The 453,934-nt window shown below is 43.4% G+C and overlaps 11 protein-coding genes and 1 long non-coding RNA gene across 27 annotated transcripts in view; 4 read left to right on the top strand and 8 right to left on the bottom strand.

The window, feature by feature from the left end:
- Nucleotides 1-3,082: 3,082 nt before the first annotated feature.
- HAVCR1 (hepatitis A virus cellular receptor 1) lies at nt 3,083-35,894 on the bottom strand. 2 transcript variants are annotated; one of them, XM_074313838.1, is made up of 10 exons: nt 35,710-35,894; nt 30,535-30,651; nt 23,322-23,379; nt 20,967-21,305; nt 17,813-17,902; nt 14,918-15,016; nt 12,063-12,118; nt 9,652-9,763; nt 8,759-8,795; nt 3,083-6,063 (listed from the first exon to the last, which is right to left on the bottom strand). In XM_074313838.1, exons 3-10 carry the CDS (start codon nt 23,365-23,367, stop codon nt 5,982-5,984), a joined length of 861 nt encoding a protein of 286 aa, XP_074169939.1. In that variant the 5' UTR covers nt 23,368-23,379; nt 30,535-30,651; nt 35,710-35,894; the 3' UTR covers nt 3,083-5,981. The 2 variants fall into 2 exon arrangements, with proteins under 2 accessions (XP_074169939.1, XP_074169938.1); XM_074313837.1 differs by lacking the exon at nt 35,710-35,894 and having other exon boundaries at nt 30,535-31,578.
- On the bottom strand, nt 34,626-108,350 carry HAVCR2 (hepatitis A virus cellular receptor 2). 5 transcript variants are annotated; one of them, XM_074313841.1, is made up of 7 exons: nt 106,677-108,350; nt 105,331-105,669; nt 104,359-104,442; nt 99,841-99,881; nt 97,580-97,706; nt 94,179-94,215; nt 34,626-35,353 (listed from the first exon to the last, which is right to left on the bottom strand). In XM_074313841.1, the coding sequence occupies exons 1-7, from the start codon at nt 106,729-106,731 to the stop codon at nt 35,197-35,199; spliced, it is 840 nt and encodes a 279-aa protein (XP_074169942.1). In that variant the 5' UTR covers nt 106,732-108,350; the 3' UTR covers nt 34,626-35,196. The 5 variants fall into 5 exon arrangements, with proteins under 5 accessions (XP_074169942.1, XP_074169943.1, XP_074169944.1 ...); XM_074313842.1 differs by lacking the exons at nt 34,626-35,353; nt 94,179-94,215 and adding exons at nt 82,468-82,573; nt 88,879-88,955 and having other exon boundaries at nt 106,677-108,340; XM_074313843.1 differs by lacking the exons at nt 34,626-35,353; nt 94,179-94,215 and adding exons at nt 82,481-82,543; nt 88,879-88,955 and having other exon boundaries at nt 106,677-108,340.
- LOC141567296 (hepatitis A virus cellular receptor 1 homolog) lies at nt 45,050-82,561 on the bottom strand. Of its 3 annotated transcripts, XM_074313834.1 has the most exons (13): nt 82,458-82,561; nt 73,805-73,862; nt 71,813-72,157; nt 68,548-68,637; nt 66,409-66,498; nt 64,286-64,375; nt 62,164-62,253; nt 58,606-58,695; nt 55,259-55,357; nt 52,135-52,190; nt 49,107-49,218; nt 47,926-47,962; nt 45,050-45,718 (listed from the first exon to the last, which is right to left on the bottom strand). In XM_074313834.1, the coding sequence occupies exons 2-13, from the start codon at nt 73,848-73,850 to the stop codon at nt 45,589-45,591; spliced, it is 1,275 nt and encodes a 424-aa protein (XP_074169935.1). In that variant the 5' UTR covers nt 73,851-73,862; nt 82,458-82,561; the 3' UTR covers nt 45,050-45,588. The 3 variants fall into 3 exon arrangements, with proteins under 3 accessions (XP_074169935.1, XP_074169936.1, XP_074169937.1); XM_074313835.1 differs by lacking the exon at nt 64,286-64,375 and having other exon boundaries at nt 82,458-82,560; XM_074313836.1 differs by lacking the exons at nt 58,606-58,695; nt 62,164-62,253 and having other exon boundaries at nt 82,458-82,560.
- A 10,991-nt stretch (nt 108,351-119,341) lies between the features above and the next one.
- MED7 (mediator complex subunit 7) lies at nt 119,342-123,734 on the bottom strand. 2 transcript variants are annotated; one of them, XM_019740272.2, is made up of 3 exons: nt 123,595-123,667; nt 122,838-122,899; nt 119,342-120,438 (listed from the first exon to the last, which is right to left on the bottom strand). In XM_019740272.2, exon 3 carries the CDS (start codon nt 120,419-120,421, stop codon nt 119,720-119,722), a length of 702 nt encoding a protein of 233 aa, XP_019595831.1. In that variant the 5' UTR covers nt 120,422-120,438; nt 122,838-122,899; nt 123,595-123,667; the 3' UTR covers nt 119,342-119,719. The 2 variants fall into 2 exon arrangements, with proteins under 2 accessions (XP_019595831.1, XP_019595818.1); XM_019740259.2 differs by lacking the exon at nt 122,838-122,899 and having other exon boundaries at nt 123,595-123,734.
- Nucleotides 123,735-132,308: 8,574 nt separating this feature from the next.
- Nucleotides 132,309-136,266, bottom strand: GARIN3 (golgi associated RAB2 interactor family member 3). The gene is made up of 2 exons (XM_019740208.2): nt 135,658-136,266; nt 132,309-134,858 (listed from the first exon to the last, which is right to left on the bottom strand). Exons 1-2 carry the CDS (start codon nt 136,264-136,266, stop codon nt 133,716-133,718), a joined length of 1,752 nt encoding a protein of 583 aa, XP_019595767.2. The 3' UTR covers nt 132,309-133,715.
- Nucleotides 136,267-145,588: 9,322 nt separating this feature from the next.
- On the top strand, nt 145,589-201,601 carry ITK (IL2 inducible T cell kinase). Its single transcript, XM_019740282.2, has 17 exons — nt 145,589-145,858; nt 163,055-163,159; nt 164,550-164,631; nt 166,439-166,567; nt 170,127-170,167; nt 174,153-174,304; nt 178,093-178,158; nt 181,694-181,748; nt 187,887-187,969; nt 189,788-189,921; nt 190,300-190,374; nt 192,029-192,200; nt 192,595-192,811; nt 193,770-193,834; nt 193,925-194,043; nt 196,478-196,635; nt 198,688-201,601. Exons 1-17 carry the CDS (start codon nt 145,721-145,723, stop codon nt 198,751-198,753), a joined length of 1,857 nt encoding a protein of 618 aa, XP_019595841.2. The 5' UTR covers nt 145,589-145,720; the 3' UTR covers nt 198,754-201,601.
- A 4,669-nt stretch (nt 201,602-206,270) lies between these two features.
- Nucleotides 206,271-317,611, top strand: CYFIP2 (cytoplasmic FMR1 interacting protein 2). 3 transcript variants are annotated; one of them, XM_074313846.1, is made up of 32 exons: nt 206,271-206,403; nt 221,934-222,073; nt 223,570-223,659; nt 229,326-229,403; nt 230,893-230,994; nt 233,352-233,533; nt 235,324-235,420; nt 238,756-238,884; nt 241,180-241,284; nt 243,361-243,452; nt 245,061-245,178; nt 247,594-247,713; nt 248,258-248,383; nt 251,292-251,458; nt 252,232-252,379; nt 254,590-254,664; nt 255,597-255,750; nt 256,609-256,765; nt 257,254-257,350; nt 259,404-259,480; nt 261,660-261,768; nt 263,611-263,730; nt 268,273-268,472; nt 270,092-270,179; nt 282,526-282,669; nt 283,979-284,069; nt 285,175-285,305; nt 305,368-305,440; nt 305,903-305,997; nt 310,553-310,791; nt 312,320-312,467; nt 314,662-317,611. In XM_074313846.1, exons 2-32 carry the CDS (start codon nt 221,957-221,959, stop codon nt 314,827-314,829), a joined length of 3,837 nt encoding a protein of 1,278 aa, XP_074169947.1. In that variant the 5' UTR covers nt 206,271-206,403; nt 221,934-221,956; the 3' UTR covers nt 314,830-317,611. The 3 variants fall into 3 exon arrangements, with proteins under 3 accessions (XP_074169947.1, XP_019595854.2, XP_019595890.2); XM_019740295.2 differs by lacking the exons at nt 206,271-206,403; nt 221,934-222,073; nt 223,570-223,659; ... (2 more) ...; nt 233,352-233,533; nt 235,324-235,420 and adding an exon at nt 237,397-237,520; XM_019740331.2 differs by lacking the exons at nt 206,271-206,403; nt 221,934-222,073; nt 223,570-223,659; ... (3 more) ...; nt 235,324-235,420; nt 254,590-254,664 and adding an exon at nt 237,397-237,520.
- FNDC9 (fibronectin type III domain containing 9) lies at nt 270,788-275,007 on the bottom strand. 2 transcript variants are annotated; one of them, XM_074313847.1, is made up of 3 exons: nt 274,874-275,007; nt 272,209-272,884; nt 270,788-270,921 (listed from the first exon to the last, which is right to left on the bottom strand). In XM_074313847.1, the coding sequence occupies exon 2, from the start codon at nt 272,875-272,877 to the stop codon at nt 272,212-272,214; it is 666 nt and encodes a 221-aa protein (XP_074169948.1). In that variant the 5' UTR covers nt 272,878-272,884; nt 274,874-275,007; the 3' UTR covers nt 270,788-270,921; nt 272,209-272,211. The 2 variants fall into 2 exon arrangements, with proteins under 2 accessions (XP_074169948.1, XP_019595901.2); XM_019740342.2 differs by lacking the exon at nt 270,788-270,921 and adding an exon at nt 271,128-271,254.
- A 13,460-nt stretch (nt 317,612-331,071) lies between the features above and the next one.
- On the top strand, nt 331,072-345,575 carry NIPAL4 (NIPA like domain containing 4). Of its 2 annotated transcripts, XR_012489849.1 has the most exons (7): nt 331,373-331,424; nt 334,433-334,672; nt 337,135-337,191; nt 338,170-338,260; nt 340,600-340,760; nt 341,470-342,733; nt 343,447-345,575. XR_012489849.1 is itself a non-coding variant. In XM_019740353.2 (6 exons), the coding sequence occupies exons 1-6, from the start codon at nt 331,388-331,390 to the stop codon at nt 342,096-342,098; spliced, it is 1,215 nt and encodes a 404-aa protein (XP_019595912.2). In that variant the 5' UTR covers nt 331,072-331,387; the 3' UTR covers nt 342,099-345,575. The 2 variants fall into 2 exon arrangements, 1 of the variants encoding a protein (XP_019595912.2); XM_019740353.2 differs by having other exon boundaries at nt 331,072-331,424; nt 341,470-345,575.
- Nucleotides 345,576-345,631: 56 nt separating this feature from the next.
- Nucleotides 345,632-422,596, bottom strand: ADAM19 (ADAM metallopeptidase domain 19). Of its 3 annotated transcripts, XM_019740367.2 has the most exons (23): nt 422,342-422,596; nt 419,597-419,682; nt 415,269-415,339; nt 391,439-391,517; nt 385,263-385,339; nt 377,339-377,531; nt 376,600-376,665; nt 373,023-373,094; nt 368,690-368,856; nt 366,674-366,758; nt 365,837-365,976; nt 363,908-364,085; nt 362,004-362,093; nt 359,217-359,412; nt 357,805-357,913; nt 356,293-356,497; nt 355,464-355,541; nt 355,236-355,344; nt 354,034-354,178; nt 353,132-353,216; nt 352,604-352,828; nt 349,962-350,114; nt 345,632-349,193 (listed from the first exon to the last, which is right to left on the bottom strand). In XM_019740367.2, exons 1-23 carry the CDS (start codon nt 422,406-422,408, stop codon nt 349,140-349,142), a joined length of 2,730 nt encoding a protein of 909 aa, XP_019595926.2. In that variant the 5' UTR covers nt 422,409-422,596; the 3' UTR covers nt 345,632-349,139. The 3 variants fall into 3 exon arrangements, with proteins under 3 accessions (XP_019595926.2, XP_074169949.1, XP_074169950.1); XM_074313848.1 differs by lacking the exon at nt 422,342-422,596 and having other exon boundaries at nt 419,597-419,797; XM_074313849.1 differs by lacking the exons at nt 391,439-391,517; nt 415,269-415,339; nt 419,597-419,682; nt 422,342-422,596 and adding an exon at nt 386,181-386,454.
- LOC141567297 (uncharacterized) lies at nt 386,596-392,197 on the top strand. The gene is made up of 3 exons (XR_012489850.1): nt 386,596-390,605; nt 391,252-391,397; nt 391,553-392,197. It is a non-coding gene; the product is annotated as an uncharacterized LOC141567297 (long non-coding RNA).
- A 26,660-nt stretch (nt 422,597-449,256) lies between the features above and the next one.
- Nucleotides 449,257-453,934, bottom strand: part of SOX30 (SRY-box transcription factor 30) — a 24,173-nt gene continuing 19,495 nt past the window's right edge. Inside the window, exon 5 of one of the 2 annotated variants that reach the window (XM_019740378.2) lies at nt 449,257-449,638. In XM_019740378.2, coding sequence (XP_019595937.2) covers nt 449,257-449,638 — 382 coding nt within the window. The remainder of the gene's footprint in view (nt 449,639-453,934) is intronic. The other variant, XM_019740387.2, reaches the window with a different exon arrangement.

Here is a 453,934-nt window from a genome sequence, read left to right on the forward strand (position 1 = left end):
ATACAAAAACACCTTAACAATTTCTCGTGCTGCAAGTGCCCAATACGGATTTGTTAAATATAAATGGAAGGCCAATTAGGAGTGGAACAATCGATGTGACTTTTCTCTCTTAAAAAATGTGAATGTATAGAGGGGAATTTACTCAACTTGTGCTCACATATGATAGAATTGTTTATGAAGAAAATCCCAAAAAGCGGGCCAAAAAAAAAAAAAAAAAATCTTGGTAAGCAAAAGGAACTTATGCATTGCTGAGGGCAATACAAAATGGTACAGCCAGTTTGGAAGAGACTTTACTGGTTTCTTACAAAACTAAACATACTCTTACCATACAATTCACCAATCATACTTCTTAACCTGCCATGAATGTTGACAGCAGCTTTATTCGTAATTACCAAAACATGAACGCAACCAAGATGTCCTTCAAGAGGTCAATGAACAAGCCTATTGTGGTACGTCTAACATGAAATAGCATTAAAAAATATAAAAGAAAGGAGCTATGAAGCCACAAAAAGGAACAGAGAAACTTTGAATTCATATTGCTAAGTGAAGAAAGCCAATCTGAAAAGGCTACACAAGTATGGGCCCAACTATATGACATCCTGGAAGAGGTAAAACTATGGAGACAATAAAGAGTTAGTGGTTGTCACAGGTTTGGGGACAGAGAGGGAGCATAGGGGATTGTTAAGGCAGTAAAGCTATTCTTATGATGCTATAATGATGGATACATGTTATCACACATTTGTCAACCCCCATAGAATGCACAATACAAAGTGTGAACCCTAATATTAACCATGGGCTTCAGTTGATAATGAGGTGTCAATGATGGTCCATCAGTTATACCAAACATACCTCACTTGCCTAGGATGCAGAGTGTGTTGGGGAGAGGAAGGACGTTATATGGGAATTCTCTGTACTTTAGCTCAGTTTTGCTGTGAGCCTAAAACTGCTCTGAAAAATAAAGTCTATTGAGAAACGTGTGAATCGGTCATCACACAAGTGTTTCTTAGGCTCAAGCAGGTGCAGTGTTTGCCGGACAGAGCAAACTGCATCTCAGCAATCCATAGGGCAAAACAGGGAAGGTTACCATAGAGCATTTCAGTGCAGGCCAACGGGGACTTTCTTCTTTGCTTATTTTTGCTGCTGTGGAAGAAAAGTTTTAGTTCTTCAGAAGCCCACGGACAGTCAGCTAGACAGCTGTGGTCTGGCTTCCTGAGAAGCTTTCAAAAGCGTGGCTGCATCCAACTTCTTGTTCCCAGGGCTGCCACCAAAGCCAGACATAGGACAGATCTCCTGTCACCATCATTTAGTCCTTTCCCCCACTTGGTTGTTCACCTGTCCCAGCCCACTGTTGGTAGTATTCTGTTTAAGCTTATATCTTGTATGCTTTTGCAGAGCTCCAGTCACCAGAACAAGGAAACATGCTGTCCTCTTCCCTCCTCAAGTCTCTCTGACTCGGTGGTTCTCAACCTCAGCTATACCCTGAAATCATCTGGGGAGATTGAAAAAAAATAAGGCATTCTGGGACCCACTGTCTGAGATTCTGACTCAGTTGGTCTGGGCATGCGTAGTTGGCCAAGCTTCCCCAGTGGCTCGAATGTACAGCCAAGGTTGCAAACCACCCATCTTAGGGAGTGCCCGAGGTACACACAGACTCCTACACTCCAGCCAGTCATCTGAAGAGATTTCTCTCATAAAAGAGTTTTTAAAGACACTCATCACTCCTCCACCCATCCCCAGCACACACAGGAAGGTTCTAGGAAGCATTCTTCCCATTTCTTCACTGATTTTCATAGACATGGACTAAGCACCTACTATGAGTAAGCTGGGTGCTGAGAAACTGCAGGCACTTCCCTCCCAGAGCTCAGTAAACAAAGCATCATCAGCCTAAACATCTCTAACACAAAGGACTAAGTGATAAGGTCCTTATTAATGGTTGTAGTTGGGACAGACTCCATTTGACCAGCCTCTGTCTTGGATCAGGGATGCGTCAGCCAGAAGGAGGGGGGGGGGTCTCTTTGTAATTCACCCAAAGGAGCCACGCGTGCTAGCTAGGGCACTGGCCTCTGGTAGAATGACATGAGCACCATGCCTGGCATATCCAGTGAGAGACCAAAAAGGGCTACACACAGTGTGCATAAGAGGGGGGAAATTCTGTCTGGGGGGATGAGGTCCAACAGGACTGGAGAGGTGACATTCGAGCTGAGCACTGAAGAATGACCTGCCCTGTGAAGAGACAAGAGATAAGCATTCCCAAGATGTGGCTGACCTACAGAGTGGAGAGAGGGTCCCTGGGGCAGTTGTCTCTGCTGGAGGACATCACGCCACCACTGCAAGCTACAAGTTTGGGAAGAGTGCATTAAGCTGCTGCCTGGTCCAATAGATCAGAGCCAGACACTGGCACCCTGACCCTCTTCTTCCAGGACCCCTGTCCCTTGGCCTGGGTGCCCTCACACAGTCCTGGGGAAAGCACCTCACTGCCAGGACGTACCCCTCTCTTACTACCCTCTTCTGTCACACAATCAAACTGGCTTTTTGTATGTAATCTTAGAACAGTGTCCCTGAAGCACATTAATACGTGAGAATATAACTTGGTGACGCATAGCAGGTTTAACCCTTACTATGCTAAAGCGTTTTGCTTTCAAGAGCGGGACTCTCCTCAAACAGATGTGTTCATGGAGCCCTTTCCATCCAGCACCTTGTGAGATACAGTGCCCACGTCTCTAGCCTCGTTTCTCTTCAACCCTCTACTCACTCTGCTGCAGCCACACTAGCGTTTTCACTCCTTGGAACCTTACTCGTTCCCTCTCAACACACAAGTGTCTTGCTGCCCCAGGGCCCTTGCATTTGGGGGATTACTTCAAGTGGCTGCCACTTTGGTTTTGACTAAAGTGTCACTTGTTTCCCAGAGACAGCCCCTGACCAACCTTGCACCACTCCCTCTCCCCACATCCGTCACACCCCCAGGCTTCCTCCAGCACAGTGGTTTTCAACCAGGGGTGCACCTGTGTCTCAGAAAACATTTGGTGATATCTGGAGAGATTTGCAGTTGTCACAACTGAGGGCACAACTGCCACCTGGTTGGTAGAGGCCAGAAATGCTGCTCAACATCCTACAATGCACAGGACAGCCCCACAGCAAAGAGTTATCTGACCCCAAATCCACTGTTCAGAAGCCTGGCTCTATCACTACATCCTCTATCTCCGAAGCAATAACCAGAACCAGAATTGACGGTTTGGGGGTTCCTCCCACTAAACTGGAGCTCCTGGGGAACTGGAGTTCAGCCTGGTTCTGTGCTCCACCCCAGACTCAAGACTATGCCAGGCACACTTGACTCTCAAATCTTGTCCCCCCGCCCTTGTCCTGGGAGTCCACACCAACGTGAAGATGCTGGCCCGCCTAACTGACGGGGCGAGAAAAGAAGTCCATTTTCAGAATGAAAACAAAAATCCCATCTATTGGTGAGTGTGCATATGATGAAACTAGGAGACCCTCACACTTCCGTGTAATCACAAAATGATCTTCACAGCCATCAGTGAAAGATTGGTTCTGCTGCTTTTTAAAGATGGGCAACATTTCCGAAGTTTAAATACATGGTGTTAATTGCACCCATGTGCTAATGTCCCAAGACAGACTGTAGAAAATGAAATCTCAACTGTCTTAAAGGATCAAAAACAAAAGTCAAAACAGTATACAAGATTAATAGTTACAGAAAAGAATTAAACATTAATTAAACACCTGCCCTACGTCTAACCCACTGCCCACTCAGTTATTGACAATTATATTCAAAACTACTAAATAATAGACAAATGGCCCAATAACAGCTTTTTCAAAACAAACACTTCAAAAATAAAAAGAGGAAATATATAAGGAGACTTATGAATGCAACTCCATTGAAATTATTGCTGAGCACTACTGCTAGATCTGCTACTACTACAAACTCACCAAAAAAAAAAACACCCTTTTTCATTTTGTAGTGTTTTCTACTTTTCATACTTTCACAAGTAACATGTCACTGGATTTGGAATACTACTGTACATGTACACTGATGTAGATGTGGAAATAATTATCTATAAAAGATATAAAAATTAAGGCATAAAGAACAATTTGCCCTAATGTCATCCAATGTTATTGTTAAGAATTAGGACAGGAACTTAAGCCCTATTTCTACTTCTGTGCCCCCTGCTTCCCCACAACACACACACTGTTTCACAGAATGCTACTGGGCAAGCCCATAGTCACTGTGCTAATGGGTTTCAAACAAGTTTTGGAAATGCTGGACCAAACATGTTAACCAGGTACCAGAGCCTTTAATGTGCCTTTGTAAGTCTCCGGGAAAGGTGTGGGGAATAGAGTAGGCCTCATAAATTCAAAGCCCCACAGGTAACAAAGTGGGCATGCAGGCAAAGTACGCTGAGGGCTGAGGGGATGTGATGTCATCTAATGGGGTCCCGACTCCATAGGATTATAGCTCAGTGTTGCCAGGTCTTTCCAGAGAAGCCACAAATCTGAGCTTTATCTGAAACCTCCGTGCTCATGCATGTTGTCTTGACTTCAAAAACACTGTAGTTTGGACAATCTTTTTTAGACTAGAGCAGCCTGGCCCCATTTGGGAAACCCGGTATGTGATGCTTAACGATCTTATTTGCCCTTATAACCTTTATTCAGAGGTCCTATTAATGTCCCTAGAATTCTCTAGAACCTTGTCATAACTGTTGTCTTCAAAAACAAGCATTCTCCTCTCCTCGACCACTATGGTATTAGCAGCTCTGAACCCCAAGCATGAGTTACTTCAGAATTTACTCACATTGAAATTGATATCCAGCCTCGTTAACTGCCACGTAGAAATGTTTCTGGTGCCTAAAAATATCCTTACCTTTAGCCTTTGTTTAACTCTTGGCAAAACCGAAAATTTAATTCAATTGTGAAAAAGGAATAGCATTGGAATTGATTTGATATGAAATAAACCCTTCATCTTTCCAAACCAATTTTTAAAGTCAAGGTTGTTTGGGGACAATTTAGAATTTCAGTTGAAAGAAGTAATACCCTCAAACAACACTATTATATTTTCAAAGTAACTTTTCTGAGACAGGAATCCTTATTCCCTATTCTCTCTCTTTCTTTTTTTCCTTTCATTTATCTCTGCTCTGCATCATTCTAAAAATTAGCTCAGATTCCCTGACAGTTGTCTACCTAAGTGCCTAGAACCATGGTACAGATGTAACAAAAATAACATACATGTATTAAACCACATGGCAGTTGATTTTCTTCCCCTGCTATCTCCTTGGTCCATGCACTAGCCTAACTTCTTCTAACTTCTAAAATACTCATCCTGATTCCAGAGAAAGCACTTGAAAACTTATATTTCAGAGCCACGAAAAAAAGACCTAATGGTGAAATCACACTGAATTTATTTCTTCCAGAGAGAAATAAAAACCTGTGCACCTCCATAATTTGAAACCCTAGGGGCATCTAAGAAATGTAACATTTGGAGTTGCAAGATAAAAACTAAGAAATAATCATGGACTGTTTCCAAATGAAGTCATTTAAGTAACAAATCTGATTTGTTGATTTTATGTCCCAATGAACACTTCTTGGCAGTTTTGGTGACTAGAAGTTCTTTTGCTACCTCCCCAGTAAGAATTCTTGAAGGACACAGGATTCATTTGGCCTAAAGAGAATATACAATACTAAAGTGTTCACTTCATGTTTGGGAGAAAGCTCTGCTATCAGAGAAAGATTGAGCAAATTTTAGTATTAAAAATTCAGAGTACCTTACCCATAGTATTGCCTTTACACAGATGAGCTAGAGACACTCTACCCAACATCACTTACATGCTGGAATACGATGGGAAATTGACCAAAAAAAAAAATCATTCTGGAACTTAAAAGAACCGTGACATGGTGACATATGGTCGTTGTCTTCTGTGATCAAGGGCATGTAGCTTTAGCGGGACGGGGACTGAATGCACGTTGTTCTCAAACTAGATATTCTCATGTGCTTGGTAGTGCACTACAGCAGGATTTTGCAAAGTTCCAGTCCAAGGGTCATTCGATGACAACTTCCTATAAAAAGAATAACATGAGTAAGATACCGTGTTTCCCCGAAAATAGGACCTAGCCGGACCATCAGCTCTAATGCGTCTTTTGGAGCAAAAATTAATATAAGATCTGGTCTTATTTTAATATAATATAAGACCGGGTCTAATATAATATAATATAATATAATATAATATAATATAATATAATATAATATAATATAATATAATATAATATAATATGATATAATACCAGCCCATATATTAATCATTGCTCCAAAGGAAACATTAGAGCTGATGGTCCGGCTAGGTCTTATTTTCAGGGAAACAGAGTAAATGCCAATATCTTCTAAATAATGAGCAGCACATTTGTTTATTTGCAACTCCCAGAGCCCCATTCACACAGCCTATGAAATGATTAGAAGCTTCAAGAGTTGTGAATAGTAAGTGGCAGGAAAGTGTGTTTAATAAGCAGGTAGAAAGCCTAAGTAGGATTTAAAGAAAAACAAAAACAAGAATCTAAGACGTATTCTGACTAGTATCCTTCAAGAGATTCATGTAATAGAATACAAAAAATAATAATCTAAAAGAGAAACCAGATATCAAAGTGAAATACTAACTCAAGACGCATGTTGTCAAAGGTGGCTAAGAAGTGGTTTAGCTGGTGTTTTTCTAAATGTGGGTTGTGAGATTTTAGAGAGGGTTATTAAATCTATAAAGTAGCCTACATCCTGAATTTAAGATAAACAGAAAATACAAACTATCAGCGCATACTGGATGTAGTAAAATAGTGTTGTTTCACGTAAGTGTATAATGGATCATGGTGTCAAAAATCTTACCGTGTCCTTATGGTCAGAATTCGAACGCTAATGGTTAGATGCTTTTTTAAATTATTGTTATTTTTTAAACTTTTATTTATTGTAAGTGTGTTTTTCCAGGACCAGCTCAAGTAGTTGTTTCATTCTAGTTGTGGAGGACGCAGCTCACGGTGGCCCATGTAGGAACTGAACCGGCAACCTTGTTGTTAAGAGCACTGCTCTAATCAACTGAGCTAACTGGCCACCCCGTTAGATGCTTTTCATAACATACACTCACACATCAAGTATACAAAAAGGTTATGTGTAGAGTTTTGACATAGCTCGTGTTTTCTTGTATATAGCGATGTGTTTATTACAGAAGCCTGCCCAGAAATGATATGGAATGTACTGAGTCTTCATTCAACTCTGATCTTTAAATGGATCAGTCATACATGTGTGAATATAGTTTAGGTGTCAATAGCTTGAAATGAGTCAGTGTGATATAGCTGCCAAAACGAAACACACACAAAAATGTCATGAGAAAATGCTCCTCTCGTTGGGTTCTTTGTTTTGCTTTTTCATATCTTAAACATTTTCTACAATAAATATTTTATTTAATTATGATTAAGTGACAAAAATAGACCTTTAAAAACATTTAACAGTGAAAGGACAGCAATCAACTAAAAGGATGTTATATTCCATGTTTTTCTGCCTCTAAGGAGTATTTTTTTCCCCTCCATCCTCAGACTCAGATAATCAAAAAACTCCTGTAAGTTTGGGGTTTGGACTCTAAAAGACCCAAGATGGAGTCCTTTACCTGCTATGAGGAGTGACCTTGGATGTCACTTAACTTTTCTAAACCTCTTTCCAATCTATACACTGAGAATAATAGTGCCTATCTCACAGTTTATTGATGTGAAGGGCATGATTGCAATAATTGAAGGCACCATTTATGGAGCACTAATCATGTCCTGGGTATTGTTCAAGGCACATTCTGTGGGTGGGCTCGTGTAATTAACTAAGAAATAGGGAAGACCGACATCCAATGAGAGGGAACTAGGAAGGATGGATGGCAGCCTCACAGGGAAGTGTTCTGAATCAGAGAAAGACCTTGCTGGAAGCCCACACTGGACTTAATGAAGCAGGTTACTTGGAGCTGGAAATAAACAGTGGTTTCGCACCATTAAAGATGTTCGGGCAGATGACCACAGGGCGTGGATGCAAGTAAAGGAGACTGAAGTTTTCATTGGGCAGCAGGGTGGATTACAAAAATGGTCAATTCACGTGCCTGTGAGGCCAGATAACCCATGTGAAGGAGCAGAGCAGGCTGGGGGTGAACTGGGGATGGGGGACCTGTGGGGACGCACTGCGCCACCACAGTCTTTGGCATTTCTTCAGCCTGGAGTTGTCTTGTCTTCCTCCAGTCTTTGCAGAGCGGCCTTCTGCTCCTTCAGGGCTCACTCACACAGCCCCTTACCCTGCTCCTCATTCCCCACACTATTCTTCTGGAAGCACTGAAAGGACCCTGTTGATTTGCTTATATGTCTTCTGTCTGTTTTGTTCATCTCCTTGGAATACAACAGGCATTCAATAAACAAAGTCCCGGATCAAGAATAAACCAAACAAGTCATCTGGATGTTTCATCAAACAAAATTTGTGATTTAGTTCCCTTACTCTAAGAGGTTAGGCTTGAGGTGCATTTTCTGTAGTAGCTTCTGGCACAAGTCCAGGGGAATAAAGAAAGCTAATAATGTCACCAGAAGGTGTGGACAGCAAAGGAGGGACTCATTAAACTAGATTTTTCAGGATCCAGGGTGTAAAACGGAGAGTTCAGGAGCAAGAGAAGAGGGACAGAGAAAGCATTTTCTTGGTTTTTATTAGAGGAGGAACATCAAAAGGCATTGACACAAACCCTTTAAAACTTACTGTATTTGTAACACCTTTCTTCTCGTGCATAAATATTCTAAATTGAGGAGAAATTGAAAAGAAAATTAAACATGTCAGCCAGAGTTCATGAGATCTTTTTCTAAACAAGTATGTTATTTCTGCTATTACTTTAACATGAACAAAATTAATACAGAACCAGAGCCTGAAAAAAAATAAATTTAGAAGAATGTTTAAAATGAAACAAAACAAAACCAAAAACAGACTAGGCTCTTCCCTGGTAACTTCAGGTAATTCATTTTGAATACGTACAACCCAAACAAGCTGCTTAGTGCAAACTATCTCATGTTCATTAATGGTTCAGTGTATTCACACACATCGCTCAGCTTACTTTAATGCAATTATTAATTATTAGATTTCATTTTTTTAATGGATGATTGTGGTTCTTTCATGGAGGCCAGTTACACACACACACACACACACACACAAATGGTGGACGGCTGCTTTTTGAAACCCTTTATTCTACCTTTACCCCTGAAATCTATTTCCCTTCTAATGTGCCGTTTTCCTCTTCAGTTAAGTGAGTGTTGTAAAACACTCAACAATAAGATCCTTCATGGGAACAAAAACTGGGCTTTGAGGGGAGAGGAGAAAGATGAGCAAACAAGCCTTACATAGTATAATGGTTTCTTGTCTTCCAAATTCCAGCTCTACCCAACAAACTCTTATTTCTTTATGTTTAATATCTCCTATGGAGAATTTAAATTTCATTTTTTTTCATGGGTTAATACTTATAAGAAAAACAGAACAAGAGGTTATGAAACAGAGAAGTTACATGAAATCAAAATTGCAGTGTGTGGACCAGCTTGAACCCAGGCAGTCTGGCTCTAGAACCCTCACTCTGTTCTTTTATGCACATTCCTGACAGGACTTACTTTTGGTAACGATGGCAGCCAAAATAGTGAGCAATAGCACAGCGAGAATGGAGATTCCAATGCAGAGTGCCTCACTGGTGGTCATCCATTCCTTTTCTTCCGGGCACACGTGCTAAGGAAACATCAGGAGATCGAAAAGGCATCTTGTTAGAATTATGGGTGAAAACATTTCCTAAAATAATATACTCAGACAAATTTATCTTTATTTGCCCTTGGCTACTTCTAGATCATGAGGGGTAAGACTGAAGGATCTGAGGTTGTAACTATGGTGAAATTCTAAAACAATTTCAATTCAAAATGTCTTTGGGTATGTGAATTTTTTTAATATCTTGCTCAGAGTAGTATTTATGTAGGTTCATGCATTGGTCAAAGCTGAATTTGTATGCTTCAAAGGCTGTTCTTTATTATATGAAAATTACCCATATTTTAAACATCAAGAATCTATTTCCATAAACATATCCTCTTATAATATTTAAAACAGCAATTTTTGTTTAAATATAAGTTGACATGGTGATGTTATCTAATGTTATCTGAATGTGCTCCATGATAGAATTTGGTCCTTGGTACAGTCCTTACTTTTTAAACTATAATTCAAGACTCGATCTATGTCTATGTAAATGGACTTGAAATGAGCTGCTCACAGACTGGCCCTGATCAACAATTAATCTAAAATGCTGTACACTTGTGTAGAAAGGCAAATGCAGAAATTTTTTTAAATCTCCTGGTATAGTTTGTAAGGGATCACCCCTTCTAGAATAAGCCCAAAATATTCCAGACATCATGCTTAGCTCAAATCCTAAAAAGATTCCACAGGGTAGATATTTTAACAGAAAGAAAGCAGAAGATCAGAGAGAGGATCAAGACTCCCGATGCATAAAAATTTAAACTCTGGAGTCAGAATCCATTTTTTATCATACTGTATACATTTTTAGAATTTTACCCTTCAAGTGGTTTTTTCTTAACAGAAATAATTACTATATTCAATATATATTATAAAATAGATACCATTTTAAGACATAGTTTTTTCACTTAACAATCAATGCAACACTCTTCTCATGACAGCAAATGCACTGCAGTAATAACATGTTTTTTAATTAAATTTATTGGGCTGACAATGGTTAGTAAAGTTACATTGGTTTCAAGTGTACAATTCTGTAATACAAGTGACGATATTTTTAATGGCAATATTAGGACCTGCTTATCAGACTAAATAATTAAGCCCTTACTATTGAACACTGAGGTTGTTTATAACATTTCCATGATTACCAATAGCACAAATATACATCTTTTCTCATACATCTTCATGTATTCATTCAATTCTCTCCTTAAGACAGAATCCAGGAGGTTGACCTATTGGGTCAAATAGATGTTGTGTGTTTTCATCTTGACATCCTCAGAATCAAGGCACAAAACGCTCACAATTTTGCTACTACCTATTATGAACTTGCTTCAAAATTGCTTCCACTTGTTACTAAACATACCTGACCTACAGATAACTGAGGTCAAGAACAAGCTCACCATTCAGAATGTGTGATTTTTTTCAATTCAGCATACTTCTGGCCATAGCAATATAATAATCGTTTGCATAGTGGCAGTTCTGACATTTAGAAGGGATGCAGAAATTCAGCCCACATCCATCAGATCAATCAGCGTCCACATCATACAAGTTGTTAACATATCTCATATCACTCCAATGTAGTGTTCTCATTGTAACTAAGGTTAAAAATAAAAAGTAATCTGACCCTAAACACCCCATTTTGTCTGAGCTTGAATTTCTCTTACTATGGTCGTGTTGTCATGTCTCACCACATGCAAACAGAATTAATACCTTAAAAAATCAACCTATGGAGAGGTTAGGGTATAGTAAAAAAGTTTCTATACAGGATGGCAATTGGGTTGGAAAAGAATAGTAGCGGGCCTATGTTTAAGCAAGGAACTTTCACTTGCATAATATTTTTGTTTGGAATGGTCCTCCATGCCACCACAGTAACTCAAAGCACGGCATTCGCGTAATGGTAACTGAAGTCTTCTGGGGTGTTATGCTAACTCACTCTTCTTAAATTCGTTCATTCTTCTTATTCCAATTTTTGGCCAGGGGAAAGTCTGTAATGTGTGAATTTGTGTGTGTGTGTTGTGTGTGTGTGTCTGTGTGTGTGTGTGTGTGTGTGTGTGTGTGTAAAATATTATTTATCAGCATCTCTAAAAAACTGGTCTACATGTAGATATGTATGAACTTTACAAATGAGTTAAAGCATCCCTATTTAAGGAACAGATTCTTATCTTCTTTGTCTTTTAACCGCAAAGAACCAATCTGTGGGCTAGTCTCACAGAAGTTATCACTAAATACTAACTTGCTTCCAGGGAGACATATAAGCGAGTCTGGCTAGTAAAATAGGAAGGAACATGCTTACAGTTTGATTGTATTCCCAAACGCCATCTGAAGGCTCTGCCACAGTGCCATTCCCATCTGCTCAACAAAAAGGAAGAGCAATCAGAATTACAAAAAACATTGAATGCTCCCTGCAGACAGTAATGATATTCACACTGCTCTCTGGTGGTGAAGGAAAAGTTGAATAATCATCTGGCCAAATAAGGCAGGCGTTGCAAGAGCTACACCTAGGTAGTAATGTTAATAATTTATCTTATAAGTTGTGTTTCTTAACCATTTTGTCATGGACCCCGTGAAAATGGATGCCCTTTTTACATCTTTATGGGAAAAAATGTATTACATGCAAAGTTTTACCTCCAATTTCAGGGGCATAGAGGCTATTCTTGAAATCAGGTTAAAAATGCCACTTAAAGGTAGGTAACCAATATTTTCATGCCAACTAAGAACCTGTCAATGAGGGCATAGAGACCATATGCACATCTAAAGATCAAACTCCTCTACTCAGAATGGACATTACATTGGTTTTACATTCAAACTGTAAGTAGAGTGTTCTAAGATATCTAAACCAGGTGGCATTTCACTCCTACGTAATGTGCCAATGTGCCTCGATAGGGATCCAGAAGCACTGTAGAAAATGTGTTACACATATACCAGCCACGAGACCAATATATCTTACACTACCTAAAATCTAATATCAAAGGATCATTCATTAGTTTTGAGTATTCACGTTTTCATAGTGCTTTGAAATACGTATTTTGTATCATGTCGCTGGCCTTGCTAGGCAAGTATAGGTCAAATGTAGAATTCTCTTTTTACAGAGCATCTACCATATACTAAGCATATTACATCCTTTTGACAACTTTCTTAATCCCATTTTATAAATGAGGAAACAAAGTGGAATGGTTAAACTAGTTTCCAACTTCCGTCAATGACAAGAGCCTCTGCTGATAACCAGAACACACATTGCACTCCTATGAAATGAAAGTGCTAGAGGTCTTTGAAATTCCCTAACTACTGACTAAGCCATAAAAAAACAACTCAATTGTGATGAAATTAAAATAACCCTATCCCCCAATATCTTTATTTGTGTGTTTACATTTTCCTCATTCAGAGACTACCTTCAGCATAAGGCCATACATATCTAGGCTTATGTAATATCTATAGTTTCGACTATCTTTGTGACTTGTATTATGACATTAAATAAGTCCCTCAGGTACAGAATGGCATGAGGCACTAAAGACAGCATGGACTTGACTCAGATGAAATTTGAGTTTGGTGTTCACAATGTCCCTTAGGAATGTGACCATGATCAAGGTTTTTTGCATACACATACTTATTTATTTCTACCTAGGGTAACCTTGAACTACAATTACAAACTATCAACATCACCCATCTCATAACGTTATGAAATTAGGTGATGCATGTAAAGCACTTAATATCATACAGGATAAATATCAGCTATTACTCAATATTACGATGTTATAATGCAAGAAGCAGTGGGGGCAAGAAAACTAGCCATGCACTTTCCAAAAATCATACTCTTCAGTCAGCATAAAGATCCAGTGAGGAATGCAACAATTTGTCCATGGGCACCCAGCTAGTAACTGGCAGTGAAATCAGGAGCTGTCTCCAAAACAGAACTATAGGGCCTCCCCAGTCTGGCAATGGCAATAAATAAGGGCTGCCTTGAAAACATTAAATGAGATAACATATGACAGATTCCTGGCACATACACTGTCAAGTGTGGGGCAGGCCATATGACAACCCAAATCCCTTCTAGCCCTAACATTCTTCGCTTCTGAGAGGCCTCAGCCCGTGAAGGCTGACTTGGGCACAGAGAGGATTTGGTTCCGGAGCCTCAGCTACACTGCCAAGATGGCAGCTGTCGAAGGCCATGGAAACACAGCTGCTCCCAAGTCTGTTTCACCCTGGAAAGCTCTACCTTGTCCAGGTATTAGTGACAGGACATTCTAGAGAATGATTCCCTACTCCTACTTTCTACCTCCTCACACCCCCTAAAAGTGTGGGTGCAGCTGCTCTTACTGCTGTTACCTCATGTTCTTATCCATTTTCTCTTTGTTTATGTGTCTTGAAACAGATTGCACTACAGATTCTATTTTCATAACCACGTCACCATGATCTAATCCCACCAGAATGGGTCACTCTGTGAACCTCACTGGAGGTCCATTTTAAATTAACTGTGTTGTGGGAATGATTCTCAAAGGTAGGCCATGGGGTGGCCCCCTACAGACTGGCAGCTCCCGAGTACGCTGAGTCACACACAGGAGGAGTTTTGCAAGGTTTCACCTTGTTGGATGCAGCACAAGACAAGCACACATAGCCACTCTGCATTACACAGGGGTTCAGCACGTGACACGCTCCACACTTACCACCAGGGGTAACAAGAGGTAGCTGGGAAAGATGGCAGGAATCAGTATAACCTTTCTCCACCACATGAAAGACCAGTCAATCTCACACTTTGAAAGACTAGAGATTACATGGGACTTGCCCAGAGTGGGGAAGACTTTTTGGAGGGGAATGGCCGATTCTCAGTGGGGCGTGCCTCTTTGATGTCAGCGTGGGTGTCATCACCCGTCACAAAGTGTCCATTTGCAAGCCTGACAAGGTAGCAGAAAAGCCTCCTGCTAATATTTAAGGCTCTGGGGCTGAGAAGGAAACATAAACACAGTTGAGCAGTTTGACTGGATTTAATTGTTTTATGGCTCTGGTCCAACGGAGCAAACCAAGTAATAAGTTTGAAGTCAAAACTGGTTCATGTCAGGTCAGATCTGTCTTACTCCATATGTGCTCTTCACAATATGTCAATGATTGTGAAAACTGAATGCCTTAGGTGTTCAGGAAAGAAAATGAAGTTACCTGTTAGGCAAGAGTTCACTGGTAAGCTGCTTGTATTTGTTTCCTGTGTTGTGATAGGCTGAGTTTCTACTGTCATCATTGGAGAAGACGAAGTAGTATCTGGAATGAAAAGAATGAAAGAGCAATGTCCCAACTCTGCACAAAAATTCCCATACCTCCAAAAAAGCAGACATCAAAACTAGAATCAGGAATTACTTTCACTCTTTATTAGAAATGTGTTCAAAGCTGACCTTGAGGCATTGCACTACCACCTATTTATTACCAGGAATAAATCTCATCTAGATAACGATCTGGATAGTTATTTATAGATAGAATTATTTCACACTTTTCATACTCCTAGGATTCCCCTAAATGTATAAAGCCCACAACAGGGCATCTTCTGTAGGGCACCCAACTAAGCTATTATCCATACAAGTGACATGTTCATTTTCATGGAACAGGCCCTGGGAGTTTGCATTAATCTGCCCTCCCCTCTTCACGTCAACCCCAATCTGGATTTTCTGGCCTTAGTCGAATTCCCGATTATCCATCCAGATATCTTTCCAGAGACATGACATATGGACCAGCAAAGGATACATACTCACTATATTTAATTCCTTGAAGTCTCCTCAAGGTGTCTATATTGCTCAATATTAGCCTCGGTAATGATTCACAGCCCCCAAATTGAGGTTCCCAGTAGATCTTGACCCGAACTCCTTCTGTAGTTGCATTTCAGTCACTCCTTTAGTAAGACTAATTTCCTGTGTTATCTGACTCATCTTCCGTTACTCACCCATAGTTTCACTAAGAATTCTCCAACCCAGGGCTACGTGCCCCTTTGCTTTCTTGAAAGCACTGCTTCATTTTCTATCAGATATCTCACCTTCCATGCAGAGTACATCACTAGCCTCTTTATAAGATTTTTATAGTCCTCCCCCTTAGAGCACCACAGAATTTTGGAGCAAATTAGTGGTGCTGGCTGGACAAGAATTCTCGAAGCTGGGCTTTCATTATTGCCTCTCATTGTTCTTTCTGTTCCCTCTTTCCCACCATAGTCTTCACATTTCAACATCATCCTTTCTCATGTTCTGAACTGTCTCCCTGTTTTGCTCTAATACTACACCCTGTTAATACGATGTAGTGTTCTTTAGGAACTAAGAAGCGGACAACATAAGAAAGTCAAATGATCAGTCTTTCCAATTTAAATCTGTGTGAAGGACCTCTTGAGCTTAATCACTTTCTCAAGTGTGAGATTTTGTGGGTTTCTTTCTTTTCTCCCCTGCTCCTACAACCTTATATCCACCCATTCCATAATATTTTAGGCAACTAGCATGCGTGAGAGGCACTGAGCTCAGGGAGGGAGTGGATGTAAACATGAATGTCTCTGCATTGAGTTAGCTCCAGTGTTCACCTCAGTCTTGCAACATAAACCCTTTGGTAGGCACAAACTAAGTCAATCTAAGTATAGAGAAGCTAAATCAATATTGAGAAAGTTGACAGATTTTCTAGTATGTCCAGCTGCCCGGAACAAAGCTGTTTTTCTTACAAACTTTTATGGCTCTAAAATCCTAGGTTTCACCTCAAGCCCTCTCTTCAAACTAAGCTCAGAGCCCAAATGCTGCGAATCCCTCCCGGCTAAATATCAACCAGGTCTGATAGAAGTCAAAGAAAATCAGTATGTTCCTTCAGATTTTTCTGGCTAAGAGGTTGTGACATCTCTGCTGTTTCTCAGAATCCAGGGCCACCTCAAGGGGTCAACAAGTATTAGAGTTTTGTAGAATCTTCACTAAAAGTTGCTTTGTAATCCTGGAAATAGAAGTTTTAAACTTAAACTGGTCCTCAGAATGTCAAACTATTAAAAACTAATACAAACTATTCCGCCATCTATGCATCAAATATTTCTCCATTTGGATTAAACCTAAACTCTTAAATATCAGAAATTTGAAGTGTGAACCATGTATCCTGAATTGAAAACAGAGCCTGTACATTCTAAATCCCCGAAATCCTTAAATCGGATCTTTACTTTGTTGTCAGTATAAATAGCATTTTTTTCAGTCCCTCTGCTACATAATAAAGTAAATGATGCTTGAAGGAAAACTGTGTAAAGTCACTGACTGCTATGGAAAGGCAGGCTAATTATATAAAGTCTTTTTCAGTGAGGATGTCAGATCAGGACAAATTCATCCAAACATAGCCTCAGTGCTCCTGACAGAAGGCACGATCCAATAGTTGTCACTACAGCCCAAAGTCAACTTAATGGCGACTGAATCCTGACTCAAACACCTTCTATCCATATGCCTTTCAACAGTGCACTCAGACCCTATGCCTGGGTCCCCACAACCATGTAATACGATTGAATCACACGTCCAATGCTTAGGGTTGTCATCAAAATTCAGTGATCTAATACTTATAAACCATTCAGCATGATCCTTGCCACATAGGAGACACAGTATGTGATAACTTCAAGGAAATACTGTCTTTGCGTGGAGGCTCTGACTTCACAGGGCACTAAAGGATCTCCATTCAGCTCTCCTTGTAAGGAAAGAATGTCATGAATCTGACCCTGATTCTCTGGCATTCATTTTAATTTCCTCATCATCTTGTGCTCAACTGATATGAATGAACCTCATCCTCATTAGATGTCCGAGATCAGTGGTCTGAAGATGTTTTTGGCTAACAGTGAATCCCGTTGAGAATCTGATTTTTAAAAAGTATGGCTCCCCTCACTCTGAAAATACTAATAGGTACAAAAGTTATATGTAATATGGAAGGAGGTTGTCAGGTCCTGTGGAGACCAAGTTTGGAACCCAGGGAAGAACGCTTGCCCTAGATTGTACTTCCGCCTTAACCCAATGCCCTGGGCGGTCTACTTCCTCTCATTGGAAGGCCTCTGAGCTGAGAAACACATGACTTTACCTGTCTTGAGATTCTGCGTGGATGCTGGCGTTGTAGGAGCAGAGGTAGAGACCTGATGTGATGTTGAAACACTGGTGACCTTAGGTGGAGCTGGAAATCAACAGGTAAGCAAGGATGAATCAAGCAGCAGGAAACAGGAGCTGTGTGCTGGGCCTGTACCTCAACTCAACAATGACACACTGTGTGTCCCCAGGACACAAATCTTCCCTAAACACAGAGTTCTTGTCCTTGGTCAACTAGACTCTGACAGGGAGGGCTGGAAAGAAACCTCACAAAACAGAAACAGCTGCATTGAAAAGTGTATATTCCGGGAGTTTCAGAGGTGAAAAGGATACCCAGGATTTACATTGAAGAACTTTGAAAAGACCAGCCACGTCTGCCAGATTTATGTCTTTTCATAAACACCGGTGAGGTACAGAAAATGCCTAGAGCCTGGCCCTGCCTTCGTCCTCTCAGGGGTGAATAGCTAAGACTTAAACAGCAGGTTCCAGGCCCAAAATGTTCACCAAATAAATAGCACTCAGTTTAGTCAGTCCTCAGGGTACCTTCCCATGGGACCTCCAACCTAAATGAGGATGAACTCACACCCACTAACATGCTAGATAACAAAGACGATTTATATATTTTTCTAGAAGGTGGACTAGAACACAGGCTCTTTCCAGAGTCGGAGGTTGTAGGATTCCAAACCACTTACGGAAGGTGTCAGAGCTACCCAGAGAGAGAGCTCAAACTAGAATAAAGCCCAAACACAGTGCTTGGCACAAAGGCAGATCAATAAAGGACTGATTCAAGAAAGAGTATTTTCTGCTCACAAGGCATATATATATATATTTATTATTTTTTTTAATAAGAACTTTTCTTAAAACTACTACTGAGTATAAACGAACACTACTAAGTATAAAAGAAATCCTTGGATAATAGATAATTGCTTGAATGGTCTTCTTTCTGAGAGAGAATGTGTTTAATTTGGAATTGAGCCAATTTTTGCCTTGTACAGGAAAAAAGCTTTTTTTTAACAAATATTTGTGAGTCTATTACATGCAAGACAGGCTAGTCTAAAGCAGAGGTCAGCAAACTTTCTGTAAAGAGCCAGACACTAAATGTGTCAGGCTTTGGGCGTCCCATTTTCTCTGTAGCAGTTGCTCAACCCTGTCAGTGTAAAAGCAGCCAGAATCAAGAAAGTATAATGAACGAGTATGGCTATTCCAATAAAACGTCATTTATAAAACAGTTGGTGGGCCTGTTTTGAATGTGATCTGACCCTGGGTTATAATTTGCTGACCCTGACCTAAGGCTTAGTCAGAGGCTTTCAGAAAGAGTACAATCCAATCCCCTCCTTCCAGTTTAAAATCTAACCTAGAGGGGAAAAAAAGCATGCAAAAAATCTGATCAAATGAGCATAAGGAACAACAAAGATAAGAAACCATAATCAGATTGTCTAATGAATTTGTCTTCTTCAGTGGACAATATCTTCCCCAGGAAGAAGCTAGAAAGGTGTAATGGTAACTACTGGTGAGGAAAAGCCCTAAGAGAAGGTTGAAGAATGAACTCAGCCTGAGAGAAATGCAAGAAAACTGAAGCAAAGAATTGGTAATTGGAGGCTGAGCGTCAATTTGCCTTAGTTACGAACCTACTTCCCACTGGATAGAGAAGTGGCCTTGGAAATACCGGCCTATTTAAAAGAGTTGCTAGGTACTATAAAAGTCTCCTACGAATATCTTTCCATGTTATTTTAAAAATTCAGTCAGATCAAACTGATTTCACAACTCCAAAATGGTTGTAATCATAACTTCTTCTCCACATGCTGCCCCCTCACATCTGTCTACAGAGCTCTATCTCCCCAGCTTCTTTGGGCTTCCCTGAATTGCCTCCATATATAGTTTCCCCAGAGTCAGCTGTTTTCTCCATCTGAATTGACCTTATCTTACTAGCCTTCCTAAGGGAAATAAGCCTAGTCTAAAAATTGACAGCTTGCAAAATAAAGTTTCTTTTAATTAGAGAGGGAGAAAGAGACAGAGAGATACAACATATTAGGGCCAGAGATATTGCGTTCTATTGTCAATATAAGACGTTAGTGGAAGGAGATTCATTAAGAAGGAGCACCAGAAAACAGGAATTTCTCAAGAATGTACTTCTTTCAAATAATGATAAGGCTATTAGGATGTCCACATTAAGACAGAAGAGACATAAATTTCCCAGATTAACACGGTATATTCTTTACTATATTTGGGTCTTCAGTTTCTCTTGGTGATGTTTTGTAGTTTTCTCTTTCTTTTCTCTCTCTGTTTTTTTTATTTATTAGGGTGATAACGGTTAGTAAAAATATATAGGTTTCAAGTGTACAATATATAAATGCATCAAACCAACACATTGTGTACCTTGAACTCGCTCAATGTTACATGTGAATTATATCTCAATAATGCTGGGGGAAAATGGAAAACAAAATTTCCCAGGTTTTTCAATTTCATGAAATTCTTAAGAGCAACTGGTAAAGTTCTTGAAATGCAAAAGTTTTCATATTGCAGTAACGTTGTTTTAATTTTTAAACAAGCAATGTTGTGACATGAGGTGAGATATGCTTCAAAAAAATCCAAGCAAGAACCGAGGTTGGGGTTTAACTATATATGCTTACACAATGCACACGCAACAAGATTATGCTGACAATTGTTAAAGCTGATATATCTACCTGATGGTATCTTACAAAATATTAGCTCTTTTATATGTTTGAAATTCTCCATAATAGTTTTAAAATAATACAAAGGATCATTTTATAATTTTTAGGACATATCTCAGAGAAAAGGGGTAGTTGTTTAAGTTGAACAAAATAAATTCAGCTTGATAAAAAATGTTCATTATATTCCACAACAGAGCAGTAAATGATTTTTCATGAACTAACCAGCATTTTTGAAGCACCAGTCTAAGAGATCGTTTGTTGACTGGGAAGATCCTCCCACCTACAGTCCTGAATTAAGGTGGATTTTAACACTTCATTCTATACAAATAAATAGGTTATTGTATTTCCCAATGGTAATAGAAAACAACACTGTATAAACCTCCTCTTTCACTGTTAAAGGAAGACAAAATCACTACTAAACAGTAAACATCTCCGCTCACCCACCTGAAGTGGTCAAAGGAAGACAGAAGACAAACTCACCTGGCTTCACCTCCAATAATATGTTGCTTTTCAAATCTTGAAACGACTCTGAGCTCTCCACATAGCAACAATACACGCCACTGTCAGCCTGGGTCGCATTCTTTATGGTTAAAGACAAATTCCCTTTAGAAATGGGTCCATTGAGCTGATAACGCTTGTTCTTCTGAAAGACGACACGGTGTCCATCAGTCTTGATGAGTTGATTTGAGCAGGAATAGAGAGGACATGGCCCTCGGCCCCAGCACATGGCTGTGATACCGCCAGCTATGGAGTAAATTAACTGTATCGTGACAGGCTGACCCACCACTCCATGCACTTGTATGTGAGACACCACAGCACCTGCAAATAAAGAGAAAACAGAGCATGGGGCTTCAAATTTTAATTTTACATTTATTTTCACTTTTGCCTTTTCATATAGCTTATTTTTTCTGTAATCATGATTTTATATCTTGAATTAAAATTTTTATTATAAACATTTTATCTATGTTAATATCCTCTTTATCAACTCTTTTGTCTTTTTTATGTTTATATATAAATCATAATTTAAACTTCTTTTCTGTATTTAGGATTATTTCCTAATGGGGTAGATTTCTAAAAGAGAAAACATGGAAATAAAGGACAGAAATGTTTTCCATCTCTTTTTCTCAAATTTCTTTCCAAAACATTTGAACAAATGACATCCCAGTAATACATAAGTATGTATTTCATTCTGTGTTTGACTGGTATGTGCTTATTAAGTAGGTAATACGTACATGTGCCTTTGCCCTCCCCTAGATATAATCACTGTATCAGTTGAAATATCTTTGAAAATGCCGTAGCATTTAAAGTTTTAACTTTTCCTTTTTACTGCAATCTTAAAAATTGCTATGGCAAATGAAGTCATCTCATAAAAATAAGCAGAGCTAATGTTTTGTTAAAGTATTGTTGGCTGAAAGAAATCGAATAAACTATTCAGAGATCAGTTTTTAGAAAGTGAGTTTCCAATGATTCCAGGAGAAGCTAAGGCTTATTCATGCATGTGTCCCTTCTCATGAGTGGATGATGACAGCCAGCACTTGAGCAAGTCCCATTTCCCCTCGTGAAGCCAGAGAATTGGAGAATATTCCATCAAGCACTAAATTATACCACTTAAAAACAAAAACTCAGGCCTGGGGGCATGGCATAAAAATCCTATATTGCCAAATGCACTCAAGTCATTAAATAAAATCTGAGATTCACCAACTAATCTATTGAGGACTGGGCTGTGAGTTTCTGAAATGCTCTGCAAATAATATGCTCATTATTACCTAAAACAAGACTCTATTTTCACACTGGATTCTAATATTTAATTTTGCCTAACAGCATTTTTGGATTACAAAGATAATATGCTAATTATAAAAAAGTAATTTATAAAAGTACAATAGAAGTGAACTCCCCCCCTAATCCCACCTATAGCGATTACTGTTTTTTAAATTTAGGAAGTGTCTATTCCTAAAATTTCCCCTATATCATAGAATGTTTTGAATTAAAATAACTTATGTTTAAAAGAAATAATTGCACATGTTTTAAAAAAAAACAACAAAGCAACACAAAATAGTACAATGAAAGACTGGTCTCTTTTGCCTTTTATCCCCACTTTTCTCCATCCCCCTCCTACCCCATGACAACACTATTACTATTTCTTTCTTTTTTTAAAAAAAAAAATTTATTGGTGTGACAATGGTTAGTAAAATTACATAGATTTCAGGTGTACAATTCTGTATTACATCATCTATAAATCCCATTGTGTGTTCACCACCCAGAGTCAGTTCTCCTTCCATCACCATATATTTGATGCCCCTTACCCTCATCTCCTAACCCCCACCCCCCTTACCCTCTGGTAACCACTAAACTATAACAACATGGATGGATCTTGAGAGTATAATGCTAAGTGAAATAAGTCAGAAAAAAAAAAAGCAGAGAACCATGATTTCACTGATATGTGGTATATAAACCAAAAACAACAAAAGAACAAGACAAACAAATGAGAAACAAAAACTCGTAGACACAGACAATAGTTACTATTTCTTACATACACCTGAGAAGCCCATGCACGCCCAGTTCTTTACCCACCCGCTTTTTAGTTTCAACACAAATGGCAGCATATGACAAAGTGTGATGCTTCATGCCTCATGCATTTAACCATCGATTCGGTAATTCATAGCATTTAAGCAATTTCTTTGGAGTAAGATTTCAGCCTGCTTCTTGGTTCACCAGCTGACACATTCAGGACCTGCCAACAAAGCCCAAGAACATCCATCTTTCTCCCCCACACCCACACCCCGTGTACTGCCCCATACGCAGTGCTTCCACCTCCCAGCCCACCTGTCCACTCACCTGTCCACAGTAGTAGGAGGCCTGTGACAGCTCCCCAAGGACGCATGATGGCAGCAGCCTAAAGGGAAGAGAAAACACACTGCTTGATGTGCCCTGCAACACATGGGATGGGAGCAGGTCTGAATTCATTCTCAGATTGCAGCTTTTCCTTCCCGACTGGGGGAATCACATGAGCCTGCCCTGCTGGGGATGAGAGACCACGCATGGGCTCAGGCCTCCCTTAGCTCAGGGTGGTGGAGGGCTCCAACAGGCAGGCAAAGCCTCCGAGGAAGCAGCCCCTCTTCCCAGCTTCTTCCCCACACAGAGTCCAACTGAGTCCTGACGCTCACACAGCTGATTGGGGAGCAGACAGGAAGGAAACCAGAGGCAGCTCAGTGGGGGGAAGCCCAGAGCAAAGGCCAGGCTTTCAATGATAGAAGCGCACTTACTCTTGGCCTCGGGGGTGACAGTCCACTGGCCTTTGGTGAGTGCAAGGTACTTCCTGCCCTGCGGCCACAGTGGTTAGTCCCCGAGCTCAGTTGTATAGCCAAGCTCTCTATTAGCAGGAATTAAGCCAGAATGTGAATCATGGGCCTCACCGTCATGCTATGGGAAGGAGTATCTCACACTACATTACTGACCGATGTTAGGAGAATGTGTCGGGAAACAGAGTCTGGACCACACTTGGGTTCAGGTCCCATCTGTACCACCTAAAAAGCTAGGTATCTCTGCGAGTTACTGGGCTCCTCCAAGTCTTGATTTCCTCATTTGTAAAATGGCGCTGATGATAGTTGCTCTATCTTCTCAGAGTATTATTATAATGAGCAAAAAGGCTGTGGGCTGACATTCAATATTGTCCAGCTTCAGCTACAGGTATACAGTGCAGTGGTCAGGCATCTACACCGGCCATGAAGCGGTCTCCCTAATAAGGCAAGTGCCTACCTGAATATCAACTATAATTTAATACATATGTAGTCACAGGATGTGGAGTACAGCATAAGGAATAGTGGTATTATAACAGCTATATACGATGTCAGAGGGTTAGTAGATTGAGGGAGGAGGGTTATCCCTTTGTGAGGAGTGTAAATGTCTAACTATTACATTGGTTTGTAAACCTGAAACTAATTTTACAAAAAAAGTCAAGAGGAAAAAAAAGGCTGTGGTGAACTTTGACATCTAACCCTAAATATGTATGCTAGCCAAGGTTTTTAGAGAATTGACTGTGCCGTGGGCTTTGTGCCGAGGACCCACATGAATTTTATCCTCACAGAACCCCTTAGGCGGGTGCTGCGATTAACCCCATTCATGGAAGAGGAAGCTGAGGCTTGGAAAGGTTACACAGGAGGCCTTCTGACTTTTGCTCTGAAACATTAAACCATACAAACATATGGAAGCCTGCCTAGAACATCATTAATTCCCCTTCTGGTCTAATGATGCAGTCACTTCCTCCCAGGGAGGCAGGGTCCTCCATTTCGAGCCTTTGTGAAGTCACGACAGGCTTCATGGAGAAGTGGACGACGACCTGGGCAGACTGTGGCAATGGCTCCTGGGCTGCCCAGAGATGTGAGTCCCTGACTCCAGCAGCCTCTACTCTTGGGAGAAAACTAAAGCTAATGCTACAAACTGGAAGCCCGAAGACTATGTTTGCCCTGCGGAAGTGTTTACAATTCATTTCTTAATTAATGGCCAAAACTGAAAAACCCAGAGAGCCCACCTGAGAACTCAGCTTTTCAGCTTCTTGTGAAATAAAATCAGATGGCAATATAAGGCCTGTACCACCCCATCTCCTTCGAGTTTGCCCTCTCTGACCAGCCTGCCCCAGTCCTGCCCGGGGAGGGGGACTTCACTGTCTGAAGTTGGCCTTGGTTAAAGGCGTCCCCTGCCTTAGATTTTATTCCAACTTCCTGAATACAAGCTCCCTCCTGCCACTGAGCCTTCGCTCAGGCTATCCCCTCGCCTACTTGCTGAAATTTAATCTTCCATAAAATAAAAGGGTCAGACCATATGTACTTTAATAACTTTTCTGGCTTTAGATGCTGCCCACTTGATTCCAACTGAGTAACGAGAGTTCTACCCAGAAATAGACACATTCCTGGATACCTGTTTTCCTCTTATTCTTGTCTTCATATACTTGGAGGGGACATTACTGACCCCACCTCAACCCCCACCAAAAGTGGGGGGACAAATTCTGATATGCCTCACACAGAAGTTAGTGCCTTATTTATATGGGAGCCCAAAGATTTTATGACTAGTTTGGCTATAATCTGAGACTCGGTCAAAGCCCAGTAAGTCAGTGATAAGGATTTTCTCATTTAATTCAATTCATTCAATTATTAACATTATATTGAGGCTAGCTGGATATGACTAAATATACTAAGGATGAAAATTCCAGGATTGTGAAATAGGGCAGAGACACGGGTAGGTAAGCAACTAACTAATAAACTTGGCCAGACTGACATAAATGGTAAACATATGATCAGAGCCTGTCATTTCCCCACTTACAACCTTCCCATGGCTCTTTCAGAAAAAGAACAAAAAGAAAATCCTAATTCCTAAGCCAGATTTACAAAGCCCCAGTGATCTGGCCTCTGCCTCCCTGTCAGATTTCTCTACCACTCTCTCCCCTGCCACAGGGCAGCCATCTGGGGTTCTTTCAAATGGATCCCTACTTTAGGACCTTTCCCTAGAAGTGTTCTCTGCCTACTTCCCGATTCCTTCACCCACCATATTCGGATTTCTGCTTTTCATTCTGATTCCTGCTTAAATGTCGCCTCAGACATTCCTTTGGTCCCTCTATCTAAAGAAGCCAACCAGTCACCCTTTGTCACTCTATTTCAGTTCTCTACTCTGCATTTGTTACCTTGTTTCCTGTGAGGTATGTTTCTGTGTGTTGGTGTGTGAGTATGGGTCTCGTCCATTTCTGTTCCCTCTAGTACAGTGTTACCCAATAGAACTTTCTGTGATGATGGAGTTATTCCATGTGGGTGTTGGGTGAGCACTTGAAATGTGGCTAGTATAACTGAGGAATTTAAATTGTTCATTTAATTTTAATTCACTTACATTTAAATAGGCCCCATGGCTATTGTTGCACGGCACTCACCACTGGACCATAAAGCCTTTAAGGCAGAGCTCCTCCCTGTTGTTCTCTGTCCTACCCCTGAAAGGTTGTAAAGGACCCAGTATACACGGATCGAATAAACCAATGGAAGCACAAAGGCATGGGGACAGGTCTTCAATGACTGAGGGGTTAGGGGATGGGAAATAGGAGGAAATCTCTAAAAAAGGTGACATGTGAAGCTCAGAGTGGAAGAATGGGGGAAGGGCCAGAGGGTGTTTTAAGTGAGAAAATGATGAGTAAGACCAAGTCAAGGACCAACATCCAAGGCTGTGAGATGTTACATAACTGAGATGTTTCCATCAGATCAAATTTCAGACATGCCCACCACCCATCAAAGCCTCCACTGTGTCCTAAAGGCCTCTGAACAGCTCAATGGATTTGTTTAATTGGAGCTATACAGCCTCCACGAATCGCTACTTTAGATCAGCTTTGTGACACCTTGAAGGCTACCTCCCAGGTGAGGGAGGAGGCTCAGGCCCCACATGTGACTTTCCCGCTGCTTGCTGCACATGAAAAGGAGCGCCACCGCAGGCACACACAGGTGACAGCAGCAGGCTTACCTATGAGAAGGAACATGGTGGCTGCTGGGTAGACGAGCCACCAAGACCCGTGGGGGACTACTGCAGGAATCAGGACACAGCAAGGGACGGCAGTGGAGATGGTCAGTGACCCTCTAGACCTCAGGCTCTGGATGTGTGGAAAGTAGAGCCCACAGGAGTTCCTGCAGGGGGTGAGGAGTAGCAGCCTAAAGATGGACTCCAAGAGGTTTGGGGCTGAGCAACAGAAAGGACAGGAGCTTCCACAGACTTAGGTAGGGAAACTGCATGTAACACGGGTTTGGGAGGAAATCCTCTGGAGTTCGAACTTGTTGAGTCTCAAATGTCTCAGACACCCAAGTGCAGACTGTTGGAGTTCAGGAGATGGGTCTGCCTGAAGGTACGTATCTGGAAGTCATTGGCACAGAAATGGTGTCTCACGTCATGAACCTGAGGGGATGCACAAGGCATGGCCATGTGAGGACTAGGCCTGGGCCCTCCACAAAGCGCTGCGGTGCAAGAGGCACCAACACACAACAGCCGCAGAGCAGGGAGGAACGGGAAAAGGAAAATAAATGGGATCCTGGGAGCCCAGGGAAGCAGATGCATCAGGAAGAGGCAGTGGTCGTGAATTAAATATTGCCAGGGCAAAGGAAGAGATGCGTCTACAGGGCTGAGCAGGCTGGAGATCATTAATGACCTTGACAAAAGCAGTTTGGGTAAAGGGTCGTTGAGTGATTGTTCACATTCCCTGTGTCTACCTCAGAATACAGTTTACAGGAAAGGGAAAACCAAGAGAGAATTGGAGACAGGGAACTCTTTCAATGAGATTTGCTGCAAATAAATAAATAAATAAATAAATAATACAAAATAAAAAAAAAGAAAGGGGAGTTAGAAAGTAGAGAGATTTATTAAAATGCTAAAAATAACAGCATTATTATATGATCTGGTGATGACTGAGAGGAGGAAAATTATTTGAGAGAAGTGAAAATTGTGGAGCGATAGAGGGATGAATCCAGTACCAAATTAGGGGATTCCACTTAGACATGACCAGGGGTGAGAGTAAATGGACTAGGGACCAAGTTGACTGTCATTAAATTTTGAATGCATTCAAAAAACACTACATTTTTACTTAGCCCCCCCCCCCACACACTTATGTTTTTGTTATCACTTTTTACTTCTTTTGTGTGTGAGTATCCCTTAATTTATTATTTTAATTACACATGACCTTACTACTTTCACCTTTTAACCTTCTTACTAGCTTTGTAATTGGTTGATCCACAATTTTACTAAGTTTGTCTTTATTAGTGAGTTTTTTTCTTTTTGATATTTCCTTATTTTTAGTTTTGGCCTTTTCTTTTCTACTTAAAGAAGTTCCTTTAACATTACTTGCAATGCTGGTTTAGTGGTGATGAACTCCTTTAGCTTTTGCTTGTCTGAGAAACTATCTCTCCTTGCTGGGTAGAATATTATTGGTTGAGGTTTTGCCCTTTCATCACTTTGAATGTATCATGCCATTCACTTTTGGCCTGCAAAGTTTCTGTTGAAAAATCAGTTAGTGGTCTTATGTGGGCTCACTTGTACATAACTAGCTGCTTTTCTCTAGCTACTAAGATTCTTTTTATTTTTAATATTTAGCATTTTAATTATGATGTATCTTGGTGTGGGCCTGTTTGTGTTCATCCTGTTTGGGACTGTCTGTGCCTCCTGGACTTGTATGTCTTTTTCCTTCACCAGGTTAGGAAAATTTTCAGTCATTATTTCTTAAAATAGGTTTTCTATCCCTTTTTCTCTCTCTTCTACTTCTGGGATCCTATGATGAATATTGGTACACTTAATGTTTTCCCAGCGGTCCATTAAATTATCTTCATTTTTTTTTAATTGTTTTATTTTTGCTGTTCTATTTGGGTGTTTCCCACTGTTTCGTCTCCCAGATAGCTGATTCCTTTTTCTACATGATCTAATCTGTTGCTAATTCCTTCTAGCATATCTTTTTTCATTTCAATCATGTTATTCTTCCGTTTTGATTGGTTATTTTTTATATTTCCTTGCTTGTCTCTTTTTGTGTTTTTTTCTAGATTTTTGTCCTGTTCTTTCGTTGGGAACATATTTCTCTGTCTCCTCATTTGGGCTGGCTCTCCGTGTTTGCTTCAATGTATTATGTAAATCCACTATGTTCTTTGGTCTTGAAAGAATGGCCTTATGTAGAAAGTATCTTGTGGGTCAGTAGTGCAGTCCCCTCTGGTGTTCTAAGGGTGTCCCCTGTGTATGTTGCATGTGCCCTCCTGTTGTAGCTGGCCTGCAATTGCTGAAGGAACATCAGTGGGTGGAGTAGACCCTCTGACTGACTGGCTGTAAAGGACTAGCCACAAATTTAGTGAATGAGCCATTGTTCAGGGGCTGACCTGCACAAAAACAGGAACTGCTTTAGCAGGGCTCTGGTGCCAGGTGAGGAGGCGTGTGGTATGTCCGTTTAGGAGCTGCTTCGGTGGGACTCTAGTGGGCGCTGAGGTCATTTGCTGTTTGTTGCAGTCTTGGGGCTGCATGGTTGGAGCTATGTTCTAAGCCCAGGCCAGTTAATGCGTGTGCCATGTGAAAAGTGCTTAGAAAAGTCTGCAATGGGAGCTGAGGCTGGTGCCATTTGCGGTGTGTTTGGGACTGATTGGTAGAAATTACAATGGGAGCTGAGGCTGGTGCCATTTGCGGTGTGTTTGGGACTGATTGGTAGAAATTACAATGGGAGCTGAGGCTAGCCATTGCTTCTGCTAATCTGGAAGGCATTTAGAAGAGACTGTGGGGGTGGGGTATGGTGTGCAGAGGTCAGCCTTTGCTCCTGTGGAGCTTGAGGGAATTTGGGAGAGACTGCAGGGTATGTCCAGCCCAGCCATTGATCCTGTGAAGCTGGAGAGAAACTGGGAGACATTGCGGGGAGAGCCAAAAACAGGCCATCACTCCTGTAGAGATTTGGGGCATTTGGGATGGACTACATGGGCCCCAAGGCCCCTGTGAACGTCTGGAATACTGCAAAGAGGCTCCAGCAGGAGGAGCAGGGGCTCAGGGAAATGCCACAGCAGGGAGAACGGTGGTAGCTAGGTTCATGGAGAGGGACAGATTTTGTGCCTGCCAGCTCAGGGCCAGCCAGATGGGAAGAGAGCCCAATAAAAGAACAATAGCACCCATCAGAGCTTCTGTCCTGAGTTCCCACAAATCCCTGCCCTTCCAGTCCTTGCCTATTGTTAGTCAGATTAAGTTCCTCCCCGAATGTCCCAGGCACTTCTTGAACTACCGCCTCTATGCTAGAGCACAGATTAAATAAATTTGTGCCAAACCCTCTAAATACAGAGTCTTGGTCTCCCACAAGCCTTCATCCATCTCAGACATAATCCCCATAGGTGTTCATAGCCAGATGTTATGGGGACTCCCCTTCCCAGCACAGGTGCCCCACACTGGGGAGCCCAGTGGGGCTCAGACCCCAGAGGCTCCCTAAGAGAGCCCTCTGTAGGCAAGCTATCCCCCCTATTCATTAACCACCACACCACAGGCATGGAACCTGCCCAGACTGTGTCTCCCCCTCTCTTACCTGTCTCCACGTGGCGTCTTCTTTACGTCCTTCGTTATAGGAATTCTGTCCAGCTGGTTTTCAGGGTGGTTCTCAGTGACGGTTTCCCTATAATGGACTTATAATTCCGATGTGTTCCTGGGAGGAGGCAAGTTCAGGATTTACCGACTCAGCCACATTGACTCCTCCCCTCCCTGAATTTTCCCTAATTTCTATTGGCTCAATCATCATTACCCGAATATACCATATAATACTCAGAAAGTTCACGCAACAAAGTTCTGGTTTTCTTTTTAGCATAAATTTTCAGAGGACTCTACCTACAGGTGAGTAATGAAGTTTCCAGCTCCCCTGCTGGTGGTCAATGATTCTTCCCCCAAACGTTTTTATTGGTTTGAAAAGATTCAGCACAGATCTTAATTTCAGGTCAGACTCCAGGCCTGAAATGTCATGTAGATTTTGATACTGTTTATACATGAAGGGACCTTATACTACCTGGGGCCACCTCCTCAACTTAAAAATGCACAAACTGGGGACAAAAAGAGGAACAGATGATGGAACCCATAGGAGATACCCTCTGGGGCAGACGCAGAAGTGAGAGCTGGGTTTGCCTCCTCTTACTCAACTGTACTTGTCACTCAACAGTCATTATTTCACCAAGTATTCACTGAACCCCGTGCTAAACAATGGAACATACGATGCAAAGGAAAAACAAACCTACAGTCTCTGCCCTGGAAAGTTTAGGAAAATAAGCTGCCACCTTTAGTAAGAATGAAGTAGAGCCACCCTGTGTCCCCATATAAATTGTACACCGTTCAGATGTTAATAGCATGTCATTGACACTCAGAGTTTTGAGCTTGTGTATGTCAAGGACAGCAGAAAACTGGATGTGAGCTGAGCTCACGCTCACACAGCTAACGGGCACTACTTTTTCACAGCAGACTGTCTCCCCCCAAAATTATGATATGATGGTGCCCTTTTCCCTCTGAAACCAAAGCAATGGTTGTTGTCTACTGAAAAACACTGATTTGCTTTCGGATTAAAACTTTCACTTGTCACCACTAGGCCTTATCACATGATTATAACACGTTTCTTCTACACCCATTATAGGGAAGACGGTGGGTCAAAGAGACTAATAACATTGGGATTTTACCAGATTTATTATTCATTATTATATAAAATTTTATAAAATATTTTCCAAAGATGACCTACCCACAAAACAACTATATTAAAAGGAGATGCATATTTAAACAAATATCCCACACCATCACAATACATGAATAGCTTAAATAACCACTTTAAAAAATATATACTGCTTTCTCTGGGGAAAGAGAATCACAACACAAGCAAAAGGAATTTGAACAACAATTCAGAAAAGAAACTCACTGCTATGAGTAAATGAGTCACTTGGAATTACCTTCATAATTGCAGTCTGCATGATTGAGAAAAAAGATACAGAGGTTCTAAAACCATGAAACTACCATTTATGACTCATACTGCTCCTTTGGGAAGATTTCAAGTGAAAATCAGCCAAAATCTGAGCCCTCCTTAAGATTGAGAAACTTTCAACCAAATGGTCCTGCTGACCCTCTCCTTTTCCAGACTTACGAAGTGTGTCCCAGAAAACGTTGATGGAAACTCTTGAAAATTACAGCTCTAGGGCATCTCCACTTATCTCCAGAGGATCCAGACTTTCTCAATAGAAATCTGGAGACAAATTAATCTGGGTTCTTCCCTTTAATTTTTTGGACTTAAATTTAAAAAAGAATAAAATTAAAATGGGAGTAAGCACAAGGGGAAGCCTCCAAAGCAATTACAGGCATAACTTGGAGATAATGTTGATTCAGTTTCAGACCATCAAATAAAGCAACTTGAAATCTATTTGCTGGTGGAGGGCCCTGTCTTCAATTTGAAAAATAAAATAAAATAACTCAACTCCTGAGAAGGACAATAAAGCAAAGTCCAGTATAATGAGGTTTGCCTGTAATGAGGAGTTGAACCAGTTGAAATTTCAACCTCAAGAGATCCAAATCTAGAAGAAGTAATAAGCAGAGAAAACATAGTAAGGCTATAGTATTTCAGTCTAAAAAGATAAGGAGACCCCTCTTTTCACTGCCTGTGGGTCTCTCAGGCAGAGCTCTGGGAAATAATCCTAAGATGCTCTTATGAATAGACCACATATTCAAACTTGTCGAACTTTTTTGGATTAACACTTGTACGCCCAGGACATTTCTAGCATCTTTTTGTGCTCCTTTCTGCCATCTTCCCAATTCCAAATAGTTGATACAGAGTGGATCCTACTCTGAAAATCAGAGTTCTAGTCCTAGCTTGCTGCAATGCTCCACTGTGACCTTCACCTTGAAACTTAACCTGTGCCAGTCTTCATTTCTTTCTATGATGAGGAGGGCAGACAGGAAAACATTGCTATTGTGCTTAAAACTAATCTTTCTATTACAAAAAGAAAGAAAGAAAGAAAAATGAAGATTATCAGACATTACGGAGCACATAAAAGGAAAATGTGAAAGTCTGTCGCTTGACCATTTGCCTCTGTGAGATAGCCACATTAATTTGGGTTTATTTTTCCAGACATTTTTTAAGGCAAAAGAAAAAAAATCTACATAATTAGATATATTATTGTGGGACTTTTTTTTCTTGACTTAGCAGTATAGCATTTCCTTCACTAAGTAACTGAAGCTCTGTGAGAGTAGGGGTTGTGTCTGCTTCTTTCACTGCTATATTCCTATGGGACTAGAACAGTGCCTGCCAAGTAGGTGCCAATAAATGTTCACTGAATGAATGGATGGCATGAGCCCTCCCACAGTCAGATCAACTAGAAGTTCTGTGGGATCAGGATGTGTCCATTTGGTCTCTTTCTATGGTCTCAGCATCAGAGTACCTGGCACACAGTGAGCACTTAATGAATACATGCTGAATTAGCAAAACAGCTCAATGACAAAATCACCTGACTCTTTTGAACTGCACCAATGTGTTGACATACCACAATAACCAACTATTCCCCTACCGATGGAAAAGTCTCTTGAGAACGTCATTGCAACGATAATCCTTGTACATATACCCTTGTTTAAAGAGCTTTGTAGGATAAGAATCTCTATGGGAGGGGAGCCATTGATCTGGTCCAACCAAATGTGTTCTGAAGTCCTTTCTCTCTAGAACTTCAAAACTTTGAAATATTTGTGATTAACGTTTCAGCCTGTATGAGAGCCACTGCCTATGAATTTACAGAATGATCTCCCTTACATGGTGTTACCTCCCTGTGCTTCCTCAAACTGTCCAGATGCAACCGAAACACCACAATTCACACAACATACACCACAATTCAGACTGCCAGAAAGACTTCGAGAAACACACAAACAGGCCTCCTGCATCTGCTGACCAGCATCTCCTACATGCAGCACTGCAGCACTCTTGTCATCAGCTAGGGAGGGTGGTTTGCGGGCAGTGACGGTTCCATATGGTAGATGGAATCCTTATGCGCTGAGGAGGGCTCAGCAGAAAGGGGCAACCAGGCGACAGGGGAACAGACTTCCAAGGGCCTGGGGTGGGACACGATGCTGAGAAGCGAAGGCCACTTGGCCTACGGATGAGCACATACGGGAGCTGGGGTACTTGCGAGTTCTCTAAGAAGTGAGGTTACAGAGCTCTGAGCTTTGCAATGAAAAGGGCTTTCCAGGAAGCTACCTTTCTGCTTATTTACTGTTTTCACTCCAAAGATATTTAGTAAATTTCTATTATGTGTCAGAGCAGTCCCAGCATTAGGGAGGCAACACTGATTAAGGCGGACCTAGTCTCCACAATCTTGGAATTGAATCTTAGGGACCATTGTCTTTCCATCAAGGGATCTGATGTTGATGAATACAGATTGTTGGAGCCCTTTGCCTTCTTTCCACCAGGAAACGAAATCTGGGTCCCAGGTGCTGCTTCTTCTTCTGTGAAAAACATAGGTTCAGTTCTCTCCATGAATAGAGAAGGTTGGAGATCTTTCCCTTTCAGTGCACCACAAGAAAAACTTGGCAACATACACCAAGTGTGCTTCCTTTTTCTCCAGTAGCTTCTGTCACACGACAGTCTTACTGGGCCATCTTCCTAACTGGTGAAGGACAGCTGTGCAGTGGCACTTAATGTTGGAGTCAACATTCTAAGCAGCTTAAACCCTGAGATGCAAAGGGAACCTTCAACACCACCTACTCCTACTCCAGTAGTTTCTTAACCTTTTATTGCTCACAGATCTCTTTCAAAATCAGTGGCCCCTTTACCTTTTCTGTACCAAAAAGATATGCACATGTATCAATACCTAATTTCCCGTACATTTCCAGGAGCTTCGTGGACACGTCATGTGACTGAATTTCCTGGAATTCCAGAGACCCCATATGAAGAATTCCTACTTTACACAAAAGCCCATTTGAGTTCTAATGCCCCGACTAGCAGTCTCTGAGTTGAGTAACCTCCTTGGTTGGAATGCAGAGATAATGCTGGGACCTGAGGACAGTGCAGGTCACGGTTCAACCCCTCTGTGAGCTATTTGTCTTCAGAAAATGAAAAAACAGTGCTCAGTGGCCGTGACAGGAACTTAAAGTGAAACGCTGACACATTTGATACTTTTCAAAGACAATGCAAGCTCAAGAATGAAGTTGGGTCTGAAGCACAGCAGGGTGACCCCAGAGGTTGTCAGGATGGCGGCCCACTGAGGACGGGGCAGTAATACTCAGACGGATCCTCCATTTCGTATACATTCTCCTCAATGGTATAGATGTTTCCCTCTGAGTGCCACCCATCTACGATATTTGCTAACCCTGAGGCAGGGCGGTTAGCCAAAGTGATGAGGCTGTGGAAATAAAATGGTGTGGTTGAATTAAACCTTTCCTGGGCAACACAGAATAAAGAGAATAGACTTTGCTGAAGAGACAGCAACCAAGGGCAGTGTGTCATGCTTGGCTGGGTCCAGACTAGGGGGAAAAACATAAAATACAACAAAATAATTGTAGGAACACTGAGGAAATTTCAATGAATCTTAACTTTCTTAAGTATAAAAATGGCATTGTATTATCTAAGAGAATATCTTTACTTGAGGAAGTATGGACAGAAGTGTTTAGGTGAAGTGTCAAGATGTCTGAAACTTTCTTAAAATGGTTCTGAAAGGAATTGTGTGTATAAATAGAAGAATAGCTAAAGCAAACATACCAACATGTTAAATCTCAAGTTTAGGTGAAGGGTTCTATTGCTCCTTGTACTGTTATTTCAATTCTTCTATGGCTGGAACAATTTCAAATAACAAAAATGAATATATTAGTATCCAATCAGATTTGAGTTTGAATTCTGTCTCTGTCACTTACAAGCCATATGACTTTGAGTAAGTTGGGTTTTAGTTTTTCATTCATTTATTCAAAAAATATTTAGTGTGTCACTCTATGCAGCAAGAGATAAACAACAGTGAACAAAACACAGAGATCCCACAGTGGCCACATATTAGTAAACTTTGTGTCTCAGGGTCCTCATCTAAAAATGGAAATAATAAGCTATCTCACTGGGCTGTTGTAAGGAGTATTTGTTCATTAAGTAACCAAATGCTTATTAAGTGCCTAATAATTACCAGGTGCTGGATACAGGTAGTACGTGGCAGACAAGTTTTGTATTTTCTATGAAGCTGACCTTTAGAGGTAGAGATGAACATTAACCAAACAATGTCACAAATAATGAATTGAGGCATGTAAATGTTACCTATGAATGTCATCACATTTCAGATTTCAGCTGTAAGGAAGAATACTAACACAGATAATCTAAAACCACAGATAATTAATATTTTATTTGACCGTTTTTGACTTCCTTACTGCAGACCACTTTGTCTTCATAAATATACTGCCTATAGTTAGTCTAATACTATTAGTGGTTCAGACAGTGTTCAATGGACAGAATCATTTTTTCCTTGGAATATACTGCATTCTCCTCCCAATGTACCAAATGCCACTACAATCTAGTACACGTTTCATAGCCTATGTGTATTAGGAATCGCGGCATGTGCACGTGTATGCACTGACGTGTGTGAATACAGTCACGAATGGAGACTAAGGCTGCACTGTAACAGACAGGCAGTTCTCAACCCTGTTTGCACAGTAGAATCACTCGGAAAGCTTTTAGAAAAGTATCTCTGCTTTTACACCTTATCCCTAAAGATTCGAGCTTATTTGCTCTGGGGTTGACAACAGATTGTGTAAGTGATTCTAATTGGTTATTAGAGAGAAGAACCTGTGATTGGACTGTAAAAATCACTGAGAGTAGGTTCTGGGTGTCTTGTTCACTTCTGGAACCCAATACCCAGACCAGAGCCTCGATGGAGAGAAAGCTTAATCAACTGAAGGGTCAGTTGTCCGAAAAGACCCATTAATATAGCATTTCCTATCAATGGGGAGATAAATTTTATACCTTAACTTTAGGACTAAAGAAGCTAGAGGGACCAGGGAGTAAACAGAGCAGTGTGTTTGCAATTCACAAATCTAGGTCTAAAGCCAAAAGGAAGTTGAAGTTTAGATCCCAAAGTCCCAGAGCAAGACTTCTAAGAGCAGAGATCAAAGCCCTGTTAGAGCAGGGCCTCCGAGGTTCCCACTTCCCCTACCCCACCACTTACTCTTACCTTGAATTCTGTAACTTCTCTTTGCTATGAGAATACTCTAGGTAAAAGGGGGAAGGAAAGTCAATTAAACTTGCTTTCATAAGTAAATGAGATAAGAAATAAATGGGCTGACTGGAGGCAAGGATTGTTAGGGAAATCCGTCTCCCCTTAGATTGTATTAAATCTGGTAAGTATGTGTCTTGGTTTATTACATAAACTATGCTAGAAAGAAAGAAAAGTGTGTTTTTCATATGTAACAAATCTATGGAATACCTTCTATGTGTCTGGTAGTTATGCTAAGCACCAAGGATACAAAGGTGAATTATGAGCCATGACTTGTGGAACATGTGTTCGAGTGAGGATGACATTTTAAAAAATAATAATAATAGCAACAATAATTTCTCATTGTGATGTGATATAAAGAAAAACAACAACGTAATAAAACGGATAATAGAGAAGGTAGTCTGGAAAGAATTGTCGGAAGAGGTAAATTATAAGGTCAGCTCTGAAAGAAGACACTGAGTCAGTGAAGTGAAGAGCCAGACAGAGCATTCCAGACAGAGAGAACCCCTGATAAAGATCATGGTGAGTGTCTGAAACTGAAAACATGGCTGAAATAAAAGAATGAGCCAAGATAAGGTCTGAGAGGTGGCCTAGGGCTAGATCCTATAGGAACTCTTAAGTCATAATCAAGGGACCAGATTTTATTCTAAGAGATGTAAGAAATAACAAAGGACAGAAATATGATCTGAGTGGGTTTTAAGATCACTCAGTCTGCTGTGTGAAATGTGGATCATAATGATATAAAAAGTGAGATGGTACCTCAGAGTAAGGTGGTGACCAAGAGAGATGCAGAATAATGAATGGATTTTAGACACATTTTGGAGAAAGACTGCAGGAATTGAACTTGGATTGTGTTAGCAGTGAGCAAAAAGGATTCACGGGTGGCTTCTGGCTTTTGGCTTAAGCAACCAGATGAATGGTAGTGAAACACTATGATGCGGAAAACCAGGGAGGGAGAGGTTGCATTCTGGGAAAGTAATATGGCCTCTAAAGCTCCCCTGGACATGTTAGATGTGGGAGACACTTAAGTGGAGGTTCCAATAGGACAGACACTCTGAGCGCTGCAGAGAGATATTAAGGATGACATTTAAGGCTGTGCAAATATAGGTCATCACCCAGAGCTGTAGAGAGATGGAAGGGGCAAGGCCTAAGGAATCCCAACATCTAAGAGTTAAGCAGAAGAAGAAATGACAAAAATGACTGAAAGGGAATGGTTAATGAAGTAGAAGAGCGGCGTTTCAGAAGCCAAGGAAGGAAAACTTTCTAGAATGACTGAAAATCAACTTACTTAAACACTGCTGAAAGCGTGACTCCAGTGAAGACAGAGGTGTCTACTGGATTTAGCAAAATGGAGGTCATTGGTGAGCGTGACTAAAAGTACTTCCATGGTGCTTCAGGGGTAGAAACTAGACGGTGGGTTGAAGAACGCAGGGGGGTGAGAAGTAAGAACAACTCTTCTGAGAAATATGGCTCTTAAGAAGAGCAGGGAATCGGGAGTAGCCAGAGAGGAATACAAACGAGAATATTTTTATGTGAATGAAAATAGTATAAATAGAAAGGATGAGCTAGATAATTCCAGAGAAACGGAGAAAAGGAGGAATGAAGTCTTGGTTAAGGCAAAGGGGATGGAACAGCCCTTAATATTTCATCAGCTGAGTGAGAAACAAGGGAGATTTGAGTGGCAGTGAAGTATAATGCTCATCTCAGAGAGTGCACTAGAAAGACCTCAGAATATGGGCATCACTGATGGCCAATTTATGGCTTTGCTGTCATGACTTAAAATCCTGTCACTTTGGTTGTAAGATTTTCTCCAGTGACTGTCAGGGAAATTATTTCGAATCGAATAGGACTTCATCATCTGTTCTTCTAAGTAGCCATGATTTTGGAAAGCGTCACACATCATGACGCTTCCTTCAAACCCCTTACACATACTAGAATGGGCCCTAAAACCAGACCTGGCAGAACTCAAAATGGTAATGAGTATTATCATTGCTCCTTATCAACTCACAGACTTCATACTCATGTGATCAAGTCACACACTCCACTGCCCCTTCAGTGACCCTTGTCATCACCCGGGGCTAGATTCTGACTGATCCAGATCCTAGCCCAGGGCTCACCTTTCCCAACACACGTTTATCTTCACTACCCACTCACCTCAAATACTATGTTAGGTATACAGAACCACTCATGCCTCCACTTGTGAACTTTCTCCTTTTTCCCATATTTAGTATCTTCTGAACTCAGGAAGCACCTAATGGCTTCCCACTACTCCCCATGTATAATTACCTGAGCCATGTCCCTCGGTGGTCTGGGCTAAATTTTGACTAACCCAAATCTTAACCCAGGGCTCATTTCCCCAGCACAGGTTTATCTCCACCCGCCCTCCCCCCAAATACTATCACAGGTGCACAGAACCACTCATGCCTCCACTCGTGAACTTTCTCCTTTTTCCCATGTTTAGTATCTTCTGAACTCAGGAAGCACCTAAAGGCTTCCCCCTACTCCCCACGTATAATTACCTGAGCCATGTCCCTCGGTGGTGAGTAGTCGTGGAACGGCTGGAGTGAAGTCGCTCCATGGAGTCCAAGCAGGGGTGACCCTGGCTAATATCAGAAACCAAGGTAAGGATGAGGCTTCTCTGAGAGCACAGAGCTTGATTCAGGGAATCAAAGGGTCAGCAGAAAAAATAGGAAACACAACAAGTAAAGAGAAACACATGTTCAACTTTCAAACCTGGACACCTTCGCAGAGAGTACCTCACACTCTTAAAATGTTTGTTACACATTTTCTGAGCTGCGTTCCTTACAGTCATCATTGCTGCAGCGCAATTGTTGAGAAGAGACCTAACAGTCACACAATGGCCGCACAAAATGCTTTTCATAAAACATCTCCTAAAATCCATTCAATAGCCTATGTGGTGGGTATTATCATATTTTACAGAGGAGAGGGTCACGGAGTTTACATAACTTGCCCAAGATTACCCAGCCAGTGAGGGACAGAGCTGGAGCTGAACACAGCTCCATCAGCCACAAAGTACGTGCTCTCTACACCTGAAAACACACAAGTACATGCACCCCCACACGTAACCCAGTGGGTCTCAATCCGGCCTGCGTGTGGCGGGGAATCACCTGAGAACGAGCTTGTAAAATCCCAGTGCTCAGGTGGCATGAAGCAGGCAAGGGAGAACTTTAGAGGGGCTTACCATGGAATAGAGACTTTTACCCAGGGGTGAGGGGTGGGGGCAGTGGGAGGATTTTCATCTAACATGGAACATGTAAATCAGAGCGTGGATTTTCAGATTGGACCACACCAGTGGCTGTGTAGAGGAAGGATTGAAGGACATTATGAAAAGGCACTTGTGGCCACCACACGCTCAAGTCAGAGTCGAAAAGGTCTTTCGGGTCCTTGAGAATCTTCAGGGGAACTTTACAATTAGAGTCCCAGGACTCCTAAGCATCTAAGTCCCGTTTCACCACATACACCATGCTCACATGTAGTAGGCACTACCTTTTCACCAGGTGGAGCAATGACTTTTTGTTTCTATTTCCTCGGATAATCTTATGTGATCACAGTCAAAGAAGAGACAGTCTTGGGAGGATGTGTGTCTTGAGACGCCGTAAAATTCTCCACAACCAACTGACAAAATACCTGGGTCAGGAGGAAAACAAAAGACAAATTGCTATTTATTTCCTTCCAGAGGGCACTATGGACCTAGAAGAAACATTTCTAAACAAACCAGGCTACAAAATCCCGAGTGTAAATATGCTTCCCCTACCATTTGTAGGGTTCTCCTACATTTGGAGGATTCTGAGTGAGGAATTTTGTTTAGCCTCAAAATGGTATTGCAATACCCACACAGTCTAAGCACAAAGTTTTCATGTTCTTTTCCTGCGATACACTTCTGAAACAAGTACTGTGTTTCCCCGGAAATAAGACCTAACTGGACACTCAGCTCTAATGTGTCTTTTGGAGCAAAAATTAATACAAGACCCGGTCTTATTTTACTATAACATAAGACTGAGTGTTATACAATATAATACAAAACCGGGTCTTATATTAATGTTTGCTCCAAAAGACGCATTAGAGCTGATGGTCCGACTAGGTCTCATTTTTGGGGAAACACAGTAGAAATGAAGAATTACTGCATGCTCTTATTTCTACACTTTCTATCAAGTCTGAATGTTTTTTACTGAAATGTAAAGTAGTTTCTAATAGCTTGTCTTCTGTAATTTAGACAAACAAGAAGATAAATTGAGGTACTTCCTGTCTTACTGAATCACAATCTCTAGGAGTAGGAGGCCCAGGAATCTGTCCTTAACAAGCACCCAGATGGTCTACACCACTGCCTTCTGTCCTCGGGCATCTACATAAACTTTGCCATACTCACATTGCTTCTTTGCTATAATTCACTCAAGTTGTTTTAGGTGAATTAACTTTAAAATTGTCATTTTCCTAAACAATAGCCATTAAATTTGGGGTTTGATGCATTGTTTTCTAAAACTACAGATCAAAACATATATCTATTTTATAAATCCGTTGTGGACCAACTGAAAGCAGCCCCTGTATCACGTCAATACTCCAAGCTGCTGCCTGGCCCAGTAGATCGGAGCCAGACACTGGCACCCTTTACCTCTTCTTCCAGGACCCCTGTCCCTCGGCCTGGGTGCCCTCACACAGTCCTGGGGAAAGCACCTCACTGCCAGGACGTACCCCTCTCCTACTACCCTCTTCTGTCACACAATCAAACTGGCTTTTTGTATGTAATCTTAGAACATACAAGTGTTCCTGAAGCACTTTAATGCGTGTGAATATAACTTGGTGAGGCAGAGCAGGTTTAACCCTTACTATGCTAAAGTGTTTTGTTTTCAAGAGTGGGACTGTCCTCAAACAGATGTGTTCATGGAGCCCTTTCCATCCAGCACCTTGTGAGATACAGTGCCCACGTCTCTAGCCTCGTTTCTCTTCAACCCTTCTCACTCACTCTGCTGCAGCCACACTAGCGTTTTCACTCCTTGGAACCTTACTCGTTCCCTCTCAACACACAAGTGTCTTGCTGCCCCAGGGCCCTTGCATTTGGGGGATTACTTCAAGTGGCTGCCACTTTGGTTTTGACTAAAGTGTCACTTGTTTCCCAGAGACAGCCCCTGACCAACCTTGCACCACTCCCTCTCCCCACATCCGTCACAGCCCCAGGCTTCCTCCAGCACAGTGGTTTTCAACCAGGGGTGCTACTACCTCTCAGAAGACATTTGGTGATATCTGGAGACATTTGCAGTTGTCACAACTGAGGGCACAACTGCCACCTGGTTGGTAGAGGCCAGAAATGCTGCTCAACATCCTACAATGCACAGGACAGCCCCACAGCAAAGAGTTCTCTGACCCCAAATCCACTGTTCAGAAGCCTGGCTCTATCACTACATCCTCTATCTCCGAAGCAATAACCAGAACCAGAATTGAGGGTTTGGGGGTTCCTCCCACTAAACTGGAGCTCCTGGGGAACTGGAGTTCAGCCTGGTTCTGTGCTTCACCCCAGACTCGAGATGATGCCAGGCACACTTGACTCTCAAATCTTGTCCCCCCGCCCTTGTCCTGGGAGTCCACACCAACGAGAAGATGCTGACCCTGCCTAACTGATGGGGCGAGAAAAGAAGTCCGTTTTCAGAATGAAAACAAAAATCCCATCTATGGGTGAGTGTGCATATGATGAAACTAGGAGACCCTCACACTTCCGTGTAATCACAAAATGATCTTCACAGCCATCAGTGAAAGATTGGTTCTGCTGCTTTTTAAAGATGGGCAACATTTCCGAAGTTTAAATACATGGTGTTAATTGCACCCATGTGCTAATGCCCCAAGACAGACTGTAGAAAATGGAAAACTCAAATCATTGTACAAGATTGATATATTTACAGAAAAGAATTTAATATTAACTTAAAACCTACCCTTCCTTCCTTTTAAACCAGGGGTGTCCAAACTGCGGCCCGCAGGCCAACTGCGGCCCGCAATCCATTTTTAATTGGCTCGCAGCAAATTCCAAAAATATATTTAGTTTACTTAAATAAACCAGGTGAGGCAATACATACTTCACCTCAAGTGAGTGGCCCGGCTGTTTGTGTATTTTACCGCATATGGCCCTTGGTGTAAAACGTTGAAAAAAGTTTGGACACCCCTGTTCTAAACCTTCACTCTCTCAGTTTTTGAAAATTATTTTCTATGGTATAAAATGATAACCAAATTCCTCATTAAACTTTTCCAGAAAAGAAACATTATTCAAAAAAATAACAGGTACTATATAGCAAGAAACCAATAAATGCAACACCATTGAAATTATTCACTAAGCACTACTGCTAGATCTTCTATTACAAACTCAACCCCACCCCATGCCCCCAAAAAAGACCTTTGCATTTCTGTAGTGTTTTCTACTTTTCAGACTTCACAAGTAGCATGCCACTGGATTTGGAATACTACTATATTCGTACACTGATGTAGGTGTGGGAATAATTATCTATAAAAGATAAAAATTAAGGCATAAAGAACAACTTGCCCTAATGTCATCCAGTGTTATTGGTAAGAATTAGGACGAGAACTCAAGCCCTATTTCTTCTTCTGTGCCCCCTGCTTTCCCCACACCCCACACACTGTTTCACAGAATGCTACTCGGCAAGCCCATAGTCACTGTGCTCTTGGGTTTCAACAAGTTTTGGAAATGCTGGACCAAACATGTTAACCAGGTACCAGAGCCTTTAATGTGCCTTCGTAAGTCTCTAGGAAAGGTGTGGGGAATAGAGTAGGCCTCATAAATTCAAAGCCCCACAGGTAACAAAGTGGGCATGCAGGCAAAGTACGCTGAGGGCTGAGGGGATGTGATGTCATCTAATGGGGTCCCGACTCCATAGGATTACAGCTTAGTGTTGCCAGGTCTTTCCAGACAAGCCACAAATCTGAGCTTTAATCTAAAACCTCCATGCTTATGCATGTTGTCTTGACTTCAAAAACACTGTAGTTTGGACAAACTTTTTTAGACTAGAGTATCCTGGCCCCATTTGGGGAACCCGGTATGTGATGCTTAACGATCTTATTTGCCCTTATAACCTTTATTCAGAGGTCCTATTAATGTCCCTAGAACTCTTTAGAACCTTGTCATAACTGTTGTCTTCGAAAACAAGCATTCTCCTCTCCTCGACCACTACGGTATTAGCAGCTCTGAACCCCAAGCATGAGTTACTTCAGAATTTACTCACATTGAAATTGATACCCAGCCTCGTTAACGGCCATGTAGAAATGTTTCTGGTGCCTGAAAATATCCTTACTTTTAGCCTTTGTTTAACTCTTGGCAAAACCGAAAATTTAATTCAATTGTGAAAAAGGAATAGCATTGGAATTGATTTGATATGAAATAAACCCTTCATCTTTCCAAACCAATTTTTAAAGTCAAAATTGTTTGGGGACAATTTAGAATTTCAGTTGAAAGAAGTAATACCCTCAAACAACACTGTTATGTTTTCAAAGTAACTTTTCTGAGATAGGAAGCCTTATTCCCTATTCTCGCTTTCTTTTTTTCCTTTTATTTATCTCTGTTCTGCGTCATTCTAAAAATTAGCTCAGATTCCCTGACAGTTGTCTACCTAAGTACCTAGAACCATGGCACAGATGTAACAAAAATAGCATACATGTATTAAACCACATGGCAGTGGATTTTCTACCGCTGCTATCTACTTGGTCCATGCACTAGCCTAGTTTCTTCTAACTGCTAAAATACCCCTTTCTGGTTCCAGGAAAGCACTTAAAACTTCATGTTTTCAGAGCCATGAAAAAACAGATCTAATGGTAAAATCATTATTTATTGAATTTATTTCTTCGTGAGGGAAATAAAAACCTGTTCACCTCCATAATTTGAGAGAACTAAGAAATGTAACATTTAGAATTGCAGCATAAAGAAAAGAAAAAAGAAAGAAAGAAACAAGAGATAATCATGGCATGCTTGCAAGTGAAGCCATGTAAGTAACAAATCAAATTTGCTGATTTTAAGTCCTATTCCACTTTTCTTGGCAGCTTTGGTGACTAAGGCAGAAGTTCTTTTCCTATCTCCCCAATGAGAATTCTTGAGGGGTATGAGATTCGTAAGGTCTAAAGAAAATATACAATACTAAAGTCTTCATTTCATATTTGTGAGAGAGCTCTGCTATGACCAGAAAGATTGAGAATTAGTATAAAAAATTAGGAGTATATTACCAAAGGCTATATACACAAATGAGCTAGAGACACTCTACCCAACATCACAGACATTTTGGAATGGTGTGGGAAATGTGACAGAAAAATCATCCTGGAGCTTAAAAGGACTGTGACATGGTGATCTGGTCATTGTCTTCTGTGGTCAAGGGCATGTAGCTTTAGTGGGCCACTGAATCTGAATGCACGTTGTAAAGATTGTTCTCAATGTAGATATTCTCATCTGCTTTGTAGCGTACTGCAGCAGGATTTTCCAAAGTTCCATTCTTAGGGTCATTCGATAAAACCTTGCTACAAAAAGAATAACATGGTAAGAGAAAAGCAGACCACATCCAAAGATTGGGCAGCACATTTGTTTACGCTCAGGTAAGACTGAGTATCTGCAATTCCCAGAGCCCCATTCAAAGAACCTATGGAATGAATAGAAGCCTCCATCCAGAGTTGTGAATATTAAGTTGCAGGAAAGTTTGTTTAATAAGCAGATAGAAAACCTAAGTAGTATTCAAAAGAGTCAGGCTAGTCTCTTCAAGAGATTCGTGTAATAGAATACAAAAACAAATAATCCAAAACAGAAACCAGACATCAAAGTGAAGTACTAAATCAAGATGCCTATTCTCAAAGGTGGCTAAGACAAGGTTTAGCTGGTGTTTTTCCAAATGAGGGTTGTGACATTTTATAGAGGGTTATTGATTCTATGAAGCGGTCTACATCCTGAACTTAAGATAAACAGAAAATACAATATACGAGTATCAGGACATAATGGATGTAGTAAAATAGTGTTGTTTCACATAAGTACATATTAGATCATGGTGTCACAAATCTTATTGTCATTATGGTCAGAATTTGAAAGCCATGAGCTAGATGACTTTTATAACCCATATACTCACACATCAAGTGCATAAAAAACTATGAGTAAATTTTGATATAGCTGTTTTCTAATTTGTATGTATATTGTTTTATTACTTTAATCTGTCTAGAAATGATATGAAATTTACTGAGTCTTCATTCAGCTCTGAATTTTAAATGCATCAGTCATACATGTGTGAAAATAACTTAGGTGTCAATAGCTTGAAATGAGTCACTGCGATATAGCTGTCAAAAAAAATGTCATGAGGAAATGCTCATTTTTGTTGGGTTTTTTCTTTCTGTTTTGCTTTTTTATATTTTACAACATTTACTACAATAAGTATTTTCTTTCATTATTATTAAGTGACAAAAAGTAGACATTAAAAAAAAATTGAACAGTGAAAGGACAGCATTCAACTAAAAGGATGTTATATTCCATGTTTTTCTGCCTCTAAGGAGTATTTTTTTCCCCTCCATCCTCAGACTCAGATAATCAAAAAACTCCTGTAAGTTTGGGGTTTGGACTCTAAAAGACCCAAGATGGAGTCCTTTACCTGCTATGAGGAGTGACCTTGGATGTCACTTAACTTTTCTAAACCTCTTTCCAATCTATACACTGAGAATAATAGTGCCTATCTCACAGTTTATTGATGTGAAGGGCATGACTGCAATAATTGAAGCCACCATTTATGGAGCACTAATCATGTCCTGGGTATTGTTCAAGGCACATTCTGTGGGTGGGCTCGTGTAATTAACTAAGAAATAGGGAAGACCGACATCCAATGAGAGGGAACTAGGAAGGATGGACGGCAGCCTCACAGGGAAGTGTTCTGAATCAGAGAAAGACCTTGCTGGAACCCACACTGGACTTAATGAAGCAGGTTACTTGGAGCTGGAAATAAACAGTGGTTTCGCACCATTAAAGATGTTCAGGCAGATGACCACAGGGCGTGGATGCAAGTAAAGGGGACTGAAGTTTTCATTGGGCAGCAGGGTGGATTACAAAAATGGTCAATGCACGTGCCTGTGAGGCCAGATAACCCATGTGAAGGAGCAGAGCAGGCTGGGGGTGAACTGGGGCTGGGGGACCTGTGGGGACGCACTGCGCCACCACAGTCTTTGGCATTCCTTCAGCCTGGAGTTGTCTTGTCTTCCTCCAGTCTTTGCAGAGCGGCCTTCTGCTCCTTCAGGGCTCACTCACACAGCCCCTTACCCTGCTCCTCATTCCCCACACTATTCTTCTGGAAGCACTGAAAGGACCCTGTTGATTTGCTTATATGTCTTCTGTCTGTTTTGTTCATCTCCTTGGAATACAACAGGCATTCAATAGACAAAGCCCCGGATCAAGAATAAGCCAAACAAGTCATTTGGATGTTTCATCAAACAAAATTTGTGATTTAGTTCCCTTACTCTAAGAGGTTAGGCTTGAGGTGCATTTTCTGTAGTAGCTTCTGGCACAAGTCCAGGGGAATAAAGAAAGCTAACAATGTCACCAGAAGGTGTGGATATCAATGGAAGCACTCAAACTAGATTTTTCAGGATCCAGCGTGTAAAACAGAGAGTTCAGCAGCAAGAGACAGAGAAAGAGTTTTTCTTGGTTTTTATTAGAAGAGGAACATCAAAAGGCATTGACACAAACCCTTTAAACTTACCGTATTTGCAGCACCTTTCTTCTTGTGCATAAATATTCTAAATGGAGGAGGAGTTAAAAAGAAAATTAAACATGTCAGCAAAGAGTTCATGAGATCTTTTTCTAAACAAGTGCTGTGTTTCCCAAAAATAAGACCTAGCCAGACAATCAGCTCTAATGCGTCTTTTGTAGCAAAAATTAATATAAGACCCAGCATTATATTATATTATATTATATTATATTATATTATATTATATTACATTATATTATACCTATTCTTATATTGTATTATATTATATCATATTATATTATGCCAGGTCTTATAGTAAAATAAGACCGGATCTTATATTAATTTTTGTTCCAAAAGACGCATTAGAGCTGATGGCCCGGCTAGGTCTTATTTTGGTGGAAACACGGTATATTACTTCTGCTATTACTTTAACATGAACAAAATTAATACAGAGACAGAGCCTGAAAAAAAATAAATTTAGAAGAATGTTTAAAATGAAAGAAAACAAAACAAAACCAAAAACAGACTAGGCTCTTCTCTGGTAACTTCAGGTAATTCATTTTGAATACGTACAACCCAAACAAGCTGCTTAGTGCAAACTATCTCATGTTCATTAATGGTTCAGTGTATTCACACACATCGCCCAGCTTACTTTAATGCAATTATTAATTATTAGATTTCATTTTTTTAATGGATGATTGTGGTTCTTTCATGGAGGCCAGTTACACACACACACACACACACAAATGGTGGACGGCTGCTTTTTGAAACCCTTTTTCTACCTTTACCCCTGAAATCTATTTCCCTTCTAATGTGTCGTTTGCCTCTTCAGTTAAGTGAGTGTTGTAAAACACTCAACAATATGATCCTTCATGGGAACAAAAACTGGGCTTTGAGGGGAGAGGAGAAAGATGAGCAAACAAGCCTTACATAGTATAATGGTTTCTTGTCTTCCAAATTCCGGTTCTACCCAACAAACTCTTATTTCTTTATATTTAATATCTCCTATGGAGAATTTAAATTTCATTTTTTTTCATGGGTTAATACTTATAAGAAAAACAGAACAACAGGTTATGAAACAGAGAAGTTATATGAAATCAAAATTGCACAGTGTGTGGACCAGCTTGAACCCAGGCAGTCTGGCTCTAGAACCCTCACTCTGTTCTTTTACGCACATTCCTGACAGGACTTACTTTTGGTAACGATGGCAGCCAAAATAGTGAGCAATAGCACAGCGAGAATGGAGATTCCAATGCAGAGTGCCTCACTGGTGGTCATCCATTCCTTTTCTTCCGGGCACACGTGCTAAGGAAACATCAGGAGATCGAAAAGGCATCTTGTTAGAATTATGGGTGAAAACATTTCCTAAAATAACATACTCAGACAAATTTATCTTTATTGGCCCTTGGCTACTTCTAGATCATGAGGGGTAAGACCGAAGGATCTGAGGTTGTAACTATGGTGAAATTCTAAGACATTTTGAAATTCAATATGTTTGAGGATATGAAAACATTTAACATCTTGCTCGGAGTGGTATTTACATAGGTATACATTTGTCAAAGCTCAAACTGTACACTTCAAAAGGTATTCTTTACTATAGGTAAATTACCCGTATTTTTAAAAAATCTGTATTTTCCCCATAAATACATCCTATTTTATTAACAAAGAAGAAAACGTTTTTATTTATATATCAGTTGACATGGTGATGTCATCTAATGTTATCTGAACGTGCTCAGTTATTGAATTTGGTCCTTAATACAGTCCTCACTTTTTAAACTATAGTTCAAGACTCTATCTATGTCTGTGTAAATGGACTTGAAATGAGCTGCTCACAGACATAGCCCTGATCAACAATTAACTTAAAATGCTGTGCAACTGGGTGTAAATGCAAATTTTTGTTTAACTCTCCTGATACAATTCATAAGGGATCAGCACCTCCTAGAATAAGCTCAAAATATGGCAAGGATTATGCTAGGCCCTGTTACCTACTTTAGCTCTAATCCTCCAGAAATCCCACAGGGAAGTTATTTGAACAGAAAGGAAGTAGAAGATCAGAGAGAAGGATAAAGCCTCTTGCTGCAAAGTAGTTTAATCTCTGGAGTCAGAATCCTGGTTCTCTTTCTTACTAGCTGTAGGACCCAGGACAAATTATTTACCATCTCTGAACCTCTGTTTCTGTTGTCCGTCAACTACTAACTAAATAGGGTCCTTGGGAAAGGTACTTTTAGGTACTTCCTGAAAAACACGATGAGGAATATAAGGGGAGGAATTTAGTATGTGAGCCCTCCTTGTTTAAAAGGGGAAAGGCCACTAGCTGAGAGGGAGAAGCTATGTTGGTATTACCTTACAGATGGGGGGTAAAGAGCTTAGATGGAACACGGGGTTACCAGAGGAGGCTTCGCTTTCCGTTTTTAAAAATATATATATTATATATTACATAAAACTGCATGTTCATACGTAGTCACAAAAAGTGGAGGACAGCATTAGGAATATAGACAGTAGAAATGTAATGGCTGTATGCGATGTCAGAGGGGTAGTAGATTGGGAGAGGGAGTTATCACTTAGTGAGGGGTATAAATGATAAATGTCTAACTATTACATTGTTTTGTACACTTGAAACTAACAAAAAAAATGAAAAAAAAACTTCATGTTCATTTGAGAATGTCGAACTAAACATAAAGAAAAAAAAAATCAACCATAATTCTAACATCCAGAAACACCCATTGTTACCACTTTTTATTATGTAGTCATTTAGAATTTTTTTCTTAGTGTTTTTTCTTAACAGAAATATTATATTCAGTATATACTATAGTACAAATACTATTTTAAGATAGTTTTTCATTTAATAATCAGTAGTAACCGTCTTCTCATGACAGTAAATGCACTACAATAATGATTTTTTTTAATTAAATTTATTAGACTGACAATGGTTAGCAAAGTTTCATAGATTTCAGGGTACAACTCTGTAAAACAAGTGATGACATTTCTAATGGCAATATTAGGACCTGCTTATCAGACTAAATAATTAAGCCCTTACTATTGAACACTGAGGTTGTTTATAATATTTCCATGATTACAAATAGCACAAATATACATCTTTTCTCATACATCTTCATGTATTTGTTCAATTCTCTCCTTAAGAGAGAGTCCACGAGGTTGACCTACTGGGTCAAAATATATGCTGCGTGCTTTCATCTTGACATCCTCAGAATCAAGGCACAAAACGCTCACAATTTTGCTACTACCTATTATGAACTTGCTTCAAAATTGCTTCCACTTGTTACTAAACATACCTGACCTACAGATAACTGAGGTCAAGAACAAGCTCACCATTCAGAATGTGTGATTTTTCAATTCAGCATACTTCTGGCCATAGAGCAATATAATAATCATTTACATAGTGGCAGTTCTGACATTTAGAAGGGATGCAGAAATTCAGCCCACATCCATCAGATCAATCAGCGTCCACATCATACAAGTTGTTAACATATCTCATATCACTCCAATGTAGTGTTCTAATTAGAACTAAGGTTAAAAATAAAAAGTAATCTGACCCTAAACACCCCATTTTGTCTGAGCTTGAATTTCTCTTACTATGGTCGTGTTATCATGTCTCACCACATGCAAACAGAATTAATACCTTAATAAATCAACCTATGGAGAGGTTAGAGTATAGTAAAAAAGTTTCTATACAGGATGGCAATTGGGTTGGAAAAGAATAGTAGTGGGCCTATGTTTAAGCAAATACACTTTCACTTGCATAATATTTTTGTTTGGAATGGTCCTCCATGCCACCACAGTAACTCAAAGCACGGCATTCGCTTAATGGTAACTGAAGTCTTCTGGGGTGTTATGCTAACTCACTCTTCTTAAATTCGTTCATTCTTCTTATTCCAATTTTTGGCCAGGAGAAAGTCTGTAATGTGTGAATGTGTGTGTGGTGTGTGTGTGTGTGTGTGTGTGTGTGTGTGTGTGTTTGTATAAAATATTATTTATCAGCATCTCTAACAAACTGGTCTACATGTAGATATGTATGAACTTTACAAATGAGTTAAAGCATCCCTATTTAAGGAACAGATTCTTATCTTATCTTCTTTGTCTTTTAACTGCAAAGAACCAATCTGTGGGCTAGTCTCACAGAAGTTATTACTAAATACTAACTTGCTTCCAGGGAGACATGCACGCGAGTCTGGCTAGTAAGATAGGAAGGAACATGCTTACAGTTTTATTGTATTCCCAAACGCCATCTGAAGGCTCCGCCACAGTGCCATTCCCATCTGCTCAACAAAAAGGAAGAGCAATCAGAATTGCAAAAAACAGTGACCACTCATTGCAGACAGTAATGATATTCACACTGCTCTCTGGTGGTGAAGGAAAAGTTGAATAATCATCTGGCCAAATAAGGCAGGCGTTGCAAGGGTTACACCAAGGTACTAATGTTAATAATTTATCTTATAAGTTGTGTTTCTTAACCATTTTGTCATGGACCCTGTGAAAATGGATGCCCTTTTTACATCTTTATGGGAAAAAATGTATTACATGCAAAGTTTTACCTCCAATTTCAGGGGCATAGAGGCTATTCTTGAAACCAGGTTAAAAATGCCACTTAAAGGTAGGTAATCAGTATTTTCATGCCAGCTAAGAACCTGTCAATGAGGGCACAGAGACCATATGCACATCTAAAGATCAAACTACTCTACTCAGTATGGACAATACATTGGCTTTACATTCAAAACGTAAGTACAGTGTACTAAGATATCTAAACCAGGTGGCATTTCACTCCTACGTAATGTGCCAATGTGCCTCGATAGGGATCCAGAAGCACTGCAGAAAATGTGCTATGCATATACCAGCCACAAGTATATTTTATACTACCTAATATCCTAATATAAAGTGATATTGTTCCTTAGTTTTGAGTATTCACGTTTTCATAGTGCTTTGAAATACGTATTTTGTTATTATATCACTGACCCTGCTCGGCAAGTGTAGGTCAAATGTAGAACTCTCTTTTTACTGAGTATCTACCATATACTAAACACATTACATCTTTCAACTTCCTTAATCCCATTTTACAGAAGATGAAACAGACCTGGAATATTTACACAAGTTTCCACCTCCTATAAATGACAAGAGCCCCTTCTTATAATGACAACATAAATGGCACTCCCATGAAATGAAATTCCCTAACTACTGACAAAGCCATAAAAAACCAACTCAATAGTGATGAAATTAAAATAGCCCTATCCCCCAATATCTTTACTTTATTTCTGTGTTTACATTTTCCTCATTCAGAGACTACCTTTAGCATAAGGCCATATCTAGGCTTACGTAATATCTATAGTTTAGACTATCTTTGTGACTTGTATTATGACATTAAATAAGTCCCTCAGGTACAGAATGGCATGATGCACTAAAGACAGCATGGACTTGACTCAGATGAAATTTGAGTTTGGTGTTCACAATGTCCCTTAGGAAGGTGACCTTGATCAAGGTCTTTTGTACACATACTTATTTATTTCTACCTAGGGTAACCTTGAACTACAATTACAAGCTATCAACATCACCCATCTCATAACGTTATGAAATTAGATGATGCATGTAAAGCACTTAACACCATAGAGAATAAATATCAGCTATTACTCAATATTACGATGTTATAATGCAAGAAGCAGTGGGGGCAAGAAAACTAGCCATGCACTTTCCAAAAATCATACTCTTCAGTCAGCATAAAGATCCAGTGAGGAATGCAACAATTTGTCCATGGGCACCCAGCTAGTAACTGGCAGTGAAATCGGGAGCTGTCTCCAAAACAGAACTATAGGGCCTCCCCAGTCTGGCAATGGCAATAAATAAGGGTTGCCTTGAAAACATTAAATGAGATAACATATGACAGTTTCCTGGCACATACACTGTCAAGTGTGTGGCAGGCCATATGACAACCCAAATCCCTTCTAGCCCTAACATTCTTCGCTTCTGAGAGGCCTCAACCCATGAAGGCTGACTTGGGCACAGAGAGGATTTGGTTCCGGAGCCTCAGATACACCGCTAAGATGACAGCTGTCGAAGGCCATGGAAACACAGCTGCTCCCAAGTCTGTTTCACCCTGGAAAGCTCTACCTTGTCCAGGTATTAGTGACAGGACATTCTAGAGAATGATTCCCTACTCCTACTTTCTACCTCCTCACACCCCCTAAAAGTGTGGGTGCAGCTGCTCTTACTGCTGTTACCTCATGTTCTTATCCATTTTCTCTGTTTATGTGTCTTGAAACAGATCGCACTACAGATTCCATTTTCATAACCACGTCACCATGATCTAATCCCACCAGAATGGGTCCCTCTGTGAACCTCACTGGAGGTCCATTTTAAATTAACTGTGTTGCGGGAATGATTCTCAAAGGTAGGCCATGGGATGGCCCCCTACAGACTGGCAGCTCCTGAGTACGCTGAGTCACACACAGGGGGAGTCTTGCAAGGTTTCACCTTTGTGGGATGCAGCACAAGACAAGCATACATAGCCACTCTGCATTACACAGGGGTTCAGCACGTGACACTCTCCACACTTACCACCAGGGGTAACAGGAGGTAGCTGGGAAAGATGACAGGAATCAGTATAACCTTTCTCCACCACAGGAAAGACCAGTCAATCTCACACTTTGAAAGACTAGAGATCATGTGGGACTTGCCCAGAGTGGGGAAGACTTTTTGGAGGGGAATGGCCAATTCTCAATGGGGCGTGCCTCTTTGATGTCAGCGTGGGTGTCATCACCCATCACAAAGTGTCCTTTTGCAAGCCTGACAAGGTAGCAGAAAAGCCTCCTGCTAATATTTAAGGCTCTGGGGCTGAGAAGGAACATAAACACAGTTGAGCAGTTTGACTCAATTTAATTGTTTGATGGCTCTGGTCCAACAGAGCAAACCAAGTAATAAGTTTGGAGACAAAACTGGTTCATTTGTTTTAGAAAAATGGTGTTATGCCTGTAGATGTTCCCCAATCTTACAAGCCACCAATGCTGCTCAGGTATATGCTCTCAAGACTTCCAAGTGACACTCATAGTGGCAATCGTATCTGTCACTTACACCTTATAACTGTGTCCCACGTTCTTCATCTCATGTAATCCTCACAGGACTCTGCATGGTCAATGATCTTCCATTCATTTTACAAATGATGAAAACAGATTCAGAGAGGGTAAAACTTTTGTTCGAGTCACATATCTGATTGAAGGGGTCAGGGCTGGCACTCAGGCGAGGTCAGATCTGTCTTACTCCAGAATATGTGCTCTTCACAATATGTCAATGATTGTGAAAACTGAATGCCTTAGGTGTTCAGGAAAGAAAATGAAGTTACCTGTTAGCCAAGGGTTCACTGGTAAGCTGCTTGTATTTGTTTCCTGTGTTGTGATAGGCTGAGTTTCTACTGTCATCATTGGAGAAGATGAAGTAGTATCTGGAATGAAAAGAATGAAAGAGCAATGTCCCAACTCTGCACAAAAATTCCCATACCTCCAAAAAAAGCAGACATCAAAACTAGAATCAGGAATTACTTTCACTCTTTATTAGAAATGTGTTCAAAGCTGACCTTGAGGCATTGCACTACCACCTATTTATTACCAGGAATAAATCTCATCTAGATAACGATCTGGATAGTTATTTATAGACAGAATTATTTCACAATTTTCATACTCCTAGGATTTCCCTAAATGTATAAAGCCTACAACAGGGCATCTGCTGTAGGTCACCCAACTAAGCTTTTATCCATACAATTGACATTTTCACTTTCATGGAACAGGCCCTGGGAGTTTGCATTAATCTGCCCTCCCCTCTTCACATCAACCCCAATATGGATTTTCTGGCCTTAGTCGAATTCCCAATTATCCATCTAGACATCTTTTCAGAGACATGACATATGGACCAGCACAGGATACATACTCACTATATTTAATTCCTTGAAGTCTCCTCAAGGTGTCTATATTGCTCAATATTAGCCTCGGTAATGATTCACAGCCCCCAAATTGAGGTTCCCGGTAAACGTTGACCCCAGCTCCTTCTGTAGTTGCATTTCAGTCACTCCTTTAGTAAGACTAATTTCCTGTGTTATCTGACTCATCTTCTGTTACTCACCCAAAGTTTCACTAAAAATTCTCCAACCCAGGGCTACGTGCCCCTTTGCTTTCTTGAAAGCACTGCTTCATTTTCTATCAGATATCTCACCTTCCATGCAGAGTACGTCACTAGCTTCTTTATAAGATCTTTATAGTCCTCCTGCTTAGAGCACCACAGAATTTTGGAGCAAATTAGTGGTGCTGGCTGGACAAGAATTCTCGAAGCTGGGCTTTCATTATTGCCTCTCATTGTTCTTTTTGTTCCCTCTTTCCCACCATAGTCTTCACATTTCAACATCATCCTTTTTCATATTCTGAACTGTCTCCTTGTTTTCCACTTACAGTCTACCTGTAACAGGATGTGGCTTTCTTTAGAAAGTAAAAACTTTCTAAAGTCTATGTGAAGTTTTTAGCTCTATGTGAAAGTCTTCTTGAGCCTAACTTCTTTCTCAAGTGTGAGATTTTGTGGGTATCTTCTTTTTTTTCCTTGCTCCTACAACCTTATATCCACCCATTCCATAATATTTTAGGCAACTAGTATCTATTAGAGATACTGACCTCAGGGAGGGAGTGGATGTAAACATAAATGTCTCTGCATTGAATTAGCTCCAGTGTTCACCTCAGTCTTGTAATATAAACTTCAACTCTAAACTCAAACTCCTTAGGAAACTATCAGGATAAGGATAAAACTCAACTCAATTAATAATGCAATTAGTATTTTCCAGGATTTCACACAGACATGAAAACCAACACTTTTCTTCTGAATCTCTCCTTAAAAGAAGTCAAAACGTATGTACGTTCATGAAACAAAGACCAATAATCCACACCCTTTGGCAGGCGCAAACTAAGTCAATCTAAGTATAGAGAAGCTAAATCAATATTGAGAAAGTAGATAGATTCTCTAGTATGTCCAGCTGCCCGGAACAAAGCTGTTTTTCTTACAAACTTTTATGGCTCTAAAATCCTAGGTTTCACCTCAAGCCCTCTCTTCAAACTAAGCTCAGAGCCCAAATGCTGCAAATCCCTCCCAGCTAAATATCCACCAGGTCTGATGGAAGTTAAGGAAAATCAGTATGTTCCTTCAGATTTTTCTGGCTAAGAGGTTGTGACATCTCTGCTGTTCCTCAGAATCCAGGGCCACCTCAAGGGGTCAACAAGTATTAGAGTCTTGTAGAATCTTCACTAAAAGTTGTTTTGTAATCCTGGAAATAGAAGTTTTAAACCTAAACTGGTCTTCAAAATGCCAAATTATTTCTCCACCTATGAGCTAAATATTTCTGCATTTTTATTAAACCTAAACTCTTAAATATCAAAAATTTGAAGTGTGAATCATGAATTGAAAACGGAGCCTGTACATTCTAAATCCCTGAAATCCTTAAATCTGATCTTTACTTTGTCGTCAGTATAAATAGCATTTTTTAAATCCCTCTGCTACATAATAAAGTAAATGATGAAAACTGTGTAAAGTCACTGACTGCTATGGGAAGCCAGGCTAATTATATAAAGTCTTTTTCAGTGAGGATGTCAGATCAGGACAAATTCATCCAAACATAGCCTCAGTGCTCCTGACAGAAGGCACGATCCAGTAGTTATCACCACAGCCCAAAGTCAACTTAATGGCGACTGAATCCTGACTCAAACACCTTCTATCCATATGCCTTTCAACAGTGCACTCAGACCCTATGCCTGGGTCCCCACAACCATGTAATACGATTGAATCACACGTCCAATGCTTAGGGTTGTCATCAAAATTAAGTGATCTAATACTTATAAACCATTCAGCATGATCCTTGCCACATAGGAGACACAGTATGTGATAACTTCAAGGAAATACTGTCTTTGCATGGAGGCTCTGACTTCACAGGGCACTAAAGGATCTCCATTCAGCTCTCCTTGTGAGGACAGAATCTCATGAATCTGACCCTGATTCTTTGGCATTCCTTTTAATTTCCTCATCATCTTGTGCTCAACTGATATGAATTCACCTCATCCTCATTAGATGTCCGAGATAGTGTTCTGAAGATGTTTTTGGCTAACAGTGAATCCCCTTGAAAATCTGATTTTTAAAAAGTATGGCTCCCCTCACTCTGAAAATACTAATAGGTACAAAAGTTATATGTAGGGCCGGCCCGGTGGCTCAGGTGGTTAGAGCTCCGTGCTCCTAACTCCGAAGGCTCCTGGTTCGATTCCCACATGGGCCAGTGGGCTCTCAACCACAAGGTTTGCCAGTTCAATTCCTCGAGTCCCACAAGGGATGGTGGGCTGTGACCCCTGCAACTAGCAATGGCAACGGACCTGGAGCTGAGCTGCACCCTCCACAACTAAGACTGAAAGGACAACAACTTGACTTGGAAAAAAAAAAAAGTCCTGGAAGTGCACACTGTTCCCCAATAAAGTCCTGTTCCCCTTCCCCAATTAAAGAAAAAAAAGTTACATGTAATATGGAAGGAGGTTGTCAGGTCCTGTGGAGACCAAGTTTGGAACCCAGGGAAGAACCGTTACCCCAGATTGTACTCCCGCCTTAACACAATGCCCTGGGCGGTCTACATCCTCTCATTAAGAGGCCTCTGGTTTCAGAAACACATCACTTTACCTGTCTTGAGATTCTGTGTGGATGCTGGCATTGTAGGAGCAGAGGTAGAGACCTGATGTGATGTTGGAACACTGGTGACCTTAGGTGGAGCTGGAAATCAACAGGAAAGGAAGGATGAATCAAGCAGCAGGAAACAAGAGCTGTGTGCTGGGCCTGTACATCAACTGAACAATGAGAAACCCTCCCCAGGCAAAACTGGGCACCAATCACCCATGAACCCAGAGTCTTGTCTTTGGTTTACTAGACTGTGACATGGTGGGTTTGAGGACACGTCAGTAAAAAGGAAACTGCATTCAAAAAGCATATATTCCAGTAGGCTCAGTGGTAAAAATGGTAACCCAGGGTTAGCACTGAAGCCAGCCATGCCTGTGAGATTCCTGTATCTTCATAATCATGTGTGTGGTGGGGAAAACGCCTAGAGCCTGGGGATGCCTTAGGCCTCTGAGTCGTGAATGGCTAAGACTTAAACAGCGGGTCCAGGCCTAAAATGTTCGCCAAATAAATAACATTCAATTCAGTCAGTTTTCAGAGTACCCTGTCAAGGGACCTACACCCTAAATGGGGATGAACTCACACCCACGAGGATATGCTGGATCACACCCGGATTTATAATTTTGACTAGAACACAGGTAATAACTTCAACTTTTTCCAGAGTCAGAGGTGGTATAGGATTCCAAACCAACTACGGAAGGTGTCGGAGCTACCCAGAGAGAGAGCTGAAAGTAGAATTAAGCTCAAACACAGTGCCTGGCACAAAAGCAGATCAATGATACAGTGAATTAACAATGTGTACATTTGTTCTCACCAGGCACCTTTTCTCCTGCAAGAAGTTACCTTATATATTAACTATACTAATTATAAAAGAATATCGTTGGATAGGGGTAAATTGGTTTAAAATCTCTCTTTTTTTGGTTTCACTTTAGCATTCTATTTATCACATAGTATCAACAATTACTAATTTCTTTGTTGTTACAATAAGTACCTTTAACTAGATATTATTTGTGTGTGTGGTTTTTGTTTTTTTATTAGTTTCAGGTGTACAAAACAATGTAATAGCTAGACATTTATCATTTATATCCCTCACACAGTGACAATCCCCCGCCCCCAATCTATTACCCCTCTGATATCGCACAGAGAATTACATTTCCAATGTTTCTATTCCTAATGCTGTACTCTGCTTCTTGTAACCATATATATATATATAAAATTGTAGTTGACATTCATTATTATTCAGCTTCAGCTTCAGGTGTACAGTGCAGTGATCGGGCATCTACACCATCCCTGAGGTCATCTCCCTAATGAGACAAGTGTCCATCAGATACCCTACAAAATCTTTACAACGTTATTCATTCCATTCCCCAAACTGTCTTTCATATCCCCGTGGCCATCTTGTGGTTACCGATTGTGCTTTCTAATCCCCTCATCTTCCCCTTATCCCCACCCACCCCAGCCCCCATCTAGCAACCCTCAGTTTTCCCTCTGTGTCTCTGAGACTGTTTCTGTAAAATCTTTTTTTTTGTGAGAGATCCAATTCAATTTGGAATAGAGCCAATGTTTGCCTTGGAAAAAAACTTTTTCTGGTTTATTTTATTACATGCAAGGCACTAGTCTAAAGCAGAGTTCAGCAAACTTTCTTCAAAGGTCCAATTTTAAGTGCTTTAGGCTGTGGGGGTGCTACGGTCTCAGCGGCTGTTGCTCAACTCTATCAGTGTGAAAACAGTCACAGACAAGATAGAATTGTGAATGGTTATGGCTGTTCCAATACAACTTTATTCATAAAACATGCGGTTTGAATATAATCCAGACCTTGAGGCTATAGTTTGCTGACCTAGATTTAAGGTGCGGTGAGAGGCTTTTACAAAGAGTATAGTCTAATCCCTTTCCTCTAATTTTAAAATATGGAGGAAAAAGAAAGCATGCAAAAATCTGATCAAAGGAGCATAAGGAACAATAAAAAGGAGGAAACCTTATCAGATTGTCTAATGAAGTTTTCTTCTTCAGTACATAATATTTTCCCAAGGAAGTAGCCAGGAAACTATAGGGGAAGATACTGGTGAGGAAAAACTCTAACAGAAGGTGAAGACTAATCTCAGCCTATGAAAAGAAAAATACAAGAGAAATTAAGCAAAGAATTGGTAATTGCAGGAACAGAGTCACTTTGGCTCAGTTACGGACCCACTTCCGAGTGGAGAGAGCAGTGGCCTTGGAAACACAAGCCAATTAAAAGACTGGTAGGCACTATAAAGCCTCCTACTTATTATATTCTGTGTTATTTATTTAAAAAATTAGGCCCGACCAAAATAATTTCACAACTCCAAGAACGTTGTAATCATGCTCTCTTCTCCACATGCTACCTCCTCACGTCTGTTTATAACATACTATCTCCCCAGTGTCTTTGGGCTCCCCTGAATTGCCTCCCAGATAGTTTCCACAGACTCAGTTGTTTTCTCCATTTAAATTGACTTTATCTTACTCACCATCATAAAGGGAATTAAACCAAGTCTAAATGTTGGGAGATTACAAAATCAAGTTTCTCTGAATTGAAGAAAAATAGAGACCTAGCTCATTAAGGCCACGGGTATTGGGTTCTACTGTCAATATAAGACCTTAATGGAAAAAGATTCATTAAGAAGAGCAGAAACCCGGACATTCCCAAGAACCTACTTCTGGCATCAAATGATAAGGGTATTAGGATGCCCACATCAAGACAGAAAAAGTGCAAACTTCCCAGTTTCCTGGATTTCACGAGATTCTTAAAAGCAACTGGTAAGGAGTTATTAAGAAGCAAATGTTTTTGTATTAAGATAAAGTCATTTTAACTTTTAAACAAACAATTTTGTCATATGATGTGAGATATGCTTCGAAAATTCCAAACTAGGGCAAAGGTTGGGGAGGTACTACGTATGCTTACATGATGATGCACACGCAACAAGATTGAGCTGACCATTGTTAAAGTGGTGATGTATCTACTTGACAGTACCCACAACTATAAAATAGGATTGAATCATACCTGCAATGTATAGGGTTGTCATAAGAATTAAGTGATATAATAATTGTAAATGACTGAACATGATTCCTCACATAGGAGACAGAGTAAATGCTAATCTCACTGAAATCTTACCCTGGAGGGGAGGGCCCAACTGCAGAGTGGACTAAAGAACCTCCTAGTCAGAGCGCCTCATGAGGACAGAATCTCATGAACCTGAACCCTGTTCTCTGGCATTCCCTATATTTTCCTCATTAACCTGTGCTCAACTGGGCTAAATTCACACCATCCTCACAAGTTGTTAAAGAACAGTGGTCCGGGGTTGGTTGGCTAATAATGAATACATTTGAGAATCCCATTTAACAAAATGATGGGTCCCATCCCTCTGAAATGCTTACAGGTACAAATGGTGCAGGTAATAGGGGACAGGGATTCACAGATCCTGTGACGCCATGTAGGGAGCCCAGGGAAGAACTGTTACCCCAGATTGTACTCCCGCCTTAACCCAATGCCCTGGGTGGTCTACATCCTCTCATTGGAAGGCCTCTGAGCTCAGAAACACATCACTTTACCTGTCTGGAGTTTCAACGTGGATGCTGGCGTTGTAGGAGCAGAGGTAGAGACCTGATGTAATGTTGAAACACTGGTGACCTTAGGTGGAGCTAGAAATCAACAGGAAAGCAAGGATGAATCAAGCAGCAGGAAACGAGAGCTGTGTGCTGGGCCTGTACATCAACTCAACCAATGAGAGACCCACCCCAGGCAGAACTGGGCACTAATCTCCCCTGAACCCAGAGTTCTCATCATTGGGCAACTATCATTTGACAGGAGAGGGCTGAAACAGGCTGGCAAAAAGAAAAGTTGCATTGAAGGTATATATTCTGGGAGGTTCAGAGATGAAAAAGGATATCCTGGAATTGCACTGAAGCACTTTGAAAAGACAAGCCAGTCAAGCTGGATTTATATGTCTTCACAAACATCCATGAGGTACAGAAAGTTTAGAGCCTGGAACTGTCTTTATCTTTGCAGTAGCGAATGATTAAAAGTTAAACAACTGGTCCCAGGGTAGAATGTTTACTAAATAAACAGCATTCAGGACAGTCTTCAGGGTACCCGCCCTAGGGACCTGTACCCTAGATGAGGATTAATTCACGCCCACTGGCGTATGCTGGATCCACAGACGATTTATACTTTTTGCTAGAAGTTGACTAGACCACAGGTAATAACTTTGACTCTTTCCAGAGTCAGAGGTGGGGTAGGATTCCAAACAACTTACAGAAGGTGTCAGAGCTACCCAGAGAGAGAGAGCTGAAAGTAAAATTAAGCTCAAATCCAGTGCCTGGCACAAAAGCAGATCAACGAAGCAGTGAATCGAAAATGTGCTTTTGTTTTATTTTTTCTCAGCAGGCACCTTTTCTTCCTACAAGAAGTTCCCTCATATATTAACTATACTAACTATAAAAGAAAATCCTTGGATAGGGTCCATTGGCTTAAAATCTCTTTTCTGTAGGATCCCTTTCAGTTTGGAATAGAGCCACTTTTTGCCTTGAAAAAAATACTTTTGCTGATTGTCTATTACATGCAAGGCATTAGTCTACAGCAGAGTTCCACAAACTTTTTTAAAGGGCATTTTAGGCTATGGGGGCACTATGGTCTCAGGCAGTTACTCAACTCTGTCAGTGTGAAAGCCATCTCAGACATGATAGAATAATGAATATGTATGGATGTTCCAATAAAACTTTACTTATAACACTGGTGGTGGCCATATTTTTAATCTCATCTGGCAATGGGGCTATAGTTTGCTGACCCTGATGAAAGGTATAGTCAGAGGCTTTTAGGAAGAGTACAGTCTAATCCTTTCCTCCAGTTTTAAAACTAATATGGAGGAAAAAGCAAGCATGCGAAAATCTGATCAAAGGATCATAGGGAACAGTAAGAGGAGGAAGCCTTATCAGATTGTCTAATGAAATTGTCTTCTTTAGTACATAATATTTTCCCCAGGAAGCAGCCTAATAGGGGAACATACTGGTGAGGAAAAGCTCTAACAGAAGGTGAAGACTAATCTCAGATTGAGCTGACAATTGTTAAAGTTGGTGATATATCTACTTGACAGTACCCACAACTATAAAATAGGATTGAATCATACCTGCAATGTATAGGGTTGTCATAAGAATTAAGTGATATAATAATTGTAAATGACTGAACATGATTCCTCACATAGGAGACAGAGTAAATGCTAATCTCACTGAAATCTTACCCTGGAGGGGAGGGCCCAACTGCAGAGTGGACTAAAGAACCTCCTAGTCAGAGCGCCTCATGAGGACAGAATCTCATGAACCTGAACCCTGTTCTCTGGCATTCCCTATATTTTCCTCATTAACCTGTGCTCAACTGGGCTAAATTCACACCATCCTCACAAGTTGTTAAAGAACAGTGGTCCGGGGTTGGTTGGCTAATAATGAATACATTTGAGAATCCCATTTAACAAAATGATGGGTCCCATCCCTCTGAAATGCTTACAGGTACAAATGGTGCAGGTAATAGGGGACAGGGATTCACAGATCCTGTGACGCCATGTAGGGAGCCCAGGGAAGAACCGTTACCCCAGATTGTACTCCCGCCTTAACCCAATGCCCTGGGCGGTCTACATCCTCTCACTGGAAGGCCTCTGAGCTGAGAAACACATGACTTTACCTGTCTGGAGTTTCTGCGTGGATGCTGGCGTTGTAGGAGCAGAGGTAGAGACCTGATGTAATGTTGAAACACTGGTGACCTTAGGTGGAGCTAGAAATCAACAGGAAAGCAAGGATGAATCAAGCAGCAGGAAACGAGAGCTGTGTGCTGGGCCTGTACATCAATTCAACCAATGAGAGACCCACCCCAGGCAGAACTGCGCACTAATCTCCCCTGAACCCAGAGTTCTCATCATTGGGCAACTATCATTTGACAGGAGAGGGCTGAAAACAGGCTGGCAAAAAGAAAAGTTGCATTGAAGGTATATATTCTGGGAGGTTCAGAGATGAAAAAGGATATCCTGGAATTGCACTGAAGCACTTTGAAAAGACAAGCCAGTCAAGCTGGATTTATATGTCTTCACAAACATCCATGAGGTACAGAGAGTTTAGAGCCTGGAACTGTCTTTATCTTTGCAGTAGCGAATGATTAAAAGTTAAACAACTGGTCCCAGGGTAGAATGTTTATTAAATAAATAGCATTCAGGACAGTCTTCAGGGTACCCGCCCTAGGGACCTGTACCCTAGATGAGGATTAATTCACACCCACTGGCGTATGCTGGATCCACAGACGATTTATACTTTTTGCTAGAAGTTGACTAGACCACAGGTAATAACTTTGACTCTTTCCAGAGTCAGAGGTGGGGTAGGATTCCAAACAACTTACAGAAGGTGTCAGAGCTACCCAGAGAGAGAGAGCTGAAAGTAAAATTAAGCTCAAATCCAGTGCCTGGCACAAAAGCAGATCAACGAAGCAGTGAATCGAAAATGTGTTTTTGTTTTATTTTTTCTCAGCAGGCACCTTTTCTTCCTACAAGAAGTTCCCTCATATATTAACTATACTAACTATAAAAGAAAATCCTTGGATAGGGTCCATTGGCTTAAAATCTCTTTTCTGTAGGATCCCTTTCAGTTTGGAATAGAGCCACTTTTTGCCTTGAAAAAAATACTTTTGCTGATTGTCTATTACATGCAAGGCATTAGTCTACAGCAGAGTTCCACAAACTTTTTTAAAGGGCATTTTAGGCTATGGGGGCACTATGGTCTCAGGCAGTTACTCAACTCTGTCAGTGTGAAAGCCATCTCAGACATGATAGAATAATGAATATGTATGGATGTTCCAATAAAACTTTACTTATAACACTGGTGGTGGCCATATTTTTAATCTCATCTGGCAATGGGGCTATAGTTTGCTGACCCTGATGAAAGGTATAGTCAGAGGCTTTTAGGAAGAGTACAGTCTAATCCTTTCCTCCAGTTTTAAAACTAATATGGAGGAAAAAGCAAGCATGCGAAAATCTGATCAAAGGATCATAGGGAACAGTAAGAGGAGGAAGCCTTATCAGATTGTCTAATGAAATTGTCTTCTTTAGTACATAATATTTTCTCCAGGAAGCAGCCTATAGGGGAACATACTGGTGAGGAAAAGCTCTAACAGAAGGTGAAGACTAATCTCAGATTGAGCTGACCATTGTTAAAGTTGGTGATATATCTACTTGACAGTACCCACAACTATAAAATAGGATTGAATCATACCTGCAATGTATAGGGTTGTCATAAGAATTAAGTGATATAATAATTGTAAATGACTGAACATGATTCCTCACATAGGAGACAGAGTAAATGCTAATCTCACTGAAATCTTACCCTGGAGGGGAGGGCCCAACTGCAGAGTGGACTAAAGAACCTCCTAGTCAGAGCGCCTCATGAGGACAGAATCTCATGAACCTGAACCCTGTTCTCTGGCATTCCCTATATTTTCCTCATTAACCTGTGCTCAACTGGGCTAAATTCACACCATCCTCACAAGTTGTTAAAGAACAGTGGTCCGGGGTTGGTTGGCTAATAATGAATACATTTGAGAATCCCATTTAACAAAATGATGGGTCCCATCCCTCTGAAATGCTTACAGGTACAAATGGTGCAGGTAATAGGGGACAGGGATTCACAGATCCTGTGACGCCATGTAGGGAGCCCAGGGAAGAACCGTTACCCCAGATTGTACTCCCGCCTTAACACAATGCCCTGGGCGGTCTACATCCTCTCATTGGAAAGGCCTCTGAGCTCACAAACACATCACTTTACCTGTCTGGAGTTTCAACGTGGATGCTGGCGTTGTAGGAGCAGAGGTAGAGACCTGATGTGATGTTGAAACACTGGTGACCTTAGGTGGAGCTAGAAATCAACAGGAAAGCAAGGATGAATCAAGCAGCAGGAAACGAGAGCTGTGTGCTGGGCCTGTACATCAACTCAACCAATGAGAGACCCACCCCAGGCAGAACTGCGCACTAATCTCCCCTGAACCCAGAGTTCTCATCATTGGGCAACTATCATTTGACAGGAGAGGGCTGAAAACAGGCTGGCAAAAAGAAAAGTTGCATTGAAGGTATATATTCTGGGAGGTTCAGAGATGAAAAAGGATATCCTGGAATTGCACTGAAGCACTTTGAAAAGACAAGCCATTCAAGCTGGATTTTTATGTCTTCACAAACATCCATGATGTACAGAAAGTCTAGAGCCTAGAACTGTCTTTGTCTTCGCAGTAGTGAATGATTAAAAGTTAAACAACTGGTCCCAGGGTAGAATGTTTACTAAATAAATAGCATTCAGGACAGTCTTCAGGGTACCCGCCCTAGGGACCTGTACCCTAGATGAGGATTAATTCACACCCACTGGTGTATGCTGGGTCCAACAGACGATTTATACTTTTTGCTAGAAGTTGACTAGACCACAGGTAATAATTTGACTCTTTCCAGAGTCAGAGGTGGGGTAGGATTCCAAACAACTTACAGAAGGTGTCAGAGCTACCCAGAGAGAGAGAGCTGAAAATAAAATTAAGCTCAAATCCAGTGCCTGGCACAAAAGCAGATCAACGAAGCAGTGAATCAAAAATGTGTTTTTTGTTTTATTTTTTCTCAGCAGGCACCATTTCTTCCTACAAGAAGTTCCCTCATATATTAACTATACTAACTATAAAAGAAAATCCTTGGATGGCGTCCATTGGCTTAAAATCTCTTTTTTGTAGATCCCTTTCAGTTTGGAATAGAGCCACTTTTTGCCTTGAAAAAAATACTTTTGCTGATTGTCTATTACATGCAAGGTATTAGTCTACAGCAGAGTTCCGCAAACTTTTTTAAAGGGCCTGATAATAAGCATTTTAGGCTATGGGGGCACTACAGTCTCAGTGGCAGTTACTCAACTCTGTCAGTGTGAAAGCCATCTCAGACATGATAGAATAATGAATGGGTATGGCTGTTCCAATAAAACTTTATTTATAACACTGGTGGTGGCCCTATTTTTAATCTCATCTGGCAATGGGGCTATAGTCTGCTGACCCTGATGAAAGGTATAGTCAGAGGCTTTTAGGAGGAGTACAGTCCAATCCTTTCCTCCAGATTTAAAACTAATATGGAGGAAAAAGCAAGCATGCGAAAATCTGATCAAAGGATCATAGGGAACAGTAAAGAGGAGGAAGCCTTATCAGATTGTCTAATGAAGTTGTCTTCTTTAGTACATAATATTTTCTCCAGGAAGCAACCTATAGGGGAACATACTGGTGAGGAAAAGCTCTAACAGAAGGTGAAGAAGACTAATCTCAGATTGAGCTGACAATTGTTAAAGTTGGTGATATATCTACTTGACAGTACCCACAACTATAAAATAGGATTGAATCATACCTGCAATGTATAGGGTTGTCATAAGAATTAAGTGATATAATAATTGTAAATGACTGAGCATGATTCCTCACATAGGAGACAGAGTAAATGCTAATCTCACTGAAATCTTACCCTGGAGGGGAGGGCCCAACTGCAGAGTGGACTAAAGACTCTCTAGTCAGAGCACCTCATGAGGACAGAACCTCATGAACCTGAACCCTGTTCTCTGGCATTCCCTATATTTTCCTCATTAACCTGTGCTCAACTGGGCTAAATTCACACCATTCGCATAAGCTGTTAAAGAACAGTGATCTGGGGTTGGTTGGCTAATAATGAATACATTTGAGAATCCCATTTTAAAAAACTATGGGTCCCATCCCTCTGAAATGCTTACAGGTACAAATGGTGCAGGTAATAGGGGACAGGGATTCACAGATCCTGTGACGCCATGTAGGGAGCCCAGGGAAGAACCGTTACCCCAGATTGTACTTCCGCCTTAACCCAATGCCCTGGGTGGTCTACATCCTCTCATTGGAAGGCCTCTGAGCTGAGAAACACATGACTTTACCTGTCTGGAGTTTCTGCGTGGATGCTGGCATTGTAGGAGCAGAGGTAGAGACCTGATGTGATGTTGGAACACTGGTGACCTTAGGTGGAGCTAGAAATCAACAGGAAAGCAAGGATGAATCAAGCAGCAGGAAACAAGAGCTGTGTGCTGGGCCTGTACATCAACTCAACCAATGAGAGACCCACCCCAGGCAGAACTGGGCACTAATCTCCCCTGAACCCAAAGTTCTCATCATTGGGCAACTATCATTTGACAGGAGAGGGCTAAAAACAGACTTGCCCAGGGAAAAGTTGCATTACAATGTGTTTATTCCAGAGGTTCAGAGGTAAAAAGGATTTGCTCTGAAGCAATTTGAAAAGACCAGCCATGCCTGTCAGCTTTGTATGTCTTCATAAAGACCCATGAGGTACAGAAAATGCCTAAAGCCTGGACCTGTCTTAGTCCTCTCAGTGGTGAATGACTAAGGCTTAAACAACAGGTTCCAGGTAAAAAATGTTTACCAAATAAATAGCATTCAGTTCAGTCAGTCCTCAGGGTACCTTCCCATGGAAACTCCAACCTAACTGAGGATGAACTTACACCCACTAACATATGCTAGTTCACCCTGACAATATATCCACTGGGCTAGAAGTCGACTAGACCAAAGGTAATAACTTTGACTCTTTCCCTAATCAGAGGTGGTGTAGGATTCCAAACAACTTACGGAAGGTGGCAGAGCTACCTAGAGAGAGAGCTGAAACTGGAATTAAGCCCAAACCCAGTGCCTGACACAAAAGCCGATCAACGGAGGACTAATTCAACAATGAGTCCTTTTTTCCTCACCAGGCAACTTTTTCTCCTGCAAGAAGTTTCCTTAAATCTCTACTCTACTAAATATGAAAAAAAAATAAACCCTTGGATAGGAGATAATTGGTTTGAAAGCTCCTGTTTCTGAGAGCTCCAACTCAATTTGGAATCGAGCCCATTTTGCCTTGAAGAAGATGAAACTTTTTCAACAAATATTTGTGAGTGTCTATTACATGCAGGGCATTAGTCTAAAGCAGAGGCCAGTGAACTTTCTGTAAAAGGCCAGCAGTAAATTTTTTAGGCTATGGGGGCTTTATGGTCTCAGTGGCAGTCACTCAACTCTGTCAGTGTGAAAACAGCCAGAGACGAGAGAGTATAATGAATGGGCATGACTGCTCCAATAAAACTTTATTTAAAAAACATGTGGTGGGTTTGTTTGACTATCTAATCTGGTCCCTGGGCTATAATTTGCTGACCTCTATATAGGGTGTAGTCAGAGTCTTTAATGAGTGCAATATAACCTCCTACTTCCAATTTTAAATCTATCTATAGGAAAAAACAAGTCTTCAAAAATTCTGATCAAAGTAAGGACCAAGAGAAGGAAACCTTATCAGATGGTCTAATGAACTTTTCTTCAGTGTAAAATATTTTCTCTGGAAGTTGCCAGGAAATTGTAAGGGAAGATGCTGGTGAGGAAAAGCTCTAACAGAAGGTGAAGAGTAAATTCAGCCTGTGAAAATGCAAGAAAACTTATGCAAAGAACGGGTTATTAAAAAGAGTCATTTTGGCTTAGTTATCAGTGTAAGAACTTATAAACCTGTAGAGAATTTATATAAAAATGTATTTGCTCTAAGGATACTGAGGATACTCATGAAAGCAAGATGTCAACAGACTGAGATAAAAGATTTGGAGAATAACAGTTTGCAGTTTCTTTTTATGCATTTGAGATTAAGTAGGGAATTTAAGGAGAAGTACATGAAGATGGGAAGAAGCAAATGGGATTGGATTATGGGTGTAGTTAAGATTCTGTGTTCTTTTGAGGGGTCTGAAAGTTTGGTCAGGTGTTAGAAGGAAGGGCTTGAAAGGGAGCATTTCAAAAGTGTGTTCACCTACATGCACAGATACAATGGACAGGGCTGGCTTAAGGCAAAGAGAAACCTTTTAGTAAAGAAGTTGTAGGCCTGGGGTGTGACTATCCACTGTGACCTGCCCAGTTAGGAATCTATGATCAAATCACCCTGTGAGGTCCTTTCCATAGAACCTGATTTCCTCCACAACATACTTCCCACTGCATGGAGCAGTAGCCTGTAAATACCTGCCTATTAAAGGATTGGTAAACACTATAAAAATCACATACTGATTCCTTTCTATATCATTTTGTTTTAATTCAGCCCCATCAAAATAATTTACAGCTCCAAAAAGATGAAATCAAAATTAATTCACATACTGCCTCCTTACCTCTGTCTACAGAGCTCTATCTCCCCAGCTTCTTTGGGCTTCCCTGAATTGCCTCCCTGATATAGTTCCCCAGTGTCAACTGTTTTCTCCATCTGGATTGATCTTACCTTAGTTGCTTACATAAAAGAGCTAAGTTCCAAAATTGAAAAATACAGTATCGCTTAAAACACACACACACACACAGACCTAGCTTCTTGAGGCCACAGGTAGTGGATTCTACTGTCAATCTGAGATCTAAATGGAAAGAGATTTAAGAAGAGCGCCAGACACCAGGAAATGCTCAAGAACCTACTTCTTTTATCAAATGGTAAGACTGTTAGGATGTTCACATTAAGAGTGAAGAAATGTAAACTTCCCAGATTTCTGGATTTCATGAAAATCTCAAAAGCAAATGGTGAACAGTTATTGGGATGCAAATGTTTTCCTACTGCAATAAGGGCCATTTTAATGCTCAAATAAGCAGTGTTGGCTATGAGGTGAGATATGCTTCAAAAAGTCCAAAGTAGAGCAGAGTGTGGGGTGGAACAACCTAGGCTTACACAGAGTATATGCAATAAGACTGAGTTGACAGTTGTTCAAGTTGGTGATGTATCTACTGGATCATATCTTATATATAAATTGCCTACTTCCTATGTTAAAAATTCATATTAGTTTTAAATTGTTAAGACAGGTCATTTAATAAAACTTCTAACATATCATCTCAGAGAAAAGGGGCAGTTGTTTAAGCTGAATAAAATAAATTCAGCTTGATGAATATGTTCATTATATTCCACAATGGAGCAGCAAATGCTTTTTCAACGAACCAACTATCATTTTTGAAGCATAACTTTAAGAGCTAGTTTGCTGACTGGGAAACTCCTCTAATCTACAGTGTTAAAAACAACACTTCATTCTATACAAATAAACAAGATTGTAGGAACCTCCTCTTTCACTGTTAAAGGAAGACAAAATCACTACTAAACAGTAAATATCTCCGTTCACCCACCTGAAGTGATCAAAGGAAGACAAAAGACAAACTCACCTGGCTTCATCTCCAATAATATGTTGACTTTCAAATCATTAAACCATCCTGGGAGCTCCACACGGCAACAAAACGTGCCACTGTCGGCCTGGGTCGCATTCATTATGGTTAAAGACACATTCCCTTTAGAAATGGGTCCGTTGAGCTCATAACGCTTGTTCCTCTGAAAGACGACACGGTGTCCATCAGTCTTGATGAGCTGATTTGAGCACAGATACCATGGACATGGCCCTTGGCCCCAGCACATGGTTGTGACACCGCCAGCTGTGGAGTATGTGCAGGGCAGTGTAACGGGCTGACCCACCACTCCACTCACTCGTACCTGGGACAGGGACACCACAGCATCTGCAATAAAGACAAAACAGAGCATGGTGCCTCAACATTTTAATTTTACATTTATTTTCACTTTTGCCTTTTCATACAGTTTATTTCGGTTATAATCATACCGCTTTGTAACTTGAATTTTAAAATTTTATAATAAGCATTTTTCTATGTTAATATCCTCCTTATCAACATTTCTGTTTTTTTTATATAAATCACAATTTAAACTTCTTTTCTGTATTTAGGATTGTTTCCTAATGGGATAGATTTCTAAAAGATAAATAATCGGGATAAAGGGCAGAAATACTTTCCGTCTCTTTTTCTCAAATTTCTTTCCAAAACGTTTGAGCAAATGACACCACAGTAATACATAAGCGTGTATTTCATTCTTTGTTTGACAGGTGTCTGCATATTGAGTAGGTAAAACATACACATGGCTTTTGCCCTCCCCTGGATCTAATCATTCTCAGTTGAAATACCTTTGAAAAAATTCCATTGCATTTAAAGTTTTAATTTTTCACTTTTATTGCAATCTTAAAAATTGCTATGGCAAATGAAGTCATCTCATAAAAATAAGCAGAGCTAATGTTTTGTTAAAGTATTGTTGGCTGAAAGAAATCGAATAAACTATTCAGAGATCAGTTTTTAGGAAGTGAGTGTCCAATAATTCCAGGAGCTAAGTCTCATTCATGCACCTTAGGGTTTGTCCAAAAACACGCAAGCAGGTGTCCCTTCTCATGAGTGAATGATGACAGCCAGCACTTGAGCAAGTCCCACTTCCCCTCGTGAAACAAGAGAATTGGAGAATATTCCATCAAGCACTAAATTATGCCACTTAAAACAAAAACTCAGGCCTGGGGGCATGGCATAAAAATCCTATATTGCCAAGTGCACTCAGGTCATTAAATAAAATCTGAGATTCACCAACTAATCTATTGAGGACGGGGCTGTGAGTTTCTGAAATGCTCTGCAAATAATATGCTCATTGTTACCTAAAACAAGACTCTATTTTCACACTGGATTCTACTATTTAATTTTGTCTAACAGCATTTTTGGATTACAAAGATAATATGCTAATTATAAAAAGTAAGTTATGAAAGTATAATAGAAGTGAATTCCCCCCATAATCCCACCTCTAGCGATTATTGTGTTTTTTTTAAATTTAGGAAGTGTCTATTCCTAAAATTTCCCCTATCTCATAGAATGTTTTGAATTAAAATAACTTATTTTTAAAAGAAATCATTGCACATGTTTTAGAAAAAACAACAAAGCTGCACAATAAAAGACTGGTCTCTTTTGCCTCTTATCCCCATTTCTTCTCTCCATCCCCCTCCCACCCCATGACAACACTGTTACTATTTCTTACATACACCTGAGAAGCCCATGCACGCCCAGCTCTTTACCCACCCCCTTTTTAGTTTCAACACAAATGGCAGCATATGACAAAGTGTGATGCTTCATGCCTCATGCATTTAACCATCGATTTGGTGATTCATAGCATTTAAGCAATTTCTTTGGAGTAAGATTTCAGCCTGCTTCTTGGCTCACCAGCTGACCCATTCAGGACCTGCCAACAAAGCCCAAGAACATCCATCTTTCTCCCCCACACCCACACCCCCTGTACTGCCCCATACGCAGTGCTTCCACCTCCCAGCCCACCTGTCCACTCACCTGTCCACAGTAGTAGGAGGCCTGTGACAGCTCCCCAAGGACGCATGATGGCAGCAGCCTAAAGGGAAGAGAAAACACACTGCTTGATGTGCCCTGCAACACACGGGATGGGAGCAGGTCTGAATTCATTCTCAGATCGCAGCTTTTCCTTCCCGACTGGGGGAATCACATGAGCCTGCCCTGCTGGGGATGAGAGACCACGCATGGGCTCAGGCCTCCCTTAGCTCAGGGTGGTGGAGGGCTCCAACAGGCAGGCAAAGCCTCCTAGGAAGCAGTCCCTCTTCCCAGCTTCTTCCCCACACAGAGTCCAACTGAGTCCTGACGCTCACACAGCTGATGGGGGAGCAGACAGGAAGGAAACCAGAGGCAGCTCAGTGGGGGGAAGCCCAGAGCAAAGGCCAGGCTTTCAATGATAGAAGCACACTTACTCTTGGCCTCGGGGGTGACAGTCCACTGGCCTTTGGTGAGTGCAAGGTACTTCCTGCCCTGCAGCCACAGTGGTTAGTCCCCGAGCTCAGTTGTATGGCCAAGCTCTCTATTAGCAGGAATTAAGCCAGAATGTGAATCACTGGGCCTCACCGTCATGCTATGGGAAGGAATATCTCACACTACATTACTGACCGATGTTAGGAGAATGTGTCGGGAAACAGAGTCTGGACCACACTTGGTGTTCATACACACAGACCCAGGGAAAGGCCCCAAAACTGAAAATCTACATCCATAAGAGGAGGGCAGGAGAGAGACTGACAAGGAAAGCAGGCCACTCCGGACTGGCAATGAACAGGTTTATTAAGCAAAACTTACATGCAAGGCTCCTCTTGGGTGACTGCAGACAAACAGATCCCCACACTGCTTGACAGGTGCCAAAGAATTATATAGAACAAGGGGTGGGAAGAGTCACGGATAGTAGTTAGTGAACGCTACCACGTATTGGAAATTACATGCTTGACTAAGTCAGGACAACTGCCTGTTCCCAGAACTGGCTCATGGCAGGAGGCAGGGCAGGGGTACTGATTAACGTCAAAATCAGCACCAGTTACGATCCGACAGCCTCCAAAGCGGGGGTGTGGGAAGCAACCTCCATTCTGGCCTGGGTCCAGCTCGTGGGACAGACAGCGGTAACGTCACAGAACCGTGTCTCATCCACACTGCACCCCTCATGACAAGCTCTTACAACCTCATGTTCCCCCTCTTCCTCAGTGTGCCCTGCGTGGTCAGCAAGGAGCTTCAGTAGCAGGAAGGTAGCTCACTGAGTTGCCAATTGACCAAATTGAGACACAGCTCTCAACAACAGTACAGACACACAAGAAAAGGAACAAAGTAAAAGGAGTACAACTTAAATGTAAGATCTGAAACCATAAAATTCCTAGAAGAAAATATCGGAAGAAACTTCACAGACATTACCCGGAGTAAGATTTTTACTGATATAGCCCCTCGCGCGAGGGAAGTAAGAGAAAAAATAAACATGTGGGATTACATCAAACTAAAGGTTTTTCACAGCAAAGGAAACCATCAATAAAACAAAAAGGGATCCTACTGAATGGGAAAAGATATTTGCCCATGATATATCTGATAAGGGGTTAATATCACAAATTTATAAAAAACTCACTCAACTCAACTCCAAAAAAACAAACAACCCAATTAAAAAATGGGCAGAGGACATGAAGAGACATTTTTCTAAAATGGACATACAGATGGCAACAGACATATGAAGAAATGCTCAACCTCACTAACCACTAGAGAAATGCAAATAAAAACCACAATGAGATACCACCTCACCCCAGTCAAAATGGCTATCGTCAATAAATCAACAAACAACAAGTGCTGGTGCAGATGTGGAGAAAAGGGAATGCTTGTGCACGGTTGGTGGGATTGCAGATTGGAGCAGCCACTATGGAAAACAATATGGAGGTATCTCAAAAATCTGAAAATGGAACTACCTTATGATCCAGCAATTCCACTTCTAGGTATCTATCCGGAGAAATCCAAAACTCCAATTCAAAAATCTTTATGCACTCCTATGTTTATTGCAGCACTATACACAATAGCCAAGACATGGAAACAACCGAAATGCCCATCAGTAGACGACTGGATTAAGAAACTGTGGTACATTTATACAATGGAGTATTACGCAGCCATAAAGAAGAAAGAAATCTTACCATTTGCAACAACATGGATGGACCTAGAGAACATTATGTTAAGTGAAATAAGTCAGACAGAGAAAGACAAATACCATATGATCTCACTTATATGTGGAATCTAAAGAAAAGAATAAGTGAATGAACTAATCAGAAACAGTTTTGGAGACATAGAGGAAAAACTGAGGGTTGCTAGATGGGTGGGGGGGTGGGGATAAGGGGGAAGGTGAGGGATTAGAAAACAGTCGGTAACCACAAGATGGTCATGGGGGTTTGAAAATTAATTTGGGGAATGTAATCAATTATGTTGTAAAGATTTTGTAGGGTATCTGATGGACACGTGTCCCATTTGGGAGACCACCTCAGGGATGATGTAGATGCCTGATCACTGCACTGTACACCTGAAGCTGAAGCTGAACAATAATGAATGTCAACTATAATTTTATATATATATATATATATATATATATATATATATATGTATATACTTATAGGAAGTAGAGTACAGCATTAGGAATAGAGACAGTGGAAATGTAATGGCTCTGTGCAATGTCAGAGGGATAGTGGATGGGGGGAGGGGGGTTCACACAGTGTGAGGGATATAAATGATAAATATCTAAGTATTGCTTTGTCTTGTGCACCTGAAACTGATAAAAAAAGAAAGAAAGAAAGAAAGAAAGAAAGAAAGAAAGAAAGAAAGAAAGAAAGAAAGAAAGAAAGAAAGAAAGAAAAGACAAAAAAAAAAAGGAGTCCAAGTATTAGCAACAATTTTTTCCCATCATCCCCCAGGACCCAACCAGTGGATTCATAGGTCTCCTAGGCTGGGGACCACATCACATAAGGCATTTACTTGACTTTTCATATGTACTAACGAAGAAGAAATATTAGCAGGTTCGTCTGGTATAAAAACACAACATTCAGTACGATAATGGCATAGGTGGCCCCCCTCCCCCTGTAACTGCATACCATAGGCACAGCAGAAGTCTAAGGTCAGAAAGACAAATAGTTAGTAGGGACATGACTTGGGAGAGCTCCTCCTATGAGAATTACACTTGTAGCCTGGCAACGCTGTGTAAACCATAAAAGTCACGCAGGGGGAAGTTGTGCTCTCTGATGTAAGAGGGGTACAGAAGAGGAAATACTCATATGTGTTTTATCCTCACAGAACCCCTTAGGTGGGTGCTGCGATTAACCCCATTCATGGAAGAGGAAGCTGAGGCTTGGAAAGGTTACACAGGAGGCCTTCTGACTTTTGCTCTGAAACATTAAACCACACAAACATATGGAAGCCTGCCTAGAACATCATTAATTCCCCTTCTGGTCTAATGATGCAGTCACTTCCTCCCAGGGAGGCAGGGTCCTCCATTTTGAGCCTTTGTGAAGTCACGACAGGCTTCATGGAGAAGTGGACGACGACCTGGGCAGACTGTGGCAATGGCTCCTGGGCTGCCCAGGGATGTGAGTCCCTGACTCCAGCAGCCTCTACTCTTGGGAGAAAACTAAAGCTAATGCTACAAACTGGCAGCCCAAAGACTATGTTTGCCCTGCAGAAGTGTTTACAATTCATTTCTTAATTAATGGCCAAAACTGAAAAACCCAGAGAGCCCACCTGAGAACTCAGCTTTTCAGCTTCTTGTGAAATAAAATCAAATGGCAATACAAGGCCTGTACCACCCCATCTCCTTCAAGTTTGCCCTCTCCGACCAGCCTGCCCCAGTCCTGCCCGGGGAGGGGGACTTCACTGTCTGAAGTTGGCCTTGGTTAGAGGCGTCCCCGGCTTTAGATTTTATTCCAACTTCTTGAATATAAGTTCCCTCCTGCCACTGAGCTTTCGCTCAGGCTATCCCCTCACCTACTTGCTGAAATTTGACTCTTCCATAAAATAAAAGGGTCAGACCATATGTACTTTAATAACTTTTCTAGCTTTAGATGCTGCCCACTTGATTCCAACTGAGTAACGAGAGTTCTACCCAGAAATAGACACATTCCTGGATACCTGTTTTCCTCTTATTCTCTGTCTTCATATACTTGGAGGGGACATTACTGACCCCACCTCAACCCCCACCAAAAGTGGGGGGACAAATTCTGATATGCCTCACACAGAAGTTAGTGCCTTATTTATATGGGAGCCCAAAGATTTTATGACTAGTTTGGTTATAATCTGAGACTGAGCCAAAGCCCAGTAAGTCAGTGATAAGGATTTTCTCATTTAATTCAATTGAATTCATTCAATTATTAACATTATATTGAGGCTAGCTGGATATGACTAAATATACTAAGGATGAAAATTCCAGGATTGTGAGACAGGGCAGAGACACGGGTAGGTAAGCAACTAACTAATAAACTTGGCCAGACTGACTTAATGGTAAACATGATGAGAGCCTGTCACTCCCCCACTTACAACCTTCCCATGGCTCTTTCAGAAAAAGAAAAAGAAAATCCTAATTCCTAAGCCAGATTTACAAAGCCCCAGTGATCTGGCCTCTGCCTCCCTCTCAGATTTCTCTACCACTCTCTCCCCTGCCACAGGGCTGCAGCCACCTGGGGTTCTTTCAAATGGATCCCTACTTTAGGACCTTTCCCTAGAAGTGTTCTCTGCCTACTTCCCGATTCCTTCACCCACCATATTCGGATTTCTGCTTTTCATTCTGATTCCTGCTTAAATGTCGCCTCATACATTCCTTTGGTCCCTCTATCTAAAGAAGCCAACCAGTCACCCTTTGTCACTCTATTTCAGTTCTCTACTCTGCATTTGTTATCTTGTTTCCTGTGAGGTGTATTTGTGTGTGAGTATGAGTCTCGTCCATTTCTGTTCCCTCTAGTACAGTGTTACTCAATAGAACTTTCTGTGATGATGGAGTTATTCCATGTGGGTGTTGGGTGAGCACTTGAAATGTGGCTAGTATAACTGAGGAATTTAAATTGTTCATTTAATTTTAATTCACTTACATTTAAATAGGCCCCATGGCTATTGTTGCACAGCACTCACCACTGGACCATAAAGCCTTTAAGGCAGAGCTCCTCCCTGTTGTTCTCTGTCCTACCCCTGAAAGGTTGTAAAGGACCCAGTATACACGGATCGAATAAACCAATGGAAGCACAAAGGCATGGGGACAGGTCTTCAATGACTGAGGGGTTAGGGGATGGGAAATAGGAGGAAATCTCTATAAAAGGTGACATGTGAAGCTCAGAGTGGAAGAATGGGGGAAGGGCCAGAGGGTGTTTTAAGTGAGAAAATGATGAGTAAGACCAAGTGAGGGACCAACATCCAAGGCTGTGAGATGTTACATAACTGAGATGTTTCCATCAGATCAAATTTCAGACATGCCCACCACCCATCAAAGCCTCCACTGTGTCCTAAAGGCTCCCGAACAGCTCAATGGATTTGTTTAATTGAAGCTATACAGCCTCCATGAATCGCTACTTTAGATCAGCTTTGTGCCACCTTGAAGGCTACCTCCCAGGTGAGGGAGGAGGCTCAGGCCCCACACGTGACCACATGTGCGCCACCGCAGGCACACACAGGTGACAGCAGCAGCCTTACCTATGAGAAGGAACATGGTGGCTGCTAGGTAGACGAGCCACCAAGACCCGTGGGGGACTACTGCAGGAATCAGGACACAGCAAGGGATGGCAGTGGAGATGGTCAGTGACCCTCTAGACCTCAGGCTCTGGATGTGTGGAAAGTAGAGCCCACAGGAGTTCCTGCAGGGGGTGAGGAGTAGCAGCCTAAAGATAGACTCCAAGAGGTTTGGGCCTGAGCAACAGAAAGGACAGGAGCTTCCACAGACTTAGGTAGGGTAACTGCATGTAACACGGGTTTGGGAGGAAATCCTCTGGAGTTCGAACTTGTTGAGTCTCAAATGTCTCAGACACCCAAGTGCAGACTGTTGGAGTTCAGGAGATGGGTCTGCCTGAAGGTACGTATCTGGAAGTCATTGGCACAGAAATGGTGTCTCACGTCATGAACCTGAGGGGATGCACAAGGCATGGCCGTGTGAGGACTAGGCCTGGGCCCTCCACAAAGCGCTGCGGTGCAAGAGGCACCAACACACAATAGCCGCAGAGCAGGGAGGAATGGGAAAAGGAAAATAAATGGGATCCTGGGAGCCCAGGAAAGCAGATGCATCATGAAGAGGCAGTGGTCGTGAATTAAATATTGCCAGGGCAAAGGAAGAGATGTGTCTACAGGGCCGAGCAGGCTGGCGATCATTAATGACCTTGACAAAAGCGGTTTGGGTAAAGGGTCGTTGAGTGATCGTTCACATTCCCTGTGTCTACCTCAGAATACAGTTTACAGGAAAGGGAAAACCAGGAGAGAATTGGAGACAGGGAACTCTTTCAATGAGATTTGCGGCAAAATAAAAAAAGGTGGGGCCGGGGGGGGGGGGAAGGGAGTCAGAGAGTAGCGTCAATAGGAAGATTTGTGAAAATGCTAAAAATAACAGCATTATTATAAGATCTGATGATGACTGAGAGGAGGAAAATTGACTTGAGAGAAGAGACAATTGTAGAGCAATGGAGCGATGAATCCTGCTCCAAATTAGGGGATCCCACTAGACATGGCCGGATGGCACAAGGGTGAGAGCACATGGACTAGGGACGGATGCAGAAGTGTCTGGCGGCACTAACGTGGCACTGGAAGTGGTGTCATGACAGTGAGAACAGCCCAGGAGTCTGATGTTAGCCTCTAGCTCCCTGCAGCTGCAGGCAATGAGGGAGGCGTAGGGGAGTCCACACCTAGCAGCGCATCTTTAGAAACCATCTTGGGTATTTCTAAATAATCCAATCAAGTATCTCCCCCTCCTGAAAAGCATTCAAGGGCTTCCCAATGCCAAAATCCCAACTCTAAAAGCTGCCTACCTTTCCCAGCGGATCACACCCTCCCACCCTAAGCCTCACAAAACTCCAAGCTCCACAGTCTCTAACACAGAAGAGACTACGGTACTATCAAACTTGCAAAAGTCAGAAAGAAGCTACTACTAGACTCCTCCCTTCACAAACACTACATTTTACACAACTAGTTATTATTTATAATTTACAAATAATTTTACTTCACAAATCACAAGTCAATGAGCAAAACTGCGAATATAGTTATGCTTTAGACACAAAGTTTCCCTTTTTCATAACATCATTTAATACCCATTTGACAGATGAAGAGAGGCTCAGCAAAGGCATGTGTTGACTCTGGTTACACAGCTTTCAGCTAAGCCTAAATATATAGGGACTCTCTAACAGCACATTTTTCCTCTCATTGACGTTGCCCAGGAAAAAACCCAAACAACTCAGACGTTTAAGTCCACAATTCCGTTTATATGAGAACCTATTTCCCAAGAAATCCAAAGAATTCTAATTTATGTGAATTTTCCCTAATTTCCTTTTTAAATTGTAGTTCATATATAATATGATATTAGTTTGAGGTATACAACATAGTGATTAGACATTTTCATCCCTTACAAAGTGCTCACCACAATTAAGTCTAGTACCCACTGGCACTACACAGAATTATTACATTATTGACTATATTCCTTATGCTATACTTTATATTCCCATGACTGTTTGTATAACTGAATTTGTACTTCTTAATTCCCTTCACCTTTTTTTCACCCGACCCCTCCCCACCCTAATCAGGTAACCATCAGTTTGTTTTCTGTGAGTTAGTTTCTGTTGGGTTTCATACGTTCATTTATTTTTTCTTAATTTCACAAATAACTGAAAACTATGATATTTGTCTTGCTCTGTCTGACTTACTATACTCAGTACGATACCCTCTAGGCCCACTCATGCTGTTCATAAACAGCAAGATTTCATTCTTTTTATGGCTGAGTAATATTCCATTGCATGTATGTCCCACATGACCTTTATTCATTCATCTGTTGATGAACACCCAGTTTGCTGCTTGCGCTGAACGTGAGGGCATTCGACAGAGATTGCGGGGAGAGCCAGAAGCTCTACTCCTGTAGAGCTTCAGGGCATTTGGGATGGACTACATGGGCCCCAAGGCCCCTGTGAACGTCTGGAATTCTGGGAAGAGGCTCTAGCAGGAGGAGCAGGGGCTCAGGGAAATGCCACAGCAGGGAGGACGGTGGTAGCTAGATTCACGGAGAGGGACAGATTTTGTGCCTGCCAGCTCAGGGCCAGCCAGATGGGAAGAGAGCCCAAAAAAGAACAATAGCACCCATCAGAGCTTCTGTCCTGAGTTCCCACAAATCCCTGCACTTCTCGAACTACCGCCTCTGTGCTGGCAGTAAGTTAGTGCCAAACCCTCTAAATACAGAGTCTTGGTCTCCCACAAGCCTTCATCCATCTCAGACATAATCCCCATAGGTGTTCATAGCCAGATGTTATGGGGACTCCCCTTCCCAGCACAGGTGCCCCACACTGGGGAGCCCAGTGGGGCTCAGACCCCAGAGGCTCCCTAAGAGAGCCCTCTGTAGGCAAGCTATCCCCCCCATTCATTAACCACCGCACCACAGGCATGGAACCTGCCCAGACCGTGTCTCTGCCTCTCTTACCTGTCTCCACGTGGCGTCTTCTTTACGTCCTTCGTTATAGGAATTCTGTCCAGCTGGTTTTCAGGTGGTTCTCAGTGACGGTTTCCCTATAATGGATTTATAATTCCGATGTGTTCCTGGGAGGAGGCAAGTTAAGGATTTACCTACTCAGCCACCTTGACTCCACCCCTCCCTGAATTCTCCCTAATTTCTCTTGGCTCAATCATCATTACCCGAATATACCATATAATACTCAGAAAGTTCACGCAACAAAGTTCTGGTTCTTCGGCATAAATTTTCAGAGGACCCTACTTACGGGTGAGTAACGAGACTTTCAGCTCTCCTGGTGGTTGTAAAAGATCTTTTCCCCAAAGGTTTTTATGGGTAAAGACAACTTTTTTCCAGAATTCCATTCTTTATCTCTTTGCCACACCTTTACATAAGAATCTTGCGAAATAGCTTTGAAAGTCAGTCTTCTCCAGTCTGCCAATCTTCTTGCTGAATTTTATCCACTTACTAACTTAAATAGATTACCAGGAGATATTAGTGGGCTGGGACAGTGTTTGTTCTCTGCTAGGCTGGTTTTCAAAGATTCAGCACAGATCTTGATTTCAGGTCAGACTCCAGGCCTGAAATGTCATGTAGATTTTGATACTGTTTATACATGAAGGGGCCTTATACTACCTGGGGCCACCTCCTCAACTTAAAAATGCATAAACTGGGGACAAAAAAAGGAACAGATGATGGAATCCATAGAACATACCCTCTGGGGCAGACACAGAAGTGAGAGCTGGGTTTGCCTCCTCTTACTCAACTGTATTTGTCACTCAACAGTCATTATTTCACCAAGTATTCACTGAACCCCGTGCTAAACAATGGAACATTCGATGCAAAGAAAAAACAAACCTACAGTCTCTGCCCTGGAAAGTTTAGGAAAATAAGTTGCCACCTTTAATAAGAATGAAGTAGAGCCACCCTGTGTCCCCATATAAATTGTACACCGTTCAGATGTTAACAGCATGTCATTGACACTCAGAGTTTTGAGCTTGTGTATGTCAAGGATAGCAGAAAACTGGATGTGAGCTGAGCTCTTGCTCACACAGCTAATGGGCACTACTTTTTCACAGCAGAATGTTTCCCTAAGAAATTACGATATGATGGTGCCTTTTTCCCCCTAAGACCAAAACAATGGGTGTTGTCTACTTAAAAACATTGATGACAACACAGGTTTGCTTTTGGATTAAAACTTTCACTTGTAACCACTGTGCCTTGTTGCCTTATCACATGATTGTAAGACATTTCCTCCACATCCATTATAGGAAAGTTGGGTGTGTCAAAGAGACCAATAGCATTGTGCTTTCACCAGATAGGGTTAGGGTAGTTTTCTAAAGGAACCCAACTCTCCCAAACCAGGACCTCTGCAGGACCTGCACACCAAGTTGAAATGTCTGTGCTAGTAGCAATTATTCAGAATGAATGCTGAGCTCTGTCTAAAGCCTTGACAGGGCACTGTGTCGGTGGTAGGCAATGGGACGTTAAACAATGTTAACGAAACCCTCTGCTTGTTAACAATATACATTGACAAAGAATGCCAACATTTTATCGGGACACTCACATGGGACTGTTTTCAAGAAATATTCAGTGAAAAAAATTCACACAAATGTATTCCATAGGAAGCTATTTTTGCAAAAACGCTGTAACAAAATAACAACATAGTACACATGTGCATATGAATCTATATGGAAAATCATGTGTGGATACCCATCGGACTGTTCAGTGTCTTCTCTAATAGGAAAGCAAGCTGAGACAAGGGGGTCTTTCAGTTTAAGGCCATTCGTAAATCATTTGACTATTTTACAACAGGAATGTACCAATGTACTGCTTATATAATGCATGTAAAATGTTTTAACTAAAGGAAAACACCAAAAAAAAAACACCAAGCAAACCCCCAAACTATGTTCTTATAAAAGTGGAATTCTTTTACATTTACGTAACATATTTTTCGTAGCCTAACAACAATTATCTTTTTCTTTATCTCAAATAGAGGGAAAAGAAAGCAACGTACATCGACTGAAGCTACATTCAGATATCACCAAGCATCTAGAAAGATGGAAGATTATAAAATAATGCATAAATTAATGTATCAGCACTTATGCTGCAAAGCATGTTTTTCTACAAAGTAGAAAACACAAATCAGGTCACTACATATTTATGTAGGTGTCTGCTGTTAGAATCTGTCACCTGTATCACTTCATGCATTCATCCAGTTAATATTTATTGAGCTCCTGCTGTGTGCCAGACCATCCTTATTCTATGAGTCATTTGAAATTTTATAGACATAAATTACGGAAGTGATAAAGACAAGGATTGGCAATTCCAGGAAAAAGAAAAAAAAAAAAAGAAGAAATTGCCAAAAAATGCTTTTCTGTATCACTCATAATCTAGTATTCAGGTCTGTTAATGCTTACTGCCTTTTATTGTATTCATTTGCTTGGATATCAGGTTGCCCCGATAGACTCTGACTTCCTTGAAGGAAAAACACGAATCTTCTATCTGTGGCGCCTTTCTCATGGCTTGAGTTTGCATTATAGCAGGCATATACTCATTGATTCAATCACTCTACAAAAGCTTGTTTAACACCTACTATGAGTGAATTATTGTACCAGGCCCCCTGGGATATCAGATGAATGATAGTTTACTTTCTAGTTGAGGGTCCAGGGAGACAAATCACAAAAATGTAAATAAAGTAGAGAATTTCAGATTGGAATAAACTGTGCAGGAAATAAACTGGAGTAGACATGGGCAGGTTGGTACTTTAAAGAGGGTGGTTGGGGAAAGTTCTTAGATGACATTTAAGCTAGAAATTCAACAATGAGAAAGAGGCAGCTCTGCAAACAGTCTGAGACAAGTATTCCAAACAGGAAAACAACTCCATTGAAATGGCACTAAAACCAGGAAAAAACATGATCTGTTCTAGAAGCAGACAGTCTGAGACCAGTATGGCAGAGAGAATAAGGAGAGGTTGATGAGGTCGGCAGAAATAGAGTCCCATGGGAAGCTGTTGAAAGAGTTTGAGTAACAGAGTAATTGAGTCTGGTTGATGATTTTAAAAAAGAAAACGAAAATCCTTAGGCTTCTACATGAGGAGAATGAACTATTAGGAGAGCAAAAGTGGAGTAGGGGGATGCAAATTAAGAAGCTGTCTCTTGGATGGATGGATGGATGGATGGATGGATGGATGGATGGATGGATGGACGAGTGGATGGGTGGATGGGTGGTGGATGGAAGGAATGAAGAAAGGAGGGAGGGAGGGAGGGAGGGAGGAAATGAATAAGTGAATAAAGAATAACTGATTACAAAGGAATAAGGGGTATGAAAGTAATTTGGACTAGGTATTTCAGCTTAAACTGGTTCTGAAGTCAAATTTCAAAAAACAAAAGCAAATTATTTTGAGTGAAAGGAACATTACTGGAATAGTTTATAAAATGACTGCCTTGAGAAAAATAATACACATTTAGCAATACACTGGCATATTTGTTTTAAAATAAATTATTGTTCGATAGCCATAATACTTCATGATCATATCTTTTGACATAGCAATTCCATATCTAGAACTACTGTGTTTCCCAGAAAATAAGACCTAGCCAGACAATCAGCTCTAATGCATCTTTTGGAGCAAAAATTAATATAAGACCCGGTATTATATTATATTGTATTGTATTGTATTATATTATATTATATTATATTATATTATATGAGACTGGGTCTTATATTATAGTAAAATAAGACCAGGTCTTATATTAATTTTTACTCCAAAAGACACATTGGAGCTGACTATCTGGGTAGGTCTTATTTTCGGAGAAACACGGTATATATGTTAGAAGTATACACAAATGCATACATATGTATACATATATATATATACACACAAATGCACATACATATATATATATATATATATATATATATATATATATATATATATACATGTATGTATTTGTGGTCCTTGCAGCCTTATTTGAAATAGAAAAAACAAAACTAAACTAAGTTTCTGTGCATGCAGAAGTGATTTAATAGATTATACACATTTGTTCTACTTAATACTACATAGCTATCTAAATAAAGGCTGTTGTCCCACGTATTCTGACGTGGACCAAGGCCTTCTATAAATAGTGGGGGAAAGTAAGTTCCAATATGTATGTATGAGAGAGAGAAGAGAGAATGATCCAGAACTGTGCTAATACTGTAGCCACCAGCCACATTTGGCTACTGAGCAGTTAAAATGTGACTAGTCAGAATTGAGATGTGCTGTAAATGTAAAATACTGAATTGTGAAGACTTGAAATGAGGGAAAAAAATTAAACTCATTAATGTTATTTATATTTTTCTACATTAAATAATAATACTTTAGATGGACTGAGTTAAATAAAATATATTCTTAAAATTAATTTTACCTGTTTCCTCTTTACTTTTTTGAATGTGGCTAGTAGAAAATTTTAAATTACCTATATAGCTCCCACTGTAATTTTACTGGACAGTGCTGGTCCAGAAAGAGAATGCAATAACCTGATTATTGCTGGGGAGGGGGACTGGGGAACAGGTTTCATGAGGACAAAGAATGGGGACTTTCACCTTTAACCAAAACTCTACTATAATTTTCCAAAAAGCATTTAATTAAAAATTTTAAAAACACAATAGTAGGAATCTAAGCAAAGTCTATAGTTTAGAAAATAGTATCATGCCAACGTTAATGTCTTACTTTTGACAAATGTACCCTGGTTATGTCAGCTGTTAACATTACAGAAAACTGGTGAATACAGGAACTCCCTGTACCATTGTTGCAATAGTCTGTAAATCTCAAATAATATCCAAAAAAATTTTCAAAATAAAATAATTTATTTTGAAATAATAATTTCAAAATAAAACATTAGAAGAACAACATTGAGGATACAAACGAGTCGTGTGTCTTCTGCTTGGAGATTCTTACGCGAACCTCAACACACTGTAAGGCACATGACTCCAAATAGGTGGCCCACCAAAGTGTCCCTCATAAGCACATTTGCTTGAAATAAAATAGCTGGGATAGCGAAATGTCATACTGCTTAGTTTTTATCTGAAATTCCATCAAGTCAGATAACTATTATCTCCCATGGTGATGAGAAACTATTTGGCTGCTGCTTCTATAGTAGACATTTTTGTTGGACTTGGAGGGTTGGTGGCTGGAGAGAACCAAGAAAGTACAGCTCCTCTGAGGACTTCACTGAGGTCCGGGCTGTGGGCAGATTTTGCTGGATTCTTACTCCAACGCTAAGATTTAGTCCTTAGAAAGGTCAAGAGATTTTTTTCTAAGATCTAGTGGCAAACTTTGGGATGAAGAAATGCATCAAGACATTTATAACATGAGTATTACATAACACAACTGTGGAGAAAAACCTTCACTTACATTTATACAGTTGTTAGTTTTTACTTAAGTGTTTTCTGAACAAGAACAAAGTTAAGCACAAAATTGAGCAGTAATGGCAGGTAACACTGTGGACAATAAAATTAAAAACAGGTATGATATATATATATATATATATATATATATATATATATATATATATATATATATATATGGATATATGGATATATGGATGTTTCAGAGCCGACCAAAAGAAAATAAACATTGCATTGGAGTGTAAAATATTTCTATTTTACACGAACTAGATTTAAAATGAATGAAAAAGTAGAAATTAAAACATGTAGAAATTACAAAAGCTAGCATATCACCTTGTTTCATATCATGAAGCTAGTATAGACTATAAAGCTATAATAAGATATTTTCCAAAGGTGACATACTACAAAACAACTATACTAAAATAATGTGCATATACAAACCAATATCCCATCACCACCACCACACATGAATAGCTTAAATGACTTTTAAAAAATGTCACTGCTTTCTCTGGGAAAAGAGAATCACACCACAAGCAAAAGGAATTTGAACAAGAATTCAGAAAAGAAACTCACTGCTATGAGTAAATGAGTCATTTGGAATGACTTTCTCAGTCAGCGTGATTGAGAAAAACATAAGAGGCTCTAGAAGCCTGAAATTACCATTTCTGACTCCTACTGCTCCTTTGCACAGGTTTCCAGTGAAAATCAGCCAAAGTCTGAGCCCTCCTTAAGATTGAGAAACTTTCAACCAAATGGTCCACCTGTCCCTCTCCTTTTCCCCACTTGCCAACTGTGTCCAAGAAATGGTTGATGGAAAATCTTAAAAATTACAGCTGTAGGTATCTCTACTTATCTCCAGAAGGATCCAGACTTTCTTGACAGAAATCTGGAGACAAATCAATCACACTTACTTTAATTTTTTCAATTTAAATTTAAATGAGAATAAAATTAACATTTAAATGGGAGTAAGCACAAGTGGGTGCCCCCAAATCAATTACAGGTATACCTTGGAGATAATGCAGGTTCAGTTCCAGGCCACCAAATAGACCGAGTTGGAATCTTTTTGCTGTTGGAGAGTCCAGCCTTCAATTTGTAAAAAACAAACAGAAAACTCAACACCTTTGAGGCACAATAAAGCAAAGTGCAATAAAATAAGGAACTGCTTGGAATTTCTGCTTCTGGAATTCCAAACCTAGAAGAAGTAATAGACAGATAAAACATAGTAAGATCTTACTTTTTCAGTCTAAAAAGTCAAGTGGCCCCCTCTTTACACAGACTGTGGGTCTCACAGACAAACCTCTGGGGGAAAAAATAATCCTAAGGCAATTCTATGAACAAACCACATATTCAATGTATTGCACTCTCTTTAATTATCATTTGTCACATCCAGGGTATTTGTAGTAGCTTTTCCCCATTCCTTTGCCATCTTCCCCATTCCAAGTAACTGATGTAGAATGATGGATCCTACTCTGAAAACATGAGTTTCAGTCTTGGCTTGCTGGCATGCTCTACTGGCGGCCTTGACCTTGAACTTACCTGTCCAATGTTCATTTCTTTCTATAATGAGGAGGGCAGAAAGGAAAACATTGTTATAATGCTTAAATTTAATCTTTTTACTACAAAAAAAAAAAAAAGGAAATCATCAAACAATTACAGAAACATGTTAAGAGGAAAAAGTGAAAGTGTGTCTCTTGACCACTTGCCCCCGTGGGGTAACCATACCAATTTGGGTATATTCTCTGAGAGTATGCTTAAGCAAAAGAAAAAAATTGCATCATTCTAGAACTGTTTTTTTTCTTGACTTAGTATAGCATTTTCCTTCGCTAAGTAACTGAAGCTCTGTGAGAGTAGGGGTTGTGTCTGCTTCTTTCACTGCTATATTCCTATGGGACTAGAACAGTGCCTGCCAAGTAGGTGCCAATAAATGTTTACTGAATGAATGGATGGCATGAGCCCTCCTACAATCAGATCAACTAGAAGTTCTGTGGGATCAGGGATGTGTCCATTTGGTCTCTTTCTATGGTCTCAGCACCAGAGTACCTGGCACACAGTGAGCACTTAATGAATACATGCTGAATTAGCAAAACAGCTCAATGACAAAATCACCTGACTCTTTTGAACTGCGCCAATGTGTTGACATACCACAATAACCAACTATTCCCCTACCGATGGAAAAGTCTCTTGAGAACGTCATTGCAACGATAATCCTTGTACACATGCCCTTGTTTAAAGAGTTTTGTAGGATAAGAATCTCTATGGGAGGGGAGCCATTGATCTGGTCCAACCAAATGTGTTCTGAAGTCCTTTCTCTCTAGAACTTCAAAACTTTGAATTTTTTGTGATTAACGTTTCAGCCTGTATGAGAGCCACTGCCTATGAATTTACAGAATGATCTCCCTTACATAGCGTATCTCCCTGTAGAAAGCCAGTGCTTCCCGAAACCGTCTACATGCAGCCCAAACACCACAATTCACACAACATACACCACAATTCAGACTGCCAGAAAGACTTCGAGAAACACACAAACAGGCCGCCTGCATCTGCTGACCAGCATCTCCTACTTGCAGCACTGCAGCACTCTTGTCATCAGCTAGGGAGGGTGGTTTGCGGGCAGTGACGGTTCCATATGGTAGATGGAATCCTTATGCGCTGAGGAGGGCTCAGCAGAAAGGGGCAACCAGGCGACAGGGGAACAGACTTCCAAGGGCCTGGGGTGGGACACGATGCTGAGAAGCGAAGGCCACTTGGCCTACGGATGAGCACATACGGGAGCTGGGGTACTTGCGAGTTCTCTAAGAAGTGAGGTTACAGAGCTCTGAGCTCTGCAATGAAAAGGGCTTTCCAAGAAGCTACCTTTCTGCTTTGTCACATCCAGCATGACATGGGTAGTGGGGAGGGAGAAGGGTGGCGCAGGGTTAAGAAAAGACAGTAGCCAAAGTTAGAATAGAGCGCAGGCCAAGGGGATCAGCCTCAGGGACTGAACTCCAAATTGGGCCAACCCTTGTTTTTATTGGTAAACTTCTAAAGAGGTAAAAGATTGTTAATCTCAAGATCTGTGTGTTAGTAGCCTGCTGGCTGTCTCTCCGAAAGTTCCCATTGTGTTCCAGCTTGTACTTTGCCTTCTCACACACACACAACTCCAAGGAATCCATTGAAGGGGAGGGACCGATATAATTCCATGGGGTCTCAGTTCGCTGAGACTTCCCCTCAAAGGAGCTTTTCCAATATCTTTCCATCAGGCCTCAGTTTGCTGAGGCACTCCCTTGTGAAATCCTGGGAAGAGCGCGGGGAATAAACGGTTTGGCAGCTGTAAGGGAACACTGCTTATTTACTGTTCTCACTCCAAAGATATTTAGTAAATTTCTATTATGTGTCAGAGCAGTCCCAGCATTAGGGAGGCAACAAATAAGTAAGGCGGACCTAGTCTCCACAATCTTGAAATTCAATCTTAGGGACCATTGTCTTTCCATCAAGGGATCTGATGTTGATAAATACAGATTGTTGGAGCCCTTTGCCTTCTTTCCACCAGGAAATGAAATCTGGGTCCCAGGTGCTGCTTCTTCTTCTGTGAAAAACATAGGTTCAGTTCTCTCCATGAATAGAGAAGTTGGTCACAGATTTTTCCTTTTCCGAGCATAAGCAAAACTTGGCACCGTACACCAAGTGTGCTTCCTTTTTCTCCAGTAGCTTCTGTCACACGACAGTCTTACTGGGCCATCTTCCTAACTGGCAAAGGACAGCTGTGCAGTGACACTTAATGTTGGAGAGTCAACACTCTAAGCAGCTTAAACCCTGAGATGCAAAGGGAACCTTCAACACCACCTACTCCTACTCCAGTAGTTTCCTAACCTTTTATTGCTCACAGAGCTCTTTCAAAATCAGTGGCCCCTTTACCTTTTCTGTACCAAAAAGATATGCACATGTATCAACACCTAATTTCCCATACATTTCCAGGACCTTCGTGGACACGTCATGTGACTGAATTTCCTGGAATTCCAGAGACCCCATATGAAGAATTCCTACTTTACACAAAAGCCCATTTGAGTTCGAATGCCCCGACTAGCAGTCTCTGAGTTGAGTAACCTCAGGGTTGGAATGCAGAGATAATGCTGGGACCTGAGGACAGTGCAGGTCACGGTTCAACCCCTCTGTGAGCTATTTGTCTTCAGAAAATGGAAAAACAGTGCTCAGTGGCCGTGACAGGAACTTAAAGTGAATTGGCTGACACATTTGATACTTTTCAAAGGAGACAATGCAAGCTCAAGAATGAAGTTGGGTCTGACGGCACAGCAGGGTGACCCCAGAGGTTGTCAGGATGGCGGCCCACTGAGGACGGGGCAGTAATACTCAGACGGATCCTCCATTTCGTATACGTTCTCCTCAATGGTATAGATATTTCCCTCTGAGTGCCACCCATCTACGATATTTGCTAACCCTGAGGCAGGGCGGTTCGCCAAAGTGATGAGGCTGTGGAAATAAAATGGTGTGGTTGAATTAAACCTTTCCTGGGCAACACAGAATAAAGAGAATAGACTTTGCAAAGAGACAGCAACCAAGGGCAGTGTGTCATGCTTGGCTGGGTCCAGACTAGGGGGAAAAACATAAAATACAACAAAATAATTGGAGGAACACTGAGGAAATTTCAATGAATCTTAATTTTCTTAAGTATGAAAATGGCATTGTGTTATCTAAGAGAATAGAATATCCTTATTCTGCGGAAGTACAGATAGAAGTGTTTAGGTGAAGTGTCAAGATGTCTGACATAATTAAAATGGTTCTGAAAGAAATTGTGTGAATAAATAGAGAAACAGATAAAGCAAACATATCAACATGTTATATCTCGTGTTTAGGTAACGGGTTCTATTGTTTCTTGTGCTATTATTTCAATTCTTCGGCGGGCTGGAACAATTTCAAAAAAAAAAAAAAAAGAAGAAAGAAAGAAAAAAATGAATGTATTATGTATCCAATCAGATTTGAGGTTCAATTCTCTCTGTCACTTGCCAGCCATCTGATCTTGGGTATGTTGGGTTTTATTTTTTCATTCATTTACTCAAAAAATACTTAGTGTGTCACTCTATACTGCAAGAGATACAGCAGTGAACAAAACACAGAGATCCCACAGTGGCCACATATTAGTAAACTTTGTGTCTCAGGGTCCTCATCTGTAAAATGGGAATAATAAGCTATCCCACGGGGCTGTTGTAAGGAGTATTTGTTCATTAAGTAACCAAATGCTTATTCAGTGCCTAATAATTACCAGGTGCTGGGCTAGGGGATCCAGGTAATACGTGGCAGACAAGTTTGTATTTTCTATGAAGCTGACCTTTAGAGGTAGAGATGAACATTAACCAAACAATGTCACAAATAATGAATTGACGCATGTAAATGTTACCTATGAATGTCATCACATTTCAGATTCCAGCTGTAAGGAAGAATACTAACACAGATAATCTAAAACCACAGATAATTGATATTTTATTTGACCGTTTTTGACTTCCTCACTGCAGACCACTTTGTCTTCATAAATATACTGCCTATAGTTAGTCTAATACTATTAGTGGTTCAGACAGTGTTCAATGGACAGAGTCATTTTTTCCTTGGAATATACTGCGTTCTCCTCCCAATGTACCAAATGCCACTACAATCTAGTACACGTTTCATAGCCTATGTGTATTAGGAATCGCGGCATGTGCACGTGTACGCACTGACGTGTGTGAATACAGTCAGGAATGGAGACTAAGGCTGCACTGTAACAGACAGGCAGTTCTCAACCCTGTTTGCACAGTAGAATCACTCGGAAAGCTTTTAGAAAAGTATCTCTGCTTTTACACCTTATCCCTAAAGATTCGAGCTTATTTGCTCTGGGGTTGACAACAGATTGTGTAAGTGATTCTAATTGGTTATTAGAGGGAAGAACCTGTGATTGGACTGTAAAAATCACTGAGAGTAGGTTCTGGGTGTCTTGTTCACTTCTGGAACCCAATACCCAGACCAGAGCCTCGATGGAGAGAAAAGTTAATCAACTGAAGGGTCAGAAAAATTCCATTAATATAGAAATAAAACAGCATTTCCTATCAATGGGGAGATAAATTTTATACCTTAACTTTAGGACTAAAGAAGCTAGAGGGACCAGGGAGTAAACAGAGCAGTGTGTTTGCAATTCACAAATCTAGGTCTAAAGCCAAAAGGAAGTTGAAGTTTAGATCCCAAAGTCCCAGAGCAAGACTTCTAAGAGCAGAGATCAAAGCCCTGTTAGAGCAGGGCCTCCGAGGTTCCCACTTCCCCTACCCCACCACTTACTCTTACCTTGAATTCTGTAACTTCTCTTTGCTATGAGAATACCCTAGGTAAAAGGGGGAAGGAAAGTCAGTTAAACTTGCTTTCATAAGTAAATGAGATAAGAAATAAATGGGCTGACTGGAGGCAAGGATTGTTAGGGAAATCCGTCTCCCCTTAGATTGTATTAAATCAAACTACCAGTGTGTGTCTTGGTTTATATCATGAACTATGCTAGAAAGAAAGAAAGAAAAGTGTGTTTGTCACATGTAACAAATCTATGGAATACCTTCTATGTGTCTGGTAGTTATGCTAAGCACCGAGGATACAAAGGTGAATTATGAGCCCTGACTTGTGGAACTTGTGTTCTAGTGAGGATGACATTTTTTAAAAATAGCAATAATAACAACAATAAGTTCTCATTGTGATGTGATAAAAATAAACAAGAATTAATAGAGAAGGTGGTTCGAAAAGAACTCCCAGCAGAGGTGAACTTTAAGGTCAGCTCTGAAAGGAGAGAATGAGTCAGTGAAGTGAAGAGCCAGACAGAGCATTCCAGACAGAGAGAACCCCTGATACAGATCATGGTGAGTGTCTGAAACTGAAAACATGGCTGAAATAAAAGAATGAGCCAAGATAAGGTCTGAGAGGTGGCCTAGGGCTAGATCCTATAGGACCTCTTAAGTCATAATCAAGGGACCGGATTTTATTCTAAGAGATGTAAGAAATAACAAAGGACAGAAATATGATCTGAGTGGGTTTTAAGATCACTCAGTCTGCTGTGTGAAATGTGGATAATAATGAGATATAAAAAGTGAGATGGTACCTCAGAGTAAGGTGGTGACCAAGAGAGATGCAGAATAATGAATGGATTTTAGATATGTTTTGGAGAAAGACTGCAGGAATTGAACTTGGATTGTGTTAGCAGAGCAAAGAGGATTCACGGGTGGCTTCTGGCTTTTGGCTTAAGCAACCAGATGAATGGTAGTGAAACACTATGATGCGGAAAACCAGGGAGGGAGAGGTTGCATTCTGGGAAAGTAATATGGCCTCTAGAGCTCCCCTGGACATGTTAGATGTGGGAGACACTTAAGTGGAGGTTCCAATTGGACAGACACTCTGAGAGCTGCAGAGAGATATTAAGGATGACATTTAAGGCTGTGCAAATATAGGTCATCACCCAGAGCTGTAGAGAGATGGAAGGGGCAAGGCCTAAGGAATCCCAACATCTAAGAGTTAAGCAGAAGAAGAAATGACAAAAATGACTGAAAGGGAATGGTTAATGAAGTAGGAGAGTGGTGTTTCAGAAGCCAAGGAAGGAAAACTTTCTAGAATGACTGAAAATCAACTTACTTAAACACTGCTGAAAGCGTGACTCCAGTGAAGACAGAGGTGTCTACTGGATTTAGCAAAATGGAGGTCATTGGTGAACGTGACTAAAAGTACTTCCATGGTGCTTCAGGGGTAGAAACTAGACGGTGGGTTGAAGAACGCAGGGGGGTGAGAAGTAGGAACAACTCTTCTGAGAAATATGGCTCTTAAGAAGAGCAGGGAAATGGGAGTAGCCAGAGAGGAATACAAACAAGAATATTTTTATGTGAATGAAAATAGTATAAATAGAAAGGATGAGCTAGATAATTCCAGAGAAACGGAGAAAAGGAGGAATGAAGTCTTGGTTAAGGCAAAGGGGATGGAACAGCCCTTTGATATTTCATCAGCTGAGTGAGAAACAAGGGAGATTTGAGTGGCAGTGAAGTATAATGCTCATCTCAGAGAGTGCACTAGAAAGACCTCAGAATATGGGCATCACTGATGGCCAATTTATGGCTTTGCTGTCATGACTTGAAATCCTGTCACCGTGGTTACAAGATTTTCTCTTGCAACTGCCAAACAAACAATTTCAAATCAAATAGGACTTCCCCATCCGTTCTAAGTAGGCATTATTTTGGAGTAATATGTATATATGTGTGTACAAAAGGTCAGCTTTTTCCCACTCCTCATGACCTTCCCTTCAAACCCCTTTACACATACTAGAATGGTTCCTAATATCCAGAGCTGGCAGAACTCAAAATGCTAATAAGTGTTACCATTGCTCCTTATCAACCCATAGATTTCATACTCATGTGATCAAGTCATAAACTCCACTGCTACCTCTTGGCAAACCCTGGTAAGTGTAGATGGTGTGGTTTCTTTTTCTACACAATCCATTTAGCAATAATGGCAGAATAACATAAGAGAGAGGAGCCGGACAGCCGTGGTTTCAAAGCCTATATCTGTCAATTAAGTGTGTGAATTTGGGCATGTTACTTAACCTTTTGACATGCTTGTTGTCCACTCGGTCAGTCAGAATAATATCAATACCTTTCCAGTAGAGCTGTTGTAAGGATTAAATGCACATACAACACTTGGCAGCTTCTAGCCACACAGTTAGGGTGACCAATGTATCCCGGTTTTCCCTGGACTGTTCCACTTTTAGCCCTGGAAGACCCCCTTCAGTCCCGGGCAAATCTGGGACAGCTGGTCACCCGAAACACAATCCACATTTGTGTACTAGTAAGAAAGGCTGCTGGAATGCACTAAGCCCTAGGGTACAAGGCCTTGGCTTCTGCCCTCACAGAGAAGAGAATACATTACAATTATAAAAGCATGTGAGGCTTTTGGACTGATAGAAGTATTTGGGTCTTGAGTGTGGTCATAATTTCCTGGGTGTAATCATCTACTGAAACTCACCAAGTTGAACATACTTCAAATATGAAGTTCACTGCATATAAATCATCCTTTAATAATATTTTTTAAAATAAAGATAAGTAACGTAAAAATGTGTGTATTGAGTGCCATGATGGAGGAAAATACTAATGCTGCCATCCTGGCCATGATCCAATGTTACAAGAACTTGATACCCCTCTCTAAAGACCTATGCCTTAGAAACAAAGAAGACAGAAAAATTCAAGAAGGAAATTCTTTTCTTTTCTTTTTTTCTTTTTGCATCCTAATAAACCTAGACATATTCATGAATTAAAAAGGTTCATTTTCTTAATGAAAGGGAACAGATACTGGAATCAATCAACCTCCCTGAATTTCACTTCCATCCTTGCCACTTGTTGATTCTGAAACCGTGAGAAAGTGGCTTACTCTCTCCACACTCTACTCTCCTCTACTGTAAAATGGGATAATAATCCTACCTACCTTATGAAATGGAGATTGTGATAAAATGCATGTAAAACATTCAGTGCAAAGCCTGCCTGTTACATGGTAACTGTTGAATAAAAATTAGCTATTATTATTGTTAGGGTTTGGAAGGACTAAAGAGTTTAAGTCTAATCAGCTTTGGGTATAAATAGAAACTTATATGTCTGTCTAGGTTTATGTTGGTTCCTGTATTAACAGTTTTTTTTATCAGAGGGAGAGAAAAGCAACACCAAATGACTTACATTTGAGAATTAAAGCACCAAATATAAGAACCAGAGTCAGCCCAGCAGAGATCCCTGCTCCGATATAGATGCTCATTCTGGTGGTCGCATCAGCGTCTTGTAACTCGTTACCCAATGTGGGTATTTGCTATGGAAACACAAACAGAATTGTAGCATATGGCCAGAAATTGGTCGTGTGCTCAGCCATTCTCATGACTTGTGCTTTGGACCATCTGTTTTACAGCATCGCAGGTATACAGGGGCCTTGAAACCAGCCTTGATCTTTTCCCTTCTAGACAAACCTCAAACCACCCAAAGAAAGTGAATAGCTTAACAGAAATAAATAAATCAATAAAAATAAAAATAACAAAAAACAAAAAAATTTTTTTAAAAGAAACAATATAAAAAAAGGAAGTGAGTACCATACTTTGCCATTTATTAAAATGAGCACTTTTTTGCCCAAATTTATGAGGGAAAAATAAGGATGCACATTATCCATGGGTAGTACTAATTCCATATCTATATAAATGTTTTTAATTATTTTACTTGTGCTTATGAGTTAAAAGTATAACTCTAGAAATCAATAACGATATCCATATGCAAAATAATACCCTGGAATATGATAATCAGTTTTGTTGAACTCACGACACACTTGCAACGACCAAGAGTTCTTGGCTTTCTATGATGTGTAAATATTGTAAATTTCTTACCGATACATAAAATTTCTTGTACCTTGTATCTGTTCTTGTGTTTTGTAATTGTTTGTTATATAAAATTTCTTGTACCATAATATGTTAAAAAATAAATGCTAAAATTCCTTTATAATACAAAAAACAAGTACCTAAATGTTAACAAATAAAATTTTGAATTAAAAAATTAAAACAAAAAATTTTTTGAAAGTTTGGGCCAAAAACATTGGTGCACATTATACACAGGAGTGCGTTATACATGACAAAATATGGTAGCTTAATTTTTGGTATTAATAAGGGAATGAAATGTGACCTGTGCTGTGGGTACAGAAGGCGCTCTTAGTAAATGGATTGCACTCTCTCACAAACAAAAATGGGCTTTAGAGTAGACTCTTATTCATTCAAGATCCCCTGGCGTTCCCAGGGAATTTCAGAGTGGTCTAAATTCGGTGTCTTGCAGTGAAGCCCCTATTTTCACAGAAATACAGTGACTTAAGAGTCAGGGCTTTGCAGCCAGACAGTCCTGGGTTCAAATCCCAGCTCTGTCACCAAGAGCCAAGTCATCTTGTAGAATTATTGGGAAAATTAAGTGACAAAAAAATATAAAATGTTGGGGGGGGGGAGAAAAAAAAGTATATATGCATATAAAATGTTTGACATAGGGCCTGGTAAATGCTTAATCAATAATAGCTATTACAGCTATTGCTCTAATTAATTTGGTTTTTGATAACAGAGTCCAAGAAAGTCCTCTGTCTAAAATTTCAGTCCATGTTCCCCCTTTAAAAATAATAGTAAACACTTTTAAAACAAAGAAGTCAAAGAAATTAAATCTTCCATTTATTCAATACACATTTACTGCAGGAGCATTGTATGTAAAGTATTAAGAATCTAGCACACGGGTGCACAGAGGTACTTAAAAGGCAGTTCTTGACTGCAAATAGGGGAGGGAGAAATACAAAATGCTGAGCCTGCCTTGATTGTGAACACACAAGTAGGAAAATAAGTCAAATGAATGAGGACCCCTGGATAAGTCCTCAAATAATTTTTAAGGTCATCATCATAGGTTTGCTTTCTAGTGGTTTTCCCCTGTACTCTAAAATTGTGGTTAATTGCAATATTGCTTCATTTATAGTCAGATACATAAATTCCTGACTTAGAATATTCCTGACTGGTGTCTTGTCATACATAAATAAACACATTGAAACAACAACTCGAAAATCTTTCTCAACTGGGTTGCAATGGAAGCAAGGAGAAACATATTCTAGGAAGATGGAGGGTCTTTGAATTCTCCACCGTGGTATACAGTTGTGAACTTTGAGAAGAGGGACAAAATGCTAATGCTTCTTCTTTTTGGTTTTCCAGCACTTACTATGTGCCAGAAACTTTACATGTGTCACCACATTCTATCCTAACAACACATCTATGCAGTTAGAACTGTCATCATCAATATGTTACAGTCAGGGAATCCAAAGCTAAGGGAAATTAAGGCATTCTTTCCCCCAAGGAAAGAGTGGGTAGGAGGGAAGGCTAAAGTCAAACTTTCTTTTCTCTGAGTTAAACAGTGTTAGCTCACACACAAAAAAAGGAACTTACTGTTAGAGTTTTATCATGGAGGGTGCCCAGCGTCTGTGTCTCTGCCACAAAGAGGAAGAATACCCAACAGAACAGTTAAAAATATTTTCGTTTATCTGAATTTTAAAAAAAAAATCATAAAGATGCCTATAATCCTATTTGAAATTAATGCTACTCCTTATTTTTCACAATAATTGGGAGACCAACAAAATTTACTGAACACTTACAAATCAACTTTAGGATGACCACATTTTTTCACCCACGTAATGAACCCAGCTACTTATGTTCTATGAAATGGAGATTCCTGCCAGGAAGATCTAGGTTAAATATGTAGTTTGTTGTGCCCACAGGGCCCTAATGGGGTCTGCAAAATTCCAACAACACTGATAACACTCAGGCAGGCATTCTAATTCAGATTTCAACAGATAACAACAGTTAATTTTCTGGAAAACATTTGGCCTTTTCTCAATAAGAGGGAGGCAGCATATTTGATTGCCTAAAAATGAAAATAAAAATTACTATAGCTACATTTACCATGAGCAGGTATTATGCTAAATTCTTGAGATACTTTATTTAACATTCAAAACAACTATCCTAAAATAGGGACAATTAGCCCCATGACACAGATGAAGAAGATGAGAATTAGGAAGTTAAGTGACTTAACTAAGGTCACACAGCTTAGTGAATGATAGAAACGGTCTTCCAACTTAGGTCTGCATGGCTTTAATCATACACCCTTTCTTTGCATAGTGGTACATTTCAAACATCGCCGTTGACGAACATTTCGGTTTACGAACGCCATAAATTTTATGGAACTGTGGTATCATTAGACAGTAAAATTCATGCTAAATTTGCCATTTTAGGGGTTGATTTTAAAGGGCTGGAATAGATTAATCCATTTTGCATTACTTTCTGTGGGAAAACCGTGTCTCGGTTTTTCGAACGTTTCAGAACTCAAAAGGTCTTCCAGAACGGATTACGTTAAAAGACCGAGTACCAGTGTATTTAAGTATAGTTGGTATAAAATATTATGTTAGTTTCAGGTGTACAATATACTGATTCGACATTTATATGCCTTACACTGTGATCACCACACTAAGTCTAGTAATCATCTGTCACCAGTAATCTGTGGAAACATCACAAAACTATTATGTTTTCCCTTCCCTTTTTCACCTACCAACCTCCCCAACCATAGGTTTGATCTCTGGTGCTATGAGTCTGATTTTCCTTTGTTTGTTCATTTATTTTGTTTTTTTCAGATTCCTTGTATAAGTGAAACCACAGGGTATTTGTCTTCTTCTGTCTGACTTATTTCACTTAGCATAATACCTTCTAGGTCCACCCATGTTGTCACAAATGGCAAGATAACAGTCTTCTTTATGGCTGAGTAATATTCCACTGTACATACATCTGGATCCATTCATCTATCAGTGGATACCTAGGTTGCTTCCCTACCTGGGGAAGTAAATAGAAGCATACACTCTTACCTGCTGCCTTCAACCACCTTCACATCAGCATGTCACTACTAAATGCATCGCATGGCCCAGCGGCCAGATCACCTCCTTTCCTTTTTGCTCATTTAATTTTTCATCTGCCTATCTATTCAAGGCACATGTACTGCACCTCTACTCTGTCAGGCACGGGGGACAGAGCAGAGAAAAAGAGGGCCATGGACCCTGACTTTCATAGGCTCTGCACCCTAAATATCAATAGGTTCTCAGCTTTGGGAAAACGAAGTATGCCTACTCATTTTTCTGGCTGAGTCAGAGGCTCTGAAGCTTCTTAAGTGTCACGGTCACTTTCTGGTGGGAGCGGGGTATCTAAAAAATCTAAATCCTTTAGAACCTCTGGTTTAACAAACTCTGATTTTAATATTATATGAGCATAGTCTTAGCCTAGAAGTATTAAAAAAAAAAACGAAAAACAGAAAGAAAAGAGATTATCTTCCACTTACCTTTGTTTTTATTGTCCAAAAGGAATTTAAAGTATAAAAACCACATTGGTGGAACTCCTAAGTAAACATGAACCTTAACGACACACAAGGTTTTCTGCTGTAAATCCAGTTTCTGTTTCCCTGTAATTATTTTTCTTGGCCTAAATGGTAAAACTGTCTGACTTCTCCTTTTTTGCTTTTACTTCATTTTACAGTGAAAATGATTAATAAAATAGAGTCCTTTTAGGTCATCATGGCTTATTTTCACATAGTCATCAAGCAAGATGTGTGGCAGAATTGGAGAAAATTGTAATGTTTTTTTCTAGTGAACCCAAGCCTTGGCTAGGTTGGAGGCAGCAGTGGGGGGTGGGCTGTGACAGTCTGAAAAGTACGTAAGTTTAATAGTTATCAGCTAGCATGTATTATGCGCCAGACAAGGTGCTTAGCACTTTACATGCAAAATCTCATTTAATCTTCACCACAATAGGTAGGTACTATTATTTTCCCATTTTCCAGATGAAGAAACTGAGTCTCAAAGAGACACTTTGCCCAAGGTCACACAGCTATTAATTAGCAACCCTGAGATTCAAAGTCTTCTAGAGATGAGGACTTACTCATCACCAATTTCTACCTCCTTTGGGTAGAAGAGAGATTGCATTTGTTGTGTTTTTGAGGTGGATTTAGGATCTTCCAGGATCCTTGGAACCCTTGTTAAGGCTCTACTCTGCTTTACAGCAAACATATAAAATATACCCACACTCCACATTAAAGAAAAGGTGTATATAACAACATATGAGTGGACGTGAAGGTAACTAATTCACGTGATGCTACTGATTATAGACATGCCATTAAGTATCATTCATTTGAATTTTTCAATTTGTTTTCCTATTTTTGAAGATGTTGCCTTTTTTTTTTCTTTGTTTAAATATTTTCTCAGGCTTTTGAAAAGCTCAGAGATGGTAGGTACTGTGCCTATGTTTCCTGATGCAAGAGAGGGCCCCATTTTTATTGCCTAGAGGGAAGGAAGAAACAAGCAAAAACTAAAAGGAAGGAGACTTCTATTTACGGTCTAGACTACTCTAAGGAAATGCACTGCCTCGTGAGGAAGTGAACCCCCATCAAGGAAGGTATGTGGGCACAGAGGGAACGCCCACGTGGAGGTGATGTTACAAAGAACACTGGCGCACAGGATGGGAAAACGGTACGAAACGACCCCTGAAGTCCCTTCTAGGCCTATGGTTGTAGGATTTTAAAAAACACAATAATAGCATACAATAAATAGCTGGTATTACTTGACTGGCCCACAATGCGGCGGATCGTCTGTTCCCACCGTATTTCATTTCCTCCCTAATTACATAAATGATGTTGGTTAACCATCACTAAAGAAACACCAAAGATTAAACCTTTAGGGGGCTGAAGTTAATAACCATAAAAGCTGATTTTTGAGTGCTTTCTGTGGGCCAGGAACTGTGCTGAGTACTTTACATACAATATCACCTTCAGTCTTTACAACAATCCTCTGAAGTAGGCACAGGAGTTACCTGGTTGGAGAGGTGAGGAAATGGAGCCTCACAGACTTGGAGCAACTTTGCTGAGTTCACAAAGGAAGTATGAGAGCTGACGTTAGGACCCATTCTCCACGTCACTGAAGCTCTTACCCACAGTCTCATCCTGCCTCTGGATCTCACCAATAACATTAACAGCGAGGAACTAACGTGTATTCAGTATAGACAATGATCAGACACTGGGCTAAGAACTTTGGTCACATTTTCGTATTTAAATCTCATAAACTGGGACTTTGGGGATTTATGAGATTAGGAAATAGGATTTACCTACTATTAACTTCATTTTACTGAATAAAAAAACTGAGCTCCTGAGAGTTTAGGAGAGACCAGGACTCCGAGAGGAAATATTGAAGATTAACCTTTCTGACCAATGTGACCTGAGGTCTGCTTTGCTGACCCTGTCTTCTCTTCCAGAGAAGGATGGAACAGTCCTTGCTGAATTACTTAAAGAATTTAGCTGCTCTTACTGAGACCAAATTCTGAGGATGTTGCTGGGCTTCATTCCAGTTGGATGGGATCCTAGAAATCACATACTCCAACCCCAAACATGGACTGGGGCCAATTCAAGACAAAATGTCACCAGTCCAGGAATAACTCATAATATAATAAGAACAATGTAAAGAGTTTTTCATTAGATTAAATTTACTTAATTTAAAAGACTGTCTTATTTTTGCAATGATGGCAATATTCGGAATTTTGCTTTCCTTACTTGGCAAAATATGTAGATTGAAATTTCTTTGGGGTGGGTCAGGAATTTTACTGGGTCATGAAATTCAAAAATCTGAACAGAACTGGAAGCTGAAACTCAGAGAAGTGAAGGATATTGGCCCTGGGCTAAATTTTGACTAACCCAAATCTTAACCCAGGGCTCATTTCCCCAGCACAGGTTTATCTCCACCACCCCCTCCCCCCAAATACTATCACAGGTGCACAGAACCACTCATGCCTCCACTCGTGAACTTTCTCCTTTTTCCCATATTTAGTATCTTCTGAACTCAGGAAGCACCTAAAGGCTTCCCCCTACTCCCCATGTATAATTACCTGAGCCATGTCCCTCGGTGGTGAGTAGTCGTGGAACAGCTGGAGTGAAGTTGCTCCATGGAGTCCAAGCAGGGGTGACCCTGGCTAATGTCAGAAACCAAAGTAAGGATGAGGCTTCTCTGAGAGCACAGAGCTTGATTCAGGGAATCAAAGGGTCAGCAGAAAAAATAGGAAACACAACAAGTAAAGAGAAACACATGTTCAACTTTCAAACCTGGACACCTTCGCGGAGAGTACCGCACACTCTTAAAATGTTTGTTACACATTTTCTGAGCTGCATTCCTTACAGTCATCATTGCTGCAGCGCAATTGAGAAGAGACCTAACAGTCACACAAATGGCCGCACGAAATGCTTTTCATAAAACATCTCCTAAAATCCATTCAATAGCCTATGTGGTGGGTACTATCATATTTTACAGAGGAGAGGGTCACGGAGTTTACATAACTTGCCCAAGATTACCCAGCCAGTGAGGGACAGAGCTGGAGTTGAACACAGCTCCATCAGCCACAAAGTACGTGCTCTCTACACCTGAAAACACATAAGTACATGCACTCCCACACGTATAATCCAGTGGGTCTCAATCCAGCCTGTGTGTGGCAGGGAATCACCTGAGAACGAGCTTGTAAAATCCCAGTGCTCAGTCTCTACCTCCAGAGACGCTGGTTTCTCTGGCTCGTTGGTGGAGCCCAGCATCTGTAGGTGTGAAAAAGCTCCCCAAGTTAGTCTACTGAACAGTCAGCGTCTCAAACCACTGACCTAGGCCTTTCCTCTCCTGTCATAGAGCCCATCCATGAGTTTCAATATGGACAGAGGAATTCCACATGGCAAGGCATTGCTGGTGGGCCCGTAAGTCTTAGGGGCCCATCCCCAGGGTTGTCACTGGGAAGCGATGAGGTGAGACCAATCAGGAGATCTAATATGATCTGCAGGTGAATCTTATTCCTAAAGAAAGCATGCAAAGGTCCACTCACCCTCTTTGACGTCCAATGTCAGGTCTAATTTTTTATCGTTCAGTAGGCCTGGGAACTCAATGCGGCAGCAGTAGGTCCCACTGTCAGCTGACGTCACATTCTGTATGGTCAAGGACACGTCTCCTCTGTGGATATTCCCCTTTAGCTGGTATCTGCCGGCTTTCTGGTAGTCCACGTCCCTTCCATTAGTTCTGAGCACCAGACTTAGACATTTTGACAGAGGACAGGAACCCCTGCCCCAGCACACTGGCACCAGGTTCTCAGAGCTGGTTGGAGTGTAGGTGCAGGGCAGATAAGCATTCTGACCCACCTCAACTACGTATGACCCTTCCAAAGACCCTGAATAAAGAGAAAGGGAGAGCAAGACGAGGCAATGAGTGAGATTGGCCACTTCACAAAACTGCAAGTAATGCCCTGTAGAATAAAGAAGAAAGCACTGCTGCTGTCCCGACGGGAGGACAGTTCGCTATGGCAGTGACTCGCAGACCTGAGGGCACCAGGGTGACTGGAAGCCTTGCTAAAGCCCAGTGGCTGGGCTCCACTACCACAGTGCCTGAATTCAGCAGTCGGTGCTGGGGCCTAACATTTGTATTTCTAACAAGTCCCCAGGAATTGCTGACGTGGGTGGCCTGGAACCTCACGTTGAGAACCAGTGCTCTAGGAGAGAATTGTGGCCCAGTTCTGTGAACACCAGGGTGCAGGGCAGATGGAAATAGACCGTCATTGTCAGCCAGGAAAACAGCTCCGCCATTTGGGCGAGCTGTCTGTTCGTCAGCGAAGATCAGTCATTCTAACACAATTCTCTTGCTCTCTCGTTTTTTCAGCACCAGGTACACAGTGAATAAAAATCCTTGTCTGAATAAGAAGCTAATGTATAGCTATTTTTAGGTTTAAAATTAATTGCCTTTAAATAAATACTATATATACGAGTGTGTGTGTGTTTGTGTGTGTACTAAGAGTCATACAGTATAAAATGTGCATGAAAAGTCTACTCCCTCTGTGCTCTTTCCCATTTCCCAGCTCCCCGTCCCAGACTCCATACATTAAGAAGCATTTGTAAATTCCCTGCAACATACACACACACACACACACACACACACACACACACACATTGACTATTCTACTCCTTGCTTTTCTTCAATTAATATTATGACTTAGAGACATTTCATATCATTAGTTGGTTTCACTGTTTGCCTCATGGGTATAATACAATTTATTCATTTTTGTCCACTACCCAGTTCATACCCAGTTGCTTCCAAACTTTCTCAAGTTGCAAACACTATGACAATTATCCTTGCATCTTTATCTTGCGTTATCCAATTGCAAAAGCCCATGCCCAGACTTACTTGTAAGTAGTAGCAGCCACAGCAGGACACAGTCAAAGGAAAGATGTGACAACATGGGTTCTGCAGAAGAAAACTCAAAAGAACGGCTCTGGGTAGGTGCCGTTCAAGTCGCCAGTGGAACTGGGTACTTCCCTCAACTGCGTGTCTACTCCGCAATCACATGAGTGGTGACTACTTCCCGGAGTGCCAGCCCAGCACACCACAGCATCTGACTACTCATCATTCTTTTATTAACACTACCAAGTCTACAATCACATCAAAGGAAACCCCAGTTCTCTGTCATGCTACACCACACACATCCTGTCAGGGCTCTGATATTTATCCTGTCAGTATCAACAAAAAGGAAGCAATACTCAGAGGAAGCAATGTTACTCAGTCAAGAAAAGCATCTCTCAGCTGGTGAAGAAAGCCTGATACTGCTGATGAAATAGTCCTCTTCTTAAAATAGCCCATGTGTGGGTCCAGCTAGTTATCAGGGAACACAAGTTAGAAACATATGCATTCACTCAGAAAGTCAGTCAATTAGTCAGTTGTGTGACCACTGCTTCTGAAGCACCTACTATGTGTCAGGCACTGGACTAGGACCTGGAGAATACCACAATGAATGGCATGCTCCTTATCCTCACATTTATGGGCCCTTTCTACTCCAATCTTGAGCCTAATTCTTAGTTTGGTCTAACACAAAATGCCTGTCATGTAACCTTGATGGATTTCACTTCTGTCATCAGATAATATTCTGATCTCGATTTGAATTTTCAAACTCTTCCACTTAGGAAGACACAACCCTATCAGCAGTGCTTCTTTTCCCCACTGGGGGTGGGACTGAGGTGACCTCAATATTCTATTTCCTCTCATCTATACAGGATGTCCCCTCTCCTCCCACCCCAGGGGCTTCAAGCATAAATTGTCAGAAAGTGATGAATTACGGCCACACTCTCCATCACTGTGGTAACATCTCAGACCCAAACAGCCTCAGTGACTATTGTCTGGAGACTTAAGTCAAGGGGTTTTTACAAAAAGGGAAGTGAGCTCACAGACTGAATAGTTTCTGAACATCCATGGGCTTCCTCTGTCTTTCCTTCCCGAATTTCCTTGTCACCCACTTTTATACCATTAAACGCATTTAATATAAATCTCGAGCTTGTTTGATGTGTGCATTTTCATGGAGCTATGAGTCAACTTCTTCATTTTATAGATAGGGAAACTGAGACCTGAGAAGATTGATTTGCCCAAATGCATGATTGGTGATTTCAAATGAGAATGAGGTTCCCTAAGCTCCAGTTTTTTCCACTATAAACTATGTTTCATTAATTTCACATTTTCCTTTAATATGTCTGCCCACATAACTAATAACAACCAGCAAATGCCCATATTCAAGTGTAAGGTAGAGTGGATTAACCATGGGGTTAGGGATCATACCTAGCAACAATACATGGTGTGTGAATTATCTCTCAGTAAAGCTGCTGAATAAAGAACAAAAATTCCGCTAAGGTTCTGGCCAGGCCTCTTCCACTGGGCATTTGCTTGGGACTCTCTGCTGACAGCCTGCCCCTGACAGGACCACGTTCATCTTCCCTTTTCTAAGAAGCTCCTTCTGGATATCAGGAAGAGTTCTAGAAATGCTCTCTGGCCTGCAGTGACTTTCGGGCCTTAAAAAAAAAAAAAAAAAAAGATGCAAACCTTACAAGGACCATCCTTGTATCTTTATCTTGTATGATCCAATTGCAGCTAATCTTCTTGTTCATAATCAAATTCCCCTGCTTATCTAAAAAATGGTCTCTTACAATAGGTTTGTTTGAATCCAGACCCAATTAGGTTCCTACAGTGCATTTGGTTGTTATGTCTCTTAACTAACTGCCTTTTAATCGAAGACAGTCTTTCTTCCTCCCCCTCCCCCCACACTGACTGATTGTACAAGCCACTTGTACTACAGTCGTCTGCTTCCCTGTGGTGTCATTTAAATTATTCCTCTTTTCTTTCATTTCCTATAAATGAAACTTAGCACTAAAGGTTAGGTTAAATTTAGGTTTGACTTTTTGGGCAGACTATTTCAGACTCCATCACAATTGTCTGGTTACCCCACATTTAGAGATGCTAAGATTGATCAGCTTGCACCTTTCTTTTTTAACTTAATATTATATTCTGAAGATCTCTCCATTTCAGCTCATAAAGAATTTTATCACTCTTTATTACAGTTAAATATATACATTTCACTCAATAAAACATTGAGTAAAAATAAAATTAGGTTATTATCCCCTTGAAATGGACACTTTATGTCTCAGTTTATTTGTAAAGATGATCATAAAAGACTGAAGGCCTATGATTCTTTAATTATGTGCGACAGAAGTTTGTTTTTTAAAGGAGCCCTTGGATGTGTTTTTTGTAAAGAAGTCTTGTATTCGAATTAATTCATTTCTAAATTGTGTTTAAAAAGTTGCATCATGAATTTTCTTAAGGGGCAGTTGTTGAGTGTTGGCTGTAAGTATGTAGAGGGACGTGCATAAAAACCACTGCATGAGATAGTACTGTAGAGATTAAGTTAGTGGCAGCAGAAAAAGTGGCAGAAAATCTGACTCATAGCCTCCAAGCACCAAATGGAAACATTAGAATTGTATGTAATTAGAATTACAAAACAAGAGATAACTAAAGGACCACTTGACAAAATTCATAAAACGAAGTTAGAGAATTTTACCCAGGTCAGGAGATGGGGAAAAAAAGGGAGGGTGATGTAGGGGATTATCTGGAAAACCTCAGTCTAACTAGAAAGTACCCTATACAATGGGGGAGCAGCAGTGGAATGGGTTGGGGAGGTTACCACAATGCCCACGAAAGGTGGGAATCCTATATGTACTTTTTGAATCAAAAACCCTCTTATTTAAATCTCAGTATCTCACTTAGTTTCCATGTACGTTTTGTTCCAAAACTTTGCAAAGGGAAACACTACAGTTGAATCTTAAGGGTAAGAGGTTAACATTAAGGAATTTTGAGCTAGATTTTCTGACTTCCAGATTGCGGCCTGCCATGTGACTTCCCTTTAACAGTACATGTAAATTTGTGTATCTGTACTTGAAAAACCTGTTTTAAAAGTATATGTCATATTCACTGTAGAAAATCATTGAAAATAAAATAAGAATAAAATAAATAAATAAAATAAAGGCCATAATCCCAGTACCATGAAATACCCACTATCAACATAATGGATCTCCTTTCAGGTATTTTTCTGTATACCTCTCCATATATACAAATATGTTAATGTCAGTACATCTCGTGGGTATATCACCAGAGACACTCACTCATGGACAACTGTGAAGCTCATGAACACAATGGGATCCAGAAGGTACGAAACTTTCTTTATACTCCCCATTAAATCTCCCGTCAGTTCGTAGACTCCACTTCAGATGGAAGTCTTTTTATTTTTATTTTAGGGGTCTGTGTTCTCATTTGCATCAAGTGTTTTCCACATTGCTGCCACCGACTCCCCCCAGCACACACACACACACCAGATCCCCGCCTGAGAGGGCTACTTTAGCCCAGAGATCCTGGGCACGCCTGGAGGAAACCCTAGGGCTTTCAGGTCTTCAGAACGACACATTTACAAGACAAATAAATTTCTCCCTTACTACTGACCATCTTTCATAGCATGATTTTAGTGCGTTCTTATGCCAACAAATTCTTCTCACCAAAGACTTTATGTTGCAGGTGACAGAAAACCCAATTCAAACTAGCTTAAATTATAAAGTGAATTTTTTGACTGACGATAAAATCCAGCCTCAGGCACAATTCAGTGGCACTCGTGAGGTCACCGGGGACCTCGTTTCTGGCTGTGTCCAGTGTTGGTTCCTTCCTCAGATGCTACAGTGTCTCTCTCCTGTCTCCTGCAGAGCACATATCCACATGCCAAGAACATCTCTTGACTGCTCCCACACAGGCCCAGCGATTCAGTTTCTCAAAGGCCCACATTGGGTCACAGACTCATTCCCGAACATTCTGTACCCACAGGGTCAAAAAGGACTAATTGGGTCACAGCCCCAAAATTCATGTTCTGAAAGCAAGAGAAGGTGGTTTCCCCAAAGAAAAGTGCAGTGCGTTTCAGGGGGAGAACTAGATACTGGGCAGCAAAAACAAATGACCATTACAGACCCCCTCCCAGAAAGGGATGGGGCAGGCAGATGGGGAAAGAAAACCTGCCCCTCCAAATATGTGTCATTCTTTTTCTTTCAAAAATGGCATTTTACTAGTACAGTGCTTTTTTAACTTACAAGGACAGGCTCTTCACAATGCTGGGAAGATGATAAAGAACTCTGGTGTTTGTAGAGTTTTTATATTTAGCAACTATGGATGAAATTCTGGAAAGATTAAGCATGAGGTTACACTCAAACCAGAGCAAGAGCGAGCTTAGAGCCCTCTCCAGGGCTCTTTGCACCACAGCACAGAAAACGGTGGCCAGCCAGGGCAAGTCAGAATTCTGAGACATCACAATATTTACGCAGCAAGTTAACTTCTAAGGGAAGGTAACATGGCTCCTACCCACATAATCAAACCTCTTCAGAGTACAGGAAATGGGGAGGAGGGTGAAAAAGTTCACGTTTAAGAGCTCAGTGAGCTTCCCAGTGACTAAACTGAAGAGAATGAAAGGCAGTCTACCAGGGAGAAAATTCTGTTAAGCTGTGTATGAGTCACTGTGGGAACTCCTATCTGCAGTCTCATCTTGAAAATGCAGCTCCTGATCCCAGAGGCCACGCTGGTGGGGAGCCGTGGGAGGGCTCACCCATCTAAGCATGTGCTCCATGTGATATCTCTTCTTTCCCTCCAGGTTCAGAGTAAAGCTAATCAATACTCCTCAGTTCAAGGGACATACTCCTCCTCAATCCTGGTGAGCTCTTTCTTATTTCATATCATTTCCCTATTTTTCTCCTGTGTCCCTGAACCATAGTCTCATTTTTCCACTTCAACGTTCTTATGAGAGAATGTTGAGCAGTCTTCCAATGTGCTTATTCCAGCTTAAGATCTCACTGGCGGCCAGAACTCTTCCATGTCGTTGCCAATATCAGCATGGTCAGACTTTCTAAATTTTTCCAATGTGATGGGTATATGATTGCGTCACAATGTGGCTTTAAGGTTAAGCTATTGTTTAATGGAAAATATAACAAATGTACAGAACATTGCATAAACTTAAAATTTATAGTTTAAGAATACTTACAAAGCACTCACTCAAGACCCCAAACAAAAACATACAGGCACTTCTCGCAGTGTATTTCTGAGAGTGTAATTACTGGGTCAGAAGGAATATACATTTTGAGCCTCATTAGACAATGTCTGTTTTCCAAGACATCTACCAGCAGTACGTAAGAATTTCTCTTATTTCACATCCTCACCAACACTTGATATTGCCAGACTACACACACACACACACACACACGGGTGCCAATAAAATGTATACAAGTGGACACTTTGGTCACCATTGCTCAAGCAGTAGTTCGCAGTAATCAGAAGTGTCTGGAGGCTGATGGTAACCACTTTGAGCACCTCTTGTCATTGCAGAAGTCAAGTGTGACTTGACTTGTATTCATCTTTTGTTATTGGTACATATTGAGTATTACAATTTTAACAGTTTTCCTTTCTTAAAATGTATGTACATTTTTTTGGCACCCTTTGTATATGTATCTCCAAACCGGTAAAAATATAATGGCATCTCACTGTGGCTTTACTCTGCATTTCCCTCATTACTTACAAGGTTAAATAAGCACTTTCCTTTTGTTTATGAACCATTTAGATTTGGGCTATCAAGACCCTCAGGGCTCAAGAGAAACTTTTACCTCTCCCTTAAAGAATTTAAATTAGTGGCCTTGCCCATAATAAGAGTTATTACCCCAAAAAAAAATTTTTATGACCTATCCTAGGGCAGGGCAAACACCTAATTACTGAATACCTGGCCTTGTCCTCCTGTCCTATGAATGACCTTCCTCCCCTCTGAAGTCCCAGGCATCTGACCGCATCCTTAGCTCATGTTATTTATTCCTCATTTTCCCTTCCTCTCACTGAAGTGCTCACGTATGTGGGTCCCCCACATGCATAATTAAATTTGGTCATTTTCTCGTAATCTGTCTCATGTCTATTTGAGTAGACCAGCCAAAAGAACCTGGAAGAGTAAAGTTTCTCCTTCCCCCAAAGTGGCTTTATTGTAAATGTTGCTATCAATAGCAAATCCTCCCCTTAGTCCTTTTGTCAAAGGCATCTTAGCTATCTGAGTCCTCTGTAACTCTTATACATTTTAGAATCACCTTATCAAATTAAAAAAAAAAAAAAAACCTGGTGAAAATTTGATGGGTTTCCACTGAATCCACAGATCAATGTGGAATAAATTTGACCTCTTTACAGTATTGTGTGTTCCAATCCATAAATGTTTTATCGCTCCTATATTTATATTTTCTTTAATATCTCTTAATAAAAGTTTAAAATTTCCTCCATAGAACTCTTCAACTTATTCCTTGAATTTTTTTCGCTGGGTACTGCATATTATTGATGCTATCTTACATAGTATATTACAGTAAAATTTTTATTTTCTGTTTGTTGCTGGTATTCTGAAATGCACTTTAATTTTGAATGTTCATTTTTTTTATCCAACCAGTGAACTGTCTTGTTAATCAATTATTTATAGATTATGTTGAATTTTCCATGTAGACAATCACGTCCTGCAAATAATCAGTTTCAATACTTCCTTTTCAATACATTTTTAATTTTAACATGCTAGTTAGGAATTCTAGTGCATATTTAATAGACGTTTTGATAACAGGCATCCTTATTTCGTTCCAGCTCTTAAAGGAAAGGTTTTAGCTTTCCACCTTGGGTATAACACATGCTGCAGGTTTTATGGAGCTACCATTTATTAGATTAAGGAAGTTCTATTCTATTCCTAAATATTCTAATTTTATAAAATGCCTTTTGTGCGCCTGTTGAGATGACTGATTTTTTTTCCTTTAATCTATTACTGTGACGTTAATTTTCTATTTTACATTCCTAACATGAACGTGGACTGGCCATAAAACACTACCTTTCGTTTTTATGTATTACTGGTGCTAATATTGTTTTATGCTAGTGTCATAAAAGAGTTGGACAATGTTTCTTCTTTTTCTGTGTTTTGAAATAGTCTGTATTAGATTTTTTTTTTTTTTCCTGGCAACCTTTGGTAGAACTTGCCAGCAAAAGCTATTTGAACTTGAAGTTTCTTTGTGAGATTTTACTGGTTCTTGTTTTTTTTTAATCATTAGAAAGCTATTCAGGTTCCCTACTTTTAAGCCACTATTGGTTATTTTATAAGAATTTGTCCATTTTGTCTAAGTTTTCCAATTTATTGGCCTCAAGTTATCCACAATATTCTCATATTATTACTTACTGTCCATGTAATCTATAGTAATGCCCCTTTCTTTTTATTTCTGCTATTGTTTGTGCCTTCCTTTTGTTCTTTATCTCTCCTTTACAGGCAGCAGTTATTCACGCCCCAGGCTCATGCACTACTTAAGCCTCACAGGCGACCCCCTCCACCCTTCCAGATCACAAGCTTCCACACAGGTCATTAGCAAGCCTGAGCTCTGAGTATGTTGCTTGGGGGCAAACGAGTTTTAGAAAGAATTAAAATGGCTCTTGTCTTTAATTCTCAACATTAGATGGTATCAACCTTATGAGATGGGTACTATAATTACCAGAGTTAAGGAAATTCAGATTCCACCAAGCCTGTGCAGTTAGAAAACAGTGGAGCCCAAATTCCACCATGCCTGGCTCTTTTCCTTCTTTTTTCTTTTAAACCTGTTTTAATTCTGCCATTAAGTAGCTAAAATGTCTTTGGTGTGCCAAGTTACATTTGAGCTTCAATTTTCTCATCCATAAATGGTTTTTATGTATTTTTCCAATTTGACTATGCATAGACAAATATGGACTCTGGCTATACCCAGCAACTTGCTTTTACTGTATCTAGAATCACTCCCCATCAGTATTCTCATTCCTAATGGCTCTTAATGGGCTGCACAGTATTCATAAATCCTCTTATTTGTTGAATGAATGGTTGTGAAAATCAGCAAAGATCCAAAAGGCATCTTTCCTGTAGTTCTGATTCTACCGTGTTTCCCCGAAAATAAGACCTAGCGAGACAATCAGCTCTAATGAGTCTTTTGGAGCAAAAATTAATGTAAGACCCAGTATTATACCCGGTTTTATAGTAAAATAAGAGCCAGTACTATATTATTACATTCATTATATTATACCTTGTCTTATAGTAAAATAAGACCGGGTCTTATATTAATTTTTGCCCCAAAAGATGCATTAGAGCTGATTGTCCAGCTAGGTATTTTGGGGGGAACACGGTATGCATTCCTGGCCAGCCACACCTCCCCCACCAGATTTGAATGCCTTCCCTTATTCTAAACCTAGAGTGGGGGGGAGGGAACCAGCAGCTTCACAGAGCTTGGTCATGTGTTAAGCAAATCTGAGCAGCATCTTACAGTCTTAACTCAGTAGTAACCAATAATGCCTGAGGTTTTCCCCAGGTCTTGTCCAGGCAGCCCTGGGAGAAAGGCTCTGATCAAAGACTCTTAGTCACAACATAAACTGATTATTTTGAAAAATTCACGCCATGTTCTCTCCACGAGATAAGATTTTGTAGGCCACGGACAGGGACAGGCAGTAAGTTTTACTTCTTGAATAAGAAGCTCTGGATCATAAAGAAAACCTCTTGAGTTTCCCCATCTTTTTCCCCTCCTCCGCCACCTGACAGCAGCTACTGAACTTGAGGTAAGAGTGCCACTTACTGTTAGACTCATTACACTGCAATTTGAAACCAATTCTTCAATCGTTGATTCTAAATGCCAAAAGCAAGACTTAGCACGAAGAATAGTTGATCTTTGATAGTTTACTAAGTACCAGAAATTGTGCTAAGTGTTTTGTAGCCATAAAACCACAAAACTGACCCTCAATTTCATAAAGTGGGGATAATAGCTACACAAGAGGGGTTTTCAGGAAGATTAGAGCTGTAAGCACAGCATCTCCTTGAGGTATCCACAGAAGTCTAAGGCACAAATGCCTTAATATGCTCAAAGGAGTTCATAATTTCCACCTACAAATTGTTCCTCCCTCAGTCCAGTACCATGTAGTGTCTAAGGGTATGGACTTTATAGGGTCAAAACGGGATTCCACTCTTGACTCCACTACTTATTCCTATGACTTATTAACTATAAGATGAAGTAGAGAGGTGGTAAACTATGGAAGTTGAGTGCTTTGGCTTTGAAACTAGAATTTTTCTTTTTTTTTTTTTGAGTTGTAAAAGAAGATAGTTTAGTATAAGTAGAGTCGCAGCTCTTGGAACGAGAGGGGGTTCCAATCCGGTTGCCCCTGAAACTAGAATTTTTCAATCCTAGCTCTGCCACTCACAAGCTTGGTGACTTTGGGTAAATTATATAACATCTCTGAGCCTCTGCTTCCTCACCTGAAATATGGGTAGAAAAATCATACCGATTTCTTGGGTTATTATACAGATAAAATGACTTTCTGTATGTAGTGATTAGGACAGTGTTAACAAAGCCCTCTATGTGTTTGCTATTGATTTACCATCAGATTTAGGATGAAACAAACTCCTTCCCTTAGCCTTTTAAACCCTGTAGTCTACCCTCCATCTGCTGCTTCTCTAGCTCCAACCTATGTTGCGGCCGTAAGAGCCTTTCTCATCCAAATCATGCCAACTTTTTATTTCCTCATGAGACAGACACATGTACTTGCTGTTTTCAGTGACGTCAGGACACAGCACAGGCCTTTTCTCTGAAATATTACACAGCACAATTGAAGTTTCCTTCCAAAGCCCTGAACAAATGTGAATATGTAAACTAGGTTGAAAAGAGAAGATGAAGTGGACAAGGCATTTTGAACAGGCAATAGGAATATAATCGGAAACAAGACTCTTCTGAGTGTTGTAATGGATGGATGGTTAAGGCACAAACTTAACACATTCAGAAATTAACTCATTTGTTTTCTTGTTCATCTTTCTTCCAGTTTCTTCCTCACTCTCCAAACACCCAAGAACTAAACCAGTTATCGGGCATAGGGAAGACAATATTCACTAATTGAATACAATGAGTAAATGAATGAATGGGGGAGACTAACCTCTCTCACTAATTATTGTAACTATAATTAGTACAATGTTTATTTTTGCTATTTCTCTCAATAGTTTACATGAGCTTAATTTGTAGTAGGTATCTACAGTACGATCAGCTCAGCACCTCCTTTCCTGAGAGGTGGACTACTTCCCCCATAGAGATATTTTACAGGATCCAGGACCCAGCTGACTGGCCGAGATGGAATCAGGAATGCCACCCCTAGGCTGGTTTATTAGACTTCCACTTTTTTTTTTTTTTTTTAATTTGAGACAAGTTCCAGATAGTAGTGTAGAAAGACTTAAATACTTGTGAACTATTACCAACCATGTTTTCCACCCACACCATGATAAAAGTTGGGTTATCAAGAGAATAAAGCTAACAGAGAGAAGACAGGCGAGACAGAGGGGGACTGGATAGCATTTGTGCCCCAGTTGCCCTGGAGACCCTCCCACTCCTCTTCATAGTTTGGATGTTCAACTTATCCTGCAATTATGTAACAACACAGTAACAACAAATTCATCTTTTTGCTGACACTAACTAGTTCAAGTAGAGAGTACTGACTAATGCAAATATACTCCTTTAACCCACTGCCCAGTAAAGTCATCTAGAGATTCTTAAAACCCATGCCAGGGCCCCACTTCAGAACAACGAAATCAGAAGCTCTGTGGTCTGGGGCCTGGATTGGTCATTTCATGAGGTTAACCAGGCTATTCTTCCACCAGATACATATTTTACTTTGAGGAATCAACCAGGAATATTCATTATAACCAGGGTACAGAGAAGTAGTTTAACCCTCACAAGATTGAAAGGCTGACTTTATGTAAACTTTTAAACTTGTAACTGTCAGACCACTGTTCCTTCATCCCACTGTAATAGCAGGAGTTCACATCAAAACTGATTTAAAAGATCTACAACTTCAGATCCTCTCAAAGTCAGAATTTAAGATTCCTAGTGGAATTTTCATCCCTTAATCCTCTCCCCAATACAAATTTATACACAAATGCTGTTGTGAATCTTGTAACATTATGTGATTCAATTATTTTTCCCTGCAAGGATTTGCAAAGCAGCCCAAAATTGGTTTGGTACCTCTTAGCTCAACACCCTCAAGGTTATAAAAGGGCTGAGGTCAAAGTAAACAGGTTTCTTTGGAGAGTTGCTCAAGTGTTATGCAATGTCCAGCTTGTTCTCCCACAAGATGAGGGGGATCCCCCCCTTCAACTTAAGCTTAAGAGACTGGATTGGGTCCTCTGGAATCTCTGGAGCCAAGATTTACACCAAACACACACGAGAAAAAAAAAAGTCAGGCCAAATAGCTGCCTATTTAAGAGTCTAACTGGAATTTCTAAAGAAAAGGATGAGTCTTTCACGTATAGAATTGACCTGTGGCCACTTTAAACAGCTCTAGGGCTGGGGGTCTTAACAGAGCAAATCCCTTAAGGATGGTATACTGGAAACTAGGGACTGGGGGAAGAATCAAAAATGGACATCTGGGAAAAAGCATTACCTTTATCAGTGATTCTTAAATCTTTAGGAAGTGCATCAGAATCATCTGAGGGCTTGTTAAATCACAGCTTGTTGTTGGGCACCACCCCTCGAGTTTGATTTGGTCAGTCTGGGGTGAGGCCTGAGAATTTGCATTTGTAAGTCCTCAAAAGATGCTAATGCTGCTGGTCCAGGATGCTTTGAAAATCACTGGCCTACAATAAGCCAAAGGCCAGCAGAGAACTTCATATACAAGGCAGACACTCCACCAAGACTTTGGTGGAAGACAGGTTGGAAGGCAGGAGAGAGAAAACAGAAATAACATCTCAGTGATCAAAACAAGGTGACTTCTTGCTTACATAAAGCCAAATCAGCTGGGGAGGGCATGGAGTTAATGAAAGGAGGGCCTAGTCCTCAGTCATTCAAGGGCCCAAACTGAGTGAACCTTTACCATCTACCAGTGGCTTCCAACGTTATCCTGGTGTGACCATCAAGCCAGCAGACGAGAAGAGAATGGAGATCATCTAAGAAATTTTTATGGGGCAGGCCTGCATTTTTAACCCCATATTCCACTAAGAACTTAGTCACATGGCATTACATAGATGCAAAGGGATTGGAGAAATGTAGTCCCTGGCAGGGCAGCCTTAGCTCAGCAACATATCTCAAGGAAACAAGAATCAATCTCCAGTGAACATCTATCAGTCTCTGCCACCAAACCCCCTTCCCTTCCTTTCGCAGCTTCCAACCTTAAGCAAGTCTGAGTTTAACTTTAAAGGAAATGTATAGCTAATTACATAGACATTTTAATTACTAAAATGTACGTTTGCACCTAAATGTGATCAAAGGACTTTTACCTGAGTGACTGAAAAAAGTCATGGGACCCATCCAGGACAGGGACAAGAGGCTAAGACAGTGTATTTACAGAAACAGTCAAGAGGAAAAATAAAATTGCTGTTTTTTAACTCTATGGGTCCCTCTCTTTAAACATGTTATAATACTTTAGAAATTAAGCAAATTTTTTAAGTAAAATCAAAGATTTCATAATTTCACATTTATACAGCTTGGTATCCTTTATTTACCTATCATTCTTAAAACAAATGACAAATCAACTTTTTGAGGATGAAATCTTGCTATTATTGAGGATTATCTTCAACAGTTACTGCAACTCCAAAAACAGGAATGGTCCACCCCACAGCAGCACTGTGCTTTTTCAGCTGATGCCTCTGAATGTCATCATACTCATTTGCCTATGCTTGCCACAAAGTGAAACTACTGTCTGTGACATCTCCTAATTGATAAAGTTGGAAAGTGAAGCCGTTTACATAATTCCTACTCATCTCTCTTTTAGACTCTTCAAGAGCAAATTAACTAATATATGATGCTATTTACTGAAAGGAAAAAAAGAAAAAGAAGAAACATCCTTCACGGTCTTTCATTCATTTCATCAATTAGAACACACAAGGCAGCATCTTTCTCTATAATCTGGTCTCTTCGATGACCTGAATTTTCTCTTTGTTGTTCATTCTGTCCAGTGCAATTGTTGCTATCATCAGCGTCCATTGGTTCAGTTTTTACTCTCATCCCTGCTTCTGAATGGGGCAAATCATCAGGCAAAGAAGCTAAGCAATTTTGAATCATCTCAATGACTCGTTCCAGATGCTTTTGAAACCGCTCAGCTGTTTCAAGGCGTTGACGTTTTTGCACCTCCATCATGACTCTCAAGGTCTCTCTTGCTTGGTGGGGTCGGTATTCATTTATGAGATGATGCACATGTACAAAAAGCAGCTTAAGATCTTCTAGCTTCTCTTCTCGTTTTATACTCCCAGGGCTCCTTATCAATATATCTAAGAGGTCTAAGAAATTAATAAGGATAGACATATTGAGTTTTCTCAGTTCTTTCTTGTGATCAAACTGCATAGGATGAAGCCGTTCGATGCCCTGACTTTCTAAAGGGCGGATGATAAGATCATCACATTGGAACTGGTTGCCAAACATCATGTAACTGTCTTTTATTGGAGGTGGAGGCTTGGGGGCTAGGCCCTCCTGAATATTTTCATCTGTATACTCCTTGATGTACTGCATTGGAGGTGGTGGAAGGGCACTCACTTGCTGTGGCTCACCCATTGTGGAAGATCAATAACCTACAGAAATAGACCAAAGATTTAGAGTACCTGTACAAAACAAACCTGTCACACTGGGTGACTAGAGACAGAATTTTTGACAACCACAGTTCTCACTGCGTTCACAACCTTATACACAGGAGCTTCATAAATATTTGTTGAGCAGCTCCACCCATTTCAATACGGCTCCAAATCAAAGGGAATTTGGAAGTAGGTACAAACATCTTTAATGTGTACACATTCCTTCATATATTTATTGTTTGATATGACAATGAGTATCCATAGATGATTATGACGACAGGTAATATTTGAGTACATATTATGTATAGACACTGCTCTAAATACTTTTCTCATGGTTGTGAGAAATCTGAGAAAAGAAAGGTGCTCTTTCCATTTCAGAGATGAGAAAACTGTGGCTCAAAAAGGATGAACCACTTGTGGGAAGTCATAGAGTAAATACTAGAGGAAGGATCCAGAGCCTAAAGATCTCAAACACTACACTAACTACCTTTCAAGGATAAACAAAAAACACTGCCTCCATCCTAGTGTTGCTTACAAGTTATCAAGGAAATAATTAAGTTTTAAGGCCAATAGATCTACCTACCAAAAATAAATCTAACAGACAAAAGAATGGTGGTTATCAAAGGGAAAGACGGTTGGGGGGAGGATAAAGGGTCAAATATATGGTGACGGAAGGAGACTAGACTTTGGGTGGTGGGCACACAATAGAATATACAGATGTTGTATTATGAAAATGTACATCTGAAACTTATATAATGTTATTAATTACCAATGACACCCCAATAAATTTAATAAAAATAAATCAATCTAAAAATTCCATATAGGAAAATACATCATAAGCAAAAATAAAAGGTAATCCCATTTTCTGGGAGAAGAATGCTTGCAAACTAACAAAGACCAAATATTAGAAATATTATTTTGATTTTTTAAAAACATGTTTTCTGACTCCATCCCCACTAGAAGGAAAGTACTATGACTTCAGGAATTGCCTATCTTGTTCACAATTCACCTCCAGCATCTCAAACAATGCCTAGAAGGTGCTAGGTAAGATCCACTGAATGAGTTTTGTTTTAAATCTACATTAAACAAAGAAAATAGACAAAAAGGACAAGAAAAATGCAAATGCTAAATAAAGGTGGGAAACTATTCAGGCTAACGTACTTTTAAAAGCAAATTTTTAAAAGGATAGTTTTCATCTAACAGACTATCAAGATTTCAAATATTCCATCATTCAGCAAATATAAGAACACCTTCTACGTGGCAGGTCTTGGATTCTAACAGAGGTCACAACTCTCCTACCTCTCAGTTTCTTCAGAGTGGTTACCCCAATTTTATAAGCAGGCTTTTAGCCATCCTGGCCTGTCAGAGAAGCCTTCTGGGATGGAGAGCATCCACTCACCTTAGCTCTCATAGAAGCCACCATAAGGACTAACTACCACATGACACTTGTAGGTGGTAGGCCAGTACCACCCAAGAGAATATGGGAAATTCTCATACACAATTGATAGAAAAGGAAACAACTACATATTTGGAATTTAATTTGGCAGTACCAAAAATTTCAATGATGATATTCTTTGAACCAACAATTCTATTTTTAGGTATTTATCTTATAAAAATATTGGGACAAGTACACACAAAAAAAATTTTGTATAAAGATGTTTAACGTAGCACTGTTTGAAAAGAGAAGGAAAAGTTGGAATTAAGCCATGGTTTTATCTATATGAAGGCTGGATAAAAGATGTCCATATAATACAATACAGCCATTAAGGAAAAAGGAGTGAAAGTAAGGTGCATGGGGTGGGGGTTTATTTACAAACACTGTGTACTGTTTCATTTATTTACAAACTTATGACAGTTGCAAACCGTTACAATCAACTTTTTAAAACTTTCTAACAGAAATTCAGACTTACAGAAACACTCTATATGAACAGCACAAAGAACATCTGTGTTTTTCACCCCGATTCTCCACATGTTAACATTTTCCTTATTCGCCCTATTGGTCTCTCATCTCTTTACCCTCAAATGCTGCAGTGCATATTCCCCAACTATCATGTTCTTTTAAGGACATTAATGACCAAATCAGAGAATTAGCATTGACGTGGCACTTCAACGTACATTTCAGACAGCCCAGGTGTCACCCCACTCAAGCCTTTTTAGGTGGCGAGTCCTGTTTTGTGCTTCCCAGCACCATGTGCCTTCCTCTAGTATTTAAGTTGCCATTTTCCAAAGACCAACTACATGCCAGGTACCATTGTTTTATGTTCTCTTAATCTTCGGAACAATTTTGCATTAAGCACTGTTATCATTTTCACGAGAGAGAAGGATCCCAAGTCTCCATGAGGGGAAACGTTTGCACCAGATCACAAGGTTAGTAAACGGTACACAGCCCGAATTCTTACCTCTGGTCCTTTTAGCTGCACAGCACAAGTTCTTTGAAATCAGTAAACTGTGAAGCTTCTAACTGTACAAAAGGAACTTGATATGTTACAGAAATTATGTTTATCTCTCGATTACTTCTCTAGACTGAACTACTCAAAGGCGCTAGAGGTCTTTGGTAAAAATAATACCAGGTATCATAGCCGGTGAGCAGACTCCAGAGCCACCCTCTAGTTTGTTCCTTTCTGGGGGGCTTAACAAAAAAAAAAAAAGGCATTCCAGGGGCCCACCCCCCGTCATCTGCTGCACTTTGTCTACAGCGAATGGGGCTGCTACAAAGTAATAATTAAAACCTCTCCAGAGGATCCTTTTGACGATTAGCCTTGGGGTCTACCTCCGTTCCCCAGCCCTTATCAATTCAGAGATTTCTGGAGTGTTCCCTGAAGAGGAAAGAGAGGAACGGTATCCTCCTGTTACAAAGGCCGGAGAGACCGAATCCCTCGCCAAGGCCACACAGCTTAGCAAACCGGCGGCGCGGGACTAGAACCCACGTCTCCCAACCTCCGGTCCGGCTCGGCCTCCCACACGGAGGAAGCGCCGAGCCCGCCGTGCTGTCCACGAGCGGCGGGGAGGCCGCGCTCTCAGCGGGGACGCGGGAGAGGAAGGCGAGCGAGCTCACTCCGCGCCAGGCCTCCCCCATTCCCAATCCGCCCAAAGTCTCGGGGTCCGGAAGGAGAAATACACGCGGAACGGAGCCCCAAACCGTCGCCGCGCACTCACCTCAGCTCCGGGTTTGTTTACTCTGGTAGCGTCCTTCGCCACCGCAGCCGAAATTCTACTTCCGGCGTCCTCTTCCAGGAAAAACTCACTGACGCTCGTTCTTTATTGACTGAAAGAGCTGTCCTTTAACCGGGGCTCTAGTCCCGCCTCAGACCACTGGCTCGCTATTACGCATGCGCCTACTCTGGCGCCTCGTTCCCGCTCAGTCCCGTTGGGGGGCGTAGTCGCCGGCGGGGTTTAAAGTAGGGTAGGTCCTCGCTGTACTTTCTTCTATCAGTAGAAGTCGCAGGTGGTAGCTCCGTTTCTCTTTTCTTTTTTTTTAACGCTTGAAATTAAACGAGGCATCTATATGTCTTACATAAAAGTTAGAAAATACAGATGAGCAGATATTTTTAAAAACTATGTCAATTCTAATTAACCCCACTGTCAAAAATATTTTAAGATGAGATTGGCTTCTATGTGATCTATGTGTGTGTGTGTGTGTGTGTGTGTGTGTGTGTGTATATATATATATATATATATATATCTGGAAGTATTTGTGACCGTGATTGGGAATCAATACTATATTTTCTATTTCCGTTTCTTCACCATTCACTTTTATTTTTGTTTAGGAATTCAGAGATGTCTATATTTCTGGGCAACAAATTAGCAAATTAAAAAAAATAAACAGACTTAAAGGTTTCTTTTGGAGGTTATTTTCATTAGAAGTGTCACAAATTTCTAAATTCATGGGAATCTTACAAGAGCATGTTGCACATAAAAAGTAAGTTTGTTATTCTGGTAGAAGTTCTCAATGTTACCGCTTTAAAATAAGATGTTTTGATTTTATTTCTTAAAAACTTCTATGGAGAGTTCCAAATGCCAGCAAAAGGTCACTGCCACCAATTTAATGCCAACAGGAGTCCTCAGTCTAGGGTGCAGTAAAAGGAGAAACTGTTCAGGTAAACAGTTTGCAAAAGTGGGAAACACATCTCCATAGGAAACCTAAAGTGCACCCCACCCCATCCCCAAACAAACACAGAGGAGAAGCCACTTTATATTATAAAGTTCCAGCTCTAGTCCCTGATTGGTCCATTTCTATGCAAATGAGGAATCAAAATCTATAGAGTTTGATTGGTTCAAATAGCACTGTCCTGATTGGTCAGAATGACACGTTCCTACTGGTTGTTATGGACCAGCTCTCATTGGTCAGTAAAGTTGCAAATGAGACTATAGCTGTGCAATTCCCATTGGACTGGGCAGGTTTCAGCCCATTGGTGGAAAGACTATACCAGGAACTCGTTTGTAAGGATTGACTCACAGGCAGGAACACAGTACAAGACACTGTGGTTTTCCCCTGAGATGCAAGGTACCTGAGGGGCTTCTGTCAGCAATGGCTGCTAGATTCTGGTTATGAATTTGTTCCCGGTTAACTATGACGAGTCCTTCTTGGCAGATATTTTCTTTCTCAGGGTTCACACAAAAAAGTAGAGAGAACAGTGTACTCATCACTCAACTTCAACACTTATCTATTTATAGATGTTATTTTATTTCCACAAGCATCACTAAAAGATAAGGACTCTTTTTTTTTTTTCATATAACCACAGAACTTGCTTTAAAATACATAGTTGCTGAATAGCATCAAAATCAAGTCAGCATTTGGACACCAATTGCCTCAGGATCCAATAAAATCCTCCCCTTTGTGACTGGCTAATATGTCTTTTAATTATGTTTTAATCTATAGTTTCCTGCCCTCACCTCAGTTTTCCTCCCATATCAATTTATTTGTTGAAGAAATCCATTCACTTTTGAGCATACCCTAATCAGGCATCTCTCCCCACCAGAGATCAATGTGACCTACACCTGTGAGCTCCAATGGTCATTCTTAGTTCTCATTTTACTCCACTCTCAGCAACATTGGGCATATTTGATCATTTGAATTGACCCAGGACTCAGTTTTCACTTTTTAGTGGGATATCATCCAGGTGATAACATCCAGGGGATATGCAGGCCCAGGCAACACCCTCTCCTTTGCAGTCAGATCCCCTTATCCAACAGTATTCCACATATTTACTCAATTTCACTTCACTCAATTGCAAAAGCTCAAATCTAAAGATTCATCTTTTACTCTTTCTCCTATACTCTTTCAAAACTACCATAACGGCCTTTTGTATTAGTTCTATTTAGAAATAAGCAAAAGTCCCCAATACAGTATAACTCATTTTCACCATCCCCACTGCTATGGTCCTAGTCCATGTCACCATTATCTCCCTTAGACTTCTGAAATAGCTTCCTAAATGGCTTCCTGGCTTCCACTTTTGTCCTCCCTTAGCCTACTTACCACACTGTCTTAAAATATAAGATAGATCTGACCAGTCCTCTGTTCAAAACTCTTCATGGTTTTCTATCATGTTTACAATAAAATCTAATGTTCTCAACATGGCCTATATAAGGCCCTACAGAATCTAGTCCCTGCCGACTTCTCCAATCATATCTCCTTCCCCAATCATATCTCCTTCCCCATCAGACTTTCTTCCCCTTCAAAACACTGAGTTTATGAGCATAGGGACTTTGCTTCATTCGCTGTTACACGCTCAGCGCCTAGAACAGTGCCTGAAAATGGCAAGTGGTCAATGACATTTATTGAATAAGTAACAAAATGCATATAATCATTTTCAAATAAGTTCACAGTGACATTAATGGACAAATCACAGTCTAGTTAGTCAAATCACCATTTTGTGAAGTTAATCTCCCTCCCAATTTTTATGATTATTAATACATTGGGTGAGCATCTTGGTGCATACATGTTTGCACACATGTCCATTTTTTTTCCTCTAGAGATAAATTTCTAGAAATGGAATTATTGGACCCAGAGGTACAGTGTCTTACAGGTAGTTAGTGGCAGGATCAATGCTAGAATCTAGGACTCTTGACTCTCAGTCCAGTGTTCTATATAATAAACTACAAATGAATGATGGTATGAAATTCGTAATGAGAAGGGCTGGTGAAAATATGATATGTAATAACATTTATTTATGTGGTTATATGTCCAGAATCTCAATGGAAAGTTTATTTCTTAAAGGTGTCTTGTATAGCTTAATAAGGAATACATTCATATAACAAACAAATTTTTATTGTGTGTCTACTGTGCCAGGAACTGTTCTAGAAGATAAAAAAGACGGACAAAAGCCTTGCATTCTAATGCAGAAACACAGATAACATGCAGACAAATAAGAATTTCATAGTTATAAGAGTTATGGGGGTGGGGGGATACAAAACAAAGATAGTTACATCGGATGAGCATTGCTACTTTATAGCACGTGATCAGGGTAGCCTCTCCCATAAGGTGACTTTGGAGCTAAGGAAAGAGTGATAAGGAGTCAACTGTGCAAAGATCTGGGAGACAGCAAAGGGACTCAAGCAAAAAGCCAGAGGCTGCCGTGATCTTCCTGAGTTAGAGAGACAGGAAGGGAGACTGTGCTCTGTAACTAATGAGCAAAGGGAGAGTGAGAGGAAATGAGGGGACAGAAACAGGCAGGGGTACGTGGTAACTGGCATCTTGCCTGTTTCAGGAACTTGGCACATTATTTTTTTTAAAAATCATATGTATCATTTGAGCCTAAGTGGTAAGCAGAAATAGTCACACTTTTCCTCCACCCTGTTGAGATTTTTAAGGTTAGGCTTGAGGTATAATTTACATGCAGTAAAATTAATTTCAGGTGTATGGTTCTATGAATTATGATGAATGTGTACTGCCATATAACGTAACCATCACCACCAGAATTAAGATATAGAATATTTCCATCACTCTAAGCAATTCCTTTTGTGCCCCCTTTGTATTCATTCTCCTCCGTTCAATCCCAGCCCCTGGTAACCATTGATCTGACTGCTGTTCACATGGTCTTGCCTTTTCCAGAATGTCATATAAATGGAATCAGACTGTATGTAGACTTTCGTGTCTGGCTTCTTTCACTTAGCATAAAACTTTTGAGGTCCATCAATGTTGCTGCATACTTGTATATCAATAGTTTTTTGTTTTGTTTTGTTTTGTTTTCTGCTTTCTACAGGTGAGGGGTAGTCCATTGTATGGAGGTAGAATAACTCATTTATTCATTCACTGGTTGATGGACATTTGGGCTCTTTTCAGTCCTATAAACATCCATACACATCTTACATTTCTTTTGAGCAACTACTTAGCAATGGAATAGTTATATGTTTAACTGAACTTAACAGTATATGTTAGCTGAGCCTTGTAATAGTTATAGATTTAACTATAACAAAGGATGAGGCAGTTTTCCAAAGAGACCGTATCTTTTTTATTTCTACCAACAAACTAAGAGAATTGCAGTTGCTGTGAATCCTCACATGCACTTGGTATTTTCCATTTTATTTTTACTTGTTGGGATTTACTAGCTGTGTAGTTGTTTTAATTTGCATTACCTTAGTGTTGAGTATCTTTTGTGGACTTATTTGCCATATGTATCTTTTCTTTGGTGAACTGTCCAAATTTTTTGCCCACTTTTTAAATTGGCTTGTTTGTTTTCTTACTATTAAATTTCTTACTATTTCTTATTATTAAGAGCATATGTACACACACACACACACACACACACACACACACAGTATATGTCCTTTATCAGATATGTATTTTTTTAAATATTGTCTCCCAATTTGTAGCTAATTATTTCATTTTCTTAACAGTGTCTTTCAAAGAGCAGAAGTTTTTAGTTTTGATAGAGTCCGATTTGCCAATCATTTTCTTTTATGGTTCATACCTTTTTGTGTCCTAGCCAAGAAATCTTTGTCTAACCCAAGGTCACAAAAAATTTTCCCTGTGCTTTCCTCTAGAAGTTTTCTAATTTTAAGTTTTATGTTCAGGCCTATGATCCTTTTTGAGTTAATTTTCATATATTGTATGAGTGGAGATTCCTTTTTTTCATGTGGGAGTCCAATTATTCCAGCACCATTTATTTGGATTCTGATTTTTGTTGGTCTTACTACCTCTGTCATTAGTATACGGGTTCATAAATAATATCTCTGAGTTCTTTTTAGTCAATTGCTTTGTATCTCCTCTTGTTGATCATCTCAGGCAGAAGAAATGGAAACTAGCAAACTAAATTCTTCGTCTCCAACTCCTGCTTCTTCCTATCATATAATTTTTATCAGCTCACATATATTGTCTAAACAATGGACTTTGGGTGAGAATCAGCACAAATGTATTGTTCCCTCCTGTACAGTTTCAATTCCTAATCACTGTTTTTGCTGTTGTCGTTGTCTCATGGCTACTAATGACCTTTTCACTAATAACAATCTTGACAACCCAGACCTGTGTGCGCAGCAGATGGGAGTGGAAGGTGCCCGCAATTTCTTGTGCCTGTTATGCCTTTCCTTAGCAGCAGGGGACAGCAGTAACCCTGGCATTTGGGAACTATCCCCAGTTTACATTTACTTTTATAACAAAGATTTGTGTCCCACATATGAGGTTCCACTGAGGGCCAGTTATCTCTTGCAGGCGGAAGAACTTAAAATGGATTTAGAATCCTACAAAAAGGCAGATACGCCTTTTGAATTACTTGTTGTAGCTGTTACTGTAATTCAAGTCCACATTGACATGATTACGTGGAATTTCACCAGAGAAAAAGTAGCTATGTCACTATCATGCCTGTTTTTGAATCATCTACCCATGTTACCAGTTGCTTAAGTGGGGGGTTGGCAGCACTGCTTCCTCTGTGGCGTTTGGCTAGAGTGGAAAAGTTATTGTCTAAAAGCTTTCTGTCTTTTTTTTGCTGTTCCTTTTCTGGTCTTTTGACCAGAGAGGTACGTTTTTTGTTGGGACTTTTTTTTCAGGATTGCCAGCTTCTTCGCTTCCAAATCTGGGATGCATGAGACAAAAAGAAAAACCCAAGGAACTCACCACCACGTTGTTCTTCATTTACTGTGGTCCCCAGCTGGTCGCTCTTCTCTCCACCTTTCAGAGTCTTTTAATGTTTGTGTTACATATAACAGCCTAGGTCTTTAGTTGTACAAGTGAGAGGAATAGGGAAAACTATGTGTACTCCGTCTTTCTGGTAGCATAAGTCTAACCAATCCATTTTTAAGTAAGCAGTGAATTATCAAGGCAATCAATGGGATATTTGTTTCCTTCTTTTTCATATCTACATGTTCTAAACTTTCTAAAACAGACACAATTTTGCAATAAGAAAATGTACTTCACGGTTATTTTTTTTTAATTATTGTTTTTTTTTTTTTATTGGGGAACAGTGTGTTTTTCCAGGGCCCATCAGCTCCAAGTCAAGTCATTGTTTTCAATATAGTTGTAGAGGGCACAGCTCATGGCCCATGTGGGAATTGAACCGGCGAACATGGGGTTATGAGCACTGCACTCGAACCAACTGAGCCAACCGACCGCCCCTGTACTTCACTTTTAAATGACTTGAATTCAAAACCCTATACAGTGCACATTAGCCTTCCTGGCTGTCACCAACTCTTTTCACAAGGTTAGTGGAGTCAGGGGAAGTGGCCACAGCACATCACACTCACAACAGTGTTGCAGACTGTGTTCCCCAGAAAACAGATTTTGAGATGGAGTTTTGTGAGAAGGATGTTTATTAAGGAGTGGCCTTCAGACCAGGATCTGTAAAAGGGAAGGAAGCAGAAATGGAGAGAGGAGGAAGCTCCACCGGGAGCTCTTGCACTAGAATGGCCCTTGACAGGTGGTCTGCACTGGGCTAAGATGGCCAGACCTTCACTCTCCACAGCAATCAGTCTTTGTGTGCTCTGGGAGGAGGGAGGGAGTTCTCTGAAGCCGAGGTAGTTTCCACACTCTCTCCCAACTGTTCCTGCGTGGTACTCCTAGCAGCCCGGGCCACGAGTCCTTCACTGAAGGAATGTCCACCCCACATGGGTATTTCAAATAGAAAGGTGTCTTTCAAAACATTCTCTCCAATCTCCTTATTCTATAGATTCTATGGCAAAAGACAGGAAGTGACGTAAGGTCACATAGTAACAACCCCCTCCCTAAATATTTCTCTTCATAGTAACCACAGTGCCCTTTACAAAGTGAAAGTTTGACCAAGTGACTCCCCTATTTAAGACATCTCAGTGGTTTTTCATTACTTGAAGGTCAGAAATCAAAATCCTTTACACAGACCTCAAAGCCTTGCATGGCAGTCCCCTGCTGTGTTCTCTAGCACCTCTCTCATCTCTCTTGCCCTGCCGGCCATGACACTGCCTTCAATATTCTGAGGCATCTTGCTTCTCCCCACCATAGTACATCTCTCTTCTGTCTGAAAGACTCCACTCGATCACAACAACCCCATGGATGACCTTATTTTGCTGTCAGCAAAAGATCCCTTTTTCATCTTTTGTATGTATGTGTGCACGCCAGACTTGAAGTTTGGGACACTGGTTAGTAAAATCAACCATCCTTTGCCTCAGTGCACCTGGCAGCAGCAGAATTGCTACCAGGATGATGACAGTGCTGTCAAAAATATTGGCCCTTATCTGATAGGGTATATTGACTTGATGCCCGAATTGATATCTCCCTCCAGAGGAAGAGGCCTGTTGCTTTGAAATACGTAGGTATTTATGCATTCATCTCTTGATGAACTGTCAAGATAGAAAAGGAAATACAGAGAAAGTGCCTGGCAGAGCTCGTTGTGGTGGGCAAGTCCCCACCTCCACTTAACTTCAGTGGCATTTGTGTAAATTGTGGGTCTGTTCAGCTAACGCCCTGTGTGGTGGACAAACTAGGTTCATGCTAAAGAAGCCTTTGGGGGGAGGGGAGGAGTGAGAGTGGGAGTGCATAGAACAAGACTCACAGGACAAAAGATAAAGGCATGATCTACCAAATCATGAGATTAAGCCATTTGTAGCTACGCAAATTCAGCCTCTAGCATAGCTTAAAGTTGGGGTTCTGAGTCAAAGTCTTTGGAAAGAATTTTCCTTTCTCTCCCTCCTCTACCCCATAACCTCTCACATTCCCAGGAGGCTTCCCCAAAGCCTCTCTCAGGTCTTGAAGAACGTGCCTCTTTCCTTCTACCTATATTCACTGCTTCAAGGGTCAACTCCAAGGATACCTTGATTCCAGCATCTCTTGGTCTTTGTATATCAGAAATCACAAGGTGGGATTTTCCAGCCACCCACCAGCACAACTGAGAAGGGCTTCTGCTGATATTCCTAAGCCATCACTCCTCCCAGAGGACCTCATTTCTCACCTCCCCCACCCCTACTACACACATCTGCTCTCCGGAAAAACTCCCTAAGTTTTACTGGAAACAACTTCTATCCTAGTAGATATTGTCACAGAGGAGAAAAAGCACAGAATTTCAAGGTGGAGCCAATCACCACCAGGTTCACATAAACACACACGAATCATTTTTCTCAAATCCAACTTTTATCATCTATTTTTAACAACTTAATTGGTTTTCATACACTCATGAAATTTACTTTTTTTTAATTGAAAAGAGAATGTAATTTCTTTTTTTTACAATAGACATGTTTAAAATTTATAATCCCATTTCTAATGGAGTATGATTTTTTATTTTGTTTTTGGAATTACCTTCCACATGGATACATAGTTTACAGAGTTCATTAGTACACAGCATTTTAGATTATTCTACAGTATCACTAAACCTTCTCCATGTTCCTGGATTCTGAGTATTTACGTCACTTAGAATTTTTATTTTATACTGAAAGATATCTTTCAGACTTAGATATTGTGTCATCTATCTCTCTTGTGCAAAGGAAAACATAAGTGAAATAAGTTTGTTAAGGTATTTCTAATGCAGTGAGTGCCACCTGGCTGATAGCAGTTTAAAACCGTGGTGGTTTCAGAGATATTAACATTAAAAAGATACAACAATAAATTACCATGGACACACCCTTTTGCTTAATAGAACTGAATCCCCACTCTGTTTAAACTTTGTATGTACCTGTCAGATCATCCCTCCCTCCTTTTCACCCTGTAGATATCCACTGTCTTCATTTTGTGTTTATTTTTATTTTTATTTTTTTGCTTTTCTCTACACTTTGAGCAAATATTTACCCCCAACCATATTGTTTGATCTTGTTTTTGAACTATTCTACAAATGGAACAATATCATCTGCATTTTCCTAACTTGCTTTCATTAGTCAACATTTTGTGAGATGCGTCCTTGCTAACATGTAGAGCTGTTATTCACTTTTGCTGTTGTGTTGTATGCATTGTAGGCATATATCACAACTTACTAGATCTTCTGTTTGATGAACATTTGGGCTGTTTCCAGGGTTTTGCTATTACAAATTGTTTTATTATAGACATTCTTCTAGTCGTCTCCTAGCAAGCATATGTGAGAGTTTCTCCATAGTATATATCCAGGAAGAAGGAAAAAGGAGAATTTCTAGGATTAGACAGATGTGTGGTGGCCAAGCCTTTTGTCAAGTGCCAGATAGTAAATATATTAGACTTTGCAGGCCATACAGTCTCTCTTGCAACTACTCAAATCTGTTGTTTCAATGTGAAAACAGCCATAGACAGACAATATATAAATGAATGGCTGTGGCTATGTTCCAATAAAACTTTATTTACAAAGCCTGGGGCAAGTTTGGACCCTTAGGCTGCCAATTCCGGATCTAGATGATAAACTTTACTATTCTGACTGCCTACAAATACTGCTGCATCCCCTCTTTCCTCTCCTGATTAACCCCTGAGGAGACGTGAGTCCTGTTTTCACTTAGTATATGGACTGGACTACATGTCCAGGCTCAGTGACCTTTGGGGAGAAAAAGACAAAGGGCGTGAGGCCATGGTGGGGGCGGTGGTGCTTCCCAGCCCACAGTCCGTGACTTGCAGCCATAGTGCTGGGGAAACCAAGGGCTTGAGGTAAGGCAGGCTACTCATATTGGCTCCTCTGGTCAGGGGTGGGAGGTGGGGTTCTGCTTGCCTGGAGGCGGGGGTCTCAGGCTTTAGCACAGCTCACATCACACAAGCCACTGTGAAGTCACTACCAGGCTAGAAGACATAGAAATTCAAACATAAGATAGCTTTCTTTTTTTTTTTTTGGAGTTGTATTGTTCTTTTATTAAAGGAAGTTGGAACTGACTCTCTAGTGATAGCTCCATGAGGCTGGGTCTCCACTGCAGCTTCCTGCCCTGATTCCTATTCAAATGGATTTGGTTTCAAAGATGATTGTCTCCGTTGCCTCAGATGTCACAGTACTGCAAATCCCCAGATCCCCGCCAACCAGGCCTTTCTCTACCTTGGCCTCTATGTTGCACTTCTCTACCGTCTTAGCCACGAAGTCCACCTCCCTGTCATGTGATGTGACCACAGCCTTTGAACCAGGCATGACTCTGAAGCTCCTGAAGAAGGAGCCAATCTTACTGGATTTCTTACTTACAGTTCCTGGACTGGTGGCAGATCTGCTGCTCTTCCCGGCTTTGTGAGCTATCCTCGAGTCCTTAGCGGTGGAGCTTTGGCTGGCACTCTTATGAGAACTGTGTTTTCTGCCCTTCACATTGCTCTGCCCTTTTTCTTTCTTGTCGTCTCTTGTGTGTTTATGGCTGGATAAGGACCGGTGAGAGGATGATTTCCGGGTGGACTTCCCTCCTGTTTTGTGACGATGGGACGTTTTCCTAGTAGAAGTTCTGTCCTTCTTGACTCTTTTTTCCCTTTTTCCCTTCCAAGCTTCAGCTGTGGCCTGGGAGACCTTCTGGCTTCCATCTCGTTCACTCATGTAACCTTCACTCTGCAAGGTTGAAACGAGGGGTCCTGCCACGGGGCCTTCAGCTCTTTCTGCGGCAGCATTTTTGGTCGTCACTACGCCTGCAAACACCACGCTCTCACTGCTCTCTGGGGAGACACTGGCAGACCCTGTTGTTATGGTGCAAGTACCTTGTGAGGATGAGCTGGCAGTACTCGGCAAGACCATGTTGGCACTCTCTGAGGATATGTTGGCAGCACTTGCAATGGCCTTGCTGGATCCACCTTGTTCCAGCCCCTTGCTGGTGGCTCCTGCCAGGGCTATGCTTACCTGGCCTGCACTTGCACTCTTGGTTGCTGCTAGGCTCACAGCACCTACTGTGGGACTTGCTGCTGCCGCTACTACTCCCAGGCCTGTGGCTGCCCCCCTCGCTGGTCCTTCGGCAGTCCCTGATGTTTTCATGCCTAAAGGCGAACCAGTCAATCCATGGGGGGCATGGTGGATTCCCTCTCCCCCAGCATAAGCAGAAGAAGTGGCTTTGGACACCTCATGAAGCTTCTGAAGCCTCGCCTCATTCTGATCTCCTCCATGGAGCTCTGAGGTCTGTACCAAGGGAGGGAGAAACAGGTGAGACAGGGATGACAAAGTGAGACCAGCACTGTCTACTCCAATCTCATCCTGGAGCCGAGTAACTCCAGGGCTCCTAATTAGAAGAACCTCTGAAACCATCCAATAAAAGCTCCCATTTGATGCAAGATCCCCTCTACAATACCCTGTCAAACAGTCATTTGGTTTGGCTTGAACAATCCCTGTGCCAGGGAAAGCACTGATACCATTCCCCATCCTCATACACTTTTGTTTCACACACTTATACTTACAGCTCTGCAGGACAGCTTCTAAGAAGGGGGCTTGTGGGTCAGGAGATCCACACGTTTTATGTTTGGGTGGCTGCTAAACAAATTGCACACATGCAGAGACACGTGGGTTGCTCTGACTTAATCAGCACATGGTAGTCACAGGGAAGTAGAACAAAGGCAGGACTTCCTAATTGTTAACTGTGTTCTACAACCTATGAGACTACCTGAGTTGGGGTAAGTGTTCAAGAAGGGATTGGACAACCAGGATGCTGTAAAAGGGATGACAACCCCGGGTATGAGACCAGAGAAGCTGGTCCCTAAGGTCTCTCTGAAATCCAGCCTTGTGGGACAATTTAGAGAAGCACTCAGAATATCCCCAGGTGGTAAGTGCTATCGTGGTAGCTCATTTGGCCCTAACCCTTTTCAAAAATGGAATGCTTTTCCCAGGTGAGCTTCAGAGAGCACAAAAGGCTTTGTAGGGCCAGCTTTGAGCTGCTCTCCCAGAGCACCCTGCCACATTTTCTTGAGGCTCTGTAGACGCTTACCACTAGGTGTTTGTCATCTTCTATGGCCAATGTGTCCCTCAGTTGGAGTGAAGGAGTACTGCTGAAACTCTCCGTCGGTGGTCTCAGGAGATAAACAAGTTTTTCCCAATAGCAAAAGAGATCTTCTCGTGCATCTGAAGAGGGACACAGCTGCAGATAAAAGGTACGGCCAGTGGCAAGCTTCAGGCGCAGCTGCTGTTTCTCATGATCGTGGATGGAGATCTTGACAAACTTCAAGGGAAGCAGCCTGGTGAGCTCTAGGGTCTTCACAGGCTTGCGACCTCTCCCCTTGGTGGGCCGGGCGTGTCTGGCATGCTCTTCACAGACTTTAGTTGGTCGGGCCAGCAGCATGACGTCAGGTAGTGGGAGGATGGGGCTGGTGGATGCGATGCCCACGGTCACCATTTGGACACGGTTGTGTACGTCAATCACATCTCCTTTCTTGCTGATCTGGATAAAGTCACTCTCAAACATCGGTGCATACTTGAAAATATCAAACTCTCCTCCCTTGTAGAGTTGTCGCTGCAGTTCCCCCATGGAGGTATTGAACACGCCCATTGAACGGTAGCTGTGGGCCGTGTAGTAAGGTAACAGACATTCACTGCTCATGGTTCTCTTCATTTCAGACAGCTCCACCAGCCACAAATCGAGTCCCAAGAGAGGAGAGTGAATGAAGGCAACTACCCATCTCCCTGCAGGGCTCTGCCTAAATCTCCTCATACCACCACATTTATTCTCTACAGTCCTTTGTGACCTGTCACCATCACACACCCCTTTGTCTAGCCTCCAAGCAGCCACCCCCTTGGGGCAGGGTCACTAGCCTCTCCCATCAAACGAACCACCACCTTCAAGGGGACAGGCTGGGCCTGCCAGGGGGTAGGTGTATGTAGGCTGGATATTCTTTCTCATCAGAATGTTGGGATGCATAACTGAGGAAACCATCCTGCTTTTGTAAATACCTGGGTTGTTTCCAGTTTTGTTGTTGTCGTTACAGATATCCCCACAATGATCATCTTCCTGCAAATATAGTTTTGCTTTTGCTGAATTACAGCCTGGGGATAAAATTCTGGAGGTGGACTGTGTGCTTGCACAGGGGAGGGATCCCCTCACGATTGTTCTCCGTGTCCATAAGGTGTAGCACTGTGCTGCCAGGCACTCAGAAGTTGAAGGAAGAAGTTGTTGAATGAATGGTCCAAAGGGCTTCTGTTCCCTATCATAACCAGGGTCCCACTTATACAGTGATTCCCAGGGTGTGCAGGATTTTCTCATCCATGTGCTCATTTGAAGGAGGCTAAGTTTTACAATCGTAATTTTATGGTGAGGAACTGAGGCTCAGGATTATCTTGCCCAGGGTGAGAATGCAGAGCTGGATTCCACCCCAGATCTTAGGACTCAGGTCAGGGTTTTTTCTCTGCCTCAAGCTGCATGGCTCACCATTAGATTCTCATTTTGCACCAAATATAGAAGTGTTCATGGTTAGCAATGTGCGTGGGGACTTACTGGGAACCACAGGAATTCAGAGAGGTCTTGAATCACCATAGGGTTTCCCATACTGATATGCTTGCTGCTTCTCTCTTAATGTCTACCTGATAAACCACTGATGTTTCATTTCTTTGAAAAGCTCTTCAGAGAAATTATGGCAAAGACGTCTTTTTGGAGTTTGTTTTTCACTTTGCATAAGGTGATGAAACCAAATTCCCCCTCCCTCGGTTAGAAAACAACTTCTGAAATAAAATACATCCCCCAAGCTCAGTGATTGCCATGTGAGGGTTTTGAAATAAACTTCAACCCCCAAATGTTCTTTTTTTATATCCGCAGTGCCTATTGCGATACCTAGCACATTGCAGCTCTTCAATAAACATGAACTTGCTTATGCCCATTGAGACTCCTTCTTTCATTTGTTTAGCCAACAAAAGCAACAAAACGTATTGAGCAAGTACTATGTTCAGGACCCATCAGAAAATGGAAATGCAAAGATAAAGGTCTCTACCTCTGAAGCGCTAAATGCTTTTTCTGAAGACATTACATGACTTCTCCAAAAACGACAAAATGACTTATATTCTATTGTAAGGAGATCACCATTCAAAGTTAACACTATTAGGTTTTTAAAAAAGGGGGAGATTTTTCTATATTATACTTGACCGTGCATTCTTCTCATAAGTCTATTTGTGATGAATGATTAATAATGAGAGAAATCAACCATACTATTGAGAACTTACTATAAATCAGGCATGGTGCTACCCACTTTACATTAAAAAAAAAATTTACAATATACATTATACAATAGCCCTGTATAATGTAGGTACAACTACTATTCCTGTTTCACGGAGGAGGAAAGCAAGGCTCAGAGAGGTTAAACAACTCCATGAAGGTCACAAGAGACCAAAAGCATATGGAAGTTCCCAAATGTGGAAACAGTGAAACCACACTAGACTTTGTCACACAAATAGAACACAAATATGCAAGCACTATACAGCATAAATTCATCCATTCATTTAATTAATATTATTAAGTGCCTACTTTGTGGTAGGTGCTAAGAATATAGCAACGGACAAAAACAAGCAAATCTTGGGGCGGTCAGTTGGCTCAGTTGGTTAGAGCCAGTACTCCTGACACCAAGGTCGTCGGATCGATTGCCACATGAGCCAGTGAACTGTGCCCTCCACAATTAGATTGAAAAAACTACTTGACTTGGGGTTGATGGGTTCTGGAAAAACACACTGTTCCCCAAAATTCCCCAATAAAAACAAAACAAAAAAACAAATATCCTTGCTATCACAGAGCTTGTATCTAGAAAATAAGTGAGTCAAATAGATGGTATGTCCAATGCTGATAAGCACTACAGACAAAGATAAAGTAGGCAAGTGGGGTGCGGGGATGGGCAGCTAGAGATGGTGGTCAAGGAAGGCTCAGTGAGGGAAGTGACCTTTGAGCAAAGACCTAAGTTCAGAAGCCATGCAGATGTCGGGGGGAGTAGCCTCTCAGGCAGAGGGAATAGCATGGGCCAAGATCCTGAGGCAGGAGTATGCCTGGTGTACTGGAAGAACACCAAGGGGGCTACAGTGAGAAGAGTGAAGGGAGGGGAAGTGTCTGGAAATGAGGCCAAGAAGCAACCATGGTAATGATAGGGAGTAGATCATGTGGGATGGACCTTGTGAAGACATTAAGAGGTCTTTGGATCTGACCTAAATGGGAATTTTCTGACCTACATACACAGAGGATTATTCTGGCCACCATGATGAAAAGAGGTTGTAGAGGACAGAAGTAGAGACTGAGCAGCTCTTGCGAGACATGATGATGAGTCAAACTTATGTGGTAGGGGAGCAAATAGTGACTAGCCATCAGCTACTGGATATGTTCTGATTAAGACAACTGTCACGTATACTGATGTTGAACAATTTTCAATAAATAGTAAGTAAACAAGCAAGTTGAAAAATAGCATGTATGGTATGCCATACATTTTTTAACAATAAATTTTGTGTGTGTGTGTGTGTGTGTGTGTGTGTGTGTATGAAAGGTTGCATGAGATTCTGGTAACAGTAGCAACCATGGGGCAATTTGTTGGCTAAGGGAAATGGTGGAATGAACAGTCAACTTTCCAGGGCATTCCGTTTTATAATTTGCAGATTTTGTTTCATTGTATATACTACATACACAAAACTAAAATACTTTCAGTGTATAGATTTATAAAAATGTAATATCAGTAAGATTATATTCTTAGAATATTCATTGATCCAAGCCTTGATATAGAAAAGAAGTAGAAAGAGGGAAGCTTTGCTCAAATGTAACTCTCTCTGGCACCAAATTTTAGAATTTGAGGACCAAAACACAAACCATTATTCAAAATTTATTGTCTGAATTTTCTTTAAGACTTTTCAAAAATTTATTCTTTCCTCCCAAAGTTTAAAAGTCTGACACATCCCTTATCAAACAAAAAATACGGAGATCAATAAGTCAATATATATTTATTGATTACTTACTATGTGCCCATCATTATGCTAAGAACATTCAAGGTATCAAAAATATGTTTCAGAAATTTGTAAACATGACTCTCATACAAATATAGAATGAAAACATGTCAGAGATTTCATTAACTCATCAACAAGGGAACCAGAAGGATGGCAAAGCTGGTTCAAAGGTGAACTAGACTCCAACTATATATTGGCATTGGAGAAAGAATGTTGGACTAATATTGCCAGGTTAGATACAAAACTGGTTAAATGCCTACTGGGCAATAAATTCGTAACCTTTGGGGTTATCTTTTCTACTAAACAGAAATCATTTTCATGTCTTCTAAACAAAAAATCTATAAGTTATTACAGAACTTCACAGAGTCTGAGATTGTAATCAATAATAGCCTTTGTAGGGTGCTGAAAATGTTCTAAAATTACATGGTGACAGCTACACAACTCTGTGAACATACTAAAAACCACTGAACTGTACACTTTTAATGGATAATTTTTATGGTATGTGAAATGTATGTCAATAAAGCTGTTAAAAATAATAGATAGCAATATTTCAGTCTTGATTTATTGATCCAATCCCATTGCCTTACTTCCTTCTCTTAGATAATTAAGTAACCCTTGGGCAAGCATTTAAACAATGCTTTACTATGACATTGAAAGGGCATGTTAGCCTGCTTTACAGGTTTTTATTTTATAAGTTTGGGATGATTTTTCTTAACAAGGAATATAGGGGAGCATGTATAAGCCACGACCCTAACTTCAAAAAGCTTACAGTCTAGTAGAAACACTGAAGAAACAGAGAACAAACAGGAGGGCAATGAAATATATGATGCAGTTGAATGAATGGTAGACCTAATAACACTTATCACAATATTTAACACCAACAATAACTGTTTTGTAACAAAAAAACCTGACAAACCCACAATGCTGAGGATAGTCTTCTGTACATTTTTAATTAGTCTAAGATTGAAGAGATGTGAAGAGTGAAGACCCTACATAAGATATTCTCAGTATATGTAGACATGCAAGATTATAGATGGTTGAAGTCTCCATATTTATCATGGGAAAAGATTTCAAGTCTACCACTTTTTTTACTAAAGTTTATTGGGGTGACAATTGTTAGTGTGATGAACACAAAATGTGATATGTATATCAAGTCAATCACTTTTGTTCCCCATCTATTATTTCGAAAAGCAAAGGCAAGCAGACAGCTATAAATAGCCTTTTCAATGAACATGCTGCCAGAGAGGGCAGCGTGAGCTAGGCAGGATGTGAGGGTGGGGAGATTTCCATACTGTATACAATATGTATCTGCTGGGTAAATCCCCTGGCCTAAAATACAATCCACAGTACTTTTAGGTCGATGATGCTAAGTCGAGATGGCGTGGGATGAGCTGCGGTTAGCTTTGGGTACCTAGGACTTCAGAAAGCCAGCCTGATTTCTACCTTACCTCTGGCTGTCAGAAAAAGGCTAGTCACCTGGACTCTTCCCCTGAGGGCTAGTATGCAAATCAGTTTGCTTCTGCCTTGAGTTTAAAAAGAAAATGCGTTGGAATACATACAAAAATCTATGCAGGTGATCTAAATAGTTGTATTTCTCAACACGCTGATCCCGCTCGTGTCACTTCTCTTTCCCTCCTACTCTCTTTCTGCTCCCTTCTTGTTTCTGTCCTGCTCAGCCATCCTTAGCTCCACTTGGAGCTGAAAATCTGCCCTGCTCCTCACTCTGGTGACTATTTCCCTCTCTCAGCTTCCAATTTCGCTATGTTTTGTAAGCCACGTCAGGGAGCCTTTTTGTTTGTCAACTTTTCATTTGGGAAATTTCCAAACATATAGCAATGTAAAGAGAATAGAATCAAGTACCTTCACTTACTCATCACCCAGCTCAATTGTCAACTCATGGCCAAATATTTTCTTCTCCTCCCCTACCTATTTCTCCCCCTGCAGTAGACTGTCATAAAGCAAATCTCAGGCATTTTATTATGTCATCAATAATTATCTCACTGTGTTTCTGTGCAAAATAAAGACTCCTTTAACATAACAACTGTGCCATTACCACACCTTTAAAAATTATTAACAATTTAATTGATTAATTAATAACGAAGATTAATCATCAAATATACAGTCAGTGTTCTGATTTCCCAGTTGTCTCATAATGGCTACAATTAATTTGCTGGAATCTACAGCCAAACAAAATCATTGCATGCTTAACACATCTCAAAGTCTCTTAATCTATAGGTTCTTCCTCTGGGTTTTTTGTTATAGACGCACATGTCATTTGTCTTTGTTTTGTATATTTTGGATTTACCCAATTGCATATTCATGCAATTGTCATGTTTCTTTTTCCCCTGTTTCGCCATGCATTTGTCGTGTTCCTCTATCTCCTGTAAATCCTGCAAACTTGGATATAAATCTAGAGATTTATGTTTGATTTCTTTCTTTTTTTTTTTTTGGCAAAACTTCTGTGTGGGTGGTTTTATATGCTTCCTACTGCATCATGTCAGGAAACAGAATGTCTGGTATCTCTCTTTTTGTGATGTTAAGATTGAGCCACGTGTTACAGTGTCATCAGTCTAACATATAAATTATAAATTTCCCTAGTGGCTTTTCACATGATGATTTTAGCAGCCATTGGAGATCATTGCCTAGATCCATTATGTCATTAGGATTGCAAAGTGGTGATATGCTATCACTACATTTGTTAGTTGGAATTCTTCTCTAAAGAAGGATTTTCCCTCATTAAATATTTGATTACTAAACTGAGATAAATTTCCTCAGGAAATACTGAAGGATGTTTTCTGCTTTTCCTTTATTTTCCAGTTTTTGTAATAATAAATTAGTTCTCCAGCATCTTCTAACAGTGATCAGGGGTTGGGAGTTTTCTTCAAGTAGTTTATGAACTCATGGTTTTAACATTTTGGCTATTCTTCAGTTCATTGCAGGTATAATTCTTTTTGATGCCTAAATTGTTTCATCTTTGACAAGTGGGAGCTTCTTAAATTTGGCTCCTGTGAATTGAACTTTTTAAACTAAAGCAAAGGTATCATTTATCTTTATGTATGTTTTCCTGAAAGTGATAGGGAACATATTGGGACCTTAAGGCTACAATTATCCCAGGACAAAGACTAATCCTGGTGAGTGGTTTTGAAGGTGCTATGAGAGAGAGAATAAAATTACTTACGATTGCACTCCATGGAGACTTGGCAAATAAAAGGCTCCATTACAATAGCCACTGATGATACTCTGCTTTCCCACATAAGGCCACTGTGTGAAGTCCATATCTTTCAACCTGAATAGACAAGGTATAAATCTACCCTTTTCAAAGGAGTTTACAGTCTAGTTTAGAATATAATAATGTATTGGTTAGAATTCGGATTGTTGTTTGTGACAACATCAACGTTAAAAGGGCTTAGAACATAGAATTTTATTTCTCTTTATGTTAAGAAAAAAAAAGAAAGAAAGAAAAAGAAAAAGAAAAGTGCTTCCAAGCTGGCGTGAAGGATACAAAGTCATTAGGACTCCAGGCTCTTTCTATCTTATGCCTCATTGTCCTCAATATATAATTTCTATCTCATGATATAAGATAGCTGCTCCATCTCCAACCATCACATCCACATTCTAGTCAGCAGAAAGGAGGGAAAAGAGAATGAAAAGGGTATGATGATTGTCATTAAGGACATTTCTTGGAAGTTGTGGTCATCACTCCTGCTATGTTCCATTATCTAGAAACAATTACATGACTGACAAATATAATCTTTATTCTGACTGGCCAGATAAACTTCAGGGAGTCAGTTACTCTGGAAGAAGAGGAGAGAGTAGACAGATACCTGGAGAAAATAGCAATCACTGTTTCAAGCTCATATTCTGAACAGAAAACAAAAAACAAACAAAAAAAACCTTCCTCTTTTAGGTAGTATATTTCCACACGTCTTAACAACTCAGAATGAGGGAAGGGGAATCACTTAAAGTATCCCCTCCCCCACGATCCTGAGCACCTTGATTATGCTGGGGCATCCAATATATGAAACAAAATTAAGTTGCAGTTAATAATTTACATTTAAAAATAAATTTTAGATAATTGCAGTCCTATACAGTAGTCATGATTATTTTGTTTCATTATTTATCCATGTCCAGGATATGCTATCTCTGCTTACACTGAGATTTCTTGATTATTTATTTCATGCTAGAAGTAGGAATCACATACTATATTTCAACTATGTGCTAAATCTAAGGCAAGATGCATAGCACCCACCATTCACAGAGTATATGGGATTTGGGCCTCAAAAGGACCCTCACAGGGAAACTAAGGATCAGAAAGGGTAAGTAGCTCACTCAAAGAGAAATAGCTTAGTAAGCAAGAGAGCTGGGATTTAAACCTAATTTTGTCTGTCTTCAGAACCCATGCATGCTTTGTTTATTATGCCTTTCTGGAGGATTTACTTATTTTCTGCTTTTCCACTAAGTCTTACTATATATCATATGAAGAAGCTTCTATGGGCTTCCATTTAAATTTTTAAAAATAATAAACTTCAATATGTTCCTCTCACATGTTTTATGGCCATTGTCTGTTTTAATTGTGCAACCCAGTTTGGTGATTATTCACTCACCACATTTTTCTTAAACATCTTTTCTATGTGCTAGGAACTATGATGGTTGCTGAATAAACAATGATGAGTAAAATCACACATAGTCCTGGCCATTCTGGAATTTCTAGACTAGTGGGGGAGACAAACATTAATCCAAAAATTACCCTCCAAAATTTACAACTACAACTGTCATAAGGGATATGAAGAGAAAGGTATAAGGTGCCATCTATATATTACTGGTGGATTTGACTCAGGAAAGCCAGGAAGGCTTCCCTGAGGAAGTGACATGTAGGCTGAGTCTTGCAGTATAATTTAAAGTTAAAGCAGACAAAGCGGGGGAGAGATGTTTTCAGGCAAAATGAACAGGTGTTCAAAGCAGCACAAGGAGCATGTATGAGGGCTAGAGAATGCGTCAGAAGTGTAAGATGAGACTGGCAAGGAAGCCAGAGAGCAGCCCTACAGTGCCTTATGTAGGGACACTGTTATTCCCTTTCACAGATGAGAAAAATGAGGCTCAGAGCTGTTGAGTAATTTGTCTACAGTCTCACAGCTAGTTAGTTAGTGGAGACGAAACTCAAACTGTGGTAGATAGAACAATGGCTCCCCTACAGATATCCATGTCCCAATCCCAGCAACCTGTGAATATGTTAGGTTACATGGCAAAGGAGAATTAAGATATAAAATGGAATTAAGGTTGCTAATAAACTGACTTTAAAATAGGGGGATTATTTTAGATTATCCAGGCAGGCCGAAGGTAATCTCAAGGATCCTTAAGTATGGAAGACGGAGGCAGAAGAAGAGCTTACAGTTGTAAGAGATGAGAGGCTGCTACTATTGTTGGCCTTGAAGATGGAGAAAGAGAGCCAGGACTCAAGGAATGCAGGTGGTCCTAGAAGCTGGAAAGGGCAAGGAAACAGATTCTATCCTAGAGATCCTCTCGAAAGGATCCCAACTCTACTGACATCTTGATTTTAGACCCGTGAGACCCATTTTGGACTTCTGAACTACAGAAGGGTAAAATAATAAATTTGTGAGCCACTGAGCTTGTGATCATTTGTTACAGCAGCAACAGGAAACTAATACACAAACTATGCCCATTGGCTCCAGAGCCCAGGTTCCGGCCCCTTGTGCTACATGAATTCACTGTTGGGTGGGCTAAACCAGGAGCTATATAAAGATTAAACGCCAATCCTTCATATCATTTGGAGTCTAAGGTTTTTCAAATATCACTTCCAAACCATACAGCAAAGAGTGTGTGCATTTTTTTTTTTTTACATATGCCTCTTAGTTTTGTGAATTTCGAAAGGATGTGGTTATGGCCTTTGACATCAGAGGAGAAGCTCAGCGATGTTGACTGAACACTGATAGAGAGATAACATTGGAGGCAAGTTGCCTTTGAACAACTCTCTCAAGATCAACTGCCGCCCCATCTCATTCCTTGCCCCGAAGCTGTTTCCTCTGGTTGTGCTGAGGAGTGACGCCCAACGTGCACTACTTTTCAAGAATTGGATCATGAACAACTTTATCCTCCTGGAAGAACAGCTCATCAAGAAATCCCAGCAAAAGAGAAGAACTTCTCCCTCGAACTTTAAAGTCCGCTTCTTTGTTTTAACCAAAACCAGCCTGGCATACTTTGAGGACCGCCACGGGGTATGTGAACACGTTTTCTTTTTTTTACAAGAGTATCTTTCTATTTAGACTGGGCTGAATCCTGAGGGTATCCACGGAATAAACTAAGTTCACAGGGGACCTACGCATGCCCATTGTAACACTCTAAAAACTACTAGAAGAGTAATCAGGAGAGAATGTGGAGAAAAGTGAAGAGGTGAGGTGGTTGTATTAGGTGATTTCAGTTCTAGAAATTATAAAAGAATAAGTTTAATGATCATGTTCATTAGCTCTTTTTCCCCTTCAAGTTTATGTTTAATTTTTAAATGATAATATCTCATATGGCAAATGTTATGATTGGATAGAATTTACACTTAATTTGAAATATATTACATTTTATGGCACAGAGATTAATAAAATATTAGTGTTCATTGGGACCTGAGCGATGATCTAGCCCTGTTTCCTTAATTTATAATGGATGAAGCTAGTAATTGGAATGGTTATGTGATGGGTTCGGTGTCAATATTTTTATGAGTCCAGTTCTGTTTGTCTCAATGGTCATCACTCACCTGATATCTTGGAATAATATTCACGGGGCATTTCATTGTCTAAAATTTGCAAGGCACAATGGTAAACCATTTTATCTCTTGGAAAACTTTCCAGGAGACTAGGTTTATCGTGCACAAAGGGGTATGCAATGCAGACCAATGGTTCTTATGCAGAAGGTTACAGTTGCTTAGCTAACTTAGTCTTTTATATATCGATGGACACTCTTATATTCCATAACATCAATAATAGTAAAAGCAACAGGAATAATAATAATGTAGTCTGGTACCAAAAGGACGGGATGAGGGATACCACACTCGATTTTCCTCTAGATGAGTGAGCATAGGCAATCATTTCTACCTTCTGTGTCAGGTGTTCTTTATAAAATGAAAGGACTAGAAATACCACCTACAAACAGTGCTTCTTTCTTTAAAAATCCTTTGTTTCTATGAAGTAACACTTGTTTAATCCTTTTAGCAATTTTTCAAGCCTGTTTGATTTCTTACTAAATCATTCTATTATTTTCCCATCACTAGGGAGGTAGGGCAGGGGAGTTCATCTATATTTTACCGAAGGGGAAATAACATTAGATGCTTGGGGGACAAAGGTGCTCCGATTCCTTTTTGGGATATGACTTAGTAGGTGCAGGCATGAGTTTGGGTTGTTTTGAGAGCCAGGCTTTGAAGTGTTCAATGAAATGGAGTCCTGAGTAAAGCCAGGCTGTTATGGAGCCTATGGATGCCTGGCCTTTTTAAGTTTCAGGTAAAATAATACACCCTCTTCTTTAGAGGCAAAAATATGTGCTTATCTTCTGCAACCTCTTACTGATAACAATCAACACTCAATCAGAAAGTATACAGAATGACTTGTGTGCAAGACCCCTTTGACAGGTACTCAATAAGTATTTGTTGACTAAATCAATAGCGAGTCAGCAGTCAAGTGTTGAACTTGGAGGATTCATCCTTTAGAGCTGACAAATCGCATGGCACGGGGTTGAGTTTTTCCTTATTGTGAATGGGATATTAAAAGTTCTTGCTTCATATTGAAAGAGCAGTCATTTGCCTTGAAATATGTTTTCTCAAAGCCCATTTTAGTTTTCAGCAATTTGTTTTCCTGACTCAACACAGCACCATCTCATTTCGTTAGTGCAAATCATTTCTGGGCAGCATTGCTGATTGTGAACTGTTTCGTTGTGAATTCAGGACAATATGATTTTCAAATAATCACACAACCAAATGGTCTTGATTCAAAGTTGTCTTAATTATCATTTGCATGAGGACAATGTTGTAAAATCACTCTGCTTCTTCATTTGAACGCCAGTACCCCACTGGCAGCTTAAATACAGATAATTTCTGGAGAGGTAGGTGTCGACTGAGCAATGTGCTTAGTTGCACATGACTGATATCAGATCCTTTTCAGGAGTAAAAGAGAGGGCCTCGGGCACTTTGGGTAAGTATGGGCTGGCAGGGGCTGCATAAATGCAGACAAGCATCACGGCTTGCTTATGCCAGTGTAGCCAACTAGAGCTGGATTCAGATCCTGCCTCTATCACTTTCTAGATGTAGGCAAAATAGTTCACTTCTTTAAGCCTCTGTTTCCTGTTTGCAAAGTAAGAACCCCAATACTACCTACCTCAACTGATGAGGAGTATTTCATGAGAAAATTATGGGATAAGTTTGGCACTAAGTGTACCATCTCAACCTTCTGAACGGCCCTCAGGAGAACTGGAAAGGTTTCCCTATTTTCATGACTGCACCTTAGGAATCAAGTTTACTGTGCTCACTATGGAGACCATTACCATTTATGTGGGACAAGATAAACCGTCAAGATGACCATTCTAGTCAGTGCCTGGACAAGGGTCACCACGTCTTATGGACTCTTCCTTTTAGCTTATACTCTGATCTAGCAGCAGAAACGTCTCTTGCAACATGCATCCACCCTAAATTAAACACGACAGGCAGAGATGGTCCCTTTTTCTGGCTTTTGATAGCATTACTGCATAGTGGTCAAAGCCACAGCTTCTGGTGTTAGACAGGTCTGGGTCAAAGAGCAGTTCTAACCACTTAAGACTGTGGCTTTGTGAACATTGATTAACACTGTTCAACCCTCTCGTAAGCTATTTACATGTTTTAAAATGATTAAACATTCTTCCTTGATCTTGTTTCCTTTAAATGAGATGGGGGGGTCACTATTATTCTAATAGTAGTAACTAGTATTTGCTGAGCACTTATCGTGTATTAGTCACTGTGCTAAATGTGGATTATTTCATCTAATCCTTAGGAACTGGTTTTACCACCCCAATTTACATATCAGGAAACTGAGTCAAAGAGAGTTAAAATAACTTGTCTGAGGTTCCATGTGTCTCCAAAGCCTACACAGCCTCCCTGACAAATGGTACTTAGTATTATTAATGGTTGTTACTGATAGGTAATTGGCGACTCCAGTGGGTTTTTACAAAAGTTACAATGCCTTCTTGCTTTAAAGTCCTCAACATAAGGGCCATCCTGGACGTCAGCAATCCATGCTATATGGGTCTTCTGCAGTGAAGTTTGTTATAAGCTGTATCATTTCCACATAGACTCCAGGACAAATCCTTGTCTTCATTCACCCCAGGGAGCACCACTGTGTACCCACAAAGAGATGAGAGCCCGGGCAAGCTTTGCTTCCTCAAGTTCCTCTAGAATCTGTCCACTTCTCTCCATTTCCTACAGTCACCTTCCTCATGAAAGCCCCCAGCATCCCTCACCTGGGACTGCTACCACCTCCTAAGTCTTTTGCAGCCACACTACCCTGGCCCCCCACTACTCCATTCTCCCCTCCCCACAGTAGCCAGCATGAGCTTTCCACGTGGTGACAGTGATCATGTCCTGATGCCCCTCATCAGAAACTGACTTGTCCCTTCAGTGGTTCTCCCATTTTCCCTGAGAGTGGACATCAAAATCTATTACATGGTCTCCTCTAGCTCAGCTCATGCCCCTCTTTCTTCCGTCTCTCTGGGCTCTAACCACACAAGATTTTCTTCAGTTTTAAGATCTCCACTTTAAGTCATTTGCTTGGGGACATCTTCCATGATTTCCTTAGACTAGGTCATCTCCTCTCGTTAGGCTCTGCCATAGCAACACACACCCTTTCTTCAGAGCACATGCCAAAGTTATAATTACCCATTTACTAATATGATTACTGTACTAAAGTCATTCTTCCGACCCACCCTCCAGTAGACTATAAGCTTTATGAGGGCTAGCACCCAATTTGCTGAAGATGGCATCACCAACGTCTAGGACAGTGCCTGACATACACTATTCACTCATTAATTATTTGTGGGAGGAGGAAGAGGAGGGTAGAAGGGAAGAAAGGAAGGAGGAAGAACATGAGGTATACTACAGTTGGAGAGGTTAGAGTCACACAAATGAACCTCTAACAGAACCAGGCTCAAGACATAAGAGTAGAGAACAAAGTAAGTGATATAGGACTTCAAACAGGAAATTTCTGACTATAGGAGTAAGTTAACAAGACTCCCTGGAGGTAGCAGTTCAAAGCTAGGCTTTGAACAAGGAAGAGGAAGATTCAGGTGGTTGGAATTTTAAGAGTTGGGTCAGAGAGACACGTGTAGGAACCAGGAGATGGGCCAGCCACCCTCACCCCCTTCTTATTTTAGGAGAACCAAGCAACTCTGTTCTTTTTTTTTCCCCCTCCATCCTACCTTCCCTTTCCTTCCCTTATACAGCTAAACCCTTTGTAGATAATATTCTTAAAGCTACCTGAGCATTTTTGCTTTAGACTTTCATCAGTCATGGTCTCTCTCCACTTCATTCCTTCGTGACTGAGTTGCCTTCTAGCTGGGCTCTGGCTGACACTTGATGCTCCATACAATCTATTATCCATGCAAAACCTAGAATGAATTTTAAAAATGACAAAGTGCATATTTCCCCCTACTTTAAAGCCCTCTGTGGCTGTTTAGAGTATTTAAATAAATCTTATCATTTGCAACACTCTTCATTCTGTGGCCCCTACATGTCTTTCCGATTTCACTTCACACCACACTTTCCTGTATCCATCATGCTTCTATCACATTTGCCTTCTTTCTGAGCCTTGAAAACCCCAAGCTAATGCCTCCCCCACCCCAACTCCCACCTCCACGCTAGAGACTTTCTTCCCCTCATCAATGAATTATTAGGCCTGCTGAAGAAAGGAGATCTTCCAGGACCTAATTTTCATCAGTCTGGGTTTGCCTTTAGGAAACTGGGGTGGAGGTTGGGGGAGCCTCACTTAAAGTGATTTAGAGGAGAAAACAGAAGCTCTGAAAGCTTTCCCATACATATGAAATTCCCTTTTTAGAACAAATGTCTACTCAGTGCCTTGAAATTCAGTAAAAAATTGTCAGTATTTTAATAGAATAAGAACCTGATCCTAAGCCTTATGTTGCCATATAATCCCCACTAACCTCAAGTTTTTATACGCTGCTTTCTCACTGTATTTTAATATTTATAAATTTACAAATATAAATTTATTTATTTATCAATATTTAAAAAGTCACAGAAATTATACCTGCTTGTTATAAAAAATTCCAATATAGGACTTTTCCCCTCAAACTTACGTATATGCTGCCAAAGCTTTTGAATTTTAATTTATTTATGTTTACCTAACACTAGCTATATCAAGGAAATGTTTCTATTTTTGGTATGTTTAGATTCCTTCCTTTGTTCAGAAAACATTTCTTGAGTGCCTACTATATGCTCGGTTCTGTGCTATGCTAGGGATACAGTGGTAAATAATAGAGACAATGTACCCACCCTCATAAGCCTATGTGCTGGTGGAAGAGACGGGTATATAAATACATGGGGCAGATATAGACTGTGGTATGTTCGATAGAAAGACTAAGCAGTAGCTGGGGCCGAGGTTGGAAGAAGGATGGTCAGAGAAGTATTTATAGCTGATGTCTGTGGGGACAGCAGATTATACAAGGGGCAAGAGTAGAAGCCAGGAAGCGGTAGAGGCGGATCTGGATGGATGCTTTCTTCTGATCTACTGGGTAGGATGCTGTGAGCAGCTCTGAATTGCCCTTCAGCTATTTTGTGTTTTAACTTTCTTATAGCATCCCTCTCCCTCAGGGTAATTTGTCCAGAATTGTTCTACTCCATATTTTGGTAGAAAAGTGCCTGGTGTCTAACCTGCTTCATAACCAACACTGAGCTCAGGCAGGCTTTAGCAGCAAGGACTGAAAACAAGTGAAATCCACTTTGATTAATCTCAAAAGACAGAGCAGCAAGACTTAGATCCCCATACTGGAAAAAAAAAAAAAAAGAAGAAGAAAGAAAGAAACAATTACATGCAAAATATTCTCTGTAATTCTCTTGTCTGAAGACAGTAGTGTCTCTGTGAGAATGATCTTTTTTCTCATGCAGACATAACTTTCATATAGTTATAAACATAGAGCATGACAATTTCATATTCTATTTTTTCCATATATTCTTTTGCAGATACATTTCCCCACATCTACATGAAATCATTTTCTCATATATATGATTTTCTGATGATCAAGTTGGTTCATTTTAGAGATATACTTATCTGTTTTATATATCTGGACAAATTGATGTATTTATCTGTCATCTATTGTGTGACATTTCAGGTTGTTTCCAGGTATAGTGAAAACATTGAAAAATAATAGTATACCTAACACAGGATTGTCTCCTTTTTAAAATTGGCCCCTTAGGATAGCGTACCACACGTGAGATAACAGTGTCATAGGATAAGAACATTTTATGGCCCTATCATTCATTACTGCATCATCTCCCAAAGAGACTGAAGCAATGTATGGAGACACCAATGTTACTAGAACCATTAGAGAAGATTATGCTTCTAAGAAGGAGCTAATAGAAACAAAAGAATCTCACTGTTGTGATTTTCTTCTTTTTTTCCCCCTTCTTCTGCCTCCCTCCCCTACCCCCACTCCCCATTCCAGTTCAAGCCATTGTTTCTCAGTCTAGTTGTGTAGGACACAGCGCCCTGGCCCATGCTGGTATTATGAGCCTTGCGACTGAGGCAATCAGTCACCGGTCATCTGTCGCCTGCTCACAGCAGCTCAGGGCAGCTCTCGTTGGCTGCCCGCCACTCACGCTGGCCACCAGCTGCTCCTGGCAGCACACAGTAGCCCACAGCAGCTCATGCCGGCCTCCAGCCGCTCATGGCAGCCTAGCTCCAGGGAGAGCCATTGTTCACAATCTTAGCTGTAGAGGGTGCAGCTCACTGGCCCATGTGGGAATCCAACCTACGACCTTGGTGTTAGGAGCACGGCGCTCCAACTACCTGAGCCACCAGGCCGGCCCGTGGTGATTTTCAAGTACACTATTTTTATAGGTTTTGAATGTTATGGTGAGAGAGAGGAAAAATATATAATATTTTATACATGGGGAAAATTATTTGATTTCAAGTCAGTCATAGATATGTAGATGAACCCATCATTTATATAGTGGGATTTAAGGGCTGCTGAAAAGCCTTCTAATCTGCAAAACATCAGTCTCCCCAGTTAATCATTTTAGGGGATTTGAAATGTTCACATGAATGAGCTCTTTGGATTAAATCATCAAGTGTATTAAGAAGCAAATGAAGTACAGGAGGGTATCACATAAGCCATTTTTGATTGCTCTATAGAAGTCAGCTGTAATTTTAGATAAGGCCTAAAGGACTGAAAGTCTCAGACAAGCTGTAATTCTGTAATTCTAGAAAAGTGGGATAAGGTGAGGAAGCAACAACATGACAGTTTAATAGAATGGAGACCTGGAACTAATTAACCTGGGTGACCTTGGTTAATCCCTTATTCTAGCTGACACTTTGTTTTCTTGTCCATAATATCAAGGGATTAGACCAGATCAGTGGTGTCCAAACTTTCCAAAGCATGGAACCCTCTTTTAGTACAAAATCATACCTCTCATCTATATCCCCATATATGAAACAGATAGAAGTGAAAAGGCTCTGGTTGGAGTGAGAACATAAAGTCTGACCTACCCCCTTGGACTTCCCCTTGACCTCAATGCAATGATCACCAAGCTGCCTTCCAATTCTATGATCTGTCTCTCCAGGGTGTAAATTGAATAACAGAAATGAAAAGACAAGAGCCAATTTAGAAAGTCATTTCACCTTGAAGCTTCACCTCTAACACAAACAGTTGGATTGAATGTCCTCTACAGTAGAGCTAAAAAAAAAAGTGGAAACTATGTGATTGTATTTTTCTGCCAAAGATAGGAATTCACAAATAGACATGGAGATTAGCTAAACATGAATGCCTTTCCATGAAGTAATCCCTCTAAGAGATGATTAATAACTGTGTGGCTGATAAGCATGTTGTCAAAATGCAAGCATGACCATAAGGACATACCCTAAAAAGAAGGCAAATGTTTCCAACGTAACCAACATAAAATCTAAAATAATACAAGCCAATATTTAATGAGTACTTGCCGTGTTTCAGGGTACTGGGTTAAGTGCTGTGCATGTATCATATCATAAATATCCACATTCACAATATCCACATGCAGTAGGTCCTATTGCTATCCCCATTTTATTGATGAAAAAACAGAACCTTAAAGAAGCTAAGTGTCTTTTTTGAGGTCACAATCTGGGACAAATATTAAAAAGTTGGATTAAATGTTCTTCAATAGGTATTTTCAGATCTAAGCTTGTTTGGATCTGAGCAGTCTTCTAATAGAAGCTGTGGTGACTGATAAGGGAGAGTTGGGGCAAAGATTCATTGGTGAGTTTCCAACACTGTCTAATGGAGGTTTCCAGTGGGGACCAGCAGGAGTGGTCCGGTTAGCCCAGCAGGCTTACCTGAATGACTGTACTACACCACCACCAATAATCACCAGTATCTTTACAAGGAGAGGACTGAACACGTTCCTATGGATTTCTCTCATTTAACACTCACAACTCTTTGAAGAAGATAAAAGTCAAATTCCGTTTTAGAGAGGAAGCAATTGAGACACAGGGAAGTTATTTGCCCAAAGTCACAACAGTGGCAATAAGAGTAAAAGCAACAGCTTGCTTTGGGATTAGTCATTGCCTGTACTTTGATCCCACACTCATTGTTAGTGTGTCCTTTTCTGAGAGCTCTTTGGGTGCCCAACTAGAATTTAATTCTGTGAGAATTCTCTGAGAAACTGACACAAGCATCGTGGCCATTCTGTGTGTGAGTTTGCCAGTCTCTTACGATTCTGCAGAGTGTGTTTCTGTCCTCCTGGACTCTGTGGGCTGACAAAAATGAGCTTCTGAACTACCTGAGGCTCTGATGCTGGAGTGACCTCTGCCAAGGAAAGGTGCTGTATAAGCCTCAGCTCTATTTAGTTTACCAGACTAGCTTATCATAATAACAGCTGACCCTCATTGGGCACTTCCTGGAAATAACATTCTGGGAAAGCTATTCCCAGAGTGAGTGGCAATACAGAAAGACCACCAGGTAGTGGGTATCAGCCAAGACTAGGGGCCCAGAAAGTGAGATTGAGAGCACTAACACCAAATCTTCCCCTGTTTCACAATCCTTACTGTGGCCAATTTCATGTACAATGATCCAATTATGTGTTTCCCAAATTGGGTTGCACTAGGCACAAGATGGTACGTGGATAAATCTGGTTTTGACATGTTTTTAATTTAATAGTTATATTTATTACAATTTATATTGGAAAAGTGTTTTTAAACTTATGCTAGTACTTTAAAACTTCCTTTGCGAATAAACGTGTTAAATGAGAAAGTAAATTAATTTAAAGAATAATATTAAGTATGTAATGCCATTTGATGGTCTGGATTATGACCAAAATTACATAGGTGATTTGCAATACTTCTGGAAGACCAATCCATGCTAACATGCAAGCAGCTGTATCATTCTTTTTTATGATTACATAATATTTCATTGTATGGATTAAAAAATATTATCTTGATAGACATTTAGTCTGTTTCTAATTACAAACAATGAGGAATGAATAAAATTGTAGGTACACCACTTTCTATATGTATGACTATGTCTGTAACAGGGGTTCTCACCAGGGGCAATTGTGCCCATCATTTGCAAGGTCTGGAGAAATTTGGGGTTGTCATTACTTGGGACAAGGGACATTTGTGGGTAGAGCCAGGGATGCTGCCATGCACAGCACAAACCCACAACAAAAAGTTATCTAGTCCAATACATCAACAGCGACCAGGCGGAGAAGCCTTGGTTTATACAAAACATTTCTAGAAGTGGAATTGCTGTGTCAAAGGATATTCGCATCTGTTATTTTGTTGACCATGACCAAGTTATTCTCCACAGAAACTGTACCAATAAACATCCCCCAGGGCCATGTGTGAGATGTTTGTTTTTTCAAAACCTCCCCAACACTATTATCATATGTCTTGATCTTTGCTAGTCCGACACCTTTAAAACATGGTATCTCGGTATAATGTATCTGCATTTATGTTACTGTAGTGAGTTGGAGCATCTTTTCATATATTTAAGAGCAATTTTATATCCCTTTTGCCCATTTTTCTATAATGCTGCTAGTATTTTCCTTAGTAGTTTGTAGGGGCTCTTTATCTACTAGATAAATACTTTATACTGGCTTTAACTTACCTCTTCATTGTCAAGAGGTTTTTACCCACTGGCCAATCATTCTGGAAATCTCACTCAAATCATTTATATTAAGAGTTTTGTCTTAGGTCCACAAATAACACTTTCTGCTGCACACTTGGTCTTACCTGCTATTCCCTCAGCCAACCAATTAACGAGTATTAATTAATCGCCTCTGTACAAGGAGTTATTTCCTGAAATGCAATGAAATTTTTATTAATTTACATACGTTGGCTACCGACTCTCTAGTGCTTGAAAAGTAGATACAAAAATATACTCCTCCAACTCATTAAAAATCTCATATCACTATTCTGGAAATAAGGAGGCTTTTGAAAGAGTGTTCACAGAGCAGAAACACTGAGAGATAAAATGCACCGGACACCTTGAGGAACTCCTTAGTACTGGTATATAGCACTTCGTGTCTGCATGAGTCCTTTCTCTCTGCCCACCTTTGTAAGCACATTTAAACAAACGTGCTTTCTAAAGGCTGGCATCACTAATATCTTTATCTAATATGAATGAGGATGGAAATTATTCCTGAATTCTTGCTTCACTTCAAAGATAAATATACCCACATAAAAACACAGAGTTGCTTTATTAGAATTTATAAAGATAATGGCTATCACTCAAGAAGACCATGAGAGGACTTGTCATGAACTTGAACCTCCACGGATTCAAAAGAGCAGGTGACAGGTGCTGTCTGGCTGCTGCCTACAGCAAATGGGGTCAGGGGCAAAGAGCTGCCTTGTTTTGCACACCCGGTATTTGATGTGTATCCCTCACCCTTCTCCCCTAGCCAACTGCCAGATTTGTATTACAGTGTCGTGTTTTTAAAAATTGCGGACTGCTTTAAAATTTTATTTTCATTCTTCTGCTTAGTAACTTTACACGCTCACTGTAAAAACTTCAGATATTACAGAAATATTAACTTCCATTATGAAAGTCTGTCATAGTGCCACCCAGAAGGGAGAGCCAGGGCTCGCAGTGCTACTTCTTGTATTATTTCTTTGAGTTTTGCATAAACGAATCCATATTTTATTATATTTTCCCCAAAATGAGATGATGTTTCATCTATTGCTTTAAACCTGCTTTTCACATTGAATACATTTATTTTTGTCCCTCCATATAGATCAACTTTCTCTTTGTTAATGGCTACAGAGTAAACACAGGATAGAGGAATTATAACTAATTTAACTGTTTGTCTTTGATGGATATTTAAATTTCTTTAGGTATGTTTTAGTGTAATACATAATGCCACTATGAATGTCCTTTTATCTACATCGTTATATATTTTGAACAGATGTTTCCATAAGATAAATCCTATAAGGGAAATGTATTTATATATATATAATTAACTGTTTTAAAATACAGGAAAAGAAATACATGTGCACGGTAAAATAGTGAAACAGTATAGGAGTATATGAGGTGAAAAATAAAGCTCTCTTTCTATTTCCTGCTCCCAAACCTCAGTACCACTTGCACGACTATCTGCTCGTAGTAGTTTCTTGTGAAAACATGCATTCATAACTTTCACAGAGGATCACAATTTGCCTTCTGGAATCTGTATGAGATCGTTTTCCTTTCTTTTTCCTTCTTACCTTTTTGTATTTTGTAAAATACTCACTTTTTTCTTTTGGGTAGTCAGGGTGCTACCACCGACAAGATGGCAGACTTGAAGAAAACCTAGCTTGTTTCCCCACTGCACAACCAGCCTCATAGTAAACCACAGTGTGAAAAGCTGAGGTAGGGAAAGCCAGATGACTCTGGTTTCCCATGACTAAAAGGTCTTGTGGAAAAGAGGAAAGAAAAGAAGGCAGATGTGGGGTGGATCATAGTTCCCTGGCTTTAAATTGGCCTAGGAGCCTCCAAATCAGCTCCCTTAGTTCCAGATCTTGCCAGAATTTCAAAGTTTAGTGGTGATAGACTCAGGTGAAAGTGGGTTGGGGAGGGGAGGAAACAGCAACAGCTAATTACAAGTTGCACTTGTGTTTTAGAATATGCTACTTTTTCCATAGAGATAGTAACAAGCACAGCTTTACTGGGTATCAAGCAACATGTTAGGTGACTTCCTGCGGTGCAGGTCATAACCCCACGACACATAACCCCACGACACAGCTGTCAGCATCCCCATTACTCCTGAAGAACTAAAAGAACTACAAAGAGCTAAGAGAACTAAGTTCAGAACTGAGACAACTTGCTCAATATTAACTGTCATCATAGGGATTCAAACCATGGCTTTTCCTTGTTCCAAACCTCTTCTTTCCTCCCCCACAGCTCAAGAGTTACCTTTGTTATAAAAGAAGGCTGAGTGAGTTAGGAGACTGGGAGGGAATTCTAGGGTTGCCTCTAGCATGTTTTGCAGAAGGGAGGAAACTAGAATCCGGAAGACCTCTTGAAACCGATGTTAGAACTGATATTCTGCATTCTTCCAGAGGTGGGGAAAACAACGCCCCAAGTCAATCACTCAAGTTTCATTTCATAGGATATCAGTCTTAATTTCAATTGTGTCATTGTGTGATTTCAGGTTGGTACAATGGCTGTACTATACCCCAGAAGAGACAATGAGCAAAACATTTGAAAAAATGCTTTATTACAATCATCATCAGAAAGATTTCCTAGTCTTAGAGAAACTCTGATAACGGCAGCATGTGGTTACATTTACAGTGTGATCTGGGAAAGTTAAATACTCACTCCCCTTGGTTCCCTTTGAAAAATACTCTCTCAGCTGATGCGTGAAATTCCATTATCAAAGTTTCCTCTTGGCTTAGGTCCTCTAATACAAACTGTTCTAACCCAAACTCCTCTGAAACAAGCTGAGCATTAAGCTGTCAGTAAGTTAAGCCTTTGGTGAATGACTATTTGAGGAAGGTTTTGACAGGAAAGTGGGAGAGGAAGCAAAAAGTTAAAGCCCTCACATTTCCAAAGTGAGAGCACATGTTAGGAAGACCAGGAAACCTGTCATGGTTTTGCTCTGATTTTACAAATAATTGGCAAAATAAACAAATGACTCCGGAAGGTCAAAATCACCAGTACTGACAGTTAAAAATTAATGTTGTATCCCAAATGGTGGTTCTTAGTTACATATTTGCCTGAAAGAAAATCCCCAAAGAAATTGTAGGCACATAAAGCAAGAGAACAAGGTCTTGTTTCATGGGCAGCATTTGGAAAAGGAAAGGAAAGAAACGCTTGAGTGATTTGTTTAATCATTTGAATGATTTTATTTTGCTAGTAGGCTTACGCATATGTCATTCTTTTAAATCCTCTAAATTAACCCATGATTCAGAAACTATTAAAAAAAAAAAAGGCGCTGCCTCAGGTTGCACAGCTGGCCAAGCAGATGTGGGTCAGCCTGACCTGAAAGCTCCATTTTTGTCCCATTCTGCCTCACCAGAGCAGAAAGGTCACATTCTGCTGTTTTTCAGAAGGCTGGGGATGTCCTCTTTCATGGGTATCAGACATACAACTTCTCACTGATGTATCTGCTGGACTAGCCAAGCTGCCAAGGAGCCAATGTTATGGAGCCAGTAGGGGCTACTCTGAGGAACCAGGGAAAATGCTCCCCCTTTGAAATGCAGCATAAGCATTGCCTGACCAAATGGGGCAGAAACAAATCTCTATTGGGTCACAGCTTGAAGAAATCAGTCATGCGATTGATTGTTCAGTGTTGGGTCCAGGGAATAAAAGTCTTCTGTGGAAAGTTGGGGCAAGTACAAAGCCATGACACATAGTCACTAAGCGCTCAGGCTCTGGAGTCATAAGAGTTGAGCTTGTGTGCTGCTCTTCCACTTCAGAGACTCGGCCCCTTTGAACCTCAACTTCCTCACCTGTAAAATGGGGACCCTGGTTAAATAAGATGGCACATTGCATGTGTGAAGTATAGAAAATGCTCAAAAACGTTATCGTCTTTTACTTTTTTCCTGCCTCTCTCTTTGAAAGCCACAACCCCAAATTCTATTTCATACAATATTTTAACATAAAGAGAAAGGAGATACAAAAGTCACTTCCACAAGCTTGACTTTGTACACACATGTGGGCATCAGCTTCCTGTTGGATTGTGTTGGACCCATGCCAGATGTCCGGGGTGAAGCTTAGGAATGGGAGGACAGCTTTGAACATGGCCAAGAGTCAAGGCCCAGGGAGATCCTGTGACTTTCACTTCAAGTGATGCAGACAGAATAACGAGGAAGTACCGAGGGCATGTTTTATTTGGTGTCTCTCTTTCCCTGGTGGCTTTTGTGTGGTTTCCTTGGAAGCTTTTACCCTGGCATTTTTCAGAAATAGTGCAGTTGTTTGGGATGATTACAGGCAATCACCATTTCCCAGAGAAGAAACTGTGTTTAGCTAGTTGACCAGCTGCTCCCCAGTGCCTGGCTCTGGAAAAGCATAGCTGGTTTGTTGTTTACCACGTCTCACATCAGATCTTAAAATATCGAGAAGAATGGCCTGAGGGCCTTTGGAGAGACTGACAAAGCAGGATGGATTGTGAAGGAGGAACCTGAGCACTCATGGGAAAGAGAGAGAGTTTTGACAGTAGAACATGAACTCCATCCAACAGAAGAGCAAACCTGATAGCAGGCTCACCTGACAGATAGTTAAGGTACAAATGTCTTTAAAACTCCATTTCTTTGAACTCAAAGAAATCAAAGGAGATCATCTGAGTTTAGAGAAGTCTTCCTTGGAAATCTTGAAGCCACATTATCCCATAAGGTAGCTACCAACCATGTGTGGTTACAGAGCTCTTGAAATGTGGCAAGTCCAAAATGATACGTGTTTTAAAATACATGATCTCAAAGACTTAGTATTAAAAAGTAATATAGGTCATGAATTTTTTATGGTGATTACATGTGAAAATGATGGTATTTTAGATATACTTATTGGGTTAAATATATTCTTAAACTTAATTTTGTTTCTTTTTGCTTTTTCTGTGTGGCTACTAGAAAATGTTAAATACATAATTGGCTCACATTATGTTTCTATTGGACAGCACTGTGTTAGAATTTCATTTAGAATTTGTATCCCTACTCACGACTCCAGTTACTGTTTAACACCACTTTATACCCTGATTATGATGCTCTCGGGCTATTAATAACAACCACTTATCCAGAACTTTTCTACCCCAGGGCTTTTGCTCTTACAGTTCACTCAAACTAGGATGCTCATTCACCCGGACCTTCTCATGGTGGGCTCCTTTTTCAGCTTTCTGACGTCTTCTCAAATGCGCTCTCTCCAGAGAGGTCTGCTCTGACCACAAGTTGATCACATCATCCTGGTTCTATTTTCTTTATAGCACTTGTTTATATTATCCGCCTTCCCAATAAAACTGTGAGCTCCATGAGAAAGTCTACTACTTTCAGCTCTCTATTTTCTACCCTCAGAACAGTGCCCAGCTTATAGCTGACCCACAATAAATTTTTCCTGAATGGCTACATGCATTAGCCTTAAATCTGAGTGAGACTGTTTAAATTGCATTCCACTTGGCACCCTTTATTCATACCATCTTAACATGAGCACTTGTGGTGGACCAGCCACTGTTCTAGGTCTTGGGGATAGTGACAGATGTCCTGGTCTCCAGTCTCTGGGAGCATAGGATGTGGTGGGTTCCAAGGACAAAAATGTCTGCAAATGGAGTCGCCATATTACTGCCATGAGCTTTTGTTGCATTTCATTGTGTGTCCTACTAAGGAAATAACCCAACAGAGGCTGAAAAACAAGATAACCTCAAAGCTCAGACTTTCTGTTTACCCGTAGCGGCAGATGGTTGTTGGAAAGGCTGCTGCCTGGTACTCTTCTGTTTTTGAAAAACATATTAACCATTCCAAAGACTATGATTATGGGCAGAATCAGGGCATGCATTTCTAGCTTTGGAAGACTATAACTGAGAAGATAGTTTGAGTCCAAAGGGCACGTGTTTTCAGAGGCTTTTAAGGGAAGACTGACCTGTTTATTCATTGCTAGATTACAAAGCGACTGTACACCACTGTGAGGAGCAGATGCTCTTTTTTTGTTTGGATATATCCCACAAATGTGTGTGGGAAAGACAACTGCATTCCAAACGGTTAACCGTGACTACCTCAGGGTTATGGAGAAAGGCAGGATAATAAGACACTATAAATATTTTCGTCACGTACCTCCATATTGGTTTATTTTTGTTACAACGACCATGGAAGATTTTTGTACTTTCGAAATTGAATAAAGTAGATTTTAGAGTGAAAACTTAGAAACACCAGAAAGCTTCCCTGTATTTGATAGGAGGTACTTCTCACATCTTGACATTTTTCATCTCAGTTCTATGCCTCAGCTACTAAAGTAAAGGCCAGCAACCGGGTTGGGTATCAAAAAATAGGAAATAAAGATTGATCTCACTTCTGGGGAATTTGGTGATATTCATGGCTCCCTGAATATCAGCTTAGAGCACTCATATAAAACAACTCTCTTACTATATAGCTCTTCCTTAACCTCTTTAATTGGTAGAGTACCCCTTACTGAGGGCACCTATGATAAGCTAGATAATGTGTTGACATATTCCCATTTTATTTTCTAATCAACCCTTAAATGGTAGGTATTATTGTCCTCCCTTATCAGGTGTGGAAATTGGAGTTCTGGGAGGTTAGGTGAATGGCCCAAGGTCACAGAGCTAGTTAGAGACAGAGCCCAACTTTGAACTTAGCCCTTTCCAAAATTTTGTCCAATTCACCATCATTTGCTATCTCTTTCTAAGGGATAAAATATAATGAAGTAGTTTGCAACTGGTTCCACAGCTGAATTAAACTATCGTCAACGGAAGCCTCATTCTAGGCACTTGTGAAAGGCTTGTGATATCCAAAAGCTTTTCCTTAACTGCCTTTCCCTGGAGCCTGATAGCCCACTGGTAGAATCAGTCCCATTGGGTATAGATGATTCAAAGAGACTGTTCTCCTAGGAGTCTGATCAGAGTGTCCTTCTCAGGCACTGAGGGCCAATAAGTAGATTCTGTATATTTAGGGGGCTGGGGAGGGGTGGAGGTGGGTTGAGGAGGTGGTTTACAAAACTAATGGATCTTATCTAGTAATGGATTTCTGGAAGCAACCTTGACAAAAAGATTGTCTTCTTTTTCTCCCCCACAGAAAAAGCGCACTTTGAAGGGCTCCATTGAACTCTCCCGAATCAAATGTGTCGAGATTGTAAAAAGTGACATTAGCATCCCTTGCCACTATAAATACCCATTTCAGGTAAGTCCATCATGCCTGAGGGGACTAGTTCCTCATTCCTTTTATAATGGTTGAAATTCTCAGTCATTGTAAGAGATGGCTTTGGTCTAGGGTTAGAACTTAGACCAAGACCAGAAGAAAGGTGCTGTGTTCTTCCAATCAATTTCACATTCATTCATTCATTTATTCTACAAATATTAAGCACAAAATCTTGAAAAAGTTGTCATTCCTCATTCTCCTTCCCCTTATGTCTTCCCTGCCTCAAGGAAAGTCCTAATTACTCTGCTCCCGGGGGGAGGAAAAAGACCATCAGGGACCCCAAGCCTAATGTTCTTTAAGTGCAGTTTACTCATGATTTGGGGCAATGGATTGCAATCCTTGGTTAGAAATTGCTTGGAGGTTCTGGGGTCAAAAGAATCAGATTTTACAATCTGAGAACTATTTGGAGTTGTGCTGCCCAACACAGGGGCCAATAGCCAGCCACATGTGGATGTTTAAATTTAATGTGAATTAATTTAAGTTAAACAATATTAAAATTTCAGCTCCCGAGTCACACTAAGCCACATTGAATGAATGAACATTTCACGCGTTCAGTAGCCACACATGGCTAGCAGCTTCTGTATTGGACAGCACAGATGATAGAACACTTCCTTCCCTGCAGAAAGTTCTATTGGACAGAACTGGTGGAGGGTATCTTTAGTCTTTGACATTGTCTAAATCTTACCACTCTTGGCATGTGTGGCTCTGAAGGAGTTGCTATCTCCTTGCACATCACAGGGTGCCATTCTTGTTCGCCAATCTGAGGGGTAAATATTCCATTTTCAGGGTGGCCTAGGAAAGGTCTTTCTTCTTACTGGAAAGGTGATCTCCATGAGTTGGAATTTTCAGTGCAGAAAGTTAAAAAAACAAAAGGAAAACATGTATTTTCCAGTCATTAAAATTGTAATTACAAATGAGTACATGAAAGAAAAAAAAACAACTGGTGAAATTCAAAGATTTGTAATCAAGTTAATAGTACTGGACCTTGTCAGTTTTCTGCTTTTGAACATGTGCTGTGGTTATGTAAACTGTCATCACTGGGGAAAAGTGGGGGGAAAGTGCACGGGAACTCTGGACTATTTTTGGAACTTCTTAGGTGTCTTACATTATTTCAAAATAAGAAGTTTAAAAAATCCCAGTTATATCCTTGCCATCTAATATCTTACTCAATCATATGCCAGAAAGATTTTCTTTAACTGCTGAAAAATTAATATGAGAAATAAACACGCCGTCAAGAGAACTCTTTCTCCAGCTATTTGAATTTAACGATGGCTTAGAAACCCCACTCTCAGCCCAGTAAGCCAGAGGGGCCTGCCATCCATCATCCATCTTTGGGTGTATTGCTCACCTTGAACTCTGTGTGTATCTCCAGGTTGTACATGACAACTACCTCCTGTATGTGTTTGCTCCAGACCGCGAGAGCCGGCAGCGCTGGGTGCTGGCCCTTAAAGAAGGTAATAAACCTCCTGTGCAGTGGAGTTCCTGAGACCCCTTGATCCTCTTGGATTGGGTTCCACAGTACAACAAAGCGTAGCTGAGGGTCAAACATTTCCCCCTTTTGGTGTTGGTGGAAGGTCCCAACTTTTCACTCTGGACACAAGAGGCAACAATAAGTGCAGGGCAGGGTCAGCCAAATCCAGCCCACCTCCTGGTTTTGGAAGGCTCCAAGCTAAGGATGGTCTTTATATTTTTAAATGGTTCCATTTTAAAAGGTTATATAAATAGCTACACAATATGCTAATTTTGCCTGCTGGTGGACAATACCTGAAATATTTACTGGCTGACCCTTTCAGAAGAACTTGGCTAACTGCTGAGATGGGGTGAAAAATAAAAGCATGGGCCCTTGGATGAGATGACCTGGTCTTGACTCCTGGCTCTGCCGCTCACTAGCCATGTGTGCTTGGGCAACGTCCCCAGTTACTTTGTGCTTCAGTTTACACATCTGTTTTTAGAAAGGGGAAAAAAAGAGGGAATAATCATAATAGTAACTGCCTCCAGAACTGTTGTGAGTAATGCCCTTGGGAACTAGCCCGGCCCATAGTCAGCACCCAATAAATGTTAGCCAGCGTTCAACGCTTTCAGATCATTAGTAAAGGTATTTCTTAGGGCTTGCCTTCCTGGCAGCATAATTCGAACCAACCCAGTGTTGAGGTACATGGGATCTGGAGCCAGCTAAGGCGAAAATGCCCGCTCTGCCAATTATTATGTGTGACCTTGGGCAAGTTCCTTGACTTTTCCATGTTTCTACTTCCTCAGCTATAAATTCTGACTAATAATAGTCATAGGGTTATTGTGAGAATTAAATTAGTTATAGCATGGCAGACACTTAGGACAATACCCCCATATACACACAAAAAGCACTCAATCAATATTATTATTATTGTTATTTACCCTGAAGCCCTGGATTTGCAGGAGAACTGGGTTCAAATATTAATCTGTCTCTAAGTAGCTATGAGGACATAAGGGTAAGCAAGCCATTTGGAACCTCAGGAGCCACGATGCCTCTATCTGAAAAATGAGAATAGAAATGCAAGTCTTACCTTCTTCAAGGTGATTTTGAGTTTCAAATAGAATATAAACAGGCAAGTGACGGGTAAACTGGAAAGTGCTCTCAAATATAGCGGTCACAGGACACAGAACAAACACTAAACTATAAAGGAATCAAAAGGGCCCCAACTATGTCCATTAGCTGTTCTCCTTCTGTGAAGGGGTTTTAACTCATAGGACATTAAAGATAGAAGGAGCTTTAAAGATAATCTGTCTAGTTCTCCGGGTCTTATACTTCTTTTTTCAGCAGGAGAGTCTTTTTTTTTTTTTTTTTTTTCCCTACCATAATCTTACTTTAAAGCCACAGATCTAGAAGGGATCAAAACAAAGTTGCTGTGGTTGGAGGCGGGGAATCCCACCCACTCAGCCTCCCCATTACCTCTAAGGCACTTTTGTGGGGCCCACTGGTCCGGTCTAACAGCCTCATTGCACAGTGGGGAAACTGAGGTGCAGGTGAGGGTTTTGTCCAACCTAAGGACACACACCTAACGTGAGTCAGAGCCAGACAAGAACCCAGGTCTGCTGATGCCTAAATCCAACACACACTTCTCTATAAATGTATATACGCCCAGGGAAAGGCCATTTTTCTTACTCTTCTGAGTACTAGTCACTGAGGCTCACACAGCTAGGGCCAGTCTCCAGGAGTTATAAAGTGGGTGGCCCTGGATAGGCTGATCTGGAAATAACTCTTCTGCTGGTACCAACCCCTTTCAGAAACAAGGAATAATAACAGTTTGGTGCCCAAGTATCATCCTAATTTCTGGATGGACGGGAGGTGGAGGTGCTGTGCTCAGATGGAGAAGCTTGCAGTGGGCTGTGCCCAGTACGATCCAACCAAGAACGGTAAGACAGTGAGAATTCCCTTTCTTCTTTGTAAAATGAACGCCCTTTCCACTACGTAGTAGAAAGTAAAAGCTCTCAGCTTCCCATCATCAGGGGTGTCAGAGACTGAATGCAAAATTCTTCATTTTCAGAATTTTCACAGGGAAACCATCCACCTCTACTCCCTGTGTATTGATTTTTTTTTTGTCTCAAAGCTTATGGTCATTATACCTCTTTGCCCTTGGACCAGCAGCATCAACATCACCTGGGGCTAGTTAGAAATGCAGATTCTCTGGCCCCATCCCTGGTCTACTGGATCAGAAATTGTATTTTTAAAAGAGCCCCAGAAGATCTGTGTGCACAGGAATGGATGAGAAGCACTGCTACCACCTTGAAGTTAGGAGATTTGAATGGCATGATTTACTTAAATCTTAACTTGTAGAGACAGCCTTAATAGGTCTATGCTATTTGTTTTTTGCAGTATTGTTACAGCACACGTGTGTTTAATTACACAAGTTCAACTCTCTACATTGGTGGAGTGGGAGAAAGTGAAAGCCTAATAACTATTTATTTTACATTGTGGCTTCTCTCTATCTCCCCTTCAAACCTGCCCTTGACCTCTCAGAGAAAAGGAGGCTATCGCCTACATGCAAAGTCAAAACAAAAGACGTTGTTTCTTGACATTTGAGGGCAAAGGCCCAGGTCCTGGGGATTGGAGCACAACTTGATTTTATCTTATGTGTGATGATTTTGGGACCGAACCCCCGATGAATGCAGCTTCCCTCTGGCGTACTTTTACATGCGCTATGCACCCGTTCATCGGAACCATCTGGGGTAGATGCTGTGATGTTAAAGAAAGAGAAGGCTTGAGCAGTTCAGTATGCTCAAAGTCACACAGGTAGGACGTGCTCTGCAAAACCACTGTTGAATAGGAACAATGGATCATATGGATTGTTTTGCTTTCATTCCCCTCTCCTCTCAACCTCTCTTACCTTAGTTATGTTTTCTCATCCGGCAGTTTCTTTTTTTGCACTAAAACCTAATAGCGCAAATTGACAACCCAAAGCGGATGTGCTAAATGTAACACACGGCTGGGTTTTACATGGCTTCCTGAGTCATAGCCTCTTTCCACTTTTAAAAACCATCACTTCTTACCCTCTACCTTGGAAGAGAAAGTTCAAGGTTATCAGTCCCTGGGCCCAGAAGAAGAATATTTATTTGTTTTAGGAGTCAATGATCCTCTGATTAGCCTTGTTGACCATACTCTCAAAGGTACTTAATGAAAAGGAAAGCGAAGGTTTTATACAGGTGGAACCCACCGCCATGATGGGATGGCATCGCCTGGCCTCTGTGAGTGAAAACCCTTTCCAAGCCAGAAACCTGGTCTCCAAATTCCTGCCAGCACCTTGCTGTGGGCCCTTGGATGTGTCACTTGGCCATCAAAGGCCCTAACATCCTCATCTCTAAAACGGTAGGGGAAGTCTTAGAGACCCTAACATGAAATATTTGCTAAGCCCCCTTCCAGTTTTGAAATTCTGTGAATCTGTTTCCATTTGGCTGTTTTCGCTGTGCATGTCGTAGCTGTTCCCCTTCCGGATGCTCAGTATTTCCCTCCACTAGGTGGTAGGTACATGACTGAGGCACGAGGAGCATCTAAATGACTCCCAAGGACAACGCTTGGGGAGGGTTGGTCATGCTGAGCTTCTCCCCACATGAAGCCAGCGGCCTAACAACTGGATAGTCACTCTGCTAATGGTTCTGCTTTTGAGTTGCCACCTACGGCCACCACCCCCTGAGCATGTTCTCATTCTACTCTTTGGATTTGGTTTAAATAATCTCATGTACCAGAGCTTTGACAGAATTGAGGGCAGAGTTTCTGAGAAGCACACTCCGCTGTACACACAGCAAATGATCATTTGTTCTGGGTGAAGCCTCACCCAGATTCCGGGGTTGGGCACACATACAATGCAGGGTCTAAAAGCACAGGGCAATAAAAACCAGTAACACTTACAGTGAGTCCTAGTCCCATCACTTTTTTGCTATGTGACTTCATGTGTGTTACTTAACCTCTCTGAGTCCCTGAGCCAGTTTCTTCATCTGCAAAATGGGGACAAATGATATTAAGTAGCTACTTTGTGGGGTTCCTGGGAGACTCAGTGAGGCTGTGGAAAGCTCTTAGCACAGCTACTGGCACTTACCGAGCTCGCAGTCAATGGCAATTGTGTCTACCAGTCTTTCTTATTTGTGGGCAGAAGAATGTGGAGCTGAGACATAGCCATAGGTGTGTGCATGCCTGAGAAGCAGGAGACATAATTGAGTGAAAAATGGACCCTGCTATACTCAACCCACAGAAACACTCATTTATGCCACCAGAACTGGCTCTGATCTCACCACATACCAACTTCTCACAGAGGGAGAGGAAGGAAGGGCAGAGCAAGGCCAGAGGAAGAAGAAAGAGAGGGCAGTTACAGAATGTTCAGGGCCAGACGGTGCCGAAAGCTGGTATGTGGTGGACCCGGTTAGAACGCCAGTCTCCTGAGTCCAAGCTGAGTAGGAACCACGCTTCCTACCATGTTGACTTTGCTTTTTCTCTGTTAATTGCATACCCAGTATCCACCCTGCCCTTGCTCTAGGCGTTAACTCAGGGGCTGGGCTCCAGTGTCGATGTGTGAACCTCCTCTTACCACATCCCTGACGTGAGGTGTCCAACTTTAAGTCAACCTCGTGCAGAAATAAGGAGCTCAGCACCTGCTTATGCAGCCCAGTCCCTTCTTATCTCTGATTATAAAAGAAGTCTTCGAACTGAGTGGGGCACCTGTGTACCACGTCCTATATGACGCCTGCTCCCAGAAACACAACTTTGGGTCATGGAATCCAGGCCTGAGCTTTTCAGGGCCTCAGAGGTGAAATGCTGGCAGATAGTGATGAAGAGATGAAGGAAAAGGAGAGAGGGAGAGAAAAAAGAGCAAAGAAAGGAGGGAAGAAGGAACAGAGAGAGGAGAGATAAAAAGATGAAGACATAGAGACACAAAGAGATAAATGGGGGGGTGCTGTTTGAGGGATAACTCATATTCAGAAGCCTAAAGTAACTAAAAGTGGCTTCCAGCCTCTCAAAAAGCAACACGATGACCTCCCCCTCACCCACCCCCTCCACACGCCCACAAAAGCATCAGGAAGCCAGTGAGTCACCGTTCCCCTGAGTCACCCATTCCCACTCCTGGGCTTAGCAGGTGCCTTCATGGAAGTCTCCAGGCCTGCAGGGAATGATACAAGCCTAAGCCTCTCTGTCAGCAACCATTGGGTTAGTCTTTGCTCGGAATACAGAGAAAGAGGCCCAGAATTTTGGCTTCTGAAAGTTCCTGGCATCTCCTAAAACACAGAATCAGGAACCAGCAGGCTGAAAGAGATACAACAGAGAGGTTCTGACAAGGCCGAATTTTGTTTCCTGGTGTCTCACAATCTCCTTCTGGCCCCTTTTCTTCTGCTGTTCTCCTCCCGGCCCCTTTTCTCTGAAAAGCCCCCTCACTGCTCACCTCCGGTTGGGGATATTCAGTTTCTTTTTCTGTTTTTCTCGTTTTAGCATCAAAGAAGCCTCTTCCTCCTACTCCTGAAGACAACAGGGTGAGTGAGAGCTCACGCTCTGGGCACAGGTGGGCCCACAGCGCTGAGGGCTGCTTCACTGACGTGTTCCCACTCGGCATTTTCCCCATCTTCCTGGATTTCTCAAATCCTGGGCAAATGCAACAGATTGCTGTGATTCAGCTGAATTCAACATATTGAGTTTTGGGGGCCTGAACTGGCTCATGAGGCTGTCCATGTAAAAGGACCACTTGCCTGTTAAATCGTCACCTCACTTTATTCACTCAGCACCTATTGGTAATAAACTACGCATCCAACCACCTGACCACTTTGGAGTAGAAGAACAGCTCAGCTCTGTGTAAAAGGGCATATTTACACCTTGACATACAGGGCCTTTGGAAGCATGCCGTTGATAATACTTCATATTTTTCAGAGCATTTCCACACTTTTACTGTCTAGTTCAAAGCTCACTGTCAGTTCTAAGTACTTAAGGGAGTTTTAGTTTTATTCTCATTTTAAAGCTTGGGAAATCAAGGCCCAAGAGAAGTTTTAGGGCTCTCCCAAGGCCATTCAGGGACTTGGAGTCAATCTAGTAGTCCCTAGTAGCCTGCAGAGTTTCTGGGGGAGTGGTCGCTAATGTGAGTGGTGGTTCCCCAAGTGGTCCATGGGCCAGCAGCGTCAGCAGCACCTGGGAGCTTGTTAGAAATGAAGTGTAGTGCAAATTCTCAGGCACACTGTATTCAAAACTCTGGGGAAGGGGCCTGGCAATCTGCATTTTCATAAACCTCCGGTGATTCTGAGGCACACTGACGTCTGAGAAACACTGGCCCAACATACTGACTAACAAGAGTCAGGCCATATTGAGCCAACCCTGGGGAAGCTATTTGGTCAAAACAACAACAACAACAAAAATTAGAGAAAGGTCAGCCCTCCCCTATAGTCATAGTAACACCAATGTCCACATTTGAGTAAACTGCCCTTTATTCCGGCACTTACTGATTCTGCTTCCTCGTGCTTCTTCCGGGAGAATGAGCTCTGCTCTTTTCCCTCCAGCCAATATGGTAACATTTCAAAAAACTGGCAGCACCCCATTAAGAGAAGTTCTAAGTCACTCAAAACCTTGGGCTGGTTTTTAGAGCTGTCATGAGCCTGCCTAATCGCTCACAACAGGAAGGATGCCTACTTACATTGTAGCAGAAAATGAGCTCTTTCCCCTTTTCTTTCATTGATCGTCTAGGGCAGGGGTGTCTGAACTGCGGCCCGCGATCCATTGTTAATTGGCCCGCAGCTAATTCCAAAAATATATTTAGTTTACTTAAATAAACCAGGTGAGGCAATACATACTTCACCTCGAATGAGTGGCCCAGCTCTTTGTGTATTTTACCATATGTGGCCCTTGGTGAAAACCGTTGAAAAAAGTTTGGACAACCCTGATCTAAGGAATAGTCATCATCTCTCCTGAGGACGTAATTCGGAACCTCACCACCCTGGCATGCAGATGGCTCCCCACAGTACCATCTAAACCTGCACCTCTACACCTTCAGCCAGGTTGCTCTTGTCTTATTTTCACCACCACTGAAGGTAAAGGCCAGAAAACACTGCCTGCCCATCTCTCCTTGGACTCTGCTATTTGGTTTCTCAGACTCCTTGAAGGAGCTGCATTCATGCTGTTTTAGCACTCTGACCACAGGACCTGTCAATCATTATTCTGGTTCCGACCCCAAGTCTAAATCTATCACATCATTCCTCACCTTGAGCCACTTGAATTCATTTCTCCCTTCCTCTTCCTGCTCTGTCCCCTAGTGGGTGACGGCATCTTGGATTGGCATCTAGAGAAGCTATATTTTAATCCAGCCCGAGCTAGGAGGACTGATGCTCTGTGTGAGAGAGACTATGGAACAGAATCAGGCCTCCAGGGGGTTGAGGGTGGCTATTTGTGATCAAGATGAAGAATACCCATGATCAGAGTAGTTGACTATCCCAGGCCTCTTAGCCTGTGGGTGCAAATGAGGTCATGTTTCACACCGAAGCCCAAATGTCAGCTCCTCTTGGCCCCCTCTTGGCATACACAGGAACTCAGCCCTTCCTTTGCGGCCCCTCCCCCTCAACCCAGAAGGACTTTCCGAGGGGCTGTTCAGGAACATGTCTGCCTGTGTCCTTTCTCCCTGGCTTCCTGCTACATGCGTTCTCTGGCAGGCTCCATCTCAGCCTGGTGGAGTTCTCTTCAGCCGGGGCCAGGTGAGCTCTTAGGACCTAAGACCACTCTGAAGCTTGCAGCCACTCACCCACTCTGTGCCTCAACTTATCTCCTGGGTCCCCAATCAGCCCTTCTGGAGCCCAGAGTCTCACTTTCTCCAAATGCTGTCCCTTTATTTTCTCACACTAATCTAGTGGTTCCCAACCCTATTGGAAAAGTGGTTCCCAATCCTATCGTGAAAAGAAATTCATATATAATACAACTTACACAAACACATACATTTAAAAGAATCAATATAGGCTCTAACTGTAACATTTTAAAAGGAAAGAAAAATAATTTATACAGACTAATACGTGTTTCTACATATAAATATTGGGACATGACTACCTGAAAGACATAATGAAATGGTCCAAGTTTGCACCTTTGGGTTAAATCCCATTGAATTTGGCAGTTCAAGTGCAACTGATAGAGCAGTGTTGTACCAGTGCCTCAAAAGCAATGTTACCATCTGGGATATGATTTTCCAAAACGGAGAACAACTCTTGGGAAAGTTCTGAATTAAACCAAGTGTAATCTTCCCTCAATGTATAATATGGTTGCATTCCTAGGAAACTGAATACTTGAGGGTATTCAGTAATAGGGTAGAGATATTACTATGTGTTATTACTATAAACAGGTTTCTCACCACATAAATGTCTAAGAGGACATTTAGAAGTTGTACAGGATGTGGGATACTGCAGAGACTTTTGCATTCTTGGCCATGTTCCATTAAATGCAAGTAGCATACCTCAACCTTCATGACATTCAAAACACTCCGCATAGGTGTCTGAAATGCCCCCTATGGAAAGATACCATCATGGTTTGAGAACCTTGCTCTGGGGATATTGAGGCTTCCAATTCCAATCTGGACTCGGCTGGGTTGACTTACAGCATCAGTATGATAAGTCTTTCATTTTTATTTTATTTTATTTTAGCTTTAGTATTTTTATGCTATTAAATGCTTAATGTGCTCAGAGACCTTTTGACAACAAATCTCATTCTAGCCAGTAACCTCAATCCCTTTCCATATTTACTCTCTCACAAAACCTGCCAGACCACAGCAGGTGTACCCATCCTGACTCATTGTGATTGTTTGCCTTACAGTCGCTTCTTCACATCCTCAGTATCTCATCCTAAGGAAGGTACTGAGAAGTAGAGACATAGGCAAAAGAGCCCACAAGAGGAAAAAGGGAGCCTGCGTGCTATAGCAGAAAGAACATTAAGACTAATTCAAGTGCTAAACTTGGCCACATCCACTTCCCCATCTGACACTCAGTGTCCCATTCTAAACAGAAGAGTGGATTAAATGATCTCTCAGAGATTTTCCAGTTCCAATAGCCTATGATTCTATGGATCTGGACAAACCCACAAATCAAACCAGAAAAGCATGAACTAAAGATTTAGTAGTGACGATATCACCTTTGCCAAGAATGTGATGCTTCTGGCAAAGAGGCTGCAACATGTGATTTGGTGCAACTAGAGGAACCAGCAGACTTTTGAGAAAAGCATGTGGCTGGCTTGGAATTCACTATGGTCAGAATTTACCTCATAGAATGGGAGGGGTGATGAATTCCAGGTAGTGAGTGTCTTTGTGTGATACTCAGCACTAGAATCCTAATTCCTAAAGAAAGCCAACTAGAGGAAGACTAATGGTCTCAGAAAATACCCCAGTGGATTGTAGGAACTGGTGTTGGAACTGGCATTGATCCAGGAGCAAGTTACAGCTCAGGGACTTGCTGACGTTAGCTTCTTTCTACCTCTTGGCTTGATTTTGCTGTCTTCCTCCTCCAGCGACCACGTCAGGAAAATGAAGAAACTCTGGTCATCGCCTTGTATGACTACCAAACAAATGACCCTCAGGAACTCACGCTACAGCGCAATGATGAGTACTACCTACTAGACAGTTCTGAGATTCACTGGTGGAGAGTCCAAGACAGGAATGGGTAAGGCGTGTGTGTGGTTGTTGTCCAGCATTTGAGGTGAGGTGGGAACAAAGAAAACACTGGGGTGATTTGTCCTGCTTCTCACCACATGACCACTGCACACAGAGGAGAAGAGAGCACAGGCAGAAGGAAAAGGAAGGAAGAAGTCGATGAGGAGTATCTTTCCACTTCTCAGAAGTGGCTGGGAGGCAGTTACTTGCTGTGCTTGCTCCCTGCACCTCATCGAGCTTTCCTGGCACCCAAACTCATCTAAAATTCTCCTGGAGTTTTCCATGGCCACCCACAGTTTGGGAGATGGGGAATTTGTTCCACAAAGAAACATAACTGTTCTTGAGTGTTTAACTGACACTGAAGGTACATCCCATGGTGGAGAGCTTCTTTTTGGTGGAAAGAAAAGGCATGCAGAGAGGGTACAAATTGGTGATGACATTAAGAAATATCAGCAAGAAGATACTAAAGATTTAGTTACACCAAAAATCTTTGAACGAGACATCCAAATAATTCATGGGAAAAATAAGGTTGCACAAAAACCGACTGTCCACTATGGGACTTTGGAATGCAAAAAATCCTATGAGCCCTTCTCTGATCTGAAGTACAGTAAATTATTGTTATTAACCGTCAGAGTGCTCTGGGATATGTATGGCTTAAATACTAGCGCTCTGTTTAAAGGTATCAGATTCACGCTGCTTTTTTCATTCCTTTTAATTTTTTAAGGCTTTATTTTTTTCCTTTTAATACATCAGAGGTATTTACACTATTGTGGAATATTCTCTGGAATATGATTTCAATGACTGCATAAATCCAACACAAAAATGTATCATAATTTAGCAAATTCTCTTGTTGGGCTCTTAGGCTATTTCCAACATTTTGCCAATATTAACAACACTTCAGTGAACATCCTTGTATATTAATATTAAGGATTTAAACATTTTTAAAGTATGAGGTTATTATTAATTTAAAAATATAAAAAAGAGAAAGAAAACACTTCATCGTAGCAAATCTGGATAGCCTCTGTCAATGTTTTATTTTGAAAAACAACATTAACAGGAGAGAGAAACATACATGAATAATAAGTCATCCTCCGTTTGTTTCCACATCAATTCTAAAAGTAATCATTATTAACACTTCCTTGTGTATCCTAGACAAAAAAAAAAAAAAGTTGCACATATACAAATACATTCTTTTTTACATTTACACGAAGTTGCTTCATTCTGCCCTTCACATAGGTTTTAACCTTTGATGATATGTCTTGGAGATCTTTTCACATCAGCAGATACAAATCTACCTCATTTTAAAAATAATTGCTTAGCTTTAGAATGTATACTTGTATTATAAATATTTAAATAATCTTTTATGGCAGGGCATTTGGTTTCCAGGTTATTAGTTCTCTTTGTTATTTTAAAGAAGGCTGCAATGAAGATCTTGTATTGCCCATGCATATTGGCAATCTTTTGAAAAAAATATATCGATTTTTTGAGAAAACACGTTTTTTGAAAATATATTTTTTCTTTAAAAAATATGTATTTTGCATTTCTAACTGTGGAATTATTGAGGCAGAGTATGTGGCATCTTAATTTTGATAGATAATTCCCTCAGATAATGCCAAATTTACATTCCCACCAACAGGGTGTGGGAGTGTCAACCCCAAGTAACATTAAATTAAAAAAAAAAAAGGCAATCTGATCACTAAATATAAGGGGGCACAGATATCTTTAAGTTTAAGATACACCAAAACCTATATTTTTAAGGCATCTACCTTCTCTTTAAGTAACCTTATCAACTCCACTGTAGGGGGAGTGAAGGAGGGGTATAAAATATGACCAGATCAAGAGTTGTGGTCTGAGAAGCAGTGCGGCTTGCTCGCTGAGAACAGACCCCAACACCCCTCATTCGGAACCTCCCTCTCGGTTTGACTGCGAAGGCAAACAAGGCCGGTCACATCCGCTCTCTGCCGATTATTGGGGAGGCCGTATCAGAACCAGATTCGAGACTGCCTGGCTCTACAAACAGCAGGGAAAACAGAAATTCATCCTTTCAATCAACTGACATTTAGTGAGCACACCTCATGTACCAGGAAATTTCTTCTCCTGGGTCTCACTTCCCCAAATGACAGTTTACCCTTTGTGCAGTGGCCTGTGGAAAGGCTCGACTCTGCACTTCAAAAGGCTTCGCAGAGGACATCCCGGAGGCCAATCAGCATATGGGACTTTCCCCAGTTTTTGGGTAATAGTGTGGTATCGTGTGGTACAATGGAAAGTACACAAGATGGCAAGACAGAAGAGCTGGACTTTAGTGTCAGCTGCTCTTGTTGCTTATGGCTTTGGCAAAGTCACTCAACCTCTGGGAATCCATTTCCTTCTCTGTAAAATGCAGATAGACCAATAATACCAGCTTTGTCTATCTCAGACTGTTGAGAAAAATCAGTGAGATGATGGAACTGACATACAAGTGAAGAGAATTATCTTCATTTGTGTAGATCACCCAGCTTTGGCTCATTAAAATGAAGTTATTCTATTTGAGAGCAAAAAATAGCATTTGACCTATTAATATAATTGTAAACATATGCTGTGGCAAAAACAGTTATAATGAAGGGAAATTCCAAAAGAAATATATATATATATATGAAATAGCAAATTTCAGAACAAGTTGACGCCCACCAATTGGCACTGACTGCTTTGAACGCTGTGCTAAGGATGATTCGGACGCTGGATGTCCAATTTTCCAAAGAAAGCATGCCATGATGGACCAGCAATGTCAGCCATGGGCACAAAAGCATGAGACAATCATCCCATATTTGACGCCCCTACTCTTGATTTTGTCACTCCTCAATACGATTCTGTGGAATAGATGACCCATTCGCCCATTAACACATAATCACTAGACTGAAAAATAGCCTTACTATCCAAAACTTAAAACACTTGGTGAAGTAAAGAGCAAGAAACTATCAGGCATCCTTTGATAGATCGGCAGAGTCTGGAGGGATATTTTGTGTAATCTAGTCTAGGTCCCTCATTTTACAGGGACAGGAGCCAGAGGCCCAAAAATGGAGGGAACTGTTTTCACCTTGTGGTATTAAATGCAATAATGAATGTGAAAGTGCTTTGAAAGGTACAAAGCGACACACAGAGTATTCTGATATGCTTGTTAGTCTCTTTACCCATATGTCTTTGTTTAGGCACACTTATTTATTCCTGCTCAAAAGAGACTCCCACCCCCAAATCCAGTAGGACTTTATCCTTTTTTCTCATGTTTTACCACTTATGTCTGCAGGAGCACAATTAACAAAAGATATTAAGGAGGCCTTAAATTCAAACTTACAATGCTGACTGGCAGTCTCTTTGGGCACCTGTGGCTGGAAAGTCATTTTTTATATTTTAATTATTTTGGTTTCCTGACGATGAAATAATAGCTCTAAAGTGGAAAAATTACTGACTATCACACACAGAACAATGTTTCCTTATAGAAAATAGAGATTGCACATTAATCTATTTTTCCGGTAGAGGAAATTTCACAACGAGGAGAGCAATAAGCAGAGCTTTTTAAGTAAAATAGCCACGTCTTATTTATCATGGTTCATAGGTTAGTAGTGAAATCCACTGCCTCTGACAGATAGCAGGTTGTTATATTTAGCAACTCCTTTATTCTAAAACTTAAAAATGTCTTCTCACGAATGCCAACTAATGTGAGACTCCCCCATCTTTAAGTGGCTTCTAGTGGATTAAACTTGTAAAACGGAGATATGAACATTAGTCCTATATTAATCTAAACATTGATTTCCCTTTTAACAGGCATGAAGGATATGTACCAAGCAGTTATCTGGTGGAAAAGTCTCCAAATAACCTGGAAACCTTTGAGTAAGATATTTTATTTATTTTCCAAAAATATGGTACTAAGGAGTCTTCCTTAGATTAGGAGTAAATTACTGGTGGATGATGAAAGTACCAGGTGTTTTCTCTTCGTAACCCACTTTCTTCTGCCCCCTACTCTGATCCCTAATACAGTCCAGGAATATTTTACACAGGAGAAGGGGGAGGGTCTGTGTACTTACCTGCCCGTTGACCCTTTGACCAAAGGAGTGCTTCTCAGATGCCTGCACAGATTGCAGTAAAAGGAAAAGGTTCTTCTGGGAATCCCAGGAATATTGGTCTTACGTGAGAAGGCAAAAACGAAACAAAACAAAACAAAAAACACTGTGGACACTGGATCAAATACAAACTGATGTAAAACATGGTTTAATACTTCCAATACCAAAATAGCAGACAAATAGGTATTAAATCTCTGTTTAGCTTGTGTTGTTTATTTCAAGCTATTATTAATATTTAGAAGAAGAGCTCACATGGATTTAATTTTAATGGAACTATTTAATGTTTAATAAAATCCAGTTGCAGTGTATGGAGTACTCACCATGCACATATATTTCCTAGCACAGCTGATGAAAGGCCCAGAAACAATAACAATACAGTAAGAAGATGCACACCCAGATCTTGGTTTCTAAATAACACTTCCCACTAAAAACAATCAGGACTTCTTGGAGAAATGGCTTGGAGATTCAGAGATGGGGCAGAGAAAGAATAAGGTGAACTCGGAACATCTTACTGCACCAAAAAGTAAAGAAGTACCCACCAAATCTTCTTCAATGACGTGGACCTGTCAAACAAGTACAGCTTTAAAATGCTCCTTCTGACCAAATTAGGGGCAATTGGAGTATCAAAATAAATAATGATAGAAATAGACAACAATCCATTGTAAAAAAAGAATCCCTAAGAAATAGATAGCTCAATAAATAAGTGAACAAGAACGTAAATAAGAAGAGAAAGCTTTGTTACAATAGAATCTCAACTCACAGATGTAGCAGGAATGATAACATTTAAAAATCACCATTTTGTAACTCGAAGTATCAACGGATTCAGGCGAGAATTATCAGTGAATGTCACAAGTAGGGGGTGAAAGTTTAATATTTATATAGTCTAAAAGTATCTTCTCACAGATTACTTCTTAACAGCAAAGTGAAAATACCTGAGAGACCCCATCTTAACCAAATGATCAATGATTGGGCAAACAGACATTGTGTGTCTCCTGATAAGATGCACTGAGAAGAGCCATCACTTTCATGATATTCCTGCCCAAACATGCGTAACCTCAATTTAGTCGTGGGGAAGTAATAGACAAATCCAAATTGAGGTATATTCTACAAAATAACTGGCCCATGCTCTTCAAAAAATGTTAACATCATGAAAGAAGAACTGAGAAATTGGTCCATATTAGAGGAGACTAAAGAAATATGGTAACTAAATGCACTAGTAATCCTGGATTGCATCTTCAATAATTTTTTTAAAGAAGTTACAGAACACATTATTGGGACAATTGATTAAAGTTGAATAAAGTCTGAAATTAAATAATGGTATAGTAATGTTAAAATTCCTGATTTGGGTAATTGTACTATGGTTATGTATATATTCTATTTCTTCAAAATACATACTGAAATACTTAGAAGTAAAAGTCTATTCTCAAATGATTAAACATATATATATCTACCCAGAGAGAGTGGTAAAGCAAATGTGTAAAATGTAAGCAATTGGTTAACCTGAGTTAAGTGTATATGGGAGTTCTTTTATAGTATTTTACAACTTTTCCATACATTTGAAATTATCTATATATAAAAAAAGAAAACTTTTAAAATCCTCCCCAAATATAAGATACCAGTGTTGAAAAATACTAGCTAATGAGGGCTTCGGTTAACTCCGTTGGGTTATTTGTTCAAATGTGGTCAAGTTACTTGTTGCTGGAATTCTAATCTATTCTATAGCGAAGAGCTATCATTTGCTGAAGAGTCTTTCAACCTGAGATTGATTTTGATCAAGTATGTGTGAGTAGCCCCTCCCTCAGCTAACAGAAGGGTCATCAGTTCTAAGAATACTTGAGCCGCTATGAAACATGTATAAAATATACTTAAAGAAAATTCTTTTTTTTTACTAGTCAATGCATTTAGGAAAAAAACAGACATTTATTTCAAATGCTCACGAGACTGGGAAGTTTTGTCTGTTTTTGCTTTTAATCAGAATCTCTTCATTTATGATAGAGGAGGGCAGACTCAAAATGCCTGCAGACTATAAAACAATAGAGAATGGTGGAGCCTGGGCCAAGTATATCCCCCCTCCTAAAGGTATTTTAGGTCGATTTTCTGTGTGTACACCATACAAACAAAACAGTCTGTGAGCCCCATTTATTCTGCCCACTGTCAGTTTGCATTTTTCAGATATGGAATCAGAGCTAGAGAATAAAAGGACTTATGAACAAACATCCGGACATTCAGTATATAACTGGGCATATAAAAAACACCCAAGATGATGACTTTTTATCCTTGATCTTAATGATGTCTTGTTGCAGGTGACATCTGCATAAGAACTCAAAAATGTACCACCTGGAAATATAATCATGGGCTCATAAACCCATACCATTGATTGACTTCAGGTTTCCTGCCTGGTTTGGAGGCATGACCTTGAGCAAGTTTCTTCACCAGGTTGGATCTCAGATCCCTTTTCCTTAAAATAAAGGGTCAGACAAGATCACAGTAGGCAAACCATGGCACTCTTGCTGGCATTCCCTTCCCAGGCCTGAATGCAGGGTAGACATCACTCTTAGATAGCGGCACCCCCACTGAGCCCAGATGCGCAGCTCTCGGCAGCCATTCCTAATTGATCAGAGTTTACACATGAGCCAAACAAGTTTGATAAGTGGTGTTCCTTCCCCACCCAGAACTTCTCTCCTCCTGAGTTTATTAATGTCCAAAACTAATTGTTAACTGATGCTGGTTCTATCTCGTCTTACCTAATAAGTGGCCAGGGAAGCCATGAGGTGACTCAAGTATTAGTAACAAAATCCAAAACTTCATTCCTAAAAATCACTCATATTCTTCTTTACCACCTTCTGGTTATTTTTCCACCAGACACCAAATTATAAAAATAATGTAATTACTTTGCAGAAGATCTTGAAAACCACTCTTAAAGAAGAAAGTACTGCAATTGTTTTAAAAGGATTATTTGCTACACATTCAAATTTGTATTAAGTTTTTATAGCTCTGCTAGCATCTTTCTACTTATAACCACCCACTGACTTATGAAATGGAGCAGAAGATAAGTGTTTTGTAATATTCTATTACGAAAAATTTCCAACATGCACAGAAGTAGAGAAAAAAATGCAATGAACCCAAAACCCAGCTTCAACAATTATCAATATTTTACCAATTGCTCAAGCCTTTGCTTTTGAGTTTGAAAGCACTGGTAGAAACAGAAAATGACCAAATCATTTTCTGGCATTAATTATCTTTTATAAGTAAATCATAAACATTTTTTAAATGTCATTTACATATGATTTTTTTCCTGCTTTCAGGTGGTACAATAGGGGTATCAGCCGAGACAAAGCTGAAAAACTTCTTTTGGACACAGTAAGTCTCCCTAAGTTGCTTTTTGACTTAAAATAAAATGAATTGTGCTGGTTGTTTGTTTGTTTTTCAGCCATACTATGGGTTATGCCAATGCAGTGAGTCAATCTATTGGATTTACAGTAAAAATATTCTGGTAAAAATATTCTGGGGGTATACAGGACAAGCATACAACAGGATAAGAAACCTGGGGAGGATGGAAACCTCGGTATTGCTAAGCAACCATTGCCACAGGTGCAGTGGTCTTTCCGGCTGTGAAGACCCCCAGCAAGCCATGGGGCTGTCTTCCTTGCGTGCTTCTCTGGCTGGATTGGGGGTGACTGTGATTCAGATTCTGCCTGGTTGAGCTGTGGGTGCAGAGTCAATACATGACTTGTTTTGATGTATTTTTCATGCAACAGTCTTGAGAGCCACACAGTATGAGTACCAGGACTGATGTCATTCGGGGATGTCAGGATGAAGGGAGAGAGGGATGAGAAGAGAGAAAATATGGTGCATTGGGAAAAGTACTGGGTCCTGGTCCCTGCTCTGTCACCAACTCAGGGTGTGACTTTGGGGACCTCTTTCTTCTGGGTCTCAGTTTCTCAGTGAGTACGAGATGAGCATTGGACTAAATCAGGGATGATGATTACCCAGCACTCATACTGCCACTCTCTGCTTCTGTCCTACGACTGACACAGTTGCTCACAGTCCATGGTTTTGGGATCCTTTTCAATACAGTGTTTCAGCAGCTGCCATTGATTAATTGGCACACAAGGTGAACCCGTTCTTTCTGGACCAGAAGATCATTTGTTATTCTAGGGTACTGCCTCTCAAAATATCTGTGATAGTGGATCCCTTTTTGTGGTTTGTTTTTAAATTTCCAATTTGTTACAGATTTATATTTTGTAAAATACAATACAAATGAATAGAAAAAAATGAAAAATAAGCAAAGACATTTAAAATGCAAGTCCAATTTTAATTTGATTTATTAGACCTAAAATTACTCTGTCTGATTGCTATAAAAGTTTCTAAATGCTCAGTCTCCATTTCTTTTTTGCCAATAGTAGACCAGTAACATTTTGCCAACTGGCATCCATCTGTAAACCACACCTTGAATGGCACTGAAAATTGTACATTTATGGCACCCAGGTGATTCTGGGACTTACCCAAGTTTGAGAAACGCAGAGACGCATCTCCTATGGTGCCCTATCAGTTCTTCAGATAACACCTCCTCTAAGAAGCCTCCCATGCTTTTCCTCTCCCTGGTCAGCGAATGTGGTTTTCGCTGCCTTTGATCCTTATAGTGTTTCTCCACTGACCCTGTTCTCACTGTGCCTTGGATCTCAGCAGTCTGTCTTAACCCATTTAGGTAAAGGGTAAATTCCTTGCAAGCAGGTACTCTATACCTTCCAGCATCACTCACATTGAGCGACCTGAATTCCAGGCAGGAGCCTTATCTAACACATTGGTTTATCATATTTCCATGATTCTAAGACGTCTTTAGTCAAAGATGCAACGTTGATTTAATGTTGGGTTTGTTTCAAGAGAAGGAAAGAACCATCTCCAGAATAAAGAGTGGCTATATGTCAGGTATTCTGAGAGTAAAATGCAGTGTGACAAGGCTATGAATTGTCAGTCCATCTTTTTTGCAATAACCGACCCTGTCTGTCAAAATGAGCTTCTGTAAGATCACCTTCAAATCATATGGACAGAAAGAAACAGACTCCTAACACATTGACAAGTCTCAGCTGAAGGCAGACAGTGGATTTAATACTTCCAACAGATGGTACACCACAGCACGTGATGATAATGGCGATGGCAGCACCAATCGTCCTTGTTCTGGTATCACGTTCCAGGAACTGTTCTCTGCATTTTAATTCTCTCAGCAATCTTACAAAGGTCATCTTACAGCACTGGAAACTGAAGCTCATACATTTAATCAGGAAATATCTGGAATTCACAGGATTATAGACAGTTAGAGTGAGAATTCCCTTTAAAGAACATCTGGCTCATCCCTTTTGTGTTATAGGCGAATAAAGCTCTGAGAGTCAAGTTCAGAGTGTGAAGCAATGCCATAGGCTGGACTAGAGCCGGGATGCTTCACACACACACACACACACACACACACACACACACAGTTAATAAGGAAATATATGAGCTAAATTCTATTCTCCCATCCTTATATTTCCCATTTATATATTTCACCTCCTTGGCATAATTGTTTTTGGTATTATTGCCTGTTTCTTTTATTTTTTTAGATAAAGCAGTCCAAGGTAAATTGAGACCTTGAAAATGTCCCATGGGAGCAAGCTCCCTCCCTCCCCAGCTGCACTGTACAGGTCAGGTCAGTCAGCGCCCCCTGGCATGGTGACTATACGAGCCAAGACCCTTTAGGCTCCAACGTTCTTGGTGGTTGTGACTTTCTTGGAGCCCCTCGCAGGAAGTAGATGGTAAGGCACATGCTGGATGCCTCCTTTTCCTCAGGACTCTGGGCTGAGCAGCCCCAAACCTGTCACCATCACTGAATGTCACCTAGAGCCACCATGATAGAGGAAGAGCTCTGAACCTCCTGTACCCAGCAGAGCTGACTACAAACCTTACCTCTCCTTGGCTCATGTCTTTGGATTAGTTGCTCTTGTTAATAGTTGGGCCCTAGTCCGACTATAATTTTTTTTTTCCAAAAATAAACCAACAATAACAACAATAAAACCCAATGGCTTCTTTGAAAGAATAACATCAACAAAACACTCTGAATTAAATAGAAGGAGACGTTCATACTCCCCTCTTCCCAAGACAATTGGTAAACTTCTGGTCTGTTTGGTCTGTTTCTTCCCCTTTAGAATAAGTTACATATGCAGATAAAGTCTGACTCTATTGAAGTTTTGTTTCTTCCTGTCCTGAGTTTAACCCATCACATTTCAATGAGGCAAGAGCAAAAACTTCACTATCTGGCAAAAGCGGAGAAATTTTGAAGACAATCCATGCTGCACGAAAGATGTGGATGAATATCACACACATGATGTGGGGATAAAGAAATCAGGCACAAATTCACTATTCACAATAGCCAAAAGGTGCAAACACCCCAAATGTCCATCCACTGAAGAACGGATAAATCAAGTGTGGCATAGTCATACAATCGACTATTATTCAGCCATAAAAGGGGATGAAGGACTGAAACATGCTACAACTTGGATGAACCTTGAAAACAATATGCTAAGAGAAAGAAGCCAGACACACAAGACCACATATTATATTATTTCATTATATGAAATGCCTAGAATAGGCAAATCTCTAGAGACGGAAAACACATTAGAATGGCAGGGGTGCAAATGAGACTGAGGTGTCTTTCTGGAGTCATAGAAATGCTGTAAAATTAGGTTGTAATGATGGTTACACAACTCTATAAATTTACTAAAAATCATTGAAAATGTACAGTAAAAATGGGAGAATTTCACGGTACAGAAATTATGTCTCAGAAGCGATTTTAAAATTGAATGAACTAATCTGGGATGTTTGGTGTCCCAAAAAACACCTCAGAAAACTGCTGATCCCAAAGGGGGAAAAAATATGATTTTTGAAAAATCAAATTTTTTTAAAGGTCGGTCTGTAAGCGAAACTTAAAAGGGGTCATTAATACATGATTGGATAAACCGTTTACATTTATATCTGAAAAGAGAAATAAGAACATTGTCAGCTGTCCTCTGTCCTCACCATGTCCAAGATTCTGCATGGAGCACATTGCAGAGAATGTAGGAGCCACCATAGGCACAAGATTGCACTATTGTTCCAGAAAGATCTATAACTCATTTTCTTAAATTAAAAAAAAAAATCACGAAATACAAAATTATTAGAGTAAACTCTGCGTGTACAAAGACAGAATCCTAGGACTGTTTCAGAACACCTTAGACAAAGGTATGTAGTAGCTTTCTGCATTTTCCTGGATTCTCCCTCTGTTTTCAGGCAGCTGCTAGGGCTGCCCAAGCTCGTTGTGTTGGGGAAAGGGAAGCCACGGCCGAACAACAGAGGCCTGCTCAGCTCCAAATGTCTTTCTTTGTTTCTTCCCCGTTTCATTGAGATAAAATGGACATATAACATTGTACAAGTTTAAGTTGTACAACACCATGATTTGATATATGTATATGTTGCAAACTGATTACCGTGATAAGTTTCGTTAATGCCCATCACCACACATAGTTACAATTATTTTTCTAATAATAAGCGCTTGTAAGATCTGCTCTCTTAGCAACTTTTAAATCTACATTACAATATCATTGACTATAGTTGCTATTATACCCTCAGGACTTACTTATTTTATAACTGGAAGGTTGTACCTTTTGTCCCCCTTCGTCCAATTCCCCCACCCTCTGACCCCCTCAAATTTCAAAATAGACTCTTGAAACTCCCAGCAGAGATAAGAAGAGTTTGGGGAGTTTCACAAAGTTTATGTGGTAAATTATAGGTTTGGCAAGAATGCACAACAATGGAAGGGCCAATTGTCCTCCACCTGCCTCATATACACCTTGCAGGTTTATGGCCAAGTTCGAGAAAGCAGATTATGTCTCTGTGCAAGAATGAGCTTCCTAATTATTAGCGCTCTTTTGAGAGGCAGAGACTGCTCGTCAGATTGTTATAAATAAGAGCTGCGTGTTCCGTTGTGTTGGTGGAGACCAAACTTAGGTGTCTAGAAGAATCACATGGCAAGCTTTCAAAAAGTTCAGGTCCCAGGGTCCCAGTCCTGGAGACCCTGAGTACATCGATTTGGGGTGAAGCATAGTCAGCTGTTTGCTGTTGCTGTTTTGTTATGTCTTGTTTTTGTGCTTTAGATGGTTCCAGTAATGGTGATAATCCACAAAGTCTGGGTTTTAAGGAGTTAGGCCAGATCAGTGGCCCTCAGCCAGGGATGATTTTGTCCCCCAGGGAATATTTGACATATTCTGGCACCCAGTTGTTAGAGGTCAAGGATGCTGCTAAACATCCTATAAACCACAGCTCAGCCCCTTACGACAAAGAATTACGGGGCTGCAGATGTCAATCGTGCTGAGGTTGGGATAACCTTGGGCTAATCTTTATATGGTCCTTTCCAACTCTGAGATTCTAGAGTCAAACAATTAGCATGGCCATCTGTGTGCATGATTTTCATGTGCAGACACACACCTTTAGATTTGGGGGATCGAGGGGCTTGTGTTGTTCTAAATTGCATATACCTCTCTCTATAGTCTACAAGTGTATGCTCACCACACAGGGCTCCTGTCTCTCTCTGACCTTCACGTAAGGCCCTCACTATGTCTAGGTTAATTAAATAAACCATAAGAATGGATTTTGCAAATATTACCAGCATAGATTTACAGGGAACAGAGCACTAGACATGAAGTACTCAAAACAGAGTTAAGATGTTAAAGTTCCCACCAGGAATGAATACACTGGTGCATCCACTTACTTGTACTATTCTCATCAGTGCTAGCGAAATTGTCAGGGGGCATAAAGTGTACATTTTGGGGGCTTTCCCTTCTCTCCACTTCCCTCATGCAACCGGAAGCTTCATGTTCTTTCTCCTTTGCCATACAGCAAAATCAGCACTTTGGAAAGGGCCTAAAAAAAATGTCTTCTCATTAAGGAACGAATGAAACTTCCAGGACAGAACGCTTTCTGCCCTTGTTGGGGAGTGGAGAAGTGGCTTCTAAGATTTGTTGAATGGAGGCATCATGGAGTAGTAGAAAGAGCACGGGCTTTGCTCACATGCCATTCAGATTTGCAATCCCAGGTCTGCCACGGACTCGTTGTGGGTCACAAGAACGTCACTCAAGTACTCTTGACATTCAGTCTCCTCATCAGGACATTGAAAACAGTAATATGTAGATTGCAGTGTTGTAGTGAGGGTTGGACCATATCTGGAGTGAGTCTGGGATGGGTGAGCTCCAGGAGGGCCGAGCTTGTGTCTGTCTTCATTCACTGCTTGTGTCATCACTAGAATAGTCTCTGACCCAGGCAGGGCCAGAGCTCAGAAGGAACATCTGAAACAGTTGCCGGTATTGCTGTCTGCCTGCTCTAAGCCAAGCTGGCCTGCAGTATTTCCTCCACGCACAGGCAAGAAAGTGGGGCTGGGTACATGAGCCTGGTTTCCTGGGATCACTAACCTTCCGTTCTTGTTAACCATTCCAGGGCAAAGAAGGAGCCTTCATGGTCCGAGATTCCAGGACTCCAGGAACGTACACCGTATCTGTTTTCACCAAGGCCATAGTAAGGTATGATGTTAACCCAGATGGGCGAGGAAGGCGGCACACACACAACCACATCAGACAGGGCCAGAGGTAGAGCGGTCGCTGGGAGTGACATGGGTCCCCTGATCTCTCTGAGAAAACCAAGGCCAGAGAGATGAAGGCCATAACTGTAGTTATTTGGCTGGAAAGAGTGACAGACAAAGCTGGGACTGGGTGCCAGGTGCTCTTCCCTGTTAGCGTCCCTGAGTGCAGAACTCTAAAGAAATCAAATATCCGGCCCTGTATTTGATGAGTTTATCATTAATTACGTAAGATAATATCATAATAACACTTCTGATTGGAAATAAGAAGACCTGAAATCTAGCTAATAAAGCTACCTACCATTTATTGAGTCCTTACTATGCGCCAAAACTTGACAGACCATTTCCAAGCCCAATAAGCCCTGCAGGCAGGTGTTACTACAGTCCTTTCACACAGAAGAAGCTGAAGCTCAGAGAGCTTCTGGCATCTCCCTGAAGCAGTGGCGCCCGTGAGGTCAAGCCCCATTCCTACTCCAGCCCGCTGCCTGCAACACGCTCGCTGGTTGTCTGCCCCTCCCCTGACCTCAGTTTCCTTCTCTGTAAAATTATGTCTAAGAGCCTAGTCAGATCTTGAATTCTCTTCTAATTAGAGATTTAGTCAGAACTAAACAGTTTGGCCATGACCAAAGTCGAGAAAGAATTAAGAAAAGAGAGAAAAAGAATTATTGAGGGGTCCTCAGGGAATCCTTGTTGGAGGACAGTGGACATGAGCAAGACGCGGTGCAAGGGCAGGGTTTAGAGAGGTGGCCCGAGGAAGGGCGCTGCCAGGGATGGGGAAGGACCCAGTGCAGTGCCTCTGCCCTGCACAGGTGACAGTGATCAGAGTGACCGGGAACTCCATAAGGTCAGAGGAAAAGGAGTGAGGAATAGAGCTGTGTTGGGGGTCCCCAAGACCACTCCCAGGTTCGGTGAGTCACTAGGAAGACACAGGACTCGGCATATAGTTGTGCTCAAGGCTAAGATGTATTACAGTGAAAGGATACAAAGCAAAATCAGCAAAGGGAAAAGGCGTATGGAGCAAAACCCAGAGGAAATCAAACACACGCTTTCAAGAATCCTGGTCCTGTGGTGCACACAGGACATGCTTACTTCCTCCAGGAATAAGTTGTGACAGCAGGAGCAAAGTGTTGTCACCAGGGAGGCTCTTGAGAGACTCAATGTCCCAGGATTTTTTTATCATCAGGGGATGGTCATATAGGTACCCTCTGCCCAGCACATAGCAAAATTCCAGACTCCCAGAAGAAAAGCAGGCATTGAGCATAAACCACATGGTTTATACAAACATAGGAAGCCACTCTTATCAGCTAGAGAATGGTGAGAACCTCCCCAAATCCAGGTTGTCCGAAGCCACCCCAAGGGCCAATCTTGCAAGCAGTCCTTTCTCAGAATAGCAGTCAGGGCTGCTTTGTTAACTCTTTGCTGGACAAAGTCAAATAAGGAGGAAGGGGCCTCAACATATGCTGATAATTAGTTACACCCATAGAGCAGGGAAGGCAAACATGTAGCCTGCATGAGACTATTCCCCATTTTGTGGCTGTGGAAGAAACATCACGGTGCTGACTAACTGGATCCAGATGCCGCCTCAGAATCCTTAACACGGCACCCAGGGCTGTCCAGTCAAGACTGACACAGGTTGAAATGTATCTGCCACCCTTGTAAGAGGGTAAAAAACAAAGCTGATAGGAATCCGATGCCAGTCACCATTTCTGTGTCTAAACATTGTTTCCTAATAATCACTGCATTTATATTTCATTTGTTTAAGTGAGAACAACCCCTGTATAAAGCACTATCACATCAAAGAAACAAATGACAATCCCAAGCGCTACTATGTGGCTGAAAAGTACGTGTTTGATTCCATCCCTCTCCTCATCAATTACCACCAGCACAACGGCGGAGGTGAGTTCTGAAGGACAAGAGGGGGACCCTCACACAGGAACTTGGAGGAAAGTGACAAACACCCAGCCTGCTTTCTTCATGTCAGATAAGCTGACCTTCAATCGTAACGAAATATGCACATAGCAAAGGACGCCCAATATTTGATTATGTTACATGTTTTCCTTTAGCAAATTCACTGTGGGAAGTGTGGCATTTCACCCCCTGCCCACCTGTGTTTATGTCTTTTTTAAGAGAAGGTATAATTTCAGGGATTGGGCTTCGGGATGTGTTTTCCAGAGCAGATTTTGCACTAAGTTATATTTGTTCCTGGTGACTTAACTTAGACAATTGCTCCAATAAAGCTCTAACCACAGCCTTTTTGCTTTGTAATCAACTCAGGCCTGGTCACGCGACTTCGCTACCCGGTTTGTTCCTGGAGGCAGAAAGCCCCGGTGACAGCAGGGCTGAGATACGGTGAGCTGTCCATTCCACAATGTCATGCATTTGCACTGGAACTCAGGTCCCTAAAAGTCTAGAGCAAATCTGAATGGGCTTTCGATGAACCAAACTCTTCTGCAGAGTTAAAGTAACATTAGCCAGATACACTGTGTACCTGGAGATGGTGTGCACCAATGAACGTTTACAATGTGTGTGAGTAAGAGAGGTGTACATATGCGCATATGTACGCATCTAGGCCAAATCAATGTCCATTGGTTTTAGTTAAGAGTTCATCAGTGAAGTGCTTATGGAGTGCCTACTTTGTACAAAGCACTCTACTAAAGGCTATTAGAAAAGTACACCTTAGCACTGCATATCCACTTATCCTCTAGAAGCTCTCTGTAACATGTAGTTGGCTGGGTATGGGTCCATTGCAAGAGCTATAAGCTGGCAGCATCCAGAAGTATTTGTTTGCATAGCACAGCGTTAATTATTTTTTAAATGCCTTTAGGCAGGGCTTGCATCTCCAGTGCCACAGGCCCTGCTATCCCTTCTTATACTGTGGAACAGTAACAACCCACTTGTGATTATCTGCCTGGAATTCAAAGGCAATGACTTTGCATCCCCTGGTCCAAACAGTACTGGTTGACAAGGTTGTGCAGTTTTCATTTGGTGTCTCCTAGGCTGCTGGTTCTTGTGTATCAAAGTCATTTGGGATACTTCTTAATAATGTTAACTCCTGGAACCTCCCCAACACACCAAAACAATCCCTGAGAGTGAGGTCCTGGAGTCTGCCTTTTAAATAAGTGTCCTAGGTGATTTTGATACAGGTGGTCAGAGGGGAATGCTTTACTTGCCATGGACTCCCATCCTTAACCAGCACCATCCCGGGCACATGGTGTATACTCAATACTGTTTTTGGTTGCGTCTCAGCCTCAAACAGGTAGAAATCGAGCTGTTTGTGGTACTAGGCCAAGGGTCAGGAAAGGAAAATGCCTCTTTAGGCTCCTTAGAAAAATAAGGTGATTCTCATAACTGTAGAACCCTTATGTACCCATGCTGGATGGGGTCTCAGAGGTTATCTCATGAACCCACTCATTCTGTCAGTGTGCAAACAGAGATTCAGAGCCCTTTTAGGTGTTTCTTAACATTTATAAAGAGCCTACTAGGTGCCAGGTGTGTGCTGGCTGGTACCTCTGCACTGGTCCTCTAGGAATCCACCTCTTTACTCCCAATCCCTACTAAGGCCTCGCAGAGTGCTGTGTACATAGTAGGTCCTCTTGATGGGTAAATGAATGAGTGACTGATCAGCTCAAAAGAAATTTGCTCTGTATGAAAAATGACAATGAAAATGTTTCAATCAGCTATAGAAAATGGTTGGGACCTTACAAGGAACCTTGTATTTACTTCTTTAATATCTTGATTCATGCCATCTCCTTCTTCTTTCCATGTAACCTTCCCTACATACATTTTTCATGGTTTAAACGCATATCCTATGTTATCATTTGGGAAAAAAGATAATAATTTGATCTATCTATGCTAGTTCTAAACCTAGGGCTTATACCTTTGCCATCTTGGGGTAATATTGCCAAAAGGCTAACATTCTACGTTGGGCTATGCAATCTCCTGGTAGCTCTATACCTCATAGCTACTGCATGCCAACCCTGGGAAACCCTCTCTCCCCCTCCAGGGAAATGGGTGATTCATCCCTCGGAGCTCACTTTTGTGCAGGAGGTTGGCAGCGGGCAGTTCGGCTTGGTGCACCTTGGCTACTGGCTCAACAAGGACAAGGTGGCCATCAAAACCATTCAGGAAGGAGCTATGTCGGAAGAGGACTTCATAGAGGAGGCCGAAGTCATGATGTGAGTGGCCAAAACAAGGGGACGCCCAGATGCCTTGGGGAAAGGATGTTCTGTGCCACTCTGGTGTCATATCATGCCACCTCCCTCCTCAGATCCAGCGATGGCTTCCTATGGTGTGGAGAATAAAGTCATACTCCTCGCCAGGGTCTACGAGGCCTGTCATGGTCTGGCCCCTCCCACTCTCCAATCTCACCTCCTACCCATCTCTCCTATAGTCCCAGATATGCCAGCCACACTGGCCTCCCTTTGTCCTCACATATACCAGCTGACTCCCTGCCATTCTTCTTTAGGTCTCAGCTCAAATGATAGATTTTTTTTTTTTTTGTGGCGGGGGTGGGGGTTGATGCATTTTTCGGAGTCTGAGTTTGGACCATTTCACCCCTTTTTCTTCCAGGAAACTCTCTCACCCCAAACTGGTCCAGCTCTATGGGGTGTGCCTGGAGCAGGCCCCCATCTGCCTGGTGTTTGAATTCATGGAGCACGGCTGCCTGTCAGACTACCTGCGCAACCAGCGTGGACTCTTTGCGGCAGAGACCCTGCTGGGCATGTGCCTGGACGTGTGCGAGGGCATGGCCTACCTGGAAGAGGCATGTGTCATCCACAGAGACCTGGTAAGAGTGCGCAGGGCAACCCCCTGCAGGTCCAAGATGGAGGAGCATGGCCACCAAAATGTACAGCTACTGAGACTGGGGACGCGTTTGTCAATAGCAAGTCATAGACCAGCTCCCTTTCCCTCCCAACTTCTTGCTTCCACCCACGTAGGGATGTCCCAGTGGGAAAGTATTTCATGAGGACTCAGACCTGGGCTCTAATCACACCCCGACCTCTGACTTTCATCCTCTGAGATTCAGTGTACATTCTTCCAAAATGAAACTAACAGCCTCTTCTTTTCCACTTCTCTGTGCCTCTGTTTCCTCCTCGTAAAATGAGGGAAGTCGACAAGCATTTTGTCTCAAAGTGTTGTTCTAACATCTACCGGAATCATATTGGGGTGATTTTAAACCATCCTCAGAATCCCTGGAAGTTGGGGCTCAGGAATATGCATTTTAACATGTCCCCCCGTGGGATTATAGGCACGTTAAAATTTGAGACTCTATGGTCTTTTGTCACTAAGGACTCTTTCAAAGCAACATTCTGTGGTACTGATGAGGGGCCAAGCACTCTCCCTTTTGAGAAGTTGCAAGAGATTTAGCAACCTCAAAACATCCTGATTTTAGTCAAATGAGCGACAGTGTCTTCGTGTCCTTCCTAATGTTAGCATTTTTCATCTCATCAGGTTGTGTTAGGCCATATCATTGTTTAGCCAACACCATAGATTTCTCTTCTCATTAGGATCCCAGGAATGAGGATAAAAGAGCAAGCCTGAGAAAGTATCTTACACATTCAACTTCCTAGCTAACTTCCACCACGCACTTGTGAAGTTTAATTAATGTTTACATAGCTCCTCAATTCCCTTCTACAAGGACACAGAAAAGCAAAGGCCATGATTATACGAGTAGGTGGCTCCTTAATTACTGCTTGTCCACCAACAGTTTCTCTCTCCCTTTTGTTGGACTGTCTCCTCTCCAGGCTGCCCGAAATTGTTTAGTGGGAGAAAACCAAGTCATCAAGGTGTCGGACTTTGGAATGACCAGGTAATTCGGGGGTGTGGTGCTGGTGCGGTCTCTGGAATGGGATGCAGGCCCCCGGAACATTTGGAGATCCTCTCTCCACTCTCTCCACAGGTTTGTCCTTGATGACCAATACACCAGTTCTACAGGCACCAAATTCCCAGTGAAGTGGGCATCTCCGGAAGTCTTCTCTTTCAGTCGCTATAGCAGCAAGTCAGATGTGTGGTCCTTCGGTGAGTGTCATCCTGACCCCACACCCATGTGATCTGGGACTAGGGCGAGCTGCAGGGCCAGCTCTGCCCTGAACTCTGGATGGTGAGAAAGTTCCACGGGTGGTCCGTGTGTAATAACAGCTGTGAAAAGTATGAAGGGGCCCTCATTATTGTATTTGTTCTTGGAGATCTTTGAAATGGGCGGGGGATGGGGGTAAAAATGAGAGGGGGAATTTGGGATTCTGGTGACAGCTACTGTGAGATCAAAATCAGGAGGAGTCAGGAGATTAGCATATGAGTCCCTTGAGGGCAGGGACCATATCGTGTCCAGAACTATATTCCCACACTTAACCCTCAATAAGCATTTACTCATTCATTCAACAATAATTTATTGAGCATCTACTATATGCCAGGGGCTAGTGCAGGTGCTCACAATCCAGTGGTGGGTAGGATAGGAAAGACTCCTACTCTCTTGGAGCTAAATTTTAGGGGAGACTGATCACAATTATGTCAACAAGCTAATAGATACGTCTGTAAGATAAAATCAGGCGGTGGTAAGTAAGTGACACGAATAAAACAAAACGTATGGGTTAGAGAGTGACTGGGATGGACGGAGGGTCTATTTTCAGTACATGACCTGGGAAGACCTCTCTGAGGAGGTGACTCTTGAGCAGAGGCCTGAATGATGAGGGCGAACGGTGCCCATTTGAAGGTCCAGGGAACAGTGTCCCTGGCAGAGGAACCAGCGAGTACAAAATGGAGACACTGTCTGAGTGGGAGAACAGCAGGCAATGAAGTTGGCAGGCCCTGATAAGAAATTAGAATTTCTAATAAGTGCAAATGGGCCTGAATGAAAGGCAGAATGAATGATGTTGGCGCAGCATGAAGTAGTAAATATTCTTGCCGGTCTTGTCACTTGACATCCTAAGCCATAGTCTGTGTACCCTCAAGGGTGCACGAAAATATGCCAGACCACCTCTTTGATTTGGATTCCGAGAAGGATCATACTTTGGACAGGAACAGGTTGCAGTTTGATTTTGCCATTCTGTATGACGGGAAGGTTTGTCAAACGGATTGACTAGTAGTAGAAATCAGGGAGAAGCTGACTAATTAAATCTCTTAGAAGAAGAACTAGTTTTTAAGTCTTCTCCAGCGTTTTAGAATTTCTGTTTCCAACAAGCAAGTGGTTCGTTAATTTTGAGTCCTTCTGAAGTAGTCCTTAAAGCAGTTCCCCTATTCAACAGGCCTAGCTATGACTTTGTTGGCCAAATTTAAGTTACAGGATAAACTGGGAAGAAACGAAACTGCAGTAGAGCAATCTCAGAAGATTCTCCTTTCCCCCGTGGGTATAACTAGGAAGGGTAGGGCTGATATGTAGCCACTCTCTGTGGGTGATGCAGCTGGTCACATTGCACCAAGCTGGGGGACCCATGAAGAGATGTTCGCTGCCGTGGCCACTTTGGCACCTTCACCTACTGACTCTGAGTAGGATTTATTCTGCCACAGATGGTCAACCTGGAAATTTTCTGCTGCATGTCATAATTAGAGGGATTAGCTAAAGTGCATTCCTGCCTCGGATGTGTCATCCAGGTGTCCGAAGATGAGAATGACTGATGGAAGCAGAGTAGAAAGGTAGAGAACACTGAGGTGGCAAGCCTGAGAAACAGAAATCTGGATGGTCTTAGAGCTTGATGCCTGCCTCAAGGCCATTGGACTTTGCCATTCATTTTAAGGTTTTTGCCCTGATTAACTTTGCTCTTTTTTTAAGCATGTCAAGTAATCTCTTTGGGCCTTACTCATCAATGTGTTACAAGGTTTGCATGGAAGCAATTGTTTTCAAACCAGCTTTGAGCAGCAGATCCCCCTTTTCCATAGAAATCTCACTAGAAAGCCTGGCATCTTGGGGAGCTAAACAGTCTTATTTAGTTAGATTCCAAATTTCTAAAACTCTGAGAATCCCTTAGAAATTTTGATCCAATGGTCTGGGTGTGGGGCCCAGGATCTACCCTTTGAACAAAGCTCTGAGGTGATACTTATTCAGACATTTTAGAGATCATACTTTGAAAAATTCTGCCCGGAGGTTTTCTGGAATATGCTTTGAAAAATCACTGGGTTAGGTGATCTGCAAGCTCTTGTCCCACTCTGACATCCTATGAATGATTAGCACACAATAAAGCTGGGTGTGACATTTGTGCTTCATGCAGCAGAAGAAAAGGGATTAAATCAGAGGTCAAACATGGACAACCTCCAGATGTGATTTGCTTGGTCTGCTCAGTATTTTAAAACATCAAATGGAATTTATATTTTAAAACTCACAATTTGTGACTTGATATTGTACGGCCTGGAGGTAGGGACTTGAATCTTAATGTGATTCTGTGATTTCTAGACAGAGGCTTATTTCTTTGCTCTTTGTGAACTTTAGCATTAGCTGTGCTGTGCTCCCTGTTTCTCCTAGGTGTGCTGATGTGGGAAATCTTCAGCGAAGGCAAAATCCCATATGAAAACAGAAGCAACTCCGAGGTGGTGGAAGACATCACTACCGGGTTTCGGTTATACAAGCCTCGGCTGGCCTCCTCGCATATCTACCAGATCATGAATCATTGCTGGAAAGAGGTCGGTGAAGGAAGTGGTTTGCGCTGCAACAACTTACAAGCTACAACTTCAGGGTCGGCCCCCTTCCCTAGAGAAAGGAATCCTTTCAGAGGATGCGGCAGGAGGGATGAATAAAATGGATTAGCAGGAATGTGACTGAGTATCTATTAACTAGAGAAGTTCCCTACGCCTAAAAGAGCTGGCAATAACCTTAATTATCATTCGATTTTCTGCACAATGTCACAAGTCATCAACATACCGTAATTGTCAGAGAGAAAGAGGGAGTGAAGCCTATGGCAATACTTCAATACTTCTGAGGGAAAAAAAATTGGGTAATATCACAAAACCATTGAATGTACATAAAGTTGGTTCCATGCATTGCGGATCAGAAGTTCACTTGTGCTGTGAAAATATTAAAATGACTTAATTAGGGTTCATTTTATTCATTCAGCAATTCGGAAAGGGAAACCAATTACTATGCACCCTCCCAGATGTCTCAGTTGTCCCCATGCTTGGGGACAAACTATGCCTTGCTCCATATCAGCATGTGTCTTAGAGGGCTTTTGGTGAGTTAGGAAATTTTCAATTTCAACCACAGTTGAACGTTGCTGAGTAGGGAGTTGCTACACAGTCAGATCACTGAAGGGTAACAAGGCAGAGTTGAAAAGGTATCGAATACTTTGGCGTTGTCTCAGTGTTGCCATTTCTTAGTCATTAATCGTGGGTACTTCTCTAAACCTCCTCTTTCTCACTGGTAAGAGAAATAAATGATACTTGATTTGTAAGTTCATAAATCATTTATAATCAGAAACAAAGAAACAAACAATGAAGGTATAAATAAAGACACAAAACAAATCTAGTCTGCATTATAAGGATGAAATACTATAATAATTTTGATAGCTGACATTTATTTAGCACTTCTTTCTTTTTTAACTGTCTTCTATTGATTTTTTAAAATTAATAGACTTTATTGTTTAGAAGTTTTAGATTTACAGAAAAATTGAGCAAATAATACAGATTTCCCATATACCCTCCTCCCCTACTAATAACATTTTGCGTTAGTGTGCTACATTTGTTACAATTAACCACTACTGATACATTATTATTAACTAACGTCCATAGTTTACTAAGATTCACACTCTGAAGGGTGTAAGGTCTGTGTCTAGAATCACTGTATTGCATGTGGTTGTCCAGTTTTTTCAGCACCACCTTTTTCCATTGGATTGCTTTTGCTCCCTGTCAGAGATCAGTTGACTATATTTGTGTGGGCCTATGGTCTATTTGGGGGCTCTCAACTCTGTCCCATTGATCTATTTATCTATTCTTTCACTAATATCACAGTCTTGATTATTGTAGCTTTATAATAAGTCTAGAAGTCAGGTGTCAGTCCTCCAACTTTATGTTTCTCTTTCAATATTGTGTTGGGGATGCTGGATCTTTCACCTTTCCGTATAAACTTTATGGTCTGTTTGTCAATAGCTACAAAATAACTTACTGGGATTCTGATTGTGACTGTGTTGAATCTATAGATCAAATTGAGAAGAAATGACATCTAAACAATATAAAGTCTTACTATCCATGAACATGGAATATTTCTCCATTTGTTCAGACCTTCTTTGATTTCTTTCTTTAGAGTTTTATATTTTTCCTAATATAGATCCTGTACATATTTTGTAAGATTTATACCTAAATGTTTTCTCTTATGGCATTATTTAGCACTTATTCATGATGCATTTTTATACATGATTTTATTTAATTCTCACAACAATCTTACGAGATAGATACTATTATTATCCCCATTTTACAGATGGCAAAACTGAGGCTCAAAGAGGTTAAGTCACCTGCTCAAGGTCACACAGCTAATGAGTGGAAAAGTTGAGATTTAAAAGCAGACCATATGAGTCCAGAATACCTGCTGTTAACACCTAAGACATAATGGCTTCAAATACAATATGTATGGAAGCATATTTTAAAATCAGCAGAGGGAACTGCTACTCAATTCTGGTTTGCTTTGGAATTAGCTATGACACACAGGTACAAGGAACTCACAGAGCTCTTTTCTGCCCTCTCTAGAAACCAGAAGACCGGCCTTCTTTCTCCAGACTTTTGAGTCAACTGGTTGAAATTGCAGAACCGTGACTTTAGCAGACTCAGCTGCAGATCCTGAGTTGGGGAAGAAAGCTCTCCATCCATAGAGCATTAAAAGTTGCCACCAGCCCAGGACTTCCCAGAGGCAGCTGGCCTGCAGCACCAGTCCCTGAGCTGCACGGACGCAGCACCCTGACAGGCTGACACTGGGTCACATGCGGGAGGCTCAGCCAATGACCTGGAAGCAGGGCCAGAGCAGTTTCCTCCAGACCACTCCAGTCCTCTCACCCTGCTGTCTCCAGCCTCTTATCTCGTGTGGCGCACAAACCCCAATCTGACAGCTGTCAGGCAACATTTCTTGTACTTCTTAAAGAAAGGGAGAGATGGGGTAGGACCCTGGATTATCATTTTCACTTTTATTTTAAACATGGATATAAAGTTTATGGTCAGGGGAATTTTTATTTGACCCAACAACACAGAATCCCAGGATATGGGCAAGAGGAACAAGGAGCGTGACTCTTTTTCAAGGACAACTGTGAGTTAATTAAGATCAGAAAGAGTGAGCTCTGCAGCTGTGATGCTGTCAGCCACAGCTTCCTGCTGTAGAGGATGATGGAACAGCTGCTCACATCAGCGGCCGGATATTCTGAGAAGCAGCTTTATGAGGTTTTACTCAGAGTACACTGCCACCTCTCTCCTTGAAGGAAGCATGATGAACTCAGGTGAACAATTTCAATCCCATGACTTGAGCATCAGGTATCTGGTGTGTGGGCAGAAAGAGGGCATCTGATGGTAGGGAACCAACTGGTACAGAGAAAGGTCTTGGATGGTCACCACTCCGATGGCTCACCTTTAGTACCACGCCAGGCGGGTGTCTATGCCTCCCCTTCTGTATAGAACGCTTCCGGAGGCATCTGGAGGAAATGGTTGCTTCTGAGCCCGACTGGGGACTCTGTCATCACTCACCCCACCTCCAGGAATCAGTCCCCTCTCTCTGCACTCTTCCTCCCTCATCAACAGAGGGCAGCATTGTGCTGGGCAGGGCGGCCTTGCGCAGCAATTGAAGCCTCTTGAAGCCCCAGAGCAGGGGTGTCCAAACATTTTTCAACGTTTTTCACTAAGGGCCATATTCGGTAAAATACACAAACAGCCGGGCCACTCACTCGTATTGCCTCCCCTGGTTTATTTAAGTAAACTATATATTTTTGGAATTTGCTGCTGGCCAATTAACAATGGATCATGGGCCGCAGTTTGGACACCCCTGCCCTAGAGATTTGCAACTTCAAGGTTGAGGCTTCAAGTCTCCCAAAATTTGGGGTGAGGAACAAGGGGTGTGTTCTTGCTCAAACAATCTGGATGCAAACTGAGTCAGGCACTGAGCGGGGTGCTTCTAAATGCACAAGGATGCCGACTGTTGGTTGAGCACTTAAATATGCCAAGTGAGTATTTGCTGAGCTGTAAGCCTTATCTGCAGAACCTCAGTTCACCTTGCATTCACACCAACCCGATGAGATAGTCTTATTATTCCCATTTTACAGATAGTAAAACTGAGGCTTTAAAAAGCCAGGAGACCTGCCAAAAGTGACAGAGCTAGGCAGTGTAGAACTGGATTCTAGCCCACTAGAATCTGACTCCAACGCACAATGTCTTTATTCCTATTCAACACTGCCTTGTACTGAGAATGAAAGGGACTGCAGAGGAGAAAAATACAGCAGAGGGGAAAGGCAGAGAAAGCCAACAAAGACACCAACTTGGTGCCACCAGCAAGTGAAGCTGCTCTCGCTTAGAGCACTGTGGTTGGCGCTGTAGCTCTCCAACTTGGAATAGGATCTTACTCATCTTTAGCCTCCCCTTTGTCAGAGTTAATGAGCTTGGACTTACTCAGTTAATTAACCCTTTGGTTCACCCAACCCACCAGAGCCATGTCACATGATGCCATTTATAGGTGAGCTTCAAAGCAGCATGGAAAAATTCTCCTGTAGACGTATAAATGCTTCCTTTAATTATCATTCCAACTTTGAGCCGGCTACAGTCTTCTTGGACACTTGGTGGGAAAGAGTTTTCCGTGATGTAAGAGAGAGTTCATTTTCCTGCAGTGTTCAGATTCAGATAAAACTCTTGGAGAGATTATTGGGTGCTGTTGCAATCTGCTCTTTCTAAATCAAGTCATATTGTGGCTGGACATTCGGATGCATAACTTTTAACTATGATTATTATGAATCTGGGAGCCTTAAGATAGAACTCTATCATTCAGAAGATGATCTTCTACTCAACTTATCCAAAAATAATCCCTATGTACTTTCTGGCATTTTGTGCATTCTCTCTGGAACCCTTATTTAGAGATGGTTTCTGGAACATACAGCCTAGAAGGAAAACTTTGGAATTGACTGATTTCTGTGATCTGGTGTAGAAAACTCCCCCTTGCATGGTATTATCATGTTCAAGCTCAGCTTCATTGGGGACTTAACTGAATGTATGTCAATAGTTTACCTCCCAATGTCCTATCCTGTGAAATGGGCTTCCTGCCTGTTTGTTTGTTTGTTTTTTCTCTCACATTTTGAAAATGGTGCCATGTGTGTTCACAGGGAATTCCCTTATAAAAGGTTTTGGTTCTAGATACATTTTATAGATTTTGCCTTTTATACCTTTTGAGACTATGTATTTATATATGCATAGACTGAATATTTATTAGTGTACAGTTAGTGCTAGTGTTCACAATAAAAATGTTAACAGATATCTCTTACCCTTTGTAAAGCATACAAAGTTAAAGGTTGGGTCCAGCAAATAAAGCTGTATGTTTTAATAACTATGGTGTGCACGGCATGGATTTCATATTTATCCAAATGTCAAACAAACAAAAATTTTCCTTAAATAAAAATAGTTACATGGTTTCGTGTTCTACAGACACGTAATGACGATATGTCACTCGACATTTACTCAATAAGCAAATAGCAAATGTTCCTATGTCTTTATGATACGCATATACTATTATGGGGCTACAGAAACAAAGACAAGAAAGGCGCAATTTTCTTAGGCAGACATATAAACACATATGATGTCAGGGGAAATTTCCTGGAATCTTGCTACTCAAAGTGTGGTCCCTGGATCAGCAGCAGCAGCATGGCCAACTTGTGGGAAATGCAGACTCTCCAGCTTCACCCTGAGACTCCCTGAATGAGAATCTACATTTTAATAAGATCCATAAGTGCACATTGATGTTTGGGAAGCACTGTCAGAGGATAGAACGTCTGACTCAGTTTTGAAGATGAATTATGGTCTTTTTCTGTTTTTCGTTTTGTTTTGTTTTAAGACAAGCAAGTGGGCAGAAATAAGATAAATACTTTCCTGATAGAGGGATAGAGGAAATAGAATGTGTTGGGAAGCTATAATCAGTTTAGCATTGCTGGAGCATAAAGGGTGTGTGTGTGTGTGTGTGTGTGTGTGGTGTGTGTGTGTGTGTGCTTGGCAAGGGTAAGTATGATAGAAGGGGTAGGGAAATTGAAACTGAGGCTGTCAGTCTAGGCAAGGACTTATGTTTTAAAAGACAAAAAGAGTTGGAATTCTACCTGTAGATAGAAAAGATGTCATTGAGCAAGGAGAGAAAGTCAAACTGGCATTTAAAATATATGTTCTGGCAGAGGCCTGGTGAGTGCATTTGAGAGAGACAAAGCTGGTGGAAGAGAAACCAACTTGGAGATGGTTTGTGTCCTGCTCCTAGTACCAGATTATTGTTCATACTCACTCACTGTCATCTGCTGTGTGGGTGACATGTGGAAATTTTAATTTGGAATTCTTCAGTCACAGTTGCACAGAAATGAATAGCTGTTCCCCTTCCTCTTAAAATCCCCGTGAAATAAAAGCTGGGTTTTTAGAGTTTGGGTGTGTTGAGCTCTCGCCGTACGTTTCAGTCCACCTAATGCCCAGGTCCACTGCAGGAGCCAGTTTATTCACCAGAGGACCATTAGGCATGGTGAGAAGGCCTGTGGCTTCCAGGCAGTCCTTTGTGGAACTCACCTCTGGGCTTCACTCCCACTGGCAAATGGTCCAGACAGGAAACTTCCAAAGGGGGTTGGACCAACAGATCTGCTTCTCAGAGCATTTATTCTGCAGACCCTACTCTCTCTGGAATCTTCCAGCACTCTGAGGCCCACTGCTCTGAGGAAGAGACAAAGCATACACTACATGCAGCGAGATGGGCAGTGTGTGTGTGTGTGTGTGTGTGTGTGTGTGTGTGTCTTCAATGACTGAGCTTCTCCCCAAGTTATGACGTGTAGTTGCATTGGGAAATAACAGAACCGTACAGATACTGTTAGAAGGAGTTACAGAGATCCTTTTATTTATTTCATAAATAGTTGGTATTCACTGGCTTTTGCTTGGCACTGTGTTAGGAGCATAAGATGAATAAGATAGCTTATCAGTTAGGAACCAAACATGTCACACTCACATTAAGGGCTTATTTACAAAAGGACTATTTCAAACCGCGTGGGTCAGGTTTAAGAGAAGAATAGGAGGGGGTCCAGAGGAAAATAAGAGCCAAGGAGCAGTTACCACCCCTAGGCCTGAAGCAACAGAGGAGGGAGCGATGTTGGAACGTGGAAGCAGAGAATCACCTGGAGAAGATTGCGTTGACAGAAGAGGACCTTTAGTGAGAGACAGAGGACGCCCAAGGCAATATCGAAAGAAGGAAGCCAGAGAAATAATGTACTGACTCCCTCTCCTTCTTTCACCCCATCAACTGCTGGGGCTTCTTGTTAACCAAACCCAAGTGGAAGCCAGAAGACAAGGAAACCTGAGAGGGTAGAGAGGTCAGTCTCCAGGGTGAGAAGAGTGGAATGGTTTGGGGGAGCAAGATATGTGATACAGACACCAACCTGTCTGTTCCCAAATTCCCGGCTCTCAACCACTCTGTGGGGTTGATTAAAGGGCTGCCTGTGCTAGCCTGAGAATACAGCAGCATCGACCCGATTACCTCAGCTATGTTTTCACATTCCAAGTCCATTTGGAATATACTCAGACCCTCCTTCTCAGGCCTTAACCAAAATTATTGTAAAAAGCATTTGTTTAAATAAAGATGAAATGTTCTTTGCTATCGAGTTGTGTGTCCAACATCTGACCTTCCAGGGAGACCAGTTCTCTAGAAGTTGTGGGAAATGAGCCAAGTGAGGGGAAGAATGCATTTCTAAATGGCCCAGGATGGAGCAGCTGTGTTTCAACAGCAAAACCGTCCTCAATATCTCATCTATAAAATAACAGGCTACTTGTACTCATGCTGTCATGGTGGGATGCAGGCAAAGATGTCACCAATGACACCATAGCATAACAAGTGGTACATAGAGGAAGCCCAGGGACCTTTAGACGGCTACCCCAAAGCTACCCTAGACATGGAGGGATCTTGGAGGAAGTGATATCTAAGCGGATACCAGAAGGATGGAGAGATGTTCGGCAGCAAACTGGGGAAAGTGTGGAAGGGGGAGGGAAAGGAGGTCAGATCATTCCAAGCCACAAAGTCCAGCTTGTGCAAAGGCCACATGCAACAGAGAACACAGCAAGTTTGGGGAACTATCAGATTCCTTTTAGCTGAGGCATAGCAAGCTTGTTCATAGGGGAGGGAGACACGAGGTCATGAAGGCCCTCGTAGGCTATGGTCAGAAGTTGGGGCTCCATCCTAGAGCCTGGGGAGCTAGTGAAGTGCTTTAAGCATGGCAAGGGCATGTCCTTTGTTTTAACTCTAGCGATTTTCTACATTCAAAATTACCTTGGAGTGCATCCAACCTACTTCACTGTATAGAAGGGGAAACAGGGAGGTGAAGTGACTTGCCTAAGAACATTTAATTGCAAAACTAGGACCAAAAGGCAAGCCTCTGGATTTCCAACACAGTGGTTTCAAAAAGATCACATTGCTTCCCCTTATAAGCAAATACAATTCAGGGGTTAGAGAATTATTTTTGCCTCAGATCCAACCAAATACATAGGGTAATCATGTGTTTTGTTTCTAAGCAATTGTTCCTAAAAGGTGAAAAGACAGGGAAGGAACTTCAGGGAGGAATATATTTTCCAGAAATCTACAACATTCCAAAAAATATTCCATTTAGAATGAAAATCCATTCTTTCATTGTTACATCTTTGTAATCACTGACATTCAGAATCCCAAGGATCACAGTGGAAAATGGAAAAAAAAAATTTAAAAGAAAGAAGCCTCAGTTCCTTTTTAAATGCCGTCTTCCACAAACACCCCCACAGCTTTCTCACATGTCATCAGGGACAGAAATATATATATATATATATATATATATATATATATATATATATATATATATATATATATATATATGCTATCCTTTCTAAAACAGCAATTTAAATTAGATTTAAATTAGAATGAGTAATCTGAACAACAAACCACATAGGATCATGATTTCTGAGTACTTGGGAAATGGTGTGAGATCAGTGAGGGCAAAGACTGCCTCAGCTCTGTGGAGACACTTGAGTAATACAGCTCTTCTATAAATAGCCCCCGATAGGAAGAGCTGAGTGTTAAGGATACATTTATGGGCCCTCAGCAAACATTTACGAATAGTTCTCTTTGAACAGGACTTTATTGTTTCAATCTGTATACACCTAAACTGTCTCACGTGCTTTCAAATTATTTACCCTGTAAGGTAGGTATGGCTCCTGACAGCTATGGTGGCATCTGAGGAACAGAGTGAAGGGAGTTGCTTCAAGGTTAGGATTTGGTGGTCTTACTTCAGCCTGGTCTGAAGATCCATCAGACTGCATGCACGTCGGTGAGAACCATTTGTTGGGAGAGTCCTAAATGGCAGATTACACCTTGAAGAAAGAGCCTGTTCTCTTACTTAGCTCCTCCCTGGGCTTTGCCAGCAATTACTTCCTGTCACCATATATTTTCCTTTTTGTCCATTAGGCACTTCTCCCTGAATGAAGTTGAAGTATGTCCCTGCTTATGATTCGGCTTTAAGGGACTGAACAGGAGTGCCAGAGGTTATTCTTGAGCTGAGGAGAGCAGACTCAGTTGTTAGAAAGACGGTCCCTCTCCCCAACCCCCAGGTTTACCTGTTCCTTCCCTTCACAAGACTTCTCTCAGCTGTAACTGGACATTTGCTAGGTTAATTTATGCATGCCCTGTGTCTCCTGGTAGGTGAAAAGCTCCAAAAGGGCAGGGACCCTGTCTTTTGTACACCAGTGCACACCCAGCTCCTGGCACGGTACTTGGAATAAAATAGGTGCTGGATAAACGTTAGGTAGATAAAAGAGCACTTGGAACTACTGTGCCATCAATGAGATCCGAATGGAGCCCAAAGCTGCGGCCCTCCCTTGCTGCAGGTGTGGTTCCCAGGCATGCGGGCCTAGGAACCAGTCCTCACTCCTTTCTCCATCCCCAGAGCAGGGCGGCTGGCAGGACTGGGGCGGGAGCCCGAGGGGCAGGTCTGGGATGCGCCGGCCGCGGTGAGGGGCGCACCCGGAGCCCCTCGCCGCAGCCATTTCCTGCTCTTTGTGTGACAGCCGCGACGGGGAAGAGGCCGGGCACCAGGGGCGGAGGCGGAGCTGCAGCGGGCGGAGGGGCGGGACCGAGGGCGGGGCCGAGCGCAGCGGCCGGTGGAGCGGAGCCGGGCAGAGCATCCTGTGCCCCGCCGCGGGGCCCCGCGGTATCCTCAGGCGGCTCCATCGGACCTGCCGCAGACCCAGGTAAGCGGCGGTCGCGGGCCTTGGGGCCCGCGCGGGGACTGGGATGCCGCTGGAGACAGTGATGGAGCCCTGAGGATGCGCGAGGTGCCGGCACCCCTTCTTCTAGCCTACGGGGGGCGCTCGGCGCAGCGCCACCGCTAGCGCGGCCTGAGGGCCCCCGGAAGCCCCGGTTGCTGGGCTCCAGGCCCCGCGCGGTCCCCTTTTCCCTCCCGCCTACCCTGGGCCCCGGGGCGCGGACCCCCTGCAGGGACGCGCCGACTCTAGGAGGGGCACCGGCACGACGGCCGCAGCGGCAGCAGGTGCGCGGCCTGGGCGGGAGCCGCCGGCCGGAGAGGGAGCGGCACTGATCCAGGGTACCGGAGACACCTGCAGCGGCCGCGAGCCTGGCGGTGGCGACATCCCGGCGCCCAGGTACAGCAGAGCGCCAGCCTCCGCCTCTGCCGCCGCGGCCACCATCACCTCCCCCAGGGCTAGCAAGAGCCGCCTGGGCCCGCCTGGCAGCCACCTTAGGCACCCAGCGCCCTGCGGTGAACCTGAGATGGGTGGGGCGAGGGGCGAAGCGGCGATGTTTGGGGGTGGAGGCCTTAATGAGAGAGAAGGCTCGTCTGACCCGCTTTGAAGCCTTCTGGCCTAAGCTTGCAGCGCTCTCCTCGGGGATGGCTGGGGGCGGGGAAGGACGAGGGGGAGGGGGATGAGTGGGCTTGCCTGCTGGGGAAAAGCTTGGCTTTTCTTGAGATCTGAAGAATCAGGACGATGCTTACCTGTCTGTGGTGGCTTCAGCTTTTCAGGACAGCCCTCCCCCTGGATGAGTGCACACCGCCTATGTGAAAAGCAAGAGAAGGGGGTGCTTTCTGTTTAGGAGTGGGGGCGGGAAGCATGGTCTGATTAAGAGAACCTATACAGAGAACCTCGTAGAGTAGGACACAGTCTGCCCAGGTGCCCTCCCCAGCCCAGGGATTCTGACTTTGACCTCTGCTCGCCTAGTTTCCCTGGCACAGCAGAAACACTCACCAAGGGCTGATGGCCATCAACTCCCCTTCCAGCCAGGCCAGGAAGGGGACAAGGATCTTTACCTGCCAGTTCCTGGGTGCTTGTGCTGGCATGGAATGGACAGGGAGATTGGGGCCGTCCTGCGGGCATGAGGGGCAAATCGGGACAGTGCTGGTTCCCACACTCCCCTTTCCAAAAACCTCCTGCCTGTGTCCCCTTAGGGTAGGTCTTACCTTCCTCTTGGGCACAGGCCTTATTGGAAGATTTTGGCAGATCACAGATGTTTGAGGGCAAAAATCCAGGTCCACATCCCTGGGCAGCTTGTTTTCTCCAGCATTAGCCTTTTCTGTTACCTTCCCTGAGGCCTCCTACCTCCACTTCCACACAGTGCCCTGTGCTTCCCATTCTCCTTGTTCTCCAGAAAGGAGCCAGTGACCATATTTATCCTCAGGAGCGAAATACAAAAGAATTTCCCATTCCACGCAGAGCAGGTGCTTTGATGTCCTTTGACCAGAAAGGAAACAGAAGCTGAGAGGCATTTTAATGGGAAACAAAGCTTTAGGTCAAATACTTGATACCTCTAATGGTGGAATTTCAAGCAGTGAACTGGAAGTCGGAATGGGGAGCTGGGTAGCAATTTTGTGGAACAGCTCCCTGCAATGACAATATCTCGCAGCTGTCAGCTCTGTTTGCTGCAAGGGCAGCTTTGGCCCCGAGGGCAAAAATATCCTCCAAGTATGTATGTGTAACCGGTCATCGGTTACGGTCACTACAAAGCATTGTTGAGCACCCAATGTCCACGTGGGGGAGGTGAAAGTTTCCTATAGAGAATTACTTGTTGGCACTGGCTGCCATCTGCCAGGATAGTTACTAGGCCACAAGAAGAGTGTGTTGTTACTTACAAAGCCAGGGCCTCTGGCTGCTTATGCACAATGAGCCTCTGGCTGCGGGCATTAGCTCTGGGTTCACTAAGCTTCTTTATTATATTTCCTGGCCAGTTCTGACTGGTTCTGTAAGCACCCAAGCCTGCCTTGTTCAGTCCCTGCTGGAAATGGAAAAGGAAAAACTTGTTTTAGGCATGAGGCCAAGAGTGGGGTATAAAATCCAATAGGATTGAAGAGTTTTCCTCAAGTCAGGCTGGCCCAGAGAAGGAAGTAGACATGAATTTCAAAACTGGGAAAGGTCCCAGAAGAACATCACATGTCCCTTCTGATAAACTGTGCCCTCTCTGGGCATGCTGTGGGCCTCCACTGCTGTCATTGACCAGAGAGTGGGATTAGGTGATGAATAAGCAGATTAACATTGGGAACAGCGCTCCTGGAAAACGTGCAGAGCTCTAGTCTCCACATTTGAGGGTTTCTTTTGGCCTCTGTCGGCCCCTGGGTTCCACCATGAGCTTCACAAAATGGCCTTGTATAGCCATTTGGCCTGCATGTGGCCACCATAACAATGAGACTGTTTCTTTACTGGCAAGTATTAATTATTCTCTTATAGTTGACGAAACCAGACCTCAGTCACCTCAGTGGAGCCTTTGTAAATGGCCTTTGGTCTCGTTGTTCTAAGGAGCAAAGCCATGTCTGAAGTCCAGAGGATGGGCCCCGCATTAGTGATAGAGGCCGGGCACGAGGGTGGAACATGCTGCTGCCTTCCCACGAGGGTGGGAAGGTGACAGGCCAGCAGCGGTGGGGAAGGAGCTGGTATTTCACTGGATGCTCTTATTAAATGAGGGATGCATGAAAGTGCTCAGTAGAGCATCTACTATTACACTTATATATTGTTAAATGTGTAAATGACATAATCATTTACAACGTGGCTCATGGGTGTAGTTAACCCACAGCTCTTACCAACCCCTCCACCTCCAGAGCCTTCCTGGGTTTTGCTTTTCCCAGGGGAGTTGGTCTCTGTTGGACCAGGAAACCCAGCCTCAGGTTTACCTGCAAAAGGTAGCCAAAGGAAAGAGTGATAAGACGGTGTCTGTAAGGGCTTCAGGTAGGAAGAGGTCTTGAGTAGCACGCTGAGGGTGGGTATAACGTGAGTAGGCAGAGACAAGGCAGAAAGAATACTCTGAGCAGAAGCGCAGAGCTGGTTCTCACATTTCAACACACAGAGGTCAGGAAGGACCTCTTTCTCTGCATGCATTCAGCCTTTTGCAACCAACCAAGAACATAAAGGGCATGTGTCGTTTCCCAGGCAGACAGAACAGTGCAGTGGACTTAGGACACAGGATGTATCCCTGACTTGCTGTGTTCCTTTAAATCAGCCACGATCTCTCTGCCTTTAAAAATTGGGCAATGGGAAGAGCCTGCCCAGTTTGTTACTTACCTGTCACCACAGGAGCCCGTGGATGAGATAATGTCTGCAAATTCCACTCTGAGAAGAAAAGGCCATAGAAAGAGAAAAGACAAGGAGGTTCCTGAATGTGTGGTTCTTTTGGATGGCTACCATCCATTCCTAAAGGAACAATTTATTAATTATATATTGTGTGTCAATTTGAGAAGAAAAATCTGTGGCCTCTCTGTTTCATTGCACCCATGGGAAACTGAAAGTCACCTTGGGATTCGCAGATTCTGTCAAAGTCCCTGGATGGCCTGGTCTGTAAAAAGGCACGTCAGATTTCAGTCAGTGGTGTGGACGCCTCCCAGGAGGCAAAGAGTTTGGATATTGGTTTCCTAGCCATGGCTGTTATGCCAAAGGCTGTGTGTGATGTGCTTCAAAGGAGACCCATTCAGGCCACACTGCTTGGACCCTGGCAACAGAGTAGAAAACACATGGGGTGCAACTTCTTAAAGGAAATTATTTTGAGCTTGGGATTCAGGCAGAATTTCTTGCAGGGATCATTCTGGCTGAGTGTCGTTTTTATAGACTCACAGCAACTCAGAAGCAGTGCAAGGAGAGAGGAAAGTAAACATGGCCTCCTGGAAAGTAGCCTGAGAAAAACCCAATGATGACTTCATCAATAGGCCTTTTGATTTTGTGTTTGCGTCATCGTTAGGCCATGTAAGAGCAGTGGTTCTCAGACTTTAATCTCTTTGAGGAACGGAGCTGTGTTTAGTATATCCATGTTGTATGGTCCCTGCCTTCTAAACAAGGCAGGAGATGAGGTCCTCCGCAGAAATTAAAGGTAATGTGCTGGTTGGGAAAGTTCAAGAGACTTCCGGAGGTTTGGAGCAGCTGCCTCTGTGGGTGGAATGAGAAATCAACTGGGGATGAATGAAAGGATTGTCTTAACTTCACTGAAGGTCCAGCCGAGATCAAAGAGGATCTGCAGGACTGACCCTCATAGAAGACACTCAATAACTCAGTGTTAAGTGAAGGGATACCTGAGAACGATTTTCGATTTGTGCTTTTAAAATGTGATGCCTTAAGACCGATTTTGGCAAGGTATCACTCATGAGCCAAGAATTCAAAACTAGGAGTCAGTCATCAGCCTCCAACTATGTGATGGGAAAGAGAAATGAGGCTCTGCTTTTTGAGGTTTGAGGTGGAAACTTGATGACAGAAGAATTTTCTAAAGCGATCTCTTCAGATTCTCACAGTAATAAGACTTACTTAGATATGGTGTCTTAGAGGACCGTGATGTTTTAAATTTTGTATGATTATTTTTAACCAGAAGACATGAATTTTGGCCAGGGGCTCATGCATTCAACAAATCATTCATGAAGTGTTAAGCTAGGTATGTGCCCAGCTCTATGCTGGTTGCTATGGGTCAGACCACATCCCCCCCCCCCCAAAAAAAAAAAAAGACTATCTCTGTCATTCTTGGTGATCCAAAGAATTAATAAAATATAAAGCAGTTTATAATGCAGTAGGAAATTATGGACTTTAGACAGTGAGTGCTATAGGAATCCAGAGAAATGAAGGTTGTGGTGGAGTTTGGCTGGTCACACCTTCATGGAGGAGGCCTACCTTGAATTAGGCCTTGATGATGGCCCAGGGTGGGATTTGAGAAGGGGAGAGAACAGCCCACTAGGGAGTGGAGAGACTTTGAGCAAAGGCACAAAGCAAGAATGTCCATGGGCAGGTTTTGGCACCCGAAACACCCTGGCCACAGTGGCTCGTCCATGGCAGGAAGTGAGGTCTTTGTGGAAGCCCTATGGCTGGAGGGTCCCATTATAGTCAGTCATTTGCTTTCAAGTTGGAAGGGCCTCGAGAGGCTCAAGTCTAGTGATTCCTACCTAGTTACTTTTGGTTTTGCTTTTTAAAAAAGAAAAAATTTTAGTGCTTATGATGGACAGTGTTGACATGCTCCACCTATCACCCCCACACCCATCCCCTCCCCAATTCTACCCCATTTTTCTCCTTCTCAAGGAAAGAGGTGAACAATGGTATCGTGGGAGGACTTTGAGCCCTCCCTCACACATAATAAAAAGCACCTTGTTTGCAAACCTCACTACTTACACCGTTTTTCGTACAAGTTGCCACAGCAACCTTCACCTTGGGAGTTTTGACATCATGGCTGAGAACCACTACCAGGCTGACCTCCATATTTTACAGACAGGGATATCGCCCTGCGTGAAAATGTGATTTCAGGACCCAAGTCAGTCTTCAGACTGAGCCCCATTCGAGTTGCAATTTCACGTCGGTGAAGCTGAGATCTTTGTGCCCCGATCCGGTGGCCAAACCTGAAGCCTCACACTTGGTTGCCACAGCAGGTGCAGTGGTTTCCCTTTCTGAGTTTCAGCAGGTGCCTCTGAGAGGCAGCTCCTCTCCCCAGATACAAGTCATGTTGGTGTCCTTCATGTGATGGCCTGTCACATGCTCCAGCGGGAGCAAATCATCCAGCTGCCTTCGGTGGCATGACCTTCCCACCCAACAGGATGGTGTCTGCCTGGTCGGGTGGAGTGATCCACAGAAAGGCTGCCTCAACCCTGACAAGTCAGGAAGCAGCTGAGTAAAATGGCAAATGCAGTGGCAAGCCCTTTAGCCGCACCAGAATCTTTTTCTTTGCTGTAAACAAAGAGGAGGGTAGGCCTTCTCCAGAGGCCCAAGTCCAGGCTGATTTGGCCTTCTCTGCTCTGACCTCAGGTCCCCTGTGTGGAGAGAAGCTGCAGGTGACAGAGCCTTTGGTCCCAGAAGGCCCACAGTGAGGGACTTACATGGCAAAGATTGCCTAGAAACAGTGCTGGGGGCTGGCCAGATACCTGAACTGCAAATAAGAAGGCCTTGGGTTGTCTTTTAGAGTAAATTTTAAATTTTTGATGAAAGCAATACATACACCTGCTTTAAAAAGACAAATAGTATTAAAAGACAATGAAAAACAACCAACAACCATCCAGTACCCACCTCCCCCAGAGGCTGCAGCTTTTAACTCTGTTTTTTCCAGTAGTTGCTTCCAGATCTCTAAATGATAAGCTTACACAGCTGTTTCTTGATTTATCTATTCTCTGCATTGTCTATTTACTTCCTGCTGTGATGGATGAAGATTTCACTTTCTTACACCATCCCCCACCCTCCCCTGCCCCCATCGCCCAATATAGTAAGAGTTCTATTTTAACCAAAATCGTGTTTAAAGTGTCTACATTATTAAGATGTGTAAATGATCATGCGACAGCCAAGTAATGTCCTTTGATTATATTTCCTTTCTTACATGGCTTTTTGTTTTATCACAGGATTAGAATTCTCTCTCTCTCTCTCTCAATCTCTCTCTCTCATATTCCTCATTTTCTTTTGCAGCTCTGTCATATCTGTTATTGTATTGGGTCCTCTTGTCTTCCCAGGAAGTTGTAGTGTTAGCCCCAGCTCTGCCTGTAACTGGCCAGGTGACCATGTACAAGTCTTTCCCATCTTTCAGCCTCAATGTCCTCATAGTAGAAAGAGAGCTCAGGTAGGAGGGGAGCCAGAGATCCATCTTGTTCTCATTCTCAACCTCAAAGCCCATCACCCTACCTAAGAGGGTTTCGCCTGAGGAGCCTCCTGGGTGGGGCAGCCCCAGGCCCTGACGGAGGGCAGTACAACAAAAGCAAGCAGGGGAGGGGCCTGGTTTGGGCCCTGCCCCCTGGTGGTCCCGCCCACCCTGCCGCCTAAGGGGACTGGCCCATGGAGTTAATATGAGTGTATATGTGGCTCTCTTTTTCTCTCCTGCTTTCCCCTGTTGATTTTTATTCAACAGTCTCTGCTTGTAGGGGCAGCATCAAACTCCCCAAGCTCCTCCTACTCCAGCTTCTAGCTCTCTTTGTACCACTTCTGCTTATGTTATACCCAAAGTTTACCAAAAGTCATCATACAAATACTAACGTGCTTTGGTAGTGGCTTTATGGAGATATAGTTCACTGTATTATACAATTCACCCGTTTAAAGCATACAGCTCAGTAATTTTCAGTATTCACAGAGTTGTACAACCATCCTCATGATCAGTTTTATAGCATTTTCATCACCCCAGAAAGAAACCTCGTGCCCGTCAGCAGCACCACCTATTTCCTCCCATCCCCACCCCGAGATTAGGCAACCACTCATCTACTTGATGTCTCTATAGATTTGCCTTTTCTGGACATTTCCTTTAAAAGCATATTGTGCTTCTTTCATCTAGCATACTATTTTCAAAGTTCATCCATGCCATAGCATACGTGCATACTTCATTCCTTTTTGTGACTGAATAATATTCCATTGTATGGATAGACCATATTTTATTTATGGTAACACTATGTTTAAAAATCTGAGAAATGGACACACTGTTTTCCAAAGTTATTGTACCATTTTATATTGCTACCAGCAGTGTATTGGGGGGGCTCTAATTTCACATCCTCACCAATACTTGTTATTATCTGTCTTATTTCTAATTATAGGGGGAAAGCATGCAGTCTTTCACCATGAAGTGTAATGTTGGCGGTGGGGTTTCTTTGTATCTGCCCTTTTTCAGGTTGAGGAAGTTCCCTCCTATTCCTTGAATGTTGTTATCATGAAAGAGGGTGAGATTTTGTCCAGTGCTTTTTTTTTTTTTTTTTTTACATGTACTGAGATGCTCCTAGGGGGCTGGTCCTTTATTCCATGGATACGGCTTATCACATTCATTGATTTTTCACATGTTAATGTTACACCACTTTTACATTCCTGGGATGAATCTCACTTGGTCATGGTATATAATCCTTTTTATATGTTGTTGGATTTGGTTTTGTGGGGGAACTAATTTTTTTTGTCACTTTCTACCTACCAAGCTGTTTACATGGATTAACTCATTTATGAGGTAGGAAGTATTATGATTCCTCACATCAAAGATGAGGAAAATGAGGCTCTGAAACCTGTCACCTTCCCAAGGTCACACAGCCAGGAAGTGGCAGAGCCAGGATTCGAATCCTAGTTTACCACCACACTAAACCACCGCTCATCAACATACTCGTATTAATGGTGGGTATGAGATGATTTTCAGATGGTACCCAGACCTATGTTTGTTTTCACTGTTTTTATTTTAATTTTTTTATAGTTTTCTTCTGTTTATGGCAACCAGTACTGGTTCTCTGTTAGTGATGGTGATCTACAGCTTCCTTCTACCATGTATGTACAAAGTAAAAGCAAAAAGTCTATTTAGAAAACCTATTAAGTAAATGATTGTACAGGAAGTTTATGGATGTGACTGCGTATTCCATGTTGATTTAGTTTGTATTATTAATAGTGACGGAGAAGGAATGAGAAAACTAGAAGTGAAGACACAGCCAACTTCAGGTCCTCTCGTTTCTCCTATGTCGTTAGGGGACTCGGGGGCATCGGGACATTCTTTCATCCACTACTTCCTCTGTGCCTAATCTGTCCTCGGCACTCTGCTAAGTTCTCTGACGTATTCAGTGATGGGTAAAGTGTGGTCCCTGACCTCACGGAGCTTATACACGTATGCATTATTCTACCGTAGGAAGGGCATCTGTGTTTTATCTCATGGGCAAACTCAGATTGATTGCTAGTGGCCTCCTGGAGTTCTGTATTTCACAAGAAGGATTTTGAGGCTGCCTGTGGACTCATTGAGAAATAAACACATTAACGATTAGCAACGTTTGCCCTGGCCTGGGAAGAGGAAGTAGCAGTACTTGCGACCCTTCTGAGGCAGAAAGTGTCAGAAGAGAGGTAGTGCTGAAATACCTAGGAGTGGAATTGCTGGGTCATATGGTAACTCTGTTTTATAACTTGAGGAACTACAAAACTGTTTTCTAAAGTGGCTGTGCTATTTTGCATTCCTAGCAGGAATGTATGAGAGTTCCAGTTTCACGTCCTCACCAACACTGCTAATAATCCCAGGGAGTTCCAAGGCAGGTGCAATCGTGTCACAGAGGGGAGGGACCTTGAAGGATGAGTGAAATGGGGACATACAGTGATAGAGGAAAGAGATTTTATGTCATAGATAACTGTTTATAGAATATGGAAGCTGTTTACATGCTCAAATGTTAAATATTTGAACCATTTTGATGAAGTTCTTTCTAAAATATGAGCAGTTTTCTTGCTATTTATATTCCTTCATCTCCTCTCCCATTTTTAAAAACATAGTATCTTGGACATAGCACCGCTTTTCTCGATGACTTGGGTTCATTGGTGATCCACTCATTGAACATAGAGTTCAGTTTAGCTGTAAATGTGTGCTTAGCACTGTGCTGGGAGCTGGGTGTGAATTAGGCACTGTGCCTGCACTCCAGGAGTTTATTGTTTAGGTCAGAAGAGAAAACATGGTAAATTGTATAATGAAGTTTTACAGATGCCATGAAAGAAGGAGCACACTGGGAGAAGGTAGAATCAGCTAAGGAAGAGGGAGTCAGAAAGCCTTCTTCAGGAGGTAAGCAGTCCCGTATGTCTCTCCCAGCTCTAGAATCATTCTGGCAACATATGAAGTATTTTGAGTTCTGTTGTGAACCGTGATACCGGTGAGATGTCTACAGGCTCTTGCATTGTGTAGAGCTATTGGTCGTACCCTCCATGGCTCAGACGCCTACGCCTGTATGGTTCCTCCCTCCACCTCGTATAGCTCTGTCTCTGTACGTGCCACCGTGAGGCTTGCTCCTGTCACCATCCAGGCTGCTTCTAACCTGTGGCCTTATTTTACAGATTGGCACAGGTGCTACTTGACAGGTGGCTTCAGGTGGCTCCTGTGGGGTTTGGAGCCACAGGGTCTGACCTTTGGATGAGTAGGGTGTTCCTGCAAAATGTTTCACTGGCAGCCTGTTTGGAATAAGCTACATGGTCCATTTGGATGCACTCTATGGAAGTCTTCTAAGATTCACACAAGTGACTATGTCCCTGCGTGGCCCCCGCACCTGTGAAGAAGTTCTGACGTGTAAAAGGGTCTCAGCTGCAGGGGACCACTATGACCTGTGGAGCCATCTTCTGTCATGGCAAATTCGAATCCCCACACAGTCTCCAGACACACCCCGCTTATACCCACGGTGGGAAAGCTGGTCACACTGTGAATTACTTCTTGGTATTTTTCCCTGCTCAAATGCTGCTTTAAAAAAAAATTTTAAGGGGGACTATCTAAGCCTCCCTTTTAAAATATTTATATTAATTGACATCTTTTATTGTATATGTAAATATACCTATATTTTAAATTTTATTCTTTTTACTTATTTTAGTTGCTTTCTAGCTGGAGAGATTTACCGACAGGGAACATATTTCCTGGCCTGTGGATGTGCATATTAGGTTGGTGCAAAAGTAATTGCAGTTGAAAAGATTAAAAATAATTGCAAAAACTGCAATTACTTTTGCACCACCCTAATAAAACCCAAAGGTGACAGTTACCTGATCTTTCTAGCTTGGCGTAGTCTTGTTCTTCTTGAGGAAGGAAAAAGCAGCCAAACTGGAGGGGGTAAAAAAGGAATGTGCTTTGTACCTTTCAAAATGATACAAAAGTAGGTGTGGTCTTGAAAAAAGGGAATAGAACTGGGAGTAAAGATATCCCCTTTCTGCTGGAGCTCAGCCACTAGCTGACCGTGTGACCTTGAATGGAAATTTTCACTTCTCAGTCACAGTGTGCCCTCCTTAGAAAGACAGCAAAAATAACACCTGACCTCTCAAACTTGCAGGGTAGTTGTGATTGAGGAAGTCAGTATGCAAGATCTATAAAGCTGAGCTATCAGAGTGATAATAGAAATGCTTCCTTTTGGGTAGAAGTATCATTACAATGTTTAATTCATCCATTCACTCTGTTAAAAAGAGGCCACCCGACTGGCTAACATTTCCTCGAGTGCTTACTCTGTGCCTGCTCCTGGGCTAAGCACTCCATATGCCACACTGTCATAAGTCTCAGAATAAATCACTGAGGGTAAGGGAGTATTATCATCCCTTTACAGCTAAGGAAACTGAGGCTCAGAGAGGTTCAGTACTATGTTTATTACAGTTGTATAACTAGTAAAGTGGCAGATGACGGATTTGAGCCCCATGGCTCAAGCTTAACCACTATCCTTAGCCTAGTGTTCCACCTCAGGAAAAATACCTTTCTTCATTTTACTTGCAGAATGTCAAACAGAAAACAATGCAGATCTCTTGCTTCCAGAGTAGCAGGGTTTAACCTGTGGGTAGTCAGAACCTGCATTCCCAAAGCCAGGTTCCTCCCATCCTGCATTTGTGCGGCCCACCTCCTTTTGCTCAGGATCTATCAGTCATCTCAGCCAAGGGCACTTCTCAGAAGCAAATTGCCTATAAGCTCAGTGTTATTCCTTGTCTCTGTGAAACCTGGCCACACCGAGTTTGAGTTTGTTGTGAAGACACTGAACTTAAATATGCCCTGAGTGCCCCACACTGAGAGGTTGCAGGTGTGTCTGGTAAATGATGCTCCCATAACACTGTTCATTTTTTAATGTTTTATTAATTTCTCTTCTAAAATGACCAAATGGCCATATGTTCATAGACTGAATTAAAGAATTCATTTGGAAGGTTGCATAAAAGACAGGACATTTAGGCCAGAAAATAACTGATTTTCATGTATACCTTTGTTAAAATTTCCCGTACGTTTTTTCTTTCCAATTGGTGGGGAGTTGGCAGTGACTTCCAGCACTTGAGTTAAAAATGTCTCATTTCTTCCTCCTTTAGGCAGTGAGTTATGTACAAACAAACATAGAAATCCATTAGAGAAGCTATATTTACAAGGAGAAAAGAAAGGTTGCATTGATAGAAATAAAGATTCCTAATTTACTGACTTTGTAGGCTGTTCAGTTATTGATACTCTTCAAGTGAAGTTCAGGGGTATTATTGTGTTAAAGGGGAAACCTTAAGGGTTATTCTAGTAAATTAGTATTTTGATGTCTGTAAAGCCCAGAAGAAACCCATGTTATAGGAGACAGGAGAAGGGAAAGGTCATGACAAGTGGGAGTCAGAGAAGATAAAGGGAAGATATATTAGAACTGGGAATGTATACACTAAGCTGGGGGTTTCCTGGAAAATTTCAAATATATATAAAATTATATAGAAAAAATATGATAAATCTCTGTGTAAGCATCTCACAGCATTAACAACTATAAACTCATGGCTGGCTTTGTTCCATTTCTCACTATTCACCCATCTAGTATCATTTGGAAGCAAACACCTATATCCTTTTATCCATATTTTAGTAGGTATTTCTAGAAGCTAAGGAATCTTTTAGAACAACACCAATATCATCACAATAAAAAATAATAACACTGTTTCCTTAATATTATCAAATATCCAATCAGTATTCTATTTTCCAATTTTCTTGTAAATGTTATAATTTTATTTTTATGGTGGTTTGTTTGGAATAGGATCTAAATAAGGTCTTATAAGCTTTCCTTTCCACCTCTTTTTTCTCCTTGCAATTTATTTGTTGAAAGCACTGAGTTGTTTGTCCAGCAGAGTTTCCCATAGATTGCATTTTACTGATGGCATCACTGTGGCATATTTTAAGTGTGTTCTTCTGTATTTCCTGTCAATTGGTATCAACGCTTGAGTAGATTGAAGTTTTTTTGTTTTGGGTCCATCTTTCTTCATAGAAAAGTGTGTTTTTCCATCAGGAGGCACATAATGTCTGATTGTCTTTCATTATTGATGTTAGCAGCAGTTGATCAGTACCTTCGTCCATTTGTTCATTGGGGGTTGGAAAAGAGGGATATTTTAATTCTGTCACTATTTCTGGGAGGTAAAAAAACGGGAGAGACAGAAACACCTCTCTTCTGCAATTTGGTTTTCCACTGTTGCAATTTGTATAGGAAAGACAGGTTAAGTGTTCTCTTGTTTCCTTTGTTTATTGTTTTTCAACATAAAAGTTGGTTCACAGGCATGCTCCAACAGTAACAAAGTAATAAAAACCAAGTTTCTATTAGGTATCTTTATGCTTTCATGGATTTAAACATATTTGATATTGTTTCAAGTCCTTTGAGTTACGCTAAGTGGTGTTCACTTTGCCCCATGTTTGGCCAATGGGAGTTGCCTCAAGTTGGCTCCTGGGTCCCTTTGATAAATAGCTGCTTCTAGGCCTTTTATGTAGGACAAACCTTGGTTCCAACCACAGCTCCATCACTTGCCAGCCCTTGACCTTGTGAAATTACTTAAATTCTAAGCTTCTTTTTGTGCATCTGTAAATGGGAATAATCATAGTAGTACCTACCTTTATAGAGTTGATACAAGATTACAATAGTCAAGTATTTGGCAGAGTGTCTCCCAAAGAGCAAGGGCTAAAACAAAGTTTAGGTTTATTATTGTTATTATTTGAATTAACGAGGAGAGTTATTAGGGCTTTGGAACTTGTACAGCATTATGTGCCATAAAAATCATTAACCCCTCCTGCACAAGGGACTTATTAGTGTAAGAAAGAGGGCAGTCTTGTCTGTGCTTTGGCAAATGGTTTTGCTGTAGAAGCGAATGGCACACTTAGAATTCAGGGGTGAGAAGAGAGAAGAGGAAGAAGCATAAGTGTGGGGAGGGCCTGAAACTACCCAGGGAGGCCAGGTGCCTGCAGAGGGCACAAGGGGAAGTCACTTCTGAGCTGCCTGTGTCCTCATTGGATGTGGCTTTGGCTGTTGCCATGGTGCATGACAGGGAGGTGTGTTAACCCAGTGAAGTGTGAATCACGATTAACTGTTCAGCTCCATCTGCCCTCTCAGCTGTAGGCCTCAGGGAGACACCAGGGTAGGGACTGCATGCCGTTAGCTACACTCCAGCTGTTTCAGCCCTTTTTAGCCCCTGGACCCAGTTCTCCTGTCCGGGGTCCTTCTCCCATGTGCCCTGACATATTTCCTAGTGGGCCAGGCACATTCTCCTCCAGCACTCAGTACTCTTAGTAGAACCCTCAAGTGTGTTTCACCTGCTATGACTGGGGGTGGGGAAGGAAGGGTGCTCCTGTAGCACCACCCTGGGCCTTCTCTTTGTTTCCTTATTAAAATGTGCCAAAGGGTTAGCTTATTGCTAATCTTACAAAGCTCAGGTTTTAGATTTTTGTTCACCTAGTGTACTGTTTTGGTTTGCTTTGTTTTTGCTTCATTTCTGCTTTGGTAATTATCAATCCCTAGATTCTCATCTCTTTGGGTCAATTTTTATTCTTTCTTTAGATTTTGAATGGAAAATTGGGTTCATTTAGTTCTACTTCCTTATTTCCTACAAAATGCCTTTAAGACATTTATTCATGCGCCCTTTCAATTCTAAATATTGTATCATTTCTATTTGAATTCCTCTTTAGCTATGAATAACCTAAAAGTGTGTTTTTATACATTTTCATAGGTGTGAGGGTTGGGGGGGCGGCTATTATCTGCATCATTGAGTTCTGATTTTATTGCACTGTAATCAGTGAATGTGACTTCTAGGTCATATTTGAGGGAAGTCGGTGGCCTCAGTCATGATCAGTTTTTACCAACATTTCATGTATGTTTGAAAAAAAACGAGTATCGGAAAACTGTTTGCTGAGTTAGGTAACTGTGCTGTTCAGGGCCGCTTCAATTTCACGGCCTGGCAAGGTTCTCATCGAAGCCACTGCCTTCTGCCAGCTTCCCAGACACAAAAAAATGTCCATTTGGGGCTGATTTGTTCAGTGTGGCACACAAAACACAGCCAGGCCACGGAAGATGATGGCTCTTCCTTTTTGCAAATAAGATGACTTTTGCTGGAGTCCGAATTCTCTTAGTCCCAGCTGAATCAGCTTGTAAAACCTAGGCTCTGCTTTCAAGTGGCTGTTGCAGTCATGGATATTTGTGCTATGCAGTAATTTAAGAATGGAACTGATAAATGTTTTCATGAAGAACAAAAGTTGGGGGCTGACCATGGCCTGTGTCTTAGCATCAGGCATTACTTGAAGTCCTTTGCTCTTGGTCACTGCGGTTGTGTGGGCATTGCATCACTTCTTTGTGTCTTCATTAGCTATGTGGCTATGATACGTCTACCATACTGATCACAGAGGGTTGTGGTGAGGCTCAGCTGAGATAACAGACATAAAATGTACTTTATAAACTGGAAAGAGATCTTCAAATATCAGGGGCCGGTTGAAGGCACCTTGTGAAATAGTAGCAAGTATGGTCTAAATGCATGTTAACTCCCTTTGTTCTCTGGAAGGAGCCTGAACAGGGTGAAACTGAGAGCAATGCTTGGAGGCCCCCGAAATTCTTCATTGTCCTTCCCTTCCTTTCCCGCAGAGTAGAATACAGAAACTGCAGCCATGACCACCCACGTGACCCTGGAAGATGCCCTGTCCAACGTGGACCTCTTGGAAGAGCTGCCCCTCCCTGACCAGCAGCCATGCATCGAGCCTCCACCTTCCTCTATCATGTACCAGGTAAATTCTCCCAGGGCACTGGGAGGCTTGGGAGCTCTGGAGATCCCCTAAGAGGGTTTGCCCTGAAGGCAGAGGAAAAAGGGAGGTCTGCCTGTAGAAGGTGAAAGGCCGTGCGCTGATGGAATCCCTGGTGCACTGGTGGAACAGAGTGTAAGGAATAGATTAGCTGGTAAATGTACACCCGAGCTATTTCTCCTCCCTGGGGAAGGCTTGTTGATCTGCTCTGACCCCAAATACCTTCCCGGCTGTTCTTGCTGCAGCACCAACCAAGGCTTTGGCAGCTTTGACCTCATGAATTAAATATTGCAATTTAGAAACCCCTAGAGCTTGTCTGGGTAATTACTTTTCCTTCATGTATGTGAGAAGAGCTCTTCAACTCCCCAGAGCAGCTAATGGCTCAGGGAAGCTGGTCACAGTTGTTTGCTTTTGCCTAAGAGAGGTGAGCTTGTGATAAACCATGATCAGATTGCTCAAAACCTCGATGCCACCAGGGCACACATGGGGACAGCATCGATGCAGCCGGAGTCTGCCTTGCAAACAGCCCATGGTCTGCAGACAAGTATGCCACTTTAAGAAAGAATAGTCTTAATTTGAAATCCTTGGCTATATCTGTCTGACCTTTTGAAAGTTCTTGGACTGCTAAATGAAACTAAATATAAATGCATAATATATTTTCAATTTTATTCAGTGGTCAGATTTATGAAGCACATGCCCAAAGGTTCAACTCAAACTTGGTTCATTCACATTTTGTAACACAGATTAAATTTTTAACTATATAATTTTTTTTTTATTATAAGCAATACAGAAAAGTATAGCAAATAAAAATTTCCCTGTAACTATGTCTATATGTAGACACACACACCCCTTTTTTTTATTTTACCACATATATGTATATATTTTTAATACACCCAAAGGGAATCATACTATATACATTGCTCTATGATTTGGCTTTTTTAACTTAAAATTCGTTACGGATATTTTCCCCTGAAAATGCTGCCACATTATTTTTAATCACCACGGAGTATATATAAGTCCAAGAGTATAGATATACTATTATTTATTTAGCCTTTCACTATGAATGGACATTTGTATGATCTCCAGTTTTTTCTATAACAAAAAAAATGCTGCATTTGTTATCCTTGTATGTATGTGTCTCCACCCTCACGTGAGTATTTTTGCAACTGCTGGATGAAAGCAATGCACACCTTAAGTTTAACAGGTACTTAGGCTTGTATAGTGTAAGCATTTACTTCTGGGGGTCGGCTGGGTACATCTGGGAACTACCAATGAGCAGGGGGTACGGGCCATGTCTGTAGACGGCTCCTGCCCGGTGTGGTCCAGCGTGAGATTCTTGGAAGTAGATGAGAGGGCACTGTGTACATAGCTTTCCACAGAGAACTTGTGGCATTTGTAGGCAGCAATTTGCTTCCTGGGCACCCAGCCACCTGGGACCTGTTTTCTAACAACCAAATGTTCCTGTCCTCTGATTCCCACAGGCTAACTTTGACACAAACTTCGAGGACAGGAATGCATTTGTCACAGGCATTGCAAGGTACATTGAGCAGGCGACGGTCCACTCCAGCATGGTAAGTCTCTGTGACCCTACCTGGGCAGGAGGGGCTGTGGGCAACTTCTCACACCAGGGGCCTGTGCTCAGCTGTTCCAAGAAGACCTGCCTCAAGTCAGATCTGTCCCTCTTAAGCCCATTCTCAAGCCTGCCACAGCCCCTCTCAGTGCCTAGGGCCATACTGTCCCCATGTCTTCCAGCTTTGCAAATCCTACTCACCTTTAGGGCCCAACACCATCCCCACTGTTCACTTCCCTGAGCTTCTATAGCCTTCTGAGTTAACACGTCGTTAGATCCTGCCTTGTCTTGTACTTTATAGATGACTGGCTTTGTGGAATTTTATCTCTTGTAAAGCAAAAGATTTCTCAGGAAAGGGGTGGTAGCTTTGGAATAGTATGCTGACTTGAGGAAGCGGGTGGCATAAATCATTCATAGGCGGGACCAGCTGTTTTATGGATCAGGTGTCTGACCGCTCTGTGAGGGATCACCCCTTCCCTCCTGGGCTTTCTTTGATTTTATTCTCATGCAGCCCTGAAATTTGAAGAATTCCAGATTCCTCTTTCACAGGCTCTGTGGACCTTTCTCACTGTATCGGTTATATTCTAAAACCTTGTCTTACCATACCGTGCCCATTCAGTAAATAGTGTGTACCTAGTACCTGCAGAGACTGCTAAATGCTGGGGAGGGCTATGCAAGGACAAGTAGGGGCCAGTCTTGATTCTCAAGTCAAGTGGGAAACAGACAAGCTTCCCTTTTATTGAACACTTTCTGTGAAGATATTTTAAATGCATTGTCTCAATTAATCCTCACCTCAACCCTGTGAGGTAGGTTCTATTACAATACCCATTTTACAGATGGGGAAAACTGAAGCCCAGAAAAGTTAAGTAAATTACTCAGGATCCTGCAGCTGACAAGTGACAGAGCTAAACCCTGGTCTGTCTGACTACAAAACCTGTGCTCCAGACAACTCTTTGCAGACAAAAATGCATGAAATGCAAGGCAAATGATATGGTAAAAGTTTCAAGTTCTGTGTTTTTGAAGGGGCCTTGAGAGGGGTTAGAGAAAGCTTAATGAAGGAAATGGCTTTTGAGTAGGGCCTTGTATACTATATATAGTGTTACAGTGTGTGTGTGCGTGTGTGTGTGTGTACACGCACACACATTATAACCGTATAGATGGCACTTTAAAATGTATAAGGTATTCTCATATATGATATCATTGGAGCCTTATAACAGTCCTACGACTTGCAAAGAGGTCATTATGCCCATTTTTAGGGATGAGAAAACTGAAACCTAGAGAAGTTAATAAGCCAGTTGTTCGTGATCACATTGCTGGTAAGTCACAGGGTTGAACATGGAATCCAGGACTTGTGCTTCCCAGGCCTGGCCTCTCTCCAATGCACTCTTCTGTCCCACACAGTTAGAACTGCATCTGTCAGGGATGAGATGGCACATGCTTACCCCTGGTGGAACCAGCATGAGCAAAAGCACAGAGGCAAAAATTTCCAGAGACTGCCGGGGTTTGGACTGTGAGGTACATACAAGGAAATTCCTGTGGTACTTATGGAAAATCAGATAACAGTCAGTGCATAGAGGATCTATTCACTTGATAGCAAAATGCCACAGACGGGGTAGCTTAAATAACAGATATGTATTTTCTCACAGTTCTGGAGACTAGAAGTCCCATATCAAGCCGAGCTGGTTTCTCCTGAGGCCTCTCCCCTCGCCTTGCTGCCAGCCACCTTCTCACTGTGTCCTCACGTCACCTTTCCTCTGTGTGCCCACACATGTAGAGCGTCTCTTTTTGTGTCCGAATTTCCTCTTCTTAAAAGGAGACCAGTCCGATTGGATGAGGGCCCATCGTACTGTCCTCATTTTAACTTCACCACCTCTTTAAAGGCTCTATCTCCCCATGTAGGTGCTAGGGGTTAGGCTTGAACATGACTTTGGGGGGGCTGGACACAATTCAGCCCATAACAGAGGGCTTTAGTTCATTTAATCAAGAATCAAAAGCAACGGAAAATGTTCCTCCGTGAGAGAAATGTGAACACAACCCTGCTTGGGGAATACGGTTCATTTGTTAGTTACGTGTGGAATGAATTGGGAGGCAAATGAGTCAGTTGAGATAAAGTTATCAACATTGGCGGCATTAAGGGCCGAATAAGGGCAATGGCATGAGGGATGGCTGAGGATACGGAGAGGAGAGACAGTGGGGGTTAAGGTTACCTGGCTTTACAATCAGCTGGGTGCTGAAGCAGAGAGAATGGAGCTACGCTGATGGCAGTTGCCTAGAAGTACCACGTCAGGGGCCCCAAAAGGCAGGTCAGGAGGAGGGTCCAGTTTAGAGGGGGATTGTATGAGTTTTCTATTGTTGCTGTAACAGGTTACCACAAACTTAGTGGCCTCAAACAACACAGATATGTTTGCTTACAGTTCTTTTTGCCAGAAGTCCGACATGGGTCTTACGGGGTTAAAATCAAGGTGTGGGCAAAGCTGTGTTCCTTTTGGGAAGACTCTAGAGGAGAATGTGTTTCCTGGCTTTTCCAAGCTTCTAGAGGCTGTCCACACTCCTTGGCTCAGCCCCCTTCCAGCCAGCAATCACAGCACTCCAATCTCTGCTTCCGTCCTCACGTCTCTTCTCTGGCTCTCCTGTCTCCTTCTGTCACTTTTTAGGACCTTTGTCATTACCTTGGATCCACCAGCTAATTGAGGATAACCTCCCCGTCACAAGGTTCCTAACTTAATTACATCTGCAAAGTCCCTTTTGCCATGTAAGGTATTATGTTCACAGGTTCTGCAGACTAGGGTACGGATATCTTTGTGGAGCCATTGTTCTGCCCAAACAGGGATGGTGATGATAGGGTTTTAGACGGGTCAAAGAATAGGGTATCCTGTTGACATTCATGGATAATGCCAGAACCTCACTTCACTCAGCAACTCCCACCTTGTATCTTGCTAAATCTTTCTCTAGAGTAGTTTATGAGCAGCAAAGTGTCTTCATTAAATGTTCACCTTCTTGTGTTTCTCCTGCCCACACTTGGGCAGGACAGCCAGAGAAAAGAGGAGGAAGAGAAAGTGTAGACAACGTACTTGACCAGCTATGAGGCACAGTTGAGGATTCTTTGCTCAGGGTGAGATGGGGGCAGAGTGTCCAGAGTAAGTGCTAAGAGATCTGGTCTGTCACTACCCGCCCTGAAATTTGAGCTGAACTCACATTGGGTTTAAGTCACGGACTCACAGAATCTTACAAACGTAAAGGACCTGAGGGACCCTTAGTCCTGCTGCGGTCAACCTGGGCTGTATTTTGGAGTCACCTGGAGGGCATTAAAAAATACTGATGCCTGGGTCCCCTCCCAGGGATAATGATTTAGTTCTAGAGGGACGTGGCCTGGGCATGGCCAGTTTTCAAAGTTCTCCACGTGATGCAGTCAGGGTTGAGAACCAGTGATTTCGGCCAATTCTTTACCCCCATATGTGAAAATCATGACATTTTCAAGGTGAAAAGTCTCCTGTGGTCCCACCAATGGCTCTTTCCCCCACACCATCCTGACCGCTATATTCCAGGCATAATTATACAACAAATCTGGCTGATGGTCAACGTAATTGTCCATAGGGGAGAATCCATGTCATTGTTGTTTGCTGCCCTGTTCTGAGTAGCGCAGAGCCTGAGACCCATGAGTGGCCAGTAACACATTCATTGCATGAATGAGTTGGAATATTCACACCTCCCGGTGGGCAGTTCGGGTGTCATCAAGTACACACGTTCCCTATGTTAATGTCACTTCCCTTTTTTGGCATGTGTTCTGAAGCAATGGCAGCAGGAGACCCACAAGCTTGGTCCTGGTTCTCTGCTGTCTCAAGGACAACTTGTTACTGATTTTAAAAATACTGACTGAAAGTGTGACTCGTCAGTGATAGTTGCTGTTGCAAGCAAAGCTATAAAAAGTCATAAACGCCAAATTAAATCTGTTCTTGTACTAGGAAGATATTATGAAATAGATATGTTATGTGGGATAAAAAAATAAATCAGTGAAGGTTCATTTTTGTAGCAATACAAATATTGACAATAGAGGTGGTCTTGCTATATTCTTTTTTTATTGTTCTTTTTGAGAGATCCTTCATAGGACATAAAATTTACCATTTAAGGTGTACAATTTAGTGGGTGTTTGTTTTTTTTAAAACATATTTGCGATGTTAGACCGCCATCACCACTGTCTAATTTCCATCACCACAAAAAGAGACCCGAAACCCATTAGTGGTCACTTCCAATTCCTCCCTCTTCCCATCCCCAGGAAAACACTAATCTATTATACTGTCTCTCTCTATGGATTCGTTGACACTGAACATTTCATCTAAATGAATCCTACAAAATGTGGGCTTTTGTATCTGGCTCCTTTCACTCAGCATCATGTTTTCAAAGTTCATCCATGTGGTAGCGTGTGTCAGCACTTCCTTTTATAGAGGATTACTATTCCATTGTATGGCTGCACCACATTTTATTTATCCATTCCTCAGTTGATGGACATTTGGGTTGTTTCCACTTTTTGGCTATTAGAACAGTAACTGCTATGAACAAGTGTGTAAGTTTCTTTGTGGACCCATGTTTTCATTTCTCTTGGGCATATACCTAGGAGTGGAATTTCTGGGTCATTCGGTAACTCTGTGTTTAATTTTTTGAGACACTGCCAGACTATCTTTTCCTAGTAATAGTCTTAACTCCCTTTATACAGATGACCTAGTCTGTGGGAGTGTGCACTTGTGCGTGCATGTGTGTGTGCTAGGTTGTGTGTGTGTGTGTGTGTTTGTATTCGTATTCCATTTAATTCTCAAAATTATCTGAGGTTGTTATTGTCATTGTCACTAAATGGAGAATCTTAGGTTCAGTTATTTCCTGAAGGCCAAAGGGCCAAGGAAGTGATGAAGCTGAGATTTGAGCCCAGATATTTGGACCCTGAATTTAGGGCTCTTTCCATAGTCACTCTTACTAGGTGAGGTGAGTGAGTCATCATCGTATTTTTCAGATTTATTTTTCATGCTGTTGTTGGTTTTGCCACCTACTCTGTATTATTTTTTAAAAATTGATCTTAATCATTTGCCTACTTATAAAATAGTAACATGGGCGTTTATAGAAAGTGCAAACGTTATAATACCGTATAATAGGAGAAGTGACAGCTCCTGTTTATCCAGCCCCACAGAGAGCTTGCTCGTCAGCGTTTGGTGCGTATTCCACCAAAACATTTTTCAATACAGAGTAATAGACTGTCATAATTATTACTCTTTGTTTGTTTTTTTAAAATCTATCTGTTGTACATACTGTTTTACTACTTGCTTACTTTCTTGCTAACTGTATATCTGGGACAGCTTTTGCTGTTGGAACAAATAGATCTGCCCCCTTTCTAAGGTGGCCATCTAGCTTTGAAAAACGGTGGCCTGCTCACCCAGAGCGCTCCTGGGTGTCTGATGGGTAATATCGGCCAGTGCTTCTCAAACTGAGTCACCGGGAATGTTATGGAAACGCAGGTTTTGATCCCCTGTGCCCGGGAAGGGGCCCGAGACTGCATTTCTAATAAGCCCCCCAGGTGATGTGGTCCACCCACCACACGGAGTGGTGAGGATTTGGGGGGCTGTTGAGAAGCTCTGTAGCACTGCCTCAGTTTCTCCCTGATGAGCGCGTTTTGCTTTTCAGAATGAAATGCTGGAGGAAGGGCACGAGTATGCAGTCATGCTGTACACCTGGCGCAGCTGTTCCCGGGCCATCCCCCAGGTGAGACTGTCCTGCCACGATGGGGGCGCTACCACCCTCCACTTCATCCCCATCCTTAAAGCTGAGTTCCAGGTGGCAGGGGCGTGCTGAAGACGTTCCGAGAGCTTCTCGTAAAACTGAACCCTACTTAAAAACTATTTGTTCAGTGTATTTTATTTTGAAAGCGATATATGCTGACTATATAACACCCACACCATTGCCAAAAGGTACAAAGTAAAAATTAAGAGGTCTCCACCTCCTCACCCACCACCCACACCCACCTCCCAACAGAGCGTGATCACTACAGAGGCTTTGGACGTTTTGCTGCCTTTTAGTCTGGATCTTTCTCCTTGACGATCATGAACATCCCTGATTATTATTCCGTAAATTATTCTCATCTACAGAAGCCTGTTGTTTACTTACATTACTCTGCCACTTGCTTTTTTACCCTTTGTGCTTTATTCCTGACGTTTGTTCGTGTTGACACATACAGATATCGTATTACCATCATTATCGTCATCATCTAATTTGTGAATCCCACTTTAACAAAATCAAAAAGGCACAGACGTATATAGAGAGAAACCGTTCCTCTCCCTTACTCTAGTCCTAGCCCCCGGAAGTAACAAATTATGAACAGTCTGGTTTGCACCGTTTTCAGATTTTCTATGCCTGCTTTATATATGGACACAAGAACATACACATTGTTTTGTTTAACAAAAATGGGGTTAAATTGCACTTACTGTCCTGCAACTGTTTTCATCTGTTCATTTACGGTAGCAATCTCTCCATGTCAGTTTGCATATATCTATCTCATTCCCTCTAACAATGATGTAACGGTATTGAATGAATGCATCCTAGTGTATCCATTTAATCTGTGACTGGTGGGTATAGCTTGTTGCTATTATTTTAAGAATTGCTAAAAACAGTGTGAAGAATGTCTTTGTGCTTACCCTTCGCTCACCTGTCAGTTTTGGTTGCCCTGTTAGCAGTCTTGGATATGCATGCTGTGAAAACATCTGCCACTCAATTCTGGTGCTTTGAAAACCACTGGGCAGAGAAAATGGGTTTCTTGATGGGCCCAAGTATGGCCAAAGGGCTTTGCCCCAAGTGCATCCAGAACCATGGACAGAACATTGTTCTCTGCTTAGAATCTGACAGGGCCCCTCTGGAATCAGAGTGGGGCAAAGGCTGAAGGCGGGAGACATTGCAGATCAGCACAGATGTGTATACAGCTCCTGGTCAGAGCACAGAGCAGATTGAAGGGGAGGAGGGTTCCGTTCTTGGGCCCAACTGGTTTCTTTCCTACTGCCGATGTGTAGGAAGCAGTTCTGCCCCCCAGACAGACTTGTCAGACCGGGCTGCCCAGCCTCCTCTCATTCGGGTACCACATCATTCATCATTCTAGATGAGGTGCATTCGAGAGTGAAAAGGGACCCTATGAATAAGGCAACAGATGTGACCCAGCACTGCCGAGGCAAATCGGGATGTCTGAAACCCCTTCTCTCCACAGGTGAAATGCAATGAGCAGCCCAACCGAGTGGAGATCTATGAGAAGACAGTGGAGGTGCTGGAGCCAGAGGTTACCAAGCTCATGAAGTTCATGTACTTTCAGGTGAGGGGGTCAGGGCAGGTCAGGAACCAGAGACCTGAGAAGGTCCCCATTCTTCTAGACACCGGGGTCTGGATTTCTGCACCATGTTTATTCATTTGGCAAATACTTTGTGAGTGCCCCTGACACACCCCTGAGTGAGCAAGACAGACCTGCCCCCCTCTGTCCCTGCAATTTCCATCCTAGTGAGCATTTGAGTATGTTCTGGGTAGGAGGAGAGACTGACAGTAAACCACATACAATCATTTTCAGGGCATAATGTGTGCTGAGAGTAAAATAAAATTTAAAAAATCTCTCAGATTGGAGGGTGTCTGCCACCTGGGTGCAGCTTTAGGGACGGCCTCTCAGGAGGTGGCATTTGAACTGAGGTCTGTGTGATGAGAAAGGCTGACATGTGATTTTCAGGCAGAAGGAACTGCAAAGGTAAAATCCGTGAAGGCTGAAGGAGGATGACATGTTTAAGAAACAGAACTGAGCCAAGGAGGCCACAGGGTGGGAAGAGGGGGTGAAAAAAGGTGACTCTGGAGAGATAGCCACGGACCCCCTCATAAAAGACACTCACTGCAGGCTATGAAGTAGGACGTGAAAAATGAAAAGAATTACGTGGATTATATTCAAGCACTGTAGAAGCTGCTGGAGGTTTCTAGTGACACGATCTGATTTGAGGTTTTATAACATCTGGCTGCTGTGTGGGAAATGGATTGGTGCTCACGGATAAGGCGTAGTTTCTCCCTCCTCCTCACCTCCTCATCCTCTGTCTGTCTCTCTCTGGGTTACTGCGTTAGCCTCCTTTTTGTTGTTGTGGTTCAACTGCTTTTTTTGGTAACAGAGTTATGAGTTATAATTCACACACCATACAATTCATCCATTTGAAGGGGACAATTCAGTGGTTTTTAGGATATTCACAGTTTTGCATTCATACAACAGTCAATTTTAGAGCATTGTCATCACCCCATAAAGAAACTCCATGCACTTTAGCTGCCCCCACACTTTGTACTACCCATCTGTTCCCCCAGCAGCTCCAACCACTAATTTACTTCTTATCTTTACGGATTTGCCTGTGCTGGGCATTTTATAGAAATAAAGTCACACATATTATGTGGCCTTTTGTGACTGGCTCATTTCACTTAACACAAGTGTTTTCAAGGTTTATCCATGTTGTAGCACGTATCTGAATTTCATTCTTTTTGTGACTGAATACTAATCCATTCTGTGGCTATACCACATTGTATTTATTAGTTGATGGACATTTAGGTTGTATCCACCTTTGGTCTGTTATGAACAATGCTGCTATGGATATTCATGGAGAAATTTTTATGTGGACATGTTTTCATTCCCCTTAACTCTTCTCCCTACTTCTACCTTCGGCCCCTGCAGTCTGTTTTCACCACAGCAGCCACCATGACCCTTTTAAAAATATAATTCAGACTATGTTATCCTGTTTCAAACCACCCCACCCCACCCTTCTCCTGAACTCTCTCAGTGGGGAGGCCTGAGCCCTGACAAAGGCCTGAAAGAGCCAGGAGCCATGAGCCCTCTCTGCCCCTGTCTCCAGCCCCTTCGCTGTACTCACTGCTCGTCAGCCACTGGCTTCTTTCCCATCCCTTGAACATGCAGGCACACTCCTGCCTCAGGGCCTTTGCACTGGCAGTTCACACTGTCCAGAATGTACTTCCCTCAATTATCCTGTCTTTCTCTTTCTCTTCCTTCAAACTCTTTTCCTAAACGTCACCACTTCTTGATGATTTCTTCTCTGATCTTACTGAAAATATACAGGTCTTCCTGCCCTCCCTGGCCCCTTCCCCTGCTTTCTTTTTCTCCATAGCACACATCACATTCTAATATAGAGAATTTATTTTGTTTTCTGTTTTCCCTCACTAGAATATAAGTAGCTTAGGACAGAGATTTTTTTTTTTTTGGTTTCGTTCCCTGCTTTTACTCCAGTGCCTAGAATGGTACTTGGCACATAGTAGATACTCAGTAAATACTATTTATTGGATGAATGAACCTCTTTCTCTGAATGTCTCTCTCTTGGTCTCTACCCTCTTGCTGTGTGGTGCCTGACACTACCCTAGGTGCTGGAACATAAGAAATGAGTAACATACAATGTTTCTCAGCAGAGGCTTGGTAAGTGAATTTGTTGGCTTGACTCACTTGGGGGAAAGTTCCAGGCTTCCCCTCTAGAAATCGGCTTTGGATTTAGGGACTCCTCTGAGAAAGACCTGACAGATTGGCCTTTCTCTAAATGCCCAGGCTCCGACCAGGGCCCCAGGGGAGCCTTGACCTTGCTCCCCACCTGAGAGTGCAGGGAGCTACCCCACTGGGCTGCGCACGCTTACTCACTGCCCCTCTGCCTGCAGCGTAAGGCCATTGAACGGTTCTGCAATGAGGTGAAGCGGCTGTGCCACGCCGAGCGGAGGAAGGACTTTGTCTCGGAGGCCTACCTGCTGACCCTGGGCAAGTTCATCAACATGTTCGCCGTCCTGGACGAACTGAAGAACATGAAGTGCAGCGTCAAGAACGACCACTCCGCCTACAAGAGGTCAGGCACCCTCCCCCATGCCCCTCTTCCTCCCTCTTCCTCGGGAGCCAAACGAGGGGAGAAAGAGGATGGAGACCTTCTAACAGGCTCCTTCTCCAAAACCAAGCTAGCCACTCCCAAAGCACGCAGGGGTTGGGCCTCTGTCTGTCTTTGCGGTTGGAGGAATGAGATGCAGAGCTGGGTCTTTGGAAAACGGTCTGGGCAGGGTTTTCGGTCTCGAGACAGAATTAAATCCCTGTTTCCCGGACCCGTGGAGCAGCAGCATTTTCTGTTGTCCTGTGCAGTGTGGGGCTAGTGAGACAATCATAAAATGGTCCCATTAGTCATTTCTGCAAGAATCACAAAGCCAATTCCAGAAAGCAGGCACTGGATTGGCTCCCAGAACTGGAAAGTCCCGGAGTACCTGGATCCAGGGACTGAGATGATACTGGTCTGGTTCCCTTTACCTCTCAGCTCACCTTTCCTCAGTATCAGCTCATTCTCTGGCAGGCTCGCGCCCTGTGGTGGCCTCCAGCAGCTTTCACCCTCCCTTCAGTGTAGCCACTCCAGGTTCAGAGGAAGGAAAGGACACTCCTTCTTGCAAATGCTTTTGCCAAAGTCCCAGGAAGGGTTGTCGTTGCTCCAGCCTTGTCATGTGCTAACCCCTCCATTAGTCACTGTGGTGGGTGGAAACTCGACTGAACATGTCTTGCTTGTGAGTTTAGTTGGAGGTCAGTATCAGCTCATAAGAAAGAAAGACTGAGAGTGGGGCAGAGGTCGTTGCTCTCCAGAAATTAGGGTATAGCCACTCCTAAGTGGAGCCTCAGGGGAGAGCAGTCAAAAGCAACAGATTTCCTGTGTTGTCTGGACACATCTCTGGGGAAGGATTTTCTGTGTCACTGATAAAAGGGCCCCTCCTCCTTGAACCACAGCAGAGTATCTGGAAGGCTCCAAAATAACTGGAAGAAGCAAACAACAGACTGATTCTCAAAATTGTATCCCCCTGAGTAAAGTATGGAGCCTGGGGGTGCCCAGCAGGCAGAGCCCCATCTCAAGCCTGACTCGGAAATGGCACCTTTCACAAAGATTTCATAGACAGCTCATCATGTCAGATCTTTCCCAATTTCTCCCCAGTTTACCCAACTCTTTCCATTGTGGTCACAACCGACATGCTTTGTGGACCGGCTAAGGGTCATGAACAAGGCAGGTGTCTGATCGGTTGTCATAGTCATGACACAAGCTACACCACCACCAGATTAGGCTGGAAAGGTCTGGGCTGCCGCAGTTTTCTCCCTTCAAGTCCTGCTTGTGTCCCCACGCCCACTGTGCCTTTACCTGTAATCCTGTTAGCGTAAATAGACTCGTTTTCCGTGCAATGCTTTGCTTTAGAAACACTGAGGTTTTCCAGTAAAGAACAAAATACACAACAAAAAAAAAAGCTTTCTGTCTGGGGTGTTTTCTCCATGACTTCTCCATGTGCAGTTTCACCGGAAGTCACTGTGAGAGAGGCCCAAGGATGCTCATTTCACTTTGTCTTAACCACCTGTGTCTGGTTGATAGGATGCTAGCTGCCCTTGAACTTGCAGTTTGAGCTTCAGTACATGGTTGCCTCTTCAGTTCAGGCACCCTTATCACAAAGGTCTGAACAGCTCCAAATGCAATGAACATCCTCTCCTTTGATGTTTGGGTCACCCGTGTCAGTCAGAGCTCATGAACCTTGGGGACAGTGTAACTCTGGGAGCGGCAGCCCATGAGGCCTGGTTTAGGCTGGTTGTACTTGAGCAATGCTCTCAGCAACACCTGTATTTCAGGGCAGCACAGTTCCTGAGGAAGATGGCAGACCCCCAGTCTATCCAGGAGTCGCAGAACCTTTCCATGTTTCTGGCCAACCACAACAGGATCACCCAGGTGATGGGAAACTCTTTGTCAGTCCTGGCCTGGTGTCGCGGGACACAGGCAGGTGGACCAAGAGAAGAGGAGCTCAATCTAGATCTAACGTCCCCGCTGTCCTACTCAAGAATTAAGCTGCTGACTTAAGTCACCCCTCCCAACTACAGACGACCCTTTCACCCTCTCCACATTTTGTTCCCTGAAAGCCTTCTCAGCCAGTATTCTGCCCCAGCATTAGCATAGGTTGAGAACATGGGTTCTGGAGTCAGACAGCCTTGTTTTCTAATCCTGAACCCTCCACTGACCCTTTGAGACCTTGGGCAAGGTCTAGGCCTCAGTTTCCTCATCTGTAAAATGGGGCTGTTATTTTGAGAATATTATGAGGCTCCATCTCATAGGACTATTGTGAGAAATAAATGAGATACTATATAAAAAGCCCTAAGTACACTTAGCCTGACAAATGGCAAGCGCATAAGAAGATGTAGTTACTACTGCCCCTTGGCTGTGGCTGTCACGCTCTGCCTGACTTAACGTAACCTGTCTTGCTCATTTGTCAGTTGAACCTAAACAGGCACCAGCAAGAAGGTCAGCAGGACCCAGGCTGAGAGGGGCCCTCCATCTTCGAAGGGTTTTCAGGCTCAGATCGCTCTCAAAGATGCTGCTGGTCTGGTTCCCTTTACCTCTCAGCTCACCTTTCCTCAGTATCAGCTCATTCTCTGGCAGGCTCGCGCCCTGTGGTGGCCTCCAGCAGCTTTCACCCTCCCTTCAGTGTAGCCACTCCAGGTTCAGAGGAAGGAAAGGACACTCCTTCTTGCAAATGCTTTTGCCAAAGTCCCAGGAAGGGTTGTCGTTGCTCCAGCCTTGTCATGTGCTAACCCCTCCATTAGTCACTGTGGTGGGTGGAAACTCGACTGAACATGTCTTGCTTGTGAGTTTAGTTGGAGGTCAGTATCAGCTCATAAGAAAGAAAGACTGAGAGTGGGGCAGAGGTCGTTGCTCTCCAGAAATTAGGGTATAGCCACTCCTAAGTGGAGCCTCAGGGGAGAGCAGTCAAAAGCAACAGATTTCCTGTGTTGTCTGGACACATCTCTGGGGAAGGATTTTCTGTGTCACTGATAAAAGGGCCCTCCTCCTTGAACCACAGCAGAGTATCTGGAAGGCTCCAAAATAACTGGAAGAAGCAAACAACAGACTGATTCTCAAAATTGTATCCCCTGAGTAAAGTATGGAGCCTGGGGTGCCCAGCAGGCAGAGCCCCATCTCAAGCCTGACTCAGAAATGGCACCTTTCACAAAGATTTCATAGACAGCTCATCATGTCAGATCTTTCCCAATTTCTCCCCAGTTTACCCAACTCTTTCCATTGTGGTCACAACCGACATGCTTTGTGGACCGGCTAAGGGTCATGAACAAGGCAGGTGTCTGATCGGTTGTCATAGTCATGACACAAGCTGCACCACCACCAGATTAGGCTGGAAAGGTCTGGGCTGCCGCAGTTTTCTCCCTTCAAGTCCTGCTTGTGTCCCCACGCCCACTGTGCCTTTACCTGTAATCCTGTTAGCGTAAATAGACTCGTTTTCCGTGCAATGCTTTGCTTTAGAAACACTGAGGTTTTCCAGTAAAGAACAAAATACACAACAAAAAAAATTGCTTTCTGTCTGGGGTGTTTTCTCCATGACTTCTCCATGTGCAGTTTCACCGGAAGTCACTGTGAGAGAGGCCCAAGGATGCTCATTTCACTTTGTCTTAACCACCTGTGTCTGGTTGATAGGATGCTAGCTGCCCTTGAACTTGCAGTTTGAGCTTCAGTACATGGTTGCCTCTTCAGTTCAGGCACCCTTATCACAAAGGTCTGAACAGCTCCAAATGCAATGAACATCCTCTCCTTTGATGTTTGGGTCACCCGTGTCAGTCAGAGCTCATGAACCTTGGGGACAGTGTAACTCTGGGAGCGGCAGCCCATGAGGCCTGGTTTAGGCTGGTTGTACTTGAGCAATGCTCTCAGCAACACCTGTATTTCAGGGCAGCACAGTTCCTGAGGAAGATGGCAGACCCCCAGTCTATCCAGGAGTCGCAGAACCTTTCCATGTTTCTGGCCAACCACAACAGGATCACCCAGGTGATGGGAAACTCTTTGTCAGTCCTGGCCTGGTGTCGCGGGACACAGGCAGGTGGACCAAGAGAAGAGGAGCTCAATCTAGATCTAACGTCCCCGCTGTCCTACTCAAGAATTAAGCTGCTGACTTAAGTCACCCCTCCCAACTACAGACGACCCTTTCACCCTCTCCACATTTTGTTCCCTGAAAGCCTTCTCAGCCAGTATTCTGCCCCAGCATTAGCATAGGTTGAGAACATGGGTTCTGGAGTCAGACAGCCTTGTTTTCTAATCCTGAACCCTCCACTGACCCTTTGAGACCTTGGGCAAGGTCTAGGCCTCAGTTTCCTCATCTGTAAAATGGGGCTGTTATTTTGAGAATATTATGAGGCTCCATCTCATAGGACTATTGTGAGAAATAAATGAGATACTATATAAAAAGCCCTAAGTACACTTAGCCTGACAAATGGCAAGCGCATAAGAAGATGTAGTTACTACTGCCCCTTGGCTGTGGCTGTCACGCTCTGCCTGACTTAACGTAACCTGTCTTGCTCATTTGTCAGTTGAACCTAAACAGGCACCAGCAAGAAGGTCAGCAGGACCCAGGCTGAGAGGGGCCCTCCATCTTCGAAGGGTTTTCAGGCTCAGATCGCTCTCAAAGATGCTGCTGGTTTCCTGCGTCCTTCCTGCTCTTTGTTAAATACAAAAGGCTGCCAGCTTTGAGGCTCTGGGTTTCTTTCCTGTGACGCAGCCCTAGGTTGTCAGTGAAATGTACCAGCAGTGCCCTGGATACCCATCAGGGGCCTAGTTTATCCCTTTGGAGTGAAAGGGACTGAGGTGGAGACCTCAGACTCTTCTCTTATGGGAAGCGTTCTGTACCGTTGTTTCCTGCCAGGAGGGAGATGCTTGCTGGCCCAACTCCCTTCCACTGGGCTGGGTCTTCCCACCATCTTCTGAGGAGACATAATGGCTAAGTCCACACCCTCAGAACTAAGCTGAGATTACTGTAAACCTGTTGCTATAAAGCTTGAAAACACTTTCTAACCATCAGAACTGCCAGGAAATCAAGTGCAGGGCCCCAAGGGGAGGGAGTTCCCTGCCATGGGCAAGTGCAGGAGTTCAGACTGGCTCGCGTGGGATCACTGAGAAGATGCAGGCTCCCTGCCCCCTGGTGGTCAGAGTCTGCGTCTGTCTCGCTGCCCAGCTGTGGGCCTTCCCTGGTGGTGAGGCTAACCAGAGTGGGGGGCGCTGCTCTTTAGTGTCTTCATCAGCAACTGGAAGTGATCCCAGGCTACGAGGAGCTGCTGGCTGACATTGTCAACATCTGCGTGGATTACTATGAGAACAAGATGTATCTGACCCCCAGTGAGAAGCACATGCTCCTCAAGGTACAACGCCCACGGTCACACAGCCCGGGGCCTGGGCTGGCCCTCTCACCTCCTTATTTAACATCATTTTTAAAAAACAATGTTTATTTTTCTTACTTAAACACTGATACAGATTTTACTGCACGTAATGTGTTGTAGCCTGTTTTGTTTTGTTTCTTCCCCTTTCATATGTCATAGACATCTCTCCAGATGTTGTTCAGGATATTTCTGCAGTGTAATTTTTAATGGCTGCCAAGTATTCCATTGTATGGGGACATTGTTATTTAACAAATGTCCTATCGTTGGAGATTTGTTTGCTAAACTGCATCGAACACTTCTGCAGCACAGCCTTTGTATACATACTCTTGTCAAGTCAAACTTCCTGGGAGAGAAGTTGCCAACTCGAAAGCAAGGCAAAATCTTTAAGCTTTTGTTCTGTTTTGCCAAAATGGTCACATTTGTTTCATTAGTTTACAAGTTTCATTTTTAACTTATCAAGTAATGTTAATTATTGTAGAAAATCTGTAATATACAGGAAAGCACAAAAATTTTAATCTTTCAGAATCTTTCCATCCTGATACAATACGATTAGCATTTTGATGTATTTCCTTCTCATATTTTCTATGCTTATATATTTTTCAACATACGCAGTATACATAAATTGTGTGTGTGTGACTTTTATCCCATTTCATTAAATGTATTGGAATATTATGCAGCTGTTAAATAATGTCATATGGGTAAGCTTTCAGTGTTTAAGCCGTTATTCTATTGTTAGCTGCTTAGGATGTTTCTAATTTCTCTCTGACAGCCGTAGCACTGAAATGAACGACCTTCTCCATATTCTTTATACACACTGCATAGCCCCTTTTGATTCTTTCTTCCCCAGAACCTCACCTTTCAAAGTTCTCCTGGTGGTTTTACTTTTTTCTCCTCTCTTCCACGTCACTCTTGCTATTCTGAACCCAGCCCTGTTGGTGTTCCCTTCCTTACATCTCCATATCACCTCAATGGAGTTTACAGGGCATTGTGGTTTTGTGACTTGTTCGCAGTGGCTTCCTCTGCACAATCAGAAATCCAGAGAAGTCACCCAAAGTCCAGCAGCCTCTCCCCCACAGTGATATGCCTGGACTCTCCAGAATTGCTGCTTCCACAACAAGGTTTCCAATTTCCAGTCCACCAAACATTCTTAGATGCTGCCATCAAGTTCTCAGGCCCTCCTTTTCTGTCACCTGTTTTTAATCCTTAGATCCCTCAGCTTCTCAACCCTCTTCCCTCTCAATGCTCTACCACTTCAATCTGGCCCCGGCACTATTTTGCTGTTGCTTCTCCACAGTTGTGGTCATTGAACACAGTTGCCACCAGAGGGAGCCATTGACCCTTAACAGAAAAGTCTGGCGCACCCACTGCAGAATCACAAAATGCAACTAATGGAGAAATGATCTTAACAGGCCTCTAGTCCATTCCCTTATGTGTCAGATGTGACTTACCCATGGTCACATAGCAACTGTGAGCCAAGAGAGGCTGCTTTCAATCTAGTTGTTGAGGCCCCCTTTAGGCTCCTTGTATGTTTGACAAAAGGAGCAAAGCAAGCCAGCGTTCAGGAGACTGTTAAATGGACTGGAATATCCAGAATTAGCCTGTCGACCTGCTTATTAGGGATTGTCAGGCAAGAAATGAATTCTTTTTATAAAGGAAAGCCTCCAATGGCTCTTCCCAAATCATTACATTATTATTGTTTCCTTGGGGAAAGAGGTGAATAGATTTACATTCATTCAACATTCAGCAAGTATTCATCAAGCGCCTGTGATGTACTGGACCTCAGGGATACACCACTCAGTCCTTTTTCTCAAAAAGGATCTAAATGCGTAAATGACGCTGTTGTCAGGTCCAGGTTCAAATCCTGTCTCTGCAGCTTACTAGCTGTGTGACATTGGCACACTGGCTAACCTCTCTGTGTCTTCAATTCCTCATCTATAGGATAAGGTTATTGTGTAGAATTGGACTTATGAAGCTGTTGTGAGAATTAAGGATAATTCCTGTTAAAGCCCTAAGCCCTAGTAAGGACTCAGGAAGGGGCTGCCACAATATACTAAAGGGCCGTCTGTATTTCTTGATAGAAATCAAATTTCTGGTTGCAGTTAGACCTCTGTGTCCTTTCTTTATGTGAAGACACATGGGTTTTTATGTTAGAATGTATGGCTATTGGCTGTGTGTTTGTGTCCACATGTACAGACCTACTTTTTTTTTTTTTTTGGTGTTTTGAAATTTTTTCAGTGGATGTGACCAGCTTCTGTGCTCTGCCCTTTCTCACTTCAGGTAATGGGTTTTGGTCTCTACCTGATGGATGGCAATGTCAGTAACATTTACAAACTGGATGCCAAGAAGAGAATCAACCTCAGCAAAATCGATAAATTCTTTAAGGTCAGCACCTAGGGTTGGGGCTGGGCCAAGGCTGAGGGCTGGCTGGTCTCTCGGGAAAGGAATGAAATCAGCCAGCAAGCAATGGGTCTTGCTGATTGAGCTGAAGCGCTAAAGACTCAGGAGAAGGAGAATAGACTGGCAGAGCCTCCAGCCACCCTTGGTAGAGGAATGTACGCTGGAGAAGGCAGCCTCATGAAAGACAGGCATGCTCTTGAGTCTCAAGATTCAGCTGGGATTTGGCTGGGAGGCCTTACGATTCTTTTGGCATACTTTTCCTGAAACCCCTTGCCATCTAAAGAAAGATAGGCAACCCAGAAACAGCACCTACTTCAATTTTCAGTATAAATCAGAGCTCACAGAAGCAGAAGGATTAAAGACTGGATTTTAAATTGATTGACATTTACAAAATCACCTCCTTTCACCTGGCCCATCAGAAACCACCTCGCCTGGCCCCCGCCTCTGAGCAGAATGCCTCCATTGTATACTCAGTCCGTTCCAGTGCCCCAGAGATGTCATCTTCTGGCCCCAAATCTTGAAAACTAAAATGGTGCAGTTAAGTTAAGCCTTTGAGGTTTTTGCCAAGGGATTGCCTACTTTGGAGTTGAATTCCATGTTAGTTGATTCTAACATTGGGCACTGCAGGCATGGAGTAGAACCTAGGAAGTCAGACATGGAAAAGCCAAGTTTAACATTTAAAGCAGACGCCCTCGAAGGTATGAGTTGGGAGACAGCAGACTGGGCCTGAGTCTCACTGACGCTTCAAGGTTAAGGGGAAATAAGGCACCAAAAGGCATCCTGTGGCGTGGCTTCTTTCTGAGGCTGGAACTTTCACTTTTCTTTGGAGCTGCCCCAAGTGAAAACAGGGCTCGTCTCAGAAGACCCTTGCAAAATCTACTTCTTCCTTCATCAGCGTGATGAGATGGGGTGGTTTCAGTCTGGCCCTGCCACTTAATAGCTAGATGACCTTGGGAAAGTCACGAAACCTCTCTGAAACTGAGTTTCCCCAGTTCATAGGAGTGCTAAGGGTATCTACTTTATAGGTTCCCTCGAGGGTTCAGTGGGATTACACAGGTGAGTCAGACCCCTGGGTTATAATTCTGGCTCTTTCCTTGACTTCTAGCTAGTTTGACTTAGTGACTTACTCTGTCTAAACTTCAGTTCTTCATCTGTGAAATGGGGATGGTAATAGTATTGACCTTCCAGGTTTATTGTATGGATTGAGATACTATTTTTTTTATCTTGTTTGAAAGACTTTTTAAGGGAAGTTGTAGGTTCACAGCAAAATTGAGCAGGAAGTACAAAGATTTCCTGTATAACCCCCGGCCCCTGCCCCCAGGCACAGCCTCCCCCGTTATCAACATCCCCCAGCGGAGAGGTGCACTTGTTGTAATTGATGAACCTACACTGACACGTCATTGTCACCCAAAGTCCATAGTCTACATTACATGAGGGACCACTTCTGGTGGTGTACATTCTGTGGGGTTGGAAAACGGAGAATGACATGTGTCCACCACTATGGTATCATACAGAGGAGTTTCACTGCCCTAAACATCCTCTGGTTTTGAGGTGCTTCACACAGTGCCCAGTGCCTCAGAGGCGGACAGTCAGTGCCAGCCTCCCCTCCATTGGTCCTGGTTTTCAGATGGGCCTTGTCTGCCCTCTGGTGTTGGGTGTTATGATTTTAGTTACTTCACACTGTGGAGTTGTTTTAGGAACGCCATACTCAGCTAGCAGCGTCCAGGCCCCCACTCCTAGTCCAGACTTCCAAGCAGCAAGGCTCCTCTAATCCGACAAAGGGTCCTTCCCTGGGAGGCCAGCCACCTGCTCCTCATCTTTTATCCGTTCTGCCTTCTGGGGGACGTTGGACATGTCACTTTGCCTCTTGGGGCTCAGTTATTAGAACATAGGGTTGGCTGGAGGCAGGGGACTGGAATGCTGGTTGGGGCTCTTTTGGGTTCCAGGGTCACCCAGAAGCATGATCGGAAGCAGGGACGAAGCGTCAGCCCGGAGGCCCGCGGAGGCTGCCTCCCAGCTTCCGCCTCTGTGTCTCACGCGCGGTGTTTGCTTCCTTTGCAGCAGCTGCAGGTGGTACCCCTTTTCGGCGACATGCAGATAGAGCTGGCCAGATACATTAAGACCAGTGCTCACTATGAAGAGAACAAGTCCAAGTGAGTGCCTGCCGTAATGTCTCTCGGCTCCCGCGAGCAGGCCCAGCCCGGGCAGGGTGCTGAGGGGCCGCTTCAGCCCCTCCGCCCTCCCCAGAGCCCTGGGCAGGTGGATTCCAGAGGGGAGCAGCGGAGCGTGCTCTGAGCCCTTTTGTATCTTCCCTTTGCTGCCAGGGTTCAAAAGTGCTCAGAGCACAGCGTCGCCCCCTCTCTGTCCCCGCCGTGAGCCACGCTGCACAGAGTGGGACAACAGGAGTCCTCCATCCTTGAGAAGGGGGAGGAATGGCCGGCCCTCAGTGGTCAGGTGGAGTGAGATGGCATCATTCTTTCTCACCCTGATTCTCTCCTCAGGTTTTCTGTCCGTGCAATAAGTATATCATGGAATATATGGTTTGGACAGTTCCAACCGCGAAGTGGGTTGGCAGCGTCACCTTAGGTCATTTTGTAAGCCACCATCCTAGGGAATCCATGATAAGATCTGGGGTGTCAGTGCCTCATGGGAGTTGGGGGACATCTGGCTACAGCCTTTACCGCTGGAGTTGTTAGGAGGTTTCTTCTGGCTGCATCTCTCCTAAAGCTGAGTGACTGACCTTACCATATGGGGAGGGGCCACCCATCCTCTAGTCAGAGATGAAGCCTTAAAAATGTGTAAACAATGTCCTTGAACTCCACCATCCTTGAGCCCCTGTGACTGAATCTCACCAAGGAAGGCTGGTTTAGTCGCTAAGTAACCCAGGGGCTGCCAGTCGATGGAGAGGTTTTCCAAGAAAACCATGGAATCGAGCTCATTTCCTCACGTTTTCTGCATGAATTCTCAACCACCTGGTGTGGCCAGGGTGGGGTATTAGGTTTGAGTGATCGTGTCCCTGTCCCTACACAGATAACTCCAAATCAAACCAGTGCCAAAGGACGAACATGGGGAAGGCTTTCTGAGTATTCTCATGAGGGCCACGTCTGGGCTCCTTTTGAAATAGTCAGTTCTTGCCAAAACATTTATGTGCCTTGTTTGGTGGCCATACTTTTAGTCTGTCTCAGGTCATGATATATTTCAAAAAAACATTGAGGAAGGAGGAAGGGGTAAGAAGAAGAGGGATGGAAAGAAAGTGAGCCGGTAATGCCCCTTAGAATGACCATGGCGTCCCTCACCAAGGATGGCTTCCGTGCTGCCAGATCACTTGTAAAAGAGGTACAGTCCCTTTAGGTTTTCCCAGTCCCTCCCGAAAGGGCCCTCCAAAGCCAGCTTCAACCACAGAATGTCAGTGAGCTCAGTCAGTAGACAGCTTTGCTTTGCTCAGATTCCAGCCCTTTGTAGCCCTCGCGAGGCTGCTGGTCCCTCCTCACTCATATAACTGGTAAGTACCATGGACACCAGGCATCTGGAAAAGCCTGTGAGAGGGTCTTAGAAGAGGAGGAAGGGCTGTTTCATCAGCCTGCGGTCCCCACAGCATGGGATGAGCAGACTGTCTTGCTGGTGGTTGGGTTACCTCTTGGTTCTACCCAGGGGAGCAGCCACCTTGGCTGGGCACCAGGAGCAACAAGTGAGTGGAAGGAGCCTGTCCCAGCAGGTGCCCAAGACCAGGACCCGCTCCAACCCTGTGATTTTCTGCCCAGGTGGACGTGCACCCAGAGCAGCATCAGCCCCCAGTACAATATCTGCGAGCAGATGGTGCAGATCCGGGATGACCACATCCGCTTCATCTCTGAACTTGCTCGCTACAGCAACAGTGAGGTGAGCACGCTCCGGCTGCTGGGATGGAGGCCCGTGTGGGCCCAGAGTGAGAAGGGGTAAGGACCAGCCAGGAAAGAAACCACCACGGGGATAGCAGAGAGCAACAGTGAGGTGGGGGAGGACTATACATGGCAGAATGGCCAGGAGCAGAACTGGGTTTGATTCTGGTTCTGCTGCTGACCACCACAAATTATTCAGCAGCTCTGTGCCTCATTTTCCTCCTCTGCAAAAGGAGGGGTAAACGTATCTGGAAAGGTTCATTGAGAGGATGGATTAAGCAATGTGATGCATATTGGTGCCTAGCAGGTAATAATAGACTAGTGGTAGTAATTGGTAGAATGCACACGATCCAAACCATCTCCACCCTTGATAGCAAGAGAAACAGACTTCTGAACACATGTGCCCATAAGACCATCAAATTATTTTTAAATTGCATAGTAATGAATGGTCATTGAACAAGTCATAAAATACAATTAGAGACAGAATAAGTGCGCACACCTCAGAAAAAATACGGATATGCAAAAGGAAGGAAAATCAGTCACATAAAATCCTACCACCCAGAACCAACTGTGATTAATATTTGGGTGTATATGTCTTTCTGGATCTCTTCTCATATAAAGCCTTTGAATAAACACATACGTTGGTTTACTAACACAGGTCTTCTGATTTGCATTCCTTTGTTACCTGGCACTCCTGGATGACTGCATTATCCCATGTGTGCTCACTGGTTCCACCATGTGGCTGGCGGCCGTAGTGCACATGCTTTTCAAACCCAAACTCAGAAAATGCCTTTGATCAAAGGGCAGCATATTTGAAATGAGGACAGTCAGACACATGCAGGAGGTGTGGTCTTTAGACCCGTGGACAAGGACCAGAGTCCAGCCCAAACCTTTGGCTTTCTTAACCAGATGTGCCAATTGACTGAACTACAGCTATGGGAATCATTTAAGGCCTCCTTCATTCCTTGTCAAGTTTTGGTGAGGTTTAAGAACAAGTCTGGCACACGGTTATTTTTTAAATTATACACGTTATACATGTGTATTTACAGACAGGTCTTGTTAGTCACAGTAGTTATGTTCTACAAAGTGGCCATGAACACTGAATTAGCGAATAGCAAACCATTGCTCCTGGGGGCAATACATAGTTAGGTTCCTATGACCTCTGGTCACAACACTTTCTTCATCTCATCAATGCAGAACCTTGTTTTATGTGCTTTTCTGGCCAAAGACACCTTATGTAATACACCAGGGGTGCCAAAAAAATGTGTACACATTTTAAGAAAGGAAAAAAACTATAAAAATTTGTAATACTCAATATGCACTGATGAAAGAAATACAAGCCACGTTTGACGTCTGCAATGACAAGAGGTGCTCAAAGAGGTTACCATCAATGTCCAGACACTTCTGATTATGGCCAACTACTGCTGGAGCAACGTTGACCAAAGTGTCCACTTGTATATATTTTTTTGGCACCCCCGGTATATATTGTTGATTCAGTAACATGGAATGCAACAGCCAACAACACTCTAACTCCTGCCTGAACAAAGCTTACCTAAAACATGTGTGTTCTCCTTAAGGCCCATTGTGGCCTTCTTGCACTTAGGAACCCTGCATAGCACTCCAGTGCCAGGCTTGGGGCCATATTAAATAGTGAAATCACCAGTAAAAAGTACAAAAATGTGAAAAATGTGGCACTAAATAAGCCACAAAGAGGGCACTTGTTTACAGTATGAAAGCTGAAGCGAGAAGGCAGAGCACCGGCTGACTTAATCTCAGCTGGGAACATGACCTAAATTTTTCGTCGCTCTGCCTGTGTCTACAAATGACCACGAAGGTGCTGCGACTATTGATTTTGAGTAGGCGAATTCACAAATGAGGAAGAGTCGCTCTGTGTGTATGTGTGTGTGTGCACATATGTATATATACACATGTATTATGTCTGTGCATGTACCTATGCATACATAAATATTATATTTCATTGTGGACTTTCACACATTCAAATACATGTTTGTCTTCACCATGTCTAATGAATGAGTTGTGAAATCGAGGTATTCAGAGTCAAGTTGCTTTGTGACACACATTGGTTCATGTATATAGTTGATATCTCTAGGTAGGTAAGTGTTCCTGAGTCTATAATACGCATTTCCTCTTGTAAATGGCACTCAAAAAGTTGGAAGTCGCTGCTCTGAGATATACCAGGATGGTTGTAAATCGGGCGCTGGTGTCACACTGCCTGAGTTTGAACCCTCAGCTGTTTTACAAGCCATGCAGATTTCAGTGAGGCCCTTACTTGTCCAAGCCTTGGTTTCTCTGTCGAGGGGGGTGAATAATAGCAGCTCTCTTGTAGTGTTTTTTGAGGGAATCAGTGAAATAAAGTATAAAAGTGACAGTGAGGGTGACGGCCGATGCTCCCCAGGTGGTGACAGGCTCCGGGCTAGATAGCCAGAAGTCGGATGAGGAATACCGCGAGCTCTTTGACCTGGCGCTGCGGGGCCTGCAGCTTTTATCCAAGTGGAGCGCCCACGTCATGGAGGTGGTAGGTGTCCCGGGGCAGAGGCCTGCCCCTCCCCCGCCTCCTTCACACCCACTTTCGTTCACTTGGAATCTGTCTACCTCTGCCTCTCCTGGGACTCTTTAAAACAGCTTTATGGAGATATAATTCACATACAAGACCATTCATCCATTTTTTTAAAATGTAGATTCATCGGTTTTCAGTATTTTTATAGAGTTGTACAACCACAGTCAAATTTAGAACGTTTTTATCACCTCAGAAAGAATCCACATGATCAACTCCCATTATCTGTCTCCTCCCTTCCTCTTGCTTCCCCTCCCCCCTTCCCTAAGCAATCTACTTCCTGGCTCTATACGTTTCCCAATTCTGGATATTTCCTCTCAGGAGAATCCTATCACATGTGGTCTTTGGTGGAGGGCTTCTTTTACTCTGTATGTTTTCAAGGTCTGTCCACATTGTAGCACGAATCAGTACTTCATTCCCTTTCGTGGCTAGTCTTCCATTGCGTGGACACGCCTGCTTTTGTCTATGCATTCCTCCTCTGAGGGACTGTTCCCACTCTCCCCAGTACTCCTGGAAGCTGGTTCACCCCACCGACAAGTTCTGCAACAAAGACTGCCCTGGCACGGCTGAGGAGTACGAGAGGGCCACGCGCTACAACTACACCAGCGAGGAGAAGTTTGCCTTCGTCGAGGTGGGTGCTGGCCCCCGAGGCTGCTGCTCAGGGTCCCTCGAGGTGGTTCCGAGCAAGACGGCCGCCTGGGTCTGCCTCATGGGCATCTGCTTCCCTGTCCCCTCTCCTCCCTGTCAAGGTACTCAGGACCGATTAGAAACCCGTTCTGTTCTCACAAATCCAAAGGAAAGTGTTCACTCCACTAGAAACATGGGGGAAAGGAAACCAACAGAAGAAACAGAGAACAACAAGTGGCAAAAAGAGATAAGAAAAATACCCCAACTGATGAGTGCTCAGAGAGAACTACAGCTTGAACCTAAGATGAGATAGAGTGTTGACCAGGCAGGGTGGTGAGGACTTAGAAGATTAGCAATGCCTGTTACTGGCTGAAGTGTGGGAGATAGACCTTCTCAGATCCTGTGAGTGGCCCATCTCCATTTTATCAGGGCAATCTTATCATGTGTTTTAAAGTTTTTAAAGTGCGTAAACTTTGACCCAGAAGTTCATCTGGGAATATATCCCAGGGAAATAAGCCAACTGTGCAGAGGCATTTACATGGACATTTATCACAGTACTGTTTATAGTCCCAAAATATGTGAAACAACTGAAATGTCCTTTCATGTGAGACCGTGTGAAATAAATGAAGGCACAGCTATATTACTGAATACTATGCAGCCAGTAAAATGGAGGTACTGACGGGGAAAGATACGCACTGTATGCTGTTAAGTTAAAAAACAGGTTAAAGAACAACATGTAAAATGATCCCATTTATACCCAAATTAATATACTTTTGCATATTTGCTCAAAAATGAAGAACGTAAATATTTATATTTATATATTCACAACCATTAACAGTGGGAATATCTGGAGGGGAGACTCTTCCTGCTTTATAAACTTCAGATTTGTTTTTTGTTATTGTGGTTGGTTAGTTTGATTAGAAAAAGATATTTCAATTTTGGGGGGGAGGGAACTCCTTCATACTAAGTTTTGAGTGACAGCTACCTCTTTCATGACCATTTGAAGCCTAGTAGTCAGAGACCTGGATTCCAGCCCTGGGCCCAACGTCACTTCTTTTCTCTAAGTCTCAGCTTCCTGCTCTGTAAAACAGAGCTGATAATCTCGACCCACTTCCATCCCAGGGTTGTTGAGAATCAAACAGCCATAGTCAAAGGAGATTAGTGACGTCCAGGAGCTGTGAAAGCTGTAAAGGGTCAGACACATATAAGGGGTTCGAGTGGTTCTTTAGCAGATCTCCAGGCTGCACTTTGAAGGACTGAGGCTCGGGTGTAGTTTCAGGTGGGAGACCAGTTGTAATCACACTTGGCACTGTGCTGAGTGCTGCCCTGACCTCCTGGCACTTTCCCTGCTAACAGTCAGCCCGGAAGACCATCTCCCCATCCTCATCACTTGGAAGAGGAGTCCTCCGCAAGCGTAATTAACATGAGACTTACAGTCAGAGGGGACAGGCAACTTTGTAAGACTGTTCACTCCCTCTTTCCTTAACAGAAGGAGGACACAGGCACTGTAGATAATTTAGAAAATGCACCTCCCAACTGACTCCTACCCTCACCTCATGAAATCATCCAAAGACAACCACCAGTAACATGTCGGTCTATTTCCGTCTAGTCCTTTACGTGGAGAGGCTTAATATCTGTTATTTTATTAGTAAGACACTTAAAATTTTTTTAGAGAAAAATAGTTCCATACAGCATTTAACAATAAAACACGGCAAAAGCAGTAACCTGCGCCATCACGCTCCTCCACACTCTGTGTTCTTATAACCAAGTAACTATTGGTCATTGGTGAGTCACATGGCCCAATGTGAACACGTTTCTCTCCTTGTACAACTTTTGTTTTTCCTAGAGCTACCAATTGTGAGAATTCCATATGTAGCCTAGATACCAGTACATACAGGCTAGTACAGGGGGAGAGAGTTGAACATGCCATGATGGGTGTGATAAATGTGGTGGCTGTCAGGAGGCTGATGTGGCACATGATTTCCCCTCTGAATTCTGAACCAATCTAGGAATTAGCACTTGAGGCTGGTGGGGGTTGGGGGGGGGGTGTCAAAAGATCAGGTTTATTGCTGGTAAAGCTGGACCAGAGAATGTGGCTTCCACCCAAGGCCACACCAGACTTCCTATTTCTCCCCCATCCCGTTAAACCTGTCCACTGGGAAAAAGGCAAAGCAGCTGCAGAAATGCTTGCCTCCCTTCCTCGGGAGGGGGAGGGGATGCTGAAGAGAAGACAGGAACCCAGAGGAGAGGGCTCACACCCTGCAGACAGAGAGATCCCAAGAGAGAGCGCCAAGGTCAGGCTGTCCTCTTCACCAACACTTGTCTCCTCACCTCTGCAGACAGACAAGTGAGTTAAGCGCTAGGGAGGACGCAACGAGAGGGGCAGAGGCTTTCTCCCCAAGACTCCTACAGGAATCTGATTTTATGGACTCAAGCAGCAACTGGCCAAATGATTTCAAAAGCAAAGAGGTGTAACTTCTTTTAAAATGTTTATGGTAAAATGTTGTATTTGGTTTGGTCTGTGGGTGCATGCTCTGTGGAGAGGCCTGCAGAAGTCAGAATGGTACTCAAAATGTGGTCCATGGACCAGCTGCCATCTGTCACCAGTCAGCAGTAAGACAGGGAGCTGGTACCAGAATGAAAAATAAGCTGCATCATGAAGCTCGCTCTCTGTCCCGTTTAGCTGCCATCTTCGCTTTGTAGCAGACTTTCTTGATGTAGGAGGCAGAGTGGTGATTTCCATCCTGGCACACGGATCTTACCTCGCTCTGAATGGGCACTTTGAGTAGCACTGCCTGGCCTTGTGCTTTTGGACGTCTCACACAGCACCCTCCCTGTGACGTGGTGAAGGGTGCTGGACACACAGGTATGCCGAGGCACGGTGAGCCTGACCTTAATCTGTGCCTGGCCAGGTGATCGCCATGATCAAAGGCCTGCAGGTGCTCATGGGCAGGATGGAGAGTGTCTTCAACCAGGCCATCAGGAACACCATCTACGCGGCCCTGCAGGACTTTGCCCAGGTGACGCTGCGGGAGCCCCTGAGGCAGGCGGTGAGGAAAAAGAAGAATGTCCTTATCAGGTGGGTGTTTGGATGGCCCTGTTCAGGGGCACATCAAAAATGAGGGATGTGAGGTGCCGGCCACAGAGGAAGTTTCCTGCTCAGTCAGCTTCCAGGGCAGCCTCTGAACACACACAAACCCTTCCAGCAAGTTCCAGCAAGTTTTAGGAGGCCTTCTTAGGAGATTGGGCATTTGAGATGAATGCCTCCTCAGTCTCTGGGTTTGAGGCCCATTTCCATCACTGTCTAGCTGTATGAACTCAGTCAAGTTGCTTCCCTTCTCTGCACCTTACTCTACCTCACTTGTATAATATGGAGGATAATGGTCCCTACTTCATAGGCTGTTATAATGATGAAATGAGATGATGCGTGTGTATACCTAAGCACACAGCAGCATGGAGTACGTTTGCAAGAAATATAAGCTATTATTAAAACTTTAAATATACAGAGATCTAATTGGACTAATGAGACTCTCCTATAACCAAAAAAGAAAGAAAAATAGCCGTCCTGCCTCACTCAGCTTCTCTCCCACTGCGCAGGCTCAGAGCTGAGTTCTCGTAGCCAGTGGGCATCACAATCACCTGGGGTACTTGAAAAGTGCACACTTCGAGACTGCACCTCAAATCTCTTAAACCAGCATCTCTGGGGGTGGGGTCCAGGGTGAACATATTTCACAGGTACCTCAGGAATTCTAAGGCAAGCAGTCCTGGGATACCACAGACTCCACAAGTAGGCTTGCAGTGTTTGCCTCCTTCTAGTAAAACCTGGTCTGAGCCTCCGTTCTTCCTTCCCAGTGTCCTGCAGGCAATTCGGAAAACTATCTGTGACTGGGAGGGGGGCCGAGAGCCCCCCAATGACCCGTGCTTGAGAGGGGAGAAAGATCCCAAAGGTGGATTTGACATCAAGGTGCCCCGGCGTGCCGTGGGGCCCTCCAGCACGCAGGTAAGCGGCTCCAGGCACAGGCCAGCTCTGCTGACTCAGAGGCCAGCCAGGCCATGGTAGGTTGTCCTGGCTGGGCCATGGGGCAGTGGGTTTGGGGTCCTCAGGCAGGAGGGACAAGGTCCAGCAGCTGCTCTAGTCTTATTCCGCCATCTTGTTTTGATATAGGGGGGAGGACCACTGGCTTAAGATTCAGGAGACCTGGATTCTAGTCCTACATACCTGTGTGGCCTCGGGTATATTACATAATCTCTTTGTGCCTCAGTTGTCTAATCTGGCAAATGGGGGTAATACCAGGACTGGAAGGAGGACTTTAAAGTGGAATCTATATGCATCTATCCTGTCCCTCTTTAATGAACCTTGGCCCCTTCCCCTGCAGTGACATCCTAGCTTGGGAATTCACAAGTTCTATCTCTAACTTGCTGTGTGATCTTGGGAAAGTACCTTAACCTCTCTGAGCACTGATTATCTTCTCCATTCAATGATAACTTTGGATGAGATTATGTTACTGACCAAATACCCCTTTTATTATTCCACACATCCCCCGAAAAGCACACGTATTGAAAGCCCTTGACCCCGTAGAGAAAGTCTAGTAATCAGAGATATTCAGAGTTGTCAACCAGAGCTTCTGAACAACAGAGTTGCCTGTGGCTAATCCAAAGCAATTGTAAAATTACAGGGGAAAAGTAAAAGTAAAGAATGTAGGCATTTCAGGTGAATCTTTGCCATCTACTTATGGATAGTCCCTGGTGGGCTTTTGAGGTAGTGGGAGAAAACATATGGATCCACTGCAGCTTTGAAAGGTCTGCCAGGCCTCGGACGCCCCAGGCTGGGAACTCCTACTTCACATGACCTTTAAGCCTCTCTCCGCTCTGAAATCCTGAGTCCATGAGTCATCTGAGATGAAGCATCTGAGGCCTACCCCTGACCCTTCCCACTGTGTGTGTGTGTGTCTGTGTCTGGGCAGGGGTGCAGGGAGGGGACGGGTGAGAAGTGTTCTCAGCACTGTCATCGTCACTTCCCTAGGCTTCACAGCCCGCAGGCCAGTTTGCACTAATCTTGCCTGCTGGTTGTGGAACATCCCCAGGAAGCCTCTACAAACAGTTCTGTGTAATGTTAAGGGCCAGAGACCTTTCCAGCCCGGGAGGGGCTGAGCAGGGCTTTCGGGTATGTCTATGAATCCTGAGACATGAGTGAGGGAGAGCCAGACAAGGCAAAAGGGAAACTGGAAAGCAGGAGGATGAGAAAGGATGACCAGCATGCAGAGAGAGAGAGAGAGAGAAGGGTGGGGAGAGGAGAGGAAGGAGTATTTATACAGACAACTGAGAGAGAAATGTCATCAACAGTGAGGCCCCCGTCACCACCAGTGAGTCACGTTAGGTGGCACAGATGCATTTAAGAGGCTCCTAGACAGAGCTGGGGAAACCCTTAGAGACAAACTAGTCCCAGTCCCCTCCCCCTATTTTACAGATGGGGAAACTGAGGTCCAGAGAGGGGAAGTGACTTGTCCAAACCACAAGGTGAGTCACAGGTTGAGGTGGAACAAGAACCAGGTCTCCTGACTCCCACCCCAGGGCTCTATTAAGGTCTTCAGAGCACAGTAGACATGGGTGTCTAGCATAGCTGGGGCATTGACTGTTCTGTGAATCAAATGCTCTGTTCAATAAAAGTAGGTGGGAAAAGAGTTCCCCCTCTTGTGAATGAATTGGATTTTTACATAGTTAGAATTTGATGGAATCAGTCATCACCCACATGGATAGGTCTCGAAGAATTCTTTCTTTGAGGACTCCAAAGGCCATCATTTGAACAGTGCTTCTCGATTCTTAGGGCTGATAGACATGCCCCCTGACAGGGTTGCAGAGGGCGGACTGTCTGATAAACCGGCAACCACGGTAGTTCCTTTACCAGGAAGGGAAGTGCTATGGTAGGGACAGCATGCCACTCCTTCTGTGGCCATGCTGCCCCGCCCAGTGCCAGGCACATGATGGGTGAGGTCCTAGAGAAGGCTCAGAAGCAGCGAGGACGGACATGGTGGCAGAGGGAGGTTGGCTCATCTCAGAGGTGGTCGGCAAGTGGCCCCTAGCAGTCGTGGCGGCTTTCCCACCGTATACAATACCTCTTGCTTTTCTCTCTCTCTCTCTTTTCTCTCTCTCCCTCTTCCCTGTCTCTCCTGCCCTCCCGTTCCCTCCTCCTCTCTCCTATCTATGTCTTAGGCCTGCCAGTGGTCCCCGCGGGCTTTGTTTCACCCCACTGGTGGCACACAGGGCCGAAGAGGCTGCCGACCCCTGGTATCACACCGCCTGGCTGGGCTGGTTTGGGTGCACTTCTCCAGGAGGCAGCAGGAATGGACTAGCCTGGCTCCTCAAGGCCCCTTCCAGCCCTAAGATTCAAAGACAAATGATGTGGAAAGATCTAGATTAGCACTTGTACCCTTTGCACTTAAGGCCCTCTGTAAGTGGGAGTTAATTGTCTAGTAGGCCTCCTGTGTAAGTACCAATCTACACCCACATTCCCCCCAGCATTTGGGCAGGCTGTACAATGCAGCTGGTGCCAACAGAGGGTGAAATGCCTCAGCAATGGATTCGAAATGCTGAGAATCATACACTTGAGATGGTGGGGGACTTTTCCGGATCATATCCTATTTCAGAGTTTCTCAGAATGTTAGAGCTGAAAGGGACTGGTTTGAGAAAGCATCTGGTGGAACCCCCTCGTGTTAGCAGATAAGAAAACTGAGGCCCAGAGTGGGACTTTGTTGCCCAAGGTCACACAGCAAGTCAACGGCAGTGCCTGGCCTTGAAAACCCAGTCTTTTGACTCTCAGTCCAGTGCTCCACCCATGGTGCCATCATGATCGTCCAGGAAAGCAGAGAGTGACTCCAGGGTGACATGGAATGAGGTTCTCCTCTGATGCCCACACCCTTGGCTGAGCAGAGCAGGCAGGAACCTGGGCTTTGAACCACCTGGTATTACCAGGTCCACCTACCCAGGGATGCCACAGGCCCCAGGCAGTACTGCTTTCCCGGGCTGGCTAGACTCCCTCTTGAAAGTTGACACGTTCCAAATTCATTTCTCCAACCCGAAACTGGTGCTTCCTTAAGACAAAACTTTTTAAGGGCAGGCATCTGCAGAAAAAAAGAAAAATATAGTTGCAGCACAAAGCAACATTTCCCCCTGGATGGAGTGCCAGCCCCTGACTGTCCCACTTTATTTTCTTTTTCAAGCTGTACATGGTACGGACCATGCTCGAATCGCTCATTGCAGACAAGAGCGGCTCCAAGAAGACCCTGCGGAGCAGCCTCGATGGCCCCATCGTCCTCGCCATCGAGGACTTCCACAAGCAGTCCTTCTTCTTCACACACCTGCTCAACATCAGCGGTGAGCCGCAGGGCCTGGGCAGAGAATGGGGCCCGAGCTGTCAGGCCAGTAAGGCTGTCAGGCCAGAAGCTGCAAAGAGACATGATTGTTGGCCCAAAGGGCCACATTTTGTCACCAAGAGAAAAAAACACACACTGTCTGGTGGACATCTGTGGCTAATTTGTCATGGAGTCCTTAGCAGAAGGGGGTCAAAAACAGTAGTACACACGCAGACATAGCTGGGTCCTAGATCTACCTTTGGATTCTCAGCAGCAGCGGATCAGTGCTCGTTGCTCCTAGCAAAGGAGGCTCCTGGGCTGCACCCCAACCCTGTGTCCCTCACTCCTCTCCTGGTATGATGCAGGCCCAGGTACAGCAGGGCAGAGAGGAGGCAGAGCAGCACCCCAGGGTCATGAGAGTGGTTGAAGAGCCATCTTAACCAATGCTCCAAAGTTCTCCATAGAGAGCAGCCTAGGAAGGGCCCTCGAGGTCTCTGAGCAGTCAGGGGCCCAGAATGACCACGTATAAGCAGCCACAGAGCTGCCGTCCAGTTAAAAGCAGGCACCTGGAGACCCGCCTTGACACTATCTGTACAGCAAGCACACTTTGACACTTAGATTGCTTGTTTTGGGGATGGCTTTGTGGGGGGGTTCACTGTCTCTGAAGCTTAATGAACACTGTCTTCTAACTAGATGTTAGCCTGGCCTGTAAGTCCAAGAGAGTAGGCTCTACTGAATGATCGAGTCCTACTTGTGAGGACCTGTTGTGGACCTAGCACAGTCCTAAGCATGACAATAAAAATGAGTAACAACTGTAAGATCTAAGATCTTTCCGTGCTCCCTCTGTGTAACCCAAGGCTCTTTCCCTCATGCTTTTCAGAAGCCCTGCAGCAGTGCTGCGACCTCTCCCAGCTCTGGTTCCGAGAATTCTTCCTGGAGTTAACCATGGGCCGGAGAATCCAGTTCCCTATTGAGATGTCCATGCCCTGGATTCTAACGGACCACATCCTGGAAACCAAAGAACCTTCCATGATGGAGTAAGAGGCAGGATTGGGCCAGCAAGGAGATTCCCGGGGTGCAGATGGAGGGAGCCCTGTTCTTCCAGAACTTTCCAGATGACACATTGTGCCTGGCCAATGCGACTCCGCCTTGCAGATTGGTTTAGAAGCTCACCAGCCCATCTGCCCTTCCTATGCTTTGTCCATCTCCTAACAGCCATGCCGGGACAATGACCGTCTCTGGGGCTCAAGGATCTAATATCTTTAACTACCACCGATTTCTTTTAGTCCCAGATGACTTTTTTCAGCCTTGGGTTTATTAGCATCACAGACTTTTGATTTCCATGGGCAGACTGTAAAATAAGTCAATCCCAGGTGGAGGCTGGGAGGCTGAAAGGTTCTCCTTTCCTGTGTATGAACTTGCTCATCTTATCACCCACCACTCCCTATGTCCCAAGCAGGTATAAATCGGCCTGCGCTCAGAGGGATGATTAGTAAGCTGCTGGCCGTTGTCTTTCCCTCCTCAGGTACGTCCTCTACCCGTTGGATCTGTACAATGACAGCGCCTACTATGCTCTGACCAAGTTTAAAAAGCAGTTCCTGTACGATGAGATCGAAGCCGAGGCAAGTGACGCGCTTCTCCTTTTGTTCCCGTAATCGTGTTCCGAGAGGCTGGGCTTCGCACAGCTTTAGCTGTCGGCACAAAGTGGGGTGTCTTAGCCCATTCAAGCTGCAAAAGCAAAATACCACAGACTTGTAAACACCAGATATTTATTTATCACTGTTCTAGAGGCTGGAAGTGCAGCGTGGTCGGTGAGAGCCCTCTTCTGGGTCACAGACTTCTCAGGGGGTCCTCACATGGTGGAAGGGGCGAGGAGCTCTCAGGGGTCTCTTCTAAGGGTCTCTCTGGGGTCACTAACCCCATTCATGAGGTCCACTTCCATGACCTCATCACCGCCAAAGACCCCACTTCCTAATACCATCCACGTTTGGGGGTTCGGATCTCAACATATGAATGTGGGGAGACCATTGCATGGGGGATCCAGGACGTGTTCTGGAGAGTGACCTTTATAAACCTCACCATCATCAAAAAGGACCAAGAGCAGGGGGATGGTCTTTCTTAATTTTCTAATGGGTCTTTTATGGTTCGATGACTAGGCTACTAGTAACAACAGTAATACCACCCATCAATTACTATATATTCACCATTTGCCAGGCACAGTGCTAAGTCCTAGATAAACATTGTAAACAGTCTTCACAACAATTTTAAGGATGTCTACTATCTATTTTACTTTAAAATCTGAGTGGTCAAGTGTCATTACCCCAATGTCACACAGCTTACAGAGTTTCTGTCTAGTCCAGGTAGGACTGAAATAGCCATCCTCTCTACTATTAAGCTGCTTAATAAACAGTCACTCAGTGGCTTTATTTCTGTAATGGTCAGGATATGCTAGGTTATGCTGCAGTAAAAAACAAGCCTAAATTCTTAGTAGCTTAAAACCGAAGGTTTATTTCTCCATTATGGGTTGGCTGGGGGCTCTGTTCCATGGAGTTCCTGGGACCCATGCGGAGCATTCACTAGTTGCCATGGCAGGGGGAAAGGTTAGGGTAAATCACACTCTGATACTTAAAGCGTCCACCTGAAACTACCTACAGGGTAGTTCACCCTCAGAGATGAACCCCGGGAAAGAGCACGGAGGGCCTGGAAAGGGCTGTGTTCTTTGGGCAAAGATACTCAAAGCTGGTTCTAGAAGACGAGCATGGGGTATGAGTGGGCACCCCCACCTGAACCCTGCAGCCTCTTTGCCTGGAGGAGGCCCAGTGTCCTTGAAGTTCAAAGTCCAGGGCAGAGGTTACCTGCATACGAGGATAGCACTTATATGCCACTGTGTTTTTGTGCTCAGAATAATATCTGGGGTGTAAAATAAAAGACATGAAAGCTCTTCGCATAAAGAGTAATTCTTGGTGGAGCTGAGAATTTGGTGAGAAAGGCATCCAAGATCAACCACCTAAATACAATGTGTTTCCTTTGAAGTTAAACAGCAAACCTGCTTCTACCGCAGCTCCATCTCTTCACAGCCCCACCCTTGGTCATTTCCTGCTCTTGCCATGTTGGAGGATTGGGGTTTGATTGTCTGTGTCTGATGTGAACTTTCTTTTCACCCAAGTGTCACAGTCTGTCACCAGTGTGATGAAACACTGAAATGGCAAGACAGTTCTTTAAAAGCCAGAGATTTTTAAGCAAAATATTTTTAAAAGTTTTAAAATTTCTAATGACCGTCACTTCTTTATTTGCAAAGCAAGGCAAAGGAACATGAAAGGAAAAGACAAGAAAGTTTAGCATGAGAGGTGGTTGGGGGAAGCTGATATGGGTAATTTCAGGACCTGGAGACCTATCTGTTGCGTTCCCCCTGGGCAGGTCCCTTGTAACAGCGAGAAGGGGACCAGTGGACCAGTGGTTTTTGCCTTCTCTGTGCCTCACTGAGGACCTTGAGAGCAAGGGACCAGACTTCCCAAACGTTCTTGGCCGTAGAATCTTCTTTTTTTTCTTCTTTGAAGCGTCTTCCCCACAACACACTTTGGGCAGTCCTACCCAACTGCCCTTTTTGAGTTGCCTAAGTTTCTGTGATAAAGCTGGACAGACCATTGGTGACATTTCCTGCTTCCTCTTCACCAGGTGAACCTGTGTTTTGATCAGTTTGTCTACAAGCTGGCAGACCAGATCTTTGCTTACTACAAAGCCATGGCCGGCAGGTATGAGAGCACAAGTTTTCTGTTACAAAGCCTTCCTTCTTTAGCACCTAAGGAAGTTTGGTGATTCCATGAGCCTGGACTTAATGTTAGAATGTAGGAGAAAGGAAAATAGACAGGTACGATGCTGGACCTCCTGGGGCTTAGAGTCCAGGGGGGAAGACAGACATTAATAAAAACTGATGAATGCACCATGACAAGGGAGGTTACGTACTACCTATAAAGGAAAAGTGCATGGGAATATGGGAATATATGACAGTTAAACCTGAACTAGTCTTTGGAGTGGGGAACTGGAAAGGCTATCCTGAGAAAGTAACATTTGAGTTCGTCTCTAAAGTTGATAGGAGTTAAGTAAAACTAGGTGAAAGATGGGACAGGAAATTATAGGCAAAAGGCACGACTTTTGCCAAGTCCCTGTGGTCAAAGTATAATAATAATAGCGTGCCAAATACCCTATGATGTCATTTATATGTGGATCTGAGAAACAAAACACGAAGAAACAGAACAGAAACAGATTCATAGACACAGAGGAAAAAACCTGATAGTTGCTAGCGGGGAGGGGGTGGGGGTTGGAAAGGGTTTAAGTTTTAATAAGAGGTATAAACTTCCAGTTATAAAATAAGTCAGCCAGAGATATAGTGCACAGCATAGGGAATATAGTCAATAATATCATAATAACTTCGTACAATGATAGGTAATTACTAGACTTACCATGATGATCATTTCATTAGGGACATAAATATCAAATAACGATGATGTACACCTGAAACTAATATATTGTATGTATTAGTTGAAAAGTTCAATAATGATACTAATAATAACAGGCCTACCTCTTAGGACTGCTGAGAGGATGAACGTGATTAGTACATATAAATGTCTCATTCGTGGATGGTAAGAGGCGGCAGGCTTCCTGACAAAGCTAGAGAGAAGCTGGAAGAATTAGAGAAAGCACAGGAGGGAAAGAACCATCTATATCTGTGGTGTCCATTAGAAATATAATGCAATTATAAATGTAAGCCGTAAATGTACTTCTTAAAATTGTAGTAGTCATATTTTAAAAAGGAAAAATAAACAGGTAAAATTAATTTTCATAGGATATTTTAAGGTAATCCAGTATATCTGAAAATACTATAACGTCAACATGTAAGAATTGAAAATTATTAAAGAGATGGTCTTCATTTTTTTTCTGTCTCCCAAATCGAGAATGTATTTCATACTCACAGTACATCTCAGCTTGGACCCACCATGTTTCAGTTGGTGCTCCGTCGACTTGTGTGGCTGGTGGCTGCTATCTATTACTGGAGAATGTAGATTTTTAGATCACGTCACTTTCCTGCTGAAAAACTTTTAATGACTTCCAATTACGTCTAGAAATCATCTCAGCTCTTTACTGTGGCTTATGTAGCCCTACATAATCTGGCCCCAGGCTCACTTTATAAACTCATTTTTGCATCATGATCTCCAGCATGCCCTGCCCTGTATCCATATTGGGTAAACATGCCAAGCTAATTGTGCCTGAGAGATTTCTTCCCCCAGGTCTTTCCATTTTTAGCATTTAGGTCTCTGTCCAAAACCTCTCTAGAGCACTAACACCAAATGGTCCTCTTTGATTATTTTCGGAGCACTTATTACTCTGCAATTTGTGCCTCAGTGTGAAAGATAATGATGGTACACCTAATTCATAGGGTGGTTTTGAGATTAAAAATAATGATGCATTTTGTGTGCGTGTGTGTTGTGTGTGTGGGTACACCTGATAATAAATACTGGGCAGATGTTTACTATTTGATGTTATTTTATTTCTCTGCTTATTTCTTTAGTATTAGTCTCCCTTCACTAGAATAGAGGCTCCATGAGGACAGGAACTTTGTATCCCTACTAGTTAAAATGTTTCCTATTGGAAACTTTTGGGGTTTTTTTGTAAATGAATAAAAGAGGAGAGCAGATCAGCTTCTCTATTGCTTGTCTTTAACTTAGAAATTTTGTTTCACATGGTGAGCTCTTGTTTTAAAGAACTTTGCTCTCAAACATAAAAGAAAAATTATATGCATATATATTCAAAATACATAAGATAATGTTTCATGGGTAGATCCTGTGGTCTCTTTTAGACCATGGGTGTGGCTGGGCAATTGCAAACCATTCACTGTCATGTTTGCTGGTCTTATTTAACCTTTATCCCTTCCAGTGTCTTGTTGGATAAACGTTTTAGAGCCGAATGTAAGAACTATGGAGTCATCATTCCATACCCGCCGTCCAACCGCTATGAAACGCTGCTGAAACAGAGACATGTCCAGGTAATGGTGAAAGAATGCCACAGTGGAACGGGCTGGTGAGACTAACTCTGAAGTTAGCAGAGAAATCAGAAACCAGGACTGCATACTGTCTGCCCTGCCTATTGCCCCATGTGGACTTCTGAGTGTGGGTGTAAAAGCCTCAGAATCTTACAACAATAAAAAGGCATCAGGCTTCTCACCCCACCTGCAGCTCACGTCTGGCGAGCAGTGGCCACCAGCGCCTTTGTCTTCCCATCATAAACTGCAGCCCGCTTCCTCCAGAGGGGACTGCCACTCAGAAATGGGTCAATGTGTCCCTGAGCAGGGCTCGAATGCTGACCTAAGTGAAGGAGAGCTGTGGGCCTTTCAAATGGAGCATGTCAGCCTACCCCCAGCATAGGAATTATGATTTGTTTCTGTGGAGGTGGTTTCTGTTAACCTTTACCCCAGATGTAGAGGAAATGCTGCCAGGAGCTCAGAAACATCCCTGCTTAAAAATGTTAACGTGAGCCAGGCAGACAGAGTGAGAGACGCTCCAGCAGCCTTTGCACCCGACTCCTAAGCTCTGTTGTCAGCCATGCGGTGGTGAAATGGCTTCTATGCGGTGACCTCTGCGTGCTTATGATGTGGTCCATGGTGTTGGTGGAGACAATGCGGGTGAAGAAGGGCAGAGCCTCCACTGAGGAGAGGAAAGGGGTTACCTCGGAAACCCTGGACGTTCCCATTGCTATGAGAAATCCAAGGGAAATGGAGACTCGTAAGAACATTTTCATTTCGACCAACAGCAGGAGCTCAGTGCTTTTCTTTCGGCCTCTCAGAAAATTCTGTCTATCAGTTACCAATGCAGCCGGAATTAGCCACAGGATATTAAATGCTGAGGACTTTATATGTGCACGAGATAGCTATAAGGGGCCTTAGTCAGTGGTAGAAAATTTACCCAAAAAGGCAAGTAGAAAAAAATGAAACAGTTAAGAATAATCGTTGGGCATCTAGCAAAGTGCAGTGCACACAGTAGGTGCTCAATAAATGTTTGTTGCTTGTTGCTGCCTATGTAGCGTCCATGATAATGCACATGTGTACCCCAGTGGAAATTATTGTAAGCTGTGTTTTCCATCCTGTAACCAGTGCTTCATCCTCCTGCCTTTAAATGCATCCCCATAAAGGCACACAGTAGGACCTTGCTGGGGGGGGGGGGGCTGCGGTTTCCATGGGACTTGACTTGGGGCACAGGACAGAGGCAGGAAGAACTTCAGGACTAAATTTAGGATGTCAGCATTGCCCGGGATGCCAGAGCCTGTCCTGAGCCTCTTCCTATAGTCTGAATGAATCGTTTTTTCCCCTCAAAGTTTTACATTCCAAAACCACAGGAATGTAGAAAGAATAATACAGTGAACACATGTGTACTCTACAAATTCATGATTATGAATTTTACCACATTTGCTGTACTTTCCCTTTTTTATGCATATCTTTTTTCTCTTACAAATACAATAAATATAATATAAATGTATTTTAGTATACATAAATAATATATAAACATATAAATAATATATTAAAATGTATATTTTTAAAATACATACTTTTTTTCTTAGCCTTTTGAGAGTAAGTTGCAGGCATCATGACACTTCCCCCCCGAATACTTCCGCATGTATCTCCCAAGAACAGGGACATTCTCTCATAATCAAAATAGAATTGTCCTACTTAGGAAATTTAACAATATTGTTTTCTACAGAGAGTCCCCATTTGTCCCAGTAATGGCCTTTTCTACTTTTAATCCAATTTCTTATAAGTGCATTACATTTAGTTGTCATGTGTCTCTGCAAACCTTAAGTAACTCTCCTCTCTCTCTCTCTCTGTTCCATGCAGCTCTTGGGTAGGTCAATTGACTTGAACAGACTCATTACCCAGCGCATCTCTGCTGCCATGTATAAATCCTTGGACCAGGCTATCAGCCGCTTTGAGAGTGAGGACCTGACCTCCATTGTGGTAAGAGACTGGGGGCCTGTGGGAGTTCCAATCTGGGATTCCTCTGATAGGAGCCTCGCTGGGGGTTGTTGTGAGACTAGTACTGTGCCAGTTAAAGAGAAGCAGTGAGTCTCTTTCCTATTGGAATGGAACAGGACAATAAGGATCTTGAAATCTCTAGAGATGGCCAACCTTGGGGCACAGCTGCCTGTCCTTTAGGAGTCTACAGATCCGAGCTAGAGGTGAATGGTTCTGTGAAGCTAGGGAAGCATGAGTGTGCAGTTGTACAGGCCCAGAAGGGCTGCGTGCTTGGTTTAATGCTCGGCAGTCGCCATCTTGACATTCTTAATAATTCTTTAGCAAGGTGCCCTGCATTTTCAGTTTGCACCGGGACCTGCCAATTGTAGAGTTGACCCTAATGCACAATCACAGAACAGGTGTGCTCCCTTCTCCTATTAAACAGCAACTTGAACTTTTCTCTGATAATTCTCTCTCTCTAAGAATTAGAATCAACTTGATTGATCAGTCTTTAAGTAAATCAAAGGAAGACTTTAATACTTTCAAAAGCAGATGAGTAGAAGGAATAAGGGAAATAGAAAATTGCCGTTAGATCACCACAGTAATAATTGTTGCTGGCAAGATCCAGCAGTGGGTGCTACAATTAATTAGTGGGCAGAACTTTGAGAAGAATATATTATGATCCCTCTTATTAGGAGATTCTTCGAGTAGCTGAATTCGTAGAGACAGAAAGTGGAGTGGTGATTGCGGAGGAATTGAGAGTTAGTATTTAATGGATACAGAGTTTCTCCTGAGGAAGATTAAATTCTGGAGATAGAATGTAGTGATAGTTGCACAACTAAATGAAAGTATTTAATGCCACAGAACTGTGCATTTTAAAATGGTAAATTTTATGTTATGTATATTTTCCCGCAATGAAAAATTACTAAAAAAATACTTTGAGGAGAAGCAAGATAGTTGCATAGTCTCAAACAATCTTCTTCAAGATATTTATTAACTCCAAAGGGAAGAATACCGTGTTTCCCTGAAAATAAGACCTAGCCGGACAATCAGCTCTACTACGTCTATTGGAGCAAAAATTAACATAAGACCCGGTATTATGTTATATTATGTTATATTATATTATATTATATTATATTATATTATATTATATTACATTATACCCGGTCTTGTATCTCCTGATATGTATTCTTCTGTGGCATTCTTGCCGAAATACATAATCTCAATCTAATTATGAGAAAATAGCATATAAACCCAAATCAAATGACATTAAAAACAACAACAACAACAAAAAAGTGAACAATACTTTTCAGAAAGCATCCAGATCATGAAAGACAAAGAAAGACTAAGAACTGTTAGAGATTGGAAAAGACTAGCAGACATGACAACTAAATGCAATGGGGGATCCTGGATTGAAAGTGAGGACAGAAAAAAGGACTTTTGTGGAAAAACTGGTGAAATTCTAATAAGGTCTGCCATTTAGTTAATAATATTGTACCACTGTTAATTTCCTACTTTTGATAATTGTTCTGTGGTTATGTAAGATGCTTACATTGGTTAAAGTGCGTCAACGATGTGCAGGAACTCTGCTGTTTTCACTTTTTTGTAAGTCTAAAATTATTTCAAAATAAAAAAGTTTTAAGTAGACAAAGTATTAAAAAAAAAAAAAAAAGTCATGAAGAACTAGGTCTTTAGAGTCAGAAATACCTGAAAGGCCCAGTCCTGGCCCTGCCACTTACTAGCAAATTATCTTCTATAAGCCTATTTTCCCATCTACACAATGAAGGAAATATTAGAATTCACCACAGAGTGTTGTTGTAAAGATGAAATGAGATTACTGTCTGGAAAGAGCTTTGCATAGTTCCTTGCACTTAATAAATAATAGCTTATGGAAAAAAAAAGATGAGAGGAATATGGAAATTGGGGGCTGCAATGAAACCTTCCCAGGGTGAATTTTCAGCAATATTTAGTAAGAAGACTTGAATCAACTGCCCCCCCTGAAACCTGGGTCACTTACTTTAAGAGACTGTAATATAACAAATGTTCTTCTGGGAGATCTAATTTTGTAAAAAAAATTTCTCTGTTTATGCCAAAATGTGAGCAGTGACGATTGTCTAAGTGGTGGGATTTTTGTTTTCATCTTTTTTGTTTGTTTGTTTATCTGTATCTTCTAGTTTTCCAATAATGAATGAACATATCTTACAGAATAAACAGTTTTGAGGCGTGCATGGGTGTCCATGACCCCTCCCCACCCACCCCTTGAAAGGCACTGAATGTTCTCTTAGCTGAGAACAAAATCAAAACAAGCAGTGAAAGCCCTTCTCAGGTGAGGACAAGAGCCCTCCAGGAGAGTAACCACTTCCTGTGGAGCCTGTTGGAGAGGGCTCACTCCTGTGGGGTCAGGAGGCTCCCACTGACCTTGGCTGAGAAGCAAACCAAGGAATGTGCTCCCCTCAGCCCTTCCCTCCACCTTAGCAATGCCATTCTGAGATGAGATGGGGAGGCCGCTTGATGCTGAGTGGGGAGGGTTGCAGAGATTTCTTGTCAGTCAGCCTCCTCTGGCCCAGCTGAGCAAATGCTCGTAGATTCTCTGAGAGATGTGGTGCTCAGATTGGGAGCTGGCAGCCTGCAGGCTGTGTTTTGTGTAGGCTGAAGAGTGTATTTGAAATTTTGAGCCAACATTTAACATGTGGAAGAATTTGAGTAAAACGACAGAAGCTCTGGCAGCAGCAGACCAGCCTTCCCAAATGGCAACAGTTGCCTAGAAATGGCAAGACGTCCCCATCAGCTGAGCTGTGCTCTCTTTGGTTTGCTGCAAGCCCCACTGGCACCTCATTCACTGTCTGACCTCCCAGGCCTCTCTGTACCTGAGTGTGAGAGCCTGATCTTCTCGCCTACCTGAGGCCACAGAGCTGGGTAACAGTCGCGTGTGGCTGACACTCCGGTTTTCTGGTTGCCTTTGAAGAGCTCTTTGCACTGCTTCACAGAAGTTGCCCACGTGGGTTTTTTATTTCCCCAGTAAACCCACTTTACTGTAGAATGCTGATATGCTTTCAGAAGGCACCTGAACCCCTCACAGGGCCTTTCAAACCCTCTGCACCTGGATGCACTGAGCCCTGCCTCCCACAGGCAAGAGCCCTCCTGATGGGAAGGCCAGAAGAACACAGCTGATGGGAAAGCACAGTGTGGGTTACGTAACAAAGAAACACCCCTGTCCTGGTGTTTCTTTGGCAGGAGACATGGACCTGCATTTCCAGCAGCCCCTAGATCAGCAGAATTGAGAACACTGTCCTTCCGTCTCCGTTATGAGCACTCACATGCGTTCGGGAGACTGCTAAAAGCGCACAGAACAGAAATTGTTCCCTGCTTTCTCGTCTGCAGTTATCTTCCCGGTAACAGGGCGACTCGGTGATCTTATAAATAAACTCATTAGCGTGTATTCCTTTTATTACTATTATTTTTCTTTTTTTTTTTTTTTTTACCGATCCTAAGTGAATGGGAACAAAGATAGGGTCCAACTCTCTCGCCTCCCAGAGACCAAAGCAGAGAGCTGATTCTGTATTTCTGTCCTTCATTTACTTTATGGTGCGCGATGACTGGAAGATTATTCTTCCAGCTGCCATTCCAAAACGGAAATCCAGATTTTGACCTTCTTTTGACAACTGGCAGGATCTGCCATCACTAAGCCCCCTCCCAAAGTGGCAACAATCAGATGGAGTTAATAGCAGCCCTGCCTCCTTTCTCTGGGTAAGGGCTCTCCAGTGTGCCACAGACTACCCAGCCCCAGGACGCCCTCCTGCCCAGCATGGCTCACTTACCTAACCCAGCTGGCCCCTGCAGCCAGTTAAGTCTGCAAGCTTCGACCCAGTTCTATGCATACCCCCAATGTAAAGCCTTAGAATCTGAATTTCAGAGCAGCAAAGCTCCAAGATTGGAAGCATGACCTGGGGCCTCTACCGAACCACACTCTGGACCCCAACCAGGGTTAGGGGACCTGTGGCTGATGAGAACAAAATTGAATTCCTGTTGTGGGGCTGCTTCCTATGACTGTGGACAGCTGAGCTGCTTGGCACATATTAGGTTGAACCACACAAAGTTACTAATATTCGATGGCGTTTAACCTAAAATATTAGTAGTCTCATGTGGTCTTATGGTCGCTTTCTGCAGGGCAGAGATACAGCCCCTGGTGATAGCCAGTCAGAACTTTGTTTTGCTTAATTGTGGCACTGAGGGACAAGCTTTTTCTCACAATGTGGAAACTGGAAAGCAAGGAGGCTTTCTACCCAAAGGGGTGCAGACAGGACATGTGCGCATGGTCAGTGGTCCCCTTCCTGGGGCAGGCATGCCACATGTCACCTTTCCCTCCTCAGAAGAAGGGAACATTGTCACCTGCCACTGTGGGGGTCCCAGTCCCCATGTCGGCGGTTAGTTAGGAGGTGGTCTGCGGGGCTCCCTCCTGCATGACAGGCATCGGTCAGATGAAGCGGCACACACCTGCGAGGTATGTGTGAGTCCCCAGCAGCCGTGGGTTCTCTGTCTGACCAGGAGCTGGAGTGGCTGCTCGAGATCAACCGGCTCACGCACCGGCTGCTGTGTAAGCACATGACCCTGGACAGCTTCGACGCCATGTTCCGGGAAGCCAACCACAATGTGTCGGCCCCTTATGGCCGCATCACCCTGCACGTCTTCTGGGAGCTGAACTTTGACTTCCTCCCCAACTACTGCTATAATGGGTCCACCAACCGGTAAGGGAGTCCCTGTGCAGAAGGGGCTGGGGCGGGTGGCGCAGGGAGCAGCCAGCTGCCTCCTCCAAACTAGGACCAGCATGGGTGTCAGTTTGTTCCTGCAACAGGCATCTCACAGAGCCCCACCTGGGTGCAGGCTCTGCACTGGAGGTGGGGATGCCAAGGGGAGTCCGCAGACACCTTCCTGCCTCTTGGAGCCTTCAGGCTAAAGGAGGACGCAGGTGATCAAACAGCTGCACAATAAATGTCCTGTTATGAGCAGTGAACTTGGAGATGGGAAGAAAGCCTACAGAGCCGTGAGAGAGAGCACAGCACCACTTGATCCAGTCCGGGAAGTGATTCAAACCTCAAGAGAGGCGTCGTCCTCTGAGGAAGAATGCTTGAAGGATGAGTAGGAATAAATAGAGCAAAAAGGCAGGAGAAGAGTATTCTAGGCACAGTTTCAAAGGAGCTAAGAGTCTGGTGAGGGTGGAGCAGATGGGATGGGGAATGGTGCCACGAAAGATAGGACAGGACGCAGGAGGAAGTGGAACCTGCTCCACAGGCCTGTTAGGATCGAGCATTTATGAACCTTGGAAGAGTTCAAGGAAGGGAAGTGACATGAGCAGATGGTACTTTTATGAGGACATCCACGTGTGGGAGCACATGCATGCAAACAGGCACACATGTGCAGAGTATATACATGCATGACAAAGTGGAACATGTCTCCTGCAAGGTGCACGCAGCTCTGGGCCAGGCACCAAGTTAGAAACAAGATCTAATTCCTTACCCCCACAGAGGTTTAAAACCTGATGGAAGAGGTGAGATATATTCACATGCAAAACAAATGCATAAAGATGAACAAAAACATATGTGTTTGCAGGTCCTTCAGTATCCTCAGAGCTGTTATTAAATAAGTGTGTATTGAATGAATGGAAGGGCCTGGGAAGAATTTACAAATGCACCTGAATCCACACACTTAGCAAGATGTACCTCCCATTCTCTATAGAGATTTGGGAATTTGAATCCTTTTGCGCACAAGTTCACAAAACCCTGGCCCACAAGCCACATCTTATCCCCAACTGTTTTTGTATGGCCTGTGAGCTAAGAATCGTATTGATATTTTTTAGGTTGAGGGGGAAATCCAAAGAAGAATTATAATTTGGTGACAACTGGAAATTATTCGAAATTCATAAAGTTTTATTGGAACTCAGCCACGCTCATTTGTCTACTATTGCTTATGGGTGCTTTCATGCTACCAGCAGAAGCTGAGTGATTGTGAGAGAGACCATCTGGCTGGCAAGGATGAAAATATTTGCTATGTGGGCCTTTGCAGAAAGAGTTTACAGAAATCTGCTCTTGAGAAAGCAAACGGGTTGGGGAGAGATGTGGAGCCCTGGAGAAGGCCCTTTTCAGAGCCAGTCTACTCTCACTTTCTTGCCTACTGACCTTCTGAGTAGCCACAAACCCTGAGTCAAGCTTGTGGATCTGGATTACAGTTGTGTGTCAGAGGAGTTTATAGGCAACCGCTTAAGAAACAGTGTTGTGCACCTGGTCAGGAAGGGTTCTCACTATATTGTGTCTCCTGAAGAATAATATTAGGACCCAGTTAACTCCTGTCCCATCTCTTTTTTTACTAGTTTTGTCCGAACTGCCATTCCTTTCACTCAAGAACCGCAAAGAGATAAACCCGCCAACGTCCAGCCTTATTACCTCTATGGGTCCAAGGTGAGTAGTCTTGCCTATGTCCTATTTCTAAGAGGGCTAGTGAGCAAAAGCAAATAGAAAAATGTTCCCTGAATCAGAAAAGCAGGAAGGTGTGGAGATAACAAGGCAGCAGAGAGATGCAGGCAGAAATGACTGTGAGTATATTCATCTTTATTTGTTCACAACTAGCTAGGATGGGGGTGAACTTGGGCCAGGGGTTGGATCCGGCGCAAGAACGGTTTGGGGGGAGGTTAGCGAGGAAATAGGTGCATGGGGCTTCTCGTCGTGGCATTCCATCTCGTGCTTCTCAGTTGATTCATTGCACTATCGTCCTGTCATCCTGGGATTTGTGCTTCATAAATATAAGGGCTTTGCAGGCAGGAAGCAGTTGGGAAGGTGAAGCTTTGAAGGAAATCCAGTGGACTGAAGCTAGAGCTGAGCAACAGGGCTTCTCCTGCCTCTTTGCTGCTCTGTTCACACGTACACATCCTGACACTAACTGAACATCCCAAACGGTGCCCTGTTCTAGACCGTCAGTCCTCGGCCATTCACTAAACAGACATTTATTAAGCATCCACTATAGGCCAGACACTGGGCTAGATTTTACATACTGGGGATATATTAGAGATAAAAATAGACATCATCTCTGCCTCCATTTCCATACCCACGGTGGCGATGGGCAACAATGTTCACAAAAGTCTCAGCAACACCGTGACATATGTAGGCGATTCACTATTTCCCCTAGGGTTTTTTAATGGGCGGACTGAAAAAATAAAAAAATGGCACTGTGAGGGTGAAATGTATCAAACAATAACTCCCAAAAAGCCAACATTTTTGTTTGTGATGGAATAAGAATGTCTGCTTTTGACTCAATTTTCAAAAGTAATCAGACGGGCTTAGAAGAGGAACTGACCAGATAAATATGGCATTGTAAGTCAGGGAGCCCTAGATTGAGACGTGTGATGAGCCGAGATGAGCCCCACCAGTTGGTCCTGAAGGTGGGGCTTAGCAGGTCTTAGGATGATGCTGGGACAGTGCAGGTATCTTCTCCAGGGCGGCCCGTCTGGTCCAGGTAACGTTCTCAAATCAGGGGACGCTTACAGACAACATGTTAGATCGTTCACAGACATGGCATTAAATACGAGTGACTCAACAAAGCAAAAATACCTCCTTTTATAATTCTCTTTCAAACTTTGTGGAATATATCCAGAAGAAAGACTTCTGATGTTGGTGCTAATGTGTCTTTAATACCTCTCCAACTCTTGCTAATCTCTCTTTTTATCAAAGATAAGAAAGCAGGCCTTAAGCTCCGAGTCTTTAGTAGGCAGTAGTATCTAAGTCAAATGTAATATAACTTTGTTTTCATTCTTATTATTCTTATGTCTCTTCCCTTCTACTTAGTAGCAGGAGGGTGCTGGTTTTCATTTTTGGAGTAATATAAGGCTATCTTTTAAAATAAGTTTAAGGTTAAAAAATGAGTCAATTAAAAGAAAATATATTGTTAATAATAGTAAAGATAGTCTATGGTTTAAAAAAAATGAAGAAGGGGTACGAGGTGGTATGTGATTGCCTGAAAGTCGGGGAACACTCTAGAACAAGCCTTCTCACACCTTTCCAAAATAGCTCCCCCAACTACCAAGGAGATGACATCTGCCCCAGCTGACTGAAAGCATAACTCAAAAAGCCCCGCTGCAACTCAAAAATGTCCTTGAAGCATTGTATTTTATTTAAGTCATGCAAATTTCACTTTCTACATTATAATATATTCATGTTTGTTTTAATAGTAAGATGATATTTTTAATTCCTAACGTCCCCGCCCCGCTCCGATGGACACTTCTAAGAGGTGACAAGTTTCTCCCTTGGCACGCCACGGGGGTATATGTCTTCCAGCTTGAGAAGCTTTGTCACAGGGCATTGGTCAAACCCGGGTGACCCACAAGAACACTGACACTTGAGGGGACACAAATGGGTAGTCTACAGATACATTTTTACGAAAGACCTACTGTGTGGAGGGCTTTAAGCTACATGATGCGGGCTGCCCCCTCCCTACCTCTCACTCCCCAGAACGAGGCAGAATGGCTTGTTGGTCGCCACCCTCCCTCTGGAGGGCATCCTGGTCGTCTTCCGCTTCAGCTTCTGGTTCTGCGCCTGCTCCAGAATCCTTGCGTGGCATCTCCACCAGGGGGAGCCCCTGCAGGTCTTCCTCTCTCTGCCCAAGACCCGGGGCCTCCTCTGGCCATCTCACCAACCCATTGGCTTCCTCCGTGTTGCCAGCTCTGTAAGACCAGCGCGGCTCATGGCAGCGGACGCACCAGAACTGGAGGCAGATGAAAGCTAAGACAGCTGTGAAGCAGGCCAGCAGAATAGCCATCAGCACCCACAGGGAGATTTGTGGGTCTACCAGGGAACTTCCCGCAGCCAGCGGACTCTTATCCAGAGTGTGGAACATGGTGCAGTAGTGCCTGTAAGGGAAGGCAATCTTCTTGCAGCTGATGCACAGAAAGTAGAGCGTGGAAGGGGCGAGGTGCTCTAGCACCACCGAGCTGATTGTTCGAGGCACTTTCTCCTCGTGGTGGAAGCTGTAGCGAAGATAGCCAGAGAAGATGCTGTTCCAGTTGGGCCTGTACATAATATGGTAATAGTCCTCCAGGCAGGGCTCCGAGGACGACCAGGAGATGATGGCGCCCGTGTAAGAAACGTTCCCAACCTCGATGTTCATCCTGATTCTGGAACCAGAATCAAAGTGAAAAGTGATTTCCCCTTATTGAAGTATTTATTTATGATGGTCATAGCTACCGTTTAGTGAGCATTCAAGATGGAGACTAACATTGCCCCCATTTTACAGACAAAGAAATGGAGGCCGAGAGGTAATGGTTCTCATCTAGGCATAACTAAACAGTGGCAGAAGTTCAAATCGGGGCTGTCTCATGTCAAAATTGGTTGTGGCCTTCAGACCTAAAAAAGGATGCATCCACATCCTCCAGCTTCATCCTTCCCTGGCTCAGAACTTTTAAATATAACATTGTTCCTAACCCTTAAAAAAAGAATAATAAGAAGAAAGGCAGGTAAAGGAAAAATCAGGACAACCTCAGAGTCCCTGCATTAGTCACCACAGGTCTATGACCTCCAAGTCAAACAAGTGTTTTACCTAAATTTCCCTTCTGGACCTCCTGTGTCTGCTCAGCCATCTAGAACATTCTGCCCACTGCTTTTTTAACTTCCCAGTTCTATTGCCCATGGCAAAAGGAGATTTGCTTTGTCACTCATTGGTAACTGATTTTCCCTTAAAGTCTCTGTTGTTTTGCTTGTTTATTTTTTCAAAGCCAGGGCACCCAGGAAATTAGTTTCATAGGTCAAGAAATCAGAAATACCAGCATAATCGCTACTACTTAATACTACTGCAATTATGAATGTTAATAACAGTAATAACCACCAACAGTTAGCCAGCGGTTGCTGTGTCACAAGTCATGCTAGGTATTCAACATACAATAATAAATTTCCTATATTCTCCCTCACTCCCTCTGAGCTAGACCCCCATTTTACAGGTGAGCAGTCTGAGGTGACTCAGATAATAAGTTCGAGACTCAAAGCCACTTAACCCCTGGATTTTCAAACGGAAGGCTGCTGGGTTTAGTAATTATAAAACATTACTACAAAATGAGGTGCTGGTATTAAGACCCGTTGCTGTTTTTCCAGGCAAATCAAATGAGCCCTCTTCAGATTGCCAGCCCTTTCGCTTTGGTAAGAAAGCGCCATCTTCAAGCTTTTTCATTTCTTATTAATTAGATTACCCCTTTACTGAATTTCCCCTGATCTAAAATTCGGGGGCAGCCATATTCAATCCATGTACGTTCACGTATAGGTCTCACCCAGCTCTGTTTTCTGCCTTTCCTCTCACATGAAGTACAGAAGGTTTTGTTTTAGATTGAAACGACATAGTAAAATAAAAATCAGTCAATCAGATTTAACCAGAATTGGATATTAAACCAAACTGATTTCTATTATGAGCTGCTGTCCTTCCTGCCTCCCTCCGACCTTCTGTTTTCATGCTTGTATTCCTAGAGGAAGTGAGCTGCAGAAAGACACACAGTGTTGAATGATTTATTAATCTTTGTTTTTCTTCTCTAAGGATGACAGTTAACTAAAATGCTCAGGAAGGGGAATAGTCCTTTTCTATTTGGCTGGAAATTTCCTCCCAGAAAAATGGGAAGTGAAAGGGGCACAGCAGGTGTGCTCAGATCCCCCCAGGGGAGGTCATTGCGAAGGAGATTGAAATTTGGGCTCCCTCCGTTGGTCTCCTCGTACACACCCATCCATCCTACCCTAATACCCCACACATCCCTGTACATACATTTTGGACCACTGTGAAAAGAGCTGAATTCCTTACTATTGATATAGGCAATGACCTTTGTAAAACCCTTCCATCAGGAATTCTGTTTTTTGTCATAGATCTTTTCTCTTGTTTGCCTCACCACTGCTGCTGGCTGTCTTTGCCGGCTCAGTTCCCACCAGCAGACATTTTTAAGAGCTTTCTGTCAAGACACTAGTAGCATCCTCGGCTTTTAGGACAAAATTAGTCTTTCTTCCTCTGCTGCTGTTTTGAAATTCCCCCTATTTGTATCTATTCAGATTACCATTGCCTGGCCCTCCTCCAAGCGGAGTGTGAAAGGAAAAGCCATTTCCAAATGCCTCCAAGAGGCATTTATGTCCCTTACCTGATGCTTGCCGAGGAGGATCCGGTTAAAGCGTAGCCTTCGGAGGCAGAGTGGACCCAAGCTGAGGGAATGGTGCCTTCTCCCCTCCTCTGCTCTGGGCGCTCCTTGATGTCTCTCTCGCCACCGTCTGAGTAATCCCACTGTCGCCCCCAACGCTCACATTATTCATTTCTTCAGATCAGCATCATTTACCATGGCAACCAGCAGGCATCTGTACGCACGATGCTTTCCGGGACCTGTCTGGAAAGGCTTTTGCCCAGTAAGAGGAGCTCTTGTTTATTTGGGGGGGAAAGGCTGGCAAGCTGCTGCAAATTGATCCTTTGAGTGGTACTAATTCTACCAAGCCTCCTACATTTTCTCTCTAATTGGCTCATTATCATTTTTTTTTTTTTGTTTTCGCCCTTTGGACAATCGTTTCAAATGCAAAGATGCCCTTCTCAGTAATCCCACAACTAAAACAGTAATTTCATCTCCATCCCCTTCCACCTACCCCACCCCCACACTCACCTCTTACCCCACCTCTATATTCTCTTCTTTTTTTAATTCTGGTTTCCTGTGGCATTACCTCGGTATATGGCACTGGTCAAGACTCTTATTCTCTGTGCCTCCATTCCATCATCTGTAAAGCTGTGGGCTTGGGTTAGATGGAGTGGCAGATAGACGACATAGCACTGGCCCTGTCCAGTCCTGAACCTGGGGCGGGTTTGCTAAACCATCATGGTACTTGTGCCAGGTTAGTTTGTGTGTCCACCCCCTGCCCCAAATTCAGGTCCACCCAGAACCTCAGAATGTGATCTTATTTGGAAATAAGGTCATTATTAAAATTAATTAATTGAGGACCTCAGAATGATCTTCTGCTAGAGTTAGAGGGAAACCTAAATCCGATGACTTGTATCTTTATAAGAAAAAAGGAGAGGGAAATATACCCACAGAGAGACACAGGGAAAAAGCCATGTGAAGACAGAGATTGGAGAGATGCTGCCACAAACCAAAGAACATTAGGGGTCTTTAGGAACTGGAAGAGGCAAAGGAGGGTTCTCCCCTAGAGCCTTCAGAGGGAGCGTGGCCCTGCCAGCACCTCGATTTCAGGCTTCTGGCCATCAGAACTGTGAGAGATTAAGTTTCTATTGTTTTAAGCCACCACGTTTGTGGTAGTTTGTTACAGCAGCCACCGAAACTAATACACCACTCCTTCCAGTTGGGCTCAGAAACACAGCCTCAGAGTTCTTCTCAACACAAGCATCCCAAAAAACTGCTTATCGGTCAATCAATTGGAGGAGACACCAGAAATAGAAACTGTTCACTTTTCCTGGGCTGGGTGGCCCCCAAAGTTCCTTTTCTTCCAAGAATCCTGACCTTGCTTCCTTGCCCGTTTCCATTTCCCACAAAGGTATTATCTACCTCTGAGATCCCACCTCTTCCTGTTCCCCTCAACCTTAAAAGACTACATTGCCACCATTCTCTTGGGGAGCCCACAGGACATGTCTGAAATAGATAGTAAAGTCCTGTCATCTTCAGCCACCAAGTTTGAGATAATCTGTTACAGTAGCCCTAGCTCAGGTAGATTCAGACCTGAGTTATTTTACACAAATTGTGTGTTTTTAAAAGTCAGATTTTTTTCTTCTTGGTTCTTGGCCAGAGTATCCAAGTGAACCCCTGAAGGTCCCCTTGTGAGTCACGTTAGTGATAATCAAAAAGTCACAAAGAGCTGCCTCCTGAGCCACAGACCCTCCCCTGGCCAAGGGTCTGTATGAGACGTGGAGTCGGAATGTCCAGTGTCCCTTGATTAGACGTGCTCTGTGGCTTTCCCGTAGCATTCCGTCTTCCCAGGGGATGTCTAAAGCCTGCTGTAATGTGTGCTAATCGTGACTTTCTGCAGAACACAAAAGCGTCCTCTCCACAGGAAAGCCAGTGCAGTAGTTTGCAGGTGCCTTTTGAAAAGGTTATTTTGAGGAGAATGAAAATACCAGAGTTGGGGAGCCTGTGGAGTGATGAGATAAAAGTCGGCTTTTGCCACAGAAAATGGGAATTTATTTTTAATGTTCCTGGATGCCATTTTGAGCACCAGGCTTTTTATTTGAGAAGTTGAGACACTCAGAGAATGTGAGGCCTAGAAGTTCTCTGGCTTCACAGATCCCCAGGGAGGGGATGGCATCACTCAGGCCGTGCCCCTGACTAGTGGCACTGACCTAGGGCTCGTCCTACTCCTTTGGGCCGTTGCCCTTTAGCAGCAGTGCCCAGAGGAGCCAGTGCAGCCCTTGGCGAGTGAGATAAATCGTCTGAGGATACTTGCCTCAGGAGATCACACCCCAGCCCAGCTCACTCTTTTTGCACCTTCAGGGAGGCCCCTCTGCAGTGTATCCACGTTGTAGCTGTGGGGCCAGGTGGTCCCTGGTTGGTTTACACTAGGGATGAGTTACTGCCAGAGGAAATCAGCCAAGAGCGGGGTCTCTGTGCCCTTCCTGAAAGCGGCAGAAAAGGGACAGTGTGAGGGCTTGCCTCAGTCCCAAAGCTGATTGACACCCAGGGTTCAGAATGCAGACCCTGAGATCCCCAGGCTGGGTTCACATCCTGTCTGTGACCTTGGACAAATTCCCTCCCTTTTCTATGCCTTGCTTAACTCTTCTGTAAAGGGCAAACCTCAGTAACACCTGCCTTCTAGTGTTGTTATAGCAGTGAGATGAACCGTGTTTGCATAGTGCTGACTGAGAAATAGTAGCCATGATTATTAACAAGAAAAGGGCAGTGGGTCAGAGCCATTTCCTGAGTTTATCAGAGCTTTGTCAAGAGGCTGTAATGAGCAAGGTTTGCTCCCTTGTATGATGCTCCCTCCCCTTTTGTTTTAAACAGTGTATATGCTTATTACACGTAAATTAAAGAATATAGAGAAGTTCAAAGGCAGCCGTCAAACTCATACAACTCAGAAATAACCATTGAGAACATTTTGGTGCATTTTACCTGTGTTTTCTCAGTGTACCCATGCAACAATTCTTTGAGAAAGGCCCTCTTATCACCACTGCCCAAAGGGGGAACCTGAGGCTCAGAGAGGTTAACTAACTTGAGCATTATCACACAGTGAGGCTGTGGCAGAGCAGTGCGCCAAGCCTAGGTCTGTGGGTCCCCAGAGCCGGAGCTCCTGGCTGGCCTCTGATGCGCTGCCATTCATCTTGTCCCGTTCTGCAGTCAATAGTGAACACCAGCTCTTTGCCTTGTGGTTTGCTTCTCCTGAGAGGTCGAGACCAGACTTCACAGCGTAGTGGATTCCAGAATGATGGGAACAGGCAAGGACCTAAAAGAGGAGAGAGAGAGCCCAACCACCTGAACGTGGCTGACAGAAGCAGGGAAAGCAGCAAACACATTTGGACAAATACAGTCAACATGTGTTTCATCTTCTGGAGTCAGGAGTCTCGGGTCCAAGTACACCTGCATAAGAGCTCTGTCACTTCTAGTTAGGGGTGATGTTAAATGTAAAAAAACCTTTAACAACTGGTTCAGTAATCAAAAATCGTATGAGAGTCTAAACTTTAAAAATGTATTCTCTAAAGGAATTTATATGGAGGCTATCGTACAAACTGCCTTCCAGGTGATATAGATGGTGGCACAAACCTTTCTTTCAATTATACCACTAATTTCCCCAATAAATTTTCAGTCTCTAGAAGCTGTTGGTGTGGTCGTCGCTAGCTAATCGATGACCCTGCGTGAGCCATGATTTGGCCTCAGGGAAATTCATCAAACTCCTGCAATACCTTTGCCACTAGGGCATAGTCCTCAGGTGCTCTGCTGCAGCACGCCGGTACCTCCCAGCTGGGTCCATACCTGGGTGCCAGCTCTTCCCATGTGGCCTGACCAGGGGGGTGTCTGCCTCGGCCCCACTGACAACACCAATAGCAGTGCCCCCCTCTTTGCTGTTGCCACCTTCCACTCACAGGCTCCACGGTGTTATCTACCCACCATCCAGAAGAATTCTGTTACTTTGGCAATTGGTACACGTGGCAGGGTATCATCTTATATTTCATCTCAGGCAAGTCACTTCACTTAAATGCCCCACTTCTAAATGGGGATGATTGAAGCTGCCTTACCTGGTATAGTAAGCTGATAATGTCCTCCCTCCCCCACCCCCCCCAAAAAAATCAGGTCCTTATCCTGGAACCTGGAAATGTTACTTGATTTGGAAAAAGGGCTTTGCAGAGGGTATTAAGTGAATGATCTTAAGATAAGATTATCCTGGATTTTCAGGATGCATTCTAAATGCCATCACAAGTATATTTAGAAGCGGAGGCAAAGGGAGGTTGCACACATACAGAGGAGAAGAAATCTCAGCAGAGACATTTGAAGATGGGAGTGAGGCAGCCACAACCCAAGGAATGCTGGCTGCCACCAGAAGCGGGAAGATGCAAGGGACAAATTCTCGCCTAGAGCCTCTGGAAGAAGGGTGGCCCTGTTGACCTGAGTTTGGCCCAGTGATACTGATTTGGACTATGGCTTCCAGAATTATGAGAGAACAAATTTCTGTTGTTGCAAACCACCAGGTTTGTGGTCATTTATTACAGCAGCCACAGAAAACGAATGCGCCTGGGCAGTTATGAAGGAATTATGATGTGAAAACATTAAAAAACCGAGAAGCATCGTACCCTTGTGTATCATCCTATTCGGTTATTTACAAAGTCATGACACTGGTTTCCTCCAAAAATTTTGGCATCCCTGAGTATTATAGTATTGATATGGTATCTCTGGACAGGAAAGCTCGCTTCCTGCTCTCCCTCTTGCCTTCTCCAAAGGATGCAATTCACAAGACAAGAAAGGAGGCACATCATCTCCTGAGGTTTCTACAGCGACTGCCTCGAGTCTTTCAGCCTCTGAGCTGAGAAACCTAGAAGGAATCCAGATTTTGGAGCCCAACCCTCTACCTCACCAGACATCAAGAAGGGATGGATGGACACGTCAGCAGTTTTCCCTGTGCCCTAGCAATGGATTTGAACCTGTAACTCAGGATCTATCAGTCCTTTATCCCGTGTTACCCTGAGGCCTTTCTTGATGTTGCTGTTTTTATGTTTTTCTTCATTCACCTGTGGTGACTTCAGAGCTTTGAGCTGCAGCTCTCTCTCTGACCTGAATTACAGAGCTGCATTTGTGTTGATGGGCTGATGATATTCAAATTGCTAAAGGAAATTAGAGAAATTGTAACTAAAACAGGAAATTAGAAACCGTTTTAATTCCTCTTGGGATCTCTGAAAACAGTAATTGTGATTCCAGAAAGCAGAGATGCAAATTGCTTGCAAATTCAGTTTGCCAACTAAATAAGTCTCATTGTTTGTAGTAGCTGTCCTGTGTTTACAATCTGGGGAGAGACAGAAGCCTTATGACTGAAAGCCCATATACCACACTTAGAAATGGTTTAAATGGTAACTTCTATGTTATATATATTTTATTATCACAACTCTTTTTAAAGTCCATATGCAAATAATATTGTAGTGCCCAGGATCTGCCAGATCAAACTCACCATATTTTTTCTCTCATTAGAATACTGTTCTGCTTTATTTAAAAAAATGTGTCTCTATGTCACACATTAATAATATGGGTCTGATTCCTGAAACAGGATTGTTTATTTCTTGAGATCTCATAAAATTGTGTATTTTTTGTGCGTTGCAGATTGTGCAAGCTGGTTCAGCTTGACTTTAAGTGAGCCATCTTAAACATAATTAGTTTCTAAGGCGGGCCTCTGGGGTTGTACCTCAGTCAGTTAGCAGGATTGGTTCAGCGTGAAGAGATTTGTAGCAAGTTCCCCATGTCTCAAGTCATGACGCATTCCTGTTTTTCTTTGCCCAACCTCAGAAAATGCCCAGGCTCCCATATTCCCACATTTTCTCAATAGGGCCCAGCCTCCTATTGAGCCAGCAGGTCAGATGGGTGCCCTCCGGGGGTGTGTGTGCATGCACTTTTCAGCATGTGTGTGTTTTCTCTTGCATGGGTGTGGTGTATTCTTTTTGGGTGGGTGGGTGAGGGGTGCTTGTTTACTTCAAAGGATTTGAATTCCGCTCTATTCATGCTGGTCCCTCCTGAGCTTGGGCCATCAACTGAGGCCTAAACTTCTAGTCTAGACCGGAATCCAAGACAGATGTAGGATCGTCAAGATGCAGACTGTGTGCATTGAGTGGGTCTATCGGGGGGATTTTTTAGACCCTTGTGTGCGGTAAAACAATTCCAAAATTACTCTCTTCTGCCTACAACTGGGGTGGGATGTTGAACCCTATGTGTAATTTTATTTGTGCTTGCGGGAAGTCCTAAGGGAAACTTGGTACTGGAAGCTCCGTGGGTGGGTGTGAGGGTTAGGAAGACTGGTAATTCTGATGACCCTACCAGAGCTTGTACCTCTGAAGCGAGCATTAGTCACATCTATTCCAACCCTCGGCCCCAGGCAGGTTCCCTGCTAACAATCCTATGCTGTATTTCCCAGGCTTCACTCAGACGCTTGCAGGAGTGAGAGCCTTTGCCCAGCGGAGTCTGTTGTTGGACAGCTCCCATATTTATAATGTAAATATTGGGCAAAGTCTGCATTTTGGGTGCATTTCCCAGCTATGTCTTCGGTCACATCCCCATGTGGGATAGCCACTGTGTTGTGTAGAATGGTACCCTGCCTATCCACTCCCCTCTTCACATTCAGAGAATCATGACTGCTAGGGGAAACTGGACCAGGAGTGGGTGTTCTGATGCCTCACAAATCCTTGCTTTGAGTGGGTCCTCCAATTGTGTTCTTCATGTATCCTTGCCATCAGTGGGAACTACACGTGTGATGCTTGTTTTGTAAAGTTTAGAATAATCCATCTGTACTAAAACATACTTAACGCAAAACCTAGACTGAACCTCATTAAATCTTCCCTCGGTGGCTCCAGAGCAAGTTGAGAATCTTGCAGCCCTCCAAAAGCATCATTACAGTTCCTATTTAATTCATGTTGGTTTCTAATTAGCCAACTAATAGAGAATTTTAGCTAATAGACTATCAGATGTGGTCTTCCCATATTTGCAGGGTTTGTGTTCAAGATTTTTACAGTTCCGGGTAGGAAAACTACGCATACATTCAGAACTAAGCTTTGAAGTGAAGGCTTATCTAAAAAACCAGGTACAGTTTATAATAGAATTCAACTCCCAAAGTCCACCATCATAAGTAGACAACATGGACTTTGGAATCTGACTTACCTGGGTGTAGATCAGGGCTCGGTTACCTGTGAACTGTGTGGCCTTAAGCAAGCTACTTAGCATCCTGAGCCTCAGTTCCCTCATCTGTGAAATGGGGCTGAGAATTGTTATCCATGTGTTTGTTATGTGGATTAAATGAGAGGGCCTATGGAGGGCTTCGGGAAGCCTGGCATGAGGTGCTCTGTGAGTGGCAGCATTTCAAAACAAAGTCAGTCCTTTCTCCTCTTCCACCAGGGAACCGCTGCTCCATCTAATGACTTTGTTCCATCCAGGGGCCACTGACCGCACCTCTTTCCATGGCCAGCATCTTGCAAACATATTCACGGGGTGCCCAGTGAGAGTATGCAGATGACATCAGGTTTCCATCCCTTCTATCAGCAGAATATCGCCCACTAGGATGCAGGCTGGCATCCATTTAGTGCTCAGCTGCTTACTTTATCCCATCCTCTGTTTTCCAGCCTCTCAACATTGCCTACAGCCACATCTACAGCTCCTATAGGAACTTTGTGGGGCCCCCTCACTTCAAGACCATCTGCAGACTCCTGGGTTACCAGGGCATCGCCGTGGTCATGGAGGAACTGCTGAAGATCGTCAAGAGCTTGGTAAGGGAGGGCCTCACTGAGGCCTGGGACATGCCCAAGTGGGGTGGACAGGAGCAAGATCTGCTGTCACTTTTTAGCTGGCCTGTAAAATCAAGTCGCAGGCTCTGTGTGCAGGAAGCATCAGGGAATCCTTTGCTCTCATCCCTTGGTTCCTCTTACCTGTCACTCTTAGATTTCTGTGCTCCTTCTGACTTGTGCCATGCCTCTCATTTTCTGACCCTGAGCTCACTCCTTGTACTTGATACTGAACTCAGCGATTCCGATGGTGACCTTTAGGGCTTACCACTGACTGCTGGTTCTCCTCTCCTGTGCTGCATTGTCTAATTTCAGTGTGGCAAACCCATGACACATGCTACCATTTTCCCCTCCTGTGCCCACTGCAGACATCTCCAATCAATCACCAACTTCTTCCCCTTGGGATTTCTGGCTAAACACTACTGCCAATGTTGCACTGGCCTCATGGGAATTCTGTATCCCCACTGTATCCCTTTACCACCATCCAGGGGTAAACAGGAAAGTATGGTAATTGATTAATGATGTCTGCCTTGGACACAGAAATGATAAATGTGCTGTGTATTTTCCATGCTTAAATTAGATAACTGTGTGTCAGTCTGCACAGTTCCCTGGCCCCATTTCATTTTAGCTCTTAGTCTGGATCTCACATAAGCACCTCAACCCCCAGGCAGTACACATGCCTAGAAACGTCCCTTCTGAAAGTTCGTAAGCCCAAGGGAGTAATGAAAGAGCTCCCTTTTCTGTCTTATAAAGGCCCATTTTCCCTTATAAAGAGCACCGGGGCTGTCCCCCACCTTCCGGGAGAACCTGCTCCATTCTCTCAGGGAGCAGTGCCTTACTCTCTTAGCTCAGGCTGTTATAACAAATATACATGGACTGGGTGGCTTAAACAACAAGTGACTATTTCTCACAGCTCTGGAGGCTGGAAGTCCAAGACAGGATGCAGGCATGGGTTCTGGTGAGGTCCCCCTCCTAGTTCATAGATGGCTGCCTTCTTGCTGTGTCCTCGCATGGCAGAGAGAGCTAGTCTCTCTTGTATCTCATGAAGGTACTAATCCCATTCATGGGGCTCCACCTTGTGACTAATGACCTCCCAAAGGCCCCACCTCCTAATACCATCACATTGGGGATTAGGGGTTCCACATATAAATTCATGAGGGGCACATTCAGTCCATAGCACTTACCCAAAGGTCTCGGCAGAACCTCCATACACCCCAGTAGCTTAGCATTCAGCCCCAAGATACACATACGCAGCAACAGTGGGTTATTTCATGTTGTACTCTTCTCTTACCAGCTCCAAGGGACCATTCTCCAGTATGTGAAAACACTGATTGAAGTGATGCCCAAGATATGCCGCTTGCCCCGGCATGAGTATGGCTCCCCAGGTTGGTGATGGGGAACCAGGAATAGGGGGTGGCGGTAGGAAAATAACCCAAACCCATCCCATGGTGGGGAGGGGGCTCCGGCCATCTACCTTGGAGTGTTTGCTTCTCTAACATGCCGACAAGCTGGCAGAGCTCTGGGGTTGCATCCTCCCTCTGCCACTAGCTAGACAGCCTGGAACCATTTTTAATCCCTCTGAGCATCGGAGCAATAGTATCGTCTTCCATCAGCAAAGGTAAATGAAGCCTGCAGGGCTTGCCTCACAGGGCTGCTGGCAAGGTGAAAGAGGACTACAAATGGGAGCGCGTTTAAATAATGAACAGCAAGGTTTACTTGTAAAGGTCTTTGTTAGCTCAGCACCTCTAGGATTCCTTCTTCCATTTGCCCAGTTGGAGAAGGCTGGTACCCCAGGTGGCATTTCTAGAGTGAGGAAGCAGGAGTTTTTGGCACTCAATCTGTGAGCAGAGAAATGATTCTTTCATTCACTTACAGTGAATGAAGCGGGGACTGAATCTGGGGCTTGGGGAATGCAGACAGATGGAGACTAAGAATTTGACACCTGGTGTGTTTTTTCTAAAAATAAAGATGACAGGTGCGGGGTCGGTGTGCTTCAGAATAACAAAGGGCTTGGGCCCAAAGCTCTGGTTTTCAGTGTCAACTGCCCCTCTTGCTAGCTGTGTGACTTAGGACATGCCACTTACCCTCTCTGAGCTTCATGTGAAAATAAGAGTAATAGTGCATAGCTCATGGTGTTCTTATGAGCATTAAATGAGATATTGCAGAGAAAGTACTTAGCACAATATCTAACACTATAAATAAATGTTAATTTCTGTCATTATTTGGAATTCAGGTAACTATTTAGAGGGACTGGGAAAGACCTCCGGCTGCTCATTGTGCATATGTGTTTTGTCTTTTCCCAAGAAGATTTGAGCCAGCCTCCTGAGCTTTCTCCCATACTGAGCCCTGAAAGAAATCTCACCCTGGGCTCGCAGGTTTGGCTTTTTGCTGTCCCAGAGTCACATGTGGGGCTGCTGCTCAGTTGACACTTGCCATAAACCCGGCTGAGCCATGTCACCTTCCCACTGACAGTTCCCCTTCATCCCCCAGGGATCCTGGAGTTCTTTCACCACCAGCTGAAGGACATCATCGAGTATGCAGAGCTCAAAACAGACGTGTTCCAGAGTCTGAGGGAAGTGGGCAATGCCATCCTGTTCTGCCTGCTCATAGAGCAAGCTCTGGTGAGTCCTAGACCCAAAGGGATTGGAGCACCCCAGGCTGGGAGGGACCCCCTACCCCAACCAGATACCTGAGGCCCCTCACTGCGCCTGCCCAGGGCTCCCTGCAGCATAGATTCGTGCTCTTCCAGTACGGGCTTGCACTACTTCTCCGTTCCATCTCAGACAGCCCTGGCCATTCGACTTCCCCAGCTCTGCCTCCACTAGCTGCCAGACCATGGCCATCCGTGGGAGTTTTAGTTTTCCACTCACTCATTAAACAAATAATGACTTTGTGGCTGCCATAGGGCAGGCTCTGTGCCGCGGGGTGTAGCAGTAGCCAGTCCCTGCCTCGTGTCCTGCACCGTGGTGGGGAGAACCGTGTAGAACAAGTATTTACACAGAAATGATGTGTATACAAGTACAATGAGTGCCGTGAGGAGCGAGGGCAGGGTCCAATGGAAACCTAAAACCGAGAACCTGGTGTGGTCTTGCAGGTGAGGGAGGACTTCCCTGAGAAGGTGACCTGCAGAATGACCAGGAATTCGCCTGGTGGAGAGCCGGGGACAAGTGTCCCAGGCTGAGGGAAAGAGCATGTAGTGTTATCTTGAGTTTGCTGTGATGGGAGACAGAGATTCTGCCCTGCGGGGGAGTGTAAAGGCTGAAAGGCGAGACGCATGTACAGCACATACTCGCACAGTAAGAACTAAATAGTTGGTCGCGGTCTCATGACGAGGAAAAGCATGCTGCCCGGTTCGCCCACCTCTCGGGACCACACAGAACCAGTGCGCTCTTTTCCCCACCTGACCGTCGGTCTACACTCGCCAGCCCTGGGGCTCACCACAGAGCCTCATTCTCCACGCTCTTCCCAGCACAAGCCATTTATCTCTGCTCTCCTCCGTGCGTGGTGTGCACAGGTGGGCCCAGCCCTACCTGTGTGGGGTCACTGGTACCACTGGAGCCGTGGACGTGACATTGCTCTGGGGAGACATAATCCTCAGGAGGCAGCGGGAGTATGACGTCCATTCCTGTATTCATCTGTCCGTCCATGCGTTCAGTGAAAGGGGATTGACAACTCGCTCGTTGCCAGGTGCAGTTCGAGGTGGTGGGTAAATGGCCAGTGAACAAGAGAGACAGATTGTTACTATTTTTATCCCGGAGAGGGAGGTGGTTGAAGAGGTAAACAACCAAAGGTTGAGAATACAGATGGTGGTACGTGCTGTGAAGGAATAAATAGGGAAATGGGATAGAGAGTGCAGGGTGTTGGGAGAGGTGTGCTGTTTTTGGAGAGGATGGAGCTTGATGCCTTTCTGTAAGAAACAGATAGAACCCCGGAGTGAGTTAGAGTGAAGAGGCAAAGGGGACAAGGTAGGAGCTGAGGTGGGAGAGGCAGGTGGCCACAGTTCCAGGGCCTGGGGGCCACTGTAGGAAGCCCTTAGAGCACTGTGAGATGGAGAGAGAGGGGGTCTGATTTATGCTTTTAAAGACCCTTTTGGCTGTTGGGAGAAGAACCAGCTGGAAGGTGAAAGACAAGGCTCTTTGGAGTTGTCCACTCCAGGGGTCGTCTTGGAGGCAGGAGGCACATGGAGAGGGCAGGGAAAAGGAAGGAATTCAGAAGGAGGTGGAACAAAGGTGGAGAAGTGAGAAGAAAGCCGTAATAGCAGGAGCTCAGAATAGGAGCCCAAGAGGATTCTTGCCTCCCGTCGTCTATGTGACCTGGAGTGAAGCAGCTTACTCCAGGCCTCAGCGTCCCCATCTCTACAAGGAGGGACATGTGCCAGCTGCTATTTCAGACCCTTCCCACCGGAGAGTCTCGGAAATGTGCAGTTTTGCCCTTTCTCCATAAGGAGTAATTGCCTCTCTGTTCCCCTTTAAATGGATTCTCAAGACAGCTAAGTGTTCCTCTTTATGGTAACAGGTTTTTAACACGGTTCAGTGGGCCTGGGTTGCTATGGCAACTTAGCCTTCAGAAGTCACAGGGATGAAATGAGTAGGAAACACTGCTCTGCTCAAGGCCTCAAGAGCATGAGCTGCTCCAGGGGCACCAGGAGGAGTGGAGGTGGGGGAGGGTGGGCCACCGAAGCCTTACTTCCTCCCTGTTTCCTGTTTGCACCTCCTTTCTTGAGGAACTGTGATCTGAGAGCATCAATTAAGCTTCTCCCGTAACAGACCCTGAGAGGCAGATTTTCAGTGGGGCTACAAGGAAAGGGAAATGTTTCTTAGGTATACCTGCCCGAGTGGCTACTTACATATATCACTGAGGACAACAGACACTCAGGATCAAAGACCTTCAGAGCTGAGAGAGACCCCAACAGTATATATGTTTCAACCCCCTCAATTCATAAGTGAGGAAATGGTGAACCAGAGAGGGGAGCAACTCACACAATACATCAGCAGCAGAGGTGGAAGAACGAAATAAATCATAGGTTTCCAGTACTGTTCCCAGTCCTGGGGGATGTGAGGTGGACACAAAGCAAAGATCAGAGCTCCCCAAAACTAAGTACTCTGGTTTCTACCCAGACAACTAGGGAAATCCTCATGCTAAGACAACGCTTTCTGAGATTAAAATGAGGCATGAGCTTCCTGGAGCCTTTTACTTTCTGAAGCTAAAATTACATAAATATTGAAATGACATCAATTGTTCTTATTAAAAAGGGGAACTAATAGCAAAAAAGAAATAAAAAATGAAAGGAAGGCGCGAGACTTAATGGCCATCCATAGGGGAAGGACTCGGAAGCAGTTAAAAAGAGTAAGATACTAAAGTAGCTTTGTGCATACCAAATAGAAAATGGTGAAAGACATCACATTGAGTTGTGGGGGGGAGCAAGTCCCAGGACAAGACACACATTACGATGTCATACATGTAAAATCAACAAAAAAATAAAAATAAAACCCACAAAAGATACTGCATTGAAAAAAAAAAAAGCTAAGAAAAAGCAAACCAAATAGTTTAGTCATTTTCTCTAGGTATGAGGGAGGGAACCAGGATTAGAGGTCAACAGAGACTTTAGCTGTATCTGGAATATCTGATACTTTACAAGGAAAGTATATTCACGGACAGTATATTTGAACTAAAAGTACATTTAAAAAACAGAAGTAGTATTTGCATGTAATAGTTTTAGGCAACCTTGGAAGGAAACTGAAAAGTACAGAGTGAAAAGTCTTGTGCCCATTTTTCTTTTGTATCGCCTGTCTTTTGCTAATAGATTGGCCGAGTTCTTTCTGGTTGTGAGTCCCATATTGGTATATATTCTGCAGATACCTTCTCTCATTCTGTGGCTTGCCTTTTTTTGTTTTTAGCAGAGATTATTAATGTATCATTAATTTGTAGATGGAGGGAATATAAATTGAAATGGTGATTACTTAAACAGAGGTGTACTTCCTTCTTTAAGTTAGGTACTTATAAATGTTTCTCAAAATTCAGGGTGCAATACTAGTAACAGAAACACGATACCTGTGGAGTGAGGTGTTTGTTTGCTTGGTGCTTTTAATTAAGGTCTAACGAATATATAGTAATATATGGAGCATGCAGTATTCTCACTGCTTAGTCTAATTAAATCATCCTTTTCACTGTGGATGGACATTTGAATTATTTATAGTTTGAGACTAGTCTGAATGAAGATGTCATGAATATCTTGTACGTTTCTTTTGGTGGATGTATGCTCTTTCTTTTATTGGCTAAATACCTAGCAGTGCAATGACTGAGTCAGTGTATAGACAGATGTTTAGCTTTAATAGATACTGCCAGTTTTATAAAGTGGTTGTACCAATTTGTTGTCCCATTCAGCAAGGTATGAGAGTTTTAATTTCTTCACATCCTCACAAACACTGGGATCTGTCCGTCTTTTCAATGGTAGCCATTCTGGTGGATGTGTCATGATATCTCATTGTGGTTTGTATTTCCCTGATGACTGATGACGCTGAGCCTGCTTTCATATGTTATTGCCATTTTGACAGACTCTGTTGTGAAATGCTGTTCAATATTTTTGCCTATTTTTGAATTGAGTTATCTTTCTCTTATTGACGTGGGGGTGTTATTTATATATTGTGGATACATGTATTACAAATATATTCCTTGTCTTGATGAACAGACGTTGTTAAGGGTTAGTGTACTGATCAATTTGTTTCCTGTATGGTCGGTGCTCTTGTGACTTACATGAAACCTTCACTACTCTAAAGTCATGAAGATACGTTTTCTTCTCAAAGTTTTAGAGGTTAGCTTTTCAAGGCGTAACAGACCTTTAAGTCTTACATCTATCTGGAATCAACATTTGTGTTTAGTGGGAAGTAGAAATCTAATTTCATTTCTTGCCAAGTTGTCCCGTTACCACTGACTGCAAACCTTCTTCTCCCCTCTCTGCAGGGGTTAATGCTGTGTCTGTCGTTTACCAAGAGTCCACAGAGGGTCTGGTCATGGCAGACTCTTAAATATTTGTTGAGTCTAATCTGAAATGAATCAGCATTTCTTAAGTATCTGTTTATCAGTCTGTTATGTATTTAAAGGACATACTGTCATCAATGACAAGTATTTCCTGTAGTATCTCGTCTCCCGAGAAATCCTAAGGTGGTCATTAGGGAAATATTATTCCACAGTCACGAAATTTTTGTTCAAATTCGGTGAGTTTTTCGAGCCATCAGCCCATTGTTTGTTATGCCAGCAGGCACCAGGAGAGGGCCCTATTCATTCACGCGAGTGAGGGAGGGCCTGAGTCCCTGGGAAGGAGACTGCCCTTCTGTCTGCCTTTTACTGCGAGGCATCCCACCGAGGACTTCAGACTGTCCCCTGCCTGTGACCCTGTTGTTTATTTCTTGCCTCCTCCTTGTCATTGAGTGGGCCACAGTCACACACTGGTCAGTCATGAGAGCATTACTTCTCCTACAAGAGGAGAGGAGCGTCTAGGCTCAAACTCACAGAATCGAATATTGCCCAGATCTGGGAAAGCCCAGAGACCATCCAGGGCGGGTGTCTCAACCTCCGCACTATGGACATTTGCTTGTGGGGGCTGCCCTGTGCTGTGTAGGATCTCTGGCAGTATCTCTGGCACCTACCCACTAGATGCCAGCAACACCCTCCCCAGCTGTGACAACCAGCAAGGTCTCCAGGGACTGCCTCCGGATATTCCTTTGGAGGACAAAAGCTCCCCCTGCTGAGAACCACTGATCTAGTGCAATCCCCCATTTTGCAGATAGGAAACTGAGGCCCCAAGAGGAGACAACCTTTCCAGGGTTACAGCTAGTGCAGGAGTCGGGGCGAGAATGCGGGATCCTTACGGTTGGCATACTTAAGAGCACAGAGCTGCCTTACTGAGCTCTGCAGGCGGCTGTGTTGGGTTTTGTTTTTCATTTTTGTTTCAGTTCCAGCTCCACATCTGGCCCCTTTATCTCCTGCTTTCACTGTATAGTCCCTCTTCTTTAATTTTGTTTTTCTTATTGCATAACCGAGAGAAATTCATCGCTAGGAAACCCAGAGAAGCAGAAAGAAGAAAACAAAAACCATATTGCCACACTAAGATAACTGTTGTTCACGTTCCAAAGGATGTCCTACTAGATGTTTTTATGTTCCGGCATATTAATATTAATTTTTCTCATATATATGTTTTCACTTTGTTTGGTTATGAAAGTAATATTTACCAAGCTAAGAAGAGTGGTTACCTCTATGGGTTGTGATGGGGGTGGGGGCAGGGGATATAAGGGCCTTTTGCTTTTTACTTTGCCCTCTAAATTATTGATTGAATTTATTGCTGTAAATGTGTGTTGCTTTTGTCCGTTAAGAAGAAATACTCTTACACTTAACAAATGTACACAATCCTGATGCACAGGAAGTGAAAAAGTAAAAGGCCAACCGCCATCTCAGACCCTCCTCTGTATTCCCACCTGTATGTGACCCGGGATTATTCAGCCCATCACCCTGAGAAAAGAGTCCCCACCTACCCAGGCGACGCATTCTGTCTGTATGCGAGGCACCGTCAAGGAGTGCTCCTTGCTTTTTGTGTCTGAGTGTTTGCTCCAGCCCAGGCCCAGAGCCCAATGGTGCCCTTGGTTGAAAATGAGCCAGGCTTTGTGGAAAGGAAGCAGCCTGACTCTCAGTAGTACCTTTCCTTTCCATGACTTTATAGTTTTTGCGTATATGAAAACGTGTCCTCATCTGGAAAGCAAACCTGCTAGACTCCTCAGCATATCAGGTAGCTGGCAAAATCTGACTGGCAGGAGTCATTGGTTCTGCAGACACGGCCGAGAGCCCCCAGCGGGCCAGGCCATGTGTGAGACTCCAGGGCGCAGAGATGGCTGGACACAGTCCTGTCCCTGAAGGTAGTGTTCACCGTCTACACCCTCAGTCTTCAGCATGGAGGGCTAGCGCTCCATGGGGGTGGGGGGCAGGGTGATCTCAGAGCCTCGAAGTCCTTACTAATAAAAGAAGAAAGAAAGTAAACCCTCCTGTTTATTAACACACTGTTCGACAACGACAGCTCTCTAGAGTTGATAAAATAAATAAGTGGCAGTTGAGGTGTTTGCTTAAAATTTTATGATGAAAGAACGTGGTCAAAAAAGTCTGGAAACCACCAGCCCAGATCTACCACAACAGTGAAAAGTGGCATCAAGCAAGAGCTGATCTTTAGAAACAGAGGGGAAGAGGTGATAGAAAGATTTCCCAGGGGAGGGGCATGTGTGTGGGCTCAGCATCTAACACAGGGCTCATTAACTGTGGCCTAAATAATGAGGGGAGAGACATTTCAGCTCCTAGATAATGAATAGGGGTGTGCCTGTTTATCCTCTAAAATCTGGAAGATACCACCATTTAGTTTGAGACCAACGTGGTCAGTCACCTCTACCCAAATCCCCCTCAGTCTTTGAAACATGCCACGCTTATTTCATTGGCCTTGCTAGTAATCACCAAGAAATCAGAGCCTTGGTTATTCAGTTCTGTATTGATGACTTTCCTATGAGGATAGAATGCATAGAAGCTGAGGGTTTGGGGGTCGTAAAGCAGTTTGTTCTACTCAGTGTTACTATGCGGTGGGCATCTTCAAACACCCAGGCAGTATTGTCGTGGTCTCAACTAGTTGCTCATTAAAATTGCTCAAAAAGCTCCTAAAATACCATATGCTGATGGCTGAGCCCCATCTCTCTCCAAGGAAAACAAAAGCTTTGCAAGAGGGACCCAGGTATTTTAAAAGCTCCACACTTGATTCTAATGTGCAGAGGAACGGAGAACCCCGATCTATGAGTCTTCTTCAAATAGTGTTTCCAGAGCTAGTCACTGAGGTGTGGTTGTCACAATTCTAGCTGTATCTGTAGAGCACTGGGCCTATTACTTACATAACATTTTTATTTAAATTCACTTCCTTTTTAACTTAAAACTTATTTAAAGGAAATGTTGTATCTCTTCCATGAAAAAAAAGTCATTACTCTTGCCACCATTAGAAAGCAACCAGAATAATAAATTTAATCAAAATAACGTAAGGGCGTATGATTCCAGCTGATACCTGCTCCCTCTCTTTCTATTAAAAATGAAGATTAACAAATGTTAGATGTACTTGTTCCAAAATGGAAACTTTCTCATTAAAGTTGTCAGAAAGAGTGATAGGAAATGGTAAAGGAAGTAAGTAGCTCACTGTGTGACTCACAATTATGAAATGCCATTTCCCTGCACCACCAATTTGTACCCTTTGGGAAATGCCAGCCTTGGAAGTCACGGACATGCACCTGGGGGGAGAAGGGGAAAGCTACTTTCTAGGCAGTCTCTTGGCTGTATACCTTTCCTAGCTGACCAGACGTGATTCTGATCCAGAATAATAATTCTTTTTCCGCCTTGATAATTCAGGGGGTGGGAGAAAGGGTGAAGGTAAGCCATAGTGATATATATATATGGCATTATTAGAGTGAAGCACAGATTGGTGGGGAAAGACCACACACACACACACACACACACACACACACACACACACACCCAGAATCGAGTAAGATAAATTACCGATTTATTTAACCAGGGCTACCAAGAGCTCCTGGAAGTGAGGGGCCCACAGAGCAGGAGAGCAGATGGAGCATATTTCAAATGAACTTCCCACTGCACCTGGACCCCCAGCTGAGGGGCTAGCTAGAACCTGCAGCTCATACTTTCTGTACAAGGGAGGATCATGGTGGATGTGGGAAGACTAATTTCTTGCCTGTCCACAGGCCCTGTATCCTTGGGGCTTCAATCAGTATGTAGGAAACACATACACCAGACATCTATGTGCTTCCATATAAGGGAATGTTTAGAACAGTCTGCTGGGCTATCTGGTTAGGCCCCATCCCCGCATGCCTTTTCCACCAGAAAACCAGAGTGGGGATTCCTGTGGGATGGATGCTCGACCTCCCGTTTTTCAGCTCCTTTCTCCACACCCACTTGACAAAGACAAAAGCATATGACATTAACAATTAGTGTTATTTATTTTCTTGTTGCCTAAACACGCAGAGCAAAATGTTACTTAAGAAAATATTGAAGAAAAAAAAAAAGAAAATATTGTTCTGAGATTGGCTTGATGATTTCCTTTAGGAAATCAGCTAAAAATGGTACATAACTTTTCACCCAGAAACAGACCCTAAAGGTAGAGTCTTTTGTTTTTCTACATGAATCTGACACGTAGGGTCACATCGACCCTGTTTTTTAAAATATGTATTAATATCTTGAATCTTGATGGCATCCTTTAGCCAAGAGAAATCAGCTTCCAGTGAGCCTCACAGACTAAATGAGTTGGGAATACTTACGTTTGTAGTGTTTGCTGGAGATCTCTCCTGGTCCATCAGTTTTAAATTAAGTATGAAACCAAAGGAACATTTTAAGACTGCAAGCCATGCCAAAATAAAATAGTCATCCCTTGAAGAATTTTGATGTGGGTTACAGTAAAATAGTTTTGCATCCTGACTAAAAAGCTCTTCACTTTTACCTGCTCTGTTGACAACGGGCAACTTTACATTAGGTCTTAGTTCTCATTAGTCATCTAATGATTACTTCTCTCATTACCATAATACATTAGTAGCTGTCCTAAGGAATAGGAATAAGAAGCATTAGTGTGACACTTGGTAAATCCAAAAGTTACTGAATAGCAATTGTCACTCAAGCAGGAGCACAGCAGTTCCCAAACCAGAGACTCGGGAATCATTAAAGTCTTTTTTTTGTAGAACAATTGCTTTTTCTTCACTCTTTAGAAAACTCATCATGGTTGGGTCCCGGTTCCAAAAGAAGCTGTAAAAGAAACACATTAGGGACGGAGGAAATGTTAGTATTGACTGCATATTATGTGATATTAAGAATGTTTTTACTGGGGGTGATCATAATTCTGAGGTTACATCGGAGGACATGCTTGTTTTTAGGAGTTGCCTGCCGAAGTATTTAAGGCTGAATAATGCAACCGCTTCAGCTTACTTTCAAGTGATTTCAGTAAAACATACAGCGTCAAAGCAATTATGGCAGAATGTTCGCTGGGGCTCTACAGCAAGGGTCGAAGGATATTCAGTGGTCTTTCAAATGGTTTATATGTTTAACAGTTTTCATATCACAAACCTGAGGGTGGGGAAAGAGAAACCACATCATGGAATCTGAAAAGTTCCGAAGCAAAAGGGTCACTGTGCAGACAAGGTCACAAGAAGGAAGAAATGTGATGAGCATTTGCTTTTTTTCTGGCTAGTTGGTGGGATTTATTCTTGGTTACATGTGCCCTAGGTCCTTCTGACCTCATTTTGGAAATTTATAGAGGCCTCTGCTAGTGCCGAACTCAGTCACGACTGTCATGCTGCCCAAATGTTTGATTGACTCGCAGGAAATAACAGTCCAGGATCATGGAAAGGCACATGAAGCTGGCCAGTCCAAATGAGAAAGAGGCCACATGGGCTGTGTGAGTGGCTGTACAGCTCACCCAGCCCATCACACTGTCAGCTTCCCTCCCCCCATGAACATTGACTTTAAGAGGAATGTTTCAAACCCAACTTCTTTGAGGGTCCCTGACTTTCCATTCTTGCTAAGGGTCGAATTTACTAGGAGGTAAAGCGTTGGGGGGGGTGGGGGGGAATGGCAGAGCTGATTGTCCATGCAGCAGCAAAAGGATCTTTATACAGTTATAAATCACGTCATGTTACTCTCCTGCTTAAAAACTGAGAGGTGGTTTCTCATTGTATTCCTGACTCCCACCTTTGACACGTGAGGCCCGAGGCCCGTAGAATCCAGCCATGCCTACCCTTCCATGACTGACGGATACCCTGGGTGATACTATTTTGTCATCTCTGCTGGAGCTCAATCCCCTCCCCCCAAAAAAACACAAACCCTGAAAAGATGGCCTCCTTATCTCCAGTGAAAACAGAGTGCGCTGAGACCCCTGGACACTGCCCACGTGTCCTGACATTCTGGCACTGGAGCTTGTCCTGCTTTGGTCTTTGCGAGGCAGCTGAAATGCCCACTGCCTCTGGGTCGGATGCACAGTCCTACACAGCCAGGCAGTAGAGGGAGACACAGGACAGTAACTGGGTGTTATTAACCATACATCGGTTTCAGCTTCAAGGCGGCATGATGGAAGGAAGACCGTGGGCCTCTGTTTCAAGGAAAACTCAGACTGGATTCCATTTTCTTTCCAGTCCGTGAATTTGCTGATGTCACATTGCAGTGATTTGCAATGAACATAGTTCCCTGGGGCCTTTGCTATTGCACTGGCCACATTGTAGGCCCAGCCTCTCCCTCCCAACACCCAACATTTGGATGTGCAGGCCAGTGGTTCTGCAGGAGCTGTGTTCTGGGGGACAGGGTCCACTGGGCCTAATGACAGGGAAGGGAAACTCAGCAGGTGAGGACCTTTACCACCCAGCAGGTTCTAACTGGCCCCTTAGAAGTTTAAAATCAGCATTCCCAGCTTGAGACTTGCTACAGGCACAGGGGGACTCATGTCTTTGTCCCTCTCAAGAAAGACCTATGTCCCACCCAGTGCTACAAAACTTGGCAATGTTGCAGAATGAAAGAGGAGGAGAAGGTCGAGGTTAGGAAAGATGATTGTCCTTGGGCCCCATGGCCACTTACAGATCAGGCCAGGTCTAGGTAGCAAGAGAATCCCGTAGGTCTCAGCTCCAGCTTATCACCTGTTTCTTCATTTAGGAAGAAGTATGACTGTGTTTACTTAGGTTCTGCCTATATCCGAAAGAATACACAGAACTTTACAATTAAAGAAATGGTGTCACTAAGTCTAGAGACCATTACACAGAATAAGACCAAAAACAGGTATCAAGAGGCAAAGGAGATGGGCAGGGTGAGTTACATCGGGGCTGTCTCAACCAGAACTCAAGTTGATTCCCAGGTGCTCTACGGGAATAGGCATATCGCTGAGTTCAGAAATCCTGTGAGACTCTGGGAACGTGATAAAATCCTCTGAGCCTTTGTTTCCACACCCCAAAAATGCTGGGGCTGAGTAGCTTCTTCATAGAGTCTTTGTATTAAATGGGGTGATGAATGTGATGTCACCAGAGATTAATACACTGGTCCTCAGTTACCAGGCGTCCCCTTCCAGCCTCTTTCCACCACAAGTCACCTGAGACCCCAGAACCTGGCCCCTGACTGCCTGCAGCTCTGCCACAAGCCGCAGCAAATGATTTCCTGCTTTCTATGTCAGCGATCTTATCTTTGATCTTATCTCTCCTCTGTCTGCTTTGCACCTTTCCTGCCAGTTCAGAACCCTGTGCATCCTCTCCTGCCTGTCTCAAACCCATCATAACCTCATTCCCCCAGGTCTGTGTTCAGCACACACGTCACCAAATGCCTGTTCTCTGCAAGGGATTTGCTATCATGTCTCCGAACTCCAGATTGTCGATGCCCTGGGAGAAGTTGCTGGCAACTTCTGTCGCACCTAAAACCCACCCTGTTTTATTTCCCAGGCACAGGTGTTCTTGGGTTCTTTTTCCCCCACTAGATTGTAAATTTTATTAAAATCTAGTTTTTCCAGTCTTGCCTGTCACCCATCATGTTTCTTGCAGCGTCCAGGGCCCTTTCATGCCCGTGGAGCACACCTAGCCTTGCACTTGTGTATTTGCTGCCCCTGGTCAGTTTCCATCCTCATGCTGATGATTGCCAAGTTCAGATTCCACCCACCCACCAACTCTGCGGGGTCCCAGACTTTATCGCTAATTGCCTTTTAGACATCTTCTCTTAGAAGTCCAGACATCAGAAATTCACATTGCCCAGATTTGATCTCAGCTTCTTCCTGCCTGCAAACCTGCTATGTCTTCCGACCCTGTGAATGGCATGCCACGGGTGTCATTTGCCTCTCTGCTCTCACAATTCATCTGCTGAATCTTGGACATCTGCTCCCTCCTCTCCATGTCTTTTGCTATTACTCCAGGCCCTACTGTCTCTTTCTTGGACTATTCCAACATCCCTCTTGCCTTCCTCCAATCCTTTCTTTCTCACTTGCAGCCAGAAGGTGAAACGGCAGATCTGAACATGCCATTTCCCTGATGAAAACCGTCTAGGTAGCATCCAAACACTGAAGCGAGGCTCGCAAGACCCTTCCTGAGCTGCCGCCTGCTCACCCCTCCTTCCTTGTCTCATGTCACCTTCCCCCAGTACTGAAAGCTGCTGTCAGTCCCCCACCCATCATGGCCCCTCTTTCTTTTGGGCCTTTGCAAGTGCTGTTCCCCCTCACCTGTCCAACACTTACCCTGGTTCAGGTCTCAGCTTAGCATTTCCGTCTACAGAAAGCCTGCCCTGTCATCCTCCTGGAAATCGGGATTGGTTGCCCTTCTTATGTATTCACATGCCCCCCGTACACACTCCAATTTTAGTGCTTACCAGAATTGCCCATTTACTTGTTTTCCTCGTCATCTTGGTAAGGAGCATGCATCAGATCTGCTTCACTTACTATTGTATCTCCAGCACCTTGTGGGGAGACTTGTGTGTAATAGATGCCTACTATTTGTTGAATGAGTGTATGGATGGATGGATGGATGGATGGATGGATGGATGGATGGATGATGACTTAATTTCTGCTCAGACTATATCCTAGTCAGAATTTGGCATTTCTTTGTTTGATCTCTAGATAGTATTATATCCACGTTCTCTATATTCCTCTTGTTGGTCTCTCATATCAGATAAAATGCAGGTTCCGAGTATGGCTGGTCCCTCCGAGAAGTCTCTCTCTCAGTCGGTGTTTGCATGGGATACAAAATACTGCTCTGATTCTCCATTAGAAGTGCAGGCTTCAGGACTCTGGGCTGGGACTAGATTAGACAGCTCAACCTGCAGACATCTTGGTGGAGGAACTGAGTGAATAAGGGCTCTGGTCAGTGTTTAAAGAAAACCACTGTATGCTGGAGGGGCTTGGAAGACGTCGAGAGAGTGAAATTTGAATGAATCTTTGAGGAATTGATAAGACTAAGTGTAAAATTTTGGTTTTGGAGGAATTCATAGGTATAAATTGACCACAAGTGGCCCAGTTATTTACCTTGGAATCACACCAGCAGATCTTCAAAAATGTGTTGCCTGCAAAGAAATTATTTACACAAATTCAGGCTAGAGGTTACCTCTGGGGGTTGGGGAACAGAGGTATCACTAACTTCCTGTTTCTTTGGCCAGAAGATGGCTGAGGACTCTTCATTCTTTCACGTATTCAAACTGTATATATATGTCACAATTTTTTAAGCTTAAAGAATGTTAGTAGCTATGACCAAAAACCCAGCAAATAAAGCAACAAAGGATATAATCCTATCAGATATGAATGAAGCTAAAAAGTCTGGTGAGATTTTAAGTAATTTTCTCCTGTTTCCATTTTTGATAATTTTAAATTTTCTTCATGACATGTACGTAAAATGGGAGGGAAATGGTTCAAGCATCCTAGGGCTTTGGCTGCATGGACTGCTGTGGAAAAGCAGTAGGTGTCGGAGTGAGGTGGCCCTGGGTCTCGGTGTCAGCCCCACTGCGCCTGTCGCTGTGTGGACCTGGTTCTGGAACTTCCCCTCCCTGAGAGCCTCCATGGCCTCGCCCATAGGTTAGGAATCGTAAGAGCCACCTGACAGGAGGTTCTCAGGTATAAAGTAGACAGTGGGTACAAAGCACCTAGCAAAGGAAACACTTAGGAAACACTCATTGCCTCCCCTTCCCTGAAGAACAAGGTGATTATGTTGCTACAGTTCTCAGTTCTAACGAAGGACCTGAGAGACCGTGTAATCTGACCTCTTCATTTTGTTCCATTTAAATTGTTCTTAATTGCCCGTGGTGACAAAGCAAATAATATAGATGAGCTTATGATTAAAAAAAAATATCCTTCTTGGCTCCACTGAACCTCTTCCCACCTGCATCCCAGTTCCCAAGACAAGCTATTCTAATCATTTCCATTTCAAATTCTCCTAGTTACCTGCATAACGCTTAGTAATACCAGGCGGACCCCTATTTCTTAATTAGCAACTTTAGACAATACTTTATGGACACCCTAGTTGGAAAGATGAGATTTTAGCTCATTTACGTCTCTCCTCACTCTTCCTCTCAATATTTGGTTGTATTACTTATTGCTTATTCTGTTGTTTTCCTTTGTAATCAGAGATCATATACTTACACCTCTATTGCTTCTTTTGGTAACATTATTTAGTATCCTGATTCCTTTCCAGGAGATGGGGAAATTAACACTCCTGACACTTTCACTCCTACCTCTTGTTAGCTACACTTTTACTTTATTTCATCATAGCTGTAGTTTTTGTAGCACTTGTCTTTTGTCCTGTACCTGTGATTTATCAAATGTAGCCTTAAAAAAAAGAAAACAAAACAAAAACATACATTATTTACATTATTAAACCTATACGAATATCGTTCCTTGCTGGGCCAAGTGGCATGCTAGGATTTCATTTCCTTCGCTCTGATTCCAGCATCAAGACCCCCAAAGCTCCTCATTTTGAAGTTAAGAATTATTTCCAGAGGTTTTTGGGGTTTTTTTAAATTAATTTTTAAAGTAATACATGTTCAGTGTAGAAAGTGTAGTAAATACATACAAGTCGGAGAAAAACAGGGAGGAAGGGAAAGAGCAACAGAAAATAAGAAACACATGAAAATCCCACAACGTAGAGCCTCTCTTAACGTTTCACATAGTTCATCCATAGTAATCAGTAACACCAAAGAAGAAACACGTCCCTTAGTGATAAGGGGAAACATCTAGGCCTCTGTAAGAAAACCCAAAATAGGAGATTCTGTTCTAAGTCTCAGTTCCTTCACATATCACAGACATTCAACTTTTATTAATACTCTACATACTTATGAGCATTTACTATTTATTAGGCACTGTGCTCGCTATTGGGAATGAAATATGGTCAAAAATGGACATTGTGCCTACCTTCATGAAGGTTCCATTCCGTAGGGGAGGTAGACGTCAAGTAGTGACACTTGGCGTGAATAATACAGATGGAGTTCACATGCTGGAAAGGAAAAGAACTGGGTTCTTTGAGGACACAAAACAAAGGAACCTTCTTGGTCAGGGAGGTATTGAGGGGGTCCTGGAAGTCTTCCACATAGAAATGACGTTTGAATTGAGATTTGAAAGAAGAGTGGGAATTTACTAAGCAAAGGGGGTAGGGGAAAGAGATAAGTTAGGGAGCCCTCCAGAAAGAGCAGGAAAGTCTGTGATGGGTGCACAGATGGTGCATTCAAATAACAAAAAGCTGCCCTGGCTGGAGCAGAAAGAGCCAGGAGGGCAAGGGGAGAAGAAACCCACTCTCTGCATGTCACAGGCCAGTGGCTGGATGAGTCGCTGGCAGACTGAAGTGTGGCTCCATTAGGATAGGGATTAAACCAGAGGGAGGTGGGCCCACCATGGAAGCGCCCACAATGGAAGCTTGTTTAGACCCCTGACACAGGCCTTGGTGTGCTTCGAACTAAACTGGCCATGTGTATCAGTCACAATGGCCTCAGCTAATGAATGCCTTCCACCAAAGGTGTGGCCTTGTGTGTACCCACCTCATTACGCAAATCCTCTAGGGAGCTCCCAGGCAAATGCTTTCCCACCTCTGTCAGGAAACCACAACCTTCTCTCTTTCTTCACCTTCATTAACAAATAGCATCATTGCAAAGTACAGAACACACAGGAAGCATGCCAGAAGGAAGCATCCCCAAAGAACCGATGGGGCCTTCCCATTTGCAAACTTGGGGCAGGGGGCGGAGTGCTGAGGGGGGTACATGGAACACTGCTGTCTCCCCCCAAGAAATCTGAAGTGGAAGCTCATCAGGTAAAATGAATAAAGCAGGAGCGTCGCCCTTGTTGTAGAGGACTCACAATCTTCTTCCCTTCCTCCATCCCCTAGGTGGCTCCCCACGTCAATTTTACTCATGTTAACAAAATAGGAAGCTGGTAGTTCATGCAATGGGCAGCTTCTGTAGTAACAAGGCACGTCCAGGAGCAACTGAAACTTTTCAAAGAAAACAAGAAAGATAAGAAAACCTGGCAGTGAGTCTAGGTGTACCAGTTCTCTGCTTGGAATACTTCAGTAGTTCCTCATTGCACTTCAAATAAAATCCAGACTTCATACCATGCCTACAAGGCCCCACATTATCTGGTCCCTCCCTACCATTAGGGTGATTCTTTGTATCACTGTACTCCAGTTTACTCTCTGCCCCAGGGCCTTTGCACTAGAATGCTCTTACCTCATACCTCTCTCACTTCATTCTGGTCTCTATTCAAATATAGAGAAAAAAGATTTTTTCTAACCACCCTCTCTCAAGTAGTCACTTCCTCATTCCCAGTCACTTTCTAGCTTATTACCTTATGGTGTTTTATCACTCTTTGAAATTGTCTGATTTACTGGATTTTATCTGTCTCTGTGAACTCGAATATAAATTCCATGAGTGCAGAGATCCAGTCCAACTTGTTCAACATCATATCTAGAAAGCCTAGAACAGTGCCTGGTGCTCAATACATGTTTGTTGGACGAATGGATGTAGTAGTATTCTCATACTTGGAGGATAGTCATGTGGATAAATCCATTCATTTATTCATCTAAGAAATATATGGTATAAGCAATATTCATTCGTTTAATAAATAACTATTGAGAAACTGTTATTTCCTAGGCACTGGGAATAAGAGGCAAAAATAGAGACAGCATCCCTGCCCTTAAGGAGATCATGGCATTGTGGTCAATGTGGAGAGAATCAAGAGACATGAGGACCAATTGGTCATGGGAAGTGAAGAAGAGAGAGAGAGAATGAGCCCCAGGTTTTAGGATTGGGCACATGAGGAGATGATGGTGCCATTCTCAGAGCAAAGAAACCCCAGGTGACTAGGGGAGAAGAAAGTCAGCTTTAAAAATGTTGAGCTGTGACATATCCAACTGGAGATACCCAGCAAGGAGTTAGACGTCCGAGTCTGGAGCTTGACAGAGAAATCTGGCTGGGAATGCAGAGTTGATGAATCAAAGGCAATGCTTGTAGTCCTAGGATTTGGTGAGACAAACCAGCTAGACTAAAGTAAGGAGGAAAAAGAAACAAAGTGAGATCTTGGACAAAACCAACATTTAAGGAATGGTTAGAACTCAAACCTGCAAAAGAGTCCAAAAAAGGAGAAACCAAAGTGATGGAAAACAGCAGAACTCATTGTCATAGTAGCTGAGGAAGGACAGAGCCTAATACCTTAGACATCCCGTGACATGAGGACTGAAAGGTATGCATTGAACGTGGTGACAGAGCAGTCCTTGGTAATCAGAGCCTTTGCCATGGTGCAATATAGCTGCACATATTTCTGTTTGCGGGGGGGTGTCCGCAGAGTAAAGACTGGGAAATGGAGAGAGGTGGAGAAAACTTGTAAGAGACTCGGTCCTGAAAGGAGGAGAGGGATAGAAGGGTGGCTGAAGATACTGGCTAGAAAAACACATTCAGTGATACTGTAAAGAGCAGAGCAAGGATCTTGATTGGAAACTACTGGAGGGCAGCTGTGGCTTAATACAAAATCACAATTTCTCACCATTAGAGTTGTTCAAAAATGGAACAGAAGTACCACCTCCAGAAGTACTGAGCTCTTGGTTACTGGAGGCATCCAAGAATAGCCTGAATGTTATATTTAAAAAAAAGAATAAGGTGTTCAATCAGTAATCTAGGCTTCTACCACAAGAAACTAGAAAAACAAAAGCAAATTAAACCAAAAGCAATCAGAGGGAAGGACATAATAAAGAAAAAAACAGAAATAGGTAACGTCGAAAACGGAAAAACTATAGAGAAAGATGAGTGAAACTAAAAACCATTTATTTGGGGGGGGAAAATCAATAAAATTCATAAACCTCTAGCCAGACTGACCAAGAGAAAACATAAATGACCAATATCAGGAATGAAATGAGGACATCTCTATCGATCCCACAGACGTCAAAAGGATAATAAAGGTATACTGTTATACAAACAACTCTATGTCCATAAATTAAACTTAGAAAAACCCCCAGAACTCACTCAAGAAAAAAATTGATAACTTGTATAGGCCTATATCTACTAAAGAAATTTTATACCTAGTTAAAAAAAAATAAGAAAACCTTCCAACAAAGAAAATTCCAGATGCAGATGGTTTCACTTGTAAATTCAAACATGTGGGGAAGAAGTGATACCAATTCTGCACCATCTCTTCCAGAAAATAGAAAAGAGAGGACCTCTTGCCAACTTATCTTATGAGGTCGACCTCATTCTAATACTAAAACCAAAGACATTTGAAAAGAAAAATGCAAATCCCTGTCCCTAATAAATATAGAGTAAAACCCTCAACAAAATATTAGCAAATAAAATCCAGCATTAGTTAAAAGGATAATGCATCGCAGTAAAGTGAAGGTTATCCCGAGAATGCAAGGCTGGGTTCATCATTCTAAAATCAGTCAATATGACTCACTATGTTAAATTAAAGAATGATCTGAATGATCAATAAACTAAGTTTTCAGATTATATGATGAATCAAAGGATCTAAACTTAGACATAGCAATGATCTAGCAAAGATCTAAGTGAATAAGACCAGCTTATCTGATCCATTGGTTAGGGGACAAATAGCTGAATTAGGAAAGGGGGGGACATTTTCCCTCTGGCTAAGAAACAAGAATTGCGTTCAGATCTGGCAGGTCCCTAGATGAGTTCACTTGTCTTCCCTCGAGGATGGATCTGGAGGAACAAAGGAGTTTGGGGCTTCCCTTCCTGAGCAGGTAGCCTACTAGGTTTCCAGGACGGCCATGCTCCAGCCAGGCCTAAGTAAAGAAAGCCAACAACACTCGCAACTCTGATTTTCTCAGATGCTTCGGATCCAAGAGTGTCAGAATTGAATGAAGTCTGGCTCTTACCTAATACAAATCCCCACCATTTAAAGAGAAACCGAAACCAGTGGAGGGTGGCTTTTTTAGGTCCCCCTCTTCAACCCTCTGTTCTGAAATCCGGTCATCATGAGCTGGTCCTGGGACAGCAGGCTCATTAGACCCCTATCTTTTGGGCCTGTCCTTCCCCCCCCCCCCCAAAATAAAAACACGTTTCCCTCCAATTTCTGTAGTATATGTTTGCTTGTAAACTTGTATGTATAACAAGTCACCCTCAAAACCTATCTGTCCTGGGTCCTTGTCACTCTTCCCCCACTAGTTGGTACCTGGTGTGGAGAAAACAAACCAGACACAGGCCTTTACACAGAATCTTCCCGGATTAGTGGCTTGGAGGTTCAGCCCAGCCCAGGCTTTGAACCCACAGGCCTCACAACCCACCAGACAAACACAGCCTGGAGCCCGTCATCTCTGCTTCATTTCGTTGTCATTCGAATTCTTCAACAAATGCCTTATAAGATTATAATGACAGTGTATTGCACACTCCTTATGTGCCAGGGACTTCTCTGTGAGGTTATACATTCTCTCACTTAATCCTCACAGCAGCACATTTAAAATAGGTACTGTTCTCATCCTCACTTTGCAGATAAATAATTAGGCTCAGAGAGATTAAGCAACTTGCCTAAGATGCCACAGCTTGTAAGTAGACAAGTCAGGATTTGAACCCAGGTCTGGCTGACTCCAGTGCTCAAGTTTTTAGGAATGAAAATTCTTCCTGGTTTAAAATGAAAATATTTTTTTCTTTCTTCCCCTCCATCTCTGTTTGCAGTCTCAGGAGGAAGTCTGTGATTTGCTCCATGCTGCACCCTTCCAAAATATCTTGCCACGAGTCTACATCAAAGGTGAGAAACCACAAAGAGCAGCTTAATAGCCAACTTGAATTTGAACTTCTTGCTCACTTAATCCCAATAAACTCATATCAGCAGTCAGAAACGGAGGTTAAAGCTTTGGGAAGCTATTGAAAAGTCACAGAGTATAGAATTGGAACTGGTACTCCAGGCCTTATTCCATGGTCCTGCTAGAACATCCCTAGTATTTTGCTGTCTAGCCTTGAATCCTTCAAGTGATGGGGAACTCATCACATGCCGAGGCCAATGATTCCATTGTTGGACAGAGATGATAGAACATTTTTCCTTATAGTGAGTCCCGATCACACTTGCCAGAACCAAGGAGAACAGTTAGTTCGACGTACTCCATCCAAGTTTTGGAATACAAATATGTCATCAGGTCCTCTGAGAGTTGTTTCTTCCCCAGTTGCCCGGTGTGTCCTGAATCTCAATCTCTGCCTGCTGCTCCTTTTACAGAGGGGGAGCGTCTGGAGGTCCGGATGAAACGCCTGGAAGCCAAGTATGCCCCACTTCACCTGGTCCCCCTGATAGAGCGGCTGGGGACTCCTCAGGTATGAGCCTTCTATCGTGGACACTGAGAACTAAAAGGAGCTTTAGAGGGAGAGCGTGTGGTCCAACCCCTTCGTTTTACGGGTGGAGAAACTGAGGCCCAGAGAGAGGAAGAGAATGTCTAACCCCACGGGGCCTGCCCGTGGACCTGAATTTCAAAGGTCCTCTCTCCTATGATCATAAAAGGCACGCTCTGCAGAAGGCAGCCTCTTCTCTCAGAAAACAAGACAAGTATTTGGAGCACACTGAAGAGTCCACTCTGCCCAGGGGTGTCACACTGCAGGGGTGTCACACTGATGAGCAGCCGTAGAAGGCCCCCTAGCATGCCACCCACCTTGCTCTGAAAACATGACTAAACATTTGGGTTCTTTGAGTCATCCCAGAGAGAATTCAGATACTGTGGAGGGCACACGTTCTTTTTCGGTCTTCAGAGCTGAACAGAGGAGATCCTCTGAAGATTTCCTTTTAGGGAGAAATCCCCCAAGCCAGCAGCATATAAATGTGTCTGCCCCGCTGTTGGTGTCATTGTACAAGAATCTGGCCCCTCGCACCCAGGGTTTGGCATGTGTTTCCACTTCAGAAGACTGTGAATTCCTTCCCTGTTCTGGTGAACACCATTTCCTTGGGACCGATAGAAATCTCCATTTGTCAAATGTTGAGTATATAACAAACAAAAGCCTAGACATTCTCCGGGAGGAGAAATGCCAGTTTTATAATTCTCCCAGCCCCCAAGGAATACGTCCCGAAGATCGAAAAAAAGTTAACAGTATTAACTTCCAATCTAGATGGGGTTCAGGGGCTCTGTAATGCAGGGAGACCCTGCTTGCTGTGCCATTTGTTGTGCCGGGCGACCTGCGGGGTCTCTGCTCCCGCTCCCCACACAAGAATGCAGGATATGGTGAGGCCAAAAAGGAACATCCACAGAGCCATAGATGGGGGAGTCATACCACTATATTCTCGCTGGCAGCATCCACCTTTCTGCAATCCGCTCTTGCTAGCCCAGCCACCATCTTCTTGCTAGCCCCCATTTTTTTTTCTCTTTCTGCTAGCACAGCCACAGCAGTCATATTAGTGGCCAATGGCTCACTGGTTACAGCTGACGGCCAACTAGCCACAGCTGATGGCCATGCAATCACAGTTGATGGCCATTTACTACCTGAGCCAGCACCTGTCTATGTGAGGCCGAGAGCCTGGAAACTCCTTTTTGGGGTTCTGTCCCCACAGACTCACATAAGATCTAGGTCAGTGACAGAGAAATTCTGCTACATCTTTAAAGTCAGGAGGTTTTAACAGTCCTGCATTGTTTGCATTTGTTTCTGGGACAAGTCGAAACGACCTGATTTGTTGCCCAGTGCTATCGTGGAAAGAATATTGTGGCAGGGGATCCAAAGACAGGGATCTTTGTCCTAGCCTCACTCCTCAATTGTGATAAAACCTAGTGCTAGACATTTAATATCTTAGTCTTTGTTTTCCCATCTTTAAAATGGACTAATAGTTGTTTTACCTCCTTAGTTGAGCTGCCTTTCATGGTCATTTCTATGGACAAATAAGTAAAAGTCTTCCAAAAACACAAAGAATTATATAAAGGAGTACTGAGATACTATTTCTCCTGCAAAGGACACTAGATATAATCAAAGTACTCCATGCAGAAATTTATTTCACATACTCATATGCTTTTTCTATTCCTTTGTTCACTCAGAAAAGAATGGCAGATAGAGAAGAGAAAAATCCCCCACTGGCTGGAATAGAAAAGAAATGGATAAAATTTATGTTAAATCACACACACACACTCACACACACACCACCACCACCACCACCACCACCAGAAATCGGGGGTATTTGCAGCCAATAATTTATAATATACTTTTTCAGAGCAAAAAGAAAATGACAGAGACACCAAAAGAAAAAAGGACAGGAAGGAAAACTGACAACATAAAAAAATATAAATGGCAATAAACATAAGAAAAAGTGTTCAGCCTTACCAGTAATCAATGACATATAAACGAAAAGAACAGGGTACAACTTTTCATCTCTCGAGTTGGCAAAGAACTTCTCTTAGTGATAATAGAGTATTGGTGAGGGTACAGGGAACAGACTTCACACAGATAGATACACAGTGTTCAGCTTTTCTTGAGAGTAGTTTGCCCCTTCATAGCAAATGCCTTTTAAAATACTAATCCTCTTCTAGTGAGGAGTTCTATTTGTAGGATTTTATCCTAAGAAAAGAACCAGAGATAAGCTCAAAAAGTGTTATGTTTAAGGCTGGTTTTTTAAGAGTTGGCTGTAATAGTAAAAATTTTTAAACAATGTAAAATAACCAACAAGAATAGAGGACTAAAATGATGTCTGTCAGTGACCATTTTATGTAGCCATTAAAAAATCATGTTACTGAAAATATTAAAGGAAATGGTTTTTTAGATTTCTGATATCTTAAGAGAAAAAAAGCAATACAGATACTATGGTCCAAATTTTATTAAATACAGATGTATATACACCCTCACATACATAAAAATAAATGAACAAATTATTCCTCAGTATTTTGAGAAAGCTCATCTCTAGTGAGGTTTATGGGAGATTTTTATTTTTTTATAACATTAAAAAAATTTTTTCCAGATTTTACCCAGCGACTATATTACTTTCATAATTCATAGGAAAAACTGTAAGGGTGAGCACTTTTTCAAGGAAAGGACAAAGCTTCTAACCGTTTCAACCAAGGCCCCTTTGTCTGGCTATACTAGGTGGGGCGGGGGGGGTCGTCAGCAGAAGTCCAACTCTGTCTGCAGATTTATAAACCCCCTTGCTAATGTTTTAATCCCCCCACAATTGTCAGGCCCTGAGGATTGATTCCGAATAAATGCACAGGAGACTAATTAATAACCCGGAACTCTGTATTTATTAATGTATGAAGGAGACTATTCATGACTCAAGAACAAATACAGATCCCGTATTTATTTCCTGAGCATCTTCGCTGCTCCAGGCAATCTGAAACAGAGAACCACAAACTCGCCTAGTAGAGAGCTGCCCGATGAGAACAGAATCGAGCAGTGGGTTCAGGATTTTGTAAGACATGTTTCTAGCGAACTGGGGCAAATTGAGTGGTCCCTTCTCTGCTCAAGCGCTGTCTTTCTCTGCCCATGGAATCAAGATGAGTCACTGCAAATCAGGGTGCCCTCTCCTTTCTGTTTGAAACACATGGTGTCAAATTCTTCTTCCCCAATCCACGCCTTTTTTCCTAGACTTCTTTCAGTTTATAGTTGTCATGACAACTGCACTCCTGGCCACATTCCTAACAGGCTCCAGCAGTGGTGTTTCCTGATTTATTTCCCTCTGTGGATTAACTCAGAGGCTGTCCTCTTTTGGGGGCTCCAGGGCAGAAACTTGCAGCCAGAAGTCAGGCAGGCTCCCCCCCAGACACCCTGTAAAATGAGCTCTCTAGGGAGACCACCCACTGGGGACCCAATCCCATGAGTGCCCTATGGACCTCTGTGTCTGAGAAGCCAGCCCTCTTTTGCTTTGTCTCTAGCTTTGGAGACCTTTCTTTGACCTTAGATTTTAGTATCTATCTATCTTACTTTGCACATGGCTTTTGAGATCTCTATTCCTAGATATTTTTACTCTTAGCACAGACGGTAATATATTTTGATGTATTTGTCTAGCCAGCTGATTATTGAGATGCAATAACCAGAAGGCAGATGAGGAGCCAGTTTAAATTATTAATAAAGATCATTTACAGTGGTCAGAGGACTTCTAATTGGAGGACATAATTCTGTAAAATAAGTGCCAAATTTTAAAAGAGTAACATATGCTCGTTGTAACACCATTCAACTGTATCGAAGTATTTAAAGTAAAAAGTGAAAATCTCACCCACTTCTCCAAGCTCATCTGCTCCCACAACCGATTTAATCCTTCTAAAGTGTTTTACACACACCCCCACATCTATTGTGTGTGCCTAGCTGTGGGATTGTGTGTTGTTGGTGTCTTTTAATAGGACTGTAGTATACATCCTTTTCTGCAACTTGCTCTTTTCACTGAACAATTAAAAAACCACTGATCCGACTACCAGGATTTAGGTCCCTGCTTTACCACTCACGGGCTGCCTCTCTGGACGTCAGTTTCTTTATCTGTAAAATGGGGATAATAATGTCACCTCCTTCGCGGGATTGCTGTGAGGAATAAATACTTATCAAGTGCTTATAATAGGACCTGGTGTGTTACACACACTCAGTGAGTATGAGCCAGTAGAAGTAGTAGAGTATACTAGCAATAGTATCATCTCAGTTTTTTCCATGGCTACAAAGCATTTCATTCATTATATGGGGAAGTCAAAAAAGTTTTTAAACTATTCCTCTATCAATGGCTCTTAGATTTTACCTACCATAAGACTTTCCCGCTTTTGCACTCAGGTTTGTAAAGTTAGTGCCCTACTCTGGGCAAGATATCCATTCTGACGAATGACTTCCACGTGCAGTCAGCTCCAAGGTTTAGGAATCTCTGGTGAGAAGTGGAAGAGGCGGTCAGAGATATAGATAGAAGGTTTATATACCCTTCCGTTCCCAGCAAATTGCCATCGCTCGGGAGGGTGACCTGCTGACCAAGGAGCGGCTGTGCTGCGGCCTGTCCATGTTTGAGGTCATTCTGACCCGCATTCGAAGCTACCTGCAGGACCCCATCTGGAGGGGCCCGCCACCCACCAACGGCGTCATGCACGTTGACGAGTGTGTGGAATTCCACCGGCTGTGGAGTGCCATGCAGTTCGTCTACTGCATTCCCGTGGGGACCAACGAGTTCACAGCTGAGTGAGTACCCCTAGGGAAGACACCCCCAACCTGCTTGTTTCCTCCGAGAGGCATCAGCCTACCAGAACCAACCAGAAAGATGGACAGGGGCGGGGTGGTCTGACAACTGTTTATTGAGCACATACTATGTGCCAGTTGCTGTGTTAGGTGCTGGACATACACTAATACTGAACAAAACGTGATGGTTCCTGGGCTCATGGGGATTACAGGGCCTATGGAGAGACGTCAGGCACACCGAATGAGGCAGCGTTGCAGCAAGGGCAGCACAGGGGACGGATGCCTCAGAAGAGAGAGGAACGGTGTATCGGAATTGGATGTACACACCAGAACTGAGCCTTGAACACTGCTGGGATTCAAATCTTAGAGGGGAGAAGGGACCGTCCCAGGAAAGGCAGCAAGTGGTTGGAGGCAGAGATGAAGCGTATGTGTGTGAGTGTGCGCCCTGGGGACTTGGGACGTCTTGGGGCCTTTGAATGGGCAGCAGGGAGCCCTGGTGAAGGGTTGGCATGAAGAACCTCACTGCCAACCTCACGTCCCCACAAAAGTGCAGGGTTCGTAGAACAGAGAAAGCCTTCCTGGCAGAGGTCAGGCCCTAACTCGTGCATGGTAGCCTGCCTCAGGAGGCCCCTGCTCCTGAAAAATGGGGGGGCTTTCAGAGTAACCCAAGCCTGTCCCCAGAGGAGACAAAGGCAGAGCCCAGATCTCTCTCCACTCACCCAGCTACACATCCAGAGCAGAGTAGTGAGGGAGGCAGACAAGGCCTGTCCTCAAGGAGCCAGAGCTCTAGAGACAAAGCCCGTGAGGGCCACAGAAGGCTTCCCGAGGAAGTGGTGTTAGCGCTGGGCTGGGAAGGCTGTTTCCAGCCACTGCTGGGCCTGGGCTTTGCAATGGGGAAGCAGGGAACCTGCCCAGTTTGAGCTGCGACTGCTACTTGAGGACAAGGAAGTGAGCAGAGATGACCCCACGGCCACCCAGACTTCCCCAGTTGCTGTTGAGAATTGGGGGTGGGAGGGGGTACGCAGGCTGAGCTTTACCAGCCCCAAGAGTTCTCAGCCCCTGCCCCACACCGGCAGCCTCTGTTTATGTGCCCACTGTGCCCCATCCCTGCCTGCTCAGCCTCCTCTGGCCAGCTGGTCTCCTGGTTTGAATGGGCCCTTCTCACAGGTGTTCCCTGACTCCTTTATGGAGCCAGAACAGATTCTTCTTTGACTTGCCTGAAACAATCAGCTATGTAAATCGCAAGGACTGGGTGAATGTCTTCTTTCAAATTTGTCTTCTTCAGAGGTGATTTTTTCTTACCTCAGTGGGGCAGCAGGTTAACACCTTTTTGTGGGTAGAAAGGCTTGTAATATAACCACAGTCCCTGGAACAAACAAATACATGCTCGTAGCTTTTCTTGTACCCATTTTACAGATTGGTCCAGAGATGGGCCTGCTCACTCACTAGCTGTAGTCCTGGTCCAAGATGAGGACCCCACCCTCTTCCCTCCCCTGCCTCTCACTCCACTGCCACCTCTCCCTGCTTCCAGGCAATGTTTTGGTGATGGCCTGAACTGGGCTGGCTGCTCCATCATCGTCCTGCTGGGCCAACAGCGTCGCTTCGACCTGTTCGACTTCTGTTACCACCTGCTGAAAGTACAGAGGCAGGACGGGAAGGATGAAATCATTAAGAATGTGGTAAGCAGCTCATGGCTGGGGCTTGGGTGATGGGGCCAGGCCTGACAAGCAGGCTTTCATCTGAAAAGGCAGGTGAGCTGCTTCAGGAGCCAACTCCCCACACTGCAGGAAGGTACAAAGACACTCAGCAGCTAGGGACCTCCTCGTAGGAAACCATGAGTCACTTGCTCAGAATGCACTGGGATGAATCAGGTCACCCCGCAGGGCAAGGCCAGGCTCCAGACCTGAAATACACCTTCCCTGTGCCAGGCAGACTCTGCTGAGGCTGGGTCCTCATCTCACAAACTTTTTCACTGAACACGAGAGTTGTGCAGGCCCGGGCGTGGGGTAAGCAGGGCTGCTGTGGGGGCACCGAGAAGGGCTGTCTCAGCCAGGCTGAGGGACAGGGAAGGGTTGGCCCGAGGGGGCTTCCCATACAGGTGCGGCTTGGGCTAAGTCCAACAACCAGCAGCAAATAGCCAGGCAGAAAGTGGGTGCAGGGTGGGGAGGATATCACAGATAGAGGGGACAGCTGGAGCAAAGACTCAGGGACATGGAGATGTATGGCTGGAACAAGGTGTGGGTCTCCGGGACCAGCTGAGAGAAGAGGGCAAGAGCCACCTCATCAAGGCGTTTTTTGCCATTGGGGTAGAATATACGTAACATAAAATATACCGTTCTGACCATTTTTCAGTGTATAGTGGAGTGTATTAGGTGCACTCACATTGTTGTGCAACCATCCATCTCCAGAACTTTTTCAGCTTCTCAAACTGAAGCTCTATGTCCTTTTAACACTAACTCCCTATTTTCCCCTCCCTCGAGCCTCTGGTAACCACCTTTCCACTTTCTGTCTTCGTGAATTGGACTTCTCTAGGTGCGTCATACAGATGAAATCCTCACTTAGCACGATGTGTTCAAGGTTTACCATGTTTTAGTGTATGTCAGAATTTCCTTCCTTTTTAAGGCTGAATAATAGTCCATAGTATGTGTGTACCACATTTTGTTTATCCATTCATCCATCGATAAACACTTGAATTGCTTCCACCTTTTGGCTACTGTGAATAATTCTGCTATGATCATGAGTGTACAAATATCTGTTCAAGTCCTTGCTTCCGTTTCTTTTGGCTATATACTTAGAAGTGGCATTGCTGGATTATATGGTAATTCTACTTTTAATTTTTGTGGAATCGCCATACTGTTTTCCATAGTGGCTACCATGTTATATTTCCACTAGCAATGCATGAGAGTTCCAATTTCTCCACATCCTACCCGACACTTGTTATTTTTTGGGGGTTTTTTGGTAATAGCCACCCTAGTGGATACAAAGTGGTATCTCATTGTGGTTTTAATTCCCATTTCCCTAATGATTAGTGATGTTGAGCGTGTTTTCATGTGCTTGTTGGCTATTTGTTTATCTTCTTTGGAGAACTGTTTGTTCAAATCCTTTGCTCACTTTTTAATTGGGTTGTTTGTTTTTTATTGTTGTTGAATTGTAAGAGTTCTTTATATTTTCTGGATATTAATCCCTTATCAAATACATGATTTGTAAATATTTTCTCCCCTTTCATGGGTTGCCCTCTCGTGCTGTTAACAGTGTCCTTAGATGCACACAAGTTTTTAATTTTGATATAGTTCAGGTTATTTTTTCCAGATTATTACCTGTGCTTTTGGTGTCTCATCCAAGAAATCACTGCTAAATTCAACGTCATGAAGCTTTTTCTCTGATTTTTTCTAAGTGTTTTATAGTTTTCTCTCTTATGTGTAGGTCTTTAATCCATTGCGAGCTAATTTTTTATATAGGGTATAAGGTAAGGATCCAACTTTTGCATGTGCATATCCAGTTTTCCTGGCACCATATTGTCTCCATTGAATGGTCTTGGCACCCTTGTCAGAAATCATTTGACCATATATGAAAGAGTTTATTTCTGGGATGTCTATTCCATTGGTCTATATGTCCATCTTCATGCCAGTACCACACTGTTTTGATGACTGTAGTTTTGTAGTAAGTTTTGAAACTCACAAAGGATTTTACAGCCAAGTAACGTTTGATTTCCAAGCTGTTGGAACCCACAGAAGGCCTTTAAACAAGAGAGTCACATGATCATTAAAGCATCGGGACCCTGCACCCCAACCTCGCTGAATTCCTCTCTTGCTCTCCCTTTATTTCCGTATCTTCTCTTCCCGCCCGTAACCTACATGGCCCTGTCCTTTGCAGCCCCTGAAGAAAATGGCAGACAGAATCAGGAAGTACCAGATCTTGAACAATGAGGTTTTTGCCATCCTGAACAAGTACATGAAGTCCGTAGAGACAGACAGTTCCACCGTGGAGCATGTGCGCTGCTTCCAGCCACCCATCCACCAGTCCCTGGCCACCACCTGCTAGGCCGACGGTCCTGCAAACCCTCAACCTGGAGGAGGAGAAGCAGCAGGAGAGAGAAAGCCACAGCCACAGCCCTGCAACAGGGTCCAACTGGACAGTGTATGGGATGGACCTGGAAGCGAACAAGCACCTCCCCGAACACATCTACACCTCCCGAGGGCTGGGCCTGTGCATGCTTTCCCATGACATCTCCATGGTTGTTTTTCTGTAGTGTAAATGAAAACAAAAACAAAAACAAAAACAGGGCAGTATGTGCTTTTTTTCTTTTTTCCCTCAGCTGTGTTAAGAGCCCTAGTTACACCCTTTCTCCATCTCACGACCCCAACCCACATCCGTGGTTGCTTCCCAAAACCTCCTCCCAAGACACCTCCTGCCTAGCACCCACGTCGGACCTCAGAACTGAAGATCAGAGATCAGAAAAAGAGTGTAGCCATGCCCCAACATGTCAGCCTGGCCTGATGGGCATGCCTCCACTTACCGGCTTCTTCGCCTCCTCGGGCTCCCTTCCCCCATTCTTCCAGGTGATATCTGCTGCTCTGGATGCCAGGGATTCTACCACCAAGAGGACTCCTGGACCAGGTGCTGAAAGCCATGGGGAATGGAGGACAGTTTCCTGGTATTGGCATCATGATAGATGGTGTTGGCTCTGTGCTTTCATAGGCTCCCCAAACCACACCTAGACGCCCCTCTCACAGCTCTCCTAGAGAGAACTCAGAAATGCATTCCCATCGGTATTCCACTGAGCAGAATGAGAGTAGGAAGATGGTCAGGCCCAATGTGCAAAGAGGTACTTATGAACACAGCCAGGAGTCCCATAGCCCAAATCGGAAAGCTGTTAGACCACCTCATCAGCTTGATTGTGAGATGGTCCTGTATTCATTAAGCAAATACCTAGTGAACACCAAGCTACACAGGGCGACGGACTCTGGGAACACAGCACTGAACAAGTCAGGCGTGCCCAGGCCCCAGCCCAAAATAGGGACCATGCCTTTGTACAGACTCTCTCATCAAGGAAAACTCCCATGCAAAAGAAAATATGAAGAGGTTATTTTAACAGAAGCCAGAAACATAGTGGGGTCAGGGAGATAAAGAGTATAAACACCTGTCAAGGAGCTTTAGTACCAAGATATACCTCCCAAAAGGCATCCTGTTTTAGTGAATCAGGACTTCCATTGTCCTAGAAACAGAAAGATTCTTGAGACATTTTATCTTTTGCTCTTAACTTCTCAATGTTCCTTCACTTAGATTTTGAGGCATGGGACAGATTTTGAGGTATGAGATAGGCATAGCTCCTTCTAGTTCCCAGACTGGACCAAAATTCCTTGCAGAGTCTCCCCCCAAGCATGGGGAGACTGGTTAGAAGGACAGTGAATGTCCTTTAGAAATGAATGTCTCATTACAGAGCACCTCATCCTCAAAGGAAGTCTGTAACCATGAGCTTGTAATAAAATATAAAGCGAGACATTTATTTCTCTATCCCTCTGCCCCAGTCCAGGAAGGAAAGGAAAAGAGAGAAAATAGAACAGTAATGATCCCCTCCCTCAGGGCGGATGGATGGAAATGGTTACCATTAATCAGATGGACCATTTTACCCCCATGGAGAGAGCGCAGACGTGTACATAGCAAGACGTGTGTGTCATACACTCATGCTCACCAGGGAGGAGAGAAGTGGGGCTCACCACATGTGGTCCAAAGGCCTCGTACATCAGGGCTTCCTGAGATTAGCACATTGGATGCTGATTCCTGCCCCAACCCCCTGAGACCCTCCAATTCTGCCCCTGTGGGCGTAAGGTCTGGAGACCTGCGCTCTCCACAAGCTCTCTGAGTTGTTCCCTTGCAAATGGAAGTCTGAGGACCGCTGCTGTAGAGATCCACTCCATGCTAACCTTGGGCTTTGAACCCCTTCTGAGCCATGAAAGAAAATATTTGTAGGAAAGTGGTTCAAGGTGGAAGGTGGGAGATCCTCCTATCTGGAGGTGCCACTTGCTATTCTGATTTCTTAATTTTTCCTCCTGGCCATAGATATAGCCCACAGGCAAAAGGGAAAGGGTTCACCACATGGTAGAACTACACGATAGAACACGCATTCAAATCTGACCTAGAGTCGCTAAGTTCCAGAGCCTTCCGAATCTTCAGTCCTGTCCAGGAACAGTAGCTCTTGCAGACAGATGACCAGCCCTTAGGTCCTAGAGAGCATTCCAGATCCTTGATCGTTGCTTTTATGGAGATTTGAATCATCCATTTGATGAGATCACTGTTTCAACAACCTGTCCCTCCCACCCTGCATTCCTAACCTTGAATTTGACCCTCTGGGTGGAATCCCATTGTCCTCAAGAGATTCGATCCTGGTAAATTGAGGTCTTCACCTTCAGGAGAGACATTTCATTTCCCCAGCTTGCCAGCAACATCTATTTAATAAACACCGAACAGGTTTAATATTCTTTCCTCCCTGGTATTACTGCCCCCGTTTTGATTTTTTTGTGTGTCTAAGAACCAGGAAAAAAAAAAATCTTAGGTTTTAAAAAGTTTTAACAAAAATCTGTTTCAGAAACTGTCAAATGTACCATATTTGTATTAAGAGTTGTTGGGGATTTTTGTACAATGAATTTACATTTATTTATGGTGACTTCTATTTACGCTTGTGATCAAATAATGATGTTAAATTCTTAAATCCTATTTGCTATGCAGCTGAAGATGATATTTTGCTTTGTATTTTGGGGTACCTACCTGTGGTGAGTTGATAAACATTCCCATCTTCATTAAAACTGCTCCCAAACCTGTGAAACCAGCCTCTTGGTCATGATTCGAGGGCGTATTCCTGCACTCGTGGATCTGCCGAAGGCCACGTTAAAACAGGACTAGGAAACCAACCCACATGGAACGGAAGAAGATAAAGAGCCAGTAGGTCAGTGCACCTGTGATGATTTGGTTTGCTTTCTCGCTGAGGGAACTATCTCTTTACAAATTGACTTGTACTGGACAAGATAAAGGAGATAGTTCCTGACCTTAGGGATTTCATAGTCTCACCGAGTGTAACTCTATACCCTAGATCCCTAGTTTGAAGAAGAAGGGGAAGTAATACTTACTGGGTCCTGATGTGTGCGGGCATGATGCTGAATCCTTTTTATCTGTCCCTGTGACTCAACCCCACAGTCACGTTATGAGTTACATCCCACCTTTGACAGAGAGGCTGACAGTGTGTTTATTTTCACGTAGTTCTGGGTCGTAGCTGGAATTTGGACCCAGTTGCAAAGCCTGGGCTTTTGCTGTTGGCACTACAATGAACAGACCCCACAACTAGACTTGGGGATTTGGTCACTGGAATTGTCAGGGCTTGGGGTCAGATTGAATGGAGCCTGGTATCAGGAAAGCACCCAGCATGGTGGCTGGGGTACCTTCAGCCTGGGAACCTCTCACGCTCATCAGAAAGGATGACATTAGAGGAACACTGGAAGGATGTGTTTCCAACCAACACCAGTGTTTGGAGCCTCACAGTTTACACAGCACCAGCTTCCTTAAAGACCATCCACAAAGATGAGTCCTAGGGCACTGGTGACTCTCCCACTGCGGTGGCCTTGGTCAGCCCTCTAATCTCTCACAGCCTCTGTTTCCTCCTCTTCAAATTGAACAGAATAATCCAAGATCCTTCCAGCTCTGATGCCTGGGTCTAGGTCATTTCTCGCTGGTATACTTTGAGGGGCCTGACTACTTCACAAACTCAAAATCTTCCTTAGCCATGTATCACCACCTCCAGGGATTCTTATCGTTAGGGCTTATCTAGTTGCACTTGTGTGGAGGATTATCAGGCCTGAGAGATAGGTGCTCAGTGCAAAGAGATTCCATGGTCAAATCAATCTGGGGAACACCTCGTGCTCTTTTCCCTCTTGAAGATCTGAGTCCCACAGAACCTAATGAGCCTGGATTAACACCACGTCGCCTAGGGCTATGAACTTGGAGATCCATTTTTCTGCAACATTAGCGACCCTCTCATGGAACACACTTCAAAAAGTATTAAAATGTAAAAAACAATAACCCCCACAGGAAAAGGATCACTTACACGCAGACAGTCATGATACCTGGGCACAAGTAGGGAAGCAGGGACTGGCAAGGATTGAAGGATTTCAGATGGAAGGGGAATCATTCGTGATGAGAGAGCACACGGTAGTGGGGTCTACTCGTTTGCTAGGGTGGCCATAACAATATACCACAGACTGGGCAGTTTAAACAACAAACATTTATTTTCTCACAATTCTGGAGTCTGGAAGTCCAAGAGCAGGGTGCCAGCAGGGTTGGTTTCTTCTGAGGCCTCTCCTTGACTCAAAGGTGACCATCTCCCTGTGTCTTTAATGGTCTTCCCTCTTGTGTGTCCAAATCTCCTCTTCTTATAAGGACACCAGTCATATTGGATTAGGACCTACTCGTATGAGCTCTTTTTACCCTAATTACCTGTTAAAGGCCCTGTCTCTACATACAGTCCCATTCTGAGGTCCTGGAGGTTAGGGCTGCACTATATCGATGTGGGGAGGGGTCACAGGTCAGTCCATAGCACTGGGAAAGAGGAAGGATAGCTCTGGGGAAGATGCTGAGGGCCCTAGATTGTGAGATGGCTGCGATGCCACTGCTTTGAGACTCAGTTCTTGAACACTATTTTCAAGACTCTGTAATAGATTAAAAATCTATCATGGCCATGGACCCAAAGGAACTCATGGGGTTGTAGGAGGGCGGGATGAGGCATGTGTACAGTGCACTAGAGTGTGGAGTAGAATGGGGTGAGGCTAGTCGTCACTCTCATTGACTGAGCTTTCTTCATGCCAGACCAGGAAAAGTGCTTTAAATGCTTTATTCAGTTAAACCTCACAACAACTTGGAGGACATAGGTACTATTACCCCCATTTTACAGATGAAGATACTGAGGCACTGGTCTCAGAAGGTAAGGAATAGAGGTAGGAGTCCATTAGGTCTGGATCCAGGTCCCACCTCTTAACCACTAAACATGTGACAGCCCTCTGTGCCAGTGCCTCTATCCTAAGGGATCCCAAGAGACAGAAACACCGAGTGATATTTTTGAGATCAGAAGGAGAGTGTTTTTCCTGCTGGGGTAAGATGGAAAGGATGAGGGGAGTATCAGGGAGGACATCATGGAAGAGGTTACTACAATTTAAGGGATTTTTATATAATGCAATTTATATAATAAATTATATATATAATATATGTGTTTATATATTACATATACATTTACGTATAAAGTGAAAATATTTTATAATATTTTCTGTAATAACAATAATACATGATCCCATTAGCGCAGTTGAATATAATATATAAGTGCATGGTTCATTGCTGAATCTAAGCATCGCTTTTAAAATCTTATTGACAAATTCAATGCTTCCCCTTATCAGAGCAGAATTTCAAGTTGAAATTAACTTTCAAACCTAAGAATTAAAATGACTCAAGGAAGTTTGTCTAATTAGGCATGACTGACAATAGAACACAAATGATATAAAAATCTTGATCATAGAGAGTGCTTAAGTGTTCTTAGCACACCAAAAAAATAAGAAAAAAGGTAACTATGAGGTGATGGATGTGTTAATTAACGTGATTGTGGTGACCGTGTATATGTATATCAAAACATGTTGTACACCTTAAATATATACAATTTTTATGTGTCAATTATATCCCAAGAAAGCTGGTGGGGTGGAATCTTGATTCTAGGAACATAGTAATACTGCCAAATGAAGGCAAGAAAAATTAAATGTATAGAATAAGTGCATATTAATTTATGAATTAAATATGTCTTCAGTTTATCCAAGCATTGCTGGCCCAACAACAAGACACCCAGAAAGATGCAATGATAATTACCTTCAGTCAGCTTTGGTATTTTTGCTGACTTGCAGTCATAAAACCTATGACTTTACATATACCTTATTTTGTGTTATAAAGGTATATTTTGTCATCAGGAAGACAAAACGTATTTTATAACAGTTTACTAGCTTGATTTAAAACTTTTAATTATTTAGAGACATATGGTATGTGGCACTTTTGCCCCAGACCCTGCAGATGGTGGGAGGGGGCTGGCTCTGATCACGCCTTCAGTTCCCCTAAAGAGAATAAAGCCGGAGGTGGGAAAGGAACAAAGCAGTTTGCTCCCCTCTGAGTGAGGAGGAGAGTAACCAGCCCCCAAAGCCAGTCCCCACTTCCCCATCTGGTTTGATTTACTCTGATTTCCTCAGTCTGCGCTCCCTTCTCAGCCTGTTCCCAGCCGTTCCCAGATGCTGCACTGTCTGGCTGGCCCAGAGCTTCCGGCAAAAGGGGGAAAGTGGAGGGTTTCCCTGGGAAAATATGCTGTGAGATGCTATCAGAGCTAAAAATATGTGGCCCCTAAGCTCCACCTTCATTAGTCAGAATAAAACCCAGGGATTTCTGCCTTCTGGAGTTTCAGACCAACAGGAAAAGAGGGAATCAAAGAGCCCCTGGTTGGGGTTTAAACAGTTTCTGGCAAAGAGCCCAGCCCTGAGCTGAAGAAGGCTCACTGGACTCATTGGCGACTGCAGTGGGCAAGGGGCTGACTCAACAGAACAGCCTGGGGTCAGCCCATCTACAGTTACCACATCTTCTCAGCTAATTTACTTCTCCCATCATCAGCATCCCCATTTTATACTTAAAGACCCAGACTCAGAAAACAATAGAGGTTAAACAGCCACACCACTGGCTGTTTTCAGTTCATCCTGAGGCCCAGGGTCCCGTTGACCCCCAGACACTCACACCTGCCCGGAATGCCCCTCCCCCACCACACCTCACCTCCCTGTCTTCACAGACTAAGGCCTCCCATCAACCTTCAAGTCTCACTTAACACACCTCTTCCTCCTAAAGCCTAGGTCCCAGTAGCTCTGTTAAATACTCTCCACTCATTCTGTACTTGACCTTCTTGCCGTCTATGAAAATTATAATTCAACACTGTGTGACCATTTCATGAACACGGGCCGTGAGTATGGGGCCTGCATCTGTCTCGCTCATCATCACAGTACCAGTGCCTTTCATAGGAGGTAACACGTCAACAGTGTTCCATCCATATCCTCTGAATAAACCAGTGCCCCTGCTCCCTCAACAAAGCTTGCCATGTAATTGGTATCATCAACAAGTTAGCCTGCCTTAAAACAGCAGCTGTCATAGAAGAGAATGAAGGACCACTTGTCTGGTGTCAACTGTGAGCGATATGGTTGTATATGGCCTATTCTCCACCCCAGCCCCTCCGTGGCAGGCTCCTTAGCTCCCACGAGGAACCCAGGGAGGATGGGAAGTGTGATAGAGGCAGGAGGGACAGGGACCTCCCTCTGCCGAGAATGGGGCAAAAGAGAGTAAGTGGTTAGAAGCTGGTTGTCGAACGCCGAGCTCTGCCAGGAACTAGGAAGTTCTTAATGTCTGCTCATCAGAACGCTTATTGATAAGAATAGTTAACAGTGATAATACCTATTTCTCAGTTGCTGCAAGGATCAAATGCTAGCACGCACAGACTACCAGAGCACAGCGCCTGGCGCAGGGTCAGTGCTCAATAGCTGGGACTGACTCAGAGAAGACGGTTCAGCCAGCCAGTCGCTCAAATTTTCCCTCTGCAGCCAGGTGCCCAGTTCCCTTCTCTCCAACCTGGGTTCTACTCATGGCTCCCCAGGGAAGGTCCAAAGTGTATCTCAGAAGAGCTCGGTGGGGACGGAGTCCCAGAGAGCAGTTTCCAGGCTCTCGACCTCACATGGAAAGCTACTGGCTCGGGTAGTAGATGGCCATGAGCTGTGATGAGTTGCCCATCAGCTGTAACCAGTCAGCCATTGCCACTGATATAACCTCCATAGCTACGCTAGTGAGGGTGGATTGTGGTTAGCAAGTGTGGTTAGCAAGCGGATTGTGGATGGTGTGGATCGTGAGGATCCTACTTCCTGTGTCTCGCCTGGCCGTCAGCGAGACTGGGGTGCAGGAAGACCCTTTGTTGGGGTACTGGCAGATGTTTGCTTTGTGTCTCGACCAGCTGCCATCGAGAACATAGTGGTATGATTCCCCTACCTATGGCTCCATTGTTGTTCCTTTTTGGCCTCACCATATCCTGCATTTTTGTGCGGGGAGTGGGAGCTGAGTCCCTGCATGACAATCTCACTCACCCCCACTGCGCATCCAAACCAAAGCCATTTCCCAGCAGATTCAAGAACCAAAAGCCTAGATGAGGAAGAAGAAACCAATGGAGGGAACTGTCACAGAACCCAGGCAGGCAGCCAGGAGGTCAGATTGGGTTGTTCCTCAAAACCAGAGAGGAGAAGTCAAGGCCTATTCCCCACCCCAGCCCCTCCGTGGCAGGCTCCTTAGCTCCCACGAGGAACCCAGAATTGATTCCTGGACCTGGGGCAGGCCAGTACATGGCCTTTACGGCCTGGGGTCAATTGATTAAGAAAACTGGCCTCCCCTGTGACTTGAGGTGTTTCCAAAACCCCAATCAGGCCCAGGAATGTTTTCCCATCCTTCCTCCTCCCCTGTGGACAAAGAGTACACAGGCCTGGGAGTCGTGAGCCCTGGGTCTAGTGCTAGCTTTTCTACCTCAGGCCTCATTTTCTCCATCTTTAAAATGAGCATCATACCCAGATGACCTCCAAGGACTATTCCTGCCCTGACAGTCGAAGATTTTCAACACTGACCACGGACATGAGTTTCAGCCTGCCTCGGCGGACCTGGCAAGGTAAGGGGAACCTGGAGTCCTGAAAGCACAGCTCACAACCTTGCAAGGTGCCAGGGATAAGGTCCAGAGGGGGGCCGTGGCCTCTCTGAAATAGGAGACACTTTTCAGAGTATGTGCACTTTTTCTTCTTTAGAGGGAGTGGTTTATAGATAGCCCCAGATCCTCAAAGGGATCCAAACAGATTAACAGCTCTACCTTAAACTGGCTAAGTTTAAAGTATGTTTCCAGTGTTCCAGTCAAGCCCCCTCTTGCTCTCTTGGTGCAAGTGAGAGGGGATGCAGCCCTGGGCTAGTCTCCTACGGCTGCTTTCACAGATGGCCACTGACTTAGTGCCCTAAATCGACGCAAATTTATTATCTTGCAGTTATGGACATGGGAAGACCAAAGTCTTATGACTTAGTGACCAGGCTAAAATCAAAGCGTCAGCAGGGCTGGTTCCTTCTGGAGACTGCAGGGCTGCAGCTCGTGGCTGCCTGACTTCAGTCTGCTTCCATCCTCGCATGGCCTTCTCTTCTGACTCTGAGCCTCCTTACCCCTTGTAAGGACCCTCATGCCCTTATAAGGACCCTTGCAGTTACATGGGTCCCACCCATATATTCCAGGATAATCTCCCCATCTCAACATTCTTAATCAATCACATCTACAAAGTCCTATACTTTACAATGTAAGGTAACATAGTCACAGGTTCCAGAAATTAGAATGTGGATTTTTTTTTTTTTTTTTTGTAGGGAGTTGGGGGTAGCTAATATTCAGCCTACCACAGCCCTTTGGGAGGGATCATTATTGTAAAGAATCATACCCTATAACCCAGAATGTCTCCTACAGGTATAACTGTAGGAGAACATATAAAGATGTATGTTCAGGAAGATCCATGAGAACAGAGTTTATAATACCAAAACCAAAAAACAATCTCTCCTATTGGTAAATTGGCAGAAATATAATTAAACTGTGGAATAGTTTAATTCCACTGTGGAACTGTCGTACGTTAGAATATTCTTAAAAGTGTAGTATTCTAAAAATAATTAAGTATATTCCTATGTACTAATATGAAAAAGTCTGCAGGGTACATCATAAAGTGGAAAGAGCAGAATGAAATACAATCTGTATAATGTGATCCCCTTTTTTAAAAGAACGTACATTTTTGTGGGTATGTGTGTGTCATTTCTGGGTAGATGCCAAAGAATCTGTTAGTAGTGACCGCCTCTTCGGGTAGCCAGGGGACTTTTATTCTGCATTTATATCCTCTGAACTGCAATTTATGATTATTTTTTTACTGAAAGTGTGTATGACTTTTACAATTTAAAAACTGTATGTTGTAACTGAAATTCGGCACTTCGACCAAAAAAGAGGTGAGAGGAAGGTCATAGCTCTGAGGTCATCTTTAGGAAGCTAGGATCAGGATGCGTGAAAGAGAGGACCAGTGTCCTCTTCCTGTAACTTCAGTCCCACCTGCCTCCTGCTCCTGTCCCCCTCCTGCCCTCATCCCTCTCCTGTCCCCATCCCCCTCCTGCAAAAGAAGCTAAGAAAAGAGCATGGTGAGTATCCAGGTGCGGAGCTCCGTTGTCACACAGACCTGAGAGTGCCTCTGAGCGCTTCCACTGGCCAGCTTTGTGGTCCTGGGCCAGACTTTTGACCTCAGGAAACCTCAGTGTGAAATGGTGATAACGCCACTTACCCTCCTAGCGTCAATGTGAGGACTAAAGTTGGATATGTTAAGTCCAGGTCAGGGCTTAGCCCTCAATGACTTGTGGTGGTTATTATGACTGAGTAAGACCCACTTAGAGAAGGTGGTGAGATCCAGAGAAGGGACTTTGGTTCAGGGCAGTGCACACATCTTGAGTGTCTTGGTGCCTCCTGCCATCAGCATCGGAGGTACCACGATTAATATGGCAAGATTGGGCTCCCCAGTGTGGTGGGAGAGATAGTCACCCTAATAAATAACTCCCATACAAAGTGGTAAGTATAACAAGCTTGTGTGTGTGGCACGGTGGGCATGTTGAGAGCAATTATCTCTATCTCAGTTAGGAGTAAGTGTCAAAATTAATGTTCTATATTTTTAACAGGATGGCAGTTATCAGGGTATACATAGGTAAAAATCTGTTGTTCTTCCCATATCATTTCAATATTTGTGCACTACTCTTTATGAGTGCTGCCTCAATGCCTTCAAAATTGTAGGATTTTTTTTCCTTTGGCCAGAAGCCAAGAGTTATTCATCTGAGTTCCCCCTGAAATTCAGTGGGAAGTGGTAATGTGTAGGTAGGGTGTGTGCATCTTTCCTGGGGCAAGTGTTCACAATTTTTGTCAGATTTTTAAAGGGATGTGGGACTCTCAAAAAGTTAGAAATGACCAGCGAGACTCTTCCCTAAAATGAGGACTGCTCACTAGTGGTTCTGCGGGGATTTGACTAAAGGTCAGACCACACTGGGCAGACCAGGCTTTCCGGGAATGCAGGACGCCAAGATGGAGAGGCACAGACATATTTATTGGACCGGTTGCGAAGCAAACAACGACATTTTTCTTTGGGGAGCAAAATGTAGATAATTATCACTTGTTGATCTTTGGCACAACTCGGAAAGAGGCGTGGCTTCCCATTGGCCCAGCACCTTGGTCCACAGCCAATCCTGAGGCACGCCTCTGCCCACACCCCCTTTCCCTGGAATTCCCATCCCCACCCTGCCCGAGGTCCTCCAGGGTGGAGAGGTGGTTTAGCTCCCTGCCCCAGCTGACAAACCAGGAAGAAACCTTAACCCACGTTCTGATTTCTTTTGGGGCTCCTCATCCAGGCCCCGCTGGCAAACCAGAATTTCCAGTGTGACTGTGTTGGCAGAAAGTTAATGAGCAGCTGAGGAAGCTCGGGCGCCCACTCCGTGGATTTACCCAGAGCGGGCAAAGCAAGGCGCCCAGTCCCTGGTCTCTGTCCTTGGAATGAGGCAGATGGGAGGGATGGACCTCAGAGGAGGGTCCTAGCACATATAGTAAGCAACAGGCCCAGGGCCACACAGCTACAAGGTGACTGAGCTGGGATTCACACCTAGACCGTCTGGTTCAGAGCTCATTCCCTTAAAGATTTTGTATAGCACAGGGCCTGGCATACATCCAACAAGCACTGAAGACGCACCAGCGGCAAATATATTTTGGGGTTGGGTTTTAGTCTCTGGATTCCTACTCCATGGGGCTTTCACTCTGATTGCTGGCATGCCACTCAGGAGTGTGTGTGATTTCCCTCCCTGGGACTCAGACCATCTAACCCACTCAGGAGTATTCAGACCCACTTGGCAACAACGCACCTGTGTCCTGAGTGCCTGGGCATCCCTGCAAAAGCCTCCCCATGCAGTGAAGTCTCTGGCCATTCTCCTGAAGCCTCAGCCAGCTCTGTGGGGACATCCCATAGGACGAATAGCCAGTGCAGATGTTGTGTGCCCAGGAGGCCACATAGACCCCCACTGTCAACCTGGAATCTTCCATGTCCTAGCAGGGGTGGGGGATGTCTCAGCACTGCTGCAGGAGACGGGACAGCAAGGTCACAGCATGGAAGTTGAGGGGACAAAGTTCAGGGTCCTGCCCTGAATCAATGAAAGAAGCTCTCGTTAAGGAGGTTCGTCTGTTGTCCTGCCATGTAACTTTCTGCTTGGAATAAAGGCTTTCCTGCTTGCCCCCATCTCACACAGAAATATTAAAAACCACTCATCTAGTCTTTCCTTTTCATTGCACATATTGGGGAAACTGAGACCTAGATGGGAAGGACCTGCCTCAGGGCCCAGCGTGTTAGTAGCAGAATAGGGACTAGATCTCACATCCCTTGACTATTTCATAACAATGTCTCAGACATCACAGTCCAAGACAGGTCAACTTTTTTTAATCCCAAAGGGAAAATAGAGCCTAAGTGTGTCCATTTTCAAGTTGATTCTTCCCACATTAAAATCAGAGTCTTCCCTCTGACCACAAAGTTCACTGTGCCTCTTCCCTTTCTGTTCCCACGTACCAGATGCTACAGGTCCAAACAGATGCAGGGGACGAGCCTCACCACAGTCCCCCAGATCCACCACCTGCTGGCCTGAGCAGTGAGTCTGAGCAGCGGGACGCGAGGAACGAGGCAGAGACCACAGTAGGAACTTTGAGCTCCTGCTCAAATCCCTGCTTAGCCACTTACTATCTGCCTGACCTTGAACAAGTCCCCAGACCTCCCAGCGTCATCACTGTCATCAGCTGTCAAACTACGGTAACTGCATGTGCCTTGTGGGACTGCCGTGAGGCTTCGAGGTTAATACATGGGAAGAACCTGCAATATAGAAGTTATGCGACAAGTAGCAGTTCATCTCAGTATTATTATTTTAACTACAGCTGGTTTTCGATAAAATCTGAAGTTCTTTTCCATATATTAAGTGCATTGGGCTCTCTGCGCACCCACACCATGGCCAAGCAATGCTGTGCTTCCATACAAAGTCCCCACAGTGAGCTCTGCCCTCTGTAGGAATTTGAAACCTTCCACCTGTAGGCAGATATTCTGATGAGGAAAACCCACAAACAAAGTGTGACCAGCCTTCTGGGTTTCGGCTCAGCTTCCCTATTTAATGGCACACAAGTTACTTAACCTTTCTGAGGGTCAGTTTTCTCAGTTCTGAAATAAGAATCATCGCTGTACCTAACTGTTAGGCGTATTGTGAGGAGTAAATGGGACAATGTGTGTGAAATCCTTAGTGTATTGGCTCATCCATAAAAAGTGGCCAGAAAAATAATAACCCTTCTTATTTGCCCTAAAGTCAGCCCTTTCTGCCCAGAAAGCAAGCAGAGTGGGAGAGAAAGGTACTGGATCAGGATTCAAGTGCCTGAGTAAGTACTGATTCTGCCACAAATTAGCAGAGTGATGTGGGCATGACCTTGCCCCTCTCTGTGCCTCAGTTTCCCCATCTGCAAACCAAGGAGGTTGTATTAGTTGAGCCCTTCCAGCTCTGACTTGGAAGGAGGGCTAATGAGAAGGTTGTATGGCTGCCCTGTGTGATTTCGGGATGGCCCCAGTTTTCCCAGCCTCACCATACAGAGCAGGATGAGGTCTGGGAAGAAAGAAGGTTCTGGCCTCCTCAAAGCAGCGCCTTGATTAAGAGCGCTGCTCTGGGGACATACAATCCCAGTTTGAAGTTCTGTCTTACCACACTGTGTGTGACCTTGGGAAAGTCACTTCACCTCTCTGAACCTCAGTTCTCTCATCTATACAATGGGACCTAAAATGGTACCCAGAATAAGGTATTATAATGACCTCATGTGCCAATACCCACAAAGTGCTTAGCACACAGAGGAAGAAGTCAGTGATGGAGTGTTTTAATAATGGTTGTTGGTGCCAGTTAGTGTGGACCCCATCACCGGGCATTGTGCTCTTCTTAGAGCCAGTCTGAGTGTACCTGTGTCCATTCTAAGCATTATTTCTGATGATAGTGAAGCTCTTTATGATGACAGTGGGCATTCTGGGGACCCTCCTGGAGAAGGATAGGCTGGCCCCTACATGTTGACGGTCCAGATTCCCATGATTCCAGGTCAGCCTGAAGATGGTGACAACCATCTGTCCTCCCCCACGCTACCCAGAAGACCAGTTCTGCAAGGCTAGAAAGGACTGCAAGCTACATCTTGCCCAGCCCTTTTACCTGGGGTAGGAATGCCGGGAGGCAAGTGACCTACCCAAGTCTCGTGGCCTGTTATTAGACCTACGACCACAAGGCAGTCTGTGTAGCCTCAAAAACAGTGTCTGTATTAGATTCTCGGCTTCTCAACTTACAGGCTGAGTGTCTTCACTGGACTTCAATTCCCTCATCTGAAAAATGGGGACTAATAGAACCTGCTTCCCAGAGTTGTTGCAAAGATTAAATGAGCACCCGTGTAACATATAGCAAGCTCTCTATAAATAGCATTCATGTTACTCACATCTTTATTCTCTATTCCTCCTCCAGCCCTCTTGGGCCATAACACACTGGAAACACACAGTACATTGATTTGGGGGATTTCTTTGCAGCTGTGAAGCTTTGAGGATTGGTACAGTTGGTCTGGGGTGCCAGTCTGGAAACCTGACTGGGATATTTTTGTTTGTCACAAGGGGGAGGCGGACATGGGGATGCAGGTGTGTGTGTGTGTGTGCTACTGGCATCTAGTGGGTAGAACCCAGGCGTGTTGCTAGACAGCCCCCCACAACAAAGAATTATCTGGCCCGAAAGGTTAATAATGCTTATTTTATACGTACATTATAGCACAGTTCAGATTAGCCAAGTTCTCAATAGCTGCATGGAACAGTGGCTATCACATTGGACACTATGGCTCTCTAACATAAAACATTTAGATGTGCACTTAGAAAAGCCAAGTTTTTAGGAATTTGGCTTTTGGTAAACTTGTTTTCCTGCTCATCCCAGAATAACTGGCCAAATAAGATGTGGCTGGTTCACCAGTGCCTGGCTGGTTAAGGACAGAGCCATCAGTCCCTGATTGGTCAGACTCTTCGGAAGCTACCCGCCCTCCCTGGGATAGACAGTGAACCCTGTTGTTCTTCTCTGGGGAGACAATGCTGCCAGCCCTGCTACCTACCTGACAGGGCTATTGTGGCTCAGACAGAAAAGGGCTTTGTCAGGACAGCAGTGAGGAGCCTGCAGTTCAATGGAGCCCTTTATGTCTGCACTCCCAGGATGCTCTGGATGGCAACTTGGGAGGCCCCACCCCCTTCTAGAACAAATGGGGAGTCTGGGGCCCAGAGAGGGTGTGGAAGGCCCTCCAGTAGATCCCAGCCGCCCTCCCCCACCCCCACACCTCAGCCTACTCCCTTAAAACATGAAATTCCTCTAACTCTGAAAAGCCCTGTCTCAGAGTATTTACTGCCTTTAACTCTGGGCAAGGGGGGCAGGCCCTGTACCCTCAAATATAGTGGCTCCCCAAGTCACAAACATAAACAAAACTGAATGTGTTAACACATGTGTGCGTCTGTCTCTCAGAATCTGGGCTCGGCTCTGGCACAATGCCCTGCAACGCCAATATGCCCTCTCATGATTTAAAAGGTCAGGTCAGAGGGATACACTCCACCACTGCTTTTACTATTACACAACAATAGCACATACTTTGCCATCACCCTATTTTTTAATGGTGATGTGGAAAACACCAGTCTAGATAGTTGATCCCATTTTGTTTTCCCCATTAATATATAAGGTTCTTGGGGGGGGGGGGCAGGGACTATGTCTGACTCATTTTGGTCGCCAATCGCTTCATTTCCTTCTTTCATTCAACTTACCAAGCTTCTATCATCCATTCATTCCACTTAGAATACCAACCATTTATTGGGCACCTACTATGGGCTTGCTGTGTTCTAATGCCCAGAACAAATCAGATCTATGTTGAATGAATGAATAAGGCAGGGAGTCAGACAGGAAGGAAAAACCTGCACCTCCCTGCCGCCTCTCCAACCATCCTGGGAACCATCAAGTCTGTCACTGGGGAGGGAACTGGGTGCCAGTCCCAACATCGCGGGAGGGGTGGTGCCGGGACCCGCCCCATCTCATCTTCGGCCTGGGGTGTGGGGCGGTGACTCCCTTGCAGGGAGCCAGGCACCCTCCGCGCCCTGAGAGGGCATGCGCCCCTCTGCCGGCAGCTGGAGCGCTGGGCACCCTCGGCCCTTGGAGTTGCCCAAGACGCCGGGTGACTCCTCCCCGGGGACCCTCCCCCTCTGGGGCGCGTCATTCTCCCTACCCCTGAGTCTCGACCCCAAGGGCTTCTCGCACGCGGGCCACGCTGGGGACAAGTCTCAGCCACCTGCTCTGAAGAGGAGGAGCCGGGGGCGCCGTCAGCGCCCGCGCCCGTTTCGGTGCGTGAGCCCAGGGCCCGATGGAGCCGTCAGCCAACAATGTCAGCTGCGAGAACGGTGCGTGGGGACCGAACGGGGGACCCAGGGGACTGCGCGCGTTCCCTTCCCCCACCACTCCGTGTCCTCTCCTGCCAGGGGCTTGGGGGTGCAGGGGTCAGCACGAGCTGTCCTCCACCTAGTTCTCAGGGCGGTGTTGGAAAGGAGCAGGGTTCTGGCTGATTTTCCCCATCTTGGGAGCTGGGTAGCTGAGGGAGCAATGGGAGAAAGGGGGGCAAACGGGAAGGGAGAGGATGGAGGCAGGAGTTACTGGCTGCAGCAGGTCGACCTAGAGGTTGGGGAATCCCGGGTTTCCTTTAATGTACAGTTGCTTCAGATTTTTAGTACCTGCCCAGTTCTGGCTATCTCCCTGGGTCCCACCAAAGACAGGGACACCCCTAAACCACACATATCTTTTAGAAAAAGGTGACAAAGAACAACCCAGGAAATGATAAGGAAAGACCCTTGGCTTTACTGTGACTTCTTACCATGAACGGGATAGTGGACTAGGCTCTTTACTTGCATGATCTCATTTAATCCTTACCACAACGTGAGAAGACAGGTAGATATTATTACCTTACTGTCTCCATTCTGGAGATAGAGAAACTGAGGCTCTGAAAAGTCTGCTAACTTGCTCAAGATAATACAGAGGGGAAATGGGATATGGAACTAGGATTCTAACACCTGTACTCATACCACTATGCACAACTCCTTTCTGGGTCTATCTCTATTCTCCTACCTCATCTTGGAATTGTGGCTGTGGGATATCCCTGTTGCTCTAACTTCTCGTCACCAGTGACGCTTTCAAAGCTGGCCGGTTGGATGTTGGTGGGCTTTGGTTTCCTGACCACCAAGGTCATTTATTTTCAGCCTCACCTTCTCCTGGGGACGAATATGTTCCCCAGTCCTGGAAGAGAAGCAGAAATCATCTGGCCCAACACCCATTTGTCAGATGACATCCTCCTCAGAACTGGGTTTCCTGTGGCCATCAGCCCTCTCTCTCTCTTCTTTTTATCCCTTGGGGAGAACTGGACTCAGGGGAGGGTGCTGTGCCGTGGGTGTTTCAGGTCTCCCCAAAACATCCAAACCCACAGTGCACCCTTAGGCTCCATCTGCTAGAGATGCACCTTCAGGAGGGCAAGGGACAGACGTGGGAATGGGCTTGACCTTCCCCTTGGGAGTCGCCACCCTTGGCCGACATCCTCCCAGGCTCTGGCTCATTTCCTGGGCTCAGGGAAATCCCCAGACTTGACTCTTGTCCCAGATGAGGAACAGGAATGAGTAGTCAGAGCAAGTGTGATTAGGAACTGAGCATGGCTTCTTGTCTCATCTCCTGATTGTGACACAGGTGTTGGAAAGAGAGATCTCCCAATGCAAAAAACACATAGGTGTCCCCTGGTGGGTTCCAGACCCAGCTGCCATTGGGGTTTTGTATGGCACAAGCTAGTCCTTCTCCTTCTCAGGGCCTCAGTTTCCCCAATTGAAAGTAAGGGTTAGATGGGCTGTCCCCTAAGGGCTGTCCCACCCAGTTCTGCTGTTCCGTGCTTCTCTGGAAGAAAGGTCAACATTCCACCAAGATGCCACTCTGTGCTCTAGGTATGCCAACACCGGAGCTGCCTGACCTTGGATTTGGGCTCCTTTCTAGTTCAGGCCTGGAGTCCTAGCCTGGTCCAAGGAGAAGTGCCTGGCCCAGGCTTCCATCCCTGGCACAGGAGCTGGATCTTTGTGACACACAATTAGAAAAAGACCTTCTACCACCAGAGGTCACAGATGCAAATGCTGCACAGGGACCAAGCACATAATAAAAATGACTGAAGGGAGCTGGGTATGGACTCTGGGACATTGCAAAGAGCATGCTCTGTCGGGGGCGGGGGTGGGGAGGGAGGGAGGCAACACTATTCAGTGGCAGCCAATTGTTTCAATGGGGTGGTATGACCAGTAAGTTAACCAGAAACTGAATTTTCACGGGAAATCTGATTTTTAAATGTTGGTAACAAATCCCTATTTTAAAATAATCCTCAAGAAGCCAAATGAAACCCCACGGTCATTGCTGCCTGTTTTGTGGGGTGCGTGTGATGGTTAAGAGCATGGGCATTGGCATCAGATAGGCTTGGGGTCCAACTCTGGCTTCACCACTTACCACCCATGTAGCCTCAGGCAGGTTATGGAAGTTACCGGGGTCCCTGGACATGATAAGAAAGCTCATGAAGAGCCCCAGAGCAGAGGGCCACAAAGTACACACTGAAGGACTGTTACCTATGCTTTGTACTTTTTTTTATTGAACTCAGGCAGCTTCGTTCTTCTGATTAAAGGTCTGCCCCTCATGCCCAAGTGTGTCCCATTGTCCTTGGTGTCTGTGCCAGAAGGTCAAGCAAGGGTGGGCTGACTCTGGGGCATGAGAGCTGATTCAGACTCTCATGGACTCTAGGACTTGGAAAGCAAAGTAAAGACAGATTCCATATGGGGTGGCAGGGACACACATCCCTTCTGAGGCCTGAAGACAGACCCCAGCCACTGAGCATAAGCACCAGAGGTCTTAGAAGTAAGGCCTGGGAATGGTCGGTTCTAACAAACTGGACACACATATTTAATCATCCTCAGACCTAGAAAGGGCTGTGGACTCTCTAACCTCACTGCCTCATGTTACCTGTCAGAGGTCTCCATTGTGGCTGGAGTTAGGTGGGGGAAGAGGACTCGGGGAGGGAGAATCCCTGTGTGATCCTGAGCTGTTGGACGCCACCTGCCCTGTGGAAGGCAGGAAGTTGGATTCAATGCTAGGAAATGGGATTTAAAGACAGCGTTTATCTGACAAGTCATTGTAAGGATTTGATGAGTTCACGCAAATAAAGCCCCTAGCCTGGAGTAAGCCCTCAGTGAATGTTAGCTGTTATTTTTAGGTAGATGCCCACTGTATGGATGGAGCCCACCAGTAGCTGAAGCACGGGGTCTGAAACAGTGGTCAATTTCAATCTTTTTAAAGTGTGCAACTATCACCAGCGTGACTCTCTCACTATGGTCTTCCCATCTAGGTTCCCTGCTCACCCTGTACTGCTCCTCCCAACAAGTCCTGTGTCAGATTGTTGGTAACCTCAGCCCCCAGGTACTCAGCAATGTCACCTCCACCAGCTGGCAGGAGAGGTTCAGAAAGAACTACAGCTTCTACGTCGGCCTGGGTCTGGCCTTCCTGTCCAGCTTCCTCATCGGCAGCAGCGTCATCCTCAAGAAGAAAGGCCTCCTGCGACTGGTGGCCTCGGGGGCCACACGGGCTGGTAGGCTCCTGGGGGGTGGGTGAGGATGAGGTGCTGGGCAGCTGAGCCCTCAGCCAGCCCTGTGAACCTCCCTTCACAGGGGCCACTGCAGCAGTTTGCGAGCCTAGCCTAGGTGGGCACACAGGCTCGTTGTCAACCCCACTGGGAATCCAATCCACCCACAGGAGACCTTTCTTTATAATCCAGTATATCCTGAGAACTGCATGATTAGCTCATTGGGATGAAAACAGGGAAGGGTCTGAGGGTCAAGAATCAGAAATCCCAGGTCTAGTCCTGGTTTTGTTTCTTACCAGTTGTGTCATCGTAGGCAACTGGTAAGGCACAACTTCCCCACAAAATAGGAATATAAATACTTCTTCCCAGAACAATGTCAGACTTCAGTGTGCCCTCACTTACTATGGCATTGAGCTCCCTTATGGGCTACAAAAGAATTGCTGAGTCTCTGTCCACAGGGATTTGCTTGTTTGGAAAATAAGATGTGCATCCATGAAACAATTCTTAAGGAGTGGAGTCATGAGTAAAAGAATTCATTCATTTCATTACCATTCATTGCGTACCTGATGTGTGCCAGGTGCCATGGTAGACATGAGAACACAGTGACCTTGTGGGGCATTGAGTCCAGGGGGAGAGACAGGCAAGTCAATAGGCAATGGTCCCATAGAGTGTTAAGGTCTATCACATAGAAAACAGAATGCAATGGCAATATTGTGGAGGGGCAAGTAAAGCCCAGGCTTGGGGGTATGGCTAGGGGAGGTTTTCCGTAGAGGTGATCTGGAAACTGAGACCTAAATAATAAGATAACAAGATGAAGGGGGAAAGAGGAGGACATAGTGTACTAGGCAGAAGGAACAGCATGTGCAAAGGCTCAGGGGTGAGAGAGCATGCGTGATATATTAGAAACTGAACACAGTTCAGGATGGCTGAAGCGTGGAGGGGTAAGCGATGGGGTTGGGGCCAGATCATGACAGGTCTTGTAAACTGGGCTCCTGAGTCTGAGGGCAATTATAAGTGACTGAAAGGCTTTAGGCAGGCGAGTGACATAGTCCAATTTACGATGTGAGAAGATCCCTGGTGACTGGGTGTAGAATGGATTAGGGGATACGACGGAGGCTGGGAGACCAGTTAGGGGAGAGAGACGACAGAACTCTGTCTGGGCCTGGGAAATAGTAGTGGGAATGGGACAAGTGGTAGAGTCCAAAGATGGCTTTTGAAGGTAGAACTTACTGGGTTTGGTGTTGACTGTCTCCAAGGGATGGTAAAAACACGAGTCAAGGATGACGCAGCTTTCTGACTTGAGCAACTGGGGAGATGAGGGTAGTATTTTCTGAGATGAATAACGCAGGACGAGCAGGTTTATGGGAAGATGATGTGTTCAAGCTCAGACGTGTTCAATTTAATTTTCTGCCATTTCAGTATCTTCTGAGATTTCAACCCTTAGAGAAAAATACTTTCAGAGCTTTTGACTTTTACGGGAGATTTTAATTCCTTTAGGAACCTAAAGACCTTCTTAGAAAAATGGGAATTCACAAAAAGTGACATACGATTTTTGGATTTTCACAGAAGTGTCTGATGCCATTGAGTTTTGACTAAGCACCAGGCCCTGAGTCCATCATGTGAACAAACCAGACACAATCCTTCGCTTCATGGAGCTTCCATTTTAGTGGGAGAAATGCCAGAAAATAAATAGATCAAGTCATATTATAAATGACAAGTGTCACGAAAGAGAAGAGCTGGGTGTGACGGGGGAAAAAAAACCCAAGGGGGAAATAATCAAGAAAAGGGGTCAGCGAGGCAGGTTTCAGGGACGGCAACATTCAAGCAGAGACCTGGAGAGTGAATGTAGATTCAAGCAAGTATCATTAAGGAGACTATTCCAGACACGGAAAAGCACGTGCAATGGCCTTAGGGCCAAAAAGACTTCATTATTTTTGAAGAAGTAAAAGAAAGCCTGAGTGGCTAGGTTGTAGTAAGAAGAGAGGCAGGACATGCCTTTGGAGAGGTGAGCAAGGTCAAGCTATGAACAGGCTTATGAAGGATTCTGGTCTTTATCCTGAGTATTAGGAAGGCATTAGCCAGCTGTAAGCTGAGGGGTGACATAATCAGATTTAGATTCTTAAAAGACCCCTGGCTGCTATGAAAGGAATGGATTATAAAGGGAGGAGAGATGAACCAGAGGAACAAGGGAAGGCCGCTGCTTCAACCCAAGCCCGAGGTGACTGGATATACATCTGGGCTCAGAAGAAAGGATCAGGGTACATATATGACATAGGGACACCAGCACATACATAGATGGGATTTAAAACTTGGGGAGCAGATGGACTCATCCACTAAAGAGCCGAGAAGCAAGCCCAGAGGACTCACATATGTTGAACCCCTAGAGACTGTGGAGCGAAGGTAGAGACAGGAAAGGTGCCTGTGAACGTGTGGCCAAGCTCTAACTTTGTGTCCCTTTCCTTCTACAGTGGACGGAGGCTATGGCTACCTGAAAGATACAATGTGGTGGGCTGGATTTCTCACCAGTAAGTGGGGTCTTTGCTCCCGATGAAAATGACCTATTGATGGCAGAGGCAGAGATGGAAGGAGGGGTGGATGGGGCATTTCTATCTCTTGCACAAAGTGTGAATCTGAGGCCCAGATTCCTAGGGGGGAAACCTTGACAGTCTTTGTTGGTAGAACATCTTACGTGGATCTCAGATCGCTTTCTCAACCCAAAGTCAGTCTTTCATCCATGAAGCATCTGTTTTCAGAGATACATGTACGGAGCTGGTGATGATAAAGGTGTAACCCGGCCCCGCCCCTCCCCCATGTTCGACCTACCCTCTCTGGCTTTCAAACGCCAATTTTTTTAGATGGAAAATTAGCGAGTTTTCCATTTATAACCCCCAGTCTTAGCCAGAGTTATCACATTCATCATCTGCTTTCATGCTGCTTTCTCTACCAGCAGAGAGACAGAAAAAGCACTTGCAGGAGTCTGCAAACTAGAAACCGAAATGGGGAGAATTAGGCCCTTTGAGACTGACCTGTTTGTCAGTCTAGACTACCCACAGTTCCTCTGGGAAAGATGCTCTATGGACCATTTGGTCCCTGGAGAATCAACAACTGTAACCGTTTCTTTATTTGATAATTAACACTTTCTAGAAAGTGTTACAGACCTAACACTGGCAGTGCCTGAGACACACCTAACCGTGTGTGAACTAGAAGCCAGGAGACCTCAAGAGAAGATGGTGTCTACCCATGACCCAGTCATGTGACTGTGAAGTCTGGGCCGAGCGTCTCCATCTTTCAAACTGTAGGATGTGATCAGGATGGGCTGGGCCTGACCTTCTGATCAGATTCTGCAGGGAGAGAGCGTGAAGATCAGGATTTTAAGGAATGCTGCTCTGGGATTCTATGGCCGGTGGAACACTGAATGACGCCATCTCTACCCAGATTCATTTGGGCTGTAGATGGAGAATTGGACCCACACTAGCCTTTTTTCTTCTCTCTTAATTTCCTAGTGGCTGCTGGAGAAGTTGCCAACTTTGGGGCCTACGCATTTGCTCCTGCGACAGTCATCACACCTCTGGGAGCGCTGAGTGTCCTCATAAGGTTATTGTCACCTCTCTTGCTGTCTCTGGCTCCTTCCTATTTGCAGTTTGTTGAGGTCTGGAACTGCCAACTGGGGCCAGCTGCCACTAGTAATGGGACTTGGGTTTGTCGCCGCTCCCGGAAAGAGGCAGTGTGCTGTTCAGAGCTCTGGCTCCCTGGGTTGTTTGCTGCCAGTTGCTCTAGCATCCCCTCGACTGACTGGGCAATGGAGGGGCAGGCCACGCCCAGGCCAGTGGGAAGGGCTTCCACTGCCACAGACTGCATGTCTCACGTCCGTGTTTTGGTGCCTCAAATTAGAGAAGTGTACAAGTTCAAAACTTGAGCCAGAAATTACCACTCCCTGAGTCCTCACCTTAGCTCTACCACTTAATAGTTACGTTACTGTGTGCAAGTCACTTAAACACCCTAAGCCTCAGTTTCCCCATCTGCTGAACGGGGATGCTAATGACACCTATCTGAAGGCATCGTTGTAAGGACTAAATGAGATAATGCACAGGAAGTGCATAGTCAGAACTGGCACTGCAGAATAACCATGGTTAACATATATGAAAGGCTTACTATGTGCTAAATGTTCTAAATGTATTCCGTGTATTTAATCCTGCCAGCATCCCGACTAACTAGAAAGTAGGGGAGACCTGAGGCCGAGAGAAGTTAAGCAACTTGGCCAAAGTCACCGGGTCCCAAGAGGCTAGGCCAGGACCCCCACACAGACAGTATAGTGTTAGAGTCCAGCTGGTTAACCACACACCACGTTGCCTTGCAAATATTTGATAGTTTTAAACATAACTGATACTAATGTGTGTGTTTCCATTGCCCCATTCCTCCTGAGCTACAAATAGCTCTTCTGTGGGGGTCCTGAAGCCCCATTTGAAGCTGGTTCTAATTGACTTAACCTCGGAGGCCTGGTAATCCCAGCCAACCACACTCAGTACCCATAATTTCCTGTTTCGTTTTACCATCTTGATGACAACTTTGCAACATTTATGCAGCAAACAAATAAACAAACAAACAAAGCCATAACTCACACTGCACAGCTGGCTAATGTCATCCTGACACCACTATTACCTATCTGATTACAAATTCCCACCCATGGGAAGTTGGGAGAGGTGGGAATCCAATCCTGCAGTGTATGACCTCTGTCTAAGCTAATGCCACCAGACTCTCTTGAAAGGGCATTGTGTGTAAAATGTTTTGGGTAGTTTTAGAGGAAAGAAGGGAGACATCCAGAGGAGCTTGGCTGTCAGTCCCCTCTCTCCTAACACCTCTAACAGGGACTTTTGAGGCTCTTGGGTCCTAGGTCAGCCAGCAGACTTTTACCCCAAACTAATGCCACCTTTGTAAAGAAACAGAAGCGTGCCTTGCCAATTACATCTGCCTTGCCCAATTTCCCTCCTTCCTTCCTTCACCTTTGCTGGCTCATCTAGAAGATGTGAGGGGAATGAAAATCACATCACCAAGGAACAGCAAGGGACTAGAGGTATTTTGCCCAGAAAAGAGGAGACTCGGGAAAGTCACAAGAATTTTCTTCATTTAGGTGTAGAGGAAAAACCATAAGCTTTATAAATGAGACTGAACTGGAACTCAAATCCTGGCTCTGCTGCTAACCAGTCGTATGACCTTGCCAAATTATTTTAACTTCTATGAGACTCAGTTTTCTCATCTATAAAATGGGGATAGTATATTTTACTTCTCAACTCTTTGAGAAGTAAAATATGCTGGTGAGGCAACAAATGGAAAGTTCCTAGCCTAATACCTAGTATGTAATATGTGCCCAAGACGCTGTGCCTATAATTGTCATTGTGGTTGTTGATACTGGCATATACACATGGCAATAGGAATAGATTTGTTCTGTATGGCTCAAGGAACAGAAATGGGACAGTGAGTAGAAATTCCCATACTTTTGGTGAATAATTAGAATGTACCTACAATGTATTCATTTGCCTTGTGAAGGGGTGAGCTACTTGCCACCAGAGGTAAACAACCCAAGACTGAAAGCCATCTGTTTGTAACGTTAAGAGAAAATATGCTCATCAGGTAGGAAGTTAGACAAGAGTGCTTTGAAGGGCTCTTCCAACTTTTATGTTTTGGGATACTTTCAGTCTCTAAAAGGAAAGCAACTCACAGGTACATATGCCGTCAATCCCTCCATCACACACTGTAACCTTCCCATACGTAAGTTTCTATTTCACATGGCTTTTCGGGGGTGGGGGAGTAACTAGAAAATCTTTCATATGAGAGAGTAATGAGTTCTCCGTGAGCAGTTGCTCAGTCCCCATTTCTCTTCAGGACGCTGGGACAGACATGGCCACCTAATCCCTTTCTCCCATTTCCACGTTCAGTGCCATTCTTTCCTCGTATTTTCTGGGAGAGAGTCTGAATCTGCTGGGAAAGCTGGGCTGTGTGATCTGTGTGGCTGGCAGCACAGTGATGGTGATACATGCCCCTGAGGAGGAGAAGGTCACCACTGTCGTTGAGATGGCTGCCAAGATGAAAGACACAGGTAGGTTCCAAGCCACCAGCGAGTGGGAAAGCGCTGGAGGATGAACCATGCGGAAGGGCTGCTTGGGTTCAGAGCATCTCAGGTGCTGCCACCTGGAGGAGAAGGCAAGCTAAAGAAAAGGTGGGCTGGGGCTAAAGCCAGTTTACAGGCTTCCCAGCCTGATATCTATAGAGTGATACCATTTATTGTTTCTTATGTGCCAGGCACCGTTCTAAATGCTGTATATGCATTGTGCTAGTCAGTCCGGGCTGCTATCACAGAGTACCAGAGACTGGGTGGCTTATAAACAACAGAAATCGATTTCTCACAGTTCTGGAGGCTGGGAAGTCCATGATCAAGGTGCCGGCAGATTCCGTGGCTGGCGAGGGCCTGCTTCCTTCTTCATACATAGCCATCTTCTCACTGTGTCCCACATGGTAGAGGGGGCGAGCTCTCTGGGGTCCCTCATAGAAGGGTACTAAGCCCAGTGGTAAGGGCTCCACCCTCATGACCTTAGCACCTCCCAAAGGCCTCTCCTCCACACCATCACATTGGGGATTAAGTTTCAATGTATGCATTTCGGGGGGTGGGACACATTCAGTCTTACAACGTACATTATTTCAGTTAATCCCACAAAAAAAGCTCTCTGAGGAAGCTATTATTATTAACGCTATTTTACAAACGAGGGAATGTGGCCCTTGGGGTGATCGATCTCCCTCCTCTGCTGAAGGGTACATCGTGTTTGCTGTGCTTCTGCTGGTGTTCTGCCTCATCCTCATCTTCGTCATCGCCCCACGTTACGGCCAAAGGAATATCCTCGTTTACATCGTCATCTGCTCTGTGATCGGCGCCTTCTCTGTGTCTGCCGTCAAGGGTCTGGGCATCACCATTAAGAACTTCTTCCAGGGGTTGCCGGTGGTGCGCCATCCCCTGCCCTACATCCTGTCCCTCATCCTGGCACTTTCGCTCAGCACGCAGGTCAACTTCCTCAACAGAGCACTGGACATTTTTAATACCTCCCTGGTGTTCCCCATCTACTACGTGTTCTTCACCACGATCGTGGTCACCTCTTCCATCATCCTCTTCAAGGAGTGGCGCAGCATGTCTGCCGTGGACATCGTGGGCACCCTCTCTGGCTTTGTCACTGTCATCCTGGGTGTGTTCATGCTTCATGCTTTCATAGACCTGGATATCAGCCGGACCAACTTGCCCCACATGCACAAAAAACCGCCCCCCACTCCTGCCCCGGAGCCCTCTGTCATTAGACTAGAAGACAAGAATGACCTTGTGAACAACATAGAACTCTCCAGTACCCCATCGCCAGAAGTGAAGCCCAAAGTATTTATAGTCCATTCTTAAAGCTTGGAATACATGAGCAAGAAGACGGGGCCCTATGGGACAGCCTGACGTCCCCGTTTCAGAGCCACCTGGTTATTTTCAGCACAACTGTTACCAATGGGCTCTCTTTTCTGAGCTGTTCATTTATACCTCATCACTGTCTCCAGGAGAAAAATCCCTACCCAGGGAGTGGTGGTGGCAGAACTTCCTGGAAACAACCTCTGTGACCAAAATCCCCTACTTCCATCATTGCCAGCAGGTCCCTTGGACCTCCCTTCTCACTTGTTTCCTCGGTGCCATCTCTGTTGTTGGGAACAAGATAGAATTTGACCCGTTGAATGTAGCATGATCTAAGAACTTCCTGAGATGTTGGTCATCAGGAAATCCTTAGCACTAGTTCTCCTGAGATTGACTCGCCATTCCTTAGCCCAAGGATGAAATGAAGCTGGCTCCCTAAGGTGCAGAAAGCAATTTGCCATGCCTCTCCATCCAGAGCTGACAGACACAGCTAGTGAAAAATGTCTGGCTGCTTTTGCCACTTCCTCTTCAGAGACAGAAGCAAGACCTGAGCTGACCTTCTTACTGTGAATGCTACCTGATGTCTCAGGGAACCATTTCCACCACTGTCCCCACTCCCCAGGCACTCCAGCCCTGAGGTCAGCATCTTTGTTCCCATCACTCCACCCCCATGCTCACCCCTTCCCTCTTTATATTCATATAAGGAGTCAGTCGCTGAGACATCCAGGCAATTATCTCAGAACTCAAAGCAAGAGCAACCACCACAAAAAATGCTTCACAGCCAAGCTCTGCTGGCCAAACCCAGTATTTCATTTTGTCTAACTCTGGAAAGAGAACAGCAGATGCACTGCTCTAAAAAGTACCCTGTCTGTCAAGCTAGAATTTGGCAGAATGCACTTTCTTTTTCCTCAAGGAGTAAAGCAAAATATGATTTGGAGAGGTGGGCAGAGGGAAGAACAAAGTCAGGATTTGGCAGGAAGTAGCCAGATGTAGCTAACTTTTGTGTTTACTCTGGTGCCCAACCAAGACTCCAGGTGGAGAGGGTTCTGGGTAATTGCTGGGTTCCAGCCTTAGAGGCTCCGCCAGTGGGACCACTTTTGGATTTCAGCGACCACCAAGTAGAGTGTCGGCTTGGCACAGATGCCTTCTGGCTGTTGACCAGATGGCCCCCAAATCCCCAGCTGATGTGCTGCCCACCTTGGGAAGCAGTGTGTCATGATGCTCCAGCACCACCTGCTTTGGGGACTGCCTTTGGTCCCTTCACATTTGGCCAGAGGCATTCAAAAAACAAGAGCAGCTGGAGAGAATGATAAGTGATACCTTTCCCTTCCTGTCTTCTTTCTAGCTGCAGGAGTGTGGGAGTTGGTGCAAGCACCATTGAAAGGGAAATAAGGAAGCCAGTCTCTCTGTAAAAAGGGAAGGCTTGATCCTCAGCCCCCAGGTTGGTGCCATGCTTCCCCTGTCTAACGCCATACCTGCCCCTGTGTTTACTTCCCATGTTCTAAGCGCAGCCAAACCCAGGCCAAACTTGCTGGCCTTGGAGCTCCAAAGGCTCAGCTGACCAACAGGCTGGCTTCCTGCACCTCCAGCCTCAAATCCCCAGTATCTAATGAACGTGGATTTGTCTGTAACTAAAATGAACGCAGCACTTTGGGTCTTGAGAATGGCAGTAATCTGAGGGGCCTGAGAGTGTGGTCTGCAAGGTCGAGAATAAAGACCTTCGAGTGTGTTTACGTTATACTTGTGTCTTAGCCTCCCTGGCACGTGGAGCAATGAAACTGGTTCCTTTAGTGCTGAGAAGCCAGTCCCCAGTCTCTGGAGGGTTGTGGCTTCCAAGGAGGTCTCTACAGTGGTTTTTCAGTCCTTGAAGGAGTAGGAAAGTCTGTTTTGGGAATAGTTAGAAGACGCTCATCCCTTGTTAACATCTGAGCCCTTAACTAGAAGCCTGGCACAGTGCTTAGAGCTTTAGGTGAATTCTCTCTTTAAGTCCTCAAAACCCCCCAAGGCAGCTATACGTTGATCCCCATTTTATATATGAGGAAAGGGTCTCAGGGAGGTTAAGTAATTGCCCAAAGTCACACAGCCAGGAAGTATCAAGGTAGCTTCTGGCTCCGAGCCCGCAGTCTTAACTACCAGGGAGTGTGTGTCTCTCCGAAGACTAAAGCTGTCCCCGAGTGCATAGTCTGAAGGTGTGGACTCTGTTCCTTTCTTCTTGCGACCTGTGCTGTCTCCCCATGAGAGGTGGCTGTAGTCCCACTCCTCAGAGTACAGGGCACCCATGCAGGCCCCGATGGACGTCCTCAGCACGGAGCTGGCACTCATGAAACATTTACTGCACGAATGAAAAATATCGTTCCAAAGAGTTCTTCTTTTCCAACTCTCGGGCACCAGGGCTCAACCCAGAACAGATCCTAACAGAACCTCAAATGCTAAGCACAGCAACTCTAAAACAGACGTAGCCAGCAGTTTCCGATCGCTTAGCCTGTGTTAGGCACAGCTGGGTGCTTTCACGTAGGGCATCTCACTAATGATCATGACACTTTAGAGGTAGGTATTCTCACTTGTGTAGTAAGAGGAGACTCCCAGTTCTGGAACTTACCTGCTCTCACTCGTGTAGTAAGCAGCAGAGCTGGGATTTGAACCCAGGTCTGTCCAGTCAGGCTCTGTGTCTTATGCTGCCGACCAATGTGTGACTATCAACCCAGAGACTGGCCAACAGATGGACACAGTAGCTAGTTTGGATGACAGTGTTAGGTGGGCATGGGTATTTGGGTGGGGGTAACTTCATGAGCAAGCCTTTTAGTCGTCAGGACATCTGTGCTTGATGCTTTTGAGGTTCCTTTGAGGCAAACTCATCACTACTATGAAAAGTTAGAAAAGTATAATCTGATATCAAGGATCCTTCCCAGGGCTTTTGTGAGGATGAAATGAGATCAAGTAGCACTCAGTGCCTAGTATGTGTTAAATACTCGGTAAACGTTAGCTGCCGTCACGGTTTTTATGGTTGTGTCTCTTAGAGAACCTCAGAATTTAACTGGGGATCAGATGAATCAGGGTGGGGTCCTTCTTCGGACTGGGAAGCACTAGTGGAGGTGAGTTGTTATCACCCAGGGCTCTGGAGTCAGAAAGCACGCCCAGCCCTAGCCGAGCTCTGTGCCCGCCCACCCAGCCCCGCAGACCTTGGCCTCCAAGTCCTCCCCTCTTTGAAGTGCATGGTCCCCAGCAATCAGATGAGAGCAGAGGGTCTCAGCTGTCTCTAAACACAGATCAGGGAATCCCCAGACTCATTCATGCCTTTAGAAACCCAAGAACTAATTAAACTAGACCCGCCTATGTCCCAGTGCAAAGACAAACAGCCCCTCCGACTGGTCCTGGGGAAACCCAAGGCTTCTGTCCAGCTCAGGGTCTTCCTTCCATTACAGCCTGAGAGACTGGACTGACAGTCTTTGGGGGCACACTTCTTCTGAGTCCTCATGTGACAGGTCCTTTCCAGGCTGAGCAGGACATTGAAATAAACAAGAGTTGCCAAACCAGACAACATTTCAAGTGACAATTTATTTTAATTAAATATAAACAAGGAAAAAAGGCACCATGGCCCATTCAAGTATTTTGCATAGATGTACACATTTTGTAAACAATTAATAGGTGAACGAGAGAGAAGAGCATCTGTTTCCCACGAATAATCTCCCAAATAAAAGAAAATTCACATTGCCCTGGATCCCAGACACATACATACACATAGTGGATGGTGTGAGAGGATGCGGGGAAGGGTAATTTAGGGGGCGCTTGGCTTGGATTCTGCAGAACCCCTCTTAGCACCTTCCAGTTGGTATTTCCTTGGCTTTCTTATTAGGTGTCCAGCAGAGCTGTTATACACACAGTTAATACAACCACTGACTTTAGAACTGGTCCTTAATTTAAATATGCAAGTCTTCCATCCTCTCTCCCAAATAACAAATTTGGACATAGCTAAGGGGGGCGGGGCCTTTGGATTATTGCAAGGAATGGTAAGGGATTACTGCAATAGGGGGAAGGGGCTATTGCAACACCATGAGGTCTGCAAGTGTCTCGGAACTGGGGCAGGAAGGGACTTAGCTTTTATAGGAAGAAGTAAACAAGTCTAAAAGAGAACCCAGGGCAAGCAGGTAGTTACGCCTGGGAGCCAGGTGCCTGCGTCAAAGCTCCCACTGAGACAGGGAGCCAGGCGCTGTCTCCCTTGGGTCCCCTGAGGTTTACATTTCAGAGATGGCTCCCAGGCTCTTAAGAAAAACATTTCCAGGGTTGTAAAACTGGCAGAAGGCTAAATCAGCTTTTAAAAAGATTTATATGCATCTCCATCTGAACAAAGGGCTGGTCAACTCACTCCACCAAGGCTTAGTTAAGCCCTTTCCTCCACCCCCTCCACCCCCCAGACTCTGAACCTGGACCCACTCTCAGCCTTAGCCAATACACAGCCCCTCCCCAAAAGGCTGAGCACAGAGACAGTGCTTGACGGTGCTTCTTTCTAGCCAAGTTCACTCCTTCCTACAAAGGAAAGTTCTCTCGCTCTGAGCTTTGGGATGCTGGCAGACCTCGCAGCAGCGTGCTCCCTATTGCAATAGCCCCCTACCCTAACTGCAATATTCCCTTCCCCAGGCTTGCAGTAATGCTTTCAAATCAAGTCCCCACCTTCCTGAAATCCGTATTTAGTTTTGTCACCTCAAAGCAGCACACGAGCCCAGGAGAGAAATGGGGGTGCACCATGGCAGGTCTTGCTCCTGGGCCTCGGCCTACAAGAATGACAATGCCTGGCACCCCAGACAGAACCAGGAGGAAAACAGTCAGTAGAATCGGCTGCCAAAGTCTCTATCAGATTTTAACATGTGACTGCCTTCCAGTTCACAGTAGAATTTTATGGGATGGAGGGAAGGTGGTATTCTGGAAAACAAATGGAAAACAAAAACAGCAAGAAAGCAACAACCCAGGTCTCTTTCTGGTGTGGTTCCAGGGAGGGTGGATTTCGGGTTCAAAAGGCTCATGTAGCCACAATGGCTGTGGCATTTCCCTTCCAAGCCTTCTACCTCCTGGTGTTGGGGGAAAGCTGGACAAGCCTCCGACTGCCTGTGAGCCATGGGTTTGGCTTTAAGGGTGATTTGGGGTTTGTTTGTTTGCTTTTTTGTGGGGTTGTTTTCCCCTTTCCTTTTCTGGGTCCCAGCCTTGAGACCTGGGACCTTTGGAGTAGCACACTAAATGGCAGGGTGTCCCCTGGCTTAATCCGGCAGCAAGGAGGGCAGACCATTGGCTATGGGACAACCAGGGCCCGTGTCAGGGAGCCAGGGGCATGAACACCGTGACTACCTGAGGGAAGAGAACCTCATTTTCCTGAGATCTTTCTAATCCACTCCCCGTGTGTCCCCAGGTACAGATCCCACATCTCTCCCTTGTCTACAAACCCAGGAACATCCATTGAGCACCTACTGTGTGCAGAGAACTGTAAGGGGGTCCTGGGGAGTGAAAGCTCAAGCCTCTTCCTTGTATTGAGGTTTTCAAGAGTAAACAACTGCTCACTGCAGGAAGTGGGGAGGCCCCAGCCACACAGCACCTTTCTGGGGGGGGGGGGGGACAGTCTCAGAGAACATTCCAGTGGCAAGCCAGCTGAGTTAGCAGAGCATCACACAGCCCTCCTGCCCTGCCCCGGGGATGGCAGGACCCACTGCAGTAGCATCCGCCGGTCTGTGTTAAGTTCTTTCTGTGAGGGCCAGATAAAGGCAGGGATCAGGAGGGAACAGAGGAAGTGGGTCCTCAACAGCCTGGTTGGCCCCAGCTCAGACTGCTCCATCAAGGCTGCTGACTGCTGCTTCTCTGGGGACCTCTAGAGATAGGCGTGCTCTCTGCTCAGGCAGCAACGGGCCTGCCTCAAGGGACAGGCTGGAGTTCCTAGGATGTCTACTCCCTGCACTGCACCTGCTGCTGCCCCCGGGGACCCTACTTTCCTTAGATTTAGGTCAGGAAGTAGGAGGGAGACCCTCACCCTGCTGAGGCCACAAAACACAATGGAAAATAAAGCCACGACACCCACAGCCACGGCCCAAGTCTACTGAGGTCAATACTCTTGAGAACCAAGGTAGGAGCTCCATTGGCAGGACCCTGACTTGTAGGTCACTAGCACCAGATCCCTGGGACGTCGGGACTGCTGAGGGTCCACCCTGCACAGCACCACACATTAGATGGGCCCAAGTGGGGAAGGAGAAATCAAACCCGCGGGGGACTTGGAAAGTGCAGAAGCAAAAACAAAGGGCAACCAAGAATTATCGTTGAGTCAAGAGTTAAAACCTTTGGCATTACGGCTCAGAGGAGGCCTAGCGCTCCCCCTGCTGTCTACACTGCCTACAAATAGTACCTGTCTGAGTCAGAGTGACCCATGTAAATAAGGGGATATGAGAGTTTGGGGAGTGGGGTGAGGAGGGGACTTGACTTGTTCACATGTCGCCGCAGAGCCAGAAGCTGTGATGTCAACCAAGCCCTGGGCAGGGCCACAGCGCTCAATCTCAGAGCTACAAAGGACAGGCAAGTGCCCAGCCTGTCTAGCCTGGGACCTTCCAGGAAGACAGACTCAATGGAAAGCTCTCATGTAAACCCTCCACCATAGGACGAGGATGGATGGCTTCTCCAAGCTAAGTCCTCACCTGAAGGGCTAAAAGGGACTTTTCCCAGCTGGGCTCACCAGCTCGGACAGCCTGGGCTGTCCCTATTGGCATCTCTGAGGTGAGGGGCCAGTTGAAGGGAGGCTGGAGGAGAGCTGCCATTCGTCCTCTCCTGCGCTCCCCTCTCCCTACCTGGGGCTGTATATTGCACAAAACAACACTTGGATGCCTTCATATAGAGGTCCCTCTGGGCCTCCAAGGAGGCTGAGGAGGTCTGAGTCCAGAAGGAGATTTTCGGAGATGCGGTGGTCCCAGGAGGAAGGTGGGAGGTGAGGAGGAGCTCAGAGGTGGCCAGACAGTCTTCTTCCAGAGGCCGCGGTGTTCAGATTCCTCAAGCAAAGGGAGCAGCCCTTAGACAGGTCTAGATTCTCGAGCTAGTCATTCCCACAGCCCTCTGTGATCTGTATTCAGGAACCTGTGGAAAGAGAGAAGGGAGGGAGAGAGACATCAGCTACCTGCTCCTCAGTGGGATCAATGGGCAGCTGGCCTCTTGCTTTTGACAGGCTGCAAGGGCAGACAGTCAACCAGCCCAGAAGGAGGGTTTCCCGGAGAAGTCTGTTGGCAAGTCTGCTCATTGAGACCATAAACCTTCCATGGCGGTGTCCCCCGACCCTGAGCTGACAGCCATCCCCCTCTTTCCCCACAAAAGCTGCAGCTCAGTCCACAGATTTCCCAGGGCCTCCTGGGAACACAGGGCGGTCTGCCACCTTTCTCACCTCCTCTCGGCCCAACTCCTAGGACTGGCAGCCGGAGGCCCCATCAGCCAAGGGAAGAGGTAATAAGAGGAGTCATGTGTGCACGTCCTACCACAGGCCAGCAGTTGACAAACTAACTGCTGGGACCTACACAGCAACCTAAGGGAGCTGGCTCTTCTTATTGCCTCTTTCCAGAAAAGGAAACTGAGAAAAAAGAGGGTGACCTGCTCAGGGCCTCCCGGCTGGTCAGTTGCAGATCCAAGTGTAAAGCCACCACAGTTCAGCCTCCAGGATATCACCTTTCACATGAAACCAAAAACCCTACCACCCATTTAAGGGACAGTTATGCAGGCACCAAGAAACGCTAAGCTTTTGTCCTTGGCCTTTGTTCTGGAAGGTCAGCCCTGTAACTCATCTGTTTTCTCAACCAGTCTTGCCCCCCGCAGCCCTCTGGCTTCAGCTTTTACCTTGAGGGTAAAAAGACTCACCTTTGGGGCAGGTGCGATCAGAGGCTGGGATTGATGAGGGCCCGTGGCAGTGGGCAGCAGTATGGAGGCACCGCCTGGCCTGGGGAGGCCCTTGCGGCCTGGTACCGGGTTAGCTGGAAGCGCCTTCTGGGGTGGCCGAGGCCTGGAGAAATCCTGGGGAGAAAGCCACAAGCCTCACTCAAAAGGCCAGAGGGGCCTGTTCGAAAGAAAATGCTTCCAGTATAATTACAGATCAAAATCAGACGAGAAAAGGGATATATTATCTGGTCCCGTTTAAAAAGAAATTGTGTGCATATGTTTCAATGCTCAGGAAAAAGCCTTTTGGGAGAGCAATTTGGCAGAATCTATTAAAATTAGAAATAAGCGTTCTCGGATCTAATCACTCCACTTCCTATGACCCATGTTAGAGAACTATTTGCATAGGTACACAAAAGTGAACTTGCAAGGCTGTTCCCTGCAGCACTGTGACAGCAAAAGAAACTATAAATAACCCAAATTTTCACCAATAGACAAAGGACTAAATTTATACGGTGACATGTGATGCAGCATTTAAAAAGAATGAAGAAGTTTGATATGTGCTGTTGTGGAAAGATGATCAGGAGTCATTGCAAGCTGACGTACAAGCTTGAAGACAGTTTACGTAAAATAAGTCACCATGACCCTCTCTTTCCTGGCCCCCAGTATAAATCTAAACGTGCAGAAAAAAGTCAGGAAGGATACAGACCAAACTGGTAACAGGTCAGGGATGGGTGTGAGTGTGTGTGTGGGGGGAGGGTGCCCAGGTGAACATTTAAATTTTTTTTCAGTAAGAGCATATATGTATATTACCTGCGCAAATAAAAATAAAATTGAAAAAAAGCCTGGTTGTCTATGGGGGCACACGAACAGGAATTCTTTTCTTTGTGCTTTTATATTACCTTCACGTTTTATCTCTGTCTCAATGAGGCCTACCCTGACCACCATATTTAAAATTGTAACACCCTTGCTCCTGGGCCCACCACCACCACCCCACCTTATTGCTTAGTGCCTTGGGGTGGGCTGACATCACCTTCACTGAATAGGCCTCCAGTGCCCACACTTTTTAGGAACAGTGGTCTGAACAGACCACCCACCCTCTCTCCTCCTACACCTGTTCTCTCTTGACACCCTTATCTGTGTGTTGCTTTCTCCCCTCGTCCTCCCTTTCTCTCCTCTCCTTTTGTTATGGCTGAACTATGCCCCCTGAAATTCGTATGGTGCAGCCCTAACCCCCAGGACCTCAGAATGGGACTGTATTTGGGGACTGGGCCTTCAAAGTGCTGAGTAAATTAAAATGAGGCCCTAATCCACCCTGATTGGTGACCTCAGAAGAGGAAATTTGGACACACCGGGAGACACGGGGCACGCGTGCACAAAGGAAGGAGCATTTGGGGACACAGGAGAAGCCCAGGAGAGAGGCCTCAGAAGAAACCAAACATACCGACACCTTGACCTTGGACTTCTAGTCTCCAGAACTGTGAGAAAAAATTCTTGTGTTTAAGCCTCTCAGGCTGTGGTATTTGTTATGGCAGCCGAGGCAGACTTGTACTCTCATCCCCTCCCCTTCTCGCTCCTCCTCTGGCTCTCTTCCCTTTCTCCCTCCCTCTCCTCTCTCTCTGTCAGTCTTTCCCCTCCCTTTTTGCACGGCTTTTCCCATCACACCCCAGTCCCAGATGGGAAAGAAGCTTCACATTATCAGAGAACCAAACCTGGTGCTCTTAGCTCTGCCAAACTGTGACACTGCCCCATGTCCCAGGGGCCCTCCAAGACCCGCTGCCAACCCCACAGTCCTTAGGTTCAGAGATAGCCTGGGCCCCAGTGGAGCCCTCTGGATTGTGCCCAAGAAAATCAGTCCCAGGAGAAAAAGAAGCAAGTCCCCTGCCCCACTGAGGGGTCACTCCCGAAACACACTGGCTGACTCCGGAAGGCACCAGGCCCAGCCACCACCCGGGAAGCCCCTGCGTCTGTGCGGCGGGAACTTCTGCCAGAAGGTACAGTTGGAGCCATCAGAGCACAGGCATGCCAGGTAAATGGGTGGCGATATAGAGCCCAGCCCCCCTCACACCTCCCAGAGCCTCCTGCCCCTTGACCTGCCCTTCAAATGAGCAAAGCATCATGGTACATCCCTCAGTCAGACTTCCTGACTAGTGGAAGAGAACAATAAGTACAATTTGGTGGTATCATTATGATGAGAGAAGTACAGGGCCACCAAATTCAGGCTTCAGGGATCAGACAAGGCTTCTTGGGAGAAGTGGCATCTAAGTGGCATCTATGAGGAGGAGCTTGGCATTGGAAAGGCAGAAAGTATATCGGGCAGAAGGAACAGCATTCACAAAGATCTGGGGGAGAGAAAAAGACCAGGAAGAACTGAATCAAGTTAATTCTGGGTGGAGGGTTGGTAGTGGCTTGTCATAAAATAGGAAAACAAGGGAGGAAATCCTCTGTAGTTTAGGGGCTACCTGGGGAATATATTTCCCCACACTTATCACTCTCACACTATATTTACCAGAATGCAGAAAAGGCAGTCAACTCAGACTCAGTGAGTTCCCAGCCTCAGTCATTTTGCATTGCTGATGGCCTTAAAAGCAATGCCCCCTGCCCAGTGTTGCCGAAAATCCACTTACCTGGGAAAGGATGCAATTTGGTGCAGGGGGCACTGGCCGGCTTGGGGGAGGCCTCCTGGATGACTCCTTCCTCTCTACTTGGGACCAGGCCCCTGGGGAGTTCCTAGGCGTCCTGATGAGGTGTGCAGATAAGGGCGCAGGTGGGGACCCGCCATGCAGATAGTCCGGAGGGGGCCGGGGAGGAGGCTGGGAGGGCTTCCGTGGGGTTTCAGGGGTGTTGGTCACCTATATGCATAAGACAAGGAACATCTGAGACACAGGAACTCTCAATGCTCTTAAAAACTCAGGGGTGCCCCTGTGTGTCTCACTGAGAAGACTAAAGGCTGAGGGGAGGGCAGGGTGACTTGTTAAATCCACCAGATGCAACCTTTAAAGTCATCAGGGGATGTCAGAACCAATTGAATGTCTCTCATGCCAAGAAAGTGGCTTTTATTACCAACCCCACAGGCCACAGAGGTTCTTAGGAAAATCCAGCAGGGTCCTGAGAATAAAGGAAAAATAGCAAAGTTCAAGGCGCAAAGCCCTTACCTTTCGCTTGCCCTGGGGCGTCTGCAACTTGAACGTTGGGTTGGCATGGCCAGTTCCACTGCTCTGAGACACCCTGAAGGGACAACTAATAACAAGGGATGGGGGAAGGCACGTGATCATCAGGGTCAGAGCCTGAGTTCCCTCTGACTCAAGCACAGCCAGTAAACTGCTAAATCCTCCCTAAGTCTGCTCTGGAGGAAGTGGGATGGGTCCCCCTGAGCCCCAGCTCCCTAGGTATGGCCTAGGGACATGTATGGCCAACGGAGAACTCCCAAGAAAGGAGAGTTGACCTCATACAAAGCAGAATTTTCCTCAGCACTTTCTCTTCAACCTTTTAAGACCTTTCTCCCTCAAGGGGACATAAGGATGTCACCCATCATCAACCAATCCCCCTTAGGCATTGATCCAGAAGGACCTGGGATTTAAAATCTTCCCCAGAACAAGTATAGTTTCATAGGGAACTCAGAGATTAGACATCTTCAACATCCAAAGGAATGAAGGTCTTTAAAAACTAGCTTAGGTGAAGTCCAGCCACCCCTGTGAGTGTCTTGAGCTAGACCTTCTTTCTTTGTTGCCTCAGTTTCCTGCTCTTGAAAATGGGGAGCAAATCAATTCGATTAAGGATGGAAAACAGATTTCTTTTCATACTCCAACTTGAATTGCTTGGGGGCATTCTGATGAGACGGGTTCTGAAGCGATGACCAGGCTCAGTAGAGAACACTTATGGTGAGATCAACTAGTAATGTCTGCCCCGGTCACGGGGCACGGCGGACAGGAAAGGACAACATGTACCTTGCATTGGCCTTCCCTGAATTAGACCCACCACCACCCATTTTTCCACCAGGTACTGCTTACAGAAGGCTTGATGGGGACCCCAAGTCCTTCATGGCACCCCAGCATACCTGAACTGTTGCCTCAACTTGGAGGGAAGGGCTAAGGGCTTGAGTTGGCCCAGTTTGTTGTTCTGTTTACAGCAGTAGTACAGCAGCATGAGGACGGCCAGCACAAACATGGCTGAGAATACTCCAGCTACCACGGGACCAACACCTTCCAGAAAGAGAACCCCCGTGAGAGAGTTAGAGGCTGTTTGGACTACAGTAGTGGATTTCCAGCAGTGTGTTCCTGATTCTTCTTCAGATACTTGATTTGCATTTAATGTGTATTACTTATTTTAACTTAAAAATCGCAATAGAAAGCACACATTGTGTACCACTGGGAAACCACTAAGAGCAGCTGAAAAATCAGGTCAACTTGCTGGTGCAGACCTCAGAATAAAGTTTCCCCAGCCACTTCTGTTTAACTGAAGAGTCCCTTTCAAGATCAGGAGCTCCAGCTCTATTATTATTTACCACTAGTTTTCAGCCTGAATCATGTTTTCCTGGACATAAAACAACCAACACAAAACACTGAGAGGCTTAGCTGACCTAAGGTGAGAACTCTCACACATAATCCTCAGTTTCACAGGTGGTTTCATCAAAGCTGTCTCAATGTCCTCACAAATTATAAATGTAATTATACACACACACATACACACACACGTATACCCATGACACATGGCTTTTATCTGTCTTATACACTGAGGTTTCTTCCTTGAAAGATTCTGCTTTTTTAAAAAAGTTCTTTGCTACTATTTTTTTAAAAAAAGCTTGGAAACCAAACAACTAGAATCCTTGAGATTTCCACTAAACAACTATACATTTTTCTGAGTGTCTAGTTTCCATTTTAAGCGTTATTCATCCAAGGGAATCTGAACCAATGTTGCTCAGGTTCATGACTATTTTTAGGTGGCTTAGAAGGACTGGTCACCATCCACCCCTCCAAAAAGGAAGAGACTGTTCAATAACCTATGGTCTGTCTTTCTCTCTCTCTAAGCAGGTTGATCCTCAGTAGAAAGGACAGAGGAAGAGCCGCTGAGCTGAGCACCACACTAGGCTGCCAGCCTCAGCTGTTCCTCCCACTTGACCTGTCTTTTCTGGTTCCCTCAACTACAAAATCAAGGTGATGAAACTGACTCATTATCTGTGTGCAACATGCCACCAGCCCCCAAAGCACCCACCCCTCCTCACAAAGGTGGGCAGAGGCCCCAAGCAGGCTGGACACTCACTCTCAGGGGGCATGGGCCCACTGTCGATGCTTCCCCCCTGGCCGGGCATGTTGCAGAAGGGCGGGGCCCAGCCCCGGAAGCAGTGGCAGTTCTGGTTGTTGTTGCAGACCTGGAGCAAGGGCAGGGCAAAGGTGTCAGCACCCTGGACAGCTCCAGCCTCCCACAGGGCCTGCCCCCCTGACACCAGCAGGGAGGAGCCCCAGAAGCCCCCACCTCCTGCACACGTACCCCGTGGCCATTGCACTTCTTCCCACAGCCTTCCGTTTCAAAGAAGGAGGTGTTTCTGCACTGCCCCTCGAAGCAAATCTGTAGTGAGGAGGAAACTGAACTGTGAGCACAATGGAGGGGACACTTGGCAATCAATCAGGAGACTGGGGTTTCGTCCCTAGAATATATGGGACTCAGAAGCGCAGCCCATCAGGTTAGTTATTACAGTGAAAAACAAAAACAACATAAAAAGCCAAGGACAGGACAGTAGTTAACTAAATTCTGCTATTTCTTTTATGATTAGGGAGAAAACAAATATTATATGGTTAAAACATTATATTAAATAATAAATATGTGTCATTACATTCAATATTACTGTAGTTGGTTATACGTTAGATACTTAATTCCATATTAATATGCACTAATTTAAATATTACACTTAAAAGTGACGGTGACAGCAATCTGCCATGTGCCAGGTACTATACACCAAGTGCTTCATATGCTTTTTATAATTTCATGTTCACAGTTAACTCTGAGACAGGTGCCATTATTTTCCACAGGTTTCCCCAACTCCTAGTCCAGTCCGTGTCTAATTCACGTAATAATCAAGGCTGAGGGTGAGAGTGTTAACAGCTAGCCCGTCTACATGGTTTACAGGGATTACCTCACGTAGTCCTCACAACAATTCTGTGGGGATGCGTCTCGCTTTGCTTTATAAAGGAAGCCACTGAGGCAGAGAGGCTGGGCAAGCTGGACTTCGAACCCAAGCGTCCTCCCTCCAGAGCTCGCACTTCTCAGCCACTGTCCTCTGCAGCCCGGCTCCTGCGTGAGGCTGGAAAAGGGGACTCACGTGGTTGTAGCCACACTTGGTCCCGGTCATCACCAAGCCTGGGTCCAACATGTCCCCCTCCTCCTCGGGGCCTCGGTAGACGTGGGTGCCCCGACATCGGATCTGCCTCCCGTTCATGATGATGGTGGTGTCGATGGGGACAGCGTTGGACTCCAGGGGCCGGGCCTCGGGACTCTGACACTGGATCTTCCCACACTTGGCATCTCTGGGCCCAAGCAGAGGGAGGGGGGATTAGAGGCAGGGGAAGAGCCGGGGCACAGAAGGGCTTCAATCTTTCTTGACCAGCATAGCAGGCCAGGGTTGGGGAGGGGCACAGGGGCTATGAGCACACTCCAGGGACCCGCCAGGAAAGACCCCACGTGGACTTAGACCAAGGGAAGGAAACAGGATCCTTGTCCCCAAACAGATCTAGGCCAGAAAGCTGGTCTTGGGAAGTCCTCTTTACTATGACAATGGCCTGAACTGAGTAACCCGCCCCTTCTGCTCCTTGCACTCCCACGCACCAGGTGCGCCAGCCAGAAGCCTGTATCATCCCCAATGGCCCATTCTCCCTCACTCCCAGGTTCAAGCAATTTTCAACCCTCCCTCCTATATACCTGCCCTAATTCACACCACCATCCCCTCTCACTTACCTGGATACCAGGAAACTGATCTTCCTACCTCTGCTCTTGCCCCACTGGAATCTAATTTCCAAACTGCTCTCAAGCCAAAGTCCAAACTCCCCGAGCTATGCATTCAAGACTGTTCATGATCTGGCCCATGTTTGATTACCCAGGCTCATTTTTCCGCAGCCCCTCCCCCTCCATTTCTCCCCAGAATGATACTTTATATCAAATTGTTATCAGTCCTTCTGACCGCCAGTTTTTCTCTACTCATCTCTGCCTAGGACACTCTCCCAGGTACTAGCACCATTCCCCACCCTGTTCAACTAGATAATTTCTCCAGATCTCAGCTTAGACTTCCTTTGGGAAATCACCTCCACCCAGTAAGATTGGGTTGGGTGGCTCTCTTTGCATGTCCATTATCACACTGCATTGTTAATTAAAAGTTCCATGTACTCAGCAGAGGTCTGGCACGTGGTAACCCTCAATAGATAGTGGATGGGTGAATAGATGGATGGATAGATGGATGGGTGGATGGCTGGCTGGTTGAAATGATTGAACGAGTGAGTTAATGAATGATAGGCTATTCAGATGAGGGTATAATTAGCACCCTGCAGAAATGACACAAAAGGCTGATGCCCTGCCCTACTGTACGAAGGTCCCTAAAGGAAGTCTGATCAGCTTTCTAGGAAGCATTGCCATCCACACCCTCCCTCTGACTTCCTTAGGGCTGAATGGGGCATTGTCCAGAAATGGGCCTGGAAGAGATGACTGACTGTGACCAATTTATTTAAAGGCCCAGCAGTGGGGCCAGCCACACTGCTGAGCTGTGTGGGAGTGAAGCGGACAGAGCAGGAATTGCTTTGTGCTGCCCACCCCCGTCTCATGGGGTCTGCCCTGCGGTCATCACCTCATGTTGCACTTCTTGTGTTCCCCGTTCATGTCCTTCCCACAGTTTCCAAAGGTGTCCCCGGCCACATTCACCTTCTCGAAGCAGAGATCAGGAGCAGGCCGCGCTCCTGGGTGAGCAAGAAACATTCATCCGCACATTAGCCAACTTTAGTGAACGTCAGAAGCTCCCAAAGGGCAGCGCTAACCCTTGACACAATCTTGAGATTAAGAAACTTTCCTGGGACAGAACATGCAGACTTTGCTTCCTGTACCCCCTATCAGGTTATTCCACCCCTACCTCCTCAAGACCTAGGTGTTATATCAGTTCTTTACACTTTATCGAGGTTTTCTATCTATGGCAGGTTTGTGTGCTAACTCTTCTCTCTAATGAAGAAGGCCTGTCTCATTTCAAGATTTTTAAAAATATACCTATTTTTAAATACATGTACAAAACTTAAAAGAAATAAAGTTATGTTTGGGGAATTTTTCCAACTAGCCATTCCAGTTCCTATTTCCCTATACCTTGGAGAAGCAAACACAATTAACAATGTATCCTCTACAGATAACGGTATTATTGTCTAGAGATAATTCTTGTGTATCTTTTAGAGATAATGTATCTGATAAAGGATGGCAACACATTCTAGTCATTGTGCTACATCGTTTAATTGATTGTGCGAGAGCATCTTATGCAGTACATGCAGAGCTACCTCCATCTTTTATTCAGCTGCATCGTGTTCCACTGTATTGATGTACAGGAGTTAATTTAATCAGTCCCTACTGAAGGATACATAGGTTGTTATTGTTATAACTAACGATGCCGCGATGCATATTCTTGCAAATCTCTTTCCACGTGCACGTGAGAGTACAGTGTAAGATACATTCCTAAGCAGTAGAATGGATGGGTCTGATGAGTAGCATTTATAGTTTTCCGATCTGCAAATTGCTCTCCATTGGGGTGGGACCTGTTTCCCCACACTCTCCACACAACTATAGTATTATTGCTCTCGTGGTGGTATAGTATTATTATTATTATTATTACTACGACTACTACAGTATATTAACTTTTCAGTCTTTGCCAATCTGAAATATGAAATATCCCATCTTACAGTAGTTATACTTTGCTTTCACCTAATATGAGTGAGAGTAAACATCTTCGCATAGCTCAGGGCCGTTTGCCTTTCCTTGTCTGTCTCCATCTTCTGCCTGCTTTTCTTTTGGATTATCCTTATCCATTTACCTGCTCTGAGAACTTAAAGCATTGAGGAACTGGGAAGAACACAGTCCATTGCCTCTCCCTGGAAGTCTACCCTGCCCCAAGTGTCTGCAGATGCTGTTTTGAAGCCAAGATTCTAAGCTACCCAAGCGCCTGAAGGGGGAGGTTGGTTTGCCAATAGTGGGGCGGGAGGAGGGCCACTGACCCCACTCACTTACCAGGCCCCCACAGCTGCTGGCACTGCTCCTGGTAGGTGAGGCACATGCCGTTGTAGCAGTAAGCCTGGCCGCCCTCACAGGGGGTGCCGTCCATCTGGTAGAAGTTGGTGGGACAATGGGGAGACTTGCCCGTGCAGAACTCTGGGAGGTCGCACTGCCGTGCCTGCTCCCGGCACAGGGTGCCAGGGGCCAGCAGCTGAGCCGAGGAATGAGAAGGAAACACAGTCAATCTTTCAGCTGCCCTCAACCCTACCAGCAAAGGACTCATGAGCGTCACCCTTGTGGAATAGAATTTCCCATCACCCTTACTTCAGAGCACCTCTGACATGACCTCATTAGTTCGAACCATCAACCTTTTAATATGAATAGTGACTTAGAGTTTCCCAGGTCATTTCACAAATGCTAACTCACTTCCTCTTCATAGCAGTCTTAAGAAGTGGGTACGAAATAATACCTATGCAACAATTTACAGTTTACTAAGTGCTTCAGTAATAACGGCTACTTTTAGGGAGCTCCACTCAAGTGCCCGGTACAAATATTACTTCATTTATTTTTCATGATTGTTTTATGTAATGTAATTATCTTGTTTTACAAATGATGAAACCTGAGGTAGAAGACGTTAAGCAATGTATCCAAAGTCTCATGGCGAGTTAGTGGCAGGTGAGCCAGGTCCATTAACATATAGGCACAGATACATACACACACACACACACACACACACACACACACATAGGTACATTATAAACTCACATATGCAAACATACAGACCCATTCACACATATACAACCAAAATATAACACAATATGTATACACATCTTCCCCTGAACATCTACATGTATACCCACGTGTGCACACGCGCACACACTAAACCAGTATGCACACAACATCTTTGAATTTACAAAGTCCTTGAGCAATAATACATCCCCATTCTTGAGCCAAACACTGGGCCAAGTGTGTTACACCTACTTCTCTCATGCGATCCTCACAATGTACATGAGACAAATACTGCTATTTGCCTCATTCTGCAGATGAAGCAACCTGGTCAGTAGCACACCTTGGGCAAATGGTAAAACTGAGTTTCACTTGAGTCCTCCAGCCTCCCTGTGGTCAGTGTTATTAATACTCTTCCCATTTTACAGATAAAGAACCTAGGCCCAGATGGTTATTAGGCTGCTCCAAATCATACAGCTTGAACTGAAGTCTCAGACTCCAAGCTTCGTCTTTCCCACACACTTCGCCTCGGGGGACCCTTTCTGAGACGCAAACTGAAATCCTGGGACAGAATGAGATGGGTGTTCTCCAGGCTCATTCTCAGGCCTTGGTCCGAGACTAAAGGACCCAACCCAGCACAACCTCCCTGGAGGGATACTGGTCCACCCTAGAGTCAAACCAGAACTCACCAGATGGCGTGTGAGTTCCCCTGGGCTGGGCAAGGAGAGCTACCCCTGAGAATAGGGCCCTCCCTGCTCTCACATGACTCCACACCACCCACAAGGTCCAACCAGGAGGAAAGGCAAGAATGGGCCAGCTAAGGGAGAATAAAGAGTGTGGAGTTGAACTCATGAAAAAAAAAAAAAAAGAATGGGCCAGCTGAGCAATTTGCTGAAAGCATGGAGACTCAGTTGCATGGGTGGGCAGGGGCCGTGTGTAGAGGAAGAAACCACAGGACTCATCTCTCCATCCCAGAGCAGGATGGTGAGGAAGAGAACCCAGCCCGGAGCCAGCGTGCCTGGGTTCACATCCCAGCTTCTTAACCACCAGCGGGACCTGGGGCAGCTACTTAACCTCTGTGCGTTTGTGCAAAGTCAATGGGACAGTAACCCTCTTGTGGGGTTGCTAGGAAGAGTGAGTTCAAATAAAACACTTGAACGATATCTGATGCACGCAGCAAGTGGTCGGTGGGACACTTGGTCCACAGTTCGCATCCAAACCCTTGGGGCTGGATGGGCTTCAGACGCTTCGGATTTTGGGAAGCAGACGTTATACATATGTACGTACCCTGGTATGTATAATCATACACATTACAAAAGTATGATTACCCCCCACAAGGCCTGGGAGTATACTTTATAATCAAACACATTAATATTTCTGCAATGAAGTATAAATATTCACATAAGTGTGATTTTTTTTTTAAAGGCTCATTATCCTCGTGTCAATTCAGGTCAAATTTTACCATCAAATGAGTTAAAACTTTTTTTTTTTTTCAGTCTTCAGAACTTTTCTGGATTTCAGAATTGCGGATAAGAGATTGCAGACCATTAGTAACAGTGATATCTCCCACATCAGCATTAAGAATATGGGTTCCAGCGCTGGGGACAGCTGGTGCATCCCCTTCCTGGCTGTGCGATCCCAGATAAGCTACTTATTCTCCTGGAGCCCCACCCAGTTCCCTCATCTTAAACTGAGGATAGTAACATACATCGCGTGGAACTTTTGTGAGGATTAAATGAGATAACATATATCAAGTTGTTTGCACAGTGCCTGGCATCAAATAAGGGACCCATTAACATTAATCAAAATTATGTGGATTATTATTAGGAGCTCCACATAAAATCTAGCTTACTGTCTGTGGACATTTCCTTTTTTAAAAAAACTTCTCCCAATTACCAGGAGGCACAACCCTCTGGGATGATTTGAACCCAGTGGGGCCCAGTAGGGGAAAGAGTTAACTTGGTTCAAGGGTTTCTAAAACTTTGACACCACCGCTTCCCCAACATGGAGGCTGAGGCTGAGTCTGGGCCATCCTCCCCCAGCAGAGCACTGAGCTGTCCGGGGAGAACCACTGACCTTACACCGGTGACAGCAGGAGCCGTGGGCACACTCTGCTCCTTCTCTCAGGGTGCAGTTAGAGGCATTGCAGCAGGGGTTGTCACATTCCTGGTGGGGGGGAAGAGAGGGTGGGCGTGAGCCTGGGGGCGGCAGGGTGGAGAGGCAGGAGTCTGGGTGGGATGAGGGTCGTTACCCTCCCCCAGCATCTCCCCACCTCTGCCCCACGTGCCCCTGGAGCCCAGACTCCTTAGGAAGCCTTTACCAAAAACTCATTTCAAAAAAAAACACACAAAAAAACTCATTTCATCAGTTAATCGCTATGGTAATGTGAATTTATCATAGAAAAAAATATACATATACACAATCAGCAATAACACCACAATTTTGAGTGTGCACATCTTTCCTGGCATTTTCCTATACACAGATATGGAAATGCACTTATTTTACAAAATTACAGTAGGATCCACACTGCTTTTTAATTGAATATAATATGCACACTTCTTGTAGTCATGCGTTCTTCCAAGACAGGATTTTCAGTATATTCCACTATGTGGAAATTCTGTGATTTGTTTTCCTCATGCCCCACAGAACATGCAGAGACGCTTCCTTTCATGCCGCCCTCCCTGCCCCCACACTCCCAGGCCTCACTAGCCCATAAGAAGAGGCCATCGGGAAGGAGGGCACCTTGATCACAGTTCACGTCAGCTGCTGGCGCCTGCTTCCTCAGACCTCTCTTGCCATCTGCTGCTCTTCCTCAACCCTCACTGGCCTGGGCCTTTCTTTCCAGGACAGAAGGTCTCTAGGGGTTCCATGCTGTCCTCTCTTCCTTCCATCAACATGCATTTCCCCCACTATACTTTATGCTCCGCAAGGACAGGGATCTCATCTAGTTTTGCTATACCTGTCCTGTCCCCAGCACCCAACGCAGTGCCCCACACTTGGTAAATATCTGTAGAATATGCAGCTGCTCCAAATATAAGCCAACAGGCTGAGCCCACTCGTGGGTCGCTCGTCAACTCCACTGCATCCTCCACGATAACACAATACCCCCCTTTCTGAAAGGTCTGGGCTGATTCCTCTGCACTCATGGGTGGCAGAGCATTTAACTAGGTCTTGTTTTATTATGAAAGTTACATGCTGACACTAAAAAGAAAATCAAACCATAGAGGTTATAAATTCAAATAGTCTTTTCCCACAGATAAAGACCCTCAATCTCACGCCCATAGTTAACTGTTTCTCGTGTACTCTTCCCCAAATTGTTTTCATATGTTAACGTACATATTCCATTCTTCAAAAAATAGATGAAACTATCCAGTTCTGCTTTTTGCAGAACAACAAGCATCCGTTAAAAATGACAGATCTATCTATGCTGTGTGCCCACCACACTCATTTTGAAGATCAAAGGGAAGGAAAGGGCTTATACACAAACAGTTCTGCTCCTTCTTCCTCCTAGCAGCCCTTTTCAGACTTGACAGTACTTTCGACTTCCCCTTTCAATCATCTCTTCTCCAGGCTAAACAGCATGAGCTTGTTATTTTAAGCATCTTCATAAGGCCCAGGTTGAAGTTCATATATCCGGCTGCGTGGCCGCCAGAATAAACGCAGTGCAGCTGGCAGGCCAAGGAGGCCATTTGTCACGCCACTGGTGAGGACTGAGGTTTCTGGTTAGACCAGACACTCACAAGGAGAGCTCCACCCTGACATGGGCACAGTGGCAACCTCAGACTGGGAAAGTCTGCAGAAATAAATGGTCCAGAGTGAAGGTTTACTCTCCACATCGTATCGGTGACGGGGTCTTTGATAGCCATGTGTACAGAGAATGCCTATGACTAAGACATTTTTCAACTGCATTCTCTTTGACCTTGAGATTTGAAACTCATGCCAATTCTTCCCCTCTGACCAGCACCACCACGATGCCTTACCTCTTCCTCCCCACAGTCACACTCTTCCCCATCTTCCAGGTACCCGTTCCCACATCTCCGGCCTCCGTACAGGGTTCTGGTGTCTGGCATGTTGGACAGACACATCCCACCACCTGACTGCAGATATCTGTCCAGCTCCCTCCGGTTGCACCCATTAAACACCCTGGGAAAGGGATGCCTGGGAGATAAGACGGCTGGAGTTAGTGGAGAGTCCGAGCATCACGCAGCCAGATTAGCCATCAATCAACCCTGCTGCCCGTTAGGCCGATTCCACCTGGATGGACTCAGGCCCCCACAGCCCCAACCACATACCTTCTGTTCCCTTGGAACATTGCCAATATGTTAACTTACAGTTCTTTCTAAGAATTAGGAAATATTAACCACCCTATAATGTGTGTTTTTTCCCTCTTTCTGCGTGGAAGAAGTATTTGAGAATCAGAAGCGGCAATTTTGGCCCTCTGCGTGAAGGGGTTGCAATAAAGGAACGGTTATGAGTGTTACAATAGGTCTCTCTTTAGAGCTGAATAAAATGCCAGCCAGCCCAAACTTTTCCTGAAGCTGATATTTAAGATAGAGATTTTCTTGAGAGAGAAGACCAGGCCCAGAAGGCCAAGACCACGGATTTAATTTGTTTGTTGGGCCAGTGATCTGATCTCTGTTCTAAGGATACAGGCAGTACTCCAAATTTAACTACAATGCGTGGTCTTTATCACAAGGGTATGAAAGGCCGTGGGTCCCACCACCGGGAAAAAGAATCAGAAGTCATAAATTCCCTGCTGGCAGGTCAGTGCTACTATTTGGGTCTATAAAGGAAGAGTTATCCTGATTCCAATTCTCTAAACCAATTAAAGGTTAAACACTGGACGGTTGCCTTTGGTTGTCAGGTATGTCACAAGGAATTTGTTACTAATAATTGCTAAACCTCTAAAATGTGTGAATAGTTTAAAAACCAATTGGAATAGTAATGAATATAGCTCTCAACCTTGTCTACAAAAATGCTTTCGAGATTGAGAGAGAAGGGGGGGGACTTAATCGTGAGCTCACAGCGATTTGAGCATGACTCAAGGAGTTGTATCCTGCATGCCGTCATCATCCTTTGTGTGTCACAGCCGAGAAGTGATGGAAAAACACTGGCCACTGGAGCTCCAAGAAAAAGCTGCATTTTCTCTTGGAGACATGGAAACACCATTTCTCCAAGAAATATAAGTAGGCACTAATGGTTTGGAGTGGGAGGAACATAAGCTTTCACCATGATGCCTTCCAAAGAGTGACTTGGGTCCTGGAAGAACCCACTGCTCTCTGCTCAGCAGACTCAGTGGGTCCAGACACTGAGTATAAGTCCTTTGAATAAACTCCAGAATTCTGATTCAATGGCTCTGGTTTAAAAACCACTCACAACTACAGAGAGAAGCAGCTGTCTTGTCCTTGTTCCTTGTGGTAAACACAGCCTGTAAATTCCCTAAGGGGTCACTGTGGGGTGTGTGGATGCTCCCCTTCCTTTTTCTTGTTCTGGAAGCTACATCAGCATTTTCAGTCAAGCGTGGGACATAACAGCACTCATCAAGCTCCCTTGGAATGGAGGGACTAAGAATTGTGACTGTCATCAAAATGAGTCCTCATCAAATATGCTTGAAGAGAAAAAGACGCATGTAGTCATGTCAATTTTACAGCTAAAGACCCTAAGACAGAAATTAAGCATATCTAGGGTTCCATCGGCACCGAATCTCCTGCTGGAAACCTAGTGCTCCTTCTGTGCATTTACTTTCTTGGTCCTCGTCCCATTTCTTTGTTGTCAAAATGGCATTTCTCTCCAAGGTCCCCGCCAGAGGTATAACAGGTTCCCTGGGGCCAGCTGGGAGGAAACTTGGGTTGCACTGGCCTTGCGTGCTCTGCGCTCTGCCCCGACTTCCCCCTTCCTGCTTGACTCACCCGGTGGCAGCTGCCATGATGCACCCACCGTCAGCCGCACTGGCTGAGCAGCAATCTGCGGAATCGTGGCTCATGCCGAAGTTGTGGCCCATCTCGTGGGCCATGGTGGCAGCCACACCGATGGCATTCTCAGAGTGGTCCTGCAGAGGGAGAGAGTTCAGGTCAAGAGGACAGCTACCCACCAGCCCCCGGCCCTGCCTTTTCTGTAGCCAAGCCTCGCGTCTCTCCACTGACTCTATGGTTGCGTGCACACGGGCTCAGTGATAAAAACCTGGGCTTTTAATTACTATGCTACACCTGCCGATAATACGGGATAGAGAGGGGGTGGGCAACCAGATGATCGCAGGCTCCTTGATTTCTACTTCACACGTCAGAAGTGAATAGTCAGAGTCATTTAATGAACAGTCACAAAGTCAGAGAGAATTTTCAAAGAAGACAGTAATTTCCTAACCATGACTTTGAGACAGGCTTTTGCGTCATAATGATATATATAACAACATACGCCCTAGAACAAAAAAATATTTTTCATCTCTATTACCTTACTATTCCCCAGGCCCTGGCTTGGCATATATGAAAGATGATATATTAATATGATCGCTTCTGGGTTCTGAGCTTGAAAATCGGGGATGAACTACAATAAATAATTCACCCTTGGTATCTCCATGTCTTAGAATGTATTGACTTCATTTTACACAATTGCCCTTTTTGATGTCAATGCTTTTCTTTTTTCTGCAATAATAAATACAACATTTTTTTTTTTTTTTTGACAAGATGACCTCCTGTCTTGTGAGGCAGTTTTCTGCCGTCTGCAGCATCAGTGTATCGGCTGAGACTCACCATGTTGACTCCGCCGGATTGGTACACGGAGCACATGGCCATGAGGGGGGCCAGGCCGATGGTGGTGCCGTGGAAGGACATGCCCCTGTAGGAGGGAAGGAGAGAGGGTGACTCGGGAGGGGGCTGAGAGGGCTGCTGCAGTGTACCCAGGAGCAGGTCGCCATCACGGCGTCCCGTGGCCCCTCAGACATTCCCAGATCATTCCCAAGGGGACAGGCCCTGGTATTCCAGGCCAATTGGATAACTTCCAGGTTGCCACACCTCTCACTTCCTCTCACCTACTCTGCCACTGCTCTAGAAAAACAGAAACAGGGAGCGAAAGGTCACATTTCCCCACAATATGCCCATAGCCCCATTCCCTGGAAGGAAATGGGCAGGGCTTGCAAAGCTGCATCCCATTCCTGCTGCACAGGAAAAGGTCAGAGGGAGGGGAGAGGGAAGGGTGGCACAGGTCCTGATGCTGAAGTGAATCATGCCCACTTCCGCCAGCTGCTGGGGTCCCATGCCACATCCCTGGCTCTGGGGAATGTGCATGGAGGGGGTGGGGGGAATTTGGGGCAGCAGCTGTGAGGGGCTGATGCTTCATTCCTACATCACTCTGGGGCCAAGGAAACAGATGTGTCCCATCAGGAGCCTCCTAAAGCACAGCTGGGTGCAAAAAAGAGTTGTTTCTGCCTTTGTTTTGCAATTGTGACCCTAATCTGCCAACAGCCGGCTACGGTCCCCCAGTTTAATTCATTCCTCTTTCAGCTGGGCAGGGGCGACGGAATAGCTAAAGCACCAGTGTTTCTATGCATGCCACAAACATATCATTTATTTAAGGGGGCTCTATGGAAATTCATTATGTGGTATTTTTATATCTCTGCACGATCTTCTTATCTAGATCACAGTAACTTTGAGAGCCGAGACTACCTTATCTATTGTGGGGTCACTAGAATTTAGCATAGAATCTAAAACACAGTGGTGCTTAATAAGTGTCTGATGAATTCAAGGCACTCGTCTTCAGAGAAACAACCTGCAAAGGAATACGCAGTATATGTGCACATGTACACAAAGCCCTACCGGTTTTTATAAACTTAGACAATGGCTCTGAGGAAGCCCAACTGGAAACCTAGATTCAAGGTCTTGCCCAAAGCAGGACGCCAGGCTTCAAAAGTTCAGGCCAACAGTCTTGGTAAAACTCTTCCTTGGTGAATGTACCGTCATGAAGTAAACACTTGTTGCCCAGGTTTTTGGTACAGCTATTTCCCCCCGGTGGGTTTTTAAAGTGTAAGCAAAGGTTTAGATGATTGTTGATTCTGAGAGATATTTAGGCAACAGAAGATAAACAGTTTTTATTATGTATGTGCCTTTGTCTTAACTGCCTCAAAATACCTTTGGAAGTGAACAATAATAGGTCCCAGATAATCACCCCCGGGGGGACTGTCACGTGCTACCATGACCCCCCCCCCCATCAGTGTCTGCTCTTTTCTCTCTGAGACTGAAGAAACTCCAACACAATCCTCACCCCACCCCCTCCTGCAGTGTCTCCCTCCCACCAAACACACAGTTCCTGCCCAGTCTGCCACTTTGACTATGTTGGGCATTCAGCCCGAAGCCCCTGGGAACGAAGTGAAGGACAACGCATGTCTCTGGACTGAAACAAAGCGCCCAGAAGATCAAGATGAGCCCTCAGAAAGTCTGTTTCAAAGTGGCCCATGACCAACAGTCGGTCACTTCCCAAATACACAATCGATTGTTTCAGATGCTCAACTGAAAATGTGTAAGTCTAATTTTCTAATCTAGATTGTAAATTGTAAATATTTCTTGGGATTGTCATGATTCTTAAGCTTTTAAATATTTCCCGGAGTATGGGAGGTACACAGCAGCTGTCTAAGTACCTGATTCCCTGGACCAGAGAGTCAGGGTGGCGTAGTACAATCAATACCCAGCACCAGGGAAAGAAAGGGGAAGACGGCTCATGCACTGCGGGCAGGACCAAAGCCAAGGAGACAAATATGGAAAAAGACTATTTACGTGATCAACTGTGCATTGTCGTGTTTCTTCTGGGCGAGCAGCTTGCGCCTCCAACCAAGAAATGACCAGAGGGTAGAGTACGGGTTCTCTGAAACTTCACACATATTGCCATGAGTCCACACTTCCAAGCCCACAAGGGCAATCCGGATGTTCAAGGATCGGTAAAACTGAAAGCACACACAGAAAAGCCACAGCATCATCTGTCAACAGCTATGGAGATTTATAAGCTCCTTCCTAGCCAAAGCGCTCAGGGCACAGATCTCAGATTCCTCTTCTGCACGCGCCTCCAAGGGGAGGAGGCAACGGGTGTGCCACTGTTCACATCTTTCAGAGGGGGAAATGCGATCCTGAGAGGTGCACAACTTGCTGGTGGCAGAGCTGGGGTGACTTAGCTTAGAGAAAAGAAAGCTGAGATGGGACATCAAGTTGCTTTCAGATATGTGCAGGGCTGCCATGTGGAAAAAGGATCAGCCTCTTTCCACGTGGTGCTGAAGTGGGGCTCAGTCAATTGGTAAAACAGACAGGAAGACACATTTCATTTTAAAACAGGAAAGAGCTTTCAAACAAAGCTGGTCTTTGCTGCCGTCTGCAATAAGTACGCTTGGCACGGCTGACTGGTCCAATTATCCTCCCAATTCTTTACATGGCCCTGATCCTTTTTTTACACGTATCTAAAAAGTCCTCTTGCATATGGATTTTTAAAAACAACTTTATTGGAGTATATTTTACATACCACGAAATCTACCCATTTTAGTTGTACAGCTCAATACTTTTCAGTAAATTTGCCAAGTTGTAAAGTGATCGCCATAATCCAATTTTAGAATATTGTCAACATACCAATAAGACCCCTCTTGTCCATTTACAGTCATTTCCCATTTCACCCCCAGACCCAGACAATCACTAATCTACTTTCTGTCTCTATAGATTTGTCTAGTCTGGACATACTCTATAAATGGAATTATATAGTATGTGGTCTTTTGTGCCTGGTTTCTTTCACTTAGCACGTCTTTGAGATTCATCCAATCTGTAGCATGTATCAGTTTGTCATTACTTTTTATTGTTGAATAGCATTCCATTGTATGGACATACCCAATTGTATATGGTTATTTTATTGTAAGATGTTTCCCATTCATTTTGGAAGTGGCTATAAATGATACACATCTAGATAGAAATGCTGACTCTCAAAAGTTTCCTTCCCCATCACTGGAGGTGTTCAGGATTTGTCAAGGAAACCAGAGTCAGGCTGCAAGCATTAGACTGCAAAGGTCCCAGATAATCTCCAGGGTTCTGCCCAACCCAAAGACCTGGAAATTCCTTCAATGAGACCTGACTCTCAGGCTCCTTATGGCTAAAGTGACATTTAACCTTTATGACATGGGATCTTTCATCTCATATAAGCTAAGTACTTTAAAGCAAAGTACTGGAAAGCGTAGGTAAAAGGAATTCTTTGACTGGCACACCCTAGAGACTACTGAGGCAGTGACTTAAAAAAAAAAATTACGTGTAAACTTAAGTCATATGAGCAAGGAGACAGCATTTAATCCAAAACTGGCAGGTACTGCCCCAGCTAAAAATAACAATTGTAGCACCAATGTTTATCAAACACTTTCTATGTACTAAGTACTGGGGCTCAGAGAAGTTAAGTACCTTGCCCAAAGTCTCAACAGAAAAATGGTGGAGTTAGAAATAAGACCAAGATGATCAAACCTCAAGGCCTACTCCTGACCCTACTCTGATTGAGAGTGGGAGTTTTTAGACAGCCAGTCAATCCACTTGCCCCCAAGAAATTGTGGTGTAAGATGGGTTCCAGATTCAGTAAAATATCCGTCGATTTCAACGGAAATTTTGATTTTTCTGTTTTGTGCCAGGTCCATCATTAGAGAAAGATTTTGAATCCCAATTTGAACTTGCTTCACTAGGGAGCTTTTTTAAGGACTGAAATTGGCTTGTTCATGCTTAAGGGAAAACATTTTGGATTGGGTTCATGATTCAGCAAATTAGTGCAGTTCATTCCAGGTTTGGTTCAACAGTAGTTCAGTTCAAGTAGCTGGGTCAGCAAGCCTCTAAGAAGTGGGTTAGCCTTCCCTCGCCCCCACCAGGAGTGAGGAACAGCAGCTGCTTAGCGGAGAACCACGACTCTTCACAGAACTGCCCGGCTAGCAAGGCTGGGGGCTTCGAGTACACACTGGGGTTTGCTCATGCCTCTCCTCTCCTTCCACTTTTCACCAGCACCCTGGGTTCTATTACCCAGACCAGCTGGAGAACACACAGGGGTGATTCAGCCAAGTCTCCCACCTGCCTGGTCTCCAGAACAATAGAAGTCACTGGTGATAACAGGGTCTGCCTCCTGTATTATCCCCCAGGGAAACAAGCTTGTTTTCCCAGATGGTGAGTGTTTGGGTTGTAGGATCATTTAGATGTTATTGTTGAGTGAGTTGAGAGCAAGAGAGAGGACTGGACTGTGTCCCTGGAGTCCTTCCTTCCAGGAAATGCCAGTACTTGACTTTCACCTGTCACTGACCACTGCCCAGGGTTTTCAGAGCCATCTAGGGCAGGACAAATACATCTAGCATAGACTCTCCAATCTGATGATTTCAGAATACTACCAAATTTGCTAGTAAATCCCTAACAAATATTTAAGTTCTATTATGTATCCCCTAGTTTTTAGGAAAAAGTGATTTCCCCCTTTGACCTGGGATCCATGATTCCCTAGCAAGCCCAGAGTTAAAGCTTCAGAAGTTCTGTGAGTGTCCTGACATTGGACAATAAACGTTATCAGATTCTCAGAGACCTGTGACCCCAAACACATTAAAATTGACTTTTGGAAACTACTACTAGCCTATCGAGAGGTTACTATCATTCTGGGTTACCCGTTCTACCGCATTTTGCACTATACCAAATACCCTCTTTCATATAAACGAAGTATTTCCAAGTCCCAAATTTTAGTACAATTCAAAAAACTTGGGTATTTCCTAAGAGTATGTTTAAAAGGCCTGACTTAGGAAAGTGAACCATCCACATGGTGTTTCTGAGACAAGAAATAATTTTAGAACTGTTTTCCAGATGGAGGTTACACCGATTGGCCAAAAACAAGCCACTCCTCAGCTTTCAAGGCTCTGAACCTTTCCCATGCTGACCTAACGCAACTGTCTCCTAAGTCAGAGAATTACTGGGCTTTATACCTAGAAGGAACCTTAAAGAACCTTAAAGCGATTTTAAACTGGGAGCCTTTGTGTCCTACGTTCCACAGGAGCCACGACAGGGGTGAGGCTAAGGGGTCAGAGGACAGTCCTCACCCCGGCCTCAGTTTAGAGCAGGCTGTTTTCATCTGATTTTTTAAGGAGGGCACAGCCCACAGTGGCCCATGCGGGGATAGAACCGGCAACCTTGGTGTTATCAGCACCAGGCTCTAACCAGCTGAGCTAACCAGCCACCCCCTCATCTGACTTTTAGATTAGACTGTTTTGTACTGGTCTCAGCCTGTTAATAATCAATGTTATAACTGGACCAGCTCCTGTGGTTCTTATGAGTGTAAGATGCCTTTTGGCAATAACCATCAGGAAACTGGAAAGACACAGGTTTAATACTTAGAAGACCTGGAAATTACATAGCACACCTGGGGCCACACAGTGGTGGCAGAGAGAGAGGGAGAGAGAGAAAACACACATGGGCCTGGGGTTCTGCTTTTATTGGGGTGAAGGGTGGGGGCCTCGGGTTTTGAGGCCTCACTCTATTGGTGAACTTAAAACATGAAGAAGGAATTTAAAACATGGGAAGAGAAAAAAAAACCAAGTAGCCAAATGGTCAGGTCTTTTAATCAAACAAGATCTCTAAAACAAAGAGGCTTCCCTCCCTGCAGGGAGGTGGCCAGGCTCTTTATCTAGTCTTACAGCCACAGCAAGGTGTTTATTGAGACATCCCCCTTTGAAGTGGATGTCTCTTTGAAATGGAGGCTTTGGCAATCAAAGCTTAAGCCAGGTACTTGCATTACAAAAAGAAATAAAAAGAAACGTCAAGGCTTAACACTACACAGACAGTGGCATAAAATTTCATTTAGAAAAAGGATTCCACCAGAAAAACAAAAATCGTCAAAAGCCACCGATTAGGCCAACCTCTCCATTTTGTAAATTAAAAACAAAACAAAACTATAACCCAAAGGAAATTAGTTGGCTAAGGTCACAATGCTGAGCCTGGTCACGACCACCCGAAGCCTCTGTGGCACTGCGATTCCCGCTCAACAACTGGGTGGCCTGTCCATCCACAGGACGCGATCTGTCCTGTAGCCTCTCTGAGGTGCTGGCACCTTTCCCACAAAGTACACACCTGGTCTCACCTTATCAACGTAATTGGCGATCTCCATGAGCTTGTGTTTGGTGGCATCCTGGTCTCGTCGATTCTTCTGAAACTAAATGGAGCAAAGAGAACTAGGTGAGACCCCAGGACCCCTCTCAAGACTCCTCCTATGCCCCATTCCTTGTCTTTGAATTAAGTTTTATTTTCTTCCCTCTTCCATGATCAGTCATTTTTATACAACTATCTCCTCCCCCCCACACACACACACAGTATCAGCTTGGGGAGGGCAGAACATGGGGCACATCCATCTTGGTATCCCCAACAACTAGCTCAGTGCTGGGCACCGAGTAAGGATGCAAAAATTGTGTAGTGCCCTGAATTCTCTTCCTCCAGCCCCGGAAGTCAACCTTTTCTCCTGTCCTCCAAATTACAAGGACTCCGGCAAATCCCCCCCGGGGCTTAGAAGAGGTACCGATCCGATCCTTGCCTTGCTCATCACCCTCACATGAAGCCACTGTCACAGGGATTTCAAGGGGCCTCCCTACATGTGAGTCACCAACAGTGGTCAAATGGTTGCTGAACACCTACTATGTGCAAGACATTGTGCTTGGCACTAGGTAGGACACCAAGTATGAGACCCTGGCACTAGCCTAGAGGAGCTTCAGTGAAATCAGAGGGACGGCCAGGGATGACAACAATGGAAGATTCTGTATTTAAGGAACATACGATTGAAATGGGCTGAGAAAACACGCACAGCAATGACTGCAATGGGAGGTTGTGGAATGTTACAAAACAGGTGGGTGCTGGCAACGAGGACCGTAAGACGTTGGCTTTGTCTGGCAAATACAGCCAGCAGTGGGCACAGATGTGTTTCAGTAAAGCTTTATTTACCAACACATGCGGTGGGCTAGATTTGGCCACAGGCTACAGCTTGCAGCCCCTGATCTAAAGAAAGGACACCGGAGGTGAAATACAGTGTATCCCTGGCCTTCCTCGACAACCCCACATTCTGTTTGTATCACGAAAGCTCTTGCCGTTCGTGCTTCTACATCTGTCCTGCCCCCTCCTGCAGCAGCCCATCTTGCTCTTCCCTTGCCTAGATTTCCAGTTTCACCTGAGGAAAGGAGCTGGAACCCACCCCGGCACTCCCACCTGGGCCCAGGGAGTGAGCAGCCGCCTGGTCATTTTTTACCCCTGACAACACGAGCTCTGTCTAGGCAGTGACACTCTGCCACATCTCTGCTTCCAGTGCAGAGCCCAGGAAGGAGCCTGGCCTGTCTCAGCACCAGGTTGTAAATCACAGATAGGGCAGCCCTCCTCCTCCCTGTCTTCCCATCCTCTCAGATTAATTGTCAGGAATAGATTTCTGCCTGCAGAGGATGAGAGGCCACTTGAAGAGGGAATGGGGGAGAGGTGGTGACTGGAAGGGGGGGGGGGGGCGGGAGGGGCGGGACTGGTAAGCCTGTGAACTGGCCTGGCCTATGACAGCCCCCACCACTCCCCTCCCATGATTCATTTAAAGCCCAGGCCCCTGAGGAATGAGCACATTCCCTTCTATCATGCAGCAGGAATTCTGCCGGGTGGAAATGCCTGCTGGGTTGCTGCTGAAGGGCTCTCCTCTGAAACAGGAAGGTGGCCGTAGGCAACACCTCGGTCCTGGGGGCACCTTGGGCAGAGTTTTCCTCCTGAGGGTTTGCTGTGACCTTGAAGGTCAGGAGACTGGAGATGCCAAACCCCTACCCTGCCTCCAAGCGGGTTTTAAAACCCTGCACCAAGATTCCACTGGAGAGAATGCAGGGCCAAAGGAGAGGGTCATCCACCTTTACATTAGAGCAGCTGTGTTTCTATGTTTAACTCTCAGGGTCCCAGAAGCTTTCATCTGAACAAAGGATTCTGTGGCTGGGGGAAAAAATGGTTCAAGACCACTGTATTAGATGTAAAGCTTAGATGGAAAAATGTCAGCTTTCTTCCAGCAACTCTCCCACTAGGGGCCAGCGTCAGTTACCTCCTCCCAGGACTGGGGAGCCTTGGGTTTTAAATCAGCTTTGGATTTTGCTCCCCACACAGCTCCCCCATCCCACGCACACACACCAGTCTTTGGAAAGGAAAACAAAAGAAAAAAAGGAAAAAGAAAGGCTGCTGGAAAAACCAATATTGACATCAATTAAAAAGCAAAACTCTTCTCAAAACAGAATACAACGTTCCCTCAACCTGGAATGCCCTTCACCTCCACCTCTCTGTCCTGTTAACTCTTTGTCCTTTAAGACAGTTCAAGGGCCACCTCCTCCTGCCACTACAGCTCGAAGGCAGCTCTTCCGGCCTGAAGTCTAGTGTTCTTTCCACTACGCACACTGTCTCCAGGATCTGTGCTTTGGGGCTATGGACTAGATAGAGCGGCCTTAGAAGGAGGCTTTTGAGGGAGCTGGTGACTAAAGTACTTGGATGGGGTGTGTGAGAGGCCGGGGCGGTGAGTTCTCTCCTAAGGGGAACCCAGGCGGGTGCTCAGCTCGTCCTAACTTTCCATGCCCAGAAGATGTGCTTAGTTTCGAGGTTGAGTCACTGCAGAAAGTGAGAACTGGAGGTAAAATATGGCTGATTTAGGCAAATAAGGGCTCTGGGGCCTGAACCCATTCTTCAAGTGTCAGTTCAACATCACTGCGTCAGAGAAGCTTTCCCCAATTTCCACAAGTACGTTGGATCCCTCATTATCTGCACCCTAAACCTCTATAATGAACCAGAGCTTCTGTGCTGCCACTGTAAACTCTGTGATGCCAGGAGTGGGTCTGTCTGTATCTCCTGGGGCCAAGCACTGTGCTTGGTACATCACAGAGAATCAAGAAATCGCTGATGAAGAAGTGAAAGGAGAGAGATGAGTGTGCATCACGTCTTAGAAGCCAAGGTCTGAAAGAACTCGTCCAATTGGAGGAATATGGAATTAAAGGCCAAACGGCTCTTCCTTTAGGTCAGTCGTTCTCCACCTTGCCTGTGTATTAGAATCACCCAGAGGGCTTGTTAATATGTGGATTGCTGGACTCCAGCCGCGGTTTAGGATTCAGCAGGTCTGGGGTACAGCCTGAGAATCTGCATTTTCACAAGTTCCCGGGAGCTGCTAATGCTGCTGGTCAAGAGACCATATTTTGGGAACCACGGCTTTAGGTTCTCATTTGGCAACAACATGACTGTAAAAACGCACCCATACATGGGTAAGAAAATTGTACTTAATCAGATGATTGAGAATACATGTATTATCTTTGCAAAAAATAAAAAAAAAGTTTTCAACATTTCTATAGAGAATTTATGGACTCCCTAAGAATAAGCAGCAAGACCTAAAGGTCTTCAGAGCTGGTCTAAGAAATGTTACTCCAAATAACATGAATTGTACTGCTTTTCTGTCTGATTAATGTATCAAGCTAGAAGAGATTTTTCCTTTCTTTTTGTTGTTTTCCCAACTGTGATTAAAATAGCAAAAACGAGCCCTTGGTCAGATTTAAGGTTGAAATCACACGACAAACCAGGGAACGATGAATGCTTCTGCATCTCCCCAGAGCAGTTCAAAGTCTGGAGAGGAAGCTCTCAGGAGAGCAGTGTTTCTGCTAAGCCCCAGGCCTGCCCCTTACCTCTGCATAGTCAGCTACGAGGTAAAGCTCCACATACTTCATGGCGTGTAAATCTTCCCTTTTCATCTAAGAAAGAGACACGTGCAGGTCAGAGCTGGAGAAATGGTGGACTTGGCCTCATTTCAAAAACCTGCTGAGAAATGGTGCTAGTTACTAAGCAGGGGGCCTCCTTTCCCATTTTGTATGTGGGCGCCGGAGGCAGGCTGGGCTGCGGTTGCCGTCCCCCTCACTACACCCTCCACCTTCATTCCGCCATCTTGGTTATCAGCAGAGGCTGCTCTGCACATTGGATCCTGTCCTTTATTCTCACAAATGAGCTGGGTGACTAGCACAGGCAGAACAGAGGCCAACATACTGTGAGGGAACGTGCTGACGATCAGGTTCCCCAAAACATTTAAACCTTTATTTTCGGTATAAATGAATACAAGCATTTTGTGCACATGGGTAAGTGGCTATGTTTTGGGGAACTTGGGGGGCATATATTTTCTTCCTCCCATTTTGAAGTTTCTGAAACTAGCATCTCCGAATATTTTAAATATAGTAGTGTGCGCCTCAAAGCAGTTATTCTATCGAATACAAGAGCATCTCACACTCAACAATGACTTAGAATAAAATTAAAAAGCTATTTCCTCCTTCTTAGCCATCTCCCTTTAATTCAGAATTACTCCTGGATCCAAAGTAAGGGTCCTTAGATGGGACAAGCCTATCCCCAGGTTGATTCCTGCACCGAGAAACTCACCCGGCGAGGTCGTTTCTTGGTCTGGTTAGTAAACTGAAGGACCCAGTCCCTGGCAGTGGGCTTGGAGTGCTTGAACCCACAATTCCCGGCGGGCAGCTTGAGATGTCCAGATCTGTAAATAAGGTGGTGGCCCTCGCTGTCAGGGACGGGCTCGATGATGTAGCTGAGGTTACTGTTCACCACAATCAGTCCTCTGTAAATAGGAGAAATACAATCTCTGGTCAACGATTACGGTCCTGAAAAGTCCCTTCCTCAGGTTTCAGTTTCCCCGTATGCAAAGTGACACCGTGGGTTTTGATCATGGTCATGTACCCTGATCAGGTGGGAACCTGATGCAAGCTCAGACTTCCTCTCCAGAGAAATGCACGTGTATGTGAAATGTGGTCCACAACTTCAGGCTACGGAAAGCTTATCACAGAGAGCCTCCAAAGGATCTAAAAAGGCTGTCGTGCATCCAGAAAGTTCCGAAGCTAAAATATCCCCAATTCAGTCTTTGCCACTCCAAATGGAAGGGGCCTCTCGCTTCAGCTATCTTGGTTCCCACTCCCCACCCTCAGGATCCCTGTCCAGGTTTTGCCCTTTGGGAAGAGCCTGTGATGCTTTCAGGAAAGCCAGGTTTTGATCAGCAGCAGCCCTTCCTGGAATTCATCCCTGGCTGACCTCATTCTGGTGCCGGGGAGCCAGACGACTTCCAGGCCGCCTCGCCCAGGCTGACACAGCAATCCTGGACCAGCCCCTCAGCACGACACCCAAGGTGCTCCCTGAACAGCTGGGGGTGGAAAGGGGCAAAGGGCAAGGGTCACATCCGCTCCCAAAACCAGACAGGAATGGGCAGAGGGCAGAGCTTCTACAGGCATCCTGTCCCAAACTATCGTCTCATCTCGGCTGACCAAGGCCCTTCCCGTCACCTCAGTTTCTCCCAATGACTATAAATGTTAGAAACACAGGGGACTGGACCACAACCAGCTGATGGTTTTGTGTGCCTGAGGTTGTGGCTGTAGAGATAACACCCAGTGAGTGGAAAGTTCCACATGGGGACCGGGGAAAGTTCCAGGGTAGCTGACTTGAATAAGCCTCTGGGCCAAACAGGATAGAGAGCATGCCAAGCTTTGGCGCACGGTGAAGAAGAAGAATCATGGTGGCTGTAAATGTCGGAGCCTTTGCTATGGACCGGGCATGGTGCTGAGTATTGTACTATTCACACCAGCTTCTGTGACCCTTACAAGTAGGACCCTAATTGTACACATGAGAACAGTAAGGCTCAGCACCATTAATTCACTGACCCAAAGTCACAAAGGTAGTAAGGACCTAAGCAGTCTGGCTCCGGGTCCCCAGACCTTAACCATAACCTCACACTGCCCCTGTCACCACAGCCCTGTAGAGAGGGTCAGAAAGCTATCTCCCCTTTACAGATGGTTGCAAGTGACAGGCACCGCAACTGTCCTCTAAGGTGTGACGGGTCATGACCCAACTGGCCTGTGGGAAGTAAGACACTGCCATTCTGATTTCATTCCATCAGTGCTACAAAGCACCATCATGGGTCCCATTTTATGAATGAGAGAAATTGAGCCCCAAAGAAATTAAATAACAAACTCTCACGATTTAAGGTCTGGCGGACTTTGGACCCCATGCCCTTAACCTCTATGCTATCTGCCTCCATCAGTGAGTTCCGACCCTATGGGTCAGAAATCTACAGGATCTGAGCTCCCAGAGCTATCTATTAGAATATTCTAGAGTGCATTCAAAACACAGATGTAGGCGTCTCGGATTCTATAGGCCTGGGCATCGGCACTGTCAACAGGTAACATGATAATTCCCTGCACAGCTACACTCAGGGACTGGAGCCTAGAGCCCAGGCTCTGCAGCAGGAGTCCCCAAACCCCCGCCCTTTTCACAAAGCCCCAGGCAGCTCTGTTTCAGGGAGTGGGCGGATGATGTTTTGAGAAACACAGGCTCAAAGGACATGGAAGGTCTTCCCGGCAATAGGATTCTGTGGTCGCTCCCATCCCCCTACTGTGGCCCCTGGTAACCCACCCTGTGTCACAGTTGCAATCCTCCCAGACTGCTTGGGGATGGAGGAGAGGGTGGCATGAGCCCCCGCACTTTACAGTGAACCCCAGCTTTGACAGTCAGGGGATTTCTGAGAATCTACTTGCTGGGGCCCTCCCCCGTCACCACCCCCAAGTCCTGCTAGCTGTCCTCCCCTGAACACCCACCAGTTGTTTATCCTTCTAGCAGCCTCAGTTGATCTAATTTGCTAAATATAAGTACTGGCAGAGCTTCGCCAGGGCCATGGGAGGGGGGGCCCAGGAGGCTGGGTGGCCGGGACGTCACACGCTACTCTTCAGTTCCCCATCCTATTCCTCATCATCAACAGCTTGATGCAAATGAAATTGTACAGAGGAACCCAGCGGCCAGGCCAGGCAGGGAGCAGTGATTCGGGTTTAACCCCTGAATGACTGCAGGGCTCAGCCATAAGCATGCTTCGAGGAACTAGGCAAGACTGCTTCCTGGGAATTTGTCCATTCAGAGCTACACCCAAGGGGACACATCCTACATCCCTACATCCAGAGCTGCCCTCAGAGGTAAACAGCCTGTTACCCCTCTTTTCTCCACCCCCTAACCGCAATGTGCATCCAAGTGAGAAGGAGCTATAGGGAACTTCAAAGGCAGCACCAAAGGGAGGAAAGAAGGCACACAGGTGGTGCTCCATCTGGGAGAGGAACACAAGGCACAGATGGAGAATACTTGGGGGGGAGACACACCTGGATTCGAATTCTGGCTCTGCTGCCTACTGGCTTTATGGTAAGTCACTCAGTAATGCTGCCCATCCACAGGGTTGCTACAATCATTGATGGAAGTAATAGGCAGTGTTTACTAGCAAAGTACCACTTAAAAAGAACAGCAGTCATTAAGCATATATGACACATCAGGCAGGGTACAAAGCCTTTTATTCTGTAGCCCTTCAACACGTAGGTATTGAGAATGTACTATGTGCCAGGAACTGTTTCTAGACACTGGGGACGCAGCATGATGAAAAAATAAAGGTCCCTGCTCTCAAAGAGGATGTGCTCATCACCTAGTGCAAATCCACCAATGATGTCACTACTGTTGTTCTCACGTTACAGGTGAGAAAACGGATGCTGGAGAATTAAAGCAGCTTGTCAGGTTTTGAACCAGGAATTGCCTGACTCCAGAATCTACACCTGTCATCACTTAATGGCACTGTCCTAAGAGGACCTACTCTGTGCCTGATGGAAAGGTAGCATGCAGCATCTTTCCTGCAGAAAGATGGCCAGTAGTAAAAGGGGAAAGGGCCACATCACTCCTTGGCAAAGGGGCAGGCAGGTGTGGACTGGCTACATGTATGTGAGCCGCCTCCTCCTGTCCCTGGGGCCAGCTCCCTGAGCCTCTGCCCACTCTCTCTGCAGCCCAGAAACTGAAAGGTCCTTTTTGGTGGTCTGGTCTACTCTCCTTTTTCACATAACAGGAACCAAAGCCCTGGGAAAAAAGAACTTTCCCAAGGTCACCTAGTGAGTTACTGCCAGAGCTGGGGACAGATCCCAGGTCATTAGGTGGGGCCCTGACCCCACTTCTCACACCGCCTCCCAGGACTCAGCAGCTTCCTGCCCCATGGGCACCATCTATAGAACTGAGCAAAGCCCAATGGGAGGCACCAGCCCCCCAAGGCAAAGACAAGGAGAAAATGCAATGGGGAGAGACGAGCTCAGAGATCACACAGCCAGAGGGTGTGGAGCTAGATCTCAAACTCAGGTCCCCGGACTCTACATTTTGAGCTCCTTCCAGGCCATCAAGCACACGTTCACACTCATACCCTCGCATGCATTCCCAGTCTCATATTCTCTCTCTCACAGACTCTGAGTCCAGGGAACGGGGTGAGGTATAACCACAATGGGTACAGGCCCCCGAGTTTTGAGGACAGATCTGTTATAAGAGTGATGCATCAAATAGATCTACAGATGATCTATTGTGTGTCTTTGACAGACTTTCTACGTAATTAAACTTCCCAGACATTAGTACCTAAGAAACCGTGCAGCCATTCAAAGAATGACACAGATCTCTGTGTGCCGAAGACATAACGTTAAATTGTAAAAAAATTTTACAGAATGGTATGTATAGGGTACCGTCATTTAGATTTTAAAAAACATACATACACACAATTATGTGTGTCAATTATGTATCCCCCAACAGTGATTGCAGATGGGGAATGGGATTGGTTGAAAGGGAGGGACGGGATAAAGAACTTTCACTTCTTTAATTTTATATGCCTGTACTATTTGAAAGTTTAACATACAATTCGCTATGTAATGATCATTAAAAAAAAAACAACTTTTATTTATTTAAGTGTGTTTTTCCAGGACCCATCAGCTCCAAGTCAAGTAGTTGTTTCAATCTAGGTTGAGGAGGGCGCAGCTCACAGTGGCCCATGTGGGGATCGAACCGGCAACTTTGTTGTTAAGAGCCCCGCACTCTAACCAACTGAGCTAACCGGCTGCCCCCATGTAATGATCATTTTTAATAAGCATTTTCTTTAAAAATAAACTGACCAATCAGGTTTAAAAAAAATGTTTTTACTGCGATCAGTATCTCGCCTGCTGATAGAGAGCTAGTCACACACACACACACACACACACACACACACACACACACACACACACAGAGTCTCCCAGATCCCACAGGTTCATCAAGGGCACGTCAGCCCAGAGCTGCCTAGATTTCTTCACAAATAACCATCGCTCCTTACACTTCAATTTTGTGTTAGTTTGCAATGCATTTGCGAATGCAAGCAGTTGCATAGACGTTTAAAGGATGCGTCCCTTGGCGGGTATGGACATCCGAAATCTCTAACGAAATGGTGTGCCATATCTTTTTATTGGTGTAGTTTATAAATATCCTTAGCTGCCACACAATTTTCAAAGGGGTCGGTGGCCCAGATAAGATTACAAAGCACGGCATTACACATCTATGTTCTTTTTGGCAAGGCATATTCCTAAAGGGACTGCTAACAACGGCTGCCTCCAGGAAAGGGGGATTCTGGAATTTTGGGGTGAGAAAGAGACCTATCTTTCATTGTACATTCTTGGACTATTTGAAGTTGTTTTTTTTATTATGATCATGTATTACTTCTTCACTAAAGTAGCCTGAAGGATTGCTTTGGAGAGAAGAGGGGGCCCAGCAACCATCTAGAAACTCAGCTGAATTCCACTGTATTTGTGTCATTAACCTGAAAAGCCCACTTGGTACAACTCCCACCTATTTTCTCCAATCACATCCTCATGTTTCCAGGAGAGAAGCACAGTCACTAAGGAGATTTTTTCCATTGCAGCATTGGCTTTATGAGCCTGGCGAGACTTGAGGGTTTGGAGGCTGCTGCTGCAGCTGCTCCCTCTCCAGAGTCTGAATGGAGCCATCTGGCAGGAGTCTCCAGCTCTTAAATCAGCTGGGCCCACAGACACCCTTGGTTTCGTAAGGTGCATGGTGAGGCGGCTGGGAAACTAAGGCGGGTGGGACCCCACCAGAGGGAAGCATGAAAAACAGAAACATATGGATGGCTCACCCGGTTTCCCCCTGTCAGCACAGCTGCGGGAATGATTTACAAGAGGCCAGGCCAAATTCCCACTGCTTCAGCCCAAGGGGACAGAGGAAGAGGCCAGAGAGAAGCAAGTCACACCTGCATGTTCCCCTTCCTCCTTCTTGGGAAAGACCTTTGTTTACTTGCAGACTGCAGGTGGTGGTGGCTGGGCCTGTAAACACTACCGGGAGTCCAGTTGGCTTGGTTCAATCAGGTCACTTAAGCAGGGGATCTGGGGCCACTGTGATGGCCTCCCAGCCAAGCTTGCTTCCTGCCTAATTCCCTCCGGTGACTCACCATGAAGCGGACAGAGGAGACATGGCCCAATTTATAAACAAACACATGGGATCTGCAGCGCAAAGGGTCGTGTATTTGCATGCGATCCTGGGTAAGTCTGAGCACGGTTTCACTGTGATTAGATGGTATAAGATGATAATAATCCTGTATGCCTGTGGAGGGCTGCAGGACTCACAGTACATCACATTCTCTAGCATGCCTATCACCCATGCCCATTTTACAGATGAGGAAACTGAGGGCTCAGGAAAGTACTTTTCAATGCCTGTCTTTCCTCCACCTGTGCAGAGTATGGACATAAAGTAGGCACCCAAAATTAATTTGCTGAATGAAAGAAACAAGCGTGAAATGAATCAGTCAACGGAGAGGAAGGGTACACAGTGGGAATCCCTCCTGCTGGCTCATGAGAGCCAGTGTGTGCATGTCTTCCCGAGTCTGCCTTCAGTAACATCATGCTGACAGCTTTAAATTTGTCACGGTGGGAGTATTTTTACCAGCGTATCGGTAGATGTTACAAGTCAGGGCTTCTTTTCCCCTTTATTTTCATAGAGCCAGTTTACCAACACACTGGGTATAGGGACCACATGAAAACTCAGGCAACTAGTATAAGCAATTAAAATACACATTTTTCAGATCATCAATTCTTTTCCAAAGGAGGGGAGGACGGGAAGAATCTAAATAAATGATATTTGTTACTTCAACATACATGCATAGATCCTACTATATACAAAGCACTTGGGTAGGCTGGAGGAGAGAAACAGATATTTGAAATATAATTTTGGGTCTCAAGGAACACGTATTCTCAGGTACAAACTGTGATGGGTACACAAATTACCTGGGGATCTTGGTAAAATGCAGACTTGATTCAGTAGGTCTGGGTGGGACCAGAGATACTGCATTTTGAACCAGCTCCCAGGTGATGCCACCCTCTGCGGGCCACACCTGGAACCAAGTGTCTAGGTGACCGAGTATTCCTATGTGCCCGCCTGCTCTACACGTTAGATTTCTATGAACACATCCAATCTTCACGACACTCGGGATATGTTCCTTATCTCCACATTTTATGAATGAGACAGACCACTGAGGCCCAGTGTCACCAGCTGGTAAACTGCTACTGGCTCAAACGCAGGTAGTCTGGCTCAGAGAATGAAGAGTCACTCTCTTTCCAACGTGTCACTCAGTTGGAATTTGTCAGTTCATTTTCTGTCTTTAGAATTATCCTTGCTTCTCCTTTATCTTCCCACCCTCTTTTTTCACTAGCTGCCCATTTCCTTTTTCACTGTCTACAAGTACTTCTACCAGAAAAGAACAAAGGAGAAGTGGAAATAAATGCTCAAACTCATCAATTTCAAGTATACAAACCATATCTTTCATTTTCTACATTCTGATGCTTTGACATCTGGGGCCTCGCCCCTCTGAGGGTTAGCCAATTCCTAGAGACAGTAAACAACTTGCCAATGAGCATGCCTTTCAAATGTGGCTTTCACTCTCTGGGCCACTAACCCCCTGCCCAGCTCACCCCAGGCAGGATACCAGGCAACTAGGGACAGCTGCTGTGCCCCAGAACCCACTAAAATTATTCAACTAACCAATCCTAAGCCTCGCTTGTTCCTTCCTGCAGAAACCACAATAAAGATTCTTGCCACATTTCCCCTTCTCCCTCTGCCTCCTGAATGGCCCCTGCGCTTCCTGGCATGTTCCTGTCCCCAGCCTGGGGTGACCCCTCCTCTTGGGACCTTGAGTACAATGAACCGTCTCTTCGATGGCAGTTGTCTCCTGCTCTATTGGCTTCATCGTAACTCACTAACACTAAAACCAAAAGTTCCTCAGGAAAGAGAAAACTCAAGCCCAGCGGGTTTGTGGATTATCTAGGATTTCCCTTGTCCCTCCCAAGCTCAGCCTTTCTTGGAGCTGGCTTGCATGGACTCTCAATGGACAGCTTCTCAAGGTCCTTGCCTAAGGCCAGCCCTGCTTGTCCTGAAACTCCATTCCTGGGGAGAGTGCCAAGTGCCACCAAGAACTGTCAGGGCCTCTTACCTCATTCCCCGGCAAGTGCTGAGCGTGACACTGGACTGTTCTGCGTTCCTCACTGTCCCGTGGTAAAAGCAGTGATCCTAGCAAGGAGAGAGGGGTGGTCAGGCCAAAGAACACTGATAAGCATGGCAATGTTAGTGTCTCGTGAAGGTCACGGATGGTTATATTTCTAGCCTAACCTTACAACCTGCAAAGCGCTTTCCAAGCCTCCATTTTATTTGATCCTCACAGGAGTCCGGGGAGGCGGGACAGGGCAGATATCATCATCCCCACTGAAGAGATGAAGAAGCTGAGGAGCAAAAAAATTTGTCAAAGGTCCCCTGCGAGTTGGAGAATGAGGATTTCAGAGGTAGTTCAGAGCTCTTTCCATGACAGGATGAGACCACAGGAAACACCGGCTCCTCAAGAGCCCATCTCCCCACTAGAATCATCTCTGTGATCCCATACAGGGTGAAATAATGTCCCCCCAAAATTCATGTCTACCCAGAACCTCAGAATGTGATCTCATTAGGAATAGGGTCTTTGCAAATGTCATTAAGATGAAGTCATACTGGACTGGTGTCCTTCGAAGAAGAGAGAACACAGACAGACACGCACACAGGAGAAAGGCATGTGACAAGAGAGGCAGGGATTAGAGTGACGAAGCTATATGCAAGGAGCACCAAGGATGGCCAGGGGCCATCAGAAGCTAGAAAGAGGCAAGGAAGGATTCTTCCCTAAAGACTACAAAGAGAGCCTGGCCCGGCCAACACCTTGACTTTGGACTTCCAGCCTCCAAAACTGTAAGAGAATACAGTTCTGTTGTTTTAAACCTGCAAGCTCATGCTTCATGGTTACAGCAGCCCTGGGGAGAAGATAGCCCCCCGCTCTTCCGCACCGCCCCAGAATGCCTGAGTGTCTGGATCAGACTGAATTGGGCACCTGCATCCATGGCCACCCAGAGGTCTGACGCTGTTCTTCAGTCGGTGTGTCATAGGGCCATCTGGTCTACCCAGCCCGGCTGGATTGCTCTGCTACTACAAACAGCTGTGGAGCCCGCTGTGTGCCAGGCCCTGGGCTAGGCCCCCGAGACACAATAATGACCACACAGACACAGCTCCAGCCTTCGCAGGATGTATGGTCTGGGGAGAGCCAATCTGAATTAAAAAGCCATGCAAAGACAGCATTACAAACTGTGAAGCGTGGCTTGAAATGAAGGTTGGAAGTGCCAGCAGAGCGTTTTATAAGTAGGGTAATCAGAGCATTTAGGAGGCAAACCAGGACACTGCTGAGAGTGCTGACGTGTGAAACCAGACCAACGGGCACAAACCAGAACTGTCCCGGGCACAGCAAGGGGTGATAACAAAGGGCACATTCTAACAAGCTCCTTCCCAAATGGTCAAGAGAGAGAAGCTGGTCAGAAGAGAGAGATGGTGAAACCCGTAGGGTAGAGCCAGTTCTAAAAACATCGTATCCCTCCCAACAGCCTGAGCCCGAGCAGGACCATTCAGAACTCTCTGGCATTCTCCTGTGTAACAGTCCAAGTGATCCACCAGCAGGGCCATACTTGCTTATAGACATTCCTTGGTGCCTAGAAGGCAGGAATGTGACCTTGGAGACAGCTAGCCCACTCGTCTATATTGTCTGGCTCCACCTCCTGCCCAGCTCTGGCACAAGTATAGCCTATTAATTAAGTTCAAGCATGTTGGCATGGCCAGGCTGGATTGAAAGGCAAGCGCCCACACCTACAGCCACGTAAACAGTTCCACCACCTCTCTGACCGTCAGCGCTTTCAGCCTCTGCCTCAGGGAGGGCTGTGAGAACACCGGATCAAGAAGCCAGCACAGGACACCTGGCCCACAGCAGCCAGCGATGAACATTAGTGATCAGACCATCAGCATTAAACTCTCCTTTGTCAAAGGCAGGGTGTGGCCTGGAGGGAGCTGGAGGCTCACGAGGAGACTGAATCCTCGGCCTTCCCCGGCCCCAGCTCTACATCCTGCCCAGCTGAGCCATGCAGCCTGACCATAGTACACAGGCCAGGCTGGCACGCAACTTAGGGTCAGTCTCTGGACCACTGATCATCGTCCGGCCAGCAGTGGGCTCCTCCGCCCACGGACGCGCAGGCAGTTGGAAGGAGGGCCAGGCACCAGCCCCTCTCTTTGTTTGCATCAAACTCTCCTGGACCTGAAACAAGTCAGACCCGGCCTCCAGGGGAGCACAGAGGAAAGCCGCCGTGCCAGGGCCACCCAGCAGCACATGTGAAAGCAGGGAGGCGGGCACAACCCTCCTCTAGCCAGGATTCCATCTGTTTCAATGCCAGCCTGTCACATGGCTTCTCCACCTACCCCCCGGCTCTGGGACCTGGAGGCACATCATCAAGTGCTCACGGTTTGAACCTGATCCTTAGGATGGGGCCATGTTACTCCACGACCCAGGATCATTCATGGTGGAAGAGGGGGCCGGGTCTGTGTGGGGTAAATGGGGCTCGTAGACATTGGAATGACCGAGCGTCAAGAAGTTCAGAAATGTGGGCCAACTACAGTCGTGAACGTCCTGGTACCTCCACAGATAAAGAGAATTCAGACCCAGGTGATGTACATGATGTAGGATCTGCCGGCAGTTTTGGGGTGTGGGCTGGGATTGTGTCTCGTGAGGCCGAAGCATGGACACACGGACAAGGGAGCAGTAAGGAGTTGTAAAGGAAGATAGTTTATTAGAGGCAGGAGAAGAGGTTGCAGCTCCCGAGCGGGAGGGCGTCCCGAATGGGGGTGCCCACTAACTAAGGCAAAAGGCTTTTACTTTTATACCTTCCCCTGCCTGCTTGGGGAAGGGGGCTGTAGCCTTCTAATGGAATTCATCTATCAGGTTTGTCCTGTTTGCCCATCCTGATGGGATTAACAAAGTAACCCATTCCTATCTATCAGATCTGCTCCTTTGTCCGGCCAGAAGGGATCTGAGATTATCTATTAACCTCCAGGAGTATTCTCATGTCTCTGTCCTGGAGTGAAGGAGACATTCCAGGACCTGGAGTTTCAGGATATGGCTGCTTTTTTGTTTATCCCACCAGGGACCCCCCTGTCTACCTACCAACATACTAACTAATCTGTCTCACAGGGATGGGTGTGAAGAGTGCCTGTACCTCTTCCCATCTTTGATGCTAACAGTGCACCCTGCCTGGGCGCCCTCTAAAAGAGCATCACAACTGACTTGTGTAACATGCCTTAAATTTACAAAGGGCTTTCACACACATCATCTCATGTGATCATAATACCTGCCATTCAGTGTTATTCACAGTAGAAGCTAACATATATCCAGCTCTTACTACTGGATAAACAACTTGCAATGATTTTTTCCCCCTTTAATTCTGACCACAGCCTTACGAGATAGATATTATTATTCCCATTTTTTAAAAAAGGAAACTAAAGGGTAGAGAGGTTTTGTCATTCACAAGGCCACATAGCAAAGTGAAGATTCAAACCCCAGTGGCCTGATTTCAGACTCCATGCTCTGTCTCTCCCAGCAAAAGCAGACCCACCCAGCAAAGTTCATAGGAATTAATTTATCAAAATTCTATTGTCTTTACCACCAATGGAGACTTGAGTTCTAGTCTACGCCTCGCCACTTGCTGGTTATCTGAACTTAAGCACGTTACTTTTTCTCTTATCTCAATGTCTTCATCTGTAAAATGTGGCGTTGGAAGAGATGTTTATAAATTCCCATAAAATCAGTGATTCATCTTACCCTTCCATAGCCCCGAGAGTCAGATCTTAGCATATCCAATTTTCAGAGGAAGAAACTTAACACTATTGTAGCCAAAAGGGTTGTTTCAGGTCACATAGCTAGTTAAAGCCAAGACTAAAACCCTGGCTTCAGACCCCAAACTCTGTAACTCTTTCTACTGGAACACATTCACAGGCCCATTCCCCCAGTGACAAGACCTAGATTAGGGCTGCAGGCTGCAGGCTGGGTCTGCTGAGTCTGATAAGATTCCCGCACTCCCGCTGCCCCAGGCCAAGTTTGGTAGTAGAGTGTAGTCCTCAACATCTGGGTCAAGCCCCCTGCCGCTCCCATTTCTCTCTGAGTCTTCAGCTCCCAAATAAGAAAGCCGAGGGGGAGCCCCACGGGGCTGGGTGGGGGCTTTGCTCTTCTTTAGCAGGGGATGTGAGAAAACAATGAGTTGTCCCATTCTTCTACTGGGATGTGCTTCAGTCAAAAAGACCTTCAGGAAGGAGGGGCATTCTGGGAGTGAGGGGAAGTTCTCTCCCATTCGTCTGTTTCTGAAAGGACCCTACATCATCTCTGCTTAATTCTGAGAGCACAAAGAGCAAGTAAAGGAAGCCATGAAGTCATTACATTCCTTCTGAGCTTCTCGGCCGGAGGGGGCTTTCATAGCAGGAAGCATGAGCTCATGGCAAACTTGTGTACTGAGACCCATTCTTGAGCTGTGGGTATACAAATGGGGGAGTCAGACTCAGAGGGTGCTTTGTGAGGTCCTCATGGCTAGGGCTTTCGAGGCATGTCGGTCCCCTCCCAGCCTCCCTGAGGCAGGGAACAGAAGTCTCAGAAGGACAAGTTTCCCCAAGGGGCATTGAAGAAGACGTGTGGACATACCACAGCTGGACAGCTTCCCCAGAGAGGAAAAGACCCAGCCAACCTGCCTGCTGTGGGCACGGGCCACACTGCCAACTCCTTCCCCATCCAGGTAGGTCTTGGTGAAGAAGGTAACATTGATCTTCACATTCAATGATCCAACAGAGCCCCTCAGCTACCTAGTTACTCTAGACCTCTTAGGTTTATCCTCATTCCAGAGTAATTTGATAAAGTAATCTGAGTTGCTAATGACTGATCATGGCTGTCGTTGTCTTCTAGACATTCTCACACTCTGGCAGGGATATTTTAAATAATGGGCTATGTGGGACTCTCAGGTTCCACGGGAAGCTGCTGGAGGAGCACTGAGGCAGAGGGGCCAATCCTGCTGTCCCCACACCACACCTCTCACATCTACATGCCACAAAAGTCCACCATGTCCTGCACCAAAGGCAAAGGCTATCACTGCTCCTGCCAGAGTCCATCTTCCCTGCTCCTTCAGGCCATCTCAACAGCCCAGAGTCTGAGAAGGGTCACTGCAATCCCAACTGTCTCTTAACTTGGGCAATAGTGACATTTGGTGCTGACTAATTCTATGTGTGGGTAGGGTCTGTCCTGTGCATTGTAGGATGTTTAGCAGTAACCCTGGCCTGGACCTACTAGGTAACAATGGCATCCACCTCTCAGTCATGACAATTGAAACTGTCTCCAGACATGGCCAAGTGTCCCCTCCTTTCCTGGCTAAAATGGTCAAACAAACAAACAGAATATTTTAAGGTAAGTGCATCTGATTAAAACTGGTATAAATCATCATGAAATATATATATATATATATATATAATTTATTTATTTATTTATTTATTTTGCTTCATGTTACTTACCCACATATCAACAAAAGTTTAAGTAAAAGAAATGATTTCAAACAAAATCACTCCTGGTTGAGAACCACTGCTCTGAACGTACAGATTCTAACAGGTCCCCTGGTAGGAAAAGCTAGCAAACCATGAAACGAATATGATTCACTATCTTTAATGTCCACCTGAGAGGTGTGGTGAAGCAAACAAAAATGTATCCATCGAAAGACCATTTTTTAAATGATAAATCTTTGTGCAAACATCCATACACAAAAAACAACTTTGAGGGGGAAAATTCCCAATATGGATATACCAGCAAAATAAGAAAACCTTCATAACGTGAAATCCTATGAAAAAGGCAGACGACAAACCCTCACACATCCATACAAAAAAGAAACATTTAAACATCTGATTGGGTGAGATGACAGGATTGCTGGCAAATCATTTTTTTCACTTAAACTTTTGTTAATGTGATTAATTAACATAAAGCCAAAAAAATGTACACTTCACAACGATGTATACCAATTTTAATAAGATGTAGTTATCCTAAAATAGTGTTTGTATTTTAGGACAGGGTACACTTAGGAAACAACAAATTCACGTTTGGCTTCTGCTGCTGGCTCCCTTGGTCTCTGGTCAGGAGAAGCAGTCCCTTCAGTGAGGAACCATCTCCATCATGCAGCACCATCTGCTCACTTCCCAGGGGTGGGACCAGGTAGGGCATCTGCTTGATAGATATTTGTGGAGCTGACTTACCTCAGACTTCAGCGTGGTGGTTTGAGGGTTACCACTTGGAGTGTAATGGGTTTCTGTGTAGGCTGGAGCAAAAAGTTGCCTGCAAAGAATAAGAACAAACATTTGTCTCCCGAGGTGATGGACTCCACCCTCCTGGGAACAGCGGCTGGTCATTCTAACTGAAGCAGGCAGGACCACCCCCAAGCACCTCTGTGCCGAAGAAATGGGGTGGCCATAAGGGCCTAAGGAACAAAAAGAAAACCAGGAGGAAGCTGGGTACGAATTTTGTGTTCCTGGGGATCATTGTTGAGTTCAGACACAACCCGATGGAGTCAATGGAACTAAAGCAGTGGTCTTAACTTTTTCTGGGTCCTGGGAACATATACGTGCAAACACATACTCAAAATTTCTCAGGATCTATGGGCGCTATTGTGTACCTGGATTGATTTTCCAGCACTGCATCCACCAATTTTTAGTATCAGCACCCCAATTTTTTCTTTAAGGGAATACCTCTCCCCTGTGCATGTTTTGGTGAGACTATCAAAGTGACCTCCCTGGCCCTGGTCAAGGGTGGTCCATGATCCAAGCTACGCCAATGGAGTAATGTTGCAAGAACTGAACGGATGGGAAAAATTCACCTGTCTCTTTGTTCCCGCTGCATGGATTCCCAGACCTGCCTTGGCCGGGCCTTTCTGAGACCCAGTGGTTCAGATTTCCTGAGACCTAGTAGTTCTGTGTGTTATCCTTCCAATAAAGTCCTTTTTTTTTTTGTTTCTAAAACTGTACATTGGTTTCTGTCTTGCCATAGACCCCTTGAAGCTGAGGTTAAGAATCCCTCACCAAAGGCAAAGCGACACCAAACAAGGTTCCTAGAGCCAAACGGATGCTTCAACTAGCTCATCCACGTTAAAAGCAGAAAGAAAGCATCTACAGAACGTCGAGATCAGGGGCCAAAAGGGTTTGTGATGGAAGAGAAATTGGAGTCTAACAAAAAAAAGAATTCAGTGAATCTATATGTATTAATATGGAAAGAATGTCAAAAATTGAGTTAGATAAAAAATAAATTTTAGGAAAGTATGCATTTTTAAAATCCCTTTTAATGAAAAACTAATACTGGTACACATGAGTTTATGCATTGAAAACGACTGGCGAACCACTAATGCCCATTGTTATTGGTGGTTCTCTCGGGGGACGACAGAAGATGTGCACAATGTAAGTTGCATAATTCTAAAAAATTGGTTGATTTCTTAAAATAATTATCACGTATTTACTTTGAAAACTGAAAACCTAATTTGAAACTACTTTTAATAAGAAGAAAACATAGGCTGAGGCCAGCACAGAAAGCCAAAGGAATCTGCAGGGACCACCCTGGTTTTGGAAGAGGTGACATTTCCCAGCAAGACAGGGACACTGAAGTCTCTAGAGTCACTCTAGAGTCATTTCCAGCTCTAAGTTCTGGGACTCCTGACTCTCAGATCCCCCTTTACCCCGAGAGTGCTGTCAAAAGGCAAATGCCCCAAGAATTGTCTCTTGTACTATGTGAAGCCCTTCAACAGCCAACCTTGGACAAGAAGAAACTCATCAGGGAAATGTAAAAATACAGCGAAGTCCAAAACCCAGCTGTGGAGAGAAAATGTCGCTACATGGAAACTTTGGGTCAGTAGCTAACGTGCCAGGTTCTGTTTCCCAGCCCTTTCTCTTGAGCATTGAACCAGCCAAGGATCTTAGGGAGGATCCATCCATTTGTCTGAGGGAGATAAACTGTAAGCCCCACAAGGACAGATGCCAAGCCGTTTTGCTTACCGTTTTGCTTACACATATCAGTGCTTAACATTTATTCAGTAAAAGAATGACAGCTAATTGCTGAATGAACGAGTAAGTGAACGGAGTCGTTCAGTGTGCTAGGAGTTTAAAACATGCTGTGAAGTCCTAGAGACTGAAGTTTCAACTCCAGCTCTCACAGTTACAATCTCTATGGCCGTGAGCAAGTTACTTTACCTCTCTGAATGTTTGTTTCCTCTTCTGCAAAAATGAGGATAATATACTTTCTTGATAGGGCTCTCAGAGTAAAACAACAAAATGCATGAAAAGGGCTTAACACCAGGCCAGTACAGAGTGCAGCTCAGTAAAGGTTAGTGGTTATCATTATTGCTTTCAACCGAAATTATGACGGAAGGACCCAGAAAAATTGATGGAATTTACCTATTTCCCTCTAAGTCTCCCCAGCCATTAACTCTCCAGTATATTGCTCAAGAAAGATAAAAAGCAATGAGCTCATTCCTGCAGCCCCATTTCCTGGGTCTGCTTTCACAGACTGCATAATGGACCGCTATTCTGGGGTTCAGCGTTTAATGGTCCATTTGGGTGCCAATGGGATGTAAATTTTCCCACAGAAAATGTACTCCTGATAAATACCTTCTCTGCCTCTTCTGAGTCTTAGAGAGGAGAAAAATCATTCATCCAGTGACCCTAAGGTGCTGCAAAGAAACAATCCAGACTGAACCTCACAGGTGTCCAGTCTTGCCAGTTCTCAGCCACTCATCCTCAGAAGGGTAAGCATTTCTCCGCAGCTTCTTATTCTGAGGATCTGCCCCCATTACCACAGAACTCTCAGAGCCTCAGCGTTGAAAGGGACCTTAGGAATCATAGTCAAACCCACTAGACTATGGGTTCCCAAAGAGCAGGGGGCATGGCTGCCTAGTTCAAGGCTTCTCCTCGGCTCCTAGTCCCTACCAGGAAGGCCGTATATGTTTATTCAGTGCATAAATGAATGAGTGAATGAATGAAACTTCTCCCTTGTATACAGGAATCCGACAGAGGGCCATTCAGCACTGGACATCTCCAGTGACAGGGATCTCCCGAGACCACCCACTCCATATTTGACCACATCTGGTAGTTAAAGTTCTTATGCTGAACCCAAACCATTTCTCTGTAACCGGGACCTAATGGCCATCATTCAAGTCTTCTGAATCTACAAGGTACATCTTGCTTCTTCTACCTAACTGCCCTTTGGGGACGAGTAGCATCAGCCCTGCCTAAGAACTAACCAAAAATGCAGACAGTCGGGCCCCATCCCAGATGTACTGAAGCAGACAGAAACCCTGGGGTTGGGGGACCTAACCACCTACTGTGATCTCTCTCTGAGCGATTCAGATCAAAACTACCACCCGAGACCATAAGATCTCAACAAACGTTTAAGGCAAGCGAACTTCAGAACTATCAGTGTCGCATGCATTACCCGGCCCACCCATCATCTTCCTGCTTCCACCACATCCTGGATCATTCTGAGCTTGGGAAACCAGAAAAGTTGCAATCTATTTTGTTCACATGTATTTAAATCATTTCACCTTCACAACACACGTATGAGGAAGGTACTAATCCTTTCCCCGTTTTGTGACTGAGGACCCTGGGAACTCAGACATGTAACTTGCCCAAGCTCTCACAGCATATTGTCAGAGCCGGAATTCAAACCCAGGTTTTTTGGCCCTGACCATACTTTTAATGCAGTTTTCTGCTCTGCCTCTCTTAGAAGGTACAAACATAAAATGAAAGCACTGCCAGGAACCATAGTCTAAAACACAATTTGATGGTGAGGATAGAAGCTTTGAGGACATATGTGAGGTCACAAGAAGGAGACTCAGCTCTTAGATGGTGACTATCCGCAGAGGAGAGAAATAGGTAAGAGCACAGCATGGGGCGGGGGAACGAGGAAGGCCCTGGAAGAACTTCAGGGCTAATATTTTTGAAATAACCCTTTTCCCAAATGGGGTTGCAGATGTTATCCAGGAAGGTCCTTTCTTCTAGAAGCAAAAGGCAGGGTCATGTTTCATCACCACCATCTGTGCAGTGTTACTGATGGACGAAACACTGCTTTCGAAGCTTCCCACTGCCCCAAGCTAGGTCCATCTATGCCCACGTGGTGCCCTGACACTGCTCTCAGGACCAAAGACACTGCTGTCCCCTCACAGAGGGGCCATAGGGCTACTGAGCAGCCAGCTCAGCCCACACACCCCTTCTCTGACCACATCTTGCTCTCATCTCCTCCCTGACAAGGAGCTGGCTCAGCAGATCGGCAGGAAGCCGTCTCTCACCACTGGAGCGTATGAGGATTTTCAGGAAACAAGTTGTGAGCGATGTGCGTCCAGGAAGGGAGAAGGACTATCCAAGATTTCCCACCCTGCCCCCCTTTCTGGCTTTGATGGAAAAGCAGTTTCTGTGTACCCTCCTGCCCTCTGTAAACGCCTCCCGCCTGCACCGCCAAGCTTGTAAGCCCACAGGCAGGCCGTGTCAGGATCCCAATGCCTAAGAGCAGCCAACGCTGGAGTGTTCACTTTGGGCAAAACACAGGTTGCCCAGGCCCCAAAGTCCTTGAGCAAAACTTGCATCTTCTGATGACCACTTGGGAAAATAAGCTGGCCCTAAACACCTAAAACATAAGGTCACTCGCCCGAAAGAAAATAGAATTGCCCGGAACAGCCTGGAACCTGTTTCGACACGAAGCCAGACCCCAAAAGCACACTGCAGTCAGAAACAGCCCTGACCCATTTTTCCTAAGGCTTGGGGCCTTCACACCCAGAGCCATCCCTTTAAGGACTATTTACCCTCAGACAAATTTCAAATGCCTCTCTAAGCTTCGAATCTGTAAAACTCCCTCTGGGGAAAGAGAAACAACAGGACTAAAACAAATTTGCAAAACAACTCTGTGGTCAACCCCCTTCCCAGCTGCTTCAGATAAGAAAAACAGGGAAGACAAAGTACTAGCACTTCCCAAACTACCTTGAGAAACACCCTGTGCTCGGCAGAAGCAAATAGTACTCTGCTCATCCCAGTGGCTATTTTTATGGACACCGCCCTCCCCCAGCTTTTGGTCCATCTAACTCTCTGAAGAGTATGGGGGATCTTAGCCACTGGTGATGCTAGGGGGGTGCTGCCTTGCTGGTCCCTCTTATTGTTCCTGGAGGGTCTTTGCCCTGCCTGCCTGTGTGGGTGATAACGTGGGCCTCTTTCATTTCTTGCTCATACTCTTAATGCCATCATGGTGGGACTTAACCTAGTTAACTGCACAATACCCGGAAATGCTGTGAAAAATAGAAAATCCCAGGCCCCATCCTAGACAAACGGAGAATTATATTCTCTAGAGAAGGACTCAGACATCTGTATTTTTAATAGGTTTCCCAGGTGATACTTTTCTAGGCTCAGAGAATTCTCCTGCTCCACTGAATCAATTTTAACATTTTAAATTCTTTTTCCCAAAACTTAAAAGCGATAGCAGCACAACACAGAGGGGAAGTCTAGGGCTCACAAAGCTTAGTTCTGAGTACCAGCTGCACTGCTCTCTAGATGACTCTCCTTTCAAACCCTGGAAATGAGTCAAAAGATGACCAAGGTCTCTTTCAATGCTGCACAGGGCACAGGTCATAGGCTCTGAGAGGCCAGTCTAAGGTCCTTTGGACTCTGTGGGAGGAAACATACCTTCAAAAGACTATTTACAATTAGTTAGGGCAGCTGTTGTACAACCCGGTAAAACCAGATGTCAACTTGAAAAAACCTAATAAGATACAATAGAGATGCAAATGATTTCTATCCAGAAGAGAGAAGTCCAAAGGTTTTGGCTTTGTTGCCCCTAGGATATTAATTAACCAGTTGTGTATCTAATTTAGCAATCTTATTGCAGCATTCCTTTTTTCACTATTAAAAAAATAGTACATACGAAAAGGTAGGACAATTAAGTTCACGAACTTTCCACCAAGCACTCACACATCTGTTATCTAATTTTTAAACTAGTTTTATCACCTTGGTGTTACCCTATTAGATGAATAAAACTGACAAATGCAATTTGTATGGAAGTGTTTCACTTGAGCCCTCCATTTCCCAGACTAATTAAATAAGTGCACAGAATAATTAATAATTACTCTCTCACAGCATCACTAAGATCAAATAAAAAAACACATTGACATACTAGTTCTGACGCTAATAAGTTCTGTGAGCTTGGGCAAGTCGGTTAACCTCTCTGTGCCTCAGTTTTCTCATCTATAAGATGGGGGGAATGATAGAATCTACTTAGTAGGGTTGTTGTAAAATGTTTGAAAAGTACCTGCTTATGAATATTTGTTTAAATAAAATGAACAAGTGTAAAAGAACTCTTTGTAAAGTATTTGTGTTTTATAAATATCATTGGGATCATTTTCTCCAGAACTAGTTATGTACACATGTGGCAAACCTTGATAATTGTTAAATAGAGATAATGGCTTTCTGAGGGGGTCATAATGTAGTCGCTCTCCTTTTGGTTGTGTTTGGAAATTGTAATATTAAAATTTTTTAACTAGCTCCGTGTTTCCCTGAAAATAAGACCTAGCTGGACCACCAGCTCTAATGTGTCTCTTGGAGCAAAAATTAATATAAGACCCGGTCTTATTTTATTATAAGACCAGGTATCCTATAATATAATATAATACTGGTCTTATATTAATTTTTGCTTCAAATGACGCATTAGAGCTGATGGTCCAGCTAGGGCTTATTTTCGGAGAAACACGGTAGGTGATACTATGCAAATCACAGACTACTCTGCCTGTTTTCCTACTGAAAGGAAATGGTGACATCCAGGACAGGCAAGCACTGGAAAAGGGTTTCTGAAAAGCAGATGAAGCTATTCTAATCTAATGACAATGCTTGCCCGTATTTAGGACAGTAATATAACAAATCAGTATGTATTATTTTGTTTTCTAAGAAGGAGAAAAAAGAGGGGAGAAGAGATGGCTGGGAAATCAGAACCAAGATTTCCCAATCCATGCTCATTCCACCTCTGACTCCAAAGGAATGGAAACAAACCAACATGCCAAAGTCATGGCCAAATAAGGGACAGACGCTCAGGGGCCCACAAGCAGAGGCATTCCTTTTTGAGAGAACAGAAAGGCAATGGAAGGGGGATCTTTAAAGGCTGTCCCTAGTGTAGAGAATGGGGATCTCCTCTTGCTCCAAGGACTGACTTGAGCAGCACCATCGCTGCCAGGGGACCAGCTCCAGAAGCAACACTGTAAAACAAGATGGTGCCATCAACAAGCCTGGCCAAGAGCCAAAGCTACTTGGCCTGGGTTTTTTTAACCTTTTATTAAGGAAATTTCCAAACAATGCATTAAGTCAACACTCCTTTTCACCAACCATTTCCCATTACATTTTCTCCCAATCCCCCACAAGACCCAGTACCCTTCCAACCAGCTCCTGGTCCTGTGTTTTGCTTTTATGTTAAATACCAAAGGATGTTTAGATAAGCACTGTTTACTCCTTTGGTCAGCAGGGTCATTATTTAATCTTCTTCATGCCTCTCTCTTGATTGCCTCTACAAAGATGAGCAATGTCTCTGCCCAAAGAGGGCCGACGTCTTGGGATTGGGGAGCTTAACCAGCAGGCACCTGCAAGGCCCTCAAAATGGCTCACCCAAGAAGAGTTTGCAGATGTGTTCTGCAGTGTCCGGAATAGCCCATTATGGGTATTTATTGGAATTAGATAAGAACAGTTCAAGGAAATGGGGTACTCTCTTAACTATTTCTGAGAAAGACAAAAAAGTGAAAACATTGCCTGACAACAGCCTCGCTAGCAACCAGTGTTTGGTAAATAACCACAATGCTTGTTTATCAGATTAACTTGAAGGGAAGGACCAATGCAAGAAGTAAGTGGCCATACTGTAAAGATAAACTTTGTGGATAAGACACAGAGGAAGTGAAGAAAATGAACCTCTCAGATCACAGGACCCTTGAGCATATGCTTAGAAAGAGGGGAATAGGTGGACCATCCCATGAGCAAAAGCAAATAAACAAAAAGCAGCCTGCCCTGAATATGGGTGCTTGGGCCCTTTTAGGCTCTGATTAAATATCCCAGTAAGCTTGATCAATCTCACCCAATGTTTCTTTGCATCCTAAAGGACAAATCAAGCCGAAGCACAAGTCGAGAAGGTTAGAACTTGGAAAGGCCCTCCTAATTCATCTTGGACATCTGTTGTCCTGGCCTGCAGCATCCCTGCCACCACGGGATAACAGTGCCCCGATGAGCATTTAGAGAAATATTCCCCTCTCGCTGCATGCTGACTGAGCGCCTGTAGAATCAGTCATGACAAGCCAGCACAGGTCTCATGACCTAAATTTCAAGATGAGTGACACGTGGTGAAAATGGCTGGCGCTGGCACCCCACCTCTCGCACCTGAAGAAACTATGAATTCCTGGATCCTGTCCTTTCCGAGCCCTGGTCCTTCAGCTTTTCCCTCATTCTATGTGCTGCTCCATAACCTTTCCATGAAGGTTCTTTATGTGCCATCCTCTCTGTGCAGTGCTTCCCCTCACTTCACTTTTACAGGTGAAGCATTTGAAAAAGAGCACAAGCAACTTTCACAATATCACACCACTGTATTTTGCTTCTAAACCCATCAGTATAAAAAATTAAAGTAAGCTAAACGTCAGTAGACGATGATCCAAGCGTCAGGCCATCCAGACATTCCCAGAGGACAGAGAGGAAGGATGCTGGTGCAACTGCATCAATAATTACTTATTAAGCAGCATAATATAGTACAAACTACGGGGCACATGGCATCGGGAAGACCAAGTCCCTCCTGGCTTGACTCCATCACGTATTTGCTCTGGGTTGTGTGCCAAGCCGCAGTACCTCTTCTGAGCCCCAGCCTGTACATTTGCAAGCCCACTCACTCATTCCACCGATACTTATTGAAGCCAATCGTGCGCCAAGCACCCTACCAGGGGATGTGAGCAAGGCCAGCTGTTTTCCTGCCTTTCACCTGTCACCTGCATCTCTCACAACATCGTGAAGATTAGAGAAGGCTGAGGGGCGGCAGAATCTGCCATCCCAATATACCATTTTGGCATAAGGATATTTTGAACTGAAGGGACTTGAGAAGCAAATACAAGAAAAGCTCCCCGCCCTTCCACTATTTGCCTAAAAGCAGGACATAAATTTTCAAAGGCATCCCTCCGCCCCTTCTACCAAGAAAGACAAAAGTTAATCACCAGAGACAACTGTGGACCCTATCAGCTTGGAGAAGGAATCTGCACAACAAACTTTATTAAGTAGCCTTTATCGACCACTAGCTTCCCATATATTTGCCGGCAGCTTACCACCTATAGAGGCATAATACCTCTTTCCTTCGTTCTGTCATTTCTCTACAAATGTATTGTTCGTCATTGAAGATGCTACTGAAGCCTGAATTCTAAGTGACTTACTCATTTTCCCCTGGGTATCTCCCATGTGTACATGTTAATAAACTTCTGTTTTTCTCTTGTTAACCTGTCCTCTGTTACAGGGTTCATGGAGAACTTGCACAGACAGAGGGCGAGTTCTTTTCTCCTCCCCTACAAGGTCATCTGTGAAAGTCCTTTGCAAACACTAACAGGCCACACAGAAGGTAGTTTTTACTATTGGGTTCCTAGAAGCCAAGTCACTGTTTCGTAGCCCATCCCCCTCCCTTCTTAAAATTGCTGCAAACCAGTGAGGCAACCAACTTCCAAGTTCCCCTAACAAGCCGTCCACATAGTTATGGAGAAGGGGTGCCTGCACGCGTGTGTGCGTGTGGAAGGCAGACAGGAAGGGGCAGCCTATGGATCAGAAACTCAGGCTGTTCCCCCGACACTGCTGAGTTTCATTTCCACAGCCATGTTCCTATCACCACGTAACTGAAAGCCTAGTTTAACATGTGCCTTCTTACCCAAACCCCAAATCTAACACCAAGAAGTCAAGAGGTAATGAGCTTCTAGAATACAAGGAGCCTGACATCTTTCCCACCACTTAGAATCACCTCTTTCCATAGCACTCCAGTCTCCTTCCAAAGGAAACCCTTTCAATGATTTGCCCTTCTTTTCCCCAGAAGGGGGCGGGGGGGTGGTGGAAAAAGAAACCACGCCTGATATAATGCAGCCATTATAGCCCTTGGTCCATCTGGACCTCTCTCCAGGGAGACTGATGCAAGAGGAGAAAATGTGGAGGCTGCCAGTTTTCTGCAAACCCATAACCTCAGGGGGAAAAGAAGAAGGAAAAGGGGGCAGTGGGGCACATGGGAGCTATGGAAGGGACTGGAAAAGAGCCATAAGTATAGAAGTCATAAAGACCCCATTTCTCCTTAAACAGGCTGAGGAAAGCCTGGCCCAGCTCCACCCACTCAATGATCTCATTGTTTTCAACAAAAGCCAGTTTGAGAACCCCCCAGATAGGCCCGCCAGTGAGGCCTCAGCTGCCAGAATGGGCAGAGGTCTCACCAGTTCCTGGGAGATCAAATGCTTAGAATTGCAGATAAGGAAGGAAGACTATGTTAGAGCACAAATTACAGAGAGAAACAGGGTAAGGACATCCTTTCCTTTTAGGGTCATAGAAAGAGCACCAGAGGCTACTTCTCACACAGATTTTATCAGTGGATCCCCACATCCTGCAAAGTTGGTGACTGGGTATGATTACCTTCATCTAATAAGAAAACTAAAGATCTGAGGAAAGAAGTGGCTTCACGGAAGTCCCACCACAAGCTTAGGACAAACCTAGGGATTGACCACTGACCTACTACTATTAGGTTGTTGTAAAAGTAATTGCGGTTGAAAAGGTGAAAAATAATTGCAAAAACTGCAATTACTTTTGCACCAATCTAATACTTACTCAAGCAGGAACCTCAGATTGACCCTTGAATCCATCCTCTCCCTCAGCCCATAGTCAACCCGTCTCCCAGTCTCCATGACTCCACCCTATAAATATCCTTGGAATCCATCCCCTTCTCTCCATATTGGCTAGCTCTTCCATAATTAGATCACCATCGTTTCTCACTCAGATTATAATAGAGCTTTTGAATGGGCCTAATTACTAACGCTAGTCTTGCCCCTTCTAACCCATCCTCTGCCTTCATTGGAAGAAGTCCTTCTCAAATGCATTTTGGATGTTGTCACTATCTGACTTTTAAAATATTCTTTATCATCAGTTTATTCTCTGTGTCTATGAGTCTGTTGCCAGAGGGGCGTGGGTTGGGGGGCTGGGTGAACAAGATGAAGGGATTAAGAAATACAAATTGGCAGTTACAAAATAGTCATGGGGATGTAAAGTACAGCATAGAGAATATCATTCAAGAATGTTGCAACAACTACGTATAGTGCCAGGTGGGTACTAGACCAATGGGGGGGATCACTACGTAAATTATATAAATGTCTAAACACTATGCTGTAACGCTCTCCACCCGAAACTAATATAAAATAATACTGAACGTCAACTGTGACTGAAAAAAATAAATATTTTTTTAAAAAGGGACAAAAAATAAAATGTTTAGAAATTTATATATATATACACATATATATATATACACACACACACATGCGCAAATATATTGTTCATCAGCTTCCCATTGCCCTCAAGATAAACACCCAAACACTTTAAGGAACCTACAAGGCCCTTCAAGGACTTACCCCACCTGGCCAACCTCTTTTTTCAGCATTTCCTTCCTCCCTCTAGCTCTCTACTTTAACTGTAAAAAACTTCTTTTCAAAGGTTACTCACCTTTGGGCCTTTGTTCCGGCTGCCATTTCCCCTTGTATAAGCCCTACCCCCTCAACCACTGCCCTACTTCTACCTTCCTCCCACAAGCCTTCTCTGACCCCCAATCCAGGACAGGTTCCCCTATCCTGTGCTCGCATGGTACCTCTACTTCCTCCATCACAGCACACCCACATTGTTCAGTAATTGTTTAGTGCTTTGTCTCCTCCACTCAGCTCAAAGCCCCAGGATGGCAGAGACTGTGTGTTGCTGACCGTAGCTCTCCCAGGAACACCCAGGGCACTCACAACAGTTGTTGACTGAAGGAAGGGAAGAAAAGAAAGACAGGAAGTAAAGAATTCCCAAGGAGTAGTCCGTAGCTCAACCCCAGTACACTAGAGACTCTCGTCAAAAAAGCCAGGGATTCTCTGACCCAATACCCACCCCCAGTTGAGGTGGAGAAAGACCTGTCACTTGCCCCGGGGTGCCAAAAAAACCTATTCATTTAGTATTTGAGGTGTCAGCCAAAGGTCTGTGCTTGTCACTGAGTTCTAAGTAGAAAAAGAGTAAGCTTCCTTTCTTCAAATCAAAATAGTTCCTGGATGAATGTAAATGTGGCATCAGAGGCCTCCTGGTCCCATAGATTTTTCCCTGGGATAGTCATGCTCCATTGCCAAAGCACAAAGGTTGGAGAGTAGAAACATCCTCCAACTTCCAGAGAGTCTGGATGAATAGGTGAGGCACATCCTTGACGATGGGGAAAAAATTAGAGGTCTGGAAGGTAGGACTTCCAGCACATCTCCCAAACCCAAAGGCATATCCATACATCCATCCACATCCCACCCACCACATCCTGCTTCTCAGGAGACTCCCACCCCCCTACTTGTGAAGAAGCCATCTCTGCCATGTGCTCCACCTCTTGCAGTCCATAGCTCCCACCAGGTACACGTCTGTCCACTTGGCTCAGACCAAATGTCCCATCAGTTGGGAGGGGTGGAGGAAGACCTTCTCAGCCAAGATGTAGAAAATACAGCCTAGCCTTAAAGTGCACCTCAAGCATCTTTCCTAGAAGTACCCCACCTACCTCCCTGACCACATGGTGGCTTAACTTCAGGCAAGAGAGAGTGCAAGTCAGTCAAAAATAGGAGAATAAAAAATTGAGCTCTAAACTACTCAAATCCTTGGGTAGCTCAGTTGTGGGGGGAAAAAAACATAAGAAACCCCTTCCCCATTCCCTATATACCCTTCCGTATTAACATGACTTGGCTGGCTAGAATACTGGAATCCTAAGAGATTATTAGCACTACAGCTTTGGTTCCCCCTTGATCCAGACCAAATATTTATACATTAATTTCTTAGTCTGAATTCCTTTCCGTCTGAATCTCGTTTCTTCCACTCACCTCTCCCCCCTTCTTCATCCAAAGCCTCCCCTCCTTACTCCTACAAGACAGAGCTCCAAGCAGTACTCCCAAGAGAAGCTTTCTCTATCTCCCAGTCAGAATTTCTCTCTTCCCTCCTGCCTCCTCAGCGCTATACTTTCCACTCTGTAACATAAGTTTCTAATCTGCCTTGGATTTTGCTGATGGATGTTTTTTTCACTGCCAGGTGGCAAGGATAGTGTGTTTGCACCGACTCTCTACAACCCCTAACACAGGGCTTTACACACAGGTGCTTGACCAATACTTCCTGAAATCAACCTTGTAAAATGGAAACAGGTTAGCTCTCACTTAAAAGGCAGGAGATCCACCAATCGATGGATGGATAAACAAAATGTGGTAAATCTATGCAACGGAGTACTGCATAGCAATAAAGAGGAAGGAAGTCATGACAAATGCTATACAACATGGATAAAACTCACAAACAGTACACTAAATGAAAGATGCCATTCACAAAAGATCACATATTATATCATCTCTTTTATATGAAATATCCAGAACAGGCAAATTTAGAGAGGCAGAAAGCAGCCTAGTGGTTGCCTAGAGCTGTTAGGGGTGGGGGAGAACGGGAGTGACTGCTTATATTAGTTTGCTAGGGGCTGCCTTAACAAAATACCATGGACTGAGTGGTTTAAAACCCATTTATTCTCTCCCAGTTTCAGAGGCTAAGACGTCTACGGTCAAGGTGTTGACAGAGCCAGGCTCTGTCTGACGGCTATAGGGAAAGGTCTGTCCCAGGGCTCTCTCCTAGCTTCTGCTTTTTCCTCAGCTTGGGGCAGCATGATTATAATCGTCACATGGCGTTCTCCCTGTGTGCTTGTCTATGCCCACATTTCTCCTTTTGATAAGAACACCAGTCATGCTGCATCAGGGGCCACCCTACTCCAGTATGATCTTATCTTAACTAATAACATCCACAATGACTCTTATTTCCAAATCAGGACACTCTGAGGTACTGTGGGTTTAGGACTTCAACCTATGAATTTGGGGTGGGGGACACATTTCAACCCATAACATTGCTAATGACTTCTTTTTGAAGTGATAAAATTGTTCAACAATTAGAATATGGCAGGATCGCACAACTCTGTACATATACTAAAAATATACCGACTTGTATGTTTAAAGGGATGAGCTATATGGTTATGTAAGTTATATCTCAATAAAGCTGTTAAAAGAAACAGGCAGAGGAGTTTGGGTTCAGAGAGTCTGCCCAAACTCAACAATTAATTTACTGATGAGAGTGCGTGAAAACAAGTCCTCTCAACAAGGGTGACAAAATTAACTTATAGAGATGCCAAAGGCAATGGGACTTTACCTATCCACGTATATTCCCTTTGACCCAGTGATTCCTGTCTAGGAGGTGATCCTCTAAAAGTACCATCCAAAGAATACAGGGGTAAATGCCTAACCACTGTGCTGTACACCTGAAACTAATATAAAATAACATTGAGTGTCAACTCTAATTAAAAAATATACAGTCACAGGATGCAAAGTGTGCAGCATAGGGAATATAGTCATTGGTACAGTAATAGCTCTGTACGGTGTCAGAATGGGTAGCAGACTTATTGGGGTTATCACTTTGTGAGGGGTGTAAATGTCTAATCATTATGTTGTTTTGTACACCTGAAACTAATAATAAAAAAAAAGGTAACATCAGAAAACAAAAATTTTTTTTAATAAAAAATAAGGAACATAGGAAAAAAAGAATATTCACTCCGGCACTGTTTAAAAAAACAAAGGGGAAAAAAAGGAAACAGCTTGAATCCCATCGATATTGGGTGATTAAATTAATCACAGCATCTTAATTATCACTGAATCTGGATAACGGGTATATAGGGATTCATTATATTATTCTCTCTAATTCCATGTGCATTTGATAATGTTTCATTATAATAAATTTTAAAAGTTAATTGTGGCACACACATACACTATAACATTCGATAAATTACATAGAAATGTATCTATAATATACTCTCATACAGCCTTTGGAGAGGAATCTATGGAGTGAAAGGTACAATTTGTCAAAATTTAAAACATTTTAAGCATATTTGTTATTTGACCTTTCAACTCTACTTGTAGGTATCAATCCTATAGAAATACTTGCAAATGTGCTTAAAGATTATGCATAAGCCTATTATTGTAGCATTACTTGTAATAGCAAGAAATTGGAAATCTAACTGTCCATTAATAGAGAGAGTAATAAATTTCGGTCCATGCATTCAATGGAATCCTATGTCACCATTAAAAAGAATGAAACACGTCTATGAATGTGCTAATGTGGAAAGATATTGAAGACAAATAATGAAAAAGCAAATTACAGTATAGTATATAAAGCATGATCTCATTTATTTTAAATTTCTATTGTCTGTGCAATTTTTTTTCTAGAATTTTATTATCAAAGTTTCTGAACATCCAAAAGTTCTAGTATAAATTTTTTAAGAAATGATTTGGGATTGTCCATGCTATAGTTTCAAGCGAAAGAAAAGGTTATAAAACTGAGGATACCATACAACCCCATTTGGGTAAATATACGTAGGGTTTAAAAAAACCTACGTAACTATGTATGTTGGCGGTAAATGCTCTCTCACTGGAGACCAGCTGTTGTTGAACAGTCTGATGGTAAAGGAATCCTCAAACTCAAGAATCAATTCCTGACTTCCCCCAGTGCACAGCTTCCCTTCCCTCTGACAAGGGTCCATCTAAGGCCAACAGGGCAGCTGACAGCTTCCTCTCATTCACTTCACCCTGTGCTCCTGCTGAAGCGGAGCCAGGAGAAATAAGCTCGAGACAAAAGAAAACTGTGGACGTCCTTCCTGGCTACACAGGCAGCCCTGGCTGTGGGTCCCTGGAAGAAGATAGAGCCGGAACCCGGTGAACAAATCCTGACCTCCTTATTGTACAGTCCAGGGCCTTGCCACGGGAAGGGCTGGGCGCTGAGTCTACAGGCACAGAGAGGAGGTACAGTTTGGCGGACCAGAGAACCTTGCAAAGCCGTCCTCTTGAGATACAGTGAGGTCACACCGGACACGGCTGGAGAGCAGAAGTGAGCTTCCTCCCAGTGGGCAATGGGTTTTAAGGTCAAGTCTTCTTAATTACATTTACATTTGGAAACCAACTCAGGGGAATTCCCTCTTTCTTCATTCTCAAATGTTTTTCTGACCTTACAAAATACAAATAATAGCGACTATTTATTGGGCTCTCACAGTACACTAGGCGTGATGTAAGTCCTTTAAGGGCATGACATCATCGAATTCACACGACATCTGACGAGGTGGCCACTAGTATTAGGTCCATCCTGTGGATGAGGAAACTGAGACTAGCAAAGGCGAGGCAACTTGCCAAAGTGCCCATCATCAGTGGGTGCTAGGCGCCAGGCTCTGAATCCAACCTGCCTGGATTACACCACTCCAGGACACTGAAATCCAAATTCTAACCAGGGCCGAGGGAAGGAAGAAGGAAAGAAAAGAGCGAGGGCAGAATAACAGAGAAGTAACACCAGTGCTAACTGAAGAAGAGCAAACGGAGCAAGGGCAGGGCATCCCAGAGGCAATATAAGGCCGTGGTCAAGAGGCTGGCTCTGCCCTTCCCGCCCAGCTAACCTTGGGCAAGTACCATGACTCCATGCCTCAGGGTCTAACTAGCCAAGTAGCGCTAATACAGGTACCTACACCTCATATGGCTGTTGTGACAATTCAGGGAGACGACCCACGTAGAGACTGCAGAACAGAGTCTGCTATAGAGGCATCGCCTACATGGTGGCCATTACTGTGATTGCTGACGTCGTTATTAATAGCTGACCACCATTCCTCAGTCAGAAGGACGGCAGACCTGGAACTTGGGAGATGCTGATAAACGATACCCATACACACTATTTCTCAGGGTTCTCTTCTCACTTTCATACTCGAAGACTGTCACAAGGGACCCATGCAATGCTTTGCATCATCAAGACACTGTAGAAAGCACTTGTTCTTGATTTTGCATTAATGAAAGTTAGCAGGTATTGAAAACCTGCTTGTTGTGTGCCAGGCATTGTACTAAGCCCATGATAGGACATTATGGCTAAAAGCCACAAACTCTTGTGTATTCGTTTCCCATGGCTGCTGTGTAACAAATTACCACAGACTTGGTGGCTTAAAACGACAGAAAGTTATTCTCTCTCAGTTCTTGGAGGCCGGAAGAATGAAATCAGTATTACTGGGCCAAAATCAAGGTGTCAGCAAGGCTGCTGTCCCCGTGGGAGATGACATTCCTTGCCTTTTCCAGCTTCCGGCAGCTGCCTGGCTTGGGGCTTTATCACGCCAATCTCTGCCTCTGAGGTCACACTGCCTTCTCCTCTTCTACCAACGAGCAAATCTCCCTCTGCCTCCCTCTTACAAATATACTTGGGATTGCATTTAGTGCCCACCCAGATAATCCAGGATAATCTCTCCTTGTCAGGATCCTTAATTTAGTCACATTTACAAAGACACTTTTGCCATATAAGGCAGCACAGCCTCACATTCCAGGGATTAGAATGTGGACATTTTGGGGCAGTTGGGGGGGGGCATTTTTCAGCCCACCCTACCCTGCAATGAAGGCATTAATGTGTATGATCTACAGGTGGTAGAATATAGTAAGAGGCAGGTAGCCCTGAGTTTGGCTCTTGGCTCTGCCTGACATCGGGTAAATTACTTGAATTCCTCACCCGTAAGGTTTTCTCATTTATAAAAGGTGAATAACAATAATGTCGCCTTCAAAAGGCTGCCGTGAGGATTATATAAGACAGTATGTGAAGTGCCTCACACAGTGACTGGCTCTCAGTAAATACTCACGAAGGAGTATTATTGTGAACACAGATGAAGAAATAACATGCAGAAGACAGAGGACTTGCTGAAGGCCACATATCCAGGAAGTGCCATTGCCTGGAAATGAATGTGGGTCTCTCTACACCAAAGCCAAGCCTGTCCTGCTCTCTGGATTGTGGTGTTTCGGACTTAGGTACTCCCAACCCTCAAGAGTCAGCACGCCCAGGTTATTTCACTTCCGGATGCTCCTTGGTCCTCTCTTCCTTCATCCTTTCAGATCACCACTCCTAATGACTGAGACTGAGTTACGCAATGGACCCTAAGACAACCATATCATGTTTCCAATGATTTAGAAATAATGGAGACCCCGTTTGTGCAGGGGTAGGGCTGAGAATTTGGCTTATACAAAGATCCCACCAGATTGGCTAGTGATCCATTTGGTCTGCCACTCCAGGGGTTCTGGACATCATGAGAATTGTAAATGAGACCGGTCTCAGTCTAAAAAGCTCCCACTGGAAACTCCATCTCAAACAGGACCACGAGGTCTCTTGGGGGCAAGGTGTGGACCGAGCACAGCACTTGGAATTTAAATTCACTTATGTGCTCACTGCCTCAGAGTCAGCACAGCAGGGTTAATTCAGTTCCTGATACTTCAAAAACAATTTCAAACACTCACAGGCAGTTCTCATCAAATTCTGGTGTCCCCACCCATCCATCCAACCGTTTCCTTGGCGGCACCGGTCTCCTTAGGTTATACAATCTCAGCTGCGGGGAATGGAGAGCCCAGCTGCGTGCCGAGTTTGGAAAAACATTTTGAATACTTCAGATCTGCCAAGTACTTGGTTAAAGAATGATATCCTCTAATTTCTTAAGCCATGTGTATTTTAAGTGAAATGTAATCCATATGTCTGCGACTCATTTAAATGCAACTCAGTGAAGCATGGTTTCCAAAACGCATTGGGATATCGTCTTAAGCCTTTCTTAGGCTTCCCTTTGATCCAGGACATCGAATCTTGCCAACAACAAATGAAGCTCCCAACAACTAGAGAGAGACAAAGAGTTGTCCTTTTTCCTCGATAAGACGTTAAAGTACACTCCTGATGCAAGAAGAAGCTGGGAAGGTGGAGGTGGGGGAGGGTGCCATGGCCTGGGCAGTAGGCAGGGTTTTGCTCTGAATTAGCTACATATTTCTACCAGGCCTCTTTGGAAGGGAAGTGAAGCAGTGAGAGGTGGAAACTAATCCTTCCTGTCTAGTGCTGGAAAACTTCTTCCCTGCCTGCTAGTTCTCCCCTTCTTGGGTCCTCCCGAGTACTGTACAACTCAAACAGGGTGAGGGGAAAAAGGAGGCAATTAGGGAGCTAAATCACTCCATTAGAGAGAATGACTGTTAATTTTTCAGGTTGTAGCTTGATTTCCAGGGCAACAAAAGCAGTCTCCTTCCCTATGGCATCTCTGAGGGGCTGATAAAAAATCAGAGGTATGAAGAGAGATTAAAGTCAGAAGTAATGGTGGGTACTACAGTCAGTAAGCCTCAAAAAGCCCGAATTCTGCCTTGACAAGTACTGCTCTTCATGAGGTCTGGAGGTAGAGGGAGATATATACACAAAAGAAAATAACTGTCCATTCTTACTACCTTAACTTGTGCAAACAGGATCTCGCTTTAGCCAGGGCTGGAGCACAATGAAAGGGTGAGACCAAAGGACATCGGTCCCGTTTCCAAGCCAAAACCTAAATCTGATCATCATTCGGACTCAAGAAAGGAGAGGATGGTGAAGAGACGAGAGTTCCAGGATGTGCTTAAGAGACCAGCTGGGAGAAGCCTATGGCCAAAGGTCCTCTGGGCACAGTTCCCACTGGTTGAGATGTTCCTTTGCTTTTGAAGGTGACCTTGTAATGTAGAGATCCTGCCCTCTAGTAATGCAGCCCAATGTGCATCGTGCAAGCTGGTTCAACAGTTCAGTATGCCCTCCTCCTGGGAAAAAAATGGAGAAAGGAGAAGAGAGCCAGGGCCTACATCTCCCTGGAGGCATGCATCTCCCCAGAGGCCTATAGCTCAGGGAAGGTTCCATTTGATTTCAGCAAACAAGTTTTTGTCCAATATGGTTTCCGGATTGGCAAGGCAGTCCTCACAGCATGGGGGAAATTACATGGAGAACAAATATTATGGATATATGCCTCAAAATTGTAGCTTAAAAATAGCAGCCCATAATTTCCTCTCTGTAATTTCCCTTCTCGTGTTTCTGTTGCCTAAACGGTGGGTCCCGAGCTACTAGCAGTTCATCCTCAACTTCAAGGTCCATGGTTTTAGGAGCAATTTGCGTTTATCCTACTGCTCCCTATTTCCAGGGATGTCTCCACAATTAGAGAGAAATTCTCTGAGGCAGGGACTTGTTTTCCATTTTTCCACAAACACGGTATCCTTTAAATAGGGTATCCTTTAAATAGGTCGTGAGGGAGAAGCTCTGAGAGCCTAACTGGGACAAAATCCCCATTTGACACAGGAGAAAGTTGAGGTCCAGGAGGGACAAATGACTTTTTGACCAATTCCACAAGACTGTCTCTGAACTCAGTAATCTCTACACTGTACCACACTGCCCCAACCACAAGTAAGGTTCTCTTCACAGCTCTGCACCAACACTTGCAAAGTATGTGTATATGTGAATAAATATAAAACAATGTAATATGTACTTTATTACAGCAGAGTGCTACCTTCATGACATACAGCTGAGTCTGAAAAAACAAATGTGGAACAATATGTATAGTGTAATCTCATTTCCTGCTCCTCCCTCCCCAACAAAAATAGCAGCGGGTATGTGCGCATCTGTGAGATGGGGCCCACGAGTATCATACTTTGGTTCTGCTACATATTTTACAATGAGCAGGTATTGCCTTTGCAATTACATAACTACAAGCAAAAAATAATAGTAGCTGCCATTTACTGAGTATGGAATACAAGCCAGGCACCACGCTGGGCCCTGTACACGCACCGTCCCATTTCATCCTCCCAGTGTGGGATTATCATTACACCCCAGATAGGGAAACTGAGGCCTAAAGAGGCTATCCAGCTAGTAAGTGGGAGAGGCAGAATCTGAACCCAGGACTATCTGACATGAAAGCTGTACTCAGATGATCCCTACAATCCACATGCACTCAGCAGAGAAAAGGGTGTGTGTCTCCCACAGGAATGTCATCCGTTTATTCTGAGTTGCTTCACAGCAGAAAAAGGCTGCTGGCTGCCGAGCTACTGAGCTAAGGCATCTTGGGGTATCTGCTGCCTGAGCGGAGGGCCTCCCTCTCCTGGCCCATCCCCCAGGCCCCTCCATCCTCACCATTCCTGGCCATCTCTCCATGTGTGAATTCCATTAAAGGTCTGCTCACTGCTATTTTGAGCCATGCATTAGCACGTGGGCTTTGATTTGATGGGAGAAGGCCAGACACCTCAGGATGATGAAAACGAAATTAGAAATGTCCTGTCTTTCCCCTCAGAGTCACAGATGCCCACAGCTCCTGGGGTGGGGGGTGGGGGGGGAAGGGGAAGAATCTGAGAATCCAGTGTACGGGGAAATGTAGGAGGGGAAGTGAAAACCTTTCTAATCTATTAGGTCCTTTGAATTTGGCTGTTTCTTCTTCTTGGAATTGCCGTCTCCTAGCCGTCCACATGGCTCACTTCTTCACCTTCTTCAGGTCTCGACTGAAATATCAATTCACCACCGAGGCCTAATCAGCTACTCCCTCCCCACCCCTGCTCTCCTGAGTGGTTATGTTCCTTTGTTTCCTCCATAGTACTTTTTATGGGACAGATTACACATTCACTTGTTTATTTGTTTACTCTTCCCACCACTACAGGGCAGAACTGTTTTATTCACAGCTGTACCCCAGTCCTGACACTGGTGCCTGGAATACTGTAGATGCATAGCAGATGAAAAAAAAAATGAATCAATCAAGGAACTTAAGAACCAGAGCCTGAGGAGTCACTGAGCACAGGACCTAGTTTCCCCTCAAATATCACAGGATTATAAAAACTTTAACAGAAATTTGAAAAATCAGAAAAGCATCATCCCAGCCCCTCCGAGTTTTTTTTTTTTTTTTTTTTTTTTGCATCCGGACTCGCATGCACCATGAATGAGAAGGGTTTGGGAAATAAACACACTAGGAAGTCGTGTGCAGTTGGAGTTCCGCTTGCTAACACATGTTCAAAAACAAAAAGCCCAATTTAGACGAAAATAGCAGGAAGCCATTCCCCAGGAGTACCTGATGAGGTCATCATATTTGGCGCTGCTGTTTCCATTTTTGTTAAGTCTCCCGCCTCCTGCCAGCTCAAGGAGGCCAGGAACCACGTCCAGCCCCCCACTGCTCACTGGGAAGCAGAAAGCTGCTGAGAGCAGCAGACAATACAACCAAATCCACGGGTTCTTTTTGACTCCAGAACCACACCAAGAACAGAAATGATCCTAGTCTCACCTCCCTCATTTACCTGCTGTGTGACCTCAGACAAGTACCTATCCCTCTCTGAGTCAAAGTTTCTGCATCCACACATATGTCCATTGCACTCAGTGTTTCTAATGTGTCTTCCCACTATAACTTCCTATGACCACTGGCAAAGGTTCCAAAACAGGAGGGAAGGATGAGTGCTAGATCCCTTCTTGGCCAGTCCAATGCCTAAGGATTTGTCCATGACAGCAACCCCACGCTGTAGACTGCCCAGAGGAAGCTGAAGGGTCAAATGCTCCACTGGGGAGGAAAAGCAGACATATTAGACTGAGATGGCAATAGGCAATGTTTAGATTTAGAACCACAGGGCTGAGCCATGAGAAACTAAAGCCGACCGCTCAGAGAGAGTGTCAGGAACAGAGCCTCTAACAGTCTTTTCCTGTAGGACAAAAGCAAGACAACGTGAGGAGAAATCCTAGGCAGGCAGAGCCTGCACCCTCTGAGGACACAGCCAGCCAGGTCTGTTCCAAGGAAATGCGAAAAAAAGAACACATTCTTGGGCTGGTTTGAGTCTCAAGAGACAAGTAGCAAAAAGAGTGAGATGCCCATCTTTCTGGAGGCAGAGGAAAGACATGAATGTAGCCCCATTGCCACACATGATGAAGTCCACACTTACCACACTTCTGACTCCACTCACCCACCTTCTGAGGGCCCAGATTTGGAATAATTGATATTCTCACTTCCCACCCAAGCTTAGCAGCTGTTCCCATCCTTTTGGATATGGAAAGGGATGGAAAGGGGTATCCATCCCTTATCTTGGCAGTGATGTGTCTGATGACTCATCTGCTTCCAGGGGACGCTAGAGACTGTCAAGAGGAGAGGGGTAATTATCCGAACCATGCAGCCTTATCTGCAAGGTCTGCGCAGCAGAATTAAACAGGACTGTTAGTGGGCAAATACCAAAGGCCTTTAGTGTCTCCTGGCCAAGTAAGAAGATCTCCCCAGCGGCCAAGCAGATTGGGGATGGCCCAAGAACAAGCAACAGACATAGCCATGCATCACGTCTGTTCACCTGGTCAATAACATGAATCAAGATACAACTGTGCTTGATGGCAAATCAATGTGGAAATATTTCTGAGTCAGGCCGCCACCCAAGATGAATGAGGTTAGGAAGACGGAAGAACCAGCTCAATGAAGCCAGGAGACTGCTGACCATGCCCTTATTGGCAGAATCTCAGATTTAGCTGACCCAGAACAGATGCAGCAGCCAGGGTTTGAGGCGCCAAATCCCAGAACACTCCCCCTTGACTCTCCTCTCTGCTGTTTTGCTCTAACCTCCTTCACTTCCTGCCATGCCCTGTACTGCAGCTAGTAAGACAGCTGCCAGAGTCCTCCAGTACATCCCTCCCTCGCTTTTCTCAGAGAGAGAGAGAGAAAGAGAGAGAGAGAGAGAGAGAGAGAGGCCCCGGAAATACGGCCTGAGGAAATTCGAGGAAGACGTTAAACAGTCCAGTAATTCCACAGCAAGTCAAAAGATTGTGGATGTGCTGTCTTTCCAAGAGGCTCCCCACAAAGAAACCGAGTATTGAGTGCTTGAGTCACTTCACTAACTGCTTCCTTCCAGAACAGCGGCACCTGCATCCGGCATTGACATGGAAGTAAATTGTTTCATTTCAGACAAAGGAGGAGTGCACTTACTCATTCTTCTCCAGGTCCAGGATCAGTTGTTGTCCCTCAGCCATTACCCTGAGCTCAGCTTTGAGTGGATGCTAAAAGCAACAACAAAAGAATGTCAGTTCCTGAAAGCAGGCTGGAGGGTCCCAGGAACAGACAGAGGCTCTAGCACAGTGCACTGACATTAAGCGTCCGGAAGTGAACGAGAAAGTGTCAATTGCATTTCCAGCCCAAACATAAAATAGCTTCGATCCCAGAAGGACCCAATTCCCCTCCCCCATCTGCCTTCTTCTCCTAAAAGACAAAGGAACGAAACCCCAAGCTGAAGTGTGGTGTTAAGGGCTTGCACGCAGGTCTGGTCAAGGGAAATGCTGGAAAACATCTTCAACAGCAAATGTTGTGCAGTCAGATCTGGATTCAAGTGCTGACTCTGAAACTGCAGGGATGTGAACTCGGTTATGCTTCCTACAGCTCAGTTTACTCATTTATAAAACAGAGATAATAATAATCAACCTTATGGGGCTCTTGTAAAGATTCAGTGACATAGTGAATGCAAAAAATGTATCTGGCATATAGGAAGCCCCCAATACATGCTGGCTATTATCTAAAATACCAGGGAAGGCCTCTTCATAGTGGGTTCTTATTTATATTATTTTGTTTTGGCTCTCGGTTTGGATACCCCCAATTATCTCAAAGGAGATAACTAGGAGCACTTCAAACTAAGGTTTTATAGGTCCAAAAGAAAATACATTTTACATACAAGAGAAAATTTGCTGATGCCCAAAGTTGCTATGCAACCAGCACAGATCATTTAAGATATCATACAAATGGCCGATAAGCATCAATATCACTGGCACCTCCCCCTTCTCTCTCATTTTTTAAAAAAGATACCTTAAAAAAAACACCAAGTGACAAAGATTTTTTTAAAACCATAAATCACAGTGCAGTGGAGCATACTGTAAAATGGGCAATCTCAGACCCTACCAGTGAGAATTTCAACTGATACCAACTCACTGGAAAATAATTTGACAGTATGGACTAAGACTTTTAAGGTGTTTAGACCCTCTCACCCAGTAATATAAGACTCTATCTGAAAGGAACAAATGGAAGTACGGGCAAAGGTTTAAAAACAAGGCTGTTCATTACTTATAATACTGAGTAATAAAATATAACCTAAATCTCCAAAATAGCAGAACCGTTAAATGATCCATCCATCCATATGACAAAATACTAGACAGTCATCAAAAACAATCACTTTAAATAATTTCTAAATTATCAAGAAAGTATACATGATAATTATTGAGCACAAAGACTCAAAATACAACACTGTATGTTTTATTTAAATATGCTTTTGTAAAGGAAAAAAGTACAGTGAAAAAACACCTAAATAAGTTACCATAGTTACCTCTAGGCAGTGGGATCGTTAGCTAATTTTATTTTCTTTTATGCAACTTTCTATATTTTTATAATTGCTTAAGAGAGCGCTTTTTAAAAATCTCTTTTTACCTTATTATTGTGGAAAATTTCAAAGACATTAAAAATCCAAGTCATAAGAAACTTCCATGCTTCAACAATTCAACTTAGGGCGGTTAAACTACATGTGTTTTTGAAGGAAGACATTATTTATTTAAAACAGGGTATTTACGTATTTAAATCTATTTAAATATTTTAAATAGCATCAATATTGGGGGATATTTTAAACATGTGCCTTGTAAACTGATACCAAGAAACTGATAAACTCCTGAAGTCTCTTTCAATCCACAGAAGCTCTTGCTAGAGTGGAATTTCTCCCCCTTTTAAGGTGGACCTGAAAACTTAGTCTTGTGTCTGAGGAAGTGGGTCGCCTGCTTTGCCACCTCTGGCTGGGAGCCGCCGCTTCTAAGCAGACCTGAGCCTTTCAGGGCTCTGATGAGATCTGAACTTTCTGATCCAGGATGCTTGAGCAACCCTGTTTTTTGTTTTGTTTTGTTGCTAATTTATCCTATTGACTTCTCTTAAGAAGGGACATTTCAAAACCATGGGGAGAGGAAGCTGGGTGGATGTTTGCCCAATAACTTTCACTAAGGGATTCACTTCTCTGTTTCTGATGCCCTAACTCAGCCTTGCCAGCACCTATTCTGGCTGCTGGTTCTTTGCCACTTTACTCTGGGGAGTTCTGGAGCAAGGGCCCTGCCCAATCACATTAGGCTTCAGGGGCACAGTCCCAAGTGGGCATTCAATTTTGGAAAGGGTGTAAAGCCTTTATCTAGACTCTTTTGTTTTTTTTGTGTTTTGTTGTTTCTTTGTGTGTGTGTCCATGGATATCCAGTTGTTCCCCCACCATTTTTGGAAAGGACACTCTTTGCTCCATTGTATTATACAGAGCTGTAGATATTCTCTTATCCAAGAAGTAGGTAGCCATGTGACAGCCCACGCAAAAAAGGGAAGTTGACACAAATCAAAGCACTGTCACCTCTCCCTCAAAGAGACAAAAGCTGCAACATGAGTACAGATATTTATTTTTAAGTGGGTCATCTAAATATATTTCTCTCTGGTCTGGAAGATGCTCAGACACTGATATTTAAAGAATAATGTTCCTTGTTTCCAGGGGACATTTCAAGCAAAACAATGAAACAGCACTGCAAGGATCTATGCAGCTTCCGTGTCCAGCTTTACTCAGCTTTTCTCTTGCAACGCCACTCTGCTAGGAAGGGACATCGCCACTCCTAGGGAGCTGACCACTGTTTGTATTTCCCCCAGAGAAGGGTTAAAATTCCTTTCGCTTTAGGGCTACATTAAACAGATCTTCAGTTCCGCAGGGTATTGGAAATCTGTCCTGTATATTGCATCCTTGTTAAGCTCTAGTACAATACTTAGTATACAGTGAGTGTTCAATTGATGTTTGATGAATAAATTATGTAAATGAGAATAAGAAGCCTGAGTGAGACTTATTTCTCCTCTCTCTCTCCCTCTCCTCTCCTCTCCTCCTCTCTCTCTCTCTCTTTCTCTCTGACATTCATTCATGTTTCTCATTCAACAAATACTTATGGTGCCAGGCACTGTGCTAACTACTAGTACACAATATAATGACCCAGATTCTGGGCAGACAATGGCTGGGAAACAAAGACAGGATCTGGGGCTCGACTTTGTTTTTCAGGCCCTTCCTGAGGATGCCTGGTATCCCACATCTGGAAGAAACAGAGAGGCCTCTACAAAGAGTATCAGAGCCATTCCTCAGCAATAATGGATAGGTGGGACTATTTAAGATCTCAATTTTTAAAAATAACCTGCTCTAGGATGGCCATCCATTAATTTGTCTAGACTTTTCCTGAGGCTATTTACAGCTTTTCCTACTTTTTGATGAAATGAATTTCATTCATGTATCGTCTTTAGGATAAAATGTTCCTTGCTTTCATTTGTCCTAGAATTTTTGGACATGTCTGTGTTATTCTAGCCATAACTTTAAGGATTCCAGGCATTTTCCCTGTTTAACCTCTCCAGATTCAAAAGCCACAAAGTCTGACATCTTTACTGACACAGCCCTCTCCCCTCTCCTACTATAATCTTGCTCTTATACGTTGCCCAATAAATCACTGACCCGTTGAACCCAAAGGGATCTTATTCACCTCCCCCCCACCCCTCCCCAGCCCTCTTTCTTCTTATTCCTCTAAGCCCTATTTTATAAATGAGGAAACTGGAGCTCAGAAAGTGGAAGGTCCCATAACTTGTATTAGCCCACGACAATCACATCTTCCTTCTAGCTCTTCCAAGTTTCACTTGAGCTGTGAAAACCAGAAGCACAAAGATTATCCTATTTGCAGAAGTCCTCTCTACAAGCACAGGGTACTGTTTACTGTCTTATTCCTGATCCCCCTGATAAGGCCGGTGCAGTTTGCTGGTATTGTGGCCCGGGAAGCCTATTGGATTTTAAGATATATCCTCCAGTACTAGGTCCCTACCCGGCCTCTGCTTTAAAAAGTAGTTTGGATTATCATTTTCTCTCCAAGTATATTATCTCATCAATAAAATAAAGCATGTATTATGCAGAGCAAAAATAAGAATGACAATATTTAATCAATTTCAATTGAGAGTCGGCGGTTTTTGTGACACATATTGGAACTTAGCTTGTGTCAGCATTAACGTGGATTTTCATTTCCTCAACTAACAGCACTTGGAAGTGTCCTAGAAGTTTGACCCACAATGAAGGAAAGTCCCATCTGAGATTCCAAAAATGACACGCAGAGAGGATAGAGTGGGTCACAAATAATTAACGGTGATGACAGGGCCTCCAGGAAAGCTGAGCAGGTGGCCCCAAGCTTCACAGAATGGAGTCGTCAACTCCTGCCTCTGAAAACGAGAGCTTTTGGTCTCACCTTTTCTCTCATGAGGCCTTCTGCCGTCTTCCACTGAGGTATTATCAGTTCATGCTGTAGCTGGGGGCTGCCTTCCACACTTCCTCCTGTCAATAAAGGATGCACAACCATTAGAACCCCAGATCTCTGTCCTCTAGCTAAGCCAGGCATGCACTGCCAACTGGGAAGAACCCCATGCTGGGTCATTAGAAGACCTGCTGGATTCCAGGATCTCAACACTTACCATGGGTCAGGCACTCTGCTAGTTATTAGCAATACAGGGCTAACAAGGTCTCTGCATGCCTCACAAAGTTTATTCAAGAAGTGGGAGATGTAGCTTCTGGAGGTGGGAGATGGACGATACATAAATATTCTCCAATGATACAACAGGGTCATGGATTAAGGAGACTGAAAAGGGGGAAGCCTATTTTAAACAGGATGGTCTGCAGAGATGTCTTTTCATTGAGACCCGAGGGACCAGAAAACAGCAGCCAAGCGAGAATCTGGAAGAAGAGCACCCAGGGAGAGGAATGGGCAAGCGCTTTGGCCCTGCCTGAACAGAAGGAGACTTAGCCTGCTTAAGGAAGCAGAAGGCAGAGGTAACTAGAGCCTGGTAAACGAGGGGAGAAGTAGGTAGGAGACGGGGTCAGCAAGACAGCCAGCCATGGGTCTGATGTTACAGAGGCCATGGCAAGTGTCTGGATTTTATTATAAATAGACTTGGAAGGCACTGGCGGGTTTAAACACAGAGCAATATGATCCGTATTCAGTTTTTAAAAGATCACCCAGCCTGCTGGGTGGTGATAGGGGTTGGGGTGAAGGAGACGGGCAGGCGTGAGTAGAAGCAGGAAGGCAAAGCTTGCAGGAGCCCTGGTGAGAGATGATAGCGGCTCAGACTAGGATGATATCAGTGGAGAGGAATGAAGTGGTTGGATTCTGGGTATATTCTGGAGGCCAAGCCCATGGACATTATTCCCATTGTGCTTCAGTTTTCTCTTCTGGAAAATGAAGACAAGAATTCCTACCTGCCCATCGCATAGCATTACTGGTGGAGTCACTGGGAAATTGCTTCCCAACGCACAAAGCATCACTGCATGAACCTGAGCTTCCTAACGGCAAGTCTGCATTTGGATCTCACTCTACTTTCCAAATCAATCTCACCTCCCCATTCTCCTTCATCCCGATGACAACCCTGGGAGGGAGGTAGCAGAATTCCTATTTTGCAAGAAAGGCAAATGGAAACTTGTTCGGGAAGAGACTTGTTCTCGGCAGTGGAGACCTCAAACACTGGTTGCAGGCAATCTTAATCAAGTGGTCATTTCCCAAAAACTTGGCAAATTAGTCTCCATAAGAATAGTCCAAATCTATAAGACTCCTGAGGATGGGAGTGAGGACTCCAAGATCTAGTCTGTCTAAACCAACCACATCAATCATATAGAATGCAATGAATGATAGAAAAGATGGCCATAGCTGTTCTGATAAAGTGACGGGATTATGAGTGATGAAGTTTCCTTTCAGATTACTGATATATTCTCAATTAAAATATATCTTAAAAACAATCACATTAGACTAGCATTAGTTTCATCACATTGGTAACAATCAGAAGCAATGCATTCATTTATTCATTACATGTTTTCTGAGTACTTAACTATGCCCCAAGCACAATGGTAGGTGCTTGATATATGCATGGTGGCACCAGGGAGGCTCTGGTGGCTCTGATAAGTCTAGATTCTTTGCAACAATAAAGGAATTATATGATAGCCAATGGAATATTTAAAGGAATGAAATGATCTTTATGATGCAAAGGATGCTGAAAGCGAGCTAAAGGCTCAATAATAGAGGAACGCAGTATATCTTAAGAAAAATTGCTCAAAACTTGGAAATAAGGCAAAGAGCAAGCAGGAGGCCCTTTCAATGGCACATTGTAGCATTGTTCAACAGGCCATGCCATAGATCACTGAATTATCTAGGGGAATGTACCTTTGTCTGACTTTTTGTATTTACTATTAATTTAAAAACTATACTCCATTATGCGTCTACTGTAGATTTCTGTCCAGCAGAGATGGAAATGACTTCAGCATAGTAGAAAGATAAGTAAGAATTATGGTTGTTTGGCCCCATGGGGCATTGACCACTTTTGCATCTGTCCCAGCACATTATTTCAACGTTCTTTCTCCAATGTCTGTATCACCCCTGTTCCTCTAATGCTTTGAACCAGCCTTACCATTCCATTCACTGCCTCCTTCATGAATTGAACAAATCTTTATCACCCATTCATCCTATATTTATATGAGAGTCATGTTTTTAACTTTTTGAAAATCATACTTCGGCGATTTCTTGATGGAATTTATAGTCGTTAAAATCATGTTTCTGGAGAATTTAACGATGTGAGAAATGTTCATTATGTGAAGTCGAGAATGCAAGACACAAAACTGTACATATGGTATGGTTCCAATTTTATCAGTATGTATTTATAGGAACACACACACAAAGACTGGAGAAAAGAGGAGAGACTAGAAAAGCAGCGGAAAGAGAAGCTAAAAGCAGAAAAACAGAGGAAAGAGAGAGGGCGGCTGTTTTCTGCCTGCTCAGGACCTCCACCACCTCCCAGGGCGCACAACGTGGGAACAAAGCCAGAGATCCCAGGCTGGGGGACTGCGGGGGCGCAGCCCCGCGGAGTTGCGGGGAGGCAACTCCCAGGTCCCCCAGCCACCTAGCCCACCCGCCTCCATCCCCATTCCAACCCTCCCGCGCCCTGCCACTTACTTCTGGTCCATCCCGGCAGGGCGAGCGCCAGCAGGCACAGCCGGGCAGCGCCCACGCCCCCGGGCATGGTGGCAGCGGCCACTTGCGCGCTCCGCGCTCACAAGCACACAGCCATGCCAGCCTCCCAACCAGGCGGCAACGCGTCTGGAACCCACTGCTCGCCCAGCGCCTCCCAGCCCGGCTCCCAGCCATCGGCTGCGACGCTCCGCCCTCAGCTCCGCAGGGCTCCGCCACGGGGTGGAGGAGGGGACAGGACCGACCGCCGGGAGGGGGCGGGAGGGACCGCCAGGGGAGGAGCCGGAGGGACCCCTGGGGAGCCAGCCGGGCTCAGGTGACGCGGACCAGCGGACCAGCCGAGGGGCAGGGATTCACTCACGGTGGGCGCGGCCTGGGGAGGGTCTTGGACCGGGCTTCCAAGGGTTAAACTGGACCCCTTTTAGCACAGCAGCCAGTTTCCTCTGTCCCGCACTCTGCTGGACGCCTTGGATGACACTCAGAGGCTACTTACCCAGCACCGTTCCCCAGAGACCGCCACTCTTGGAGGCAGGCTCTGAAAGAGTTAACCGAACCACAAGGCACAAAGAACTAAGTGCTAAATGGAGTTGTTTTCTTTTCTTAGCAGGACACAAATCAAGGAGCAATTCCTTCTGACGGGAAGGAGGGGGGTGTGGTGAAGAGAGGATTCCCAGAGGAGAAGATATCTGAACTAGGGAGAAGGAGGATTGGAGCACCAGGCAGAAAAAAATGACCTAGACAAACGTACTAGGGCGGAAAAGCCCATGGGCTGTATTGGGGGAAACTCGGAATTTGGGATGGTTAGGCTTTGGAAGGAAATGGAAAGAAATGAAACCTGAAAATAACGACCATCACTTACTGAGGGCTTACTACCTGCTGGAATAAGAAAATAGCAATGACTGATAATATAGCACTTACTAAGGGCCAGACACTGTCCTCAGCACTTTACATCCATTAACTTACTTAATTAATTAATCTGGGAAAAGAGCTACCCACCTTTTATTGTCCTGTAATATGTGCCAGGGACTCTGCATACATCATCTCTTTTAATTAGCCCATGTAATCTCCTGGGGCAGGTACAAATATTATCCTGTTTCAGAGATGAGAAAACCAAACCTGAGAGGCTAAGTAATTTGCCCAAGGTCAATTACATCTTTAAAGGCCCCATCTCCAAACACAGTTACAGTGGGGGTTAGGGCTTCAACATATGAATTTGGGCGGGGGACACAGTTCAGTCCATAACATTCCATCCTCTGGCTCCTCAAAATGCATCTGCTTCTTGCATGCAAAATACATTAACCCCATCCCAACAGCCCCAAAAGTTTCAGCCCATTTCAGCATCAACTCCAAGTCCAGTGTCTCATCAAATATCATCTAATCAGACATGGGTGAGACTTGAGGTATGATTCATCCTGAAGCAAAATTCCTCTCCATCTGTGAACTTATGAAACCAGACAAATTATGTGCGTCCAAAATAGAGGTATAGGATAGACATTCCCATTCCAAAAGAGAAATCAGAAAGAAAGGGGTGACAGGTTCGGAGCACATCCAAAACCTAGCAAGGCAAATTCCACTGAATCTTAAAGTTCTAGTACAGTCTTCTGGCTGGTTGCCCAGCCTTCGGCCCGCTGGGGCAGTAGTGTCAGCCCTATGGCCCCAGGCAGCAGCCCCCCAACCCTGCAGCTTTTTGGTGCAGCCCTGCCTCTGAGGCCCTGGGCAAGGGCAGCTTGACTCCCTGAAACCCCACCCCTCCTCTGAAACCAAGAGAGTAATAGCTTTGCCCTTTGGGCCTGTATGCTCTAGGCGTATAGTGGGAATGGCAACCCTGATGGTCTCTGAATCACCTTCCAGGTCATTCTTGCCTTTTCTCGAAGGATAAAGCATGTTTGCTGCCAAATAGCTCTATTGTCCTGTCCTGTAGAATCCCTGAAGTCCAAAAGCCTTTCTTTATTTTGTCCTGTCTCTGTTTCCTTTGGTCCAAACTGGCAGTGTCTCCCTGTTATAATCATATCTTTATCACTGGTTTCTGCTAAAATGGCTGATTAACTCCATGGGTGATCTCCTTATAGAGTAACCCTTGGTGTCCTATAGTCCTTATCTCCAAATACAGTCACATTGGGGATTAGGGCTTCAACATATGCCTGGGCTTGGGGGACATAATTCCATCCATAACAGGAGCTTTAGCCCTAGAGCCATGAGACTAGAATCCTAGTCCCAGTTCTCTCCAACCAGCTTTGGTAAGTCGCTTCTCCTTTCTGGGCCTGAGTTTCTGACCAATGACCTGGGAATGAAAATGGAGATTCCAATCCATCTCACCCAGGAGCTGTGAGAAGTTGTTGAGATAATGGTGGTGAACGTGCTGTGCCAGGTAAGAAATGCTGAAGTGCCAAGTCTCACTGATTCTATGGACCATCTACTTGTAAAGGCATACAAACTCCATGTCTGAGATTTGCTTCCATTTGCTGGCACTCAGCTGATCAATATTTAATCAGCAAGTACTCCTGAAAATTGGGAAGTAATTCACAAGAAGAAAATTCCAGTGGAGTGAGAATGTTCCCAATTCTGTCTCTCATCCACCCCCCTCACACTTACACACAGGAACAAACATATATGCAACTTTTGACCCCCTGGAAGCTTTCCCATTTATTTGTAAAGAATGTATTTATTGTTTATAAAGAATACTACATCTCTACATAATCTTTAAAATATTCATGACATTTAACCCAGTAATTACATTTCTGGGAAACTATCCTAAAAAAATAATCTGCAATGCACACAAAGATTTATGGACTAGAAATGTTCATAGTGGTGTTATTTATAATACTGAAAATATTGGAAACAACCTAAATATCGAATTGTGAAGGAACAGTTAATAAATTACTGACTATCCATATGATGGATTATTATGCAGCCATTTAAAATAACATTTACAAAGAGTTTATGCTCTGATGTTAAAGGAAAAAAAGCAGGGTCCAAAGTTACATTTAGGTACGATCTCAGCTATGTAAATAAAAGAGATTTTTTTTAAAGGCTAGAAGGAAATGTTCTAAAATGTTTGCAGTGATTACCTCTGGATGGTGAGACTATGAATGGATGAAGGTTTCGGTTTGGTTTGATTTTTCTGGGTTTTGTTTGTCTTTTTCTGCCTCTTCCATTTTCTATAATACTTGTGTGTGACTTTCGCAGTGGGGGTGGGTGGATAAATGGTAAACACAGGAAAGGGACACAGAAGAAATAATGATTTAGCCTCGTGTCTTAGAGAGTTTTGCATACTTGACCTCTCTACACATACTTGACTCTGTCCTCTGATGTAAGGGAAACTGAGGCAGAGTTAGAGCAACCAATTCCAAATTTCGGGAGTCCAGGTGACACAGGTCACTGTTCCCCTCTATAGTACACTATCATGGTTAGGAGGTGGCCATCCTGCCATAGTTTAAATCCCTTTGCTGTCCTTAACCAGCTGTGTGACCAGGAGCCAATAAACTTTCTGTGACTTTGCTGCCTCTTCTATGAAGGATGTTCAAAGTGATAATTCCTAGCTGAGGACAGAGTGACAATAGGGAATATATAAAATGGAGTTATTTAAACCAAACTGTTCAAATTATTAACATTATGAAGATGGAAGCCTCAGGAAAGACTCCGTTCTTGTTCTAACTAGCCTGGGAACTTAACATTTTTTGAACTTTCCAGTCCCACGTCAATGCCTGGATATACATCTGACCTCTAGGTAACCCTCTAATTACCTCCTGAAGGACTCACATATCCAAGTCACCTGATTACCGCCTGAAGGACTCAAGAATACATCCACCTGACATTCATTATCCAGACACCACGACTGACCAGACCTCCTGGCATCCGTCATCCTGACCGCCTGACATCAGACTGATAACCATCCTGGGCCAATCCTAGGGCTAAGAATGCAGGACTGATCATTCTCAAGAAAGTGCTTTTTACTATAATAACTTTTAACTTTTCTTTGTTTTTTTGGAACACTTCTGGGGCTTTGCCTAGCTGCATTCCCTGTTTGCAAACTCCAAGACCCTTGAATAAATCTTTATCGTTTATTTCTAGCAAAGCCTCCAGACGCTGAGTTTGTTCGACGTGGCTCATAGGGATTTTGTGAGGCTTACATGGGTGCTCAGCACAGCACCTCTCACATAGTAAGCAGTCAATAAACGCTAGCTTTTATTACCTTCTTTCTATTTCTAATAAGTGCGGTGGTGGGGAGCATACTCATAATGCTTAGCTTGTGCTTTTAGTCATGGAATGTGTGAAGTCTAATTATATACTGCTTCTTTCCTTATCATCAAAGATAATGATCGTGTTATACCACAATTGCCTATTTCTTACCCCACCCCCACTACATGGTTAGCTTCTTGTGCATAGGAGCTGGACTTTGGTCTTGTCTCATCCTCCTAGCATTCGGAAGGCACAATAAATGTTGAATTAAATAAATTATTAATTAAATGATTAGTTATTCCAGTCTTGCTCAGCACAAACTTCCAAGTGGCTCATGGGAGAATTGTCTCTTTTGGCCCTTACTATGAGAATAATGTTGACATGGTGATCATTTTCCCAGCAACTAGCTGCCCTAAAAATCCTCTGTGCTCTGCCTATTCATCCCTCCTCCCAACCCTTGCCAACTACGGCTCTTTTTACTGTCTCCATAGTTTTGCCTTTACCAGAGTGTCAAATAATTGGAATCACACAGTATGCAGCCTTTTCAGATTGGCTTATTTCACTTAGCACTATGCCTTTAAGGTTCCTCCATGTCTTGTCATGGCTTGATAACTCATTTCTTTGTATCACAGACTAATACTCCATTGTTTTGATGATGGCCACAGTTTACCTGCAGGAGATCTTGGTTGTTTCCCAGTATTGGCAATTCTGAATAAAGCTGCTATATATATCATGTGCAGGTTTCTGTGGGGACATACATTTTCAATTCATTTGAGTAAATACCAAGGAGCATGATTATATGTTAAGAATATGTTTAGTTTTGTAAAAAACCACCCATCCATTTTCTAAAATGGCTCTCCCATTTTGCATTCCCACCAGCAATAAATGAGACTTTCTATTGCTCTGCCCCATTGCCAGCAGTTGGTGCTGTCAGTGTTTTGGATTTTAGCCATTCTAATAGGTGTGTAGTGGTATTTCATTTTAATTTGCAATTTTCTAATGAAATATGATGTTGAAAGTCTCTTCATGTGCTTATTTGCCATCTGTGTATCTCCTTTGGTGAGGTGTCTGTTCTGGTCTTTTGGCCCATTTTTAAACCAGCCTCTTTGTTTTCTTATTGTTGAGTCTTAAGGGTTCTTTGTATATTTTGGATAATAGTCCTTTATCAAATGTGTCTTCTGCAAATATTTTCTCCCAGTCTGTGGCTTCTTTTCATTCTCTTGACATTGTTTTTCACAGAGCAGAAGTTTTTAAAGTCCGGCTGACCAATTATTTCTTTCATGGATTGTGCCTTTGATGCTGTATCTAAAAAGTCATCACATACCAAAGGTGATCTAGGTTTTTCTCCTACATTATCTTCGAGGAGTTTTATAGTTTTGCATTTTACAATTAGGTCTGTGATGCATTTTGAGTTAAATTTTGTGAAGGATATAAAGTCTTTTACTAGATTTTTTTTTTTTTTTGTATGTGGATATTCAGTTGTTCCACCACCATTTTTGGAAAGGACAATCTTTGCTCCATTGTGTCGCCTTTGCTTCTTTGTCAAAGATCAGTTGACTATATTTATGTGGGCATATTTCTGAGTACTCTATTCTGCTCCATTGATCTATTTATCCATTCTTTTGCCAATACCACACTGTCTTGATTACTGCAGCTTTACAGTAAGTCTTGAAGTCAAGCAGTGTCAGTCCTCCAACTTTGTTCTTCTACTTCGATATTGTGTTGGGTATGCTGGGTCTTTGCCTCTCCATGTATACTTTAGAATCACTTTGTTGATATCCACAACATAACTTCTGGGATTTTGATTGGGATTGCATTGAATCGATAGAACAAGTTGGGAAAATCTGAATCTTGACAATAGTGAGGTCTTCCTATCCATGAACATGGAATATCTCTCCATTTTTAGTTCTTTCTTCTTTGATTTCATTCATCAGAGCTTGTTGTTTTCCTCATATAGATTTTCTACATATTCCATTAGATTGATACCTAAGTATTTCATTTGGGTAGTGCTAAAGTAAATGCACCCCAAAATTCAAATTCAAATTTTAATTTCAAATTCCACTTGTCCACTGCTGGTATATAGGAAAGTGTTTGACTTTTGTATATTACCTTTGTATTCTGCAACCTGGCTCTATTCCTAGTTTAATGAGAGTTTTTATCATGAATAGGTGTTGGATTTTGTCAAATGTTTCTTCTGCATCTATTTATACAATCATGTTATTTTTCATTTTTAGCCTTTCTACGTGACAGATTCCATTGACTGATTTTTGAATGTTGAACCAGTCTTGCATACTGGAACAAATCCCACTTGGTCATGATATATAACTTTTTTTATACATTGTTGGATTCGATTTGTTAAAATTTTGTTGAGAATTTTTGCATCTATATTCATGAGAGGTTTTAGTCTTAGTTTTCTTTTCTTGTAATGTCTTTGCCTGGTTTAAATATTAGGGCAATGCTGGCTCATATAATGAGTTAGGAAGTATTTCTTCTGCTTCTATCCTCTGGAACAGATTGTAAATATTGGTATAATTTCTTCCTTAAATGTTTGGTAGAATTCCCCAGTGAATTGTGTCACATGTGTTCGGTAGTATTCACCTATCTGGGCCTGGTGTTTTCTGTTTTGGAAGGTTATTGTTGTTAACTCAATTTTTAAAAATAGATATAGGCCTATTCAGCTTATCTATTTCTTTTTGTGTCACTTTGGCAAGTTGGGTCTCTCAGGGAACTGCTCTATTTCATCTAGGTTATCAAATTTGTGGACATAGAGTTCTTCATAGTATTTCTTTATTATCCTTTTAATTTCCATGGGATCTGTAGTAATGTTCTCGCTTTCATTTCTGATATTAGTAATTTGTGTCTTCTCTCTTCTTTTCTTAGTTAGCCAACCTAGAGGCTTATCAATTTTATTGATCTTTTTGAAGAACTTGCTTTTGGTTTAATTGATTTTCTCTATTAATTTTTTGTTTTAAATTTTATGGATTTCTGCTTTAATTTTTATTTTCTCCCACTTAGTTTGGATTTAATTTGCTTTTCTTTTTCTAATTTCCTAAGGTGGAAGATGTAGGTTATTGATTTTAGGTATTTTTTCTTTTCAAATATATGCATTCAAGGCTATAAATTTCCCTCTAAGTACAGCTTGCATGATCTCTCACATATTTGATAAGTTGTGTTTTCATCTTCATTTAATTCAAAATATTTTTTAATTGCTGTTGAGATTTTTTTCTTTCTTTTATGTGTTGTTTAGAAGTGTATTGTTTAATCTCCATATATTTTGAAAATTTTTAGTTATCTTTTTGTTATTGATTTCTAGTTTAATTCCACTGTGGTTTGAGAACAAATATTGTATGACTTTTATTATTTTAAATTCATTAAGGTGTATTTTATGGCTGTGAACATGGTCTACAGTGGTGAATGTTCCACGTAATCTTGAAGAGAAGGTGTTTTCGGTTGTTGTTGATGAAGTGGTCTACAGATGTCAATTATACCCAGTTGATTGACAGCGTTGTTGAGTTCAACTATGTTCTTCCTGATTTTCTGGCTGCTGGATCTGTCCATTTGTGATAGAGGGGTGTTGAAATCTCCAACTGTGATAGTGAAGCCATCCTTTTCTCTCTGAATTTCTAACAGTTTTTGCTTCACATAGTTTGATGCTCTGTTGTTAGATGCAGACACATTAAGGATTGTTAGTTCTTTTTGGACTCTTGACCCCTTTACCGTTATGTAATGCCCTTCTTTATCCCTGATAACTTTTCTTGGTTTGAGGTCTGCTCTGTCTAGTTGCTGTTCCTGCTTTCTTTTGAACAGTGTTAGCATGGTATAGTTTTCTCCATCCATTTACCTTTATGTATCTTTAGAGTGGGTTTCTTGTGCACAAATATAATTGGGTCTGTTTTTGATCCATTATGACAATCTCTTTTTAAATTCCTACATTTAGATGATTAACATTCAAAGTGGTTATTGATATAGTTGGATTAATAGCTATCATATTTGTTACTGTTTTCTATGTTTGCCCTTGTCCTTATTCCACTCTTTTTCTGCTTTTTGTGGCTTTGTTTGAACAGCTTCTATGACTCCATTTTCTCTTTTCTTCGCATATCAGTTACACTTTTTTTTTAACGTTTTTTAGTGGTTGCCCTAGAGTTCTCAATACACATTTATAGCTAATCCAAGTCCACAAATAACACTATACCACCACATCACAGGTAGTGTGAGCACTTAATAATAACAAAATAATCCTAATTCCTCCCTTCTGTTACCTGTATCGTTTTTATCATCGCACATGTATAAGCATATGTATGTGTATAAATGCATATGTATGATTTTATATATATGCTGATGCTTTGATCTCAGGTGACGCTGATGCTGTTGATTAGGGAGCACATTTGGAGCATCACTGCCATTGAAGGAAACTGCTCTCATCCTTTTGCCTCATTTCCAAATTTCGGATAATTTTTCTCAACATTTACCAACATTAAAAAAAAATCAAGAGATTTATTATTATTTTTTAAATCCTTACTCTGGCTTCTCTTAAAAAATTAGAAGGTTGGACAATAGTAAGCCTCAACTTTCCCATGGTGACAATTGGCTGGAGATCAGTATTAGCTGCTTCTTTTAGGAAGAACATTTGTTTTCTATTTTGTCACAGTCACCAACAACCCACAGTCCACATCACTCATTTAGTTTAGAGGGACTTGATTTTGTTATCCCTGCAAAAGATGTGGAGACATAATACAGAATTTTGAGGAGGGGCATGAGCATAGCTGGTTAATCTTATCTGATTAGTTCAGTCACCAGGGGCTGGCTTCACAGAAGTGCAACCCAGGCAGTTGACTTGAAATTCTTAATTTTTGGACAAGGGGACCCAAATTCTCATTTGGTATGGAGACCCACAAATCATGTGGCTTGTCCTGCAGCCACCCCACACTTAGTAGTAACCTTGTCATTACCAGATTGCTAAGAAGGGGGGAAAGATAATTTCAGGATCAGAGATCTGGAGTGCACTTCAGAAACCATCTTGTTTAGCAGATAAAGTAATTATTTCATTTTACAGCTAGAGCTACCAAGGTCCAGAAAGAGGGAACTGACTTCCTCAAGGTCATGGACAAATCCTGAAAAGGGAGCCAAATTGGAAGTCTAAAGTGATGAGTCTGCACGGCAGTGACTACTAAGGCTGGCGGTGAGTTAATGTATCTGATGTACCTCCGCATACCAATGAGAAAATTCCTGTTTGTCACTTAGCTCAGTCAACTTTGGTTAATCTGATTGAAGCAGAAGAAGGTGGAAAAAATGGAAGGAGGGGTAATCTTTAAACAGGTCAAGAAAACTGTATAAAAGATCCCGTTTAGGGTAAGGATTGTGAAGGAGGAAAACGTTATATATGAACTCCACCCCTGTGTTTCTTACAAAAGGCAGACCTGCACTTAAATACCAAATAAATTGCAAAGGGCAAAGGCATTCAGAGAATGCCGATATACGTACTTACTGCCTGCTTGAAAATGGCAATCAAGGTTCAAGGATACACTTAATTTCAGCTGGCCTCACTTAGCTGGAAAATAGCTCAATTACGTGTTGGTCTCAGTTTCCTGAGTATAGGCTGTGTACACCCAGTGAGAGAGCCGAGTCCCTGCAGCTGGTTGAGTGGTAAGTTGGACTAGAAGTTAGGCAAATAAGTCAACACCACCTGGCCTTGCACCTGTTCACATCTATGCTTGTGGTTTGCGTGGGGTGAAGCCTCCTCTCCCACCCATCCGCACCCTCAGAGATAATCGAGGAACCAGGCCTAGGTGTGGAACTCCATCCCCATACCCACTGGCATGGCTCAGTGATGGGTATGTGGCCCTAACTGCCCAGTGAGCACCCTCAAGACTCTGAGAGCCCTCTTCCTTTTTTTCTGAGATGGTGAACAATGTGAATTTGGGGTTGTGAGTTGTCCTTTTGCTACTATTTCAGGAAAGAACCTATCTGAAAATGAAGTCAAAGAATGGCAAGAGATAGAAACAGAGAGAGGGGCCCAATGACATTATTTGAACCTGTGGGTTCAGCCATATCTGAAGTGAACCTACCCCTTGAACTTCTCAACTACATGAGCCAAAATTTTTCTCTTTTGCTTTAGCTTGCCTGCGTTAGGAATCTGTCCCTTGTGGCTGAAACTGTCTCACTAATATAAGTGCCTTCTGCAGCGCAGGCACTGTGCTAGCTGCTGGGATTACAACACTGGACAAGACACATGTCGTTCTTATCTTTATTACTTAGAGTCCAGTGGGAGGATGGCAATAAGCAAGCAACTGCACAAATAAATGAAATATAATAATTACACATTAGGATTTGTAAACAAGAAAAGCTAAGAAAGAAAATACGAAAGGAGGAGTACTTTAGACAGCATAGCAGAAAATGGCTCTTAATTGAGTGTCTTTTATGTTGAGAGTCAGTGGTACAAAGAAGTGGGGGGGTGGGGGTGGGGGTGGGAAGATATCCCAGGCAGAGCAAACAGAAACTGCTCTGAGGCGTGAGGGGGCCTGATTCATTCAAGGAAGTGAAAGAAGGCCTTCATTTATTCACTCACTCTTTTATTCACCAAACATCTATTAGGCAGTGGTGTGGTGTGAGGCACAGGGAGACAAAGATAAACAAAAGAAGTCCCTGACAAGTTGGTAAGACGGATTGAAAGCCATCAAAGTGTTTAAACCATTTGACCCAGGAATTGCAATTCTAGGAATTTAGTCAAAAGAAAAACAAACAAAGAGGGATGTCTACAAAGATATAGCTACAAGGATGTTCACTGCAGCATTATTTATATTTTCAACTTTGTATTGAAATACAACATGAATACACACATGGAGTGTACATATCATCAGTACACAGCTCAACCATTTTCACAACCTGAACACACCCATGTAATTGATACCCAGATCAAGAAAGAATATGCCCAGCACGCCCGAGCTCCCTTTTGCCCCCTTCTGGTCACAAATCCCCCTCTCACCAAGGACGACTATTAGCCTGACTTCTAACAGTGAAGATTAATTTTGCCTCTTTTTGTGCTTTGTATAAATGGAACCACACAGTATGTCTTTTGCAGGGGGTGGGGCTTAGGGACTTGGATGTCCTGGCTTCTTTTGCTTAACATTGTGTTGATGAGATCCTACTATCTTGTTTATGTCGTTTATAGATGGCTTATTCTATATTCTATTCATGGCATGTACCATAAGTTATACCTGTTCTGCTATGTATAGACATTTGTGTAGTTTCCAGACTAAGACTATTATAAATGATGCTGGAGTGAACATTATTTTGGTTAACATATATCTGCATTTCTTTGGGATATACACCTAGGAGTGTCATTGCTGGTCATAGTATGTGATCCACATCAGCAGATATTTTTAAGCAGCTTAACAAAGTGATTCTATTACTTTACACTCCCACCAGCTTTCTAAGAGTGGTGGTTTCTTCACATCCTTCGTAATACTTGGTACTTTCCCCTTTTTAAATTTTACGTATCTGATGGGTGTGTTGGTATCAAATTGTGTTTCAATTTTCATTTCCCCAATGATTAATGAGGTTGAAAAACGTCTTCATATTATTACTCGTCATTGGATACCCTCTTTTCTGAAGAGTCTGTTCAAGTCTACTTCCCATTTTTTTTAACTGAGTAGTCTTCTCATTGGTTTGCAGGAGTTCTTTAAATATCCTGGCTACAGGCCCTTGGTCAGATATATGTATGCAGACATCTTCTTCCATTTTATTAGGTGCCTTTTCATTCACTTTTGATGAAAAGAAATTGTTAATATTAATATAGTTAAATTTATCAATTTTTTATCGTTAATACTTTGAGTCCTATTGAAGAAATCTTGCTCTACCCCAGGATCAAAAAAAGTCCTTATATGTTTTCCTCTAAAAGCTTTACTGTTTTCATTTTACAATCCTGAGGATAATGGGGAGCCCCAAAAGTATTGAAGGCAAGGACTAATGTGCTTGATCATATTTTCTCCCCCTGCAAGGTACAATGCCTGATGAATACTATGACAAGCAAGAATAGTGATAATATTTTCTACCTCCTGCACTAGACCTTATGAGCTCTTCAGTGGCTGTGGGGGGGTGGGGGATAGTTTGAGGAATCTTTTGCAATAGCCTCCACTAAACCAGTGCATTTCCATGTTGTTCGCCATGATCCTCAGTAAGAATTCCAACTGAATTTCACTGAATTATTTAAAAACAACAACAACAACAAACCCACTGCCCTAGGCTACCAACTCCATGATGGCAGTGACCATGGTTATATAAATCTTTTGATTATTACTATAGCCTCTAAGCTTGCCCCATGGTGGGTCATAATATTACTATTATTAGGTACTTATTTACCACAGGGGTGAATAAATGGATGGACCGATAAATGATTCAAAATGCCTTGCAAACTATAAAGGGCAGTTGTAAACAATTGCTGTTAGCAACCAACTCAGAGCTATACTTGTGAGACTGTAAGTTGACAAATCAGCAAAGCAGGCAGTGGGAGAGGATACTGAGGGCATTTCAAGCCAGCAGTGGGTGATGTCCTACATGCCACACTGGGCAACTCATACTCCTTCCTGGGTCGGGTTCTTTCTCCATAGCCTCATTTCCTCTTTCATAGACCGTGAGTAATTTCAGTGGCATATGGAGGGCATGATTCAGAGACTGGAGACGAGAGGATTTTCTTTAATGGCTTAGAGATTGCATCTCAAAGACAGGGCAACAAATGTACAAGGCAGTCTTTTCCTCTGAATAGGGACCCGGGTTTGAAAAAAAAAACAAAAAACACTGCTATAGATTTCTTGAAAATGCATTTGGCTCAGGGAGGGTCACTAGGGACCATTTAAACCCATCATGTCCTCCGTGCCTCTTGAAGCTTATTGATCAGAATCAGTTGCAAAGCCCCTCCCACGAGTTCTTTGTAACCAAAGTTCTCGAAGTAAAAAGCCAAGCCAAGGAAACAACTTTAGAAGGAGCAATTTGCCCAAAGATTAGCAGTGCTATCTGGGGTTGAGCAATGACTTCCTCCCAGTGTCAATATTCCTGCAAGTTTTAAGAATTAAGATCCCATTTGGAGAAGGGCTTGTCAGAAGAAATCATTGTCTTTTTCAAAGAACCAGAAACTTTCATGATGGATGAAGTCCTCGCTAACAGTTTAATGGTTTTAGTTGAGATGACTGCAGGGAAATGTCCAGTACTAATCACACGGAGCCTTTTTCATTCGACAAACAGCTGAGGATTAAGACCGTGTTCTAAGGAAATCTTAGGGTTCAAAAACTAAAGGACTTTGGGAAGAGGCAGACCTGGGTTGGATTCCAGTCTCTCCTCTTAAGTGCCTTTAAGTAATCACTTTGGTCAAGTTCAAGAACACGCCTCCCTGACCTTCAAAGTCCTCATCGTTAAGATTTCAAACGTGTCTGAGGATTACAAAAAAATACGATGGAAAAGAATTTAGCATTGTACCTGGCACATCTGAAGTGCTGAATCGTTTTCTTGGTGCTGTGGGGGTGGTGATAATGATGGTGATGTTGATGGTGGTGATGACGATCCTTATTACCATTGGGACTAAAGCAATCTGCAGAAATATAAGATCAAGTTCATGTTCAGAATTCAGTTGGACATATGAGTTGGAATCCCAAATAACCACAGTGCCCAGCAGTCTTCTTTCCTTTATCCAAGTCAGGGGTGTCCAAACTTTTTTCAACATTTTTCACCAAGGGCCATATGCGGTAAAATACACAAACAGCCGGGCCACTCACTCGAGGTGAAGTACGTATTGCCTCACCTGGTTTATTTAAGTAAACTAAATATATTTTTGGAATTTGCTGTGGGCCAATTAACAATGGATCATGGGTTGCAGTTGGCCCACGGGCCACAGTTTGGACACCCCTGATCCAAGTTGTTCCATCTATTGGAAAAGACCTTTTACACCATGTTCACCTTTTCAAATACAGCAAGATTTCCTTTCAAATTCTGTTTTTCTATGAGGATCTTCTGGACCATTCAAATGAAGCAAGCTCTCCTGCAAGCTCCCCTGTGTCCCATCCTTCACTTCTGTTGACAATCCCCCTGCAGCCTTTCAAGGAACAGGGCTTTCTACGTGAGCTAATTCAGTCACTTTCCACTTCTTGCAACCAAAAGAGCTTTGATTCAGATACCACCCATGAATGCAGTTTGAAACATATTGAATGTGAGGGTGTGAGAAACAAGGGAGGGTGGAAGCAAGACACACAGAGGGTGGGACGTGGGAGTCACAACTGATCAGCAAGGCTGGTTCAGAAACCACGAGATCTCTGTGGAGGGAAAGAGAGACGAGAGAAGAGACTGAAAACATGACTAATTTCAAGAACTTAGATGAATTCTTGTCCTACCTGCCATGTGTAACCACACTACCATTGAGCACCTAGTATGTGTGTGCCTGGAAGAAAGGAATGGGGACGCAGAGAGGCTAAGTCTTTGTCCAAGGTCATAAAGCTAGTGAGCAGTAGAACCATCAGTAAACCCACATTTTTGTTTAGCAGATTTTTGACAGAAGTGCTAAGGTAATTCAATGGAAAAAGGATGATCTTTTCAAAAAATGGTACTGGAACAACTGGATATCCTTATGAAAAATAAAGAATCTTGACCTTTACACAAAAAATTACCATGAAATAAATCATAGAGCTAAAAGGAACAGCTGAAAACTACAAGACTTCTGAAAGAAATCAGAGGCGAAAATATTCACCACCTTCAGGTAGGCAAGATTTCATAGGCAGGACGTAAAAGCATAAACCATAAGAGAAAAAAATGATAAATTAGATTTCATCCAAAAAAATCTTCTGCACTTTAAAAGATGCTATTAAGAAACTGTAACAGCAAGCCACAATCTGGAAGGAAATATTTGCAATGCAAATATCAGATAAAGGACTTTTAACTAGAATTACAGAGAGTGTCAAAAAAATGTATACACATTTCAAGAGTGGAAAAAACGGTTTTAAAATTACGCTGATGGTAACCACTTTGAGCACCTCTTGTAATTGCAGAAGTCAAACGTGACTTGTATTCATCTTTTGTTATCGGTATATATTGAGCATTACAATTTTAATACAGTTTTTTCCTTTCTTAAAATGCGTATACATTTTTAGGGCACCCTCTGTATCATGAACTCTGAAAATTCAATGAAAAGGTCACTCAATTACAAAAAATGGACAGAAGATTTTAACAGACCCTTCAAAAACAAATGATCTATACATGGCCAACAAGCACATGAAAAGATGTCCAACATGATTAGCTATCAGAGAAATGCAAATGAAAACCACTGTGAGATACCACATTACACCACTGAGAAAGACTTGACATAAAACACCTGACAAGACCAGCTATTGGTGAGGGTGAGAAGCCAACTGGAACTTTCAGATATTAGGTTTTGGCAAACAATTTGGTAGTTTCTTATTTCTTAACAAGTATCCACCTTTTCTATGACCCAACAATTCTACTGTTAGGTATTTGCCCAAGAGAAATGAATGCAGATGCCCCCCAAAAGATTTGCACATGAAGACGCGCAGCAGTTTCATTCATAATAACCAAAACCTGGCAAACTCAAATGGCTAGACAGCTTGTGGCACATCTGTACAACAGTATATTACACAGCAGTAAAAAAACAAACAAAAAACTATTATTATATGCAACAACATTGATAAATCTCAAAAACTTTACGCCAAGTAAAGGGAGTCAGGAACAAAACACGACATACTTTATGATTCAGTTTGTATGGAATACTGGAAAAGGCAAAATTAAGCTGTAGTGACAGAAAGTCGATCAGCGGTGGCCTGGGTTGTAGAGGGAGGGAGGGGATTGGTGGAGGGGCAGGTAAGAATTTCTTGAGGTGATGGAAGTGTTCTAAGTCTTGATTGCGGTGGCGGTTGTATGGGTGCACACATTTGTCAAAATTTATTGAGCTGTATGTACGAATACACTTAAAATGGGTGCCTATTGTTATATGTAAGTTATACCTCCAAAAAATTATGTAAAAACTAAGAGCCTTGAAACATGGTGAATTGTTCCACAGGTGCTGTGCCAGGGAGAGGGCCTCCATGGGTAGACATGCTATGGAAGAAATATGGAAGTAGGCAAGGGCAGGAAACCATCAGGGAACAGATTAGTTTATAAAATCACTTGCCTCTTTGCCAAATACTCTCAGAGGTTGTAATCCCTCAGGTCCCCAGTCAGACATGGTGTGATGGCCTGGCAGAAACAGCGCTGCCCAAAGGACAACAATATGAAGAAAGGGGCCCATTTTTTCCTACTCAGCTCCCTGAAATCTGGGACAGACAATCTGACTTAGTTCTGAGTTCTCCATAAAAACCCTTTTGGCCTCTCTCACATGCCTGCCTCACATGCCTGCCTTGCTTCCTTAGGAGTCTGTCTCTTTCTCTCTGTCTCTTACTCAGCTGCCAGCGGCCCCTCATCAGGTCCCTGGGCTGCACAGAGGCTGTAATAGCCATCAACCCAGGAGCCTTCCACCTTCTCCTTCAGGGAAGTCACAGGAAACTCTGGATGGAATAAATCCCGTAGTTAGAGGTTCTTTCTCATAAGTACTGTTCTTTTAAAAAGCTGGAAAGTTGGGTTGAGGAGTTTGGAGCTATTATTAGCACCAAACACTATAAAAAGGAAATGCCACTGATAATCTTAGATGGCTGTATTTTTATATGGGATAATTCAAGTTTCCTTCTTAGAGTTCCCAGTCATAAGAAATCCTTAATAAAAATACTACCTCGGGTCATACCCTCAAAGCTAGCTTAACATTGTTGAAATCCATTGGGGCTATTCAAGTCCAGACTGACTAGGGAAACTAAGACCGCATTTTTAGCCCATTTTTATGGCTGCTCCCTTCTGAGTTGCTCAGGTCTGTCCTGCCAGAGGAAAACAACAAATTCATCAACCTATATACAAATGCTTATTTGTTGTGACTGTGTGACAAAGGGGATGGCATGCAGGCTCGTGTCAGACTTGCCCAAGCTTGGTCTCTGTGTGGTATCAGGCCAGTTGCTCAACCTTTCTGAGCTTCCCCTACAAAATGGGTTGCTGTGAACCCTATGAGCTAATGCCTGATGTCTGGCACTTGGTAAACTTTCAGGAAATGTTAATTCATTATGATTATGTGTTCAGTCATGCCTCTCACCATGGGGTGTGCAACAGCCTGGTTTTGCCTTCAGGAATCCTATACTCGCTCTTTATGCACAAAACATACAGACAGGGGAATAAAAGAACAGAAATGATGAGATCTTGTGCCAGTGAAGTTGCTAAAAAAACACGCCCTTCAGTCTTTAGACACCGCTGGGCCCCTGCTTCGAGCTTTATTGGAGAGCCATTTGTCAATGTGTGTCAAAAGCCTTTAAAATGTGTTCGCCCTTACGAAAACAATGAAGTTTATGAGTAAAGATTTAGCCTGGATATACTCAGAGTAGCAAAAATTTGGTAACAGTCTAAATGTCTAACAACAGAAGTTAAATGCATATTTAGACATTATAATTGATGAACATTTACACAAAGCATGTCACAAAACAATATGTACAATATGGGTCCATTCAGAGGGCACAACCTAAAGTAATGTTTCTATTAAGAATTTTCTGTGACCAGGAACTCTAAAAAGGAAGCTTGAGTCACTCCCTCATAAAAATACAGATATACAGATATCTGTATACATACATATTTATATACATATACATAACACACACACATTTATGTGTATATACATATATACACATACCAGGGGTGCCAAAAAAATGAATATAAGTGGACACTTTGGTCAACGTTGCTCAAGCAGTAGTTCACCGTAATCAGAAGTGTCTGGACGCTGATGGTAACCACTTTGAGCACCTCTTGTAATTGCAGAAGTCAAATGTGACTTGTATTCATCTTTTGTTATTGGTATATATTGAGTATTACAATTTTAATACAGTTTTCCTTTCTTAAAATGTGTATACATTTTTTGGCAACCTCTGTATATGTTTATATACATATATATGTGTATATACATATATATATATGGAGAGAGAGAGATCTACAGACTTTGGCTTAACACAATGATTTCATATATGGGTGGTGCTTCTGAGTGGATTTTTTGTTTCATTCATTTGTATTTTTATGAGGATGTATTGCTTTTATATAAGAAAAAAACCAAAAAATTAGGAAAAAGCAGTTTGATCAATCTAGAAAACAGAAAGAACAAATACAGCACAATAAGTAAATACGCGTAAGCCGTGACCTATTTTTTCCTTGACATTTCTAAAAATTCTGGAGCCCTTTATTTAGCTTCCAACAAATACACTGATTTACTCTGTAACTTTGAACAGGTTCTTCCTCTCTCTGGCCCTTAGTTTTCCACATGCAAAGTGCATGAGTTGGGCTAGGTTAGGGAAGACATACAACTTTTATCTTGAGCATCGACTCCATAGCATTGCTAGGTTCTACCTGGAGCCCTCTGTGATGAGAAGGAACGTCTGAGGGAAGGCAAGAGCTCTGTGACTAACGATGTCTGTTATGGATATAGGAATGAGGGATGACACAGGATGACCACGCAGTTCCCATGTGTTCACTAGATAACTGTGGGGACAGAGCCCCAGAGAGCAGTTTCCAGGCTCTTGGCCTCACGTGGAAAGGTGCTGGCTCAGGTAGTAGATGGTCATCAGCTGTGACTAGTTGGCCATCGGCTGTTATTGGTTAGCCATTAGCCACTGATATAACTGCAGTGGCTAAGCTAGCAAAGTATGTGGCGTGGCGTGGCAGAGTGTGAATTTCGGATTGCAGAGAGTCAGATTGCAGCTGGTAAGTGAGGTTGGTTGGCAGAGACAAGTGGACGGCGGGTTGCGGATCGTGTGGCTCCTGCCTCCTGTGTCTCCAACCCAGCCACCAGTGAGATGATAGTGGTATGACTCCCCTACCTATGGCTCTGTGGGGATTCCTTTTTGGCCTCACCATATGTTCCTATGTGGGGAGTGGGACTAGAGACCCCACGTGACACCCTGCATGACAATAACTTTATGGTCTCTTAGAACTCTACGAAATCTGGGGCATCGTTAAGCAAAAATATCAATCTGGATTTGGAAAGTTGTAGGAGTTGGGGGTACTTAATTTTTTGTATTCATTTTGGTTAGGTTGTAGCAAATCACTAATTTTCCATCTCATTTCACAGAAACCAACACATTACTTAGGATTTACTAAAGGAGAAAATAGTCACGGCAGTTGCGTTTTCATTGTATTTGCATCCATCACCTCCCATCCCAAGAACAAGGAATAAATCTGCAGCTGTTATTTTAACTTCTCCAATCCGAAACCATTTGAATGCCACAGCTGTTAGAGGCATAAACCTGATTTCAGCTTTGTCTTTGGTCCATGTCTCATGTTTCATGGAATTCTCTAACAGCCATACTTCTGGGGGTTGAGTCAGAGAAGGCCACTTCTAATCATCACCTTCCCAGGAAGCAGAAGTGCTGGGCACTCATTCCGTGGGGGACTTTCCAGTTTGAAGCAGAGCCTGTTCCTGTCTTGATTCGATGAAACCAGGCCCTACCCGGCTTTACCCACTGACAGGGATCCTTTGGCAATACCATCATCTGGCTTTCAGCAGCTTGGTTATTTGGAGGAAGGGGCAGTCAGAAGGGCTTTCCTGCATCTCCAGTTAACCACACTAATCTACTCTAGTCTCCACAGAGAACAGCAGGCTGCATTCAGGGATCTCAGCAACAGCTGTGTCTTCCAAACCAAGACGCTGTTCAGAAAGATGATCCGAACGTGGGCTGTGTGTTTCAGTGGGATTTGGTGGGACTTTCCTACTCAGATGGCCCTTTGTGTGCCTCTAAGAGATGAGGCATTAACCTCACGTGTGGCTAGAGCACGATGGATGACTCGGAGTTCTCAGATTACATTTGGGTGGCGCTCACAATGGACTCGTGGAAAATGCCTGGGTATCTGATGGACAGCGCCTGGCTTGTTCAGACTTGTGTTTGAAGGAGTGGGTGGATCCTAAAGCGTTTTCTCCATCCAAGTTTGCTAAGCTAACCAAAGCTGGTCCTCTCCAAAGGCTGACTCCAGAGTTCCTCTCAGGGCAGTAGAATTTAGTGTCCTAAATCGATAGCCTCTATTATCATCTTTGTTTCTATTTGGCATCTTTAACTATTTCCACATCGTCTCCAACATCTACCCATTTGTTACAAGGTGTGGTCCTGCCCAAGGCTGGGGCATCAGGAGCAGAGGGCCTGAACTCGAGTCGCTTCTAGCCTGCTCCATAAAGTCACCTGCTTCGTCCTGTGGCCAAATAAGACACTTTGCAAGTGCAGAGTGCTTCTGGATTCATCGGTGCTCTCCACTGTCTTCTCAAGCCAAGGCGAGTCAGAAGTGGACCTGCTGTAACTCTGCCTATTACATAAAATACCAGACACAGTGGTACATAGCAGGTGCTCAGTAAAGTGTAGTTTCTATCTATTAATTAATCCAACAAATATCATTAAATATGTAATATAGTGCAGGCACAGTGCTAGGCCTTCGGGGTCATGCATTAAGAAGGGACGACAAAGTTCTATTCACTTAAAGCTTCAAGCAGCAGGGGTTGGTGGGGAGAAAATAAGTAAGGAAACAAACAAGGTAAGTACAGATGGTGATAATGCTTGAAAAACATCACGTCTGTGCTTATATTTATTATTGGTGAGAAAACCCTCCTGTTCAATCTCTCTCCACCCTTTATTTATGTAGTGGGTGCCACTCTCAGATGAAAGAGAGTTTAACAATTGCATTAAGCATGAGTTTGGAAAGGCATTGAACTAGTACTAGCTCTTAGAGAGGGAGGGAGGCAGAGACAAGGAAAATGGGGTGTTGGTGGGAGGAAAATCCCGACGCTGTCTCACAGCTACCAAATACCATTTTGTGAAACACTGCCCTGTGGGCTTCAGAATCACCTGGGCAGCCTTTAAAAGATACAGACGCCCAGCTCCCATTCTTAAATATTTGAATTCTGGACGTCCAGAATGTTTTTTATTGTTCCCTGGTAATTCTCATGGGCAATCTGACCTGAGAAGCACTGGCTTGTCAGCTAGCCATTAGTCACATTAGTCACTGAGGCTGAGAACCCAGGGTTGTGTCTGTTCTTCTATTGGTCACCATATATTTATTTTTCTTTCCTAGGATGTTTGCTCTAGCTGGCCCTCAGGGAGCTTAGAATCTAGCAGGAGAGATAAATGAAGGTGCTGTGGGAATACAAAGCAGGAACAACTAACTTAGTCTTTGAGGGTTAGAGAAAACTTTCTGGAGGGGAAGAATTCTGCATGAGGTAGAATTTAGTTCAGCTGCCTATGACAGAAAACACAAAATTATAGTGGATTAAACCAGATAGAAACGAATTTTTCTCATAGAAAAGTCTTAAGGAAAGTAATCCATGCTGGTATTATGCTTTAGGTTCCTCTCTGGTTTTTCTACCATCCTCAGCGTGAGGCTTGTGTGGTCCAAGATGATTGTTCAGATTCAAGCCACCAGTGTCACATTCCTGTCAGTAGGAAGGACAGAGGACCGAAGGACGACACAACCTCTCCCTTTAAGGGGATTTTCTGGAACTTGCACAGGAAACTTCCATTGACACTTTATTGTCCAGAACTGAGGGATTTGGCAACACCTTGCTTCAAGAGATGAAGCATAGCTAAAAATATAGGGTTTGATCACTAAAAAAGAAAAGGGGAGCAGCCATTGGGAGACAACTGGCAGAGCTCTAAGCTGAGATATGAAGAATAAGTAGCAATAAGCAAGGGAAGTCACAAAGCAAAGCCCAATCGAAAAGGGGGATTGGTGTGTCCCTTCCGCAGGAAGACACACCCTGTACCACGTTTCTTTCCCCGTGCTCTATACATCATCCTTCATATTGTGACCCAAAGTCACACCCAGAATGAGCCTGCATGCCCTAGCCAATCGGTGCTCAGATCTAAAAGAACATCAAAACCCATCGTGTCACTGGCATAATGGTTGCTTAGAGATGCCTCCTTCCTTCTGATCTGTAAGAGAGCTCACTCCAAAATTTCATCATTGAAATTTACTAGAAAAAAATTACTAAAACCAATTTGGAAAAAACTATAGTCCTGCTCCTTTCATGTGATTAATTATGGCTCATATGCCCGAAGCAATATTATACAAACATGAAAAGTGATCATGTGTGAGGCTACAGGGTATGACAAACAGCTCATGATAAAATACGGGGAAACGCAAATTTGTATACATGCAAAATTGGACATGTGTTGTGATTATAATTGTGCAAAAATGTGTGTATATGGACAAATATTAGAAATAACATCAGAAAATAAAATTATTGGATGGATTCAAGGTTTTTTCTTCTCTGAAAATTCCCTTTAGTGCAGTTACATGTTTTCATAACAAATTTGAAATAAATGTCTCGGAAACTTTGCATGGCGTCAAAGGTAAGAGTCCTTAAGAATTACCTGAAAAGTTTATTTAAAATGCAGCTTCCCAGGTTCTAGCCAGAGAGATTCTGATTCTGCAGGTCTGGGGAATGGTTTCATTTTTAACAACCATTCTGTAGGTCCTTTTGTTGGAAGTTGTACACTGACCACATTTGAAAAATACCGGCATAGCTGGTGACTCAGAGACATCTAATAAAGTATGGAGTTGGGACATTAATTGTGCCAAAACATCCCAGCTTTATGTTGTGCTAAAGACTCTAAGCCAATATGCTGCTATCATTGTTGGGGAAACAGTAAGAAATTTAAAACCAAGACTCCATGTTAACAAAAATGCTTTCTCTCCCTGGTTTATAAAGTACAGTATCACTAAAATGTACAGCTTTGATCATTTTCCTTTTAGTCTTCCAAGTAAACTTGGAGCTGTCTGATAAAAGTACCCCTGGCTAACCTACCTCCAGTTCTCTTACAGTCCCCACATGGCCTATAACTTACCCCATGCCTTTCCAATAGGCCAGACACAAATTCAGCTATGATCTGCCTTTCTGAATGAAGCACGGCAATTTAAAACTCTACATCTGGATAGCACAATCTGTGTAAGCCAGCCTGCTGGATGATTCTATACTCAATTTTACTCGTTGAATAAAGTGACCAACTTGTCTCAGTTTGCCCAGGAGTTTCCCGGTTATAGCTCTGAAAAGTCCTATGTCCCTGGACCCTCTGGCCCTCAGTACTAGGCAAACTGGGACGGTTGGTCAAACTTCACCTGTCCATTGCCTATAACCTACGTAATTATGTACAGCTTAAAAGAAAAGACATTCTCCAGGAAGGGTTGTCAGCCTCCGCCGACGTATCTCCGGGAACGCAAGCAAACACTTAGCTTTTTAAAGATCTTCCTTTGAAAAAGAATACATGTAAGATGCTAGTCATTATTTTTAGAAATAAAACATTTCCCCAAAGCGGTCAGAGAAGGAGCCAGAGAAATACACGTGTAGCAAACAGCCCTCCCCATCTTCCTTCCTTTTCCATAAGCATGAATCACTTAGTGAAAAGATGAGAGATTTTTGTGCGTTTTCACATCAGAAAGGAGACATGTAAGGTTGGGTCAGGCAATTAGAATGCAGAACATAGAAATAGACAGTAAATATGTCTAGAAGATACAGAATTTGTCACCAAGTAGAGTTACATAGAAAGTAACTTCACTTAATTTTTGTTTTCATTTTATTGTTGAGCCTTTGGAATTTTTCTAAAATCCTGAAAAGATGATTCAGAAAGCTAAAAAGGAAATGTGCCTCAGCAGAGTCTGTTCTAAAATGCAGAACAGAAAATTTTCAGAATTACCCTGCCCACATTAAAATTATGTTATTTCAAAATATTGCAAATAGCTCATAGAATTCCTAGAATTTCTTTTCAAAATCTGCTCCGAACTACAACTTTCAAAAGTAGCTTATACTTTTGGCTCAGGAATAATCGTAACAGCTGGGTCACACTGTGAAAAATATGCTTGTGTGGGAATTTAGCACATTTACCCACTTGAATTCTTGGGTGCAATATCAACTCACATTAAAAAGCCAATTTAGTAAACAACAGCAATTTATAACTATTAATTTCAGTTCTTTAATCTTTTAAGACTTTCACATACTTAGTGCAGAAAACATTTTATTTGGCCATTGGCTTCTCTCAGTATAAGATTTAAGAAGATCAATACAGAAAACCATGTGCAAATTGTATTAGTGTTTTCCAAAGTGGATTCTGTGAGATCTTAGTAGACATTATGTTAAAACGAAAAAGAGGATCTCAAGCCAAATAAGTTTGGGAAGCACCATGATAAAACACAGTTCAACATGTTTCTTCACGGCAAGACTTTTGAGAACCTTAACAATGATAGTTGACACTCCAAAGTGGGGGCATAGCATGTGTTTCCCAAACTTGTTTGACCAACTATTGTCAGAATACCTAAACAGCTTGGGTCCCAACTAATACCCTTAGAGAAATACTGTTCTTTCCTTTTCTAAATTTGGTAAATTAGCTACTTGAAAGTTGGGATTAAATCTATTTCCAGTCTATTTGCAGTAAAAACAGTTTTTATTTGCAAACAGCCTGAGCACAGAACAGTTTGACATTCTAAACATATTGAACACACTTGTAAAAGAGGCCATTCTTATTACAAATGTCACTACCTTCCAAATTATAAGAACAAACAAGGCAATGAGACCTATTAGAAAGTTGTTGTGGCTTCAAACTCAGAGAATTTCACTTTGGTGACTTAGAGAGGCAGAGGCATTAGTGCCAATGGATCAGGGATTTGTTTGGTCTGTAGATCTCTCATCAGAGCCAACAGTGGTTTTGAGGGACTACAAATGCGCAGATACGGACGGGCATTTGTATTTAGACATGCTTATCTGCAATAGGGTACTTTTCTACATAAGAGCTACCCATATTTCCCAGCGCAAATTATACTGTAGATCTGTAAGCAGTCTAAACTTGTGATTTCTGATCCCAGCACTGAGGAAGAGGAGCAAGAAGATAAAAAGTTACCCAGCTTTAACAGCCATTAAAAAGAAGACTGGGGAAGAATTTGGTGGGCAGGGCTAGCCTGAAGACAGGTTGTTAGGAAACACCGAACTGTGCTCTGTCATGCCACTGTCTTACACCAGGGTGCCCCTACCCAAATTGTCTTAAGAATAAGGTCTGTGATCAAAACCCAGTTCAGTCACTAAAATAAGATGGGGTAAAATGGGTCTAACTGTCAAATACATTTTTCCTTCATGGTGCAGACATCAAATGCAAAGACAATCAAACGTTGCTTTAGTTCCAATGTGAAGTTTACGTTTGCTCTCTACCAAGAAACTCAAGTTTGCTCTTTAAATACATTGAAATGACATTGCACACAGTAATAATATAAAATATGAAAATAAAATCTTTATTGGGAAGAGGAAATTTTACATAGAATCAAGTACAGGGTTGATAAACATGTATTACATTAACAATCTTTGCTTACAGAAAAAAATACAGATTTAGTAAGGGAAGAAGTTGGAAGCTTAGAACAGGTTTCCATATACAATTTCCAAGCAGTTTTAAGTAACAAGATCTCAATCTGCATAAATTATAGAGATCACTGAGGGAAAAGTGTATTGGTTTGTGGCTATTTCCGGTCATCAGTTCACTCTGTGCCTTGTAGATCTCTTACCACGATCCCATCTCTGGGAGTCCTGATCTCATTCTAAAGAGGTTCTTTCCATCCATCAGTGGGCGCCTACCATTGCAAGTAGGATTTTTTTGCTTATTGTGAATTAAACAAATTCCACATGCTCTTATAGGCATTCCATGGCTTTAAAGACAGCTGCTTGAACCAAATCTGGAAGAGCTCTTCCATTCTGAGGAGTGCTTAAGTCACATGTACACGTGTAGAGTTTGGAAATGGCATTGGAATATGTGCACAACCTTTTTGTTAACAGTTTTAAGTCTTGTGTAAGCTAATAGGATCGGTGCAATTCTGGAAACTATTAAGCAAAAATAAATATCTGTATGTGGTATGGAAATCATCCTCATTCGAACCATACTCATTTTGCTTATTTTTATCTCTCAAACAGAAAACATCCACAGGAACAATTTTATCTGTTTATTTAATTATAACAAAAGTAGAACAATGTATACCAAATGGAAAAAGATATCCACAAAAGACGATGAAAATGTTTACAAACAGAAATGACTAATTTAGCGGAAGGAATTACCTAGGTGCTGTTAAGACACATTCTCAATTTATAACTGGTTATCAGTGTAAATTAAATTTAGTAACTGAGTCCCAATTCACTACTAAAAGTTATCATAGTATTTTCAAAATGGTACATAAAAATTGACAACATCCATAAGGATTATATAAACACCAAACAAAAAAATCATGTAAGAAAAGTAAATAAATGTATCCCGAGGTAAAATACAATCACACTTGTCATGCCAGATACATGCTCCCTTTTCCCTCACATAATTGTGAGGTTTGGGTATTTTGCACATTCCAAGATAAAGTAATGATAATATATATTGATGCAAATTTCCGCCTTAAAATAAACTACTTCATATCTTAAATATTCCTACGATGAAACATCGGGACTCCAGTTTCACTAATAAAAACTTTATGAAGGCATAAATTGAGTTTGGTTTGACTCCTCGAATCATGGCTCGAAAACTCTCAGCAAAACATTCTAGGCTTTTTCTCTCACACCAACTGACCCAGAATATATTTTAAGAAATGTTTATTTTTTGTGCATATTTGTTTTAAAATTATAAATTCCTGAGCACTTTTTCTTCTTCCTCCTCATCACTATCGGTGACATTGACTTGCTGAATGTTAGAGGGAGTTGATGTCGGGGCTGAGAAGTCGTTCTCCAAGGCTCCGATGTCCAGCTGAGGCGTGGGAGTCAGGTATTCTTCCCCACCGTGGCTATGACTGCTAACGTATGGGGTCCCATCCATGCTCTCACAACTCTGAGAATCTTCACTGTGCGTGCGTTCATCTGGGTAGTCTCTAAAAGGATAGTCTCTATTTAAAGCTGAAAACATAGCCTCATGTTTTTGGTACCTGTCTTCATAATAACCAAGGCATTCTGGCATTGAACTTGGAAAATTTCCATAGCCAAAAGGAGGCCGACTATAAGGGCACGTGCTGCAGCAGAAAGACAAAACAGGAATTAGATCACACCTTGCCTACATGTTGCCTTGCATACAGACTAATTTGATCAAGTTTAACTGCATCCTCTTTGGGGCCTGAAAAGTTCCCAAGACAACTTTCTGCTACCACTTCATGTATTCACTTGCCCTTTTACTACTGCTTAGCCCTGGCATAAACTAAATGGCAAAGAAAGCTGTGACTGGAATACTCACTAGCACTGTAATCTGTTACCAGCCTCAGGCTTCTTTTTAACAACCTTAACAACGAAAAATGCTAATGTGGGCCTCTCTCTCATGATGCCTCACACCAGGCAAGGTTTTAAAAATGCAGGCATGTGTGTGCTGTGCTAAAAACTGACACTTAGCAAGCAGTGCAACAATTGTTCTAATATTTGAAACAAAGCTTATGAGGGGAAGATGTATAATTGGGTTGAAATCAAGAGCCTCTGGGGAAGCCCTGGAACAGAGATTAATAACTTTTTAATTGACATTCAATAATAAAGTAAATTAAAAACACAGTTAATAGCAGAAAGATTTAGTACTGATATTAAAATGTGGTTTTAAAGATATTTTCCAAAAAAATTTTTGGAGGGCAGGAATATGAAGAATTAAAAGATTATTTTGATGACTTTTTTAAAGGCAAAAATACTGATGTTTTTAAAAAGGGCAAATCTGAAAATTTTGCCATTCAAATTCATTTGTCGATTTTTAAATTTTTTATTTTAAAGTACTTATTCTCTCTTTCAAAGGCACAGAGCAGGAATCAAAGGAAGAGGTATATAGAAAGGTCCAATCAAGAGTTCCCCGGGCTCATGGACTCCATCTAGTGACAGATGACATACACATAACGCTCATGCTCATTGGCAAAACCCATGGTAAGTTGGGTGTTTCATTTCATGCTCCCATATTTAAAAGAAAAAGTCAAATTTATTTCCTTGTCTTTAAAAACTTAAATTATTGACGTACTAGACCATCATCTCAAACTCTTTGAAAATATGGTTTTCTTCAGTGATTTGGTGTCCCACCCCCAAATCTCCAAGTGCTAGGGACGTTGCCCATGTTAAATATCACAGAGATGAGGCAAAGGTTCTAAAATGTTTCAGGCTCCATTCCTACTGCCACCTCCTCATTTGGGCATTTTAAATGGACGTTATCTGTCATTAACACATTGCACTTCCAGCTACTCTGACTTTGCTCCTGTAACTCTGCCACCTTCAGGTCTCCAGCCATTGAATTCCACAGACACTTCAGGGGAGTGCTCAAATCTACCTCCTCCACAAACCTTTCACATCAGCTGGAAACAATTCAACCACTATTGTTTTCAGGACTCAATGTAGGCAAGATACTATGCGAAGCTTGGTGGAGAATTTTTTGTAAAAAGGTCTAAAATCTGGGTATATACTAGGCACGTGTTAAACTCTAAAATGAAAACATTACATGGCTATATTGGTGTGCTCAAAACAAGTTCATGTTAATCCAGAGAACAAAAGGATCAATTAAGACAAGGGTAATCCTAGAAGTTTATATGGATGTGAAGAAATAACTATAGAAGCATCGTGGGATAGTGGGGAAAGCATCAAATAGAATTATCAGGATAATAATATGAACCAACATGTAATAAGCATTTACTATGTTTTCTAGACATTGGCTAAGGAGTTTATGTTATTTCAAATATTCCTTAGAACAATTCTACAAGATACACATAGATACAATAATAAGTCTACTTTACAGAAAGGGAATGGAGCCTTAAAGAGATTAAATAATTTGCTCAAAGTCATATAATTAGTAAGCAGTAAAATAGAATCAACCAATCTGATTCTAGAACTTGTTCTCCTAACTACCATGCCACACACCTGGGCACTAGTTCTAGCTGTGCCACTTAAAAACCTGGTAATCTTAAATAAATCTTAATTTATCTGAAACTTAGGGCCTCCTTATATAAAATAGGAATAATATTGCCTGTTCTATCAACTTAAAAGGTCTGCCATAAGAAACTTGGGAGAGGATGTGTATGAGCACTTTGGAAACTAGAAACATCTTCAATGTATGATTAGTCTTACAAAAAGTTACATTTAATAATGTACTATAAATACACATATACCTTTGCCTTTATTTTCAAAAAGAATGCAAAGATAAAACAAAATCTAATTAAAATGGTTACCTGTAGAAGGAGAGAAAAAAGAGGGGAGGAGACAGGAAGAGAAGCTGAGCTTCTCAGAATGTACCTTATATTATGGTTTTGACTTTGAAATCATATAAATATTTTACATAATTTTAAACAAATTTAACTTTTTAAAAAAGTAATCCCTAAAAATTGAAAGCAAATAAGCCCAAGTTTATATCAAGTTGTAGGTGCCTTAAATACACAGAGAAAAATTATTTCAAGATCATTTAAACCTGATCTTTTTCTTGCACCTTCTTGGTAAGATATAACCTACAAAGAAAAAGAATCATAAATAAATCTTAAACTGCATTCAGTAATTTTATTGTTTGTGACATTGCTGTTTTGAAACTATTGATACCATGTTTTTGAAACTATACTCTCTTCATGTATATATGTGTATGTACATCAGGAAAAATAACACGTTTGGTAGGATAAAGCAAATAAGTAATGATGTGATCATCCTTAGGAACCAAGATTTTTAGGGGGAAATGATACTAGCACATAAAGTCAAAGAACTTCATTTGAAATTCTACAATATTACATTTGTTTTGGACATATCAATATAAACTCATAAATTATTTTTCTCACAAAAAATACACATTTTCTGATATTGTCCACTGAAAAAGCCTAGATATCTTGTTAATTTGGTAGCAGTATGCATCCCTATTGCCTAAATTGTGACTTCTTCAGACCACCTTCAGTAAAAGAAACTTGGATTTCTGGGTAAAACGGCTGATTCCAGGTCTGGTATATATAATGTACAAGATGACATACTGTGTCAGAGAGCAAAAAAGCTAACAAATCAAAGATTAAGGACACGGGAGCGAACTTGTAGCTAACTGGAAAAAAAAAAAGGGAAAATGTGAGCATCAAAAGAGTCCCCAAACAAAACAAGATTCATTGATATGGGGAAGAAATCAAGGATGATGCTGCCCTTCCAGTATCTCAGAGTAATCAAATAGTTGATAAGGGAAAAGTTTTTCTTCATAGAAGAATTCCAGCTAATGACTGAAGGAATATCAAGTCAGAAAATCATCATTTTGCAATTCATGGATCTAGGGAACAATCACCACAGCTACTAAAATAAATCTGCTGGTATTTCGGAATCTTTGGGTACCATCAGAATTACCTGGGGAAACTTTTAAAGAATACTGCTGCCCAGGTTCTAATCCCCAAAGATTCTGATTTATTTGGTCTAAGCTCTTTAAGTGATGCTACTTACACATAAGAATTGAGAAGCACTACTTTAGGTGAAAAAACTCATAATCAGACTGATAATGCCTGAACCTACAGATCCTTCTTAACATCACTAATAGAGAAAGACTTTATATACCTCTTGATGTGATACGATATAAAGTATACAAAACCACCTGTGAGGGCTCAGGGCAAAAAAAAAAAAAAAAAATTGAACCTGAATCTCATCAAGTTGCAAGATCTAACTATCATTTTACAGGAAAAATGGGTGATAGGGAAACATGTTAAACAATACCCAAAGATGTAATAAGCCAAATCCGAAATGTGGAAAATTTCTTGTTTCCTCAATAAATACATGAGAATAAAAAAAGAGGATAAGTACTATTGTAGCATAAAAGAGGCTTAAGAGACATAATCACACCCAATGTATTCCTTGCTTGGATTTTTTTTTATAAAAACCAATTGTGAAAAGGGAGTTCTGAAACAACAGAGAAATTCAACAAGGAATTATTACTTTTTTAGGTATGAAAATGGTAGGAGGTCATTTTTTTCAAGTCCTTAACTAGTAAATACATACTGATGTCATGGGTATATGGAGATACATTATACTATTCCATCTGCTTTGCATATGAAAATTTCTATAACAAAGTGGTAAATAAGGAAAAAATAAATTATTCATGGCTTCTCTGACTCAGAAAAATACATGTAAGTTTCCTCCCTGTGCTTTCATGGCTTGATAGCTCATTTCTTTTTAGCACTGAATAATATTCCATTGTTTAGATGTACCCACAGTTAATTTATCTACTCAGCTTATGAGTAAAACTACTACAAACATCCATATGCAGGTTTTGGTGTGAACATAAGTTTTCAATTCATTTGGATAAATACCAAGAAGTGTGATTGCTGGATCATATGGTTAACAGTATTTTTAGT

The sequence above is a fragment of the Rhinolophus sinicus genome, linkage group LG10 (genome assembly GCF_036562045.2).
Source record: "Rhinolophus sinicus isolate RSC01 linkage group LG10, ASM3656204v1, whole genome shotgun sequence".
Taxonomy (NCBI): domain Eukaryota; kingdom Metazoa; phylum Chordata; class Mammalia; order Chiroptera; family Rhinolophidae; genus Rhinolophus; species Rhinolophus sinicus.

Bases quoted from the DNA above. Each gene is read 5' to 3' on its own strand.
- HAVCR1 (XM_074313838.1), bottom strand. From the start codon at position 23,367: ATGCGTCCTTGGGGAGCTGTCACAGGCCTCCTACTACTGTGGACAG. The intron at 12,119-14,917 runs GTAACTTCATTT...TTTGTTGAGCAG, and splicing joins AGTGAACTCTTGCCTAACAG to ATGGGAATGGCACTGTGGCA. The intron at 6,064-8,758 runs GTAAGTTTTAAA...TTCTTTTTATAG, and splicing joins AGAAAGGTGTTACAAATACA to GAAGTTGTCATCGAATGACC.
- LOC141567296 (XM_074313834.1), bottom strand. From the start codon at position 73,850: ATGCGTCCTTGGGGAGCTGTCACAGGCCTCCTACTACTGTGGACAG. The intron at 58,696-62,163 runs GTAAAGTGATGT...GTTGATTTCCAG, and splicing joins CACGTTGAAACTCCAGACAG to CTCCACCTAAGGTCACCAGT. The intron at 52,191-55,258 runs GTAACTTCATTT...TTTGTTGAGCAG, and splicing joins AGTGAACCCTTGGCTAACAG to ATGGGAATGGCACTGTGGCG.
- HAVCR2 (XM_074313841.1), bottom strand. From the start codon at position 106,731: ATGTTGTCACATCTTTCCTTTGACTGTGTCCTGCTGTGGCTGCTACTA. The intron at 105,670-106,676 runs GTAAGTCTGGGC...CTCTTTATTCAG, and splicing joins GTGGCTGCTACTACTTACAA to GGTCTTTGGAAGGGTCATAC. The intron at 99,882-104,358 runs GTAATTATACAT...TCTTTGTGGCAG, and splicing joins CACCGAGGGACATGGCTCAG to AGACACAGACGCTGGGCACC.
- MED7 (XM_019740259.2), bottom strand. From the start codon at position 120,421: ATGGGTGAGCCACAGCAAGTGAGTGCCCTTCCACCACCTCCAATGCAG.
- GARIN3 (XM_019740208.2), bottom strand. From the start codon at position 136,266: ATGAGCAGTGAATGTCTGTTACCTTACTACACGGCCCACAGCTACCGT. The intron at 134,859-135,657 runs GTAAGCGTCTAC...CCCTTGGTACAG, and splicing joins AAGATGACAAACACCTAGTG to ACCTCAGAGCTCCATGGAGG.
- ITK (XM_019740282.2), top strand. From the start codon at position 145,721: ATGAACAACTTTATCCTCCTGGAAGAACAGCTCATCAAGAAATCCCAG. The intron at 145,859-163,054 runs GTATGTGAACAC...TCTCCCCCACAG, and splicing joins ACTTTGAGGACCGCCACGGG to AAAAAGCGCACTTTGAAGGG. The intron at 192,201-192,594 runs GTGAGTGGCCAA...TTTTTCTTCCAG, and splicing joins GAGGAGGCCGAAGTCATGAT to GAAACTCTCTCACCCCAAAC.
- CYFIP2 (XM_074313846.1), top strand. From the start codon at position 221,957: ATGACCACCCACGTGACCCTGGAAGATGCCCTGTCCAACGTGGACCTC. The intron at 263,731-268,272 runs GTAAGAGACTGG...CTGTCTGACCAG, and splicing joins AGGACCTGACCTCCATTGTG to GAGCTGGAGTGGCTGCTCGA. The intron at 268,473-270,091 runs GTAAGGGAGTCC...TTTTTTTACTAG, and splicing joins TATAATGGGTCCACCAACCG to TTTTGTCCGAACTGCCATTC.
- FNDC9 (XM_074313847.1), bottom strand. From the start codon at position 272,877: ATGAACATCGAGGTTGGGAACGTTTCTTACACGGGCGCCATCATCTCC.
- NIPAL4 (XM_019740353.2), top strand. From the start codon at position 331,388: ATGGAGCCGTCAGCCAACAATGTCAGCTGCGAGAACG. The intron at 331,425-334,432 runs GTGCGTGGGGAC...CTTCCCATCTAG, and splicing joins CAATGTCAGCTGCGAGAACG to GTTCCCTGCTCACCCTGTAC. The intron at 340,761-341,469 runs GTAGGTTCCAAG...CCTCTGCTGAAG, and splicing joins TGCCAAGATGAAAGACACAG to GGTACATCGTGTTTGCTGTG.
- ADAM19 (XM_074313848.1), bottom strand. From the start codon at position 419,782: ATGACCCAGCATGGGGTTCTTCCCAGTTGGCAGTGCATGCCTGGCTTA. The intron at 373,095-376,599 runs GTAAGGGGCAGG...TGCTCCATTTAG, and splicing joins TCGTAGCTGACTATGCAGAG to TTTCAGAAGAATCGACGAGA. The intron at 365,977-366,673 runs GTGAGTCTCAGC...CTCCCTCTGCAG, and splicing joins AATCCGGCGGAGTCAACATG to GACCACTCTGAGAATGCCAT.